General features: G+C 42.8%; 9 protein-coding genes across 24 annotated transcripts in view; 7 read left to right on the top strand and 2 right to left on the bottom strand.

The window, feature by feature from the left end:
* Positions 1-64815: 64815 nt before the first annotated feature.
* Positions 64816-104061, top strand: tpm4a (tropomyosin 4a). Of its 2 annotated transcripts, none has more exons than XM_078424081.1 (8): positions 64816-65058; positions 84050-84183; positions 84946-85063; positions 86200-86270; positions 88627-88702; positions 90958-91020; positions 91767-91836; positions 94067-94302. In XM_078424081.1, exons 1-8 carry the CDS (start codon positions 64927-64929, stop codon positions 94147-94149), a joined length of 747 nt encoding a protein of 248 aa, XP_078280207.1. In that variant the 5' UTR covers positions 64816-64926; the 3' UTR covers positions 94150-94302. The 2 variants fall into 2 exon arrangements, with proteins under 2 accessions (XP_078280207.1, XP_078280206.1); XM_078424080.1 differs by lacking the exon at positions 94067-94302 and adding an exon at positions 102624-104061 and having other exon boundaries at positions 64821-65058.
* Positions 104062-119627: 15566 nt separating this feature from the next.
* safb (scaffold attachment factor B) lies at positions 119628-161121 on the top strand. 6 transcript variants are annotated; one of them, XR_013549100.1, is made up of 24 exons: positions 119629-119852; positions 121243-121330; positions 121559-121620; positions 128042-128287; positions 130219-130296; positions 131640-131667; positions 133084-133579; positions 134066-134115; positions 134980-135095; positions 136940-137089; positions 137662-137786; positions 141058-141206; positions 141472-141560; positions 142525-142667; positions 144497-144653; positions 145181-145302; positions 145379-145534; positions 146108-146380; positions 149260-149293; positions 150244-150398; positions 151749-151861; positions 157163-157229; positions 158995-159052; positions 160740-160804. XR_013549100.1 is itself a non-coding variant. In XM_078424264.1 (24 exons), the coding sequence occupies exons 1-23, from the start codon at positions 119703-119705 to the stop codon at positions 159027-159029; spliced, it is 3087 nt and encodes a 1028-aa protein (XP_078280390.1). In that variant the 5' UTR covers positions 119629-119702; the 3' UTR covers positions 159030-159052; positions 160740-160852. The 6 variants fall into 6 exon arrangements, 5 of the variants coding, with proteins under 5 accessions (XP_078280392.1, XP_078280389.1, XP_078280390.1 ...); XM_078424264.1 differs by having other exon boundaries at positions 158990-159052; positions 160740-160852; XM_078424262.1 differs by lacking the exon at positions 158995-159052 and having other exon boundaries at positions 160740-161119.
* A 3670-nt stretch (positions 161122-164791) lies between these two features.
* On the bottom strand, positions 164792-188240 carry LOC144607074 (uncharacterized). Of its 3 annotated transcripts, none has more exons than XM_078423650.1 (11): positions 188204-188240; positions 181745-185017; positions 180784-180983; positions 179006-179055; positions 178528-178692; positions 176104-176329; positions 173296-173552; positions 171291-171514; positions 169165-169276; positions 167853-167971; positions 164792-165959 (listed from the first exon to the last, which is right to left on the bottom strand). In XM_078423650.1, exons 2-11 carry the CDS (start codon positions 184553-184555, stop codon positions 165936-165938), a joined length of 4188 nt encoding a protein of 1395 aa, XP_078279776.1. In that variant the 5' UTR covers positions 184556-185017; positions 188204-188240; the 3' UTR covers positions 164792-165935. The 3 variants fall into 3 exon arrangements, 2 of the variants coding, with proteins under 2 accessions (XP_078279776.1, XP_078279777.1); XM_078423651.1 differs by having other exon boundaries at positions 164792-165931; XR_013549052.1 differs by lacking the exon at positions 169165-169276 and having other exon boundaries at positions 165931-165959.
* A 4403-nt stretch (positions 188241-192643) lies between these two features.
* tmem38a (transmembrane protein 38A) lies at positions 192644-223255 on the bottom strand. Its single transcript, XM_078423637.1, has 6 exons — positions 222905-223255; positions 203421-203577; positions 198943-199127; positions 198536-198623; positions 197982-198099; positions 192644-193900 (listed from the first exon to the last, which is right to left on the bottom strand). The coding sequence occupies exons 1-6, from the start codon at positions 223026-223028 to the stop codon at positions 193670-193672; spliced, it is 903 nt and encodes a 300-aa protein (XP_078279763.1). The 5' UTR covers positions 223029-223255; the 3' UTR covers positions 192644-193669.
* Positions 223256-226423: 3168 nt separating this feature from the next.
* smim7 (small integral membrane protein 7) lies at positions 226424-251388 on the top strand. Of its 2 annotated transcripts, XM_078423754.1 has the most exons (5): positions 226424-226527; positions 229890-229931; positions 233012-233064; positions 245435-245525; positions 249454-251388. In XM_078423754.1, the coding sequence occupies exons 1-5, from the start codon at positions 226502-226504 to the stop codon at positions 249467-249469; spliced, it is 228 nt and encodes a 75-aa protein (XP_078279880.1). In that variant the 5' UTR covers positions 226424-226501; the 3' UTR covers positions 249470-251388. The 2 variants fall into 2 exon arrangements, with proteins under 2 accessions (XP_078279880.1, XP_078279879.1); XM_078423753.1 differs by lacking the exons at positions 226424-226527; positions 229890-229931; positions 249454-251388 and adding an exon at positions 231403-231624 and having other exon boundaries at positions 245435-245468.
* Positions 251389-269041: 17653 nt separating this feature from the next.
* LOC144607026 (mediator of RNA polymerase II transcription subunit 26-like) lies at positions 269042-347214 on the top strand. The gene is made up of 3 exons (XM_078423576.1): positions 269042-269377; positions 324030-324104; positions 344232-347214. Exons 1-3 carry the CDS (start codon positions 269315-269317, stop codon positions 346020-346022), a joined length of 1929 nt encoding a protein of 642 aa, XP_078279702.1. The 5' UTR covers positions 269042-269314; the 3' UTR covers positions 346023-347214.
* Positions 347215-358186: 10972 nt separating this feature from the next.
* On the top strand, positions 358187-378615 carry slc35e1 (solute carrier family 35 member E1). The gene is made up of 6 exons (XM_078424255.1): positions 358187-358541; positions 366368-366438; positions 367418-367555; positions 371701-371826; positions 373276-373521; positions 374046-378615. Exons 1-6 carry the CDS (start codon positions 358211-358213, stop codon positions 374289-374291), a joined length of 1158 nt encoding a protein of 385 aa, XP_078280381.1. The 5' UTR covers positions 358187-358210; the 3' UTR covers positions 374292-378615.
* A 6416-nt stretch (positions 378616-385031) lies between these two features.
* On the top strand, positions 385032-443974 carry cherp (calcium homeostasis endoplasmic reticulum protein). Of its 7 annotated transcripts, none has more exons than XM_078423584.1 (20): positions 385032-385165; positions 391111-391281; positions 392688-392771; positions 406142-406380; positions 407489-407620; positions 409198-409349; positions 411277-411388; positions 413959-414048; positions 415049-415313; positions 416349-416542; positions 418226-418655; positions 420726-420967; positions 423472-423605; positions 425046-425132; positions 426854-426943; positions 429150-429302; positions 429913-430026; positions 432345-432439; positions 432828-433015; positions 442155-443974. In XM_078423584.1, exons 1-20 carry the CDS (start codon positions 385141-385143, stop codon positions 442239-442241), a joined length of 3084 nt encoding a protein of 1027 aa, XP_078279710.1. In that variant the 5' UTR covers positions 385032-385140; the 3' UTR covers positions 442242-443974. The 7 variants fall into 7 exon arrangements, with proteins under 7 accessions (XP_078279710.1, XP_078279709.1, XP_078279707.1 ...); XM_078423583.1 differs by having other exon boundaries at positions 407483-407620; positions 429919-430026; XM_078423581.1 differs by having other exon boundaries at positions 407483-407620; positions 442155-443973.
* Positions 443975-456538: 12564 nt separating this feature from the next.
* The window catches only part of LOC144607158 (E3 ubiquitin-protein ligase TRIM62-like), a 5890-nt gene continuing 5753 nt past the window's right edge, over positions 456539-456675 (top strand). Inside the window, exon 1 of the mRNA XM_078423800.1 lies at positions 456539-456675. This exon is cut by the window's right edge and continues 427 nt beyond it. Within this exon, the coding sequence (XP_078279926.1) occupies positions 456539-456675 (137 nt within the window).

Here is a 456675-nt window from a genome sequence, read left to right as displayed (position 1 = left end):
GTACAAACAGGCCAATCAATCGGCGCTGTCAAAAGCTTCTGAGCAATAGACAATAGGTGCAGGAGGAGGCCATTCGGCCCTTCGAGCCAGCACCGCCATTCAATGTGATCATGGCTGATCATTCTCAATCAGTACCCCGTTCTTGCCTTCTCCCCATACCCCCTGACTCAATATATTAACTGGGCTCTCTTTCCACGGATGCTGCTTGACTGGTTGTGTTCTTCCAGTATCATGCACAGTTTTTGTTGGTTAGGCCGCAGTGAGAAAAAATCTGCAAGACGGTGGAGGAACGACGGGCATAAACGTGCCGAGCATGATGCCAAGTTATACTTATCCCTTCTGACCACATGTGACCCCATATTCCCTACAGATGTCACGGATAACCCCACCGACAAAGACTTGATGGGCTGGACCCCATTTTGTGCTCTGGATATAGAATTGCGACGGATTAAATCTTCTCCCCTCCATCCACTGCGCAGAGGTCCTGTCAGATTAAAGGCGTTTATTGGAAACAGCCGATGAAAATGATCACAAGAGTTCACCGCACCGCGAGGTCCCACAGGGGAGTTGAAGCCAGATGTAGATTTCAAGGGGTTGGAATCCCTGAAAGAATGTTGGCATCTTCCTCCTCCGTTATGTTTTATACCCACGTCCAAATTTCTCTGTGATAATCGTTGTATTGTAAATTGTGTGGTGACTGAGTGAAACCAGAGAAGGTGATGGGCGCATATTGAGTTATCATCGCAGTGCGGCTGAGACAGTGAGAGATGCAAACGTGAGGTGCTAGGATGCGTTACCAGAGGATAGAATTCAGCGGGATGCTTTTTGTGGAGTCGGGTTTTCATTATAAATACGGACACAGCAGTTTAATTGGCAAGAAATGTACGAAGGAAGAGAAAAGGTTCGCCAAGATGAAGGTGCGAAGAGAGGATCGCGAAGATGGGAACATAGGATGCTGTTGAGATGAGCTCCAGACATTGGAAGCCCAGAGGAAGATGTTAGCACAAGGAGCCATTGGTTGAAGCTGGTGAGTGGAAAATGTAAGACATCTTCACCACACGATATATCTGCAGCCCATGTGTGGCCATCGAGGCTGTGGGGACGAGTTATTTAGATTTCATTAGGATGCAATTACATGTTGAAGGGCAGCCAAGGGGCCGTGACGAAGTGAAGTTTGTAAGTTGTGTAACGTACACAGCTGAACTCGGGTTCATGTACATGGGAGTGTTTATTTGGCTTGTTTTGGCACGTGTTGATACGGTTTCCAGCAACGGGTCCACATCGTTGGGCGCCAGCGTCAGTGGCGAGAATGCCCTTCAGCCCATCTATCAACAACTGCAAGCCTTGTTCCAAGCCTGGTGCGCATCTAATACATTCCACTCACAGTCAGGCGAGGCCCGCAGGGACGTTTGGTCCTCTTGTCAGAACAGGGTGTTTGCTGGCAGCCTTCAAATCAAAGAATGTGGAGCCAACAATGGCAGGGAATAGTGTTACTGATCAGACAAGAACGGTTAGTATAATTATAAGGTAAATGAGCTTCAACAATGAAAGTCATTTAATACTCAAAGCTGATTTCTTGTTTGTAACATGGTGCAGGGATTTCTTACTAGAGTAGTACTCCAGGACCATAATGTGATTGCTCATTCTATGGTTGCAGCTGTCCTACTACCGACTGAAGGGATGCGTTCTTAGCACCAGTCGGGTTTGTAACTTGTTCCCAAGTTTCGGGTCGGAACCCGAAACGCCACCCATCCCTTTTCTCCAGAGGTGCTGCCTGGGCTACTGAGTTACTCCAGCACTTTGTGTCTATCTTCGGTATAAACCAGCATCTGCGGTTCCTTTCTGCACAAGGTTTTTCGGACGGATCGGGACTGCGTATTTTTCCACAGTATTTTACATTAGAATGCACTGATAATCAGTGCAATCTCTCTCTCTCCCGAAGCCCACCCTTCCCCTCTGAATCCCCCGCTCCACCGTCCACTTGCCCATTTACTCTCGCTCTCCCTCAAGCACATGTGGTGAGAAAGGGAGCCACGGCAGGAAGGGGTTAACTGTGCTGCGAGTGGGAGGATCGCTTCGGTGTAAGGGCTCCCATTGCCAGCTTGAACTCGGTGACTGCAGAGCTGGGCCGGATGTCCATAGCAGCTGCAACCAGTCCCAGAGCTGCCTCCGACTCCTCGCCCCATCCCCACCCCCCTCCCTCCCTCCCAGGCCTCACCCCAGCCTTGCCCGGGTGGTGGGTGTGTGCAGCCTGCTTCCAGTCATTGGCTGACCGCAGTGTTACCGGCACTAACTTGCTGGAGGAGGGGAGAAAGTCAGGCTATGGGGAGAAGGCCAATCACAGGGAGTGTTGGCCCGTCCCCCCACTTTGCTGCCGCGCCTCCCCAGTCTCAGCTCCAGATAACATCAACGCGCAGCAGCGCTGGAATTCAGACTATTTCAAAAACTTGGGAGTGAAGTAGTGGAGTAAGCCAACACATGTCCCAAACCCCGTCCCATCCCGGCCCGGCCCCCGGCCCGGGTCACAGCATGTACTCATCAATAACGCGTGTGACAACAAACAGCTAGTAATCTACAGAACACGTCAACACACGCCGAGAGTTGAAGGGTTGGAGGGATAAACAGTACACTGGACACCCAGCAACGAGTTGGACGCTTCATCTAATTGAAAGCTTCTGCCGCTTTACGTACAGAATAACACATATCCAAGTTAGACACAAAATGTTGGGGTAACATAGATACGTAGATTATAGGTGCAGGAGTAGGCCATTCGGCCCTTCGAGCCAGAACCGCCATTCTATGTGATCATGGCAGATCATCCACAATCAGTACCCCGTTCCTGCCTTCAGCTTGAAGAAGGGTCTCGACCTGAAACGTCACCCATTCCTTCTCTCCTGAGATGCTGCCTGACCTGCTGAGTTACTCCAGCATTTTGTGAATAAAAACCTTCGATTTGTACTTTTAATTCCTTCATCTAAATCATTAATGTGTATTGTGAATAGCTGCGGTCCCAACACCGAGCCTTGCAGCACCCCACTAGTCATTGCCTGCCGTTAATCTCTACTCTTTGTCTCCTGTCTGCCAACCAATTTTCTATTCATGTCAATACCCTACCTCCAATACCATGTGCTCTAATTTTGCCCACTAATTTCCTGTGTGGGACCTTATCAAAGGCTTTCTGAAAGTCCAGGTACACTATATCCACTGGCTCCCCCTTGTCCATTTTACTTGTTACATCTTCAAAATATTCCAGAAGATTTGTCAAGCATGATTTCCCCTTCGTAAATCCATGCTGACGTGGACCGATCCTATTACTGCTATCGAAATGTGCCGCTATTACATCTTTAATAATCAACTCCAGCATATTCCCCACCACTGATGTCAGGCTAACTGGTCTATAATAATAATAATAATAATTCATTTATTTTATATAGCGCCTTATCGCATGCTCAAAGCGCTTTACAAAAACAATTAACATAGAAACAAACAGACAAACTATCCTGACGGAAAAGCGGCGAATACACAACGCCAGCGTCCTCTCACGTCAGGGTCCGGCAGTAGACATTAAAAAGCACAAGATACACAGATATAATTTTTTACACAAACAACCATCACAGTGATTGCTCTAGGCATACCCTCACTGTGATGGAAGGCAAAGTCTTATCTCCTCCTCATTCTTCTCCCATGGTGCCACGAGGTGATCGAGGCTCCCAACTTTTTGAAGCCCCCACCGGGCGATGGAAAGTCCCAGGGCCGAGCCGAGCAGGCCGATGAAAGTCCTGAGCCCCCACCGGGCGATGGAAGGTGCCGCGGCCAGGCCACGCAGGGCGATGAAGGGCCTGCGGGCGGGTCGATCGTACCTCGCGCTTCGGGGCGGTCGAAGCTGCTACGGCTGGAGCTCCCGAAAGCCGGTCACCAGCCAGGGACCTGCGAACTCCCTGCTTTCTCTCTCCCTCCTTTCTTGAAAAGTGGGATAGTATAAGCTACCCTTCAATCCACAGGAACTGATCCAGAATCTATAGAACATTGGAAAATGATCACCACGATTTCTAGAGCCACCTCCTTGAATACCCTGGGATGCAGACCATCAGGCCCTGGAGATTTATCAGTCTTCAGTCCCATCAGTATACCCAACACCATTTCCTGACTAATGTGAATTTCCTTCAGTTCCTCCGTCACCCTAGGTCCTCTGTCCCCTAATACATCTGGGAGATTGTTTCTGTCTTCTTTAGTGAAGACAGAACCAAAGTACCTCTTCAACTCGTCTGCCATTTCCTTGTTCCCCATAATAAATTCACCTGTTTCCTTCTTCAAGGGACCCACATATGTCTTAACTATTTTTTTTCCTCTTCACATACCGAAAGAAGCTTTTACTATCCTCCTTTATATTCTTGGCTAGCTTACCTTCATACTTCATTGTTTCTCCCGGTATTGCCTTTTTAGTGACCTTCTGTTGATCTCTAAAAGTTACCCAATCCTCTGGCTTCCTGCTCATCTTCGCTATGTTATACATCTCTTTTATTTTTATACTGTCCTTGACTTCCCTTGTCAGCCACGGTCGCCTTTTACTCCCCTTAGAATCTTTCTTCCTCTTTGGAATGAAATGATTGTGTGACTTCTGGATTATTCAAGGTTTCAAGGTCAGTTTATTGTCACGTGTACCAATTAAGGTACAGTGACAACAAAACAATATTCCCAGAAATGCCTCCCTTTGCTGTTCCACCATCAATTTGGCGGGACAGGCAGCATCTCTGCAGAGATGGAATGGGTGATGTTTCATGTCGAGACCCTTTTTCAGACAGAGTCAGGGGAGAGGGAGACTAGAGATATGGAACGAAAAGGTGTGAAAATTATAGATCAAAGCAGATGCTGCTCAAGGAACTGTAGAATGGTACATTGTTAGCTGGGGGTGTGTGGGGGTGTGGGGGGGGGGGGGGGGGGGGGAGGAGGTGACAACGGGGCATATAATCACAAAAAATAATCAGGAGTGTATCTCCAGTCCAAGGATGCAGAGTTTAACTCGGGATTGAGTGATGCAGGTTTTCAGTGGAGAGCCGCAAGTGATTGTGGATAGAGACAAGGAAATGTAAAAAGTGAAGGATGTGAAGAGCACCTGTGTGGGTTTGCTCCGGGATCTCCGGTTTCCTCTCACACTCCAAAGACGTCCAGGTATGTAGGTTAATTGGCTTGGTATGCTAGTATACTGTCCCTAGTGTGTGTAGGATAGTGCTAATGTGCGGGGATCACTGTTTCCACGCTGTATCTCTAAACTAAACTAAAAAACTAAGCAGGAAGCTATCTTCCAGGGGTTGAAAGGAGCATAGGCGCAGGTGTCCAGAATCAGCGACTGACAATTGAAATAGTCAATGAGTAATGAGGCGTGCAAAGAGGAGATGGGATCTGACAAGTTTGGACACATTCCCACCAGGCAAGGTGGTGGGCAGGAAGGTCCTTGGAACCAGGGCGCCCTGACAACCAAAGATGAAATAGTTGAAGAGACTTGCAGTAGGTGTCAGGTTACTGTTCAGCCGGGACCCGAGCAGAATATTGCAAAAGGGCTGAATGAGCCAATTGTGGGACATTGTTTGGAGCAGATGTGTGGATAACATAAAAGGAAACATCAACTTCGTTTAAAAAAACATCATGTTTAATCCAAGTAAGTCCTGTGGAAAGTAAGCCAGAGAGTAAATGAGCAATTTTGGTGCTGTTCTGTGCTGGACTTTCAGATAACATTTGATTTAACACCCAAAAATTGTTTTATTATTGTCACGTGTATCAACATGCAGCAAACAAAATTCTTTTTTGTGCTTTCCACACAAATCATACCATACACAAGTACATCAGGGAGTGCAAGAGGAAAAGCAAACAGAGCACATTACATAGTGTTATGCTACAGAGAAAATGCAGATTAAAAAGTGCAACGGCCACAATCATTTAGATTGGAAGATGGGAAATTCATCCCAAGCATATGGGAAGTCTCGTCAAGAGTCTGATAACAGTGGGTGTAAGGGGTTTCTGCGCCGAGCTTTCGCCCGACCTAAGGTCCCCGTGCCTTGCTCTGATCCCTTGACCAGGCTGCGCACACTGGTTCCCCGTGAGTGGTTCGACCCACTCACCCCCTACAGTTCTAGACACTGGACTTAGATGCAGGAGTGTTTATAGTGCAGAAAAATTCAACCAGACCAGATTTGAAGACCAGGGTTTAAATGGAAAAGGCTTTTATTGAGCGCTTGGGACTATTGTCCATGAATACTTATACAGTTCTATAAGACATATCTATAAGGCACATACCGAATTACATGAATACTTTTAACTATGAATCATAAAACGCACAGTTCTACAAGACATATACATGAATACCTTTTACTCTGAATTCTAAAATGCAGTTCTACAAGACATATACACGACTGTAAGATGGGGAACGTACGACACATCGCAAAATTGACCAACACATATTCCTTTACACACCCACGTTTATTCAAACCACCCTCCCCTCTACACTAAACTATGTCCAGGATATGCAGGATCGGAGTACATGCTCACCATGGGGCTATTACTGGGGTTGCTGGCTGTTCGTGCTGCTTCTCCGCTGCTTTCCGTGAGGGTCGTGCTTGTCCCCTGAGTTTCTTCCTTCCGTTTCTTGCGTTCCTTGCAGGTTTTCTTGCAGTATTTCTTCTCGAGTTGCGTGCCGGTTCCTCTCTCTTGCACTTCGCTTCTTCTTGCCTGTCTTTTCTTCCTCCTGCATCCGTTTGACTTCTTTCTTGCATGAGTTTAAAACCCAAAAGTCGTGGCCAGTTATACTAATTCTGGCCCGTCCTATCTCCCGCCAAATCTCGGGATCTCTTTGTTTAAAAGATATGTATTGAGTTTTCTCTCTGATCTGCGCTTATGTCCGGGGGGTACTGGGGATGGCCAGATGGTGTTAATTGGTATTTCGTTGCGAGGTGATGGGTTTAACTGGTTTCCCATCACCTACCAGGTAGTTTTCTATGGGCTATTGTGCCCTTTTAACGAGATTAACTGTGTAGGTCGGCTTGGGGCATTGTGAGTATGCTGATGTCAGCGCCCCAGTGTCTGGACTTCGACCTGGTTTCGCAGGTTTCTGCATGGCCAATACCCATCCATTGTTCTGGCCGTGGCTTTGCAGAAACATAGAGACTGGGCTGTAAGGTTTTTGCTCTTGTGGCTGGTCACGAGGTCCTGCGGCCATTTTAGGACCCACAGATTGTGACATCCCTTGGTAAACTGACCGCAGCCTTTCTCCGCTATCAGCCCCAGTCTCCCGTTTAAAATGTCCAAACTGCAGCTCTTTGGTTTGGTGTTGCTTTCAGAATGAGGGAAAACTTCTCAAATCTTACATGGGGGAGAAATTGTCCTTGAATCCAATAGTATGTGCTTTCAATCTTTCGTATCTCTGCCCTATGGGAGAGGGGAAAAGAGAAAATGACTGGGATATCAGTGGCCCTAAGGCAGTGTGAAGTGTTGATGGAGTTGATGGGTTGGGGTTGGGGGGGGAGTGATTGGAAGCAGGTTTGTGTGATGAAGGCCAGCGGTAGAGTTGCTGCCTTACAGCGCCAGGGATCCGGGTTCGATCTTAAGTACGGATGTTGTCTGTACGGAGTTTGTATGTTCTCTGTGAGCAGGTGGATTTTCTCCAGTTTCCTCTCATATTCCAAAGACGTACAGGTTTCGAGGTTAAATGGCTTCTATAAATTTTCCCTTGTGTGCAGGATGCGGAACTGGTCTAACATAGAACTAGTGTACGGGTCAGTACGGATTCAGTGGGCCGAGGGGCCTGTTTTCACGCTGTATCTCTATACTAAACTAAAGACTGGGCTGCATCTCTCTGCAATTCTTTGCAACTACTCTGCAATTCTCTGCAATTTCTTGCAGTCTTGGGCAGAGCAATAGTCTAACCAAGCCCCTGATGAATTCTGAGATTATGCTTACTGTGTTGCATCAGTGGACATTAGTCAGATTCATAGGAGACATGCTGAATTTCCTTAGCCTTCTGAGGAAATAGAAGTGTTGTTATATTTTCTAGGATCAGGACAAATTGATGATGATATTTCCACTAGAAATTTGAAGCTCTCAATCAACTCCACTTCAGCACCAGTGATACACTCAGGGGTGTGTGCTCCACCCTGCTTCCTGAAGTTGATGACCAGCTCCTTGTTTGGGATTGACTCCTGATAAAACCTATGAGGCAGGGAGGCACGGTGACTCAGCAGTAGAATTTATGGCCTTACAACGCTAGGGACCCGGGTTCGATCCTGACTATGGGTGCTTGTCTGTACGAAGTTTATACGTTCTCTCCGTGACCTGCGTGGCTTTTCTCCAAGATCTTCAGTTTCTTCCCACACTCCAAAGACATATAGGTTTGAAGGTTAATTGGCTTGGTATTAAAATGTAAATTGTTCCTCGTGTGTGTAGGATAGTGTTAATGTGCGGGGATCGCTGGTTGGCGTGGACTCAGTGGGCCGAAGGGCCTGTTTCCACGCTGTATCCCTAAACTGAACTAAACTAAACTAAACAGTGGCTGTATGGGTGCAACATCGTGTAGACCGGAGTGGAGCGGTGAATGATTGGACAGAAGCCTCTCATGACTATACCCACAACAAGACCAATCCTTTTGATAGACAACACTTCCTCCTCAATGACCCCCCCACGCTGGGGCAACTCAAGGCTGTGTGCACAGCCCCTTGCTCTACTCACTCTATACTCATGAATGTGCAGCTGGACACAGTTCCAACATCTTCAAAATTCACCGACAACACCACCATTGTTGGGTGATTTGCAGGTAATGATGAGTCAGGGTATAGGAGAGAGATCCATCATCTGATTGAATGGTGCCAGAACAACAACCTTGCCTCTCAAGGTCTGTAAAACTAAGGAACTGGATGTCTTTACTATTAACCACAAATCTGTCTTCATCCAGTGGTTGGTGGTGCAATCAACAAGTTCAAGTTCCTGGGCGTGCATATCTTTAGACTTTAAAGATACAGCACAGAAACAAGCCCTTCGGCTCTGTAGTCCACGCTGACGAATGATCGCCCCATACACTAGCACTATCCTACACACTAGGGACAATTCACAATTTACAGAATCCAATTAACCTACAAACCTGTATGTCTTTGGTGTGTAGAAGGAAACTGGAGCACCCGGAGAAAACCCATGCAGTCACAGAAAGAATATACAAACTCCGTACAGACAGCACCCATAGTCACGATCGAACCCACGTATCTGGCATTGTAAGGCAGCAACTCTACCGCTATACCACTGTGCCACCCAAACTCTGAAGATGGACGGTAAGGTACATCAGTAGAGGACATATTGACTGGTTGTATCACAGCCTGGTTCAGCAACTTGAATGCCCAAGAACAGAAGAAATGACAAAAAGTGGAGAACCCTGCCTGGTCCATCAGAGGTACTGACCACCATCAAAGGGATCTATAGGAGTTGCTGCCTCAAAAAGACAGCCACTATCATTAATGACCCACACCACCCTGGCCACACCCTCATCTCACTCCTGCCATGAGGAAGAAGGGATAGGATTTTGATAACCATGACCTCCAGTTTCAGGAATAGCTTCTTCCCAACAACCATCAAGTTATTGAACACTGTAAACACCGACTAAACATTGAACTATGGACTGTCTAGGATGAGCTAGGGATCTTGTTTAGCTTTGCACTAATATTAGGCATTTTTAATTTATTGAACAACTTGTTTTTTGACTTGTTTTATTATGTTATGTATTGAGTACTGTGTTTACAGACCTGTTATTGTGCTGCAAGTAAGAATTTCATTGTTCCATTTCAGTATATATGACAACGAAACACTCTTGACTCTCTTGAGTTTTGAGAGTAATGACGGGACCCAGTGTGCAAGACATAACATCAATTTTGCGAATGGTACAGTATTTGGAAAGACACAACGTAACAGGCAGGAAAGTGAGTGGCTTCATGAGGTCAAGTGTGAGGAAGTGGGCTGATTACTGAAGGTGGAGGAGTAAACTGATAGTAGAGAGGCAGTACAGAATAATTTTGAAGGGGGTGCAGGCACTGCAAGGGCTGCCTCATGTAATAATATCTGGTGGTTTTGCTTCCCCATCTTGTGAACCACCGGAGGAAAGGCTGCAACCACAAGCCCAACGGCCACACCACACCACACCACAGCTGCACACGATGTGGGGTTGAGCTTACTGAAGCGGTAAAGATTTTATCTCCAGTACACAGGGAGGAGAGGGGAGGGGATGTTAATGCTCCTGCTTCTGGTGCAACACTGGCAGAATGTTGGACGGCTTCGTTCAGCACCCGATCAGCAAGCCCAGACCTTCGTTTGTCTTAACTTCCCCTTTTGCCAGCTTGCTCCTGTACCCATTAGTGCAGCCACAATGCAGGAACACTGACAGCCACTACCATGGGGCGTGAGATTTTCAGTCAGACCTCAGTAAATATTCAGGATGGTGCCTGCACTCTGCTCCAAGGCATGAGCAGTACAAGAGAGTCCCAGTTACTGTTCTTTTCCCCTCACCACTTTCAAACATGGACCGCCCAAGTGGTTGTCAAAAATTACTTCATCGTTCGAGTTCCCAGTGAAGAGGACAGCGGGTTCTGCAGAATAGGGCATGGACTGGGATCCCTTCAGAAACATCACTAGCATTTCTGGGACAAAGGGTTGTGTTTAAGGAGAAAAAGGTTCTGATTGTCCACCCCATCTTTGAGAGGAATTTTAAATACTTTTCCTTCAGGTCTCCCCTCAATTTCCAACATTGCAGGAAAAACAATCCAACTTTTATCCAACTGCCGCTTCTAGCTAATACCCTCCAATCCATGTAACATTCTAGTAAATCTCCTCTACACCCTCTTCAAAGCCTCTGCATACTTCCTGTAATGGGGCGACCAAAGTTCAATCCTAACCTTGGGTGCTATCTGCGAGGAGTTTGCAAGTTCTTCCTTTACAACATGGGTTTCATCCAAATGCTTCAGTTTCCTCCCACATCTCAAAGGCATGTGGGTCGATGCTAATTGGCCGCTGTAATTGGCCTTTAGTGTGTAGACGATTGATGAAATTATGAGGGAGTTGATGCGAATGTGGAGAGAATTTTTTTTTAAATACGATTAACGAGGAACTAATGTAAATGTGTGGCTGATGGTCAGTGCAGAGTTGATGGGCCGAAGGGCCTAGATTTCATCGTGTACCTCTCCGTGTTTCTATGGTATTAGATACAGCATGCAATGCTGACTTGACAACAACAAAAGTAATTTTCAAACTGATCTCAACCAGACTCAGTGGCAAATGGGAAAAATCATCCACCATCAAACGTATTTCCATGAAATGTTTTTGCAGAATTTTGTATTTGTTCATGGGATGTACTTTACCCAGGAACCACAGAACAGAACTAGAGGAGTCAGTGTTGTGACGTCCTTCCACACTGCTGGTGGGTGTCCCTGGAGTTTGAGCTTGCACTGATAAACAAGTAGGAGTTTGTGCATCAGTGCAAATGGTGTGGAACGTCAAAGAAAACATGTCTGACTGGTGTGGTCAGGATCCAACTGCCCTTTAACAACTGTAACAGAGTTACAGGATTCAGAGGTGCCAATTTAAGGCTTGCTGAATTCCTGCCTAGAATTAAATGGTACACATTGAGGTCATGGTGTGGAACATCAAGGGAAATGTGTTCCCAAGATCCAGCTGCCCTTTTCCATGTAGAGTTGTGGGATTTTCTGCTCGGCACTTTGTAAATGGTATACACTGAGGTCACGGGCCATTCCAGAGAGATGCAATGAGTAGAGGTTAGAGCATTATATGCCAACCAAGCAAACTGCATGATGCCATGGTTCTGGAGATCACTGGACATACAATCACCCGCTAGGCTCAAGGGGTTCCCCTGGCATCAGTGCCTGATGCCTGGTGACGATGGGAAGACCATGGACAGTCAGGCCGCCTGATGTGGCCATTGGATTTATGCTCTGAGATTATGCAGTTGGAGAACAAAGGAAGATTATGCCTTCAAGGTTGATGGTGGATTTCTGCTTGTATTCAATGCCAAAGTCCACAAGGGCTGACCATGTGTGTAAATAGCAGTGGTGACCATCTAATACGCACAGCTCATAGTGTACAACTATAGGCTGTGACAGTGTGATCTATAGACACTATTTACATCTGTATCACTGGCAAATCATGTGCGAATATAGATGAGATGTATCACTGCCAAATTTGGATTAGTGGTGAATAAATTATCAACAAAATCAAATCCATGCGGCAAACTCCAATATCTTCAAGACCTGGCCTCCCCTTTTCCAGATGTTTATTCGGTTTCATACATCACTGATTAAGGTCCCCATAAAAAAGTGGGAAATTGGCCAAGAAGTCATTGGAAACAGCGTCCGCAGTTTACAGACGGGGGTAGCGGGACGAGGGCAGGGGATGAGGGGAGAGAGTGCAGGGGACATAAAGGGAGGGGAGGGGACATGAGGGGGGAGTTGGTGGGGACATGAGGGGGTGAGAGGACAGGGAACGTGAGGGGAGGGAAGGGGTCATGAGGGGGGAAATGGCTGGGGCATGAGGAGGGAGAGGCAGGGGTGAGGGCAAGGAATGTAAGTGGTGGTGGGAGGGAGGAGGTGTGGGACATGAAGGGGGATGGACCTCATGTTCCACGAGAGATCCTGGGATTCTCCTCTGTGAGGTCTCGTTATCAGGGAGAACCCTTGCAATTTGTCAATAAGTTAAGAGAATGGACAAAACTGTGGCAAATGAATTGTAACTCATCCTAAAGTGGTTGCCTTTTAAATGTAGTAATAATGGAAAGGGTGGAAGTTCAAAGAAACATGGGGATCAGCTGTGTCTGAATCATCCTAATGTCCTTGACAGGTACATGGAGCAGCCAAAGAAGAGAATGGGTATGAGTGTGGGTATAGGGGCTTAGAAGTGATGCAACATTATCTGTCCATTTCCCTCCACAGATGCTGCCTGACCTGTTGAGTTTCACTCACTGCTCTCCTTTTTTTTGCTGCAGATTCCAGCATCTGCAGTTTTGTGCTGCCTAAGAAGCTCTAGTCCAGGTCACCGTAACCACAGCTGGAGTGCTGGAGTTTGTTCACCACAGCTCAGAAAGGATGAACTGGCCTTGGAGATGTAGTGCAGTTGGTTGGCCAAATCACAGGTGGTGTCCGGGAGAGAGATGGACCACCTTGGTCTGGTGATGCTGCAGCAGCAACCTCTCACTCAATGTCATCAAGACCAAGGAACTAATCATTGACTTCAGACAGGGGAAGTTAGGAGACCATGTGCCAGTTCACATTGCTGGCACAGCGGTGGGGAGAGTTAGCGGTTCAAATTCCTGGTCACTAACATCTCAGATGACCTGTCCTGGACCCAGCACATAGATTGAATCATGAAGATTGTGCCGCTACTTTCTTAGTAATGTCACCGAATACGCCTACAAACTTCTACAGTCATGTGCTAAAAAGCATCCTGACTAGTTGTATGATGGCCTGGTACAGAAATTCCAACGCACAGAAGTGCAAGAAGCTGGAGGGATCGGGACACAGCCCTCCTCACCATCAAAAGCTTCTACATGAGACACTGCCTCAAAAAGATGGCATCTATCGCTAATGATCACCATCATTCGGCCCATGCCCTCTTCTCGCTGCTGCCATCCGGCAGGAGGTACTGAAGCCTGAAGTTGCTCATCACCAGGTTCAGAAACAGCTGCTTTCCGACAACTATCAGATTCGTGAACCAACCTACACAACCCCAATTCTACCTTGGTAAAAGAACATCCCTTGCACTAGCATGGACCTGTTTGATAATTGCATATTTTCGCACTAATATCTTTTTACTGCACACTCGCTTTTCTTTTTACTGTCTTGCAGAATATTATCTATGATTTATGTTTTTGTGTATTGTCTGAATCTATGTGTCTGTGACGCTTTTGAAAACAAGATTTTCATTGTACCTGTACCCCACCGCACATAATTTTAAACAATAAACTTGACTTGACTTGAATTATATCAAGTGTTAAATTACAAGAAGGGATTATATATCTGGAATTTTGAAAATCAAGGGGTGATTTGATCAAAGCTTTCAAGATGTAGTGGAAACTGATGGAATAGATACAAGGAATCTATTTTTATTGGTTTATTATTTTCACATGTACCAACTTATGTGGAAAAACTTGGTTTTGCAGGCTATCCAGGCAAATCATGCCACACACGAGTACAATCAAACAATATGTGATTACATTGCGTGGTGCAAAAGCTAAAATAAATAGAGTGCAGAATTTATTGTTACAGCTATAGATAAAACAAAAGTGCAAGGACCTCAAAAAGGTAGAACTCATCTCTAGTGTATGAGACCCTTTCAAGAGTCTGAAAACGGCGGGGATAAAACTGCTTTTGAAGCTGTCTTGAGGCTATTTCTATTAGTTGGTAGAGTCCAGAATAAGAGAGTAGTGGTCTACAATTAAAGCTAAGTATTCTAAAAGTAAAATGGAAATGATTCCACCCACAGACAGTGGCAGAAGTGGGGAATTTTCTTCTGCAAACTACATCGGATTTTAGATAAATTGTTTATTTTAAACTTGGGATTGATGGACCTTTGCTAACTAGAGGCATGAATAACATTGTATATGTGGAGTGGGTCTCCGGTCAGCTGTGGATTTTCTGGCTCATTGACTGCAGCCTTCTGTTGCTATATTCAGTGACTGATGAACAGAGGGATCTTGGTGTCAAAGACAATTGCTCCCTGAAATTAGCAACACAAGTAGATAGAGTGGTAAAGAAGACAGGGTATGCTTGCCTTTATCAGTCAGGGCGTTTTACTTATCAGGAAGTCAGGGTGAGGCTGCGTTTGGACTGTTGTGTGCAGTTCTGGTCGTCCCATTACAGGAAGGATGTGGATGCTTTGGAGAGGGTGCAGAAGAAGTTTACCAGAATGCTGCCTGGATTAGACAGTATTAACTACAAGGAGAGGCTGGATTGACTGGGAGTATTTTCTCTGGTGTGTCGGAGGCTGACGAAAAAATCTGATTGATGTTTATACAATTAGGAGAGGCATAGATAGGGTAGACAGTCAGAACCTTTCTCCCAGGGTGGAAATGTCATAGACTGGAGGGCATAGTTTTAAGAGCAGATGCGGAAAGTTTAAAGGAGATATGCAAGGGTTGCCTGGAAGGAGAGGAGTTGGAAGCAGATACGATAGTAGCATTTAAGAGCTTTTGGATAGGCACATGAATATGCAGGAAATAGAGGATTGTGGATCAGGTGCAGGCAGAATGTGTTATTTTAGTTTGGTATCGTGTGATTGAAGGCCAAAGGGCCTGTTCCTCTGCTGTGTTACTCAAATGTTTTGTTAGACGAAACAGTGCAATCTCTCCCAATCATCCCTTCGGAAAATCTCAGAGTTTTTCCTCATTCTCCCCTCCCCAGATGAACAGATCCTTGGTTTATTTCATTAAAATATTTCCAAGCTTGGGTCAGAAGCAAAATGCCTTTCCCAATCTGGAGCCTTGCTCATGTGAGAAGAAAAGCAGGCTAGAAGTGATAACCCAGGCAGAACAAGCTGTCATGTTGTGAGATTTATCTTCAATTACACAGACAAATGCAAGAATTTTCTTTTAACAAATTAATGAGTCCATGTGTACTGGGTCACCATGGCCCTGCTGCCCTTGTCAGGGTTTTGTTGACTCCATCCTCCTGCTAACTTGGGTTAGAACATTGGGTGAAGTCTCACAGGCCGGACTGCACGGAGTGAACTGAACCTGCAACACTGATATTCCCAGAGGGCTAACTCACCACCAATCCCAGTCAGCTCGAATAAAGCAAAGGGGGAAAGCAGTGCAAGTTCAACACTGCACAGGAACAGATGCAGGACACAGCTGCATTCCGATGACAACACAGCACGTAACACCAATTATTTAAAAAAACATATGAAACTAAATTCAGCAACTTTGTGAAGCACACAGAGACTCGAAGACATCCAGCATCATGCGTCAGTTTTTTAGTTTAGTTTAGAGACACAGGCCCTAAACAGGCCCTTCGGCCCACCGAGTCCGCGCTGACCAGCGATCCCAGCACTTTAACACTACCCTACACACCAGGGATGATTAACAATTTTATCAAGCCAATTAGCCTACAGACCTGTATGTCTTTGGAATGTGGGAGGAAACCAGAGCACCTGGAGAAAACCTACACAGTTCACGGGGAGAACGTACAAACTCCATACAGACAGCACCCATAGTCAGGATTGAACCCAGGTCTCTGGTGCTGTAAGGCAGCAGTACTTTTGATGGGACAAATGGCCTAATTCTGATCCTGTAACTTATGAACATGAGTAGAGAGGCAATAAGGAAAAGTCTTTCCACCCAGAGAGTGGTGATGGACTGGAGTTCACTGTCTGAAGTAGTGTAGAGGCAGGAATCCCAGTCACATTTAAACAGTGCTTAGGTTTGTACTTGAAGAACCATGACTTGCAGCTCAATGCCCAGTGCCGGAAGGTGAGAATCTACATACTAAAACTCTTGTTTGTTTGTTTGTTTGTGATTGAACTACAGCCAAAACGGTACACGATAGCGCAACAATTTTAGGCCCACCTTACTCACCGCCATCGCTTTAATGGCAATGCAAGTAGTTTTATTGAAATTGGTATTATATTTTTAAAGTTATTAACATTTTAAAGTTTAAATCTATCCTAGGGAGGGAGGAGGAGGGAGGGAGGGGGTGGAGAGAGGGAGGGAGGGGGGGAGGAGGGAGGATAAGGGGGGTTGGGGGGAGGGGAAGGGGGGAAGGAGGGGAGGGGGAGGGAGGGGTTGGAGGGAGGGGAGAAGAGGGGGAGGGAGCGGGGAGGGGGGAAGGGGAGGAGGGAGGGGTGGGGGTGAGGGTGCTGCACCAATGCAGGAGAGGTTTGGGCCCAACGGGTCCACTTGGTCTAGTTAGATTACAAAGCTCTTTTTCGAACTAAATGAACACACACGCTCGCTATCCTCCTCCGATGTTGCATACCTTCTATAGGCCTACCATTCAATGCTGGAGCTACTGGGTGCCACATCTGATGGAGATGTCTCCAACTGATGGACGTGAAATCCTGGATTTCCAAGCCTGTGGACTCACTGATATGTAAGGATGGCTGAGAGTCTCCTAGATCGTATGTTCAGCAGCTAGTCATTCCACAGCCACAGAGCCCAGTTCATCACGGGTACAGACCTCCCCACCATAGAGTGAATTAACAGGAGTTGATGCCTCAAAAAGGCAGAGAGCATCAGAGACACACACCACCCTGGCCACACACTCATTTCACTCCTGCCACCGGGAAGAAGATATAGAAGCCTGAAAACTGTCATGTCCAGGATCAGGAAAAGCTTTTTCCCTACAGCCATCAGGCTATTAAACACTATAACCTCAAACTAAGCTCTGAACTGCAGACTGAACTTTTTTTTTGTCTATTATATAGTTTACCAAGTACTATGTTTATATATTCTGTTGTGCTTTTTTTTAGATTTTAGAGATACAGCGCGGAAACAGGCCCTTCGGCCCACCGGGTCCGCTCCGCCCAGTGATCCCCGCACAATAACACTATCCTACACCCTAGGGACAATTTCTATTTATTTATTTATTTACTTACATTTGCCCAGCCAATTAACCTACATACCTGTACGTCTTTGGAGTGTGGGAGGAAACCGAAGATCTCAGAGAAAACCCACGCAGGTCATGGGGAGAACGTACAAACTCCGTACAGACGGCGCCCGTAGTCAAGATCGAACCTGTGTCTCCGGCGCTGCATTCGCTGTAAGGCAGCAACTCTACCGCTGCGCCACCGTGCCGCCCTATCTGATGGAGATGTCTCCAGCTGATGGACTTGCTGCTGCAAGTAAGAATTTAATTGTTATGTCTGGGACACATGACAATAAAATGCTCTTGAATTAGTAAGTGGGTGACCTTCTGAAAGGGCAGGGAGAGGAGGAAAATGGAGGTCCCATGATGGAACGTGTGTACATCCAATAGGTGCTCAACGTTAGAGAGAGACCTCTTGTAAGAGTGCAGTACTGAGTGTGGTTCCTTGGCCCAATGGACGGTACAGCAAAACATGAAAGTTTAATTCAGCACGAGCACACTTTAATGGGATGACACAATCTGACTAAAACAACATGGAACCAAAATTGGGAGGCAAAACTGTAAAAAAACACTTGGTTAGCTGCAGGGAGAAGCGTCAGGGACTGGTGAGGAGCATTGCTAAAGTGGGTTACAAGGAGAACAGCCTGCGTGCTGGATGGCTGTGGTCCTTAATGATGCTGCGTGCCTTCCGCAGGCACCGCCGGTAGAAAATGTCCTGAATGGCCGGGAGACAGTTGCCAGTGATGTGCTGTCTTCACCACTCTCTGCAGTGATTTGTGGCTGTGGGCAGAACAGTTCCCGTACCAGACTGTAATGCAGCCCGTCAGCAGGCTCTCGATTGGCATCTGTAGTTGTTTGTGAGGATGCTGGCGTTCATGCCAAACTTCCTCAGTCTTCTCAGGAAAAAGAGCCGCTGGTGGGCCTTCTTTGTTATTGTGTCCCTGTGCAGTGTCCAAGAAAGGTCCTCAGTGATGTGCACACCGAGGAACTTAAAGCTGCTGACCCTTTCAACCTCAGCATCACCGATGTGGATGGGGAGGTGTCCACTCCCCCAGTCTCCTGTAGTCCACGATCATCTCTTTAGTTTTGCTGACATTGAGAGAGAGGTTATTTTCCTGGCAGCAGCTGTTTGGTGCCTTTACCTCCACTCTGTAGGCCGTCTTCTTGTTGTCTGTGATGAGGCCCAAGATGGTCGTGTCGCCAGCAAACCTTAGGATGATGTTTGAGCTGTGCTTAGCAGTACAGTCGTGCGTGAACAGGGAGTACAGGAGAGGACTGGGCACACAGCCCTGTGGTGTGCCTGTGTTGAGGATCAGTGAGGAAGAGGTGTGGCTGCCAATTCTCACCACCTGGGGCCTGCCCGTCAGGAAATCGAATATCCATCCGCAGATGGAGGAGGTCTCCAGTCTAAGGTCAAGGAGCTTGGGGATGAGTTTTGAGGGAATAATAGTGTTTCTATTGTCACCAATGAAGAATAATAAATAAAGAGTGGAATGTAGAAGCCAGAGTAAAATAAACAGTGAAGAATTGTAGCACATCAAACTCCACAATCAAACGGAACCAGTCTCAGTGGGACAGTGGTAAATAATAAACCGCAGTCAAATGCAATAGTGGGTCGAAGCACCAGGAAGTGGAAGGATGTTTTTTGTGAAATGAGAAGCAATTAAACATAAACTGGGCCAGTGAGATTTCTCCACTGTTTCCAGCCTGTTTCCGAGTGGAGGAACATTCTGATGTGCCAATAATGTAACTGAAATGACAGTGTTGTCCTTAATGTGTTGGCCAAGCTCTGTCCTCCAGCAAGATCACTAAAACTGATCAATTGCCTCCGGGAACCCCACTTCCAGCCCATTGCCCAACCACAACCTCCAAGAAAACGATGCCATTGTTCCTAAAGCACGCTGAGGTGGTGAAGGCACATTCTAGATCTTTCCAGTCTTTTTCCAACCGCTCAGCCATCCAATTTAGAAAGTCAGGTTTTACGACTTTGCCCGCTGCACACAGAGATGAGGTCCTGTACATGAAGGAATGTTGCTCAGAGCCAGTATCACTCAGGATGGATGGTGTATAATGAACAGTGGAACTGATGCAAGTGGGAACACATTTAGGCAGCTTAGCCTCTGGCTGTCCTGAGTGGAAATTCTTGCAATGAAAACAGCCATTGGGAAATTAATATAACCTCAAATACCAAGCATGCTTTAACAGGGTCTCCGCGTGTAATTATTTCTGGAGAAGCTCTCATTAAACAAACAAACTGAAAAATGAATAGCTGAGTGATTAAAGAGGCTGCAACGATTGAGTTGGATTAGACAGAAGACTGGGAGGTGCCCACAGGCTCCTGTCTGGACCTGCTCATTAAAGGACCCCTATTCCCACGAGAATTCCCGCCAATTCTCTTCTGAAATGTACTGTTGAATGTTCCTAGCATTTCCAGATTACTTCAATTCATAAATGAAAAGTTCCTCATCTGTCATGTTCTGCGAACGACCCTGAGCTCAGACTCCAATCCACCCGCCGTAAGGTTCTCCGTACGGACAACATTCCCATCAGATCCTCCCTCTGCCTTTTCCTGGTTCCAGAGGCAAGCCTACCCACCCATCTGCTTCCCCCCCCCCCCCCCCCCCCCCCACCCCTCCCTGCAATCTGTCATCAGGGTTGGTATTGGTTTAGTACTGTTAAGTGTACTGAGATACAGCCAAAAACTTTAAACAGTAGTTTAACTGAAGTAGCTCAGCGGGTCGGGCAGCATCTCAAGAAAACAACGTGGAAGGGTAAGCGTGGAGTTAACAGGAAAGAGAGTGCAGGAAAGGTCACGGAAGTCTCCAGAAATAACAGGACAGAAAGTTTAAAAAGGGAGAAGAGAGTAAGGTCGGGTAAAATCGGGATGGTTGTGAGAAGTGGGATGGTCAACAACGATTTCAAGCTATTATATTTGAATGCACGTAGCATAAGGAAGAAAGTGGATGAGCTTGTAGCACAGTTGGAAATTGGTTGGTATGATGTTGTATGCATTACGGAGACGTGGCTACAAGAGGAAGCAGGGACTCTGCAGAAGGACTTGGACAGGTTAGGAGAGTGGGCAGAGAAATGGCAGATGAAATTCAGTATAGCAAAGTGAAGAGTCATGCATTTTGGTAATAAGAATAAAGGCGTAGATTATTTTCTAAATGGAGAATCCAGAAATCAGAGGTGCAAAGAGATGGGTGCAGGACTCCCAAAAAGGTAATTTGCAAGTCGAATCAGAAGTAAGGAAGGCAAATTCAATGCTTGCATTTATATCAAGAGGACTGAAATACCAAAAGCAGAGATGTAATGTTGAGGCTCTCTTAGGTGCTGGTCAGGCCACATTTGGAGTACAGTGAGAAATTTGGGCCTCAATTCTGAGGAAGGATGTGCTGGCTCTGGAGAGGGTCCAGAGGAGGTTTACAAGAATGATTCCAGAAATGAGTGGGTTAGCACATGATGAGCACTTGACAGCACTGGGCCTTTCGCTGGAGTTTAGGTTGAGGGTGGACCTCATTGAAACTTACAGGATAATGAAAGGCATAGATAGAGTGGATGTGGAAAGGATATTTCCACTGGTGGGAGAGTCTAGGACCAGAGGTCATAGCCTCAGAAATATAGGGTCCTCTTTTAGAAAGGTGAGGAGGAACTTCTTTCATCAGAAAGTAGTTAATCCATGGAACTCATTGCCACAGAGGGCTGTGGAGACCAAGTCAGTGGATATTTTTAAGGCAGAGATAGACAAATTCTTGATTAGAACGGGTGTCAAGGGTCATGGGGAGAAGGCAGTAAAATGGGATTTGGAGGCTGAGATCAGACATGATTGAATGGTGGAGTAGACTCGATGGGCCAAATGGCCTAATTCTACTCGTATAACTTGTGAACTAGTGAACATGGATAGATGACGTTTTGGGTCAGGAGCCTTCTTCAGATTCGGTTTTGTGTCGACTAAAATGGAAATGTTTGGTTGGGATTATGATGTTGAAGGCAGAGCTAAAGTCTATTAATAGGAATCTGACATCACTGCACAATTACCGATCATTTCATTTTGCAACAACTCTAGAATTCATCTATTTCCTTCCCTGGCCTCAGTGTGGGGCAACTGTTGCCGGGCACAGTGCCAGCAGGGCTGAGAGCTCCAGGGTCTGTTGTGGCTGAGGCAGGGTATTTGCACGGGTGGGTTTGAATCTGCTCCAGGCATGAACACGGTCTGGGCTAAGACAGCAGTGCCTCTCTGGGGTTGAACCTGAACTGAGCACCCATATCTGAAGAGGGTCCCAACCTGAAATGTCACCTCTACATGTCTTCCACAGATGCTGCCTAACTTGTTATGTTACTCCAGCACTTAATATTCCACAAGATTCTGGCATCTGCAGTCCTAGTGTCTGCACCTAAACTGCTGGCAGCTTGCTGTGTATTGGGTATCCTCTGACATTTTCCCATCACAGCATTTACTGCTGTTCGAAGGGACACGGCTGATTGTTGCACTCTCTGAGAGTCTCTGGAACTATGAAGGGCTCTGTGGAAGTGCAGCTCGGTCTATCTCAGGGCTAACAATCCGAGCGGGACCCTCGTCTTGTGGACCATGCTGTGAGTCTTACTGTACACACCCACAGCTGATTTCTGCACGTTGTTATCTTTACAGCATGGAAACAGGCCCTTCGCCTCACCGAGTCCGTGCCGACCTGCGATCGCAGGTGTAGGATACGCTAGCTCTATCCTACACACACACTAAGGACAATTTGCAATTTTACCGAAACCAATTAACCTACAAACCTGTGGGTCTTTGGAGTGTGGGAGGAAACCGGGGAGCATCTGGAGAAATCCACGTGGTCATGGGGAGAACGTACAAATTCCTTACAGTCAGAACCGGTAGTAAGGATCGAACCAAGGTCTCTGGCGTTGTAAGTAGCAACTCCACTGTGAGCCACTGTGCCACCCCATCCGGTTGTGTTGCTGATTAAAAAAGAACATAACACAGTGAGGCCATTGATTCACAAGATGTCCAGTTCTTGCCTTTCCCCACATAATGTGGCAGGACGGATGTGATGAACGAATGAGTGATACTTTATTTTCACATGTACCTAGGTACAGCAAAATTATTTGTTTTGCAGACACTATACAAGTATGCAAAGAGTATAGGGCGCCGACAACGTTACAAAAGTATTCATTATAGTCGTATTAATTATGGCCGTGCAAGTCAATGGGTCTCCAACCCAACGTAAGAGCTTTCTTCCACATCACGCAACACCACACCCACCGTGACATCCTCCCTGTGTTTCCGTGGTCTGTGTCACCACTCCATTCTCCAGCAACACCACCAGTATCTCAAAGCTCTCTCCTCCCTCCCTCACTCCCTCCCCAGCAACATTCAGTGACTTCACTCTCTCTTGTGCTACTTAGTTTAGTTTTAGTTTAGAGATACAGTGAGGAAACAGGCCCTTCAGCCCATCGAGTCCGCGCCGAACAGCGATATCGCACACTAACACTATCCTACACACACGAGGGACAATTTACAATTTTACTGAATCCAATCAGCGTACAAACCTGTAGGTCTTTGGGGAGTGTGGGAGGAAACCGGAGCTCCCGGAGAAAACCCACGCAAGTCAAAAGGAGAACGTACAAACAAACAGTATAAGAAAATAACTGCAGATGCTGGTACAAATCGATTTATTCACAAACTGCTGGAGTAACTCAGCAGGTCAGGCAGCATCTCAGGAGAGAAGGAATGGGTGACGTTTCGGGTCGGGTCTGAAGAAGGGTCTCGACCCGAAACGTCACCCATTCCTTCTCTCCCGATATGCTGCCTGACCTGCTGAGTTACTCCAGCATTTTGTGTACAAACAAACAGCACCCGTAGTCAGGATTGAACCCGGGTCTCTGGCGCTGCAAGGCCGTCCCGCACTGTATCAACGAGGCAGATCATTTTATCTTTAATTTCTCTCCCTCTCTCACTCAAAATTGTTCTGCAGTTTTTAACAAAAGCTTGTTTGAATGTTGTCTTCTCCTCACTTTCACTGACTTTATTTTCTAATTTGATCCCGTTTGAAATTTCTGGAAACTCTGAACTTTCCTGCGAGGTTAGACCACTTGGGCCAATGTCCTGACGGGAGCCGGGGTTTCCGGAGAGGAATCCTGGGAGACTCCGGTTACGGCTGGTGTTAATGGATCAGTGGCAGCACTTGGGATAAAGAAGGCCCAGTGTGTTAGAAAATAGGCGACTGATTGAATAAAGGCTCCCATTTAACATTTGCAAGAGTAACACTGTGCTCAGTGGGATGTGAGTCTGTGTGGCACGAACTCTGGGCGAAAAAGTTGTGCTCAGACTGCACCTTGTCCAGGGGAGGGGACAAACATTGATTGGGTATGAACATTCATCCTGGTTAATGTTGTTTTCTTTATGGAGGATGAAATGGCCTTTCTGGGGATGTTTACAGTCTTCACAAGAAACTGTTTCAGCTAACACGTCAAAGGAGGTTTCCTGTCATTTTGCGATATTTAATCCAGATCCCTCGGTTGAATAAAGAATCTTTCAGAGCTGGCGAGAGCTCAGCATAAGGATTCCATCGCTGAACCGTGGCTCGAAGCCCACCATAGGCTGGGCTCTGAGATTTCTCCCCAGCTCAAAGCTGCACAGTTCCAGTTCAACGACACCTTTTGACTAACGCGTTCCCCTGCGCCTGGAATCATTGACTGTTGTGTCTTCATCGAGCAGACGGTGAGAAAGGACACATTCTTCCACCCCCACCCCCCACCATTCACAAACATCCGACCTGGTGCTTCCAGGCGAGAACATCCAGAGTGCCAGACACTGAACAGTCCACACGCTGCATCTGCTCCACTACCCCCTGCGCACAGTCTGATCTGAGCGAGGCTGTGCGGACAAGGCAGGGTCGGGGGCTTGGGACTGGCATTAGTTTCACAAGGGAGGGCAGCGGAGGCGTGCCCGCGAGTCAGGAGGAAACGTGGGGAAGGGAGGGACGGGGATGGTGAGAAAAGGAGGTGTGTGGGACAGGGCAAGGGCGAACCAGGGCAAGGATGGAACAGGGCAGGGCCGTCTTAACGCATGGGCCTGATGGGCACTTGCCCGGGGGCCCACGAGCATAGGGGCCCCATGCTGATCTGTGTATGTTAAGTGACTTGCAATAAATAAATACTACTTTAAAAATGTAGGTTCAATAAGTGCTTTTTTCGCAACATTTTCGGTCACTAAGTGCTTCTCACAGCGATCTGTAAGTGCTTTTCGCAACAATGTAGCACCCTAAGTCCATCGCTAAGTGTTTTTCGGTAAGTGCTTTTCGCCGGCACGACAGGGGGGGGGGGGGCTGGTAGGGAAAGGAGGGTGGGGGAGAGTAACGGTAGGGGCCCCAGTATACTGCTTTGCCCGGGGGGGGGGGGGGGCCATAATGCTGTAAAAACGGCCCTGGAACAGGGAGAGGGAGAGGGAGAGGTGCGACCGGGGAGAGTGACACTGGGAGAGGGTGATACAGGGAGAGGGTGATACAGGGTGATACAGGGAGAGGGTGATACAGTGAGAGGGGGAGAGTGATACAGGGGGGAGAATTATACCATGAGAGGATGATACAGGGAGAGGGTGATACAAGGAGAGGGTGATACAAGGAGAGGGTGATACAGGGAGAGGGTGATACAGGGAGAGGGTGATACAGGGAGAGGGTGATACAGGGAGAGGGTGATACAAGGAGAGGGTGATACAAGGAGAGGGTGATACAGGGAGAGGGTGATACAGGGAGAGGGTGATACAAGGAGAGGGTGATACAAGGAGAGGGTGATACAGTGGGAGAGTGATACAGGGGGAGAATTATACCACAAATAAAAGATATGCAAAAAAGTAGCGATGATAAAGGAATCTTTTATTCATTGTTTTTTATCTCTCCACATCATCGTCTAAATCTCTCGTTTCGCACATTCCAGTCTGAAAAAGGGTCTCAACCCGAAACGTCGACCATTCCTTCTCTCCAGAGATGCTGCCTGACCCACTGAGTTACTCCAGCTTTTTGTGTCTAGCCTGGGTCAATGTAACACTCTGTAACACAAGGTTGCAGCAGCATCTTGCCTGCCAGTGAGCACCATAACCTTCACCGTAGCAACCGGCCAAACCCGCAGCGATATTCCATCCCAATGGCGGCCATGCTGGGGGACATTGGTACATGCTTTCCCAGGTGCTGTACAAAGCAGGTAACCAGACAGTAACCAGTCACATCTTTTCCATGGAACACACTCCTTCCCAGCTCTGGAGCACAGACCAATCCCAGCCCTGGGGCACAATCCCAGCCTATCCCTGGAACACAGTCCAATCCCATCCTTGGAGCAAAATCTCACCACATGCTGAGGGTACAGTCCATTCCAAGCTGCCCGCCAGCTCCAATCACAATTATTAAATAGCTGATCACCAGTATTCAGAAGAAGAGGGCTAAAGTTTTGGATGTGTGTTAGTAAATCTCTTCTGCTCTCCCAAAATGTTACCCTTTTTCCTAAAATGTGGTGCCAGGAACACAGACTACCAATTGTTTCCGCCCTGTGTTTTATGAATGGAAGTGATGAAGGAAATCTAAACTACTGACTCTGTTTCTCTATGCTCACATACTGTCTGACCTGCTGAGTGTTTCCACAATTTCCTGTTTTCATTCCAGTCTTTCTGTCTAAGAAATTTCCAGAAGCAGCCTGTGAGAAGCCTTTGAATGAACTGCAGACGTTTTCTGGAGGAACTCACTGGGTCTGGCAGCATCTGTGGAGGGAAATGGACAAATAATATTGCAAGTCGGGCTAAAGAAGGATTCCGACCCAAACCTTGTCTGCCCATTGTCCTCCACAGATGCTGTCTGGACCACTGGGTTCTTCCAGCACTGTTTTTTTTACTCGAGATTCCAACATCTGCAGTCTGCAATGCCTACTTACTCTTTTTTTCAGCTTGTATCTCAGGTGTAGGGCGGCACAGTGGCGCTGTGGTAGAAAAGCTGCCTTACAGCGCCAGAGACCCGTGTTCGATCCTGACTCTGGGTGCTGTCTGTATGAAGTTTGTATGTTCTCCCTGTGACTGCGTGGGCTTTCTCTGAGTGCTCCGATTTCCCCTCACACTCCAAAGACATGCAGGTCTGTAGGTTAATTGACTTCAGTAAAAAGTTGTAAATGGTGTAGGATAGTGCTAGTGTACGAGGTGATTGCTGGTTGGCGCGGACTTGGTAGACTGAAGGGCCTGTATCTCTAAACTAAACTGGATAACCTGTACATTCTGCACACGACATGGTTAGAGATTAAAACCCCACAGAGCAAATATACTTTACACTGGCAACGAGGATGGGGAAGGAGGAACCACAGCTGACATCACAAGAGTCATTCACCACCCGTGTTTGTGAGGTGGGTCTGATATCTGGGACTCGCTCCCAGTCCCCAAATTCTGGAAGATAGTGCATCAGCTTTGCAAAGTTCAATGGCCTTTAATGGACATTTCCACCCTCAGGATAGCCAATGAAGCATCTGGTTAGGGTAGTTTTCTGTCCCACATAATTCTGCCATTGAAGGGACTGGGCAGGGGGATTTACTGTGAATGTCTGGGGCAGGTAATCAGGGTGCCACAGGGTGCAGCTGGCACCAGAGTGGGGCATTGGTACCAAGATCTGTCATTGTGTGAACACTCAACTGGTGCCATCGTCAGGCATCGTCCCACCCCACCGCCCAGCACCTTCCCACTCCACCCCTGGATCACGTTCACACCCCACCACTCACACCCCACCCCTCACACCCCACACACCCCTCACACCCCACCCCTCACACCCCTCACACCCCACCCCTCACACCCCACCCCTCACACCCCACCCCTCACACCCCACACACCCCACACACCCCTCACACCCCTCACACCCCACACACCCCACCCCTCACACCCCACCCCTGGATCACGTTCACACCCCACCCCTCACACCCCACCCCTCACACCCCACCCCACACACCCCACCCCACACACCCCACCCCTCACACCCCACCCCTCACACCCCACCCCTCACACCCCACACACCCCACCTCTCACACCCCACCCCTCACACCCCACCCCTCACACCCCACACACCCCACCCCTGGATCACGTTCACACCCCACCCCTGGAGCACAGTCACACCCCACCCCTCACACCCCACCCCTCACACCCCACCCCTGGAGCACAGTCACACCCCACTCCTCACACCCCACCCCTGGAGTACATTCACATCCCACCCCTCACACCCCACTCCTCATCCCTCACACCCCACCCCACACACCCCACCCCTCACACCCCATCCCACACACCCCACCCCTCACACCCCACCCCTGGAACACACTCACACCCCACCCCTGGAGCACAGTCACACCCCACCCCTGGAGCACGTTCACACCCCACCCTTGGAACACATTCACATCCTACCCCTGGGGCACAATCCCATCCCAACTCTGGAACACAATCCAATCCCACCTTTGGAGCACAATCCACCACAGCCCTGGAGCACAGTCCCACCTTTTGCCGAGAACACAGTCATACCTCTTCCATGGAACGTACTCCTTCCCAGCTCTGGAGCACAGACCAATCCCAGCCCTGGGGCACAATCCCAGACTATCCCTGGCACACAGTCCAATCCCATCCTTGGATCACAATCCCACCACATGCTGAGGGCACAGTCCATTTCATCCCCAGCCATAGTCTGATCCCATCGTCAGGTTCCAGTCACCTCTCCCTATTTTCCTGAACCCCTGCAAGTCATTCTCTCTCACTCACCCATCAACTGCCTTTACATTCTTTTCCCACTTGCCAACTCTCAGGGCAAATTACAGCGGACAATTAACCATCCTGCACATCCTTGGGATCTGTGAGGAAACTGGAGCACTCAGAGAAACACCCACACAGTCACAGGGAAAAACTCCTCAGAGACAGCACCCGAGGTCAGGCCTCTGGAGCGGTTTGACAGCAGCACTACCTGCTGCTCTGCCGTGCCATTCTATTGATCCGCGCATGCTGCTGTGAACAGTTTATTCTAGTGGAAAGACGATGGAATGGTGTGGTGTACCCGTCAACATAGTTCAGCAGACCAGACTTGACCAAGTAGATGATGGGTTGATGAAGTTCAAGAGGGTTTGGCAGCAGAAATCCAGACTAAGTCAAACATGGTAGATCATGTGTAATGTATTGGATTTTTTTTGTAAGGTTTATCATACTATACAATATATATTATTATGTGGCAACTAATTGTATTGTTGTGTGGGATTTTGGTTAGTCAGTCTCGCCCCACATTGACTTTGGTTCCTAGCGGCAATTGTTGTACTGGGGACTTGCTTTGTGTAGTTTAGGGAGTCTGGAGGACATGTGGAGACCACGTGCCGAGTTACCTGTTACTGTGATTGCCTGTGATTAAAGAAAAATAAATAAACCCAACGGTAGCCCAATTATTACCCACAGCCCAGAGTGGCTGGAGTATTCAACAACAAAAACCTAGGGATACAAGTCGATAGTTGCCTGAAAGTGGCAACACAGGTCGACAGAGTGGTGAAGATGGCATATGGCATGCCTGCCTTCATAGGACTATAAAAATGGGTGTGCTATGTTCTGAATCAAAACACAATTGTATTGTGTAGGAAGGAACTGCAGATGCTGGTTTAAACCGAAGATAGGCACAATATGCTGGAGTAACTCAGCGGGACAGGCTGCATCTCTGAAGAGAAGGAATGGATGACGTTTCGGGTCGTGACCCTTCTTCAGACAATTGTCAAGTCAAGTCAAGTCAATTTTATTTGTATAGCACATTTAAAAACAACCCACGTTGACCAAAGTGCTGTACATCTGATTAGGTTCCAATGGAAAAAAAAATGAAACATACAGTAGCACGCAAACAGTTCACAGCGCCTCCTCAATGAGCCTCAAACGCTAGGGAGTAGAAATAGGTTTTGAGCCTGGACTTAAAGGAGTCGATGGAGGGGGCAGTTCTGATGGGGAGAGGGATGCTGTTCCACAGTCTCGGAGCTGCAACCGCAAAAGCGCGGTCACCCCTGAGCTTAAGCCTAGACCGCGGGATAGTGAGTAGCCCCGTCTGCCGACCTGAGGGACCTGGAGTTAGAGAGGGGGGTTAGAAGATTTTTGATGTAGGGGGGGAGTGTCCATTTAGGGCTTTATACGTGAATAGGAGGAGCTTGAAGTTGATTCTGTACCGTACAGGGAGCCAGTGGAGAGAGGCCAGAATCGGGGTGATGTGGTCCCTTTTACGGGTACCTGTCAGGAGTCTCGCTGCGGCGTTTTGGACGAGTTGCAGGCGGGACAGGGAAGATTGGCTGATCCCAGTGTATAGGGAGTTGCAGTAGTCTAGGCGGGAGGAAATGAAAGCGTGAATGATTTTTTCTGTGTCGTCGAATTGGAGGAAAGGTTTGATTTTAGCTATGGTTCGAAGTTGGAAGAAGCTGGCTTTTACCACAGCGTTGTATTGTATTGTCTTGTGAAACAAATTTTACAAAACACTGATAAGGCAGAGCTTGGATGATTATGATGTGATTAGCGAGAGTGCAGAAAGTGCCAAAGTCCTCCAATCTAGACATCCTTCTGCACTCCCTCAGCTATGGGCTTGTTTGCCCTGAAGCAAAGGAGGTTGAGGGGCAACCTCAATGGTCAAAATCATATACCCAAGGTGGGGCCTAGGTTTAACATTAAAGGAAGAAGCTTTTAAGGGAATCTGAGGGGTAACTGTGCTTAAATAGAGAATGATTGATATCAAGAACTTGCTGCCAGAGGAGGTGGTGAAATCAGATTCAATTAATATGTTTAAAATGCATTTGAACATACACTTCAATAAGCAAGGCTTAGGTGGATAATGGTATTAACGTAGATGGGCATAAAGGACACGTTGAGTCGAATGGTTTGTTTCTATATTGTGCAAGTCTATAACTCTATGACTTTTGTACTCTGAGACTCGTAAACATCAGCAGATCCCACAGGATTTTCCGGAGTTGCTCTAACTAGGAGAGCGGAAGATGCCGGAGTCACTGTTTCACCTTTGGGAAGCGTTTGAGTGGAAGTGAGGTAAACACATAGGGAACAGAATGGAGGCCCATAAGGATAGTATCAGTGAAGTAGACCAGTGAGAACTGCTCTTCACTGCCCAGAAATTCCAATACATTAATAGCTCAAAGACTAGACCAAGTGGACCCGTTGGGCCCAAACCTCTCCTGCATTGGTGCAGCACCCTCTCCTCTCCCCCCTCCCCCCTCCCTTTCCCCCTCCCCTCCCTCCCTCCATCCCCTCCCCTCTCCCTTCCCCCTACCCCCCCTCCCTCCACCCCCTCTCCCTCTCCTCCCTCTCCCCCCATCTCCCCTCTCCCTCCCTAGGAGATAGATTTAAACTTTAAAACGTGAATAACTTTAAAAATATAACAACGATTTCAATGAAACTTCTTCCATTAGCACCAAAGGGGCGATGGTGAATAAGGTGGGCCTAAAATTGTCGCGCTATCGTGTACCATTTTGGCTGTAGTACTGGAACAAACGAACAAACAAACGGGAGTTTTAGTATATAGATGAATGTGTTAGTTAACCCCATTTGAATGTCTCAAGTTAAAATATGATGTGACCCCAAGACGTGGACAAAAGCTCTATAAACCGCTGCTGCCCACAGCGTCAGAGACCCAGTGGAGTTTACACGTTCTCCCTGTGACTAGGTGAGTTTCCCCAGGTGCTCCACTTTCCCCCACATCTCAAAGATGTGCAGGTTGATGGATCGATTCGCCTCTCTAGGCTTCCCTTTGTGTGCTGGTTTAGTTTCGTTTACTTCAGAGATACAGCATGGAAACAGACCCTTTGGCCCAGCGAGTCCATGCCTGCCAGCGATCACCCTACACACCAAGGACAATTCTACACACCTACACACCAAGGAGAATTTACAGAAGCCAATTAACCTACAAACCTGCATGTCTTTGAAAAGTGGGAGGAAACCGGAGAACCCGAAGAAAATCCACGCAGTCACAAAGCGAACAAACAAACTCCAAAGAGACAGCACCCGTAGTCAGGATTGATGCTGGGATTTAGACGCTGTAAGGCAGCCACTCTATCACTGCGCCACTGTGCCACCCCTGGTGGATGGTAGAATCTGGGGGGTGGTGATAGGATTGTGGAGATAATAAAATGGATTAGATAGGATTAGTGTTAAAGAGGATGCCTGATGGTCAGCATAGGCGCAGTTGGCCGAAGGGTCTGTTGTCTCCCCTATTGTCTCCCTCTACGACTTGCTGACACATCTGCGCTCAGTTATGGACACACCACACAGGGATGGTCCGAGGACAGGGACAATTGAGGTAAGCCGTTCACCAGCCAGCGGAGCTCGCCAGTGATGTAGTCCAAGATTCCTAAATGTTCTGTCTAAGGTTTCCAGCTCACTTGTTACCTTGGCAATGGTCAGTGTGGAGCAAAGATGAAGTGAGCTTATTGTGAGAGCACTCACTGCCCTCTGCTGTCCCCTGCAGGCACTGCAGATCACTTTCAAAACATACATAGTGCTGGAGAAACTCATGCAACATCTGTGGAGGAAATAGGCAGACGATGTTTCATGTGGGGCCCATTCTTCAAACCAAAGTATAGTTCAAACTTGCTTCTCCCTTCCTTCACTTCCTTCACAGCTTCAAAATAGGGACAGGGCATTCAGTCCCCATCAATCGCTATCCCCTTCAATGTTTCTTTATTTATTGATTACTAGATCAAGTGAACCCATTGGGCCCAAACCTCTCCTGCATTGGTGCAGCACCCTCTCCTCCCCTCCCCCTTCCCTCCCTCCTCCCCCTCGCCTTCCTTCCTCCCCCTCCCTCCTCCGTCCTCCACCCCTCTCCCACCCTCCTCTCCCTCCCTCCCTCCCTCCACCCCCCCCTTCCCCTCCCCTCTTCCCCTCAACCCCCCTTATCCTCCCTCCCTCCCTCCCTCCCTATGAGATAGATTTAAATTTTAAAATGTGAATAACTTTTAAAATATAACACCGATTTCAATGAAACTTCTTCCATTAACACCAAAGGGACGACGGTGAGTAAGGTGGGCCTAAAATTGTCACGCTATCGTGTAACGTTTTGACTGTAGTTCAGGAACAATCAAACAAACAAACGAGAGTTTTAGTATATAGATGAGATGACGTCTTTGATAATGCCAGCATTAATTGTCTATCCCGAAATGCCCCTGGACTGAGGAGGCAGCTCAGAGTTTGCCATGTTGCTGGGTCTGGTGCCACATCGAGGCCAGAACGAGCAATGATGGCCGATCTCTTATCCTAACGGATGTCAGTGAACAGGTGTAAAAAAGACACAAAGTGCTGGAGTGACTCAGCGGGTCAGACAGCATCTCTAGAAAACATTGACAGGTAACATTTCGGATCACTCCTTCTTCAGACTGATTGTGGTGGTGGCGGGGGGAGAAAAGTGGAAGAGAACTGGCTCAGTGTCAGAGTAGTGGAGATGCTTCCTTCCAATGCCAGACAGGAATCCCCCTGGGGAATGGCACAAGGAACCCCCCCCCCCCCCTCTGCCTCCTGTTTCTACGCTGTATCACTAAACTAAACTAAAGGTGTAAGGTTAAGCCCCAGATGAGGTAGCATCTGATTATCTCTACATTCAGATCAGTATCTCACTCCTGCCACCACCAGGTTTGAACACTGCATGGACTTTAGAGACCAGGGCAAAGGCAGGATCCACAAACAGCGACGTACTGTCACAGCCACCCAACGAGTAAGATGATCTATTAGTTCCTATTCTTTACCTTCTGTCCTTTAACCAATCCCTCCATCCATGCTATCTCCAATCCCATGCACTTTGTTTCATAAATTCAAATACATCCCAGCCTCTGATTCGTCTTCATCACACCTGCTAGTTTGATCCCGAGCACAGATTCTGTCCATATGGAGTTTTGCATGTTCTCCCCGTGACTGTGCGGGTTTTCTCCGGGTGCCCTGGGTTTCTCCCACATCCCAAAGACGTACGGGTTTGGAGGTTACTTGGCCTCTGTAAAATGTTCCCTTGTGTGTACGATAGAACTAGTGCACGGGTGATCGATGGTCAGCGCAGACTCGTTGGGCCGTATAACCCCTTTCCATGCCCTATCTCTAAAATTTAAACTAAGACTAAAGGAGGGGCAGGAGAAAGCCTGGCGAGTTATAGGTGCTTACAGTTGAAACATGGCTGACCCCACTGGTGCCTGACCAGGTGATCTGCCCATCCGAGTCCTTCACTGTTTTCCGGGCGGACAGAACGGAAGAATCCGGGAAATCCAAGGGCGGAGGAGTCTGCTTCTTGACCAATAATAACTGGTGCAATCCTGGAAATATTAAGACGCTTTCTCGTTCCTGCTTGCCGGACCTGGAACATCTAACTATCTCATGCCGACCATTCTACCTACCCCGGGAGTTCAGCTCGGTGATCATCACAGCCGTCTATATCCCACCGCATGCGGACACCGACGTGGCACTGTCGACCCTACACGATGTGTTGTGTCGACACCAAAACAAGAAGCCTGATGTGGCTGTGCTGGTGGCTGGAGACTTCAATAGGGGAAATCTCAAAAAGGTCATGCCCAACTTCTACCAACACATAACGTGTGTCACCAGGGGGGAAAGAACTTTGGACCACTGCTACACGCCGTTCAGGAAAGGCTACAAGGCCGTTTCTCTCCCTCCTTTTGGAAAATCTGACCACGCTGCCATTTTCCTGCTGCCGGAGTAGAAACAACAGATAGTACGGGAAGCGACAATGACGAGGGACGTAAAGCGGTGGGCTGACCATTCAGAGGCCATGCTGCAAGATGCACTGAGCGAAGTCGACTGGAACATGTTCCAAGCAAGTTCCAGAGACGTAAATGAGTTTGCGGAAACGGTTACGGACTTCATTGCCACAATAGCCGATACCATCATCCCCACGGTAAGGGTCAGTATCTTCCCTAACCAAAAACCCTGGGTGGACAGGTCTATTCGCGTGGTCTTGAATGCTCGCACCGCTGCTTACAACTCCGGCCTGGCATCCGGCAACATGGACCACTACAAGGGAGAGTCCTACCGACTGCGAAGGGCAGTGAAGGATGCAAAAAGGAGGTACCGGGACAAGATGGAGTCACAGATGGAGCAGCAGGACACCAGGCGCCTTTGGCAGGGGCTACGGACTATAACTAGCTACAGGTCCAGCACCCCCTCAACCGGAAGTGCCGGCTCCTCCTTAGCTGATGACCTGAACTCTTTTTATGTACGGTTTGAGACGGGTAACACCACCAGCTCGCCGTCTAAAAACAGCACCGAAGGGGCGCTGGCTAGCGAGGCTGGAGGGGGATCCACCGCCGGGGATGTGCACACATTCTCGGTGTCCGAGCATGAGGTGAGGTGGGCTCTGACACGTGTGAACACGAGGAAAGCTGGAGGCCCATATGGTATATCTGGGCGAGTACTAAAGTCTTGTGCTACTCAGCTTGCTCCAGTGCTCACCACAATATTCAACCTCTCCTTGGCAAAGTCCGTGGTCCCTGCATGCTTCAAAAGATCCATCATTGCACCGGTGCCAAAGAATGCCTCTCCAGCGTGTTTAAATGACTACCGACCGGTGGCCCTCACCTCGGTTGTCATGAAATGCTTTGAGAGGCTAGTCAAGAAGCACATCTGCGCCCTCCTTCCTCGCAACATGGACCCACTACAGTTCGCATACCGTCCGAACAGGTCCACGGATGATGCGGTCTCCCAGGTTCTACACACCGCTCTCTCTCATCTGGACAGCCAGGGGGGCTATGTGAGGATGCTGTTCATTGACTTTAGTTCAGCATTCAACACAATAGTCCCCAGCAGACTGGTTGAGAAGCTGCTGGAACTGGGGCTTAGCACCCCTCTGTGTGCCTGGGTCCTGGACTTTCTCACTGCCAGGCCCTAAGTGGTCAGGATGGGGGAACACACATCTAGCTCCCTCACCCTGAACATAGGATCCCCCCAGGGCTGCGTCCTTAGCCCCCTACTGTACTCCCTGTACACACATGACTGTGGGGCCAGGTTCAGCTCAAACTCCATCATCAAGTTTGCTGATGACACTGTGGTGGTGGGCCGGATCTCCAACAACGATGAGAAGGCCTACCGGGAGGAGGTGGTTGATCTGGCACTCTGGTGTCAGGACAATAGCCTCCTCTTGAATGTCACTAAAACAAAGGAGCTGATTGTGGACTTCAGAAGGGCTAAACATCCAAGGACGTACACGCCACTGGAGATAAATGGGTCTACTGTGGATAGGGTGAGCAGTTTTAAATACTTGGGAGTCCGCATCACAGAGGATCTGACGTGGGCAACGCACATTGCCGCACTGGTGGGTAAGGCTAAGCAGCGCCTTTACCACCTTAGACAATTGAGGAAATTCAGAGTGTCTCTGAGGATCCTTCATTGCTTCTACTCTGGGGCTGTAGAGAGCATCCTGTCCGGCAACATTACAGTCTGGTTTGGGAACAGCTCTGCCCAGGACAGGATGGCCCTGCAGAGAGTAGTGCGTTCGGCAGAACGCACCATGGGAACTACACTCATCCCCCTGCAGGACCTATACATCAGGAGGTGCAGATCCAGAGCAAGCAAGATCATGAGGGACCCCTGCCACCCCAGTAACGGACTGTTCCAGATGCTACGATCAGGCAAACGCCTCCGCTGTCACGCTGCGAAAACGGAGAGGATGAGACGGAGCTTCTTCCCACAGGCCATCAGGACTGTCAACTTTTATAACCCCAGAGACTAAATTTTTGTCGACACTAATAGTAACTTATTAACTTTATTTATATGCTGTAACTGTAATTCTTTTTTGTGCACAACCCGCAGGCATTGCCACTTTCATTTCACTGCACATCGTGTATGTGTATGTGACAAATAAATTTGACTTGACTTGACTTGACTTGAGGGGTTGGGGGGTTTGATAAGCAGATGATTGGACAACGGCCAGAGATGAAATGACAAAAGGTGTGAGATATGGAGAGGGAGATGTAGCAACATCTGCATCAGTGAACAGATGTGTTTTTTACAACATCTGCATCAGTGAACAGATGTGTTTTTTACAACATCTGCATCAGTGAACAGATGTGTTTTTTACAACATCTGCATCAGTGAACAGATGTGTTTTTTACAACATCTGCATCAGTGAACAGATGTGTTTTTTACAACAATCTTGAAGTTTCATTGGCACCATAACTGAGAATGTCTTTTCCTTAAATTCCAGATTTATTAAATTATTTGTTTTTAATTTGCTCAGAAACCGTGGTGGGATTCGAACTTGTGTGTCTAGAGAAATGGTCCAGAACTCTGGCTGCAAGTCAGGTCCCTTGACCATGGCTGCTGTTCTTACAGGCCTCTTACCCACACAGTGAGGATGAGCAGATTTGAAGTTTTCACTCAGGGAAGGGGAGGCATAGTCCCAGGGGATGTGAGTTGTTCTTGATGTATCACCCCATGACTGTCTACACCTTGTGGAGCCCTGTGATAAAGCCAGGAACCCAGGGTTACTGCACCCACTTTGGTGAACTGGGGGAGATGAAGGCTCCTTTCCCTGATTCTGGAGCTTCAGTCACCTCCTGAATGCAGTGCCTATGACAGGCTGTGAGACAGATACACGGAGAGGAAGCATTTAGGGGGACGTGGGCCGAATGCAGGCAAATAGGACAGGCTTAGATGGGGCATCTTTGTCAGCATGGACGAGTTGGATCAAAGAGCCTCTTTCACCCCTATGTGACTCAATGGCTCTATGTGGCAGAGACCAGCAACAGTTGTCAGGAATAGCCCTGAGAGCATAAGATGACAAACTACCCCTCCCTCCACCCTTCCCCATACCACAGACCCAGTGGGGACAACATTACTGGAGGCAAGCAACAACAACAACACATGGAAGGGTCCCAACCCGAAATGTCACATCTGTTTTCTCCAGAGATGCTCCCTGACCCGCTAAGTTACTCCAGACCCAACCAGCAGAGGGACCCGTCAGCCATGGTGCTTCCAACAGGTCCCCACCTCTCTCAGGCAGTGTGCATCCACCTCTCAGGCCAGCTGGAGGAGCAACAGGGAAAGGAATGGAATACTTTATTGTCTATCTTTATAATAAACTAGCATCTGCAGAACCCTGTTTCAACATTCAAAAGGGATGCAGCAAATAATAACAGGGCATTCAGAACAAGAATGGCAAAGTTGACTCTGAATTGAGAAAGGGAAATAATATTTGACAAATCTTTTGAAGCTTTTTAAGGTTGTAACTAGCAGGCGTGATGAAGACGAATCAGAGGCTGTGATGTATTTGAATTTATGAAACAAAGTGCATGTGATTGGAGATAGCATGGATGGAGGAATTGGTTAAAGGACAGAAGGTAAAGAATAGGAATCAATAGATCATCTTTCTCGTTGGATGGCTGTGACAGTACGTCACTGTTTGTGGATCCTGCCTCTGTCCTGGTCTCTAAAGTCCCTGCACTGTTCAAACCTGGTGGTGGCAGGAGTGAGATACAGATCTGAATGTAGAGATAATCAGATGCTACTTCATCTGGGGCTTAACCTTACACCTTTAGTTTAGTTTAGAGATACGGCTTAGAAACAGGAGGCAGAGGGGGGAGGTTTCCTGACCCATTCCCCAGGGTGATTCCTGTGCCCATTCCCGAGGGGAAGGGGAGGTCTTTGTGTCCATTCCCCGGGGACATGTCTCCAGTGCACCGTTCCCAAGGACATTCCCTGTGCCCAGTCCTCAGGCAACTCTAGGTCACTTGGTTAACCTGCTGCCAACCAGCAGAGGGACCACATCAGCCATGGTGGTCCCAACAGGTCTCAGGGTAAAGCAGGCAAAGAGAGTCCAGAATGACTCTCTCCTCATCTGGGCCCAGGGTTCAACCAGCATAGTAATTCTGGTGATAGACAGTGATGGAAATGGGGGGGTACGCAGGCGGATGGCGTTCCCCTAGTTTTCAATTTCCAGCTCGGGTTTAATGAGTACTGCAGAAAGATTCGAGTCGTTTATCACTTTATTCAACTCAGACGAAAACAATTTGTTAACTGCCACTGTTAGCACTTGTTAACAGCCAGTAGTTAACAGGTAGTAGTTATACAATGTGTCATCAATACATCGATCCACATTCCTCAGTAAATGTAATTGTGTTTTGACCATGTATTAATGACACCACATTCCTTTGAATAAAATTCAAGGGAGAATTTCTTAAACTCACTGTCAGGGCTACGGGCTCAGGTAAAGTAACGTTATTTTATTATTCCACGTTATTTTATTTGCCGCTCTGCCGCTGTGCCTCAGTTGTTTCAGTTAAATTAGAATGGATGGGGAGAAAATTTAATAAGTAGTACCAATCGTTTTTTCCAGCCTAAATCGTGAGTGGTGAATATTTTATTGTGGGTGGTTTTATTTAGCAAAACAATAGTGCAAGTAGAAATATTTTATCACTATCAAATTTTATTATATATCACTATCAAATATCTATAAATTTCAGATTTGTGTACCCCTGTGAAAATGAGCATACTGAGATACTTTGAAAGACAGCATCTTCAGATCGATGAAGAAATAAATGATAATGAAAACACTCAGCCCGAAAAGAAGGCAAAACTACTTGAAAATGATAATGTAACTGATGCAGCTGTTTCGCCTGATGCTGCATGTGAAGACATTTCAAAAGATATTGAAAAATGTGATCTTCCAGACTGTTGGACACGAGAAATGTACTTAAACGAAAAGAAAGAATATCCCTGGCTAATTGTTAAAAACAGAAAACTAGGATGTAATGTATGCAGCAAGTGTCATTTTGGACTTGAACGAATACAAGGAATTTATTTGTCTCGTGAGTGGTGCAGTGTTAATGTAGTAGGAGTGAGTGATGACAAAGCAAAACAGTTAATGAGTTTAAGAAAAAAGATTTTTAAGCACAAAAATAGTGAAGCTTTTATCAGATGCCAAAAAATCAATGAAACAACTGAAAAAAAAAGCAATCGAAAATGTAGTGTATATGTCACTGAAAAAGGACGAAGCAAAAACAGGTCGAGTTTTTAGAACTGTATATAATATTGTACACAAAGGTAGGCCCTACACAGATATGTCTTCTGATATTGAACTGCAAGAAAGAAACGGCATCGACTTAGGATACATTCTACACTCTCGTAAGTCATGTGCAGATGTTTCTCACCACATAGAGAACCAGATGCGAAAGACAGTGGTGGAAAATATAATTTCAAAACAATCTAAAATGTCTATTATGATTGATGAATCTACTACTATTAATGGGAAAACTGTTCTAGTAGTCTGCTTGAGAGCAGCAGTTGGTGAATCTTCCCAACCTATATCATTCTATTTTGACTTAGAACATATGAAACTTGGTGCAAATGCAAAATCTATATATGATGGGCTTCTAAATTGCTTACAAGAGGTGGTTTTTCAATACAGAACCTAAAAGAAAATGTGATATCACTTGTAACTGATGGCGCATCAGTAATGTTAGGACGAAATGCAGGGGCTGCAAAACTATTTATTGATGATTTCCCTAATGCAACTGTTTGGCACTCTTCCAGTCACGGGCTTGAACTCAGTGCAGGTGATGCTATAAATGAGGTTACAGGTTTGAATCATTTTCAGATATTTTGTGATAAATTGTATTCCTTATATCATAGGTCTCCTAAGAATCAGGATGAGTTAACTGCATGTGCTGAGGCTCTTCACTGTCAACTGTTGAAAATTGGTCGTGTTTTCAGTGTGAGATGGGTTGCTTCGTCTTACTGAACTGTAAAGGCAATGTGGCAGTCTTATAAAGCTATTTGGGAGCATTTTGGAAAAGCACGCTGTGATGCTTCAAGATCTAGTGCAGAGAGAGCAAAGTATGAGGGGTTGAAAAAAGTATTAGTCATCAGCTTTCATAAATAATTTGGGCTTGTTGATGGACAGTTTACTCGAGTTGTCTGAACTGTCACTTGAACTGCAGAAACGAAATTGTACACTTAGTAAAGCACATGAGGAAATTAAACGAACTATCAAGGTTCTTGAATGTCAAATAGAGAAGCCAGAAGAATTTTATACTCAAGTGGAGAAAGCAACAAGCCAGATAATATTTAATGGAATAAATTCGAGAGCTGGTAAAGTACCTACTATACATAGACAACAGTTTTTGAGGAGTTTGGTCAATAATATGAAATCCGGCTGCTTGAATCTACAACAGCTTCCAATGATAAATGTAAAAAGTTAATTAACAAGTCAAAATATTTAGATATTAACAATATACCAGAAGATTCACGTTTTATCTTTGGGGATAATGATGTAGAAGAAATGGCAGAACAATTTGGCTTAAATGGTCGGCTTTGTGTCAGAGCCTCCAGAGAATTCAAGGAATCTAAAGGGAAGATAGTTTCTGCAGATTTTCAGCAGATGGTAATGGCTGTAAATTCAATTCCGGTATCAACAGCAGAATGTGAAAGAAGCTTCAGTGGCATGAATTTCTGCATGTCACCACAACGTGCAAGAGTTCAAACTGATCATCTCTCAACTCTTCTATTTATTATGTTGGTGGGACCTCCTCTATCAAAATTCAACGGCGAAGAATATGTGAGGACATGGCTTCTTAGTGGCAGAAGGCGTGCTGAAGAAACGGCATGCAGAAAGAAAGAGGTGGTGACAGAAAACAATGGAGATTATATGCCGTTATGGAACATTTTGTAATGTAAACAGAGAAAGAGAGAGAGATGCCAGAAAGCAGCTATGACATATAATACACAATAAACTATATTATAAATACACAATAAACAAGTTATGCATTCTTGTACTCTTACATGGGTATGACCGCACATAAAAAAATCCCCCACCCCCCTTCCTTCCCAACCTCAGCCTCACGGACCATAGAGTGCCCCTAGTTCCTAAAACCCATTTCCATCACTGGCGATAGACACAATATTCTGAAGTAACTCAGCGGGTCGGCAGCATCTCTGGAGAAAAGGAATAGGTGAAGTTTTGGGTCGAGACCCTTCTTCAGTCTGAGAGTCAGGGGAGAGGGAAAAGGTTTAGAATAAATCAAAGCCGGCACCTTTGACCAAGGATAGGTGGAACCGCTTGGTCCATTGCTGGCTGTAGACAAGGTGATAACAGAGGGATATTTGGATGCAACTGTGGAACTAGCGGGATAACTAGGGTGGAGGAAGGATGGAGAGAGAGGGAATGCAGGGGTGACTTGATGGGCCTTTGAGAAAAGGCACATCCACTTCTAATCAGATGTAGCGTCTTCAAACTGAAACGTAACCGTTTCTCTCTCCATGGTTACTGCATTACATGCTGATTGTTCCCACATTTTTCCTGTTTTACTTCAAGTTTCAGGCACCTGCCTTTTTTTTGTTTTCAGTTTCTAAAAATGTTTGTGCTTTGTGGAGAAGGTAACAGGAGTAGGAAAGAGCAGAGGGAGGGAAAGAATCAGAAAGAGGAAAGAAGAGGGAAAAATAGTTGAGAAGAAGGAATGCAAAGCTACAAGAAAGAGCTCTAAATAGAGAGGGATTAAGTAGGATATCAGCCTAGAATACTTGTGGTGGAAGGATTAGGTTTAAGAATCTGCAGGAAGCCACAACTGGAAAAATGTAGTGATCTCCAAGGATTGGGATTTTGGAGGAAACTAATGAGAAAGGGAAGCGTGAGGGAATGGAGGGACTTGAGAATGGATAAGAATTGAAATCGTTACCTGTTGCCAGCAGCAGCAGCAGCAGCAGCAGCAGCAGAAGGTGGTGATGAATGAGGCTCTGGGAGATAGGCAGCAGAGTTTTGGGAGTGCAGCCCTAAGGGTTTTCAACCTGAGTTGTAATGGCTGTTCCCATCACCGTATCACCTCCCTCCAACACATCAACCTAACACCATCACCGTGCAGAAAGGTTTACCAGATATCTGCCTGGATTAGAGAGTATTAGCTGTAAGCAGAGGATGGGTAACACAGTCCGCGGCTGTGGACTGGGAACGCGGCCGGAGGCCTTTATCGAGGCGTCGCGGTCTCGATGCCTCCCGGATCGCCATGTAGAAGCACGGGAGGTGGGGGACAAAGGACAAAGGACAATGGGGACCTGGTCAGCGCCATAGGTGGCTGCTATTTGTATACAATGGGTATGCAAGCAAAAAATCTCACTGTGCCTAGTCATATGTGACAATAAAGTATTCCTATTCCTATTCCCAAGGGCTTTGGTGATATCGTGGGATAAAACTGGAGATGTTCCCCTGGATTCACCACCCTTCCTTGGGCTGGTGCCATGGGCACTCACCTGCTCCCCCATTTGCCAAGGGGTTGGTGCTTTAACGGGCATGGGATCCAGTCGCAGCTGGAACCAGCACAGATCGACTTGTGCAAGGTGAGGCACCTCCCTCCGACCCCATGGGAGGTGCCGGAGTGGTGCTCTGGTGCCGAGTGGATGTGATGCCGGGGTTGGTTTCTCAGCCCGGGAAGTAAAGCAGAGTCCTACAAAACATTGACCAACCCCACGTCTTCAGTGAGAGATCCCTGGCTTCTTCATGGAGCCTTCACCCATCTATCTCCACTAGTAGTATACACTGGAATTTAGAAGGATGAGAGGGGATCTTGTTGAAACATATAAGATTATTAAGGGATTGGACACGCTAGAGGCAGGAAACATGTTCCCGATGTTGGGGGAGTCCCGAACCGGGGCCGCAGTTTAAGAATAAGGGGTAGGCCATTTAGAACAGAGATGAGGAAAAACTTTTTCACTCAGAGAGTTGTGAATCTGTGGAATTCTCTGCCTCAGAAGGCAGTGGAGGCCAATTCTCTGGATGCTTTCAAGAGAGATAGATAGAGCTCTTAAGAGCAGAGTCAAGGGATATGGGGAGAAGGCAGGAACGGGGTACTGATTGTGGATGATCGGCCATGATCATGGTGAATGGCGGTGCTGGATAGAAGGGCCGAATGCTCTACTCCTGCACCTATTGTTTATTGTCTCTATCCCTAACCGGCAAACAGTGGTGACAGGTGAAGACCTTCTCATCAGCCACCTGACACACACCATTGTAAAGCCAACAACATGCACAGTGGCACAGCAGTAGAGTTGTTGCCTTACAGCGCCAGGGACCCGGGTTCGATCCAGACCATGGGTGCTTGTCTGTACGGAGTTTGTACGTTCTCCCCGTGATTTGCGTAGGTTTTCTCCAGGATTTCCGCTTCCTCCCTCACTCCAAAGACATACAGGTTTGTAGGTTAATTGGCTTGATATAATTATAAACTGTCCCTTGTGTGTGTACGATAGTGTTAGTTTAGATACAGTGCGGAAACAGGTCCTTCGGCCCACCGTTTCCACGCCGACAAGCAATCTCTGCATATTAACACTATCCTACACACACTAGGGACAGTTTTTGCACTTATACCAAGCCAATTAACCTATAAACCTGTACATCTTTGGAGTGTGGGAGGAATCCGAAGATCTTGGAGGAAACTCACATGGTCATGGGGAGAACGTACAAACTCCGTACAGACAGCATCCGTAGTCAGGATCGAACCCGGGTCTCTGATGCTGCAAGCGCTGTAAAGCAGTAACTCTACCGCTGCGCCACCGTGCTGCCCTGGTGCACGGGGATCTCTGGTCAGCGCGGACTCGGTGGGCCGAAGGGCCCGTTTCCGCACTGTATCTCTAAACTAAACACACAACTCACACTAATGCCAACCCTAACTCCAACCACCCAATGCAAGATAAATACACAGCCAGCCTGTGGGGGAGAAAGCTGAGCCACGTGGGCTTCCAGAACTATCCAGAAGGGCAATGGAGACAGCTCTGTTCTGATGTTGAGAGTTTGGCCTATTCCAGTTTAATGAACACCCAGTATTGAGCAAGGTCCACACTGCCAGTGGAGCCATTTTTCTGATGAAAGGCTTGGTCAAGGTCCTCTCCACCCTCTAACTGGAGAGAGGAGGTCACAATCTGAACAATACCTATCCCTCCACATCTATAAAGCAGATTATTTTGCAATTATTCCACTTAATTGGTGGGATCTTGCTACGTTCAAAGCCGTGGCAACACCTTAATGGTACTCTGTTGGCTGTGGAGAACTTTGAGAAGCTCTGTGAAGAAGAGAGATGCCACATTAATCCATGGATACCATCCCTGGGTGGAGTTTACACGTTCTCCCCCTGACTGTGTGGGTTATCCCCCAGTGCTCCAGTTTCCTTACATATTTCAAAGACATGCGGGTTGGTTAATAGGCTGCTGTAAATTACCCCTGATTGGCAAAGGAGAGTTGATGGGATGTTGGGCGAGTAAGCTGCTGGTCCACAGGGAGATAAGTGGTGGGAGAAAGGGGCTGATGGAATTGCTCTGCTAAGAGGTAGCATGAATCCCATGGACTGAATGGCCTCAATGATGTGCCGGAATCATTCAGGAACCTACCGAATAATGAACAGCCAACATAGACTGGATGTGGAAAGGATGTTTACAGTAATGGGAGAGCCTAGAACCAGAGGGCACAGCCTCAGAATAAAAGGACGTGCTTTTGGAATGGAGATGGGAATTTCCTTAGCCAAAGGGTAGCAAATCTGTGGAATTCATTGCCACAGACGGCTGTGGAGGTTAAGTCATTGAGTATTTTTAAAGCGGAAATTGAGAGGTTCTTGATTAGTTAGGGCATAAACAGTTATGGGGAGAAGGCAGGAAAATGTGGTTGAGAGGGGAAAGTAGATCAGCCATGATTGAATGGTACAGTGGTCTTGATGAGCTGAACGGCCCAATTTGCCTCTATGTCTTATGGTAGGTAGTTGCTTCCCAATCTCACTGATGGAGTGCAGGGGATGAGGACGGAGGTGTTGGCGGTCGCTCCGGGAGTGTTTTGTCCGCCGAGGTGTAGCCAGCTCGACCAGTGAACGGCTTCACACCTGTGAGGTCCCACTCACTTTTGCAGTGGCCACAACTCTCTGGAGCTTCACGGGCTCGAGTCTCGCCCGCCTAAAGAAAGAGCACCATCTCCCCACTGCTGAGGCACGATACAGGAACAAGTCCCACGTCCTCACAAAGCACGTCAGGGGCTGGGGTTGCATTGGTGACCATAGTACAGCACAGAAACAGGCCTTTCGGCCCACTCTGTCTGAAGCATGATAGTAAATTAAACTGATGGTCGACACAAAATGCTGGAGTAACTCAGCGGGTCAGGTAACATCTCTAGAGAAAAGGAATAGGTGACATTTCGGATCGAGACCCTTCTTCAGATTACATTAAACTAATCCCTTCTGTCTGCACAAGATCCATGACCCTCCATATTCACGTGCCTATTTAAAAGCTTCTCAAACGCCATTATGGTATCTGCTTCCATCGCCCCAGCCCATACATTCCAGGCACTGGCCACTCTCCACGTTAAAAACGTGCCTCGCACATTGACTTTAAACTTTGCCCCTCTTAAAGCTTTCTCTGGTCCTTGACATTTCCAGCCTTGGGAAAGAGATTCTGACTGAACACGCTATCCATGCCTATCATAATGTTACATGAAAAGTCACCAAAAGCTCTTTAAGAAAGACCGAACAACTTGAATGCACATTTCCCCCTAATCTGCATCGTTGCCCCCCAGTCACAGGCTTGCACAGCTCCGACCTGACGCTGCAGCAACCTCGCAGCTCAATATAAGCACAAAGTCGATGGCCCCTGCTGGCTGGAGCCGAGGAGCAGAGATTGGCTCGTCTTCCTGCGAGCTGCAGGAGGAGCATTCCTGTGGTTAGTGGGGAGCTGGCGCTCCACATAGTTCGGGCATGTTGTCATCCCGCTTATCTCCCAGTCTTTGTCTTTGTCACATTCCACAGACTGACTCGCATGGAGCAGCCTCACAGCAAACCGGCGGCTCTGCAAGTCCTTGCTCCACCGCCTTCCCAGCCAGTAATAGGAAACCTCTCCCGAGCAGCAGATACTCGGGGGGGGGGGGGGGGGGGGGGAGTGGTGAGAAATGATGGAAGGAACACGTTCAGGGCCGGTTGCTCAGTGTCGGTGCGACTGGAGATGTTTCTGCTCCAACATGGGGAAATGTTTGCTGTAAAGTTCATTGCAAATTCCAACCAAATAATTAACAGGTCAAATAGAAAACTGTCCTAGGGCATTCTTGGTAATCCACCCAGGGAGCAAAGGGCGCCAAGATACCGAATCAAAACAGAACGTACTATGCTCCACTCTCACATAGCACTGGCGGGACACACTTAACATAACTGCAGCGTCAAGTAAATGTTACTCGAGAAACTGGGAGAGGGAGTTGGCAGAGGAAATGGGGGAGGGAGGGAAAGAGGGAATAGGCAGTGGGGAGAGGAAATGGGGAGGAAGAGAGGGAATGGGAAGAGGGAGCAGAAATGGGGGAGGGAGAGAGGGAATGGGAGGAGGAGAGGAAGTGTGGGGGCGGAGGTATTGGGAAAGGAGAGAGAAATTACAGGAAGAATATGGATTCTTTTGAGAGGATGCAGAAGGGAATTACCAGAGCGTAACCTGGATTACAGAGTGTTAGCTTTCAGGAGTGGTGGGACAAACTTGTATTGTTTTCTGTGGAGCTTCAGAGGCTGAGGGGAGACCTGATGGAAGTATATACAATTCTGAGCAGCGTAGATAGAGTTGACAGCCCAAACCTTTATACCAGGGTGGAAATATCAAAAGCTACAGGGCGTAGATTTAAGTTCAAAGTGGAAAATTTAAGGGAGATGTGTGGGGCGAGTTTTTGACAATAGAGAGCGGTGTGGTCTTTTAACGCACTGCCAGGGGTGGTGATGGAAGCAGATACAATAAATGGGCACATGGATTTGAAGTGAATGGAAGGATTTGGATCACGTGCAGGCAGAGGAGATTAGATTAATTTTGCATCATGTTCCGCACATATTATGGACAGAATGGCCTGTTCCATTTTTTTCTTAACAAGGAGCTTTTATTATAAATTCCCAGTTTACTATATGCTGCATTAACCAAAACTGATATTCATTCAGTTTGCAAACATCGACCATCAGATGACAACATTGTCAGTCATATCCACGAGGCATTCGACCCCCACTGCAACGACCAGTGTTCACGGAAGGCCTGTGAAGTCCCTGTGGACACATCGTGCTCCCTCTCAAGGGACACGTGGGCATGGACGTAGGCCTCGAAGAGGGGCAGTCAGTCAACTTGGTAGAACCCTCATCTGCCAGCTGTCTGGACCCTTGAGTGGCCAACTTGACCAGGCGGGGGGGGGGGGGGGGGACTGATAAAAATCCCCCCTCTACCAACCAACCCTCCCCCTGTGTGACCAGAGATCAGTAGCGCAGGGCTGAAACGCAGCCAAAAATTGAGGAGCGGCCCCTTTAGACACTAAAACAGTGGTTGCAACATCTCGCACTCCATGTACACGTGGTACACGGTCTCTTCCATCAGGCAAGAGTTACAGAAGTGTGAAAATGCACACCTCCAGATTCAGGGATATTTATTCCCAGCTCTTATCAGGCAACTGAACCATCCTATCAACATGTAGAGAACGGTCCTGAGCTACTATCAACCCATTGGAGACCATGGGACTATCTCTAATGGGACTTTATTGGACTTTATCTTGCACTAAACGTTATTCCCTTTATCACGTGGATAGCTCGATTGTAACCATGTATAGGTCTTTCTGCTGACTGGTTAGCACGCAACAAAAGCTTTTCACTGTACCTCGGTACAAATGACAATAAACTAAACTAAACTACCAGGCCGCAAAAGTGAAAGGCAGCCGCTGAGCCTTTGAACCGGCTCCCTTATAGCAGGGAAGGAGAGAGAAAACGGGCAATAATAGACCAGTTAGCCTAACATCGGTAGTGGGGAAAATGCTAGAGTCAGTTATTAAAGATGTGATAGCATCACATTTGGAAAGTGGTGAAATCATCGGACAAAGTCAGCATGGATTTATGAAAGGCAAATCATGCCTGACGAATCTTATAGGATTTTTCGAGGATGTAACTAGTAGAGTGGATAAGGGAGAACCAGTCGATGTGTTATATCTGGACTTTCAGAAGGCCTTTGACAAGGTCCCACATAAGAGATTGGTGTACAAACTTAAAGCACACGGTATTGGGGGTTCAGTGTTGAGGTGGATAGAGAATTGGTTGGCGGACAGGAAGCAAAGAGTAGGAATAAACGGGTCCTTTTCAGAATGGCAGGCAGTGACTAGTGGGGTACCGCAAGGCTCAGTGCTGGGACCTCAGTTATTTACAATATATATTAATGATTTGGACGAGGGAATTGAATGCAACATCACTAAGTTTGCGGATGACACGAAGCTGGGTGGCAGTGTTAGCTGCGAGGAGGATGCTAGGAGGCTGCAGAGTGACTTGGATAGATTAGGCAAGTGGGCAAATGCATGGCAGATGCAATATAATGTGGATAAATGTGAGGTTATCCACTTTGGCGGCAAGAACAGGAAAGCAGAGTATTACCTGAATGGTGGCCAATTAGGAAAAGGGAAGATGCAACGTGACCTGAGTGTCATGGTGCACCAGTCATTGAAAGCAAGCATGCAGGTGCAGCAGGCAGTGAAGAAAGCGAATGGTATGTTAGCATTCATAGCAAGAGGATTTGAGTATAGGAGCAGGGAGGTTCTGCTGCAGTTGTACAGGGCCTTGGTGAGACCGCACCTGGAGTATTGTGTACAGTTTTGGTATCCTAATCTGAGGAAAGACATTCTAGCCTCAGAGGGAGTACAGAGAAGGTTCACCAGATTGATCCCTGGGATGGCAAGACTTTCATATGAATAAAGACTGGATAGACTAGGCTTATACTCGCTGGAATTTAGAAGACTGATGGGGGATCTTATAGAAACATATAAAATTCTTAAGGGGTTGGAGAGGCTAGATGCGGGAAGATTATTCCCGATGTTGGGGAAGTCCAGAACCAGGGGTCACAGCTTAAGGATAAGGGGGAAGTCTTTTAGGACCAAGATGAGAAAACATTTCTTCACACAGAGAGTGGTGAGTTTGTGGAATTCTCTGCCACAGAAGGTAGTTGAAGCCAGTTCATTGGCTATATTTAAGAGGGAGTTAGATGTGGCCCTTGTGGCTAAAGGGATCAGGGGGTATGGAGAGAAGGCAGGTACGGGTTACTGAGCTGGATGATCAGCCATGATCATATTGAATGGCGGTGCAGGCTCGAAGGGCCGAATGGCCTACTCCTGCACCTATTTGCTATGTTTCTATGTTTCTAAGACCACACTGGGGACCTCCCTCACTGTCAGATGGTAATATGGACCCCCACGGTGAGTCCAGACGGAGGTCGAGGACGAGGAAGTGTAGAGCATCACTGCATCACTTAAGGGCGTGCTGGGTATAACAAATGATTCATGCCTTGTGGTATCGGCTCCTGGGAAAGATCCAGTGGTTTGGATCCAAGGAGCAATTCTGATGGAGCGGGGATAAGCTCAGGCGGAATCACTCCACTTTCATAAGCCTCCCCGATACCCACCGTGACAGGGTGAGGACCAATCTACCAATCTCACAGGTACAACACCCCCCCCCCCCCCCCCCCCTAGTGATGTGTAGGAAGCAACTGCAGATGCTGGTTTAAACCAAAGATAGACACAAAAAGCTGCAGTAACTTGACCGTAATGTTACCAATTCCTTCTCTCCAGAGATGCTGCCTGGCCCGCTGAGTTACTCCAGCTTTTCGTGTCTACCGCCCTAGTGATGGTGTACTGTGTCCAGTGACATTTCCCTGCCTGGCACTTGCATTGAGTGTGGTGCTCCTGGCAGGAACTGCCCACATGGAGACTGAATGCGGAGAGGTCTGTCTCTGTCTTACAAATTAGTGGCGATGCATTCCGTCCTTACACTCACTTGCTTTTCATTTCCCTGTATTTTCAAGCTTGGATCGAAGGGTTAATGCAGCATTTGCAGGATGGGGAGCTGCCTCTGACATGACCCCCTGAATCTCGGTCATCTCCGTCTGGGAGCAGTGTTGACAAGGTTGGTCCGGGGAATGTCAACACCTTCTCCCCTCTCACAACCTGTCCATGAGTTTTAAATATGGCAATCTGATCTGCCGCAGAATAAACGCAGCCCCAAATATGGGCATCAGCCAAGAACAGCTGATTACAGCAGCTCATTCCAAAGAGAGTCTTCAAATACAAGGCTCCAAGACCATCAGGGAGAGCAGGGATCCCTGAGAGAGACACAATTCCTTTCCTTAAAGGTCTTGGAAGCCTGGTGATTAGAAGCCTGCCTGGCTCAGTCCCTCTCACTCTGCCTCTCAGCATTGCTCTTCACCCAGTGCAGCTCAGGTCCACTCCCTCGCCCGACCCACAGCCATGGAAGCCATCAAGAAGAAGATGCAGATGCTGAAGCTGGACAAGGAGAATGCCATTGACCGGGCTGAACAGGCAGAGGCCGACCAGAAGGCAGCAGAAGAGAAATACAAACAGGTTGGCTGAGGTGGCTGGTGAGAGGGTTGTGGGGAATGGAGTGTGTGTGTGTGTGTGTGCTGATGCTGTATAATAGTGTGTGTTTGGTCTGTGTAATAGTGTGTGAGGGCCGTGTAATATTATGTGCCGGTGCTGTATATTGGTGTGTGTGGCTATATAATGGTGTGTGTGGGCTGGGTTATGGTGTACGTTTGGGTTGTATAATGTGAGTGTGTGGCCTGTGCAATGGTTCTGTCTGGACTGTTGTGGTAGGATGAATAATGGTATGTGTTGTCTGTGTAACACTGCGTGCCCAGGCTACATAATTGTGTGTGCCTATGCTATTTAATGGTGTGCGTTCGGGCTGCTTAAGGAGTGTGTGTCTCGTCACCGAGAGACAAGGCAGTGATGTAACTTTGGTATATAGGGTATAGTCTGGCCCCAGGGAGGGAGGGAGAGAGAGAAAATGGAGAGAGATGGAAAGAGGGAGAGGGAAAGAGGGAGAGGGAAAGAGGGAAAGAGGGAGAGGGAAAGAGGGAGAGGGAAAGAGGGAGAGGGAAAGAGGGAGAGGGAAAGAGGGAGAGGGAAAGAGGGAGAGGGAAAGAGGGAGAGGGAAAGAGGGAGAGGGAAAGAGGGAGAGGGAAAGAGGGAGAGGGAAAGAGGGAGAGGGAGAGAGGGAAAGAGAGAGAGGGAAAGAGAGAGAGGGAGAGAGGGAGAGAGGGAAAGAGGGATAGAGGGAGAGAGGGAGAGAGAGAGACAGAGACAGAGGGAGAGGGAGAGTGAGAGACAGAGAGAAAGAGAGAGGGAGAGGGGGGAGAGGGGAGAGAGGGGAGAGAGGGAGAGAGGGAGAGAGGGAGAGAGGGAGAGAGGGAGAGAGGGAGAGAGGGAGCGAGATGGTGTGTGTGAGAAAGAGAGACGGGGAGGGAGGGGGAGAGAGGTAGTTGGGGAGTTGAGGAAGGAGAGAGTATGTAACAGAGTCCCAGGCAGAATCCTCTATTTCCCCACATTACAAATCAAAGCTGCCGTGAAGGACAGAGGGAGCGCAGGTTAACCAGTGCACAGATGTCCTGGAATGGGTGGGCCTGGGGTTTCTGTGGGGGTGAGCTGTCAGACCACCAGGGAGGATGTCTGGGCTGTGAGCCAGTGAGACTGGGCAAGTACTGGGTGTGCAGACCCCTCCCCTTTTAAGGCAATCCTGTAAGGGGATGTTCCAGCCAGAAAGTCAGGCTTACTGTCAGATCAGAGCAGGCACAATCCCACCCACCACGGGAATCTCTCCACACAGAGGAGTGAGCACGGGGAACGTTAGTGTGGGCACACGGCGCGGCTGTGTGGGTTCACCGTGTGTGTGGGATCCACCCATAGTGTCACCCCCTCACCAGAGAGAGAGAGCTCCGTAAACTCACTGACCATCTGTGGACGTCATTCACAGCAAGAGTGTACTCACTAGCACTGAGTGAACACACAGTGAGTGTGAGCTCACAGACTGAGGATCCGCTCACTGGCTACATGTAAACTCAACAAGTGTCAGGATAAATAACGTGAACTCACATGGGCTCACTGATTGCAAGTGCGAACACACTAAGAGACAGTGAGTTTACAGACGGTGAGTGCAAGCCCACTAATCATAAGTGTGACCATGCCGACTATGAGTGTAAACTCAGCCAAGGAACACGAGCATGAGTGTAAACTCATTGACCCTGCACACAGCCTAAGTGATGGGAATGGGAGCACGGAGGATACATCCTCCTCCATCCATGCATATGGATGCATACATGTCAGTTCATAGTATGTCAGTGATCACGTGGATCGTGTGTGAAAACTCATGAACTCATGTTCAGAAAGTGTGAGCTCACGACTGGGCACGTGGACCGTGCAAGTGCTCGACAAGAGTGAGCACACGCCACAGGTGTGAACTCAAAAACTGTGGGGTGAGTCTTGTAACACTGACGTATAAACGTGGTGACCACAAATCTGAGCTCACTGACTTGAGCGTAAACTTATTGGCCACAAGTGTGATCAAACGCTCTCTGTGTAAGAACAGTGAATGAGAGTGTGAGCACAAGATCTGGAGAAACAGAGTTGTATGGTGCAGCGATAGTCCCTTTGGCCCACTATGTCTGTGCTAACCACGAAGTACCCACCCATACAAATCCCTTTAACCTACACTTGATTCATGGCCTACTGGGCTTTGGTGATTCAAGTTCTCATCCAGATATTAGTCAAATGTGATGATTTCTGCCTACAACAACATCTCAGGGAGTGTACTTCCGATTCCAACCACCCTTTGGGTGAAAAAAACCTCCTTAGATCCCTCTAAACTTCTCCCCTCCGCCTTAAACCTACACTCTTTAGATTCAGACATCTCACACTATGGGGAATAGTTTCCTACCATCCATCCTATCCATGCCCCTGATCATTTTGTCTAGCCCAATCAATTCCTCAACCCCCACCCCATTCCTCAGCCTCTCCTCTCCAGGGAAAGCAAAGCCAGCCTAACCGGTCCCTTCTTACAAGGAACACACGACAAACACGACATCCTGGTGAATCTCCTCTTCCTGTAAAATGACATGCTCCCTATAATTTATTCACAAAATGCTGGAGTAACTCAGCAGGTCAGGCAGCATCTCAGGAGAGAAGGAATGGGTGACATTTCGGGTCGAGACCCTTCTTCAGTCTGAAGAAGGGTCTCGACCCGAAACGTCACCCATTCCTTCTCTCCCGAGATGCTACCTGGCCTGCTGAGTTACTCCAGCATTTTGTGAATAAATCGATTTGTACCAGCATCTGCAGTTATTTTCTTATATAGCTTTCCCTGATCTCATATTCTACATCTCGAAGCATCCTGATCATCTCCCTATGCTGCACCTTCAGAGGTCTTGGACGACACCAAGGTCACTTTATTCTTCAGTATTCCCTCAGGCCCCACTCATTCCTTTTGAGTAAACTTGCACCAGCTGCACTGTAGGCTGACCAAGAGGTGAGGGCAAACACAAGGGAGGAGGGCAGCCATATCCTGTGTGTAGCTGCACCACCACACGAGGGGCAGTACCCATGATGACAGGCCCATATGGCACCATTGCCTGAGCAGTGAAGTGGGATTACCGACACTGAGCTGCAGTGAAGAGTTTGGAGCAATTGTTCCTCAAGCCGAGGTGAGTTTGCTAAGATGTTGCGTGTTGCAGGAGAGGTGGGCAGATACATTGCCCAGCACGTGGGCGTCAGTGTGGCTCTTGAACAGAGGGAGCTCGGTGTACAGAGAATAGCACATACACTGTGAATGGAGGCAGTATTGAGGAACAGAGACCATGCATACACCATGCATGGTAGGGAGCATTGAGGATCAGAGGGAGCTCGGTGTACAAGGGTGGGACACACACCGTGACTGGTAGGGAGTATTGAGGAACAGAGGGGGTTCGGTGTACTTATCTGTAGCTGTGCACAAGGTCATGTGGCTTCTGGCGGTTAGGATTTCATTTGATATGAAAACCAATGCAACCTGCTCTCAGTAGAGTTGAATGCTGCACATTTTGTGCCCTAGATCTAGGAGTCAGCCCAATCTCTTGGGCGACTTCCCAGTCCTGACCTTTTTAAGCCATGTTTCAGTTATCCCCACCATCACAAAACCACACAACTGTTCGTGCCTGCAACTCATCAGCCCTAGCTGTTCCTACTAAATATACGCTGTCTCCTTTCCCACTCCTGTCTCATTCCTCATATTTACTTATGACCTTGGAGGCCAGTTGGCCCCTCGGGTCTGTGCTGGCTCTCAGGGCAATGCCATCAGTTCCATCCCCTCAATTGTTTCCTTGCTCCCGCTCTCTCACACACGCTCCATACACGAGGTATCCATGCCCCAGCAGTGTGGGGTAAGTGTTGCCCGACTTGCCCTCAGGGAGTGGGGAGCCATCCCATTGGGACAACCCTTCCATCTTGACAGAATGGCGCTTGTCACTGCCCTGGTCACAATGTGCTGAGAATCTGAGGAACCCCCATAAGACATCGGAGCAGAATGAGGTCATCCGGCCCATTGAGTCTGCTCCACGAAATGATCACGGCTGATGTATTGTTCCCTCACAACCCCATTCTTCTGCCATCTCCACGTAACCTTTGACCCCCTTACTAATCAAGAACCTATCAACATCTGCTTTAAAAATACCCAATGTATTGGCCTTCATAGCCATCTGTGGCAATAAATTCCACAGATACACAGATTCACCACCACCATTCCATCCCATTCTAAAAGTACGTCCTTTCATTCTGAGAATATGCCCTTCAGTTTTTAGACTCTCCCATTACTGGAAACAGCCTTTCCACATCCACTCTATAACCCTGTACTACACCATGTCTCCCCCTTGGGTCCAATACTTCCACTCTTGCTGGCATGTGACAGCAGAAATAATCCCGTGGTCCCCACCCTCAGAATACTGTCTTTTCATCTCTTCCCTCCCTCCAGGAGGTCTACCTCTAGGACCTTGTTCCAACTCTTCCTCAGCTGTTGATACCACGGATGGGCTCACCCCTTCCTCCTTCCCTTTGATGAAAGCCTTGGCTCATCCAGTGACGTCCCTGACCCCAGGCAGGTGGGCAGCACCCTCGGTCACACTCACACTGGTGGCACGGGTGAAGCCTGGCTGGCCCTGGCAACAGGCTGCTTGCTGACCGCTGCCTTTCCTCACTCTTCCCATCACTGCTCTGGACTCAGGCACATCCAATCTCCGATGAGGGCGACTGGCCTCTCACCGTCATTAACTCATTCAGTCCGTGGGCCACGATGTGCCTGTGTGTGTGTGTGTGTGTGTGTGTGTGTGTGTGTGTGTGTGTGTGTGTGTGTGTGTGTGTGTGTGTGTGTGTGTGTGTGTGTGTGTGTGTGTGTGTGTGTGTGTGTGTGTGTGTGTAGGTGCATGCATGTAGATGTGTATGAGTGTGTGTTTACGTAAGTGTGAAGACATATGTGTGTGTGTGTGTGATCGTTTATGTGAGTATGTACTTTTGTTTGTATGGGGGTCTGTGTTAGTGTATATCCCTGTGTGTTCTTGGCACATGTGCAAGTGCATGTTTTGTGTGTTTCTGCAAGTGTGTGCATTTTTGCATATGTGACTGTGTGTGCATGCATGTATGTGCTTGTGTGTGGAGGGGTGCAGGGGGAGGAAGGTGATACGGAGTTGGTGGGTAGGTGAGGATGCAGTGAAGGGAGGTGGAGGAGGGTGGAGGTTGCTGGGTATAAGGGAGTAGTAATATAGGTGGGTGCGCGTGAGGCAGTGGGGGGACAGGTGGGGGGACGGGTGGGGGGAGGTGGATGTTAGGGAGCTGGTGTATAGTGGATGTGTGTGAAGTGGCAGGGAAGAGGATGGAGTGGTGGGTGTTCGCAAGCTGCGGTATACTTGCAGTATAGGTATGGAGAACCTATACGCCTTTCCCGTAGGTGAAGCGGTGGAAGGAGGGTGGAGAGATGAGGGTGTGTGGAACCGGTGGGGAGAAGATTGGAGGCCTTGGTGATCAAACACTCCGCACTCTGACATTTTCCACCAAGTATTTTTGTGTGATCTTACTTTGAAATCTGACCCATGATAGGAGATGTCCTCAAACAGCCAACTGCCTATGTCCACAGGGTGACTCCTCATGAAACCCACCATCAGGGGTATCCACTTCCGTAGGTACAGCCCAGCCCAGCCAGCAGCACCAGATGTGCGCAGAAGTCCCTGACTGGGAGCTGGAGGCTGGCTTCCCTTTGGCCGGCACTGCCAATGTGTTTGTCCATTTGCTGTACGTTATACTTCTCCCTGGATTTTCAGTTGCACTTATTTCAATCACTCTGTCCCTGAGTTGTGGGAATGTGAGTGTGGTGAAGAGGGTGTGTGGGGAACAGTCTGCATTCCCCCGTCATTAGGTACAGCGTTACCCAGGTAGTTACCCGAGAGAATGACGACGATCGTAGACAAACCCAGAGGTGGGATTGCTGTCAATGGAGCCAAGGTTGCCTCCAAGTTTACCTCCAGTAACTCAGTCAGCATTCACTTAATGTGCCCCTGAGACCATTGTTGCCATTTACCTGCATTGTGCAGCTTACTCAGTGTTGGCTGTGGTTGATTTCTCCAAGCAACTGATGGTGGCTGAGCTGTGTCTGCAGGAGGCCCTAAAGGAGTGGTCAATCATCCCGGGGAAACTGGGAAGGCGCCTCACGGTGGAATATCATTCTTGGCATTCCACTGTGAATTCCTGAGTGCCAGGTTTTTCCAGGTCAATGGCTGAATGCTTTACAAAAACAATCAGGTCTTGTCTGGGCAAGAATTCATTTGTGAATCTGGAGAAAGGGTGCGTGTGTGTGCGTGTGTGTGCGCGCGTGTTTCTGCGTGTATGTCTGTGTGTTTGCTTGTGTGACTGCATTTGTGTGTGCATCTGTGTGTGGAAGGGTGGAGGGTGAGGCGGGTATGTAGGGAGTTTGTGGGGGAGGGTAGGTGGGACAATGCGAGGCGATGGGGAGGAGGATAAGGACCACATCCCTCAATGTCTCCGTGCTATGGAATTTTACATAAAGTACTTTTGTGTGATCTGAGACAACGACTTACAATTCCTCATCACCCCCAATTCTCAACCCCCACTGACCTGTCAATTTTTGAGGAGTTATTTCCCCTAGAAAAGCTCAGTCTGGAATGGATGTGAGGTTCATTAAATTCAAGAACGGGTTTGAACAGGCCTGAGACTGAAAACGGGGACCATGAATACAAGGTGGTCTTTGAGAGTCCCAAAGTAAATACAGGAGATGACGGGGGAGGGGGGGGGGGGGGGGGGGAGGTGTGCCTCAATAAAGCGGGGCCAACTCAGGCCTCCTGGTAGATGATAAGAGAGAAATTAAGCAGGTAATAATCAGAGGACAATGTGATAGATCGGAGGCAGAGGAGTGGGAGGAGGGCTATGGGAGGCGTAAACGCACCAGCAGTCACCAGCTGGCTTGTTTCTGGGTCGAAGATTCCACATGCTGTATGGGGGAAGACCTGGCACAGTAACTGATCGTCCCTGCTCCTGGCTGCAGCCCAGGCTCCACACACATGGACGGCAGCCACCTTGCAACTGAAGATGGTACTAAAGGCTTCCGATGCCATTAGTCAGACCCAAGGGGCACCCTATCATTAGCCACACATTAGTCAAGGCTCTATCTAATCCTCTCACATAAAATGTACATCATTGGATAGCCTAGGAATTAGCTGGGGGATCCAAGCGATTTAGACTTCTGCAGTTTAACAAAGTGTAATGGCACTGGCACTCAGCATGAAAATTACTCAGGCATAAGGAGGATAATGGCTCCCCGGTGTGATTACAGCGTGAAATTTAATCAACGCGTTCAAATGATTTATATTTAGGACTGGGGCATTTCTGGATTTATTTGACCACTTTTTCCACTGCAAGGTTTAGACTTGCCAAAAATAACAAAGAAGTTCATTAAAAGCTGAATTTTAAAGTAGGTTTTATTTGAAGGGGCTAGAGGAATGCAGAGGGAAAGCTGGGTGGGATGTGGACTCTGTACAGAGACAATAGTTTAGACAAGCAGCAGTCAGTAATTAGGTAATTAATACACCCCTCCATCTACTCTCCCATCCACTTGACCTCCCTGGATCGTGCCAACCCCTCTCCCTCACCCACTCTCACCATCACACGTACAACCACATTTTCCCCGACCCTCTCCCTGCCTGACCACTGCTCCTACATTTATATGCACCCATAACCATTTCCTTTCATGATTATTCCCCCCCCCTTGACCCTACCCCTACTCTCCCCAATCATCTGCTCCTTTGATCATCCCCTTGCCCCCTTGAATGTGTCCTCCACTCCCCTCTTTTCATCAACTCTGCCCCAGATCTCTCCTAAGACTGTTTCACCCCATGTACACTCTCCTCTCGACTCTTCCTGTCCCTAACTCGCTCCCTCTTTCTCAACTCGCTCCTGACTGTCTACCTCCATGACTCTCCTCCTTCAATTGCCTCCTCTCTTTGTGTCCCTCCATGGTTATAGAGTCACAGAGTCATACAGCACGGAAACAGGCCCTTCAGCCCATCTTGCCCATGCCGAACAAGATGCCCCATCTACACTACTCTAATCCCACCTGCCTATGTTTGACCCATTATCCCTCTAAACCTTTCCAATCCATGTACCAGTCGAAATGTCTCTACTTTCATCTCCTCCCTCATGCTCCATCCCACCCCACCCCTTGGCTGTCATGCCCCTTGTCTACCACTATCTCCCTCATCCGTGACCTTTGACCATCCCACAAGACCACTAACCCCCGGTTCATCTCCGTCATCCATCCTCCAGTGCGTTTCTTCCATTAACTGCACCCTCTTAGACCCTCTTCCACAACACTCTCCCCCCAATTCTCTCCCTATTTGACACCATCCCCTCACCTACATGCCATCAGCTCCCTCCCCACAATGACCATCTCCCCTCCAGACTTCTCTTAGTCATCGCTTCTCAGCTCTCTTCTCAACTATTTTCCTGCCATTGCCTCTTCCCTGGAATGTCTCCCCTTCTGTTTCTTCCTGACTGTTTCTCCATCGGAACCACCAGATGCTCGTTTATATACGAAAGGCACAAAGTGCTGAAGTAACTCAGTAGGTCAGGCAATATCTCGGGAGAACATGGGTATGCAATGTTTTGGGTCGAGACCTTTCAGGCAGCCAACTAACAAAACTCAAGTCATCACCACTAAACCATTCTACCATTGCATTCATTACATTCTGGCTTCCGCCACTCCCTGCCTTTCCCATTCAACCAATATTCCATTGAGCGCATGAATGCCTCCTTTTCAATATATTCTTATGCAGAAACTATCAAATTCTCTTTGGAACTTTATACAAGTAAGATTCATTTAAATCAGTATCAATTTGGAAACGAGTTAACAACTTCCTGTTGAAACCCTGCGATGGGATTGAGAATGATTTGTGATTTCCACAATAACAACAATGTATCTCTCTCTCCACTTAATATTATATAGTCCATGATTTATTTTTAGTTTATTTTTTATCTGGGAATGTTATCCACCATATTATTTTACAATACTGAGAAGCCAATGAAGAAATCTGCCATTTCTTGAATTCTGATGATAATTAATTCATACACTAAGAATATTATACAGGAGCGATGCAATGCAGTGTATTTTGTAGTGGTAGAGCGTAAATGTATATTGTAGTGGGATAGAGTTAATACTATGTATACTGTGGGGGGGGTGGGGGGTGGGGATAGTATTAATACAGTGTATGCTGTTGTGCGATAGTGTTATTACAATGTATGCCATCATGGGATAGTGTTAATATAGTGTCTAATGTAATCGGGGAGCATTAATACATTGTGTACCATCGTAGGATGGTGTTAATAAAATCTATTGTAGTGGGACAGCATTAATACAGCGTGTACTATCATAGGATGGTTTTAATACAAAGTATATTTTAGTGGGATAGTGCTAATGCAATGTTTTTTTTATTTTATAGTTGGGTTGCAAACAAAATCTGTTTGTTTAACAAATCAAACTATGAAATAAAAATTGAAAATAAAACCAATAATTATTCTTATTGCTTTGTATGTCTCAGCACTCATTGGAAGCAGGGGGTTTTAAATGAGCGACTGAAGAATGGATTGGTGTTGGTTTATGATGTGAGGCTGTGTTTTGTGGGTGAGCAGTGACCAGAGTGTTTCTGCCCTTTCCCCTGGACAGGTTGAGGAGGAGCTGATGGGCCAGCAGAAGAAAATGAAATCCACGGAGGATGAACTAGACAAATTGTCCGAGGGACTCAGAAGCGCTCAGGAGAAGCTGGACATGTCCGAGAAGACAGCTTCCGACGTGAGTGTTTGCAACAGTCACTGGCTCTTCCCTAATACCCAGCATAAGAAGAAAAGTGGTGAATCTAATATCAGGGCATCACGGTATATAGATTAAAGGCATGGTGGTCTCCTGGATTAAGTACTTTGAATTCACTCTCCCTGTAAAGTAGTAACTCTCCCTACAACAGCGTGGAAATTAACAAATTAAACTAAAACCTTTTTTTCAAAGAATAATTTGCCAATGCTGGAAATATGTAATAAAAACAAATTCTGGAAATTCTCAGCAGGTCAGGCAGCATCTGAGAAAAAGAGTTAACGTTTGAGATTGGACATTAACTGTTTTTCTGTCTCCGCTGATGTTGTCTGATCTGCTGAATGTTTCCAACATTTTCTGATTTTATTCATAATCAGGTGGCTTGAAACAGAAATCCAACCTCAAATGGAGGGAAGTGTTCCGATTTGAGATCTGCACTTTAGGAAAAATGTGGTTGAAGGACAGAGTGCAGAGGTTTACCTAATGAGGTGAAAGAAAACAACGTTCAGGGTTGTTTATCATGAAAAACTGGAGTTTTCTTTATAGCAGACAGGAGATAGTAGAGGTATGCAACATTATGGAATGGTTGGAAAGGAAAATTGGAGAGAACCTATTACCATTGATAGGAGGACACAGAGTTAATCTCAGAATTAAGAATAACAACTAGTGCATTACATCTACAAAGCATTTTTCACATGACAAAATATATCACGGCATTTCATGGAAATGTTATCAAACAAGTTGTATCATGACAGAATATTAGGGCAGATGCCTAAATCTTAGTCAGAGACATTGATTTTAAGAAAGAAGTGAGAAGTAGAGAGATTGGGGAGGGAATCCATGAACCTTGGAAGCCTAATCACATTATGGCACAGTTACATTCAGGGGTGACTTAGAACTAGAATATGAGGTGAAACAGAGCTGGAAGAGGTCACTGAGATTAGCGGGAAGAAGGAGTCGACAAAATGGTGGAGGAAACTGAGAACAGGGGTAAGATTGTTGAAACCAGGACACTGCTCGCTGGATGGCCAATGCAGGCTGACATTCACTGGGTACATGGACAGACAGGACAGTAGCTAGTGAGGATGGGAAGCACACCTCAGGTAATGGAGTGTGTGGGAGTGTAACTGAGGCATGGATGGTGGTAGCTGGTCAAAGGACAATGCCTTCTATGTAATGGCCAGTTGGGGAGCACGTAATCGCTGTGCTGAGCATATTCTTCGGTCAGGTGAGGTGCCCGTAATCCAGTGCAAACGTTAGTCAGTGAACATCAAAATCCTGGCTTACCACGGTGATGCACTGGGCCGTACAAAGAACCCAGTGGAGGCCTTGCCTTGTGTGGAGCATATTTAGCAAAGGCTGTGGATGGTGTCACAAGTGAAGTTAGTTGGGCTGTTTGTAGTGCCCATTATTGATATCAACATCTATGCTTAGTTTAGTTTAATTTTTGTTGAGTTTATTATTCTCATATGTACAGAGATATAGTGATTTGTGTGGTATCCAGTCAAATCATACTGTGCATGAGTAAATCATACACAAGTAAAAGAGTAAAACATTTGTAAACGATAATAGTAGATTTTTTTTCTGGGACAACACGCAAAGAGCCGCAACGCTCCAGTGCCAACTTGCAACTTTCAAGTTCAAGTCTCTGAAATCAAGTCTGAACTTAGAAACATAGAAAATAGGTGCAGGAGGAGGCCATTCGGCCCTTTGAGCCAGCACCACCGTTCATTGTGATCATGGCTGATCGTCCCCAATCAATAACCCATGCCTGCCTTCTCCTCTAAAGTGATATGCATTTCTTATTTTCTCACCTCATTTTATGGCCCGGTATCCTGTTGGCACCGGATTGATGAAGTAGGTGTCGGCCTGGTCCAACGCAATGCTGTTGGTTCTTTCTACTGCCGCTCCGTGCAGCTGCCACAGGCCGTTCTCGATCTACTCACTCACCCAGCTGCTGTAGGGCCTCCAGAGGCCAGCCACCTCCACCAACACCACAACTTGTAACCACTGCAGCCCTGATATCTGTCTCTTCCTGCAGCCGTCCCTCTGCTTTCAGGCACCGAGGTTGCCCTGCCACGCTATCCAAACTGTTTGAGGCAGAGGTCTGAGTGGTGAATTGGGCATTACTTCATTTTGGATCATCCTCTAAACTGGAATAATTTATTTCAACACGACCTGGTCCTTGTGCAGTAGCTGGCAGTGAGTTGGAATCGGCAAGTTCATTTGAATGCAACCCCTTTGGATGTGAGGAGGAACGGTGTTGCTGAAGAGAAGGAGCTTTATCAAGAGGGATGAGTGCGTGAATTAGCAGCGCATCGTTAAGTTGCAATTTGTGCAACACCTCTGGTAGTAAAATCTGATTCAATTATACCTCTTAAACACAGAGGGTGGAAATTTTACAAGCCAGGCTTTAGTAGACCAGGAGCCAATATTGGTCAACAAATGCCTGATCTGAAGTGGTATTGGATAGGATATCGTCAGTGGGGTGTTGGATCAGTTGTGATGTATACAGCTCATAGATTGGAAATCTAGAAAATGCAACTTTGGATAGTTCAACTTGAAAGTTGCAAAAAAACTTTGATGCGGGTTTCAGAGCAGCAGTGCAGAGATAGGCAAAGACAGGTGAGAGCTGGTGGTGTTTATGATGTGAAGCCGGAAGCTCTGACCTTCCCAAGGTTTGACAGTATCTCATCTGCACCTCATCCAGCTAGGTGTTCGCTGCTAGAGTGAACAGGTGTTTCTCAAGACTTCTTGAAGAACATAGGACACAGTGCAGGAACATGCATGTCCATGCCAAACACAATGCCAAGTTGTATGGTTCTGTAGAAAAACAGGGTTGCAATGAGGGAGTTCAAGCCAACCAGCACAAGTTCCAGGTACTTGGTAATTTCATGACTCCCATGACAGATCACTGCATTGAAAGTGACCTGTTCAGGCTCTAACTCATGATAATACTGCAGTATTAACTCAATCGCCTTGCAGTTACAGGGGAGCAGGTGGGATACGTTATACTGAATGCCTTACAAGTAGGGTCAGGTCAGGCAGAGTAACTGGTTTAATTGCCTAGGGAAGGGGATACAATCAACCAAATGCAGAACAGTGGTTAAGCATGCCACGGCTGAAATCTTCTCCACACATTATCTGACCGACTCACTGGTCTTAGGCGACTTTTATCAGTACTTGGGCGTTCAGGTTAGACATCCTTCACACGTATCCACCTATCACTTGCCAGGCCCCACTTCCCTTCCAGCTTTCTCCCCAATATCAGGCTGAAGGGTTCCGACTGGAAACTTCACCCATCCATCATGTTCTCAAGAGATGCTGCCTGGCCGGCTGAACTATTCCAGTATTTTGTGTCTTTTTCTGTAAACCAGCAAAATGTACTTCCCTACATTTTTGATGAAAGATTACTTTGTTTCTTTCTCCACAGATGAAGCCTGACCTGTTCCTGAGTGTTGAAAATGATAAGTGTTCCCAGCACTTTCCGTTTTATTTCAGATTTCCAGCATTTTTTTTTTTTTTTTTGGTCCATGATCACGACGGGGATAGATGGTTCTTTTTAAATTACTGTTTTGTGGGGCCTTTCGGCAATTTATTCCCTTACAGACAGTCATCCATGTATGCAGGCTGTATGTAAACGGGAGAATAGAGAGGAATTTTCTTTCCATTCCAGAATTGAGGCGAGAGAGGCTGAAATACGCGGGGTAATGAGTTTTTCCGCGGTTGATTTCCTCTCGGTCTGAGCTTGGGCCAGTTGTGCAAGGCGCTCCCTGGGCCAGTTGTGCAAGGCGCTCCCTGGGCCAGTTGTGCAAGGCGCTCCCTGGGCCAGATGTGCAGGCTGGGCGGATCCTGCCTCACCTTTAGCCGGGGAAGGGGAGGACTCTGCCCCCTCTTTTACACCACTCATTCCCAAATAAGGCGAAAAGTTCCATATTCCAGGATGGGACCCCCCCCCTGCTGACGTCAGCGGGCAGGGGGGAGGGGGGAAGAGGGGTCCAGGGGGCCGCCCTTGCCCGCTGATTGGTGCACGTATCCCGGGACAGCGCGGTCACCCTCCCGCCCACCTTCGCCCCGCTGCATCTCCCCGCACAGTCGCCGGGCCGCACAAACTTGTACCATGGCCGGAGCTACCTCGCTGGACTCGGTGCGGAGGAAGATCCAGACCCTGCAGCAGCAGGCGGACGAGGCGGAGGGCCGGGCCGAGGGGCTGCAGCGGGAGTTGGACACGGAGCGCCAGCTGCGGGAGCAAGTTAGTGAGAGCGGAGACGGCGGGCGGGCGGGGGGACCCGGGGAGGGCGCGGCGCCGGCGCCAGCGATGCTTCCAAGCTCACGGACCAGGGCGGTGGCCGGCAGAGGCCCCCCCAGGGTCCTAGTGCTGGACGAGGGGGGGGGGGTCCTACAGAAAATGTGGCCCTAGACTCTCCCTACCCTGCAATCGACGGAGGGAATGGATAGGAAGCGAGGCTCTTCTCCCGAGGGAGGGAGAGGAATGGGGGCAGGGAGCGAGACTTTTTTTTCCTTGTCTGGAGGCAAAATGGGAGCAGAGAGTGAGACCTCTCCCTGGGATGGGGACAGGGGACAAAAGATCTTCCCTCTGCCCCCCGGAGAGATGGAGTGGGGGTAGGGGGTGGCTCCCCTCTCCCTCCCAGGTGGGATGGGTTGGGGGAAGGGGAGGAGGCTTCCCTTCCCTGGAAGGGCGGGATGGGAACGTTCCTGTTAGGGTGGAGGGGGGGGGGGGTCAGGGAGCGTCTGCCCCTTGGGGAGGGGGGATTATCCCTGGGATGTGTGATGTGGGGGCAAGGATATAAAACTCCCCTCTCCCCGGAGGGGCACGATGGGGAAGGGAGCGAGTGCTTTGATGAACTGCTGAAATGAAAAGAATGAAATAAAGTTGGAGATGAAATAAAGTTGCAGAGGGAATGGATGGATAGCAAACTTTCAAACAAAGTTGAGATGGGTAAGGTGTCAGACTGTTCCAGGTTAGTGGGAGTAATCGCCTGGAAACCACTTGCATTGTGAGCTTTCATTTGAGTTGGAAGTACAATGTCAAAATTTGTGACCTGCACAACCTGGGGATTATAACAAAGGAACAATTTGCAAAACAGCAAGATAATCCACTTTTGAAAGAGGCCTGTTATCAAAGGATCAATTTTCAGATGAGTGAATGTGAGGTAATTCACTTTGTGGTGAATACCACAAGAATCCGCTGCTTGGAGCAGAGTGTGAATGTGGTGATGTGGTATCGCCAAATAGGCCATTAAAGGAGCAAAGATATACTATTTGTAAACAAAAGGATACAACGTGTTGGCCAATGCAGCAGGTTAGGCAGTAGCCCATGCAATCAGTCTGAAGAAGGATCTCTACCTAAAACATCATCTTTCCACGTTCTCCAGGGATGCTGCCTGACCCGCTGAGTTACTCCAACACTTTGTGTTGTTTTGTGTATCAGCCAGCATCTGTAGTTCTTTGTTTCTACAATTCCTATTTGTAGTATGTTACGTTGAGTTTTGAATGGGTCCAGTGTGATATGCAGGGCGGAGCTACGTTTCCACATTAGTGGCAAAGGTGAATAACGGGTGCAGGAACATTAGGTGTCTGTTGCTGCAATTCCTTCATGCAGATGGGTGAAGACTGGGATGGGCTGTCTGATCGTGGACATTTTGAAAGGAGTGGAAAATTCCACTTGTGGAGCTGAAAGGCAGTCGTCTTAAGTATGAGTCACCAATGTAAGGCGATCAGGAGAATGGTTCACAGTGGTTACAATGTATAACTCTTTAAGCGGTTGATACAAATATCTTGGATTAATCTGAGCACAGTTTGATCAATATAATTCAGATAGGAGTTGGTGAAACAGTGTGATGAGACTGGACCACAAGCAGTAGGGTAGACCAGCTGGCCAGAAGGAATTGCTGGGTACAGACCCAGTGGGAAACCTTTATGGAAAAATTTGACCTGAGTTTGCTGGGGTTTGTCAACACTTAGACTGGAACCCCAACAATTTTGCGATGAGAATGTTCAATGTTCAATGTTCCTGACTATGCTGGCTGAACACTGTTGCTCATTGCACTTGGAAAAAATAACCTCAATTTTTAATAACCGTGCGAGGTGGCAAAGCAGGGATGTGGTTTTTCTGTCTGCAATCCTTCCTGGTGGTTTGGAGCCAGCCCTGTCCTGGCTCACTCAAATGACCCTCCGTCCAAGATCCTGGCACAGTTGGGTCTGGAATCCTAGGCTGCAAGGTTCTTGAAGTGTGTGGGGAAGTCATTTTGGGAGAATTGCCCATCTCAACAAGTGGAAGTTTGGACTCGCAACCAAGGGCTCGGGCGTTGGGGCAGTTGGTTAAGGGGAAGATGGTGCGACTGGTGTGATATCCTTTGCATCTGTTCAGTAGCACTGCAGAATGGAGCGGGTTGAGCCAAGTTGGGGGTATTGACTTTGAACTGGGGGAGTGGGAACTAATGTAGACTGACCCTGGAAATGAGCACATGGGGTTGGATGAGGGATGCTTAATAGTTGCAAATTGATGACAATTTAAGTATTTTTGTGAAGGAATATTTCCACTTCAGAGAGGCCAACATCTGACCATCTATCCCCAGTCTTCAGGCTCTGGCCATTTTTGTTTCAAGTACCATAAATAAATGCAGTAAGGAGGGCAACTCTCAATCTGGTGGAATTTTAAACTTTGGTGGCGCCTCAGTCGGGTGTGGAATGAATATTCTACGTCAGTTTCCAAAGCAGAATAAGGCAGCACAGCCCAGTATTTCTCAATAATCATAGGATCTTGCTGCGCATATGTGGCTGGAAGTAAAACTCAGGATCTTTGGTGCTATGTTCATCCTAAGATGGCGAAAAACAAGTATTCATGTTTTTTCACTGCTCTGGACATTGTGCTGGGGTTTGGATGGCCCAAGACAGGCCGTGCAAAGTGATGCAGTGTATGGGAGGGGAGTGTTGAACTCTGCCCCTGTGGTGTGAACATGAATTCATGCCAAAGCAGGTGGAATGATGTAATTGATGGCTATCTCCCCTTGTATCTGCCCAGTTTGATAGAGCTTTCTCCAGTCACGATTCCCACTGTATTTCAGTGTGGGATCCACTGTACAGAAGTTCCAACGTGTGACAATGCAGTGCTTCATAGAAGCCTATTCCATTGCATTGTTTTTTTCTATCAATGTCAAACTTTTATTCCCTATTGTGATTAGCACAGACGTTTATTATTTCATCTCACTTCCTGAGCTTGAGACTCCATGTAAATTCAGTATTTCAATAAAATTAGCGCTGAAATAGTTTTCAGGCAAGATCAAGGCAATTATTTTCTGATGACTGCCCACTATCGATCCTCAACTGATGAGTCAGCATCCTCCATGTTGCAGAAACAGTAGCAAGGATTGCTGGGTGGGGCCTTTAATGCTATTACCATTGAAGCCCAGGGGATCAACCTGCGGGTCTGTTGGAAACTCTGCAGTCCTGCCACATCTGGCCAGTGGACAATCAAACAGCTCATGTAGGGAGGGGGCTCCAGGATCCCCCCCCCCCCCCCCCCCCCCCCCCCCGTCCTCAACAGTAGTGGGACCAAGAATGTGAGTGCCAGAAATGGTGAGTGGGTGGTCCAGCTCAATTTGCTCTGGAGATCCCCATCATGTGAAAAGCCAATCTCCAACTAATGCAGTTCACTCTGTATGATTCTGTGAAGTCACTGGACACTGGACTGTCTTGCTAAGGTGTCCCTAGTTTCTTTTTGTGTTTAGTTTAGAGATACATTGTGGGAACAGGCCCTTTGGCCCATCAACCGGCAATCACCTGTATGCTAGTTCTACACGCTCGGGGCAATTTTACAGAATCCAATTAACTGACAAGGCAGCACACCTCTAGAGCACTCAATGCATGGATGCCCTGGTAGTGTTTGAGCACACTTTTGTTTACCTGGCCCTCTGAATTCCAGTCTAGGACCAATTCCAGCTGCTGTCTGGTTACTTGGTGTGCCCAACTATCAGTTCTTTGTTCTGGGACCTGAGGACCATGATTTAACAGCTGCTGGAATGCGGCAGAACCAGTAGAAGCAAGTGACGAGAGCTGCCTATGGTCCAACGAGTAGTAGTGGCAGCTTTTCCCATTGTGGTTCAGATGGAGTTTGTCTGCTCTCCCAAGCTTCCACGCCCATTTGGAGTTTTTCCTGCCTTAAACAATAACACTTCCTGCCCAGCCCAGCGCCTGAGGTTGAAGAGTGTGGGGATGGGAGTATCCTGTGATAACAGAGAGCTTGAACATGTGGAAACCCTGCCAGCACCCCTCGCACACCCCGGAATGAAATGAAAATAATTGCTGAACCGCAGTGAGGAAGCTGCATTGTTTGATAAATCTATTGCATCAGGAGGCAGCAGGAATGAGTAATTCGCCAGCTGTTGAGGTTTTCCAGCATGTTCTGGATGAGGAAGAGGTTTGAGCAGGCATCCTGTTGCTTATCTATACGTAGTGTTTTAACTTCAGTTAGCTTGGAGGCTGCTGGGGGGAAGGGCTATTGGGGGAAGGGCTGATGTCAGCCTGCTTTGTGTGCAATGTAACTAGTCTCTGCAGTGTGACCAGACTGTCAGTGCCCCTTGTGCACAGTGTGACCAGAGGCTGTCAGCTCTCCTTGTGCACAGTGTGTTTAGAGATACAGTGCAAAAACAGGCCCTTCGGCCCACCGAGTCCACACCGATCAGCGATCACCCCGTACATTAGCACTATCCCACACACAATGGAAATATTTTCTTTTGCAATTACCAAATTACTGAAACGAATTAATCTGCAAACCTGTACGTCTTTGGAGTGTGGGAGGAAACTGGAGCACCCGAGAAAACCCACGCAGTCACAAGGAGAACAAACAAACTCTGTACATACAGCACCCATCGTCAGGATCGAACCGAGGTCTCTGGTGCTGTGAGGAAGCAACACTACCGCTGCACCATTGTGCTGCCCAACAGTGTGACCAGACGCTGTCAGCTCTCCTTGTGTGCATCTTTTTTCCTTAACAAGGAACTATTACATAATCACAGTTACAATATGCTGCAAAACTGCCCGGCTGTTTGCAAACATCCATCAATCAATCATCAAATGACAACATTATCATTCATATCCAAGACGCTCTCAACCCTCTACGGTGCCCCCCCCCCCCCCCCCCTCGCGTTCACGGAAGGCCTCCAGAGTCCCCGTGGACACTAGGTGCTCCCTTTCTAGGGATACGCATGGGACAGAAAGAAAGACAGGCAGTCAACTCGGGCAGAACCCTCGACTGCCTGTACCCACAAATGGCAATCTTCCCTCCAGAGATGCTGCCTGTCCCACTGAGTTACTGCAACATTTTGCGTCGACATAATGGCAATCATGGCCAAGCCGTTGAGCATATGGTCTTTTGCACCCACTGGAATTTGAATGAAGGTGCACCCTGCAGTGAGAACCCTCAGTAACACCGGCCATTTGGAGTAATTGGCTCGCTAGTCTCACTGGGAACTGCTGGCACTGATAGAGATTTCCTTCCTCTACCCCTGCCTTCAGGTACTCGAAAACAGGGGTTGTCAGCCTGTCTTGTGTGCAGTGACCAGACAGCTTGTCTTGTGTGACCACACACTGCCTTTTCTCCTCGTGTGCATTGACCAGACACCTGGCAGACTTGTGAAACAGTGGCAAACACGAGCTCACCGTGAAGCTGCTGGTCAGGCCTCTCTGTCCTGAGGACTGGTGCTGTTGCTCACCTAATGGAAACGCTAACCCATTGGTCCTGCATGAGCTGATGCTTAGTGCCCACATCCATGGGCTGAAACAGACATCAGGCCCGCTGTGCCAACCAGGTTTGTCACTTGTCGATAGTGACCAAAGTGGTTGTTCGGGGTATAATGTAAAAAAGGGAACGGCAAATGCTGCTTTATACCAAAGACAGACACAAAGTGTTGGGAGTAACTCAGTGGATTAGGCCGCATCTCTAGAGAAAATGGATAGGTGACGTTTCGGGTTGGGACAGTTCTTCAGAATGATAGGGGATGATTCGGGTCGGGGCCCTTCTTCAGACCAATCCTGAAGAAGGGTCCTGACCTGAAATGTTACCTATCCATTTTCTCCAGAAATGCTGCCTGACCAACTGAGTTACTCCAGCAGTTTGTGTCTTGTCTTAGAAACATAGAAACATAGAAAATAGGTGCAGGAGTAGGCCATTCGGCCCTTCGAGCCTGCACCGCCATTCAATATGATCATGGCTGATCATTCAGCTCAGTAGCCTGTACCTGCCTTCTCTCCATACCCCTTGATCCCTTTAGCAAAAAGGGCCACATCTAACTCCCTCTTCAGCGTACTTGGCAGTGATCGAAGTGGTCATTTAGGGTGCCTGCTGATGGTGACCAAAGTGGTCTTTCAGGTACTTGTTGGCAGCAACTCCTCCAGCAGCTTCTGCCTTGCGCAGGTGATGGGGTTTGATTCTCAGTCCTGACCAGTACCTGTTCCCTAGGGGGACGTCAAGTCACGAGGGATTGATACAGTTGTGCGATCTGCCTGTGGCTTGTGGTGATCTTGACACCTCTCGGTGTGTGCTGGTGACGAGTTGCGACATTGCTGTTTCTTTGTCGAGCTGGGTGCTCCTCAGTCAGTTCTCATGGTCGGCTGTTCACTTATTCTGTCAGAGCAGAGCCTACAGCCAGCTGTTTTTTGGCAGTAAGTTGCAATCATTGGCTGCCCTGTGAGCTCCAGATGTGAGCCAGGGACAGTGTGGGCTTTGTCCCCTGGGAGTGAGACACCCATTACCTGATGCAGATCAGTGTCATAGTGAGTTGCCTATGAGTAAGACATTACCCTTGCATTGTCGGTGTCCAGATGTTTCCATGATTCATTTCGCGAGGATGCCAGCTCATGGAGCAATCCCATTCCCCACTAATTTTACTTGTAACCTGCCCTCTCACATGTTGCCAATAACTCCCCCCATCTTCTACTGGTCATCATCAGTAAGAGTCATTTACAGTGGCCAGTTAACCTGTTACCCCTCGCATGTGTGAGGAGGGTGAGCAGCCAGTTGTCGTGGTGCACGTTGGCACCAACGATTTAGGTAAAAAACGGGATGAGGTCCTACAAGGTGAATTTAGAGAGCTAGGAGATAAACTAAAAAGTAGGACCTCAAAGGTAATAATCTCTGGATTACTACCAGTGCCACGTGCTAGTCAGAGTAGGAATAGGAGGATATTTCAGATGAATACGTGGCTTGAAAAATGGTGCAAGGGGGAGGGATTCAAATTTTTAGGACATTGGAACCAGTTCTGGGAGAGGTGGGACCAGTACAAACAGGACGGTCTGCACCTGAGCTGGAATGGAACCAATGTCCATCGGGGAGGATTTAAACTAATGTGGCAGGGGGATGGGAGCAGGAGCAGAGAGACAGAGGGGTGTAAAATGAGGGTAGAAGCAACAGGTAGCAAGGTGAAAAGTAAAAGTGGTAGGCAGACAAATCCAGGGCAAAAATCAAAAAGGGCCACTTTTCAACATAATTGTATAAGGGGTAAGAGAGTTGTAAAAACAAGCCTGAAGGCTTTGTGTCTCAATGCAAGGAGTATACGTAATAAGGTGGATGAATTAAATGTGGAGATAGTTATTAATGATTATGATATAGTTGGGATTACGGAGACATGGCTCCAGGGTGACCAAGGCTGGGAGCTCAACATCCAGGGATATTCTATATTCAGGCGGGATAGACAGAAAGGAAAAGGAGGTGGGGTAGCGTTACTGGTTAGAGAGGAGATTAAAGCAGTGGAAAGGAAGGACATTAGCTTGGAGGAAGTGGAATCGATATGGGTAGAGCTACAAAACACTAAGGGGCAGAAAACGCTAGTGGGAGTTGTGTACAGGCCACCTAACAGCAGTAGTGAGGTTGGGGATGGCATCAAGCAGGAAATTAGAAATGCATGCACTAAAGGTGCAGCAGTTATAATGGGTGACTTCAATCTACATATAGATTGGGTGAACCAAACTGGCAGGGGTGCTGAGGAAGAGGATTTCTTGGAATGTTTGAGAGATGGTTTTCTAAACCAACATGTCGTGGAACCAACGAGAGAACAGGCCATTCTAGACTGGGTATTGAGTAATGAGGAAGGGTTAGTTAGCAGTCTTGTTGTGCGAGGCCCCTTGGGCAAGAGTGATCATAATATGGTAGAGTTCTTCATTAGGATGGAGAGTGACAAAGTCGATACAGAAACAAGTGTTCTGAACTTACAGAAAGGTAACTTTGAGGGTATGAGGCATGAATTGTCCAAGATAGACTGGCGATTGATGCTGAAAGGGTTGACGGTGGACATGCAATGGAAGGCATTTAAGGGTCGCATGGATGAACTACAACAAGTGTTCATCCCAGTTTGGCAAAAGAACAAACCAGGAAAGGTAGTGCATCCGTGGCTAACAAGAGAAATCAAGGATAGTATTAAAACAAAATACTGTTGAAAGGCTGGAGCGATTGGGCTTGTATACACTGGAATTTAGAAGGATGAGGGGGGATCTTATTGAAACATATAAGATAATTAGGGGATTGGACACATTAGAGGCAGATAACATGTTCCCAATGTTGGGGGAGTCCAGAACAAGGGGCCACAGTTTAAGAATAAGGGGTAGGCCATTTAGAACGGAGATGAGGAAGAACTTTTTCAGTCAGAGGGTGGTGAAGGTGTGGAATTCTCTGCCTCAGAAGGCAGTGGAGGCCAGTTCGTTGGATGCTTTCAAGAGAGAGCTGGATAGAGCTCTTAAGGATAGCGGAGTGAGGGGGTATGGGGAGAAGGCAGGAACGGGGTACTGATTGAGAGTGATCAGCCATGATCGCATTGAATGGCGGTGCTGGCTCGAAGGGCTGAATGGCCTACTCCTGCACCTATTCTCTATTGTCTATTGTCTAAAAGATGAAGCATACAGATTAGCCTGAAAAAGTAGCATACCAGAGGACTGGGAGAAATTCAGAGTCCAGCAGAGGAGGACAAAGGGCTTAATTAGGAAAGGGAAAATAGATTATGAGGGGAAAACTGGCAAGGAACATAAAAACAGACTGCAAAAGCTTTTATAGATATGTCAAGAGAAAAAGATTAGTTAAGGCAAATCTAGGTCCCTTGCAGTCGGAAACAGGTGAATTGATCATAGGGAACAAGGAGATGGCAGACCAATTGAACAAATACTTTGGTTCTGTCTTCACTAAGGAAGACATAAACCGTCTGCCGGAAATAGCGGGGGACCGGTGGTCTAATGAGATGGAGGAACTGAGGGAAATCCAGGTTAGTCGGGAAGTGGTGTTAGGTAAATTAAATGGATTAAAGGCAGATAAATCCCCAGGGCCAGATAGGCTGCATCCCAGAGTGCTTAAGGAAGTAGCCTCAGAAATAGTGGATGCATTAGTGATAATTTTTCAAAACTCTTTAGATTCTGGAGTAGTTCCTGAGGACTGGAGGGTAGCTAATGTAACCCCACTTTTTAAAAAGGGAGGGAGAGAGAAAACGGGGAATTATAGACCAGTTAGCCTAACATCGGTAGTGGGAAAAATGCTAGAGTCAGTTATTAAAGATGTGATAGCATCACATTTGGAAAGTGGTGAAATCATCGGACAAAGTCAGCATGGATTTACCAAAGGCAAATCATGTCTGACGAATCTTATAGAATTTTTCGAGGATGTAACTAGTAGAGTGGATAAGGGAGAACCAGTCGATGTGTTATATCTGGACTTTCAGAAGGCCTTCGACAAGGTCCCACATAGGAGATTGGTGTACAAACTTAAAGCACACGGTATTGAGGGTTCAGTTTTGAGGTGGATAGAAAATTGGTTGGCGGACAGGAAGCAAAGAGTAGGAATAAACGGGTCCTTTTCGGAATGGCAGGCAGTGACTAGTGGGGTCACCACACAGCAAGGCTCAGTGCTGGGACCCCAGTTATTTACAGTGTATATTAATGATTTGGACGAGGGAATTGAATGCAACATCTCTAAGTTTGCGGATAACACGAAGCTGGGTGGCAGTGTTAGCTGCGAGGAGGATGCTAGGAGGCTGCAGAGTGACTTGGATAGATTAGGCGAGTGGGCAAATGCATGGCAGATGCAATATAATGTGGATAAATGTGAAGTTATCCACTTTGGCGGCAAGAACAGGAAAGCAGAGTATTACCTGAATGGTGACCGATTGGGAGAAGGGGAGATGCAACGTGACCTGGGTGTCATGGTGCACCAGTCATTGAAAGCAAGCATGTAGGTGCAGCAGGCAGTGAAGAAAGCGAATGGTATGTTGGCATTCATAGCAAGAGGATTTGAGTTTAGGAGCAGGGAGGTTCTGCTGCAGTTGTACAGGGCCTTGGTGAGACCGCACCTGGAGTATTGTGTGCAGTTTTGGTCTCCTAACCTGAGGAAAGACGTTCTTGCCTTAGAGGGAGTACAGAGAAGGTTCACCAGATTAATCCCTGGGATGGCGGGACTTGCATATGAGGAAAGACTGGATAGACTGGGCTTGTACTCGCTGGAATTTAGAAGACTGAGGGGGGATCTTATAGAAACATATACAATTCTTAAGGGGTTGGAGAGGCTAGATGTGGAAGATTGTTCCCGATGTTGGGGGAGTCCAGAACCAGGGGTCACAGCTTAAGGATAAGGGGGAAGTCTTTTAGGACCGAGATGAGAAAACATTTCTTCACACAGAGAGTGGTGAGTCTGTGGAATTCTCTGCCACAGAAGGTAATTGAGGCCAGTTCATTGGCTATATTTAAGAGGGAGTTAGATGTGGCCCTTTTTGCTAAAGGGATCAGGGGGTATGGAGAGAAGGCAGGTACAGGCTACTGAGCTGGATGATCAGCCATGATCATATTGAATGGCGGTGCAGGCTCGAAGGGCCGAATGGCCTACTCCTGCACCTATTTTCTATGTTTCTATGAAACTGGAGGAAACTCATGCAGAGACCATACAAGCTCTGGAGGACAATGGGGTTGTTGGAGGCAGTGGCACTACATTCACTACACCACTGAGCTACCAGTAACTGCGCCTGAACAGGGATGTGCTCAGAACCGTTAAAAGATCAAATACTTCACTGACTGAGCGATCGGGAGTCAGAAATTGGAACGGCCCAGTATCCTATCTGGTGCAGCAGCTGGGCTGTGCACTCCCATGACTGTTGCAGCAGTGACAGTGGCCTTGGTCTCAGAAGGGCAATGGGGTTTGTCCTTGGCTTGTGCTGCCTGTGAGAGAGCAATTGGCTTGAATCAAATATTAACAGAAGCACTGTTTTCATTGAATTCTCCCATTGTAAGTAACTACTAAACACCACTTTCCCTGTGTCCCACCTGGACTCGGATCTTTTTCTCCCCTCCCCCACCACCTCCATTCCTTCCTCTAGCTTCACAATTCGCAACTCTTCAAACCTTTTGTCTCAGACCTTCTGTCTTTTCATCTGTAACTTTTGTCCAACCGTATGCCTATCACCCCCCCCCTCACCTGTATCCACCTGTAGGCTTTGACCTACTCGTCTCTCACAGCTTTCTTCTTTCCCCACCCTCCACCCTCTGAAGGGTCCTGACCCAAGATGTCACCTGTGTATGTTCTCCAGAAATGCTTCCTGACCTGCTGAGTTACTCCAGCACTTTGTCTTTTGTAAACCAGTGTCTGCAGTTCCTTGTTACCACAGTTTTTTAACATGCTCCTACACCATGAGACATCTGCAGAGGAAGTTACTGAGCCAGTTGGGTGGAGGGTCACACTATGGACAGTCTTTGCTTCAACTCCATTCATTTATCTTGGCTGTTTGATCCTCCACACATGAAAGGTCAGTCTCCTGCTTTGTAGACTTTGACCAAGGTTTCCAATCCCTTATTCCACATGTGGTTGAGGGCTTCCTGAAATGTCCATGAACGGGTATTTCGATCGATTATCCTTGCTTTATTTCCCAATGCCGAGGAGTAGAAGCAGGAAATACTAAGCCTTCCTGGCAGAAACAAACAGGTTTGATAGAGAGACATGAGACTGATGTTGCTGGAATCATGACCAAAATACAGCATCTTGGTTGGCATCTGTGAAGCGAAATGGAGAGTCATGTTTCAGGTTGGGCCCCTTTAAGATTGGAGTAGAGCAGAGATAGCTGGTAGAAAGAGGTATGGATCAAGGTCAGGCAAGTGGTATGAATATTGATTTCTCCAACTTCAACTAACCCACCCCTGCATTCCTTCTCTCTCCATCCCTCCCCCACCCAAGTCACACCCCACTCTCGCCCAACAAACAGCTAAAAGTGGCCTGTCCTTTCTCATCATTTATTTTTTGCGTATCATTCATTGTTCTATATCTCTCCACATCATTGTCTATATCTCTCGTTTCCCTTTCCCGTGACTTTCCGTCTGAAGAAGGATCTTGACCTGAAATGTTACCCATTTCTTCTCCAGAGATTCTGCCTATCCCGCTGTTATGCCAGCATTTTGTGCCTATCTTAAGTGATAGGTGGATTCAGGCGAGGAATGGCAAATTGGCAGATGAATCTGTGGGGATGGAAGAAGGGTGAATCATTTGTTGCCAAAGTGCGAGGGAAGTTAATCATTCAACTCAGTCCAGTGCTGGTGAAAATTTAATGAGTGGTTTGTTACCTTTCAAGCCAGTAATTCTAATGTTTGATCTTGAGAGCGGAGACTGATGTAATGGTGATACTGCTCAACATTTCCTGCTGTGTTGATTCAGCACATGCAGAACTTCATTACTCTGATTCCCTCTGCCCAGATCTCTTTTGTGACTTGCTTGGGGTTTAAGCCCTGGCAGTCAATATTTTCATCGTCGGACCCACTGGAGTAGGAGGCAGTTTTCCTGAAACCTCCCCCCCTTGACAAAAACCATCAAAGGTAAATTTCCATCATGGACATGGAGTCCTACGGTGTGGAGGCAGGCCCTTCGGCCCAACTTGCCAGCACTGGTCAATATGTCCCATCTACACTAGTTCCAGCTGCCTGTGTTTGGCTCATCCATCTAAACCTGTCCTATCCATGTACCTGCCTCAACTACCTTCATCAGTCTGAAGAAGGGTCTCGACCCGAAACGTCACCCATTCCTTCTCTCCTGAGATGCTGCCTGACCTGCTGAGTTACTCCAGCATTTTGTGAATAAATACCTTCGATTTGTACCAGCATCTGCAGTTATTGTCTTATACTACCTTCACCGGCAGCTCATTCCATATACCTGCCACCCTTTGTGTGAAAAAGGTTATCCCTTGGGTTCCTATTTAATTTTTTCCTCCCTCACCTTAAACCTATGTCCTCTGGTTCTCGATTCTCCTATTCTGGGCAAGAGATGCTGCACATCCACCCGATCTATTCCTCTTGTGATTTCGTACACCTCTATAAAATCATCTCTCATCCTCTTGCGCTCCAAGGTATAGAGTCCTAGCCTGCTCAACCTCTCCCTATGTATAGACCAACATCATATCCCAAATGGCTAGTTGTTTGAGGGTCCCAAGTTTGGGAAGCATGAAATGTTGTTCTGGCAAAACTCTCAAGTTGTCAGGCTGTGGTCGGCAGAGTGTTATCTCCTAAACCCACTGCTTGTGGGAAATATTCTCAATGTGAAGACTCTTTTAATGTAAAACAGAAACCTAACGTGACATTGTGCAGCTCTGCCGTTTCCATGGCTGCCAGAAGCTCTGCTCTTTTTACTTTGTCCCCACTTCATTAAAAAACCCAGGATGATGCATTCAGACCTGGATGGGGCTTGGCTAAGCATAAAGGCCTTTGCTGGGAAAACAGCCCCATTCATCAGTGTGCTGCTATTTATAGATTTGATGGGGAGGAACTGTGGGGGAATGATGTTGGATTGTGATGGAGCGGAAATACTTGGGAGATCTCAGAGGATCTACAACTTAGCAAGCCTGCGAACGTGTAAGAGCATTGGCATCTGTGGTATGTGGGCTTTTGGCCTCCTCTTTCCGCCTGTCATGTGGGTGCCAGATTGCAAGGCTTCTATCTGGTTTTCAAAGCCCCGAGCCACAGTTTCCCTCCTTCGAGCTGAGTATTACCAAATAAGGAATAAGTGAAGCTCTGTCAGAGGAAGGAAATGGCAGGGTATCGAAGCAGAGCTGATCCCTAATCTTTTGGAAATTGCTGCTGTTCTTGAGCTGAGAGCACTGACTGATCCCATTATGCTAATAATATCTGCTTCTGGGGCACAACAACTAATTGGCAGAGACCATTTTGAAGCAAAGGACAGTTTGTGTGGACAGGAGCCTGTCATTTCCTGACTGGTTTTCAACCGTGTAGCTGAGAGGAGTTCCCACAAGAGCTGGCTTCCTGCCTTTGTGGAGTTGCTGCTGGCATTCTGCTGGAACAGCCCTTTGCTGTTTTGTGTGAGCTGCCTGGAGGGGGGAGGGAGAGTGGCTGGGACGGTGCCAGCTCACACCCTGTGCTGGGTTGGCCACAACTCGAAACAGATCCCCATTGATCCGTGAGCTTCTGGTTTATCATCCGAGTTTGAGCTGTGTTTCCCCGAGTGTGGCCTCCTGCTGTTTGCTGATCCTCATCTTGCATTTAACAGGGAACAGGTTTTGTGAACTTCATGTGGACCCACTTCGTGCAGACTCCCCCTGCTCTTTGTGAAGGAGTCCTTTCTGTCATTCACCTCTGAATCTGTGGCTCTATATCTTACTCCACAGGCTTGAGGCCAATATCTTTGTCCTAGTGGATATAACTTTTACAAAATCATCCCTGTTTAATGAGCAGACACATGAAACTGCAGGTGCTGGTTTACAAAAAAAGGCTGTGCTGGAGTACCTCAGTGGGTCAGGCAGCATCTCTGGAGGATGTGGATAGGTAATGTTTCGGGTGTGAAGACCCTCAGACAATCCCAAAAAAAGGGTCCTGACCTGAAACATTGCCTATCCGTGTTCTCCAGAGATGCTGCCTGGTCAGTGAGTCACACCAGCACTTTGTGGCTGTTCAGAAAGCAGCAGATTTCTGCTTTTGTACAATAATCATCTCTTAACAATTACTCCACACATCCTGTTTTCATTCCAGCTTCTCCTTTCCTCAACAGACTGCTCTGAGGATTCGATACCTCATGACATTCATTGGAAACCCTTTTAGTAGATCTTCACCATTTCTCTCTGAAAGTACCAGAGACTACACATTTTCCACATTTCATTCTCCTTTCACCTTGCTAACTCTCGTGGCGCTACAGTGATTGATTAGAGCTGCATTTACATTGTTTAGGAGGGAATTCTTTTTGATCTGGCTTTACTTTTGCTGCTTAGTTAATCTCTTCCCCAGGGGTAGAGGTGTACAGCACAGAATGGGCAGAGCTCCTGGGGTCTCAGTTGACATTGTGGCCCTGAGTGAGCTGGAGGTGCTGGATTTGTGATTGCTTTGAGCAGTGCTCACTCAGTTCAATGTGCAGCACAAGGCATAGCCTGTCAGTGATACCACTGTGCGTCCAAATTTAGTTTAGTGATATTGTGCGGAAACGGGCCCTTCTGCCCACCGAGTCTGCACTGACCAGCAATCCCCGCACACTAACACTATCATACACACAAGGGACAATTTACCATTTTACTGAAGCCAATTAACTTTCAAACCTGCATTTCTTTGGAATATTGGAGAAAACGTGAGTTCCCAGAGAAAACCCCATGCGGTCATGGGAAGAACGTACAAACTCCGTACAGACAGCACCCATAGTCGGGATCGTACCCGGGTCCCTGATGCTGTAAGGCAGCAATTCTACTGCTGTGCCACCATGCTGCCCGAATCTTAAAATAAAATAAAATAAAAGACGTATTAGCACAAAAGTAGGGCTTAGTATTGACTCCCAGCAAACTTCACTGCTCACCACTTTTTCAGCATCCTCTTTATCTGTTTTACCTTCCTTTTCCCCTCATCTGTGCACCATAGTCAGCCTGGTTCTCAATTGAATTACCAAAGAAATTGAGATATCTCGTGCACCTTTTAGTCCACAGGCATCAAATCTGCATCTGTCTCCTTTGTTATCTGAGAAGCTCCTGCTTTGGTTTCCACGAACAACATTTTAGGGGTTGTGATTGAAGGATGGTCTACATCAGTCCTTGGCAATGGTTCCTTAGTGAACCAGGGAATGGATAATTGGCTCCTAAAATTTAGTATTGTGCAGTTGTTTAACTTCTCTTCATATTGAGACATTCTGAGTGTGCCACTGAACATATCATTCTTTCTCTTGTCACCATTCCTTTCAGTCCCTTGCCAGACTTTGTTCCCTGGTGCCACATTTAAGATGGTAGTGAATGAGTTTCTATTAACTTGTAAGCTAGAGATGCATGTGTACCTGTGCTGCATCATAGGATTTTGTTGCACCAATGGGCTGGATTTCAGTTTGCCTAAAAGGGATGTAGAGGGGATGAGATGGCAGTGGGTGAGGTTTAAAGCAGACAACACCCGTAGTCAGGATCAAACCCGGGTCTCTTACCGTTTCGCCACTGTGCCGCCCAAACTCTTCCCTACTCCAGTCTAAAGAAAGGTCTTGACCCGAAATGTCACCTGGACATTCTCTCGAATGATGCTGCCTGACCCGCTGTTACTCCAGCAGTTTAGTTTTTACCCCTACCTTTGATTTCTGTACCTCTAGAAATGACTCCTAGAGCTTAGTTTGTTCTATGATCTTGCTAACCTGTGGTTCCACCTTTGCTTTATTTGTTGTTCAAGATTCCTTGATTTCTCTACTCTACCTTGCTACTAATGTTTACTACTTCAGATCGGTGTCGAGTGCACTGCCAAGTCTGGAGGTTTATTAATATCTTGAGGTTTGTTGGTGCCCACTTTGAGACTGACTCTCCCTCAATTTGGTATCATCCACAAATTAAGAAATTCTATTCTTGATTCGAAGTCTAAATTATGAATGTAAATCGTGCAGCTATGACACTGTCCAGATCCATGTAGAACATCACCACCCACCTTCCCCTATTGAATAGCTGTTCCTTGTACCCAGTCTCTGATCTCTGGCCTGAAGATGGCTAGGAACACATTCTGCTACTTGTACCTTTTCTGCATTCTCTAGACCTGATTTTGTTTAGTCTGTTCTGCACATGTGTGAATAAGGCGTCGCTCTACACTATGAACTGTGGGAGACCCTGAAAGCAGTGGGATGACTTAATTGACCCCTATGTTAGAAAACTGCCTGATAGGCTCCCATTTGTCGCTTGATGTGTGAAGCAAGTTTGGGAGGTGGTGTGTGACTTAACAGTTCCATGTCCAATATTCAGCACTCTTGACATTCTGATAACAACATTATCTGATCAATATTTCATTGGTTAACTTTCCAGTTCAAAGACACCTTGGTTTTGGAATAAGAACAAAATGTGGTAAGCACTCAGCAGATCAGGCAGCATTTGTGGAGAGGGAAGTGGGGTTAATGTTTCATGTCAACGGCCTTTTGTCACTGTCACCCATGGTGGAAAGGGCTTGGATGGGGTGGAATTGTTAACTGTATCCAAGAAAGCTTCTTTAATGTTTAAAGGGTCCTACTAGAGGCCAGCATTGGACCACCTCTTGGGGAACAAGATGGGCGATCATACGTTCATATCATTGACCATAATTCATAGTTTTAAAACAGTTATTGAGAGTGATAGGGCTGGTCCATAAGTTTAATTCCTAAATTGGCACAAGGCAAATCTTGCTGCAATTGGATGAAACTCTTTGCAGGTAAAGGGATGTATGGCATCTGGGAGGATTTCAAAGGTGAAATAGCAAGAGTACAAAGATAGCATGTTCTTGTTGGGGTGAAGGGCAAAGCTGGTAGGTTTAGGGGATCCTGGTTGCCGAAAGATGTTGAGGCTCCAATCAACAAAGAGGAGGCATATGTCAGTTTTAAACGGCCAGGATCGCCCAAATCCCTCTACAAGCACAAGAGGTATAGGAGGGAAATGAGGAGAGCAAAAAGAAGGCATTAGTTGGAACTGTCAGGCAGAGCGAGAAAGGTGGTTAGAGAGAGAATGGGTCCTGTTAATCAGTAAAGCCATCTGTGTGGAGCCACAGACGATGAGTCAGATTTTTAAGAATATTTCTCATCGGTTTTTGTGAAAACTAAGGAATTGAGGAATGAGTTGTGATGTCTGAACTATGTATGACTTGCCAAAGGGGAGGTATTGGTGGACTTAAAGCACATCAAGGTGAATAAATCGCCAGGGGCTGACCACGTGCAAGTTTGAACCTTGAGAAGCTAAGGAAGAAATTGCAAAAGCCCATGCAAGGATATTTGATTTATCTTTAGCCACAGGAGAAGTCCTGGGAGACTTGAGGGTTATTTGAGAAGGGCAGCAAAGGCAAGATGTGGAACTAGTTCAGTCTGGGCACTACATGTAGCAGTGGGCTAGTCGATGGATGGTTGTCTACACACGTACAAGTTCCACTCAGTAACCTAACGCGAGCCATGAATTTGTTTCCACATGAATCAGGATTGTCATATCGGTGGTATGTCCTGACATGCCTTGTCTTGTGACAGGATGGTATTACAACTGTGCTCTTTAACATAGACAGTTGTAATGTGAAACATGTGTGGGCAGAGTGCTGGCATTCCAAGAAACCAAAACGGCGGTTATAAGTCAGGTTGATGTCTGAATACGTAAATATTAACACAAATTGTCAGCGAGTATATTTAAGGAAGTTTTCTCTGTCAATGGAGATTGGTCTTTTAACTTTATTACTCTGAAAATCTATAATGGCCAATGTGTTCACACTCATCCTGAGAAGGTTCTCCCTGGATTCAGGTCCTGTCTTAATGTGAAATTCCAGCAGGGATCTCTGGACAGTTTTAACAGGTGGCTGTCAGTGCTGACTCTCTCCCAACAACCTCCGTCCTAATTAATTCTTCCAAGAGTTTGCAACCTTATCAAGTATCGGTGCAGCTTGCACCCCAGCCAACGGAATGACCAATCAAATGGCAGATCAAACTTGGCTTATCTGACTGTGTAGGAAGGAACTGCAGATGCTGAAGATGTTGGAGTCTGAAGAAGGGTCTCGATCTGAAACGTCACCCATTCCTTCTATCCAGAGATGCACCCTGTCCTGCTGAGTTTTTCCAACATTGTGTGTCTATCTTTGGCTTATCTGACTATTTGCCTATTTACCCAACCGTTGCCGTGCTAAAGGGGAAATCACTGCAGTCTGGTTATCCAGCATTTAGCCCAGGTGATGTCCATTTGTTGGCCTTGTGGGTATTCTGCAGCACATGCAGCAAGGGGGTCTGTGGAAGGGGATCCTGTCTAAAATCAGTCTCTTTGCCTCCCCCTTAGGCTGAAGGTGATGTTGCTGCCCTCAACCGACGGATCCAGCTGGTGGAGGAGGAGCTGGACCGGGCCCAGGAGCGCCTGGCCACTGCCCTGCAGAAACTGGAGGAGGCCGAGAAAGCAGCGGACGAGAGTGAGAGGTGAGAGCTGCCCCACTTAGCGTGCAGGGGTTTGTGTCACCACGGGGTGAATCTCCCACAGTGCCATGGAAACGGGGATATGGCAGCAGGTCACTCACCTCACTGGAGCTGGGGTTCCAGTCCCTGATGTTCCGGCTGAATTATTCAGCTCTTCCTGTAAGGGGGGTGGGACACTGGAAAGTCACGACCACAAGACTGGCAGCGGACTAGACCTCATGCCTGTAGCACTTAGCAGGTCAGGCAGCATTTGGGAAACAGTTAATGTTTCAGGTTGAAGAATCACCGAACCAGAGTGGAAGCAAGTCGTTTGTGATCTTCAGAGCCTGCCTGAGAGAAGTGGGTGGAATGACTTCCATGGAGTGCACAGACAAGTGGGGCAATATGGCCTGATTTGGTGCTATGGGTTGTAATTATCTCCATGTGAATTAGTTTAGGAGACCACCAATGTTCTTTCCTTTGGATTGGACATTGTTCACCACCACCCATTGTGTGTGTACCCTGGCAGCTGACATTTGATGGTGTATTACCTTGGTGTGTAAGCTGCAGGGTATTTGATGTTCTGAGCCCATGTCCACAGTGCACAATCCCAGTGCTGGCCAGGACCACCTTTGAAATACATTTACAACACAATCACCAAGTACCGTTTGACTCTGGTTGAGTTTGCGCTGATTTGCTGGTTGAACCTCTCTGTTAGAAAATGTCGCTACCCTGGTGTTTGTCTCCTATTCCTGGCTGTCGCTTTGACGTGTACTTCCTCAACAGGGGCATGAAAGTGATTGAGAACCGTGCAATGAAGGATGAAGAAAGGATGGAACTTCAGGAGCTTCAGCTGAAGGAAGCAAAGCACATTGCTGAAGAAGCAGACCGCAAGTACGAGGAGGTGAGCACCCGGCGATGTCCATACCAATGTACCAGCCATGTTACCGGCCACGTTTACTCATGTTACTGCTGCATTTGCCATATATTGGGCCTTTCATTGAACTTGCTTAAATCAGCTTGAGGTGTCTCCTTCCTCGTAATCTCTCACGATTCAGTCATCAGCCAGTTTAGGAATATTGCATTCTGATTCTATATCGGTGTTGTTCTGCATTAGTTTAGTTTAAAGATACAACATGGAAACTGGCCCCTCGACCCACCGAGTCCAAACTGACCATCAATCACCCGTTCACACTAGTTCTATGTTTTCCCATTTACCCGACACACTAAGGGCAATTTACAGTGGCCAATGAATGTACAAAGCTACATCTCTTTGGGATGTGGAAGAAAGCCAGAGCACCTGGAGAAACCACTGCCACAGGGAGAATGTGCAAACCCCACACAGAGGTCAGGATCAAACCCAGGTCCCGGGTGGGATCTCTTCAGTGGGACTTCATCAGAGGTCTTCAGAAAATGTATTCTCTCCACATCTGTAGGGGTACAGCTCGAACAATAAAATAAGGTCCAGGTCATAGCAGCCTGTTTGATGGGCACCCTTTCCACCACTGGCCACAGTATGCAATGTCCAAGCAATTCTGATAAGACATCTGAAACCCCTGACGTCCAGCATGAGGGGAGCAAGGGCAACTGGTTCATGGTGTGCCACTTCCTACATTCACTTCCCCAGGAGTGGGCTTTACCAATCTGTAATATCCCCTCAAAAAAATGGCGGTGAGTCTCTTACATGAGCCTCTCCAGTCTTTCTGGTGAAGGTGCTCCCACAGTGCTGGAGGACAGGGAGACCTAGGGATGAAGATGGGCATATTGGCTAGCATGGATGAGTGGGGCCGAAGGGCCTGTTTACGTGTTGGATAACATTATGAATGGCGATATATTTCCAAGTCGAGATGGAGGAGAACCTATATGGAAAGGTGATCCTGTACTTGTCCTTGGTGATAGAGGTGAGGGGTTGCTGTTGAGTTGCCACAAGTGGGAGTGAGTAAGTGATAGCACCTGCCTGACAGGAGAAGCTGCCTGCGGGGTTTCCTGTGATCTTGTTACCCGAGTATGTTGGCGATACTGACTTCGGTCTCTCTGCAGGTGGCACGTAAACTGGTCATCTTGGAGGGAGAGCTGGAGCGTGCTGAGGAGCGTGCTGAAGTCTCGGAGATGTAAGTCAATGGGCCGGCGGGCTGTGCAAAAGCAAGATTGGTTGGGTTTCTTTATTTTGTCTGTGTCCTTACCTTTGCAAAAACTGTCCACCCAAGGACTCTTGAGTGTTTTGTGACTCCTGGGCTGCCATGGCTCCTCGGCTGATGATGATGGGAGGGAATTTTGGAATGGAAGTTATGGCAAGGCTCGTTGGCAGTAAATCTGGAGTAAAGTTGTTCTATGTGCATTATTTTGGATTGGGGATGGATGTAGGTCTTGAGTCCAAGCTGGCCCAGAACATCGGGGAATGATAGACAAGGTGCAGTAGGCACCAGGGGTGCAATGGGCAGGGCAGGAGTGGGCATTTGTGCAGCTGCTGACGAGGGTCCCGAGTGCTGTCAGAATAAAGGAAACCTCAGAGGATGCAGGTTTTCCAGGAGGAAGGGGAAACAGCTGGAAGTCATGATCTACGGGTGAGCCAAGGACACAGAAACAGAAGGGTGGAGATCCTGCCTCAAGGATTTCAGGAATTTTGGAGGAGATAAAAAAAAGTGGAACTATAGCAATCCCTGCACTGCAGCCATTACCATTCCATTGTACAATGCAGAGAGTGTCAGAGGAAAGTAAACAGCAAACACAGGGGAAATTGGGATCCTTGTCGGCCTGGGTAGATTGCAAAAGGAGGGGCATATTCGTGTGGGAAAATGAACAGATAGAGGTGGAGGAATTCAAACTAATTGGTCAATGGGGGATGGGTACCTTAATAGGCGACTGAGAGAGACAAATAGCCTCAGAGGCAGGTGGAAGGGATGCAAGCCTCAAATGTTTGTTCTGGACCAGTGACAAAAAGTGGGCTTGGTGACTGGGTCAGTGTCTGGCAGTCCCGTGGTGAGCTGCAGGTTTAGAATGCCGAAGTTCCAAATTCTCTGATTCCACCAGTGAGACTGTCCTTGGGCTGGGCTACAGATTGGGCAGAACCCTGGAATCCTGCACCAGGTTAGACCAGGAGGGAATCCAGGAGCCTGTTTGTTTCAACCGAAAGCTTGAAGGAGAAGGGGTACAGCACTTTTAATTATTTTGTATTTGTGGAAAATCCTTTAATCAGCTAAATATCTTTAAAGAATGTTAATAATGTAATTACTTCTGTTTTTTTAATGTCGTCCATTTCAGGGATATTCAGAGAGGTGAAATAAAAATGCTCGACAGCTTTGGCTAGACACATGGCGAAACTATTTGCTGTGGCTTTACTGTGTGTTAGTCACCTGTGGCTTTATTGTCTGTTAGTCACCCGGGCTTATACTGTTCCTCTTTGTTCACCATCAGCCCATCTCCATCTTTGATTTGTTCCATACATTCCCTCTGTGCTGTTAGCTGGTTCTATAGTTGGCTCGGTTCCCTCTTTTTGTTCTTGTTTTTTAACCTGTCTCATCAGGAGAAATTCTACTGTCTCATTTTCCCCCTCTGACAATGCACTGCCTCTGCCCTGAGGGGCTTCCATTTACCTGTATGCTTCCATTCCATCTGGTCCGGATCATTTCTCAGCTCCCTGTAATTGGGGTCAGCTCGGTTAGTTGTTGATGTGGTTGCACTTAGCGAGAGCTTCTCCATAGCGTGTACAAACCTGATAGTCTGATCTGTTTCTCAAATGCTTCCGGCTGGAACGTGTCCTCCTCACTGCGACGAATTAGACCCATCACCGTGGCCTTCCTTCATGAGCTGGAAACACAAGGTCAATTATGTTTGCTTGTATATGTTTAAGCAGTTCCTTGTTTTTGTGTTCTACCCTGCTAAATTGGTTGCAATTGAGAGCGTGGGTTTCATTATTGGGGCATACTGCCTCCCTCTGCTACTTGAAGAAAGAACTTACTGGGTAAACGCCTCCCTGACCTGTTCAAAGAGGCCCCATCGCATGAGGCAGGTGACCTAAATAGACCCTAGCCACAAAATAGCTTTGTCAGTTTGGTATTCCACGACAGGAGGAGTGCATTGTTTAACAAAGAAAAATCAGAGACAAAACTTGGGAATCAGAGGCCAGTCCGTTTATTATTGTTTGGGTAATAATCTGTGACTCGTCAAACCGGTAGTCAGGAAGGCGAATGCAATGCTAGCATTTATTTCGAGAGGGCTAGAATACAAAAACAGGGATGTAATGCTGAGGCTTTATAAGGCACTGGTCAAACTGCATTTGGAGTATTGTGAGCTGTTTTGGGCCCCATATCTGTTCCTATACTCACTTGTTAGATGTGTGCAAGGGAGCGTGTTCACAGCATCTCTTGAGGAGGTTGCTGGCTGACACTGCTCGATGCAGGAGGTTTACTGCTGATCTCTGCCACACTTGTTAAATTGTCTTGCGCTGTTCCAATCTCTTTCATACAGGAAATGTGGTGACCTGGAAGAAGAGCTGAAAAATGTCACTAACAATCTCAAATCACTGGAGGCTCAGTCAGACAAGGTGAGAGTACACTGCTCGCTCAGTCTCTGCGGAAAGTAGGTTTTCGGCCTATCAAGTCTACTCCGCCATTCAATCATGGCTGATCTATCTTTCCCTCTCAATCCCCTTGAGATCCGCCTCTCCTGCCTTCTCCCCCTAACACCCGTGCTAATCAAGAATCTATTAATCTCTGCCTTAAAAATATCCATTGACTTGGCCTCCACAGCCCTCTGAGGCAATAGTTTGGTCTTTGTTGTGTCCACGGTTCGCAGCTTCTCCATCAACTCCAATCCTGGTTGGTATCTTTTTCTTCATCATGAGGACATGGCTGAGTGGTGGAATGCTGAGGAATCTGGAGATGAGTACTTTACTATGGATGGTCAATTTTTTTTTTAAACAGCAGATGCTCATCAGATCAGGTTCCATTTCATGTTGAATACCCTTCATCAGAACTGGGGAAGGGAAATAACCCCTTTGACCCAACGCGTCCATGCCGACCAAGGTGTCTTTCTGAGCTGGGCCCATTTCCTTGTTTGGCCCATATCCCTTTAAACCTTTACTATCCATGCAACTGTACAAATGTCTTTATTTAAACATTGTAATTGTACCTGCCTCTACGATTCCGTCTGGCAACTTGTTCCATATACCCACCACACTCTGGATGGAAAAGTGACCCCTTAGATCACCTTTAAAATCTTTCCCTTCTCGCCTTAAACCTGTGCCCTCTAGTTTCAGGCTCCCCACTCTGGGGGGAAAAGACTCTGGCCATCCAGTTGCAGAGAAGATGGAGAAATAATGCATTGGATATATCTAGGATTTGGCCAGGGTTACTGTGGGAATAAGTTAGATTGAAAGATAAGCCCTACAGCTCAAGAGTCCGTGCCGACAATGAATCACCCATTTATACTAGTTCTGTTATCCCACTTTCACGTCTGCTCCCTACACACAAGGCACAATTTACAGAGGCCAATTAACCTACAAACCCGCATATCTTTGAGATGTGGGTGGAAACTGGAGCATCTGGAGGAAACCCATACAGTCGCAGGGAGAATGTGCACACTCCCCACACACAGTACCCATGGTTGGGATTGAACCCGGATCTCTGGTGACGCGAGGCAGCAGCTCTACCAGCTATGCCATTGTGCAGCCCAATGTTACAGGGGTCTTCCAGTCAAATGGAAGCATTTAGAGGGTGATAACACCGAGAAGAAGCAGACTATTTTTTATTACTGCGTCTTTTTTTGGCGACGATGATTGGGCCTGGGGATAATGTGTCCAGCACACTAGGAAAGTCTCCTGTGAGAAATCCCAAGAGATCTTTTATGTGCATCTCGGGCAACAGGGTAGAGTGTGGGTTTAGCCCCCAAAACACCATGTCCAAGGTGTTCACTGAAATCGTGGGAATCAGATTTTGATGGAAAATTGGGATGGGTGGGTCAGGGGTAAACACACCAATGAATTGAGTATTGCGTGCAATTCAGGTTGCCCCTGTTACAGGAAGGATGTGAGAGGCTTTGGAAAGGGTTCAGAGGAGGTTTACCTGAATGATGCCTGAATTTAGTGTGCAAGCTACAGGGAGCGGTAAGACAGTCTTGGATTGTTTTCTCTGGAATGCTGGAGGTTGAGGGGAGACCTGATAGAAGTGTATGTGTAATATAATGAGAGGCATAGATAGGGTAGACAGTCAAAACCTTTTTCCCGGGTGGAAAATATCAAATACTAGCTACACTGAGAGTGGTGGGTGCCTGGACCGTGCTGCCAGAGGTGGTGGTGGAGGCATTCGATAGTGGTATTTAAGAGTCTTCTGGATAGGTGCACGGAAATAGAGGGATATGGATTATGTGCAGATAGATAAGAGTTGATCGTGGTTTAGTGTTCGGCACAGACATTGTGGGCCAAAGGGCCTGCTTCTGTGCTGTGTTCTAAATGGGCAGTGTGACTTTTATGTGGCTCTTGAGGCACATCTAATTACTCGTGCTCAAGCCTCAAAGAGGAGCAGAAATCGAGCTCTATCTCGTCACAAAAGAGTTGGAGATGGGAGGTTTGTGGATCTTTGGTGAGAATGTTTAAGGGAATGCAGTGACGGTGGGTACATGGAGATAAAGTATCAACCATGATCTATGTGAGCTGTGGATTCTGTTTGAGAGGATCAGTGGCCCCCCTATTCCTTTTGCTCCTCACTGAAGAAAATGATGACAACTTAGTGTCTGGCAGTGATGGGAGTACTGTGGACGCTGGGAGTTCGGGCTTTTACTAATTTGTCCTTCTATTGGCAGTACTCGGAGAAGGAGGACAAGTACGAGGATGAGATCAAGGTTCTGTCTGACAAGCTCAAGGAGGTGGGTCTGCTGACATTCGCAAATTTGATTTGAACATAAGCACGCACATGTTTTGCATTAATGGAACGTTTGTGCCTCACACTAATGTTGGGCCCTGAGCTGGATAAATGAACTTCCTCAGCTCTGCTGCGCTCCACTGAAATCGAGTACAAGATAGTTTTATCACTTCCTGCTAGTTAGTCAGTAACTGCTTTGGTTGGCCTGTCTGTTACAGTCAGTGTGGCCCCATTTGCTGAATGTTATTCTTATCTGTCAAAATGTTTATCCTTCACATTCTTACTGTTTCCATGCCTTGGTATCCTATCCCTGGGTGGTTTGAATGAGGCTGTCGGGCAATACATTTTGATGTGCACAGTTCTTTACAAAACATTTGAGTCCTGTGCATGCTTGCAGCACGGTTAGTCGACTGACTTTGACTGCATTTGTCTATGGATGTATTGCTCGAGTCAACCTATAGCAGTGAGATTGAGAATAGCAAAGGGTAATTATTAAATCTACAAAGACAGCCACAGATGAATATCTGTCAGCCTCCAGCTGATTCAGGTATCTGTCCAGTCGCTGCATTGATCCTGCTCAGTGTGAGTGGTGCTTCTGCTCCCTCGCCATTGCCAAAGCGTGCTTCTGCTTCCAACGAAACCCGTTATTTGTCGTCGGTAGCTCCTGGTCCAGTATATTGATTCTCATTGCTTTCCCGTGTAGTATGCTGAACATTTCGATAACTTGTTAATATTGGTTGTGGTTCACAGGCAGAAACTCGTGCTGAATTTGCTGAAAGAACTGTTGCAAAACTGGAAAAGACCATTGATGACCTGGAAGGTATGTGATTCCTCAGTATCTGCAGGGTCAGTTGTTTTTATCCCCCTTTCTACCCAGGGCTGCAGTGCTCTCTCGTAGGTTTCTCTCCCATCTGGGTTTGTATCCTTTCCTTTCCCTTCTTTGGTATCTCTGCTGCTCCCTTTCTATCTTTGACTGGACAGACTGCTTTCTGTTGGGGTTAAGATATCGGAGAGCAGAGGTTACAATAGTGGCTGTGCTCTCTTTCACTGCCTCTCTTGAGCATTGAAAGCAGTTTCATGCCGTATTCCTGTAGTTATTCACTCCAATTAACCTTGATGTTCAATTGAGAATCATGTTCAGTACTGATCCATAATCTGGTGCTTGTGGAGTTGACTGAGACACTGGTCAATAAACCTTGGAATCTGGTGTTGGTAACAGTTCTTCTCATTGTGACAAGCTGCCTATCCAAGCCCTAGAGATGTTGCAGAATGACCAATGAGATAGTCTTAAAGTATGGAAGCAGATAGACACAAAGTGCTGGAGTAACTCAGCGGGTCAGGCAGCATCTCTGGAGAAAAAGGATGGGTAATGTTTTGGGTCAGAACCCTTCACACTCGACTCGAAACATCACCCATCCTTTTTCTCTGGAGATGCTGCATGACCCACTGAGTTACTCCAGCACTTTGTGACTATTTTTGGTGTAAACTAGCATCTGCAGTTCCTTTCTGCACAAGTATGGAAGCAGGCTATTTGGCCTAGCTTGTTCATGCCAACTGTTAATCCTACTTGTCTGTGCCTTGCCCATTTCCTACCAAAACGTCCTTATCTGTGTACCTGTTCAAGTGTCTTTAAAATGTTGTAATTGTCCCCCAGCTCTCCCACTTTGGCAGCTCATTCCATTTACACTTCCATGCTCTCTGGGTAATTTACATTTCCATGTTCTCTGGGTAAAAACATTGCTGCTTGGGACTCTTTTAAATTTTGTCCTACAATCCTTAAATCTATGCTCTATAATGTTAGACTCCCCTACCTGGAGTAAAGACTCTGGCTGTTCGCCTAATCTATGTGCCTCGATTTTATAAAGCTTCAGGTCACCTGTCTGCTCCAGGGGAAACAAAACTAGCCCATCCAGTTTTTTGTAACTCAAACATTCCAGCTCTGGCAACATTCCTCGTAAATCATCTTTGTTCTCTTTAAAGTATAATGCCATCCTTTAGTGTAAGAAAATAACTGCAGATGCTGGTACAAATTGAAGGTATTTATTCACAAAATGCTGGAGTAACTCAGCAGGTCAGGCAGCATCTCAGGAGAGAAGGAATGGGCGACGTTTCGGGTCGAGACCCTTCTTCAGACTGATGCCATCCTTTATATAGCACAGTGACCAGAACTGTACACGATACTCAGTGTGCCTTACCGATATCCTGTACAGCTGTAACATGACGTTCCAACTACTGTACTCAATATCCTGACTAATGAAGGCAATTGTGTCAAAAGCTGATCACCACCCTTTCTGCCTCTGTTGCCACTTTCAAGGAACCATATACCTGTACCTTTAGGTCTGTCTGTTACTACAGCAACGCCCCCATGGCCCCATCACTTACTGTGCAAGTCCTGCCCTGGTTTGTCTTGCCAAAATGCAACGCCTCGCATTTATCAGAATTAAACGCCGTCGGCCATTCCTCGGTCAACTAGCCCCGTTGATCAAGATCCCATTCCAATCTTGGATAATATGCCATGAGGTCACCCAGAGTTTATCAGCTAGAGCTAGGTGGGTAACTGGTAACCAGGCATTACCCTCGAGGAATGGGCTTGAATGTTGAGCAGGGAGGACAGATGAGATAAATGTGCTGAATGGTTCCTCTCATCTGTGCTTGTGAATGTTATCAAGAGAGACAAGCAAGATGCTAGTGATGTAAACCACTCGTAGAAACAGTGGTCTTTGGGGTTTATTTAAGTTGAGCACAGTCCCAATAAACAGCTGCCTTGCTTGAACCAAGATTGACAATGTTTCCACAGCATCGTGTGTAGCAGTTTTTTTTCTAAAACTACCGTTGAAAGTTATTCCAATGCTGTCTTGAAAAATGTTAACTTGTTTTTGCTTTTACTTTGCTCCATTAATTTATTTAATTTGTTTCTTTTCATTTTTCATCTTGCCATTTTTATTTATTTTTCCACTAAACATTTCACTCATGCCATCACCATTTTCTCTGTCACAACCACCTGGTCACTGGCTCCAAAACCTGGCTGCCTTCTGCCCTTCAACCAACAGATGAACTCTATGCTCAGAAGCTGAAGTACAAAGCTATCAGTGAAGAGTTAGACCTGGCCCTCAATGACATGACTTCCTTGTAAATGATCTCTCCATCCAACCCCATTCCCTCCCTCCACTAACTGCTTCAGTGATCATTTTGCATCTAAACTTTCTGTGATGCATTCCTGTTCTTTGTTATTATTTGGCTAATAACATCGATGGTTCTCTGCCCTCTCCTCTTCCCTGTGTGAATAAAATTGAGACTGTCTGTTTTCTCCTCTGTTGTCTTTTTTTTTTACTTCTCTCTGGTATGTGTTGTGTTTTCTAAAACTATTAAATGTTAATCTGAAGATACAGGTGATTTTGCAGCTGAACCCCCTTGAGAAACTGTCTTGGTTCTAACTGACCACTGACATCCTGCAGTGCTGGTGCTGTTGGCAAACTGATTAATTCTCAGTCTATACAAACCTCACTACATCTCTCGTCAACATAATTTATCGGGAGATGATTAAAGAAAGGATCTGTATATCTGTGGGTATCTAGTCCCCAACATCGTAATGCAGTTGATAGCTGTTGACAAACATTTTGAGCAAAGCCGCTGTTATAATTGGGGAATAATCCTTGGCACAGACATCAGTGCATGACATTTTTTGGTAGTTATAACACAAAGTGCTGGAGGACCTCAGCAGTTTGAGGGACAAGTTTTCATCGAGAGGCAAGAAAGGGCCTGCTGTTCTAAATTTACTGGGATCCTTGCATTGTGTGGGGGAGGGGGGGTGGGGGGCAGTTCCAAAGCAACACATCCAACAGTGCAATACTCCTGGAGCATCATGCTGGTCTGTCAGCTTGTGTGCTTGAACCCACGTCCTCTCACTCTGAGGTGAGATTGCTACCGCTGAATCATACGCGGAAACATCAATCCAGTCACATTTATCTCTATAAAAATTGGCCACCATACGACAATAGCTAGAATATCCAGCACCTTGTATGTGAATGTTTTGGTGTTTGGGGAAGGGAAAGTTATGCAGGGAAAGCACCGTTTTTTTCTAATAGACCCAGAGGATTTATTAAACAGCTGATGTTTAACTAAATGTGACACCTGTGCCAATGCATCGAATGCCGAAGATACTCTGTAGGACAGACAGCCTCTGCAGAGAGGAATGCAAAATGTATCCTTGCCGGTTGATCAATGTAACATAATGGCTCCCTCTGCACTGGGTGTCCTAGGGACAGTAGATGTATGCCGATTGGGTTTGGAAATTAAGCTTGAACTCGATACCTTTGTGACCGCAGAGGAGCAGGACAGTTGGTAACTGAGCCAAGTTGTCCATTTGGATGGTCTTGCATCCATATCTGGAACCCAACAAATGGTGCAGGAAACTGGGCACTGTTTTATACATCAGAGAGTGGCTCTTGAACAGGTCTAAGGAAGGAGTGAAAATGCGTCCTCATAAACATTCCTGACTGCAAGAAGTAATTGCACGCCCAATGAAGTATAATGACTTTTGTTTTCTTCTTGAGTAGCCTAGGTTACAAGGTTATGGTGTTGTTAATAAGACCTAGTTGATCTATATCCATGCGGCTGAATTATATCACGCCTCTGGTTAACTTTGTGAGGTCATTCTGCTCCTGCTCCCCTAAGTGCACTTCTCTCCCATCCCACCAATCTGGTGTCGCATCCCTCCACTCCTTAGCACGGCTGTTTTTGCACACTGTAATCCTTGCCTTGGGTGTCACATTGACCTATCACTTGTCCATTCTGTGCCGCATTCACTAACTTGGAACCTGTTCTTAACACCAACGTCCAGTGTCAATGTCTGGCCTCCTTGGATTGTGTTGTTGATACACCCTCCGTACTGGGATTTGGGGGAGGGGTATAATCTCTTGGCCCATCTCAATGCTGAGGTGGGGAGAGGAGGAATCTGAGGATTGTCTCCCCAACCAAAATGCTTGTGCCTCGCACATGCCTGTCCTTCCAAGTACATCAGTGAGCTACATAGAACCAGTGATGATGAGGAATAAACACTAGAGCAGGTGCACTGAGTTAGTGCTGCCTTGCCCTCGGACACCTGTGCTGAGCTGGAGCTTGGCATAATGGCTGGGTGCTCAGTACCACAACTGGCTCAGGATCACATCAGTGGACCGAATGGAGGTGTTCTACAGGGCTTCACTGGTGGCCATTGTCTGGGAGAAGGGCATAGTCAGCTGAAACATACCGTTCCCATCCTTCTGTCTCAGATGGGCTCACTAATCCTATGAGGAATCACTCGGCCCCAGTCCAATCCATGTGCAACGGCTGCTTTCCACAAGGCGTTGCATTTTGGCAAGACAAACCAGGGCAGGACATGCACAGTAAGTGATGGGGCCTTGGGGGCGTTGCTGTAGTAACTCGATGGTGTGAAAGTTCTGGTCATCAGGCCAGTCACTTTCTGAAGGATACCCAGCCTCTGACTACTTCTTGAAACCACAGTATTTATCCATCTGCATGATGGTGACCCAGGGTTATGGTGGTGAGGAGCTCAGCGATGGGAATGTCATTGAATTTCAAGAAAATAGAATCTCTCTTGGTGGTGAAGGTTCCTCACCAACTCTTTGGGATCTCTGTACTCTTTGGGTAAGAAACTTGAACATTTATTTTTCCCAACAACAATGGGGTCACTGAGCTCAACATGGTGCAGGTCAACATATGGTGATGCCCTACACTTGCACGTCCATTGTGTGGTGCCTGTGTGAGCTGTTGTAGGGGTGGGCCGCACTGTCCATCGCTGCAGTGCTTGGTGCAAATCTACCTGTTGTTTTCGGGTCGTCGGTAGTGAGGATCAGGCCACTTGATGCTCTACAATGGCTGTTGTCTGTGCCTTGGTGCTCATTGACCAGGCATAGAAGCTCAGAGCAAGGAGGTGACAGTGTGGTGGTGTAAAACACAATCTGGATCTGGAGCAAAGATTGTGAGATGGAAAATTGCTACCCAGCCACTACCTCGGTGGTGGGTGGTGTATGTGAGTGTACTAAATGTCCTGCTTTTGTATCGGGTCCTTGAGTTGATGGTGTTCTCTCAAGCCACATGTGAGGAGGGGAATAAAATGAGCGCAGTCTGCTTGTGATGTTTTTCACTGGCAACCAAAGCTAATTTCTCCCATGACCCTCCATACAGGGTGTGACTGCAATTACTTGCTGCCTTATATATCAGACCCTCACTCTGATGGAGGATATGTGGAAATGGGTTCCCAACACAATAACTTGCATTTATATTGTGCCCTCAATGTAGGCTGATCTCCCATGCAGGAAGGAGGCTCAGAGCCAGGTTGTTAATGGAGCTACTTTAAGCTGAGTGGTGAGAGGTTTGGTGGAATTTCAGAGCTTGGTCTGAACAGCACCAACTGTGCTGCCAATGATGGCACATAGTAGATGTGAGCTGGATGAGACCAGAATGGAAAGAGTACAGAGATCCCAAAGAGTTGGTGAGGAACCTTCACCACCAAGAGAGATTCTATTTTCTTGAAATTCAATGACATTCCCATCGCTGAGTTCCTCACCACCATAGCCCTGGGTCACCATCATGCAGATGGATAAATACTGTGGTTTCAAGAAGTAGTCAGAGGCTGGGTATCCTTCAGAAAGTGACTGGCCTGATGACCAGAACTTTCACACCATCGAGTGAGATGGAATTCTCTCTAGACACAAAGAGCCGGAGTAACAGCAGGACAGGCAGCATCTCTGGAGAGAAGGAATGGGTGACGTTTCGAGTCAAGACCCTTCTCTCTATTTGCATGGATTAGTTCAGCACCAATAACACTCCAGATGCCAACACCATGGAGGAAAAAGTGGGGGCACTTGATTGGATGTGATCCACCACCTATCGGATGGAGGTGTGTGTGCCATCCACCAAATACTGTTGCTGGCAGCCAGGCTGCCTCCCACGCCCACAACCTCGATCTTGACAAGGTGGCAGGCGCAGATGAACACCACCTGCAGATTCCCCTCCAGGTTATGCACCATCTAACTTGAAACGCTATCACTGAGTCTGAGTACTGAAACTCTCACCCCAACCCCTGCTGAAGCACCTTCACCAGAAGAACTGCAATGGTTCGCTAGGAATACCAGTCGGGAAAGGATTGAGTTGTCTTGTGTCGGGAATTATCGTTCTTCCCCACTGTAACCTGCACTGGCCACCCCCATGTATTCAGCAGTTGGGGTTGAATAATAAATACTGGCCTTGACAGCAAAGCTCACTCCCCCCACTAATTTGTTTTAATGTGGCAAGTTAAGTATTGGTTGTCTGTATCTTGATGAAGGCATTTAAATGGTTTGTAGCTCTTCACACTATTAGTGCTGCACCAGACAGTGTTCCTGTCACCTGGAATCTGGGGACTCCCACAGCCAGGCGAATGATTTCTGTCTGGTGGCTAAAGACTTATGGCCTCACATGACTGGGGACTCATTGCCTAGTTAGCTGGAGGCCCAGCTGGTGGTGCTGGTGAGGTTTAGTCCATATCAAAACATCCTGAGAGCTTGTTATTGGGTAAGGGCAGGTCTTGTTCTTCAAGGAATTTTCCACACCAGCTATCAGTTGGGGAAAGGTTGGGATGATGCAGGTTTGGACCTTGTGGGGGCCCCTACAACGAGTCTCCACTGGCCACAAGTTGAAGTTCTTGTTGGAGTCCAGTCTGTTGCTGGCTTGTCCTATCAGAGGGCCATTTAAACCCAGCTATTATTGCAACCTGTATGAGATTGGAAACAAATTAAATAGGGACCTAGTTAATGGGCGAACAACAAGAGAGGCTGGGGCTCAATAAATTCATGAGACTCTGTGAGATGAGAAAACAGAAGGCCCAGATCTGAGACAGGAGGAACTGTTGGGTGGATAGCCAACTTATTTAGAAAATAGCTTCTCGTGAAAGTAATAAATGAACTGGCACAACTTCACTCCAATGGCAGCCAACTTGTAGAACTGATGGATACCTATAGCTATATTTGACAATACTTGCTCATACTGTGGAGAAACAGGCCCTTTAGCCTATCCAGTTTGCACTAACCATAAACCACCCATTTACACAGCCCTGCATTTATCTCAAAGATAGACACAAAATGCTGGAGTAACTCAGCGGGTCAGGCAGCAACTCAGGAGAAAATGGCTGGGTGACTTTCTGGTTGGGACCCTTCTTCAGAATTATCTACATTTATCTTGTTTGCTCTATTCTCTCTCTCTCGCACTCCCCCCCCCCCCCCAAGATTCTGCCACCCACCCACACAATTTACAATTAACCCACCAACCTGCACATCTTTGGGACATGGCAGGAAACTAGAGACATGTGGGAAACTTAAAGGGAGAACGTACAACCCCCTCACAGGCAGCACGGCAGGTGGGGATCGAATGCGGGCCTCTGGTGCCGTGAGGCAGTGTTTTTAACCAGCTGACCATTGTGCTACCCACATGGAGCAAGTTACCAGCCTCCAAATGTGTCCAATGTCCTTAATTCCTCCTACATATTAACAGTGAGTTATCAGAGCATGTGGAAGTGAACTTGTATATGATTAGCGAATAAGACTTGTGTATAAAACACCTTCCAAGATCTAGTTACATCCCAAAGCTTTTATAACCAATTCGATTATTTTGAAGAATAATCACGGTTAAAATATAGAATACCAATGTGTCCATGAGTTTACATGGAATGTGATAATGGCTGATTATCTGTGAGGTCGCATTATCTGAATGGTGCTTTCCGCCAAAACATTGGGTCTCTGCTTCTAAATAACGTTGAGTTTCACATATCATATCATATCATATCATATATATACAGCCGGAAACAGGCCTTTTCGGCCCTCCAAGTCCGTGCCGCCCAGCGATCCCCGCACATTAACACTATCCTACACCCACTAGGGACAATTTTTACATTTACCCACCCAATTAACCTACATACCTGTACGTCTTTGGAGTGTGGGAGGAAACCGAAGATCTCGGAGAAAACCCACGCAGGTCACGGGGAGAACGTACAAACTCCTTACAGTGCAGCACCCGTAGTCAGGATCGAACCTGAGTCTCCGGCGCTGCATTCGCTGTAAAGCAGCAACTCTACCGCTGCGCTACCGTGCCGCCCTACATCAGCTGGTAGGGAAGGCCGGGCCTGATACAAAAATCGCACTTCTGACCTTGGCACTGCACTGGAAGTGGATCTGGATTGTGTGCCAGATCTCTGGAGTGGGGCCACGTGTCCTGATTCAGAGGTAACGGCATGGTGGATACTCGAGAACTAGTGAGGCATCGTAGCTGTTTGAACACATTTGCCTGAGGCCCAGAAATTATTAGAACATGATACTGGTATTTCCATGACATACTGCAACATCAAGTTTAAGCTCGCTAGTCTCCTGCCTCTGGCACAAGAGGCGCGTGGGTAGGGTGGGGTTTCAACTCTACTAGTGATTTCTCTGGGGGGTTTTTCTGCCTTGAAGCTTTGACTGTGTGCCTTGGGACTCTGAGCTGAAATCTGGTTGAAATCTACTTTTATGTTCCTTCTTTTTGCTGCCAGATAAAGATTGTGTGAAGAAATTCGAAAGGGGACTTTCTGATCAGATGAGTCCTAGCAATCTCAGCTTTCTCCATCTTCTGACCTCTGCTCTAGAACTCGCTGTCATCGTCTAGGACTCTTCCTATTCTTCAACCTTCCCTGCTTCTCTCTCTCCGCCTTTTCTCTGGTTTCGTGACTCAACTGCACTCTGTTGGAGCAAGCATCTCCATAAACTGGAAAAAGTCTCTTAACTTTTTGTTTTTTGGGGTAAGTGCCAGATCCTCTTTATCTCGTGTGCTGCTGCTTGCATGGAATGGTGCTTCCACCCCAGCCCACCTCCACACAGCTTCCCAGTCCTGTTACAGCTGCTACCACTATCCAGTCAGGTGCATTGTCCCGACTAACCCTTCCCAGGGCATCTGCTTAATCCTGTGTGTTCAGGTACTTTGGGTGAGCCAGTTCAACCCTTTCAAAGGGATTTGGATTGTCCATCTGCTGGTTTGGGATTGTTATTTTGGAGGTTATTGTTGGTGGAACTACAATAATACTGGCTTGTACATCGACACTATAACTCAGACCACAAGTCATTTGCACTGATCTTGTATAACCCTGGAGGAATCATTTAGCCAATTGGGTTCAGTCCAGCTTCGAATGCAACAATCTCATTAGTCCTACCCACATGTTTTCAGAAATTTTGGTCAATCTCCAGAGGCAAATATTTGGACCACTTTGAATTTTAAAGATATTTACCAAACAACAGAGATGCTGTTAGAATTCAGCCAGTCAAGAAGCATTGGTAGAAAGAAAGTTGCTCAGAGTTGCAGAAAGGTCACTGACCTGAAACATTGACTGGTTTCTCACTCCACAGGTGCTGCTTGACTGGCTGAGTCCAACGTTTCTGTTTCAGATTCCAGCATTTGGATTTTCATTAGGTTTTCATTACTGAAGAACTGAGATTATTAATCTTCCTGTGTGCAGGAGGGAATTGAAGGATGTGGGTTTAGTGTAGGAAAGGGGCACTAATCTCAACCACCTGCCATGATATTGAATATTGGAAGAAGGTTATCTATGTTTACAACAGGATCTTGATCAACTGAGTCAATGGACTGAGAAAGGGCTGATGGAGTTTAATTCAGATAATGCAAGGTGTTACATTTTAGTAGGACAAACCAGACCAGGACTTGCACAGTAAATGGTAAAGCCCTGGAGAATGTTGTAGAAGAGAGAGACGTAGTGGTGCAAGTACATAGATCCATGTAAGTGGTGACATGAGTAGACAAGGTGGTGAAGGGATTTGGCACGCTTGCCTTTATCGGTCAGTGTATTGAGTTGAGATGTCAAGTTATACCTGTACAAGACGTAGGTGAGACCACATTTGGAGTACTGTGTACAGTTCTGGTTGATCTGCTATTAGGATGTGATTAAAATGAAAACTGTATGAAAAAAGATTTACAAATATGTTGTTAGGTCGATAGGCATCATCATTTCTCAATTTGTATGTCTGCTTCTTTCAATGTGCATGGTTAGGCCAGTGAGAAGATATTTGCTAGTTAGGATAGAGTTCAAATGGCAGGAACTGTAAAGCAAAAGCACATGAAACTTGTAAATGTATGCATTCCCATAGAAAATGGGGTTTGATTGAGGGCAGTGCTGCACCAGTAATCGCTGAAATACAATGCAAGGATCCATGTTCACCTTGTTCCCATTTCTACAAATGGTATCTATTGTGTTAAATGTGCTGATGCAACAAGCCCATTCTGTGTGAGGTGCTTTTTTTTAAATTTGGGTTGGTACAAGTCAGGCAAGCATTCCACCTTCTATCGGAATTACTTCTAAACTTTGACTAAACTTCCAAGCTAGTTTGGGATGCTTTCTCCACCGAACCTGCACTTAAAGGGAGGGCGTTGCAAATGTAAGGACTTGAAATTCAGTGTGTAAATAGCAGCAGACTCGATCAGTTCTGCCAGCTCCTTGTTTTCTACCACTTCTTCCATATCTGATTTTTTTCCACCACTTCCTCCATGCCTGATGTTGACCTGTATTCCATTTTTCTCCCTTGCTTTCAATAGAACAAGTTACTCGTGCAAAAGAAGAGAACATGGGTATGCACCAGGTCCTCGATCAAACTCTACAGGAACTGCACAACTTGTAAGGAGGCGAGAAGATCACAACTCAATGTGACCATTTTCATCTGACTGCCCATGACTCTACATTCCATATCGTCCTCTCCCTCATCAATCGTCGACTTAGCTCGATTATTATCAAATGTGGACCAAAGTTTTTATTTTGTATTTTGTTGAATTTTTATTGCGCTATTCGGTTCTTTCCTTGCCCTTCCCCACACATGTACACACAGTCTCTCTCCTATTGTTAGATTAAGCACATAAGTAAACTCTCTCTTCTGGACGTGAAGCAAGGAAGTGCAGGTTTGGGGCATGACCTGCCCTGTATTTTGTGGAACTCCAGGTAGAGCCTGCAGCCTGAAATCTCGTCAGCCTGTTGCTGTCCATGTTTATTGTGCTGCCAACTATTGTACTCGCTAGCTTTGTTCTACATTTCAGTGGGTGAGGTTACTCATTAGATCCAGGAAGGTAACTGGCAGTGCAAGCTAGTACCCAGCTGATCACTTCATCTGATTTTTGAGTCTCTTCAATTCTTGCAACAAGATGTCCCTTTGTGGGCCAAGGTTACCTGGGTCCCTTCCCAAAGCCAGCAGTGGAGAGCCCCAAGTCCCAAGTTTGCTGATTGATTTGTTGTGCAACAGTCTGCAAAATGTAGTCATTCCACGTGTACTGAGGTTGGGAGATCCAAATGTAGGAACACATGAAGCTTGCTTATGTTGAGACATGGGTTCTTTAACCGAACCCATCTCCTTTTCCTGCATGGAGTAATCCAAAACACGGGGGAGAAGATTTGAGAAATGCCTCGGCTAATGCTGGTTTCACTTTAGTCTTGCATTGCAACCCCAATCCAGTGTCACCTCAACGATTCAAGTGAGTTGTTTTGCAGCTCATATATTGGAATGTGCCTTTATACTTTTACTCAGTGGGTGAAGGCTTATTTGCATTAGAAAAAAAGAATGGACAGTTGATTTGGACTTGCTGCATGGTGTTAAATAGATCATTCTCCGATCCTCAAACAGCCCTCAGTAGCATAAAAACACGCAAAACTCTTCCAAGGGCTGGAGATGTCCCAATACCATAGCATGAGCTAGGTTACAGTTTCTTTACAACATAATCAAAAGTGACTTTCCCCTTTAAGAAAGTGCAGAAGTGCCTCTCCTCAGCATTAGTTGTGACTGACACTGATTTTTTTTTAAACTGTTTTATACAAATCACACACTTGCTGGACCTTGAACACAGAAACAAGACACTGTTTGTATTAAAGATGATGTGGCACTGGATTAAAAGGGAATGCACACCCCAAACAGTTGTCTTGGGGAATGATGATGTGATCTGCATTTACACTGGTGATGTTGACCAATAAGCAAATAAAATGACTCACTGCTGAAGAAATCTTGTTGTTTGATTGTTCCATTCATTGCAGCTTCCTTCAGTAATTCGTGTGGCACTAATGTGCCGTGTAAAGATAGTTCCTTAAATCACTGGAGTGTGTGGCCTTGGTCTCCAGGTTGATCTGAAGCCTGCTCTGCCATTTAGTTCCAATCGTGGCAAATCTTGATCTCCAGAATCTACAGGCCTTTGGAGAAAAATAATTCAGAATTTCAATACTGCTGTTGCTGTTTGTGAATAAAGTCAGGAAATAAATCATCCTCAAATATGCCCCCTCATTACCAATCCCCTTTCTAGAGCACATAAGTTTCTGTGCTTATAATTCATTTAAGACCACTGCTCTTGTCTTGTTACAGAGTCCCTGGATGATGCCGAGGGAGGGTGTGTAGTAATTGGTGTTACATCTGCATTTGAAGGAGAAAGTACCTGGGGACAGGACAGCTTAGGTGGGAGGGGTGAGTTGACCAAAGAGTTGTGGAGGGAATGGCATCTGTGGAAAATACTGGGGATGGGAAGTTGCGATCTGTGATGGGATCATGTCGAAGGTGGTGGGAATGTCAGAGAATGCTGTGATGTGGGCCACAGCAACCTTTTCAGGTGAGACAGGTTCACATGCACCTCTTCAAACCTTGACGACTGTATACAGAGTTCCCAATGTGGCCTTTGTATCAGCAAGACCAAAGACCATGAGTAAATGTAGCGATGGTGCCAAAGACTTGGACTCAGTCCATTAAGGCTTGCTGGATCTCCTGGTTGCTAACCACTTTAACTCCTGTTCCCATACCAATCTTTCAGTCTTGGACCTCTTCCATGGTAGAGTGAAGCCACATGCAAAATGGAGGAATAGCACCTCTCATTCTGCTTGAGTAGCTTCGAAGCCAACAATATAAACATTGGATTCTCCAATTTTAAATACTAACCCCCCCCCTCCCCGATGCTCACTCTTTACCTTGCTCCTTTTCCTGCAACCCTACCCCTCCCACATATTTCCCATAAATCTCTCAATTTGGCTTTACTTTTCACTCCTTATCTGACATCCATTTGTCTCCTTTTCATTTCTAGCTTTGCCATTTACTCCACCCATCTGCCAAGCAATCCTCCTTCACCTGTATCCACCTATAACTTGCCAGGCATTGGCCCATCCCCACCACTCTTTTCCAGATTCCCCTCCGTCCCCCACCACCCCACTCCAATCAGTCCGAACAAAGAGTCCCAACACAAAAAGTTGTCTCCATTCCCACCACAGATGTGGGCTGACCAGCTGAGTTACTCCAGCACTTTGTATTCTCAAGATTCCAGCACCTGCACTTCTTTGCGTTTCTTATGCTGAATGCCTCAGCCTTTGATGGCAAACTAACCAAATGCCTTCCTCACTACCTCTGTCATATTAAAAGATACATCAAACCATTTAGAGCACCAGCATTTATTTGGAGAGGAGGGGGGGACATGTAAATCACAGTAATATGTTATTTTAAACATACTCTTTTCAGGTTGCAAAGATTGATCACTATTTCATGAAAAAAAATGTTGGAACCCCAGAGAAGACAAAGTATTAGCAGTGTGGTGAGGAAGAGCAGTTAGAGGAGATTGAAAAGGTCAAACATCATTTTCTTCAGTTAAAGTCCAAGAGTTGAAGATGATATAACAAAGGTCTTAAAAATAATGAACAGTTTGGGTGGGGTGGATGTGGGGAAAGTATTTCTGTGAGCAGAAGAATTCTGTAAATACAGAAAATTACCAATGAACTCAAGAAGGAATCACTATACTCAAACAGCAGAAGGAATGTGGAGTTTGCTGAAACTGCTGAATAATCAGTATAATTCAGGGTGCCTCTTTTGTTCGAACTGATTCCAGATGCTGCAAAACTGCCGGCAAATACTCCTGACAAAATGAATTCCCACCACCAATGTGCAATGATAGGAAGAGAAAAAGACCTGAGCAAAGTTCAAGAGGATAAAGGAGAACTCAGGCCACTGTTGACAATGAGGGATGACTGCCAGGAATGATTGGAGTGGGAATCAGGGAGGAGGGTGACATGGCAATGAGAAGAACAAAGTCAATGTAATCAAGACTGAGGGACAGCAGAATGGCCATGTAGGTGGGGCAGAGGAAGAAGAGTTGCAGATTCAGCCTGAATGAAGCGTAATAGAGTACTGGAATGAACTGGAGGATAGGGGATCAGTGATTAGGGGGAGTAGAGAAGAGGGAGAGTAAGGGAAGAGAAGTGGGATGACGGGAAGGAGGAGCTGGGTGCGTGGAGGAGTGAGGCGAGAAGCCGTTGTGGGAAGTGCAGCGTGAGAGGACGCTCAGTCACACATTCCCCAAGGGAGAAGGTCTGGATCACACAAGGAATTCAGACACATTCCAGATAGCCCCGTTTGTGGTGCTCTGCGCTCGAGCCACTTTCTGAACATTGTGCCTTTAAAGGGACATTTCCATTGCAAAATTAAAGATAAATGCTATAAAAATCTGATGCGGTGTGAGAAGCGATCCAGCTGCTTCACCACTGAACAGTAATGTGCAGGTAGATACTTTAGTGCGGACAAAATACATTTTAAAATTGCTTATTTTAATTCAGGGTTTATGCTGTTGTTGGATGCATTCCTGAAGATCACTTCCCATTTCCACAAATGACATGGATGACAGATTCAAAACCGATTTGCATGTTTAATAACCCTGTGATTTTTTTTCAGAATTGCTACATCAGTGCCAGGAGATTAATTTTAGCAAATCTTTGGGAGTTACAAACCATTAGTTCAGGAAATTATTCTTTTGAGCCCCTTATTCTTTCGCACCCTTACAAAAGAATCACAGAATTGTGGAAGGGATATTAGCAATACGTGGCCCATCTGACACAAAGTCAGCAGATAAGTTACAGGAAAGTATTGGATATGTTCAGTGCTTTAGTTTTGTCGTGGGTAAAATGCATGAGAGCTTTGTTGCTATGGTGAGCATTCTATTGAATAGGAGGATACCTTTCGCTGAGACCAGAATAAAATCTACACCCCTGTTCTACTGTAGGCATTACTGTAGTCAGAGATTCCCAATGCTCCCAGCTTAGTCTGGGGCCATCCTTAAGTACTTTGGCCTTGAGAATTGTCTTCAGTTCCAAAGAAGAAAGATGCCAACAGTAAAAGTCATTGCAAAAACTTTTGAACTAACAGGTGTCACCCGATTGAGGATTGAGATGTTCACTGTGGTACTCAGGGGAAACTATAGATTTAGGGTAAAACCAGCAGTAGTGTCAGAAGCTAGCCCCAAATGTTGAGATTCCTCAATACAGCTCAACAAGAGGTTTAGAAAAATGGGCCATCTCAGGGAGGGGGAGTGGGAGATAGAGAAAATAAAGGAGAGATGGGGGAGGGAAAGAGAATCAAAGGCAGAGAAAGAGAAAGAGAAAGAGGGCTGCAGACAGCAACTTTGAGTCTTAAAGAGGTACCAACTGATTTTCAAGTAAAAGTTAAACAAAGACTGGCAACATCAATCTGTAATAATGGGGACTTGTTGGGACAAACAGACAGAGGACCCAGACACTGTGACTTTCAGTGGGAAATGAAAGGAAATTACTTTTCATGTACATGCAGCCCCCATAGACAGCCTGAGGGTGCATAACAAGGCGTGTAAATCATTCCTACAGGGAAAAGACAGAGATTTTTCTCTTGGCCACTAACATTCCTGAGGTTAAAGACAGAGAATGTGCAGGCAGTCAGTACCGCAGAAAACATTAATAAAATATTTTGATCTCAGAAATCAGTGTTGAAAGACATTGTACACTCACTCACTTAGCATCTCTGCAGACAGCCACTTGCAAAGCAGAACAGATATTAGAAGATGAAAATCAAAAAGAAATGCAGATGCTGGAAATCTGAAATTAAAAACTGATAATGATGGAAACACTCAGCAGTTCAGGCAGCATCTGTGGAAAGAGAAAGAGTTAACGTTTCAGATCCAGTACCCCTCACCAGAACAATTTTGTTTTTCCCTAGATGCAGTTTGACTTGCTGAGTGTTTCCAGCATTTCATTTCAGGAGTTATACAAGTACTTCAGCCAGCAGTCATCTAGATAATGGAGAGCTTTATGTTAGGCACATAAAATGAAAAGAGGTGAAAGAGTGAGTGTTCTTATCGGTGTGCTAAAAGACCTACCAAAGCACTGGCAAGCATTTAAATAATGCACGGAGACATGTCAGCTTTGATCCAGTTGAATAAATCCAATATAAGCTGTTGGGCACAAAAAGCTTAGATATGATTTGGAGTATAGAATGTAACTTCCATTGAGATGGTTGCCAAAAATGCCAGGGAATTCCATGTTTCATGAGCCACACAGATGTGAGTGTAGCTTCAAATCAAAGGGTAGTTCCCAATGTCCAGAAATAGGGTCAGTGTTATAGGTGCACTCATTCACCATGAAGCTCTTCTGTAAAAGAGTTTCACCAACACACATGCCAGAAGCAGTAGTCAGTCGATAGTATAGCAGTCGGTTCGTCGATTGAATTGCAGTATCATGCAACACAGGGCAATACATTACAGCTCTGCTTCTAATGCAATACTGGCACAGTGGAGTTAGAAGTTATAAAAGAGAGACTCTGTAGAATCTCATTCCTGCTACAGCAACTATTTTGTACTTCAATTATTCTCCAAGCAATTGGAGTGATGGACAACAGGACACCTGCTTGAAGGAAAATCATTAGTGATGTAGATTGACAGCTGCTGACTTGCAATATGGGAAGGGATTCCCAAATGGTTAGCAGATCAGCCATTTTAGTAAAGGATGCAGAAAGTCTTAAGAAAGATTAAGAATGATTCAGGTGAAGCTTTGAAGGTTTTGGGATAGAGGCATAGAGTCAACTGTTGCTGCAGTAACAGGAAAGCAGTGAGTTATGCCAAAAGGATGCAGCCAGAGATAGACATACAACTGAGGAACTGACTGGGAAAGCCAGGCAACAGAAAAAATCTGCAGTGACTGTGAACAGTGTTATACACTTGTATTTAAAGATGGAAAACAGCCTGATGCACACATGTAGAATATACAAATGGACTAAGTGGATATAGAAGGTAGTGGTATCATCATGTGCATCATAAGTAAGCAACACGTGCTGCATGCGTTTCAGTGTGATCAGAGTGCAGTCCACACTGCTCTGTAGCTCCTGTTGTCCCATGGATACTGTTGATGGAACTCCCAGTGCAAACCGAGGCCATCCCTCCATCCCTCCACCCCTCCCCCAACCACATTACATCACTGATTCTATTCACTTCAGCCAACATTTTATTAAATGGGAGTAGAAGTAAATATTTTATTTATAGACTTGATGATTGTAAAATTTTATTGACTGAACAAAGGTTTAACAATCAATCAATCTGTAGTTGGCCTCCCAGTGTCTAGACTAAATAATTATGTGAGTTGTCTATGTGGCTGGCAATATAAATATTTAACAAGCATTTATCCATTTAAATGTCCTGGCCAGCAGGATGTACTCCTCTGGGTCGATGCAGAGTTTTGACCAAAAACGTCAACCATTCCTCTATTCCTATAGATGCTGCTTGACCTGCTGAGTTCCTCCAACAAAGTATTTATTGCTCCAGATCTTTATTTTGCTGCACAAAACTGGGCTGGGATATGCTGTACAGTGACCCCGAAAGATCCACTATGTTGGTATAAACTGTCTGCTTGCTGCAGACACACCTCATAAAGAAATATTATCACTCTCACCCTGGAAATGCCTCAGCTCTTGTTTCATTAATTCATTCACATACAGTGTGTAAGTCCAGCATCCTCTGCATCCCTTATTATCTTTGAGAAAATGCTGCTGTGTTGTCTCCTTGAACCAATACAGAATCAGTAAGGTGGGAAATTACAGGACTGTAGCTGCCGATTGTGAAAGAAGAGTAATGTAGCTCCTGGGTAAGTTGATGCGAAGGGCTACATGCAAGCAGCAGCAGCCCTTGTCCTTCCAGGACTCATAAAAGGTTGTCCTACGGATCATCCCACGTGAGTCTGTTCTGCCATTCAGTTAGATTAGGTCTGACTTATAACACATCATACTCTGTCTTCATCATTCGCTGACTTAACATTTGTGATTTGTCCCAGGGGAACCAACAGAGCAGAAATGGCTTCTTGTACACACGAATCCCATCTGGAAGAAGGGTTGTGTGTTGCTGGAGCAATAGTCAGGAGTATGGGCCCAGGCCAGGATCTGGAATATTTGTATTATATAAGTTGAAAATAATTTAGATGCACAATGGGATTTGCTGGCCTAAGTGATACCTGCATTTGATTGCTATCTGCAGAAAGTCCATACCCCTATCCCTCATGAATAACAAGGACTCAGTGTATCCACTTAAAAGGACACAAAGTGCTGAAGTAACTTAACAGGTCAAGCAGCATCTCTGGAGAACGTGGATCGGTGATATTTCAGGTCAAGACCCTTCTTCAGACTGATTGTAGTGGGGTGGGGTGGGGAGAAGAAAGATGGAAGAGGGAAGAGGCAGGACAAAGTGTGGGAGGTAATAGGTGACAATAGACAATAGGTGCAGGAGTAGGCCATTCGCCCTTCGAGCCAGCTCCACCATTCACTGTGATCATGGCTGATCATCCACAATTAGTACCCCGTTCCTGCCTTCTCCCCATATCCCTTGACTCCGCTATCTTTAAGAGCTCTATCTAACTCTCTTGAAAGCATCCAGAGAATTGGCCTCCATTGCCTTCTAAGGCAGAGAATTCCACAGATTCACAACTCTCGGAGTGAAAAAGTCACCCCTTGCAAGGGACTGAATATCATTCCTTACCAACAACCCCACCCCCTCTGCCCACCTGTCTGTCTTTTCGATAGGACGTATACCCCTGAATATTCAGTTCCCAGCCCTGGTCCTCTTGCAGCCAAGTCTCTGTAATTCCCACAACATCATACTTTCCATTTTCTAACTGAGTCTCAAGCTCATCCACTTTATTTCTTATACTTCACACATTCGTATACAGCACTTTAACCGGTATTCACCTCTCCTCTCACACAGGTCACAATTGGCCCTGGCTGAGATGGAAGGAAGCAAGGTTTTTTTTTTTGATAGGCAGATGGCCAGAGATGAAAGCTGAGGGCAAGTCTGGGTGGAGCACAGGGGAGGAGAGGAGGAGGAGAGGGAAGAAATAGGGGGGTGTGGGGAAGAAAGGGGGGTAATTGTGGGGGGTAATAGGAGATTATCTAAAATTGGAGAATTCATTGTCTACTTGCCTTGGTTCTGCAGCACTTTGCACTGTTACCAGGAGTGTGAAACACAAGCATGAAGAATAGCATCTCATCTTCCAATCGGACTCATTGCACCTTCTGGACTCACCAACGTTTGGTGACTTGCTCTGACTTTCTGCTTGTATCAGAACTGACCATTTCTGCATTAATCCATTCTGATTTTGGCTCAGTATTTCTCTCTCCATTCGCACAGTCTGACTGCTGGACATGTCCCACGGCCTTGCTACTAGCACCACTTAACACTTAAAGAAATGCGATGGGTTTCTAACTGCCAGAGTAACCCATTTTGTCTTACCCTATCAGAGATATTCCCTTTTTGTTCTACCTCACCTTCTCTGCAACTGAAAACGAACTTGTTGTCTCTCGTTTTCAGTTCTGATGAGTGGGGTCTCAGGTCTGAGATTTTTCACAGATGCTAGCTGATCTGCTGAGTGTTTTGAGCATTTTCGGTGTTTCTTTCAGATTTCCAGCAATCTGCAGTTTTTTCGTGATTTTTTAAAAAAAGTACCACTCTCAGATTTAAAAGTTTCAATTGATTCAAACGAATTACTTTTAGTTTTCAGTTCATTAGTGACAAATAAGTGTTTTTGCCTCCCAGTTTTGACCTTCTACCCATATAAATATCCTCATGTATGCTTTGTGTGTGTGGGTGTGTGTGCGTCGTGAAGAATATAACCATGGATGTTGAATAGTTCACTCCCTCCTCCCCCTCCCAGGCTCACGGTTGTGTTTTTATCTTTTCACAGTAGTTCGGTACGCTACAGTGCAATTTCAAATTACAGGCAGCAAAAGAAAATGGCTTATTCAAGGCAAAAGAATTCACACAATCCTTCCGTTGCCATCTGATGAGCAAGCACGATTCATTGTCTCAGCAATGACCTTATAAGGCCATGTTGGCTGCTGCTGATCAGTGGGAAGATGCAGTACCAGGACAGATTTTAATCTTTTGGAGAAATCCAAACATGTCTGGATCCACCCCAGGAAAAGTCCGTAGGATGTTTCAATAGTTCCTTAAGCCAAAATTGTGACGCAAACTCTGCAATGAACTGCAAGATTGGGTTCAGTGGTTCTTAATGAGAACCACTTCAAAAATAAAACAGACCTGAGACCACTGAAAAAAACTGGTCTGTCCCAACAGCTGCTGACAACCTTCTACTGCTGCACCACAGAGAGCATCCTAACGTATGGCATCTCTGTGTGGTATCTCAGCTGCACAGTGGCGGAGAGGAGACCTCTTCAGCGGGTAGTCTACAGAGCTCAGAAGATTATCGGGACACAGCTACCAGCCTTGGAGGGCATCTACAATACACGATGCCTCAGGAAAGCCACCAGCATTCATAAAGACTCCTCACACCCCTGCAATAGTCTGTTCAAACTTCTACCATCCGGCAGACGTTACAAGGCCTTCTACGCCCGCACCCCCAGACTTAGGAACAGCTTCATCCCCAGAGCTATAGCTACTCTGAACCGGTCCTGCTGAGTGCCCCCCCATGAACTGTCTCCTTCGGATGGTCATGTCGCACATCGACCAGGCACAGACCTATTTGCACTGTTTTAATTTTGTTTCTCTGGGTTGTCTAAATTTCTTTTGTTTAACTAATTAATTTATTGCATCGAATGGAAGTCGCATTCCCAATCTCATTGTACCCCTCTACAATGACCATAAAGATATATTGTATTGTATTGTATTGAAGAAGTTGAAACCTCCTCAAGGTATGCGTACTTTGAAGAAGACGGGTCCCAATCCAAAACGTCACATATTCATGTTCTCCAGAGTTGTTGCCTGACCTGCTGAGTTACTCCAATAATTTGTGTCTCTTTGGTAAACCAACATCTGCAGTTCCTAGTGTCTGCGGATTAACTTGCATCCCTTAAGGAAGGGAATCAGTTCCCTCTCCCTGGTCTGGCCTATATAAAATTGTCTCAGCCTTAAGTGGGCTAGGAGGTCATTCAGTTGCAAAAGTAAATGGTAAATGGTAATAAAAAAACACATGCAGGTGGGACTAGTGTGGATGGGCATCTTGGTCGGCATAGGTAGTTGGGTCGTAGGGTCTGTTTCCATGCTGTATGATTATCTCTCTCTTCCCTGCACACTTTGTTGCCTATAGACTTGTACCATCCATGAATTTGAAGGGTAGTCTGCTTTGTGGGTAATTAGGTTGCCATGCTCCAAAGAAATGGGTGAACTGTGGTGTCAGAGAGCAGAAATAAGTGCTTCGGAGAGGAGAACACAAGAACGTTCCTTGGTACAGTATGTTAAACTGAACGATTGCTGTTTTACTCAGTACCAGAAAATTAATTAGACAAAAACTTTAAAAAAAGATCTGTGAGACAATTGGTGGATATCTGTGCATGATTTTCCTGTTTTATATAGATACATAGACAATAGGTGCAGAAGTATGCCATTCGGCCCTTCGAGCCAGCACCGCCATTCAATGTGATCATGGCTGATCATCCACAATTAGTAGCCCGTTCCTGCCTTCTCCCCATACCCCTTGATTCCACTAGCCCTAAGAGCTCTATCAAACTCTCTTTTGTCATAAGATTCTTATGAAGCAGAAGGCAAGATAACAGAAGTTGCTGAATTCAGAGGCAACGTGGCTGACAGTCATTACTCCTTGGAGCTGCTAAAGGTGAGAAAAAGACGAATTCCAGCAGCAATCACACAGTTCTCTTGTCCAGTTTATAGAGTTATACACCGCGGAAACAGGCTCTTCAGCCCAACTTGCCTACGCCGACCAAAGTGCCCCATCACCACTAATCCCACTTTGTGTCTACCTTTGGTATAAACCAGCATCTGCAGTTCTTCGTTTGTACAGGATCTAGATCAGATGGGAAAGGGGTTTAAGAAATGACAGATGGAATTTAACTGTTTAACTGGGACATGTGTGAAATGTTTCACTTTGGTAGTTAAACAAGGGCAGGACTTGCACAGTAAATGACAGTGCCCTGGAGAGTTTTGCAGAATGGAGACGAGGGGCACAGATGCATAGTTCCCTGAAAGTGACAATATAGGTAGACAGGATGAGGAGGAAGGAGTTTGGCATGCCGATCTTCATCAGTCAGGGCATAAGAGTATAAAAATTTGGACATCATGTTAGAACTGTACAAGACATTGATGAATGGATGAATTGATTAATGAATCTTTGTTGTCACATGTTGCAGTGAGATTATTCATTTTCAATACCCAAATTTACAAAGTTGCACAAGTATTTCACTTTGTCCCCAATGGTCTCCCTTTGTTCTCTCGTGCTAAATGCAAGCAAATGGCTTTTGCTCAGGAAGGCACCTTGATCAGTGTGGATGAGTTGAGCTAAAGGTTAAAGGGCCTGATTCCATGCTCTATGACTCCAAACAAGTCGTAGTGCAGCTGACTCATAGCATCAGCACCCAAGTATCACCCCCCCCCCCCCCCTACCAACCCATCCAGCATGTCGATTTATTCACAAAATGCTGGAGTAACTCAGCAGGTCAGGCAGCATCTCGGGAGATGCTGCCTGACCTGCTGAGTTATTCCAGCATTTTGTGAATAAATCAATTTGTACCAGCATCTACAGTTATTTTCTTATACCATCCAGCATGTCTGTGGGAAGTTTGCATGCTTTCGCTGTGACTGCATGGGCTTCCTCCAGGTGTTCCAGTCTGCTGCAAAAGACATGTTGGTAGGTTAATTATCACTTACAAATTACCCGCAGTGTAGCTAGGTGACAGGAGACTTGGGGGAGTTGATGTGAAAGAAAGAGAGAGAGATATGTAGAGGAAGGGATTGATGACTTTGCTCTATGAGCTGGAAAAGCCTAAATGGGCCAATGAGCCACCCCCCGTGTCGTGAGAATTATCAGTTCAGAGTTTCTCTGAAAATATTTTTCTTAGTCATGATGTAACTGTGGACTAGAAATCTTTTTCCTGACCAAGAAAAATTGTTTAATGATAGTGTGTGACCCTTTGACAAACATCTGGACACGTTCTGCACCAGCAATGCCGGACTCTCACCGAGATAAAGGATGGGCACAGAGCGAGGCTGGCTGACCTTGACCGACTCCCATCTCAAGTGATCCGTCCGAGAGCTGCAGGCGGGAGATAAGCCGCCTGGGTGGCCCCGAGACATGAGATTCAAAGCTGGGTTCAGGAAAGGGAGGTGGAGCGAGGAAAGGGGGTGCGGAGGGAGAGTTCAGGGGGGAGAGTTCAGAGGGAAGAGTCAGGGGAAAGAGTCAGAAGAGAGAGTCAGGTGGGTACCTGACAGCAATGGAGACCAGGCAGGCAGGGCTAGGAGGAATCTGAAATTGAGACGTAGTGTTTTACAGCACAGAAACAGGCCCTTTGACCCAACTTGTCCATGATGACTGACCAAGTTATCGACCTGAGCTAGTCCCATTTGCTGTATTTGGACCATATCTTTTTCAACCTTTCATATCCAGTAGCTCACCAAAGATCTCTTACATGTAATTTTACCGCTGAAGTGTAATTAACCAGAAAATATTGATACACTCAGGCTCTGTAGAGAGAGACAATGAAAGTCAGGCAGCCTCTGTGGAGGGAGTTTTCATGAAGGCTCTTTAACCTGAGATATTGTTTCTCTCCGCAGAGGCTGCTGGCCTGCTGAGCATTTTCTGTTCATATTATCAACTATTGAAGTGGTTTTAAATGTTTAAAAAATGTTAATGCAATACTTTAAAAGTAAAAATAATGTTAAAAACAACTTACAGTAAAAGTAATCATCAGATCAGGGCCTTCCCTTCAGGTGGACTGGACTCTGATCCCTTGCAAACTGTGGCCATGCGGGCTCGCAGAGATGGGTTCCCAGTGTAATGTGGGGGAGTCCCAATACATCTGGGTTCTGCCTCAAGCCAGAGCCCCACCTCCCTCTCTTCTTGTCCCAGACTGGAGCATTGCTGCCCAGCTCCCATTTCCTGGGCTCTGATGACACCTGGTGGACAAGCTCTGCTTTCCCAATGAAAGGTGGAATTTGAATGAATTCCCCAGTCATAGTCATACTGCGTGGAAACATGCCCTTCGAACCAACTAGTCCCACATGCCTGGATAAAGCTCATATCCCTCTAAACCTTTCCTATCCATGTACCTGTCTAATGGCTTTTCAATGCTGTTATAGACAATAGTCGTCGTGGGAATACCATTAGTCCTTTCTCCAGAGGTAGAATTAACAGTCAATGGTGCAGCTTCACTGACAGACAGCCTGGTATGACCAAATACAAGTACAAAGAAAGTTGTAAAAATGTTTTTTTCCAATGGTTTCCTTTACATGTTATTTTGTTATGTATTAATGATTTGGACAAATGTAAGATCCATGATTCAGAAGTTTACTGATGATATCAATATTTCTGGGAGGTTTGTAGCAAGGAAGAACGATGTAAACTGGAGGCTCCATCGTAGCTGCTGAGACTTCACCGCCGCCGAGGCTCCATCACTGCCCCCGAGGCTCCATTGGCCCATGAAGGTTTTGCCACCGGCTTCTCTGGCAAAGCCTTCCTGGGCCAATGGAGCCCCGGGGGCAGTGATTAAGCCTTGGCGGCAGTGGAGCCTCAGCAGCGGCCTCCCGGTAGGCGTCTGTCGCCGCGGCTTCCTAGGAGGCCTGTGGGGGCAAGTCACGCCTACTGGGAGCTGTTCTTCGGTGGGAGGGGATAGTTCATGAGGGGAATAAATAGGTTGAATGCAATGTTTTCGCCCAGGGTAAGGGAATCAAAAATGAAAGGACATAAGTTTAAACTGAGAGGGGTAAAGATTTAACAGGAACCTGAGGGGCATCTTTTTCACAGTGGTGGGTATATGGAACAAGCAGACAGAGGCTGGTACAATGACAGCATTTAAAGATACTTGGACAGGTACATGTATAGAAAAGGTTTAGAGGGATCAGGACCAAATGTGGGAAAATGGGACTGGCTTAGATGGGGCATTTGGTTAGCATGAACACATTGAGTCTAAGGGCCTGTTTCCGTGCTGTATGACTCTATGACCCCACGTATGAGGAGATTTCGGACTCCACATAACCAAAAATATAACAACACAGCAATATGCCCGTTGAAAATCTGAATACATTGCATTTACCCATTTCCGGTTATCCAGCTTGTTAATGTTATCTGGCTTGTTAGTGTTCTAGAACATTATCAGTGTTCTATGATATATCTGATCAAGCTCCAGAGATTTATCTACCATCATACATTTTTTAGATGTCCAGCACCTCCATTGTAATTCGACCATCCTCAAGACATTGCCATTAACTTTCCTAAGTTCATGTCAGTCTACATGGTAAAAGCAGAGGAAAAATATTAATTGAGAGTCTCGCCATTTCCTGTGGCTCCACATGCAGATATCCACTTTAGTCTTTGAAGGATTCAAAATACACTAAGACCCTTTTCTCTTGTTAGTCATTCTTTGTCCCTTAATATACTGTATTTTAAAATCTCTTTGGATTCTCCTTAATCTTCTCTGCAAAGCTCCCACATGTCCCCTTTTTGTCCTCTTGATTTCTTTCTTAAGTATAGTCCTGCATTCCCAAAACACCTTTAGGGATTGACTTAATGCCAGCTGTCTGCACCTGACCCATGCCTCCTTTTTTCTGACCAGACCCTCAATATCTCGACATTTCCAGGTTCCCTAACAAAACCAGCATTGCCCTTCATTCTAATAGGCACGTGCAGATCTTGATTATCTCACTTTTAAAATCCTCCCAGCTGCCAGATATCCCCTTTCCCATAAATAACCCAACTCTATTCAACTTATGTAAGCTAATGCCGTCAGAATTTGTCATGGCCCAATTTAGAACGTTAACACATGGACCGATTTTGTTCTTTTCCATGACTATTTAAAAACAAATTGAACAATGTGACTGGTTCCAAAGTGCTCCCCCAGTAATACCTTAGTCATTTGCCCTGCCCTATTTCCTAGGACTAGGTCAAGCTTTGTCCTCTCCCTGAGGAAACATTTTTGTGGAACACACTTGACCTTTAGCATTGACCACCTTCTAAACCTTTAGCATTATGGCAGTGTAATTGGGACCATCTAATAATCTATCGGGGCCCATTCAGAATCTTAAGATGTTGACCTACGGCACGGTAGCGCAGCGGTAGAGTTGCTGCTTTACAGCGAATGCAGCGCCGGAGACTCAGGTTCGATCCTGACTACGGGTGCTGCACTGTAAGGAGTTTGTACGTTCTCCCCGTGACCTGCGTGGGTTTTCTCCGAGATCTTCGGTTTCCTCCCACACTCCAAAGACGTACAGGTATGTAGGTTAATTGGCTAGGTAAAGGTAAAAATTGTCCCTAGTGGGTGAAGGATAGTGTTAATGTGCGGGGATCGCTGGGCGGCACGGACTTGGTGGGCCGAAAAGGCCTGTTTCCGGCTGTATATATATGATATGATATGATATGATATGATATGTTAGATCATGTTCTATGCATCCACTCTGTTTGTAGCCACCTCTTTTAAACACTAGGATGTCGGCCATCAAGCTCAAATGATTTTTCATGTTTGGTCTCATTAATTTAACTCATGCACCTCATATTTCGCTTGGGCAGCTTACAGCCCAGCGGTATGAACATTGACTTCTCTAACTTTAGATTGTTCCTCTGTTCCTCTGTCCCTCCTTTCCCCGTCCCCTTCCCAGTTCTCCCACTGTCTTCCTGTCTCCACCTATATCCTTTCTTTGTCCCGCCCTCCCCCCCCCCCCCCCCGACATCAATCTGAAGAAGGGTCTCGACCCAAAAACGTCACCGATTCCTTCTCTCCAGAGATGCTGCCTGTCCCGCTGAGTTACTCCGGCATTTTGTGATTCCTTCGATTTGTACCAGCATCCGCAATTATTTTCCTACACAGTTCATTAAATATGATCAATTGGCCTGATACAGACAGAGTGGATCTCTAATGCAAATATTCAGTTTTGTTTTCTGTTTTCTGTTTTCTACTGCACAACCGCCAACAGCTGGGCTATCATTAACATCCACAGTTTAAAGATCACGAAGCGGCAACTCTTCAAGAAATAGTTATAAATGTCAACTGATCCAAGAAGTTGAACCAAAATAATTGTTTGCAAACATTTTATATACGATTATACAGAGAGTTGTGTTGTGAACACTGCCCAGTCTAGTGCACAGAATCTGCATACTAAAATGGCGCTGAAATTTACCTATGACCTACTACGGTTTTTGGGGTCGAGTGGTCTATCTTGCTCCTCTAGTACCGTTGATTTTGCTCCTCTAGTACCTTTGATAGTACCCGCCTTCCCGCCCGCTGGTGGCGGAGAGGTCTAGTGTCTGCGCGCGCACACGGACTGGCCTCCCGCGCTTGCGGCGTCCACGCACGCGCAGCAGGCGGCCCCGGTTTTTCCCTGCAGTAGCCGGCGCCATTTTGTAGCCTTGTCGTGGAGCGGCGGTTTGCAGTGATGGCGGCAGAAAGCGTGGCGGTTGGTGAGGCGGTCGACGAGTTACGCAGGATTACCGAGCTCAGGGTGGTGGACTTGAAAGCGCAACTGAAGAAGAGAAATCTTGATACCAGCGGGAACAAGAGCGTGCTGGTGGAGCGGCTCCGCAAGGTGAGGGGTCGAGGCGGGTGCCAACGGCGAGGCCCTGTCCCCGTTGTCTCCCGGCTCCGGAGAAGCGGTCAGCAAACATGGCTGGCAATCGGCCCCGTGGTTGAGGCCGCAGTGCCTGTACACTTCGAGGCCCACTCGCTGTTTATTTCTACCATTTCCCTGGCGTTCATCTTAATATAAATTTTCTTTAACTGAGTTTCGGTGTTAATTCCCATTTATTTCCTTCACGTAAAAATCAATGTCTCTTTTCAAGATCGCAGGAATTTTTCACTGACTGTGGGACCTCTCTTAACACCCAACCTTCGCTCGAAACGTCTTCTGCTAAAATGCACCACTTAATTATCTTGTCACGGTTGCCCCAATAACTTTCATCTTGTAACTCAATACCCCGAATCAATTTCCTGCATGAATCCTGACAAAAGGTTATTGTTGGTGTGGTTATCGCACATGTTTTGTAAGCCTGCTGCAATACGAAAAAAAATCTAAATACAATCTTGAGAAATCAACACTAGAAAAGGCCGAGGTAAATTCAGAATCTTCCATTCATCGAAGCCACTTTTTTTTCGCTTACACAAGATGTGCGTCTAATAGTAAAATAAAGGATTCGAAATGTGGATACTAGAAATTATTAAACGAATTTGAATTTAATGTTTTAAAAAACTTGTATGTAAAGAAAATCGAACTTTTATACGGTAAATACTGTAATTTGTGTTGCTACTTGACATTCATTTTTCTGTACAAAGAGTTACTCGTGGGCTAATTTTTAAGTTTTTACCTAAAACTGGTATCACTACAAATTTGATGGTGGTTTCGAAGGCAAGTGGAGAGACTAAGAATTTGTAATGAAAAGATTATGTAGGGAAATGAATTAGAAGAAAAATCACAATGTAGAAGTAAAAGCCAAAGAAAGACACTCTCAGCAATGGAGGGGGTTGTATGCCAGATTGGCACAATTTTAAGTTGTAATTTGAATTTTGAAGTTGCACAATCAATCACCCCTGTCTCAGAATCTGTCCTATAGCACAGCAGCAAATTAAACCCCAAAAAACCACGAGCCATATGGAGGGTAATGATGTTGGAGGTGCTGTCTTTTCAATGAGATGTTAAATCACAACCTTAATAAAAACAAGGTACATCTTGCTGTATACAATTAAGTTGACTCAATTTTTATATTATCACTGGGACCAGACTGTTTTATGCTATTCCATTGGCTAGATGTTGAGAGAGTAAAATAAGTTAATTTTCATGCTACTAAAGTTTTACTTTGTTTGAATTTATTGCTAGCCTTTGATTCTAAGATATGTAGCTTTTAACGTCCATTTATATATTTCCTTTTTTTAAGCATGAAGCAATCCATTTTTTCTCCTGTAATATTTGTACTGTCTTATAGGTGATTGTGGAGGAAGGTGGGAATCCAGATGAAATTCCAATTGCAGCAGACACTCCAGGAAGAAAAATACCAAAGCGAACAGGGAAAGGTAATGGACATTAATAACAACTGTAGAATAAACAACATTGTTCTGATCACTTTACTGACTAAGGAATCCAATGGTAGCTTTGATTTTTCTGTACTCTAGGTTTAAAACAGCATTCACGTAACATATTATTAATATTGCCCTGATACCGCATAAGCATGCAAACAAGACCAATGCTGTGTACTACTTAGAAAAATTGAAATCTTGACAATTCTTTACACTCTGATATAGGTCGGAGGACAGAGGATGATGGAACAGATGATGGACTGGAGGAGGATTCTGGAGATGGGCAGGTTGGTGACAGCTGTTTTAGGATTGTTTGATGCAATTGATATTCAAAGATTAAAATATTAGCAGTGACGTTTTTTTTGGTAAAAAGAGTTAGCAACCTACATTTCAGGCTGCTAATGTTGTATTTCTAATTGTGAACATTAACACCTTTACTATGTTTTTTAAACTATATTCTCCAAACTAAGAGTCCAGTAAAATGAGTTTATCTATTTGCATGCTTGAGACAACTAAACTGTTTGTCATAATATTCATTTTATTTATTCTTAATTGTATGCTCTAGCAACTTTGGAACAACTGATGTGGTTGATGAATGCTAGTTACGTGTTCCAGAAAAAAAACCATAATTGTGTTCCATTGTTTCCAAAAAAGCTAAATGTTGTCTGTTATGTTTTTTGTTACTCTTAAGAGAAGTAACAGCTGGATTCTTACTTCAGCACTTTTCATCCTGTCAGTTGTGCTGTGATATTTTGCAAAATGCTTTTCAATTCAGTAAAATTTGTGTCTAAATGGTAATTAATCACATACCTTTTAGACAACAGACAATAGGTGCAGGAGTAGGCCCTTCGAGTCAGCACCGCCATTCAATGCGATCATGGCTGATCACTCTCAATCAGTACCCCGTTCCTGCCTTCTCCCCATACCCCCTCACTCCGCTATCCTTAAGAGCTCTATCCAGCTCTCTCTTGAAAGCATCCAACGAACTGGCCTCCACTGCCTTCTGAGGCAGAGAATTCAGAACACAAATAAGTTGTTTTGGTATGTAGAGAACAGGAGGAGAACTAACTTTATAAACAGTACTTGCCTATGATTATTGTTGGTTTACTAAATAATGTAATTTCCAGCAAGCTCCAGCAGAAAATAGTATTTGTCAGGTAGAATTTTGGGGCATACAGTATCTGTCCTTCCTCTGTTACTCTTACTTCCTCTGGTGCTATTTTCACTCTTGCCTGATCTTTGCACATATGACACAATGTCTCAAATATTTATTTACTTTTTATGAAGCTTTGCCTTGCCTTTGACCTGCACTATATTATTTCATAATTTCTCTTTTCTTATTTTCAGTTAGTTTGACTTGGCCCAATGTAATTTTACCTGCTGAATATGTAAAATGTATTGAACTACGCCACTGGTGGATTTTATATCGCATTGTTTTAAGGTTTTTGAATTTATTGCATTAGGAGTCTAAGTTGTTTGCTTTGTAACCAATAAATATCCAAGCGGAATTCTATCACTGAACATCTGCGGAGGTATCTGGTGGCACTTTCACCCTTGTTGACTTTTCCATGTGTTCACCGTATAGATGCATATTTATTCTAGGAAACTACAAAGTTGCATAAAAGATTAGAAAACATTTATTTTCTGCTCTTCGCCTTGAAATGACCTATTTTACTGAAAGTATTTTCTCTATTAGATACACCACTGTAAATTTTACAGCATGTAATTATTTAATGTTCTCCCTCCAGAAGAGTTCTCTGATTTTCTTGCATTGAGCCCTAATTACTCTAGTTTTTTTAAAATTCCCTCTGTCTTTCGAGATAACCATAATAATTTGCCTTCTGAATGTTTGTGCTGCCTAGAAGCATACTGAGAGTGAATGTAATTTTTTTTGTTGCATTTCCTTCTGTACTAATTGTACAGACCGTGGTACTATTGCCACTACCTATGCAAATTTGCCATTCTGGCTGCTTGATAACACAGTCACCAAATATTTATAGAAATAATGGGGAACTAATACCGATCTCACAGAATAGTCCTGCAGCTCAACTTTCCCACACGGGCCAGCATGTCCTATCTATACTAGTCCTACCTACCTGCGTTTGGCCCATTCCCTTTCACCCTGTCCATTCCATGTACCTGTCTAAATGTTTCTTAAATATTGCAATAATATCTGGCTGCTCGTTCCATACACTTGCCACCCTTTGCGTGAAAAAGTTACTCCTCAGATTCCGATTAAATCTCCCCCTTTACCGTAAACCTATGTCCTCTGGTTGTCTATTCCCCATCTCTGCGCAAGAGACTCTGTATGTCTACCCCATCTACTCCTCATGATTTTACACACCTAGAATATCACCCTTCATCCTCCTGCACTACAAGGAATAGAGTCATAGCCTGCTCAACCTCTCCCTACAGCTCAAGCCCTTTTGTCCTGGCAACATCCTCGTAAATCATCTCTGCACCCATTCCAGCTTGAAAGTCTGGAGAGTCTTAAAGTTTTTCTTTTGCTATTTTGTAGCCCATGCTGTACATCAATTTCCTGTTTGTCCACATTGATCTAATCATGAAATATCGATACTTTTAAAAACTAGGCATTTCAAACCATGCTAAAGTAGCAAAGGGACTCAAACAGATTACAAAGCAGATTGAGGGGAAAGAGTAAGAAAGTTCTTTAAATATTTTGGCTTTGTTGCCATAATTATGCCTCTCACTCGATAGCGAGTGACACATTTCTATTGCAGCTGTAGATCAATGACTCCCTTAAAATTTAACAAGTTATATGGCTATTGCATTTTTATTTGAAGCATTTGACTGAAATGTGCAATGCAGGTGTTCAATGAAAACCATTAGTGTAGGAAGGCGAATGGTAGTGTGGTCAGTTGTTGGATGAAGGAAAAATAGGAGACCAAATGTTACCAGTGGAGGTAAGGTGGAAAGTCAAATTGCAAACGTAATTGGAAAAGGAAACACTGGTACAATAAAACCAGCAAAAATATCTAACAGGAGTTCTGGAAATGGGGAGGACCACTCTCTACTGTGGATCCAGTTAGCCTCTTCAACAGTTTTGTATGTAATGAATCTCATGGAAAATCAGCTGCAGCTGAGAAAACTAGTGCAATTTTGGCTTGAGGAACAGATTTAGGAGGTCTGTAGTGCTGTTTTTAAAAAAAGGCAGCATTACATTGTGAGTACTGGCCAACTGCAGTGATGTTGAAGCCTTGAAGAAAGCAATATCCTATTATATTGAATTAAATATATTTTATTATTAAATTAAATTATTTTACATACAAGGAATTTGCCCTGGTGATTTGCTCGCAAGAATAACAACACGATATACAGTAGACAATTAAAAATAAAACATTATAATTTAAACATATGAAGAATAAAATAAAATACCAGAGCAAAAGGAGGCTACAGACTTTTGGCTGTTGAGTATTGCTCGTGGAAAAAGTTGTTTTTATGTCTGGCTGTGGTGGCTTTGACAGTCCGGAGTCGCCTTCCAGAGGGAAGTACTTCAGAGTTTGTGGCCAGGGTGAGGGGTCAGAGATGATCTTACTCGCTCGCTTCTTGGCCTTTGCAGTGTACAGTTCATCAATGGGTGGAATGTTGCAGCCAACAACCTTCTCGGCTGATCGAACAATGCAGCCTCCAGATGTCACGCTTGGTGGCTGAGCCAAACCAGACCATGATGGGGAAGGTGAGGACAGACTAGGATTGCAGTAAAAAACTGGACCATCATTGCCTGTGGCAGATTGTGTTTTCTCAGCTGCCGAAGGAAGCATCCTCTGTTGGGCCCTTTTGACTGTGGAGTTGATGGTGCCCTCCCATTTTAGGACCCTGGAGATGATGGTTCCAAGGAACTTCAATGACTCCACAGATGTGACTGTGGTGTTGTTGATGGTAAGTGGGGGGGGGGGGGGGGTTAGGGAAGGGGAGCTCTCCCAAAGTCTACAATCAATTCCACTGTCATAAGAGCATTGAGCTCCAGGTTGTTGTAATGGCACCAGGGTGTCAGCTGTGTCACTTCCTGTCTGTAGGCAGATTCCTCCCCATCCTGGATCAGTCCTATCAGGGTTGTCTCATCCGCAAACTTGAGAAGCTGGACAGAGGTGTCTGTGGAGGTGAGGTCGTTGGTGTAAAGGAGAGGGGAGAGTAAGCAGTCTTGTGGAGATCCTATGCTGAGGGTCAGCGGGTCGGAGATGTACTTTCCCAGCCTCACATGCTGCTTCCTATGTGTCAGGAAGTTGGTTATCCACTGACAGGGGTTCAGGCACAATCAACTGGGAGAGTTTGGAGTGTAGTAGCTCTGGCACAATGGTGTTGAATGCAGAGCTAAAATCCACAAACAAAACCCTTGCATAGGTCCCCTGGCAGCGTGGGTGCTGGAGGATGAAGTGCAGGCCTAGGTTGACTGTGTCATCCACTGATCTATTGGCCTGGTATGCAAACTGCAGGGGGTCCAGCAGTTTGTGATATTTTTCAGGTGGGCCAGTACAAGGGTTTTCATGATTATAGAGGTCAGTGCGACAGGCCTGTATTTATTAACGCCTGTATTTATTAAGACCAGTAATCCATGGCTTTTTGGGTACAGGAACAACAGTGGAGACTTTGAAGCAGGCAGGGACAGTGACAGTGCAAAACAAATTTTCTGTAAAGATTCAGCATGTGTAGAAAGGGAAATAGAATTAAAGGTAGACACAAAATGCTGGAGTAAGTCAGCGGGACAGGCAGCATCTCTGGAGAGAAGGAATGGGTGATGTTTCGGATCGAGACCCTTCAGGTACTTCAGGGAAATGGAATTAGTCAGGTTATAGAGCCAATTCTGGCAAAGGATCTTTAACTTGGTGTTAACTCTGGCTTTTTCCCACCTTTGTTACCTGACCTGTTAAGAGTTTCCAGCATTTTTGCTTTTATTTCAAATCTCTAGCATCTTCTGTTCTCGTTTTTACATTTCTACATTGTTTCTACATTTCCAATGTATTTAGAAAGTCGGGTATTAACTAAAGAAAGACAGATTTTGTGACCAGCAGAAGCAATGGTGCATGCAATAGTAAAATAAGGCACAGCTTTGAAACTGCAGGAACCCAGCATGACTTTAAAAGTTGTTATCCTATTACCATTTTCTCAGTCATGAAACCCATGAACTAGAATGTTTGGGATTTAAGCAGCAATTCTCTTGGTATTGAGTTGCCATTTTCAATTACATTTTAGATTGTCCAGTTAGATGTAAAGCATCCTGGGGCAGAGATTGCTAATCTGTGCCTGGAAACATTTATTCCCCCATCCAACACCAAAACATTAACCAGTCACTATTGTTTTCAGGAAGCTAGTTTTTTTTGTTTCCAATTGACTGATGTATATGTGCTGTACTGGAAAAATAATCGACCTTGTTTCTCTCTTTGACAACTTTTACGAATCTCCAAAAGAGCTGGTTTATTGGAGATGGAAATGGACAACTTTGTGACAGTATCAAATGAAAGATTAAATTAAGCTTTAAATGTTCTCATCAGACCTCAACAATTGAATGTAAACTTAGGTGGTGAACAGATTTAAGGAGAGTCCAGAAGACTTGATAATGTTGATGATACTTTAATTACACCTTTGGTCTTTGATAATACATTTTTTATTGTTAATTTTTGCATTTATATTGTAAGTACTCATGTCCACTTAATTTGGGTTTTATTTCTAAACGTGCAAGCAACCGTACACCAATTGAATAGAAAAATTACAACATCAAGTGTTAGAACTACCAAGGGCAAATTAGACTGGATAAATTTAATACCAAACCTTGAACAAAGAGGAGAAAGAAAACTGGATTTTGGGAAAGGACAAAGTTAAACAAAAAACACATTTTCAATCTAGTCACAGTCAAACTTGTAAGAATAAGACTGAATATTTAATTTGCAATGCCAGAGAAATTGTTGAGCAACAAGACGCTAAATTATGTCAATATAAATAAACTTAACCATTCGTCTTAATTTTGTGGGGAGTTTAGTTTGTACCTTCCACGCGATAGCAATGATGCCAATGGAAGTAGGCATCCTGTGTCTTAAATATGTTTGTGACTTTAAACCCTTAACACAATCTATTTGCCTGTGGCCTTTGCTAGCAGTTGCTGCTAACTTCAGTTGCTGGATGCCATTTGTTATGGTTGGAATCATGCAATCCTGATTCAAACTTCATTTATTAGCACTGATAACATGTTTGAGATCTGGGAGTAGGAACTGGTATTGCACGGCAGATGGGTTTTTAAAAGCAACAGCATATTCACTTCTAAAGGGTCTGCTAGGAAGTACAGCTGTGTTTATCTAAATTGCTATGCTGTAACTTCTCATGTGTCTCCTACACTTGGATTCTGAAGATGCATCAAGAAAATATATGTAACGCAAGTTGTCTTTGTGCCCTGATAAAACATAATTGACATGGCACTTCATAATTTCAATGGGTTGTCTTGATCGACTTAAACCAACCCACTTCTATAATCTAATATTGGTTCTCACAGAAATGTTAGTTCATTTGTTCAGTTTGCAGTCATTTAAATTGAAAAGTCATAATGACATTTAAGTTATTTTGAGATAGTTTGGAAGTTATGAGATTTTTGACATGCATAATTTGGCACTGCATCCATCATAAGGCTGTGTGAGTCCTGTACAGTGTTTCCTGGCCTATTTTTAAACACACTAAAGTAATATGCATATTTCATTTCAGGAGGATATAGAAGCCAGTGTTGACCAATTACAGGACATTTCAGCATTGGATGTTAATTTTGGGAATGAAACTGACATCGAAGGTGCAATGGCAGGGTGTGTTGATGAAAATGAGATTGAACAGATCACAGCATCTTTAACCAAGAATATTGAACACGTAGGACTACCCGTAGAGATTACTATGCAGCTACCTTTGGAGATGGGTGCAGAAGAACCTCTGGAGTCAGCTCTAATTCTAAGCACAGAAGTATGAAGAATTTAAATTAACTTACTTTTAATGAATGTGTATTTGCATTCAATTGTGGTTGGACAGAATCCATTGTAAATGGGAGGAAAGCTGAATTTGGAATTTGGCTTATTCTGGAAGGGTCTGGATGGATCAGTGTTCAAATCTCCCCTTTGTATATGCTACATCTGCAATTTCATGGAATTATTTATTTCAAGTAGATCAACCACAAAAGGGCAGCCATATTCTGGATTTTACAAATAAAGGCGTAAAGCAATCAAATATTTATCCAAAATACTGGCGAGGCTATAGTTGATACCATATTCATGCTTTGGCACCCAATTATAGATGAAATTAAAATGGAGAAAATGTATTTTTTAGGATCACCGGGATAATTCTATGTGAATAAAATCTGTTATGAGGAAAAACATAAGTTATATGAGCTATATCCACTGAAATATCAAAGGCTGAAAGAACACTCCCAAATATCTTTTAAAAGTACCAAGTAATTTTAATAAAGCCAATATTAAGGATTGATTTTTAAAATCTTTAGTAAGAGGTGCACGTTGATAGAATTTGGCAAATCTTAAGTGGGCAAATTGAAATATTGAGCAAATTAGATGCATTCGTATGGGAAGAGTGACTTAGGCTATCCAGGCCAGCTGGCTGAATTTGTGCAATTTAATTTTCATCTGTTCAATTTTAAATTATTTTTCTGCTGAGCATGGGATCTGCAGCATGAATTTAACAACGAGGACAATCATGGCTACATGGAATGGTGTGGGAAAAGGGAACTTTCAATGGAGGTGGTACTGTTTTAAGATTGGGATTAAACTAATAGAGTGGCAGATGAATATGCACTGAATGGCCTGGATTTTGCATTCAAGTAGTGAAAAATTGAAAATTGGCAATCTTTAAGAAAGCTGCCAAGAAAAGGTCTCCACCTCCAGAGCCGGCTTCACTTTATCTGCATTTGTTGTTGTCAAGTGCCTGTTATATGAGATACCTAGTCAGGCAATAGTGATTTCATCAAGCAGGCTGAATAATTGAAGGAATTTTGAGTCCGTGAACCAGGAAATAGAAAGCAAAATTTTTAACTAACATTTTAAACATTAGAGTATGAATGAAGTTTAGAGCCTTTGCTTGAAAATAATCAGACTTTAAAAAAAAAATGAAATCCTCTATTTTGAAATATTTAAGAGGAATTTGGAATACTCAAAATTAGTTGAGGGCCAACAGTGTTTGGGGTTGGTCTACTATTTTAAAACTCGCTATCATCTTGTGCAATGATGCACAACCTTTGGGATGGGACAGTGGTCGAATAATTTATACTATTAAGTTCTTGTGAGTTCATTTGATTTTTCAAAATTATGCAGGAAAAGGATGCAAAGCACCACAGCCTATGGGGAGCAGGGAATTGCTGACTGTAACTTCTGGATTTTTATTTTTGATTGTGCATGTGCACAATCCAGAAGGTATTATTAATTTCAAAGTAATAGCATTGAATGATGACACTTGCATCATCTTGCAACTGCAAAATCTGGGCCATTAACTCCATTTATAACTGAACTGGATAATGCCAGTAATCATGCCGTTACTAGGTATCAGAAATAAATGTTCTTCAACCCAGCATATTGACCCTAGATTTGAGTAATCAGCTAGAATTTTTTGTTTGTGAATTGCAGTTTCTGACAACGGGGAAATGTCTTGACCTGGAGGATAATTTGTGTAACAAATTGTTCTTCTTGTCGGAAATTCATCTTAATCTTTAACCGTCTAACACAAAAGTATACAGATGACAGTTTGGAAAGACACTGACTGATTTTTAGCTAATTCTGCAGCTGCAGGGTCACTTTGCTATTGGATTTGAAACATGGCATTTTTACTGCAAATCAATTCAATTTGAATTATTCCTTGCCCGATGGACTAATGTTTTTTTAATAATATTTCAGATTGTGGATGACTCAAAAGAGATGATGGACTCGGACATGCCTTGCACTGCAGAGGAGGAATCCATGTCAAATAAAGAAGTAGGATGCAAGTTTGAGATTGTTATTTTTGTTCTAGATTGTCAGTTTTTTGCAGTAATTGGCTGTGAAATGGAAACTGCCAATTCATTGTGTGGTAATGTTAATGCGACTGATAGATATTAAAGATCGCATGTATGATAAATTAGTAAAACAAATCATCAAATTTAGAATTATTTTACTACATAATTTGGATCATTGCAGATAGTTAAACTTGTATGTTATAAAAATTATGGAATAATTATGGAACATTTGATTGGCTTGCTATCCGTAGATAATTGCTTTGCTAAATTAAATAAAAATGAAAACTTGTAACTTTTGAGACAAATGATCTTAAGAGCATGATATTCAGGAAATAACTGGATGTTGATGCCTTGTGACTGCATATTACCTTTCAAGCTAGCAATCTACAGGTCAAAATATATTCAAAATCTCAGCAAGAACTAGAATGGTTAATTGAAGCCAGAGGAACATGTAATGAGACCTGGAAAAAATAGTTGAATTATAAGTTAGAATATTGGGGCAGATTGGAATGGAGGATACATTTTATGGTACAGAGGGACCATTTATTTTTATACTTTGTGGATTCCCTATATATATATATATATTGTGCATATTTATGATAACAGAACTGTAATGCTTTTTCGAGACAACATAAGTACATCCTACATTTGCATTATGCTGTGAAACAGTGAACTTTTTAAACCTGAAGTAAACGAAGCAGCATTTTAACAACTGGTGTACTGGCAGTCCCCGGGGTAACAATTGGGTTCTTTTTTAACACGCAATTCTTTCCCCGCAACCAAAAATGGAAAATGCACAAAAATCTCTGTTAACCATATTTCCACAGTGTTGCAATGAATGGGATCAACAGCTCTGAAAGATGATAAGAAAGAAAAATTACAAAAAGTGGAGAGAGAAAGGAAACTAGTGCTGCTCTTTGGAAGAGTACGTGTATATACATGCATAGGACTTTTGAATTATATATTACGGGAGCTCATTTGTATGAAGGGGAGTCCATTAAAAAGGTGTTTGTAACCGGGGAACAGTCTGTAATCACAGAGAGCAGTAATATCAGCCATCAGATTACTGTGGTGGTCATTGTTTTTGTGCTAACACATCTCTGCTTTTAGATTGTTCACCTGCTTTCCAATTCATCTGTCAACCTGAAATTCTTAAACATGTTTTGGATGTATCAATAGAATAACATGCTTCTAAGTTGTATTTTGTCATTCAAAACATTTAATGCTAACATTTTGTATGTGTTAAATGGTCAATGGGCTGTAATTCTGTATTTTCTGGCATTAAGCATAATAGCATTAAGATTTGTTGTTCTTTATTTTTAGGATACTGAAGATATTCCTGAAGAAACAGGTATTAGAGACCATCCTTTCATCCATGTTTCCCAGTATAGCTTTATTTTTTCTCATTTTTTAAGAAAGACGATCTCATGCAAGTATTCTGGAATATAAAGCAATGGTTCAGAGCAGCACAGGTACAGGGAGAATGGAAAACTTAGGCATATCCCAGATCTGTTACATTAATCCAACCTGCTGTGAAGTCTAGTGGCACAACTGACCTATACATAACCAATAGCTTTTTTGAAAGCTGGCAATATGTATTGTTGAATCTTATTTCAATTGATGTCTAATAAATTAAAAATTGTTTACTTTCATTGACGAAAAATTCACTATCTTGCAAAAGGTGTTAGTGAACCTTTGGCCACTGATCTATTCAATAAAACAATTTCAATTGAGACTTGTAGGTGCCTGATTTTAAATCTAATTTGTATTCTTCAAATTATACAGTGATTTGAAGCAAATGTAAAGATTTCATCAAGTTATAAAGCTATTGAGATAGTGATAAAATATGCTTTGATTGTAAATATGTTTATGGTTTTTCTTCAACAGATTTTAGTTTGGGAGTCTGTTTCAGGAATAGGAAGTATGTAAAGTTAGTTGTGCAATATGGACATCTCTAATTAAAACACAGTAACATTAACATGTTATTACTGTTAATCGTCTGAAATCTGATTGGATTTTTAAACTTTGATCTGGTGATGTGACTGAGTACACGAGTATTCTGCTCAAACCTCTAAATTCTAAAGGATGGGCAATGGAGTGGAAGTCTATAGAGTCAAAACTGAAGTTTTACTGATGTATAAGAAACTGATCAGTTTACGGTATTCGAATAACAGAAAATACAGACCTCAGTGAATTAAGGAAATGCTACAGGTTAAAGCAAATGGAAGAGCAATCGACCAAGAATGTTTAAGGACTTGATGAACTGTCCACCTGCTCAAGTACATTACATATGTTTTGCTGGACTCTTGCTTCAATTGGAAGAAATGAAGTTAATCAGAAGACTTAGAACTATGAAAAGGAAACATTTATTGAACCGTCTTCGAAGCTGTTTGAAAATATTTATTTCTGATCATCTTGAATTGCAAAGGAATTTCAGACCGGCTGTTTACTACTTGGAATTATATGGACATGTATTCACCTGAACTACGTCTGCTTATTTCCAAAGTTATCCATTTGCAGTATTGAAGAGTGACTGATCTGTGGCGTTATTGAAATATCTATTGGTAAATTAGTTAAGAATTGCAATTAATTCATTTTTTTAGGTAGTTGTGTGCTCCCTTAGTTTTCCAATCTCCCTGTGGTTCTAGTAAAAGCTAGGGGCAGTCCTGCCTAGTGAACACGGCAGGCATGTTAGCTCCGTGTATGTTCTTGCTTTATTTCAGTGGTAATTAAACCTTGTGCCATTCTATTCCCATTGATCCCGTAGAGAAGGAGAATGTAGCCGAGAGTTCGGGGGAAGCTTGTAGTTCAGTCCATATCGAGGAGGAGCCCTCTGAGACCCAGCAATCTACACAAGAAATGATCAACATAGAATCGTACCAGAAAGAAGAAGAAGATGACAACATCTCAGTTACTGTACAAGCAGAGGATGCGTTGACACTGGAACTTGACAATGACTTTTTGGATGCTCCCAAGAAAGAATCAAAACTATCAAGGACTGACTCCGAGAAACTCTCCAATCAAGTACCCAGCGACAATAAAATTGAAAATGAAAGGAGCACACTACCAGATATGGGCGAAATGGAAGGCGAGCAACAGAAAGAAGAGTTAGAAGGGGCAGGCATTGAGAGCGCAGAGAAAGAACAGCAGCCAGAAACTGAGGAAAGCAAAGATGAAACATTGAAAACAGAAGATGAAGGTGATTCTAATGAAGCAGCTAAGAAAGAAATCTCGATTATAGAGGGCAGTGATCAGAACAAGAGGTTTGTTGTTTCTCAGTTCTAGATCAGAAGCTTTCTTTTTTTCCGTTCATACTAAGATATCAGTAAACTTGTCTCATGAATTGGCCTGCACAATGGTGGTAATTTTGATCTATCTTGTTTTTGTTTAAAAGCTCTTAATTTTTTCCCCCCTTTACTGTTTGAGGCAACTTCCTATCACACTTTCTGCTCTCCAACCTGAAGAGGTTGATCATAAACCTGGAATATTTTGCATCTGGGGTCCTCTTCATCAACGGCACAAAAATGTAATGAGGCAATTTATGTACAGTTTCATTGCCAATTGAGATCCAAAATGTCATTGTCCCTACACCAAAATGTTTGGCTAATATGCATTTTCAAGTATAACATTATACATTGGTAGGTATTGGACAGTTTGCTTGACTTAACAAAAGTTCTGACTTAAAAAATGTACACTTCTGAAGTGGAATTTTGTTTCCCGGATCTAACAAATCTAATTTTATACTTTAGCTCTATCAAGGATGGAAAAGATATTAAAATTGTGGCAAAAGATGAGAAAGGTAGGCTATAGAATTGACAGACATTGTGTCCTATCTTGCTTTATAATACGTTTTTTGGCAATGAATTGTTCCAAGATTTAAGAAATGCAAATTCTTTCTCCCGCCTATTCATGTTTCCATCTTAATCTATTTCTAAACCACAGAAACACAAATGATTGTTTGCACAATGTTATTGAAAGAATATTAGTATTTATCAAGGGTTATTTTTTAATCCGAAAGAGGGATATGAAGTTAGGAATTTAAGAGATTTATTCTTAAGAATTAAATTGGTGTCGGTTTAGTGATGGGGTCAGATTTGAGACATCATCTGTTTTGAGGATGAAAGCACAAGAACGGGACATAACAAATGGTGATGGTCTAATGCAGATACAAAGCATTTGTTAGTTATGCGATAAATTGAGTGGTATTTTCACATACATGCAGACCCTGGGTTACAAAAGATTCCATTGAGGACTGTTCATAACCTGATTTTTTTGCAAATGAGGGATGAACAAAAATGGAGAGAGGATCAGAGAAACAGTGGGAGAGCAAACAGATGCAGGGAGAGCAAGCAGGGAGAGTGCTTGCTAGCTGGCGTCACTGTTATGGTGAACTTTTGAGGGTTTGCTCTGCGCTTCTGCCTCCACTCAGCTCAATCCATTCCCTGTTTGTCGCTGCTCATTCATATTTAAATCAAACTTTGCTGGAACTGGACTACTGATTGGAACAGTGATGAAGTTCCTTGATTTTGCATTATTTGCACCATGCAGTAGTGCCAAGCTTGAATGTGCAAATTATCACAGAATAATTTTTTTCCCCCCACTGTCTTTTTATGGTTCTGTGTTATCGAGTTTTGTCTATTAAAACAAATTCATTATAATTCAGGCCGATCTGGTAGTACTGCAATTTCAGACAATGCAGGAAAGAATCTTTGGGTGAGTGGCCTGTCCTCTGCTACCAGAGCAACTGACTTGAAAAACCTCTTCAGTAAATTTGGCAAGGTAATTAACTGTGATTAAAATTTCTAAGTATCGTGCAGTGTTTCCCTGGATTCTTTAAAATTGTTCTCGGTGTAGAAGTGCCGATTTACAAATGAAAACAGAAAAATGTGGATATGGGCCATTCAGTTCTTTAGATCTCTCTGTCATTCATCATGATCGTTGTTGATCATCACATTAGTACCCTATTCCTACCTTCTCCCTGTATCTCTTGACTTTTAGCACCAAGAAATATCATCTACCTTGAATGCATTTAATCTCTCTGCCACCACTGCCTCTGTCCACCATCGTCTGAATATATTTCTTCCGCTCTGAGTTCTAAATGAGATACCCTGCATCTTGAGGCTATAACCAGTTCCGGACTATGCAACCATCAGAAGAATTTTCCCTGTGTCTGCCTCTGTCAGTTTTACAATTTTATATGTTGCTGAGCTAGTGTTAAAAATATTCTATACTCCATTGAATGTGGCTTATCCGACCTCATCTCTGCTCATACTGTCAGTTCTGTCATTCCACGAATCAGTCTAGTAATCCTTTGGTGCACTTCTTCATGGCAATAACTTCCTTCCTCTCTAGTCTTGTCAAACAGCTAGTTGTCTGAGAACACAAGAGACTAATTTCTGTAATCTGGAGTTTAAAAAAAAGCCCTGGAACAGTTCGGTGGATCAGGCAGCATTTGTGGATATGAAGTATAGTCATAGTTTTGGGCCAAGATCCTGCACCTGCTTGTTTTGTGACCTTGAGCAAGTTACATCCATTTGTCACTGACAAGCGTTAGTCTGATTCTTCAAATGTTAAAATATTTGGGCTTAAATCTTTCCACAACTGAAGCATTCCCTTCCTTCATGATCACCTCCAGTCTTTCTCTTCCTCAAATAAAGATTCCTGTGGCCCTGGTATCAACTTCTGCATGCAACTTGTTAAAACTCTTGAATGACATCTGTCTTTGAACCTCAGTCAGAATGTATTTCCATGTGGCATTTGTGGGAGAATTATATAAACAAAATAGGTTCAAAGTTCTTCAGCCAAATGTCTTGATATTCAGAAATAATCCTAGAAAAATCTAATTCTCCATTGAATAAAAAGGTTAAGGTGTGAAATTATAATGTAAGAGATACTAATAATTACAGGCATACAGATTTGAATAACATTGAATTTTGAGTATCACGGTGGCGCAGCGGTAGAGTTGCTGCCTTACAGCAAATGCAGCGCCGGAGACTCAGGTTCGATCCTGACTATGGACGCCGTCTGTACGGAGTTTGTACGTTCTCCCCGTGACCTGCGTGGGTTTTCTCCGAGATCTTCGGTTTCCTCCCACACTCCAAAGACATACAGGTGTGTAGGTTAATTGGCTGGGCAAATGTAAAAATTGTCCCTAGTGTGTGTAGGATAGTGTTAATGTGCGGGGATCGCTGGGCGGCGCGGACCCGGTGGGCCGAAGGGCCTGTTTCCGCGCTGTATCTCTAAATTTAAAAAAAATCATGATGTTCACCATGAAGGTGTTTGATTTTTCAGAATATGATGCTGACCAAGCGCTTAGATATATAAACTTAGCTGCAGTTATCTAATTACTCTGGCTCTTCCATCAAAAAAATCTGGTGATTCCAAGTGGGCTGTTGGTGACTGGAATGAATTTCTGCAGTTTGTACCACTTACTGATTTTGAAATGTCATTTTGTTGATGTGTTGTCACATGAGTGAAACTTTAATGTGTAAAATAAACAATATTCATTTGAATCGGATTATTGCATGGTTGTCAAATATTGGCGATTGCATCCGTCCATTTCAATGAGGGCTTAATTTTAAAATTACATGGCTCAGTTTCTCTTCGATGCCTTTTCTTCTCAGGTGGTTGGTGCAAAAGTAGTGACTAACGCTCGTAGTCCTGGAGCACGTTGCTATGGATTTGTGACTATGTCAACCAGTGAGGAGGCAACAAAGTGTATTGGCAATTTGCATAGAACAGAGTTGCATGGACGAATGATATCTGTAGAGAAGGTGAGTGTACCATGGCATGAAATAATTTTATGTCTGAAATAAAGCAATAAATGCTGCAGAAAAAAACAATTAATGCAAAGGCAAAGGGCATGTCGTGTTTCAAATTGAGTACCATCAGTACTCAAAATATCTGAAAAATATTAAGGGAACATCTTTTTGTTCAGAATTTATTAGGAAATTCATGGAAAAATATTTTATAAATGAAGACATTATGTTAGTAGTTTAAAATTTAACCCGGGATCTCACTATCAGTGTCATTCAGTGAGAATAAAAACCAAAAGGCTTTGTTTTGAAAAGCATTTAAATATAAATGATGTGCCTTGTGAATTGGCTTAATTGCCTCCAGTAATCACAGAATCTATTTGTGATGGCAGAGCTTCAGATTTAAAAAAAGGTTTCCACTGCAAAGTCAGAGCTAACAAATTAAAAAATGAAAGGTGGCACAGGATCATTTCTGCAGAAGGAATCTTTGTCATAGTGGTTCGTAAGCAGCACTTGAATATCCAGCTAACCAAGAATATGTGGAGATGGAGCTTGTATTGAGATTGTTGATGGTTACTTTGGTTTTTCAGGCTAAAAATGAGCCTTCCGGTAAGAAACCAGATAAGAAGGATGATTTGAAAAAGGATCCCAAAACCACACCCGGTCGAGAACTCAGCAGTGACAGGCGTCATTCTGCAGATTCTAAAACTGACAGGTCAGTTTCAATGATTGCAAATTTATATAAAACAATGCCTCCATTCATACTATTTATAAACTAGCCTTGGTTAATACTTGTGTGTTGTAGATTGCAGTATATAGAAGTATTAACATATATTTTCTGACCGTAAAACCCTTTTCCACTATTAAAGCAGTAAATAGCTCATAAGATCCATTCTGGATGGGTAATTATCATCAGATTGCACAAAGTTATTTCATGCTGGTCGGTTTCCAGCAAGGAGGCAGAACAGTGTAGCAGCACAAGTTTTAAGAGGCTGCTGTGAGAGCGGTTGAGTTAGTGAGTTTTCAGCCAGGAGAGCTTGGGATGTTTAGGCTAAAAGTGAGCCTTCAGGCAAGAAACCAGATAAGATGATTAAAAAAATGTCAATCGACTCATTGAGAGGCAGACAGCCAATAAGAGATGACAGTGTTTTATTCACAAAATGCTGGAGTAACTCAGCAGGTCAGGTAGCATCTCGGGAGAGAAGGAATGGGTGACGTTTCGTGTCGAGATCCTTCTTCAGACTGAGATGACAGTGTAGCTGTTTTGGGAAATGCTTTTTGAACTGAAGTGCTGTGTATTGCCTCCCGGTTGCCAGGATCCAGGAATGGCAGCAAAACATTATCATGGGGTAGGATGTGCAGCTGAGGTCATTGTGCACATCATTGGTAATGGTATAGGTAGCAAAAGGCATGAGGTCCTGTGGAGTGAATAGGAAAGAGGTTAAAAAGCAGTACCTCAAAGGCGGTGGTCTATGGATTACTCCAGAGGGATGGGTTGTACCTAAACACGAGGGGAGCCAATATTCTAGAAGGGAAGTTTGTTAGTGATGCTCGGAAAGGTTTAATCAAATGGTCGGCGGGTGGATTCCAGAGCAGAAAGGAGGCAGATGAGAGGTACTGTAGTCAGAGAGCAAGGTTATCAGACAGGACGGGCTGGTGCATAATAAATAGTAGAGAGGAAAAACTAGTGCTTTAAACTATTTATTTTAATGCTAAAGGTAAACCGAGCAAACGCAGGGCGTGGATTACATCAGGCTCTGAGATATAGCCAGAACAGAAACACGGTTGAGAGAAGGCCAGCTTTGGCAGCTTAATGTTCCAGGGTATACATGCCTGAGGTTTAGGGAGAGTTTGGGTACACTTTTTATTTGGAAACTAGGAGGCTAAGGAGTGACTTTATTGAGGTGTATAAGATCCCAAGAGGCATGGATAATGTGAATGATGTCTCTTTTACTCATGCTGGAAGATTCTAAAACTAGAGGGCCGAGGCTTAAGGTGAGAGAGGAGAGATTTAGGAGGGAGTTGAGGAGTAACCTTTTCACTCAAAATTTTGTTTTATTTTTCCAATTGACGCACATGCAACTAAATGCATGGCTTATGGATTTATGTCTGGATCCATTTAATGATCCTCTCATAGTGTACTCCATGCTATATAAAATCATTAACTGCACCAAACCATTGACTGCCTTGAATCCACTCTAGGCCTGGTTCACTGATGGGTTCCGTACACTTACATTAAGATAAGTCTGGATTGTACATTGTTTTTGTGTGTTTATCCTCCTGGCTTGAGCTTCTGTTGTAAAGCAAGTTAATCTACTCCCAAGACCCGCAACAGTTAAAGGATGCATGGAATCTTTTTTACACGCCAGTTGCCTTGTTGAGTTTGGGTTGTTATTAAACACGTAAATTATATGCCAGTGACTAGCTTGAGCAGAAATTGAAGTTAAAATTGGTCTTTAATGTTGAAACTTAATTGATATAGAGATTTTTTTGCTGTACTTCAAACCACACAAGGTCCTGCCACTACATGTTGAAACCTAACTGGAGTTTTTACCAAGGGAGAACTACAACTAGCAGTTGTCTTCTGCATAATTATAATTATTAGATAATAGCATCCTTTATATGTGGTGCCCTTCAACTTCTCTCAGCAGCAGAAATGGAATGCTAACCTCTAACCTCATTGACTTCCAGATAACCACAACTTCATGGCAACTCCTCAATAATGATATTTAAACATGTTTAATGTTTAAAAACTTTGCAACGGGGATCAAAAGAAAGCAGCTTGAGTTTCATTGCCAAGAAGAGTGATAATGGAAAATATTATTGAATGATAGGAACTATTGGGTGCATCTGGACTCGGGAGGCTTTGGAGAGGGTGCAAAAGTGGTTTGCCAGTATGCTCCCTCAGGATGGATATGTAAAATAATAGAGGGCGTAGCTTTAAGACAAAAAGGGAGAACTATGAGCTCTAATTCTTGATTCCCTGGTACCCTGGGAAAAGGCTCTGTGCACTCATCCATCATCCTCATGATCATCCCGCAGCTTACCTCAACACAAGGGGCACTGGGAAGTGGAAGAGGTGGTAAAATTACATTTGAAAATCTGGACATATAATTGGACAAGAAAGGTTTATGGTAAGAGCTATACACCATGTCTACACTGGGCTGGTCCCATTTGACTTCATTAGGAAGGTTATTCAGCACAAAATTTGGGACATTATGATGTATCTCTATAAATAATTGGAATATTGTGTGGTGTTCTGGGCGCCCATTTATGGGAAGGATGTCATTAAGGTGGCACGGGTGCTGAAGAGATTCACAAGGATGGGCTTGCATTATACAAGGAGTTTTTCTTTGAAGTTTAGGTGGCTAAAGAGTGTTTGTTGATGTGTTAAAGATCATGAGGGGCATGGGTCAAGTGAAGCTCCCAGGTTAGAGCATTCTAAAACCAGAGGGCCTAAGGTTAAGATAAGAGGGAAGAGATTGAGGAGCGACTTCAGAGACAATTTTTTCACTGAAAGGGTAGTTTGTATCTGGTATGATCTGTCAGGAAGCTGGAGAAGTATATAGGAAAAATAACTGCAGATGCTGGTTTAAATCGAAGGCAGACACAAATGCTGGAGTAACTCAGCGGGTTAGGCAGCATCTCTGAAGAAAAGGAGTGGGTGACCTGAAACGTCACCCATTCCTTCTCTACAGAGATGCCTGACCCGCTGAGTTACTCCAGCATTTTGTGTGTACCTGTAGAAGTATATACTGTTTTAAAGGTTATTTGGATAGATACAGGCTGGGGAGGTTTTACAGGTGTCGAGGCTACATGGAAGCAAATGGGCATAGCCTGGACTACCAACCAGGTCGTCATGGTCAAGGTGGGCCATAGGACCTGTTTCCATGCTGTTGTTGAATGATTCATTTCAATTGCTCTTTATTAATGGAGCACAATACATCTGCGCTTTGCTACCTGAGACTAATCCAATTGTACTTCAGATCAAGCAGTGGGAAAAATGATAAAAAAGATGATTCAAAGAAACTGGAAGACAAAAAGAAAGAGTCAAAGGATGAGAAGAGGGATGATAAAAAAGATTTTAAAATGGATCGGAAATCTGGGTCCACACGGGCTGATGGAAGCAGATCGGGTAAGATGCCAAGTATGAGTTGACAAATTTCTCGATATTCATAAGTTTGAGTATGTCTCTGACAGATTAAGTTTTAATGTTACAATAATCACCCTCTTGCTCTATAGCTTTGATCGGCTGATTTTTAAGTTTAGCTTTCAAGACACTGGTGGGTCAGATTTTCTTTTGGAATTTTTAATATCAGAATTGAATTATCTTTGCATATCTTTCTGAACACAACATTTCTCTGATTTTATAGTTATGAATGTTTTCTTTACATTTGCAGGAAGTCGTGGTTCCGAAAGAATAGTTGTGATGGATAAATCTAAAGGAGAACCAGTCATCAGTGTGAAGACAAAGTCCAAAGATGAGTTGGTAAGTCCTTTGTCTTGCCGCAAAGCATGGATAATCCCATAGCATCGTCAAGATGAGTCGAGTATTTCGTTCCAACCAATTAAAACAGTAAAATACACCAGTAAACATTTTAAGTATGAAAGAATTGAACTTTAAAGGGACCTTGGCTTTTGGGCTGGTGTTGGTCTAGTTTATTCTGCTTTCAACCCTGCATAGAACAGAAGCAATCTGGACTTGAATCTGGAAAAAAAATTATGTCTATAGGATTTATGCAAAAGTAATATGAAAATAAAATGTAAAAATAGTTAATTTTTCTCGGGGAGGGTGCTCAAATGGAACAGCACAATCTTGAATTTCTTTTACTTTGCTCTCACAAATTATTTGGGGGGGTGTACATTCCTGTAATGGGGAAATTTTGACTGCTTATAGAGAAAGCAGTTAGATTCCAAAAACCTTTAAATGTTGAGAGGGAGAATCGATTAAAATAACTTGCACCAGATTGTATTTAACATTACTGCACTCTCCTGAGCATTAAGATGAGAGAATATGTACAACTTGTATTTGTGTTTGCCTTTGCTTATCTTCTGCTGAACTGTTTAATTTTGCAATCTCTTCATATCGGTGTAGTGGCATTCGTACGTTGACCAAATGATTCTAAGTCCGCTTCTTCTCTTGTAAACATGCTTTAGCATGTTTAATGTTTATTTGATTTTCCCCTAAAAGTTTGATTTTCCCCTAAAAATGCAATCAGATGTTACAATCAGTTTCCTCTTTATGGAGGGATGCAATGTTTGACAGTGTCTAATTAAAATATTCAAACAAAAATCAAAACATAGGCGACGTTTTCCATTCTGTTGGCAAATCTTTGCATCAGTGCCATTTTTAAACACATACTATACTTATTCCTGACTTGCATGTTAGATCTTTCTTAAGCAGTTTGACTTAGGAAACATTAAAATTGAAGAGTAAATCTTGTTAATATTAGGCTGCAAAGAATCTGGACGACAAATCGGACAGTAAAGAAAAGGATAAAAAGGATATGCTGAGCTTCGATAAGATTAAAGCACAGTGGGAACGTGAACGACAAAGGCCACGTGAGCGGGAGATTCGTGAGCTAGAAAGGCGCAGGTAAGTTAAGTTTTAAACAGAACATTTAAAATATTTTTCCATTTTTGTTTCAGTAATGCATAATGTAATCTCGTAGTTTTTAAACAAAGGAAGTAAACATCAAATCAAATTTATTTATTTCCACTTGAGACAAATACAACTGAATGCATTGCTTATGGATTTATGTCTGGATCCGTTTTATGATCCTCTCATAGTGTACGCCATGCTATATAAAAATACTGCACCAAACCATTGACTGCCTTGAATCCACTCTAGGCCTAGTTCACTGATGGGTTCAGTACACTACATTAAGATGAGTCTGGATTGTATGTTGTTATTGTGCGTTTTTCCTCCTGCCTTGAGCTTCTGTTGTCAAGCAAATTAATCTACTCCCAAGACCCATGACAATAAAAGGACCAATTGAACATTTTGTGTCAGTTGTCTTGTAGAGTATGGGTTGCTTGCTGTAAATGATATCTTTAGCGACTATGTAAATGATATCTTAGTGACTTGCTTGAGCAGAAATTGAAGGTAAAAGTGGTCTTTGATTTTGAAGTTTAATTGATATAGAGATTTTTTTGCTTGTACTTCGAACCACACAAAAGAGCCTACCACTACATGTTGAAAGCTGAATGGGGTTTTTTAAAGGGAAGAAAATAAACTAATACTGACAGTTGTCTTATGCATAGTTGTGTTTATTGGCTGATAGAGACATTTCAGTATGTTTAATGTTTGAAAAAACTTCCCAAAGAGCAGCAAGTAAAAACAGTGATAGACAAAAATATTATTGAATGAGACTATTGTCAAATATTAGATGTCATTAGCTTTAAGGCGAGAAGAGGAAAACTATGCTCTCTAATTCTTGATTACCCTACACTGGGGGAAAAGGGTGCATTTATCCTATCTTTTCTCATGATTTTGTACACTTATAAGGTCACTTGGCAGCCTCCTGCACTCGTAGGAATAAAGCCCTGGTCTGCCCAACCTCGAGCTCTTGAGTCCTGGCAACATCCTCGGAATTATCTGCAATCTTTGCAGCTTATGGCATCTGTCCTTTGGCAAGGTGACCAACGCGAAATACAACTGGGAAAGGGGACCAAGGAATGGCAGATGGAATTTAACTCAGACATGTGCAAAGTTTTGCATTTGGGAAGTTAAGCCAGGGCAGGTTATACACTAAATGGCAGGGTCCTGGGGAATGTTATAGAACAAAGAGACCAAGGGGTGCAGTACATAGTTCTCTGAAAGTGGTGACACTGGTATACAGGATGGCGAAGGAGGTGTTTGGCATACATGCCTTCATACGTAAGGGCATTGAATACAATAGTTTGGCTGCATTTGGTCCTCTGCCCTCTAAATCCCTCCTGTCCATATATCTGTCCAAATGTCTTGAAAGCCAAACTGTGTGCACTTCTATAGCTTCCTCTGGTAGCCCATTCCAGATACAGACTACCCTGAGTGAAAATATTGTCCATGGCGTTGCTTTAAAATCTCTGCCCTCACTTTAGAATCATCTATCCTGTTGGGAGGGGAAAAAAATCTGTTCATTCTTATTATGGAATTCTCGTTGGTTATGGGGGACATGGACGAAACGCAAGCCAAATGATAATTTGGGTGTCTCAATGAGCATGGACGAGTTTGTCCAAACGGCTTGTTCCTTACAGTAGGACTGACTGAGCCGTTGATATTGCAACTAAGTGAGGGGTGTGGATGAATTATTTGCATCCATTGGTAAAGGATAAAAGCACATTTATGGAAATCATTTTTTTTGTGGGTTTGAGGCACGTCCTTTTGAAATCATTGTTAAATACTAGCATTTTAAAATTATTGGAATAAATCTATTCTAATAGGGAACGAGAAAAATGGGAACGAGAGCGTATGCGAGAACGTGAAGAACGGGAGCTGCTTCAACGAGAGCGGGAGCGGCTTGAAGTCGAAAGAAAGCGCCTGGAGAGGGAAAGGCTAGAACGTGAGAAACTGGAACGGGAGAGAATTCAGATAGAACAGGTAAAATGGGGGATAAACAGACAAAATATCAGTGACTTGTTCAATTCATTCTGGCGCTATGGTAGCTAAACAAGTGCAAATATCAAGATACATTTTAAGCTGTTAATTTAGAGGATAAAATGTAGATCTAGAGCAAGAACCCAGATACCACACTCATTTGGTGAAGTGGTATCGGTGAAGTGTTGTAGGAGTTCTCAAACTAGAGGTTTGAGCAGTGTCAAAAGAGCTTTATATTAATATATATTGGGACAGCATTTCAACATTAAGAAGTGCTGTGGGAGTACCTGAACTAGCATCGGATTATCTGACATAATTAATATGCCAGGTAACTGCTTTTACTGCAGTGGCCTTTTAAAGAATTTGACTAACTCTCAATTGTGGTTATTTAGTTAAGAACAATGAGCAGTTATAATCATCGTTTGATTCAAATGGGGGCTTTTTGTAGATAGAATTGAGAATTGATCTGGTTTACTCTGGTATTGACCAATTGTATAATACTAAAAACATACTTCCCTGTGGCGGCACAGGAGAGGAGGCGGGAACAAGAGCGAATTAATAGAGAGAGAGAAGAGCTCCGGCGACAACAGGAACAAATGCGCTATGAACATGAACGCCGTGGTGGTCTGAAAAGACCATATGATAGTGACAGGTAAATTTTAAATCTATAATTTTGCACCTTTGAGAATTTATTACTATGTTTGATTCTAAAAATGATCTTTTCCTAGGAGAGATGATCAATATTGGCCTGATCAAAAACGTATTGCATTGGATAGTGACAGTAGATACAGCAGTCATGGTTCAGACTTTGGCCGCCCGGACCGATTCAGTGATTTTGACCACAGGGATCGAAGCCGGACATTTATGGACGTGCAGATGGACAGGCAAGTTATGATTCAGACTACACCATACAATGTTTTGGGAATTGGGATGATGAAGGGTGCGTGCCAATTGCATTAAACAGCTGACTTGGATTCAAGGAAAAATCCAGATGTTTACATTTTGACAATTTTACATAACTGCAGTTGAATTAGTGAATCTTGCAAATAATCAGCATTAACTTAATGATTAAATGATAAAACCTTTGGGGCAGCATAGGTGGAGCTGTTGCCTCAGCACCAGAGACCGTGGTTTGATCCTGACTACAGGTGCTATCTGGTGGAGTGTGTATGTGACCCTGTGGGTTTTCCGAGTGCTCTGGTTTCTTTCCATATTCCAAAAACATGCAGGTTTGAAGGTTAATTGGCTTCTGTAAAATTGCGCTCGGTGTGAAGGATGTGAAAGTAGGGTGACATAGAACTAGTGTACGGTTGATCGATGGTGGGTGCGGGCCGAAGGGCCTATTTCCACGCTGTATCACTAAATTCTAAACAAAATCAGCAAAATGGTCCTAAGAAAAATAGACTCTATTTTTCTCAAATATCATTTATTAGCTTAATGTCATTTCTATTATCCAGGCGAATGGATCGCTTTGAAAGGCGAGATAGTGGCCCGCCGCGTCGTGATGAAATGCCTTTTGGAGGAAGGTTTGAGAAGAGACCCGAAGGATTTCATGAAAGGAGGGGTAGTAGCCGAGGTCGTGAAATCATGATGAAATCTAATAGAGAACACGATAGACACCTTGTTCATAGTTCTCATCGCAACCATAGTCCTCGACGTGAATCTCCACGAAGAGGACCGCCACGTGGGGACTGGAAACTTGATAGGATGCCAGAGAGGCGAGATTCTGGGTATAAACTGAATTTTAATTCTCAAAAGAAAATCTCTGAAATGTCTATGTTCCTATATTGGTATCGAGAAGAAATGGGACATGTACATTGAAAGTTGCTTATTGCTTTTAATTTTGGGAGTAATTTCTTAGTTACCTGAAATTGGCCATATTTGGATTTGCCTTTCCCAGAGTTTGTAGCAATTTGTGGCTAATGTACGGAATGGTTTGTTTGGAGATTGTGATCATTTCATTGACTGCTACAATCTATGGCACCAAATATGGTATTTTGCCTTTTGATCATAACAAATAACAAGCTATTTGTGATAATCCTACATTTCAGCGGTAAGTCCCGCTGTTTACATAGTTTCTGCATGCAATTCTGCATATTTGAAATACAACTGAATCAGATTTGCTTTGCAAGTTTGGGTTAATTAACATTACCTTGTAATCAAATTTGAATTGAATTAGTTTAACTACCCACAACATAAACATCACACTGATTTGAAGTCTGAACAGTTCAAGAAACTTAACTAGTGGGTTATGGGTAGGTGGAGCGTGCTCCAAAAATAAAAATTTCATGAAAGAACTTGATGGCTTTTAATTATTTTCTTTGTACACGTATAATATAAATTAAAAATTTGAAGAACATTTGCTAAATGAAGATTCTGTGAAGTAAAATCAATTAAGATGATTTTGATTGTAGGTAAGATATTCAATTTGCTGCTTTGCTCTCCAGGGAGAACTTGCAATCAAGTCCTCCCATGATTTTTTATTCTTAGAGCAGATTCATGTTCCAGTTCTCCTTTATTTAGAATTCTAGTGTACAATGGTGTTGGCACTATTTCTGCCCACAACATATGTTGCTTTCAGCCAAACGCCTAATTTTTCAAATCACACTTGTTTGCAGCACTAACAATTTAATACATTACCAAAGAATATGTGCACAATTACAAATATTATGTTTTATTTGAGCAGTTTTGATATATAATTGTAGGTGAGGGGTGCTATAACCATATAACCATATAACAACTACAGCACGGAAACAGGCCCGTTCGGCCCCACCAGTCCACGCCGACCACTCTCTCTGACCTAGTCTCATCTACCTGCTCTCAGACCATAACCCTCCAATCCCCTCTCATCCATATACCTATCCAATTTACTCTTAAATAATAAAATCGAGCCTGCCTCCACCACTTCCACCGGAAGCCCATTCCATACAGCCACCACCCTCTGAGTAAAGAAATTACCTCTCATGTTACCCCTAAACTTTTGTCCCTCAATTCTAAAGTTATGTCCCCTTGTTGGAATCTTCCCCACTCTCAAGGGGAAAAGCCTACCCACGTCAACTCTGTCCGTCCCTCTTAAAATTTTAAAAACCTCTATCAAGTCCCCCCTCAACCTTCTACGCTCCAAAGAATAAAGACCCAACCTGTTCAACCTCTCTCTGTAGCTTAAGTGCTGAAACCCAGGCAACATTCTAGTAAATCTCTGTACCCTCTCCATTTTGTCGACATCCTTCCTATAATTTGGCGACCAAAACTGCACACCATACTCCAGATTCGGCCTCACCAATGCCCTGTACAATTTTAACATTACATCCCAACTTCTATATTCGATGCTCTGATTTATAAAGGCAAGCATACCAAACGCCTTCTTCACCACCCTATCCACATGAGATTCCACCTTCAGGGAACAATGCACAGTTATTCCCAGATCCCTCTGTTCCACTGCATTCCTCAATTCCCTACCATTTACCCTGTACGTCCTATTTTGATTTGTCCTACTAAAATGCAGCACCTCACACTTATCAGCATTAAACTCCATCTGCCATCTTTCAGCCCACCCTTCCAAAAGGCCCAAGTCTCTCTGTAGACTTTGAAACTCTACTGGTGCTGATGTAGTTTGTCAAATAAGCAAATTAATAAGTATCCTGCCAGCAGAAAGCCATTTCTATCGCAAGTAGTTCTGCTTTAATGCGTGTTTTCATACAACGAATTGGATATAACGTAATTGATGAATTCGGGAGCAGTTTGTTTGACTTGGGCTGTATTGGTTGTAATACAATTTTGATGGGGGTACTAGGCAAGTGCTTTGGAAATTGACAAACAGAAAAAAGGTGGTCATGCCAAAAAAAAAGAATCTAGAGACAAAAAAATGGTTTCTATTTAACTCTCAGTAATCAGACAACACTGTCTCTTAAAAACAGTGTGTCAGCTTCACCAGAAGTGGTCAATGAAATTGGCAAGCGGTCACTTCTACTGGCACTTGTGTAATGAACCGCCATTAAAAATGTAACATACAGCCTTAAAGTTATTAAAATTACTTTCATTTATGAAAATAATGCCGGGCAGAGAAATCTAATTGTGTATCTGAAATCCTCTCGCCCTTTTCCCCATTTATTATCCACTGTGGTTTCCTATAAAATGAGGTTTCTTTGGAACACCGCTATTGCATTATGGGAGAATTACCCACACTAAAGTTTATGCAAATAAATGAAAGCTTTGAAGTTCTTCTCAAGATCAGTTGCTTTGTGTTCAGAAGTCATAGGAGCGGAAATTGACTATTTGGCCCTTCCAGTCTACTCCGTTGTATATCTTTATATGGTAAAACTTTTGTTTACACCAAATGTGTGTGAATAATTGCTTTAAGATTTTAAGTTAATTAACTTAATGGACATTATTCCAGAATTCTGATAAAGTAACAAATGTAAAATTGTTTCGAGAGTTGCATGGGGGATTCCAAATAACTAAATTTCTTTTTGGGCCATTTAATAACAATACCTGAATGATTATCCATTTTGACACAGAAGCATTCCGACTTGTTCACTGAAGTTATAGTGCTTTGTAGTGGTCTTAATTGCCCCCATTCATTTGATTGTGGTGTTCCTTTCTTCAACAGTTCACGAGGCATGATTGGTGATCGGGATGGACAGGTAATATTTTGCTTTGCTTGTTTTGACATATGCACTCAAGAATCCTTGGGGTGTGGCTTTCTCATCTTGGAGTGATTTTTTGTTGTATAGCTGGGATCTTGAACTCGTTAGTCTTCAAAATGTTTGTGATGTTATTTGCAGAAGGGAAACCCCGTCATATGTAGAAAGTAGAAAAAAGCCAGATTCATGTTTTGCTGAAGTCACTGTGTCACTGTTCAGCCTTTTATAGATCTTCCCATATCATGAAGGCAAACATTGCAAAAGGGCTAATGAAGTAGTTCAGACATGAAACAAAGTTAGTAGAACAGTTCCTGGTTTTAGAAAGTGTTCCTGTTACCTAGAGTTGCAAATTATGATTGGATTATGAGGGTTGAAATGCTGGAACTGGAAAATAAGTACACTTATTGTCTCCAAGTTAAGGTGTAGAATGACAATTTTAATGATTTCACAGGCAAGTTTATTGTTGGTGTGCACATTTAGCCTGAAAGATGTACAATCTATAAAGTGGGACAGTATTAAAATCAAGTTCATGATGTTCTGTTTTCATGGCAGAGGACTATTTCTTAGTTCTGTGAATTTACAAGAGCGACAAGTGATGTAATGCACAAGGGCTAAAAGGAAGGAGGTGGGATGAGTATAGAAAAAGATAAGCTAAAGAACAGACACTTGTCTTGATGAGATTGAGAAGCAAGGCTTTATCAGGTGGTACCAACGTATACTGTTCTTTATCCCACAAAAGAGATTCATGCTTGGTTTACATCACAAAATGCTGGAGTAACTCAGCGGGACAGGGAGCATCTCTGGAGAGAAGGAATGGGTGATGCTTTGGATCGAGACCCTTCTTCAGACTGATTCATGATTGGTTTATTGTTCTATTATGGCACCAGCTACAAATGTTCAAATATCAGATTAAAGGAAAATAAATAAATTATTTGCTTTAAAACATTCAGCATTATCCTGATGGAAGACATGGAGGACCAGAGCGTCACAGTCGTGATTCAGGGTCACAGCGAGAAAGTTGGGGCGGGTCTGCTGGTGGCGGCTATGGACCTAGCATGAAACGTGTGGGAGACAACAGAGGAGGAATACTGCCTCAGCAATCAAGGTAAATGTTAGCCAGGATACAACACATTACACGTGCTAAAAATGGAGTTATGAAGAGTGAAGATCTACCGTGCTGTAAGGAATAACCTTTTAGACACCTTGTCAATGATTACAGTTGAACAAGAGGGAGCTGCAGTGGTGATGGTATTGGGCAAGGATTAAAAATTAGCAGGATGGTTCATCCTGATTGAAGTATTATTAGAAAGTATGGAGAAGAACTCAATATCAAATTAACAGCTATTTGAAACAGGCCTGTGGATTTCAGGGTGGATGTGTGAACAAAAGCAATGTATGTGCAGATTAGCCTACACAACCTAAAGTGCATTCAACATTCACAGAGATAATGCATTATCTGTTATTTTGGTCACTCATCTTGATACTTTTACCGTGTCAAACATAATCCACGAATTACTTTAAATCTATGCACCCTGGCTTTTGAACCCACTGGCCAGGAAAATCTGTCCAAACTAGTTACAACTTCTGTTACCAAAATAATTGGTTTATGCAAGGTTATATTTGTAAATCCTTGCAATATTGTCTATTTTTGGTCTCTACTTTTCCCTGATTGTTACCTCTAGAACTGTGGGTAAAGTCTTCTTGAAATGTGCTGTTCATGAAAAACAACCTCTTGATCCTGACAATTCACTTGAACTAGCATTTGCAAACAAGTGAAAGCAAGTTCCAGGTTTCCACTATGCTTTTTGCAGAGAAGTACACTGGAATAGCCTACTTCTAAATTTAATTTCATACCGCTTTTTTTTGTTCTGGATTTTAAGGAGAAATGTTTGTTTTCTATGGAATACATTCTTTACTGAAAAGAAATGATCCTCAATGGTCTTAGAAATGTGTAGGTATAATGAATTTGAGTGACTGAGGAAGTAATAGGGGAATGTAGGAGTGACCTGAAGAGGTTTAAAACATTGAGGAGCATATATTTTCCTTTTCCCCAGGCAGGAGATTTGAAAACCAGCCGTGAGAGTGATTAAATTTAAATTAGATCTGTGGGGCAAGTTTTTACACACAGATGGTGGTGCTTATCTGTCCCCGATATTGCCGCTGTTATTATCTCTCTTATCCTACCATTAGTTTTGTGGTTGATGTGCATTGTAAGAATGCAGTTGCACAGTAGACAATTCTTAACGATTGTATTTGTTATAAGGAGAGATGAAAACATTGGTGATATAGGGACAGAAGCAGGTAAAGAAATAATGCTTCACTATAAAGGTAACTTAGTTAATGGACGTATGGGTAATCTTAAAATTAGCAGCTAATTAGTTGCAATAGAAATTGAGCTTTCATCCACCTTGCATGTCTCTGTTTAAGAAAGTAACATATTTTAAATTTCCAACAGAGATAGGGATTGGAGTAGTGAGCATGGGCGGAAGATAGAAAGTCATCCAGAGCGCTCTTGGCAGGGAAGCATGGATGGAGGAATGATGGGAAGAGATCATGATCGTTGGGAAGGTAATCTGTTCAGGATATGTACTTGGAATGGAAAGTTAAAAAAATTCTGAACTTGTAATTGAGTCTAGTCGTTATGATTGAAAGCAACCAATCGTAATCAGCATTTCCATTTTTATTGCATCCAAAATATCTGTATAAACACTTCAGGTCTGTTGCTGAGCCATATTATGGCAGGGTACTGGCTAACGAGGCAGTGTAAAAGTGTGGTTGTGTAAAAATACAAACATGTTCTTGGCATGGATTACTTTATGAAGTAATGTTGCTGGGATTAGCAGCTCAAACCCTAGGTTTTCATTGGAATATTGGTTTTTTGAAACCCAGCAATTAAAATTAAAATTTCTCCAATGGTCAAAGTTTCCACATAATTTTAACATCCCAAAAGCAATAGCTTTTTTTAATAGACCATTAAAATATTTGTTCAATCATTGCACTGCTCCATGTTTATACATATCTTGTGGGGCATTTACACATTTAAATATGCCCATAGCAAAGAAACTATCCTATAATTAGCTTGTGAGAAGGAATGTATTTCCAGCCACTTTGTTGTCTCACCACATCTCTACCAAACTTCTGTGTCATTTTTGAACTCTTTGCAAGAGACTTGAGATCTTTTTAAATCTAGCATTAAACACAAATGTAGATGAACAGTTATATTTTAAAGTTAACTATTAATTTACTTCCTTTCCAGAAAAAGCAAGAGATGCAAATGTTGAATGTATATCCATACTATGTACTGCAATCCATATTTTGTTTAGAGAGTTTGATATTGCATAAACGATATATTAGGACTGAATTGTTGAGTATGGTGAATAGGATTGCTGAAATGATGGAACTGAAGAATAGCACCCCTCCTAATCCTTCTGAATTTGGCGGAAAGTTTCCGCTTTATTTCATTTCCGCCATTCCGATTTTGCCTCACATTTTTCCGCAAAACAGTCTAATTGCAATTTGTCAATTCGGTCGCTAGGGGTTCCGCAAGAAATCCTCCGCGCCCTGGAAGTCTCCCCGAAAATGTGGCACCTAGGCAGGGCAAGGCAGCCAATCTTTACCTCATCAGGACTTCCATGGCCGATTGGTGGGTTGAATTTGCAACCTGTGGCCTGGGCTCTAGAACTCCAGCCCAGCTGGAGCCAGCACATCTATCCCTATAGCCGCTTTCCTTGGCCGGCTGGATAAACCAGCAAAGCTCTGGAACCAAGAGTGCCAGAAAATCAGTGGTGGAACTGTAATGAGTAAATAGTAAATTTAAGTGCAAGATTATATAACTATATTAATTAAGACAGGGTTAAAATATAAAACACAGCAGAAAAGCCAATTACCACCTTTTTGGGCTGATTATCAATTAATGTGTGAATTTACTTCACTATAAATAGCAGAATATACTCCATGATAGGCCTGACATTGTACATGTAGTCCAACAACTACAGACTGCTGGAAATAATCGGCGTTTTTCACACATGAATTTTGCGCAATGCGTATGCACATTTGGCGTGCATACCTTTTTGATGAAACGTGCATTACGCGCCATATGAATTTTGATGTAAAATTATGAATTTGTAAAATCAAATGTTGGGAGGTCTGGTTGTCTCTGGAATCACTCCTTACTCACATGAGCAGCATGGCTTGGATTTATGGTGAGATCTAAGCCATGATTTCTTCATAATGTACTCCATGCAAAATTAAATATTACCCAAAACCATTGAGTGACCTGCAACTTTCATGGGCCTGCTTCACTGATGTGGGCAGAACAATGAATGATTCCCTGTTTTCAATTTATAAGTGTACTGAATGCATTCATCTAGCCCTGACGACGTCAATTTCTCAGTTTTAGTATTTCACCAAGTTTGATTTCAATTTACAATTCTTTAGCTTGAAGGAAATGCAATCTCTTTTGTTTGCTAAACTTGGTATTAACATACATGCTCTGTCCGATATCTTAGTGGTGTTTGAAACTAAGGATATTTTGTATTTGTTTAACTGAAGGTTATTTTGCTGTGCAGTTGTATCTCTAGGTTACCAAATGCAATTGGTGGGGAACCTCAAAGGCAGACAAAGTGGTTTTGATGATGCGCGGCACGGTAGCGCAGCGGTAGAGTTGCTGCTTTACAGCGAATGCAGCGCCGGAGACTCAGGTTCGATCCTGACCACGGGTGCTGCACTGTAAGGAGTTTGTACGTTCTCCCCGTGACCTGCGTGGGTTTTCTCCGAGATCTTCGGTTTCCTCCCACACTCCAAAGACGTACAGGTATGTAGGTTAATTGGCTGGGTAAATGTAAAAATTGTCCCTAGTGGGTGTAGGATAGTGTTAATGTGTGGGGATCACTGGGCGGCACGGACTTGGTGGGCCGAAAAGGCCTGTTTCCGGCTGTATATATATGATATGATATGATATATGATTGCTATCAGTAATTCCTCAAAGTTAAAGTATGTTTAGAATAGAGCATCTGTTTCACATTTTAACAGACAATGTTAGAAATGTTCAGCAGGTCAGACAACATCTTTAAAAGAGAAAAGAGAGAAATAGTAAATGTTTGGATCAATGGTCCTTCTGAAATAAATGAATCTAATTATTTGGACAAAAGAGGCAGTGAATACCCAGAAACAAGTGGAGAAGACTAATGGGTCACTTCCCTACTGAGTCATGACATGAAATTTTTACACTGAGCTGAGAAGGTATTTCCAAATTACTGTTTGTTTCCAAAGATATACTTGGAGAAACTTTGAGGACTTCTTATTTATGCACATAGATTCAAGCAAATAATGTCATCCAAATTGAAAACCAAATGTCTCAAGTTTCAAATTATATTGATTATTTCAGATTAATGACATTGTTGCAAGCTCTGAGACACTGACTTGTGTTTGTCATGGACTATTTTTGAGATGCGGCTTTGTTTCTATTTCTGCCCATCTGTTGAGCGTTTTCCTCGGAAATAAAGCCGAGGTGGTTCTCCTATAACAACTGTGTTCCTCAGAAACCTACAATGTAGAAAATCGTATTATTAGAAACAATTGTCAATGGGAGAAACGGGGTTTGGGGCTACAGTTTCTAGCGTCAGAATATTTTCCCTGCAGGATTTAAAAATAAAGGTGTTTTTAAAAGATGTAATTACTAAACTTCAAATACTAAAGGTTTTATGTTGCATTATTTAGTGGGGTATTGCACAAATGTCAGAAGCAATTGTGTATTATTTTCCAAAGCAAGTCTTAAATGGTCTGTGGTGAAAGTTGACTGACTGTTCATAATAAACAATAGTGTCTGATTACTCTGGGGAACAGGATTCTTTTTCCCAGACACCTTTTTGCTATTAATTTCCAAAGTAAGTAACGTCTTCATCTCCTGTGGTCGAGTTATAACTAATTCAGCCCTTGAAATACGAATATTGTGGCCTAATTCATCGATCGTGTTTTATCCAATTGGTGTTATGGGAGCATGTGTTATAGCAGAACTACCTTGGATGCAAACAAATGCAGTGATTTTATTTGATTTTTTTTTTTTTGCAACAACATTCAGCCAAAAGTTTGGAGTGTATGATGTGTCCTGGCTTCTTCCTGCAATCCCCACTGGCACAGAAGTTGATCTTCAGGTTCATTCACTCCATGTGATGGCAATAAATGGCTGAACACGGCTAAGTTATAGAATCAGACAAAATCTTGATGACAACACTGAAATCATGTGCTTCAGATGTAATAATACGTCCAACCAAGATGTTCTTGCACTGTTACAGCATTGGCATCTACTTAATGTGGAGAATGATCTGGGTGTATTCTGTTTAAAAGGTTCCTGGGCAGTTCTATCAAGCATCATCTGAAACATGGACCAAAGAAATGAGTTCCAGAGAGAGAGAGAGAGAGTGTGTGCCCACAACACACAGACTAATTTGACTGGTGTCAAATAGTCACAGTAAAACTGAACTCAGTGGTTATTGGGGTAAAATATTCCATTGTGTTGAGTTGTGAGCAATGCAAGATAGTCGTCGTCATCGTTGATGGAGACTGACTGTTCCAGCCCAAACCATTTTAGGCTGCTTTATCAATGACCTTTTTTTTACTGTGTGCACCATTCAATTCTATTCTATTCTATTCCGAACTCTTCTGCAAATAAAGCATACACCAGACTACATTCAGGAATGGTCTGATGAGCGGCATATCATTGTGTAAAATTGTGGACAGTGACGATCAGCAGTTAGTCAAAGCATCCATCCATGACATTTTTGTCACCATATTTTCCACTTCCAATATTCCTGGGGTCACTTGTAATTCAACTGACTCAGCCATATGGTGTTCCTGCTTATCACCTTCCTGCAACTGACTCCATCACCCACGCTCACCTGGCTCCATCTGCCTTTTATTTATCTCTTGTCTACCTCGATCCATCATCCATCTACCTCTATCTCCAAATGCCACTGCTCCCCCTCCCTACAAATGCCCACCATTCTTAAGCCCCCCCCCCCGGTTGTTTTTGCTTCACCGCTACCCCCTCTATATTGGCTGACTTCCCTCTCCCCTCTGTCCCAAAACAGACCATTCCTTTCCATACACAGTTGCTATGTGACTAGCTGATTGTCTGGCAGAATGTTTGTTGCATGTCTGAGTCACGAGCAGGGAAGAGGCTGGGAATTTTGTGATGTTTGGCTCACTGGAAACTTTTAGACTTCCAAGGCACATGTCAGTAACAATCGACTCCAAGTGCATGGTACTTAAGCTTGACGTCAACTAGAACAAAGCAAAAAAGGATACAAATTGCTGGAGTGGGTCAGGCAGCATCACTGAAAAACATGGAAAGGTGATGTTTTGGGTTAGGATCCTCCTTCAGACCCTTCAGAACAAAGCAGTCTTGATTCTATTTTTTAAACTGCCCATAGCACTTCATCACGCTGCCATCTACAAAATGTGGTGTAGCTAATCTGTCAGGTTCCTAGTCTCAAGATGTCTGCAACCATTAAGGGACCAGAACAGCAGCTGCATGGGAACACCACCTCCTGCAGGTTTCTCTCAGAGTTGCACTTCATTCTGAATATCATTGGCCCTTTATTAGGCTTGAATCCTAGAATGTCCTCCCTGCATCCTTACCTTCATCAGAACCTCTGCATTACTTCAAGAACTTGACTGTTTTTCTATGGTAGTGATGGGCAATCGTTGCTGCACTTACCGGTGGTACCTGCATCTAAAATAATGAATTAATAAGCCACTGTAAGGAATACATTTGAGCTGAAATTTGTTGAATCTCTCATAAAGATTATTACTCATGGCTGATGTAAGGCTATTTCTTGTGGAGAATAACCCAGTATTCTGCCATTGTAGGAGGTGATAGGGGCATACCTGCCCAGTCTGGACAAGGTCAAATGATGCAACGAGGAGGAATACCGGGGTAAGAGGAGACATGCTTTATTAAGTGAGAAGCTGTTAGTTTTGGAGGTTTTGGCTGCTGCTGAATCCAGCTGAGCACAAATATGATTTAGATGAGTTGTATTTGCTTAGAAATTGTTAGTGGCATTGGCCTTGTAATTTATATTTGGTATTCATTGGGATCTGATTATGAAAGATCTGATTATGAAACCAACTCAATTTTATAGGATGAAAGAGGCCTTTCTTCGCAGTGCCTCATGGAGAGGTTGAGGGGTGGGGTGGGGTGGGGGGGAGAAATACCTCAGTGGGTCAGCTACACAGTCTAGGGCATAATTTAGCACCAAATTTATGTTTTATTGTATCCTGGAAATACTGCTGACTGGTGGGGATGAAGACACATTAGGAATATGCTGAGGTTAACACAAACATTGGAGGTGAGACTAATGCATGTTGTTTTTTGAACTGGAAGCACCACATTGTTCCCCAGTATTGGCTTTGAGTTGCTAAAATGTAAAGTTGATGTTGCTGACTTGATATCGATGGTGCTGTTCCATAGATCTAATTATAACTGGGCTTTGCACTTCATGATGTTACCACACACTTTTAATGGATTGTTGGTAAGCTCCATTAGTAAACATCCCAAAATTACCCACAAGCTGAATATAAATTGTGATCATATTTCAGTTTATTTCCTAACAGGCAAATGCTTTTAAATTAGACCTTGTTGAACTCCATCAAAAAATCGCTCGTGTTTAGACAGCTTATGCTGTTTTCCATCATTTCTTGCATCTGTTTTAAATGAAAACTGCATGCGTCTAGTTTCTAAAATTAAATACTTTTCAAATTAAACTTACAATCTTTGTGAATTTTTATTTTTGGTTAAGTAATCTAATATTATTAGATTCACTAGTTCACGAGGTTAATCTCTGGGATGGCGGGACTGTCATATGATGAAAGATTGGAAAGACTGGGCTTGTATTCACTGGAGTTTGGAAGGATGAGAGGGGATTTTATAGAGACGTATAAAATTATAAAAGGACGGTATAAGCCAGATGCAGGAAAAATGTTCCCAATGTTGAGGGAGCAGAACTAGGGGCCACAGTCTAAGAAAAATGGTGAAGACATTTAAAACTGAGGTGAGAAGTAACTTTTTCACCCAGAGTTGTGAATGTGTGGAATTTGCTGCCAAAGAAGGAAGTGGAGGCCAATTCACTGGATGAATTTAAAAGAGAGTTGGATAGAGCTCATGGGGCTAGTGGAATCAGTGGATATGGGGAGAAGGCAGGCACAGATTACTGATTGTGTGATTGTGGATGATCAGCCATGATTGCAATGAATGGCGGTGCTGGCTTGAAGGGCCTAATGGCCTCCTTCTGCACCTTTTTTCCAAGTGTCTATGACTAGTTTTTGCTGCTGTTGTTCCATGTCATTAAAATGTCCAATATATCAATTTGTATTTGTAGATCATATCTGTCATATCACATTTCTGAAGGAAATATTGAAATGGGAACGTGAATTATCCCTGGTTTCCTTGGCCAACTTTCGTACAAAGGATTTACTCAAAATCTTAGCCTAGTTTTTCATTGAGCTTACTATTTGCGTAATGCACTTTTATTTTCTGCTTGAATGGTTTCAGCAATGATGGATGAAACCAGCTTCCTGCAATTGAATGTGACTGTTTAGAAATGAAGGTTATTGGGCGAGAAGTAAATTAAACTCAAAACACTTGATAATGGACTATTTTTGTGAAAAGGTTGATCCCAATCCTTCTCATTTTACCAGAGCAGCTGAGTTCAGTTGGCATTCTCGGAACAACATATGACTGATGTAAAATGCAGAATGGAGGTTAGTATAGTCTTCATTGCTGCTGACATTAGTGAATGATGTCACTGCCGTTGCCCATTCAGTTTTGCCTCATTTACTAAGAAAGATATGTCTAATCACACATGTGCTTTAAAATATCTTGGACTTTAAAGCAATAAAAGGAAACCGGTAAATGATTAAGCAGGTTATATTTGTGCTCATCAGGATTCAATAAATTGATTATTTAAAAACTTGATTTTAAAAAGTTACAATGGAAAAATTGAGTGTAGTTCTTGGTTACCATGCAATTTTGTTTTGAAACTATGCAAGTGTGCATATCTGTTATTCGAATATCATCTAAATATGGTATTAAAATAAGTTTCCAAAATAATTTCAACTTAAAGCTGTGTTTAAATGGGTCTAAATTGTTGAGATAGTGCTGGTAGTTTTGCTATAACACAATAGTTATTTTCCTAAGAAATCTTGGATAGAAAATTGCAAACTAAAAAACAATTGCATCAGCAGGAATAGGGGGGGTAAGAGCTTGAGAGTTTCAGACTTGCAAGTTATTTTTTCCCTGAAGGATTTTCAATAAATAAGTTTTTTATAATACCCATAAAAAATTGCTACTTTCAGCTAAAAGCACTAATGACTTTATTACATTGTTTAATGAAATATCAGTAGCCATCTTCTTGGTTAAGTTGCAGTTATTTCTTTTTTCAGGCGGCTTATTTTCTGCCAATTTTTTAAGTAACTTGGGTGTTTTTTTTTTAGTTCTTGCTTGAAATAGTGTAATAACTAATTTGGCCCACATAATAGATATTATTCCCTAATTCATCAGTCATGTTATAGTTGTCGTGTAATATATTATATTTCTATCAGTAAGGAGATTGCAACACCAGGAATTTGGCCTGACAAATAAACTTGACAGTTATGAAACCAAACAGTAGGAGAAACCTAATAATTACTTTTTCTAAAATGGATTATAAAATCTTTTGATGGAACTTTTGACACACTGCATCTGCTTGCGGAAAAGAGATGCAGAATATAAAGTGGGGAAAATCATCAGGTTGTGTTAAATCATGGCTTAGCAATATTTAAGAATTGGATGAAAGGATAATAAGCAAGGTTATAGAAATGGGGCAAACACAGAAGATAAAGGCCAGTGCTGGTTGGTCGGATAACATCAGTTGTGCGAAATGCTGTATTTGCTATTTAATAATGTACAAAACTCAGACTCTGGTTTTCTATTTCCATACAGTAATATTAAGTTCATAAACCTCTATGTTAAATGCTGTTTGGTGTTGCAGTATGTTCATCCAGGAAGAAAAAGTGGACCAGAGTCTTACAATCATTAGCCTTAAAAAAAATTTGAACACAAGTGCTGGGATTCTAGATAAATGCACATCATATGTTAAATTGGCATTTTTTATCTTTTGCTTCCTGGGCATATTGATGTTGCACCTGGTCAATATTCTGACATGAAGTTAATAGGAAGAGATTTGGTGAGATTTCATTCTTATCTCAGATCTTTGTATGTAGTTTTTTTAGATTTGAGGTTTGTAAACGAGTCTCTTGAGTTCTACTATCTATAGGTGTGATACATCTGCAGAGATCTAACTTGGACCGCAACACTGTCTTTGTGGACCTGCTCTGGCATGTCTGCATTTGTTTCTTGTCCAGTATGAATTAAGCTTGAATTAAGAGACATATATCTTTTATTCCCCAGGCATGGAGGATTTGTGCAAGGGGGCAACCAGCAGAGTGTTCAACCGATGAACCGCACAGTCCAGATAATGTCGGAAGGTGGCATGCAAGGAACAGGCAGCTTTAGTGACCAAGACAGAGTGCAGAGACCGTCCAATGATCCCCGTTTTCAGCGTCGCTACTAGATCTTGTTTCTATTAATGGATTTTAATGTAAAGGAAATCTTTAGTGGTGCGTAGTGCTAATCACAGTACCATATTTTTGTGTATTTTTGTTTACTGCCTCTGAAACCAGAATTGTTTTGGAATTACTGATCATTTCATGGTTACTTTATTGTTAAAGTATTTGTCTTGAAATTAGGCTCTACTGAAGAGTCACTACAATTTTCCATAAATAAAAGTTAAAAATAGACATGGTTTGAGTATCATTTCAAATATAGATGCCAATTTGAGTCTTGCCTGAACATGTGCTACTATGATGTGTGCTGACAGTTCTGATAAAGTACACTAAAGAAATATCTTTGCCTACACTTTTTAGTCCTCTTCCAACTGGATCCCAATGCTGTTACCTTTTAAAGGTTATTGCAATGTGTTTGGAGATGCAGAGTCCAGGCTTCCTCTGAGAGAATATTTTGGGCATTTATCATTTTTGATCTTTGCACCTGCTGTCTTATCTGCGCACTTGACCTGTCTCTGTCCTCCTGAGGTTCACTCAATGACTGAGCTTTGCAACATCAGCAAATTTGGATATAAACAATAATTTGATGCTGTGGCCCGGGCAGTTCACAATCACTGTGTTATTGCTCACAGCCTCCCAACCATTATCAATCAATCTACTTGAGCATATTAGCCCTCATAAACTTGTGGCTTGGCCTTATCTATTATAGACCACTTCAAAAACAAATTATCAAACATTATCCTTTCACAAGTTTATGTTGACTAGTTATTTTCAAAATGCTTTGCCACCTCTCAAGATTCCAGCATTTCCCTTTTTGTTCCTTGTTTTCTCTCATCCTTAAATAGTGGGGTACTGCTTACTACCTTCCATTCCAGAATGTAGACGAAAGCCAATGAAATGAATGACAATCAAGATAACAGCTATTGAGCACAGAAAACTGGCCAGAATCCTGATGACTCCGGCCAGCCCTTTATACTGATAACCACCATCCATAAAAAAACCTTCACCCATGTGAAGCAGATTCTTTCAGAGCTGCCTACTTGGAGTTGCGTATGCTCTTCAACTCTTAGTTTCCTCCCTCACGCCACCTTTGACTGTAAAAGTAGTAGATTCTGCAAGTGTTTCTAGAGCTGATAATTATTTTGACTCTTTTGGCATCTGAACATCCGTTTGGATAAAGGTCTTCAATGCACCTGAATTGCCCATCAGTGCATGGGGGCTTCACAATTCTCAAGTATGTATTTTCATCTCAAATGTTTTCTGCAGCTTGATGTTCCATTCCCGTGTCCTCCCTGCCCTCTCGTCTTTGTTGTAGGTGACAATTAGCTTTAAGGAGATGGTGGTCAGAGAACAACACTTCAGTGAAATCAGTGACTGGCTGCCTGCCTTGGACCCAGAGAAAGTATTGTGGAGCTAGCTGAGCCCTCTGCTCTCAACCAGGTGCTGCAGTTCTCCATCTGCAGGGTGGAAAAGTATCTCCGTTACCATCAGAGTCTGGAGTCCAATCTGCTGTGAGTTTTGCTATATTGTCCAGTCACATCAATGATTCAATTGGCGGCAGGGTGGCGAAGCGGTAGAGTTGCTGCCTTACAGCGAATGCAGCGCCGGAGACTCAGGTTCGATCTTGACTACGGGCGCCGTCTGTACGGGTTTTGTACGTTCTCCCCGTGACCTGAGTGGGTTTTCTCCGAGGTCTCCAGTTTCCTCCCACACTCAAGTCGTACAGGTATGTAGGTTAATTGGCTGGGCAAATGTAAAAAATTATCCCTAGTGGGTGTAGGATAGTGTTAGTGTGCGGGGATCGCTGGGCCGAAGGGCCTGTCTCTGCGCTGTATCTCTAAAACATTTTTTTTAAAGTTAGTCACCAGCCAGAACAATTGGCCAGGAATTAACCAGCAGTGCTGGGAGCTATTGGAACACAGCTAGCCACTCATTCTGCAAGGGTGAAATGTATACATTGATCAGGCAGAGCAGAGTGTTTTTTTGAAATACATCTATATACCACCGGGTGGCGCTTCGATGGCAGCCTTGCCTACAGTCTGTTTCGTCTATTTTGTTATTTTTGGTGTGTTTAAAACGTATGTTTTAATGTTCTCTGGTTTTATGTGGGGGGATCGGGGCAAACTTTTTTCAATACCTTGCTGGAGATGCGATTGTTTTCCGGTACGTATCTCCGGTCGCCCTGCGGTCTAACATCGTGGAGCTGGATGCCTTGCTCGGGACTTTCTTTGAGCCTCACCGCAGGGTGTGAACTTGCCATTGGAACCGATTCCTTGCGTGGGATTGACGCTCCAACCCCGGCCTGCAGACTTTAACATCAAGGAGCTCGCAGTCTCGGGTTGAGATCAACGTCGGGAAGCTCCAAAAGCAGCACGACTTTCGACTAGCCCCGATCCAAAGATGATCTCACGGCACGGAGGAGCTGAGATTCCCCCACGATGTAGGCGCTTGATCGCCCCGACGAGGAATGCCCACTGCCAGCTACAGGTGTAAGATCGTCCCGTCAACGGAAGGTTAGAGGCCTCTGACCGCTAGAGGAAAAAGGGAGAGATTGAATTTTTTTCGTCTTCCATCACAGTGAGGAATGCGGAGGAGTCACTGTGGTGGATGTTCATGTTAAAATATATTTTGTGTGTTCTGTTTCTTTTTATTGGTATGACTAGCAAATGAAATTCCTCATGTTGCAAAACATACTTGACTAATAAAGTCTGATTATGATAAGTAGATACCCACTGAACACCTCTTCAACTTCAGAGATGGCAAAGTTGCTACCCCGAGGCAGGATATGCAGTCCAAAGGTGTGCCATTGTAAACGTACAAATGGGTCTTGGGGCCATCACTGACCATTTCTGATCGTTGGAAATGTGATAGCCACATTCTTGCAAAAATGTCACATCAGCCTTGGCTAGGTATTCTAAGGTGGCAACACATTGCAATGTTTATTACATTTTACACCAAAAGTTATTGTTTTTAAGTTCAAAGCCGGTTACTGTTAATTGTCCTGTGCCAGCATACCCAGTTTTTTTTCAAACTCTTGCATTGTTTTGGGGCTTAGGTATTGCCTCCAATCTCCCCTAGGACAATCAGGCCTGTTCTCTATTATTATGGTCTCCAACAATTTCTGGTCCAAGTTGGTAACTTGCTCTCCTGGACTTGGGGTATGTCAGGCACTCCCAGATCTGGGGTAGGTCAGGTGTGTGTTTCCTGGTCTGGAGCATATGCAACGCTCCACTGCTCTCAGCCCCCCCCCCCCCCGCCCAGAACTGGGGTGTACCAGGTACAGTGGGTTGATTACTTTCCTTACAGGGAAGCAATTTTCCTTCACTGCATTCTGATGTGGCCACGCCCTTACTTTGATTATGTGTGCACATATGACAATAAACTTGGCTAATTCCAAATATGGCTGCAAGGGAAAATATTCTCCTTACTGTACAAGGTTCTTTGAAACTTCAGAGAATCTACTCAATCTTTTCTACTGCAGATCTGCAATGTGGCCATCCCAGGAAGTATGTTGAAGAATTAATATCACACTCTGGAAAATTCTTTTCAGGTAAGGAAACCAAACCTGTACACACTTCATTTGTGATCTGAGTACTACAATATTGTCATCCTTGAATCTTTATGATAAAGGCCACTAAGCCATTTGTGTAGGAAGGAACTGCAGATGCTGGTTTACACCGAAGATAAACACAAAATGCTGGAGTAACTCAGCGGGACTGGCAGCATCTCTGGAGAGAAGGAATGGGTGACGCTTTGGGTTGCGACTTCTTCAGACTCAATCAATTGGCCAACAGAATGATGAACTTGAACACAAACATTTTATTAACAACTAACATTTTTCAATATCAATTCTTACAATTTAAAGAACAGAAATACTTTTCAGCAAAACCACTATATCATAAGAAAATAAACACATTTTTGCCAAAACTCCCAGAGGACAAAGAGGACTGTCAAGAAATACATTTAAATCAAGGGATGAAAATATTTAAGAAAAACCAATGTCCATTCTCAGGATATCACTCGCTCCCAGTTCTTGCAGAGCGAATCAATTCTCCCCTCCCCCGAAATCCTTAAGTCCATCTGGGTGTTCCCATTCAAGTCTGCACATAATAATAAAGCAAATTGGAACTGCAACCAATTGTGAGAAAAACACACTTCACAATAAATTAATTACATTCCAATATGATTTAACCACCAAATATAAATGTTCAATCATGTTTGTATAGGTGGAGTTAAGAGTGAAAATGGGTTGCTGCTTTATCTTTTCAGTGCACAATTCCTTCTGCAGTTAAAGTTCACCAGCTATCAAATCATATTAAAAAGAGAGCAGTGAGATCAACAAGAAAATTCTCTCCCCCAATAGCAATTCAGTTTGAAATTATAATCTCTCCTCTTTTGCTTTTAACATTTTTACTATAAAGGGATGTGAAAGCATGAACTGGTGTGGCCAATGACAAAAGCAACATTCTTTGGATTTCTGCAAAAATAACAAGCATAGTATTGTCCGATCTTGTTTGATAGTTTTGGATGTTTGATAAAAATACATGCTGTCCGTAAGTAATATTCTAGCTATTAATTCAAAGACCGAATATGCTTATTTTAAGCTATCAATGATTTTGTCTCCACCCAGATTGTCATAATAGGAATGTATATTTTCAGATACAATAAACCACAAGGTAACTACTGTAGTATTCACTGCTCAAAATTAACTCAATAACTAAGATACATTCTGGTCAACAGTTAACCGCTTAGACAAAAGCACTATACTGGAGCTGAGTAATTGCTGTTGACTCCGGCACAAAATCTTGCAACCTTTTTTACAGCATTTTTATGAATATTCTGTGTTTATTCAATAAATATCATGTTCCCTCAAAACCATGTTCAAGAAAAAACAGAAAAGACATACAGAATAAATTTTGAATTTATTCCACACCCAAGGACAGTGCAGTCAGAATACCAAGAGATTTCTCTGTTCAAGTTTTCCTGCTTTATTCACATTCTTTCTAATTTTCTTTTGGTTCCTTGTCATCTTCCAATCTATTTACAGAATTGTATCATGAGAAATCTGGGAAAACAAGACATTCTATAAACTACTATATTCAGCATTCCTTGTCAGAGCAATACAGCACAGAAATTCTTCAGCTCAACATGTCCATGCTGATCAAGATGCCTCATCTAAGCTAGACCCATTTACCCACCTTTGGCCCACATCCCTCTAAACCTTTCTTAACAATGTAACTTTCCAAATATCTTATAAATATTGTTATTGTATCTGCCTCAACTCATTCGGCAGCTTGATCCATACATTCACTTTACTGTGAAAAGGTTGCTCCTCAGGCTCCTATTAAATCTTTCCCGTCTCACCTTGAACCCTATGGCCTCGACTGCTTGAGTTCCCTACCCTAGGAAAAAGACTCTTTGAATCCACCCTATGTATTCCCTTCATGATTTTTACATACTTTTTTTAAAGATCATCCCTCAGCCTCCTGCAAGGAATAAAGCCCCAGCCTGCCCAAACTCTCGCTATAGCACAGACCCCATGTACCCTGCCCCCCCCCCACCCTAAAAAAATCATGGTAATATTGTAAATCTTATCTGCACCCTTTCCAACTTAATGACATATTTGTTATTGTAGGGCGACTAAAACTCAGTGCTGCAAGTGTGGTCTCACAAACGTCTTGTATAACTGTAACATAATGTCTCAACTTCCATGCTCAATTCCCTGACTGATGAAGAACGCCTTCAGTGCCCAACCCATCTGCAATGCCACTTTCAGGGAACTATGTATTTATATTCGATCTCTCTGCTCTACAACACAGTCTTGTATATTCTTGTATATTTGTTTAATACAGATGACAAACCGTAAGGGGCCCAACACTAATCACCAGGCGCATACTGGTCACAGAGCTCCAGTCCAAAAAACAACCTTCCGTCACCACTCTCTGCTTCTTGCCATTGTGAAATAATTTAATGACAGTGTCTGAAGCGGTCATTTAACCTATTAAACTTTAAAATGATTTTGTCTCAACGTTATCATGATAAATTCTTGAGTTGCCGGGTTGGGCACTATTGTAAAATTATGAAAAAAGTGCATTTAATTTCCTGAATTACAGATGTAGGGGGAGTCACAAGTCTAGATTCCAGCCTTATTTGTACTGTCCTTTCTGAATAATGGGACATTAGCTATCCTCCAGTCTTATTGTATCTCATCCATGGCTAACAAAGGTGCACAAAACCCGCATAGGTCCCAGCAATCTCCTCCATTGGTTTCTTTAGCATCTTAGAATAGATTCCATGAGGTCCTTGCAATTTACCAACCCAATGTGCGCAAATGTTCCAACTTTCTTCTTGCTGATATAAACAGGTACCATGTCCTGTTTCAGATAGGATACTAAGTTATGTGTATAGATAGATGTCATGTTGCAATTATTACCTTAGGAAAATGCATTTCTATTAACTGCGGGTATTTAGTGTGAATTCCACGAATAACATATAACAACTAAATATATTACCAGTTACATAAAGAATTTAACATATTGAAATTCACTTTTTAGAGTTCAAACATATTTAATATCTGAAACGATGTTTGTTGTCTCAATAAAAGTGGAAACAAATCTGGGTGTGGGAAATTCCTTTCCACCAAGGTACAAATTAAACCGCTTGCCTGCAAAGTAAGCATGTTCGCACATTAAGAACGGGTGATAATATTGCTAGTTTGTCTCAAATTTTAAGATACATCCACAGAAAAGTTCTGAGATGCACATTAAAATTCAATTGACAAATGAGAATATAATCATATAGTAAATATAAAGATTGGGCTCTAAATCTCTAATCTGAATGTCAATGTAAAATCAATTTATAATTGATTTTGGCTGCATAAAAATGATACAAAATCTTACTACTACAAAATTTGAGATCAAATTATCACTGTTGTTACTGGTATTCTATTGTAACTTACAGAGTGTCTCTGAACATGCCTCATCCATTCCAAGGGATCCAAGAATCTTCGGCCACAATATTCACAAGGAAATTGGGTCGATTTTGTTGAATGGTGATGTCTTATGCAACTTTGAATCCCTAGAAGACCAAATAATGCACCTTTTACATAATGAAACTTTAACAATGTGAAAGCAATGCCCAATTTGTGACAATTCCACACGATAAGGGCTATTTTTTTGAAAACATTATACTCAAATGGTTTCATTGCCAGTGACGAGGTCTTAGCAATTATGAACTTTTCTGTTATTTCCACTTTTTAAAATAATGTTTCCTTAAGTTTATATAACATTTCAGATAAAATGGAATGCAAACATGAAATTAATCACTGTGATTGGGACATAAACATATCATCAATCAATATGTGATTAATCTTACTGAATGTAGAGGGTCTACCGCTTAGATGTTGATTTTGTAGCACTCACAGCAGCAGGGAAGGAAAAGCTGCTTTCCCAAATGGAAGTGAGCCAAGCTCTTCCACTCCACTGTATTAGCAATGATCCCAATCACGTATAAAATAAAATCAATACCTAGGACTGGATGGCCAAGGCTGGAATAAAGTGAACAGAAACTCATCTAAGCTGGGTGAAAGCAACCAAATCCACCCCAACACTATAGAGTTCATTATTTGAGAAAGGAAACAGGATATACAAAATATAGTCAAATTCAATGAATTTAATGTAATATGTTTCTTACAGAGTGAGGTTACGCTGATCTATTGGACAATGGACTACAATTAAGTGAACTAACTCGCTTCTTTGTGGTGCTGGAGCAATATTTAACTGCCAATAAATAAATGATGAAAACAACAAAACAACGCTGACTGCCTTTGGGACAAACAAGTAAAAGAAAAGATCACTTACAATTGGTTTATTTGGGTTCAACTGCCTTTGAATTTATATACAAACCTGATTCAATATCACCCAAGTGATGGTTTATAATTTTTCAGCAGAATCAAATTCATAAAAGGATTTTCTAAATAACTTCAATTTCCACAGTATCAAATAAATCTTATTCCGATTAAATGCCTTTGACTTGAAATGTTAACCATTTTTCTTCCCACAGATGCAGACCTGCTGAATATTTCTAGCATTTTCTGTTTTTATTTTAAATGTCAGGGTTTACTTTTTGATTTTTGGATAAATCTTGTTGGACATGTGACAAATACTAGAGTGTTGGCTGCATCATGAAAACAAGATGTCATTCTTATCTCTCCACCCTTAAATAGAACGTGGTGATAAATCACCTTTCTATAAAGTGCAAATACTGCTCACTTTTTTCATGGTGACTACTCTGGAGTCTCTTCCTTTGGAACTCTTCAATTTCTGCAACTAATTCAGCTTCACTTAGGTTAACCTCACCAACCAGATCAAAGTTGCACTTTACCTATTTAATAAACACACACATCAACATGCAAACAATTCAAGTTTAACAGATAAATCAAATAATTTGCACATAGTTAAATCAAAATGCCTGAATAATAATTCAAGCAAATATTATAATATCCATCATATTCTTTCTGAATGGTGTAATTAGGAGAAAACTTACTTCCTAGAAAATTTTAAATTCTAAAATTTGAGATTTGCTGATTAATTATTTACATAAAGGAAATGTGAAGATGGCTGCTAGAGGTACTGACAATTGCTGGAAGGATTTTCTTCAATGTGTCTGTGTGCCCTTTGAATGATTGAGAAAAAAGATGTTTGAGCAACAAGTCTTTAAATATGGTACAAAGATCAGACTACCAGAAGAAGGGTCTCGACCCGAAACGTCACCCATTCCTTCTCTCCCGAGATGCTGCCTGACCTGCTGAGTTACTCCAGCATTTTGTGAATAAATCAATTTGTACCAGCATCTGCAGTTATTTTCTTATATTCTTAGACTACCAGAGGCAGTGAGCTCTGTCCTCTTTATACTTCTGAAGTCTGGACTACCTCAAGGTAGTAAACACCTCAAGGCACAAGAAAGATATAGAATATAGAACAGTTCAGCACAACTAGCCCTCTGCCCACCATGTCTGTGCCAAGCATGATACCAGTAATGCTGTCTTCCTAAAATCCTCTAAATCAATGGAAAGAATAAATTAATCAACAATATCCACTCCCAAACTAATCTCCCAATTGCAGAAGTTATAATGACACTGGGCGGGCCATATTGCTTACAGGCCTAACACTAAAATCCCGAAATAGACAATCTGCTCCAAGCTCAATTACAGGAAGGTATTACCAGGTTCACAGGAGAAAATATTCATTAAGTGCATAGAATCTTTGAGAAAATGGTATCAACAACCACATATGCATCATGGACACAGAAAAAAAAGAGTATGCTGGATACCAACGACTGTAAGTCTCCTCCTTGACCTCCCTAGGTACCTCCAACCTTCCTCGTTGTGGGCTCCCATCTGTCAGAAAGTATACCCCCTCCCTCGCCTGCCTTTGTGCACATCCCTCCCTGTCTGTGCCATTGGTGTAACCACCCTTTCCTTTGCCTTCTCTTCTTGTTTGCCCCCCCCCCCCCCCCCCCCTTTCATGTCCTCTCTTCCTTGCGTGTGAGGTGGTGGGAAAAACAGTTGTGAATGGGAGAGGTTTGTAGCCTATCTTAAATTCATAGCCTAAAACAGTATATCAATTGTTTGTTGTTCTCCACTTTTAGAAACAAAAGTGGCATGGAATTTATTCTATTCAACTTCAATTGAAGTTAGAAACTTCTTAAATTGTGTAAAAGTACCTGTCTCCTCATCGACTCAGTTTGTTTTCCAGATTCCAATTAGTTTGCATCGAAAAAAATCTTCCCCAAATCCCCTCTGAATCTCCTTCCCCTTATCCTAAAACTATGCCCTTTTGTTCTGGACATCTCTGCCATCTATTTTACCTTTTATTTTTAAATATTTTTATTTTCAAGAAATAATGAAACTATCACCATCACCAATAAATGCACTAATTTGGTGATGCGTTGGTCACATGCTTTCTGGACTGCATACCATAATCACATTTCAGTTCATGAAGAGAAAACACAAGATGTACAAAGGTTTCAAAGGTCAAAGGTTTCAAAGGTCTTTTATTGTCACATGTGCCAATTAAAGCACGGTGATATGCGAATTACCATACACCCATACGAAAAAAAGCAACAAGACACACATGAAACTAAACTTAATACTCCTTTTGAGTATTTTTAAGTTGGCACCCGAGCCATTTATTGGAATCAAAAAGCATCTTGCCTGAAGTATCTTCCTTTAAAATGAACCCACAAATATAACCAACAGAATCTGTAAGAGCTATTAATATATTGAGGAATCTTGACCAACCTAGGTATAACTTAGAAATAACTTACTTTACCTTTGAATTGGAAAAAACAGACATTCAATATTCTATATTCCCTTCCACATCCTCCAGAAAAGTACCTTGTGCTGCTTGTGTAGATGACTCTCCAACTCTGTCTGTAACCCAGCTTCAAAGAAACAGAGTCGACACTTGTACGGCTTCACCGGGCTGTGCGTATCCATATGATGTAGTAGGTTTTCCTCGCTAAGCGTAACAAATGTACACCAATCACAACAGAAAATCTTCTCAGTAAAGAATTGCAGAAGTTTCGGATGACAATCTTCCACATATGGTGCTTGGCCATCTGAAGACCAAAGCACAGATAAATGTCAGGGATAAGATAATGAAATTATCTGAACTGCTATTAAAACAGAAATTCCCGTATATCTAATGAGATTTCTTGGTCCTTCTATTTCATGGTTTAATGTAGAGACATCCTGGTCACAAAATTGTGGGACTATCACTGTCAATATCTACATAAAGTGTTTAATTCAATTTGATCTCTTATAAGGCACCTTGCAAAGAATTACAAAGATAACCGAGAGACTAGCAAATTTCAAAAGACAAGTATCAAATTCTTCAATAATTAAACTTGGAAAAACTGAAAATGCTCAGTAGATCAGACAGTATCTGTGTAATGTTAGAATTTCAGGCTCTTTGGTAGATCTGGAAAAGAGGGTTGTAAGTTGCACAGAGTGTGGGAAGTGATGAATAAAACAAATTGATTATTTCTGATGAAGCCAGGGTGGATAAACTGAAAACAAACTCATCTGTGCCTCTAGTTACCGAGCGAGGACAGTTAAGAACGAGAACACAACCGTGGGAATGCAAAGTGTGGTTCTTCATCTCTCAGTGACGAGTGGAATTCATAGCCACAGAGTTCAAGCTCCATTTTTGTTGAGGTCGTGATAACGATGATGTTCCATTGTCATAGTATCTTGTAGCACAGAAACGGGCTCTGGGACCACCATCTTTATTCCAACCTTATATCCCATATCCTGAAAATGTCTTCCTCCCACCTTGAACCAATGCCCGATTGTTTTTGATACCATGAAAAATAGACTTTGACAATATACCTTTTCTATGACTCGCCATCCTATACACTTCTATCCATCACCCCTAAGCCTCCTATTCCCTACCGAAAACAAGCCTAGCTTATCCACTCTCACTGCATAATTAAATATCTCCAAACCGGGAAACAACCTTATGAATCTCACCTGCACTTTCTCCAGCTTTATCACATCCTTCTTATAGTACAATGACCAGACCTGTACACAATATACTTAAAGTGGCATAACCGGGGTTTTGTAATGTTATGACATAACTGTGCTTTTTCCATGTCCTGACTGATGAAGGCAAGCATTCCTCACCATTCTATCGACCCATGTCACCAGTTTAAGGGAATAATGGATTCGGATTCCAGGAGCTCTCTTTTCATCAATACTCCTTTGTGCCATTCCACTTACTGCACATGTCCTCACCCTACCTGGCTTTCCAAAATGCATCATTTTGCACTCTTTGGGTAATAGGATCCATGTTTATTCCAGTCCGTTGCACTGCTCCGCTCCGCCACACCCGCCAAACAGATATTAACAATGCCTTCTCTTTTAATAGAAAGAAAAATAATCATCTCCTTGCATAGAGAACAAACAAAAAGTGCCTGAAGTCATTTCAAATATTGGGAGCTTGACCAAGGTATAGGGGAATTGCTAGACTGCACACACACCAGTTCAAAGGCTTCCACAAAATGCATAATATTCACGAGGAGTTTCAATATCGTACAAGCTGTAATCAAACAAAAAGTTGTGTGAATGTCAAATTGAGGTTTTCAGAGTTTACTTATATACTGTAGACACAAAAAGGAGGAATAACTCAGCAGGACAGGCAGCATCTCTGGAGGGAAGGAATGGGTGACGTTTCTGGTCGAGACCCTTCTTCAGACAGATCATCTCCGACACCTCCTACCCCTTTCTTGATCTCAGTCTCCATCACACAAAATAGACTATTGACTGATGATCTGCAGTTCCTTCTTACACATTTTGTTTACATATACTGTTTAAATATGTAATAGGGATAAGATCTTACTTTTGTGCTCCAGAATGTGATTGACCAAACGGTTTTTGTGCTTTGTGTAGTACAAGCACATAGGACAATGCAATTTTCCAGATTTCTTCTCAATTGAAGCCAAGGCAAATTCTTCCTTTAAGCCAACTTCACTCTCAATTTCATTCCCCATTTCTCCAAGACTTCCTTCAAAAATATTAACGTCCATCTTCCTTGCAGATTTTTTTCTATCATCCGCTGTGAGTTTGCATACTTCTGCGTGCCGAGAAAGTGCATTCCTGGAAAGGAAATAGTTAAATAAAAATACTTCTGCATTGTTTATCTCAGAAAATTCAAAGTAACTACAATTGAATTTATCGCAATAATATTTTAAACATTTATAGGTTCGTATTTTGAAAGCAGCCTAGTATTTGCCAGATAAATGACAAAAGCTTTGAAGTATAAGCTAAATAAACAATGAAGATAAAATTAGCAGACAAGAGACCAGGATTGATCAAAATCAGGAGAAAAGATAAGCACTTACATAGAAAAAGGTTACAAGACTAAACCAGATTGTATATTCTCTTGAAAAGTTGAGGCAAATAAGAACAAACATCATCAGAAGACCAGATGACCTAATCCACATTTCCATCGCAGCTCGTGTTCAATAGGAAATCTTGTCATTAATAGGCAGCCACGACAAATAGCAAGCCACGTTCAACAAAATAGGAGTTCCAAGATTTTTTCAAGGATCAACAAAAAATGCAACCAGAATAACTAAGTCTTACTTGCATCCTAATCACTTGTTTAACTTTCAGTACACTTTGATTTTGTGTGCCGTATTCCACGTAATCTTGCTATCTGAAGACACCAACCCAATGAGCAGCAATATGCACACCAGGGCCGAAGGAACATATTAAAGAAAAAGGCACAGGAATAGAATACCAGGTGAGCTCTCAGAAGAACATCATCACCCTCATCCCAAATATCAGGGTGGACTTTGACTGCATTAGCAATAAGGGACTGCCTGATTAAAAAGACACTTCTACTAAAATTATTATCCCCAATTCAGATTGCGACTCTCAATGCCTACATATTACCCCCCATTACTCAGCTGAATGAATCCAAATGAGACACAATACTGCACTGCATATAGCACTTCAAACTGTGACCTCTTCACAAGATACACTTTCAATGAATCTGCTCAACTCGACTAGTGACCCCTTTTAACTATATCTCTAAACCACCAATGTTAGATCCCCTCAATTTTATGGTGTCTGCAATCCACAGATTAACATATTTATTCAATTGGATTTCACAGATAATCAAGATTAACAAATTAGACAATAGACAATAGGTGCAGGAGTAGGCCATTCAGCCCTTCGAGCCAGCACCGCCATTCAATGCGATCATGGCTGATCACTCTCAATCAGTACCCCGTTCCTGCCTTCTCCCCATACCCCCTCACTCCGCTATCCTTAAGAGCTCTATCCAGCTCTCTCTTGAAAGCATCCAACGAACTGGCCTCCACTGCCTTCTGAGGCAGAGAATTCCACACCTTCACCACTCTCTGACCGAAAAAGATCTTCCTCATCTCCGTTCTAAATGGCCTACCCCTTATTCTTAAACTGTGGCCCCTTGTTCTGGACTCCCCCAACATTGGGAACATGTTTCCTACCTCTAATGTGTCCAATCCCCTAATTATCTTATATGTTTCAATAAGATCCCCCCTCATCCTTCTAAATTCCAGTGTATACAAGCCTAATTGCTCCAGCCTTTCAACATACGACAGTCCCGCCATTCTGGGAATTAACCTAGTGAACCTACGCTGCACGCCCTCAATAGCAAGAAATTAACACACATATTCATGAATGGTGGCCAGAACCGTAAACAGAATTGCCTTACTATTTCCTGGTAAAATTCAATTACATTCAAATTAAGTTTCTCCCCCAAAGAATACTAATAACTACAAAGTCTATTGACAATGCAACAAAGGAAATCTTCAGATGCACGTTAACACATTTGAACTCTCAGCAGCCAAATTATTGTTTTATCTTGTGATGTAAGAAAATAACTGCAGATGCTGGTACAAATCAAAGGTATTTATTCACAAAATGCTGGAGTAACTCAGCAGGTCAGGCAGCATCTCAGGAGAGAAGGAATGGGTAACATTTCGGGTCGAGACCCTCCATTTCCTGCATATCCAAAAGTCTCAAATGCCACTATCGTATCTGCCTTAACTACCAACCCCAGCAGCACATTCAAGGCACTCACTACCCTCTAAAAAAACTTGCCCGCACATCTCCTTTAATCTTTGCCCTTCTCGCCTTAAAGCTATATCCTCCAGTATTTGATTTTTCCATCCTGGGAAAAAGGTTCTGAATGTCTACCCCATCTAAGTCTCTCATAATTTTATATATTTCTATCAGTTCTCCTTGCAACTTCTATCTTCCAGAGAAAACAATCCAAGTCTGTCCAAACTGTCCCTCTAGCTCATACCCCCTAATCCAGGCATCATTCTGGTAAACCTTCTCTGCACCCTTTCCAAACCCTCCACTTTCTTCCAGTTATGGGGCAACCAAAATTGCACACACTACTGCAAATGCAGCCTAACCAAAGTCCTTGGCTTCTTTTGAAACTTAAACAATGCATGACCATTCTATTACCTGTATCAATTTGCAATCTGAAAGTTTATGAAGACAAATAGATAAATTTACATAATTTATTTCTAGTTCTCTTCCTCATCCAATATTACCAATTTACAAAAGACACCAAAACTTGAGTTTTTTCCATAATGCAACAATGCAGGGAAAATAAAACATGTTAAAATCCATCATCTTTGAAACTTACTTCTCCCCACTGAAGAAATAACATCTTTTACATTCAAAATATAGATTCTTATGATGCATTGTACGATAATGATTCTTCACATTTTGGAACAGGCACGTGTTAAAATCACAAAATTCACATGCGTAGCGCTTCATCTCCACAGTCTTTGGCATGACTTCTGTTGCTGAGCCACTGCTAATGATACAGTCCTGGCAATCACTCTGTGGAGTCTCCAGAAATACATTTTCTGAAATGACAAAGAACGACTGTAAAACAGGAATTCTGGAATCCAATGAAGGTAAATCAAATAATATTGCACCTTTCACAGCCATTGAACATCAAAAGTTGTTGTTTTTCATCATGAACAGCCTTCAATGTGGTCACTGCTATAAATGGCAGGCAATTTGTACATTATTTGTTCCACCATTGAAATGTTTACAAGGGGCACATCCTCAAGTAGGTGGCATCTATCGTCAAGGATCACCATCATTTGCTGTTACCATCGGCAGGAGGTACAGAAGTTTGAAGTCTCACACCCCGGGTTCAGAAACTGCTACTTTCCTACAACCATTAGGTTTGTGAACCAACCTGCACAACCCTAATTCTACCTCAAAAGGATGAGCAATACAAATAACCACATAACTTGTTCTGATGTTATTTCTGGAGGAAATTTTGACAAAGATGCAAGAAAGAAATTCCTTGCGTCCAGATCTTTGATATCAATTTAACCAAACAGATGGGCCATGTGGATTTCCTTATTTCCTGATAGTCACTACCACGGACATTATTACAATTCTTCAATAGACACAGTATCAAGCCATCCGAAGATTGCACGCAAAAGAATAGTGTAAATGTGATGTGCAAATTACTGATTTTATTGCTTACCCACCACAGCATGTTTCAATTCTCTCAAATCCCCGCTTGTCAGATGGGATGGAAGCTGCACACTCCCTGTTTCTTTGGCTCACAGCTCACCCTAGCTCAGAGATTTTTCTTGATAATATGCTCAACTCTGGTCACTCTGGCTCACCCAACACTAGTTTTCACAGGCAGTCTCTCCACACTGAGCCAAGGGTGACTCATTGCTGGACATGCACTAGGTTCCTAGCGCAGCAGCACTGTCAACATAATGCAACTCAGTACATAATGCTACAATTACCCCTCTCAGCACTAACTTCATGTGTAGAGCCAGGATGTTTAGGCGCTAAAAATCTCTGAAATAGGCAGGCAAATAGGCATAATAAAATTACAAAAAAGGCACGAAAAAGGCATTTATTGACAGAAAAATGCATAAAAAGGCATGTATTTCCACCACCAAAATATGGTTAAAAATGATAATATAAAGGTATACTACATTAAATGACCAAAGTTGCCTGGTAGCACATAATTGCTAGCATTTTTTTCAAATTATCTGGTGTTAAACTATGCCGTCTGTCAGACAGAATATGCTTCAGTTGTGAAAAAATTATTTCTACCCCAGCTGAGGTCACTGGTGCATGCCCAAAACAAGCTAGACTCTATATTCATGTCGATATCTTGTGCATAACAACTACCTTTGAGAACTTTAGCTATGTTTTATATTTCTTCAAGATCTTTGTTACCTAAAATCACTCTCTCACATTTTCCTTGTATGCCTTCACCTACATTGCCAGGAACTTTACGAATATCGTCAATTACTTTGTTGAAAACCTGCAAGTTATTCACTAATGTTTTGCCACGTTTCTCAAGAGAAGTGATAGCTTGTGAGAAGTTTGAAAAATTGGAAGCAATAAAGTCAAGATTGCGGTGGAATAACCTTTTCTGCATGATTTCACTGACGATCCTGACTGCAGCAGATCTTCTTCAAAACAGTTGACGATTTCTTTTATCTGTTCAAAATTTGCAGCATGGTAGAGTACAGCAGAGAGCCATGGACCTGACCTCGTCAAAATGGGCTGAGGAGGTAGCGGAATCTCGGGTGCCATTTCCTTGAACAACTGCACACGTGATGGTGCTTTGAGGAAGATTTTCTTGACATTGGAAACTAGGCGATCGACCCTTCCCCACCCACCCCTCTCCAATTACCACTCAACAGCCTGACTGCAAAAGACTGGGGCCTCGTCCACTACCCACGAATGAACGGCCGACGGTGGCATCCCGGGTTTCGCCCCGGTGGTGGAAATTTTCTTGTACGTTACGTTAACATGGCACAAAAAAGCTGATTTAGGCACTCGATTGTGAAAAGGACAATATCTTGCTGAAATCATCAAAAAAGGCATATAAAGGCACATGGCAAAATCCTGGCTCTATTCATGTGTATTCTTGTTCCTGGTAACACATCCTATGCACAAAATGAGGTGCCATTGTATTCTTTTGCCTTTCCAATAATAAAGCAAACATGACAATGAGTCTCTCTCTAATACAGATATAACATTGATCCTCAATAATAAGCCAGAAAATTCCTACCATTTAATGGCTGGGACACATATCCTCCTGTCTTTAGAGAGTCCAATGTCATAGAACGCAGTTTGGGCATAAGAAATCTCCCATGCACTCTGAGTGAATGGGACCTTAGGTGTTCAATCAGTGGGGTAGAATAAGAACACCTTGGGCATCTGTAATTTCTGCCTTCTGTAAAATATTAAAAGAATGAATCCATTTTATTATCAGCTTATTCACAATTCTACTTCTAACCAAACATCATCTATTTCCATTAAACCAAACATTGCAAGTGCACTTCACTGCAGGATTTATAAATAAATCACAAGAGAAACGAAATTTCCCATCCACAATGCAGTTTTGTAAATAATTGAATAAAAAATGCAAGTAAAAACATTACAGTGCTGCAAATAACTTTAGGAACTGCTCCCTTCCTAGGCAGAACTGATTATCAATCATGACGCAAGTCAAAGTCTAAAGAAAGCAAAATAGGATCTCATACTACCTGAGCTAGCAGTCAGGATGTCATTTATCACATTGTACTTGTTTTTTTTACTAAAGAAAAGCAGAAAAAAACATCAATTAGCTTTTCACCATACCTCAAGGCCCACATAATTATATTATCGCTAGAAATATTACGTTCTTCATTTAAACTCAGCACAAGATTTCATTCTCTCTATGAACCCTCTATGGACTCACAATGGCAAAGGCAGTAAAATGTGCCCACGTTCAATCCTGACTTCCAATGTTGACAATGGAGTTTGGACATTTGGTATGGATATTGGTTTATTATAGTCACTGTTCCAAGATAGAGTAAAAATCTTTGTTTGCTTGTTATTGTCATGGTAATTGACATCAATTAAATCAGATCATATAATACAAGTACAATCAAGCCATATGTAAATATAACAGGTAGTGCAAAGAAAAACATACCAGTCAAGAGTGTTTGTCATATGTCCCAAAACAGAAAAATGAAATTCTTACTTTCAGCAACACAGTAGGTATGTAATCATAGTACTCAGTAGATACCATAACAGACCACAAATTGGCAATCTTCTTCATAAGAAACAAAATTTGTAAAGTGAAACACTTTGTAGTTATAGCAGAGACTGAGTTCGCGCGTGCACAACTGATCCGGCCCGCATGAAGTCGCATTTTGCCTATTCCGGCCCCTGACCTAAAATGAGTTTGACACCCCTGTCCTATGGTCCGTTATAGCGGGAGTTTACTGTATGTAAAAGTATAAGGGGCATAGATATGGTAGACATTCATTCACAAAATGCTGGAGTAACTCAGCACGTCAGGCAGCATCTCAGGAGAGAAGGAATGGGCGACGTTTCGGGTCGAGAACCGAAACGTCGCCCATTCCTTCTCTCCTGAGATGCTGCCTGACCTGCTGAGTTACTCCAGCATTTTGTGAATAAATACCTTCGATTTGTACCAGCATCTGCAGTTATTTTCTTACACTAGATATGGTAGACGGTCAGAATCTATTCCTAGCTTGTAAATGTCAAAAACTTCAAGGTTTATCTTTAAGGTAAGAGGGGCAAAGTTTAAAGATGACTTGCGGGGCAAGTAATTCTTTTTTAAGCAGATGATAGTGGGTGCCTGGAATGTGCACATAAGGGTGGTGGAAGATATGATGGTAGCGTTTAAAAGACTATTAAATAGGCATATGGATATGTGAGGAATGGAGGGATAGGGATCTTGTGCAGGCAGGTGAGATTAGTTTATTGTGTTATAAAGTTCGGCACAGACATTATTGGCAAAGGGCTTGTTCCTAGGCTGTACTGTTTTATTTTCTAGGTGCAAAAAAATACATTGTGTCAAATATAACATTCCATCCAATTTTTGGGCGATAATTTTTTTTAAATATTCTGTAGCCAACTTTGGTTTAATCACATGGTCTGAATATCTTACGCACCCGTGAAAACTGAAAAATAAAACTACATTTAGGTACGATTACATTAGCAGACCACTTGACTTGGTAACATGACTAATTTTAGTCCCATGGAGCGGTTGGAGACTATACACTATCACTTTGAGGGATAGCAAATGTAAGTATAAAAAACAAACATCAGTGATAGATTCTCAAATTATAAGGACACCGAAGTCGGAGTAGAAACACACATGCAAAACAATCTTAAAGAGTAATTTTTTCAGTCCCAGTAAAATCGTAAGTTAGGCTATAACTTCAGAAATTGGAAATGCATGAATAGCATTGTTCACTGCACAGTCGTCATAAATATAAGCAAAACAATATGAAAAATATATTAGCATTACCTGCTCTTGTCAGCAGAGCGGTGACAATTTTTGGACAAATAGTGAGTCTTTTCATGGTTGCGCAGTCCTGCCAATGCTTTAAAAAGTCGTGTACAATACCTGCAACGGTACCCTTCCATTGCAATACTCTGATTAACTGCAAACTTTGAATAATGTTTCTTCACACTATGATAGCAGCTTGATATTTTGTTTTCTGAGACCTGAAATTATTGAAGAGAAATAATGTATAATGAGCCAATGGAAATGTAGGGTTGATTTACTTGTACTTCTGATTTCATTAATATCTGCAGTTTAATATTCCGTAACATAATTTTGTGCTCTACTTTGTTACTTTTTACATTTTATATATTAAGATTGAATTACTCATTTTGAACTTTAACTGGGTTCTAAAATTTGTATTTCTTCCAGAAAACAATTTGCTACCGTTTCAAATATTAGCTGAATGGTGCATTGCCATAAAATCTAAAAATAACTCATATGTACTGGCATAATGATGTTAGATTTTGTTGCTAATAAAGACCTTTTATACTATCTGAACAAGCAAATCTGCCATAAGGTAGACACAAAATGCTGGAGTAACTCAGCGGGACTGGCAGCATCTCTGGAGAGAAGGAATGGGTGACGTTTCAGGTCGGGTCTCCACCCGAAACGTCACCCATTCCTTCTCTTCAGAGATCCTGCCTGTCCCGCTGAGTTATTCCAGCATTTTGTGCCTACCTTCGATTTAAACCAGCATCTGCAGTTCTTTCTTACACAAGTAAATCTGCCACATATTTGCCTGAAAATATTAGAGGCAAACTGTGAAATATGAACTAAAAATACTGAAGATAGGTACATTATCAAATGGAGACACCTGCTATGCAAAAGTAACAAAGTTTTATGAAAGAGAACAATTTAAATTCCATGCTATTTACTGTCTGCAAGTGTCATACTAAAACATTTCGGAGCCTGTAAACCATACCAGATTTCCTTGAAGGCACTGATCCTCAGCATCTGGTATACATGTTTTGTCTGTCTCTTTATACTTCACTTTGTTCAAAGGATCAAGAGTTTCACAGAAAAGATCTCTGCTGTCAACATTTTGCTCTTCTGGCATCACAACGTTGTATCCCAAGTGCTCACTCTCACGTCTGCTCAGTGTGAGCTTTCCAAGATGAAATCTTGTCATATTCATTGAGTTTGCAGTCACAGAGAATGAATTGTCTGTTTTTCTTTTAGGGATGCAGTTTTCATTTCCCAATTTATTTCTGATTGGTATTGCTTTCACAAAGTAGTCACTTCCTTTGCAGTTGATCAATTCCAGTTTCCCAGCATTACTACAGTTTAAAGGGACCTCTGCATCTATCTTACTCTCTGTATACATTTCCCTGTCCGTCACAGCATTAACATTTTCATTTCCATTCTCTCTTAAAGTTTTTATTTCATCAAATGGATGAAAATTAGTTATATTTATGTTGGTCTTTTTGCACTCGATTGTGCACTTATTTTGAGAATAAAATTTGAAGTGTCGTAATTTATAATGGAACAAAAGTTTTTTTTGAGTAATAGCTTTAAAAGAGCATAATATACATATCTGTTTTTCCATACTAGCTTTCAGCTCTTCATTACTGTTTGTCAGAGAGCCAAGCTCATCATGACCTTTTCCATAATATCTATATGGAGGCTCAATATTATGAAGCACAAGATAATGATTAACGAGTCCTTCCCGAATTATATGAGTGAACATGCACAAAGCACATTTGAAAACAATTTCAGAGTCTTCAACTTGAGCACAAGCAATACTGCGCTTGATGCAATGGTGTCTACAAATAACTCGCCTTGAAGTGCAGGTGAAATTACAGACCTGGCACTCAAATACCAATTGTGGCTCACTGTTGGAGGTTGAAAGGGATGCTAATTGTCCTCTGACCTGCAGGTAGTTGACATTTTGACTCTTTGGTTCTTTCTTGGACAGGTAACTACTTTGGTAATGCTCAAATAAAGAAAGCCAGTCCCCACTGTATGAACAGTGCTTGCAGAAACATATCTTAGAAGATGCATCCAAGCAAGGGAGAGTTGGATCAGAAGATTCTGAGTCAATCAAAAATACATCATGCATAGACAAGCGTAAATTCCTCTTTGTGAGCATGTTGAACTTATGGCTATAATTATGAATCTTTTTGCAGGACATTTCCTCTTCAGAATGTTGTTCCTGAGAGTGCAAAAATACATCGTTGATGTTAGCACTTGAAAAAGGGCAAATGTTGCACTTATACATGCGTGTGTAAGCATTTCCTAGTTTTCTTTTATTACTTGATGTAGAATACAACATCTTGATCTCATCTGCTGATTTTGTGAACTTTTCACACAAATCATAATTTTTGCAAGCATTTAAATTTGTCCTTTTAACATTATCATCTGTATCAGATAATACAACTTCAATTTCAGCTACTGTGTCACTGAGACAATTGTCACCATATATGGTAAACTCCGCCGCTCTTTCAATCTTCTGTTGGTTTAAGAAGCTATAGGCCTCCAGCATCCATTTAGCATGTTGTTCCTCTGTCGTTCTACAATATGGAATAGTTCGTTTGCGCCTAGTGCTTCGATCATTTAGCAGAGATACTACAGGCGTGCATTTGATTGGCAATATCCTGCGTTTTTTCAGATTTTTCACTATATCTTCCAAAGCTAGACATTTACTAGAAGCTGGATTAACACTGTACAAGCCATTTTCATTTGTCTTCTTGTTAGGAGTCATTGTGGTTGAAAGATATAAAGGTGCACCAATAAAATCTCGAGACATTTCTGGATCTGCATTAATATCTGAATGATAAGCAAAACAAGGTACTGAAAATTGCAACTGATCATTAATCTGATGCAACAAAGATGTCTCACAATTTGGGTCAATGTCCTCCTTACTTAAATAACTAATTGATTCATTATTACCTAACTTACTACTGTAAAAAAATGGTTCTGCGTTGGATGATACCAAATTTTTATTTTCACTTTTTATGCTAGTATCTGGTGTATCTACAGTGAAATCATTTCCTCCCGATGATAATATGCAGTTGTTCAATGATAATTTTTTTGACATGCGTTGCTTATTACAAAGCTTTGGTGTTCTTGAACCTTCGGAAAAACGAACACCGCTTTTAAGTTTTCGACTTCCACTTTGGTTAAAATGTACATTTCTAACATGACGCAGGATGCAATTATGGAACAGAGTGTGAAATCGACAAAGAATACAATGAAATAAACACAATCGTTTTATATAGCGCAAAGTTTGTTTTTCATATTTTAACATTTTGTTTGGGTTTCTTTGTCCAAATGTAAGTTGGGTTATAGATTCCTCTGGCATGTTCTTTGAAGACTTGTAACCATCACTTTTTCCAGTGATACTTGAAATATTTTTTCTGACACTGTGTCTAACTGGCTTTATTTTTTTCACAATTGCCTTTCTTTTCAGAGACTCATTGTTGGATGAATGAACTTGAGAATTCAAGCAACTGTTTCTTGTTCCAAAGCACTGCAGCCCATTTGAAGAGGCTGAGATTTCTTTCCTTAATTCAAAGTGGCTGTGCTGCTCCCTTATATGATCTTCAAAGCACTGCTTGTTAAGTGCATAATATCCACACCACATACACAATATTTTATCACTTTCTATTATTGGTTCTCCATTTAATTCTAGTTTTATCCCATCTTCAGATGACTTATCCAGATTAATCTGTTTAGATAAACTATCCTGTGCATTGTCAGACTTAACAAGAAAGTAATCTTCAGACAACTCCATTCCCTTAGTTATTTCTGAAATATTTTCATAAGGTTATGTATGACCAAAATATTTTATTCTCAATTCTTCAGCATTGGCAGCCCACAAGTATGAATAACGTTAATGGTATCCTTTAGTAAACGACCCAGTTCTGATTACTTGTTGGAAAATCAGTGCTTCCTTTCACTGTCATGTGCAATATTGTACACATTTATTTCCTTCTTGCAAGCACATTTCACATTAGCATGCAATTTACAATCAAAAGTAGAAGTCTGTTCAATTGAATATTCTTGTTTCGTCATTTTGTTTTTAAACAGTGCCACAAAAGATATTCATATTTTCTTTGAGAGCTAAGTATCCATTCTTATCGTGACATTGCTGACCATTGACTTGCAGTCAGTTTATTGTTATTTTGATTGCTGGGAATAAATTCTTCAACATCCTCGCTGAAGGCATCTTTGTTCCAAAATATAAATATTTCTCCTATAAACAGCAAGAGATAAAAAATTACAATAAATTACAAAGTCATACAACACCTGCAGTGCATCCGTTTTAACTAGACTTTCCTGATTGCAAAAAAGATGGGGGGGGGGGGGGGGGGGGAAGATGGATAGGATAATGGGAATTTCTCTGATAGGGCAAGGCCAAGATTGCCATAAGGATAATTTGTTGACATCATCTGACTCATTAATTACATCTACTATAAACCCACTGACTCGCACAGCTATCTGGACTACACTTCTTCCCGCCCGGGCTCCTGCAAAAAGTCTATCCCCTACTCCCAATTCCTCCGTCTACGCCGCATCTGCGCCCGGGATGAGGTGTTTCACACTAGGGCGTCAGAGATGTCCTCATTCTTCAGGAAACGGGGCTTCCCCTCTTCCATTATAGATGAGGCTCTCACTAAGGTCTCTTCTAAATCCCGCAGCTCCGCTCTTGCTCCCCCTCCCCCCACTCGTAACAAGGACAGAATCCCCCTCGTTCTCACCTTCACCCCACCAGCCAGCGTATTCAACAAATCATCCACCAACATTTCCGTCACCTACAACAGGACCCCACCACTGGCCATATCTTCCCATCCCCTCCCCTCTCTGCGTTCCGCAGAGACCGTTCCCTCCGTAACTCCCTGGTCCACTCGTCCCTTCCTACCCATACCACCCCATCCCCGGGCACCTTCCCCTGCAACCGCACGAGATGCAACACCTGTCCCTTTACCTTCCCCCTCAACTCCATCCAAGGACCCAAACAGTCTTTCCAGGTGAGACAGAGGTTCACCTGCACCTCCTCCAACCTCATCTATTGCATCCACTGCTCCAGATGTCAACTTACTTACATCGGCGAAACCAAACGCGTTGGCCAATCTGATCTCCCGGTGGCCGAGCACTTCAACTCCCCCTCCCATTCCCAGTCTGACCTTTCTGTTATGGGCCTCCTCCAGTGCCATAGTGGGTCCACCGGAAATTGGAGGAACAGCACCTCATATTTCGCCTGGGCAGCTTGCAGCCCAGTGGTATGAACATCGACTTCTCCAACTTTAGATAGTTCCTCTGTCCCTCTCTTCCCCTCCCCAGATCTCCCTCTATCTTCCTGTCTCCACCTATATCCTTCCTTTGTCCCGCCCCCCTGACATCAATCTGAAGAAGGGTCTCGACCCGAAACGTCGCCCATTCCTTCTCTCCTGAGATGCTGCCTGACCTGCTGAGTTACTCCAGCATTTTGTGAATAAATACCTTCGATTTGTACCAGCATCTGCAGTTATTTTCTTATACATTAATGGAGGTAGTTGATACATTTTAACGGGTAAAGTGCAGGCCATAGGATATGTCCAGCAGATCAAGCAATGTTACTGGAGAAATAAAAAACTAAGCTAATATCACAGATGGAAATGATCAGTTCTGAATCGGTCAGAAAGTTTAGTTATCAGAGTTGTAGATTTCAATATCGTGAGTACAATGTGCCCAGATAGTAAACGGAATGCTGTTTATCAACCTTAGGCTGGAACTGATAACAATCCAAGATGCAACAAACAACTCGGTTGGAGTAGAGGCAAGACGGAGAGTTAAAGTGGCAGGCAACAAGAAGCACTGGATCACCTCTCCAGACGTAATGCAAGTGCACTACAAAATGGTCACCAAATATGCATTTGGCTTCTCCAGCAGACCACGTTATGAACACCAAATGCAGTACATCAGAAGTGCAGTACTTCATCTAGAAGGTTTTGATCCCTGGGAAAGGAAAATATGAGAGGATGAGTGTTATGTCTCCTGAGATTGCATGGGAAAGTGTGTGAGAAGGAAAGTAATTGGTGGAGATGGAAGAATGAACCAGAGAGAGGGAACTGTCCCTATGCAATGCTGAAAGTGGACAGGAAGGGGACTTTTGTCTATTGATAGAATCTCATTGAAGTTGGCAGAAATTACAAAGAATAATCTTTTGAGTTTGGAAACTAATAGCATAGAAAATTAGATGCAAGGTAGCTCAATCCTCTGTCCAGGAGGGGAAGACAGCAAGAGTAGAGACCCAGGGATGAAGGGTAAACTATGTTTCAGTGAGGCAGCTGCATGGAAAGTCCCTTCATTGGAGCAGGAAAAATGAAACATGGAAAATGGAATGATCTCCACATTGGAGATAGGATGAGAGGAAGCATTGTCAAGATAGCTGACTAAGTAAAGAATGTTTGACACTATCCTATCCTACGAAAAAGACAGAGTAAGAAAGGATCCATGGAAATTAGGCAACATGGGAGCAACATGGAAAATGACAGCAAAAGTAATGAAGGCTAAGTTCTGTCAGAGAACAGAAAGCAATACCAATACAGTTGATGTATCAGAAAGAGTTTGGGGAAAGGGCCCCAAGTAGAAATGAAACAAAGACTGGAGACACAAACGACAGCAGATGTAGAATTCGCCTATCCATCATCCTGCTCTTATCTGGTTTTATTTAGCACCGTCCTGCCACCTTCCCCCACACCCAACATAGCTCCATTTTTTATTTTCTTTATCTGTTTACAACTATCACCCTCCAGTCTATCTCTAAATTTCCCTCTCCCCCACCTGGCCATCTGCTCATCATCCACGACCTCACCTGGTTCCTAACCTTTCAGCCCGTTTTAATCCTCTCTGTCACTTCTTTAAACGGGCTATCTTCACTCTACACATTGCCAATCCTGATGCAAGGTTTTGACCAAAACATTTTAAATGTTGCATTCCTTATCCACTATTCGGACATGATAAGTAAGAACAAAATTCCACTTTGCTTTAGCCTTTGCCATTCAATCGCTTCAATGCAACGACTGGGTCAGACTATGTAGCTAGCCGCTAGCTGAAGAAACATCACCTATTCTTTAGTGTACTTCAGCGATGAGGTACCTTCAGTGTCGAAGATTCCAGAACAATTCCTCCACTTTAACAAACTTTTAATTTTCCAAGTCACCCACCGCCACCTTTCTATCAATATGTTAGTTGAAATGTTTTCATATAAAAGAACGGCTATCCACAATGTTGGAGTGCCAGGTTCTTCAATAGGCGAAGAGATCCTAAATCAATTAAGATTTTGCGAGTGTGACTCATTTAGAAAAAAAACAAACAGGATTGGGCCTAAAGGGGAAACCAACCTGCGCCCTTTCCAAAAAAATCGGTAACTCTTAGAATGCTGCCAACTGGCTCCCACCTTCTGGAAGGTTCATCCCAACCGACGAGTAAGGCGGTCATGGCGACGGCTCAGCTTGGCTGAAAGCCACCATCCATTGACTCATATTTGTACCTCACAACCACCACTCGACGGCGCGGTCCCTCGCACACCCGCCTCCAGCACCCTCACGCTCAAGCCTTGCCCTTAACGTCCGTTTGCTCGAGCCCACGAATCGCCCAACCCCCGAGCTCAAGAGACTGTCAGGCGCAGGTCCAATAACTGCTCGGGGAACTGAGACCCCCGTCAATTAATGTTGTGGGCGAGGCTCCACCAAGACGGAAGGCGGGATAAGCTAAGGGAGTGGCGTACATGGCTGATGGGAGAAAGAGAGGTAGGACCGTATGAAATTAGGCATGAATATTGATTTCTCTAACTTCAAGTAACCCTGGCTTCCCCCTCTCTCCGTCCCACCCACACTAGTTCTTCGACTAGTTTCACTGCCCTCCTGAATAATTTTATTGTTTGTATGCCTCGTTGTCAGCTTCCCCATAGCCAACAATGAACCATTCTACATTTCATTGAGCATTGTCTGCTTTGATCTGTGTAGGAAAATAACTGCAGATGCTGGAGTAACTCAGCAGGTCAGGCAGCATCTCAGGAGAGAAGGAATGGGCGACATTTCGGGTCGAGACCCTACTTCAGTCTGCTTTGATATGTCCTTTTCACACCTTAAATGCACGTTGGTGTAAACCACCATTTGCAATTCCTTCCTACGCATGAGGTAAGACCTTGATCCGATCAAGTTGATGGTTGGGGGTTTGAACGTGTGTGATCAATGCAGTTAAAATAATTACATATTTTGAATTGTGCCAAATGCTGCCAAAGCTCTGACGTGTGAATTGTAACTTTATGACCTAATTTATCTTATCGGAACATGGATGCGAGTTTTCACAAAACCAGATTTTTTTGTTCTGTTACCTCGAAATTCAGTCAGCAGCCACGTGGCATGTAAAGTGGAAGCCGTTTTTTTAAACTGGGTTTGGCCGAATGATTTTAATAAAAAATATGTCATTTTGAGGAGACATTGAGTAGCACGAAGAAATTTCAGAAGCGATCGCATTCTTGTTGGACAGTTTGACGAGGTGAACGACAGGCTGGTCGGAGTCCAGACCTAGGGGTCCTAATCTGAGTATAAAGAATGGAGGAAACGTACTGACTCAAGTGTTTTGAGTTTTGGAATTCACCATTTTAGGCAGCTCTTAGAGCTTTCAGTTAAATTTTTGAAACGTTTTCAGTTTTCATCCAACGTCAACTCAGTTTATGTGTATTTCTCTCTCTCTTTCTTTGCCAGGATGTTTCCTGGTCTGATATTTCCAGCATTTTAATTTTATTAGAGGTGTTCGCTTGGTTGAACAGAACAATGAAGGATCTAGAAAGAGATGGGTTGGGAATATTCATATTCCAAAAGCCACGCCATAACTAGTTACAAGAACAAGATAACGTGAATGGAAAATAGAGGCAGATCTGGATGTTGTTTTATTTGGGAGAAAGAAGGCTGAGCAGAAACTTAAGAGGTGTGTTACATTAGGAGAGGCCTAGGCTAAGAAAATAGGAAGGGTGTATTTCCATTTGCAGAGTCAAAGCCAAGGAGCATAAATTTCAAGTAATTGCAAGAAAGATTAGAGGAGAGAAAAATGTTGACACACTGAAAGTGGTTGCCATCGGGATGTCAATGTCTGAAAGGATGGTCAAGATTTAAAAAAAACTTTTGTACAGTATTTGGATGTGGTCTTGAAGAACTCTAAAGTTATGGATTGCATTTCAAGTGATGAATGGTGAGATTATTTGAGGTAGTTCTTTCTCAATTAAGGGATGTTGGGGGTGAGGGGAATTGATTGTCCTACATCATGTTTTTGTGATGGACTACAGAAAAATGTCCTTTAGTTATATTAAAAAATAGAAAAAATGGCTTTGGAGTTGGGCCATTGCACTTTTCAACAAAACTCAACATGATCTTGCAAAGATTGCAATCTGTAGCTGACCCATCTTTAAGCAGTGAACAACAGAACAAAAGACATTGTGTGGTCTGCCTCACTGATTCAGATCAAAGGCTGCATGCATAAGGATATACATATTCAAGATGGACTCTCCATTATCTCGGCAAAGATGCCCAGTGCAGGTTGTCATCACCTCGTACAATCTTTGTTGCTGCTTCAAAAGCATTCTGTTTGACTACATATTTGAGTTTAACATCAGTCTACAACTAGGCAGAATATGGACCATCTTGAGCACTCTGACATGGGCTTTCCACCACTGCCCTTATGAAGTGGAAGGGATCTATTCAATTTGCCATCTAATTTTACATACTCAAGTGTGTAAATCCCTTGAGCTCTCTCACTGTCCCCAATGAAAAGTGTGAATCTGAGACAGTGGGTATGAGGGCTCTCCTCTGTAGAATCCTCATCATGTTGCAAGCTGGATAGCTGAACACTCTGTCAAAGATTAGAACTTTCAAGTACGACTTTTCACTTGCTGCTGATTTCACTCAAATGAGTGTTACATGAGTGACCCAAAACGTCCCCAGTCCATTTCCTCCACAGATGCTGCCTGACCTGCTAAATTCCTCCAACATTGTCTTTTTTCTTAGATGTAACAAGACTGACTCCCCAATGAATGCATCATTGCCTTCTCTGAAGATGTGTGATTCAAGATGAATGGTGACCCAGTGTGGTTTATCTGGCTTTCACCAGTCTTTTTATTCTCTTCTCTTTATACAGTTTACACAGTAAACTGATGACAATTTATCCTTGTCTTTACTTTTATTTATAATGATCTCTTGCTATCCACTTTGCTGCTGTAACACTGTAAATTTCCCCGGTGTGGGACGAATAAAGGAATATATTATTATTATTATTATATTATGATGGTTAAGGCACATTGAGAAACTGGCATGCTTTGAACTGAAGTCTTGTGCTTTGTGGAATGGGTGAAGAGGGAATTCAAGGAGTCCAGGGCTGAGGCCAGGGGAAGAGGGCTGGCAGACAGAAGTCCAAATTGGGCTTAAAAGTGGAAGGATGCTCCATCAGTACAATAATTGATGTCTTCAGCCTATGAGTTTTAGGTTGATTGCTGCATTAGAGCCCAATCTCAGCCTGGAGTGATGCATACAGCAAAACTACTGGGAGCCTTGACTGTGATCAGATTATGTTCATCAACCTAGAGAGTTGGTGTAAAGATTGGGGCCTTTGTGATGGTCAGGAGTTGGAAAAAAGGCTGAGAGTGACCAATGAGTCAGGGATTGCTGTATCAGACACTCAAGGAGTTGGGTTCAGAATGTCAGGTTCGGGTGTTCAGATATTTGGAGATCAGTGATCAAATATCAGGGAATTCATGTTGTATGGTGATCCAGATGAATGCAGGGACAAGGTAGGTGATGAGGGCTGGGAGTCATAAAGGATAATTGTATCTCAGTCCGGTGGTATAATTTTGGAGAGTCGCTGGGTTGCTCCTAGTAAAATAGGTATCTGATGTGATCATACTACAGGCAAAACATGTTTTCAATCATTTATCAAAAATCAAAGTCCAGGAGTGATTCAATGAGTCAAGCAGCATATCCGGAAAACATGGATAGGTGATGTTTTGGGTTAGGACTCTTCTTCAGATTTAAGATAGTGTGTGTATTTTCCCATCTACTGAGCCAGGTTGGTCAGAACATCCTGATAGTAAGAGCTTTGTCCTATGTCCTAACCAAGCATTCATTGCACTAATTTTCAAATGTAATGTCTTTACCAAAGATTCACAGTATCTCCTGGAAGTCCTGTGGGTTACATATAGCTTTCCACTTAGCCGTAACTCTTTACATCATGTCTTGGATTCCCTACATGCCCTTCACCTTGCATTCCACTGTCTCAAACATTGCTTCATGTCACATTCTCTCTCCCCCCCCACCCCTCCCCGTTATTCCAGACTCTCCCAGGACAAAAAAAATAGAGGATGTTGTGAAATGTTATAAGAAGTGTAATTTCCACCTTTATAACCGTGTATTTGAAATTTAGTTAGATCGCAAATATGGTACTTTTCGTTTTTGCACATTCATGGAAAATGACTGATAATTTAAACTTTGTGTAGTGCAAAAACATTTGTGCCATAATATGTCCTCCCATCTTCATTGCCTTGCATTACATACTTTAGCCCATATCCCCCTTGAAACAGTCTCCACATGTCTGCTTCTCAAATTCCCATTTTTCAAATGCTCTCTAAGCACTCTAATTGATTAGGAAATCTGGAGGTAATATGTTCATGCAGTGGCTGCAAGAAAACAAAGACAAAGTACCTGTAAAAAATTTTGACTCCACTAACCTCAGGCAGCCCACATCTGTCTTCTCGTCGTTCTCAGTATGTGAACAAGCCAACATTCAGCTATATAGTTTATATTTAATCTTTATTATTTTAAGTAATTTTCATTTGGAAGACCACAAGTATAATACAGTTTCTTACATTGTATTTTTGGCAACAACAAAATTCTTTCTACCTTTACCTGAAAATAATGAGTGTGTGTGTGTAACGTATGAGGAAATTTTATTATAGTGTCAGACTGGATTTCTCTTAATGTTGGTACAATAACCTAATTTTGGGGTGTAAATTTGAAATTTCCTTATGTGGCACTTCAAATATCTGTGGTGTAGTTTTATCCTAGATCTCTGTAGACTAATGCTTAAAACATGCACAAATCATTATTCAGTATTACCATTAGAAATTTTGAATTGTTTACTTCCAGCTGCTTGTTGCAGTTCCATTTTCCATACCAACATCAATACAATCTTTGAACTGTTTCTCACAGCTGCCTGTTACAGCTCAACTGACTGTACCATTTAATTTCAATTGCTGTCTTTAACTCTTGTGAGTCTTGACAGGAACAATGCATCTACTCTAGTTATTAGGGGCTATACCACTTCAGCATTTGCTGGAATTAATCATTCTAATCATTTATTTTTGCCTCTTCAGTCCAAAAGCTATTAGCTAACAATACTGAAAAATAATCCATTTTGACATTGGCATTCAGTGACAAAACAAAACTCTCTCAGACCTGGCACAAATGTTAGTTGGATGCAAATAAGGCATTTATCTTTACAAAGTTCCGGGAATACAGCCCAGCAATTTTGGCGGACAATTCAGGATGCATCTTTCCATTTACTTCCCATTCTATATCCACGTGGCCTTAAGAGACAATGACAAATTGCTACCCCTATTCTAGGTGGGATATGAGACTGGGAATCACATTCTTTGTCAGTACCAGGATAGACACTCCTGGGAAGGACAGGCTAATTCACATTCATTCACATTTTTCTTTCCATTTAATGAGACAGACAAGCTCAAACGCAAACCCTAGTAGACTGTATGAGTACAATTATGTTGATCTTCCTCATAATAACAGTTTCCGGATCACACTAAATCCCAGAAATTGCACTTTCAGCACTTTGATAACTGTCTTCGGAGTCATAGCAGTTATTCAGTCTTTTTGCACTTCTTCTTCCTTGTCCCTTCATTGAGTTCCTCCTTTGTCTTGGCAGTGTAGGGAGACAGATTGGAAGGGGAGCAGCTATGTATATTGTCACGTGAATAGACACGTTCATGATCATCATAAGTAACACTAGCATTCCTAAAGACGATGGGGCAGATAAAAGCTTCAATGGGAGCAAAAGGTGACCAATGGGAGTGTGTTGCTGCCATGAATACCTGCAATGAGAGAATAATAAAACAGCAGCAACAAATGAATTACACTTATTTTTAACATTGTCTATTTTGATCACCTTAATTCTTCTATCAATGCAAGTTAATTATTTAGTCAGAAATCAAAAAGACTATTTTATCAGCATTACATTCACAGAAATAAATGTAAACTGGGATTTGAACAAGGAGGAGGTAAGCAAGGATACAGATGCCCCATTAACTATCCAAAAAAAAATATGACTTGCTGTATTGGAAACATACACACATTTCTTCCATCGAAGCTAAGGAATGTGATTGTGCCCCATTTATTCTGATACATTTGAAATTCTTGTGCATGAACCTGGATGGAAATTTTACTGTTAAAGTCAGGTGCAGCTTGTTAGGAAGCTAAATTAACCTCAAGGACTGTTTTTAATAATACTCCTTTTCATCAACAATACTTAATTTATATCACTTGTAAGAACTATTTTGCAATCCAAATAATATTTAAATATGTCACCAGGTCATAATGTGAGTTTAAGTATAAAATGCAGTTCCTAAATCAATATCATGGAATCACGGATATTTATGGCGTAGAAGCAGACCATTCTGCCCCTCACTTTCATACTGGGTTAAAAAAGATCTAATTTAAATTGCCATTTGTCAGACTACAGGGCTATAAACTATAGTACACCAGGAGCTCATCCATGTACATTGCAAAACCAAGTTACAGCTTCATGAAACATTGGTTAGGCTGCTTAGGAATAATATGTGCACTTCTACTTGCCCCATTACAGGAATGGTGTGGAGACTTTGGAAAGTTCAGAAAAGGTTTATCAGGTTGTTGCCGAGATTCAAGGTGTTAGCTAAAAGGAGAGGTTGGACAAACTTGGATTGTTTTCTCTAGAGCATTGGAGACTGAGGGGAGATGTGAAAATAGAAGCTTATAAAATTATGAGAGGCATGCATAAGGTAGACAGTCAGAAGCTTTATCCCAGGATGAAAATGCCAAATACTAGAGGGCAGATCTTAAAGATCAGAGGGTAAAATTTGAAGGCAATGTGCTGGGTGTTTTTTTTTCACAGAAAGAGTGGAGGGTGCCTGGAATGCGTTGCCACTGGTGGTGGTGGAAGCAGGTACGATAGACACACAAATATACAGGGAGAGGTAGAAGAGATTAATTTAATTTGGTAACATGTTCGCAAAGACATTGTGGGATGAAAGACTTGTTCCTATGTTATATTTTGTTTTTGACATTTTCCATGGAATGAAAGTTTCTGACTCCGCCACTCTTCCAAGCAAAAAGGTTTAAGGCACTCATGACATTTTAAGTGAGAAAAAAAATCCTTGACTAATTCCTCTATGAATTAATTAAAATTTATGTCTCCTCATAGTTAAGGACATCACTGCTAATGCAAATAGGTCTGCCCTTTCACCATATTCAGGCTGCTCTTAATTTTTATACACCCCTCAGCCTCCAAAGCACAACCTAGCCAATCCCTCCTTATAACTAAAATGTCCAGCGGTGGTGACATTGGTGATAAATTCATTTTGATAGTGCTATCATATTCTTCCCAGTGATAAGACCTGTAGCATAAACAGAATTCTTTACAGTTCTAACACCTTTTATTTTCAACTTTTAGGCCAAAAAGGTACAGATGCAATAAACTTTAACTGTACTATTCATTCCCATTCTGTTACCTTCAGCTATCTAGTGTTGTAGATCGAGGAACTTGATCTTTACCATTCAAGTCTCCGTTGAACATCAAACACCCATTTAAACATCCTATGCCACGATAGCTTTCTTGGACATATTTAATAAATTCCATCCCGTCCAAGTCCTTTTCATTGTGGGAGACTCTGTCAATGTTAGGGAAGTTCAAATCTCCCACTAATGCTGCCCTATTATTTTTACAGCTGTCTGCAATCTCCGTATACGTTGGCTCCTCTAATTCCCAGCTGACAATTGTGGGACCTATAATACAGTCCCATCAAGGTGGTTATTTCCTTTTCTGAGTTCCATCCGTGTAGCCTCACTGGACGATCGCCCAAGAATATTCTCCATAAGCAATGTAGTTATGTCTTCCTGATCAAAAACGCAATCCCTCCTCCTCTCTTACCTGCATCTTTATACCTGTAGCATCTATACCCTGGAACATTGAGCCACCATTCCTGTCCTTCCCTCAGCCATTTTTCTGTTATGGCTATAATATCTCAGCCCCTGAGCCAATCCACACTCTGAGCTCATTCACCTTACCCATTAAGCCTATAGTATTAAAATAAATGCAGTTTTAACCATTGGTCTTTTCTCTCTCTTGGACGCGCACCTGCCCGTCCTGTCTTCTAAACTTGCTCTATTTGACTATAGTACTTGCCCCGACTTCGCATCTGGGACTCTCCACACCTACCATTCTAGTTTAGACCTTCCCGAATCGCACAGAAAATCTTCCTTCCAGGATATTGGTCCCCCTTCATTTTTGGTGAAACTGATTTCCGACAAATTATTACTTATCACTTTGACGTGTTTTCCTTTCTCAAGTGCATAGTTCACACTTCTCCAGAATGAATACCATTTCCCACTTTTCTGCGAGCTTCATCAGTCTTAAGATAATTTCTTGCAGTCTAAAGCTTTCTTTGCCATATCAGACAAATTTTATTTGCAAAATATTCAGTAATGACACCTGCATTTAACTATATAAATACAAAGAACCAACCACAGGATCCGGCACAGCTTTCTCATCAACAAAACACTCTCACAACCAGTGCTTCCTGTCACTGTATAAATTTGATCTTGCAGCCTTTTCTTAAATAAAAAAAAAAACATTAGCCAGCCTTCCTGTACCTCAACCCTGCCTAGCGATGCAAAAATCTCCATCCAGGCTTCAGATTCCCTGGATTCCCACAATGACCTGAGATGCACTTGATCAGCCGCTGAGGATTTATCCACCTTAATGATCACCAGCACCTCCTCCTTTGTATTGTGGATAGGTATTAAAATATCACTTTTCATTTTCCTGAATTTGTTACATTCTGTGACACCCTCCATGGTAAATGCAGTTGAGAAATATTCACTTGACATCTCGTCCATCTTCAGTGTCTCCACACATGACAACCACATCGATTGTTAAGAAGCTCTATTCTCTCCCTAGTTTCCCTTTTGCTCTTTATATATTTGTAGAATCTCCTAAGATTCTCATTTACCTTTTCTACCAGTCATCTCATATCCTCTTTTTGCCCTGCTGATTTTTTCCTCTGAAGTATACTTCCACAACCCTTATACTCTTCAAGGGATTTGCTTGATTTTAGCTGCCTATACTTGGCATATCCCTCCTTTTTCCTAACCAGAGTCCCCATATCCCTTTTCAACCACTGTTTCATTTGCATCAGCAGTGATGTTCTTAACTATGGGGAGACATAGATTTAAATTAATTGAGGGAAGGATTAGTTAAGGAATTTCATTCTGCCAGCCTTGCCCTTCACTTTAATACAACATGCTAGTCCTGAATTCTCCTTGTTTTATTTTTAAAAATGTCCCACCGTTTTCCTGCAGCAGACTCTCGCAATCAGTGTTCCTGTCTAATGTAATTAGAATTAGCCTCACTTCAGTTTAGGACTTTAACTTGTGAACCAGTTCTGTCTATTTTCATGACTATTTTTAAACATAGAATTAGAATCATTGATCTCAAATTCTTCCCCCACTGCCGCTTCAATCACTTACCCAACCTCATTTCCCAATAGAAAGTCCAGCATTATCCCCTCTCTAGTAGGGCCATCCACAGATTGCTTGAAGAAATGTTCCTAGACACCCTTGATAAATTCCACCCCATTCCAAGCCCTTAGCACTCTGGCGGACTAAAAGGGACTGCTTAGGAAGCAGAATATGTAACTATGTTTCTTGAGGCAAAGAAGTCAAATAGGGCAAGAAGCTTTGAATAACAATCAAGGTTGCTTCAACATTAGAGTTCTTCGTTGAAGATCCTGACGTTGAAATGCTACTAGCATTCGCTCAGCAATAAAAGTGATTATCAAGAACTGTTCAAGACAAAGCCTAGAATGTCACATTCCTGAAACATAGCTTTATGTGTTGCAATTGAAAAAAGTAATTTACCTTAGTAACAATCATGAACATAGTAAACAGGAAGACAATGCTGTTTTTGGATATGGGCAGCCAACGGGCTTGCTGTAGGGTGAAGATAACAGCTCCTAGAAGACTAGCTTTTGTCGGGCTGTTAAAGGACAAAATAAAATTGTGGTTAGTTTCGTTGTCAATCGTATATCCCCCATTGTCATTTTCCTTGTCATTATCAGTTTATCAGATATGTTCTCCAAAACGTTTCCATTCTCTTAAGAACGACATCTGATTTCTGCTTAGTGGCTGCTCAGCCACACAGCTGAGGTTAAGAAAACAGGACTAAACCTGCACTATGATGATCAAAGATTTAATCATAAACGTGTCAGAAACATTAAGCATGTAGGTGGGGGTAGCAAGGCCAGAGTTTAATTCTGTCTTGAGTGGGACCAGAAACAGGTAGTTACAAATTGACAGCTAGTTTTCCTTTCCAAAATTGAGCGGGTCATAACATGGACGATCAGCTGGCAATTAACCTTTTAAATTAAACTTTGGATAAATTTCATCCTCTGGACATTGTCATTGACACTTACAAGGACATGTTGAGAAACTCATTTGTTTCGGGTTTCCAGACACCACGAATCAGCTGCTCAAAGTTGGAGATCAGGGGAACTCCAGCACCTGTGGGGAACAAAATAATAATGACCACCATTAGTTAATCATCCAGATAATTCTGTTTTATTTTTGTATTGACTGTATAATTGGATTTTGATATTTTATGGATTATGATTTCTACAGCAGTTTCATTTTTTTCATATAAACATCAGTCCCAATATACCCATCCAGCAAATAAAATACTGCTTGAGAAGAACACAACTGGAAGGCAGTCTTGAACTCTTGTGAAATTCACAATTTATATAGATGAAGCTATAATTAATATTCAATGCTGCCATGCCCTAGCTTAACATCCTAAAAAATAGAGAGATAACAAGTTACTTACCTTTAGCCCATCCAACCAAAGCCATAATGATCCATCCATGGTGATAGGCATGGTGAGCGTGGATAACGCCCACACTAATTTTGCGTACTCGCACCACCTCCTTCATAGCAGTGAGGGCTAACTTCACAGGCATGAAGGTCACACATTTGTAGAAAAGGTTCAATGGGCAGTAAAAGATGAGATACCTGAGTCAAAAGCATTGGTTCAGTATGTATTCAATATTCCTGATTTCAATATTCAAAACTTAAACGCACTGAATAAGTACGTGTAACACCAACATAATCATATGTGTGTTGTAAAATGTGATTTATTTTCCCGCACTGCCCCATGAAGTGGTCATGTTCATTCCTCTGCCATTGACTGAAAGATCCAAAATAGATTAATCTTTAAATAGACGACAAAAATCAAATGAGTGAGGGAATTTTAATTCAAAGGGACTTGGAAGTGCTGGTGTAGGATTCCCATTTACAGTTAATTTACAAGTTGAATCGGTGGTAAGGAAGATAAATGCAATATTAGCATTCATTACATGAGGACTAGGATTTAAAAGCAGGAATGTAATGCTGAGGCTTTCTAAGGCACTGTTCAGACCGTATTTGGAGTATTGGGAGCAGTTTTAGGCCCCATATCTGAGGAGGGATGTGTTGGCATAGGAGAGGGTCCAGAGGAGGTTTACAAGACTGATCCCACAGCTGATTGGGTTAATTAACAATGAGCGTTTGACGACTCTGGGCCTTTACCCGCTGGAGTTTAAAAGGATGAGGAAGGACCTTATTGAAACTTACAGAATAGTGAAAGGCCTGGATAGAGTAGATGAGAGGATGTTTTGCACTGGTGGGAGAGTCCAGGACCAGAGGGAACAGCCCCAGAATAAAAGGAGATGAGAAAGAATTTCTTTAGTCAGAGGGTGGTGAATCTGTGGAATTCATGGCTACAGACGACTGCGGAGGCCGAGTCATTGGGTATTTTTAAAGTGGAGATTGACAGCTTCTTGATTTTGAAGGGTGTCAAAGGTTGAGGAGAGAAGGCAGGAGATTGGGGTTGAGGGAAAGATAGATCAGTCATGATGGAATGGCAGAGTAGACTCAATGGGCTGAATGGCCTAATTCTGCTCCTCTAACTTTTCATTCAGATTGGAATTCATAAGTTCCTCTCTGAACAAAAGACTGCATTGGATGAGAACTTTCACTCTATTGTTCAATTGGTCTAAAATAAATATATGGTGTATAGGGAAAGCGGAATCTAAAAAGTAATCCAAAAAGGGTTTTTTCTTTGGCTTTCAGCTATATATAACAAGGTTGTGGGTAGAAATATATTTCAGAGGTTATCAGAAAATCCAAACTGTTGCTCTGGTGTAATAATGCTGCAGGAATGCTACTTTGTCAATAATGTAATGATGAGATTTAAACAGCCTCATCTTCTCACTCATGGGCCCGTCAAAGATCTTATGGCGTTATTTCAAAAGTGAAGGGCATTCTTGCTATGCCCAGCCTACCCTGTATTCATCATGACAATAAGCCATCATTATTTTGTTGTGACCATGCTGGTCACACATACGTATTTAACTATTTTTAATATTGTCTTTTTACCTTACTAATGTAATTTTAACATCTTATTTATCCTTGGAATATTACTGCTGAGGTGACCCGTTGTCTTGTCAAATACATTTCATTGTACCGTTGACCCTGTGCCAACCTACATATGACAAATAAAATTTATTATTATTATTATATTATACTCGCTGGAGCTGTGCCACAATTGAAGTTGTCTTGAATGGCTTTTTCTCATTGCTCTGATTATTCGTGGCTTTTGAAGTTTATCTTCTTTCAAGGGTACTTTTAATTTTCTATGAAATTAGGTGAATTACCATGTGCAAAAATTGGCACACAAGAATTTCATTTAGTATTATAATCCACTTTTGTACAAATTTACATAGTTTGGAAATGAAATATCGTGCGAGATGCAAGTGATACAATTGAAAATTTATTTGAATATGGTTCATCTTTACAAATTTTCTGTAAATTTTTCTCCTTAGAACAGAAAATGTTGAAGGGAGACACAAAAAGGTAATTAACTGGGTGATACAGTTAAGATAAAAGAAATAAGAACCAAAGAAGTATAGGGATTTTGGAGAGATTTTTGTTTCAAACATCTGGAATGTATTCACTGAAAGAATGGTTAGAGAGATTCAGTTGAAACTTTCACAAGAAAATTAGAAAGGTTGTGGAACTATAGGGAAAGAGTAGGTAGGTGACATTGATTGGATAGTAACTGGTATGGGGAAAATGGACCGGGACATTCTCCGTTGGAAAATTCGATGGATAAAAAATATCTGACATTCAATAGTTGCAGTGGGAAGGAGTCAATTGTTGATCACTTTCATGACGGGGTATGTATTTTATGGTACCACCTAGTGTTAATGAGCAGCAGAAAGCAACAAGATCTAGACTACAATCTCTAACCTTAACCACTTTAACAATTGAGCATTTAGTTTCAGCACCTTCTGTTTGGGAGGAAATATCAGCCACACTTGCATATGGTATGTCCTTGTCCTGTCCTATATCACACAACAGTGCAACCAGGGAGAAAGGGCCGTAACAGTAGTACTCTCTTGAGAGCTAATATACAATCTGCATACTTTGTCAATGTACTTCTTCAATCACTGTTAAGGCAGGCCATAGATGTACTTGGTGATTTAAGGCCTCATACAGTTGTTAACTTGCTTTATTAGATGATGAGTGAATATAAAAATTAATAATTGAAATCATATTCATTTAATTCTTTTGGTGCAGCTTGTGATAGACCAAAGAACAATCAAAATTTCCCTACATTACATGCAATCTTATCAAAATTCTGAGCAAAGCAAAAATTCAAGTAACACACTAAGCCAATATAAGCTCTGAAGTTCTTCTCACCTTAGTTCATTGTACTCTATTAACATTTTATTCCTTCCACATTTTTCATATTATGCGGCCCATTGTGTCTATCATTTCATTCCAATTCCCTTGCCTATTCTCTCTCTCACTCTCCTAATTTCACCTAATTTACAATAACCAATGAATCATCATGCCCTTGGGATGTGGGAATAAATGGCACCAGCGAGCACCCAAGTGGTCACAGAGAGAAATTGCTTACTCCACAGACAGTAAGGCAAGTAAGATTTAGCCCAGCAAGCTGAACCTGAGGCAGCAGGTCTCTTTGCCATCCTTAATTCCCATTTTATTTTCCTTCTTTCCCATTTCATCTTGTTTGATTCCAGTTATGTATTCATCTGGCAGTCTTTGGCTGAGTATGCCATTAGAAACGTAGCCTTATGATTATCTCATTCTTTGCCTAAATGGTTGTTTTATCTTTTGCTGTTCGACTACCGAGTAAGCACAATTACTAACTTTCCAACAGAATGGGTGAGTTGTTCATTATTTACCAATACAACCTAACATTTTTATTACAGTAGATATTTTAATCATAAACATATTTAAATATACTATGCTTTAAAATGGCAATGCCTAGATAACTATCTCCAGTCAATTATGCAAAACTTGCAATATGGTATCATCAGCACATTGTGTAGGTCAATGAGTTGTTTCTATAAGATTGCACAACATGGATAAATTTCTTGAGCCAATTTCTTTTCTCAAATTCTTTCAGTAGAAAATTAGGACAAGGATCCTGAAATATGACTGGAATGAATAAAATATGCACATAATATAATACATGGGATAGGACTTGATCAATTAGCCTTCTATTCCACATTACAAACACTCCTCCATTACCTAAACTGCAGACATTTGAAAGAAGACTTGAATATCTACATCAAGATAGGGCTAGATCTGCAAAAGACAAATGTCATATGACCAGGACAAATTCAGGGGGGCAGCATAATGCCTTCTTGCACCAAATGCTCATCCTAACTGGAAACAGATCCTGTTTACGCTTGAAGAAATTCAATGAATCATTATTTCCTTCAATGAGCTAGCAGCCTGTTTTAAAGGACCACTATTTTCTGGGAAAATGGAAACCTCGTAACATCTACTTTATCTGCCCTTGAACATGTTCTAAAAGTAACCCTGGGCTTCACTGATCTATCCAATTGAACCAACTGTACTGCACAAAAAGTGCTGTCAGAATCTCACCTCATGGGCACACGGGTGTTTACTGGGATAACCACTACAGTAAGTTTGGAATTAACCTGATGGCAGCTTTCAATACCCTTTTCATCACATAGATGAGGTTTCATCCACCAGGGCACAGTTTTCTATCGGTTTAACTTATAAACCTTGTATAAAGTTGAAATGGCTTCATTTATTTTACAACAAATTGTTCTGTGAATTACAACTAATTGACCTATAAATGTATACCAGCATGTCCATAGTGATGTCTGAGCACCAATTAGGAGTTTATGAACAACCCCATCAATGGTAATATCTGATATTTTAATCAAGTGAATCCTCTGAATAATAAAATCAGTGACCACTCACCAAACAGCTGATGCCAATAAGATGTGAGAAGTGTTGTTAAAATAATGGAGAGGCGATTCTCCAAGCAGGACATCGGCCATTATGTAACTGGCAAAGCAATAAAGCATTGCACATATCCATGAGGCAATTGGATTACGACGGGATACTTCCACTGATCCTGGGAAGAAAAACAAACACCAATCAGCCGCATGTACCTTTATTTAACCTTGCATGGTCCTCACATCCTCTTTTACTATACACCACATTACACACATTTGCAGCTACAAAAGCTGGCAGTCTATACCTTATTGATCTTTTTCTTGATTTACTAGGCATGAAGAAAGAATGACTGCAAGTAAGAAGACAGGCATTTCTATGGCATCTTTCAAGATCTCTGGACATCCTGAAATGGTTTCCACTGGATGAAGTATATTTATGGTGTAGCTAATGTGGTAATTTTGTAAGCAGCGCTTACAAAACATAGGCACGGCAAGCTGTTGCACACAGCAATGTAATGGCCAAGCAATCTTTTTAGCGATCAGTTGGAGTCAGTAATAAAAATGGAAGATGATATCAGGGAAATCATCTTCCAAAAATACTGCCATAGGCTATTTTTACAGCACTCGAGAACTTTTGTGTTCATATCTTTTGGGTAGGACCAAAATAGTCAACCTTTTGACTTACAGGCAAATGTTCAACTAGTCATTCATTTAAATGAAAGATGAGAAAGTAACTTAAGGAAAACACCACAAATGTGAAGCTTTATTCACTGCTCTGCAGACCAGTGTAGCTTCTATTGGAGCTTTATAACATCGCCAACAATTTTTTGTGTATTTCCCATCGCCTTCCCCATTCAGCCCCATATCAATCACATGAATTCACAGTTAGTTTTGTAAATACAAATTGGTAACTTAACTCTTTAGTCCACATCTGCCCTAATCAGTCCGTTCAAAATAGTTTCATACTTTGTTCTCTTCATATACCCTGATTGATTGGATTATATTAAATCCTACAGTGCAGAGGGGGTCTTTCAACTGATTATGCTTGTGCCAGTTCTTTAAAAGAGCTGTGTAATTCCAACCCCATCTACCCCGATAAATCTGCATGTCTTTTTCAAATGCATGTCTGATTGACTTTTAAATGTTTCAATGGAATATGACACCTTTAACATAAGTGCAAAGAAATGTTACATTAGTTCTGCCAATTGTTTTTAATGTCTGGCCTATGGTTATAGATTGACTAGTCAAAATAGTTTTGACCTACCAACAATAGATCTTGACTAAAACTGTCTATTCAAATAAGAACATACTGGTTTCTTTCAATTCTTCATTTTATTGCATTAACCCGAGTAAACGTCCTGCATACCCTGTAAGAACCGTAACAATTTTCCTAAAGCATGTTCAAACGTTTGTGCAAGTACTCTCCCAGGTTCAACTTTGTTGTACTGCACTCATCCAATCCCAGCCAAAATGATTATTCAGCTTCACTAAAATGTTTCATCCCGTGTCACATTTGCCTACAAAACGTTGGGTCTGGATAGTGGGAAACCTGTTTCAGCATTTTATCAACATATTCCTGGGTTCTGCTGCGACTTTGGACCAGCATTTTCAATATTGCTAAGTTTTGTATTTTCTACAACATTTTAAACTCTACTCCCGCAGCTGAAATCTGTGTTGTATAAAACATGAAAGGAATGGTGTCAATACAAATCTATATATATACAGATATATACAGATATATAGCCCAACCGTACAGCAGGGAACAGGCCCTTTTGTCCCACGATGACCATGCTGGCCATCAATTACACCTCTATCCTAATTCCATTTACTTGGTTCAGAGTTTATTATGCCTTGGTGATTCAAATGCTTGCCCAGATACGTTATAAATGTTGCGAGAGTAGTAACCTCCATAACCCCTGACATGAAATCCTGCCATTTCTCAACCCAAGAACAGCTTAGGCAGGGTTGCTTATAAAGAAGAAAAACAGTAGCTTAAAATAGTGTAATTGTGTTTATACTGGACTCGCTGAATGTCCCTATCCAGCTATCCAACAAGCTAAACAATTAATCCAATAAAGACCAGTAGAGACGAGCTGTCGTTTGATGCTTTACTGTATTCAAATGTGAAAAGACATTGCGTCTAACAAACTCTGAGGAAGGATGGCAGCAGATTAAACACAGGTGAAATGACAACTTCCTGTCTATTAGGGAATGAAACTTAAAGCTGCTGTACCAGAACTTCCAACAGGTGGCAATAATGCATTTAAACAAAATACAGTCCAGTACACTCCCCGCCTGGGGTCTCCCAGACCCCACGCAAATCTCCCATTTAACCTCCAGAGTCCTCGGGAGACAAGAGGAGGACTACTTCAGTGATTGGGCGGATGTAGAGCTTCTGGCCTCCATCCTTGAAGATTCTGACTTCCACTCTCCGAACCTTCCCATCCTGACTTGGTAAGGTCTTTGAGATGATTGCCATGGGCCACTCATTTCTTCTGGCCTGTTTGTCCTTCAGGAGGATGACATCTCCTTCTTTAAGATTTTGCCTCGCGTCCGGTTTGCAAAGTGAGAAGATACTCCTGACGCCACCTGCTCCAAAAGATTTCCGCTAGGCTCTGAACACGCTTCCACTCTTCTTTGAGAAGAACTCCTTTCCCAAAGTCACCAGGAGGAGGAAGGGGAACGCCTGTCTTCTGAGTTAAGAGTGTAGCTGGAGTCAGGATGAAAGGTGACTTCGGGTCCAAAGACACAGGGATGAGGGGTCTTGCATTAATCACGGCTGTGACCTCTGCCATAAATGTTGTTAAGACCTCATGTGTGAGGCGGGCTGCTCCATTCTGGAGGAGCATGTAGTCGATGATAAGACGGGCGACACCGATTATCCGCTCCCACGCACCACCCATGTGGGAGGAATGGGGTGGATTGAATACCCATGTACACTTCTGATCCTGGAGGTATTTCTCGACGCTGTTTCTCAAGCTGGTGCTTGAATCACCCATCTTCAGCTCCTGACCGGCACCGACAAAGTTAGTGCCGCAGTCTGATCGTATCTGCTTTGCTGGCCCTCTGATGGCAAAAAACCTCCTCAGGGCATTGATAAAGCTGCTAGCACTCATGCTCTCCGTCACTTTGATGTGCACAGCTCTTGTACACATGCAGGAGAACATCACAGCCCTGCTGTTGCTGTGTCCTCCTCTTGTCCGGCATGACGCCACCTCCCAAGGGCCAAACACGTCGACACCCACGCAAGTGAAAGGTGGTGCCACTTGTAGTCACTCCGCTGGAAGGTCAGCTATCTGCTGGTACTCATTCTTACCACGGAGTTTCCTGCAGATGACACACCTGAAGAGGAAACCACTGATGCACCTCTTCGCTCCAACCAACCAGTAACCAGCCTGTCTCACAGCACCCTCAGTGAAGTGCCTAACTTGATGTTGCACAGCTTCATGATAATGACCCACAAGTAGGGTAGCCAGATGATGACGTCCTGGGATGATTACTGGGTTGGTTTCCTCTGCTCCCAGCTTTGTCTGAGTGATGCGGCCTCCCACTCGTAGCACCCCACTGCCACACAATATTGGATGCAGCTTGCACAAAGGGCTGTGTGAGGGGAGGTTGTGTGCTGCAGTGGTGCACCCCATCTCTTGCGAATAACACTGTTGTTGGACGCCCTTTATGATGAGCTTCTCTGCTTTCTGCAACTCTTCGACAGTAGGGCCTGAACGACAAATGTGCCACCCTTGGCAGCTGTCGCCTTGGTTAGGCTTAGAGAAGGTTTGAGCAATGTGGATTAAGCGTGCCACTGCGCGGACCAGGGTGCTCCACTTGGAGAAACGCTCAATTCTTGAGCAGGTAAGGACCTGTGTGGTGTTAGTTGCAAGAGGACGGATCTCACTATCTAGATCTGGCTCAATTACCTCAAAGGTCTCTTGAGATAAGGCATTGCAGGTACGTGGTCTCTTGAAAAACGCTGGACCTGACAGCCAGGTAGGTGGTAGTGCGGAGTAGAGCTGCTGGGACAGACCGTGATCCGTGGTCGGCTGGGTTGTCATCCATGGGAACAAACCTCCACTGATGAGGTGATGAAAACTGACATATACTTTGGACACGGTTGTAGACGTATGTGTAAAACCGCCTTGACCGGTTACAGATGTACCCCAGCACCACTTTGCTGTCAGTGTGGTAAGTGATGTTGTCAAATGTCAAGTCCATCTCCTTCACAATCATCTCTGCGATTTTGACAGTGAGGACCTCTGCACACAATTCCAGTCTTGGAATAGTGAGCTCTGGCTGGGCTGCCAGCTTTGCTTTCCCAAAGATGAAGCCCACCTCCGTTTTTCCATCTTCGGTGGTGACCCTCAGATAGGCGACTGCGGCCTTGACTGACACGTCTGAGAACACACAAAACTCCTTTTGTAGCATGCTCAAATTTGAGAATGTGGTGTAGGGGGTGGAATCTGTAGCTTCTGTAGATCCTGGAGCAAGTCCCTCCACTTGATCCACTCCGCCTCCATGTCTTGGGGTAGAGGAGAATCCCAATCATCAGTCTGCTTGGAGCTCCCCGAGTAACAACCTGCCTTGTATGGCGACTGGAGCAAGGAAACCTAATGGGTCATAAAGACTGTTAACTGTTGATAACGCTCCTCTGCGAGTATAGGGCTTCTCCGCAGAGCACTGGAATGTTAATGTATCTGCAGCGATATTCCAGGACACACCAAGACTACGCTGGAGAGGGAGGTCAACTGCGAACAGGTTTAGATCTTTGATGTCTTTCCCTCGATCTTCGGGAGGAAATGCTTCAACGACTGCAGCTCTGCTCGAAATGACCTTGTGCAGCCTGAGGTTGGATACTGTGAGCATCTCCTGGGCATAATTGAGGACACTGATGGCTTCTGCTTCTGTAGGGAATGACTTCACCCCATCATCTACATAGAAGTCACATTCGATGAACTTGTGAGCGTCATTGCCATAGGTTGTTTCTTCCTCCTTGGCTGCTCTTCGGAGATCGTATGCGGCGACAGCCGGTGAGGGGCTGTTGCCACAAACGTGCAAGCGCATCCTGTAGTCGATGATGTCACTCTCTGGATTGTTGTTACGATACCACAGGAAGCGTAGAAAATCTCGATGGTCTTCACTCACGACTAAACAGTGGAACATGTGCTGAATGTTGGCGATGACGCCCACTGGTTCCTTCCTGAATCTCATGAGGACTCCTAGTAAGCTGTTGTTGAGATCAGGCCCTTTGACCAGCACGTCATTCAACAAAACCCCCTCAAATGGTGCGCTGGAGTCAAATACCACACAAATTTGACTTGCTTTCTGGGATGGTAGACTCCGAATGAGGGAAGATACCAACACTTGTTCAACTCTGAGTGGTGGGGCTACCTCTGCATGCAGACTGCTGAGCATTTTGTCCATGAACTCCAAGTAATGTGTTTTCATCCGTGGTCGTTTATCCAAAGTCTGACAGAGACGAGTCTGTTGTTAGTGTACTCTCAATTATTGGGCAAACGCTTCCTGGGTGACTGAAATGGCAGAGGTGCGACCCAGCTATTTGAGTTATCTTAGTAACACTTGTCATCCATAATCTGGAGAAACCTCAGGTCATCGAATGATGGTGCTAGGTCGTTATCACTAGCAGTACGACGGAAGACTGACTGCCCTAGGTTCTATCCACATGTGGTCTGTAGACCGGCCATGGACATCAATTCTGGTTCATCCTCACAAAGAGGTGAATGGGTGAACTTCTCCTTCAGTGTAACATGGCTTGTGCATGGTGTGAGGTAAGTAGGTCGACCGTTTCCCAGAATGCAGGTCTTGTAGGTGTCCACTTGGGTAGATCTATGTGCTCCACCAAGACATACATCACCAACAACTACCCATCCCAGATCCAGCTTCTGGGCGAATGGGGCATTGTTGGGACCGTTAATTTGCTTCCTCACTTTATGCACCTGCAGGATATCTCTTCCCAATAGGAGCAGTATTTCGGCCTTTGGATCCAGTGGAGGAATCTCATTGGCAATGCGTCTGAGATGGCTGTGGTGACGCGCAGCATTGGGAGTGGGGATCTCGCATTTGATTACATTCTAGGAGTGGAGGAAGAGGGAGCAATGTCTTCTCATCCACAGACTCTACCATGTAACCGGAAGCTCTTCTACCTGCAGTCTGCTTGAGCCCAGCACATGTCCGCAGCGTATATGGCTGAAGATTTCCTTTGATCTCAAAGATATTGAACTCTGATTTTGCGAGAGCGGTTGCTCTGTTCATCTAAAATGGCGTGCATCCTGCGTGCCTCTTGACGACGTCCTTCTGGATAGACTGAGATCAGACATATCTTAGCACATGCTCTCGCGCTGACCCCTACACCACACACCTCTGTGCATCTGGAGGTGATCTGGTTTGCCGCTACCTCTTCCTCCCCCACCATGCCCAGATGCGGGGGGAGATGGCTTGGACTTCCAGGGGGCTGGGCCTGGATGTGGAGCAGATAGGTGTCTGTCACTGTCGCAGCAGTACATTTCACTTCTGCTTTACAGTTCTTGGCGAAATGACTTGTGGAGGAGCAGCAGTGGAAACAAATGGAATGTTCCTTAAGGAAGTGTTAGCGTCTTCCAGGCTCTTTTCTCTGAAGGCTCTACAGTTCTTTAATGGATAAATCTTAGCATGAATGGGACACAGCTTGGCTGGGTCATGGGATTTCAGTGTCTCAGGAGTTGTTGGAGATGCTTGTGTCCTGTGGATGGAGATGAGAGTTTTACCATGTCTCTTTATTTTCTCTCTTTTGACAATTGCTGGATGGGGGAAGCAGAGATTGAAACTGGGTTCCGTTCTGATTTTTGCCTCCAAGCAGATAAAGTCGGCAAACAGTCTAAATGGGGGAAAAAATATGTTGTGCTGGAGTTTATACCTAGACCCTGGTCCACTTTTCCTGGATGTTATAAAGAAGCTTCTCAACAATCGGTGCAACTCCCCTGGAGGTGTCGAGGTAAGACAAACCGGGTAGATACCCATCGAACTTTGCCACTTCGATTTCTGACAGAAGTTCCCCGAGCTCACGTAGCTTGTATGGCTCTCTGATGGTGATCCTGGGAAAGTTCTCAAGCTTGGTAAAGAGGGTATGCTCAATAGACTCAAGTGTACCATAGGTTTCTTCAAGCCTCTGCCAAACCATCATCAAACCTGCTGATGGACGTCTGATGTTGACAGTCTTAATTCTTGTTGCCTGCTTCGAGGATTCTGTTGTACTTTGTGGTCCGGTATCTGTTATACCTTTGTTATGACTCTGGAATGACCACAAGTACACGTATTTGGGGGTTTGAAGCTGACCATAAATCCAGGCCCTGCCCATATTACGTCATTCCCACATATACATGTTGCTATGCGGGCAAACAAAGTAGTCCTTGTGATATAACAAAATAGTCCTTGCAATATCACAACATCCCCCATGTCTTATATAAAATAAAATATGTTTAATAAACAAAACTCTAAACACAATTGCTTTTTATAAACACCCAAATTCTTCACTAGTAATGATTATCAACAGTAACGTGCAGGTTTCTTTACTAACACGTCCTGAACGTGCCACATGTTCTCCATCAGCATTATGTGCCGGTCGTTCCTCCCCTTTATATTTGGTCTCAGTCCTGTTGCTGTATGGAGTGATGCAATGGGGACCAAAACCTGGTTTCTCCAGTGGAGGAACATCTCTCAACTGCACTCGATTCTGTCTTAATCTATTTCCATTTTTGGTGTTTCAATGATGTAAGATCTTGATTGGGGTTCATCACTGATCGTTCTCACTTCTGCTGGTATCCAGACATGTGTTGCTTGATCCAGAACCCGGACCTTCTGTCCAATGTGTAATGGCCTCAAGTCTTGCCTCTTGACCGATTTGTCAAAATGCGCCTTCATTCGCTGCTTGCGCTCTTCAAGTTGCTCTGCCTTCCGAACTCAGGCCTGCACGGGGCTGGGGCGCGACGCGGGCCCTCACAGCTGCTTGCAGTGTCCCGTCGGTAGCTCGGCGCTGACTTCTAACCAGGTACTTACATGTCTAGTGGCCCTGTCGAGATGCATTCCTGGCATTCTTTACTGAGCTGGAAAGCGTCCATTTTTCTAGGGCTTTCTTTTTTCTTTTTTTTTTTAACCTTGCTAGGGCTAAATCACACAAACCGCTGCCACCATGTTGTACTTTGTGGTCCGGTATCTGTTATACCGTTGTTATGACTGGAATGACCACAAGTACACGTGTTTAGGGGTTTGAAGCTGAGCATAAATCCAGGCTCAGTTTATTTCACGGCCACCTGGAACCAGAGTGCCCTGCCCATATTACGTAATTCCCACATATACATGTTGCTACGCGGGCAAACAAAGTAGTCCTTGTGATATAACAAAATAGTCCTTGCAATATCACAACAGATTCCTTTCCAAGCCATTTTATCAAAAGATTTAGCTCTTCTTCGGGTGAAAGGCCCAGGCCTGTTATGGCGCTTTAAAGGAGGATTTCCAAGCCCAGTAATTCTCGGGCTTGTCATTAAAGGCCGTCAATCCCGTTGTAACAAGCTGGCTGCGGGCGAGGTATCTGGCGAGGTCTTTGGTGGTGGGATTGATATCGTTGTTGGCTCGAGGAGAGTCGATAAAGTCACTGAGCAGAAAGGTTGAAGTTGGCTTTCTATCCTCCAATTTAGGCTCCATGTTTCCTTGGGCATTACTGGGACTGTGATGCCTATGAAATGAACTGGCCAGATTAGACTTGGTCTGATGGGTGGGCGCAATGAATCAAATAGTATGCTTTCACTCTCGATATCTTGGTGACGTGTCGGCTTGACTTTATTCTGCCTTGCTCCATGACGTAGTCCAGAGTACGCCCGTGTTGGTTTTGAGGGTGCACAGGGCTTGGCGATCTATTACGTGACCCTTGTTCTGCCAATAAACCCGCTTCGATGGTGTCGGCCTCTGCAATGGCTGCTTTCATCTCTTTCTCTTGTTGCAAGGCCTCTAAGGTCGCCTGAAGGCGAGCAGCCTTGACCTTCATCGCTATCTCTCTCTGAGCGAATGCTGCTCTGGTTTCGGCTGCATTTGCTTTAGACCGAGCTCTAAGGGCGGCCCTGCTTGAACTGGAACTGGCTGAAGAGCGGTAAGAATGAGCACTGAGAAACTTGACTTCATTCTGTGAAGCGTTGTCTTGGTTGCCTGTTGCCACGGCTTTGAGGTGTGGACGGACAATGTAACAATGTGAGCCACCTTTAACACAGCTTGTTGTGTTGCTGTCTTTTCACTATACTGAACTCGCCGAATGTCTCTATCCAGCTATCCAACAAGCTAAACAATTAATCCAATAAAGACCAGTAGAGACGAGCTGTCGTTTGATGCTTTACTGTATTCAAATGTGAAAAGACATTGCGTCTACAAACTCTGTGAGGAAGGATGGCAGCAGATTAAACACAGGTGAATTACACTGTCTACACCATGAGGTTATCCTTTTCTGAGCTGCCCTTCCCTGTTTATGATATCTTCCTATCAGGGAATGAAATTTAAAGCTGCAGTACCAGAACTTCCAGCAGGTGGCAATAATGCATTTAAACAAAATACAATCCAGTACAGTATTTGTATATTTGGCTATTGAGGTTCAAAACATTGCCAAATGGATTCACAATGGCCAATTAAATAAAAAAGAGATAATACATTCATGAGTTAGACTAAGAACACCACTAAGTGAAAGCAGATTCAAATTTCTGTTAATTTGAATAATGATGTAATTAAAGTTTGAATTTGTGACAATGTTGTTCCATACTGGTGGCATGATTGTGCAATCCACTGTCATTTAAGCCTACGTGATTGTATAGCTCTAAGTGAGTTGGTTGAGAAAGCACAAAATTTGTATAAAACTCTCCACGGCCTGCATTTTAAGAATGTCCTTTTCAAAATTAGAAAAAAATATTCTGTCATATGTTGTTCTCTCTGCTCTTTAAATAGATCATTTGTTGTGTAAACCGCTGTTAGCTGTGTATTTACCTGCAGTAAGCCTAGACGTATACACACCCTGATTTCAAGTTATTGGCTGGTAGAGAGTCATCAATAGAAACTCAACAATTAATGCTAACATGTGATTGCTGCTTCCTGTTGCTTTTAATGGATTATGTGGTGAAAGTTTAATTGTATCACTCTGCCTACTCTGAACTCCTTCTGCTCCTTCTACACCAAGATGTGCTCATGGAGTCCCATACTCAAATCATCTAAAATGATTCACAGGCTTCCTCCCATCTACCTCAGCTCTCTCAAATCCTTACATTTATAACATTCTTTCAGCACACCACACCAACCAGCATCACAAGGTTTCTCATTATGCTGATATGATTGAGATAAATCTCCTATGCACATTTATCCCTCCAAACACAACTTTATAACCACACCATTGTCTGCAAATTTGTTTCTGCTTGTGTCCTCTCCCTACTTTCGTTATTTTTATTATTTTTTAAACTCTTGATGGTAATTTGGTTTCTGGGAGTGCCTTGCTTAAAGTCATCAATTATGTTGTTTGTGACTACAACTAATACAGTGACTCGCTTCATGGTCTTTGGCCTCTCCAGACCCGTCCCTACTACCTGCCACGGGAATTCACTTTGGCTATCCTGACAGTTGTTTACATCCCAACCCATGCTGATGCTAAGTTTGCACTCAAGGAACTACACGCTTCACCAATAGCCTTGAAATGAATTACCCTGAGGTCTTGTTCATAAAAGCCAATGGAACGAGGATTGAGCCGGGGCCAACCTCGAGCATGCTACCAAAATATTACCAGCTCAGTTCAACCAGAGGCCCAAACACCTTTGACTACTACTACTTAACAATTAAAGTAGCCTATCGTTCCATCCCCGACCACACTTTGGCAAATCTGACTACCTGGCTACGCTTTTACTCCCTGCTTAAAAGCAGAAACGGAAGCAGGAGGATCTAGTACAGAACATGCAGTGTTGGTCTGAGGAAACTGATGCGATACTTTGCAACTGCTTTGAGTCAGACAACTGGTCTGTATTTAAGGACGCTGTGGCTAACCGAAATGAGCATATCTGTGCTGTCACAGACTTCAAGTGTGGAGAAGAATGTGTACCAAAGAAGACAATACGTGCGTTCCCCAACCTGAAACTATGAAAGAACGGCGAGCTCCATTTCTCAGCTGAAGTCCAAGTCTCCAGCATTCATGTCAAGCAATCCCCAGCAGTACAAGAAATCTATCTATGATCTTCACAAAACCATTGAAGATGCCAAGAGAGAGTTCTGGACCAAGCCGGAGTCCCGAGGCAAGCAACAAAGCGGTCATCTGAAGCCTCTCCCATGGAAGTGAAGGGTGATGTTCTGGTTTAGAAAATGTTGATCTGGTAGAGGAAATTGGGGATGCATAAGAAGCCAAAAATGAAATAGTGAAGGGATGCTGTGTGTTGCAGTGAGAACGAGGATTGAGATCTAGAGGGGCTTAAAACATTTTCAAACAGATTCTGCTGGGTAAGATCCAGGTGATCAGGAATTGGTGCAAGCTGGGTCTTGGAGTGTTTTGGATGAGCTAAACTTTAAGGAGACATCCTTCAGAGCTACAACCAGGTGCTCTTGGCAAGGTGTTGTCAGGGAGCCTCAACTTTGGGGAAGCCTGCAATTCCGCTGGATTGAAGAAAAACAAGATGAAATCTCTGTGCTTTATTCCAGCAGTGAACAACGACAGCAGCTTGGAATGGTCCTGATGGTAGGAATCTGTGAGTGACTATAATCAACATAACCTTCATGGGTCATGGAGTCCAGGTACATGTATGCGATAGTGTTTGAGGCCCTAGGTCACTGATCCCAGTGAAAAAAATACAGTCCAAGTCCTGGCACCTTAAATAGCAATTTGAGGAAAAACCATGAAAGTAAAATTTGATTATTCTATAAATATGTAAGAACTAATTTCTCATTTTTAAGATGAGTAAGTTGGAAATGACATATGAAGCAAATAAGGTAGCTTTTATAGGTTGCCAGTTTTGTCCAAAAGTCACTACTGCAATCCCATTTAATCTATGAATATTTATTATTATTTGATTTCTTCCAATTTTTTTAAAAACTTGGGTTGGGCATTACTTTCTGAGCATTACATTAAACTATTAATTATAGATCAATCCTTTTGGCTCTCTACCTACTCCAAGCCAAGAAGTTAATCTCAAGCAGTTGCTGTCAATTTGATCCCGTGCAGAATGATGAGCCTGCAGTTCTCGTGTAAAAGATACTGAGATTCTGAAAATATCTTCAGATCAGTTCCACTGAGTCATCCACACAGCACCACTCCCCGCAATATCACTTGCGAACCCTTTCACCCAACTCATCATTGTGTAAAACCATAAGTAGCATATAACTAAGATAGACACAAAATGCTGGAGTAACTCAGCGGGTCAGGCAGCATCTCTGGAGAAAATGAATAGGTTCTGATTCATGTTGGGACCCTTCGGTTCCTTCTTTATTAGCAGCACAACCCTATTTTCAATCTAAGGACTAAAGGTTACGTACACCACGGCAGAAGTATAGATGTTGATCACAAACACAATATGGCCAAGAAAGCACACCCGATCCTCTACTTCCTCAAAAGACTAAAAAAAATTGGCATGTCCACATTGACTCATCAATTTCCACTGATGCATAGAAAGCATTCTATTGGAGCTATTATCACAGCTTGGTTTAACTGCTCACACTGGTCAACTGCCCAAGACCACACAAAACAGTGCTCTACTGTGGACACTGCCCTTCCATCATGCAAACCAGCCTGCTCCTCATCGACTTCATTTACACTTCACACTGCCTTGGGAAAGCAACCAACCTTATCGAGATACCACTCACACGGTCATTCTCTCTTCTCCACTCTCCCATCGGGCAGATGATACAAAAGCTTGAAAGCACATCACCAGATTCAAGAACAGCTTCTTCCCTTGGTGTGATCTGACTCTTGAACGGATCTCTCATATGCTAAAGATTTATTCCCGATCCAATCTACTTTGTTATGACCCAAGCACATTTTTACCTGCACGCTCTCTCTCGCTGTAATACTGTATTCTACACTTGATTTATTTTGTCTTTTGCACTACTTGCTGTACTCATATATGGAATGATTGCACTCGTGCATTGAATGAATTGCCTGGATAGCATGCAAAACAGCTTTTCACTGCATTTTGGTACACATGACAATAATAAACCAATACCATATGTAAACCAGAGTAGAATTTTGCAGCAGATACCTTTCGTGATTAAATCGGATTTTTGTGACAACACACAATCTTTGGTACTCTCTCCCATGCAAGTATATCCTTCCTTCGGTAGGAAGGCACACAATATTGCATATGCACTCTTATAAGCTCTGTAACTAACCAGAGGAGCAAGACATCTCACATACTCAAAGCCCCTGTCCCACCTAGGCGATTTTTTAGGCGACTGCCGGCGACGTTCATAGTCGTAGCAGGTCGCCGAAAAACTGGCAACCGACAATGTCTACGACATGTTACAACAACCTACCACCCAGTCGACGCCAAGCTACGGCAAGGTACCGACAACCGGCGACCCAATCGTCGCGACTTAGGATGTCCACCTACGACCACACAGGCGACAACCTACGACAACTGAAGTCAACCTACGTCTACCCGCGACAAGCTACAACCCTGTCGGCAACAACTGAAGACAATTCACGTCATTTTCGTCTCCGGTTTTGACGCCGGTGCTTGTCGCCGGTTGACGTAGGTAGTCGGCAATGGAATTCACCAAAGTCAGCACCAGCAACAACCTATGTCACCTGGTGACAACCTGGCGACAACCTATGACAGCACCTACGTCAGGAGACGTCAAGCTACGATCATTGGCATCAAACCAACAGTCGGCAAGATTTTTTTAACATTTCAAAATCCAGCGGCGACCAGAAAAACGCTACAACTCTTTGGAGACGACTCACGACCGTACAGGCGACACCCCGGCGAGCGTGTGGTGACAGCCTAGTCACCTCAAAAATCACCTAAGTGGGACAAGGGCTCAATTCTCTTACAATAAAAGCAGACATTCTGTTTGCTTTCCTGAATGCTTGCTGAATGCCTCAATTCTAGCTTTCAGTGATTCATGTACAAGAACTGCCAGGTCCTTCAGAGCACCCAGACCTTTTAATCTCTCACTTTTAAAGAAACTGCTTTTTAATATTTTTATACCAAAGAGGATGATATCTTGTTTTTACCTATGTCTTCCATCCGTTATCAACTTGCCAAGACTGCTGTAATAGAAGCTCCCAAAGCTGCAACCTTGGACAGAAAAGGATGAAGATTGCTGACATATGGGAATCCCACCAGTTGTGGGTTCCCCTTCAATCACACACCATTCTGAATTAGAAATATATTGTCCGTCTTTCCTCGTAACTGTTTCCAGTTCCTGGAAGTCCCTGCCCAACTTCCATAAAAGGCTGCGGCAGTTAAAGAAGGCAGCACACCACTAATTTCTCCAGGGCGATTCAGAACGGGCATAAATGTTGTCCTTGCCATCAATGCCCATATCACAACGAAATCAATAAATTATATAATATCTCCCAGAAAATAACAGTAATGTGCTTGACACTAGACTGAGTTGATCATATTGTTTGTTGGATTCTGGAGTCACATATAGGCCAGATCAGCATATTTCTCTGTCTAAGTACATTTATGAACGAGATAAGCTTTTATGACAGACCTGTTGTTTCTTGATCACCAATACTGATGCCATGGTGGGATCAGAACTCGTCCCTAGATATTAACCCAGTCCTCGATACCACTGGTCAAGCAATGTAATCATTATTCTACCATAGTGAGGTTAGGGATGGGTAAAAATTGTATCCTTGGCAGCAATGCCCATCCTGTGAATGAGAAAAAAAAAGAAAACAAGGAACCAGAACGGGTTGTATGTGATCCCATAGACGTGGACACCCAATCATTCTATCTCATTAATAGAAATTCTACAAAAATATATTTCCTGACTAGAGTTCTGAAAATATCGTCCCCTCAGGACAATATTTCACACCCCTTCCTGCCTTGCAATCACAAGTGCATTTACTGAATATGTAACCTTCTTTGATTCTACTCTTCCCTGTAGCCTTTCATGCTGTTTTCCACCATATATTTTCCAGTTTATTTTCCAAATAACTTAGAACATCAATATTGACCACTTTCCAGCTTTGTACATCTGCAGAGTACTTGAAAAATACATACGAAGAAGGCCAATCAAACCATCCATGGAAAGACCCATGATTAATGTTGATTATGGATTTTACGTGGCCTCTAAGGAACTCCTTCCCTTTAGATCTAAACAATGTAACATTTACAGCATTTTCAACACAATTTTTAACATGGAAATTGGTTCTCAAAGCCCCCTCAAATAAGTAACTTTGATGAATGAAATCATGTAATTAAAAGCAAAACTAGGAAATGCCAATGAACATGTAAATGATTCACTTTATAAAATTTAGATTTAAGAGTGTTTTAAGTTGTTCTCGAATTTGATAGTCAATCTTATCCCTGTGTTGGCACATTTAACTCTGAAATAAGTAGGACATGAATCCATGTGCCATCTCAGAAATGTAAGCACATACCCTGACTGATCTGCACTCCAGTTCAGTACTGAGGGAATGCTGCACTGTTACAGTATAGGTGCCATCTTTCAAGTTGCATTGCAACACCAAGGCTACTCCTTCCCTCTTAGTTGGATGAGGAGGTCTCTGGCCCTATTTAAAGAATGATTGTCCTGGTCAATATTTATTCCCCCATCATGATCACTAAAATAGAAGAGAGTTATTTAGCTCATTGCTATTTATGCTACCTTCCTATACATAGATTGGATTTTGACTTCCTGATGGTTTGAGAGGTTCATTATCAACGCAACATCATTTATTTTTAAAAGCACAATGCACTCTTAAAAGCCGATGGGTATCTATATTATCGCGGTGTTCCAAAGTAGCTATAAATTTCATTTGCCTATTCAAGTGTTATCGCCTGATTATTTTGATAACAAAATTTAACAATAGATCAGAATGTTACTCTGTCCTGCCATTTTTAGCTGCCATTGCACTCCCCTCAAAATTCAGGCATCTCGGTGACTTCTTCAGTAACAATCATATAACATTGAAGAAGGCCATTCAGCCTATTATGTCTATCCCAGCCAAATGTTCTTTTTATATTGGCCTGTGTGTTATGATTCAACTGTTCATCCAATGTGATAAGGGTTTATGCCACCACCACCCTTAGTGAATTCCAAACATTTACTACTCTGGTGAAAACATTTTCCCTCATTTCCTCCTATGTGTTCAAGCCTACGTCTCCAGGTTATCGCCCTTTGAAAATTCTGTACATCTGAATCTTATAATCTCAATTCTCCAAAGAAAACACCCACAGCCCGAGCAATCCACCCTAGTGACTAGAATTCTTATAGCAATATATTTGTTAAATATAAAAACTGAAGATGCAACACTCAGCAGATTAGGTGCATTTGTGGAAAAAGGAATGTTTTAGATCAAAGAGCTATCATCAGAATTGAGAAAGATAGATAACAGGTTTCCGAGTCTGAAGATGGGTCTTAGACCTGAAACATTTCCAACATATTCAGTATTTATTTCCGATTTTCTGCATCTGCATTTTGTTTGTTTTTCAATATCTTTGTTAAACTGCTCTGCACCTTCTCTAATTTATAGCCTTCTACTTCAAGTGTGGTGACATGAAATGTACACAGTCCTCCGGAGTCCTGTTGTTCTAATGTAACCTCCCTGTTCTTTGTGTTTACCGATAGCCTCCTGATCTACCTATCCCACTACCTTCAGGATTCTGTGGACATGCAGTCCATGATAGCTTCTTTTGCCTACAGTTTGTAACATTGCACCACTTATTATGTATTACTTTGTCTTTTTCCCTTTCCAAATGCGTTGCCTTATATTTCACTGCTTTGAATTCCATTTCCTGCTTCTGTGCCCACCAAACCATTTCACTGACATTTTCCAGCAGCTTAATTTTTTTTACCAACAAGTGAACCTCAGAGGGAATACTTGCCCTTCTGACCAATTAAGCTTGCTTCATCTGATGTAAAGCATGTGCACAATGAAAAGGGGATTCATACATGGTTAGGTTATTAAATAATTGAAGCATCAAAATCGGATAAGTAAATTGTGCAAAAGAAGACTTTTGCAGTCGTTTCTAGTGCTTGTACTTATTTCTGGCGGAATTGCTACCCGAAATTAAACCATTCCTACGCCATCAGATTCTGGAACCAACCTACACAGCCCTAAATGTATCTCAGCAAAGGAACACTATGGACCACCTCTAGCACTACCATTGATAATTTTCTCATTGCATTTTGCACTAATGTTTTGCCTTTTGCCCAGTCTTTTTCTTTTTACTGTGTCTTATAAAATGTAATTGTAACTTATTTATAATGTATGTTTATATGCATTATTCGAATCTGTGTGCCTCTTATGCTACTGCAAGCAAGATTTTCATTGTACCTGTACCTGACCATACTTGTGCTTATGATGATAAACACTTCTTGACTTCTTTGGATGTTGGGAGGGCTAATATGTGTTGAATGTACACAATGAATGGCAGGATGTATGTGAGTATTGTGCACAGAGGGATCTTGATGTACAAATCTACAAATCGCTAAAGATGGTACCACATAGAGTCAAGATAGTGTAGAAGGCATATGAGATACTTGTCTTCTATAGCAGTAACACAGAATATAAGAGCAGGGAGGTTATGGTACAACCTTAGAAAATATTGGTTAGGTGGAGAACTGTGCATGGTTCTGGTCACTGCACTTTAGGAAGGACAGAACTCTGGATGATTAATTCAAATGCCATCATGGCAGCTAAGAAATGTAAATTCAATAATGTGAACCTTAAATAAATAAAGAAACCTAGCAATGATAACCATTAAAATATGAGATTGTTGTAAGAATTCTAATTTCCAAAAGGGATGGAAATCTGTCATCATTACTCATTGTGGCTTGTATGTGATTCTAGACTCACCAATTTATTGGCTCTAAACTGCCTCCTTAATTTGAAAGCAATTAAGCATTGACAAAGAATGATGGACACAGGGGCATTCATATCCCATGCATGAATTAAGAAAATGTATACTTTGGACATTGTTGAAGAAGATAGTGGTGGATTCCTTATAGAGGTCAGGAAAATGGGAAAGCAGATTCAGCCAATTGGAGTGCAGCAGTGGCAACTATTATCACAGTCACCCATTCTGTTACAAGTACACCACAAACAAAATGCCTCAAGGTTGGAACCTGAAATTTAAAAAAATACTGGAAATCATCAGCAGATTGGATAGCATCTGCGGGGACAAGTCAACAATTCAGGGTGACGACCTGGGATCAGAACTGGGAAAAGTTATAAAAGACAAAATTTAAAGTAATGAAAATAAGGGGGGGGGGGGGGGGGAGGGATGGAGAAAACAAAATGAGAGATTTGTCCTAGCTTGGAGACCAGGGGAAATTAAATTATACAAATAATAGTAGTGCCAGAAGAAAGTAGACTATAAAGCGAATAAGAAATGGTGTGTGCCAAGGAGATGAATTAACTCCGAAATGACCAGAGAAGAGAACAAAACTGAATGCTGGAAATGTAATATACAAGACTGGATTCCATATTTGTAAATGTGTCGTGTTGGAAGAGAAGGTGTTGTTCTTCAAGCTTAGGTTTGGGTTTGTTGAAATCTTGTTCAAGGCCAAAGTTAGGTGGGCGTTGGATGGAGAGTTGAAGTGACAAGACAAATGGAACTTCTGGCACCATCCTTTGCGGACTACGGAGGTATTTCTTTCAAATTTCAATATCCAGCTGTATATCCACCCGCGTTTATTTATTTCATCGTGGATTCCTAATTGGAAATAATTTGGTGAAAGTATATGAGAATAACCGTGTGCCCTCGCTGGATCTGCTCTAGGAATGTGCATCGCAGCTAGACAGCTGCAGTTATTCTTAGACACTGCTATTTATTCTCTGTCACATAAGGAACCTCCTGCAGATTCTTGCCGTCCCTCACACCCGCCACCACCATATACACAACCTCCAAATGTGCCACAAATACTCATTCCATTGATGGCAAAGTAAGGAGATCACTATGAATACTTTGATAAAAGTCGGGTTTAAAGGGCGCAGACTGCGTTACTGGACACGCTGCAACAACAGAAGCCAGCTACTGCCCGGTGGTTCTGGGGTTACCTCGCGATGTTCTGATCATTAGTGATTTCATTCGGCAAATACACAGTTGCAGAACCAAACGTAAAGCGAATCGCTTTCAGATCCTGGCCCGGCCCAGGATTAAAGTAAAACACACGCCCTATCTATCGCCGAGCAGGATGAAACACAGCAAATTCTAGAAATGCGTCCGGTCTCTTGGTCTGTGAATAGTGCAAGTACGAAAGAGGATTGTCCTCGTCCCTCAAACATAATCACGTCCCCCTGCCCCAATACCGCCGAGACTGAAATGCACAGACCTGGTTCGTATTTCAAGTAGAGAATTGACACGATGTAATAAGCCAGGTCAAACAGCGGGAACATGGTGAGTTTAGAAAAATAAAGAGCTATGTCGCTCAGATTCAGCACCGCCAGGACATCCATGCTGAGGCTTTTGCTGCTTCTGGTTCCGGTAAATGCTTTGGCCAGGTGGCTATAAATCTTTCCTCCGGTTCCACGTCTCTCTGTCTCTCCTCCACTTTCTCTCCTTTTCTGTCTCTCTATGTCTATCTGTCTGCCTTTCCTCAGCTGTGGTTGACAGTGTAAATGCCCCTAACTCGGCTCCTGACTATCACAAATAAGCCCCTGACGTCACCCACACAACACACAATTGCACTGCTAACGTGTGATCAAAGCCAATCAGGGACCTATCTCTGCAGCCTACACAAAAATAAACAGCACACACACAGCCTTAAAAAGGCAGGCGGGGAAATAACCCAGCGAGAGGAAAGGATTGTCAAAGCAAAACTGCTCTCACACCCTTATCATTGGATCCTTGGAGGTGTCTTGACCCGAAGAGTCAGGTGTCATCAGGCGAGGGCGGTGACATCTGGATCCGGAATTAAACAGAAAACAGCAGCCTGGGCGGCGAACTCCCGGACTGCACCGTCTGAAGGTGAATCACAGAGGGTGAGAGAGAGTACAGAAAGTACGAGCATTCTCCCGACGATTCATCAACAGCACCACTTTAAACGACCTCCGCCTTCCACAAACGGATACGTTTATATCTGCGGAATATTCCCCATATTTTCTGCGTTTCCTACCCTTAAAACAAGCATAGCTTTAATACAAACTTTGAGTGTTTAAAAGGCTTCTTCTCCGGACTTAGTCCCTCAATGGCAGATGGACTTATAGACTGCAACCATTACCCACAAAACATTTGCATTAGCTGCACTGAGTCCCAGTGCGTTCCTCGGCACATACCCTTGTAGCGTGGAATGTGCCAGTTGGCAATATCCCCTTTTGAACATGACGATCATCAAGTTTTGTGCAGATCAAAGGGAGTCTTTCATCAAGTTGATGATCTTCCAGCGGCACCTGATGTTTGTCTTGGTATGTGTCCATGGGAACAGCCCATAAATCAGAGAGTCCATTGTTACATAGCTGCTTGGAATGAGCCTTGACAGTCTTAGCAAAACCAGTTAGCAGTCTGCGGGTAACCACTCTTCCCCATCACAGCCACGCCAAAAGAAGTATGTTCCAAACACACAGGAAGGATCTGTGTAGGAAGGAATTGCAGATGCTGGTTTAAAACAAAGATAGACACAAAAAAACTGGAGTAACTCCATGGGACAGGCAGCATCTCTGGGGAGAAGGAATGGGTGACGTTTTGGGTCGAGACCCTTCTTCCGACTGGTGCACCAGTCTGAAAAAGGGTCTCGACCCAAAACGTCACCCATTCCTTCTCTCCAGAGATGCTGCCTGTCCCGCTGAGTTACTCCAGCTTTTTGTGTCTATCTTAGGATGACAATGTTGGCTACATTGTTGCCCTTGTTGTCCAGGGACCTGTGCATTGCAACCCCTTAGACTTATTCCATCTTGGATCTGCAGATTAACTGAAAGATGGCTCAGGTAACTCCAAGGAAGTAGAACAGGGAATGGGCCACACGTGCACTAAGTACAGCAACATTGAGAATGCCTCACATATGATTCTTACTGGTTTTGAGAGGAAGCATCTCTCCCATGACCATAATTCCCATAGAGCGTTAAGATGCCATACGTCTGGGAGCTCAGGATGGCCTTTGTGGACAGAGCACTAGTGTTCTGCAATCCAATCGTCAGTCTGTATTTGGTCTTGCCGATGTAGAGTGTAAATGGTCAAGAAGGAGTGGGTGGAAAGGGATAAGTGAATCAGGTAGTCGCAGAGGGAATGGTCCCTGTGGAAATTGCTGGAAGGTGTTCTTTCAGCCAAGTGCTGACTAGGCCTGACTCAAAATAGCTCATGTCCACACACAGATCTGAATGGTATTCAGAAATGGGAAAATGCATTAGACTTGTGCCAAACAATAACATCTCCATCATGGGAATGCTTACTAGCTCACCTTGCCACTCAATGCTTGCTCTTACACGGAAAAGACCACTAAGATATTGGGGGTTACCATTGATCAGAAACTTAACAAGACCAGTTACATAAATATATTGGCTTAAAGAGTCAATCCTGTGGCTAATGGTTCATCTTCTAATCCCCAAATCTTACTCAAAACCTGAGAGTGTAATAGATTAATCTACATTTTCTTGAATGAGCACATTTCCAATAACAACTGAAAATGTCAACTTAATTGGGCTCTACTAGCATCCCATCCACTGTTAGTATTTCTTCCAACACTTGGGTTGGAAGTTGTACAGAGGCACAAAATAAGAGGCCAGTCATTTAAAACCAATTTGCATATAAATTTCTTCTCTGAGAGTGGTGAACCTCTGGAATTCTCAGTCCAAGGGTGGTGGAGGCCAGATCGGCGGGTATATTTAAGATGGGAGATAAGAAAAATGTTTGAAAGATTTGAAAGGGACTATGAGGAATAGCACAGAGGTTGAGTTGAGGCAAGCACAGACCAGCCATCATCATATCCAATAGAAGTGCAGGCTTGAGAGGCAAGCAGTCTATTAATACCGATTTACTTGTGGTTTTGGGAGTGAGTGAGGTGTTCTATGCTTGTCGTATTGGTGGGGGTGAAAGAATGATGTCCTGGATGAGATTCTGAGATTGAGGTGTCCTGAGATTGAGAAATCCTGCGAGTGAGGGGTGGCATTCTTGCCCGACGTTTATGAGGGGGAGGAGGGTAAATGTTGGCAATGAGGTTACAATAGTGAGCCAATATGGGCTCAGGTCCAAGGGTTAGGAGACCAAGTGGGCTCGGGACCCGGGGCAGATGGATGGGAGACGACACCCTGCCGTGCGGGGCTCGCGTCTGACGGGGTATGGGTGGATTCAGGGTCGGGGTGAGCAGGAGGAGTCGGTTCCTGGGAATGGTGGGGTAATGGTGGCCATGGGGTTGGGGGGACCGACAGCGAGCTCAGGTCCTGGGAATGGTGGGGACCTGGTGGGATGGGGACCTGGTATGCGGACCTGGTGGGATGGGGACCTGGTGGGATGGGGTCCTGGTGGGGTGGGGACCTGGTGGGATGTGGTCCTGGTGGGATGGGGACCTGTTGGGATGGGGACCTGGTGGAGTGGGGACCTGGAGGGGTGGGGACCTGGTGGGGTGGGGACCTGGTGGGATGGGGTCCTGGTGGAGTGGGGACCTGGTGGGATGGGGACCTGGTGGGATGGGATCCTGGTGGGATGGGGACCTGGTGGGGTGGGGACCTGGTGGGGTGGGGACCTGGTGGGGTGGGGACCTGGTGGGGTGGGGACCTGGTGGGCTCGTAACCCAGGGTTTGTGCAGCAGCGGGCTCGGCTCCTCTGTTTGGTTGACCGGAGAACGCGGCACCACGCCGCGCAACCAAACCTGCTGGACGGCCTGACGTCGTCCTGCTGCGACTGAGTGGCTGCGTTGTGATTGGACGGCGGCGATGACGCCAATAGGCTGCGCCGCGCGGTGAGGTGGAGGCGGACGCGGACGCGGACGCGGACGGAGATGATCGGAGACTTTCTGCTGTTCGGGTAAAGGCCGCCGATCGGGGAGCGGGTACCCGGCGGAGGGAGCAGCACCGGCCTCGAGGAAGGACCTGGCCTGACGCTGGGTTGCGCCTGGAGGCGGGGGTGGGCGGTGATGGAGCGGGCGGCGGTTGTTGTGGGTGCGAGGAGCACACGGATAGGGGCTTGGGACTCAGGTCGGGCTGTTGGTGGTCACTGAGCATTGGCTTGAACTCCTGGGGGTACCCGGGAATACTTTAAACATAGGCCATACATAGTCTTCTGTTACCCACGGTATCGTCTCATTGGAGCATTGTTTTAATTACTGACACTTTTCCGACACGCCCGTGAATTTTGTGCTGACAGCACTTATATAAGAGAGAGAGAAAACGAGAGTGAGAGAGAGTGAGTGTGAGAGAGAGAGAGAGAGAGAGAGATAGAGAGAGAGAGAGAGAGAGAGAGAGAGAGAGAGAGAGAGAGAGAGAGAGAGAGAGAGAGAGAGAGAGAGAGAGAGAGAGAGAGAGAGAGAGAGAGAGAGAGAGAGAGAGAGAGAAAAAAAAGAGAGAGAGAAAAAAGAGAAAGAAAAAGAGAAAGAAAAAGAAACAAAAAAAAAACATGCAACCCCAATTTGTGAGTTCCAGCGGTAGGCCGTTCAAATCCTCAGGCCAGGTTTATCTCTCTTCTCTGTCAGTGTTCCCCACCAGCCAGTACCCTCATTTCTAAAAATGTATTGATCTGTCTTCAATGTACTCTGTGTCTCGTAGCCCTCGGGCAGAGAATTCCAGATGTTTACACTGTGACTCCTGGTTGCAGAAACTCTGGTCTGGGGAAATATCAATCCCACAATCTTATAGAAACATATAAAATTATAAAAAAGGACTGGACAAGCTAGATGCAGGAAAAATGTTCCCAATGTTGGGCGAGTTCAGAACCAGGGGCCACAGTCTTAGAATAAAGGGGAGGCCATTTAAAACTGAGGTGAGAAGAAACTTTTTCACCCAGAGAGTTGTGAATTTGTGGAATTCTCTGCCACAGAAGGCAGTGGAAGCCAAATCACTGGATGGATTTAAGAGAGAGTTAGATAGAGCTCTAGGGGCTAGTGGAATCAAGGGATATGGGGTGAAGGCAAGCACGGGTTATTGATTGGGGACGATCAGCCATGATCACAATGAATGGCGGTGCTGGCTCGAAGGGCTGAATGGCCTCCTCCAGCACCTATTTTCTATGTTTCTATGTAAGACACCGTCTAGATGAAGAGTCTTAACCCAAAAAGTCAACTGTCTATTTCCTCCACAGCTCCAGCAGTTTGTTTTTAACCCCTGCATTTATCTTCTCAGATCTGAAATACTTTTTACATTTGAAGGGATCATCTCAGTATTACCCCAGTCTGCTTGATCTCTTTTCACACAACAATCCGACCATAGCAGGAATCAAACTGGCTTTTCTCCCTCTCACAATGTGTTCTTCATTGGTTGGGAATATTCCTAATATTATGTATCCGGACCTTGCGTAGTTGGTGCAGGACATCTCTATTCTTACACACAAATCTTTTGCAGTAAGGATTGAATTACATTTTGCCTTCCTAAATTCTTGCTGCTACAAGTACATTATTTCTACATACTTGCTGCTACATTATTAACCTAGTGATATCAAAGAGCGAGGAAAGTGGGAGGGTAGGGGTGTGAATGGAGGGGAGAAATAGTGGGAGTCCAGGTATGGCACAGGGGAGTGAAGGGGGTGGGGAAAAGAGGGGGGTAGGTTTGTGGGGAAGAAAGGGATTGGGGGGGGGGGGGGGGGGGAAGGTTGGTGAGAGGTTACCTAAAATATGTGGTGATGTTCCTCCAGTTTGCATGTGGCCTCATTCTGGCAGTGGAGGAGGCCCAGGACGGAAAGGTCAGAATGGGAAGGGAAATTAAAATGGTTAGCATCCGGGCGATCCAGTAGGCCTTGACAGACCGAGTGCAAGTGATCAGCAAAACAGTCGCTTGGTGTCGCTGATGTACAGGAGTCCACATTGGGAATACCAGATGCAGTAGATAAGTTAGAGGAGGTGGTTCTTGTTTGTCTTATTACCAGCGGCATGTCTAGAAGAAAACACTCGCTTCCAATCAAAGCTCCTGAAATTTTGTAACAATCATTAAATGTATCTGACATTCAAACATTTAAAATATATTAAATGCTGCAAATTAAAACAAAATAATTAAAACATAGCTATATGCTACCTAAAGTTAACAAAATGTGAAGTAAGTGTAATTAAGTAATTTAACCTACTTGCTAAATTAATCTCTCAGGCTAAATCCTCTTTAAAAGACGAGACTATTTATTTGCCTGGCCCAGTTGCCATTGCATTGGAGGGGTGGATTATTTTATGTAATGATGGAGAATTGTGCCCTGATTGGTCTCTGCTGTTGGACTCCTTGTGGATTCTAGTGATGAAGTGGAAAGATGGGCGTATGTCTGCATACGTGTACCCAGAGGTGCTGCAGGCTCTTAATGACCCAGGGGGCACAGCCAGATTGACATGGCCCTTTATCAGCCATTGAATGCAGGGGTTCCAGAAGTCTAAATACGACTGATTGTTTGATGTATACAACCTTTGCCATGAGGAATGCAGTTATTTGTGCTTGAGTCAGGAGCAGTTTTGCACAGAGAATGTAGTCTTCATTTACACTGTTACAGAATGGAAGGAGGTGGTGTGGAGTGTGGCTGTGCCATGAAGCTAAGGCTAATTGTTAAAGGCTCCATTATTCTGAGTGAAAGAGGTTTAATTTGTGAAATCTATTGCTCAACCAAAATCCCACCAAATAATTAATTACGTGATGTGTATAATTGGCTGCTGTGCTTCCTATGATTGAACATGAACTAACCTTCAACATACTTCATTGGTTGCAAAGAATGGCAGGTGTTCCAAAGTGTAACACTGTATAAGTAAGTACAAGTCAATAGAATTTAGATTTTCATTAAAAAATATTTTCTTAAAAATAATATTCTGTTCTTTGAAACAAAAATGAATTGTGTAATGTTTAACTTGAACGAGTGCATTTGAAACAACCTTTAAATCGAGTTGGAGTTAAATCTTCATGTCATATTTGTCGTTGGATTGCACTCTGTGCACAAAGGCAACAAATATGGCCACATTTCTACATATTTCAGGAGATTACTTTTTTATATATGTAATTGCAATAGGAAGCATCCATCAGAAAGGAGTCTCTACTCCAGAGATGCAAAGTTTTTAGTCAGAAGAAAATACTAAACATAGGTACTTGGGTAAAAACAAGTAAATGTGTCCCAACTAATAAACCACAGTGGGTGAAGGAAACGAGCAGGGACGGAAAATTAAAGAATATAAATGGTTCTTCTGTGTTTTCACCTAATTTAACCTCTTGCAGCACCTTGCTGATGAATGCAGGAGCTGTGCTGAACTTCAAACTGTAAGTATGAGTCCTTGGGCAGGGATGAGTCCAGGCTTCTGTGGCTGTAATTCATGTCGTCATTCCACTTAAAGTCATTTGAGAATTTCTCAATGTGTCTGAACAATTTATAAAAATGCTCTTTATTGTTTTTGTTGGCGAGGAGGGAGGGGGTGATGGGGAGAATGGGAAGGTGGGGTATTGTGCAAAGTGCCTTAAAGAGACACAATAAAATACCTTCCAGTTGAATTTGGTACTGCAAGTCCATGTGATGTAAAAATGTGTGCTTCCATATCACTCATGAGCACTTCAGGGCAACAGTCCAGGCATTGAGTATATCAGTCGGAGCATTGAGTATAAGAGACAGGAAATCAAGTTGAGACTTTATAATCTTTTGGTGAGGCTGCATTTGGAGAATTATGTGCCAAACAGTTGCCTCATTACAGGAAGGATGTGGAGGCTTTGGAGAGGGTGCAGAAGAGGTTTCCCAGGAGGCTGCCTGGATTAGAGGGAATCAGGTATGAAAAGAGGGCAGACACAAAATGCTGGAGTAAATCAGCGGGACAGGCAGCATCTCTGGAGAGAAGGAATATGTGACGTTTTGGGTCGAGACCCTTCAGACTGATGCCAGGGGGAGGGGATGGAGAGAGAGGGAAAGCAAGGGCTATTTGAAGTTAGAGAAGTCAATGTTCATACCGCTGGGGTGTAAGTTCCCCAAGCAAAATATGAGATGCTGTTCCTCCAATTTGCGCTGGGCCTCACTCTGACAATGGAGAAGGCCCAGGACAGAAAGGTCAGTTTGGGAATGGGAGGGGGATTTAAAGTGTTTGGCAACCGGGAGATCAGGAAGGTTTAGGTGGACTGCCCGGAGTTGTTCAGCTGTTCACACTGCAATGAGTTGTACTTCTCTTTTATTTTTATACTGTCCTTGACTTCCCTTGTCAGCCACGGTCGCCTCTTACTCCCCTTAGAATCTTTCTTCCTGTTTGGAATGAACTGATCCTGCACCTTCTGTATTATTCCCAGAAATACCTGCCATTGTTATTCCACCAACATCCCTGCTAGGGTCTCTTTCCAGTCAACTCTGGCCAGCTCCTCCCTCATGCCTCCATAGTCCCCTTTGTTCAACTGTCGTGTTGACACTTCCGATTTTCCCTTCTCTCTCCCAAATTGTAGATTAAAACTTGTCATATTATGATCACTACTTCCCAATGGTTCTTTTACCTTGACTTCCCTTCGGCCTGTTCCTGTGCTGTACTTTCCAATATTCTATGTTCTTAAATTAGGGCATTGGCTGGACTGATTCTGCTGAATATAAGATGCCACAGTTTCAAGGGCACTATTCAACATGTAGTGGGTGACTGGTTTCTCAGCCCCCTAAAATTTGGAAAAAATATATATGTCTGCCCGAGAATGAAGCATAGTGCTGAGCATGAGAATGGCTGATCTTGCTATTTGTGAAGAGGTCTAGCTTCATAAAGGTGCCCAGAGTGCCAGATGAGTTCAATCTTCCTTGAACCTGTAATCCTTGTAACATTGCATGCCTGTGACACCTACCACTTGTACTCAAGGAGAACAGGTGGTCTCCTCCAGCAAACAGCAGGAGCGATGTGAAACTTACTTCTGCTTCACGCCAGAAGCAGTCACGCCATCCCACTTCATTCTTTCAGCCTCTGCCTGCTTAAAGCCATGTGCAGCTGACTCACTGTCAAAGGTACACAATGAATTCTCCTTTAAATAGTAAAGGCTCTGCATGGAACGCGGTGTAAAGTATTTTGTGAAATGTCCAGCTGCTAAAGGGCAGCAAACTTCACAATGTGCCTTGTTGTAGAAGGGGCGAATTAGTTTTAATTTAAAATATTATCCACATCTAGTTTAGAGTCACATCCTTGTAGCTTTAAACTAGAATGGTTACAATTGAGATGGTAAACAAGTTGCTTTCGGAGAGACCTACATTGCAATTGCAGCTGAGGTCCATTAACATTTAAGTTTACCGTCTATTCAGTTGAAATCAAGTCAATTTGTTAAAAACTTTAAAAATAAGGCTCTTACAGCAGAGAGATCCTTGGAGTTTGGGCTTTGCGGAGTAAGAGGGCTTCAGTATGTAGGGAAAACAGCAGGAGCAACTCAACACCAACATTGGGTTAAAATTGCATTGACGATGCAAGTTGAGTAGCTGATAGGTAAACAGCAAGTTTGGTTTTTTTTGTTGCTAAATGCCTACTTAAAAGCTATCAGAAAAAGGTGAAAATGGCTAGGACAGATTGCTAGAACTTGGGGAAAAGAAGCCAGCTGTTTGCTGTTTATCTAACAAGTGGTTAAGGTATAGGAAAGAACTGCAGATGTTGGTTTAAATCGAAGGTAGACAGAAAATGCTGGAGTAACTCAGCATCTCTGGAGAAGGAATGAGTGACATTTTGGGTCAAGACCCATTCCTCCTCTCCAGAGATGCTGCCTGTCCTGCTGAGTTACTCCAGCATTTTGTGTCTACCTAAGTGGTTAAGATAAATGTCTTCAAGATAGTGAATTTGTTTGGAACTTTCTTCCTCACCAGGCAGTGGAATCAGAGCCTTTGAACATTTTTGGGTCTGAAGTTGATAGATTCATAATATCTAAATGAGACCGTGGCAACATTACCTTGAGATTATTGTTGGATCAGTTGTGATCTTATTGAATGATGGAGCAGGCTTGAGGCACCAAGTGACCTACTGCTGTTCCTAACCCGTGTTTGTATGTAATAAGAGAAACTATATAATTTCAGAATAGTGTTGCACAGGGACTGACATCTCCACTTGTTCGATGCTGTGCCTATTACGTTTCATTTAGGTTTTAGTGTTCCACAAATATATATAGTGTAGCTTCATTAGACTGATGTAAACAGTAAATTCAGCTATGGTTACCACAAAAATGTTTTGTAGGCAGATGAGATTAATTTAACTTTGCATCATGTTCGGCTCAGACATTATATGCCGAAGGGTCTGTCCCATGCTGTTCTAAAAACATTGATCTACACAACAGAATATCTGAATTTGTACTTGTCAGTCTGGTCCTTCTTTCTTGAATTGCATGAATGATTGAATAACTTTTTTTTTGTATTTTAGAAAGAGAAAAGAACTGCAGGGTTTTGGAGAAGATGGGAGAGAGCTGACTACAGGTAAAACTGTTTCATTCAGGGCTTCTAAATTAGAATTTCCTTCTGCAATCTGATCCTTCATTATGCCACTTTTAAATTTATTGGAGCATATGTTATCAATTCCATATGAAAGGGAGGATTATCATTGTGGTAAAGTCCCAGGGGTTGTTTCCCGTTCTGACTGCATCTGTTCATTACACACATACCAATTGTATCTATGTCAAGCAGCAGTTGATACATAGGTTCCCAAAATTGCTACTTTGCTGATTTGGGCAGTTTTGAACCAGGTCCAACATATCATATCATATCATATCATATATCTACAGCCGGAAACAGGCCTTTTCGGCCCACCAAGTCCGTGCCGCCCAGTGATCCCCGCACATTAACACTATCCTACACCCACTAGGGACAATTTTTACATTTACCCAGCCAATTAACCTACATACCTGTACGTCTTTGGAGTGTGGGAGGAAACCGAAGATCTCGGAGAAAACCCACGCAGATCACGGGGAGAACGTACAAACTCCTTACAGTGCAGCACCCGTAGTCAGGATCGAACCTGTGTCTCCGGCGCTGCATTCGCTGTAAAGCAGCAACTCTACCGCTGCGCTACCGTGCCGCCTGACATTTTTTTTATTTTTAGACCTCAAGTACTTTGTGCTATACACTTTGCTTTGGAAAGGAGTTCTTAATGCCATCAATCTGAATTTCTCACTTTTATTGAGGAAAATACTTTTTGATAGGAAATTGTAGACATATTACACAGAACTGTTTATCTAAGAACAAAACCAATTGATTATTTCAAAATGACTGGAGTTTTGAAATGATGTAAAATAGATGCAGAAAGTACATGGTAATGGGTTGGGAGCAATTTTAGCTTCAGTTTCAGAGAATAATGGTGGAACGGTGACAGCAGTGGCAGTAGGAGAAGAGAGCATGTTCTTGATGGTGAGGGTAATTCAATAAGATTTATCATGGTAGGGGGAAAAGTCAAAAATGGGAATAAAATTTCCAAACTGGCATCAGGCCAATTTATCTTGACTGAGAGGGTAAAGATAGTCAATCTTGGGTCAACAGTTCAGAACATTTAGAACTGAGATGAGGAAAAACTTTTTCAGTCAGAGAGTTGTGAATATGTGGAATTCTCTGCCTCAGAAGGCAGTGGAGGCCAATTCTCTGAATGCATTCAAGAGAGAGCTGGATAGAGCTCTTAAGGATAGCGGAGTCAGGGGGTATGGGGAGAAGGCAGGAACGGGGTACTGATTGAGAATGATCAGCCATGATCACATTGAATGGCGGTGCTGGCTCGAAGGGCCGAATGGCCTCCTCCTGCACCTATTGTCTATTATCTATAACAGGAGATGTTTCAGAAGGTGACGGAAGTTCAGGGTAAACATTTGACACAAAGTGAAAAGGTGAGCCCTATGAATGGCAAAATTCGTAGAAAGTAAAGTAAGGCAAAGCAATAATAATAATAATAATAATAATGCATTACATTTATATAGCGCTTTTCATACACTCAAAGACGCTTTACAGGGATTTAAAGAACATAGGGAAGTGAATAAATAGATAAATAAGTAAATGAACAGAGAAAGGAGACAGAAGGTGAGGTGACCTTCAGTGGTTGAAGGCAGTACTGAACAGGTGAGACTTCAGTGATGTTTTGAATGTGGTGAGCGAGGAGGAGTCTCTGACGGTTTGGGGTAGTGAGTTCCATAGGGTGGGAGCAGCGATGGAGAAAGCCCTGTCCCCCCAGGATCTGAGTTTGGTCCGGATGGGGGGGGGATAGGAGATTGGCAGCAGCAGAGCGGAGGGTGCAGGTGGGAGTGTGCCTGTGGAGGAGGTCAGTCAGGTAGGATGGGGCCAGGTTATGGAGGGCTTTGTAGGTCATGAGGAGGATTTTGTACTGGATTCTCTGGGGGATGGGGAGCCAGTGGAGTTTGTAAAGGACGGGGGTGATATGGTCACGGATCGGGGTGTGGGTGAGTAGACGGGCTGCGGAGTTTTGAATGTATTGAAGTTTACTGATGATTTTTGAGGGTGCGCCATAGAGGAGGCTGTTGCAGTAGTCCAGACGGGAGGTGATGAAGGCGTGGATGAGGGTTTCTGCAGCTGTGGAGGAGAGGGATGGACGGAGACGGGCAATGTTTTTGAGGTGGAAGAAGGCTGTCTTTGTGATGTGTTTGATGTGTTTGTCGAAGGAGAGGGTTTGATCAAAGATGATTCCAAGATTCCGGATGTGAGGGGAGGTGGATACTGGGAGACCATCAATATTGAGGATGAAGTTTTGGGTGGATTTGATGAGCGTTTTTGGACCAATGATGATGATTTCAGATTTGTTGCAGTTGAGTTTGAGGAAATTTGATTGAAGCCAAGATTTTATTTCAGTGAAATAATTATTTCATTATTATATAATGAAAGCTTATGCCAGATACTGAGAGTTTAGTGGAGACAAAAGTAATTGCAGATGCTGGAATCTTGAGCAAAACACCATGTGCTGGAGGAACTCAACAGGTCAGACAGTATCTCTGGTGGGAAATGGACAGATGGTGTATCGAGTTGAAATCCTTCTTGATCACGTTGCAGGAAAGATATGTTGCACAGTAGATGGTGCAGAGGACTGGAAAAGGTTCATCAGGAGAGAATATTGGACAGACTTGGAAGCAGAGGTGAGACTTCATTGACACAGTATGGAAGGGCAGAAGGAATAAACAGGAAGACCATTTTTTGGCAAACAGTTCAGAATCCAAGACATAGATCTAAAGTAATTGGTAGAAGCGACAGAAGGGAATGGGGGAAACTGTTTTCATGCAGATTGTAGCAGGTCTTTGAACTTCCTTGTCTGAAAGGGTGGTTAAGGCAGAAACCCTCATCACATTTAAACAACCTTGGGATGTGACCTTGAAAACCCCTGACCCGGCAGTGCTAGAAGGCTAAGATTAGGCTGAGAAGCTCTTTTTCTACTGACACAGACAAGAGGGAGACCTCCTATGTCAGACATTTTCACCGAGATTAAATGCTTTAAGTGCTGACATGTGTCTGTTGAGTTTAAGTGGAGATTTAAATTGCTTCCAAAATATCCAGATTTGTGAATGGAATCACTCAAGGACAGAGGATTTTGCACTATCCCTGCTCAGCCACCAGGTGGCAGGTCTGGCCACATTTCAGAAGGTCGATGTCTCACTTGGCCTTACATTTCCTGTAAATCCCTTTGATGGTGGGGAGGTCAGTACCCGTGATGGACTGGGCAGTCCTGAGGCATAGCTATGGGCACTCGCATTGGCCCTAGCTATGCCTGCCTCTTTGTAGGGTACGTTGAACATTCCCTGTTCCAGGCGTACACTGGGCCTATCCCCGAACTCTACCTCCGCTATATTGACGACTGCATTGGTGCGACCTCTTGTACCCATGCAGAACTCACTGACCATCAATTTCACCACTAATTTCCATCCTGCTCTTAAATATACTTGGACCATCTCTGACATCTCCCTACCGTTTCTGGATCTCACCATCTCCAACACAGGAGACAGACTAGTGACTGACATCTACTACAAACCCACTGACTCCCATAGCTATCTTGACTACACTTCTTCCCACACTGTTTCCTGTAAAAACTCTATCCTCTACTCCCAATTCCTCCGTCTACGCTGCATCTGTGCCCAGGATGAGGTGTTCCATACTAGGGCATCGGAGATGTCCTCATTCTTTAGGAAACGGGGGTTCCCCTCTTCCATTATAGATGAGGCTTTCACTAGGGTCTCCTCTATATCCCGCAGCTCTGCTCTTGCTCCCCCTCCCCCCATTCGTAACAAGGATAGATTCCCCCTTGTCCTCACCTTCCACCCCATCAGCCGTCGCATACAACAAATCATCCTCCAATATTTCCGCCTCCTCCAACGGGATCCCACTACTGGCCACATCTTCCCATCTTCACCCCTTTCTGCTTTCCACAGAGACCGTTCTCTCCGTGACTCCCTGGTCCACTCGTCCCTACCCAAACCACCCCCTCCCCAGGTACTTTCCCCTGCGACCGCAGGAGATGCAACACCTGTCCCTTTACCTCCCCCATTGACTCCATCCAAGGACCCAAACAGTCTTTCCAGTTGAGGCAGAGGTTCACATGCACCTCCTCCAACCTCATCTATTGTATCCGCTGTTCCAGATGTCAACTTCTCTACATCGGTGGGATCAAGCGCAGGCTTGGCCATCGTTTCACTGAACACCTCTGCTCAGTCTGACTCAACCAACCTGATCTCCTGGTGACTCAGCACTTCAACTCTGCCTCCCATTCCCAATCTGACCTTTCTGTCCTGGGCCTCCTCCATTGTCAGAGTGAGGCTGTTCCTCCATTGCCAGCGCAAATTGGAAGAACAGCACCTCATATTTTGCTTGGGCAGTTTACACCCCAGCGGTATGAACATTGACTTCTCCCACTTCAGGTAGTCCCTGCTTCCCCTGTCTATCCTCTTCCCAGTTCTCCCATCTCTCTTCTTGTCTCCAACTACATCCTATCTTTGTCCCGCCCCCTCCCCTGACATCAGTGTGAAGAAGGGTCTCGACCCGAAACGTCACCCATTCCTTCTCCCGAGATGCTGCCTGACCCGCTGAGTTACTCCAGCATTTTGTGTCTGCCATGGACTGTGCAGTGTTCGCCACCTTTTGCAGTCTTCTTCACTCCTGGTCAATATGGACGGAAAAATGGCACTGGCAAGTGTGAGTTGTTGCATTTTAGGAGGTCAAATGGAAGGGAAAGGTATGCAGTTAATCATAGAGTGATACAGCGTGGAAACAGGCCCTTCAGCTCAACTTGCCCACACTGTCCAACATGTTCCAGCTACAATAGTCCCACCTGCCCGCGTTTGGTCCATATCCCTCTAAACCCATCCTATCCATGTACCTGTCATTTCTAAAATGTTGGGATAGTCCCTGCCTCAACTACTTCCTCTGGCAGCATGTTCCATTCCCCCACCACCCTTTGTGTGAAAACACTACCCCTCAGATTTCTATTAAATCTTTTCCCTTTCACCTTAAACCTATGTCCTCTGGTCCTCGATTCACCTACTCTGGGCAAGAGATTCTCTACATCTATCCAATCTATTCCTCATGATTTTATGCACCTCTATAAGATCACCCCTCATCCTCCTGCGCTCCAAGGAATAGAGTTCCAGCCTACTCAACTTCTCCCTGTAGCTCAGACCCTCTAGTCATGGCAACATCCTCGTAAATCTTCTCTGTACCCTTTCCAGCTTGACAACATCTTTCCTATGAAGTGGTGACCAGAACTGAATACAATACTAATCACAGGGCTCTTAACAACTTTGAAATACAAAGGGATCTTGGGGTCCAAGTCCATAGCTTGAAAGCAGCACCACATCTGGTAAAGAAGGCATGTGGTGTATTCGCCTTCATCAACTGGAGCATTGAATTTAAGAGTCAGGATGTCATAATAAAGCTTTTTAATTCTTTGGTTGGGCTGCATTTGACTATTTTGTGCAGTTCTGTTGCCCCATTGCAGGAAGGATGTGAAGACTCATGAGAGGGTGCAGAAGAGGTTTACCAGAATGTTGCCTGGATTAGGTATTAGGTACAAGGAGAGCTTTGATAAACTTCGATTGTTTTCTTTGAAGCTTCAGAGGCTGACAGGACACCTGACAGGTTATAAAATTATGAAAGGCATAGGTAGGGTAGACAGCCAGAACCTTATTTTCCCAAGATGGAAACGTCAGACTCGAGGGCGTAACTTAAGATCAAAGGAGGAAAGTTTTAAAGAGGTGTTCTCTAGAAAGCACTGGCAGGGGTGGTGTTGGAATCAGATACAACAACGGAGTTTAGATAGACAGAGGAATATGTGAGTAATGGTGGGATACAGATCAGGTGCAGGCAGAATTAGTTTAATTTGGCATCATGTACAGCATAGTCATCTGGGCCGAAGGGCCTGTTCCTGTGCTATACTGTTCTGTTTATAGGTTAGGTTTAATACTACATAGATGAATAGGGGCGAGTCCCCAGTTGATGCACATCACTGGTAAACAATTAACGACATTTGATATAATCCGATTCATGCTATTAACAGGAAATTCCCTGTTGTTGTTCTACGGAAAAGCAATGTCGTCCACATTTTTTCTGGCCAAAGCATATTCCTCAATCAGTACCTTCAATTAAATCATATGGTCACGGTTATGTGAGTGTTCTTGCTGTATAAAAAATATGCTCTGGTATCCTTACACTAAATCAGCGACTGAATTAAAAAAATTGTTAATTGACTTTTGATAAGTAGGATGTTGACAGTTAGTGTAAACATTACAGGTTGAACTTTTTTATTTCTTGCCTTTTTCTTCTTTTCCATTCCTTTCTTATCTATCTTTATAAACAATTTGTCTTGCTCTGATGCACTGTCTAGCACCCAGCTGTGGCCTGTCCTGTTCCCTGTTGTGCAAATTATGTACCACTGGGGATCAATGCTGAGACTGCTGTTTATCATTTCCACAAAGAATAGGACTTAAAGTATAACACTTGAAATGGATAGATTACACAACATTAGAAATGTACAGAAAGACTCAAAGATATGTTAACAAATCAGATTTAATTTAGTCAGTCAGACAGCATGGAAATGGGCCCTTTGGCCCAATTTGCCCACGGCGAACAAGTTGCCCCTTGTACACTAGTCCCACCAGCCTGCGTTTGGCCCATATCACTTTAAACTTTTCCTATCCATGTACCTGTCTAAATGTTTCTTAAATGTGACAGTGCCTGCCTCAACCAATTTTTTATCCAGTCAGCTAGTACTCCTTGGTTCCCATGCAATCTAGCCTCCCAGAGCAACCTAAAATGCAGAGCTTTGTCAAATGCCTTGCTGAAATCCACATATACAACTTCTACAGCTCTGGCTCAGCAGCCTTTTTGGTCACATCTTCAAAAAACTCAATCGGATTTGTGAGACACGATCTGGTCGGCTTGGGCAAGTTGGGCTGAAGGGCCTGTTTTCATGCTGTATGACTTCTTAAATTCTATCAGTGACTGTGTTTCTTCTACTCAGGCAGTGCATTCCAGGTATTCTCCACACTCTGGGTAAAAAAGGTCCCCCTCAGCACTCCCTTTCTTCCCCCTTACCCAAAATCTGTGTCCTCCAATTTTATCGCTGATATGGGGGAAAGATTCATGTGGTCTATCTTATCTGTACTTTCATAATTTCAGTTCCCTCTAAACCTCCTCTGCGCCAGGGAAAACAGACCCAGTATCTCTTCATTAATGAAATATTGTATCTCGGGTACCATCCTAGTGAGTCTTCTCTGCACCCTGTCCAGCACCATTAAATCTGTCTGAGAGTGTGGTGACCATAACTGCATGCTGCACTGTAACTGAACAATGTTTGTGAGAGTTGGAGCCTAACCTCTTGAATTAAGTGCGCCAACTAATGGGCCAAAAATTCCATATGCCTTAGCCATGTTATGTGTCTGTGCTACCACCATCAAGGATCTTTGCGAGAATATTGCATGCCAAGAAGAGAAAGATATAGATACATTGCTAAAAGGTTAGAATAACAGGTTTCAAAAAGGCCATTTTTTAAGCATCTCCATTAACTAGACACTATTGGACCTGCATGGAGGGTCTGGTGAAGATCTTTGGGGACATTACACTAAGACATACATTGTGCCATGTGTAAATCATATAGGAAGAAATCCACTTGAAACCTCACAGAGCAGAATAGTGGATGTTTGCGGCTGCTGTGGTTGATTGAAGTAATTTTTTTTTAGTTTGTTCCAACAGCTAGATTGTATGTTCAGCAACTCTTTCAAAAACCATGATCTTTTTGTTAACTTAAATCCTATATTTTATTTTGTTTGAAATGCATTTCCTCAATACCATTCCCATTTCTTTCTTCCTGTTTTGTACTTCTGTAAATCTTCACGATGTTCATTCTGTTGCTTTTTCCTTCACCGGCATCTCCAGTGAATTTTTGGAATCTGTGCTCCAGCTGTAGCTGCTGCTTCATTTGCTCCTTGATGGGATGGGAGGAGGGAATAATTTACCTGGTAACTGTTGAAATCTGATTCCCTGGTGACTTCCAATCAACAAGGTCTCCTGTAAACCAATAAAGGAAGCTGTTGTTGACGTTTACCTCCATTTTAGATTTTGTTATTTTCTCTAATTACATGCTATATTTTATAGCTCATGTGAAATTAAGTACAGCACTACTTCGGCTGCTTATAGGAGAGAACCTCATGAACACAATAAATTGTAACAGGAGTATTCAGTTCTCATCCTTGCTATGCCGTTCGGTCTTGGCTGATTTATTACCTCAGCTCTATCTCCCTGACCTAGCATCATATCTCTTGATTTCCTTAATATCAGACTCTACCTTAAATTTTCTGTAGCCTCTGAGCCTCCACTGACCTGTTGGGTAAAATGTTCTAAAATCACAACCCATTGGTTGAAGAAATTTCTTGTGTCTGCCCTGAATGGCCAACATCTTATTTTGGTTCTAGACACCCCTGCCAGAGAAAATATTAAGAGTCCTTGACTATGTATCGTCTCTCACCCACTCACCTCATGGACAAGGCAACACCTCACCAGTCTTTGCATTCAAAGCATCATCCTTTGCAATTACTGTCAGCTTTAACAATATCCCACCATCAGACATCATCCTCCCCTCCCCTTTCAGCATTTTAAAGGGATCATACCTTCTGCGACTCCCGTGTCCAGCCTTCTTTCCCACCAACCACTTTCTGTCCTGTGGCACTTATGTAACCACAGGTGATGCACACCTGTATTTTCACCGTTTCTCTTCCCCTCATCCAGGAACCAATTGGTCTTCCTAGGTGAAGCATCAATTTGCTTCTACTTTTTCTTATCAAGTGTATCATATTCTGTATTCGCAATGTGGCTTCCTCTACATGGGAGAAACCGAATACAGACTGGGGGATCACTTTGTGGAGCATCAGCATTCAGTCCACAGGAGTGACTCTGAGTTTTTGGTTCCCTGCAAAATTAATACCCCATCCCCATCCCACCTGACCTGTCAGTGGTCTCCTATTGTAAGGCCCAATGCAAAATTGAGGAACTGCACCTCATTTTCTATTTGAGCATTTTTTGCTGGCTCTGTATTCAATATTGAATTCTCGCACTTTTTGTATCAAAATTTACCATTTATGCCTGTTATCAGTTTTGTTCAGTGTTGTTATTGAAAGTCTTCCCTATTTGGCATGTCTCACAGCTTTGCTATTTATAACACTTGCACAGACAAAGAAGCATAATATGCTTCAACCTGCCATTTTAATTCATTTGATCTCATCCTATTAGAGATATTCCCTTTGTTCTACCCAATCCACATTGCTACTGTAAACTGTGTAGGAAAGAACTGCAGATGCTGGTTTAAATCGAAGGTAGACACAAAATGCTGGAGTAACTCAAGTCGGGAGTAACTGAAGTCTGAAGAAGGGTCTTGACCGAAACATCATCCATTCCTTCTCTCCAGAGATGCTGTGGGTCCCGCTGAGTTACTCCAGCATTTTGTGTCTGCCTTTGCTACTGTAAACTAACTTGTTTCTCCTTACCAGTTCTGAGGAAGGGTCTCAGGCCTGATTGTTTCTCTTTTCATAGATGCTGCCAGATTTGTTGAATGTTTCCAGCAATTTATCTTTTTATTTTGGATTCCAAGAACATGAAGTTTGATTTTCAAAGGAAATATTATCCTTGCCTTTATCCTGTCAATCCCCATAAGAATACTGGATATTTTAATGAGATCATGTCTTATTTTTCTTAACTCCAGAGAATATAGGTGCAGTCTGTTTAATCTGTCTTTATGGAACATTCTCTCCTGGGAATTAATCTGGCAAACTTTTGTAACATCCTCCCTATTGCAAGTATATTCTTCCTTATAGAAACAAGAAACTGCAGATGCTGGTTTACAAAAAAGACACAAAGTGCTGGAGTAACTCAGTCGGTCAGGCAGGATCTCTGGAGAACTTCGATAGGTGATGTTTCTAGTCCTGACCCAAAATGTCATCTATCCATGTGCTCCAGAGATGCTGCCTGACCCGCTGAGTTACACCAGCATATTGTGTTGTCTTGTATTCATCCATGGCAGATATATTGGACTGGACCATAATATTCCACATCCTTTTGCACATTGGCTCTATATAATTGAAAAAATACATTTTTACTCTTGTTCTCAAACCCCCCTTGCAATAAATGCCAGTATAGTGACTTCCCTGATCACTTGTTGAATCTGCATGATTTGGGAACAGTGATACCCAGGTATCTGTGAACACTCTTCAATCTGTTACTGTTTAAAAATAGTTTATTTGTTCAACGAAGTGGACAAATTCAGATTTTTCAACATTACGTTCCATGTACCATACACTTGAATATTCACTTGATCTGTCTGCATCTCATTGAACTTCTGTGTATTCTCCTCACAACTGGCACGGGCACCCAGCTTTGTAATATCAATGAATATGAAAATATTACACAAACACTTGTCCAATTCATTGATCATAAGACATAGGGGCGGAATTAAGTCTTTTGGCCCATCGTTTGCTCCGCCATGGCTGATCTATTTTTCCCTCTTAACCCCATTCTCCTGGCTTCTCTCCGTAACCTTTGACACTCTTACTAACCAAGGAACCTATCCATCTCAGCTTTTAAAATATCCAATGTCTTGGCCTCCACAGCTGTCTGTGGCATGAATTCCATAGATTCACCACCCACTAGAGGAGGAAATTTCTTCTCATCATTCTAAAGGTACATCCATTTATACTGACGCTATGCCCTCTGGTGCTAGACTCTCCCACTGCTGGACAAATCCTCTCCATATCCGCTCTTTCTAGGTCTTTCATTGTTCGGTAGGTTTCAATGAGATCCCCCCCCCTCCTGCCTTCTAAGCTCCAGCGAGTACAGGCCCAGAACCATCAGAAAGGGCCTATTTGTATGCAATATGGCTCCGATGTATTGTGGTGAAACTGTGTTGGAGACTTCTCCATGAACCATGTGTATCTACTACCCAGAATCTAGAGTGTATAATCGGTACAATGCATAAATGTTTCAATAGTTCAAATGAACTATTATATCAAAACAGCCGTGTATGTGGAATATGTCAAGATATTAAGTTCTATAGGCGGCAGGTCTCATGATTGGACTTTCGCCAGATGCAATGAAAATCTAACATGAATGACTCAGAGTTAAACATGTTATGTTTTCATCTTTGGCATAAGACTGAACAAACTTAAATTGATGCAGGTAGACACAAAATGCTGGAGTAACTCAGCGGGACAGGCAGCATCTCTGGAGAGAAGGAATGGGTGATGTTTCTGGTCGAGACTTCTTCAAACATTCTTACATACTTAAATTGATGCAGCATCTTTTGAGTCCCTTTCAGGATATCACAAAGCATTTTACTGTTATTTAAGGCCTTTTAAACAGTAATCATTGTTGTGATAAACTAGACGAGGCTTGTTATATTAGCACATAGCTAGGTCCCCAACACAATGATCATCTTTCATCTTAATAAGTTGGCTTTAATAAGTAATGAATATTGGCCAGGACGAACTTGCATATTTTTTCTGAATATTTTCTTGATAACTTTTATGTCTATTTGAGCAGACTGGTTGGGTCTGAATTTAACAGTTGTGATGGAGCAGCATTCCAACAGTACTACACAGGATTGTTAGGTTATACCAGGTGCTTAGGTTCTTGCGTGGAAGTCACATATGGGATCTTCTGACTTGGGCAAGAATACTACCAGCTGAGCATCTCGGTAAAACTAAAGACCCAAGAAGACCGTTTATCTTTCCCACAACTTAAAAGTGAAAATGACTGCTTGATCCAAGTGGGCACATGTTGGTATCTTCATTTTAATTAGCACATGAAGTGCCAGATTAAATATCCACTAAAGATCTTAGAATCAAAGAGATATCTGTATGGAAACCGGTCCTTTGGGCCACTGTGCATGTTGACCATTACGCACATATTTTTACACTAATCCTACCGTAACTCTATTCTAACATGAATCCCCAGCAACTCTCCTCAAATTCCACACTCATCTTTACATTAGGAACAATTTACAATGATCGATGTGAACCTACCAACGTGCATGATTTTGGGATGTGGGAGGGAACTGGAGCACTTAGAAGAAACCCACATGGCCACAAGGACAAAATGCAGACTCCATGTACACAGCATCGGAGATCAGGATTGGATCCAAGTCACGGGATCCATGAGGCAATGGCTCTATTAGCTGTGCTACCATGCTTCTGTAAAAAATATTTCCAGATCAGGTGTTGAGAAAAGTTTTTCTCTGCTCACTTGGTTCTGGTATTGATGGTTGAATGCAAATGAGAGCCAGTTTGAAAGCTGCTTGAGATTAACCTGATGATAATTGACTTTTTCTCAGGTGATAACATAAGAGAATTCTTGTTGAGTCTGCGCTACTTCCGGATCTTCATCGCCCTGTGGAATATCTTCATGATGTTCTGCATGATTGTGTAAGTAAAGAAACTGCTGTTTCACCCTCTGTAAATCTCTGTTCCAAACACAAATTGCTTATAATGATCAAGTAGTTGTTTTTTTAAGTTGCTTACTAAGACTCTATTTCAACCTATCTGGATCACCAAATAGAATTGAGGAATTAATTTGTTGACTTTGAAAGTTTTGATTGGTTTAAGATATTAAAAGTCGAGTGATAAAAATGTATTTAACACTGGGATAACGTGCTAAACCACTGAGTATCTGTTGTGGTAAATGACTAAACTTGCTTTACCACTTATGGGAAAGCCTTGTTACCTTCTATGGTGGTGTGATAGAGCTACAGACTTTCACCTCTGGCAGCCGTGCCTTCAACTACCTGTTTGGAGCTCTATTCCCATTTCTCTCTAATTCTTCAGAGATGCTTCTTTAAATGCTATCTCTGCCTATGCTTCTATTATCTGTCCTAACATCATCTTGCATGGTTCACATTTCATTTTTACTTACGCAGTACAAATAAATAAATATAAGATCGAAAACCCCAGTGGACCCAGTCCATAATTCCAACTGCAAAGACATGCATGATTGCCCCAGTGTCTGATTAATAGAAGCTTCCCCAAGGCTCAAGTTCTCTAAGAAAGAGATTATAGGACCCCCGGGACTGCATCTCATCCATGATCAGTAAAAGATTATGGAACTCTATTAAATGCCACAAGTTTACCTGATTTAAGTCAATAGACAATAGGTGCAGGAGTAGGCCATTCGGCCCTTCGAGCCAGCACCGCCATTCAATGTGATCATGGCTGATCATCCACAATCAGTACCCCTGTTCCTGCCTCTCCCCATACCCCCTGACTCCACTATCATTAAGTGCTCTATCTAACTCTTTCTTGAAAGCATCCAGTGAATTGGCCTCCACTGCCTTTTGAGGCAGAGAATACCACAAATTTACAACTATCTGAGTGAAAAAGTTTTTCCTCATCTCCGCTCTAAATGGCCTACCCCTGGTTCTGGACTCCCCCAACATTGGAAACATGTTTCCTGCCTCTAGCATGTCCAATCTCTTAATAATCTTATATGTTTCCATAAGATCCCCTCTCATCCTTCTAAATTCCAGTGTATACAAACAAGCCCAGTCGCTCCAGTCTTTCAACATACGGCAGTCCCACCATTCCGGGAATTAACCTAGTGAACCTACGCTGTACTCCCTCAATAGCAAGAATGTCCTTCCTCAAATTTGGAGACCAAAACTGCACACAGTACTCCAGGTGTGGTCTCACTAGGGCCGTGTACAACTGCAGAAGGACCTCTTTACTCAGGACTCACTGGTAGGACTCAGTGCTGAGGAATCGAAGTTAAGGACTTCCAAATTACCTGTACTGGTTATGAAGCATGTGGAGTATGGAAAGGGAGTGTTAATGATTGTGACATTGTTGGACATCCAGAATTAAGCTTTGCTCTAGATTATCATTAAAATGAACATTACTTTGCCTTTGTCCCGCACATCAGTTACTTGGGTCTTTCTTTGCTAAACTTGTCATGGTCAAATAATTTCACAGTCTATGTGAATATTCAAATATTTATCTGGCAACATGATCACAGTTTCCTGACAACATTTAGAGTGGGGAGGTGTGGAATTGCTGCAGCTGATGAAATTTAGTGTGTCACACCTTTTCCCAGCTTCCTCCCATCAAGCAGAGGTATGGTAGCCTATAAGGGCTGCAATATTGTACCTGTCATTTGATGTCTATTTCAAATGGTTGGTCTTGTCTCTAACAGAATACATTCTGTTAGACATACAGTGCCCTCCATAATGTTTGGGACAAAGACCCATCATTTATTTATGTACCTCTGTACTCTACAATTTGAGAGTTTTTTAATAGAAAAAAAATTACATGTGGTTAATGTGCACATTGTCAGATTTTAATAAAGGCCATTTTTATATATTTTGGTTTCATCATGTAGAAATTACAGCAGTGTTTATACATAGTCCCCCCCCATAGTACATTTCAGGGCACCATAATGTTTGGGACACAGCAATGTCATGTAAAGGAAAGTAGTCATGTGTAATGTTTTGTTGCATATCCTTTGCATGTAATGACTGCTTGAAGTCTGCGATTCATGGACATCACCAGTTGCTGGGTGTCTTCTCTGGTGATGCTCTGCCAGGTCTGTATTGCAGCCATCTTTAGCTTATGCTTGTTTTGGGGGCTAGTCCCCATCAGTTTTCTCTTCAGCATATAAAAGGCATGCACAATTGGGTTCAGATGGGATGATTGACTTGGCAACCCAAGAATTGACCATTTTTTAGCTTTGAAAAACTCCTTTGTTGCTTCAGCAGCAAAGTTTGGGATCATTGTCTTGCTGTAGAATGAATTGCCGGCCAATGAGTTTTGAGGCTTTTGTTTGAACTTGAGCAGATAGGATGTGTCTATACACTTCAGAATTCATTATACTACTACCATCAGCAGTTGTATCATCAATGAAGATAGGTGAGCCAGTACCTTCAGCAGCCATACATGCCCAGGCCATAACACCCCCATCACTGTGTTTCACAGGTGAGGTGGTATGCTTTGGATCTTGGGCAGTTCCTTCTCTCCTCCATACTTGCTCTTGCCATCACTCTGATATAAGTTAATCTTTGTCTTGTCTGTCCACAAGACCTTTTGCCAGGACTGTGGTTGCTCTTTTAAGTACTTCTTGGCAAACTGTAACCTGGCCATCCTATTTTTGCTGCTAACCAGTGCTTTACATCTTGTAGTATAGACTCTGTATTTCTGTTCATGAAGTCTTCTGCAGACACTGGTCATTGACAAATCCACACGTGACTCCTGAAGAGTGTTTCTGATCTGTTGGACAGGTGTTTGGGGATTTTTCTTTATTATAGAGAGAATTCTTCTGCCATCAGCTGTGGAGGTCTTCCTTGGCCTGCCAGTCCCTTTGCGATTTGTAAGCTTACCAGTGCTCTCTTTCTTCTCAATGATGTTCCAAACAGTTGATTTTGGTAAGCCCAAGGTTTGGCTGATGTCTCTAACAGTTTTATTATTGTTTCTCAGTCTCATAATGGCTTCTTTGACTTTCATTGGCACAACTTGGTCCTTATGTTAATAAACAGCAATAAAAGTTTCCAAAGGTGATGTAAAGACTGGAGGAAAGACAAGGTGCTGAGAGCTCTTGTATACCGGCATTAAGGGGGCAATTAAACACACCTGAGCAATTAGAAACACCTGTGAAGCCATGTGTCCCAAACATTATGGTGCCCTGAAATGGGGGGACTATGTTTCAACACAGCTGTAATTCCTACATGGTGAAACCAAAATATATAAAAATGGCCTTTAATAAAATCTGACAATGTGCAATTTAACCACATGTGATTTGTTTCTATTACAAATCTCAAATTGTGGAGCAGAGACTAATAAATAAATGATGGGTCTTTGTCCCAAACATTATGGAGGGCACTGTACCTGCTTACTTTGGAGACTTCAGCCCATAATCAGACTGATGCTTCTGCGCAGTGGTGTGGAGGTCATGTGGTTTAGATTATTAATTAAACTGAAGCTTCATCTTCCTCCGTGGCTGTACAAAAAAGATCTCTTGGTTATGTCCAAAAGAGAGAATCTCGTAATACTGTAGTCTTAGTAATTTTGGACAACAAAAAACATATTATTAAGCCAGATTTTCTGGTCATTCACCGTTGTTGGTGGCTTCTTGCTTTTATGCTCGTTACTTGCTGCAGTTACCAACATTATGAGAATATCTAAAAAAAAACATGATGTATGATTTTGAGATATCATGAGAATGTAGAATATGCTTTGTGGAAATGCTTCTCTTTGCCATTTCATCGGGAGAGTTTTGAGCTATGCAATTATCCTTTTTTTTAAAATCTGTTTTAAAATGAATTAGTATAGTCATAAAGATGACTGATCATGTTTTTTTATTGGTTTCTAGGCTCTTTGGATCTTGAAATCTATCTATCTGTGGAAATGAAGTGATCCTGGGACCTTCTGGAATTGGATTCTTTGTCAATTCTTTACATTCTTGATAATAATTTTTACATTTGTTCAACCCTGAGGTTCAGGCAAGTGTTTTTCAACACTTGCAATCATGTCTGAAGTCCAGTTCTACAACAGCGGCTAGTGACGGATAGATGCCAAAAGTCAATCTATCCAGGATTTTCCCGTCCTCCCTGGACAGATCATTTGTTCAGGATGAAACCCAGACATGCAAGAGTAGGATCACTGCTAAATATTCATTTTGTTCTCTTTTGGGTTCACTCCAGATACAAACTCATGCAGATCTGAAATGTCAGCCCCTGACATACTGTGGAAATTTGCCAATAGAAAAATATTTTGATTAAAATTATGCTGAATGGTTAAATAGATTGCCCCTTTCTTGTCAAATTGTTCTTTATTTGAGAAATTATTTTTTAAACAGAATATTGTGATTGGATTGAAGTGCTTTATGCAGCTAACTGGTTCTAACAGCTCAAACAGGTATAAATGTGGACCATGCGATCACATGTGAGCTGTATACATCATAAGCGTAAGCAAGTCGGTGTGGAAAGTACTGTGCATACCAGTATCACTGACTCTATTTAGTTCAAAAAAAACAGCTGACCTGCAGGACTGTGTAAACTCCAGAGATTAGATTCTTCTTTTTTAAGCAATGTTAAATCTATGCTGATCTATAATTTGCACATAGTAAATCCTTTCTCAGTTCCATATCTAGTACACCGTTTTTGTTTTTAAGACATTCTGTGCAATGAGAACAAAAAGAAAATAAACATGATAGATGAATCACAATAAAATGTTAAATGCATGAAAAGGAAATTTGTTTCAGTTTGATTTTAAATTTAAATTTATTTTTATGGGCTATCCACAGTTAATCTGCTTCACATGAATTCTAATCATGATTGATTACCGTTTGTACGTTTCTCAAGGCTGTTATATAACCAAAGTAGGACAGTACTCCAAGGACCAATTTTGAATACAGCCAGCAACTTGTAGTCGGCACTTGTCCTGTATTTTTTTGGTCACCTGTCTTCATCCAGTATCCTGCTTTGATGATACAGATTAATTGTCACCAAAACGGTCATTAAGGCTTTGTTTAAATCATTAGGTACGTACAAAAAAATTCACGTCCTTTTTATCTCCAATGGCCTGGGTTCAGAACCACATTCTGGAGTAGTATCCATTAATTGACTGCTTGACTTCTCATCAGTGACGGAAGTTTCCCTTTTTCCCCAAGTACTTAAAGCTATAGTCACATATTTTCTGGTTGACCAGTGATCTGTGCTGCTTTTTTGTCGAGGCACTTATGGCTTTCCCCTAACATTTGTACCTAAAAGCATTAGTCTAGTTCCAGTGAACTTTGTAAAGTAACTTGAATAACATTACCATGTGTCATAAGGACAGTGCTACACTGGTGCCCTGCAATGTTTGAGCATTAAGTATTGCTGTTCCACGATCATTATTAAAGAAGCAGCCCGATAACTGGGAGAAATAGCAATTGCACATGCTCTATCTGCTATTGCAGTGATATTTTGTGGTTGAGATTTGGATACAAATGGAGAGGAGATGAAATGAAATCAGATGGGGATAGGTATAAAATAGCAATTTTATACCTATCCCCATCTGATTTCATTTCATCTCCTATGGTCATAGATTGTATTATAGCAAACTGTTGCTGTAATGTGCTGTCACTGATAACCCTCCTATCACTGGTCTGTTGCCTGATTCCTGATTTTCATTTTGTCTTATAAATTTGTAAATAATATACAGATTTTGCTTAATCAGTTCTGATACTTCATGTTCACACGCCATCGCAGTGTACTGTAATCTGGTGTCTGTTCACAAAACCTATGATTAAAACATTTGTTAACCACATTTGTGCATTGTCTTTGGATACAATACTTTCAAAGAGATCCCTCTCCCCCACTCACCATCAACAACACCATAGTCACATCTGTGGAGTCATTGGAGTTCCTTGGAACCATCATCTCCAGGGACCTTAAATGGGGGGCCACCATCGACTCCACAGTCAAAAAAGCCCAACAGAGGATGTACTTCCTGCGGCAACTGAAGAAACACAATCTGCCACAGGCAATGATGGTCCAATTCTATACTGCTATCATTGAGTCTGTCCTCACCTTCTCCATCATGGTCTGGTTTGGCTCAGCCACCAAGCACGACATCCGGAGGCTGCAACGGATTGTTCGCACAGCTAAAAAGGTTGTTGGCTGCAACCTTCCCCCCCCCATCGCCGAACTGTAGACTGCAAGGGCCAGGAAGCGAGTGGGCAAGATCATCTCTGACCCCTCTCACCCTGGCCACAAACTCTTCGAAGCACTTCCCTCTGGAAGGCGACTCCGGACTGTCAAAGTAGCCACAGCCAGACATAAACAGCTTTTTTCCACGAGTGATAGTTCTACTCAATAACCAAAGTCTGTAGTCTCTTTTTTGCTCTGGTTTATTTTCACCCACATGTTTAGACCGTAATGTTGTATCCTTATTGTTTTGATGTGGTTATGCTTTATTCTTAATTGTTAACTGTATGTTTGTGTTGTCATTTGTGAGTGGAGCACCAAGGCACATTCCTTGTATATGCACATACTTGGCCAATAAACTTATTCATTCATACAATGTGTAAACACCTATTTCTATGTAAAGTACACAAGACTGCCTCTATTTATCAGCTTGTATGATTAATTAAATTTATCAGAATTTGTTAACATTTTTAAAAAATTGGAGAATGGGTAAGAGGAGTAAAATGAGTCAATCAAGAAACAGTAAAACTCATTAATCTGGCATACTCTAGACTTTGTGTTTGCAGATTTTCTGCACTATTGGATATTATTAATATTTAATGGACTTTTAATTCACGTTTTTTAAGATGATACACAGAAGAATGCTTCACTTGACTGGTTCAACCCTCTCACTGCTTCACTTGACTGGTTCAACCCTCTCACTGCTTCACTTGACTGGTTCAAGGCCGGTCCGATGGTAGTGGGTTATCGTTGATATTTGCTTACAGAGTCAGTTACAGATTTCCTTGTTCGCTCTCACCCCTTCCCCTCTCACTGCTTCACTTGACTGGTTCAACTCCCCCACAGTAGAATAATAACATTTTCAGTGAATCCGATAGGTTTCAAATAGTGCAGGAAATGGCACCAGTAAGTTTCAAGGGAACAGGAAACAACCAAGGAGTTTGAAGGGCGCACATGAACCAGGGCTCCAGTGTGAAAGGGAGTACTATTTTCCCCCCTCTATTGTCACATGGACTGTTTCATGTTCAGCAAAAGCCAAAATAGTAATTGATGCAGTCAAAGAGTTGCTGGGGAATAATGTGGGCCAATTGGGATTAAGGAAACATTCCTAGGAGTCTGGTTGGTTCAGTTTAATGTAGAGATACAACATGGAAACAGGCCTTTCGGCCCACCGAGTCCATGTCAACCATCGATCACACTAGTTCTGTTATCCCACTTTCTCATCCACTTCCTACACACCAGGGACAATTTACAGAGGCCAATGAATTTCCAAATCCATAGGCCGTTGAGATGTGGGAGGAAACTGAATCACCTGGAGGAAACGCATGCGGTCAGAGAGAACATGCAAACTCCATACAGACAGCACCCGAGCTCTACTATCTGCACCACTGTGCCGCCCTGGTAGAGTGCTACCATTTGTGTGTTGCGTAAATTTCACTGAGGATGACTGGAATTCAGTTATGTTGTACTTGTATAGTGGCGGTTTTTGTTTCCTTCATTATTTATACATGTGCACCACACACTATTTCTTGACCTGAATTTCCTGCTATGAACATTTAAAATGTGGAAGTTTTGAATTCTAGGATTAGAATTGTATAATGTACAAACCTGTAAATCCCGAGATTGCAAATGATGTGCTATTTTAGGAATGAGAATGCTACTTCAAAGTGTAATTGGAATGAAATAAATCTCCATACCAGAATAGTAGGCAGGTAAATTATTTCCCTCTACATGTATTTGAATTGGATCAAATATCCTTATTTAACCATGAAACTGCTGCAAGAAATCTCTCCCTGACCAGCAGAAGCTAAATGTTGACAGTTTTCTGATGGCTGTGTTTTTCAATTGCCTGCGTAAATAGTATGATTTTGTACTACTTCGGTCAAACATAACTTCTCATGTCATGTTGTTTGTCTCAAACTGCACAGCTAAATCTATATACTAAAACTCTCATTTGTTTGTTTGTTTGTTCCTGAACTACAGCCAAAACGGTACAAGATAGCCTGACAATTTTAGGTCCACCTTATTCGCCGTCGTCCCTTTGGTGCTAATGGAAGAAGTTTCATTTAAATTGTTGTTATATTTTTTAAGTTATTCACATTTTAAAGTTTAAATCTATCTCCTAGGGAGGAGGAGGAGGGAGAGGGGAGGGGGGGGGGAGGAGGAGGAGAGGGTGCTGCACCAATGCAGGAGAGGTTTGGGCCCAACGGGTCCACTTGGTCCAGTGTAATACTATGGCTGGCTCCAAGTATTAAACATAATTTAAAAAAACCTAACAATAAAGTCAAGATGGTTGCTGTACTTAGTAATTACAATGGATGTTAGTAATTATTCATCCAGACCTTTCATGTGAAAATGCATCTTGATTTTTGAGGTCTGCGTATAAAGCATTGGTTGTGAGGGAAATGATCTGTGGGATCTTTTGATCACACATTTGTGTTCTTATATCTTGTGTGCAATAATTTATTATTTTCTATAATTGATTCTGAAAAGCCTGAAGCTAGACCAGTTAGGTGTAAAACTGGAAATGTACTATTAAATACTTGTGAAAAGATTGCAGAAACTTATGGTGAGTAGGGGGTTTTATAGTATCTTTGTTACTTTAGAAAAATGTACAAAGCTTAAATCAAAAAACTGAAGACGCTGAAAATCTGAAATAAACAAGCAAAATGCTGGAAATACTCAAGGTCAGGCAAAACGTGTGGTGTATTTGAACGCAAGTTTGTTATTTGATATAGACAGTGCTTCGGCTCGATGTGATGTATCGTTAGTATTGACAATTGAAGGACAAGTATCGTCCTTCATGATTGTTGACAAAAGCTGTAGATTTTTTCTGGCCTATCAAACCTTTTAATGGACATGAAGATTTAGAGTCCTATCGCACAGAAATGGTTCCTTCAGCCCACCAAATCTATGCCAACCATTAATTACCTATATTAATCCCATGTATTAACATCTGGTCCATGACATATGCCTTGGTGATTCAAGTGTTTCAGATATTTAACTATTGTGTTTTCCATCTTTCAGAGTGCATTCCAGATTGCAACCACCCTAATTAAATAGTTTGATTCAAGTTCCCTTTATACTTCTTACTCCTCTCCTTAAAATTATGCACACTAGACTTAAAACACCTCTGACGTGGAGAAAGGTTTATCACCACCTGATCTATGCCCCTCATAATCATTTATACCCCCAAAAGGACCCCCTCAGCATCCTCTGCTCCAAGAAAAATGAACTCAATCAATCTGAACACTCCTCAAGACTGAAATATTCCATTCAAGACGAAATCCCATGCATCTCTGTACCCTCTCCAGTGCAATTACATCCCTTCTGTCGTGTGGCAACATGTGCACACAATATTCCAGCTGTGATACATCCAATGTTTTATAAAATTATCCATGCTCTGGCTAATGAAGACAATTATCCTTAATATTGTCTTTGCCACTCTTATCTGCCACTCCTATACTGCTACTTTCAGATATCTTTAACACGTAAACCGGGTAGCGCCAAACATGGCAGCCTTGCCAACAGCCTGTCTCGTCTTTTTCTTCTTTTGCTGTTTTGGTCTGTGTTTACTTGTATGTTTTTAGTGTACTTTTAATTTTTATATTATGTGGGGGGAAACCGTTTTTATTTATTTCCTCGACGGAGATGCGACTTTTTCATCATATCTCCGTCTGCACTGTGGCGTTAACATTGTGGAGCTGGCTTTGTTAGGGATTAACTGCGGAAGCTCCAACCTGCAGGAGCGTCGACCACCCCGATCGCGAGAGCTTCGATCGCCACGATGCGGGAGCTTCGATCGCCCCAACTGCGGAAGTTTTGATTGCCCCAACCGTGGGAGAAAAGGAAAGTAGATATGTTATTTGCCTTCCATCACAGTGGGGAATGTGAAGTCGCTGAAAAACAAGATGGATGTGCTGCCTGCACTGGTGAGGACTCAGAGAGTGCCGTGAGTGCAGTGATCTTGGTGTTTTGCAGGGACATGGCTCCATGAGGACATCCCGGAGTCAATTCGGGGCGTGGCTGCGCCCTGCAACTGCGGCTCACCGGCAGTCTCTCTGTCTTTTTTTGTCTTTGTCTATTGTTATCGTTTAAATGTATGTTTTGATTTATTTTTAGCTCTGTATATGTGGGGGATGGTGGGGGGGGGGGGGGTGGGGGAAACCTTTTCGTCTAATCTCCTCAACGGAGATGCGACCTTTATCGTGTCGTATCTCCGTTCGCGCTACGGTCTAACACTGTGGAGTCGGCGGCCTCCAGCTGGGATCGACCTTGAAGACTCCGGTCGCAGGGCCTGGACTTACCATCTCGGAGGCTTCAGCCGTGGGCCCTGTAGACCGCAACATCGGGAGCTCGTAGGTCCCTGGCTGGCGACCGGTTTTCGGGAGCTCCAGCCGTAGCAGCTTCGACCGCCCCGAAGCGCGAGGTTCGATCGACCCGCTCGCAGGACCTTCATCGCCCTGCGTGGCTCGGCCGCAGCACTTTCCATCGCCCGGTGGGGGCTTAGGACCTTCATCGGCCTGCGGCTCGGCCTGGGACTTTCCATCGCCCGGCGGGGGCTTCAAAAGTCGGGAGCCTCGATCGCCTCGAGGCAGCAGTTTGACTGCCTGACCATGGGAGAAGAATGAGGAGGAGATAAGACTTTTCTTTGCCTTCCATCACAGTGAGGGTGTGCCTGGAGCAATCACTGTGATGGTTGTTTGTGTTAAATTGTAATTGTGTATCTTGTGTTCTTTATTGTTTACTGCCGGACCCTGACGTGAGAGGACACTGGCGCTGTTTGTTCGCCGCTTCTCCGTCAGGACAAATCTTTTGTTTGTTTGTTTTTATGTCTTGTTTGCTTTGTAAAGCGTCTTTGAGTATCTTGAAAAGCGCTATATAAAATAAATGTATTATTATTATTATTATTAGTGCGAGTGGGGACGGCTTTCTGACTGTTCGGGTGGACAGGGACAGCAGAGAGTGACAGCGATCAGTACAACTCTGGTCACATCATGGAGAAGGAGCGTGTGCGTGTGGTCCGGACATTGAACTGATGGCTGTGGGTCTCTGCTTATGCTGTGTGCCCTGGGGATTCTCACACGCCGTTGTGGTGGCTGTTTAAGTCTACGTTTAATTTTTATGTGGTTATGTATCGTTGTTTTTTTGTGTGACTTTTGGCAAATCAAATTCCTTGTATGTTTTCATACTTGGCTAATAAATTAATTAATTACAATACAATAAACCAAGTTGCTTCTATTTCTCAATTCTTCCTGGGGATTTACCATTCATGCTATATGCCTGACTTTTATTAGTTTTTATAAAGTGAAACAGCTCATACTTAACATGATTAAGATTGCATCTGTAATTCTGTAGCCTAAGACTACACTCCTCACTATCAGCAAATTCACCAATTAGTCTGCAAGGGTTTCAATACAGATCCCTATGGCATATCGTTGGTCACTAACTTCCAATTAAAAAAGGAATCTGCCACCATCTCATGTTACCAAATCAATTTAGGATCTAATTTGCCAACTTGCTGGATTCCATGAGCTCCAACCTTTGGACCATCCTTCCACATGGGATCTTGTTGAAATCTATGTAAACCACATTAACCGCACTGTCATTGTCAATATATTTAATTACCTCTTCAAAGAAAAATCAATTATATTTGTCATGAGATTTCTCATCAACAAATCAGTGCTTACTATCCCTGCTTTTTGAATAATCATTTGTAGCAAAGTGAGCAAAACAGTAAGGGAATACCGAGAGAAACTATAAGAATTACATGATTTTTTGGGGGAAGTATAGGATATAGTGGTGGAAGGGGAATTGCAGGTTAAAATGCCACGACCTTCTTGGAAGAAAATAGCAATATACTAGACTAAGTGGACCCGTTGGGCCCAAATCTCTCCTGGATTGGTGCAGCACCCTCTCCTCCCCCTCCCCCTTCCTCAACTCCCCCTCCCCCCCACTCCATCTCCCCCAACCCTCCTTATCCTCCCCCCTCCCTCCCTCCACCCCTTCCCTCCCTCCATCCCTCCCTAGTAGATTTAAACTTTTAAATGTGAATAACTTTAAAAATATAACACCGATTTCAATGAAACTTCTTCCATTAGCACCAAAGGGACAACGAGATGAGTAAGGTGGGCCTAAAATTGTCATGCTATCGTGTACCGTTTTGGCTATAGTTCAGGAACAAACAAACAAACAAACGAGAGTTTTAGTATATAGATAAGTATAAGCAAGTTCGGTATCTCGATAAACGCAAGGAATCATGGAATTTGTCAAAGGTCATTCAGGGTTTTTAAAAAAGCGAATGCAGTGCTGTATAAACTGTGTATAAATTGTTAACTATCCTACCAAGGAAATAATCTAGAATTCTGTCAAGTCAATAGCTTCCTTTCTTGTACTGCTGTTCACACACAATTTATAGTCCCAGTTCTAGTTCAGTTCATTAATCTGCAATTATGAGATATTCAAAAAGTGAAAGAATTTATTATTTTCATTTAATCCTTAATGTGTTTGCTACTGGAATAAGAAAATATTACATCTTATCTTTATTCATAATTTATGTGTAAAAATATATTTAATCTGAGGCAGGCAGCGACTGTATCAGTGTGAATGTACCGTTAAGGCAAAGATTCATCCCCGAGGAAAATTGAGTACAGGGTTAGCACTGTGAAGGAGCCGCGAATCCGATATAAGACATTTAACTGGGAAATGCCTGCCCTTTCGTATTGGATAGATCGAGTGGAGGGTCTGTTCCAAGTTTGCAGTAGTTGCGGTGCGTTTCCCCCGGCCATCTCGCCCGGTGCATGTTGACCAGCACAGTTTGCCAGCCCTTGTTCGCAGAGGCTCTTTGTGCAGGTGTTACCCGAAGCGCAAAGGTTTTGTGGAGGTTCTGCGCTAGGATCGGCCACGCAGTGAGCTAGCGAGAGGGCTGTCAGATCAGATTAGCCCAGGTTGACGAGAGGCTGAATTTTAATGGGTCGTTATTTAACTGTTCCGCCTGCAGCACCAGCTCTCTCTCTCTCTCCCAGATCCCCCACCGCAACTGTCGACAAAGTCTGACTGAGAAAATGCTCCCACTCATATTACGGGTTGGCTCCGCATTTGTCCACTCGCTGGGGTGCGCGGCGCCGCCTTCAAAGAGTGAGAACAGGTCCCATCAGCTGGGGAGCTGCGACCCACTCAGTGAAGCCTCTAGTTTGGCTGGGGTTCAAATGTCTGAAAATTCTTATAATTATCACCGCCCGGTCACCCGGACCCGGCTCCCAACTGTGTGCCCTGACAGACTGCAACCAACCCCAGAGGTTAAAGCGACAGCATCTTTATTTAAGCCAACCCACCTCAAAAGTTTAACCAGCCTGTTCGAATCCAATCTGAACTTTCCAACACAGCACATTCTCCTCGTTTCCTTCAATCCAGGAAGGTTGTTTAGATAGGAATGTAAGGACTGCCTCAAATTGGTTGACCACACAACTTGTAATTCGTGTAAATCAATATTGAATTTGAATGGCTGTGACGCAGGGTATTGCCTGGGATTTGATAATTGACAGGTTCGTTCCAGGCATTCTTGCGTTTTCAAGACTGGTGCTGTACTGAGTCAATAATTTAAACAGATACAATTGTGGATTTGTGCAGCCTGCAGTTCGCTGTGGCCTACTGCTGACATATTTGACGGATAAATTTATTTATAAATCTCATTGAAATGAATACGCAGGTCCATATGCACACAGTAACTCAGCTGGCTAGACTGTTTATCCCGAATGACCCATCTTCTCTCCTGAGATGCTGCCTGACCTGTTGTGATATTGCTGGGACTACTTTGTGTATCCAAGAACTACTTTGTATGGCTGTGTATATAAGTGATGGGTGTGATTAGGCGGTCACTCTGGATCCAGGCGGCCTTGGAATAAACAGCCTGGAGTTAAGCTCCACCATGATAACATCTTAAACATGTGTACTCGTGGTCCTGCCAGAGTCACAACAAAGGTACAACAAGTACTGGACCACAAAGTACAACATGGTGGCAGCAGTTTGGGTGTTTAGCCTAGAAAAGGAAAACAACAAAAACCCCAAGAAAAAAAGTTAACAAGTGCGTAAAAACAAACAAAAAAGAAGGTTAACAAACAGGAACCCAGCACAAAGGTTAACAGGAAGAAAAGATAGAGCCCTGAAGAACGAAAAAAGTTTCCCGCTCGGTAAGGGGCCCATATATGTAGGTATACTTACCTGCTCAGTAGTCAGCGGCGAGCTGCTGACGTGACGCTGCAAGCTGCTGAGGGCGGTGTGTGAAGGCCCACGTCGTGCCCCAGCACCTGTGTAGGCCCGAGATTAGAAGCCTGCGACTGCTTCGCGGGGAAGAGACCGGGAGACCCGACACACACGGAGATGTGCGGTGACCGGGGAAGACCGACACCCATGGAGGTGTGCGGCGACCGGTAAGACCGACACCCACGGAGGTGTGCGGCGACCGGGGGGGGGCTGACACCCACGGAGGTGTGCGGCGACTGGGAGAGCTCTGGAGGAGACCGACACCCACGGAGGTGTGCGGCAACCGGGAGAGCCCCGGAGGAGACCGACACCCACGGAGGTGTGCGGCGACCGGAGGGGGTCGGCGACCGGAGGGACCGACCACCCGCGGAGGTGCGGCGGCCGGTAAGGCCGAGGCACTAAATACTCACCCAGGCGCGTCGACCGTAGAGTCGGGACGGCCCTGGGCCCGAGGCAGCGGCAGCGCGTTGGAATTGCGAGGCAGCTGCCGGGAGCACCTGTGGGCGGGGCCAGCGGCAGCGCGTTCGAAAAGTTGAGCGACAGCTGCCGGGGAGCACCTGTGGGCGGGGCCAGAGCGCACTGCAGCGGAGGCGCGACCGCACCGCGATTACAGCAGTGCCAGCCCAGCAGTGCCAGCCCAGCAGTGGGAGCCCAGCAGTGCCAACCCAGCAGTGGGAGCCCAGCAGTGGGAGCCCAGCAGTGGGAGCCCAGCAGTGCCAGCCCAGCAGTGGGAGCCCAGCAGTGCCAGCCCAGCAGTGGGAGCCCAGCAGTGCCAACCCAGTAGTGGGAGCACAGCAGTGGGAGCCCAGCAGTGCCAGCCCAGCAGTGGGAGCCCAGCAGTGCCAACCCAGCAGTGGGAGCCCAGCAGTGCCAGCCCAGCAGTGGGAGCCCAGCAGTGCCAGCCCAGCAGTGGGAGGCCAGCAGTGGCAGGCAAATCATGGTGGTGGAGCATCTAGAGCCTACACTACGTTTGATCTACACAGCACGTCTTCTTGAGGGGAAGATATGGAACAAAATGAATATTTTGTGTTTAAAGACCTGTGTAGTGATCTGTGTAATGAAAGCTTAATGTATTATATTTGATGCTTTTGTATAAATGGATATATCTGTGGTGACCACACGGAGTGAGTGACCACACGGGGTGAGTGACCACCCGGAGATGTGACCACCCGGAGATGAGTGACCACCCGGAGATGAGTGACCACACGAAGATGAGTGACCACCCAGAGATGAGTGACCACACGGAGATGAGTGACCACCCGGAGATGAGTGACCACACGGAGATGAGTGACCACCCGGCGATGAGTGAAATTCCGCAGAGGAGTGACCACCATGATGGCGAAAAAAAGCAATTGTGTTTAGTTGTGTTATTGGTTTTGTTTGCAAAAAGCAATGGTGTTTTGGTTTTGTTTGTTAAATATATTTTAGCCCTCGAATGGTAAAGAAAACAATTTTATATAAGACAAGGGGGATGTTGTAATATATAAGACAAGGGGGATGTTGTGATATTGCTGGGACTACTTTGTGTATCCAAGAACTACTTTGTATGGCTGTGTATATAAGTGATGGGTGTGATTAGGCGGTCACTCTGGATCCAGGCGGCCTTGGAATAAACAGCCTGGAGTTAAGCTCCACCATGATAACACATTAAACATGTGTACTCGTGATCCTTCCAGAGTCACAACAAAGGTACAACAAGTACCGGACCACGAAGTACAACATGACCCACTGAGTTACTCCAGCTTTTTGGGCCTTCTCTCCTGAGATGCTGCCTGACCCGCTGAGTTACTCCAGCTTTTTGTGATACCATGACCTGGGCATGAACAGTTGTAATTCCGAACTCGCTTATAAGAGGAACTCTCATTGCAAATGGGTTTACTGCTGCTAAAGTATGGATCAAAAATCTTGAATTATTTGAGGTACAAGGATAGCTCCAACAAAAGGTGTTCCGTTTGCTAACTACAGAATAATTTGTAATTGATTTTTGAAAAAGTGTGTCATCGTGACAAACTGCAGAAAATAGAAATCTGGAAATATTTAGTAGGTTAGGGAGCATCTATGAAAATAGGAATGGAATTAATATCCAAGGTCCATGACCTTTCTTCATTAATGTTGGTGAAGAGTAATTTGTGGATGCTATCTTATCAGGCAAAGATTTGAATAACAATACCAGTGAACCATACAGGACAGGTCAAGAGTAGATTATATTCCCTGTATTACTCTCTTGCCGTTGTAGAGGTGTACTTCACCAGCTTCTACTTTTACCCCTTCTATTTATTAATTCATTGTTCAGAATGTGGGCTTTGCCGATTTATTGTCCATTCTCAATTAGCCTCAAACCACTGCACTCCTTCTCATGACAGTACTTTCACAGTGCTGTTGGCAAGAAAGCTCCACGTTTTTCTCCCCCCAAAAATAAACTTTATCCAGAATAATATATACAAAACAAAAACCTTCTGTTGTGAGGCAAATGAAAATTCCAATTTACTTAAACTTTATTTAAGCTTTAAGCAACTAATTTCTGTAATACATATCTTCAAAGCGTCTGGAAATTATCGCTGATTCCGCAGGCCTCGCCCGCCCGAGAGTCCCGCACATGCGCACACTTCATTCTCCCCTCCTATTTATAAGTTGAGACGGTCAGGGGGTTTAGTATGTCTTGATGACCGTCGCAGCACTGGAGCATCAGGAGATAATGGTGTTTCAATAGCTGGTGGTACATATATTGCTTGGTCATCAACTTCACTCATATTGTTATTTACATTTTCAATTTTAGAATTACTTATAGAAGTTTTCATAGGGGATGATGGGCGTGTTGAAGGAAGTTCTCGATTAATATTATCAAGGAGTGATGGAGCTGATGGAGAACATGGACATGGTGCAAGGTCACGAAGTGAGACAGTTGACTGACGTCCATTCTGATACTTGATAGTTGCATAAGGGTTGACATCAGTCAGTTCAACTTCATCAACAAAGGGCTCATTCTTATTTGATCGGACATATCGACGAAGCAACACAGGCCCAGGGCTAGTCAACCATGATGGTAGAGAAGTACCACTAGAAGGACGCCGTTTGAAGTTAAAGAACCGCTCATGTGGAGTAGTATTGGTAGCAGTTGACAGTAGAGATCTGATGGAGTGTAATGCATCTGGTAGAACACATTCCCACTGCCGATCTGGTATGTCATTTGACTTTAAAGCCAGTTTCACTGCTTTCCAAATGATTCCGTTATACCTCTCAACCTGACGATTTCCAATAGGATGATATGGTGTTGTTTTACTTGTTGCAATTCCTCTATTAGAAAGGTAGTCCTTTAAATCTTTTGACATGAATGAGGTGCCCCTATCAGAATGTATGTAACTTGGAAATCCACAGAATGAAAACAGTTGATCTAAACATTTGATAACCGTAGCAGCTGACATATTTGGACAAGGAAAGGCAAATGGAAACCTCGAATATTCATCAACTATGGTAAGTATATAAACATTTTGAGAGGAGGATGGTAAAGGCCCTTTGAAGTCAATACTCAAACATTCCATAGGTTGAGTAGTTTTGATCAATCTTCCTTCTTCAGGACGGAAAAACCTTGGTTTTAATTCAGCACAGATTCTACATGAAGCACACGTCATCTTCACATCTTCTGTAGAGAAAGGCAAGTTTTTGGAACGAACATAGTGTAACATACAAGTGACTCCAGGATGACACAGCCCATTGTGAAGATCAGTGAGTGCAGAAGAATGAACAGAGGCACAAAATGCTCGAGTTAATGCATCCGGAGCAACATTATCCTTACCAGGGCGGTGCTCAATTGAATAACTATATGCAGATAATTCAATCCTCCATTCATGAATTTTACTGTTTTGAATCTTCGTTCGCTTCCGATTATCTAGCATAAAAGTTACTGAACGCTAATCTGTTATCAAAGTGAAGTGCTGGCGAGCAAGGAAATGACTCAATTTTCTCACTGCTTCAATAATTGCTGTAGCTTCCTTTTCGATGGGTGGGTAATGCAATTCACTACCTTGGAGAGTACGAGACATGAAAGCCACTGGTCGTCCTCCTTGATTTAATGTTACTGATACTGCTAAATCAGAGGCATCACATTCAACAACAAAGGGGAGATCCTCATCGATGGCGTGTAATGTCGCAGATTCTAATTGTTTCTTTAAAGAAGTAAAGGCACCAATTGCTATAGAGTCAAGGGGAAAGATTTTGCTCTAATCAAAGGTTGAATTTTGTCAGAGAAATTTGGTATCCATTTAGCATAATATGCAAACATGCCAAGAACCCTTCGTAGAGAGTTTAATGTAGCTGGAACAGGTATCTCTTGGAGTGGGCGGAGTCTTTCTGGATCAGGCTTGATCATATCATTTCCAACCCAATAACCAAGAATATTAATTGATGACACTGATATTATTGACTTAGCCTCATTTAATGTTAGATTTTTAGAATGTACAACTTCTAAAAACCGTTGTACATTTTTGTCATGTTCAGCTTGGTCTTTTCCTGCAATAGTTACATTATCAAGATAACGGAAAGTATCTTTAAGTTTTTCCTGTTCAACACGTTTGTCCATCTCTCTCTGAAAAACTGCCACACCATTAGTTACACCAAAAGGAACTCTGCAGTAGTGGTATAATTTTCCATTTGCTTCAAACGCGGCGTATTTCTTTTCTGATTCTTTCAAAGGAATTTGGTAGTAAGCACTTTTTAGGTCAAAAGTAGAGAATACCTTATACTTAGCTAATGTATTGATAATATCTTCTATACGAGGTAATGGATATGCGTCAAGCTCCGTGAACTGGTTTATAGTTTGAGAGTAATCAATGCGGCACGGTAGCGCAGCGGTAGAGTTGCTGCTTTACAGCGAATGCAGCGCCGGAGACTCAGGTTCGATCCTGACTACGGGTGCTGCACTGTAAGGAGTTTGTACGTTCTCCCCGTGACCTGCGTGGGTTTTCTCCGAGATCTTCGGTTTCCTCCCACACTCCAAAGACGTACAGGTATGTAGGTTAATTGGCTGGGTAAATGTAAAAATTGTCCCTAGTGGGTGTAGGATAGTGTTAATGTACGGGGATCACTGGGCGGCACGGACTTGGAGTGCCGAAAAGGCCTGTTTCCGGCTGTATATATATGATAATGCAGAGTCTCTTTCTATGTCTCTCCAAGGGGTCCTTAACCACGACAACTTGTGCCCTCCAAGGGGAAGAGCTGGGCTCTAATGATACCTTCTCGTAAAAGATTAGTTACTTCTGTGCTGATAAAGTTTTTGTCATCCTTACTAAAATGTCTTGATTTTGTGGCAATTGGCTTGCACTTAGAGGATAAATTAGTGAATAATGAAGGACATTCAACAGATGCAACAGAAAAAACACACAATACTGGTGGCTTTGACAATACAAGATCAGGCATTGTTCCTTCAAACATTATTTGAAGTGATCTGTGCTGTTTCTGAAAATCCTGACCTAGAATTACATCGCTACACAAATTTTCCATAATACCAAGACATACAGATTTATAACTAGTTTTGTTCAGAATAAAGTCTACAATACAAGATCCAATAATTTGAGCATTGAGAGATGTCAGAGCCATCGATATTTCTCTATTTGAAGGAATTATAGTTAGATTTAGTCGAGACACAACTTATTCATTTATAAAACTTTCTGAACTGCCAGAATCAAATAGTACATTAAGTGTATGGCCATTGATGGATACTGTTGTAGCTGCGTGGGACAAGCTCTGAGGAAATGCAGCTGTAATTGCACATAGAGTAGGCATATACATAGCAGCAGTCACACTTTTAGTAGTTGCTTTGGACTTGCATACTCTAGAATAATGTCCCTTCTTGCCACAACTATTACAAGTTGCCTCTCGAGCAGGACATATCTCTCTATTATGAATATTACCCCCGCAAAAGTAACACTTCCTTTTTGGATAAGTATATGCTGCAGCAAAGGCACATTTATCAGTAGAAATTGTTTCAGCTTGCTCCATGTTAGTACTTGGGTGAGATTCTTTGGTAGTAGTTGCAGCAGAATACACATTAGATGAGCCATAAGCATCTGAATTTCTCTGAGCCAAGTCTAATGAGTAAGCTTGGTTGTAAGCTGACTGTAAATCCAAGGTTTTGTTTTCTAATAGTCTCTGTCGTATTAAAGGCGATGCCAAACCATTGATAAACGAGTCTCGAATAAGTTCCTGTCGATATTGATCAGCTGTAACTGCTTTGAAGGCACAGTCTTTACTAAGTCTGAAGTTCTTGTTAAAAACTCATCAAGTGACTCACCAGGTTTTTGTTTACGAGTAGCAAGGAGGTGTCGAGCAAATATTACATTGGGTGTCTTAACGAAGCGTCTGCTTAGTATATCAATAGCAGAATCATAAGTTGTACATTCCTCTATGTAATCATATACATCATAAGAGACAGAGCTTATTAATGTCCTGAATTTGTCTGGTGCATTGTCACCACACTCATCAAAGAAGTTATTTAGTGTACGAAGTCAGTGCTTCCATTCCTTTGCTGCAGTAGGTGAGTTGGGATCCAGATCCAAGCATTGTGGTTTCAATAGTTTCTCCATCTCGACGTCACACTGCTTAACTTCTGAGATTGAGTTGCTTAAATTGTTGTGAGGCAGATGAAAATTCCAATTTACTTAAACTTTATTTAAGCTTTAAGCAACTCATTTCCGTAATACATATCTTCAAAGCGTCTGGAAATTATCGCTGATTCCGCAGGCCTCGCCCGCCCGAGTCCCGCACATGCGCACACTTCACCTTCCAAAATCTCTTCACACATTGTCAGTGTGTATACATTCAATAGTGTCATACGCAATAGTGTTTACACCTATCTTTAAACAAAACACCCTTGCCACTCATATGATAGCTCCAGGATTTGGATTTAGTGCAGGTCAGCATGGTGTGTACTTTGGGAGAATTTGCTGGTGGCGGTCTTTCCACTTGCTGTTCTTGTCCTCCTTGGTGGAAGAGGTTGAGAGTTTTGCATGTGCAGTTGGAATAGCATAGCTGAGTAAATGCATGCATTTTCCACATGGCACACACTACAGCCACTGTGTGCTGGTGGTGGATGCCTCTTGAAAGTCCAAAAATACCACACCAACCGGTTGCCCTTATCCGTTTTATATATTACAACCTCAAAATGACAACACAATTTCCCTTTCATAAATCCATGGTGTTTGTCCAATCCCATTGTTATTTCCTAAGTTCCCTGTAAGCCCTTCCTGTGGAATGAATTCTATTTTTAAGTTAAGTTTTTAATTGTATCTTGATACACATGACAATAATAAACTAATACCAAGATACTATTAGATCGAAAACCTATAACAGTGCTGAAAACAGCAGCAAGTCATATCATATCATATCATATACATACAGCCGGAAACAGGCCTTTTCGGCCCTCCAAGTCCGGCGCGCCCAGTGATCCCGCCCAGTGATCCCCGTACATTAACATTATCCTACACCCACTAGGGACAATTTTTACATTTACCCAGCCAATTAACCTACATACCTGTACGTCTTTGGAGTGTGGGAGGAAACCGAAGATCTCGGAGTAAACCCACGCAGGTCACGGGGAGAACGTACAAACTCCTTACAGTGCAGCACCCGTAGTCAGGATCGAACCTGAGTCTCCGGCGCTGCATTCGCTGTAAAGCAGCAACTCTACCGCTGCGCTACCGTGTCTGATGATTGGGAACATTTCAAAACTAGACAAAGGAGGTTCACAACATTGAAACCAGTTAATATTCTCCCCCACCTTGCATATCTTACTGAACTCCCCTCACAGCCCACACTGTCACATAGTTCCGTAATTAGGGAATTAGATAAGCCCGCGGGAAAAAAAAGTCATGCAAGTGCCACTGAAGACGGGGTTCGATCCAAAACGTCGACTTCTTTCCACAACTGTCGCCTGACCCGCTGAATTCTTCCAGCAGTTTGAGCAAAAATCAAACTGCTGGAGGAACTTTGTGTGCTCGAGTAGCTAATTTAAAAAATAAAAAAAATGAAACGGGTTAGCTCTTTTAAAATGCAGTCATAAAGCAGGTGGGCCGAAAGTCTAGCGGCGTGCTGCATCACCAGGTTGGCGAGGACTTTGAATGGAGAGGAGCTATGACTGCTCCACCATGTAACATGAACAGACACAAGAAGTTGGAGTAACTCAGGGGTCAGACTGCATCTCTGGAGAAAAGGAATAGGTGGCGTTTCGGGTAGAGACACTTCTTCAGACCCGAAACGTCACACATTCCTTTTATCCAGAGGCTGTCTGTCCCGCTGAGTTGCTCCAGCATTCTGTGTCTATCTTCGGTTTAAACCAACATCTGCAGTTCCTCCCGACACCACCATGCAATATGTTGCCTGCCCTCACGACCTCCAGCCAAACGCGGCGCAGATTTACCGCGCCCTGCTCCCTGGCCTGAGTTCACACTCTCCACCCCAAACCTCCGATAAGATTGTTTTCTAATCAACGAAAATAATTATAATACAATATCACATTTGAACGATTTGGTTGACCTCAACCCCATACGTTTACCAAGAGTTTAAATGAAGAACTGAATCTTATCCAGGAACGGCCTTATCTGCGCTTCTCTCTCGCCACGCCACGCCACAGCACTGGCGGCAACCGCCATTTAGCCCTTAATTGCCATGGTAACGGGGCGCCTGTTCCCGCGCCGTACGGGTCTCAGAGGCGCGCGTGCGCGTTCGAACACATGCCCATGTTCTATCGTACGCGGAAAAAAACACACGTGGCGCGATTATTATAACGTAGCGCACGCCGGCAGGTTTTTTTCAAAAGCGCGCGCGCACACGCACGCAAACACCCAGGCCGTTATTTTGTTTTGCGCGCGCGCGGCCAGTGATCTCTCGCGTGCGGATTGTGACGCGCGTGAGTCGGAGGGCTGGATTCCCATGGTGCAGCGCACGGCTCCAGTCAGGCTCGGCTCAGTGTTCGCTCTGCTCAGGTTGGGTCGGGCTGGCTCTGCTCGGTCGTGTGGTGCAGATTCGCTTCGAGCAGTGTCACACAGCCGGAGAAAGAGAGGCGCATACTGGACACACGGAGTCACCCGGCTGTGTCGCGACGGAATATGACAGTTCCGACCGGCCTTGCTGCAGCCGCCTCTCTTCGCAGCTACTTCCTCAGACTCTGCGCCTCTTGTTAGCGGCCCTCCCTCCCCCCATCTCCCCGTCCCTTTCCTTTCCCTCTTTCCCCCACCTACTCCTCCCCCCATCCCCTCCACCGCCACGCCGCCGCCGTCACACCGCCGCCAAATGACACCCACCCCGCAGCAGATCAAGGACCAGCTGCTCCAGGCCATAGACAAGGATGCCAATGTAAGAACCAGGCCGTGTGTTTGCACGCAGGCCCCGGGATCGGGCCATTTGCCGTCCCGGGTCTGAGAGAGAGCGAGTGTGTCTGAAAGATCGGGAGTGGACGCGGCCTAGCGAGCAGGCTTTGATTCTGAAACCCACGATGAGTGAATGTTCCCAGGACTGATTAAGATTGCCCGGGTGGAATTTTCCCGGGAACTGGCTTTCGCAAAGCTTGGTGATCAATCCACGAGCTTTATGTAGCAGCAGAATTCCTCTAAACCATGGCAGTTTCCAATATTAATGAGGCTTTATAACACCCTATTACTCCAATTTTTCCCACAAATCACACGCACACAATGATTTTCCAAAAGTGTACATAAAGTTTAAAATAACTTAACATATTTAACTATCTTAATCGTGAAGAACTTTCCCATTAAAATGGTGACCAACTGTTGTACTCCTTACTGCCATCTTTTTAAAGTTAGCTGATCCCTTATGAGATGGCTGTAAACGCATTTTCTTAAAATGTGAAGTTGATTTGTGGCAATTAATCTTTTAGTTAATTCGGTAAACCAAAGGACACTTCATTTAAATAATTGGAAGAGTTGCAAAATAACAATTAATCCTGGAGATCGTCCCCTCCCCCATGGATTGAAAATGGGAATTGTAAATCCGTGTTAATGCTCGATCTGAAACCGAGTTTAAAATTTTAATGTGTTCAATAATTATGTTAGTGTTGGGCAGGCAAGCACATACGGGATTGCAGTTAAAACGGGCAAACAGGAAGTAGCTGCTGGAATGATGGGTAACTTGAGATCCGAATAATATTACTTAAATTTGATTAGAAAGCACACAATTTTAGGATAATTCGAGTCCAATGTAAAATAAAATATAAAGTTCCTGTGAGATTTTTGCTAGCCTCCATAAATCATAATTTCGAATATTTTAAATAAAGTTGTAACAGCTATTTTGGTAGAGGAATTTTGCTGCTTTATAGCCAGTGTTTTAATGGTTTTGATGCATTTCAATTATTGTGCATTTATTGATGACTTAGAATAGGTATAACAATGAAATCATAACTAATGCAGAATGCTTCTGAAGAAATTACCTTTTTTTGAAAGAGTGAATTTCTGAGTAATAGTTTGAAAATCATACTGTTAAATTGAATGCTTACGTTTCTTGACGTCCATCGTAGGAAAATGAAATTTAATGGTGAAACCCAAAGGCATAGACAAAATGTCCTGTGTATTCCAACTCAACTTTGGTCTAAGTCATTCTGAAGAAGGGTCTCGACCTGAAACGTCACCCATTCATTCTCTCCAGAGATGCTGCCTGTGTTGCTGAGTTGCTCCAACTTTGTGTGTCTATCTTTGGTCTAAGTTAACTTGGTGGTGTGGTATGGTGCAACGGTTTGTGTCTGAATGTTTACCTGCTATTCTACAACTTTTGCATCTTCAAAAGGTTGTATGATCTGGGACCAGGCAGGTATTCTGGTGACAAAATAATGTGAAGGGTGATCTATAAGGTGCTGGTAAGGGCGCATTTGGAACGTTGTAAGCAATTTTGGGCACCATATCTGAGGAAGGATGTACTGGCTTTGGAGAGGGTCCAGAGGAGGCTGACAAGAATGATCCCTGGAATGAGTCGGTTAACCTATAATGAGCGTTTGTCGGCACTGGGCCTGTACTCGCTGGAGTTAAGAAGAATGAGGGGAGACTTCATTGAAACATACAGAATAATGAAAGGCTTGGATAGAGTGGATGTGGAGAGGATGTTTCCACGAGTTGGAGAGTCTAAGACGAGAGGTCATAGCCACAGAATTAAAGGACGTTTCATTTAGGAAGGAGATAAGGAGAAATTTCTTTAGTCAGGGTGGTGAATCTGGAATCCTTTGCCACAGAAGGCTGTAGAGACCAAGTCATTGGATATTTTTACGGCAGAGATAGATAGATTCTTGATTAGTAGTTTCTTGGGAGAAAACAGGAGAATGGAGTTAGGAGGGAGAGACAGATCAGCCATGATTAAATGGCAGAGTAGACGATGGGCTGAATGGCCTAATTCCACTCCTATCATTTATGACCTCCTGACTTAACTATTTTTAAAATCTGTTTTAATGACAGTGATATTCTTGGTTGAATGCATCCCAATCTGACCTGTTTTATTATGCTTGTTCACTGACTAGAAATCTTAAGGTTGTGGTGGCAGTTTTCTGAATTTTCTAATCGTCAAATGTCATAAGATTCTCCATAAGAAAATTTGAGAGGATAACCTGATTGCTAGAAATACTACAAAGTCAGGCAGCATCTGTGAAAGGGATACAGTTCTTTTTTGGGTTGATGTTAATTCTGTTTCTCGCCATAGATGCTCACTGACATGTCAAGCATTTTTAGTTTTAATTGCAGATTTCAATTTTTTGTTCTTCATTTAATCTCAATTTTTTTTCCATTTTAGCCTTTGCTTATCCATAGGTTATAAAATGTATTTGATTTTAAACTTTTATTTCCATCGTTTATTAACCTTTTTCAAATAATACTAAATGACGGGTTGATAATTCTATCCCATTAATTTATACTAGAACCATTGCAGGTTTTCTACCCAAAATGTCGACAATTCCTTTCTCCCCACAAATACTGCTCAACCATCAACGTGATAACTTACCACATTCCACAGAGACTGATCCTTCCTCAACTCCTTGGTTCACTCATGCCATTCCATAGAAATCTCCCCCTCCCCAGATACTTTTCCTTACACAACCGCAGGAACACTGTCCCTTTACCTCCTTCCCCAATTCCAACCAAGGACCCAGCAGTCCTTCCAGGTGAGACAGGTTCACGTATACTTTCTCTAACCTCATCTACTGCATCAGGTAATCCCGAAGTGGCCACCTGAACACTCTTTCCCCCCCCCCCCTCTTGCCCCCTCGGGCCCTCTTTCCCCCCCCTCGGCCCCTCTTCCCCCCCCTCGGCCCCTCTTCCCCCCCCTCGGCCCCTCTTCCCCCCTCGGCCCCTCTTTCACCCCCTCGGCCCCTCTTTCCCCCGCTCGGCCCCTGTCCCCCCCCCCTGCCTCCCCCCCCCGGCCCCTGTCGTCCCCTCCTCCGGCCCCTGTCCCCCCCCCCCTCCGGCCCCTGTCCCCCATCCGGCCCCTGTCCCCCCCCGGCCCCTGTCCCCCCCCCCCCGGCCCCTGTTCCCCCCCTCCGGCCCCTGTCCCCCCCCCCACTCCGGCCCCTGTCCCCCCCCTCCGGCCCCTGCCCCCCCCCGGCCCCTGTCCCCCCCCCCTCCGGCCCCTGTCCCCCCCCCTCCGGCCCCTGTCCCCCCCCCCCCCCCCATCCGGCCCCTGTCCCCCCCCCCCCCCCCCGGCCCCTGTCCCCCCCCCCCCGGCCCCTGTTCCCCCCCTCCGGCCCCTGTCCCCCCCCCCCCACTCCGGCCCCTGTCCCCCCCCTCCGGCCCCTGTCCCCCCCCTCCGGCCCCTCTCCTCCCCCCCTCCTCGGCCCCTCTCCTCCCCCCCTCCTCGGCCCCTCTCCTCCCCCCCCTCCTCGGCCCCTCTCCTCCCCCCCTCCTCAGCCCCTCTCCTCCCCCCTCCTCGGCCCCTCTCCTCCCCCCTCCTCGGCCCCTCTCCTCCCCCCCTCTGCCCCTCCCCTCCCCATCAGCCCCTCCCCTCCCCATCGGCCCCTCCCCTCCCCATCGGCCCCTCCCCTCCCCCTCGGCCACTCTCCCCGCCCCCCCCCGGCCCCTTTTCTTCCCCCAGCCCATCTCCTCCCCCCTCAGCCCTTCTCCTCCCCCCTCGGCCCCTCTCGGCCCCTCTCCTCCCCCTCCCCCCCTCGGCCCCTCTCCTCCCCCCTCGGCCCCTCTCCTCTCCCCCTCTCGGCCGCTCTCCTCCCCCCTCGGCCGCTCTCCTCCCCCCTCGGCCCCTCCCCTCCCTCCCTCCCTCGGCCCCTCCCCTCCCTCCCTCGACCCCTCCCCCTCTTCCCCCCCTCGGCCCCTCTCCCTCCCCTCGGCCCCTCTCCCTCCCCTCGGCCCCTCTCCCCCCCTCGGCCCCTCTCCCCCCCTTGGCTCCCTCTCCCCCTCGGCGCCCCCTGCCCCCAACGAGCCCTCGGCCCCTCCCTCCCCAGGCCGCTCCGCACAGCCCCTCCCCCTCACACCTCTTGCCCTCCTCGCCCTTCACCCCCTCCCCCTCGCCTCTTCCCCCCTCGTATTAAAGAGTTAGTCACCTACTGTAACACTAAATAACTATCTCCATACCTTTCCCACCGAAGTCGCATCAGCATCTCATTTTCACCCAACAAATAACTAACAATGACCTGTTTCCTTTATCATCGTTACTTTTTTTGCATATCTTTCATTCATTGTTCTATATCTCTCTACATCATCTGTATCTCTCGTTTACCTTTCCCGTGACTTTCAGTCTGAAGAAGGTCTTCAACCCGAAACGTCACCCATTCCTTCTCTGCAGAGATGTTGCCTGTCCTGCTGAGTTTTTTGTGTCTATCTTTGGTTTAAACCACCATCTGCAGTTCCTTTCTACGCAAATTATCTCTGTATTGGTTTAGATTGTAGAATCCGATTGTCTGCCAACAGTAGCAAAATGCTGCATATGCATTGCCAACAGGCATGAAAGGTTTTATGTTTTTGATAGAACTGAGAGTCTGCCATCTAGCTACTATTTCCTTTATTTGGTCGTTATGATAGATACCACAGAAGTTATATGACACCAAGTTCAGGCAGCATTGAACAGGTATAATTTTTAAAAGTTTAGATCTTTTAAGAAGTCTTCATAAATTAGTCTTCCATTCCTTGTGTCAATTGAGATAAGGAAAATATTGTTTTGTGCGCCTCAAAGTATGTATGCATTGTCCCATTCTTGAAGCAGATTTCAGTTTGGGCATAATTTTAGAACATGACTTTGAACATGAAAAAGCAACTTAATAGAGCCCTTCAGCCAGATTTGTCAGTAAAATTTCATTAAATTTTTGAAGTCTAGTTGTAATTTCCATTGTATGATATGTTTGCCTGTCCTTGTCAACCATTTAATGTGATTATTGAACTTCCTTTGGGTAACAGGCTTGTTAAATGTCCTTGACCAGATCTTTGGGAGATATTTGACTTAAACAAGGTGCAAACTTAGTTGTTTCATGCGCAAATAATTTTTTGTGCCTTATTTCCACATACTAATGCAAAGTTTTATTGTCAAAAAAGCCTTGCTTATTTCTTGGTGGCAGTAATTATAGTTTCCAGTGGAATCACAAGGTGGTTTTCACTGGTCGTCTTTATGAAACTTAGTACAGGTTTGCTTTATGGAGGCAAGTTCTTCACATTTGCGATGGTTGCCACATGAAAAGTTGTTTTGGGCAAATCATGAGAACTGTGTCTTGTTTGTTAACACTTTTAGATTGGTGAAGTGTTCTGTTGCATCTCTGGATACAAAAAGCTGGCAAGATTAATAAGCCAAGTGAATTTTTATTCTGTTATGTAAAAATTCCAGGGGGTATTATGCATTGCCTTGCCGGAAATATATTTTGTACTGCTTGACTGGAGTGTATACTGCACGTAGACATAGGCTGCATCAAGACCTGGACAACATTTAGTGATGGACTAAATAGTAGTAGTCGACCTATCTTTTTGACATTCAGTGGCATATCCTCGCTAAATAATCCACCACAGTATCTTTGTGGGCTGCAATTGATTGGACATCAAACTAAGCCGGTCAGAGGAATATAGTAACTACACGAGAAGATCAGAAAGTAAAATGACGTACTGATCCCCTGAAGCTTCTCGCCTCTGCAAGGCACCCGAAGTCTGGTGAAATGGTGTCCACTTGGCTTGGATGAGTATACAGCTGCAACAACACTTGAAGCTTGGCACCATCCAGGGCACAGTAGACTGGTTTATTGGCAATCAGTCTATCACATGGCCTTCATAAGCAGAGAGCACCATGAGTGCAATGCATTTAATTAACAAAATGTAATGCATTTAATTGCCACGGTTACTTTGATACAGCTCCAAAACACTCGGCCTCTCTCTGAGAATGAGGTGCATGGGAAAAAATATTTTTCAGCTGCCCTAAGAAATAATTTGCCCTTTGCTATCCAAAATCTGTAACAGTGAGAGTATCTTCATCAAAGGACTGCAGCCACTCAAGGAAGATGTGCATTATCACTTTCAGTTAGTATTGAGCAATAAATGTTGACTTTGCCAATGATTCCTACATTTCATGAAGTTTGGAATAATAAATGTTTGAATTAGAGAAGATTAAAAAAAAAAAAAAGTTTACGACTAACTTTATGGCTCTCACAACTTTGTTCCTGGAGATGTAGCATTGAGCAGTGCTTTGTCTTGACATATATTTTCTATTGGCTGGACTGGGATCTATGCAAACCTCCTTATGCAATCAACTTTACCAGAATGTGACTAAATTGTCTCTGGAAGTTTATTAATTTGAACTGTTTTCAAATAGAATTTAGATTAAAAGTATTTTTAAAACAATAATTTATCACAATGTCATCATTATTTTTTATAGCTTCTTGATCGAAGACTGAAATCTAGTCCATTGTTAATGGTTATCATTACAATTTTCATATCTTCCTGTTTGATTTGATCCACCGCTTGATTTGGTTTCATGACAGTAATCTGCTTTTCCAATGAAAATACTCAAATGCTATTCTGTGACTTGAATAAAGTTTGGAAATTTGTGCTATTACTTGCTTTGTCTTTGTTAATGGTTAGAATTTTCTTCCGTAAAGATTTCTCTTGCCTTTGTTTTGAGTGGCTTGGTTGACTTCCAGTGAAATTTTGGGAAAGAACCTGTGCATCAAGGATTTTGTTTTCCATGTACACAAATTTAACATAGTCTTAAGTTTTAAAAGAAGTGTTATATTTCTGGGGCCAAAATAAATAGGGTGGATAGTCTTGTAAACTGTATTATAGTACTGATCACCATGGATCAATTCTAACATTATAAACTTCTTTAAGGAAGATTATCGGGTTCATTGTTCTCAGTGTGATATTCCATCAGCAAGGTATGCTCAGGTGTCATCATTTCAAGAGTGTGTTGATAATGCTTTGAATAAAAGACTTCGATGTAGGTGTTTTTATGTTTCAGTCTGTAGTTTATATAAATTTTTTTGGAAAGTCTGAGTTTTCTATATTTTGTTTTGGTTTATAGCACGTGATATTTCTTCGTGGCTTTGAAGGTAAATACATTATATTTTTAAGAGCATTACTTCATGATGTTTAAGAGCATTACTACCCGGCCAAGGAGAGTCTTGTTCCGAAGCTTCTCCTATCCATGATCTCCAGAGATGCTGCTTGACCAGCTGAGTTACTTCAGCACTTTGTGTGCTTTGTGTGAACTAGCATCTGCCGATCCTAGTTTCTGCTTCATATTTGTACGAGTATTATGTTGACGTCTTCATGGTTATCTAGAAATTGTGGCATAATTGCATGCTTCTGTTATAATATTTCCTGGTGAGGATGTAGAAACACAGGGGTCCTTCACTTGGAAAAAATCTGGTTTTAAATGTTCATTGATGGTTTCCAGTCCAAGCAATACCCAATCTTCAATGTTCATTTTCATTTACTGTCTTCATTTCGTTCTTGATTAGATCCTAAAAGGCTACCACAAAAACAAATTTTGTGTAATAGTAATGGAACCTAATTGTGGGTTTTGGATTGTAGTTTTGCTTTTTTTCCCCACTGTCTAGAGGCAGGTAGGAGTGCAGAGTGTTGTTGGACCTTGCTTGTTTTTGTGCCCATAGTTCTGAAAACTGATATACCAGGGTATATTTAAGTGGATGAGAAAAAGCATTCAATGTAATTATGCAGGTTATAAAACAGAACAGAATTATGCATAGCCAATTGTTGCAATGAAGATTTAGAATTGGAATTTCTAGGCCTATGCTGTAAATTTTATGAAATCCTTGAACCTGCTACTGGGAGTGATGTCTGTTTCTCTGTAAAGGATCAAAATACTAGTTATTTGTATAAGTTGTGACAACAATGCTTTGCCTTTTAGTTGTCAAATTTAATGTTTGGTGTGCTTTTGCATGTCAAGTTAAATATGAGAAAATGTATCTGATTAGGGACTGAGTGCAAAAAATAAATATTTCTCACTATTTACGTGGCAGAAGGCAAATGATCTGAAAATAGACAAGGCCAGTTTGTTTTTATTTTTTCTGGGCCGGTATTTGTATTTTAAAAAGTTTAAATAAACTTTGGACACACATGGGGCTCCAAATGCTAGAATTTGGAGCAGAGACTAACCTGTTGCAGAAATTTGTCGAGGCAGGTGGCATCTGGGAAGCAGGGGGATAGCCCGTTTCAGGTTAAGACCCTGCATCTGGTATTGGTGAAGTGTCTCAACCCGAGAAGCTGACTGTCCATCTTAATCCACAGGTGCTGTCTGACCTGCTGAGTTCCCCCAGCAATTAATTTTTTGATCAACATTTAACGGTTTTATAAAATGGTTGCACACAGTAAAAATTTGAAATCTATTTTGATTTTGGATAATACATTTTGTACCAAAATACCTTTTGGGCAAAGGAAAATGTCTTCAGGCTGGCATTGCGGATTATACACCTGCTTTATGCTCATATCTGAAAATCATAAGCTTAAAGTTACTGCCACAGTTTTTATTTGGTTTGTGCCTTCCAAATATTTAAAAATATTGTTGAGAATAATACAAAGATACAAATTTATTTTTATTGGATGACTTTCAAGGTGAGTTATGGACTAATCTGGTACCCAATGGAGAAAGGTTGGCAACTTGATTTTGGTCTATTAAGTGTTATTAGCCGCATAATTGCCAGCAGATAGAACAATACAGTATAAAGCTCAACTTGAAACTGTGGAAGTTGCACCATATTTGGGAGTTACTGTGTTCATCGTGTGATTTGTTAGTCTATTCTGCTAGTGATGTGTATTGAGGCCGTTTTAAAATTTGTCCCTTTTCTTAAAAAGTGTTTATTTTGGATTGATATATACACAATAGACAATAGACAATAGGTGCAGGAGTAGGCCATTCAGCCCTTCGAGCCAGCACCGCCATTCAATGCGATCATGGCTGATCATTCTCAATCAGTACCCCGTTCCTGCCTTCTCCCCATACCCCCTCACTCCGCTATCCTTAAGAGCTCTATCCAGCTCTCTCTTGAAAGCATCCAACGAACTGGCCTCCACTGCCTTCTGAGGCAGAGAATTTCACACCTTCACCACTCTCTGACTGAAAAAGTTCTTCCTCATCTCCGTTCTAAATGGCCTACCCCTTATTCTTAAACTGTGGCCCCTTGTTCTGGACTCCCCCAACATTGGGAACATGTTTCCTGCCTCTAATGTGTCCAATCCCCTAATTATCTTATATGTTTCAATAAGATTCCCCCCCTCATCCTTCTAAATTCCAGTGTATACAAGCCTAATTGCTCCAGCCTTTCAACATACGACAGTCCCGCCATTCCGGGAATCAACCTAGTGAACCAACGCTGCACGCCCTCAATAGCAAGAATATCCTTCCTCAAATTTGGAGACCAAAACTGCACACAGTACTCCAGGTGCGGTCTCACCAGGGCCCGGTACAACTGTAGAAGGACCTCTTTGCTCCTATACTCAACTCCTCTTGTTACGAAGGCCAACATTCCATTGGCTTTCTTCACTGCCTGCTGTATCTGCATGCTTCCTTTCAGTGACTGATGCACTAGGACACCCAGATCTCGTTGAACATCCCCTCTTCCTAACTTGACACCATTCAGATAATAATCTGCCTTTCTATTCTTACTTCCAAAGTGAATAACCTCACACTTATCTACATTAAACTGCATCTGCCATGTATCCGCCCACTCACACAACCTGTCCAAGTCACCCTGTAGCCTTATTGCATCTTCCTCACAATTCACACTACCCCCCAGCTTAGTATCATCTGCAAATTTGCTAATGGTACTTTTAATCCCTTCATCTAAGTCATTAATGTATATCGTAAATAGCTGGGGTCCCAGCACCGAACTTTGCGGTACCCCACTGGTCATTGCCTGCCATTCCGAAAGGGACCCATTTATCCCCAACCTTTGCTTTCTGTCTGTCAACCAATTTTCTATCCATGTCAGTACCCTACCCCCAATACCATGTGCTCTAATTTTGCCCACTAATCTCCTATGTGGGACCTTGTCGAAGGCTTTCTGAAAGTCGAGGTACACCACATCCACTGACTCTCCCCTGTCAATTTTCCTAGTTACATCCTCAAAAAATTCCAGTAGATTTGTCAAGCATGATTTCCCCTTCGTAAATCCATGCTGACTCGGAATGATCCTGTTACTGCTATCCAAATGCTCAGCAATTTCGTCTTTTATAATTGACTCCAGCATCTTCCCCACCACTGATGTCAGACTAACTGGTCTATAATTACCCATTTTCTCTCTCCCTCCTTTCTTAAAAAGTGGGATAACATTTGCTATCCTCCAATCCACAGGAACTGATCCTGAATCTATAGAACATTGAAAAATGATCTCCAATGCTTCCACTATTTCTAGAGCCACCTCCTTAAGTACCCTGGGATGCAGACCATCAGGCCCTGGGGATTTATCAGCCTTCAGTCCCATCAGTCTACCCAAAACCATTTCCTGCCTAATGTGGATTTCCTTCAGTTCCTCCATCACCCTAGGTTCTCCGGCCCCTAGAACATTTGGGAGATTGTGTGTATCCTCCTCAGTAAACACAGATCCAAAGTAACGGTTTAACTTGTCTGCCATTTCTTTGTTCCCCATAATAAATTCCCCTGCTTCTGTCTTCAAGGGACCCACATTTGCCTTGACTATTTTTTCCCCACACGGACACAGACACATATATATATATATATATATATACACACACACACACATACATATATACATACATATATACATACATATATACATATATACATATATAGACACATACGTATATATATATATACACACACACACACACACACATATATGTGTATGTGTTGTGTATATATATATATATATACACTACTAAAACGCAGATCTTGTATACATCTATATATATAAATATATATATCTGTATGTGTCCATATGTATTTCCCATAGCGCCACAATTTTTGCGCCTTAATCACCACTCTCGCGGCGACTGTTTATAACAAGTTTTATTTAAATTGGTCTTATATTTTTTAAGTTAGAGCCATTTTAAAGTTTAAAAATTACCTTTCAAACCGACTTCTTAAAGGTACTCAGCGTGTGACGTCACAATGGGACACGTACGACTTTAATTGCGCTTCCCTCATCACTCCACCAAACAAGATTGCCGCTGGCAGGAGGGCCGCCCAGGGTCAGTGGCTCCCTCTCCCCTTTCCTCTCCCCCCTCGCCCGCACCAGGCCCCATGGGAGAATCCGCCGAGCAGGAGGGAGATGGTCGTCCACTCCGTCGACTAATCGTTCGCCTCCGTCTCCTCGAGCACCCGCTTCAACCGACGGCTTCGTCGAGTCCTCGCTCCCGTCCGGGTCCAGTGCCCCGCTCCATTACCGGAATACAACCTCCAGCGGGCAGCTTCTCGTCCTCCCGCATCTCCAACAGTGGCTGCTGCAACCAACGGCGTCGTCGTCGCTGGCCGTTTCAACCGACGGCCTCGTCACGACTCCACAGATATGGCGGCCGCTCTCCTTCTCCTCCTCCTCCTCCAGCTCCGCCATCTTGTGCATGCCTCCTGCCGCCCGCTGGCAATCAGCGCTGCACGCACGGCCACTGGTAAGTGGCTTTCGCCGTTAACTGGTCCATGGAGGGGAGTGGGCGTGGGGGCCGAGTTGTGGGGGAGGGGATAGTGGGGTGAGTGGGGGTGGGGGGGGGAGTTGGGGCGGGGGCAGGAGACAGTGGGGGGGGAAGAGAGAGTGGGGGTGGGGAAGAGAGAGTGGGGGTGGAGGGAAGAGAGTGGGGGTGGGGGGAAGGGTGGTGTGAGTGGGGGGAAGGGAGAGTGGGGATGGGGAGGAGCCAGTGGGGAGGGGTTGGGGGATGGAGTAGTGGGGGAGGGAGGAGGAGGGGGGTGATAAAGGGGATTGAGTGGGGGGGTGAGGGTGCTAGACCAATACAGAAGAGCCTTTGGGTCCACGGTTGGCTCTGGCTGCAGCCCTGTCGCCAATAAATATATATATTTCAGAAACTGTATATAAAGCAAATTATCTTGAAATTTTTTAGGTTTTGAGCTCTAAATATTTTATCCAGCTATATTAGCTGAAAATTACATTCTGAAATAATTGAATCAGGAATATATTTGATTAATTTTTAAAACTCCGTAGTACTTTTCTGACTTTCTCCAATTACCTCATATTCTGCATCAACTTATTGAATTCTGTGATAGTGACCCGTGAAGAGCCAGCAACTGTTGAGAAATTGTGACATTTTATCTCTCAGCATGGGTAAATGAATAAATTAGGCTTGTGTATCAAAGGAAATTCCCTTTCTTTATCCCACCACAATAAACTTACAATGAGACGTTCTCATTTTTGAGCTGGATGCCAGGCAAACGTAGAATATTGAAAACATGTTTGCAACAGGATCTGAACACAAAGTTGTCAGTTGTTATTTGACATTAAGCAAGTTTGTTATTTTCCATGTGATCTGTAGAATTTTATTCTTGAATTGATTTTCCTCAGTGTTGCTCCACTTCTGATGTAGCAGAGCTGTTTAATAAAGTGGTATCTGGTAATGTTTATTTGTGGTCTTTGGAGTTCTTTCCATACTTAGGACTGTGAGTTTGGATAAAAGATAGTAAGAAAGCATAAACAAGTAAAGCTAAGAAGTGTTTGATTTAGGATGTAACCAATTGCTGTCTAGTGAAGCAATGATAGGAATCATGTTCAATTTTAACACTAAATAAATTAAGTTAGTCATATATTGGGATCTGGGTGTCACTGGCAAGGGTAACATTTTATTGCCCATGCTTGCCTTTGAGAAAATGGTTGTTAACTGCAGTGGTACATTTGGTAAATGTATTTGCACATTGTTGAGTAGGGAGTTCGGGGACTTTAGACTCACTGATGAAGAACTGATAATGCTAATAGTGTGAGTTTGGAACCTGGGGAATGTGGTAGGTGTTGCAAGATGATCTGTCTCGACGAATAACTACAATGCAACTTATGGATGGTCTACATTTCCTATGTGCTGGTGGTGGAGGGAATTATTAGTGGTTGATATGATGCCAGTCCTGGATGATGTTGAGTTTCTTGATTGTAGGAGATGTATTCATCCAAGCAAGTGGAACTGTACTTATCCAGGCAAATGGAGGGTATTCCGTTATACTTTTCAATTGTCCATATTTTTCACCCAAAGATCTGGATGTTGATTGTGGGGGAACTCGGTGTCTAATGCCACTTAATGTTAAAAGTTATTTGATTAGAATTTCCAAAGCTTTTGTTGAAAATGATCATTGCCTGGCACTTCAGTGGCATGAATATTGTCTGAATTTTTTTCTGCATGCAGCATAATGGTTTACAGCAGCCTAATGGTCAAGGGACCTGACTTGCAGCCACAGTTCTGGACCATTTCTCTAGACACGTGTTCGAATCCCACCATGGTTTCTGAGGAAATTAAAATGAAAATAATTTTAGGCCTGTCACTGTTTGTCATCTACATCAATGATTTGGATGAGAACAGACATGGCAAGATTAGCAAGTTTGCTGACGATACAAAAGTGGTTGGGTTTGCAGATAGTGAAAACGGTTGTGAAAAATTGCAGCAGGATCTTGATCTTTTGACCAGGTGGCCTGAGGAATGGTTGATGGAATTTAATAGAGAAATGTGAGGTGTTGCATTTTGGAAAGTCTAACATGGACAGGACCTACGCAGTGAATGGTAGGGCTCTGGGGAGTGTTGTAGATGGTTCTTTGAAGGTGGAGTCGCAGGTAGATAAGGTGGTCCAAAAGGCTTTTGGTGCATTGGCCTTCATCAGTCAGAGTATTGAGTATAGAAGTTGGGAGGTCATGTGGCAGTTGTATAAGACATTGGTGTGGCTGCATTTATAGTATTGTGTTCAGTTCCGAGTACTATGTTATAGGAAAGATGTTGTCAAGCTAGAAAGGGTACAGAGAAGATTTACAAGGATATTGTCAGGACTGGAGGGTCTGAGCAATAGGGAGCGGTTGAGTAGGCTGGGATTTTGTTCCTTGGAGCGCAGGAGGATGAGGCGTGATCTTATAAAGGTGTATAGAATCATGAGAGGAATAGATCAGGTAAATGCAGAGAGTCTTGCCCAGAGCAGATGAATCGAGGACCAGAGGACATAGGTTTAAGGTGAAGGGGAAAAGATTTAATAGGAATCCGAAGGGTAACTTTTTCACACAAAGGGTGGTGGGTGTATTGAACAAGCTGCCTGGGGAGGTAGTTGAGGCTGGGACTATCCCAACCTTTAAGAAATGGTTGGACGGGTACAGGGATAGGACAGATTTGGTGGGATGTGGACCAACGCAGGCAGGTAGGACTAGTGTAGCTGGAATATGTTGGCAAGTTTGGGCAAGTTGAGCCGAAGAGCCTGTTTCTACGCTGTATGACTATGAAATGCTTCATTTCCTCAGGGATGTAACTTAATTGCATATCATAGAAACAGAAAAATAGGCCCAAGAGTAGGCCATTCAGCCTTTCGAGCCAGTACCGCCATTCAATAGGATCATGGCTGATCATCTAAAATCAGTACCGTTCCTGCTTTTTCCCCATATCCTTGATTCCTTTAGCCCCAAGAGCTAAATCTAACTCTTGAAAACATCCAGTGAATTGGCTTCCACTGCCTTCTGTGGCAGAGAATTCCACAGATTCACAACTCTCTGGGTGAAGAAGTTTTTGCTCATCTCAGTCCTAAATGACCTACTCCTTATTCTTAAACTGTGACCCCTGGTTCTGGACTCCCCCAACATTGGGAACATTTTTCTGCTTTTAGCCTGTCCAATCCTTCAAGAATTTTATGTTTCCAGAAGATCCACTCTCATCCTTCTAAATTCCAGTGAATACAAGCCCAGTCGACCCATTCTTTCATCATATGTCAGTCCCGCCATCCTAGGAATTAACCTGGTGAACCTACACTGCACTCCCTCAATAGCAACAATGTCCTTCCTCAAATTAGAAGACCAAAATTGCACACAATACTCCAGATGCGTTCTCACCAGGGCCCTGTACAACTACAGTAGGACCTCCTTGCTCCTAAACTCAAATCCTCTCGCAATGAAGGCCAACATGCCATTAGCATTCTTCACTGCCTGCTGTAGCTGCATGCTTACTTTCAGTGACTGATGTACAAGCATACCCAGGTCTCGTTGCACCTCCCCTTTTCCTAATCTGACACCATTCAGATAATAATCTGCCTTCCTGTTCTTGACACCAAAGTGGATAATCTCACATTTGTCCACATTATACTTCATCTGCCATACATGTGCCCACTCACCCAACCAATCCAAGTCACCCTGCAGCTTCATAGCATCACAGCTCCCACTGCCACCCAAATTTGTGCCAACGCAAACTTGGAGATGTCACATTTAATTCCCTCGTCTAAATCGTTAATATTGTGTAAACCGTAAGAAAATACCCCGCTTACTACTTTATATGATGGAAAGAATATAATTGAAGCAGCTGCGTAGAGTTGGGTCAAGAACATTGCCATGGGGAATTGCTACAGCGATGACCTGCAGCTGAAATCATTGTCCTCTGATGGTCACAAACATAGGGCATACAAGGCACAACTCTAACAGTTAGTGTTTTGCCCTTGATGCCTTATGACTTGGGTCATGTGCTGCGTTGATGTCAAGATCAGTAGTGTCTCAAATACGGTTCTTTGTGCTGTGTTTGGACCAAAGTTGTAATAAAGTCTGGAGCCCATTGGCTTTGAATGAATGAATGAATGAATAAGTTTATTGGCCAAGTAACATAACATAACAACTCGCGGAAAAAAAGCTGTTTTTATGTCTGGCTGTGGCTGCTTTGAAAGTCCAGAGTCGCCTTCCAGAAGGAAGTGCTTCAGAGTTTGTGGCCAGAGTGAGAGGGGTCAGAGATGATCTTACCTGCTCGCTTCCTGGCCCTTAGACAATAGACAATAGGTGCAAGAGTAGGCCATTCGGCCCTTCGAGCCAGCACCACCATTCAATGGCTGATCATTCTCAATCACTACCCCGTTCCTGCCTTTTCCCCATACCCCCTGACTCCGCTATCCTTAAGAGCTCTATCTAGCTCTCTCTTGAATGCATTCAGAGAATTGGCCTCCACTGCCTTCTGAGGCAGTGAATTCCACAGATTTACAACTCTCTTGACTGAAAAGGTTTTTCCTCATCTCCGTTCTATATGGCCTACCCCTTATTCTTAAACTGTGGCCCCTGGTTCTGGACTCCCCCAACATTGGGGACATTGGTTTCCTGCCTCTAACATGTCCAACCCCTTAATAATCTTGCAGTGTACAGTTCATCAATGGGGGGAAGATTGCAGCCAACAACCTTCTCAGTTGATCGAACGATTTGTTGCAGCCTCCGGATGTCGTGCTTGGTGGCTGAGCCAAACCGGACAATGGTCATAGAGTCCTACAGCACAGAAAGAGGCCCTTCGGCCCATCGTGTCCGTGCCGCCCGTTACCAAACACAGTCTACTTATAATCCCATTTTCCTGCATTTGGACCGTAGCCCTGAATGTTGTAGCATTTCAAGTGCCCATCCAAATGCCTCTTAAACGTTGTGAGTGTTCCCGCCTCCACCACCACCCCAGGCAGTGAGTTCCAGACTCCAACCACCCTCTGGGTGAAAAAGTTATTTCTCGCATCCCCCCGAAACCTCCCTCCCCTTACCCTGTATCTATGTCCCCTCGTTGTTGAACCTTCCACCAGTGGAAGAAGTTCCCCGCCATCTACCTTATCTATGCCCCTCATGATCTTGTACACCTCGATCATGTCCCCTCTCAGCCTTCTCTGCTCCAGGGAAAACAACCCCAGTCTGCTCAGTCTCTCCTCATAGCCGAGGCCCTTGTTGTGGTGTTGTTGATGGTGAGGACGGAGTTGAGGACGGAGTCAACGATGGCAGTATAGAATTGGACCATCATTGCCTGTGGCAGATTGTGTTTCTTCAGCTGCCGCAGGAAGTACATCCTCTGTTGGGCTTTTTTTTACTGTTGAGTCGATGGTGGCCCCCCCCATTTAAGATCCTTAGAAATGATAGTTCCAAAGAACAAATAACTCCACGGATGTGACTGTGGTGTTGTTGATGGTGAATAGGGGGAGGGGAGGGGGAGCTCTCCTAAAGTCTATAATCAGTTCCACTGTCTTAAGAGCATTGAGATCCAGGTTGTTGCGATGGCACCAGGACGCCAGCTATATCACTTCCTGTCTGTAGGCAGATTCGTCCCCATCCTGGATCAGTCCAATTAGGGTTGTGTCATCCACAAACTTGAGAAGCTTGACAGAGGAGTCTGGAGGTGCAGTCGTTGGTGTAGAGAGTAAAGAAGAGGGGAGAGTACCCAGCCTTGCGGAGCTCCTATGCTGAGGGTGTGCGGGTCCGAGATGTGCTTTCCCAGCCTCACATGCTGCGTCCCGTCTGTCGGGAAGTTGATGATCCACTGACAGAGGGGTTCAGGCACAGTCAACTGGGAGAGTTTGGAGTGTAGCAGCTCTGGCACAATGGTGTTAAATGCAGAGCTAAAGTCCACAAAATCCTTGCAAAGGTCCCCTTGTGGTCTAGGTGCTGGAGGATGAAGTGCAGGCCTAGGTTGACTGCTACATTAACTGATCTATTGGCCTGGTATGCAAACTGCAGAGGGTCCAGCAGGGTGTTTGTGATGTTATTCCGTTGGGCCAGCACATCTTTCAAAGGTCTTCATGACTACAGAGGTCAGTGTGACAGACCTGTAGTCATTAAGATCACTAATCCTTGTCTTTTTGGGTACAGGGACAATAGTGGAGACTTTGAAGCAGGCAGGGACAGTATAGGTGTGCAGGGACTGGTTGAAAATGTCTGTGTGGACCGGTGCCAGTTGTTCGGCACAGAGCTTGACGGTAGAGGGGGAAACATTGTCCGGTCCTGGAGATTTCCAGCATTTCTTTCTCCTGAATAGCTTCTCCACCTCCTCAATTTCTATTGTTGGAGATGGAGAAGTGTCCAGATTGATGTAAAGTGATGGTAAAGATCAAACTGGGAATAGATAAGCAGATCATTGGGCAGCAAGTCCTACTTGATGAAACGGCATCATCTTGCTGATTGGGGGTAGACTGGGCAGTAACTAGTCATAATGATTTTGTCTTTTTATGAGTTGGACATACATAGGCAATTTTACACACTGAGTAGAAGTGAGGATTGTAACCATAGTGGAATATCTTGTAGTTTATTTGACAGTGCATATCTTCAGTCTTAGAGTTAGAATGCTGTCTAATCTTATGACATATGCCCATCTACTGCCCTCAGCTGTTTCTTGGCATGAGAAGCATTCAATGGATTTGTGGTGGTATCGATCTCAGGAGGAATCTGAGATTAGTTGTCAGTAATTCTGGTTTACAAAGGAACAAGTTGGGCTTGGGAATTATGCCTGAGGCAATCAGAATGAATACTTTAGGCTGGGTGTGAAAGAGCTAATGGTTATTAACTTTGCATGATGAAATACTTGACCATTGTCTGCAAACCTGCTTGTATGCTTTTGTAGTTTCTATATTGGTGAGATTGGAGAAATACTAATGGCTCATATGGATGCGATTGATCTGAAAGCTTGCAATCCTTGGAAAAACCACAGAACATAACAATTACTGGAAAAGCTAAGGACTGACGGAGGATGGTGTTAAACGACAAGGGAAAGCACGAAGATAAGAGGACAGGGAGCTGTTACAAGAGCAGGGAACTTTTATCAAGTAACATCGCAAAGACAAGTTCACATGTTAAAGTTGAGTAATGATGACTTTGCAGAACTCGTAAGTTGTATAAAAATGCTGCTAAAATGCTGTATATTTGAGTGGAAGCACTGGGAGTGCTGAGTATGGTTACATACTCTTTGCACTAGTCCCCCCACTCCCGTCTGATGATAAATTAAAGCTTGGCTTGGTTTACCTTTAACCGTTTGTGTTGTCTGTTTTAAGTTGCAAACGTTAACAGGTGCTTTTCATTGACAGTGCTAATTTTGGAAATTCTTTGTTTTGTTACATTTTGGAAAATTGGGATTCTCCAGATCCAGTGACTTTTTTTTCTCTGATATGGGCCTATGGGTCATCTTGAAAATCCCCAGTTAATAGGAAAATTGTAACAAAAGAAAACAAATGTGTTGGCACACTTCTGTTGTATGTCAGACTCATGTGCAGTGTATGATTCTAAAGCTGGAATTGTTAATTTTGCAATTGAAGTGTGAAATGGACTAATTACTGAAACAGGACTTCATTGCTCTTTGGTTACTTATCTTGAACTAACTTATAATCCATTCTCCACAAAACTGTTCAGGTGTTCCAGGTGTGCTGTGACTAGTTTAATTTAATTGCATGCAAAATGGCTCTTACTGGCCTGGTCTTGCAAAACAGCTTTCTTCCTGGATGTGTATGAGATATCAGAAGACTGGAGGATAACTAATGCTCTATGTAAGAAGGGCTATAAGGAAGAGCCTGGGAACTTTAGACTGGTCAGCCTAACATCTTTGGCAAGTCACTGAAGAAGATTCTGAGGAATAAGATATATGCATTTGCCACAACTCCCTTGCTTTTCAAAATAGTTTAGGGTTCTTTAAATTCTACTTAAGGAAACCAGGCCCCAGTTTAACATTTCATTCAACAGTACAACATAAGCTTGGTCTTCTGTATTTGGGTCTCTGGAGTGAGACTTGAATCCATAATCATCCGATTCAAGTCTTTACTTCTGGTTAAATGAACTAAGATTATAAGAATAACTAATGGTCAACTGAATTAAGATTATAATCTATATGGTGATTGGCATTCTTGAAAATATAGTTAATCATGCATTTCACTTGCTATTTTGAGCTTTGGATGGAGTCTGTTTTTGAACATGCATATCCTCTATGAATGACTCTCACACCATACTCCATTGTTGGAATTACATATCTCAAACACTGCTGGTCAGTCTGACAATTAACCAACTTATTGTCTACCACCCAGAAATGTGTCAATTGAAAACTTTATATCGTTGTATTTTGGCATAATAAAGTCCCTGATCTATCTATTTATATAACTGGGGCAGCAAACATGATTTGGTTCAAAGGTAGTGCAGATATAAACCCAACCAGATGATTTTGCAGTTATGGTGTCTTGGAAGGTATGGGATTCAGCAATGATTGAAAAAAATTTGTTTTGAAACTTGCAAATAATTTCATGTAAATTTAAATAATTACATGCATTTTAAATTTAAAAAAAAACATTATTAGTTTGTTCAATGGTAGTCTGAAGAAAAACTAGACTGTTAACAAACATGCACTTATTTTGTCATGTGACTAATTAAAATATCAGGATCTTGTTATTTCTGAGATTAAATGAAATTTGTCATTAATTTTCATCTTTTTGAGCCTGTAGTTTTTGTCAAATGTTTGAATATTTTGGAAAAATAAAACATTATCTTCAGTTTTCCCCAGTTTTATTTAAAACAAAAAGCAACCAAAAGTGTCTGACAGTGGTATTCATCAAGTGATTCGAATATGGTCAGTATTTGGAAGTGGAATTCATGATTGGACTCTTTTTTTGGATAAAATCAAACCCTAACTAAATTCAAGTTAGAGGTGGCCCCTTACGGCAAAGTTATAATCCTAGAAAATTGACTGTCTCTCAATTTTCTGTAACGTAAAGCCTCTCTGCATCTGTGTGTGCAGCAAGAAATTATTTTTGTTTATTTACTTTTTTCACGTAAATTCCATTAGAGTGAATTTTATTCCTTATTTCTAATTTTTGGGTATTGATTTGAGAATTCCCTCATGGCAAGTTTCTGTAACCTGAAAAATCCATGGCGTGGGGCTTACTTGCACTGTTTACTGGCTTGATTATTGCAATCCTATGTGGCAGTGAATATGCAAACCTATGTCTACTTATTCAACGTGCAAATTTCTTTTTGGAAGGTGTGGAAAATTTAGCGGAGGAATGGAATGCTACTTTTCAGAAATAAAAATAGAAAATACTGGATGTATAGTACTTGGGTCATGCAGAATCTATGGCAAGAGAAATGAAGTTAACCTTCCATTTCCAACCAGTCTAGGGTCTTAAGGTATTTGTAGTACATAATTGCTATTGGTTCTTTTTCGTCAAAACTCTAATTTCTACATAACTTCTTGGACAGTTGTGAAGCATGAAGTTATGACTTTCAACTGTTTCTTTCTTTAAGTAGTACACAACGTTAACTGTCCCTGCCTTGTTAACTGGTGTATTTGCCCATTTGTGACAGGCAATGGTCTTCCTGTATGCATTTCAATCACTGCACTTGAATGAATTTGGCCACTTAATCTTGGCAGGGTCTTAAATGGTAAGGAAAATCCATCTGAACCCAGTTCATGTATTTTTCTACTTCACAAGCTACGTACGTCATTAAGCAAATTTTCTCTGAAACGCAGCCAATCGGTGGTTCATTGTGTAGTTTTGTGGATTATGGGAACAGAAGTAAGTCATTTAACCCCTTGAATCTTTTTCACTATCTAATAATTTGTGACTTCCTCCACTTCTATAGTATATGAATAGAGTATATGCACAAAGCAGGGAAATTGTAAAATTTGCAAATCTTTCATTGTCTCAGTTTAATATATAACTATATAATCAAAATACACAGCATAGTGAATAGTGTAATATAGATATTAGTAGGGCCAGGATGTTTAGGCGCTTGCAGGGGTAGATCCTACAGGAGCGAGGATGCAGATATCTACAGGCAGGCCAAGTACAAGCTGACAAGAGGAATCAGAGCTGCCAAGGAAAGGTACTCTGAGAGGTTGAGGAGCAGGTTCTCAGCTAATGACCCTTCAGGTTGGAAGGGCTTGCAAGAAATCACAAGCTACGATGAAAACCCCCCGCTCCTTGAAAAATCGTCAGCTGACCAACGACCTGAACGAGTTCTACTGCAGGTTCGATAAACAGAAACTTAACCCTGGTACCCCCTCCTTCCCTCCCCAACCAACACTTCACACCTACTGACAGCCTGACTCCAGTTTGAAAAGACTGGACCCTTCCCCACCCACTCCTCTCTAATCACCACTTAACACCCACTCACAGCCTGACTGCAAAAGACTGGGGCCTCGTCCACTACCCACGAATGAACGACCGACAGTTTCGCCCCGGTGGTGGAAATTTTCTTGTAAATTACGTTAACACGGCAAAAAAAAGGTGATTTAGCCACTCAATCGTGAAAAGGGCATTATCTTGCTGAAATCATCAAAGGCATGAAAGGGCACTTATGGCACATGGCAAAATCCTGGCTCTAGATATCAGTAACTAAAAATGCTGTCGTTATATATTTCATAGATAACAAAACAGTCTGACTGTAGCGTACTATAAAAAACGTTTAACTATTTTTGCTCAATTAAATATTCTCAAACTATTTGTTTGCAATGAACAGACAGAACAAGAGATTCCATATTAATTGTACAGCTGGGCAACTATTTATTAGCATCTTTATTTTGCAATGTTCATGAATGAGATTGGTTGTGTTGATGATAATCTGGCATTCTGAGATTTGCTTGTGCTATGCAACACCAGTCAAATATTTGTAACTATGCAGAGCAATGATTGAGAACTTATTCATTTGTTCTATCTTTCTGACATTAAAAAGTATTTGTGCTTTGTCCAGGACACAGCCATTTGATGAACCTAGAATGTTGGCTGATTTTTAGTATTCCAGATTGGTGCTTGACTATTCTGCCAGGCAGTTTTGTAAACTCCTGTTCACAAATCTGGGATTCAAGCAATGGCATTCAAGCCGACAGTGTCAGATGAGCTCTTGCAGAAGCAAGAGAATCCAGATGCTGGAATTTTGAGCAAAAAACAAAGTGCTGGAGAAACACAGGCGGCAGATGTGCAAGGAGCGGACAGACCATGGTTTGGGTATGGATCCTTCTTCAGATAGGTGATGTTTTGGTTGGGGGGGGAAACAGGAAAAGAGAAGGGGGAGTAGTCAAAGCCTGGTAAGTGATAGGTAGATAGTGGCACTCAGCTCAAGACCTCGTCACAACCAAAATCTAAACATGGACCAAAACCTGAATGGCAGATATGAAATCAGATTGATTGTTCTTAATATCAAGGCAGCATTTGACCAAGAGTAGCATCAAAGTCTGGAAGAAGGGTCTTGACCAGAAACGTCACATTCTTTTTCTCCAGAGATGCCGCCTAACCGTTGAGTCACTCCAGCACTTTGTGTCTATCTTCAGTAGCATCAAGGAGTTCTGGTGAAACTGCAGCCAATGGCATAGTGGAGTAATTACGTAATAATTCAAGAAAGATGGTGTGCTTGTTGGAAGTCAATTATCCCAGATGCAGGATATTACTGTCAAAGTTCCTTGGGGAGTATCCTTGAGCCAGCAATCTATTGCTGTTTCATCTATGATCTGCCTTACTTTTTTCAGTTCATTTGCACCACCTCAGCAAATATAGCAGATCATCCCAGATTGACGCATGTTCAAAACAACATTCGGGTATGCATTGATAAATGGCAAGTAACATCTGTACCACAAATGTGCAGACAATGAATATCATCAATGAGAGGGAGTCCAGTCACTTACTGTTGCTATTCAATTACATTACCATTCAGTTATTCCCCATCAACATCCTTGGAGTCAACATTGATCAGTGATTCACCTGGGACAGCTACGTCATGTCATGTGATAGGAGTAGAATTAGGTCATTCGGCCCACCAAGTCTACTCCCCCATTCAATCATAGCTGATCGATCTCTCCCTCCTTACCCCATTCTCCTGCCTTCTTCCCATAACCTCTGAAACCTGCACTAATCAAAAATCTATATCTCTGCCTTAAAAATATCCACTGACTGGGCCTCAACAGCCTCATGTGGCAAAGAGTTCCACAGATTCACCACCCTCTGACTAAAGAAATTTCTCCATCTCCTTCCTAAAAGAACATCCTTTAATTCTGAGGCTATGACCTCTAGTCCTAGACTCTACCGCCAGTGGAAACATCCTCTCCACATCCATGCTATCCAAGCCTTTACACTATTCTAAATATATATTCTTAAAACGTAAAATATACAGTGATATAGCAACTCAGCAGATCAGGCAGCATCTATGGAAGGAATGGACAGACAATGCTTCCGACAAGTTAGTCGAAGCAGATAGACACAAAATGCTGGAGTAACCCAGCGGGTGAGGCAGCATCTCGAGAGAGAAGGAATGGGTGACATTTCGGGTGGAGACCCTTCTTCAGACTGATGTCAGGGGAGGGGGCAGGACAAAGATAGAATGTAGTCGGAGACAGGAAGACTAGTGGGAGAGCTGGGAAGGGGGAGGGGATAGAGAAGGAAAGCAGGGACTATCTGAAGTTAGAGAAGTCAATGTTCATACCACCCAAGCTACCCAAGCGAAATATGAGGTGCTGCTCCTCCAATTTGCGCAGGGCATCACTCTGACAATGGAGGAGGCCCAGGTCAGAAAGGTCAGTTTGGGAATGCGAGGGGGAATTGAAGTGCTGAGCCACCGGGAGATCAAGTAGGGTAAGGCGTTGAAGGAGGGTTCTTATCTGAAGTGTCGTCTGTCGTTTTCCTCCACAGATGCCGCCTTACCTGCTGAGTTGCACCAGCACTTTGATTCAGGATTTCAGAATCTGCAGTTCCTTGTCTCCAGCTGCATAAATTTTTTAGCTTATAGAGCAGCACCGAGGCTGGATATTCTGCAGTGAGTAAGTTACTGCCTCATACTGCCAAAACTTTCCATCATCAACGCACTGGTTAGGTGTTCAATGAAATGCTCTCCACTTTATTGGTTAAGTTCAGACCTAGCAAAACTAAGGAAGCTCAGCAGTAAAGTAGCCTGTTGAATTGGCATCCCATCAACCACCCTACACATTCATTCCCTTCATCACTGGCACATGGTGACTGCAGTGTGTGCAATTCACAAAAGGCACTAGATTTGCTTGCTCATTCTGTCAGATCGCACCTCCCATTCTTGTGACCTCTCACCAAGAAATCTGAGAATTTCAGGTGCATGGAGGTCATCAATACTAAGTCCCCTCTAGGTTGTTCTCCATTTTAACCTTAAAATATGGAGCTGGTCCTTTGATGCTGAGTATAAATCTTAAAGCTCCATCCAGCGGTACCCTATGAATGCCTTTGCACAATGTTGTGTTTAGGTGGAGGTGGCAAAAGAGATAGTGGATGCACTGGTTGTTATCAACCCAACTTTAAGAATAGTTCCCCCAAATTGGAAGATAGTAAATGTGACCCAATGTAGATGAAAGAAAGAAAATAATGAACAATAGACCCACTAGCCTGATGGAAATGTTGAAATCTATTAAGTGGTAACAGTGGACAGAAAATAAATGATAATAGGATTGCTTAGTGAGCAAGGATTTATGAAAGAGAAATCCTGTTTGAAAATGTTGAGGTAGTAACAAGCAAAGTAGACAAAAGTGAACCACAACATGGTGTATTTGTACCAGCCGAAGGCCTTTGAGTAAACACCCAATATTTGGGAAAATATACTGGTGGAATTGAAGGTTGTTTAATAAACAGAAAACAGATTTAGAATAAATGCAACATTTTCAGATTGAGAGGTTGTGACCAGTAGGGTGCCTGCGGTATTGGTACTATGGACCCAACTGCTCAGAATGTATATGGTTTGCATTAGGTGACCAAAGTATAATGTGTCCACATGTTGCTGATACAAAGCTAGGTGGCAGTGTGGGCTGTGAGAAGGATGCAGAGAGGCTTTGCGGGGTGCAGATAGGGTTAAGTAACAGGTAAGGAAATGGTAGATGGAATTCGAGGTGGAAAAATAAGGCCAGAGAGTAAAATAGTATACCACAACTTCTGATGAAAAACCTCATCTCAACTCAAATTGCGTGCAGTTCTGGTCTTCCCATTACATGAAGGATGTTGCAGCTTTAGAAGCGTTGCAGAAGAGGTTTACCAGAATGATGCCTGGATTAGAGGGTATTTGCTACAGCGACATGTTAGTTAGACTTGTTCACAAAATGCTGGAATAACTCAGCAGGTCAGGCAGCATCTCAGGAGAGAAGGAATGGGTGACGTTTCGGGTCGAGACCCTACTTCAGACTGATGTCAGGGGGGGCGGGACAAAGGAAGGATATAGGTGGAGACAGGAAGATAGAGGGAGATCTGGGAAGGGGGAGGGGAAGAGAGGGACAGAGGAACTATCTAAAGTTGGAGAAGTCAATGTTCATACCGCTGGGCTGCAAGCTGCCCAGGCGAAATATGAGGTGCTGTTCCTCCAATTTCCAGTGGGCCTCACTATGGCACTGGAGGAGGCCCATGACAAAGGTCAGAGTGGGAGGGGGAGTACACGGGAGGAGGCCCATGACAGAAAGGTCAGACTGGGAGGGGGAGAACACTGGAGGAGGCCCATGACAGAAAGGTCAGACTGGGAGTGTCTGGAATGTCAAAGGTTATGGGGAAACCTGCTAGAAGTATATCAAGTCAAGTCAAATTTATTTGTCACATACACATACACAATGTGCAGTGAAATGAAAGTGGCAATGCCTGCGGGTTGTGCACAAAAAAGAATTACAGTTACAGCATATAAATAAAGTTAATAAGTTACTATTAGTGTCGACAAAAATGTAGTCTGAGGTTATAAAAGTTGACAGTCCTGATGGCATGTGGGAAGAAACTCCGTCTCATCCTCTCCGTTTTCGCATCGTGACAGCGGAGGCGTTTGCCTGATCGTAGCATCTGGAACAGTCCGTTACTGGGGTGGCAGGGGTCCCTCATGATCTTGCTTGCTCTGGATCTGCACCTCCTGATGTATAGGTCCTGCAGGGGGATGAGTGTAGTTCCCATGGTGCGTTCTGCCGAACGCACTACTCTCTGCAGGGCCATCCTGTCCTGGGCAGAGCTGTTCCCAAACCAGACTGTAATGTTGCCGGACAGGATGCTCTCTACAGCCCCAGAGTAGAAGCAATGAAGGATCCTCAGAGACACTCTGAATTTCCTCAATTGTCTAAGGTGGTAAAGGCGCTGCTTAGCCTTACCCACCAGTGCGGCAATGTGCGTTGCCCACGTCAGATCCTCTGTGATGCGGACTCCCAAGTATTTAAAACTGCTCACCCTATCCACAGTAGACCCATTTATCTCCAGTGGCGTGTACGTCCTTGGATGTTTAGCCCTTCTGAAGTCCACAATCAGCTCCTTTGTTTTAGTGACATTCAAGAGGAGGCTATTGTCCTGACACCAGAGTGCCAGATCAGCCACCTCCTCCCGGTGTAAAATTATGAGCGGCATAGATAGGATATAGGGTCAGAATTTTTTTTTCAGGATAGATATGTTAAATACTTGAGGGCTTCGCTTTTTCAGGTGAGAGGGACAAAGTTTAAAGAACACAATTTCCAAGGTCATAGTCTCCAAACAAGTGCCTGGAAAATTGAGTTGAGATGAGAAGCTTTTTCACCAGAAGTTGTGAATCTTTGAGTTCTCACCTCTTCCTGCAAATTTGAAAATTCTCTCAGAGTGAACTCTAATTGAAAAAAAGCTCTGAATTGCCCAGTTGCTAACATGCTCCTCCAATTGGGGCAAACTTATGTCTGTAATGATGATGATTTTTAATCATTGCGAGCCTCCATTAAATAGGCTGACGCAATGGCATTTTTCCAGTCCACTATTGAAGGTAGTTTATCTGAGTTAGGTTTGACTACATTGGCAATGTATGGGTAAAACAAGTATTTCCACTGACAGAGGGGTTCAGGCACAGTCAACTGGGAGAGGATTTGCTTAAGTATTTGCTTCACCTGGATGTTAGCATTTTGTGCTTCATGCACAAGAATATCTGAACCACTCCATACACACCTCATTTGCGGTCTTGCTCCATCCAGATTATACATTTGCTGTTTGATTGCTCCTACTGAAATGCAAGAACTCATCCTGCATCATTGACCAATTTTTTGCCATTCATTCAACCTATCTCTACTCTGTTGCAACATTAAAACATCCTCACAAGGCATGTCCTCTCCACTATTTCCATGTAATTAGCAAACCTGGGCACTTTACATGCTGCTCATTCCACGTCATTAATATAGAAAGATAGATTATATACCAATTTCATTACAATCTATAAGACATTAAAAAGAACTTGAAGAAAAATCCTACCAAACCAAAATGTGCTATTTTCTTCATAATGCTAGATACAAAAAAAAATACAAACTGTGGAAATTCTATCCTTGTACCTGGCAAAGTGATCATAAAATAGCTAAATACTAAGATCGCAACTGGAGAAAGGGTGAGAGATTCACCACTGACCTCTCTACAAATGCTGACTGACATGAATGTTTTCAACATCGTGTTTCATAAATAAAATGTAACATATCCTGAATGTTTTGTGACATGCAAATATTGTGTAAAATCTTCAGTTGTAAACAATGTTGATTTGTCTACTCTGTCTCTCTAATCCTGCTGTGTTTCAAGAGCATATTTTACATGCTCACTACCAAAGGTTAAGTGAAAGCATATTGGTAAAGTGTTGGTGTTTTGGGAGTTTTAATAGGTGATGGGAAAACAAAAATGCAGTTTTTATTTTTTCCACAGTTGTATTTTTTTTTTGTATCTAGCATTATGAAGAAAATAGCACATTTTGGTTTGGTAGGATTTTTCTTCAAGTTCTTTGACAGTCCGGAGTCGCCTTCCAGAGGGAAGTGCTTCTATGGTGTACAGTTTGTTCCCCGTAAGAAATCAAATGAAGTCCATTTGGCTCATTCCTGAGATGAGAGTGTTGTATTATTTGTATTTTATAAATTAGAAGAATGAGGAGTGACCTTAGGAAAAATATAACATCTTATTGAATGAGTCGGTGGATAGGGACATAGATACAAGTGGGGGGAAGGGGGAGAGATCAGTCACGTCTGAGATCCACGTGAACTTCTTTTCACATGGATCTGAAGTGTCTCCAATCTGAAATGTTGACCCTGTTTCTCTTCCCACAGATGCAACCTGACCACCTGCATTTCTATGATATTTTCTGCATTTGTTTTGATCTTTACTCCTGCACCTAGTTTCTTATATTTTTGCAACATTCTTCTGCAATTAGAAAATGTGTTTAAGTAGATAATTATGGGGTATGTCTGATGAAACATTAATGTTGTTTTGGTCTAAATACTTCCTGACATTTTTTATCAGTTTTAATATTTCAATCTTTACAGCACTTGGCTACTGAGTTAAAAGACAATCCTGATACTTAGTTCCAGTGCTTTAGCCTAAGCTTGGATTAATCATGACTACAAGATGAGACAATAAAAATCATATAAATATGTATTTGCACTATTAAATAAATTACAGCATTCTGTTGTCTGATTGAAAATTATAGAATCGAGTCATTGTTCTTGGAAGAATTTGCAGGGAAGCCTTTAATTAAAGCATTTCAGAGAGTCATACAGCACAGAAACAGTGCCCTTGGCCCAACTTGCCCATGCTGACCAATATACCCCATGTACACTAGCCCCACCTGCCTGCATTTAGCCCATATCCCTCTAAATTCTATCCTTGTACCTGGCCAAATGTCTTTTAAATGTTGTTATAGTACCTACCTCAACTACCTCCCGTGGCAGCTCATTCCATATACCACTCTCTGTGTGGGAAAAGTTGCACCTTGGAGTAAGTCAGCGGGACAGACAGCATCTCTGGAGAGGAATGGGTGATGTTTTGGGTCGAGACCCTTCAGACTGATGTCAGGGGATTGGGCGGGACAGAGATAGAATGTAGTCGGAGACAGTGAGACTGGTGGGAGAACTGGAAAGGGGGAGGGAATGGAGACAGGGAAAGCTATTTGATGTTGGAGGTCAATGTTCATACCGCCGGGGTGTAAGCTACCCAAGTGAAATATGAGGTGCTATCCCTCCAATTTGCGCTGGGCCTCACTCTGACAATGGAGGAGGCCCAGGACAGAAAGGTCAGATTAGGAATGGGAGGGGGAGTTAAAGTGCCTCTCCATTGTCAGAGTGAGGCCCAGCTCAAATTGGAGGAACAGCATCTCAAATTTCACTTGGGTAGCTTACACTCCAGTGGTATGAACATTGACTTCTCTAACTTCAAATAGCCCTTGCTTTCCCTCTCTCTCCATCCCCTCCCCTTCCCAGTTCTCCCACCAGTGTCACTGTCTCTGACCACATTCTATCTCTGTCCCGCCCACTCCCCTGACATCAGTCTGAAGGGTTTCGACCCGAAACCTCACCCATTCCTTCTCTCCAGTGAAGCTGCCTGTCCCGCTGAGTTACTCCAGTATTTTGTGTCTACCTTCGATTTAAACCAACACATGCAGTTCTTTCCTACACAAGTTGCACCTTGGGTTCCTTTTTAATCTCCCTTCTCACCTTGAACCTGCATTACCTGGTTCTTGCTTCCCGTACTCTCGATAAAAGACTGCATTTATCCTATCTCCCTCATGATGTACACCTCTAAGATCACCCCTCATCCTCTTGCACTACAAGGAATAAAATCCTAGCTGACCCAACATCTGTAGCGCAGGTCCTCAAATCCTGGTAACGTCTTCATAAATCTTCTCTGCATTCATTCTGGCTTAATTAATAACATATTTTCTATAGCAGGGTGACCAAAACTGAACACAATACTCTAAATATTAATAAAATGTTCTGTTGGCAATTTTGGCAGTGCTAACAAGGCATTATTTGCTACCTTTCTCTATTTCCACGGGGAAAACAACAGTGAGCCACCTAGAATTGCTGTAGTCCATTAAACAATAATGATTTAGACTTAGTGGATACTGTTGGAGATCAGTCAATTATGTATTTGTGTCTAGAGTTAAATGTAAGCAAAAGGCTGTATTAAAAAAGCTAACAAAATTTCTGCAAAGGATCTTGTGAATTTTAAATAATGTTCATAGCCCATCTCAGTTACTTACTGGGTTCTAGGAGCATTTATTAAAGATATGACAAAAGTTTGTGACCCGTCAAAAATGAATTCAGAAATGAGAGTATCTAATGAAGCTTGTGGTCATAGCATGAAGACAGTCAATGATTAACACAGCAATACCTACAGACCTAATCTTCTGAAGTTGCATTTGATAAAGGTATTGCAACATGAGCATTAATCTCCTACTTCTTATGTGTTACATTCATTTCACAGTGCATTTTGACTGTAATGGATTCATCTTTGCAGCTGGACATGTATAATTAATAGTCTGCATTAGTTTCCTTTTACCTACTTTGCATTATTGCATTGTGAAATATTTTGCTTATTACACCTGAACTTTTGTTTAGTTGGACTAGCTGACTTATTTTGATGCGAAAGTGTTACAAATTTTCACAACTCACTTTTCCAGAATATTTGTGCCGATGTGAATTTCTGTTTGCGTTTACAAATTGGTTGGTTTATTAGTTGTTGTTTTAAATGGTTACATTTCTAACAAGATTTTAATTTTATAAGGCTGGATTGCAAAAAATTGTTAGGTGTAGCAAGCACCTGTTATTGTATAAACCACACAGACTTGAATCTTGCTTCATAAGAATATAATAATTCTTTTTTTAGTTTCTAATGGTGGCAATTATAGTTAATCTGAAGGTGTACTTAGTTCTATGAAATTTCACTATAGAAACACAGGTCTAGTCAGTTTGCAGGTGATTTTCAACTTTATTGATTTCAACTGTAATTTTGGTTACAAATATGCTAGTATTTGGAGGAAATGTTTTTCTTCTTGTGATGCTGTGAAGAATCTCATTCTTTAGATATTCCAAAAAGGAAAATTAATAGTAAGAGCTGTCATGCATCATGTCAGGTAGGAGATTTCAGGGCAATTTTGATTCGAGCAAGATGAACATTACGCAGTCTAATTTGAAAACTATCGAAGGCCAGAACAGTACAGGTGCTCCTCAACTTACGATGGGGTTACGTTCCGATAAAACCATCATAAATCGAAAATATCGTAAGTCGAAAATGCATTTAATACGCCCAACCTACCAAACATCATAGCCGTGGCAGCTCCCAATCGTGGCTGACTGGGAGCTGCGGCTCGCTGCCGTTACCCAGCTTTACAAGAGAGTATCGTACCGCATAAGACAATGCCAGTCTGAGCAGCAGACAGGTCTGCGAGTCCGGGAAAATATCAAAATTCAAAATTTGGTTTCAACTGAATGTGTATCGCTTTTGCACCATCGTAAAGTCAGAATATTGTAAGTCGAAGCATCGTAAGTCGAGGAGCATCTGTATTGAAATTAATTTTAATGCCATTTATTTCCCTTAACCTCTCAGTGCCATTTTGCTTTGATTTGTGTGTCGTTTTATGAAATCATCTGGGATTTGTTAGTTCTGTCCACATATTTCAGCTGGAAAAGTCACGAAAAAGTAGTTGTATATCTGGCAATCACTTTAACAAAACTGTGGTTCCCTCCCTGAAGCGAGCCATTTTTACCCCCTTCTGCTTTCCTTTTTTTCTCTTTCACCTTCAATCCTGACAATTTATAGTCTGACTGGCACGTACAATCCAGTATGTTATACTTGAAACACTTCAAGGTAATTTCAGTTGGTTGATCTGTGTAGTAGAGTTTCTTAGAACCCTATGAAATATTTATTGCTGTGAAAGAATAATAGAATGAAAATAGCTTAAATGTATATCGATATGCTTCTTTTGTCACTTTGGTTAAAGAAGAGATTCTGAGTATTATTGACCAAAGGGGAATCATTTGCATTGTGTGAAACTGCAGATTGCGATGTGGTGACTAACTGTGTCTGTTGACTGTCACATCTGTCAATTTAGGATTGTTTAAAACGTAGAATTCTTGACGGTGCTTTTCAGTATTAAAATGTTCTCATATTCAGTTTAAACAATCCGAAGGTCACCAATGAGGTAGATAGTAGTTCTGGACTGCACTCTAGTTGTGGTAGGATGGTTCAGTTGCCTGATGCAGCTGGGAAGAAACTGTCCCTGAATCTGGAGGTGTGTGTTTTTACACTTCTATAATTTTTTGCCTGATTGGAGAGGAGAGAAGAGGGCGTGGCCAGGGTACGACTCGTCCTTGATTACGGCCTTGTTGAAGCAGAGTAAGATATAAATGCAGTCAATGGAAGGGAGGTTGGTTTGTGTGATGGTCTAGGCTGCATTCACAATTCGCTGCAATTTCTTGCGGTCTTGGATGGAGCTGTTCCCAAATCAAGCTGTGATGCATCCCAATAAAATGCTTTCTATGGCGCATCTGTAGAAGTTGGTGAGACTTGTTGGGGACATGCCGAACTTCCTCAGCCTTCTCAGGAATTAGAAGCGTTGGTGTGATTTCTTGGTCGTTGCTTCAATATGGGTGGTCCAGGAGAAGGTGTTGGTGATATTTACTCCTAGGAATTTGACGTTTTCAACCATCGCTACTTTGGCGCCGTCAATGCAAACTGGGGTATGTGTGCTGCTTCGCTTCCTGAAGTCGATCACTATCTCCTTTGTCTTGCTAACATTGAAGTCCTTTCAAATCAGTATTCAAAAAGTAGAGAGTGAAGCCTGGTGTTAAGTACTAGGGGTTATTATGGCTTTGTGTCATTTCAATAATTACCCCATTACATACTTTTTGAGTCCTTGCAAACATATGGGGTGATTGTAAACAATGCATATTTGACAAACTATAATTTCTGCCAATGTTTTTGTAACTTGATTGATGGAGTCCAGGCATTTTGGGGAATTTCTACATGGCAGTTCTTGCTGATCAAAGCTAAACAGAGGAAAATTACTAAAAGTTCAGATTTTTACCATGTCAAATGATGCATTTCAAATGTTGGAAAATTGCTTCCGATACAATGAATTGCAATTATAATTAAAGAAGTTAACTCTGGAAAGAACACCTCAATATCAAACTATGTAGGAAAATAACTGCAGATGCTGGTACAACTCAAAGGTATCACAAAATGCTGGAGTAACTCAGCAGGTCAGGCAGCATCTAGGAGAGAGGGAATGGGTGATGTTTCGGGTCGAGACCCTTCCTCAGTCTGAAGAAGGGTCTCGACCCGAAAAGTCACCCATTCCCTCTCTCCTAGATGTTGCCTGACCTGCTGAGTTACTCCAGCATTTTGTGATACCTTCAATATCAAACTAGATCTTAATTGCATTTACAATTAAAGCAGTTAACAATGGACGAATGTCTGAATTTCGAACTAGATCTTATTCAAGTGCTTGTGGAGCTTCAGCCATCGCTTGAAGATAAATCGAGTTAACTAACACTTGGGAATCTTTTCCAGAAGTATAATTTATCCACAAAAAATTCAAATATATAATGCAGTGCAGCCACGGTTCATGATACAAGATAGATTGTGTAGGAAGGAATTATAGATGCTGGTTTACATCGAAGAGGGACACAAATTGCTGGAGTAACCCAGCAGGCTAGGCAGCATCTCTCGATAGAAGGAATGGGTGATGTTTCGGGTCGAGACCTTATCGAAGCCCTTCTTCAGACAATGTTTCGGGTCGAGACCTGAAACAGTCTGAAGAAGGGCTTCGACAAGATAGATTGTGTTAATTCCGGGCAATATGTCTCATCTCCTTGACTTGCAAGATAATCTTTATGCTAACACTGTTGTTTCCTTCACCTATTTCACTGTAAGCAGTCTAAGGGTATTAACATGTTCCATCTCCTCGCCATGTAATAAACTGTAGCTTTTCCTGGTTGAGCCCTTGAGCAGCTGCATTAAACTTGCTTTGACATAATCCTGGATTTTGGAATGTGCCAGTCTGTAACGTTCATTCGTGGGACAGTTTTTTGCAATGAAAGACAAGTTTCAGATGAGTGGGTTGATAAACAACTACAGGTGCAAGATTATCTGTGAATATGCCTGGGAGCAACTCATTGAGCAGAAAGACTTGTATTATATTATTCCATGGGATGAATCTCTGAAGACACCATTGCATTTCTATCCAGATCATCTTTCATTTTCACTGTAGCCATCTCAAGGGCAATGCTGAGACTTGGGTTGTGCTTGGAGGATTTGACGGGAGGGTTCTTGCCACCAGTCAAGCAAAGTGTAGGTGCTTTTTTGAAATTTGTGACGATGAGGTGTTCTGGAAAATTACTAACTGATATGTGCTTGAGAAACTACCTAGCCAGGTTCGCCATATCCTTTCAAGCAGGGTCTCAGATATTTCTTGCAGATCACAGAGATAGAGAGCATAGTGACATGGTGTCAAGACAACAATCTTTTCCTCAAAATCAGCAAATTGAAGGATCTGGTCATTGACTTCAGGAAGCTGTATTGAAGTATGTGCACCAGTCTGTGTTAATAGTGCCGAAGTGAAGATGGAGATGAAGATCGAGTGCTTTAAGTTTCAAGGTGCAAATATCACCAATAATTAGTCCTGTTTCAAGCACATTGGCGCTTCTTCCAAGAAAGCACACTCTTCTTCCTCAGAAGGCTAAGGAAATTTGGCATGCCTTCAATGACCCTTACCATTTCTACAGATGCATCATAGAAAACAGTAACTGCACGGCCCACGCAGAATGAAATTGCAGGAAGTTGTGAACACAGCTAGTCCATCGTGCAGATCCATTCGCCCATCTATTTCGTGTGAACTTCGCACTACCTCGGGAAAGCAACCAACGTAATCAAGGACAACTGACACCCCAGTCATTCACTCTTCTCCCCTCTCCCATTGGGCCGTATATACAAAAACGTAAAAGCTCCACCACCAGATTGAAGCTCAGTTTCTTCCCTGCTGTTACCATACACTTGAATCAACCTCTCATAAGTCAAGGATGTATTCCTGATCTTTCAATCCACCTCATTAAAGCTTTTGAACTTTTATGATGTTCAGTTTTTCTGTAGCTGTAACACTATATTCTGCACTCTGTTTTCTCTTTTGTAATACCTGATGTGTGGCATGAATTGCTTGGATACCACACCAAACTGTACACGTGACAATAGCAAACCAATACTACTACTTGCCCCCTTTCCATAGCATTACAAATTATCTTCTGTTTTGGACTGTTATCTTCCATCCTTCTGCAGTTGTACGGGGCCCTACTAAGACCGCACCTGGAGTACTGTGTGCAGTTTTGGTCTCCAAATTTGAGGAAGGATATTCTTGCTATTGAGGGCGTGCAGCGTAGGTTTACTAGGTTAATTCCCGGAATGGCGGGACTGTCGTATGTTGAAAGACTGGAGCGACTGGGCTTGGATACACTGGAATTTAGAAGGATGAGAGGGGATTTTATCGAAACTTATAAGATTATTAAGGGGGTTGGACACGTTAGTGGCAGGAAACAAGTTCCCAATGTTGGGGGAGTCCAGAACAAGGGGCCACAGTTTAAGAATAAGGGGTATGCCATTTAGAACTGAGATGAGGAAAAACTTGGAGAGTTGTGAATCTGTGGAATTCTCTGCCTCAGAAGGCAGTGGAGGCCAATTCTCTGAATGCATTCAAGAGAGAGCTAGATAGAGCTCTTAAGGATAGCGGAGTCAGGGGGTATGGGGAGAAGGCAGGAATGGGGTACTGATTGAGAATGATCAGCCATGATCACATTGAATGGCGGTGCTGACTCGAAGGGCCGAATGGCCTCCTCCTGCACCTATTGTCTATTGACACTACGATTGAACCTAATGCACTGTGACCCTTGGTGATATAAATCAGACCCCAGCTACTCTCTTCTTCAAAATCATTATTCCTGAAGCTGTTTTTTTCATTTACTGTAACTTTATGTTCCCTGGTTCTTGAACCTTTTTGCAATGCAAACATTTTATCCTATTTTATCTATACCCTTCATAAGTTCAATTTCTGTCTCCTCACAATCACCTCTGCTCCAAGAACAATCCCAGCCTTTCCATTGTCCAAATAAGCAAAATCCATTGTCTTCATCTTGGTAAATATCTTTTGCATCCTCGGCCAAGCCCCCACCCAGTGGGCACTCATTTCTCCCACTATCTCCTCTTCAACACCCCCCCCCCCCCAATCTCACTGCTACCATCAGGAAGTGGGTGGGGGTGCCTGAGAACTCTGACCTATAGGTTCAAGAACAGCAGCTTCCCATTAACCATCAGGCTGTTGAACCACAACCACTACATAACACTAACCACAACCCCCTATCTATGTATCAATCTACAAGGAACTTTGCTTTGGTTGCATTACATACTTCAGTTTGCACTGTTTTGGTGTGGTTACCACTATTACTGTTAATTTATTGTATTGTATTATTGTGTCACTTTAAAGTTGCAGGAAGTAAAAATGTCATGATTCCATTTGTGGTGTAAATGACATTTAAACACTCTTGTCTGTTGACTCTCCAGACTCTTCTGAACTTGGCATGGTGTTTGAGATCCAAAATAGAGATGTTGATGTGAGGCTGCAGCCTCAGGTTTTGCCAAAAAGCAATCAGAGTTATATTTGAGTACCAGAATACATAAATTTGTCAGCGATTTTAATATTTCTAACATGCTGCAGCTTTTTAAAACTTTGGTTGGGTCACGTTTGGAATAGTGTGTGTGTTAATGATTGTTCCCATTACCTGAAAGATGTGGAAGTTTTCGAGAGGGTTCAGAAGTGGTTTATCGGGATGATGCTTGGATTAGATGGTATTATCTATCAGGAGAGGTTGCCAAAACTTGGAATGGCAGAGGTTGCAAGGAGTTCTGAGCAATATACTGAAAAGTATATTATAGAAGAATATACAATTATGAGAGGTATAGATTGGATGGGTAGTCGGACCTTCCTTCCCAGGGTGGGAGTTAAAGATTGGAGGACATAACTAAGGGGTGAGAGGCAAAGTTTAAAGATCATTCATAAGTGATAGGAGCAGAATTAGGCCATTCTGTCCATCAAGTCTACTCCGCCATTCAATCATGGCTGATCTATCTCTCCCTCCTAACCCCATTCTCCTGCCTTCTCCCCATAACCTCTGACACCTCTGAGATGTGCGGCACAAGTTTGCTTTACATATAGACAATAGACACAGACAATAGGTGCAGGAGTAGGCTATTCGGCCCGTCGAGCCAGCACCGCCATTCAGCGTGATCATGGCTGATCATCCACAATCAGTACCCCATTCCTGCCTTCTCGCCATATCCCTTGACTCTGCTATCATTAAGAGTTCTATCGAGCTCTCTCTTGAAAGCATCCATGGAATTGGCCTCCACTGCCTTCTGAGGCAGAGAGTTCCGCAGCTTCACAACTCTCTGAGTGAAAAGGTTTTTCCTCATCTCCGTTCTAAATGGCCTCCCCCTTATTCTTAAACTGTGGCCCCTGGTTCGGGACGCCCAACATCGGGAACATGTTTCCTGCCTCTCGCATGTCCAATCCCTTAATAATCTTATGTTTCAATAAGATCCCCTCTCATCCTTCTAAATTCCAGAGTATACAAGCCCAGTTGCTCCAGTCTTTCAACATACGACAGTCCCGCCATTCCGGGAATTAACCTCATGAACCTATGCTGCATTCCCTCAATAGTAAGAATGTTCTTCCTCAAATTTGGAGACCAAAACTGCACACAATACTCCAGGTGTGGTCTCACTAGGACCCTGTACAACTGCAGAAGGACCTCTTTGCTCCTATACTCAACTCCTCTTGTTATGAAGGCCAACATTCCATTAGCTAGCTTCACTGCCTGCTGTACCTGCATGCTTACTTTCAGTGACTGATGAACTAGGACATCCATATCTTGTTCTACTTCCCCGTTACCTAACTTGACACCATTCAGATAATAATCTGCCTTTCTGTTCCTACCACGAAACTGGATAATCTCACATTTATCCACATTAAACTGCATCTGCCCACTCACACAACCTGTCCAAGTCACCCTGCATCCTCATAGCATCCTCCTCACACTTCACACTGCCACCCAGGTTTGTGTCATCTGCAAATTTGCTAATGTTACTTTTAATCCCTTCATCTAAGTCATTAATGTATATTGTCAATAGCTGCGGTCCTAGCACCGAGCCTTGCGGTACCCCACTAGTCACTGCCTGCTATTCTGAAAGGGACCCATTTATCCCTACTCTTTGTGTCCTCGTGGTGTTTAAGAGGCTTTTAGATATGCACATGGATATGCAGGGATTTGAGGGATATGGTTCACATGCAAGTCGAGGAGATCAGTTTATCTTGGTATGTGTAGCACAGACACAGGCCGAAGAGCCTGTTCCTGTGCGATGCTGTTATATGTTCTCAACAGGGGTAGGAACAAAATATAGAGGTAATAGTAAACAATGTGCATTGTTCTTTAAATACATTCAATTAATTTTTAATCTTTACAAGCCCAATAATAAGAAATCTCCTGAGCCAGGATTCATGCGTCCATGAAAAGTTCATGAGTGGAATGCATTCAAGAAAGACATAGTGAGAATACTCAATTCCAGATAACTGGATACTGAGGAAAATGCAAGATTAGATAAGGTAACAGTAGAAATTAAGCAAATCTACGAGTTCAACACTTCAAAAAGTGGAGCAGAGTACAGAGATTTGGAGTGAAATTTACAAAATGGATTAAGGGTGCATGTAAAAAATATTAGCAGTTAAAATCAAGATAAACTGGGAGGCTTTATAAAGGAAAAGGGAAAATGTATAACAAAGCAAAGGGTAGATTTAACTGTAGTAGTACAGAAGTGTAAGATATCTCTCTCTATATATATATATAGTGTAAGAAAATAACTGCAGATGCTGGTACAAATCGAAGGTATTCACAAAATGCTGGAGTAACTCAGCAGGTCAGGCAGCATCTCAGGAGAGGAAGAATGGGCATATATATATATATATATATTATATTACTAATACTCTCATCTTGTTTGTTCCGCCGTTTGTTTGTTTGGCCGTTTGTTGTTTGTGCTGATTGTGCCGTTTGTGTGTGTCCATTCATCTGGAAATCTGGCCAAAACGGTTCACGAAAGCGCAACAAATTTAGGCCCACCTTACTCACCATTGTCCTGGGGTCAGCAGTGGCAAGTTTAGTTCAAATTGGTCTTATATTTTTTAAGTTATTGACATTTTAAAGTTTTAAAAATCACTCTTCCATTTACCCTGGCTGTCAGCCGAGTTCGACGTCACAATGGGACCCGCCCGAGTGACGAGAGTGGCGGCCAATGATGAGGGGGGGGGGGGGGGGCACGATGGCTACCGGGGGCAGGACCTGCCAGAGTGGCGGCCGTACCGGCTTGTCGTGCCTGTCTCCCCTCACCCGCCCACGGCCCCGGGGGACACTCCCTGGCCTCCTACGGGTCCACAGATCGTCAGTTGGGGAGAAGGTTGCCGGGCCCACAGGAGAGGCTTGCACCCAACCGGGGTTGCCGCACCCGCAGGAGAGGTTTGCGTGGAAGGTTGCCGAGCCCACAGGAGAGATTTAAAAATCACTTTTTAAACTTTAATACTTATGTATGAAGGCCGCCAATCACTTTTTAAACTTTAATACTCACTTAAGATGGCCGCCGCATCCGCGCGTGCACAGTTGGGGAGGGTTTCCGCTCGGAGGGGGCGGGATCCGCACAAGTGACGGGAGTGGGGGCCAATGGGGGGGGGGTGGTGAGGAGAGCTCTTCTGCTGCTGGCCCCAGGAGAGGTTTGCACGGAGGGTTGCCAGGCCCGCAGGAGAGATTTGGACCCAACGGGTCCATGCCTGTCTATTTTATTCTAAATTAATACTTTGCATCTGTCATCTTGGAAAAGGAGCAAGATACAGACATTGAGGAGAAACAATGGAGATGACGCATTCAGGGCTTTCACAATTAAAGGTGGGTTAATCAGCAGGGTAGATCATAAAATATCCCACACGTGGCAATTGAAAAAATAGCATGGGCTCTGACTGCCATTTTCATATCCCTTGGTGACAGGTGTGGTACTGGAGCATTGCCATAGTTTGTTTACAGGCTGGTGAATGCTGCTCGGGGTTTGTGACTTCAAAGGCCACGTTACTATTTGCCTTGGATAGTTATGTACATGTTATCGACAGTGTGCATCTACCTCAAGTTTATAATTCTAATGGATCCTGCTGTTTACAATTTGACAACTTTCAAAGTTCTGTATGATTATTTGGTAGACATAAAATTCAATTAAGAAAGATTATTCAGTTCAATGCATTTAAGTAAGAGTTGTTTGTTTTTCTCAGTTATATTGAATCTTACAGTCCTGAATATGGACACAATGTTTCTGGAATAAGTTAAAATAAACCAGTATAATTTCCAATTAAATTGTTTATTTGTGATTTGGCATCACTCTTCAGATAAACCCTTTGGGGCCATTCAGTGGAATAGAAACTTTTTTTATCGAAAGCACCTGTGTCTGCATAAATGTTGTAAATAGCAGAGGATTTTATCTTGGTCTTGGCAAAAGTGGCAGTAACAAGAATCATTTTCAAACTTTTGATGCAATTGCTTATTTGCCATTCAATACAAGTTACTATTTGATTTAATTAAGCCACTTGTTTGGTTTGAAAGTGAATTTTGCAGTTCCCTGCTTCTGTGTGCATTGTGAAGCAAACATAGAAGCTCTGAACTAACTGTGCAGACTTAACATGTACAGAGTGTTTGCCTAATGTCTGACATTCATTCTTTCTGAAGAGCGCTTCAAGTGTCTTTAGCATGAAAATGATCTTACAAATTTAGTCCTTCTGACTATTTTTCCAACGTGGTTAAATTTTTAACAAAATATTTTTTTTAAAGATGAGTATGTGAAGATGGAAATGTATTCTGCAGCTCTTTAGGTTTCTGTTTCACTGCAGTTCTCGGGCAGTGAGGTGTAATTTGACATTTTGCATCAGTATTACAATTCTGCTAAATTAAAAATCAAATGACAGTTATGCTGTAACCACTGATTAATATAAATTAACAAATTGTTTTAAGCTCCTTTCGATCATACACTGCTGCTGGATGAAAGGATGGAAGCATTGTATTAAAAAATTGCAGCATCAGCCAGATGTAGCCATAAAATTTTGGTATACATTTTCTGATTTTAGAGCAATTAGTTTTGATCAAATCTGATCTACATATATAATTATTCCAAAAGTTACTTTTTTTGAAAAGTTGCATTAATATAGCACCTTCCAAGATCTTGAGGTACTAAAGTGCTGCACAGCCAATGCTGTATTTTTTAAGGAAATATAGCAGCCAATTTATGTAGTATATACTCATAAGGTAATAACTGCTATTTATTGGAGGAATAAATCTTGGTCAGTACTTCTGGGAGAATTTTCTTGTCTCTCTAAGATTGTTTCCAGTCTTTTACTTCAAGGAGGCAATTAACCTAGGCTTAAAATCTCTTTTGAAAGACTGCACTTTTGACACAGTAGACTTCCATGTTACTGTATTGGTGTTAATCCTCAGTGTTTTTAGGTAAACTGTTGTAACGCAAGCCTCATCTCTTGGTGCAGCAGTTCAGCATTTCAGCAGTAATTTTTCCCAAAGTATTGTATGGTTTCCTGTTTTACATCAACTGTACCAGGAAATATTATGAAAATATATATATATATATATTGTCATTAATGCTCTGCATTAAAACCATGTGTATTAAAAACTAAAATATAGTGAGGTAAGCTGATTGTTAGTGAAAGCCAATGTACTTGATAAAAACACATTCCCTGTCTGGCATTCGAGACTGCGTTTGTGGCCACTACTTTTGCTAATGCCTTACAAGGTTCTGTGGCAGACCCAATGCTCTTTAACCAATTGAATGCAAGACCTGACTGCCTAGTCAGCAGAGTCAATGTAATTTAGAACACAAGCTCAATCCTGCTCAGTTGTTTGATACATTAATTGAGCTTGTATTTTAGTGTTTTTGTTACCTTTGCAACCCACCACAAAATAATATTGACATTTTCATTTTCATTCAATGCTTCCGAGCATCAACAAAATGAAATGTATCTATTTGCTCTAGCAATGAAGCATGGCAGAAGATAGGCCCACAAATTAATGAGGTTCTCTCTTTTAATCAGAAAGTAGTTGACAATATTTGATTTGTTCAACCCCTATTTTAGGATTACAAGATTTGGGCCAAGTACTTTTATGTTATATGTAAATTTCCCAACAACTCAAAACTATGAACAATCTGGTGGAACAAACTCGTACTGCACAGAGTCATGGTGTAAATATGAGCAGTTTGGAAGAAAGGAGACAAATGAAATCCTTTAAGCTCGAGTACCTTTTGTAATGTTTTCCAGGCAAACACTTATGCTCATTCTTGACCGTATCTGAGATTGGTGGTTCACAGTTTTTTAAATGCTGCAATCGGAGTAATTAAAGTTCTTCCCCATTGCTATCCAGTCAGGCGATCCAGGATGATGGAAGAATGATTTCCAATTCGGGATAATATGTAACTTGGAGTAGAATTTAATGGTGGTTGTGGGCTTGAGTATCTCCTGTCATCAATCCATATAAGCGCTAGAGATTGCAGGTTTGGTGGATGGCGAGCTTCAGTAGGATATTGCAGGCACGCAACTGCTGGACTATGAGACAGTTTATGATGGAGCATCAATTAAATGATTTGCAACAACCCAGATGTTAACTAACTACTTAAGAACATCGAAAAATAGGTGCAGGAGTGAATTGGCCTCCAGCACTGCCTTCTGTGTCAGAGAATTCCACAGATTCACAACACTGGATGAAGAAGCCTTTGCTCATCTCAGTCCTAAATGGCCTACCCCTTATTCTTAAACTGTGACCCCTGGTTCTGGTCTCCCCCAACATCTGGAACATTTTTCTTACATCTAGCCTGTCCAATCCTTTAAGAATTTTATATGTTTCTATAAGATTCCCTCTCATCCTTCTAAATTCCAGAGAATACAAGCACAGTCGACCCATTCTTTCATCATATGTCAGTCCGGCCATCCTTGGAATTAACCTGGTGAACCTACGCTGCACTCCTCAATACCAATAATGTCCTTCCTCAAATTAGGAGACCAGAATTGCACGCAATGTTCCAGGTGCAGTCTCACTAGGGCCCTGTACAACTGCAGTAGGACCTCCTTCCTCCTAACCTTAAATCCTCTCGCAATGAAGGCCAACATGCCATTAGCTTTCTTCACTGCCTGCTGTACCTGCATGCTTACTTTCAATGACTGACGTACAAGCACACCCATGTGTCGTTGCACCTCCCCTTTTCCTAATCTGACACCATTCAGATAATAATCTTCCTTCCTGTTCTTGCCACCAAAGTGGATAACCTCACATTTGTCCACATTATACTGCATCTGCCATGCATCTGCCCACTGACCCACCCTATCTAAGTCATCCTGCAGCCTCATAGTATTCTCATCGTAGCTCGCACTGCCACCCAGCTTTGTGCATTCCGCATCTTGGAGATGTCACATTTAATTCCCTCATCTAAATCGTTAATGTATATTGTAAACAACGGGGGTCTCAGCACCGAGCCTTGCGGCATCCCACTAATCATTGCCTGCCATTCTGAAAAGGACCCGTTAATTCCTACTCTTTGCTTCTGCCAACCAGTTCTCTATCCATGTCAATACCTTACCCCCAAGAGCATGTGCTCTAATTTTGCACACTAATCTCTTGTGTGGGACCTTGTCAAAGGAGTGTTGTGGGTCTCCTACACGCCCAGAAAAGTGGAGAGCAGTCAGCATTAAAGCTTTAAGTTATCTTAAATAGTTAAAATGAATCTCAATGCAATCAATTTCTGATTGAAAACACTAAATTTATTTCTGCAACTTAACTGTTATGCAAAATGCCTCTTCTAATGTCAATCTTCCATTTTCATTTTGATTTCTAACCTTGTAACACAAAGATAACATGTTCAGAATGAACTGCCATCCCTTTGCAGTACATACATATGGATACCTTGTTCTTTCCTGATATACTATCTATATTTGAATACTCTATTTTCAAATGAGTAATTCAGAATTTAAAAAATCCCTTTACTTGCACCAAGGAAAAACAAAAAAAAACATATACCTAAAATTATTTTATTTTTCAACAGGCCAGCTTGTTCAGAAGAACAAAAACAAACAACAGCAATTCGAACAGCATTCTATTCCTTGTGCTTTCTCTGCCATTCAAAAATCTATATATCTTCATTTTTATTATATTCAAACACAGCCCTTATAGACCATTCTTTTGAGTGGCATGGTGGCACTGCAGAGCTCCACAGATCTGGGTTCTATTAGGAAAGTGGTGCCAAGGTAAAAGTTGAGCCATTATCTTGCTCATTGGTAGAGAAAGCACAAAGAAGATGGCTAGACCCATAACTGCATTGATGTAAGAGGGGACTTGAGATCCAAGTCCTTAGTTCCCTAAAAGAGGCAACACAAGTAAATATAGTAAACAAGATAAAGGGTATTATTGAATCTCAGAGTCAGGAAATCATGTTGCAGCTTTATAAAACTTTTTGTTTGCAGTATTTTGTGCAGTTCTAGTCTCTCTCTTACAGGAAGGATGTGATGGATTTGAAGAGGGTGCAGAAGAGGTTTACCAGATGCTGACTGGATTAGAGTGTATTGAATAGTCTCACAAGCAGTCACGATGGGAAAAATTTGACCTTGCATTTTGTGAATCTCTAGTACTAATTTTTAATATTGTTCTAATCTTAAATGGTATACCTCTGCACTCAGCCTCTTGTGACATAATGTTATTTGGATGTGCCGAACATGTTTTACCCATGAAATGGCACTAAAACCTTTAACACCTGGCGAAGCCATGCCAACAGATTTTCATAGCCATTGAAGGTGTCAAAGATCAGGATACTTATAAATATCATGCTTTCAGCAACCCCCTTCCTTCACCCTCCCTGCAGCTCAACTGCTTCTTTTGTCTTTCCCAATTCTGATGAAAGCTCGTTAATCTGAACGTTATTTCTCTTCCTATAGATACTCTCTGATCTGAGTATGTCAAGCATTTTTTTCATTTTGTATTTTCCAGCATCTGTTTTGGTTTGATTTTCATATCTCATTCTTCTGCACTACAATGACTATCGACCCAACCTGGTCAACCGTTCTTCATATTTAACTTTATATCGTGTTCAGAACAGACATTGAGGGCTGAAGGGCCTGTTCCTGTGCTATACTGTTATATGTTCTATGTTTGTCAACCCTTTGTTTGGAAATAAACCTTTTAATCTAATAATCAATACTTTATTCAATAATAAGCAGTACTCCAGGTTTGGGTTTACCAGTAATCTCTAAATTTGCATCAAAACTTCCCCACTTTTATACCTTGTAATAAAGGGGGTCATTCCATTAGTTTTTCTAATTGCATGCTGCATTTTTAAACTAACTTTTTCCTTCATCTACTGGACTGCAGATTTTGGTGTTTAAATAATTTGCTGCTTCATTCTTCCTTCTAAAATGGATTAAACCGCTGAAGGAACTCAATGGGTCAGGAGGAAAATGGATGGAGGAAAATGGACAGATTACATTTTAGGTTGGGGGGCCCTTCTGACCTCCTGAGTTCCTCCAGCAGTTTGTTTTTTACTCAAGATTCCAGCATCTTCAGTCTCCTGTGTCTCCATTTTATTACTCCATTGTGAAATCATCTCAAAGTATGCCCTCTTTGAAGATGTTCTAGAGGTACATTACAAAGGTAATGCCACTGTGGTTATGGGAGATTTCAATATGTAGGTAGACTGGGAAAATCAGGTTGGTTCTGGACCCCAGGAAAGGGAGTTTGTAGAGTGCATCCGAGCAGCTTGTATTGGAGCCTACCAGAGAGATTTAGTGTTGTCTAATGAACCAGATTTAATAAGGGAACTCAAGGTTAAAAAATCGCTTGGAGGTAATGACCATAACATGATAAGTTTTAATCTGCAATTTGAGAGGGAGAAGGTTAAATCAGAAGTGTCAGTGTTGCAGTTGAACAAAGGGAACTATGAAGGCATGAGTGAGGAGCTGGCCAAGGTCGACTGGAAAAGGATCCCAGCAGGGATGACAGTGGAACAGCAATGGCAGGAATTTCTGGGCATAATCCAGAAGATGCAGAATCATTTCATTCCAAAGAGGAAGAAAGATTCTAAGGGGAGTAAGGGGCAACCAAGGCTGACAAGGGAAGTTAGAGACGATATAAAACTAAAGAAAAGGTGAATAACATAGCAAAGAGTATTGGGAAGCCAGAGGATTGGGAAACTTTTAAAGGACATCAGAAGGTAACAAAAAGGGTAATACGGGATGAAAAGATGAAGTATGAAGGTAAGCTCGCCAAGATAATAAGGAAGGATAGTAAAAGCTTCTTTAGGTATGTTAAGAGAGAAAAAATAGTAATGACAAATGTGGGTCCCTTGAAGGCAGAAACAGGTGAAATTATTATGGGGAAAAGGAAATGGCAGAAGAGTTGAACAGGTACTTTGGTTCTATCATCACTAAGGAAGACACAAATATTCTCCCACATGTACGAGAGGACAGAGGATCTAGGGAGACAGAGGAACTGAAAGAAATTTGCATTAGGCAAGAAATAGTATTGGTTAGACTCATGGGACTGAAGACTGATCAATCCCCAGGGCCTGATGTTCTGCATCCCCGGGTACACAAGGAGGTGGCTCTAGAAATCGTGGATGCATTGGTGATAATTTTCCAATGTTCTATAGATTCAGGATCAGTTCCTGTGGATTGGAGGGAAGCTAATGTTATCCCACTTTTTAAGAAAGGAGGGAGAGAGAAAATGGGAAATTATAGACCAGTTAGCCTGACATCAGTGGTGGGAAAGATGCTGGAGTCAATTATAAAAGAAAAAATTGCAGAACATTTGGATAGCAGTAACAGGATCGTTCCGAGTCAGCATGGATTTACGAAGGGGAAATCATTCTTGACTAACCTTCTGGAATTTTTTGAGGGTGTAACTAGGAAAATGGACAAGGGAGAGAGAGCCAGTGGATACCGTTTACCTGGACTTTCAGAAAGCCTTTAATAAGGTCCCACATAGGAGATTAGTGGACAAAATTAGAGCACATGGTATTGGGGGTAGGGTACTGACATGAATAAAAAATTGGTTGGCAGGAAACAGGGTAGGGATTAGGGGTAGGGATTAACGGGTCCCTTTCAGAACAGCAGGCAGTGACTAGTGTGGTACCGACCGCCAGGCTCGGTGCTGGGACCACAGCTATTTACAATATACATTAAGTCATTATTATTAAGTCATTATTATTAATGACTTAGATGAAGGGATTAAAAGTAACATTAGCAAATTTGCAGATGACACAAAGCTGGGTGGCAGTGTGAACTGTGAGGAGGATGCTATGAGGATGCAGGGTGATTTGGACAGGTTGTGTGAGTGGGCCGATGCATGGCAGATGCAATTTAATGTGGATAAATGTGAGGTTATCCAGTTTGGTGGTAAGAACAGGAAGGCAGATTATTATCTGAATGGTGTCAAGTTAGGAAAAGGGGAAGTACAAAGAGATCTGGGTGTCCTTGTTCATCAGTCACTGAAAGTAAGCATGCAGGTACAGAAGGCAGTGAAAAAAGCTAATGGCATGTTGGCCTTCATGTCAAGAGGAGTTGAGTATTAGGTGATTGCACGTAACGTCAAAGTGCGTGATGCACGGAGTCGCTCAAGCCATCTGGAGGACATGGCAGCTTACAGCATACACTACCAATACATGCAACACGGACATTCTTACCTTTAAAAAGCCGGCAAAAGCACAATTTTTGTGCTGTAAAAAATGAGGAAGAAGCTGGAGAATCCGGCGGAGGAAGAGGAACCAGGAGAAGGGCTGCCAAGCCCGCGGATGCAAGAGGCAGCTGGGAAGATGTCTGGCCTGCCGGCGGGAGAAGGGGAAATGCGGCCGGGAAGGGAGGCAGGAGAGCAAGGCCGATAAGCAGAAGGCAGCCGACTGGCCTGCGGGGGGAAGAAGAAGAGAAGTAGAAGGAGGAAAGGACGGGGTTGAGCGAGCTGGGAGAGGAGCAGCGGGAAGGAGCCGAGGGGCCTGGACGTTCTGCAGGGGCAGAAGCAGTGAGCGCTGGAGGTCGGCGACCCGCCGGGGCCTGAGGGCGAAGGGCCCAGGGAGGAAAGGCTCGACGGCCTTGGAGCAGGCGGTGGAAGGTGAGGAGCGGAGTGTTGAGCCCGAAGACGAGGAGGAAGAGGACCGGGGAGAGGCCGATCGGCAACGGAGGCCGAGCAGCAGCAGCGAGAGCTGGGCCGGGCGCGAGGAGCCGAGGCATTAGGAGCCGAGGCATTAGGAGGAGGACCAGGCCACGGATCTGCTTGTCGGCCCCAGCCACGAGATGTTGAACGCCGGCCAAGTGGAAGCGGACCCCTGCTGACGGAGATGACGAGTGGGGAGAAGGGCTGGAGCACCAGCAGGAGCGGCGAGGAGCCGAAGAACCGCAGCTTCGCCGCCGAGCCTGGAGGAGTGAGGAGCGCGGGAACGGGACACCCCAGAGCACTGGGAAGGAGCCGGAGACACGCTGATGGGAGAAGACCAGCCGGAGGGTCCGGGGAAAGCCGAGCTGCAGCAAAGTGCAGCCGCAACATTGAACTGCACTGCACGGCGTGCCCTCCAGTAGGCATTGCATGGCAACAGTACAGGTCAGGGGCCGTGACCTTGCCTGCCGTGCAATCACTCTATAGAAGCAAGGAGGTACTTCTGCAGTTGTACAGGGCCCCAGTGAGACCACACCTGGAGTACTGTGTGCAGTTTTGGTCTCCAAATTTGAGGAAGGACATTCTTGCTGTTGAGGGAGTGCAGCGTAGGTTCATTAGGTTAATTCCCGGAATGGCGGGACTGTCGTATGTTGAAAGACTGGAGCGACTGGGCTTGTATACACTGGAATTTAGAAGGATGAGAGGGATCTTATTGAAACATATAAGATTATTAAGGGCTTGAACACACTAGAGGCAGGAAACATGTTACCGATGTTGGGGACATTGAATGGCGGTGCTGGCTCGAAGGGCCGAATGGCCTATTCCTGCACCTATTGTCTATTGAGAGTTAGATAGAGCTCTTGGGGCAAGCGGAATCAAGGGGTATGGGGAGAAGGCAGGCACGGGTTATTGATTGTGGATGATCAGCCATGATCAAAATGAATGGCGGGTGCTAGCTCAAAGGGCCTAATGGCCTCCTTCTGCACCTGTTTTCTATGTTTTGAAGTGTCCCAACCTGAAATGGCTTATTTTCCTCCACAAATGTGGTCTGACCCTCTGAAATCCTGCAAGTGATTTTTTTTTGCTCAATATTCCAGCATCTGCAGTATCTCGTGTATATCCAAGTTCCATTTTGTTATCTATGCCAATTTCATTCACAGTCGCAATTTATCCATATCATTTTGAAGACTCTATTCTTCGCATGGTACTTATCTTTGTATCATTTGCAAATATGGCTGTATGCAAGCTATTTAGGTGGACTAAAAATAATTGATGGGCCAGCACTACTTCTGAAACTGACCCATTTATCCTGATTTGTTTTCTTTTAGTTGACCATTCTCCTATGTATGCAAACGTGTTACATCTCTTTCCTTTACCGACCCCACCCCCTCCTACGGGTGCACAGGTTTTCTTCCGCATCTACAAAGTGGGGAGACCCACAGGCACCACATGTGGTGCATCTGTCTCATCGCCACTGCAACCTATCTTTGAGTCTGACCTATTGCACAAAGATGGTTTTAATTAGAGCCTTTCAGGTGCTCCATTTTCCCCTCGATGACCTGTTATTTTTTCCCCTCAACGGTACTTACCAATTCTATAAAACATTGCTTCTATCACCTTTTTAAGCAATGCGAATGGTTAATGCAGATTAGAACAGTTAAGCCCCTCCTTGTCTCTCAGTGAGTTAGTACGTAATTTGTGCCCATATGGCTTCTGACACACAAAGGCATCCACTATATTTTTTTAAAAGGCACAAAGTGCTGGAGTAACTCAGCGGGTCATACAGCATTCCTGGAGAAAATGGGCAGGTGATGTTTTGGGTTGGGACCCATCTTCGCACTACTCATCGGCTGAAGAAGTGTCCTGACCTGTAATGTCATCGATCCATGTTCTCCAGGGATGCTGCCTGAACTGCTGATTAACTCCAGCACTTTCTATATTTTGTAAACCAGCATCTACAATTCCTTGTTTCTCCAAACCATCAACCACAGAGGATTGAAATTGTTTCTCCGTAGCCATGGTTCACCAAGCGAAGTGTTGCCTGAGTTCAATTGGTAGATTCGTATATGTGACCAAATGATATTAGGCTTATTTTTATTGTTAAACTTGCATGTTATCCCACTACCATATTTACTCTGGAGTAGAAGAAAAGGGCATGGATGAAGGACAATAGAAAGGGAATCGACCTGATTTTTTTTGGTTTGGAGAAGTGAAGTAAACATTTCTACTCCCAGGGCAATGCTCTAACAAAATGTAACTCGGGCAGTATTTTCCACAGTTAATAGGCAACATATGAGCCCTTTATTTATTGTGTTTGTGAAAGTGTGAGAGTAAAATGAACCATGTTGAGACTTGCAACTCCAGATTTCCCACAGCAGCTTGAGTAAACAGAACAATTTATGTACACCATCCACCACAACCTATAATTGTTCCAGGGTGAGCAACCTGGGAATGAATTAAAACAAATTCTGTATGGATGCACTGCTGTTTCATGCCCAAGTATGCTTTGCTTACAATCAAATCACGTGTTAACCCCATAGTCCAACCTGTATACATCAGAGATTTGCTGGTACAGGAGAGTCTCCTTGACAACCACTTTACCATCTTCCCTTTAGTGATGACTCAACTTTTAGCTACTCTGGTGTATCATGTGGAACAAAATTATTTTAATGTTACACAGAACTGCATATATTTTTTTGAAGGAGACCCTCTCACGAGATTTAAGCATTTTCATTGTTTGAATTCATAGTATATTTATTATCTGTTCATGAATGGAACCTTTTCACAAGGTGCTTGTCGAGCCTAACCATCTCTTCCGTTTTGATATTAAGTGTATTTGTGGAGACTCACCAAATGCAATCTTCTGATTCCCTATATCTGCCGTACTCAGTCATGTCTTCCTATCCCTCTTGTACCCATGCAGAACTCACTGACTTCATACATTTCACCACCAATTTCCATCCTGCTCTTAAATATACTTGGACTATCTCCGATATCTCCCTACCGGTTCTGGATCTCACCATCTCCATCACAGGAGACAGACTAGTGACTGACATCTACTACAAACCCACTGACTCCCACAGCTATCTGGACTACACTTCTTCCCACCCTATCTCCTGCAAAAGTCTATCCCCTACTCCCAATTCCTCCGTCTACGCCGCATCTGTGCCCAAGATGATGTGTTTCACATTAAGGCATCAGAGATGTCCTCATTCTTCAGGAAACGGGGCTTCCCCTCTTCCATTATAGATGAGGCTCTCACTGGGGCCTCCTCTATATCCCGCAGCTCCGCTCTTGCTCCCCCTCCCCCCATTCGTAACAAGGACAGAATCCCCCTTGTCCTCACCTTCCACCCCATCAGCCATATGTATCCAACAAATCATCCTCCAACATTGCCAGCTGATCCCTTTTATTAGTCGTGCATCCAAGGAGTTCAAGGTGGGGTTCTGTGTTTGATGATTGCTGTGTCTAAAGACATTTGAGATTTTGGTGATCAATTGTTATCTTGTATGTTCATCATGTATTTCAATGATTAGTACATTTGTTTGCTTGTGGGGCTCATTAATTAGCATTTTCATCATAAAATGTTTTAAGATCACCATTTTTGAGAAGGCAGCACAAAGCATTTGTCATCATTGCATAATTGTAAGTGGGCCGTGTCAACTACTTTTGGGTATTCTCTCATTAAATTGGTTCTGGAAAATAAAACTTGCAAACATATGCAGGAGCATCAAAGGCTTCCATGCCTATAACTGTGAGCAATGTTCCGTGTGGACTCCTTCAGCACATTGAATATAAATGGAAAAAATACAACCATCTATGTATTTATTACTGAAGCTTGTTACAAAGAATAGTTCAGTTCTGTTTAATTTATTGTCACGTGCACTGAGGTACAGTAAAAAGCTTTTTGTTGCATACTAACCAATCAGCAGAAAGACAATACATGATTACAATCAATCCATTTACAGTGTAGCGATTGTAATATGAGTTTGTAGATCTGCTTCTGTGGCTAGCACGCAAATGGTCGCATGTGTTGGGCACCATCTTGGAAGGTGCCAGCCCAAACAGCACCGAAACAGGCCCTTTGACCCGCAATGTCTATGCCAAACATGATGCCAAGGTAAACTAATCTCTGCCTGCAAGTGATTCATTTTCCTCCATTCTCTGCACATCCATGTGCTTATCTAAAGGCTATCACCATCTATGGCAGTGTATTCCAGGCACCCACCAGGCACCTAGTGTTTAAAATAACAATTACCCGAACATCTCTTTAAAATTTTCCCCCTCTCACCTTAAAGCTATGCATTCTAGCCTTTCACATTTCTTCCCTGGAAAAAATATTCGGACTGTCTAACCCTATCCATGCTTATCATAAATTTAAATACTTTTATCAGGTCTCTCCTCAGACTCCAACATTCCAGAGAATATCATCTAAGTCTGTCTAACTTCTCTTATTGCTCAAACCCTCTAATCCAGGCAGCATTCTAGTAAACAATCTCTGCACCCCATCCAAAGCCTCCACAACAGGGTGATTTTCTGTAACAGGGTGACCAGAACTGCACACAATACTCCAAATTTGGTCTCAACTGTTGAAAATGAGGACTTAATGGTGAAGGAACCTGCACTCTGTGTTTTTAATTGTTTTTTAAACTGACCTCAAAATCAAAAGCTGATTTTGCAGCCAGTTTCCTCCATGTAAGAATATGATAGACTGACTCTGGTTCTCCCCATTCTGTCTGTCTTCACTGTTGGCACTAAGATCAAAAAAGGAGTGCATGCAATTTGAAAATAAAGCTTGCTTCAATGGCAGGATGGAACTGTCATGCATAGACTTTTCCTTTTAACGTGATGTGTTTCTCATTTTTTGGAGTGGACACATTCATGTTGGCCAGTGGGCAGCACTGAGAATGAACTCTGTATATTGTACCTTCTGTTCTTCAAATACCACAAGTTCTTCATATGGAATGAATTGTTACTTGAACATTCAATACTGTCATGTGGGCGCAAACATTGTGCTTAGCTTCAGAATTTAAAATTTCTTAATTTATAGTGAAAAAATGAATGCTAATTTGCTTAAATTACTGGATTTGAATTAATAGATTTTTTTCAAATAGATGGAATTGAATTAACAGGCATATTCATTGGAAATCCACTAAAACAGTTGGGTGATAATTATGTGTAGGAAAGAACTGCAGATGCTGGTTTAAATGGAAGGTAGACACAAAATGCTGGAGTAACTCAGCGGGACAGGCAGCATCTCTGGAGAGAAGGAATGGGTGACGTTTCGGGTCGAGACCCTTCTTCAGATGGGTCTCGACCCGAAACGTCACCCATTCCTTCTCTCCAGAGATACTGCCTGTCCCGCTGAGTTACTCCAGCATTTTGTGTCTACCTTGGGTAATAATTATGTTCGGCTGTAGTCAATTTGGATTGTTGATTTTGTAAAAACTTAATTTGAAATCCAGCGAGCCGTGTACTTGGTCTAGATGTGCATACTTATTTTGAAGTTGAAATTTCATGGTGTTATTCACATTTTCTATTTGTTCTCTTGTAACCTTGGACAAATATGGAGCACTAATATCAATTATTGTTGATCAAGGTGAAAAATCACTAATGATCTATTTTTACTTTTGTTTGTATTCTAGATCCGTAACATGGTGGCGGTGCTGGATGTGATCTCCAGTTTGGAGAAGTATCCCATTACCAAAGAGGCCCTCGAGGTAAGTAGTTCCTGCAGATTATATGTGGGTAGAAACGGAAGAGAGTGATGGGAAGGTGGACGGTATCCATGGAGAACATTTTGAAAGCTATTTTGCAATTATGTATATGAGTTAAATCTTTTGGAAGTCTTTGGCTTATAATACTTGTAGCTTAGTAAATTGTTTTTTAAACATCAGAAGATTAATAAAATCAAATGGACAGATTTTTCCATAAAATGTTCCTGATATCCATCAATCCATTGCTTCAGTTTATAAAACCATTACACTCTGCATAACTGGCACCAACAGATTTGACTGAAGTGTGGCTATGAAAATAGAGAACAGATTTGTAAACTTGTTAATCAATCAATGATTAATAGTTCTGCTCACTGTTTGGTCGTGTATTCACCAATCATTGCTGCATTTGTATAAGCTTCACAGAAGCACATTCACTCCAAGTCATTGAGCGTTTCAAATAATTGCTAATATATTGAGCTGTGCAGTTGATGCTGTCATGTCTTTTCATGGGAAATCTCTTGGGACCACCGGTGTCAAAACAGCAATGATGGTTTGTGCAGATTGGTGCTGATATCAAATAATTTGTAACCAGATCTTTACCGGGCAAGGCTCTCATAAAATACTGAAGCAGCTGTGTACACTTACTATGTCCAGTCAAAAATATTCAGAAAATTACCTCCAAAATTAGACTTGTTGCCTTCTTTAGCACCCAACTCCGCTGTTTTCCTTTGATCAGTTGCACAAACTCACAAGCTTTACTTCTACGTCAGTCCCTCATGTCAGGGATGACATGTTTCCATTCTAGTTCAACTACTGCTGTTGCCATTGGATTGACCAAAATTTCTTTTCACATGCAATTAGGCGATGGAATTGACGGACATTCTCAAATTTTGTTTGTCTTTATTACAAATAACAAGATATCCCCAGAAAATTGGTCAGTTAATAGAGGGATTTTACCCCAGAACAGCTTGTATGATGTTGACACTTCTAAAATAGTTATTCATCCCTGAACAATTCACTGGAGATTATAGAACAAAATTTGACAACGGATCAGAAGTAGTACTAGACGGACATTTATTACAAGCCCACCGACTCGCACAGCTATCTGGACTACACTTCTTCCCACCCGGTCCCCTGCAAAAAGTCTATCCCCTACTCCCAATTCCTCCGTCTACGCCGCATCTGTGCCCGGGATGAGGTGTTTCAGACTAGGGCTTCCGAGATGTCCTCGTTTTTCAGAAAACGGGGCTTCCCCTCCTCCATTATAGATGAGGCACTCACTAGGGTCTCTTCTACATCCCGCAGCTCCGCTCTTGCTCCCCATCCCCCCACTCGCAACAAGGACAGGATCCCCCTCGTTCTCACCTTCCACCCCACCAGCCAGCGGATCCAACATATCATCCACCAACATTTCCGTCACCTACAACAGGACCCCACCACTGGCCATATCTTCCCATCCCCTCCCCTCTCTGCATTCCGCAGAGACCGTTCCCTCCGCAACTCCCTGGTCCACTCGTCCCTTCCTACCCAAACCACCCTAACCCCGGGCACTTTCCCTTGCAACCGCACGAGATGCAACACCTGTCCCTTTACCTCCCCCCTCAACTCCATCAAAGGACCCAAACATTCTTTCCAGGTGAGACAGAGGTTCACCTGCACCTCCTCCAACCTCATCTATTGCATCCGCTGCTCTAGATGTCAACTCATCTATATCGGCGAAACCAAGCGCAGGCTCGGCGATCGCTTCGCTGAACACCTGCGCTCGGTCCGCATTAACGCCACTGATCTCCCGGTGGCCCAGCACTTCAACTCCCCCTCCCATTCCCAGTCTGACCTCTCTGTCATGGGCCTCCTCCAGTGCCATAGTGAGGCCCGCCGGAAATTGGAGGAGCAGCACCTCATATTTCGCCTGGGCAGTTTGCGGCCCGGTGGTATGAACGTTGACTTCTCCAACTTCAGATAGCTCCTCTGTCCCTCCCTTCCCCTCCTCCTTCCCAGATCTCCCTCTATCTTCCTGTCTCCACCTATATCCTTCCTTTGTCCCACCCCCGACATCAGTCTGAAGAAGGGTCTCGACCCGAAACGTCACCCATTCCTTCTCTCCCGAGATGCTGCCTGACCTGCTGAGTTACTCCAGCATTTTGTGAAGAAGTAGTACTAGAGCAAGTAAGGGAATGTTCTAAAGGAGTAGAGACCAACACGATGGGATTTAGGGAGGGAATTCCAGAATTTTGGAGTCGGGTAGCTGAAAGCAAAGCCACCAAGGTGGAACATTTAAAACCAGGCATGTAAAGGGCCAGAATTGGAAGAATACAACTATCTACAAGATTGGTTTAAATAATGGTTTGGAGATGAAGAGGCATGAGGCATTGGATAATTTTAATATTGGGACTTTTCCGAAAAAGGAGCTGGTATGGTCACTAAACATTTGGATGATGTGTGAATTAAGTTAAGATGGGGCATAAACAAGGTGTTGGTTTATACAAAAGACACAAAGTGCTGGTGTAACTTGGGCATAGAAGAGTCCCAACCCAAATCGTCACCTATCCACGTTCGCCAGAAATGCTATCTGACGTGCTGACTTACTCTAGCACTTTGTGCCGTTTAAAATGGGGCAGGACAGTTTTTGAATCATCTCGGGTATATGGATGTGAGGCCAGCCAAGTATGCGTCAGGATATTTAAATTTAGATCTAGCATCCATGGGTTTTGCAGCAGTAGCTGGGCTGTGGTTAAGTGAGTGGTATCAGCTTCAGTCGGCCAGGAAACAGGATAGAGAGAGATTTTGTGGGAACCAAAAGTAATAGTTTTAATATTCCAAATATTTGTAATGGAATTTCTCACCTTTTTTCTCTGACAATTATTAAAACGAAACCTAATCTGTAATAAACTTGGGATCATTTGTTTATAACAAAATATGTTGAGTTTCACGCAACTGCCATGAAGTCTGTGCAACACATGGCAGTAATATATGTTCATTATCAACTGACTACCTGGAACACCCTGCCTGAGATGCATTTCATATTTGTGCCTTTTGAATCAGATAACTGGAATACAAATCAAAGCACATCAATTAAATTAACAATGGCTTCTTAAATATCACCCAGCTCATTCTAATTTTAAACAGCAGTCTGAATATTTCACCTTGTATTACAATGAAAATATTAACAAAGGAATGATTACCCTTTAGAGTGCAATTTTATATACCAGTCAATGACATACATCATCACTGACAACAGACATTCTGCTTCAAACACATGTCACAGCAAGATTACCAGCAAAACAGAGGACGTACTTCAATGATGTTCTGAAACTACCGTAACAAAAATAATATAACATCCTTATTTAGTCATGATCCATTAGTCAATGGTTGAGAACTGATCAAAATGGAGCAGGTGCACCCGACAACATTGGGTTCCTTTGGGGTTGGTTAGGAGTGCTAACTTGGTCTGTCAACCCCCTCCTGCCCTACCTGTGACAGAATTACACATCCAACATTTGGCCTCGCTACTCACCCTGGTCCTTGACACTACCCAAGGAAACAAAATTAGCTAAGAAACACAACATCAAGAGTAGTAATGAACGGTTTTCAGACTCTTCCCTGGGGAACAGTATTAATAACCCTGGTAGTTTTAGATGATAAAAGATTTTTACTATCCAGTGTATAATTAAGTTTTCAACCATGAAATGTGAGGAGTTTTCAACCATGAAATTTGGGCGGCACATCAGTAGAGTTGCTGCATACAGCGCCAGAGTCCCAGGTTCGATCCTGACTACAGGTACTGTCTATACAGAGTTTGTATGTTCTCCCTGTAACCATGTAGGTTTTCTCCAAGTGCTCCGGTTTCCTCCCACGCCAAAGAAATACAGGGTTGTAGGTTAATTGGCTTTTGTAAATTGTCCCTAGTGTGTAGAATAGTGCTAGTGTACAGGGTGATCGCTGGTTGGCGCAGAATCAGTGGGCCAAAGGGGCTGTTCCCACGCTGTATCTAAAGGAGAATAATAATTTCTTCTTTGTTTTCGGAGGGGGGGGGACGGGGACACACATTAATTCACCTCTAGTCAAGTTGAAGGATTGTGCAGAAACAGCAGTGATATATATGTCATGTTCCTTAAGGCACCTGTGATTGGTTGTCCAGGTGTCAAGGCAGCAAATAGATACCATCAATGCCTTCTCTGAAAAACCCTAAATTCAGTGCCAGGATCCAATGTGATTGTCCTTTCTCAAGCCAATAGTTCCAGCATTGAGGATTTCAGCCTATTCATTCGACTATGTTGGGCAGGCCACGTCATTCAAATACCCAGCATCAGGTTTCCAAAACAAGTATTCCATTCCAAGCTTGCTCCCTTGGGAAGACTTTTTTTTCAGGTGCTCAAAGCCTCCTTGAAGAAATGCAACATTCCCTCTGATACCTGTGAATCTTTGGGCCATGACATCTATGACCATTGCAAAGATATGAAGATTCATTTCAGATAGCATTAAGAACCTCAAGACCATGCATCATATGCAGACGGAACCCTTGCATAAACAGAAGAAACTGCGCACCACTTCCCAACTAGTCACTCATCCCACCTACCACTCCTTGGCCCATCTTTTGGAAAGTCTACTTTGACCTCAATAGTTACCACAAATCATACTAGATCTTTTAAGGGACTGCTTAAGAAATGAATTTTCTGGAAAATAAACGCCTGTCTTCAGGAGTAAAAATACAGAATGAAATTTAAAGTGGAAATATGAAGTTTGAAAAATTAGTTCAAGTTGCATTATTTTAAAGGTTGTAAGAGCAAGTACTGGGAAATGAGTGTATACAAGATTTTGAAACTGTAAGAATCGAATGGGAATTCTGTTAAAAATACACAAGATACTTTGCATTTATAGAAACACTCTTGTCTCAATAAAAGTTGAGACCTTTATAACACTGCTATCAGATGGAATGCTGTGTAAAAGAGTTGGCACCACACTTCAGGATGGCCCCCTTCTCCATGTTTGTAGGTCACACTCGTGCTCTTTACCTGTAATTGCGTTCTCAGATCTCCAGCTATTCCCCACTTTCAGTCCCATCAGCCTCTTTCTCTTTTGAAGCACTCAGAAATATCAGATTTATATTATTTAATAGTTCCATTAAAACAATGACTATAATTCAACAATCTTAAACAAAATTGAGTGTTTAAACAGGCTGAAATGATGAAACAATTTCATAGTTTTTAAAATATTTTTTAAACAAAGCTGTACAGAGCACGAAAATTGGAATGGAGGAAATATTAAGAGTAGTGAATACCCCACCAACAATTTTCCTGACATCTCTGCCTCCTTTGTTATACTACAAAGGTTCCAGAATGCTAATGGTAGCCCGCTTCATTTCTCCCAAGCAGCTCTAGCAAACATCTTCACAGAATATGTATGGATAAATCATGTCCAGAAAATGTAAAATGGTTCAACAGAAAGATCTGATAATCTCTGTTTTTAAATGAGTTTTTAACACATCTAGAACAAAGGGGTTCTAGACAAAGGCTGGGTCAACAGTATCTTTTCTGCTGTTCCTAAAATATATATAGATCGTTATTAAAATTGAAGAAGCAGAAGGTTGAGAGTTTCAATGACATTGGAACTGGAGGAAGTTTAGGGCCACACGGTATCTGAGCGTAGTTTTTATTTTAGAGCGTCTAATCTACGTGGAGTTCAGAAACCTATATGTAACTAGTTGGGTTAGTTTAGTTTACAGAAACAGCGCAGAAACAGGCCCTTCAGCCCACCGAGTCCGCACCGACCAGCGATCCCCACACATTAACACTACCCTACACACACGGGGCAATTTTACATTTACTCCAATTAACATACAAACATGTACATGTTTGGAGTGTGGGAAGAAACCGAAGATCTTGGAGAAAATCCACGCAGGTTATGGGGAGAATGTACAAACTCCATACAAACAGCACCTGTAGTCAGGATCGAACTCGGGTCTCTGGGACTGTAAGGCAGTAGCTCTACCGCTACGCCTCCGTGCTGCCCTTGTATTGTGTTTAAGTAAAGAAATTGGACTTTGCCAAATTTTACCTATACAAGGTCCAAGTCTCCATCTAATGTGGTTAACTTGTATCAGCCCACTTTATCAAAAGCCCAATGCCATCCTTTCAAGAAAATTACAGTACTGGAGAGAGGAATGCTCACAGCTGAATACTGATTGAAAAATATTTGTGTGCATGGAATAGAGATGGAGCAGTCACCTTTTCTGGGCTGGTCTAATGGTGTGATAAAGAATACAAATGAAAGAATTGAGTCTGAAGAAGGGTCTCGACCCGAAACGTCACCCATTCCTTCTCTCCAGAGATGCTGCCTGTCCCGCTGAGTTACTCCAGCATTTTATGTCTGTCTTTGGTGTAAAAGACAGACCAGTTCCTTCATACACGAATGAAGGAATGTTTGGTACCTTGAATCTTGGAAGATTGCAATTGGACAAGTGTTGTTTGTGGTTGTCCAGGTAGTCGTGAGGATTGCATTGGAGGTGGTTAATCTGATGAATACAAAATACATAAAAATGTCACCAAAGAAACCTGGGTGGATCCTATCTTTCGCCTTGCTGTCGTATCCAATCAAATTCAAGACCTGCTCCATTACATTGATGTCTTTGGCCTGTGTTCTATTCTACTGATCTGGAGAAGAATGGAGAAATGCATGTTCATCAATGCTTTACCTCAAGAATAAGAAAGACGTTTTGGGAGCACAAATTAGGAATACATGATAAAGAAGACTACTAAACCTGAACTTAAGTGGGATTTTGATGGAAAAAGATACAATGGGCCACATTGAGTGAATGATCTTATGCAAATTTGGAGTATCCTTTAGCAGAGATTGACATGATGCAAAAAGGATGGGGATATTTAGTATAAAACTAGACACAAGTGGGGCCCAAACCTCTCCTGCATTGGTGCAGCTCCCCCCTCCCCTCCCCTCCACCTCCCCCTTCTTCCCCACCCTTCCCCTCCCCCACTCCATCCCTCTCAACCCCCCCCGTATCCTCCCTCCATCCCCCCCCCCTCCCTCCCTAGGAGATAGATTTAAACTTTAAAATGTGAATAACTTTAAAAATATAACACCGATTTCAATTAAACTTCTTCCATTTGCACCAAAGGGACGTCGGTGTGTTAAGGTGGGCCTAAAAATGTTGTGCTATCGTGTACTGTTTTGGCTGTAGTTCAGGAATAAACAAACAAACAAATGAGGGTTTTAGTATTTAGATGTTAAACAATTCTTTGGATGTAAGTAAGAAACAAAAAAGGACTTTAATATTTGCTATTTTGCCAATTTAATTCAAGAGACTTTCATATCTTTCACAAGCCACTGACTACAGAAATATTGGTTATTAGCATAATAGATTTATTAAGTTACATTCAAAATTAGAAACAATAATATAGGTGATCATCGAAGTCTATTTCTTGGCATCTAGGAGATGTCCTCTGACTGGGGCAAGCTCTCTTTGTATTCTGCTGAGTTCATTTGACTGCAAATTATTTTCTTCCTGGTAACATTTACATTCATTCTTAGACCCTTTTTTTAATGCATATTTTTCTTTGATCACAAATGAACAATCTCCTGAGTTAACTGGTCCATAGTCGATAAATAAACCCTATTTTGCTTAAAGATATTGTGTTATGTTCTTATTATACACATTACCAGCCCTGTGCTTGCTACGAAAGTGCCTCTTACTCTGGTGCCCTTACTTGGTGACATTTTTCATTCTGCTATCCTTTCCCTTGATCAATGTTGTGCTCCAAAATCTACCTTGTTTGAAACCATTCCTTGTTAGTGCATTCCTTAATTAATCAAATCTTATTCCTTTTTGAGAACCATTCCTCAAAGGAGACAAATTCCACAGGGCCAAGTCTACCAGAGCAACTGAAGAGCATAATTTTTACTGTCTCAACCTAAGCCTATATAAGTAGAGTTGATGCATGCATTCCTTACATGATTTTAAAAATCTTTCACAACAGTAATGATTTCAAAACACAACCATATTTGAATCAGTAAATAAACTTTTGTATTTAAAATATTTTACAATTTGTTTAAGTCACCCCCTATAAATAGGGTAATAATTTATCAAGTTCTCTGAATTAAATGGCATGAAAGTGGAAAGCAGAAGAGGGAGCTGTCCTGTTGAGATGGGCTTCACTTGACCTGGGCTAGGACCAGCAAACAAAATAACCACTCCTGACACACACACACCTTTTTTTCCACTTAATTTCTTTCCGCTCCTCCACCTCCCATCCTTCCACATTCTGGAGCCATGTTTTTCCTTCCCCCGCCTCTTTCTCCCATTCCCTTCCGCCCACCATCCCACTCTTCCCATAACAGAGCTCAAAATAATGTCTCTTTCAGGAATTCAATGTCGGGCATGTGAATGATATGGCCTGCCCTTCTAGGCTGATTTGGTAAAAAAATAGGACTTTGATGCTAAAAAAATAGCTTGGAAAGGCCATAGTTCATTTATCCTGGCAGAGGATTTTTCAAGATTTTGTGTGAAGGTTTTTGTGCTATCTCTCCAGTGTTTTGAGGTGCCTGTTGTAGGTAATCCAAATCTCAGAAGCATATGGGCCAGGGATTGTTACTGTCTAGATGATAGGAGAAACGTTGTTTATGGATATTGCACAGTATTTAGTCATTGTTCCACAGGATGCAATGCACAGGTATTGATGGGTTGTTGGTTAAGCAAGAGTACTTATTCATCCAAGTGATGAATTGGCTGTCTATTCTAATAGTTGAGGTGGAGGAATTGAAAATAATTAGACGTTAAAGGTAGAAGACGGGTAGACAAGGAAATGCCTTTCTAGTCTGATGTAAGAGTCCCTTTGAGGCCAAGATAATTAATCCAAGGCAGGACTGAGAACCTTGCATCTTAAGGCAAAATGACTGATGCCAAATACTGGTGGAGTAACTATTTACCTTCAATCTAGAGGTACCTTCAAAACAGTTTTGTGCTTATGCATTTCTGGAGTTAGGTTCTGTTGATGTGCCCAAGTGCCTTTGCTGTTTGTAATTTAAGCTGTCATCAGCCAAGTGTGTACATAAAGACAAGCTCTGTTCTGCTATTCCTCTGGTAGACTGGCCCATGTGGAATTTGTCTCCTATTGTTTAGATTAGGCAGTGAACATATTTAATGTCTGGTGGCACTTCTTTTCTCGTCACTTTTTTTTCACGGAGCTAATCCCAATGGATTTCTTGCCATACTTTTTTATTTTCTAGTTTATGATCTTGTATAACATTAGCAGAGGGACATAGAAAATGTTGATAATCAGCAACAGGAATTATGAGATGTAATTCCAGCACTTGATGACAACAGAGTTTGTGTACTTAATTGAGAGGCATTAACTAAGAAACGTTGTCTCTGTGAATAATCTTTAGATTTTGAAAAGCAATGAACTACAGATGCTGGAACTCTGACATAAAACAAAGTATTAGAAACTTTGTTCGGTCGGTCCTCAGCAGGGGCCTTACCTTTGTTCCCCTCCGCCCCCACATCAACGAGTTCCGCGTCCGCCATGACGTGGAGCTCTTCTTCTGCCGCCTCCGCCTCCGAGCCTTTTACCATGGTAAGGAGTCCCGACCCCCCACTGATGACCCCTTCTACCGTCTCCAATGGACCCCCTCCTCTTGGACCCCCCCGTGTGGCCAACTACCCTCACTAGAACTTTTTATCTCAAACTGCCGGCGTGACATCAGCCGCCTCAAATTCTCCACTCCCCTGACTAACTCCAACCTCTCCCCTCCTGAACGTGCAGCCCTCCACTCACTCCGCAACAACCCCGACTTAATCATTAAACCCGCTGACAAGGGAGGGGCTGTGGTAGTCTGGCGTGCTGACCTCTACTGGACCGAGGCCAGACGACAACTATCAGACACCTCTTCCTACTTATCCCTGGACCATGACCCCACCGATAAACACCAGACCTTTATCAGCAGCACCATCACTGACCTCATCATCTCCGGCGATCTACCCCCCAGTGCCTCCAATCTCATAGTTCCCAGGCCCCGCACGGCCCGATTCTACCTCCTACCCAAAATCCACAAACACAACTGTCCCGGCAGACCCATTGTCTCTGCCTGCTCATGCCCCACCGAACTTATCTCTACCTACCTCGACTCCATCCTATCCCCCCTGGTTAAATCCCTCCCCGCCTACGTCCAAGACACCTCACACGCTCTCCATCTCCTGGATAACTTCCGGTTCCCAGGCCCCCACTCCCTCATCTTCACCATGGATGTCCAGTCACTCTACACTTCCATCCCCCACAAGGATGGTCTCGAAGCCCTCCGTTTCTTCCTCGACCGTAGAACCAGCCAATCCCCATCGACCAACACTCTCCTCTGCCTAGCAGAGCTGGTTCTTACCCTCAACAACTTCCCCTTTGACTCCTCCCACTTCCTCCAAACCAGAGGCGTAGCTATGGGCACTCGCATGGGCCCTAGCTACGCCTGCCTCTTTGTCGGGTACGTCGAACAATCCCTGTTCCAGACGTACACTGGCCCCATCCCTGAACTCTACCTCCGCTACATCGACGACTGCATTGGTGCTACGTCTTGCACCCATGCAGAACTCACTGACTTCATACACTTCACCTTAAATATACCTGGACTATCTCTGACATCTCCCTCCCGTTTCTGGACCTCACCATCTCCATCACAGGAGACAGACTAGTGACGGACATTTACTATAAACCCACCGACTCGCACAGCTATCTGGACTACACTTCTTCCCACCCGGTCCCCTGCAAAAAGTCTATCCCCTACTCCCAATTCCTCCGTCTACGCCGCATCTGCGCCCGGGATGAGATGTTCCACACTAGGGCTTCCGAGATGTCCTCGTTCTTCAGAAAACGGGGCTTCCCCTCCGCCATTATAGATGAGGCTCTCACTAGGGTCTCTTCTACATCCCGCAGCTCCGCTCTTGCTCCCCCTCCTCCCACTTGCAACAAGGACAGAATCCCCCTCGTTCTCACCTTCCACCCCACCAGCCAGCGGATCCAACATATCATCCACCAACATTTCCGTCACCTACAACGGGACCCCACCACTGGCCATATCTTCCTATCCCCTCCCCTCTCTGCGTTCCGCAGAGACCGTTCCCTCCGTAACTCCCTGGTCCACTCGTCCCTTCCTACCCAAACCACCCCAACCCCGGGCACTTTCCCCTGCAACCGCACGAGATGCAACACCTGTCCCTTTACCTCCCCCCTCAACTCCATCCAAGGACCCAAACAGTCTTTCCAGGTGAGACAGAGGTTCACCTGCACCTCCTCCAACCTCATCCGCTGCTCTAGATGTCAACTTATTTACATCGGCGAAACCAAGCGCAGGCTCGGCGATCGCTTCGCGGATCACCTGCGCTCGGTCCGCATTAACAAAACCAATCTCCCGGTGGCCGAGCACTTTAACTCCCCCTCCCATTCCCAGTCTGACCTTTCTGTCATGGGCCTCCTCCAGTGCCATAGTGAGGCCCGCCGGAAGTTGGAAGAGCAGCACCTCATATTTCGCCTGGGCAGTTTGCAGCCCGGTGGTATGAACGTCAACTTCTCCAACTTTAGATAGCTCCTCTGTCCCTCCCTTCCCCTCCTCCTTCCCAGATCTCCCTCTATCTTCCTGTCTCCACCTATATCCTTCCTTTGTCCCGCCCCCCTGACATCAGTCTGAAGAAGGGTCTCGACCCGAAACGTCACCCATTCCTTCTCTCCCGAGATGCTGCCTGACCTGCTGAGTTACTCCAGCATTTTGTGAATAAATCGATTTGTACCAGCATCTGCAGTTATTTTCTTATATTAGAAACTAACAGCAGGTCAGGCACCATCTGAGAAAGAGAGACAAAGAATCACATCAAAGATTCTTTATCAGAACTGGGTAAGAGAAAAAAAGTTAGAGAAGGTCAAAGGAGAATGGGTACCGTGTGGATGATTAGGTATTACTGCTATTCCCCAAAATCATTGTCGTTTGCACTATTAATTCTTTGCCTATTATACTTGAAAATTTTCTAACTTATATCTGGCATTGCAATTCCACTCATTGCCATCTTCATTGCCGAATCATTTTTCCACACTTGCCTTCCCTCTTTGTAAATTTGCGATTAATTACAATTTCCGTCGAGGGAATAGGATGCTGACCACTGTGGTATTTAGTTATTCATCATGAAATGATAAAGGCTTTCCTAGACCAATTATTTTCATCACCTGCATCTTTAACCCACTTTGGAAACAAGAAGGAATTGTCACTACTTTTCCACAACTTGATGATGAATTATTTCACCTTCATTTGTTTTTATTTGATGCAAGTATACTTCACTATTCTGAATTCATTCTTTTGCAATGTTAGAAAAATTATTTTGCAGACAATGTAATGTTTTCCTTTTCATTACTTTTTCCTAAGCTATATTTTGTGTGCAATGCAATTCATTGATGCCAGTAGTTTAGTTTGGAGATACAGTATGGAAACAGGCTCTTTCGCCCATCGAGTTCACACTGATTGACAATCGCCCTTTACACTAGTTCTATCTTAATCACTAGGGACAATTTACACAAGCCAATTAACTTACAAACCTGCAAGTTTTTTGTATGTGGGAGGAAACCGGAGCATCCGGAGAAAACCCATGCAGTCACAGGAAGAACATGCAAACTCCATACAGACAGCACCCGGAGTCAGGATTGAACCCTGGTCTCTGGTGCTGAAAGGCAGCAACTCAGTCATTTAGATTTCTTAAATGTCTTCACCTCTCTCTTTTGTGACACCTATTTAACTTAAATCAAGAATGAAACTTTTGGTGACCTTTTTATAAAGGTCAAGACTACTTGGGTTAGGAACTATTCAAATGTTAAAGCTTTGGAGGTGCAATTTTTGTTGGTTTGGTTCCTTTTGCATCAATTGTCCCAGTAAAGTGCAGTAGCGCCCTCTCTTGGTAGAACCGTATTATTGGCGTGTGTGTGAATGCTGTGGAAGTGGAAGTAGAAGCAACAATAGTCAATAGTCAATTTATTTGCCACATACACATAAATGTGCAGTGAAATGAAAAATTACCCGCAGTTCAACAATAAGACCAATAAGAATAATCAATAAAAATGCAATAACACATACAATCATAAACCAACCAAACAAAAGAAATCTCTCGACAAATGTTATTAAAACATGGAAAGGCCTATGGCTTCAGCACTATTGTTTGTCAATGGTGAGCATGGGAACAGTTGGATCTGTTCTCATATTAAGTTATTGTAGTTTGAGTTCTGAATATATCAATTGGTTTTCCATTTAGAATCATTGATGCTTTGTTTTCTTTAAAAATACTTGTCTCAGGGTCTATGTTAATTGGCCGCAAAAACAGAAACATCTGTTCCATTGTTGGACATGATTCCAGCTCGTTGCCAATTTTCCCAACTTTGTTTTTAATGGAGAGGCGAGAGACTACAGATGCTAGAATCTTGAACAAAGATTCTCTTCGAGACTGAAGAAAGGTCCTGATCCGAAACTTTGACTTTTCATTTCCCTCCACAGATGCTGTTTGACCAGTCAGTTCTTCCAGCAGTTCATTTCTTTTTTCTAATCCTTGCGGCAACCGTTTCCTGCCTTGTGAAAAGAGAAACTGTTAACATTTTCGATTTGTAAACCACAAATCTGAAACATTGACTGTTACTCTTTATGCAGATACTGTCTAACTTGCTGAGATATAGTGCCTTATAGCTTCTTGGCCTTTTCTAGCATTTTCTATTCTTGCCTCTAATTTCCATTAACTTTATTTGCTCTTACAAAAACAAGGGTGTAATGCTGAGGCTCAAAGGCGCTGGTAAGGCCACATTTGGAATATTGTGAGCAATTTTGGGCACCATATCTGAGGAAGGATGTGCTAGTTCTGGAGAGGGTCCAGAGGAGGTTTACAGGAATGATCCCAGGAATGAGTAGGTTAACCTATGATGAGCCTTGTCGGCACTGGGCCTGTACTCGCTGAAGTTTAGAAGAATGAGGGGGGACCTCATTGAAACAGACAGAATAGTGAAAGGCTTAGATAGGAAGGAGATGAGAAGAAATTTCTTTAGTCAGAGGGTGGTGAATCTGTGGAATTCTTTGCCACAGGAGGCTGTGGAGGCCATCGGTGGATATTTTTAAGGCAGAGATAGATAAATTCTTGATTAATACAGGTGTCAGAGGTTATGGGGAGAACGCAGGAGAATGGGGTTAGGAGGGAGAAATAGATCAGACATGATTAATAATAATAATAATAATAATAATAATATTTCGTACAACGAAATTAAAAAATAGCCAATCCTGACGGTGCGTAAAAACATATATGCAATAAATGCAAAAACAAATAAATACAATTATATTAAGTACAAAAGATTTTTTAACAGTGTTGCCTAGTGCAGAAGGTAGTGTTCAGTTCTCGTATGGCCCTGGGGTAAAAACTGTTCTTAAGTCTGTTTGTTCGGGATTTGATTGACCTGAAACGTCGACCAGAGGGCAGATGAACAAACAGACGGTGGCCGGGATGGGATGGATCTTTTATTATTTTGCCTGCTCTACTGAGGCAGCGTAGGCTGAACAGGTGCTCCAGGGAGGGCAGTGAGCAGCCGATGATCTTCTGGGCCGTCGTGATGACCCTCTGAAGGGCCTTCCTGTCCTTTTCTGAGCAGCTGGCATACCATGTGGTTATACAGTATGCCAGCACACTCTCGATGGAGCAGCGATAGAAGGACATCATGAGCTTCTCCTGCAGGTTGGTTTTCCTGAGGATCCTCAGGAAGTGGAGTCTCTGCTGTGCCTTCTTCACTGTGGTGATGGTGTTGGTAGACCAGGTAAGATCCTCTGCAATGTGCGTACCCAGGAACCTGAAAGCGGGTACCCTTTCCACACAGACCCCATTGATGTAGAGTGGGTCGTATTCTACACTGGTTTTCCTGAAGTCAATTATAAGTTCCTTTGTTTTGGAGGAGTTCAGGACAAGATTGTTCACTGAACACCATGCTGCCAGCCTTTGGATTTCATCCCTGTAGGCTGTCTCATCTCCTCCTGAGATGAGTCCAACCACAGTCGTGTCATCCGCGAACTTGATGATGGTGTTGGTGGGATGGGTGGGGGCGCAGTCGTGAGTGTAGAGGGAGTAAAGGATGGGGCTCAACACACAGCCCTGTGGTGAGCCGGTGCTCAGTGTAATGGTGGAGGAGAGGTGAGGGCCTATTTTGACGGTCTGGGGGCGGTTGGTCAGGAAGTCCTTGATCCATTGGCAGATGGTTTGGGAAAATCCAAGGTCAGAAAGTTTGGTGACCAGTCTGCTCGGGATGACCGTGTTAAAGGCAGAGCTGAAGTCGAGGAAGAGCATCCTCACATAGCTCCCCTGGTGTTCAAGGTGGGTCAGTGCAGTGTGAAGAGCAGTGTCGATGGCATCCCCTGTAGACCTATTTGCTCTGTAGGCAAACTGGTATGGGTCGAAGGTGGGTGGGAGGCTGGCTTTGATGTGCTGCAGGACCAGTCTCTCGAAGCACTTTGTGATGACCGGTGTGAGTGCTACCGGACGGTAGTCGTTAAGGCCGCTGATGACAGACTTTTTCGGCAGTGGGATGATTGTGGCGGACTTCAGGCAGGGAGGGATGGTGGATTTTAAAAGGGACAGGTTGAAGATTTTTGTGAAGACCTCAGATAATTGGTCTGCGCATTCCCTCAGCACTCTGCCCATCACACCATCGGGGCCTGCAGCTTTCCTGGGATTCACTGCTCTGAGCACGCGCTTAACATCATACTCCTGCACAGTGAAGGTGTTGCTGTCAGGTGCTGGAGAGGGTGTTATGTCTGCCACTGCAGCTTTCACCTCAAAACGAGCAAAGAAACAGTTAAGTTCCTCTGCCAGCGAGGCGTCGCCGTCGGCAGTCGTGCGGTTGCTGGTCTTGTAGTTGGTGATGTGCTGGATGCCTTGCCATACCCGCCGTGGGTCATTGTTGGTAAAGTGGTCCTCAATCTTCCTCTTGTAGGACGCTTTGGCAGCCTTGATGCCTCTCTTCAGGTTGGTTCTAGCAGCACTGTAAAGAGCTTTATCACTAGACCTGAAGGCGGTGTTACGGTCCTTGAGGAGAGACCTGACATCCTTTGTCATCCAGGGCTTCTGATTGGGATACAACCGGATACGTTTGTCGACGGTGACATTGTCAACACAGTTTTGGATGTAGCAGAGTACAGTTGATGTATACTCCTCCAAGTCCTGATCCTCAAAAATATCCCAGTTGGTCCTTTCGAAGCAATCCTGCAGCTGCGAGGAAGCTCCTTCAGGCCATGTCTTAACAGTCTTTATGGTGACTGGAGCTTTCCTCCTGAGTGGGGTGTATGCTGGAGTTAAGAATATGGACAGGTGATCTGACTGCCCCAGGTGTGGTAGTGGTGCTGACCTGAAACCCTTCTTAATATTTGAATAAACCTTGTCTAGTGTGTTTTTCCCCCTGGTAGCACATCTTATGTGTTGTTCAAGTTTCGGGAGAACTGACTTTAGGTCTGCATGATTGAAGTCCCCGGCTATGATGTGGGCTGCTTCTGGATATGTGCTCTGTTGCGAGTTTATTGCACCGAGCAGGTAGCCTAAAGCTGTGCTAGCGTTAGCATTCGGTGGGATGTGGACTGCTGTTACTATAACCCCTGTAAAAGAGGAGTATACATCAACTGTACTCTGTAAATGGCAGAGTAGACTTGATGGGGCGAATGACATAATTCTACTCCTATCACATGACATGACAAGGCTTTAAACTTACCAAGAGAGGTGAGGACTTCAAGGACAGAAGGTTTAATAAGTCAGAATGAAAAACAATGACACAGGATAATAAGCGAGAAATTGTCATAGTGTGATAGATCAGGGTAGAAGATGTACATGAAAATATACAAAACTGAGCAAACTGTACATCAATAAAAAAATCAAAGCTTTATGGAGACACGAGGAGCTGTAGATTTTGGTTGACGAAAGCAAGACAACTGCTGGAATAACTCAGCAAGTCAGTCAGCATCTTTGAAGAACATAGATAGGTGACATTTGGGGTCAGGACCCATCTTCAGACTGGTTGTGGTGGTGCAGGTGGGTGGCTTAGCAAGCGATAGATGGATACAAGTGAGGGTTTTTATTTGAAAGGGAGGTGGCTGGACAAAGGCCAGAGTTGGAGACATAAAGTGTAATGTGTGGATGCAAGTGGGAATTGTGAAGTCAGCGGAAGGAATGCAGATGGAAGGAGGAAAGTGAGAAATGATAATCCAGATGGGGCACAGAAAAAGGAGGGGAAAGTTGGGGGGGGAGGGGTTATTTGTAAGTTTGTTAACAGAAATTGTAATTCAATGTTCATACTGTTAGGTTGTAAGCTGCTGGTTGTGTCACCGTTGCAGCAGATGTCGGTGTACTAGATCGTTCTGATGGTGGAGTTGAAGGTGCTTGACTTCCAGTTGATTGTTCATCCATTTTCAGCTGTGTAAAACTTTATTTCACAATAGGCAAATGAAAGCAAGAGGTGCCACAAGATGCAAAAGCAGGGATGAAAATGATAAATAATCCCAATTCACTTCAACACAATAAGGCTTGCAGACAGTCCCTATCACTAAAAATAGATGGGAATTTTCACACTCATGCAATTAGATATTCCCCTTGTCAAGCTTTTGGAAATGTACTTTCCAGCACACTAAAAATAGACTTGACTTAATCTTTCACAGAATTGGAAGAGAAACCAAATATCATCAATTACCAATTTGTATGGGAAAGCACCAACTGTAAAACCACATGTATTTCTATGAAATTCACAAAAACTTGCAAAAATATATATATGGCAGCTATTATTGTGCACATATTTCAACTCCAAAAAAGCTGCCTTGGGTTGTTTTAAAAATATCTGAACAAAAAGAACTCACTAGAACATAGCACTAATATGTACAATAAACACTAAAGGCAGCTAATATATGTTGCATTAATTTATGGATCCTATTCGAATAGCTGCCATATGCACATAGTGGAGGACATCGCCCTCCAACTTCGACCCCCTAAACAACTTCCGCTTTAATTTAAATTTCACAGGGGTTATTATTTTGCAGTAATGGAACATTTTAAGACTAGGTAGAAGTTAATTGCTTACTATGAGGGCTCCAGAAGCACCCTAGTCTGCGCCATACATCGATCCCCGCACATTAACACTATCCTACACCCACTAGGGACGATTTTTTACATTTACCAAGCCAATTAACCTACAAACTTGTACGTCTTTGGAGTGTGGGAGGAAACCGAAGATCCTGGAGAAAATCCACAGGTCACGAAGAGAACGTACAAACTCCGTACAGACAGCTCCCGTAGTCAGGATCGAACCCGGGTCTCCGGCGTTGCATTCACTGCAAGGCTGCAACTCTACCGCTGCTCCACCGTGACTGCCTTAATAATGGTAGTTTGGTGAGATTTTTACGAAGGCGGTGAGAGTGTATGCATGAATGCATATATACATGCAAACAGTTGCAAATATATAATGGCATTTTGCTGATGCACAACAATTTGGTTTGAGATTGTTATTATTTTATTGTTTTATTTATAGTAGTCTTCAGTATATCCCCACTTCAGCATGTTCGATTTGTTCCTCCCCATGCCTGCCCGCAGTCTGTTGAGACTGCGCCAGGTTATCCACGGTTGGTCGGAACCTGGTGGGAGTTTCTCAGAGGGATCGATTGCCATGTGAGTGTCTTCCGGAGATTTCTCTAGTCTCTCTTCCCAGAGTTTGAGCCTTCTGAACGATGCACTGCAGTCCAGGGGATGGACAGAAGAGACTTCTGCATGATTTCAAATGCCGAGGTAGCAAAGGGCGGTCATGTAGGGGGTGTCTTTCATCCTCTGATTGTCTGGGACGTTCTTTTTGACTGGCTACAGCTCTTCTGATTCCAGGAGGTGCAATGCCAGAGAGTAGGTAGATGTGTCAGTCTTGGTAGGTTTCATGCATCCACTGATGTAGCGACAGCTTGTGTTTAGCTTGCTTGCATGAACTGAGCGCTCCCATACTGCAAGGCATACTCGGCAGTGAAGAAGCAGAGAGCCAGAGCTGCTGATTGAATGGTTTTAGAATTTGCTCCCCATTTTGAGCTACTCAGCTTGCTAAGAAGAGCATTTCTGGAAGTGACTTTTCCTTTAAGATCGATCAAGAGTCACACCGAGATAGACTGGACTGTCACAGTGCTCCAATCTGACTCCATTCTATATGATCTTCAACCATCGATTTGCATCGAAGTGCCAACGACATGGCACTAAAATTTGCTCGCTATTGGCAAACAGCTGTGTGATGACATGAATAAATAACATTTATAGCAATTGGATCGCATCAACATAACTTTTCCATTGTAGTTCCATCAGGGTGAAAAGAAAATCAGGGAAAGGTTGCAATATAGAATGCAATGCCTGAGAAGATGGAGGAGGCATACTCTCAAGGCATTTAAAAAGTATTTGAATCACCAGGCCATAGCAGGCTATGGAATAAGTGCTGAGAAACGGGATTAATGTAGACGGGCATTTGATTGTCAATGTGGGCATGGTAGGCTGAAGGGCCTGGTTCTGGCAATATGGCTCTGACTTTGTTTAAACAATATACATGTACAAGTATGTCCAGGAAGTAATGGCTTTCTTAACATGGAACAAAACACTGCTTGATTTCACAGGAAGTTCCCATGGCACGTCTTGGCTTCAAGTTCTGCGCAGACATTGTGGACCAAAGGGCCAGTTCCTCTGCTATACTGTTCTATGTTTCCCCTGTCTCTAAGAAAGCAGTTAGAGTGCAATAGGTGTAAAGGATGACAAAATGATATCGTTTTCATTTAAATGAAATAGAAATTTCTCAATAAAAGCAATTGCATCTAGAAAATATAACAAATTAATAGGCTTTCTGACCAGTGGATTAAATCTCTGTGATACACTCTTGGGCATTTTAAATTATTTGCAAATTATTTGATATCTTTCGCTGCGAAAATTGCTTACTTACCAGTGATATTCAACAGTAAATGCTCATTCTTGATTTTTATGAGAAGATTGAAAAAGGAATGAGATGAATGCTTACTAAAACTTTATGTACACAGGATTATTCAAACCTAAAGTTGCTAACTTTTAGTTCTTTGCCTTTTCAGGATACGAGGTTGGGGAAACTTATCAATGATGTACGGAAGAAAACCAAGAATGAGGAGCTTGCAAAGCGTGCCAAGAAACTGCTAAGGAGCTGGCAAAAGTTGCTGGTTGAGCCTGTCGGGCAGGTCGAGTCCGTGCCCAGAGCACTGTCCAACTCCCCTGGTTCAGCTAATGGGGGAGCTCATGCTTACAAGCATGACTTGCCATCTCTGGCCACTTGCACTGCAGTTGGGGGAGCCAAGCCTGTCCCGGATCTGAAAAATAAGAATGATGTGCACAATTCCTACTCTCTCTTTGGTGACAAGCAGGGTATTCGGAAGCGAAAAGGGGATGGCATGAAAGGGCCACCATCCAAAGTCCCAAAGCCTAATAACGAACAGCTGCAGAACTCTACACCACCGCCATCCAATGGAATTCGCAGCAGTCCAGAAAACTTCCCAAGTCCTCCAGAAATTACACCTTCAAACACCCATGCTGTTCCAGACAAATGCAGATCAGACCCTCAGGCACCTTACGAAAATGACAAGCATTGCAAGATACCAGTCAATGCTGTGAAACCACATACCAGTTCTCCAGGTCTTGTAAGAAACCCTAGCACTTCCACGTTGCTTAAGACTGCTATTCTGCAGCAGCATGGAAAAACTGATGATCCTGTGGGCCGTTATCGACCCAGTAGCCCACGTTGTCAATCATTTAGCCCAAGGACACATAAACAGGAAGTGCTGAGCAAAGCTTCTACGACGTATGCACCCAAGGGCTCTATAGCTAGCCCTTCTCAGAGCTTTACAGGAACGTCAGCTCAAGCAGGTACTGATTCTGACAGGACAGTATCCCACCTGCCCAAGAAAAATGTGCAGATGTCATCTCCTGTATTGCAGACAGCTACAACACCACCTCTGCCGCCTCAGCTAAAAAGCTTACACCTACCAGAGACGGAAAGGCTCTTAGATCGGCTCGTAGACACACCTCGTTTGGATACCCTTGGTGAAAACCAACTGCAACATCATTCTTCACCACTACAGCAGCAGGACTCGATGTACCCCTCGCAAAGCCCCAATTCATCAACTTCACATCGTGGAGAATCCTTGCAGAATTTTGACTTGGATGCTAATATGGGAGACTTGACCTCCAATGATTGTGCCTCTTTTGGTCACGACAAAAGATCATCCAAGAAAAAATACAGGTCCAGAGACTATCAGGTGAACTTAGATGGACAAGTTATGGATGAAAGTGTAAAACCTGTACGGTTGAAAGAGCGTAGAATTACATTTGACCCTGCCACTGGACAGATCAAACCTTTAACACAGAAGGAATCATCTCAGGCTGAAAGCTCTGTTCCAACTGAGCCCCATCGAACCACCGAAGTGGTCCAAGAACAGAGAGTAAATTTGCAAAGTACTTTAGATCAAACAAACTGGAAGGAATTATCAAAAAATGAAATTATTCAGTCTTACTTATCGAGACAGAGCTGCCTTCTTTCATCCTCAGGAGTGCAGCCTCCAGGAGGTCACATTGTTGAATTTCTACAGCACGAAAGCCACAGGTATAGCACTAGCACAGAGACCCGCGAGGTCCACGTATTGGTACCTGCAGACTCTCCCTCAGAACTTCCTGGGGTCAGTAGAGAGATCAAAGACTCGGACATTCATCGAATACACGAGCAACACTGGGCAGGTGTGAATGGTTGCTGGGACAACCAGGGCAAATGGTATGATTGGACGCAGGGCATATCTTTGGACCCTCATGGTGATCAGGGACAACTGCACATTCTGCCATATGTCAGTCTGGACTGAGCATTCGTGCCCATTTGGCTTGCTTTAAGGTTTAAGGTCATCTGGTGACAAACAAGTGGTTCCCACTTACTGGAAATGAGCAAATGTATCAGGGTTGCAAGATAAGGTTCTGAAGGTTCTAATTCTCAGCCCATCTCTGTACGACCCCTGCCCTGCCCAACCCCAGTACCCTCTCTTCTGCAGTTTGCTGCTATCAGTGTTTTAACCAAAATTGCAAAGGAGGGAAAATAGCACAGGAGTGTGAGAAGGAAAAAGGAAAGAATGGTTAGTTCTGATGTATATGCAACTCCCCTTTGGGATTAGGACAGGTTTGAATGACAGGTCAACGAGCTCAGTGAGGAACGGTTTGTCTGTGGGAGAAGGTTGAGGCGTGGTAATGTTCCAGCACTTTACAGTTGGCTGGATGTGGTCTTGGGGGAGTTACAGGAGCTTTATGTGACATCAAAACTAAATGAATAATGTTACCTTAAAAAGTATGCATCTATTTATTTTATTTCTCTTTTTAAAAACAAAACACTTTCATTTGGCAGTGAGACAAACGTGCAAAAACAGCAGATTTCTATTATTTGCATCACTTTTTTTGAACGTAATTTTTTAACGTGAAAAATCATGTTAGACTGAATGTTTGCACAGTGCCACGTCATACCAAACATTCCCTAGGTCTTCACATGCTAGTAGTTGCTATCATCTTCTGTTTAAACAGGGGATAAAATCTTTCGGTCTTCATAATTTAGGTTCAAAATGTTTGAAATCTATTTTACAATGTCAAATATGAGGGTTTTTTATTCTTGCCATCTTACTAAATTTAAACATCAACTACTATATAATTTTGTTTTCTACTTTGCTCTCCTCTTGTTTGATTTCTACAAACATCCTGGCGTCCCCAAATTTCAGAGGGAAAAAAAGAGGGTGCTACTAGTTTGCAACTTTGTACTGTGACAAGTTGATTTAAAAAAAGAATCAAAAAATTTCAAAAGGAATCTGTTTGTATGCTGGAGATATACTTGTTACCATTCCTTTAGATATTGTTTGCCTTATGAAATTCATCATACCACAACTGCAAAACAAGAAGCCTTAGTGAATGTACAGAAATTAGACTTCTGTGTTCTGCACAATACAGAAGGAATGACTTTGCTATTTGGTCCTTTTAAGTGGACACGTTGTGATATAAATGTGGAAACAATAAAAAAAATTTGCACAGAAATCTGCCCCCTTTTATTTAGAAAATTACTTGTCAAATGAAATTATACTTGGAAATATTGACTTTCAAACAGTAAACAGATGATCAATTTTGTGTTTGATCCCAAAGTGGATTCTTCTACTGGGGTCTGTTTCAATGTAATCAGCCATGGATGTGAGCATGTTAATTTGTTGTAGCATTGCTGACCTGAATTTTAGTCGCATTGTTCCTGTTCTTGTTTCATCTTGAATTGAAAAGTATCTTTCCGTATGGTATACTGAGATTTGGGCAGTAGAAAAATCCTTGATTACATTCATTGTAATTCAAATGATTCGGTACGATGATAATGTATTCAACCAAAGCTGGGTGGGGAATCTATTGAGCAGGTTACCCAGTTAATCCTAATGAAAATGTGTATGTGTTTACTTCCAATTACAAAGCTAACTTGGTGATAAGCAAAACAAAGTGGGGCAACAGAGACCTCTTGAAAACATATCCTAATGTGATTCAATGCTTTTCGTTTTAATAGGGAAAAGCAATCAAGATAAATGACTCAATCGCTTGTTTAAGGGTGTTCATCTCCCACTGATATTCTAACTCTGTCTTTGTCTCTTGTGCTTTTTTTCTTCATTTCTTTCTGTTTCCAATCCTGTTGGTGTCTTCTGACTTTTTGAAATCTTTCATTTATAAAATCAATTTTCACAACTATTGACATCTTCCACTGGGATGGAGAAGATGTCAGAAGAGAAGAAAGAATTCTTCAAAAATTAATTGAACAGACAGAGCAGCTGCATTGGGATTACTTTAATGGTATAATTTCTGAGTATACTAGTCTCACGATTGGCATTGAATCATATTAAAGCTCAATTATGCCCACCTCAGTTTGTCTTTTGGCATGGTGAATGTGAGTCATTACATCTTTGTGAGAAAACAGATTGATACAGAGCAGCCTGTTCCAACACAGTTTCATTTTGAATTAAATTTACTGAGAATTGGTATGTAACTTGGTATTTCTCCATTCAAAGGTTCAGTTTCAACATCGAGACCCCCTTCCCTAAAAAGAGTGACATGTATCTGTTCTTTACCCATCTTTAATGAGGTTTTGTGCAATTCTATTCTTGTGATTGGAGATGGAAGCTGGTGACTGGTTGACATGCTGCCTTTTGTCCAAAATAAACAGTGAATATCAAAAAGTCCATTCAACAACAGGTAGAAGACAGTAAATATTAATGTTACAATTATTTTCTTTAATCAATGAGTATATTAAAATTACTAATAAGCATATAAGGGAGTAATTGAGAAACAATGAATTAGTATAAATTCATACGGCACACAGGGAGATCATTTTAATTATAATCCCTAAACTATTTTCGAAAGCTATCCATTTTGTCTTGCTAACGTGTTTTGATAGCTAATGCGACGGTTCACTTTCAGGCAGGGTGTTCTATATTTTTACAGTGCCACATCTTCCCAGTGATCCTTTTCCCAGTTATCTAAATTCTGCTCTCTAGTTACTAACTCTCCAGTCAGTATAAAGATTCTACTGATCAAAAACTTCTCGGTTTTTTTTAAGCCTTCATTCCATCTCCTCACTTTTTCTGCTCTAAAGAAACCAATTTTACTCTGTCCATGTACCTTGAGAATAATCGCTGGTACCATTTTGTTGAGGATATGTAATCTCTATTAACCAGAATGCTATCCAGTGCACCGTTTTAGGGGGTGGTTAGTAGTCGCCGGAATTTGTTTAGTTTGGGATGATCTGCTTTGAAATTTTCAGTATATTAAGGGGAACATGAGGCAAATAGAGAGGATTTAGATTAATAGTGTAATACAGCATGGATAGAGACCATTTGACTAAACTCGTCCATGTTGACCAAGGTGCCCATTTGGCTCACATCCCTCTAAACCTTTACTATTCATGTACCTGTCCAAATATGTTTTAAATGTTGTTTTCCCGACCTCAACCACTTTCTCTGACAGCTCATTCCATATATGCAACACCCTCTATGAAGAAATTGCCTGTGTGTGCACTCACTTTATGCTCCGCATGATTTTATACATCTCGATAAGGTCACCCCTCAGTCTTGATGCCAAGGAATGAAATTCTAACCTATCCAATTTCATCCGTTAATTTGGGTCCTCGAGTCCTGGCAACATTTTCGTCAAGCCTGCTTACCATTTGAGATATTATTTAGTAAATGAAAGATATAAAGTGGTAAAGGTCAATAATTTGATTGTGAAATTGGGTCGCAGATCTGATCTTGAAGAACAGACTTGTCTAAATTGTCTATCCTATTCCCGATTACTAAAATTTGTGCTCTTAATTCTTGATAAGAGAAATTCAAGAGACTTTAAATGCAAAGACATTTTATTCTCCTGCTTTCCACCCGATATCTTTGCTATGCATCTAAGAAAAAACTAAGCCCTGACCTTCTCTGCTTCTGATAAATGATTATTAACATGAAATGTGTACACTGATTCTTTTCTGCATCAACGATTAAAGATCTATTAAAGTATTTTCTGGTTTTGCATTTAAATTTCAGGCATTTGTAATAATGTTTTTAAATTTAGAAATTCCTCTTCAGCTACATAAGAAACAATATTAATGATTCTGGCCTCTACCTAACAATTTTTTGTGTCTTGTAACTTCATAAATTTCTTCCTGGAAATAAGCATTAAGTCCTTAAACAAGCTTTTCAAATGGAAGTTATATGATCATGATCAGAATTTTGCTGGACAGAGTTCTAGATTCCAATAATCACAGTGGCTGGAAACGAAACAAAATACTGGAACTACTCCCAAGTCGAGGAGCATTAGTGGAAAGAGAAACTGAGTTAATATTTCATGTCATACACCCTCTGACAGATCTGAAATGTAAATTCTGTTTCCACAGATGCCTGACGTGCTGAATGTTTCCAACATTTTCTGTTTCATTTCAGATTTCCAATTTTTGCTATTTTAATTTTTTTTCTTTCACAGCAAGCTATCAGGTCCTCCCAAGCATTCTTTGAAGACATTGGAGAGTAGAATATTTTCTAGTAGGAAACGTTAGCAGGGTAGTCATTTGTCAGTCCCCCCACTGGATTTGTGGCGATTATATAAGGAAAGCCTCTCCTCTCTCTAATCCTGATCCAAGGCGCAAAAAGTATGAAATTAGTTTTGAAAATTATTACAAAGAATTAATTAAGAATTGGTGGAAAACAACTGACAATTAGGCACTGTTTGGATTTTTAGACGTCATATTTTCCAGTCCCTTAAGCTTTACTCCACAGTGTATTATCCTTCACTGCGAAGTAATTAATTCCTAAGTCTCTTTACAAATAATTTACTGTTAGCAGACAGGGTATTAAAAAAAACTTCTTAAAGTGTGGTTATAACAATAAATTTGGAGTTTTATTTTTTTAAACACACATTTATCATTGCAACCCAATTGTTTTAAAAACAGAGTAATGTTTTTAAAGTTATTAAGATTTGGTAGATAGACACAAAAAGTTGGAGTAACTCAGTAGGACAGGCAGCATCTCTGGAGAGGAGGAATGGGTGACGATTCGGGTCGAAAGAGGTACATTTGGAAAACATTTATTTTTGAGAAATAATTTTTAACTACAGGCTACAAGCGCAACATGATCACCATTAAATACAACGAGAACTGTGTTATTATTATTATTTTTTTGCATAACGAGAAATCTAAAATGCCATTTTGGACAATCAACCAAGTGCAAAATTTTAAAGGACAGGAAAGTATAATAGAAAGACTGTCCTAGCTCCATGTTCATGCCAAGGAGTCTTTGTTTATAGACCATGTATGCAATAAAACACATGCAGTTCTTTTACCTCCTTTGCAATGAGTTATGAAACTATTTGTAATGAAAAAGCACTTTTGGAAACTATTTGGACATGCTTGTAAATTTAGCAAAAATATATCTATTTTGGTAACATCAATGTTCGGTATGAGGATTGTTGGGTTATTTCAGATGAGCAGAATTTGTGTAGATTGGTTTTTTTCCTGGCTGAACTCCCTTAAAGATATTTTAACAATTGTGGCATCAGAGATGAGGCTGACATGTCAAATCAGAAACAAGCTGCATGATTCTAATTCTTTCCCTTGCCAGCCTTACTGTGACTAAACACAGTCTGAAATCAAACTGTTAATCTGGTCAATGCTCAGTCTCTAGTCCATTAATACGCAGAAGATGGACACAAAAAGCTAGAGTAACTCAGCGGGACATCTGGAATCTCTAATTTTGTGTGATATAGCCAACACTCTTTTTCCTTTTTGTATGTTTAACAGCTTTTATTTAACCACGTGAAAATAAAGATTTTTAGAAGAATTTTCCTGATCTCTTCAACTGGAATGTCCACTGTCATCATATTTATAAAGTGTTCATTTGTTTGTGCTACGTCTTCTAAAAGGAATTGTAGATAAAGGTTTAGCAAATGTATATTGGAAGGTACAATTTTAACAGGTAACATTTATGCAATCACAAAAGTTTTAGATTCTTATCTCTGCACAAAATAGTGTAATGGACCACTTAGTGAAATTCTTTTTTTCAAACTTGTTAATACTTGACCTCAGACCAAATAAGAGTTCACGAATAAATCAATAGCAAGAGAAACATGAATATAGTAGATAAGACCTTTCCCCAGGGTGAAAATATTAAATACAAAAGGGAGAGTTTAAAGGTGATTTGTGAGGCAAGTTATTTTTATATAGAGTGATGGGTATGTGAAACATGCTGTCAGGAGAGATGATAGAAGCAGAAATAACAGCAACTTTTTAAAGAGACATTTAGACAAACTGTTGAACAAGCAGGAAATAGAGATACAGACCATGTGCAGGCAGATGGGGTTTAGATTAGCATCATGGTTGGCACAGATATGGTGGGTCAAAGGGACTATTTTTGTGCTTTCCTGGTCTGCTAACAGCTAAAAAGTTGTCACCAGACTTCAACAGTGAGTTAACTATCAGGAACAATATCAAAGGTGGAACCGATTTAATATCCAGGCATGTCTTGGATGGACAGTCATACCGTGACTAAGTGATTGCCTAATTACTCAGAAATTATGTAATGGGTGTATGCACTAATTGTAGTCCAAATGCTTCAGTTTTGACCACTTTTATAAGCCTGCTTTATTTAGCTGATATTCTCTAACTTCATAATTTAAATAAATAAGAATTAAAGCATCACCCTACAATTATAGTACATAATTATAGCTCTATTATCATATTTATTAAATTACATTACATTTCCAATGAAACATTGAACCAACCAATCTCTTTTGGTAAAGTGTAGTCGGGTATGTTGAGAAAACACCTTTGTTAAACATTGTATTTCAATCTCCCAGCTAATATTTGCCCCAGGTAATCCATCTGACTGCTATTTATGTCTTGTTTCCTGTAGATCAAACAATGCCAGTACTATGAAGTATTATCCAGCTGTGAAACACCTTATCCTAAGGACAAGGGACAGTTGTTCCTTCCGAGCCATCGGATCTAACCTTAAAATTGGATTCAGAGTTAACAATTGATATGTTAATGTCTAAAGTTAAAGGATCTATGGGTATTCAGTTGGAGAAGGACCTGAAGTTCAAAGCTTTACATCAGAATCATGGAAGTTACTAAGATTGGTCCAAGGTTGACCCGAAGGCTGTGACCAGGAAGAGATATAGAGTAGGTGTTGAAGTGTGAAGAAAACATTTTGTTTTTCCATTGTTGATGGTTGTGGGGTGAATGTGTGATAAATGAAGAAATAGCTGCTGGTAATTCAAGGGAAAAAACAGGCAATTGAGGATCCAGGAAACGCAAGTAAAATAAGTAGTATGGGCAGAAAGCAGAAAGATAAGTAACTGTGAAAATAAATAAAGGGAGCTGTATGCAGCAGAGTGTCTGTGGGGGAGGTGACAGGACGAGTTTGTATCCCTGACACAATGGTCAACAAGATTAATAAACTCCAATACCCAACATCTTGTTTTTATCGTATTGGAGACAGTCCAAAGGAGATTTACCAGGCTAATTCTTGTGATAATAGGATTACCTTATCAAGAGAGGGTACATGATTTTTGTAATAGAGCTGGACAGCATAGAAATAGGACTTTGGCCAATGCTGACCAAGATGACCCATCAACCCTAGTCCACCTGGCCTGGTTTGGCCCATATCATTCCACCCTTTTCCTATCCATGTACCCTGTCCAAGTGTCTTTTGAATGTTATAATGGTACCTGCCTCAACTACCTCTTCTGATAGATAATTCCATACACCCACCACCCTCTGTGTAGAAAAAAAGTTGCCCCTCAGGTTCCTATTAAATCCTCTTTCACCTTAAACCTATCTCCTCTGATTCTTGATTCCCCTTCACTGGGTAGAAGACTCTGTGCATTCACCCTATCTATTTCTCTCCTACGTTATAAGAAATAAAATCCTAGCCTGCGCAACCTCTCCCTATAGCTCAGGCCCTCAAGTCCTGGCAACATCCTTGCCAATCTTCGTTGCACTCTTAGTACAAGAAGATAACTGCAGATGCTGGTACAAATCGAAGGTATTTATTCACAAAATGTTGGAGTAACTCAGCAGGTCAGGCAGCATCTCGGGAGAGAAGGAATGGGTGACGTTTCGGGTCGAGACCCTTCTTCAGATGAAGGGTCTCGACCCGAAACGTCACCCATTCCTTCTCTCCCGAGATGCTGCCTGACCTGCTGAGTTACTCCAGCATTTTGTGAATAAATATCTTCTTTGCACTCTTTGCAGCCTCTCAACATCCTTCTTATTAAAGGGTGAGCAAAACTGAGCACAATTCTCCAAATGCAGCCTCACCAACGTCTTATACAACTATAATGTATCATCCTAACTTTTATACTCAATACCATGACCAAAGAAGGGCAATGCACTGAAAGCCTTCTTGATCACCCTATCTACCTGTGACGCCACTGTAGGAAACTGTACCTACATTCCTAAATCCCTCTGCTCAACAACACCCTCGTAAGCCCTGGTTTGATTTCCCAAAATGCAACACCAAGCACTTATGCATTCTTAAATAACTGCACCTTTTGGCATTTAGAAGCGTGAGGTACGACTATTTAGATATACGATCATTAGAGATGACTGGGTAGTTGTAATGTTTTCACAAGCTGGAGCATCCTGATCAAGGGGAAGTGGTTACAAGAAAAGGGGGAAGGCATTTAAAATAGAGGTGCTGTAGATGTTTGTTTTCTGAGAGGGTTGTAATTTTCTTCCCAAAAACGTGTGTGGACCAGACCATTAAAATTATACAAGAAGGTGGTGTGTGATTTTTTGATAGATCATGAAATTGAGGACCATAAGTTACCGGCGTGTTGAGGCCAGCATAAATCAGCTTTGATCATATTGAACAGCAGTCGGTTTAATGTGGCCTATTTCTGTTCCTTTTGTGCTTTAGGAAGTGAAGGCAAAATGAATGGAAGAGGATTTTATGAGAATGCTTGATCATTGGAGGGGAAAGGGGAGGGGGGGGAGAGAGAGAGTTTTTGCTCTCTATAATCATTCCGAAGCAGGGCAAGTTTTCACTAAACCGAGTTAAACGTGTGAAATAAATAATGATCCAGTCCTTGGGATTGAGGGTGAGAATTTTATCAGAGAGAATGAGTGGGAACTAGATTGGTTTGTGTAGGAAGGAACTGCAGATGCTGGTTTAAACCGAAGATAAGACGCAAAATGCTGAGGAACTCAGCGGGACGGGCAACATCTCTGGAGACCCTTCCAAGGTTCTCGACCCGAAAACTCATCCATTCCTTCTCTCCAGAGATGCTGCCTGTCTCGCTGAGTTTCTCCAGCATTTTGTGTCTAATTAGATTGGTTTCCTCAAAATAAAGATATTTCCTAGAGTTATTAAGCACGTTGAGTGCTGAAGTTAAAATGCTTGCAAATTAATAATCGATGATATGATAACGTGGGTATTAGACAACTCGTTACCAGACATGTCAGTAAATGCCAGCTAAGGGCCTGAAGCATCACAATCGCTATCTTCAGGAAGATGAGTATAAAATTGTAGTGTTCATAAAGGAAATGGAAGTTGAAGTCACGAAGGAGGCTAAAACATTAGTACAAAGAGGTGGGAGAACATTTAATGAAGTCAGCATGAGAGAGGGAAGGTAATATTATTTGGAATTGTATAGAAGGTAAAATAATTAATCTTTACATAATATGTTCCACCGGCCTTTCCTGGGTCACTGCGGACCCCAAAGCAACAAATTTGCTACTGTATAAGAAAATAACTGCAGATGCTGGTACAAATCGATTTATTCACAAAATGCTGGAGTAACTCAGCAGGTCAGGCAGCATCTCGGGAGAGAAGGAATGGGTGACGTTTCGGGTCGAGACTCTTCTTCAGACTGATGTCAGGGGGGCGGGACAAAGGAAGGATATAGGTGGAGACAGGAAGATAGAGGGAGATCTGGGAAGGAGGAGGGGAAGGGAGGGACAGAGGAGCTATCTAAACTTGGAGAAGTCGACGTTCATATCACCGGGCTGCAAACTGCCCAGGCGAAATATGAGGTGCTGCTTCTCCAACTTCCGGCGGGCCTCACTATGGCACTGGAGGAGGCCCATGACAGAAAGGTCAGACTGGGAGGGGGAGTTAAAGTGCTCGGCCACCGGGAGATCGGTTTTGTTAATGCGGAACGAGCGCAGGTGTTCCGCGAAGCGATCGCCGAGCCTGCGCTTGGTTTCGCCGATGTAAATAAGTTGACATCTAGAGCAGCGGATGCAATAGATGAGGTTGGAGGAGGTGCAGGTGAACCTTTGTCTCACCTGGAAAGACTGTTTGGGTCCTTGGATGGAGTTGAGGGGGGAGGTAAAGGGACAGGTGTTGCATCTCGTGCGGTTGCAGGGGAAAGTGCCCGGGGTTGGGGTGGTTTGGGTAGGAAGGGACGAGTGGACCAGGGAGTTATGGAGAGAACAGTCTCTGCGGAACGCAGAGAGGGGAGGGGATGGGAAGATATGGCCAGTGGTGGGGTCCCGTTGTAGGTGACGGAAATGTTGGTGGATGATATGTTGGATCCGCTGGCTGGTGGGGTGGAAGGTGAGAACGAGGGGGATTCTGTCCTTGTTGCAAGTGGGAGGAGGGGGAGCAAGAGCGGAGCTGCGGGATGTAGAAGAGACCCTAGTGAGAGCCTCATCTATAATGGCGGAGGGGAAGCCCCGTTTTCTGAAGAATGAGGACATCTCGGAAGCCCTAGTGTGGAACACCTCATCCCGGGCGCAGATGCGGCGTAGACGGAGGAATTGGGAGTAGGGGATAGATTTTTTGCAGGGGACCGGGTGGGAAGAAGTGTAATCCAGATAGCTGTGCGAGTCGGTGGGTTTATAGTAAATGTCCGTCACTAGTCTGTCTCCTGTGATGGAGATGGTGAGGTCCAGAAACGGGAGGGAGATGTCAGAGATAGTCCAGGTATATTTAAGGGCAGGATGGAAATTGGAGGTGAAGTGTATGAAGTCAGTGAGTTCTGCATGGGTGCAAGACGTAGCACCAATGCAGTCGTCAATGTAGTGGAGGTAGAGTTCAGGGATGGGGCCAGTGTACGTCTGGAACAGGGATTGTTCGACGTACCCGACAAAGAGGCAGGCGTAGCTAGGGCCCATGCGAGTGCCCATAGCTACGCCTCTGGTTTGGAGGAAGTGGGAGGAGTCAAAGGAGAAGTTGTTGTGGGTAAGAACCAGCTCTGCTTGGCTACTGTGTTTGCTACTGTGTTTGGTGGAGGAGTTTTTGTTTTTTTTCCATAAAAAAAGGCCCTTCCTCTTTAATCTGTTTCTGCCATCTGTGCCTTCAAGATGATCCCTGGAGCCCTAATAAATGTAATGACACCAAGCTGGTTGAACGGCCTTTAAAATAAATATCACTTCTCGTAGCCAGGAAAGCAGGAATTAAAATGCACGACGCTGTACAAAAGATCTTTGGGATAAAAACTACAATGTACCATTTTTTAAAAAAGTTTAAAATACATTACTTTTGAAGCACTGCGGGGTTTCTAAAATCCTAAATGGGTCCCTATATATTCATTCATTCATTCATTTTATTTTATTTCGAACATGTTAAAAGACATCAATTAAAAAACAAAATAAACAAAAAAACAGAAGAAATACAAGGAATTTCATCCATTACTTAACACGTGCGAAAAGGAGTAGGAAGAAGTGTGAACTTATTTAATCCTACCCCCATTCCCTAATCAATATTTATCAAGTATCAGATATTAATACAAAAATACTCATACACCCTTATATGTTCATATAGATATACTTATTTAAATAATGATGTGTTATTATATGTAGACCCCTGGTGACTGTTAATCCCCCTCCTCACTGTACCTAGAAAAAATCATGTGTTTATATTTGTTTTTAAACTGGATGATGTTTGAACATTGTTTTAATTCCGCATTCATTCTGTTCCATAGCTTTACTCCACTGATTGATATAGAAAATCTTTTCATTGTTGTTCGAGTATTGCGAATCTTGAAATTTAATGTTCCCCTTAAATTATACCCCCCTCTCTTTCATAAAACATTTCCTGTAAGTTACTTGGTAGCAAATTGTTTCTCACTTTGTACATGAATTGAGCTGTTTGATATTCCACAATGTCATAAAATTTGATTATTTTAGACTTTATAAATAATGAGTTGGTGTGTTCACAAAAACCGACATTATGAATTATTCTAATGGCTCTTTTTTGCAGTATGAATAGTGGTTGTAGTGAACTTATATATGTACTTCCCCACACCTCTATACAGTAACTTAAATATGGTGAAACTAGTGAACAGAACAGAATATTGTAAGAATGTACTGGTGATCTGAGCGAATTATATAAACTTTGCAGCAGACGCCATCTAGCCTTCAACAAGTTGCTGCTTCACAGTGCAGAGACCAAAGGTTACCCGGACCGCGGGGGTGGGGTCAGTGATTCCCGGGCTGCCCCGCCTCCTCCACGCCCAGCGGTGGCGCTGACGTGCTGACGCGGCGGCGGCGGCGGCGGCGCGGGGCAACATGGCGGAAAGGCAGCGGACGATGCTGCGGGACGGGGTGCGGATATTCACCCTCTGCCTGTGCTGGTACACGGTCAGCTCCGGCGGGAATGTCATCAACAAGATGATTCTGAACAGTTTTCCGTATCCGGTCACCGTGTCGCTGTTCCACATCCTCTCCATCTGTGCCTTCATGCCGCCGCTGATCCGCGCCTGGAACATCCCGCCGGCGGCCGAGCTGCCGCCGAACTACTTCCTCCGCCTGGTGCTGCCGCTCGCATTCGGCAAGTACTTCGCCTCGGTGACGGCCCACATCAGCATCTGGAAAGTGCCCGTGTCGTACGCGCACACAGGTATGGAGCGATTGTGCCTGCGTGTCAGCATCGGTGGGTGTGTCTGTGACGGTCCGCCTATGTTCAGACTGTAACTGCGGTATTCGCCCTGTCGGTGTTCAGACTCAGTTTTCAGACTGTGTCTATCAGGGTTCAGACTGCGTCTGTTGGTATTCGGTCTGATGATGTTCAGACTGCTTGTCGATATTCAGATGGTGTTCTGTCTGTGCCTTTCAGTGCTCAGGTTCAGACTCTCCATGTTCAGACTGTGAACGTTGAGAGTGTACCTGACAGTGTTCAAACTGTCAGGTTCAGTTCAGACTGTGTGATGGAGTCTGCTCATGTATGCCAGTATAGTGTTTATGAACACGTACATTAGAATCCATGTGTGTGCAAGTACCCATATTGGTGCATGTGTCCACAAGAATAGTGAACAGAGTGCGTGCATGTGTGTATAGGCACACACAAACCTGACCGAATTTATGTGCATGTTCGTGGTGAATGTTCTTGTGAGCTGACATCCGAAACTCTTTCTTAGCCATTGATAAGTTGCCACACGTGAGGCTGCTAAGGAAGATGAGAGCCCACGGTATCAAAGCGCAGATACTAGCAGAGATAGCAGGTTGGCTGGATGGCAGAAGACAAGGAGTGGCAATAAAGATAACTTATTTGGTTGGTTGCCAGTGACTAGCAGAGTTCCGCAGGGGCTCCTACTCTCCACGTTGATTTTTACTGATTTGGACGAGGGGATTGAAGGCTTTGTGGCCAAGTTTACGGATGATACGAACATAGGTGGAGAGGTAGGTAGTGTAGAGAATGCAGAAACTCTGCAGAAGGACTTGGACAGGTTGGGAGAGTGGGCAGAGAAGTGACAGACGGAATATCGTTTAGCAAAGTGTGGAGTCATGCATTTTGGTAGTATGAATAAAGGCGTAGACTATTTTCTAAATGGGAAGAGAATCCAGAAATCGGAGGTGCAAAGGGACTTGGGAGTGTTGGTGCAGGATTCCTGAAAGTTAATCTGTAAGTCGGATCGGTAGTAAAGAAAGCAAACTCAATGCAAGCATTTATTTCGAGAGGGCTTGTATACAAAAACAGGGATGTATTGCTGAGGCTCTATAAGCTGCTGGTAAGCCACATTTGGAATATTGTGAGCAATTTTGGGCACCAGATCTGAGGAAGGATGTGCTAACTCTGGAGAGGGTTCAGAGGAGGTTTACAAGAATGATCCCAGAAATAAGTAGGTTAACCTATGATGAGCGTTTGTCGGCACTGGACCTGTACTCACTGGAGTTCAGAAGAATGATACTGAATAGTGAAAGACTTGGATAGAGTGGATGTGGAGTGGATGTTTCCACTAGTGGGAGTGTCTAGGACTAGAGGTCAAAGCCTCAGAATTAAAGAACGTTCTTTTAGGAAGGAGATGAGGAGAAATTCTTTAGTCAGAGTGTGGTGAATCTGTGGAATTCTTTGTCACAGAAGGCTGTGGAGGCCGTCAGTGGATATTTTTAAGGCAGAGATAGAGAGATTCTTGATCAGTACAAGTGTCAGAAGTTATAGGGAGAGTGCAGGAGAATGGTGTTAGGAGGAAGAGATAGATCAGCCATGATTGAATAGTGGAGTGGAAGATGGGCCAAATGGCCTAATTCTACTCCTATCAATCATGACCTAATGAACTCTGCAGTCACATTAGTCAAGGTATCAAGGTATGTGTATGTGTGATTCTGTGTCACTTGTTTGTTCATGCTAGTCTATATTGCCTGCCAATGTCAGCAAGTATTGTTATATGATATTTTCCAGAATCAGTCTCGTGATATGTCATTAATTTCTGGGCCTGCATATTATGTAGGTGTGTTCTTCCAGTGCTCCAGGTGACTTCTGTCTCCTTTCTCCATGCATAATGTGTCATCCTTGTATTTGTAACTGTGTAGTGTATTGGAAGCAGTGATGCTGTGACAGTGAAAAGCACTGTTCTGCCATCTGTTTATCTTTGCTGTCCTAAGACCTGGCAGGCTGTTTGAGAGTGAAAGTGAGCTGCTTGCCTCAGCTATCTGAGGTCAGGCTGGAGGTTACCCAAAGGGATTGTGATTCAGAGTCTTCAATTCTTCTCTCCCACCCATCTCTAGCTCATTGCACGGCCTTGGTTTTGTCTGATTATGGTGAACAAAGAATCATTGAACCAAATGGGACTGCTTTCACCTTATTTCACAACTTTTGTGATTACCCCATCTTATTTGAACTCCTTGCTGTTTTATTTCACTTTCCTCTATGAGTGATTACTCTTGCTAGGACAAGTTGCTGTTACTATATTTTCATGAGCCTAGAAGGTGGGACAAGTCCAGTTAATTCTGAGGGTAATGCAGCCACGATCATCTGGATAGGAGTCAAGAAAGGTGTTTTTCATGTCAGTTGTACCATCCAGTTACTGGCCCAAAAATCACCAACATGAGCCAGGCCCTTCTGGCCTCTGGTGAAGTACTATTCTTGCATTGTTTTTGGTAAATAAATCCTAGAGAGAAATTCCTTTCTGTGTGACATTGTTTACAAGGGTTACCTTTTAAAGAAACTATCTTCTTGCTCATGTACATTTAAACTATCCAAAAGTAAGAATAGGTAACAATCTTACTGATTTTCTTGGCCAAGAGCAGAAAGAACACTGGATTAGGATTTATTTGATAGCGGTATAAAAGAATCAGTACAACCTCAATCACAGTCACAAAAATAGTATTTTATCATTGCTGCTTGCAAGTCATATCATATCATATATATATACAGCCGGAAACAGGCCTTTTCGGCCCTCCAAGTCCGTGCCGCCCAGCGATCCCCGTACATTAACACTATCCTATACCCACTAGGGACAATTTTTACATTTACCCAGCCAATTAACCTACATACCTGTACGTCTTTGGAGTGTGGGAGGAAACTGAAGATCTCGGAGAAAACCCACGCAGGTCACGGGGAGAACGTACAAACTCCTTACAGTGCAGCACCCGTAGTCAGGATCGAACCTGAGTCTCCGGCGCTGCATTCGCTGTAAAGCAGCAACTCTACTGCTGCGCTACCGTGCCGCCCTAAGTCCTTCTTATGTGTAATTTGGCTGCCGTGTTTGCTTGCAAAATCATCATGACTGTAATTCAAAGGTATTTATTTGGCTCTGAAATGCATCAGGGAATGTCGTTTGATCAGTTCTATATAAATATTTTTTTAATATGATAATTCATTTTCTAAGTATACCTGACCTGTAACACTAGTTAACTCCTCACATTTTCCCTGCAGGCTATCTCAATTTATCTGTGTCTAGATCTTGTATCTTTTCATTAACCCGTTAAAGTTGAATGCATTGGTGGTGTGCCATGGGCTTCTTTCCCAGAATCATGAGTGCCTCAGTATGTGCTGGTTCATGAAGCAGAATTTTATAAAATTAGGAAGATCTGTATCAAAAAAAAAAAAATGTTGACCCTGTTTTGATCAATGTGGTTTGTAACATGAGTCCTTGGTGATCTAAGACTGATCAGGCTTCCTTCAGTAAGTGTCTAAAAGTAACATGACAAATTAGTGTTTCTATTTTCATCCAATTTTTTTTTTTAATTGACATTCTTGTGTTCAGTAGGAAAGATTTAACTTTTGTGCAGTCTTTTTCATGCTCGTAGGACACTCCAGTGCAATTCATGGTTAACAAAACCATGCTGGCTCAAACACGTTACTGAACACCACTTTTGAAAGTGAGATAATCTCTCATGAATGCTTTTGGAACCTTGAGATGCAATTATACTGTTGCAATCTTGAACATCCTCCTTCATCCCTCCTTTGTAAACTTAAGATCATCTGAAACTCTTCTGTTCATTTCTAACAAGAAATGTCCTGTTCACTCTTCTAGCTAAAAAGGATTAGAGTGGAGTGTTGCAATTGCAGGGCCTTATGACCTCTTGCCCCTCGACCAAGCTTCAAGCCAATCTGTATTTGATGCAATATAACGGCATCTTTCCTATAGTATGGTTATCCAAAACTGAACACAATAATCTAAGATAGACACAAGAAAGGCTACCTGAAGTTAGTCAATGTTCATACCGCAGGGGTGTAAGCTTCCCAAGTGAAATATGAGATGCTGTTCCTCCAATTTACGCTGGGCCTCACTCTGACAATGGAGTAGGCCCACGACAGATAGGTCAGTGTGGGAATGGGAGGGGGAGTTAAAGTGTTGAGCAACCGGGAGATCAGGTCGGTTTAGGCGGACTGAATGGAGAAGTTCAGCGAAACGATCACCCAGCCTGCGCTTGTTCTCACCAATATATAGGAGTCCACACCTGGAATAGCGGATACAGTAGATGAGGTTGGAGGAGGTGCAAGTGAACCTCTGCCTCACCTGAAAAGACTGTCGGGGTCCTTAGACAGAGTCAAGGAGGGAGGTATAGGGACAGGTCTTGCATCTCCTGCGGTTATAATCTAAAAGTCTTGATGAAGTCCTTCATGCCTTTCCTAGTGACAGGCAAGGTGCTGGAGGACTGGTGAATAGCCGATGTCGTTTCTTTGTTTAAGAAAAGAAGTAGAGATAATCCAAGAAATTATAGTCCTGTAAACCGTGTCAATTATTGGGAAGCTACTGGAGCGAATTCTTCGGGATAGGATTTATTCTCATTGGGATTGGAATGTGCTAATCAGGGACAGTCAGTGTGGCTTTGTCCATGGCAGGTCATATCTTATGCACTTGTTTGAGTTTTTTGAGCAGGTGATGAAGGTGATCAATGAGGATAGGGCAGTGGATGTTGTTCACATGGATTTTTGGAAAAGCATTTGATATAGTCCCTCTTGGTAGGCTGATCCAGAAGATCTAAGATGTATGGGATCCACAGTGCCTTGGACATTTGGATTCAGAACTGGCTTGCTCATTGATGACAGAGGTAGAAGGGTGTTATTGTGGCCGGAGGTCGGTGCCCAGTGGAGCTCCACAGGGATCTGTGCTGGGACCACTGTTATTTGTGTACTCCAAATGTGGACTCACAATGACATATTCAGACCCTTTGAAGAAGAGTCTCGACCCAAAACGTCACCCATTCCTTTTCTTCAGAGATGCTGCCTGTCACGCTGAGTTACTCCAGCATTTTGTGACTGTCTTTGGTTTAATCCAGCATCTGCAGTTCCTTCCTACACAGTGACATATTTAGGTTTATCATGATATCCCATCTTTTGCACTCAATACTTCCCAATGAAGGGAAGCATTATAAACACCATCTTTACCACCCTGTCCACCTGACTCACCATTTTGAGGGGACTATGCATCTTTACTAGATAACTCTATTTGCTCATCCTCAAACTTAATTTCCGGTTCATCCTTTTCCACAGCCACCTTGAAACCTACAGAAACCTACAGAGTTATGGTTACTGTCACCAAAATGCTCTCCTGCTGATACTCCAACCACTTGCCCACATAAACTACTGAAGCTTAGGTTCCTTCTCCAGCAGGACTATGTACTCTTTGGCTGCAGAAGCTCTCCTGGCTGCACTTTAAAAATTCCACCCTCTCTAATCTTAAACACTCAGACAATCCCAGTTAATACTGGGGAATTTGAAATCCATCGCTGCTTTTAAACTATGGTGATTTGCCTCCGTATCTGCTCTTCTACTGCGGATTATTAGAAGACCTATTGTATACCTTCAGCAATATGATCGCTCCTTTTTATTTTGTAAGCTCCACATGTGGTTTCATTTGAAGAGTCATCTTGGATATATTTCATCATTGCACCAGTGGACTCCTTAATTAAGTTGCATTGTCACTTCCTCTATTGCAGTATCCCTCTCTGCCGCCACCTCCGATATCACAGTTGAAAATATATCCTAGAATGTTGAGTTGCCAGTCCTTTTCTGTCTTTCAACTATGTGATAACAACATGATCATATTCCCATATACTAATCAATACTCAGTTCATGCTCCGTATTGGTCAAATTCCTTACATTAAAATGCATATGATATAGCCTTGCGTTCCTTATCACACATATTCTGCCTACTGGACAAACTTAGGTCTCCTTATATATTTAATTCTACCTGCTCTTCAGATCTGATTAATTCAGAGAAAGTAAATTATTTTTAAGTTGTCAAATTCGATAATGAGTCCAGAAAGCTGTAGCAGAATCAGATGAACGATGAAGTTTTATTCCTCAAGCTTATAATAATGCCAACAGATTCTGTGGCATGGATAATTAAAACGGCAGAGAGGAGGGTGTTATAAGATGCCGTGAAGACTGATTATAGGAGCTTCCTGAAGACATTCACCCAATCAGCACTTGGTTCTTCCAAAGTAGAGGAAAGCACGTGAACACCCATTGCACTACACCAGATTGGAAGATGAACAAGTGATTACTGGAAGGCTGGAATCTGTGGAGAGAAGATGTCCCAAGGAAATGAGGGCGATAGTGGCCTGATGTTTGATGGTGGGGTCATGATCCAGATGGGGTTATGAGGAAGTGTGTGAGGAAGGTATTTGGCGTCTGCGCAGTAAAGTTCACCTGACCACACTGGCATCGTTGTTGTTGGTATGTTTGATGATATTGGTTGATTTTTATGAACATTTTGAATTACTACGAGTTAGAAAGTGAGCTTGGGTGGTCAGCGGATTGATGGAGCAGGAAGTGGGATGATATGAAGGTGAATTTTGGGGGGGGGGGGAGGCAGGAGAAAAATATACAAGTTCATTGCCACCATGGGAGAAGCAATGTCGAACAATACTCCTCACTCAATAACAAGGAACAATCGAGTTCACAATGCAACAACTATGGCCCACACAAAGATATCATTTTTGACGCCCAGTGACGTACCTGGATTAAACCCTTCACGTAGTATATGTACATCCCTGAACTGAGTATGAATGGACAAGGAGCATGTGGCTTTCTTTTAGACATTTTGGGTACGTATTAAGTTATGCAACTTGTATTAAGCTCTGCACGGTGTGTTTGGGGAAGGAATGGAATCACTAAGGTGTCTGATGGGCTGTTCCACCAAGTGTGTGTAGCAGACTGGTAAACCAAGCCCAGTTGAGAGAGTCAATGCACTGTAACAGCACAAGGCTCCAAAGAACAAGCCAAAACAGCATCTTCTATTTTGCATTTCTTAAAGCAACCCAAGCTAAATTCAATAAGTATTGTGTTGCAGTCTGGAAATCATTAGAAATAACTTGCATATATAATGTTATTAGTTTACATTTGAAGTATTTTTTACTGCTGTAATGTAGGAAATGCAGTTCATTTGTATATAGCAAGATCCCACAAACAAGACGACTCAAATGCGAGTTGATGGGCATGTATGAGAGAGAATAAGTTGCAGGAGTATGTAGAAATGAAGAAGGGGAAATGGGACAAATGGGATTGCTCCCCTGGGAGCCAGCATGGGCATCATAGACCAAATGGCGGCCTCCTGTTTTGCAAACAGTAGAAGAATTAAGTAAGTGACCTATTTTAAGTGCTGGCTGAGGGATAAATGTTGTGCCACGACACTGAGAACTCTTCTTTGAATTTCTTTTGAACTTACCTGAGAGAGAAGACATCTTCAGTTTAACCTATCATTCAAAATGCAGCATCCCTTAGTACTTGGATTTGTGTTCAAGCCTTGGATTCAATTGAACTCTCGGAAGTGAGAGTACAACTACTGATTCATGGCTAGTTGCCATGAACTTTTTATCTCTATTAGCAAAGCTATTTAATATACAGAAATTTAGAAGCATTTGTTGTTAGCTCAGTTGCCACTGACTCTTTGTTCTAATCACAAGTGACATCTGATCTCCATGCTTATGAATAAATTGAAATGTTGGATAGCACTGAATTGTTTCTAACTCTGCTTCCTTTGTTTCTTTGTTTAGTTAAGGCCACCATGCCTATTTGGGTGGTGTTACTGTCTCGTATCATCATGAAGGAGAAGCAAACTATGAAGGTATGTGACCTTCATGTGTTTTGTAAAAAAAAACACACAGGAGTTTATTATTTTAACTTCCATATAGTTTACTTATCATTTGGCGATAATGAACATCTAAAAACGGGGACAAAATGTTGAAAGTTGTGGTTCAAATTGTGAGACATATTCTGTATCACAAATAACCCAAATTTGTGTGAGGCTGTTGTGATGTTTCTTTACTTAACAAAGAAGGCTGTGGTATTTCTAGAGATAATCCTTTGCCCAAAAGCTTGGCCTTTTCTACACTTTCCAAATCTGCACCTGTTATTGAGAAGAGCTCGCCATTTCAGGCGATTCCTAAGGTGTGACTGATTCAGGCAGACATCATTATTAAAGAAAGAGAGCAGCCCTGTGCCAGAATTTCCTTTGGTATCCAAGGCCAACTCAGTGACAGGAACCTATCCTTTTCCAAAGCTGTGGAGATGTCTTCAGCTTGGAAGAAATATATATTTAGTTCCCAAAAGATCAGTTTAGTTGATATATGCATCTTTTGGGATAGATGATCAGTTTCACAAAAAATCACAACTAGTCACTCACGAAGTGGCATCAGTTCTACATACGGCATCCATTCTTCATTGGTTTAAGACTTTAAAGATGAGACCAATATAAATTCTTTGATTATGTACCATGATGTAGTCTTTAATGAACCCAGTCAAGTCAAATACACTTAAGAACTTCAATTATGTACAGTTTAAGTGCAATCATTGTTATGATGATGGAAACATGGCAGACAGTTTACGCGCATAAAAAGCAATTTGATAAATGACTGAGTTGTAAGTAGAGAACTGAATTAATGTTTGCTTAGATGCCAAGTATCCTTCATACAGTTCCAGTGAATTAAATGAAGAAAAGCTGATGCATATCTTGAAGGAGACTATTTCTTAGGTCAACGAGGTCTCCCCATCTATACAATTCAGGTGTTATGTGTTGTACTAACTATAATTTCCATTTCTGGCAGATCTACATGTCACTGGTCCCTATCATATCTGGAGTTTTCTTGGCAACAGTGACTGAACTCTCCTTTGACATTTGGGGACTAGTTAGTGCACTTGCTGCCACCCTCTGCTTCTCTCTTCAGAACATCTTCTCCAAGAAGGTAAAGAAATGGTTTGAAATTTGAGATTTGGCATCTGTCCAGATAAGTTGAAGGTACGATGGCCCAAATTATTTTTGGGGCTGGTTTCCTGGTTTTTACACATTCTTCCTTTTATGATCTACTAGACCAAGTGGGCCCGTTGGGCCCCTCCTCGTAGGGTTTGAGTGGACGTGGGGGCCGAGTGCGTGGAGGTGAGGGTGGGGGGAAAGGGGGAGGTGGGGAAAGGGGAGTGAGAGTCGGTGAGGAGAGAGTGGGGCGAAGGGGAGAGTGGGACTGGGGAGGGGGGGACAGCGGGGGTGTAGGGGTGGTTGGGGGAAAAGGGAGCGGGGGTGGGGGGAAGGGGAACAGTGGGGGTCAGGGAAGTGGGGATATGGCCACACGTTAAGGGACTGAGCTACACACAGACATTGGCTCTCTGTGGGGAAGTCGATGTTAAACCTTGTTGAATACAATGACATTTTTTGACAGGAAATGTCTGCTCTTGTTTCCCTTATCATTCCCTTTACAGCAGAGCTGAGATTAATAAAGTGCAGATGAAAGTGACAGCATCCTACTGACTGCACTGCTGTAATTGTGCACTGTGTAATTCTGGGCTCTGCTGACTACTGTGGCCTATGAAAGACCTATGTTGGTTCTGAGTGAAATACTGAAATAGAAAAATGTTGGCCTCAACAATAATCAGTGAATGAGCTAGTGTGGAAGCAAGGAAAAATGTGTAACAAACTTTCCTGATTACAAGTTTCTAAGTTAGAAATACTTATTCTTCAAATCAGTAAGATCATTGCATGATTGATTTTGTCCAATTTAGTGGAAAAATATGGAGCTTATCCAAATTGTAAGAGACTAGAGTTCTGAGATGCAGAGGTATTTGTTGTCCTCGTGCATGGTTTGTAAAAGGCTTACATGGAGGTGCAGCAGATAATTAGGAATGCAAACAGAATGTTATTATTTATTGTCAGGGAAACCAAATATAGTATTAGGAAGATTATGTTTCATTTATAAAGAGCATAAGTGGGGTATTATGGTTGAGAGCTTCAAGTTCCTTGGTGTTAATATTACCAACAATCTATCGTGGGGTAACCACATTGAAGCCAAGAGACACCAATGCCTCTACTTCCTTAAGTGACAGAGAAAATTTGGCATGTCTCCAATGACTCTTACAAACTTCTACGGATGCACCAGAGGGATGCATCACAACTTGGTTTGGAAACAGCTCTGCCCAAGACCGCAAGAAATTGCAAAGTGTTGTAGATGTTGACCAGTCCATCAAACAGACCAGTCTCCCCATCATTGAGTGCATCTACACCTCATGATGCCTTGGAAAAGCAGCCAACATAATCAAAGGCTTGTCCCACCCCAGTCATTCCTTCTTCTCCCAACTGGCAGAAGATACAGAGGGTTGAAAGCATACACCACCAGAATCAGGAACATCTTCTTCCCCTCTGGTGTCAAGCTTCTAAGTGGTCGTATCGTAAGCTAGGATGCTGTCTGATTCATCTTTAGTTTAGAGAAATGGCATGGAAACACGTCCTTCGGGCCACCGAGTCTGCGCCGATAAAGATTAACCTACTGTAGCTCTATCCTACACACTATGGACAACTTGGGATACTAGCCTACAAACCTGCACGTCCTTTGGAATGTGGGGGGAGAACGTACCCACTCCATCCAGACAATACCCGTAATCGGGATTGAACCTAGGTCTCTGGTGCTAGAAGGCAGCAACTCTACTGCTGTGCCACTTGTACCCCATTGTGGACATTCGACTTTGTCTGAGGAACTGGTGCGCTACAATACTGTGAGCTGTATTCTGCACTGTGTAGCTTTCCTCTTTGCTCTACCTATTGTACTTGAGTTTCACTTGATTGTAGTTTCTGATCCAATTGAAAAATTATGCAAAACAAAGCTTTTCACTGTACCTTGGTGTACGTGACAATAATAAAAATAAACCTTATTTAAGGAAGGATGTTAAAGTACTGGAAGCAGTTCAGAGGATAGGTAAAGAAGGATCCTAAGGGATTGTAGAAGTATATTAAGAGCAAAACAGTGACTCAGGAGAGTGTAGAATCATGGAAGATGGGCAAGAACTTACATGAATCCTTGTATATCTGAGAGAAGATCATGAAAGCTAGTGCATTCAGTGATGTCCTGAAACATACTGATATTATCAAAGAGAAGATCATAGAGTCATAAACCTATACATGAACTGCACACAAACGCCAAGTATTATCTAACCAACATCTTGTACAGTTGTAGCATGATGTCCCAACTCCTGGACTTGTTACAGGACATGCACAGTGAATGGTAGAGCCCTGGAGAGTATTGTAGAGGGATTTGAGATTGCACGTGCATTGCTCCCTGAAAGTGGTGGTTCAGGTGAACAGTGTGGTGAAGGTCTTTAGCTAGAATATCTTCATTGGGATGGGCAATGAGTACAAATGATGGATAACATCATGCCGCTGTACAAATCATTGGTAAGACGCACATTTGAAGTGCTGTGGGTGCTCTGACCCCCAGCTATAGGAAGAATGTCATTAAGTTAAGGTGCAAAAAAGATTCACCAGGATTGTAGATGAGAAAGATTTACTGGAGAGAGGACTATATAGGAGATGAGAGTGTGAGATGTCTGAAAAGTAGTATTTGGTAGATGTAAGCATTATAACAACACAGCAGCAAAGCTTTATCCCTCTACTAAAATTTAATGTTGCAAGGTGAATTTTACTCTTGAGTTTGAGCAGCTGAGTACTTCATAAAAACCATATCCTTTGCAGGGTTATATCTTCTGCCTGTTAATTTCCCCCCCAACTCTGTATAGGTTTTTCCCACATTGAGAATATGATAAACCAGGCAAGTTCCCTTTAGTGATAACTTGTGAGCATTGTTATGGCGAGTTTTATTTAGTTAAAATGTCCCAACGCTCTACACTTAAAGGTCATCAAAGAAAATTTGTAACTGAATCACATGAAATTAGTCAATGAGATTACAAGGATAACGTTCACAGAGATGAAGAGGAGTTACTCGATGAGGGGGATTAAAAACAAAGATGAGGACCTACACAAAACAACCACAAACCAGAACTGAAAGGATATGCATAGAGAGTTTTGGATGTTCAAATTTATGGTTTTACAAAGGGATTTCATATTTATTGCTGTGGAAATTTGGAAGATGTGCTACAGTAGTCATTGATTGAAAATTGTCACTGTGGCCATTCCAGGGGAGGCATTCCTTTTGGATGACACTGCAGTGTGCCACATATATACCTCCCATTGCACTCCCCCTTGAAAATATTACAATATTGGGCTGGTTACCTGAACTTGCTCCTGATGGATTAACATTTGGAGCAGAGTCTCTTGGATATATCCAAGTGATTAAATGTTGTACATGCGTGCGTGTGTAGAGGAAGTGGTTACATTGTTGCAACACAATGAGGAATATATATACTCTTCATTGTGTTGCAACAATACAACTTATGGCTATATAACAATCTTTTAAGGTAGAAAGTTGGCCCAGGATATTTTGCATGTGCATTATTAACAAAATTGCTATTTTCCTACAAAGAAGGCACTTGGGGAAATAATGAAAGAAATACCTTGTATATTAATTAGTTTGACGGGCAATTTTAGCATAGAACCTTGACAGATAAAGGTGTCAATGGTGTCACGCTAAACAAGAGGCCATGTAGACAACCATTGTTATCTATGCTTACAAGGTTAGACAATCTCACTGAGAAACTAAGGGATGGTGTTGAGGGCCAGGTAAAAAGAGCTAGAGTACAGTGAGGTATCTGGGAGAACTTAGAAGTAAAGGTGAGAATTTTCAAGTTGATGCAATGTTTAAATGGGAGCACATATCAGTCGGCAGGCATTGGGTGCTACAGGGTTAAGCAGAGCTTTCAATTACCATGTTGATGGAGAATGGAATGAGGAAAATTGCCGAGAAAAAAAATTGGAATAGTCAAGTTTAGAGGCAATAAAGGTGTGCAAATTAATAAAAAACAATAGAGTCAAGGCAAAATAAACTAAGTGATGGAGAAACCACTTGTGTATGCTTTGATATTATGGTTAATTCTGTTTTGCAAACAATCTTTATTCTAATAAATGTGCATTTGAAGATGCTACTTATGTCTTTGATCTTTGCTTCACCTACAGGTGCTGAGGGATACACGGATGCATCACCTCCGACTACTCTATATCCTTGGATGCTATGCTGTCATCTTTATGGTTCCAACTTGGATCCTTGTTGATCTCTCTTCATTTTTTATTAACAGCTCAATAGTGAGTGATACCTTTATGCAAAGCCATTGTTGCTAAGTTTCTGTGCATTTTACCAATATTATTTTCCCATATCATTGGCCAAGCAACTGCAAAGTTGGATATACCATAGTCTTTGTCTTTGTTGCAGCCTTTCATGTTCCTGTAATGTAGAGGTAACACAGATTTATTGTTTCATTATATCAACACATACAATACATACAAGATGACAAAATTAAATCTACTACATTATGTACCCCAGAAATAAGAGAACATGTTTAGGGCTGGTCTCAAGATATGTTTTTTTCTTACATGGGGGATTGAAAATAAGTTAAAGGAAGACCGAGACATGACTGAGAAACAAAATCAGATTGTTTGCATGTTAATACAACATTGATTGAAGCATGGGATCTCTTTGTATCTTTTCCCTTTTTTCTACCATTGTGCAGATGATAAAAAGTAAGGAGAAATGTATTTAATTGAGCAAAGATGATGTCAGGACTGTTCTGTATTAACACTCTGCTGTCTTAAGAACTGATAAACCTATTTCAGTACTAAAACTGCAGAGTGTATCAACATCACAGAACTGACTGGGGATCCTCTTACTCTATCCTCATTGTCTATTTTTACTAGTGATAGATGTGCATCTGTGGAAGGTCACCCACAGAATATTTTCCTTGCCCCATAAACATTATTCCCTTATCAAGTATCTATTCACTGTAAATGGATTGATTGTAATCATGTATTGTCTGTCTGATGAGTGGTTAGCATGCAATAAAAGCTTTTCACTGTACCCCAGTACACATGATAATAAACAAAACTGATCTGAACTGAACCCGAGTGTTAGACAGCAGCCCGGCCACTGGCTTGTGGATAAGATTTGGCAGAAAAGATTTGGCAGATTTTTCATGGGCGCAACCCACATACTCAGCTCTGCTGCTCATCCCACAAATGCATGTTCCTTACAAATGTGGCACCATTTAAAAGGGAAATAAACAGGCTTTCCAACGGTATAAGATTTATTGCCAAGAAGCATTGTTACAACAAAGAAATAATCAACCAAACACAAATTTCCTTACTTTTTGTGCTATGTTTATATATATATAGTCATGTGCATCCGTTTTGTTCTTCCTAACATTTAATATCCTTGATGCAATCCATTTAGGCCAGTGAAACAAAACTAAAATTCTGGAAGCAACATTTGTGGAGAGAAAAACTGTTAACATTTCAGACCAGAGACCTTTCCTTTGAACTGGGGTGAAAGTGGAGGGATGTCATTTTTCGAAGCAGACTGAGTGGGGAGGAGTAAGGTGTAAGACATAAGGTTATAGTGATTGGTAAAGATAGTTCAGCTGCAAAGGAACTTGAATATTGACTGCTTGCAAGCCATTTGAAACGAGAAAATTGTGTGATTTACAGTGTAATATGCACAGACATTTACCCTGTCACCAAGCTGCTGCTTTCCCCTTCCAGACAGATACCTCACACTGGCACTGGACCCTCATATTGCTGATCATCAGTGGTTTCTGTAACTTTGCTCAGAACATGGTTGCCTTCAGTATCCTGAACCTCATCAGCCCGCTGAGCTACTCTGTGGCCAATGCTACCAAGAGGATCATGGTGATTACTGTGTCCCTCCTCTTGCTGCAAAACCCAGTCACGAGTACCAACATCATGGGGATGATGACTGCTATTGTCGGAGTGTTTGCCTATAATAAGGTCAGTCGGTCTCTTCATTATACTTTTACCTGCAGCTGCTTATTGACACTAATCTGAAATTTCAAGGGATCAGCTGACCTCTTCTACTTTGGTACATGTATATCCTTCAGCTGGAAGACTCGATGCTTTAGTACTGTCATCTACTCAATTTTAGGAGGATAGAGGGTGATAAGTCAACATCACATCTGGTCCTATCTTTAACCGTCTTATATATACTCGGAGCAAGAAATACATGAAGAGATCTAAGCAAGGAATCCCAGTGAGTGGATCATAGCGCTCAGAAATTTACAGTATGTGCATTAACACACGCAAAGAGCAAGAGTTCTCTTTTAGATCTTGATGTGATCTGTCTTTTTGTAAATCTGTGGCTGCAACGTTGAAGCTTCTGCTTTAATTCTCTAAGTCACCTCACGTTATTAAAGAAAAAGTAATACCATCCCTCAGCTTGAGAATTCAATTGCTCATAACTATTTAACATTTTAAATCTTTAAACAGTACCCATTTGTTTCCTCTTTTTCTAACAGGCTAAATATGATGCTAATCAAGAGGCCAAGAGGAAGTTGCTCCCAGTGACTTCAGGGGATCTTGTTTCCCTTAATCGACATCAAGAACTGTCTGCTGAGCAGAAGGTGCTGCTGAATGGGACTGCACTGTATCCCCAGCACACTGAGTACCAGTACGGACGGACTGGCCTGCTGGCAGAACAGTCTCAGTATAATCGGCAGACCAGCATTGGAACTACCTTTGTGTCCAATCGATTTGATGTCTAGACTTTTGAACAGAAACATCCGTTAACTTATTCTGCGCACTAACGGAAACTGTCAGCTGATAGATTTTATCAAGAGACCTCACCCGAGGCACTATCATTTTAATTTTCTGGTAATGGAGGGAACTCTGTAATTTGGACTTGATGACGATCTGTTTTACATTCTGTGTTGTGTCACTGTTTATCTAGCATTCACTTTGCCTAGCTATTGTGGTGATAGAGTGTGGGATGGTAGACAAATATCAAGTGATTATTTCAAAGTGAGCAGGGTTCTGCTTTTGTCAAGTCCCTGCCACAAAGCCCCTTTCTTAGAGGTTGGTTAAGTACATGAAAGATTTCTAATCCTGCCCTTCCAACCCGATACATCCCTTTGTTGTCTCTGAGTTGTGTTTCAGTTACAATGCACTTGAACAAATCATCACAAATGTTAGTGCAGCATCTTATTCAATGATACAGTTTCTCACTTTTGGGGTGACTACTTATTTGTCAATTATATTCTCTTTATATGGGTATAAAGAAAGTATGATTGACAAATCGGTGGTAATATTCTGTATATATACATATATTTAACTATCAGTGATTGGTGAATTGGAAAGTATTGATCAATTAGTTGCAGTAAATGCCATGCTGTATGTAAATATGTGCGTGTTGGGAGAAGCGAGGTTTTGTCATCCTGATGTTGAGATTTACCTCTGGTCTGCATGGCACCTCTTTATCCAGGCTGGCGTCTTTAACCATAGACTTCCTGGTAACCTAATTTGATAGTCTTTACAGTATGGATAATTTTGATCCTGATCGTATCAGATCTAGATCTTAATAATCCACTTTAGCATCCCAAATGTCTGCTAGCAACTTAAATAAACAAACACACATGGTGATCAAACTGCAGATCACATACTGAGCCATATTCCTACAATCAAATCACACAGGTTAGCTAATCTCAGACCCAGGAAATCATGGGCTTTAGCCCACTCCAGTAAATTGAGAAGATAATCTGTGCTGCATTTGACTACAATACAAAGCTCAAGAACATGGAAGTCATTTTTTTGCAAGACCTTGTAATTTTGATTGCTGGATGTAAAGAGAACAGGGAGTTGTCCGTTATGTCAGCCAAAGTTACCAGAAACAGACTTTTGTATCAACTATCTGAAGGTTGTGGGACCTTGCGATGTGCAAGTTGTTTATCGTGATTCATGCATTTTAACAGTAATAAGTTTCATTAGCGATTGTGTGAAAAGTTTTTTGGGGGGTTTTGAAATGGTACAAGGCACTGGATGAATGTGGGTCTTTTCTATATTCAGGCAGTCACTAATATTGTAATATTTAAAACTAGACTAGTGTTTTGAAAGTGTTTACTTGTGTGTGTCAAATAGTGAGATGTCAGTCTACAATTGCAACTGGAAGCCAGTGTCCATAAAAGGACAAGTATGCAAGCTCCAGGATGGGGACAAATCTCTTTAAAATGCTGAAAACTGAGGGGAAATTGAAGTTACTAGAAAACATAGCAACTGGAAGAAGAAAGATGAGCACTATTTTCAGTTTCTATCTTCTTGTGAATGGTGTACATTCAGAGAGGAACCTGCTGTTTCTCGACAGATGCAGACCTACTCACTGTTTCCCGCAGTCCCTTGTTTTAAGCCTGTTCTGTGCCATTCGTCTCCTCTCAAGAATGTAGATTTTACACACTACTGTCCATATGCAACCAAGGAACGGTTCTAATATTGGTAGTCACATATTCCAAATATTCTTTCATTCTGTTTTGCTCTTTTGTATAACAGAATTATTGCTTAGCTACAGTTATAAAGGAAATTGGATGCAAATCCTTTGATAACCAAATATGTCTCAGCTGTCTAAGTTGTTGACCTTGAGTTGACTTGTGTCACTCAGTTGTGACTGGAAAAGAGGCATACATACTTTAACAAGTGATCAATGGTCATACCAGTGTTACTAAATAAAAGGGAAGTGTTTTCTATACGTGCTCATCATACAATCCTCTTGTGCGTGTTTCTTCTTCAATAGTGTGTATCTGCTTTATATTTGAGAGGCTTCTGTTTTCATTCTGCCTTGCTTCATGTCATTATCTTTCTCTTCCATACTGTTACAACCTTTCACTGTCAGTCACTATATTTTTCCTGAAGAAGAGTCCCAACCTGAAATGCCATCTGTCCACTTCCCTTCACAGATGCTGCCTGACCTGCTGAGTTCCTCCAGCATTTTGTGTTTTGCATTAAATTTTTCTCTCTGTTTGTTACTGTTTGTCTTACTTTGTCTCTATCATGTGTTGAATGACATTATAATTGCAGCTGATAATTGATTTGATCACAGATATTTTCCAATTCCCCCAGTTACATCTCTCCCCATCCCAAACAGTTTACCGCCAATACTGAGCATTGGTAATTGCAGTGAATGTGCAGTGCACGTGTGTAGTTCATAAAGGGCAGAAGCTTGCAAGATTGATGTGCAACACAATTTTCAACATTATAAATTGACTTTTTATTATTGTAAGTCATTGCTAGGAAACAAATATCTGTGTTGCACTCCATTTTCTTGTGCCCTATGGTTTTTCATTGTGGTTTTAGCATTAACAGAGATGATGAGTAGCACTACACATCATCACAATAATTACTCCAAATATCTTTAACAAGTTGCTGAATAAATCTACACCATGGGGAGCTTTTGAAATTAAAATGTTCTGTTTCAGTCCTGTTTCACAATCCATTTGCTTTAATTCTTCTAGGTTGTAACTTAAAATCTAATTTTGCATTACATCTAAAATGAAATCTCCGTTTTTTGATTTCAGTGAAACCTTTTCATTGATAATTAATTCCTATTTTTGATCTCCACTCCTACCCCTAGCTACTCCTTGCCTGGTTCGTAAGGTTGTGCTCTTTGTTTGAATTGTGCAGTCTATTCCTTGAAGGGGAAGAAGTTATCAGCGGATACTTCTCAGATTGACTAAATCCTAACTTCACAAGTACCCAACCGACTGTAAGGTATTTTGGATCATCCTCTAATGAAAAACATGAGATAAATGAAAGTTTTTTTAATAAATAGGTATATGTATAGGATTAACACAGAATTGCAGTTGCAGAATGCTTTTAGTTCAGAGCTGCCTTCCATTGTTTACCATGTATTTAATTTTGCTCTGAAGTGATGTTCACATTATGCTCATCTGCTTACAGTTTACTATGGTGCAGCCTGCATTGAATGCTAGAGAAACTCTGGTTTTGGTTGATCACTGCGCAAACACCTCATAAGTGGTTATCTCACGCAGGTGACATTGATCTCGCGCACTCATTGATCCAGTGACGTAATCTCTATTCCCAATTTTAAAACAAACATATCTGAGTATTGACACACAAAAGCTTGGCTCAGTTGCAAGCTGACCTCAACCATATCTTTAAAATAGTTTAAGAATCTGCTCAGCACCCAGTGGTGAATGTTCTGAATGCAGCTAGTGTGTGACCATCCATAGTTCATATCCTGACAGTGGTTTAGTTTGGGCCAGATTTCCGCATTTTCTGCCTTCCTAAAGCACAAGAAACAGTTGTATTGGGCTTTGAAATTGCATTTTTTTAAATGTGTTGTGCAATATTTCTTCTGTAAATAATGTAGACATTTGGAATTAAATCTACCTCTCAGGGTTTAATTGTGGATTGTGCACTGTTTATATGCAGATGCATTTGAATGATGTTCCTAACAGTTGTGTCACTGGGGTATGGATAGGACTAATCCATCTCAAAGGTTGGACAGATTACGTCTCTTGGAGTGGAGCATCATGTGTAAAATGGGAATTCTGTAATAATAAATATAGGAAATCAGGGTTTTTTATTTGAACTTGAAAGTATTTGTTTTGTGCAGTTTCATGTAATCAGTCAAATGCAAAAGCACCACGTTACCAGATATCAGGTTGACATTTTCTGAAGCTGAATAATGGAAGTTTGATAACATTTGACTGATACAAGTACATATGGGATGGGGAATTAAAAGGTGTGGGGAGTTTTGAAATTTGAGGAGTTTAATGGGTACAGGGAAGGGCACAATAGATTACAGGGTGTCTGCCACTGAGCAAGAAAAGGGTAACCCAAAGAGGTTTACGAGTAAAGAGATCGAGGATATATAAAAAGTTTATTCCTGGAAGGTTATGAACAGATGTGGTGCCATTTCCTCATTTTCTTCCTCCTATCTGCAGATTAACCTTTTTATTAAATAATGTTGACAGAACAATTGAACCCTCATACAAGTCACTTGTCCTACATTTAAGAAGAAAAACTGTCCTTTTTTTTTAAAGGAGGGAGTGCTGCTGTGCAATTCATTGCTGCTCAAAATTTTACATTTCTCCATTAATATAAACAGCAATAAATATGATTATTTGCTTCCTTTGTCACAATGAAAATTATGCTTCTTATTCTAATGAGTATTATGGGATTAAGTAAATTTCTTCTTGACCTGGTTTTGACTCGAACCATTCGTTGAATTTTTTATATTTTAAAATATGGTTTTGGGGGAAATGAGTGACTTGTCTGTTTGTTTTTCTGGCAGTGGTGTGGTTTTTCCATTAAAATGTTTATTCAGAACAAAAGCACATGCTTCCAATAGAAGGCCAGTACTGCAGTAACCAAGCCTGAGAGTACCAGAATTTTCTGACGCCGACTTACTTCACTGGTGGAATTTGTCAATTTTTCTCAGATTACATTGTACCCATCTTCATTCCAACATTTTGGTCCTTGAATATTTGCCTTTAAGGGCAAGCACGGTAAATACAATTATCCATGTAAATGTTGAATGTCTCATTCTGAAAGGGAGTTAGTCGGGGATTCAGTGAGATACAGTGCCCTCCATAAGGTTTGGGACAAAGGCCCATCATTTATTTATTTGCCTTCCTACTCCACAATTTGAGATTTATAATAAAAAAAGTCACATGTGGTTAAAGTGCACATTGTCAGATTTTAATAAAGGCCAATTTTATACATTTTGTTTTCACCATGTAGAAATTACAGTTGTGTTTATACATAGTCCCCCATTTCAGGGGACCATAATGTTTGGGACCATGGCTTCACAGGTGTTTGTAATTGCTCAGGTGTGTTTAATTGCCTCCCTAATGCAGGTATAAGAGAGCTCTCAGCACCCAGTCTTTTCTTCAGTCTTTCTATCACCTTTGGAAACTTTTATTGCTATTTATCAACATGAGGACCAAAGTTGTGCCAATGAAAGTCAAAGAAGCCATTATCAGACTGAGAAACTGTTAGAGACATCAGCCAAACCTTAGGCTTACCAAAATCAACTGTTGGAACATCATTAAGAAGAAAGAGAGCACTGGTGAGCTTACTATTCGCAAAGGGACTGGCAGGCCAAGGAAGCCCTCACAGCTGATGACAGAAGAATTCTCTTTATAATAAAGAAAAATCCCCAAACACTTGTCTGACAGATCAGAAGCACTCTTCAGGAGTCAGGTGGGGATTTGTCAATCCCCAAGATGGCAAGATGCAAACTGGTTAGCCGCAAAAATGGGATGGCCTGGTTAAAGTTTGCCAAGAAGTACTTAAAAGAGCAACGACAGTTCTGGAAAAAGGTCGTGGCCAGATGAGATAAAGATTAACATATCAGAGTGATGGCAAGAGCAAAGAATGGAGGAGAGAAGGAACTGCCCAAGATCCAAAGCATACCACCTCATCTGTGAAACACTGGTGGGGCTGTTATGGACTGGGCACGTATGGCTGCTGAAGGTGCTGGCTCACTTAATTGATGATACAACTGCTGATGGTAGTAGCATAATGAATTCTGAAGTGTATAGACACATCCTATCTGCTCAAGTTCAAACAAACACTGCTAAAACAACAAAGGATGTTTTTCAAAGTTAAAAAATGGTCAATTCTTGAGTGGCCAAGTCAATCACCCGATCTGAACCCAATTGAGCATGCCTTTTATATGCTGAAGAGAAAACCGAAGGGAACTAGCCCCCAAAACAAGTGTAAGCTAAAGGTGGCTGCAGTACAGGCCTGGCAGAGCATCACCAGAGAAGACACCCAGCAACTGGTGATTTCCATGAGTCGCAGACTTCAAGCAGTCATTGCATGCAAAGGATATGCAACAAAATACTAAACATGACTACTTTCATTTACATTACATTGCTATGTCCCAAACATTATGGTGCCCTGAAATGGGGGAACTATGTATGAACTCTGCTGTAATTTCTACATGGTGAAACCAAAATGTATAAAATGGCCTTTATTAAAATCTGACAACGTGCACTTTCACCACACATGATGTTTTTCTATTACAAATCTCAAATTGTGGAATACAGAGGCAAATAAATAAACGATGGGTCTTTGTCCCAAACATTATGGAAGGCACTGTATTTGTACAATTTAAATCTTCACTGCAAACTGACCACCTTCCCCTCATCATTGCATGCAGTCAGCCAGTACATCCAATCTGAAACAACTATTTTGGTCGGATATTCCTGTTAATTTTATGTTTGCTTTTTGATCTTACTGTGATAGACATAGGTTGTGTTTGAATTTGTGTGCATAATATAGAAATTTCAGGTTCTATGTATCACAGGTTTGCCTCCACTGGTATTGTTTCTCAAGCTCAGTGGCTGGAAGCCCTTGAAGGTGAAGGTGTATGTGTGTGCCAATGCTCACTGGTGTATCATGTCTACCTACAGACTTTGTAACTTAATAAAAAAGTGTTAATGGAAGAAAATGTGATAATAAAGTGAAAAGAGAAGCCGGTGCTGCCATGAGTCTTTTATTTGTACAGACAGCTTGAGTCCAATACAGCAGGCTGTAGATGGTGAAGAGGGTACACTGGAACAGCATTGGTTGGGTGCTATTGCTTGTGGGCAAGCTGGAATGCTAGAGGAACTCAGCAGGTCACGCAGCATCTGTGGAGGGAAGTAGACAGACAACAATTTGGTTCAGGGGCTTCTTTGGTGTTCGCTGGTTGGCATGGACTTGGTGGGCCGAAGGGCCTGTTTCCATGCTGTATCTCTAATATCTAAAAGTAAAATCATGGGAGGCAGAAGGACACAAAATGTTAGAGTAGCTCAGCAGGTCAGGCAGCATCTCTGGAGAACATGGATAGGAGAAGTTTTGGGTCAGAGTAGTGCAGTGAATTAACACTGGCATAAACCAGCTGAAACAAAAAAATCTAATTTGTGCTGTCATTTCTGTTGTAGCCTACACTGGGATTTCTGGATTTTAATTAATTGATACCCAAATTTGAAAGGGAATTATTGATCGTTTGACTATCATCTGACTTTTCCTTAGCCTCCTGCTGGCCAAAACATGGAACAATATTGAAAGAAGCAGAATTTAAATCTTGTAACATTTCAGGATTATCTGGAAATTATCCAACTTTAACTACCAATCAGGTCTTTAACCTTGTGTTTCATTTTCACAAACCTGCTACACCCTTACTGCCCTCCTTTCCTCACAGAATCTTAGCTTTGAAATTTATTCTTGCACCTAAACTCTGGGCACCCTTGTGACCTTGTTCCCTTTATATTTCCATTGTAGAAATTGGTAGGAATTGGACATGCAGTCTCCAATTTATGCAGTATTGGTGCTGGAGTGTTTACTTGGCTGTGGTATCAATGTAGTTGGACCACGACAAATTGATATTTTCAAGATGGCGGTTGTGGACAGAGAGCAGGTGAGCAGCATAATGGTCACCTAGTCTATGAGTGATCTTGCTGAATGGAAAAGACTAAGCCATATGGCTTTCTCTTGTTCCTGTGGTCCTCGGTCCAGAACAGGTAATAGTCGCATCACACTAGTGATGGATGATGACCAATTCCATCAAGATGGGCATTCAATGGCACAATCATTTGAATTTCCCACCATCAAAATGCTATGCAAACATAAATAAAAATCTATACTGCAATTGCAAATCAGGTCTAAAACTGGATATTTAATGATGAATGTCTAGCCAAAGACTTGCCAACATCTATGAGTCAGAATTGTATATTGTAGACTTTAGGAGAGCTCTCCCCCACTCACCATCAACAACACAACAGTCAAGTGTGGAGTACATCTGTGGAGTAATTTAAGTTCCTTGGAACCATCATCTCCAGGGACCTTAAATGGGAGACCACCATTTAACTCCACCATTGACTCCACAGTCAAAAAGGCCCAACAGAGGATGTACTTCCTGCGGCAGCTGAGAAAACACAATCTGCCACAGGCAATGATGGTCCAATTTTATACTGCCATCGTAGAGTCTGTCCTCACCTTCTTGATCATGGTCTGGTTTGGCTCAGCCACCAAACATGACAGCCGGAGGCTGCAGCGCATTGTTCGATCAGCCGAGAAGGTTGTTGGCTGCAATCTTTCCCCCCCCCCATCGACGAACTGTACACTGCAAGGGCCAGGAAGCGAGCGGGTAAGATCATCTCTGACCCCTCTCACCCTTGGCCACAAACTCCTTGAAGCACTTCCCTCTGGAAGGCGACTCCGGACGGTCAAAGCTGCTACAGCCAGACATAAACACTGAGCTCTACTGAGCAATAGCTCTACTTAACAGTCAAAGGTCTATAGCCTCCTTTTGCTCTGGTATTTTATTTCATTCTTCACATGTTTAAATTGTTTTATTTTTAATTGTCTACTGTATATCGTGTTGTTACTTGCGACCAAAGCCCCAAGGCAAATTCCTTGTATGTATAAAAATTATTCAATTAAATTCAATGAGTATGTACCACAATGCTCTAGGATCTTGACACCACATAGAAAAGGTAATCTGTTTGTTTGACTGCCAATCCACTATCCAACTACTCCTTCACTAGTACAACATGATTGCAGTGTGCATCAACCACAAAATCTAGTGAAAATATGCCAAAAGCACACCCCAAACCATGATTGTAACAGTTTAAAAAAACAGTCACATAGCAACACGCCCGACTTCAGTCCACACAATATCCTGACTTGAAAATGTATCAGTGTTCCTGGAATTAATTAGCCAACAGGGCTTTAGGAGCATCTTTCTTCACCACATGGACAGCAACATTCAAGAAGTGGGACTCCTTAATCTCTCAAGGATAGGTCGGGATGAGCAATAAATTCAGCTTTTTGCCTACAACAGAATGAAGAAATAAAAATGGTTGCAAAGTTTAGGATTTCTTTTTAAATGCCATTGAATGACTATTCAGCTTCTCAACAGTAAAGACTCAAGCATTTCCTCCAAAGTTTACCACTCAGACACCAATTTGATTATACAATTAATTCATTTAATTCGTTTTCCTGAAGACCCATGGCAACCAGACTTTGCTTCAAAGGTGTTCGACTTTCAGCCATTCTGCAAGGTCTTTCCCAAAAGACCACTACTGTTCCAAAGAATCCTTACTTTTCCATCATGAACAAATATACTAACCATTGACTCTTAGTATCAATTACTATAGCTAAGATGGCCATCTTCAACATTCTGCCATTACCATTATACAGAAACTGAAATAGGATCTGTCACATAAAGATCAAATAGCAGTTGAGAGGTTGAATACCCTGTCGTGAGTAACTTGTGTCCTGACATCCCAAAATTTTTCTAATGTCTCATCTACAAGGCACAGGCCAGGAGGTCGATGATTTATCGGTGGCTGCGGTGTGCCATCCACAAAATGCACAACAGGTATTTGCTAAGGCTATTCTGAAGATATTCATTGTCTGGCACGTTTGTATTGTGAATGTGACATCACTTATTAGTCCATGTCTGTTGTGTCCTTAACATGTGTAGGAAAGAACTGCAGATGCTAGTTTAAATCGAAGGTAGACACAAATGCTTCAGTAACTCAGTGAGACAAAGCAGCATCTCTGGAGAGAAGGAATGGGTGACATTTCAGGTCAAATTAAAGAAGTGGCTCGACCCGAAACGTCACCCATTCCTTCTCTCAATAGACAATAGGTGCAGGAGTAGGCCATTTAGCCCTTTGAGCCAGCACCACCATTCATTGTGATCATCCACAATCTCTCCAGAGATGCTGCTTGTCCCGTTGAGTTACTCCAGCATTTGATGTCCCAAACATGTTTGGTTAACCTTGACTCTTCAGACGGTAATGAGAAAAGGTAACGAGAGTCCTTGGATGTGAAGGCCAACAGATATTTTCACTTGCATAGGAGATAGGAAATATGGGAAGCAGCCAAACAACACAGCTGCTGTTTAATCCAATTAGAATTTCTAGAGAAACTTATTTACAGACTATTATAAAAATGACGCATAAAGTGTGGCAGAGACCGCTAAATGCATCTTTGGAATACAGACAGATGCGGTATTGAGTCAGGCCCTTTGGCCCAGAGTCCATGCTGACTCGATACATTGATCCTACATCAAGTCATTTTACTCTCACCACATTCACATCAGCCCCCCTCTAGATTCCACCATTCACCCACGCTTTGGTTACAACGGACAATTAGCCTCGCAACCCGCACGTCTTCGGGATGTGGAAGGAAATTGGAGCACGCAGGCGAAGCGCACGTGGAGAACGTGCAAACTCCGCACAGACAGCAGCCGAGGTCAGGAACGAACACGGGTCTCCGAGGTAGCGGCTCCGCAATAATTAACCGGTGGGATTTAAATGAGGACATGTGTGGAGATGCCAGCACGTTGCAACACGTTATATCTCGGCTTTCTGACCCTGAGGCCCGCCTGCCCACCGGCTGCTCCCTCCGCCATCGCCCTGCCCAGCGACAGCGAGCGGTCGCCACTGCGCATGCGCAGGGCGCCGGTGTCGCGAAGTCTCTGCCGTCAATCAGTTTCCCTTCCGGTTGGCGGCCGCCGCGGACGGAGCGCCAGGGTTACAAGTGTAACGTGGTGGCTTAAACACTCTTTTTAGACGCGCCGAATGAGAGCAGACGCCAGCCATGGATATGCCGGTACCTCCTGAGGGTGAGTGCTGAAACCGGCCGATTTATAACTAAGCCGTTGCTTGCGAGTGTGATTGATGTTATCGTGCAGCTGGGTCTGGGCCCCGCACTCTGGCCGCTGTTGGACAAGTACGTCCCGCGATCCGCAGTGCGCATGCGGGCAGGGCAGTCCGTCGGTCCACTGCGCACGCGCGGGGATTTGGGACCCCTTGCTCATGCGCAGAGCGCCGCTGTTGGACGTACTCGCGCGTGCGCACGCAGACACTTGGTGGTCGGGGCGCGAGTCGGGTTTAGGCCCCGTTGACAACAACTGATCTCCGGGGGCAGATTGTGAGCCCACAATGTGGACCATTGTCTAACGTAAACCCTCAGAAGACAGAAGAAACTGCCTTTGCCGGAATCTAGAGGAAGACACAAAGTGTTTGAGTAACTCAGTCGTTCAGGCAGAATTTAGGGAAAAGCCAGGCTGAAGAACAGTCACAAGTTCACAAATTGTAGGGGTAGAATAGGCCATTCGGTCCATCGAGTCTACTCCGCCATTCAATCATGGCTGATCCCTGCCTCCTAATCCCATTTTCCTGCCTTCTCCCCAGAACCCTTGACACCCGTTCTGATCAAGAATTTGTCTATATCTGCTGTAAAAATATCCACAGACTTGGCCTCCGCAGCCCTCTGTGGCAGTGAGTTAAAGTTCCTCCTCACCTCCTTTCTAAAAAAACACACTTTAATTCTGAGGCTATGACCTCTGGTCCTGGACTCTCCCACCAGTGGAAACATCCATTTCATATTCACTCTTTGCCTTTCATTATTCTGTAAATTTCATCATATACTAACCCACTCATAGACAATAGGTGCAGGAGTAAGGCCATTCGGCCCTTCGAGCCAGCACCACCATTCAATGTGATCATGGCTGATCATTCTCACTCAGTACCCCGTTCCTGCCATCTCCCCATACCCCCTGACTGCTATCCTTAAGAGCTCTGTCTAGTTCTCTCTTGAAAGCATTCAGAGAATTGGCCTCCACTGCCTTCTGAGGCAGAAAATTCCACAGATTTACAACTCTGACTGAATTTTTTTTTCCTCATCTCTGTTCTAAATGGCCTACCCCTTATTCTTAAACTGTGGCCCCTGGTTCTGGACTCCCCCCAACATTGGGAACATGTTTCCTGCCTGTAACGTGTCCAACCCCTTAATAATCTTATATGTTTCAATAAGATTCCCTCTCAGCCGTCTAAATTCCAGTGTATACAAGCCTAGTCGCTCCAGTCTTTCAACATACGACAGTCCCGCCATTCTGGGAATTAACCTAATGAACCTACACTGCACGCCCTCAATAGCAAGAATATCCTTCCTCAAATTTGGAGACCAAAACTGCACACAGTACTCCAGGTGCAGTCTCACTAGGGCCCTGTACAACTGCAGAAGGACCTCTTTGCTCCGATACACAACTCCTCTTGTTATGAAGGCCAGCATTCCATTGGCTTTCTTCGCTGTGTGCTGTACCTGCATGCTTCCTTTCAGTGACTGATGCACTAGGACGCCCAGATCTCGTTGTACGTCCCCTTTTCCTAACTTGACACCATTCAGATAATAATCTGCTTTCCTATTCTTACCACCAAAGTGGATAACCTCACACTTATCCACATTAAACTGCATCTGCCATGCATCTGCCCACTCACACAACCTGTCCAAGTCACCCTGCAATTTTATAGCATCTTCCTCACAGTTCACACTGCCACCCAGCTTTGTGTCGTCTGCAAATTTGCTAATGTTACTTTTAATCCCTTCATCCAAGTCATTAATGTATATTGTAAATAGCTGCGGTCCCAGCACCGAGCCTTGCGGTACCCCACTAGTCACTGCCTGCCATTCTGAAAGGGACCCATTTATCCCCAATTTTTGCTTTCTGTCTGGGGAAAGATGCTACCTGTCCTGCTGAGTTACTCCAGCATTTTGTGTCTACCTTCGATTTAAACCAGCATCTGCAGTTCTTTCCTACACACTCAAGCATTACATCTCTGTTTTTGTATTCCAGTCCTCTTGATATAAATGCTAGCATTGAATTTGTTTTCCTTACTACCAATTTGATTTGCAAATTAACTTTTTGGGAGTCCTTCACCTCCGATTTTTGGATTCTCTCTCCATTCAGAAAATAATTATGCCTTTATTCTTATTACCAAAATGCATGACTCCACACTTTGTTATACTGAATTTCATCTGCCACTTCTCTGCCCCCTCTCCTAACTTGTCCAGGTCCTTCTGCAGAGTCCTTGTTTCCTCTACATTGCCTGTCCCTCCACTTTGTATCATCTTCAAACTTGGCCACAAAGCCCATTTCGAGTCCCAACCCGAAATGTTGTCTATCTATTCCCTCCCCAGTTGCTGCCTGACCTCTGAGTACCTCTAGTACTTTGTGGTAAACCTTCAGAATCTGTTAATTCGACTGATTTACATTATTTCAGCCACATTTGTATAAACGTGGACTGTGGTTCATCTCGATCTCATATTTTTGCTTCTTTTCAAACCATTATCTCCACTCACCATATGTCTGCTGTCCATTCTAATTTTGAACTTTACAATTTGAGAATGTAGTACCAAATTGAGACTCCTTGCCTCCTTGAGAATCCTTCAGGTTCAGCTAATGTTGAACAAACAAATACATAATACGTTTACAGTTAGTATCTTATCCATATAATGGAAATACAATTAATGATTCACATGTAGAAGGTGAAGGTGGAAAGGCTGTTCAACGTTAAGTGGATTTGGGTTTGCCAGACAGATAATTTTGGCTGCTCAGAGGGAGACTATATTTGCTCAATCTGTTTTTTGCCAGTAACAACAGCTTCCATTTATTTAGCACATCAAATGCAATAGAAATATCCGATGAACTAAATACTACTATTACACTGCAAAATATCTATCCTGAGCTATGTGATATCTTAAAACTTATGACCCAAAAGTCAAGGATAGGAGGACCTTGAAGTAAAACCAAGAGGTAAAAAGTGAACGAAATATTGGGAGGAAATTGTAAAGACAGTTATCATTGATGGAGCAATTAAACTTGGTAAAGCTGAGGGCCAAAATTGAAGGAGAGTATCAGTTCAGAGGGAGGTAGGGCTGGACCTGATAAAGGAAAAGTAGAATATGCATAAGGAGAGTATTTGGAAGAAAGGGTGAGGAAGTTTCAAAGTAATGATGTTGCTTGACAGGCTGCCGATGTTGGTAGCAGTCATGGAATTGGGGGTGAACAAAACTTGTAGGTTAGATGCGTTTAGATGGGTTTGGTTGATCTCATGCTTACAGAAAGGTCAGTCAAGAGTGCTTTGGAAGTCTACTAGAAATACTAAATGCAAGAATGAGGAGTTTCAGCAGGAGGTGAGATGAAGCAGGGATGTAGTCAGATGATATAGAGGTGGAAAATAGCAGTCTTTGTGATGAGCTTTGTGATAGAATGGATGAGTGATCTGAAACTAAATTTTGGATCAAGTTTGAGGAATGGTGGTGGAGGTGGTGGTTTGAAAACGGGCTTCATGAAGAGGATCAAGGGCAACGGGCAATTTAATTGAAATAATTTTCTTTTCATTATTGTATGTCTCAGAGTTATGGATGGGTCCAGCATTTTGTGATGGGCTAAAGCTGGATATTAGAACACAGAACATAACTGCACAGGAACAGGCCCTTTGGCCCACACTAACTGCGCTGACCATTGTGACAATTGTGACAATTTAAACTAATCACATCTGTCTGCACATGGCCTGTATCCCTCCATGCCCTGCCTATTCATGTGCTTGTTTAAATGCCTCTTAAATGTTGCTATTATATCTGTTTCCACCACCTTCCCTGACAGCATATTTGAGGCACCTACCTATCTCTATATAAGCTAAAATTTGCCTTTCAAATAAATCTTTATACTTTCCTCCTCTCATTTTAAAGCTATACCTTCTAGTATTTGAAATTTTCATCCCAGGGAAAGTTCTCTGACCTGTCAAATTTTTTTGTACCTCTAGCTGGTTGCCCTCAACCGCCAAGAGAGGGCAGAGAAAACAGTCCAAGTTTGTTCAACCTCTCCTTGTAGGTCATACTCTCTCATCCAGACAAAATCCTGATTAAGACACAAAGTGCTGGAGTAACTCATTGGCTCAAACAGCATTTCTGGAGAACATGGATAGATGTTGTTTAGGGTCAGGACCCTTCAGACTGATTGTGGTGAGGGGGGGGAAGAAAGCTGGAAAATAGGTGAGGCTGGACAAAGCATGGCGAGTGATAGGTGGATGCCAAAGGTGTGAGATAAGGATAAAAGATGTGTGAATTATGAAGCCAGAGAAAGGAATATGGGTGGAAGGAATTTGCGGGAAAGGGGGAAATAGGTGCAACTGCGGGGGGGGGGGGGGGGTTAGTTTGTAGGTTAGTTACCTAAGACTGGAGCGTTCAATGTTCAAGCCACCCAAGCCGAATATGAGGTGCCTTTCCTCAAGTTTGCTTGTTGATTGGGTAGCTTACAACCTAATTAACTGCAGCTCATGCTCTACTTGCGTAGCTTACAATCTTACCAACTGGATGAACAGCACCTCATATTCCGCTTGGGTCGCTTACAACATACGGGATATAAGAGCAAATCAAAAACCTGGTGTCTATTGCTTAATAAGACTCCTGACACTCAAAACCATTTCTACATTCTGCAAGGTACAATGTGAAAGAACACACAATTCAGCAATGTGATAGAATATCCTCCACTCGCTTGGATAAAGCTTGACACCATCCATGGCCAAACAGTTGGTGTTAGATTAACCATCCTAACCATTAACTCCTTCCACCACTGGCACGGTCACTGCCATGTGCACCATCTACTATAGTTATTTGCCTGGACTACTACAATAACACTCACAAAGTCTACCACCAAGAAAGATATTGGGAGCAAATGCATGAAAGCAACACCATCTGCAGGTTCTCTTCAGGTCACCAATCAGCCAGAATTTATCATCTATCCTTCATCTCACTAACTCTGATTCCTGGAACACCCCCTCCTCTCCGCTCTCCTCAGCACTTTCAAAACACTTCCACAAGAAAGCACGGTTGTTCAAGATGTGAACTCACCACCACCTTCTCATGAATGATTAGGCTTGGGAAATAAATGTTGCACCTTCAGTAACACCGAGATCCAGGAAAATGAATAATTAATAAACAAAATTGCCTTCCAACAAGCGTGTCAGTGGATCTTCAGAAAATGGGAAAAGCATTGGCAGATGACCAAAGAGGCTATCGGTATAGGTCTTTCTCTTGCCTTGAATGTTGTAGACAATATGGAACTTTTGAAGCATGGTGTTTGTCATTAAGGGGACAAATGTGGCAGTCATTTTTTGCATACACAAGATTCTCACAATTAGGATGGTGCAGATCAGTTCCTTGCTCTCATTTGAACTGTGTTTAGGAGTCTTATAAGCGTTCAAATGTTCATCATGCACTAATGATTGCAAGTCTACCACTGGTGTTGGTAATTGTAATAACTGTTTGAAATGGTGTGTAAAGAGCACAACCTGCAAAATGCATTTGATATAATTACTATGTGTTGTGAGATTTCTATTTCCATTGTGTATTCATCCCAACAGATTAATTAATTCTCCTTGCAGAGCAGGCTTTGGTCATATAATAACAAAATCTAATTATGATTTGAAGTCAACCACCTCTGGAATTCTGCCCTAGAATGCTTGGTCAAGATAATTATCTGTGGACCAGCATCAAATACTGAACAGTATCTGATGCATAGCGTTGTTAGAAAATCTAGAAGGGTGTCGACCCAAAACATCACCCATTCCTTCTCTCCTGAGATGCTGCCTGACCTGCTGAGTTACTCCAGCATTTTGTGAAATAAATACCTTCGAATTGATCTTGTACTAGCATTTTTTTGTTTAAAAAAAATGAGAGCTTTAAATACAATTTGTGCATTGTAATTTTTTTTTCATGTTGCAGACCAGGAATTGAGGAATGTTATTGACAAATTGGCACAGTTTGTGGCCCGGAATGGTCCAGAATTTGAGAAGATGACAATGGAGAAGCAAAAAGAAAATCCCAAGTTTTCTTTTCTGTTTGGAGGGGAATACTACAATTACTACCAGTACAAGTTGGCAATTGAGCAGCAATGTAAGTAAAAATATTATGATTGCACTCTCAAATTGGTAAAATGTAGATTATAAATATACTTGTCTTAGAAATTGTACTTGTTTCCTTAATACTCAAGGGTTGTGAGTACTGCATTATATTTTTAGTGAATGGCATTGTAGTTTCCTTCAGTTTCTGATGGAGTTCTTTGTTTCTCCACACACAACTGCCCAGTAAGTAAATATGCCCAAAATTATGTGATTAATTTACTCTTGTCAAAACTGGTTTGAAATGTTGTTGGTGTGAGCTACATTTTTGAACTGCTGCAGTCATGGAAATATATTTCCAATTCAGGATCTCGGAGGGGAACATACAAGTGGTGGTGTTCACATGCACCTATTGCCCTCCTTGTTGGAACTTGGGAAGTTCAGCATGTCCCCTACAACTCCCACCAACTTCTACAGATGCACCATAGAAAGCATTTTATCAGGATGCTTGGTTCCCAAGCTGAGTTTGGGAACAGCTCCACCCAAGACCGCAAGAAATTGCAACTAATTGTGGACACAGCCCAGACCTTCACACAAACCAAGCTCCCTTCCATTGACTCAAGGGTTGTGACATTTATACCTCCTGCTGCCTCCACAAGGCCAGCAGCATAATACATTCTCCCCTCTCCCATCAGGCAAAATGTATAGAAGTGTGAAATCGCACACCTCCAGATTCAGGCACAGTTTCTTCCCAGCTGTTATCGGGCAACTGAATCATCCTACAACAACCAGAGAGCAGTCCTACCTCTACCTATCTACCTTATTGGTGACCCTCAGACTATTCTTGATCAGAATTTGCTGGCTTTAACTTGCACTAACGTTATTCCCTTGTCATGTATCTATACACTGTAAATGGCTCGATTGTAATCATGTTTTGTCTTTCCACAACTGGATAGCACGAAACAAAAGCTTTTCACTGTATCTCAGTACACTTGACAATAAACTAAACTGAAAACTGACTGGTCACAGATTTCAGAGCTGAAACGTAGTGTCCTTTGTCGTGGATAAACTGAAGTTACAGTGTGATAATGCTGAAGGGAATGAATGATAAAGATACTAATCAATGTAAAATGTTTTCTCCTGAATGATGATAATGGTGAGCATCAGCATGTCATTTTGACATTAGTTTGTACACGGAGTCTGTGCTGACCATTAAGCATCCATTTACACAAATCCTATTCAAAAGCGATTTTATTCTCCCAACAATTTCGTCATCTCTAATAAATTCTACCACTCACAGGCATGAGGGTAATTTATAACAGCCAATTAACCTACAAACAAATCTTTGGCATTTTGGAACAAAACAGGAGCACCTGGAAAAAACCCACAGGATCACTGGGATAATGTGCGAACTCCACCGTGTCAGAACTGAACCTGTATTGATGTCATTTTTGTTTCCAGTTATAGCTGTGGCCCCAGTCATTGAAGGCAGGTATCCCGAGAACTGCGATTTTCAAGGATCTTTGTATTCCAGAGACCTTCAAGGTACCAAATTAAGATAATCCCTGCTACCTGTAGATGATCCATTCCTTGCATATATTTGTCTGAATTTATCTGAATCCCATGAATTTGTACCTTTTGGATCAATCTCCTCTGTGGGACAATGTCAAGTTCATTGTTACCTTATAAGGATGAACATCCTGTCAGTTTGTACCTTCTCAAGATCCTGCCACCCCCCACCTCGCATTATATATTGCAACATACAAGGTTTTGTTCCAAAGTTTTAAACTACACTAAATGTAAGCTTACCCCTTCTGCATAAATAACCCCTGGGAATCAAGCTTGTGAACCTCCTCGGAACTGTTTTCACTAAAAATATGCCGTTCAGTTTAAATTTAAATATATATTTTGAAGGCTTTTGTGTTATGAGATCTTCAACCTGCATCATTACTTAACTGGCACTTTTCTGTGTAGTGGAGGGTAAGTGAAATATTATTTTGGAATGCTGTCCTCTTATTTAGACAGCAGAATATTTTGCAGTCTGCACTCTCGCACACATGATCATCTTTCTGTGGGATTAGTTGTCAGAACTATTTTCAAGTGCCACATTCAAATTCCTTCGAAATTCTGAGAAACAATCTTCTCAAATACCAGGAAGCAGTAAAGTCTGCTAGAGCACAATACTTCTCCGACCTTATTTCCAAAAACTCTCATAACTCCAAGGTCCTATTTAGAACAATTACCTCTGTCATATGTCCCGCCCCCAGTACCAGCTTAGTTGGGTCCCCTGCTAAGTGCGAAGAATTCGCTAAATTTTTCACCAACAAAGTTGAGAACATTAGAATGAACATTTCCCCTCCCACCCGTGACCTAGCTGTCTCACTAGTCTGTTCATCTAAATTGGACTGCTTCCAACCCGTCACTCTATCCTCCCTTGCAAAGCTTGTCTCCGCTATGAAACCTGCAACCTGCCCCCTTGATCCTGCCCCCACTGCCCTTCTGAAGGATGTCATTGCAATAGCCGGTCCCAGCATCCTCTCTATTATCAACAGTTCTCTGGCCACTGGCACTGTTCCAACCAGTTTCAAGCATGCGGTGGTCCAGCCCCTACTGAAAAAACCTAACCTAGACCCCACCTTGCCTAGCAACTACAGACCCATTTCCAAACTGCCATTCCTGTCAAAAGTCCTTGAAAAGGCAATTCTAAAGCAATTAGTGCCCTACCTGCACCAATACACCATCCTGGAAAGTTTCCAGTCAGGTTTCAGAGCCCACCACAGCACAGAGTCTGCCTTGTTGAAGGTACACAACGACCTGCTTCTCGCCATCGACACCGGCGACTGTGCAATCCTGCTCCTTCTCGACCTCAGCGCAGCGTTCGATACAGTGGACCACACCATCCTTATTGACCGTCTCCGGTACGCGGTTGGCATTGATGGCACTCCCCTGAGCTGGTTCGCTTCGTACCTCAAAGATAGGAGTTTCGCCATCAACATAGGCAGTTATTCTTCTGCTCCAGCTAGCCTCTCCTGCGGAGTTCCACAAGGCTCCATCCTAGGCCCCATTATCTTCTCTCTATACATGCTCCCCCTTGGCAAAATCATTCAAAGGCACGGCATTTATTTCCACTGCTATGCCGATGACACTCAGCTTTACCTCCCCCTGAAACCCAACAACCAGTCAAATTTAAACAGCCTCTTACACTGCCTTGAGGACATAAAATGTTGGATGGCACAGAACTTCCTCCAATTAAATAAGAACAAGTCTGAGGTCATCCTATTCGGCCCCCCCGACTCCATCAAATAGATAACAGGCAGTCTTGGAAGTCTATCCTGCCTAGTCAAACCGCATGTCAAAAACCTCGGCATGATATTTGACTCTGCATTAAAATTTGATAAGCAAGTCAACGCTGTGGTAAAAGCCAGCTTCTTCCAACTTCGAACCATAGCTAAAATCAAACCTTTCCTCCAATTCGACGACACAGAAAAAATCATTCACGCTTTCATTTCCTCCCGCCTAGACTACTGCAACTCCCTATACACTGGGATCAGCCAATCTTCCCTGTCCCGCCTGCAACTGGTCCAAAACGCCGCAGCGAGACTCCTGACGGGTACCCGTAAAAGGGACCACATCACCCCGATTCTGGCCTCTCTCCACTGGCTCCCTGTACGGTACAGAATCAACTTCGAGCTCCTCCTATTCACATATAAAGCCCTAAATGGACATTCCCCCCCCAACATCAAAAATCTTCTAACCCCCCTCTCTAACTCCAGGTCCCTCAGGTCGGCCGACTTGGGGCTACTCACTATCACGCGGTCTAGGCTTAAGCTCAGGGGTGACCGCGCTTTTGCGGTTGCAGCTCCTAGACTGTGGAACAGCATCCCTCTCCCCATCAGAACTGCCCCCTCCATCGACTCCTTTAAGTCCAGGCTCAAAACCTATTTCTACTCCCTAGCGTTTGAGGCTCATTGAGGAGGCGCTGTGAACTGTTTGCGTGCTACTGTATGTTTCATTTTTTTCCTTAGTACCTAATCAGATGTACAGCACTTTGGTCAACGTGGGTTGTTTTTAAATGTGCTATACAAATAAAATTGACTTGACTTGACTTGACATGAGTCAACAGCCTCATTTAGCACACTGGCTCAAGGTTCTCTTTGTTCCACAGGTAAAAGATAAGCGGACAGAAAGGAAACGGGTGGCCACTAGCCAGCGTAGCAGTAGGCAGGTAGTGCAGGAGTCCCCTGCGGTCATCTCCCTCCTAAACAGATATGCCATTTTGGATACTGTTGGGGGAGATGGCTCATCAGGGGAAGGCAGCAGCAGCCAAGTTCATGGCACCGTGGGTGGCTCTGCGGCAAAAGAGGGGAGGAAAAAGAGTGGAAGGACTATAGTGATAGGGGATTCAATTGTAAAGGGAATAGATAGGCGTTTCTGCGGCCGCAAACGAGACTCCAGGATGGTATGTTGCCTCCTGGTGCAAGGGTCAGGGATATCTCTGAGCGGCTGCAGGACATTCTGGAGGGGGAGGGTGAGCAGCCAGTTGTCGTGGTGCACATTGGCACCAACGATTTAGGTAAAAAACGGGATGAGGTCCTACAAGGTGAATTTAGAGAGCTAGGAGATAAACTTAAAAGTAGGACCTCAAAGGTAATAATCTCTGGATTACTACTAGTGCCACGTGCTAGTCAGAGTAGGAATAGGAGGATATTTCAGATGAATACGTGGCTTGAAAAATGGTGCAAGGGGGAGGGATTCAAATTTTTAGGACATTGGAACCAGTTCTGGGAGAGGTGGGACCAGTACAAACAGGACGGTGTGCACCTGAGCTAGGATGGAACCAATGTCCTAGGGGCTGTTTGCTAGTGCTGTCGGGGAGGATTTAAACTAATGTGGCAGGGGGATGGGAGCAGGAGCAGAGAGACAGAGGGGTGTAAAATGAGGGTAGAAGCAACAGGTAGCAAGGTGAAAAGTAAAAGTGGCAGGCAGACAAATCCAGGGCAAAAATCAAAAAGGGCCACTTTTCAACATAATTGTATAAGGGGTAAGAGAGTTGTAAAAACAAGCCTGAAGGCTTTGTGTCTCAATGCAAGGAGTATACGTAATAAGGTGGATGAATTAAATGTGGAGATAGTTATTAATGATTATGATATAGTTGGGATTACGGAGAAATGGCTCCAGGGTGACCAAGGCTGGGAGCTCAACATCCAGGGATATTCTATATTCAGGCGGGATAGACAGAAAGGAAAAGGAGGTGGGGTAGCGTTACTGGTTAGAGAGGAGATTAAAGCAGTGGAAAGGAAGGACATTAGCTTGGAGGAAGTGGAATCGATATGGGTAGAGCTACGAAACACTAAGGGGCAGAAAACGCTAGTGGGAGTTGTGTACAGGCCACCTAACAGCAGTAGTGAGGTTGGGGATGGCATCAAGCAGGAAATTAGAAATGCGTGCACTAAAGGTGCAGCAGTTATAATGGGTGACTTCAATCTACATATAGATTGGGTGAACCAAACTTGCAGGGGTGCTGAGGAAGAGGTTTTCTTGGAATGTTTGAGAGATGGTTTTCTAAACCAACATGTCGAGGAACCAACGAGAGAACAGGCCATTCTAGACTGGGTAATGAGGAAGGGTTAGTTAGCAGTCTTGCTGTGCGAGGCCCCTTGGGCAAGAGTGATCATAGGGATGGAGAGTGACAAAGTCAATACAGTAACAAGTGTTCTGAAGTTAAAGAAAGGTAACTTTGAGGGTATGAGGCGTGAATTGTCCAAGATAGACTGGCGATTGATGCTGAAAGTGTTGACGGTGGACATGCAATGGAAGGCATTTAAAGGTCGCATGGATGAACTACAACAAGTGTTCATCCCAGTTTGGCAAAAGAACAAACCAGGAAAGGTAGTGCATCCGTGGCTAACAAGGGAAATCAAGGATAGTATTAAAACAAAAGATGAAGCATACAGATTAGCCAGAAAAAGTAGCATACCAGAGGACTGGGAGAAATTCAGAGTCCAGCAGAGGAGGACAAAGGGCTTAATTAGGAAAGGGAAAATAGATTATGAAGGAAAACTGGCAAGGAACATAAAAACTGACTGCAAAAGCTTTTATAGATATGTCAAGAGAAAAAGATTAGTTAAGACAAATGTAGGTCCCTTGCAGTCGGAAACAGGTGAATTGATCATAGGGAACAAGGAGATGGCAGACCAATTGAACAAATACTTTGGTTCTGTCTTCACTAAGGAAGACATAAACCGTCTGCCGGAAATAGCGGGGGACCGGGGGTCTAATGAGATGGAGGAACTGAGGGAAATCCAGGTTAGTTGGGAAGTGGTGTTAGGTAAATTAAATGGATTAAAGGCAGATAAATCCCCAGGGCCAGATAGGCTGCATCCCAGAGTGCTTAAGGAAGTAGCCTCAGAAATAGTGGATGCATTAGTGATAATTTTTCAAAACTCTTTAGATTCTGGAGTAGTTCCTGAGGACTGGAGGGTAGCTAACGTAACCCCACTTTTTAAAAAGGGAGGGAGAGAGAAAACGGGGAATTATAGACCAGTTAACCTAACATCGGTAGTGGGGAAAATGCTAGAGTCAGTTATTAAAGATGTGATAGCATCACATTTGGAAAGTGGTGAAATCATCGGACAAAGTCAGCATGGATTTACCAAAGGCAAATCATGTCTGACGAATCTTATAGAATTTTTCGAGGATGTAACTAGTAGAGTGGATAAGGGAGAACCAGTCGATGTGTTATATCTGGACTTTCAGAAGGCCTTCGACAAGGTCCCACATAGGAGATTGGTGTACAAACTTAAAGCACATGGTATTGAGGGTTCAGTGTTGAGGTGGATAGAAAATTGGTTGGCGGACAGGAAGCAAAGAGTAGGAATAAACGGGGCCTTTTCGGAATGGCAGGCAGTGACTAGTGGGGTACCGCAAGGCTCAGTGCTGGGACCCCAGTTATTTACAGTGTATATTAATGATTTGGACGAGGGAATTGAATGCAACATCTCTAAGTTTGCGGATGACACAAAGCTGGGTGGCAGTGTTAGCTGCGAGGAGGATGCTAGGAGGCTGCAGAGTGACTTGGATAGATTAGGCGAGTGGGCAAATGCATGGCAGATGCAATATAATGTGGATAAATGTGAGGTTATCCACTTTGGTGGCAAGAACAGGAAAGCAGAGTATTACTTGAATGGTGACCGATTGGGAGAAGGGGAGATGCAACGTGACCTGGGTGTCATGGTGCACCAGTCATTGAAAGCAAGCATGCAGGTGCAGCAGGCAGTGAAGAAAGTGAATGGTATGTTGGCATTCATAGCAAGAGGATCTGAGTTTAGGAGCAGGGAGGTTCTGTTGCAGTTGTACAGGGCCTTGGTGAGACCGCACCTGGAGTATTGTGTGCAGTTTTGGTCTCCTAACCTGAGGAAAGACGTTCTTGCCTTAGAGGGAGTACAGAGAAGGTTCACCAGATTAATCCCTGGGATGGCGGGACTTGCATATGAGGAAAGACTGGATAGACTGGGCTTGTACTCGCTGGAATTTAGAAGACTGAGGGGGGATCTTATAGAAACATATAAAATTCTTAAGGGGTTGGAGAGGCTAGATGCGGGAAGATTGTTCCCGATGTTGGATGTTGGGGGAGTCCAGAACCAGGGGTCACAGCTTAAGGATAAGGGGGAAGTCTTTTAGGACCGAGATGAGAAAACATTTCTTCACACAGAGAGTGGTGAGTCTGTGGAATTCTCTGCCACAGAAGGTAGTTGAGGCCAGTTCATTGGCTATATTTAAGAGGGAGTTAGATGTGGCCCTTTTTGCTAAAGGGATCAGGGGGTATGGAGAGAAGGCAGGTACAGGCTACTGAGCTGGATGATCAGCCATGATCGTATTAAATGGCGGTGCAGGCTCGAAGGGCCGAATGGCCTACTCCTGCACCTATTTTCTATGTTTCTTTGTTTGATGTTTTGGATACTGGTAATTTGTGATTTATTACAAAAAAAACAATTTTCTACTTTTGGGAATTTGAATATATTTGATTTTTCAAACACAGTGCAGCCAGAGCCAAGGATTATCTCGGTCAAGGTGGAAGAAGATTTTCTGAGTTAAGATAAAATAAAATTTGAATTTTCTAGCTAATGTTTTTTTGACAGGAACTTTAAATTTTTGACTCACTCTGCCACCGACCCATCAATGAAGATGAGTTTGTGGATCCTCGGCTTTCCTCTTCTAAAGTCAACAATCAGTTCCTTGGTTTTACTAATGTTGAGAGCAAGCTTTTTGTAATGGCACCATTCAATCAGATGAACTCCCTCTTCAAGAACTTGCAGAGAGTTGTGGATGTAGACCAGCTCATCGCACAAACCAACCTCCCTTCCATTTACACTTCACGCTACCTTGGCATTGCCGCCAACATAATCAAGAGCCAGTCTCACCCTGGACAATCCCTGTTCTCCCCCCTCCCATCAGGCAAAGAGGTACAGAAGTTTGAAAACGTATACCTCCAGATTCAGTGATAGTTTCTTCCCAGCTGTAATCAGGCAACTGAATGATCCTCTCAACAGCTAGAGTGCGGTCCTGGCCTTCCATCCACCTCATTGGAGATCTATGAACTATCTTTTATCGGACATCAATTTTATATATAGCACTAAATGCTATAACCTTTATATTTTATCTATGCTCTGGACGGCTTGATGGTATTGACATATAGTTTTTTCTTTGATTGGATAGCAGGCAAACAAAAGCTTTTCACTGTATGTGACAATAATAACCAAACTAAACTATACTCTGAACCATCATCTGTAATGAGCACACTTCCTTGAAGCGCCCCTGTGCTGATGGTTACCGAGGAGGAAGTGGTGTTGCCATTTTGTACCTATTATGTTCTATTGATGAGGAAGTCTAGGATCCACTTGCAATGGGATGCTCAGTGACCCAGTTCCCTGAGCTTGGTAAAAAGTTTGGAGGGCATGATGGTGTTGAATGCTGAGCTGTAGTCTATGAACAGCCTGATGTATGTGTTTTTATTGTCCAAGTGGTCCAATGCAGAGTGGAGAGCCAGTGAGATCACATCCTCTGTTGATCTCTTGTTGGTAGGTAAATTGCAGTGGGTCCATATTCTTGCTGAGGTAATAGTTGATGTGTGCCATAGCCAACCTCTCAAAGCACTTCATCACCACAGGTGTTATTGAGGCATGTCAGCTAACTCTTCTTGAGCACTGGTATTATTGATGCCCCTTTTAAATCTGATGGTAATCTCAGACCTCCGTAATGAGAGGTTGAAGATGTCCGCAAAAGCTCCAGCCAGTTGGTCCACACATGTTTTGAGAAAGTCACCAGTTACACCATCAGGTCCAGACTTTTTCCGAGGGTTCAACCTCCTGAAGGATCTTCTGATGTCGGCTTCGGAAACTGAAATTATAATACCATCAGGGGCTATGAATGTCTGAGATACATCAGTAATTGCCCTATCGAAGCGTGCGCGGAATGCATTGATCCTGTCCAGAAATGATGCCTCATTGTTGTTTGAGCTGCCCCATGGTTTTGCCTTGTGGGAAGTGATGGAGTGCAAGCCTTCCCATAGCTGCTGAACCTCTGTCTCATACTCCAGTTTAGAGCAAAAGTCCCTTTTAACCTTTTTGATGGCCTTATCAAGGTCATATCTGATCTTCTAATATGAATCCATGTCGCCAGACTTGAATGCTTGAGATCAACATCTGAGATCTGGTCCTCAGAGGATTGCAGACCTCTTGGACCCCTATTTGACAATACAGGTTTACTGAGTTACTTGTCAATTGTGGGATCATAAAGTAAAGGCTTTAAGTCTTTGCTCTATAGAGGGTACATTGTGGGGGTAACTGGTAACAGGGGGTTCCAGAGATGTCTGTCCCGCTGAGTTACTCCACCATTTTGTGTCTCACTATTCAATTGAGACACATTGCCTAAACCTTCCCTTCAAGTGGCAAGCAAGAATAAAACCTTGAAATTAGTTTATAGTGCAGTGTTCTTGAAAGCCTTGAGGTGTTTTGGTGATAACACCCCAGTTCACTATTTCAGGAAAAAAACTTTGAAATTATTTGCCATAAAATAATCCAGCTAATACCTCAGAACAACTTGGTAGTTGCTCGCAGGTGAGCTAGTTATATAACAACAATGATAATGGAATTCTTGACTCGTCATTTTATTCTATTGGGACTATAAACCCCAGAGTGACAGAGTACTATGGGAACCATGAATTCAAAGTCCTGTTTTCCTCCTAAGCCTGCTACAGCTGCTGCATGCGATGACATAAATTTCTCATATGCTATATCCTGATTAAAATGCATTAATCTGGAAAAATAAGCTACAATGAAAAGAATGTTTTCCAGATGTATTACTGCCAGTATGCCGATGGCACAGAGAGCAACTTTAGGCTTTCAAAGTAGAAGAGCTTACTCAAATGTCAAAATATCATTAACCTTCATTGGTTACATGAGTCCTTGTGGTTATGGTTGCTGCAAAAATATCGAGGGGATAGCCAACAACCATTTCAAATAACCTGGCATGTTGCCACATTTCTCTCATTTGAGAATGCCTGAAACGTAAGATCATTCCATCTATTGGGTTGGAACTAAAGGTCTAGACATATTGAAGATTCGCTTGTAACTTAAGAAGAGGCAACGTTAGAGCAGGAAATTCTAAATGTTGAACATACGGAATGGGCTTATTATTTCCAAAAAGGATTGTGGATCATATTTTTATGTTTCTCGTCAAAGTATCAGAAAATAAACAGGAGCAGTAGACACGCGTGTGACCAAAAATGTGAAAAATTGTGGAATACATCTCTTCTAATTCTGAAAGCATTACAGGTATATTGTTTTGCACTGTATATATGACTTGTATATGTCGAAGTTTATCAAGTGAAATTTTTATGTTACGCTGACAATGTTTAGAGTCAGAGGTCAAATACGACTGGTCACGTGTGTGAACATGTGAGGGACCAGTCATATTTGACCTCTGACTCTAAACAAACATTGTCAGTGTAACATATAAAAATTTCACTTGATAAACTTTGACATATACAAGTCATATATACAGTGCAAAACAATATACCTGTAATGCTTTCAGAATTAGAAGAGATGTATTCCACAATCTTAAACCCCTCATTTTGAGATGACCCCTGCCTGCTTGTTGGCTTTATGTTTCTTGTGCAAGAACACTCAGTCCTTTCTGAAGAGAACATTCAATAGCAGAGGAAACATCATCTCTGCTTCTATCCTGTTGGGCCCCATAACAATTTTCATAGAGTCATAGAGTGATACAATGTGGAAGCAGGCCCTTCGGCCCAACTTGCCCATACCGGAAGTGGTATGGTTTGTATGGAAGTTGTAATGGTATGACATTTTGTATGGTTCAATATGATTACAACATCTAACCTCTGGTAAGTATAAGCCCAGTGTGCTCATAGTGTAGAGTATCTATGTATAATGTAACTGGGACGATATTTACAGTGTAGCAGAGACATGAGTATTCATGTCCACACTATAGGGAGTTGGGTCTTTATTATTTATGTTCAGAATTATCTGAGAGACACCTGTCTCTGTAACATATGACAATGCACTGCCATGTATCATTGCTGGAGTTACTGCTTGGGGCTCCATTTGTCCATTCTAAAGTACAGTCCCAGAGATTAGCTGTTGGATTGTGGGGTATGTGAGGACGAGTAGAAATGAAAGATTATTCACTTCAATAGGAAGTATAGAAAAGTAAGAACATTATTTAAATTGTGAGGAGCTATTGAATGTTCTCTTCAGAAAGGACTGCGTGTTCTTGCACAAGAAACATAAAACCAACAAGCAGGCATAACAAGTAATTAAGAAGGGAAATAAGAGTGTTAGCCTTTTTTGCAAGGGGCATGGAGTAGTAAAGGAAGGAAGTCTTGTAATAATACTGCAGAGTTTGGGTGAGACCACGTCTGAAGATAGGCAACCTCTGACTTACAGCTGCTAGGGTTAGAGACATTCGCCCTTACGGAATACCCAAGTCATTATCCAAAATTCCAAGATATGGAATAAAATTTGCTTTTACTGAATTTATGTGAAGGGAAATTAAATAAATACAAAATCCAAAAGAAACAAAAAAAATTGTCAATTTTTATATTTCTCAACTTGCATTCCTTGATGCTTGTGCAGATAAAAACAACATCCCTGAGACTTGCATCTCCTGTTTAAACTTAGGGATTCAATGAGAAATACTCTAAGTTATGGAAAACCATAATGTGGATGGTTTCTATGAATGTAAACCCTCTGTAGCCTGTACTTAATTAACAAACCATGCAATTAATGAATAAATGGCTCCTTATCCAAATTGCGAGGTGTGCTTTGTTTGGTAATGCAGGATGCTGTGCTTGGTCTACATGTATTTGTCATATATACAGTAGATTAGTGCTTTATATGAGAGAATTACATATATTCTGTCCAAGTTGGTGACTGATGCAAGTTGATTGGGTGTATGAGCCATGAAAAGGATGCAGTGATTTGGATAGGTTGAGTGGGCATAGCAGAAGCAGTGCAATGTGGATAAATGCAAGGTTATCCATTTTGGCAAACCAGAGAGTCAGATATTGTCTGGATGACAAGGGATTCAGCTAGGGGGAAATGATCTTTTGCACTAGTCATTTAAAGTAAGCATGCAGGTGCACAGGCATTTAAGAAATGTAAGGGTATTTTGGTCTTCAAGGCAAGAGGACTTGACTACAGCAGTACAGTTGGCTCCAAATTAAGGCAGGATTCCATTCCTGAGAACTATTTGTAACCCAAATAATTTGCAAATTGAAATGCATCCATAAACAAGTTCCCACATGGCAGAAGGTGTCTGTGGCCCTGAAGCAGCTGGCAAATCAATCCTGCTGGTGCCCAAAACGTTCAATCACACATACTTCATGGGTTAGTGGGCTGAGGCAGACATGTATATAGGTGAGACCACAACATGGGCATTATATGCAGTGACGACCTCCTTATCTGAGGAAAGATGCTCTGATTCCGCAGGCTCAGCGAAGGCTCAATAGAATGATTCCTGGGTAGGCAGCACTGACATATAAATAAGCTTTGCATGATGGGGCTTACATTTGATAGAGTTTCGAAGATGTAAGAGATGACCTCTGAAACTTTTAATATCCTGATGGGACTGGACAACTAGATGCAGGAAAAGTGTTCCCATTGGAAGGAAAGTTCAGCCTAACAATAAGGGATAGGCCATTTGGGACTGAGATGAGGAAAAATTCTTCACCCTCAGAGTGGCAAACCCCTGAAGTGTTGGTGCAATAACTAGATTAGCTGTTTGGTAACAAGCTAGAAAATTTGTTTGCTCTTAGTCAAACTAAAAGAACGGACAGTATAAATAATATATAGTTGATTAAATTTGATGTTAGTGAAAAGGCAAACTGAGGCTGCAAGACAAGTTTATCTGAAATTTTATCCATTTGCAATGCACGTACCCATCACTTTTTTGTTCATATTGCTAAAATTTCTATATAATTTCACTTAAAGCAGTTCAGTCAAAACTGAACAAATTCCCTTTCAGGAAATGAAAAACGTGATTAATTCAGTCATAATTTATCATCAAATCTTGAATTGTTTGAAAGCATTAAGACTTTAATTGTTTAAACGTATATAATGTTTGTAACGTAGGAAAATAACTGCAGATGCTGGTACAAATCGAAGGTATCACAAAATGCTGGAGTAACTCAGCAGGTCAGGCAGCATCTAGGAGAGAAGGAATGGGTGATGTTGTGGGTCGAGACCCTTCAGACTGATGTCAGGGGGGCGGGAGAAAGAAAGGATATCGGTGGACAAAGGAAGACAGTGGGAGAACTGGGAAGGGGGAGCGGAAGAGAGGGACAGAGGTACTATCTAAAGTTAAAACTTATGTTTATCTTTAGATAGTTCCTCTGTCCCTCCCTTCCGTAGCCTCTCTCTCATATTCAGACCCAACCTACTTTAGCTGTAATCCTGAGTGACCACTGTCTCAGGTTGTGGCCTTTTTCTCGCCTTAATAGAAAAGGCTAATGATATCAAAGCCTGACGAAGATACAGGCTGAATGGAAAGGGAGATAAGTGTTTCATCTCCACAAATACAAAATTCTGCATAATTGTAATCCCTGTTATATGCAAGTTAATTAAAAAAGTTTCTTTGGATGTGGTTTTCACTTATAAATCAGTTGCCCATTGTTTGCTGCTAACCTGTGTATAAAAATGTATGACTAAACAATATTATCCATTTAGCACCATTACCCAAAGTTTTGATTTTTTTCGTGTCAAGTCAGGGCATTTGCTTAGTATATGCAGTATGAACCAGTATACAATTAATTCAGGATGTGTTTTTGAAGTTCCCTTAATTTGTGAGAGATAATAAACGGCTGGCCAGCTCAGTTGATGCAGACTGGTTGTCGCGAGATCACTGTAGCATTACAGATTTAGCTAATATGACAGCGAAGAACTAAAACCCATTTTTTAAGTTCATACTCCTAGGAATAGATTCTTATAATTGCTTCATAAACATTACCAGTTTTTCTCCCGCTACAGATGCCGCCTGACCTGCTGAGAATTTCAAGCATTTTATAGTTATATTTCCGAGTTAACTAATCGCTGGAGAGAATAGAGTGCCCTTAGCGTATTTAGAAATTTGTAGAGATTCCTGTTGAAATCATGTCCGGCATAAACTTTGATGTTACTGAGATTAAAATTATTCAAGTGTGATCACAGTTCCCACTTAAGTCGTTTGGAGCATGAGAGGGCTTGCAATGTCCTGGAAGTTCAATTTGAAAAAGCTTTTGGAGAAGAAATGTAGAACAAATACAGTGATAGAAAGTCTAATTGAGTGTTTGTTTAATGTTGTAGTAAATGAGAGAATGTGTGAATATTTGATGTTAACGTTCTGTTTTATGTTTGCAGTGTTGTGCAGTCCATCAGGACAAGAAAATGAGCCACCCACTCAGGTCCCTGTGCCAGCCCCAATCCCAGGCCCACTTCCTGCCGCACCTTCCACCACTATGCCAGGCCCAGCTACTGCTCCAGCCCAATCCCAACCTCCCACACCTCCGGGTCCAGGCCAGCCACAGTTGGAGGAGTTGATACAGCAGAGCCTATGGAATCTGCAACAGCAGGAGCAGCATCTCCTCATGCAAAGACAGGTGAGTTACCACAGTGGCAGTGGTTAATGGATCAGTCTCAGCTTCACACAAGAGAGTAAGTCAGTTGAATGGAACAAGCCCTTTGTGTTTGCAACCACATTCAATGGTGTACCAGTTAGAAACTCGGGCAGTAGCTCTACTACACATGTTCTAAACAATCTGGGTGAAGGATGATCTGAATGTGTAGGAAGGAACTGCAGATACTGGTTTAAACCAAATATAGACACAAAAAGCTGGAGTAACTCATCGGGACAGGCAGTATCTCTGGAGAGAAGGAATGGGTGACGTTTCGGGTCAAGACCCATTCCTTCTCTCCAGGGAGGATGCCTGTCCTGCTGAGTTACTCCAGCTTTTTGTGTCTCTTGGGATGATCTGAATGACAAGACAAAATCATAAATTGATTTGATAGAGAAAATATTTCCTCCCATGGGAGCATCCGAAACAAAAAGGCACATTTTGATCTTAAAGCTAGAAATCGCATTTTACATGCATGGTAGCAGGAATTTAAAGTTATTTTCCCCAAAAGGGTTGTGCATGCTGGGAGTTCATGAAAACCTTCAAAATTGCGATCAATAGATTTTGATCAGCAACAGTGTTGAGAGATTTGAATCAGCAAACCACATGTCTGTAACACCTTGATGAAATCTAGTGTCCTTGGGCCCTTCACAAAACTCTGCATTCAACCTACATAACAAAGCTCATGGGTGAGTCACAGACCAGTGTCCAAGTTCCACTCTTTTTTGCCATTATTGTCCTGTTTGGCTCACCACATGATTTGAAAGGTTAGGTCACGATAACAATTATTTGTTGAGGGAAGGAGTATGATGCAGAGCAGTTAACAATGGGAGTTGCAGAGAAACAGAACAGCAGGGATGTGAAAGTTCCAGATATTTAAAATGAGTAGGAAGCTAGCAGTCCCCATTTATCCTTGTCTTTACTTTTATTTATAATGAATGATCTCTTGCTATCCACTTTGCTGCTGTAACACTGTAAATTTCCCCGGTGCGGGACGAATAAAGGAATATATTATTATTATTATCAGAAATGCCTTTTTTTCACAATTTATTTTTCATCTCTAATGAAACTGTTTATTTTTCCCCAGGAGCAGATAACTGCAGCGATCGCCTTGGCAATGGAACAGCAAATTCAGAAACTTCTATCAGAGACACAACTGGACATGACTGAATTTGACAATCTCTTGCAGCCAATTATTGACACCTGTACCAAAGATGCTATTTCTGTATGGTGCCTCTTGTTGAAACATGCATTTGTTTTGTAGAAACAACATCAATATTTATGTTAGCTATGAATTGAAAATTATAACTTGGCTAAATACTGTGTTTTTAGATGCCTTTAATTATAGGTATTCAAGTTGATGAGTTGTATCCTCCAGTGAGTGATTTTGCTTCCATCATAACTTGCAATGACACTGAGGCAAACGGGCTGTAGAAGTTCAATCCCTGATCTGTGTTATATGGCAGTAGTTGGGGGCTGGAATTCCATCATTGATCAGCAATGCCAGAATATGCATGCTTACATGGATGTTCAAAGTTAGCAGTAATTACACGTCTGCAGTTATATTATGGGCTCTCGTATGAACAATTATGGTCATTTGCCAAATGTACTATTCACGTTCCAGCCAGTGATGGCATAGAACAGATCAGAGTAGAAAATATATAACGTAATTACCTCCACTGTAACCATTTTGATAGTCATGATTACTTGACTTTTCTTGAGGATTGCCACTATTTCAACATGACCCAAGCAAATGAGTGGGTTTGTTGTATTTTATTTATTTTTCTTCTTGCCTCCCTCATTTTGGGGAAAGAAGGTTGTGAAAAAGATGAGTAAACATAGGAATGCTCTGCTCCCTAGCCCTAATTTTACTCGCCACGAAAAATGTGTAAAAAGCAAAAGGATACTTGGATTGATTCCGTTCCACTACAGCAGTTGGTCCCACCACTCCTCATACCTAAAAGTAATTTAAACAATAGCAAACGCAGGGCATGTACACGAATACATTAAATTGGTCTAATTATAGGAAGTTTTTTAATGTTATATCATTTTCATATCGGCTTTGACTACTATCAAAACTAAAAATTGTGGCCATTGTGTCAAATAATTCAAAGTGACCTCTCTCATTCTCCCAAAGTGAGACAACATCCAGAATGCTGAAGCTGTATATTTCTCAGTTTAGGTAAATGTAATGGGCAAATGTACTGAAACATATTGTCCTTTTACCAGATTATTAATGATAATAATGTAGTGCTTAAAATTCAGCTTCTGTGTGAATATTGTCTTGCCTGTGACTTACTGCAATTTGGACCAAATCATTAATGTCCTCCACCAATCTGATCTCTCACTTTTCTCTCATCATACCAAAAAAAAAATGTCAATGCTAAAATGGGTTGTTCAAATCAAATCATCTGTTGATTCTCATTATTTTGTCTAGGAAAGTGCCTGTTGTTTAAGTATCTTAATTATCGCAGTAAAACACTGTCTTTAGTTTGAATAGAGTTGAATCGAAATAACTGACACAAAGAACATTAGTGCAACCTCCTTCCCCCACCCTCCCTGGAAATCATCACATTGTTATGAGAGCAGCTCTTGTTCATGCAGCATCACTCAGCTCCATGCTTATTACATTCACTTCCTGAGTTAAAATAAAACAAAAGCTAGTGAAAAAAAACATGGATATTGACGATTTCTTTTTTTTCAACCAATATGTTGAAGGTAGTCCTTACTTTAAGTTGGTTCTCATGGTTGCACAGACAGTCTCTCTATAATTTGTTATCATTTTATTCCTTATTTCTTTAGGCTGGTAAGAACTGGATGTTTAACAATGCAAAAACCCCACAGCATTGTGAGCTGATGTCCGGTCATCTGAGGAACCGAATCACAGCTGAAGGAGCCCATTTTGAACTGCGGCTCCATCTGATCTACCTGATAAATGATGTACTTCATCACTGGTTAGTGTCTTAAGTACATTACGGAAGATATCCAAAATTGGAGATATGGCTGGAGATGGAAATTGAGTTGGGGGTAATCCAAAAATGTATCTGGTTTCGGGTATAGTGCTACTCTGACTTTAGTTTCGTTTTAGTTTAGAGATACAGCGCGCAAACAAGATATTGGCCCACCGAGTCGGCGCCGACCAGCGATCCCCGCACATTAACACTTTCCTAGGGACACTAGGGACAATTTACATTTATAGCAAGCCAGTTAACTTACAAACCTGTATGTCTTTGGAGTGTGGGAGGAAACCGAAGATCTTGGAGAAAACCCACAAGGTCACGGGGAGAACGTACAAACTCTGTACAGACAGCACCCGTGGTCGGGATCGATCCCGGGTCTCTGGTGCTGTAAACCGAGTCTTCTGCCTGGAATTCCTTGGTATGATTCTATAGAGGGCAATTCTTCCTGATCTGCATTGTCTGAGATGAGTTGATTTCTTAACCAAAAATGACAAATGGAAGGTGTCGCTTTTTTTTCTTCCCTGTTGAGTACATCTGATCAGTAAGCATTGCCACGATAGTCCAAGAAACTGTTTGCAGGAACAATAATTGTCTTTATATAAAGAAGTGTAGATGCAGGTAGAAGTCATACGGATCCTTTGTGTACATATTTGGGATCTGGATGTCACGAGTAAGACCAGCGTTTATTTTCCATTCTTAATTCCCCTTGAGGCTTTATTGATTACTTATTATGACACAGATGGTAACCATTTAAGTTCATGTTGGCTCCCAACAGACCAATCCTGTACCTTTTTTAATTTGCCTGTAGTTTTTGATTTATTCTGTCTCACATGCCCTTAATACACGCACTTTATTCACAATATTAAATGTGTAAGAAGCATTCTGGTCATCATTTGCTCTATCGGCACCTTGGAGCTCAAAATAGCATTACAGTCATCGGATGGTGACCTTTGGTATTGGCAGTATTTTATTGTCCCATGTACTGAGATTCATCTTCTTTTTGATTGTTTTCCCACTTACTTACTCTTAAGTGACAATTTACCGTAGCTAATTATCTATCAGCATGTCTGGGATGTGGAAACCAGAGTCTCAGGAAAAGTCTGTGCAGTCACAGGGAGTATATGCAAACTCCGCATAGACACACCGTCAGGATTAAACCTGGAGCTGTGAGACGGCAGTACTAATTTTTGCACAGTCATGCTGCTTTCGTCAATTTGGATTTTCTGGTTAAACATAATTGCAATTGCTTTAGCCTTTTCTGCAGCACTCAAAAGCTTTACCCTCACATTGAGGATGGGGGTGTCCTTGGAGTCCATGCCCTTTAATTAGCTGTTTAAATGTCCACCGTTGTTCCTTAGCTATGTGATGACTGCATAGCTTTGATCTGTTCCATTCATTGTATCCTCACTGGTGCATCTATTGTGCATTGTTTAATGCATATATTATCGTATATTGCAGCCTTACTGGGCTTATTTTTAAGGATGCTTAGTCCTGCTCCCGGCATGTCTTTCTGGACTACTTATTCAGCCATGGTTCACATACTTAAGAAGGTATAAATTTTATGTAAAAAATTTAAGGACTACATTAGTACAGGCTGACATTTTATTGAATAATTAGTTCTGGGTGAGTATTCTGATGTTATGATGTGAATTATGATAGAAACATACACTTCATGTGCTTCTTTTCCGTCTTTGCCAGTAAATACTGGCTGTTGCTCACCACTCGATGAATGTAATGCTGCTTTGAGCTCCCAGGTGACGATTGAGCAAAGCTTAGTGTGATGATTAGAATGCTTCTTACATATTTGATTTTGTTAATAATGTGCGTGTATCAACAGAAACATTCCAATTCCATTGTAAATAACTGAATTGTTTCCTCGGGCTTCAAGGACTTACCTTTCCTGTCTGTTTTGCGTACACAGTCAACGGAAACAAGCTCGAGACCTGCTCGCAGCTCTGCAGAAAGTTGTGGTCCCCATTTACTGCACCAGTTTTCTTGCTGTGGAAGAGGACAAACAACAAAAGATTGCACGGGTAATTTTCCCAACATATCCTTGAGTCATTTTCTTCCTGGTAGGGATTAAAAATTTAAAAAAATTCTAGCCAATAACTGGAAATTAAATTTGAGCATATTCATTTATGACAGTTAAATTCATTTTTTGTTGTTGCTCACAGCTTGAGCCCGTGGTATTAGAGGCAAGGTACTAGTTTGGATAGATTAGCTGAAGACAAAGAGTGGAAATTAAGGGGGCCTTTTCTGATTGGCTGACGATTACTAATGGCGTTCCACAGGGGCTGGTGTTAGGTTCGCTCCTTTTCACGGTACATGTTAATGATCTGGACGATGGAATTGATGGCTTTATGGCCAAGTTTGCAAATGATATGAACATAGATGGAGGAGCAAGTAATGTTGAGGAAGTAGGGAGTCTGCAGAACGACAGACAGGTGAGGAGAGTGGGCAAAGAAGTGGCAAATGGAATACAGCACTGCAAAGTGTACAGTCATGCACTTTGGTAGTAGGAATAAAAGTGGAGACTACTTTCTAAGTGCGATGAGGAATCAGAAATAGGAGGTGCAAAGGGTGTTGGGAGTACTGGTACACGATTCCCAAAAGGTTCATTTACAGGTTGAATCGGCAGTAAGAAAGGCAAATGCAATGCTGGCATTTATTTTGAGCAGACTCGAATCTAAAAGCAAGGATGTAATGTTACGGCTTTATAAAATGCTGGTGAGGTCACTTTTGGAATATGCTGGCTTAGGAGAGAGTCCAGAGGAGCTTTACGAGAATGATTCTGGGGTTGATTGTGTTAATATATGATGAACGTTTGTTGTCTCTGATCCTGGACTCACGAGTTTAGAAGGATGAGGGGGAACTCATTGAAACCTACTGGATAATGAAAGGCTTAGATAGAGTGGATGTGAAAAGGATGTTTCCAGTAATGGGAGAGTCTAGAACCAAATGGCACAGCCTCAGAATAAAAGGACGTGCTTTTAGAATGGAGATGAGGAATTCTTTCAACTAGAGGATGGCTAATCTGTGGAATTCATTGTCACAGACAGTTGTGGAGGCTGTCATTAGGTATTTTTAAAGCGGAGATTGTTAGTGAGGGTATCAAGGGTAATGGAGAGAAGACAGGAGAACTTTTAAACATACATTTATTAACCTAATACAACCTCTATTGCATTAGGTTCAGATGCAAGGGACTGGATAATATAAATGGGAACAATATGAGAAACTGATACTCTGTGTTAACATGAGATGATATGTCATTTGAAAGGGGTAGTGAAATTATAAAGGGATGGACCAAGATAGATAGAAATACTTTACCCAGATATTGATGAGTGCAGAAACAAAATGAAGCTATTATGCAGAGCAGGAGGAAAGTTCTCACAGGAGCTGAAAGCATGTGGAATGCAATACAGGAATTAGAGATGAATACAGAGAAAATTTATATGCTTGGATTAGAAAAGCAATTAAAGGAAAGAAAAATAAAGAGAACAGAAAAGGCAGAATCGGGACAATCGATGTCAAGGAGAAACTTAGTTGGAGTGTTTTCATATTGTACTTTTGTATAAATAACATGATTCCTGGTGCCTCAGATTGTGTGTAACTTTGAGCACTCTGAAGTGACACTATTAAGTGAAAAGTGTAGAGGGAATATTATCTTCAAAGGGGTGATGGTAAAGGCAAACAAAAAAATCAAATCAAGTCTTTCTTGAGTGTACCTACCTCCACCCCGTGTCTGTTCGTCAAGCCCACAGACTAGTTGGGAAGCAGATTGTCTATTCCCTCCAAAACGATCCTTTATGTGGGGAAAACATTCCATGATGCTGTAGTGCTGGTATGGTGTCATTATATCAAAGTATCACCCTACAGGCTGATATTATGTGGGTTAGAAAATGCAGCTGTTCACAGTGGGTAATCTGTCTTTAAGTTGTTGTTTTTGTTGTTGTTACCCTCTCAGAAATTGGAGGAATGCAAGCAAGACACTGCTTTTACATCCTGTTAGGCAGCCAGCCATGAAGCACATATCGAAGTGCATTTGACCATTCTGTTCCTTTTATTGTAGATGGCCACAGTTTTCAGTGAGCAAAGTAGAAGAAGATGAAATTGTTCCATATTTTAAGTATTTAAATGATCTGACAAAAACAAACTGTCTTGGAACTGACAAGATACTATCTCAGTTTTCTGCTAAGTGTAAAAGACTAGTTCAGGAAGTATGAGACTAAATTGGAAAATGCTGCAAAATGCATAACGAGTAGTCTGAATTTGAGGCTAAAGGAGAAAATGTAAACAGTGCCCATAAAAGTGTCAACCATTTTTTTTTTTTCTCCACTGTGAATGCTGACAAGCTTGCTGTATTTTTGCAGCATGTTTTGCTTGCATTATATGTGCAAAGTAATGCTGATGACTTACTGCACCAATATCCAGTGAATTGGCACCACCTGCACTGGGCAAATGGTGCAGAGTCCAAGGTCTCTAAAAACAGTCATATAACGGGCATTTACTTTGATGTGATGTGCATGTTGTTACAAAATATATTGCATTTTCTTTCTCCACTGAGATCTCCTAACAGAGCATTGCTTTTGTTGATTTTTTGCAGCTGTTACAACTGTGGGAGAAGAACGGTTATTTCGATGAATCCATTATTCAACAGTTACAGAGCCCTGCTCTTGGACTTGGGCAGTACCAAGTTAGTAACCAATGGCATTCCTGAAAACCAGAAGTTGTGGTATTAGAAACCGATTATTAGAGCAGGACTAGGCCCTTCGAGCCTGCTCTGCCATTCAGCGTGATCATGCCTGATATCCTGTTGAGCAGACGTTTCCGCCTTCTCCACATGTCTTGAGCTCTTCACATAGAACACAGAACAGTACAGCACAACAACTGGGTCTTCGGCCCATAGTGTCTGAGTCAAAACATGATGCCAAGACCATTTCTTATCTACCTACGCATAATCCATATCCCTCCATTCCCTGTATATCCATATGCCTCTCCAAAAGCTTCTTAAATGCCATTCTCATGTCTGCTTCACCTCCAACCCTGGCAGTACATTCCAGGCACTGTGTAAAAAAAAAAAAGGCTGTTCCACACATCTCCTTTAAACTTTGCCCAAAATGTCTGAGGCCAATTTCCAACATTACAGTAATTGCTAAAAATAAATTGGAATAGTGCTGTCATTGAATTAAACAAGATTGTACCACATATAAATGGAATCTGCAGGTTAAAGTTTTTCAGAAAATTGTGCATGTAAGGAAGGTCGGAATTGTACTGTTCCCATCGTGATCTCTGGTTGCCCCTCACAACTCATCCAAGGAAGAGTAGTCATTGTTGTAACATAAGCAAATGGAGCAGCCAATTTGTAAATGGCAAAGTACTATTCAATTGAAATAAATGACCAGGGACCTATCTGTTTTAAAGATATAAATTGAGAGATGCTACAATAGATCAAAAACTGCATCCTGCTGAACTCCTTTATTGAAACCTTTGTCAGATTTGTGAAGGGGACAGTTGATTTGTATTTTTTACTGCGAATCTGATATTTAAAATTACCTGTGTCTGAAATTGGATTAAAAACTAAACTTTTTTTCTGAGAATGTATCACCAGAGGCCCTTGCTCTGGTCTGATCTCATCTAATGTCAACAAGAATCTAAAGACATCCTGTTTGTCTTCGTGCAATTGCTTCCTACAGGCCTCTCTCATCACGGAGTTTGCAGCCGTAGTGCAGCCTATTCAAATGGCATTCCAGCAGCAGATCCAGACCCTGAAGGCTCAACATCAGGAGTTTGTTGACAGTCTCACCAAACATCAACAGGCCCAGCCTCCTCCACAGCCACAGCCCCAGCCACAATCACAGCCGCAACCACAGCCGTTATTGGAACCTGAGGCACCACCGCCGCACATCCCAATGCCCCAAAATCAGGATCTGCCAGTCCTCTCTCCAACAGACTCACCAGGTGCGGTAACAGTTGGAATTTGGAAGAAATTAGTTGACAGAATGTTCTTTCTTCGTTATATTGCAAAGGTCTGAGAACCGAATGAAAAATGAAGTTTAGATGTATATCCTTCCTATTGTACCTTCTAAGTGCATTTCGTCGAAGACAATATTTAGCAGATCTTCCAATGACCGTTCAAAGACTTCAAAATTTGAAACGAGTGAGAACCAGTTGAGTCTATTTTAATCTGCGAGCACCTGTACTCTGTATTCCGGCATGAGGCTTTTAATTCTCTGGTTCTGAGTAAGACAATAGATGGAAGAAATTTGCAGTTGTAACAAATGGAAGTTCTGTGAGAACAAAACAGCATTTTCCTTTTTTGGTAGTGAAATGCTTTTAAGATACACTCAGGGTGAAACAGATATAGTTGGGCAGGCTAAGACTTATTACTTGGAATGCAAGAGGATGAGGGGTATTAAGATCAAGAGGGGAATAGATAGGGTGAAGAGTTTTTTGCCCAGAGTAGGGGAATCAAGAACCAGGGAACATAGGATTAGAGCGAGAGGGGAAAGATTTAACATGAACCCGAGGGGCAAATTTTTCAAGTAAAGGATGGTAGGTGTGTGGTCAGGCTGCTGGAGGAGGTAGTTGCGGCAGATACTATAACAACAATTAAAAGGCAGGGATATGTATAGGAAAGTTTAGAGGGATATGGGCCAAACGCAAGCAGGTAGGACTGGGGGCATTGTGAGGGCTGAAGACTCATCAGATTGAAGGACGCACATTTATCCCCTCACAGGATGAGTATTCTCCTGAAATTTTTCATTTACGATCATGGTCTTTGTGATCTCAGTTGACCCTGAAGTGTTTTCATTACAGTTGTGATTTCTTTTCATCGGGCAGGGGTGTATTTATAGTCTGTAAACCGGTCTTGGTAAGTTTTGGATGAATATAAAATCTCTTGCTGCTAGCTTTTCATGTTTTGTGGCAAGTAAGCTCACAAGGGCATTTGGAGGTGTGGCTATATAATGTTTGTGAGGAAACCATTTTTAACAGCTCCTGAATGCATTACAGAGGAGCCCAAGCCCCATCCCCTTCCTGACAATGTGCCAAGTGGAGGGCAGGAGCCCCCTTCAGGGGGGCAGCGAGGACCTGGGCAACATGAACACTCTTCTTCCAAGCCACCTTGGTTTGAACGGCCTGCAATGCCTCTCTGGGGGCAACAGCAACAGCAACAGCAACAGCAACAGGTATTGACTGAAAGAATATCTGCAGCAGTGCTGAGTACAATGCAAATATGGGACTGATGAACCAGTTGTATGACCTTTATTGCAAGATAGCAAGCAGTGGGGAGATACATTGCTAGAACAGTGGTTTAAGAAGAGCTTGATAGAATAGGAGTAATTACTGCAGAAATAGATTCATAAAGCATGTTGGCTGGAGCACTCATTTCACTCCCAGGGTCTCCTTAATTGATAAAATCTACGATGCAAAATATTAATTATATTTTTAATTATATAGATATTCTAGTCATTTACAGTCATTGTATAGGTGCAAAAATATTTTTAAATGCATGAACTGCATTTTTTCCTATCTTTATTCATTTTCATATCTTTTTCACACCTTCCTATCATCTTCGAGGCCCCTGCAGGTCTTCCTCTTCTCTATCTCATCGTCACATTTCCACAATTCCTTTTTGAAATGTGACCAAGAACCAGAACTCAGCAAGATGTTTCTTAAATCTGCCTGCTTCCACTCTGATTTTGCAGTGCTTTAAATACTGTCAAAATCTTGAATAGTTGGATACAGGTGAGGATCATCTAGCACCTATCACTTGCCAAGATTTGTCCCACCCCAACCTTTCTTTTCCAGGATCTAGAAGGGAAGGAGACAAATTACTTGCCATTAGTGTAAGTCACTAGATTTATTATCTTGCACACCATCCAGCAAAGCAGTGCTTCAATCAAGTGTATTTGATGTCCTTTGCTGCCAAACTTTATCTCAGTTCTGCCTATATGAGATGAAGCTTTAGGAAAAGCATCTTTCTGAAATTGGTGGTGGGGCCCAATGGTAATGGCCTATTTGGCAATGTTTGGCAACTGCTGATGTAAAAGGTTTCATGCTTTCTATGTGATGATTTTGTTTCCTTTGCTCATTTCAACATTGAATTTGTTTTGTTTATTTTCACTTTTTTCAATGTATTGTGTTATTTGCCTTTAACGACTACCATGTTTCTGATGCTTCCAAAAGGTTCAGCATGCAATGTCAACCACTGATGAGTTAGTTCCCAATCATCACTTTTCCCTGATGACTGTTTAGACTGTGAGCGCATTGATGTATTTAACTCGTAATCTGTTAATACCAAAGCATGCTGTGCTGATGCAACAAGTTTCCAGGGCTCATGATTGTTAAAGTCAATTGAAGATATGAAAAGAAAGATCTTGCATTTTTAATAGCAAGTGATAGTTAGAGGAGAGATGTTTCCACCTACCACATGCCAGGCTTTGTCCCAACTCCACTTCTTTTCCAGCTTTCCCCCCCCCACTTACTCCAATCAGTCTGAAGAAGGGTTCCAACTCAAAACATTGCCAATTGATTAACTTTTCATGACATGGCCACTGGTTCTATCCCTAATTATGTTTTAGGACCCAGCTGTAATGGTGTAGCAGTCATTAACCGCAGCATTAAATTGGGCAAGGATATAAATTGGGTGTTCAACCCAAACATGTCCACTCTTGTTAGCTGCATTAGACTAGAATGTTCTCAATGAACAAAGCCATGATATTAATTATCATGACCATAATGTTTCCTGCTAATTGTCATCAAGTTCTATAGTTAAAAGAAATGCAGAAGAGTCAATAATTGCATTTAAATCCATGTAAGTTTAATGTTCAGTTAATAATTGGAGTGTGTCTTTTCTTTTCCATTGCCAGTTTGACCAGGGTTTTAATGCTCCACACCAGGGACCACCTCATTGCCAGCCCTGGAATAACAACCATGAAGGAATGTGGAATGACCAGCGGGAACAAAATTGGAACAACCAGCGGGATGCTCCATGGAACAATCAACATGAGCCGTCCTGGAATAACCAGTATGACCCCCCCTGGAACAACCAGCATGAGCCCCCCTGGGGAGGCCAGCGGGATCCACCATTTAGAATGCAACGGCCCCCCCATTTCCGCCAGCAGCCACCCTTCCAGCAACACCAACAGCACCCACCGTTCAACCAGCCACCACATCCCCACAACTTTAACCGCATTCCACCGCGGTTCATGCAGGATGACTTCCCTCCCAGACACCACTTTGATCGTCCCCCCTATCCTCCCCACCATTTTGACTATCAGCAGGGAGACTTTCCACCAGGTAAGCAATCCTTATCAACCGTATATAGTTTTTCTAATAAATGTTTTTCTTCTCTGCATTACTGTCAATTGCCAATCTTAGGATCTCTCAAACTGCCCTCCAGGTCAATTAGGAACTTTTAAAATATAATTGCCTTTGAAAATTAGAAAATGCATCAGCTGTTTTGCACAAAGCAGGGTGTCATAAGTAGCATTGTGAGAAAATTTAATCAGTAACTGTTTCAGTCATGTTAATTCAGAATAAATTATGTACTGGACTCTCTGGAAATCTGCCCGGATCTTCAAAATAATGTCTTGGGATATTTTGCATATCCCAAGGATAAACAGCTTTATGTTAATGTTCCATCCAAGGAGCTAAATTGTTGAGATTGTGATGCATAACTGTTAATGTCAGTCTGGATTTAATGCTCAAGTTTTAAGTGAGGCTTAATCCCAGAACCTTCCAACTCAAATCAGGTGTCTGAGTGAACATCAGCAAATACTTAGTAGCTACCTCACTACAGAATTGGAGGAAATTCTGGGTGAGGCCGATGTCTACCTTCCAGTTTTACTTGTGCAATGCAGACAGCGGTGAAGAAGTCTTATTCTCAAACCTGTAAAGAAATAATATTGCTGGTATCATTGTTTGGGCTCTGATTTGGGCAGCAGAGTGACACAACTAGTAGAGCTGCTGCCTCACAGCTCCAGTGACTGAGTTCAAAGTTGGCCTCCCTGTTGTCTTTGAGGAGTTTGCATATTCTTCCAGTGATTGCATGGGTTTCCACTGGGTGATATGGTTTCCTCCCACATCTCAATGAAATGCAGGTTGATAGGTAAATTGGCTGCTGGAGAATTCCTCCAGAGTACAAGTGATTGGCAAAACCTGAGAGAAGTTGATGGGAATGCAGAAAGAATAGGTTTTGGAAAAAATGAGTGCATCAGTCAATGAAAGGAAGCATGCAGGTACAGCAGGCAGTGAAGAAAGCCAATGGAATGTTGGCCTTCGTAACAAGAGGAGTTGAGTATAGGAGCAAAGAGGTCCTTCTACAGTTGTACCGGGCCCTGGTGAGACCGCACCTGGAGTACTGTGTGCAGTTTTGGTCTCCAAATTTGAGGAAGGATATTCTTGCTATGGAGGGCGTGCAGCGTAGGTTCACTAGGTTAATTCCCGGAATGGCGGGACTGTCGTATGTTGAAAGGCTGGAGCGATTGGGCTTGTATACACTGGAATTTAGAAGGATGAGGGGGGATCTTATTGAAACATATAAGATAATTAGGGGATTGGACACATTAGAGGCAGATAACATGTTCCCAATGTTGGGGGAGTCCAGAACAAGGGGCCACAGTTTAAGAATAAGGGGTAGGCCATTTAGAACGGAGATGAGGAAGAACTTTTTCAGTCAGAGGGTGGTGAAGGTGTGGAATTCTCTGCCTCAGAAGGCAGTGGAGGCCAGTTCGTTGGATGCTTTCAAGAGAGAGCTGGATAGAGCTCTTAAGGATAGCGGAGTGAGGGGGTATGGGGAGAAGGCAGGAACGGGGTACTGATTGAGAGTGATCAGCCATGATCGCATTGAATGGCGGTGCTGGCTCGAAGGGCTGAATGGCCTACTCCTGCACCTATTGTCTATTGTCTAATAGGAGTCCTCTGAGCTGGCATTGATGGGCTGAAATGGCCATGGATGTTTACTGACAGTCCTGAATAAGGGAGGAGTTCAAATTAGATGCAAAAGAAAGCAGAACTGGGTTCTATGGAGAGAATATTGCCTTGGTATGGTTCATATTTGCTTTGTGAACTGTATGTGTTTTTTGAAAACAAATCTTTTATAAGGTGCTGACAATTTTTTAGTGTGGATATGAGACCTGTTTTGTTGCAATACGGCCTTGTTTGTTTAATATCAACCAAATTCATAGTGATTTCAGCCAATCTACAGTAGAAAAAGCGAACATTCCTTTGCAACTGCAAACCTATTGAACCTAGCAAAAATATACTTAAACATGTTTGATGCCACCTCCAGTTGGTTGTGTTTCCAAAAGGCCAGACCAAAGCAGGTATAGAAATTTGACTTAAACACCTTCTTGCATATATTTCTAGACATGGGCCCCCCTCATCATCCTCCACACAGATTGCCTCCACCAGGAATGGGAGAACCACCTCCATGGGGTGGACCGCAGCATCCGGATTTTGGTGGTCCTCCCCCAGGTTTCAATGGACAACCACCACATATCCGACGTCAAGGGCCACCTCCACCTCAGATCACTCCTGATGACCCTAGTTTGGTGCCCAATGTGCCATATTTTGATCTCCCAGCAGGATTAATGGCACCTCTGGTGAAGGTAAGCCATTTGTTCTTCCATCTTTAGACTGATCTAACTGCACAAAATAATAATCACAAGATCTCGCACAGGAAGCATTTCAATGAAGCATTGATGTAGATCTAAGGAGATTGAAAGGTTGTTTTTGTGCATGATCTTAAAGGTAAAGTGAGCAAGAATTCAAAGGTTTAAGGCATTGTTGACTGAAAGCATGTCCATCAGTGGTGGCATATGTGAAGATATGTAAGTGATCTGAGTTAGAGGAACACCAATTTCTAGGATACTCATAGGGTTAAAAGATGCTTCAGAAGTAGGGAGAGGTAAAACCAGGTCGGGATTTAAAAATGGATCAAAATTTTAAATCAGAGATGTTGGTAGACCAGGAATTAAACTAGGTCAACATGAACAGTATTAATTTGTAATGGAATAAGAGAAGGACTGCAGAATTGTGAGTAAGCTTTAAGTGGATAGAGAACAGAAGATATTACTCCAATTGGGAGAGCATTGGAATAGTTGATTCTATAAATTGGGGGGAAAAAGTCTTAGACAATAGGTGCAGGAGGAGGCCATTCGGCCCTTCGAGCCAGCACTGCCATTCAATGTGATCTTGTGTGAGAGTTTCAACAGCAGATGAATTGAGGATAGGGTGGAATTGATTGATGTAGAAATGACTGACATGGGCAAGGACTAGCGGTCTTGGCTGTGGTATGCATGAGATCACCAATTGCTTATCCAATTTAACCTTTAGACTGTAGATTACTTAATATTTGTTTTATAATAGATGGCTATATCTTAGATTTTAGTATCACTTCAATTTTTCTTCTAAAATTGCATTTAAGATCCTTTATAACTACACAATGTTCCAAAGTGGTTTTCAACCAATGCAGTACCTTGCAATATTACCATTAATGAAATGTAGATGGTTAATCAGTGAAACAGCAAGTTCCACAAACAGCAGTAAATAAATAAGGGCGACACGGTGGCGTGGCAGTAGAGCTACTGCTTTACAGCCCCAGAGACCCGGCTTCGATCATGACTATGGGTGCTGTCTGTACAGAGTTTGTACGTTCTCTATGCGTGGGTTTTATCCGAGTTATTTGGTTTCCTCCCACATTCCAAATACATACAGGTTTGTAGGTTAATTGGCTTCAGTAAAATTGTAAATGATCCCTAGTGTGTGCAGGATAGTGTTAGTGTGCGGGGATTGCTGATCGGCGCGGACTCGCTGGGCCGAAGGGCCTGTTTCCGCTCTGAATCAATATCTCTAAACCTAAATAAGTTATGTTGGAATGCCAGTTATGGCAGTATTGGTCGAGATGTATTTCTTCCATGATGTTGGAGAACTGTCCAAATAGTAACGTGTATATTTTATATCAGGACAAACTAGGACTTAATATGATTTCTCTTTAAATCACTTGGTACTTCTCTACTGCATTCATGCTCGCCTGAATTATGTGTTCACTTCCCAAAAATTAACCATGGACTGCAGTGCAAGTGATGAGGTTACAGATATTACTGTGCACTGAAATGTTGTCAAGTCAAGTTTATTTGTCACATACACATACATGATGTGCAGTGAAATGAAAGTGGCAATGCCTGCGGATTGTGCAAAAAAAGAATTACAGTTACAGCATATAAATTAATACAGAAAAGACAAAATTTAGTCCCTGGAGTTATAATCACACTGGACTCGCATTTGGTTCTGTGACACAGACTGCAAAGTATAAAATAATTCTTGCTCTTGGCTGACTCTATAATCATAGAGTTGAATAGTATAGAATCAAGCCCTCAACCCACTGTGTCTATACCAACCATCACACCAAATTTATACTAATCCAATTTCCTTGCATTAATTCCATATCCCTCTATGCCTTGCTCATTCAAGTGTTTGTCAAGATGTTTCTTAAATGTTTCCTGTTCCTGCCTCCATCACATCCTCAGGCAGCTCATTCCAGGTACCAACTACTCTTTCGTAAAAAAAAATGCCCTTCAGTTCCCCATTAAACTTTCTCCCTCTCATCTTAAACCTATGGTCTCTTCTTTTACCTACTATGGAAAATAGATACTAACTTTCCAACCTATCTATGCCTCTCATAATAGTATGTACCTCAATCATGTCACCTCTTGGCCTCCTTCACTCCACTGCAAACAGTCCTAGTTGATATAATCTCTTCTGATAACTCAAGCCCTCCAATCCAGGCAATGTCTGTGCAAATCTTTCTGTGCTTTGTCTAAATAGCTTTCATCTAGTTCCCTGACCAGAACTGCACACACACGTTATTAAAAGATGGATTAAGATTTCCTTATTAAAAATCTGTTGGTGAGCTCCCATTTGTTTTTCTTTTACTTTCTTTATTTAAAACAAAAATCATCCACGTGTGAAGCTGAGAAGCAACTTCCTATATATATGTAGAATGTATATTCTATATATATATATATAGAATATATGTATGCAGTAGCTAAACCAACTGCAAGCGTGCAATTAACTTTGGATTGTCGATTACTTATCATTTGTTTTGTAATAGTTAGAAGACTATGACTACAAGGCTCTGGAGTCTAAAGATATGCGCCTTCCACCTCCAATGCCACCTAATGAGAGGCTACTTGCTGCAGTTGAGGCATTTTATAGTCCACCATCTCATGACAGACCAAGAAATAGGTAGGCGTCTTGTAAAGATTACATATCGTCATGCCCTTCTGTTTCAGACTGGTAAGAAATGTTTACTATTATCGGTGATCATGCACTGGGTGCAGTAAAAGGAAAAATGCTATTAAAGCAGACCATTCTTCTTAAATGCACCATATCAGTATTCATGATGTAAAGTAACTACCTCTTCACTGTCTTCATTCAGCATAACCTCTGTGCCTTTCTTGGCCAATTACCCTCATGCCATCATATAAATATATATTTTTTGATTTAACCTAATTTACTCTTTCCACAGAGGTTTACAAATAAATCCTTGTATCTCTTAATATGCGTGAGTGTATTTCTGCAGAGAGTTTATTCTGTCTGTGTTTGGTTAGTTTATTCATCCTCTCCCTCAGATGGTGCATATTAATTTCCATCGTAAATGTCGGTTTATCTATTTTTTGATCATTCACCCCAATTTCATTAACTACAGCCTGTTCCAATGTTATCCATAATTTTACTCTGCTTCACATAATGATGTGCAAAAATAGTATATGCCACAGTCTCTCAAAAATTCACGGTGACAAAACAAGCCCATCTACATAGTGTGACAACAGGCCCTTCGGCTCTTGATTCTCTTCCCTTGACAAAAGACTCATTGCGTTTACCCGATGTATTCCTCTCATGCTTTTGAACGCCTCTATAAGATCACCCCATCATCCTGCTGCGCTCCATGGAATAAAGTCCTAGCCTGCTCAACCTCTCCCTATCGTTCAGGCCCTTAAATCCTGGCAACATTTTCGTAAATCTTCTCTGCACCCTTTCCAGCTTGACAACATCTTTCTATAACAGGGTGACCAAAACTGAACACAATACCATAAATGTGGCCTCACCAACATCTTATATGACTGCAACATGACCTCCCAACTTCTATACTCAGTACTCTGACTGATGAAGGCCAATGTGCCTTTTTGTCCACTCTATCTACCTGTTCTACTTTCAAGGAACTATGCACTTGCACATAGATCCCTCTACTACCCAGAGCCCTACCATTCATTGTGTAAGTCCTGCCCATGTTAGACTTCCTAAAATGCAACACCTCACATTTCCCTGTATTAAATTTCATTAAACATTCCTCTGCCCAACTGATCAAGTTCCTGCTGCAATTTTTGACAACCATCTTCACTATCTACAACACCACCCACTTTTGTGTAATCTGCAAACTTCCTAATCATGCCATGTAAGTTTTCATCCAAATCATTGATATAGAATGCAAACAGCAATGGGCAGCAGTGAACCCTAAGACACGCCACTAGTCACAGGCCTCATCACAGTTTGCAGTCTGTATCCCTCTGTGCCTTTTACAACTTATTTACATGCAAGAAATTAGATACTTCATTCTGTTGATTTCTGGATGGATGGTCAAGTTCAGTTGCCTGAACTGTGCTAAATTCTGATTTCCATGTGCAGTGAAGGCTGGGAGCAAAATGGACTCTATGAATTCTTCCGAGCCAAAATGCGAGCACGGAGAAAAAAGGGGCAAGATAAGAGAAGCAGGCAAGTATTTGGAAGCAATAGGAGTGAAACTGGAGATTGCTTTGAAAACCATTAGAAATATTAAATTTAAACAATTTTTAATACCTTGTAATAGCTAATAGTTGCATTATGTCAGTTGTATCATGAGATGTTTTGGCTCCAATTGTAGCTGTTCCTGAACCTGATGGTGTGGGATTTCAGGCTTCTGTACCTTCACCCTGAGGATAGCAACATGACCCGGGTGGTGGGGGGTTTTGATGATATTTGCTGTCTTCTTGAGGCCCATACTTCATCTTTCTGCTCACCTTTTGTGATTGATGCATAAGAATACCTAGATTACTCTGTACTCCCCTTTGATAACCTCTCTCCATTCAGGTACCAGTCTACCCTTTGTTTCCTATGACCAAACTGCACAATCTCCCATTTTGACACTAACCTTAATTTGCCATGTGTTTGCCCACTCACTCAATCTATATTGAGTCTAGATGCTCTCATCACATCATGGCCTGCCATCTATTTTTAGTGTCATTGTCAAACTTGGATAACTTCATTGTTGAGAACAAGATATGACCATTTAATACCTCAGGACTGTTCCACTATTCAATAACGTTATAGTTAATTTATGACTTAATTCTACATAGCTCCTGTTTTCTCGTTTCTTAATCAAATTTAAACAAATTTAAACAAAAATGTAAACAAAAATCTGCAAATCTCACATTTAAAATGAATGATTATTACATGTGACAGAGGGTTCTAAATTTAAGTTACCATTTGTATTTGAACTGTTTCCTAACTTCTGAAAGGCTTACTGATTGTGGATTTCCTCACCAATAAAAATAATTTCTATCTACACTTAGTTCTCCCTTTTATCTTAAACTTCAGTCGAGTCACTGTGTCTTTCTCCAAGGAATCCAAAACGTGTCTTTGATATCTTCTTGAAGTTTAACCCTTGAAGTCAAGATTCTTTGCTCCACTTTATCCAAGATCCAGAATTGCTCTTGGTGATCTAAATGTCGAACTACAGCTTTGTAAACTTTAGCATAACATCTACTTGCTATAATAATGTCTGTAAAACAAAATCCAATAACTCTCAATATTTTTCTGTACCAGTCTGATATTGTAAGGATGTTCATGTTCCAAAGGTTCTGACCTCGCATTAGCTAATGTTATGAAATTCATTTGCCCAATCACTTATTAATGTCTTGTGATTTAATGTTGATATATGTACAATGAATGTCACCTCTCGTGGAGTCAATATGTTAAATATAAGGATTTCTATATCATGTGACTCACTTAAAATATGATGAAGAGTTTCAGCCTTAACATGTCCTTAAAGTATCCCATGTGTCTCATCCTTCCTAATGCCTTCCCATCAGCCCTACTCTATTCATAGCTGCTCAGCCATGTAATGTCAACAAATTGGCACCAATTACATCAACTTCAATTTTATTGAACATCGTCATCAAATGCCTACCAGAAATTCATAAAAGTAATATCCTGAGATATTCCTCCTATATTATGCTTGAAAAAGTCTAGAATTCCTGCGATATTTGTAATTAATAAGTAGTTCCTCTTCTTCCTGGCAATTGTTGCCACAATCCTTAACGATCATTAGTTTCAAAGAAATTCAGAGTTGTGGAAGCTCATGAAAAGATAGTAGAAAGATTTCTGAATTTGTGTAGCTGAGAGATATTCTAATTGACAAAATACGATTCTGATTTCCCTAATCTTCCGTGATGCAGAGGTCCGAGCACAGCTACACCCGGAACGGTAAAACCAGGAGTCCGTTCAGAACCTCATGAAGCCAGTAGTGGACCTAAAGTGGAGAAACGGTTAGTGGAAACACCGGTCTGTGTTTAGCATGTCTGGACAAGAAATTTATGACTGGGAACATTGTATACACAGTAATGAGGCTTTGGAATGCATGGCTAGACCAAATGACTGAAATAGAGATCACATCAGGAGTTGATTAGTCTGAATTAGTCTGAACTGTGGATCAGTCTGAAGAAGGGTCTCGACCCGAAACGTCCCCCATTCCTTCTCTCCCGAGATGCTGCCTGACCTGCTGAGTTACTCCAGCATTTTGTGAATAAATACCTAGGAATTGATTAGTAATCAGTTGAAAGGAAGCAGTCCAAAGAGACAAAAAGAATTACATTCAATGTGAGACCATTGCAATTATGAAGGAAATACTGGCATGGGCAGATTGGGTCAATCATTCTGTTGAAGTTCCTGTAATGATGTGTGAAGGTGCAATGCCTCGTAGCTGGCTGTGCATGCTCAAGCAGTTTTATTTTTATTTCTCCATAATTTTTCGCACCTTCCGTCCTGTTCTCACAATATCTATGATTCTTTGACTGAAATCATGGTGCTGTATGCCTGTCTGTATCTCATCCAATTTGCTGTTCTTTATACATAAGCCAGTGCAGTGTTGCTGGAATCTGACTGTTCAATGTCAAAGCACACTAAACAGGAGTCAATGGAATGTTGTCTGGAGCCGAGTGCTTTTGTTGCTTCCCATCTCCCTCACCTTTACATTGAGGACAAATATCAACGTCCACAAAAGTGGAGATGGGAGATGGGTTTATGTGACTCCAGTAGTTAATACGTTGTGAGATTCATTTGTCTCCTCTGATTAGAAGGAAATTCCATTGCTCACATGGATGTGACGTTAACAGTTGCTGATGTGCGTATTTTGGTGTTCTTTTCAGATATTTTAAATATTTCATCTTTCAAATAAAGCACTGGAACCTGTCTTGAGGAAAGAATGGGTTGACTGGGCTTGGATTCACTGGAATTTAGAAGGATGAGAGGGGATCTTATAAAAACATATACAATTCTTAAAGAATTGGACAGGCTAGATGCAGGAAAAATGTTTCCGATGTTGGGGGAGTCCAGAACCAGAGGTCACAGTTTAAGAATAAGAGGTAAGCCATTTAGGACTGAGATGAGGAAAAACTTCTTCACCCAGAGAGTTGTGAATCTGGAAGGCAGTTGAGGCCAATTCACTGATTTTTTTTCAAGTGTTAGATTTAGCTCTTGGGGCTAAAGAAATCAAGAGATATGGGGAAAAAGCAGGATCAGCCATGATCATATTGAATGACAGTGTTGGCTCGAAGGGCCAAATGGCCTACTCCTGCACCTATTTTTCTATGCATCTATGTATGCACATCTGGTAGTTGTTTCTTATGAATTGTGCCCTGAATATCTAAGATGTTGACTGGAAACTTAAGGATAGCGGAGTGAGGGGGTATGGGGAGAAGGCAGGAACGGGGTACTGATTGAGAGTGATCAGCCATGATCGCATTGAATGGCGGTGCTGGCTCGAAGGGCTGAATGGCCTACTCCTGCACCTATTGTCTATTGAATGTAGAATTACCTGATGTGGTTGAAGGGAGTTGTTGAAAAATGACAGCAGACAACTTGAGTTGTCCATAGTACTGACTGAAGACTTCTGACTCACAATTTAAGTTTATCTGGAGCATACCAGCAAGTCCAGCAGTATTGCCTAGCACCTGAAAAGATAATAAGCCTTCTGAGCTGATGGAGTCCTTGTGGGACCTCCAAAGTGTGTTGTGGTATTAGGTTAGGCATCAGGAGAGTTGGGGACTTTTCTGTGTCAGCAATGAAAAATCAATGATTTATGTTTATCATCAAAGTTTGCGATTTTCTGATGATATTAGCAATATAAAAGCATTGCCACCTGAATACCATGTTGTCTTATACACACCAAGAACTGCAGATGCTGGCTTACAAAGAAAGCCATAAAGTGCTGGAGTAACTCAGTGGGTCAAGCAGCATCTCCGGAGAATATTTGATGTGTGACATTTTGGGTCAGGACCCTTCTTAATCTGATTAGGGGCCCTGACCCGTAACATCACCTATCCATGTTCTCCAGAAATGCTGTCTGACCCGTGAGTTACTCTAGCACTTTGAGTCTTACCCTGTTGTCTTGCTGTGTAGGGAATACAATTCCCGAGCTGTAATTCCATTTATATCACTAATGGAGACTTAAATTGGGTAATGTTTTTCACCCAGTGGACGATCAAAGTCCCGCAGTCGGTCACGGAGCAGACGTTCTTCCTCTGGCTCCAGTTCAAGATCTTCGCGGTCCTCTGGCTCTTATTCCAGATCCAGATCGCGGACTCGATCCCGCTCGCGTTCTCGTTCATATTCTGCTTCACGTTCCAGGTAAGAGCAAAGAAATTGCTTTCTAATCACGGTATCTTTTTTTCTTCCCTATTATCATAGAGAGGTATGTAGCCCCTATTGCTAATGTGTGTGGAAAATCTGCAGAAAAGCTCCACTAATTTTGCACCCTTGGGATAATGCAGGACTGGCAAAGTTTCTAGACAGTTGGATATGATTCCAATTAATACTTCAACACACTTTTAATTTACTTTTTAATGTATTATTCAGTAGTATAACAAATTTTCAGTGAACCAGTTGAGTTTAAAGGGAAAGTGGGAAACAAAACCCAATGAGTTTAAATTGAGCCTGGGAATGGGGTGCCTGTGACTTTAAAGGGAGCATGGTAAATGGAGTTCTAGTCAGTTTAAAAGAAGCAAAAGCATGATTTTCTGGAATTGTGTAGGAAAGACGGGAATGGTATTCCAATAAGTTTAAATGGAGGGTGTGGATGGGGCCCTGCTGACTGAGTTTAATGGGTGCGTGGAAAACATCACCCAGTAAGCCTGGTGCTGCACTATTCCCAAGACATTGCTGTGAAGTACCATAAACTATATTCAAATTTTAAAGCTTAAATAATGGTGTCTACAGTCTCAATGCTTTCCTCTTTAAGTCGCAGCAGATCAGGCTCGTCTCGCAGCCAGTCGGGTTCAAGATCTCGCTCACGGTCACGATCGTTCTCACCAGGGAAGAGGCGGGTATCAAGGTCACGTAGCCAGACTCCACCGTAAGTATGTGGAATGATGCATGTTGTTTGAAGCAAGACTTCTCCGTGATTAGCAATAAACCATGGAGAATGTAGGATATTCAGAACATTCCTTGAGTGATTGAGAAAGAGTGCCTTTTTTCAGCGGTCTTATCTATGGCCGTGTTTCCTGTTCTGCACATGTGCTTTTGTGCAGTAACAAAACCATAGGCACAAACCACAGTAACAAGCAGTTTCACCTAATCTGTGGCCTGTGATCACAAACATTTTGGACAAGGCTTTAATTTGTGAGAAAAATAAAGCTATTTGTTATTAAAATATTGGATATTGTGAGAAAGGAGACTTCAAATAATCAAAATATTTTGTTTAAAAATAACTGGAGTTTACTACTGGTAAAGTCATCTCTCAAGATAATAATCTGCCTTCCTGTTCTTGCCACCAAAGTGGATAACCTCACATTTATCCACATTATACTGCATCTGCCCACTCACCCAACCTATCCAAGTCATCCTGCAGCCCCATAGAATCCTCAACGCAGCCCACACTGCGACCCAGCTTTGTATCATCCGCAAACTTGGAGATGTCACGTTTAATTCCCTCGTCTAAATCGTTAATATATATTGTAATTAACTAGGGTCCCAGCACCGAGCCTTGCAGCACCCCATTAGTCACTGCCTGCCATTCTGAAAAGGACCCATTAATTCTTACTCTTTGCTCCTGTCTGCCAACCAGATCTCTATCCATGTCAATACCCTACCCCCAATTCCATGTGCTCTAATTTTGCACAGTAATCTCTTGTGTGGGACCTTGTCAAAGGCTTTTTGAATGTCCAGATACACCACATCCATTGGCTCTCCTTTGTCCATTCTACTTGTTACATTATTAAAAAATTCCAGAAGATTAGTCAAGCATAATTTCCCCATCATAAATCCATGCTGACTTTGACCGATCCTGTCACTGCTTTCCAAATGTACTGCTATAACATCTTTAACAATTGACTTGAGCATCTTCCCCGATGTATGGCTAACTGGTCTATCTTAAAAAAATAGAGTTACATTGGCTACCCTCCAGTTCACAGGAACTGATCCAGAGTCGAGAGAACATTGGAAAATGATCACCAATGCATCCACGATTTCTAGGGTCACCTCCTTGAGTACTCTGGGATGCAGACCATCAGGCCCTCGAGATTTATCTGCCTTCTGTCCCAACAGTTTACCTAACACCATTTCCTGACTATTATGGATTCCCTTCAGTTCACCCCCTCCCAATAGATCCTCGGTCCCCTAGTATTTCTGGGAGATTGTTTGTGTCTTCCTTAGTGAAGACAAAGTACTCGTTTAGCTGTTCTGCCATTTCCTGGTTTCTCATTATAAATTCACCTGTCTCTGACTGTAAGGGTCCTACATTTGTCTTCACTAATCTTTTCCTTTTTACATATCTAAAGAAGCTTTTACAGTCAGTTTTTATATTCCCCGCAAGCTTTCTTTCATGCTCTTTTCTCCCCCTTTTAATTAACCTCTTTGTCCTCCTGTTGAGTTCTAAATTTCTCCCAGTCCTCCGGTTTGCTGCTTCCTCTGGCCAATTTATATGCTTTTTCCTTGGATTGAACACTATCCTTGATTTCCCTCGTTAGCCACGGTTGAGCCGCCTTCCCCATTTTATTTTTTTGCCAGACAGGGATGAACAATTTTTGGAGTTCATCCATGCGGTCTTTAAATCTTTGCCATTGCATCTCCACCGTCAACCCTTTAAGTATAATTTACCAGTCTATCCTAGCCAATTCCCGTCTCATACCTTCAAAGTCTCCTTTCTTTAAGTTCAGGATACTAGTCTCCGAGTTAACCGTGTCACTCTCCATCCTAATGTGAAATTCCACCATATTCTGGTCACTGTTGCCCAAGGGCACTGCACAACAAGATTGCTAACTAATCCTTCCTCATTACACAATACCTAATCTAGGATGGCCTGCCATCTAGTCGGTTCTTCTACATATTAGTTTAAAAAATGTAGGCTCTCTGCAGCTCAACATACTGCACTGTTCATCAGGTACGCGAGGTACTCTGTTACTTGCATTTATACTTCCCATTCACTCGTAATCAATATATTTTTATGAGGAAATCTGTGTGAACATGTCCCATCACATATCTTGTGCATTGTGCTTTCATCCAAAATTCTCTGATATCTACTTCTGGTATGATTCTTGGTGACTTGGTCTCAAATTATTCGAAGAACCAGCCATGTGCCTTTATTCACAAGTAAAAAGTGTTTTAGCATCTTTCCAGCTCTCCTCGTATAAGAGTTGTAAACTGCATTGGGATTAATTTGCTGTTTTCTTGTAGAGCCACCACTGGACTTGGCAGTGATTCTGCCTCTCTCACGCCTGATTACAGACTGGGGGAAGAAAACAAAGGCCATCAGTTGTTGATGAAGATGGGTATGTATGGTTGACTGCTTTCAATTGTGAATTTCCCAGTAATTCTATTTAAGGGCCAGAGGTTCCCATGTTATTACTTCTGAACTGGAAAGTTAATTTCTGGTAAGCCGAACTAGGGTGCTCCAAAAAGTCAGATAACAATGTAAGTCAGCAATTAGATACTGCAAAGATTTTTTTAATACATTTTGAGTATTTAGACCTTGGAGCACCCACTTAAATTTGCTTTGAAATTTTTTTGATAAATTAAAATGGCGAACAATGCTCGATAAGAAATACAATGCAAAATAAGCCACCAGATAATCGAAATCGCTAGAACTAAAATGCATGTGAATGTACAAGTGCTCCATACTTGAGAGAGAATTATTAGATTATGTTTGGTCTTTTCCAGGATGGAGTGGATCTGGAGGACTTGGAGCAAAGGAGCAAGGTATCCAGGATCCAATTAAAGGAGGAGAAATCCGTGATAAGTGGGACCAGTATAAAGGAGTAGGGGTCCCACTCGATGATCCTTATGAGAATTATCGAAGAAATAAGAGCTACTCCTTCATAGCTCGAATGAAAGCAAGAGATGAAAGTAAGTGGGATCGGTGAATTGAGTCTCACGTTTGTGACTGAGCTGCCGGTTGTGCTGCTGTCAACTTTAGGGGATATTGTATTCAAAACTCTGCTGCTCTTGCCTGAACCATCCACAAATATCGTTCATTGACACCTCTGAACATTCATTGGCTCTAAATATGCTTCTCATTTTCTGGCCTATTGATTGTCCATAATTTAATAACATCACCATTGGCAACCATGTCTCAGCTGCTACGGTCAAGGATCCCTTTGTCTACTCTCTGTCTTCCTTCATGCTACATTTTTGTCCAAGCTTTTGTTTATATTCTTATTTCTCTGTTAAATTTTGATGAGGATTTGAGTATAGGAGCAGGGAGGTTATGCTGCAGTTGTACAGGGCCTTGGTGAGACCGCACCTGGAGTATTGTGTACAGTTTTGGTCTCCTAATCCGAGGAAAGACATTCTAGCCTTAGAGGGAGTACAGAGAAGGTTCACCAGATTGATCCCTGGGATGGCAGGACTTTCACATGAAGAAAGACTGGATAGACTAGGCTTATACTCGCTGGAATTTAGAAGGCTGAGGGGGTATCTTATTGAAACATATAAAATTCTTAAGGGGTTGGAGAGGCTAGATGCGGGAAGATTGTTCCTGATGTTGGGGAAGTCCAGAACTAGGGGTCACAGCTTAAGGATAAGGGGGAAGTCTTTTAGGACCGAGATGAGAAAACATTTCTTCACACAGAGAGTGGTGAGTCTGTGGAATTCTATGCCACAGAAGGTAGTTGAGGCCAGTTCATTGGCTATATTTAAGAGGGAGTTAGATGTGGCCCTTGTGGCTAAAGGGATCAGGGGGTAGGGAGAGAAGGCAGGTACAGGTTACTGAGCTGGATGATCAGCCAATGATCATATTGAATGGCGGTGCAGGCTCGAAGGGCCGAATGGCCTACTCCTGCTTCTATGTTTCTATGAATACACCTATGTAGAATATTAATTTGTTTAGCATCATAACATGCAAAACATAAATACAGGCTGGTGCTTTGTTGAGTGCATCTTTTGTAAATTTTGCTGAATCTTTGTTTCAAGTGACATGTCCGCATATCTCTTAATATCTTCTACAGCACGAGCTGTCTGATGTGATGCTTTCTTTACCTAGCAAGCCCCCATGTTCAAAGAGTATGATAGAAACAAGGAACTGCAGATGCTGGTTTACAAAAAGACCCAAAGTGCTGAAATAACACAGCAGGTCTGGATCTCTGGAGAACATAAATCCTGACCTAAAATGTCACCTGTCCATGTTCTACAGAAATGCTGCCTGACCAGCTGAGTTTGCCCAGCACTATGTGTCTTCAAATGTTTGATTAGAAGTTGTGCTTTGTGGTCCTGATGTTTGAATCTGGTCTTCTCTGGTCCTGAATGAGCAGAAGAAAACTGATGAGTTAGCTGTCAAATCCCAAATGCCTTTATCATCATTTCAATCTAAGTTCCTGCAGTAAGAACGGGACTCTTGTAAGAAATATAACTGTATCCTACTCTTGGGAATTCATCCGGTTTGATGTTCAATTTGAATTGATGTGCCTATTGTTGTAGACAAATTGGGATTGGCCAATGGTTTCGCTTGAACACAACCAGTTACTTTTCAAAATAACTCATTTTATCCACTCTCACTTATTTACTAATGTGTTTATAGTGATAATATTGTGCAGATTCTTTGTTTTTTTTTTTGTTTTTTTTTTTTTGTTTTTTTTAATTTTTATTTTCTTTGGAAGTAAGCACATTACATTTTAATAGTTCCTTTTTACAGGTGCCAAGAATTATTAAAACATTATTTGTACAACTTCCTTTTTTAAAAAGAAATGAGAAAGAAAGAAGTAGTGAAGAGTAAAGAATAAATTAGTGAGTATAGAGTGAAAGAAAAAAAAAAAAAAAAAAAAGAAAAAAAAAAAAAAAAAAAAAAAAAAAGAAATGTGCGAAAGTAAAGCAGAAAGGAGATTCTTAATCAATTTTCAATCAAACCCAGAATTTTTAATTTTATGCTGATATTACACCGCATGATTCCACAAGGTCAATAAATGGAGACCAACTCGATAAGAATTGGTCTTTTTTTTCTATTAGGAGGAGTCTCATTTCTTCCAAATGTGCTGTTTCCAACATATTACCAATCCACATTTTAAGTGTTGGTGGAGTAGACTTTTTCCACAATTTAAGTATGAGTTTTTTCGCTATTATTAAACCATAATTCAAAAATGAGATTTGGGATATATTTAATTTATTTAATTTATTTACATCTCCAAAGATAATCATTTCCATGCTAGGTTCCATTTTTGTCTTAAATAAACTAGTAAATACATCAAATATATCACCCCAAAAACTTTGAAGTTTTATGCACGAAACGAAAGTGTGTGTAAGATTGGCATTTTGTGAAAGACATTTATCACAAATGGGTGAGATATTTGAATAAAATTTATTCAACCTAACTTTTGAGTAATATAGTCTGTGTAATATTTTAAATTGGATTAAATTATGTCTAGAGTTAATCGAACATTTATGTATGTATATCAAATACCTCTCCCATGTTTCTTTAGAAATTTTTATCAGTAATTCTTTTTCCCAGTCTTCTCTAATTGCCTCTGTGGAAGGCAATTCTCTATTAAGAATACTGTTATATAGATATGATATTAATTTTTGTGAGTCCGCCTTAATATTCATTGCTTCTTCCAGTGGGTCTATCGTTATATTCTGTGATCTTGGTATATATTTTTTTATAAAGTCACATATCTGTAAATATTTAAAGTATTGGTTATTATTGAGATTAAATTTTGATTTTAATTGTTGAAATGATAATAAATTTCCCGTTTCATACATGTCACCCAACTTTTTAATTCCCTGTCTTTCCCATTGTCTATATGTTTTATCCATAATAGCTGGTTTAAATACCGGGTTATTCACTATTGGTGTTAATGAAGATAAGTTTCTTAATTTTAAATTTAATTTTATTTGTTTCCAAATTCGAATTATATTGTGTATAATTGGATTCTTCTTATATAATATATTATTCAATTTTATCGGGGAGAAGAGGATCGCTCCTAAATCATAAGGCAGACAATCCTCTTTTTCCATTCTTATCCATTCCATCTGTTGAGAAGGACACTCCAACCAATAAATAATATTCTTAATATGCACTGCCCAATAATAATATAAAAAATTAGGCAGTGCAAGTCCCCCTACATCTTTAGGTTTACACAAATGATTTCTTTTAATTCTATGTGCTTTGTAGTCCCATATAAAATTAGTAATATTTGACTCTAGTTTTTTAAAAAAATATTTTGGTATATATATTGGTATGGATTGAAATAAATATAATATTTGTGGTAGCACTATCATTTTGATAGCATTTATTCTGCCAATTAATGATAGTGGGAGCGTTTTCCAAAATATAATCAAAGCGTTCAATTTATTTAACAGAGGACTAAAATTAGCGTTAAATAATGATTTATATCTTCTGGTAACTTGAATACCTAAATACTTAAATTTTTCCGTTGCAATTTTAAATGGAAATTTTAATAGATGATTCACTTTCTGAGGATGTAATGACATAATTTCACTTTTATTCCAATTTATTCTATATCCAGAAAAGGAGCCAAATTCCTCTATTACATTTAATACGTTCGGGATACTCGTTTTTGAATTTGTAATATATAAAAGTATATCATCCGCGTATAATGAAATTTTATTATTAGAGTCCTTAGTATTGTATCCATGAATATTCGGATGAGTTCTTATCCTTTCCGCCAGTGGCTCTATCATAAGGGCAAATAGCAGGGGTGATAAAACACATCCCTGCCTATTGCCCCGTGATAATTGGAATTTTTGAGACAACGTATTATTAGTTAATATTCTTGCTGTTGGTTTATCGTATAATAATTTTACCCATCTAATAAAATTATCTCCTATATTAAATTTTTGGAGTACTATGTATAAATACTGCCACTCTACCTGATCAAATGCTTTTTCTGCGTCCAAAGATATAACTGCTAAGTCTTCCTTTTCCCCTTTATGTGAATACATTATATTATAAAGTCGTCTCAAATTATTAAATGATTGTCTTTTGGGTATAAACCCCGTTTGGTCCTGATTTATCAATTTATTAATATATTTGCTCAATCTTCTTGCTAAAATCTTTGCTAAAATTTTTTGGTCTGTATTTAACAGTGCTATAGCTCTATACGAGCCCGGATCTTCTAAATCTTTATCTTTTTTTGGTATAAGCATAATTGTGGATTCTGCTAAAGTTTCTGGTAATTTCTTATCGGTAAAAGCGTACCTGTATAATTTAAGTAATCGTGGGGCCATTAACTCCTGAAATCTTTTATAAAATTCATTATTAAAACCATCAGGCCCTGGAGTCTTCCCATTTTTCAATTCTTTTATTGTTTCTCTTATTTCTTCACTTGTAATCTGGGTTCCTAATTCCTCTTGTTCTAAGATATCCAATTTTGGCAAGTTACACTTATCTAAAAAATTTATAATTTTATTGTCTTCAATGTTAGTTTTAGATGTATATAAATTTTGATAAAATTGAGCAAACCTTTTGTTAATGTCCTTAGGTAAAGTTAATAGTTCCCCGTTCTCTGATTTGATTTTACTAATTGTTTTTTCCTTTTCTTGTTTCTTCAATTGTCGTGCTAGAAGTTTATGTGGTTTATCCCCAAATTCAAATTGTACTTGTTTTGTGATCTGAAATAATCTTATTACTCTTGCCGATAATATTCGATTAAGTTTAAATTTCAGTAATGTTATCTTATTATGTTTATCTATTGTTGGGTCTTTTGCGTTTCCTAATTCTAATAATTTAATTTCCTTTTCTAACGTCCCTTGTTCTGTCCTGTTTTTTTTATTTAGAAAACTTTGATACGAAATTATAACTCCACGAATGAAAGCCTTAAAAGATTCCCATAATAAAGATGGTGAAATCCCTGGTGTCTCATTTATTTCAAAAAAAAATTTCATTTGTTGTTTTAAATACTCATAACCTTGTGGGTCGTTAGCTATTTGTGTGTTAAATCTCCAAAAAAAATTTGTACCTGGCATTCCCTCAAGTTTTAAAGTAAAAGTCAGCGGGGAGTGATCAGAAATAATACTATTATGGTATTTAGAATTAATCGTATATGGTATTAGTTTTGAGTCCACTAAAAAATAATCAATTCTTGAATAGGTTTTGTGTACTGATGAGTAAAACGAATATTCCCTTCCAGTTGGGTTAGCTATTCTCCATACATCTATTATATTAGTATTTTTTATATAAGTATTTAAGAATTCGCTAGACTTGGATTTAGCACTACCCTTCCTAAATTTTGTTGATTTGTCTAAATATGAATCTATAACACAGTTAAAATCCCCCCCTAATATTATATTTTGAAAATTATACTCATCTATTTGATCCATAATTTTCTTAAAAAATTGGGGATTATCAAAGTTTGGAGCGTAAATATTTATCAAAGTGAGTGGCGTGGAATAAATTTCTCCCGCCACTATCGTGTATCTTCCTTCTTTATCAGATATTGTATTCTTTAATATAAACGGTATACCTTTCCGAATAATAATAGCCGTACCTCTAGCTTTAGCAGTAAATGACGAATGATACATTTGGCCTATCCAATTTGCTCTAAATCTCATCTGTGTTTGTAGTTTCGTATGCGTTTCTTGCAGGAACGCTATATCCACCTTCAAAGATTTTAAATGGGCCATAATTTTGCCCCTTTTAATTGGATCATTCGCACCCCTAATATTCCAACTACAAAATGTGACTCCTCCATTCTCTTTATTGTCCTGCATTATAAATAAGTTTTAGTAATTTTATTTCCTGTGGTGTAATTAGGTACCTCAGCCTTTTGTGTATGTGGGTATCATCCCACACTTCTGACATTATTTTACCTCTCCTCCGTATATTGAACCTCCATAAGAAGAAGAAAAAGATGTGTTGAAAAATAGTGATGAAAACAAGAAAAATAATTAAATAAGCCACATAAAAGTAAATGCTACAACCAAAAAAAAAAAAAAACACGTGATTTTAAGGTATCAAAAAGGTGATACCCTAAATACAAGAAGCCATCTATGATGGCTAAAAATTGATAGACCTCCGTAGATGGAATTATACATTGAGTTCAGCCACCTGAATACTATAGAATTTATAACTACAAGCCGTTTCCTCTGACTATATCTTAATCTTTCTTAATATATCTAAGGGACTCCTTAATCCTTAATATTTCAAGTGTTCTCATTTCTACCCCAATTTTAAACCTTCTGTGTTACTTGCTCGGTATCCCCGAGTCCTACAATTCAAAAACCTGAGAACACCTGCCCTGTCTCTGTCCAAATATACAGTATTCATCAATACCTTGATTACCAGCCTGTTTCAAGGGTTACGTTTCTTATCTTAAATACAACCATCTTCCAGCCCAAACCTCTGGAACGTTTCCAGATCATTAGCGCCTCTTTCTTCCCACAAGTTTATGGTGTTCTAATATTCTTATACCCCTTTTCATTAATTATAATGTGTTAGCGTACAACCTAAATTATATTTCAATTCTTTTCAACCAACTTAACCTTATATATCTATTAATAATAATCATCTCTATATACCCCTTATCCCCTAAATCCATTGGGTTAATAACTTGGTTCCTCTTATTAGTGTAACATTACTATATTAGCGTAACCCTTGATTAGTGATCTTAAGTTTATATAATTAATTAATTCTTTACATTACATATATACTGTATTACAAACCATTTTTTAAGTCCATAATGTCCTTTGATTTTCTTTCCAATCTGATCGTATTGTTTCAAAATGTTTTTTCAGTTATTTCTCTTCTCCTTATCTGTTCAAGGTTGAAACCAGGGCCTGTCCATTGCATACACATTCCTGACAGATAAGCCTGTCTGGTTAATGTCTAGAGCAGTTCCATCGTCTTAATTACCGCACGGATTCCCAATAGACATTTATTCATCCGCTTTTACTTCTATTTTTTCTATTTTCTTTACAATTTCTTGTGCGTAATTAAATGCCAAATCCGGGTCCGTGAAGGCGCGTTGAATAGAGTTATAATAAATTTTCATTTTCGCGGGAAACACAACTCCATATCTCACCTCCGATTTACCTTGCAGAATGCTGCTTGCTCTTCTAAAATTATTTCTTTTTTCCAGTATTTCGCGTGGGTAGTCTCTGTAGAATCTGACAATTTCTCCATCAATTGTAAGCCTCTCCCCATGTGGTATCATCTTCATAAGTTTATCCAAACTTGAAATGTCCAAAAATTTCACAATAATCTGTCTTGGGGGAGCATTTAATTCTCTTCTGAAGCGACCTACCCGATGTGCGACATCAATCCTCGGATTTTCCTTCAACTTAAAGACATCTTTGAGTATTTTAGTAACGAGCTCAGTCATTAAAATTCCTAGCTCTTGCCCTTCCTTTACTCCTACAATCCTCAAGTTCTGTCTCCTTGATCTAGCTTCGAAGTGTTGAATTTTGTCTGTCAATTTATTCAATTGTTCGCGATTAACCCCTTGTTCTTCTTTCAGTGTCGATATTTCCCGAGACATCTCACGTATTTCCACCTTCATATCTTCTGTCGACTTATCAACTCCTTCCTTCAATTCATCACATTTCTTCTTATAATCATTATCCATTCTCACAAATTCCTGAGTTGTCCTCAGATCCAGATCCGACAGCTGTCGCTCCAAAAATTCAAACTGTTCCTTTGATTCAGCACGTGCAGCCTCTGTTTTCTTGGAGAGGTTAACCTCCATTTTAGATAATTTACTCTCCAGTATCTTGTTCATATTAGTAAGCATTTTGGAGAATTCCTTAGTAAGATCTACGGTAAGATCTTTAGTAAGATTAGCTCTTACCGTTTCTTCCCACTGCTTCATCTCTTTCTCCTTTTCTGTCCTTTTCGTCCCTCCTCCCGTAGCCATTTCAAATACTGCTAGTTGAGAATCAGACTCTTCATCTGAACTTTCAGTTGCTGTTTGGAGGGCTGCCAAATCTTCTTCCAGCCGGAGTCTGATAGTGGATTTCTTAGGTCCCCTTTGATGTTTTAACTTTTTCATCTAAAAGATCCTTTTAAAGCTCAAATTTCTCGACATTATTTGCTGATATTACTCCCACGACACCAACCTGCCGCCGGTGGATGTTTTTAAATCGGTCCCGACTTTAGAAACAGCTTTTTACACGATTTTTAGCAGGAGCTGAGTTCAATGCTGCACCTTCACCACTGCATGGTGCCACCGGAAGTCGTGCAGATTCTTTGTTATTAATCACATTACATATTTTGTTTCCTGTCAACAGAAACTAATGTCATTCGACCCATCAAGTTGATGGTGACACTCAATGCTAATTTCTGTGCATCCTACTCTCCCATACGTTCATATTAATACTCCAAATTTCCCCAATCACTTGCACCAAGGGTAGTTTACCTCTTTGGGAAGTGGCAGGAATCCGGAGCACCCGGGGAACCCCACTTGGTCACAGGGAGAAGGCACAAACTCCCCAAAGACAGCACCAGGGGGTAAAGATTTGGGTAAAGGATAAAGAGCGGCATGGTGGCGCAGCGGTAGAGATGCTGCCTTACAGCGAATGCAGCGCCGGAGACCCGGATTCGATCCTAACCACGGGTGCTGTCTGTACGGAGTTTGTCTGTTCTCCCCGTGACCTGCGTGGGTTTTCTCCGAGATCTTCGGTTTCCTCCCACACTCCAAAGACGTACAGGTATGTAGGTTAATTGGCTTGGTAAATGTAAAAATTGTCCCAGTGTGTAGGATAATGTTAATATGCGGGGATTGCTGGTCGGCTTGGACCCGGTGGGCTGCACGGCCTGTTTCCGCGCTGTATCTCTAAACTAAACTAAATCTAAACTAACGATCAAACTTGGGTCACTGGAACTGTGAAACTATGGTACTAACTACAGTGCTACTGTGCCACTCTTACATGTTTAAAATCAACCTATGGGTTATGAGCTAATTCAAGAAAAAATAAGTATTGGGGGTATTTTGCCTTTTCCGACAGCAGAAGATTTTTAACCTATTTTCAAATAGGAATTTATCACATACCTTTTATAAAGCCATTGTTGGGAATTTAATATTTGCTTTTATTTTTCCATGTCACTGCAGTGAAGAAGGAGATTCAGGAGCAGCCGCCGCCGGAGTGAAGTACGCAAGAGAAGACAAAGCTGTGTCTGTTCTGCTTTAGATGGTGGCATCACTCCTATAAACTCAATAAGGACTTAAATACCCAAGCTGGACTGGTCGATCACAGGGCTGGGGTTTAGGGGTGGGGAGGTGGTAGGGCCTTTCATGCTTGAGGGGTTGAGACGGGAGCAGAGATTCCTAAAGAATCTCATTGTAGAACTGAACATACTATACTCTCTTTCAAATGTGTTACCTGCTTAACAATGATGTGTTTTCCCCTGTTTTTTTTTTTTAAAGTGAAGCAGTGTGAAATTGTGAGCATCAGTGATAGGATGATAATTTTTATACTGACGAATTGTAATGTTTATGTTGGCCTAAAATGGGACACCTTGACAGTGTCCTCTGTGATGTTCAAAGGAAAGACTCTGAACTCTTGAAGTGTTTTCACTTGCCCTTTTGTGTTCAGTTACAGGGAGGTGTATCTGAATTGTTAACAGTCTCTTGTTTGATCATCATCTAGATTAGACATGATGTAATAACTTCTGTGGACCATTTTAATATTTTCACCGGAACTGCAGAAGTTTCTCGATTGGTAATTTCTTCGTAATTAAACACATTCTGTTTATTGTGCAGACTTGCATTTTCCGTTTGATGCTGAGGAATATTTTATCCAAACTGATAATGCAGCTAATAGAGAAGCCCACACCTCAAACAAACTAATTTGTATGACAGGAGGATGATGAATTTACAGGATTTGCATTTATGTAACATGGAACAATGCAGCACAGCCACAGGCCCTTTGAATGATACCAGTGTCAAACTTGATGCTATATTAAATTAATCCCTTCTGCCTGCACATGATCCTATTCCCTGCGTATTCATGTGCCTATATAAAAGCCTCTTCAACACCTCTGGAGTATCCACCACCTGGCAAAGCATTCCAGGCACCCACCACTCTCCGTATATAAAACTTGCCTTACACAGGACCTTTAAACTTTCTCGACCTTAAGGCTATACCTTCTTGTCTTTTCACCCTGGGGAAAAAGGTTCTGACTGTCTATGCTTCTCATAATTTTATAATCTTCTATCGGGTCTCCCCTCAACTTCTGACCTTCCCAGAGAAAATAATCCAAGTCAGTGCAACCTCTCCTTATAGCTAATACCCTCTAATCCAGGCAACATCTTGGGAAACCTCTTCTATATCCTCCCTAAAGCCTCAACATCCTTTTGTAATGGGGCAACCAGAAAGCAGAACAATATACCAAATACGGCTTATGCAGGTTTAATAAAGCTGCAACGTGATTTGCTGACTCTTATACTCAATGCTCCGACTGATGAATGTAAGCATACCATAAGGCTTCTTTACCACACAATCTGTTTGTGCTGCTTTCAGGGAGTTATAGACGTCACCACTAACCACAACTTCACCAATGCTCATGTTTTCCTGCAGTAAACTCATTTCTAAAATCTTTCAAAATCCAATTTTTGAATGTTTTGAAGAGGTGGCTTATTTGTGGATGTGTGGGCTACTCATTAATTCCAGTATTTTGTGTTATACAAATTTATAAATATTAGCTAGTTTAGTATGGAGTTGAGATCCTTTTTAGAACATTAGAAAACATTTAGAACATTAGAACATAAGACCCCGGATATCAAACAGTTGAAGGGTCTAATTACAACAGAACTAAATATTGGCCAGGACTTGTGATGGGTGTGTCCAGCTGCCCTTGTCTGGGAATTAATACTATAGAATTGAGTCGTTTGGCCCACCTGGTTCTTACAGCATCTTCACTCCACGTGCCATATCAAATCATTCTGTTTACCCTATTGATCAAGGTTTTGATCAAGCCTTATTTTAAACATTTGTAACATTCAGTTTGGCTGAGTTCCTTATTAGTGACTTTCACATATAACCATCTTGGGATCCGGAGAGTTCTGTCAAAAACTGCATGTACTTCGCAGCCACAAATCATCTTGAAAGAGAGGCATGGTGTAGTCTCTGTACAATGGCATTGAGTTTGAAGCCAACTCACCACATTTGGAATATCAGTTAGTTAGTGAGCTCTTAATCATTCAGCCTGACATTGGCATTGTGAGGGGATGAGTTTAGACATCATAACAGCAGCGAGTGGAGGCTGGGATAATCATCCATATTACATTCCCATCCACCTGATCGAATGATCAGGTGGAAGCTCATCAATATTCCAATTTGAGCCAGTTGAACTCCGCAGTTAATCCCCGAATGGAATTTGACCCCAAATTTTCCCTGTAATTAACATATCCCTTTCTTTAACCTCGTATAAGAATGGGTTATGTTGAATCTGTGCTGCATTTCAGTGTACAAAAACACCTCTGTGAAATTCTCGGTGAGATGAGAATAGCATGCAGATTCTTCACAAATGATTCTTCAGATAATAAACTGTGTTTGAAACATCTCCAATCCTTAAGTCACAGAGTGATACAGTGTGGAAACAGGTCCTTCGGCCCGACTTGCCCACACATGACCCAGCTACACTAGTACCACCTGTCCACGTTTGGCCAATATCCAAACCTGCCCTATCCATGTACCTGTCTAACTGTTTCTTACATTTTGGGTTAGTCCCTGCCTCAACTACCTCCTCTGGCAGCTTGTTCCATACCCCCACCACCCTTTGTGTTAAAACATTACCCCTCAAGTTCCTATTAAAACTTATTACCTTAAACCTATGTCCTCTTGTCCTCAAATCACTTACTCTGGGCAAGGAACTCTGTGCATCTAACAACAGAAGAGGAATGAATAGCTGAGCCTGTTGACACAACAGATTTACAAATATCAAACGTAAAAAATATAAACCCTTCCATCTCCAATTGTGATAATTAATTTGGCATAGACCAATGATCGAACCTGGGAGCTCACTGGTGTGTGCAGTACATCACTGAATCAAGAACAATGGTGTACAGTATGAACCAAAGATAATTCGTGAACATAAGATTACTTCTTGTGGTTTGAAATTGTTCTGAAGAATTTGAGTGGTCCTTGAGAGAATGTGCTTTTTTGAAAGTAGACACAAAAATGCTGGAGTAACTCTGCGGGTCAGGCAGCATCTCAGGAGAGAAGAAATGGGTGATTTTTCGGGTCGAGACCCTTCTTCAGACTTTTTTGAAAGGTACTTTGAATCTAAAGGTAGACTGATTTGGATACTGACCAGACTCTTGAGACACCTAGGTTGACTTGTTCTGTGATCCCACCGTGATGCAAATGTCTGACTTCCCTTAAGGTTTTTAGAACTTTTATAGCTCTATTATCAATGTGGTGGGAAAGCTAGCCTTAATTAGACTGTGGTGAATTTTTAATGAATACAGGTAATCACAAAGCAACATATTGCCAGCGGGGTTATAAAATGGGGATTTTAGCCAGTATTCATGTTTTTTGACGTGGACTGGTGAACACCAATAAAGTGAACAGTTATTCCATTGTAACTATTTGTACTTGTTGAAGTCTGCTGCCATGGTGCTGACAGCAAATGTATTTTCCACTTGCTCTGAAAATGTGGCAGAATTGAGAGGAGCCATTCCTTTGATAATTAAGGGTAATTAATCCTCAACCCTGAGTTTTCAGGACTACATTTAAATAGTGCTATCTATTGTGTACCTGCTGTGAATTAACTAACCTGCTTATTAAACGTTTTCTCCTATTTGGCTAGACTATTGGGAGATCATTAAAGTATGACTCTCGCCATTTTGGGAGGAGTGAGTTTGGCATTGGAGGCTACACCTCCAGCAAGCAGTTGATGGAACCGTGCTAATCTGGATTTTGGCATTGACAATGGATTGATTTGACTGGAGGGACTTGGTTTGTACACATCAACAATATTAAATGTATGAGTGTTTATGAGCCACAACATCGGAAGGGTCTCGACCCGAAACATCACCCATTCATTCTCTCCAGAGATGCTGCCTGTCCCACTGAGTTACTCCAGCTTTTTGTGTCTACATCAATATTTCCGGTGATTGTCAACAAGGCTCAGTGAGTTTAGGAAATGGATGGAGTATTGAATCTCAACAGTTCGACAACACGTGTCTATGCAGGAGTGTCTGCTGCTGCCCCAGCCTCAAGGTAATGGGTTATTCATTATCTCATCTTCTCCCACTATTGCAGACAGAAGCACAGAAACTTGAAATTAAGATCTGTTTACAGGTTGAATAATTTATGAAAGCTGGAAATTCGTGCTATTGTGCTTTTGTATAGAAATGATTGCCAGCTTTTCTCTGTGATTTTAGTAAACACTAGTAAACATTAGTAAACACTAATGATTTCTATAATCGTTTTAAGTTAACCTATGATTTGTATTCCAGAAGATGAGTGTCAGTCATCTCCATTCATATTGTGAAGGTTCAGTAAAGAATATCTCACCAAAAATTCCTATCAGATTAACTATTGTATTAATACATTTTAGTTCTGTGTAATTTAACCATATTTAAAATAGTATTGTATTACATCGGTATAATTAGGACATTTATGCACACATTCTCGGTGTCCGAGCATGAGGTGAGGTGGGCTCTGACGCGTGTGAACACGAGGAAAGCTGGAGGCCCAGATGGCATATCTGGGCGAGTACTAAAGTCTTGTGCTACTCAGCTTGCTCTAGTGCTCACCACAATATTCAACCTCTCCTTGGCAAAGTCCGTGGTCCCTGCATGCTTCAAAAGATCCATCATTGTACCGGTGCCAAAGAATGCCTCTCCAGCGTGTTTAAATGACTACCGACCGGTGGCCCTCACCTCGGTTGTCATGAAATGCTTTGAGAGGCTAGTCAAGAAGCACATCTGCGCCCTCCTTCCTCGCAACATGGACCCACTACAGTTCGCATACCGTCCGAACAGGTCCACGGATGATGCGGTCTCCCAGGTTCTACACACCGCTCTCTCTCATCTGGACAGCCAGGGGGGCTATGTGAGGATGCTGTTCATTGACTTTAGTTCAGCATTCAACACAATAGTCCCCAGCAGACTGGTTGAAAAGCTGCTGGAACTGGGGCTTAGCACCCCTCTGTGTGCCTGGGTCCTGGACTTTCTCACTGCCAGGCCCCAAGTGGTCAGGATGGGGGAACACACATCTAGCTCCCTCACCCTGAACATAGGATCCCCCCCAGGGCTGCGTCCTTAGCCCCCTACTGTACTCCCTGTACACACATGACTGTGGGGCCAGGTTCAGCTCAAACTCCATCATCAAGTTTGCTGATGACACTGTGGTGGTGGGCCGGATCTCCAACAACGATGAGAAGGCCTACCGGGAGGAGGTGGCTGATCTGGCACTCTGGTGTCAGGACAATAGCCTCCTCTTGAATGTCACTAAAACAAAGGAGCTGATTGTGGACTTCAGAAGGGCTAAACATCCAAGGACGTACACGCCACTCGAGATAAATGGGTCTATTGTGGATAGGGTGAGCAGTTTCAAATACTTGGGAGTCCGCATCGCAGAGGATCTGACGTGGGCAACGCACATTGCCGCACTGGTGGGTAAGGCTAAGCAGCGCCTTTACCACCTTAGACAACTGAGGAAATTCAGAGTGTCGCTGAGGATCCTTCATTGCTTCTACTCTGGGGCTGTAGAGAGCATCCTGTCCGGCAACATTACAGTCTGGTTTGGGAACAGCTCTGCCCAGGACAGGATGGCCCTGCAGAGAGTAGTGCGTTCGGCAGAACGCACCATGGGAACTACACTAGTCCCCCTGCAGGACCTATACATCAGGAGGTGCAGATCCAGAGCAAGCAAGATCATGAGGGACCCCTGCCACCCCAGTAACGGACTGTTCCAGATGCTACGATCAGGCAAACGCCTCCGCTGTCACGCTGTGAAAACGGAGAGGATGAGACGGAGCTTCTTCCCACAGGCCATCAGGACTGTCAACTTTTATAACCCCAGAGACTAAATTTTTGTCGACACTTTTTGTGCTATGTTTAGTAACTTATTAACTTTATTTATATGCTGTAACTGTAATTCTTTTTGTGCACAACCCGCAGGCATTGCCACTTTCATTTCACTGCACATCGAGTATGTGTATGTGACAAATAAATTTGACTTGACTTGACTTAATATTTCAAAAGGGGAAAATGTGGTGGGCACCCATTTGATCTCTTGTGATTAAGATTACAGTTGGCAACTAAATCTGATATGCTACATCATTCACTCAAATGAAGAACTATGTACAAAAAAACAATATAATACGATCATTTACCACCCCAAGCATTGTCAATGGTGTTATAAAGCAGCACTTACCAGTAACTTATTCACCGATGCTCAATTGGGTTGTACCATTAAAACATGGCCTGAGTGTGGCAAAACAGTCAAATTCCAGAGACAAGACTGACTGCTCAACATCCTCAAGAAAAAAATGATTCTAAAACAAAGTCAATAAATGTCAGTCAGAAAACAAATTCTATTGCCAGGGCGTTTTGCTAACTTAAAGGAAGATGGCTATTGCTGTTGGAGCCTTCAGAGTTATCTTGGCCTCTGGATATTGCACTTATTTTATCAAGTCTGTCTGAGGTCTCGCCATCTTCAGCTGATTCTTTGAAAATCTTCCATCACGAATCTTCCATCACGAGCAAGAAGTAATGTTTGCGAATAATTGCAAAGCCTTCAGTTTTATTTGCAACTTCTCAAATCTGGAAGACATTTGTGACCAGGCTGAAAAGGGACATGTAACAATTGTGATGGCCAATGGCTCCCCAACAGGAGACAATTCAACTTACTATCGTCAAATACCAGCAGCTGAACAATATTAAATCCCACACTTTATATAATTGTCGTCACTTGTAGCTGTTCAAGCTTCTTTACCTCATTTAGAAAATTTACAATGTTACAGTTTGGACCAAACCACTAGCTCTTGTTCCAGATCTGGAAACTGCACAGAAAATGTTAGTGATTTCTGGAGTGTGTAATTCCCTACTGATTGTTGGCCACAGGGGTTCTGCAGTGTCGGGCAGCAAGGTCATCAAGCATGGACAATCACATCGAACTGAAGTTTAAAAAACAACATTTACATTTTAAAGCTTGTGGAATAAAGATATGGAATTAAGATAGAGTCTGTAACATAAATGTTTAAATTATTTTCTTATAATTCTTCTTTGGGGGATACAAGACTGCAGATGCTGGAATCTTGAGCAAAGAAAAAACAATTTGCTAGAGAAACTCATTGGGTCAGGCAGTGTCTGTTGAGAGAAATGGCAGATAGAGTAATACAGTGTGGAAACAGGCCCAACTGGCCAGCGTGTCCCAGCTACAATCAGTCCCACCTGCCTGATGTTTTTCATCAGGACCTTTCTTCAGACTGATGGGGTAAAGGAGAGAATGCATGTGGAGGTGATGGGGAAAAAGTGGGATAAGAGGTGGAAGTGATAGGTGGATCCAGGTAAGAAGGGTTGATTGGCAGATGTGTACGGTGAGGAAGAGAGTTAGAGATAGTGATCAAGGTTAGAGGGGAAAGGTGGTGAAGACAAAGAGTGTAAATGGTGTATTGTAATGAGAAAATAAGGTGTAGAATGAAATGTAGGACCTGAAGGAAGAACGGGTCGAGGGGGGGGGGGACGGGGGACGAATAGAGAGGGGTGGGGTGGGGAGGAAGGGAAAGTTCCTTTCCTATTCCCTCCAACCCAGTTTGTTTCCCTGTTCGTCTTCCAACCCAATTCCTTTACCCATCACCCACATCTCCCTACTCTGGGCACCCCATTTTTTTTAACCTACCTACCCCCACCCCCATTCCCTTCTACCCATCAACCTCCCTTTGGTTCTACATTTCACAACCCACCTGAATCCTCTATTGTCAGCTTTTTGTGCCACTCCTTTTTCGGACCTCTTTCTGCCAACCATCTTTCCCTCTCCATCAATCTGAAGAAGATCCCAACCCAAAACATTGCCCATTTCCCTCCACAGACGCTGCCTTGCCTTCTGGGTTTTTCCAGCAGTGTTTTCTGCTCTTGTTTTGCTGACAAGACCAGTATTTATGGGCCTTCCTTTGCTGTTCTTTACCCCGGCTCTGGAATAATGCTGGCAGCTACATTTATGTACTCTTTTAACAGACTGGTGAGTGGCTTTTCTTGTACCCCGACAATCCTGACGATAGTATCACCGCAGACCTGCTGGGAAGAGAGTGCCAGCAGGGACAATGAAGGATCCATGATGCATTTCCAAGTCAAGATAACGGCAACTTGTTGGAGCACCCATACGTTTCTTGACCCGTTTGCCCTTATATTTATGAGGAGAGAGTGGGTTTGGGAGGTGCAGGAGCAGTCTGGCTGATTAATGCTGTACATGTTGCCCCACCCCTTCCCCTGACCTACCAGCCATCTTCCCCTCTCCATCAATTTGAAGAGTCCCGACCCAAAACGTTTACGCCACTGAGCCTTCATGGTGGAGGGGGTGTGTGCTTAGGGTGGTGGGTGGGATGGCAATCAAGTGGGCTGCTTTGTGCAGGATGGTATCAAACCTCTTGAGTGTTGTTGGAACAGCACTTTTCAATGGAAGAAAACCACGTCATTCCTGACTTGCTTTCGGATGGTGGAGTCTTGTGTTTTTCGGGAGGTGGGTCATGATGCCCAGCCCCGCCTGCTCTTGTAGTCATGGTATTTATATGGCTGGTCCAGTTGAGTAACTCCCATGACATTGAAGGTAGAGGACTGGGTGATGGCCATGCCAAAGATATGTGGTTATCCTCTCTTGTAAACGATGGTTATTACCTCTTTAAAAACTGGATTTCATGATTATGTAAAAGGATTAGTTTCCAAGCGTATGAATTTATACTTGATGTTTTTAAGGAAAAAATCTGGTGGTCATAGAATGATCCATTCTGTAGTGGTCGCACCAGCACGAACGCTAAAATCGCAACCTATGTCGATGCAATTTATATGGGTTCTAAATTGATATGAACATAGAAACATAGAAAATAGTTGCAGGAGTAGGCCATTCGGCCCTTCGAGCCTGCATCGCCATTCAATATGATCATGGCTGATCATCCAACTCGGTATCCCGTACCTGCCTTCTCTCCATACCCCCTGATCCCTTTAGCCACAAGGGCCACATCTAACTCCCTCTTAAATATAGCCAATGAACTGGCCTCAACTACCTTCTGTGGCAGAGAAATTCCACAGATTCACCACTCTGTGTGAAAAAAAAGTTCTCATCTCGGTCCTAAAAGACTTCCCCCTTATCCTTAAACTATGACCCTATGGCGAGTCCGAAACTTGTTGGTTGTAAGAGGAGTTTATTGCAGCTGCAATATTCGGATACAGAGTTAAACAACAAGGTAAAGGACAACCAATACAAACTTACTGTCTTCCTTGAAGACTTCGCCGAACTGACTCAATCGGGCGCCAAACGCGCACATGACATCGCAGGCCAATCAGCGATGTCGCTCTCTGGACCAATCCCTATGGTCGCGTTCCCACGTGACCTCGCTGGCCAATCCGAGGGTTCGACGACCTGGACCATTCTCTATGGTCGCTACATGACCCCCCCCAGAACCCGAGGTGCGGAACCTAGCAGGGAGCCGGATTTCGCGACCATAACGAGTACGGAGAGGGACAGCCTGAACCACAGGAGCCGGAGGTTCCGGACTTGGCGGAACAGCCGGAACGAGAGGTTCTGGAGGAACTACCGGAACGGGGGGTCCTGGAGGGACTGCCGGAACGGGGGGTCCTGGAGGAACTGTCGGAACGGGGGGTCCCGTACTGAGCGGAACTAACGGAGGTCGGCCTCTCCTAGGGGTTTGACCGACCAGGACTGGTTGATCCGGGTCCAAATGGGCAGGTTTGAGCCGGGACACCGAGACGAGCTCACTCTTGCCGCACATGTCTAAGGTGAAGGTAGCCGTTCCCTTACGTAAAACCCGGAACGGCCCTTGATAGACCCTCTGCAACGGGGCGCGATGGGCATCTTTACGCAGAAAAACAAACTCACAGTCCTTCAGGGAAGACGGTTCATGTACCATGGGACACCCATGACGTGAAGTCGGAACTGGAGCCAGGGAGCCCACCCGTTCCCGGAGAGATGCTAACACTGATGGGACTGTAGGCAGCAGGTCTGAAGGGTCCGGAAACAGATCTCCGGGTACTCGAAGTGTCGAGCCATATACTAGCTCTGCGGACGACGCACCGAGATCTGGCTTAGGAGCAGTCCGGATGCCCAAAAGAACCCAAGGGAGTTGGTCTACCCAGTCCGGGCCTTCAAGCCTTGCACTGAGGGACGCCTTAAGTTGGCGGTGGAACCTTTCTACGAGTCCATTTGCTTGGGGTTGATATGCAGTCGTGGGTTGTAACTTGGACCCGTACAGTTCTGCCAGCGCGGCCCAGAGGGACAAAGTGAACTGTGGCCCTCTGTCAGTGGTAATAACTGCCGGGACCCCGAAACGAGCTACCCAATGAAGGGCCAAAGTCCTAGCACAAGACGCTGACGAAATATCAAACAATGGGAAAGCCTCTGGCCACCGGGTGAACCGATCCACCACCGTGAGGAGGTGGGTGTAGCCCCGGGAGGAAGGCAAAGGCCCGACCAAATCCACGTGGATGTGGAAAAAACGAACAGCCGGGACCTCGAAATCCTGTACGGGGGGCTGGACGTGGCGCTGGACTTTAGCAGTCTGACAGGGCACGCAGGAACGTGCCCACCCCGCTACCTGTTTCCGCAGGCCATGCCAGACAAACCTCGCTGCTACCAAGGCAGAGGTGGAGCGGATGGACGGGTGCGCCAGCCCATGAATGGCATCGAAAACCCGGCGCTGAAGGGAGGGCGGTACTACCGGCCTGGGACGGGGAAGAGAAACATCGCACCAGACTTTCGTGCCCTCCGACCCACAAGCTACCTGGGCCAACTTCAATCCCGAAGTGGTGGACCGGTAAGCCGAAACGGTATCCGCTAGGAGCTGTGCCTCCGCAAGCTCCTTGGGATCCACTTCGCAGTCCACCGCCGAAATAGGGGGAAAAGCAGGTCTAGACAGGGCGTCAGCAACGGCATTAAGCTTACCCGCGACATGACGGACATCGGTGGTAAATTCGGAGATAGCGGTCAGGTGCCGCTGCTGGCGGGCCGACCATGGGTCAGACAATTTCAAAAAAGCAAATGTTAATGGCTTGTGGTCCATAAATGCCACAAATGGGCGGCCCTCGAGGAAGTACCCGAAATGACGAACAGCTAAATAGAGAGCCAGAAGCTCTCGGTCAAATGCGCTATACTTCAGCTCGGCCGAATTTAGTTGCCGGCTGAAAAACGCTAAAGGCTGCCAACGGCCACCAACCTGCTGCTCCAGAACCCCGCCCACCGCCACGTCAGAGGCGTCAACCGTCAGGGCCGTGGGGGCGGAGGGGCTCGGATGGACCAACATGGTGGCGTCTGCCAAAGCTGCCTTAGCTGCTGTAAAAGCCGACTCAGCGGTCGGGGACCACAACAACTCTACCGGATTCCCTGCAAGGCATTGGAAGAGTGGGCGCATGACTCGCGCAGCTGCTGGAACGAACCTATGGTAGAAATTAACCATGCCTACGAACTCCTGTAGCCCTTTTACTGTGGTGGGCCTAGGAAATGCCCGGATAGCCTCCACCTTTTCGGGCAAAGGGGAGGCGCCGGCAGGGGTAATTCTGTGCCCTAGAAAATCAAGAGCAGGAAGGCCGAATTGACATTTGGAGGGTTGGATTATGAGCCCGTGGTCTTGGAGCCGCTGGAACACGGTCCGCAAATGGGCCTGGTGTTCCTGCACGGAGGGGCTGGCTACCAGGATGTCGTCTAAATAAATAAACAAAATCGGTAAACCCCGGCCCACGCGGTCCATCAGTCGCTGGAAAGCCTGTGCCGCGTTCTTTAAACCGAAAGGCATACGCAACCATTCAAACAACCCGAACGGAGTAATTGTTGCAGTTTTCTGTATGTCCTCCGGTCGCACCGGAATCTGATGGTATCCTCGCACCAAATCGATTTTGGAAAACACCACCGCTCCTTCCAGCCCAGATGAAAAATCCTGTAGGTGCGGTATGGGGTAGCGATCAGCCGTGGTGACAGCATTGAGACGCCGATAATCGCCACATGGTCTCCACCCCCCAGATGCTTTGGAGACCATGTGTAACGGCGAGGCCCACGGGCTGTCAGACTGACGGACAATTCCCATTTCCTCCATTTTCCTGAACTCCGCCCTTGCCACCACCAGTTTGTCTGGCGGTAGTCTCCTGGCCCGAGCGAAAACGGGAGGGCCTTCGGTGCGGATGTGATGGACCACACCGTGCGTAGCCGAAGGCGTGTCAAAACGTTGGACGAGCAGCTCCGGAAACTCTGCCAGAATCGCAGCATACGAGTCGGGGGCCGCGACGACGGCCTGGACAGTAGGGCTGGGCGAGGAGGCGATTGTCGGAGCGACGTGCTCATCTTCGGCGGAGGGTCGGAGGTCGTTACCGCGGACATCAGGAACCAGTGAAAAAGCCCAGAGAAAATCTGCGCCCAGGATCGCTTGTTTGACGTCGGCTATGATGAATGGCCATTCGTACGTGCGGAGGCCTAACACAAGGGACATCTTCCGTGTACCGAAAGTGCGAATCGGGCTGCCATTAACCGCGATGAGGGTGGGACCTGTCTTACTCGATCTGGTTTCGAGGTCGGTCGGCGGCACTATGCTGACGATGGCTCCCGTGTCTACCAAAAATTCTGTGTCCGTGAATCGATCATGGACATAGAGGCGCCGGTTCTGGCCAATCGTAACTGCCCCTATGTACGATCGGCCGAGGCATTTCCCGCGAAGGTACAAGGCAAACGACAGTTGCGGGATTCGTTACCCCATCGTAGGTGATAATAGCACCAGCCGCGCTTGTGCGGAACTTTTTGGCGGGCTTTCTGATAATTGGCGGGAGACATGGCGCCATCTTGCCGTCGCTGTGGCGTGGTCACTGATGTCGAGACTTTGTTGATCGAACCACTCGCCTTGTTTTTTGCCGTTATGAGCGCGTCCGCTTTCGCTGCATATGCTTCGGGGTCCTTAAAAGAACAATCCGTGAGCAGCAGTCGGACATCCTCGGGAAGTTTCTCGCGGAATGCCTGCTCGAACATAGGGCAATCCGTATGCTCACCGGCTAGCATCATCATTTCGGCCATGAGGACGGAAGGCAGTTGGTCTCCAAGATCCGGTAGGTGCAGAAGTTTTGCCGCACCACCATGCTTATTAAACCCGAAGGTTCGCAGTAATACTTTCTTCATGGCCTCGTACTTGTTTTCCGCAGGTGGATTCACGATGAACCGCATCACGCGCTTGGTTGTGTCCGGCGATAGAGCGCTGACGAGGTAGAAGTACTTCGTGGATTCGTCCGACACCTTCTTTATATGAAATTGAGCCTCGGCGTGGATAAACCAAGCTTGCGGTGCGTGCGTCCAAAACAACGGTAGATGAACGCCTGCCGCGCTTGACTCCGGTGTGCCCTGCTCGGTCATCGTCAACGAGGCGTCGGGTTCCTGCTCAGTCGGTGATCGTCCAGATCACGTCGGGGTCACCAATATGGCGAGTCCGAAACTTGTTGGTTGTAAGAGGAGTTTATTGCAGCCGCAATATTCGGATACAGAGTTAAACAACAAGGTAAAGGACAACCAATACAAACTTACTGTCTTCCTTGAAGACTTCGCCGAACTGACTCAATCGGGCGCCAAACGCGCACATGACATCGCTGGCCAATCAGCGATGTCGCTCTCTGGACCAATCCCTATGGTCGCGTTCCCACGTGACCTCGCTGGCCAATCCGAGGGTTCGACGACCTGGACCATTCTCTATGGTCGCTACAACCCCTTGTTCTGGACTTCCCCAACATCGGGAACAATCTTCCTGCATCTAGCCTGTCCAACCCCTTAAGAATTTTGTAAGTTTCTATAAGATCCCCCCTCAATCTTCTAAATTCCAGCGACCACTTAGACGGGCACAATCCTCCATTATCACAATGATTCAGAGTCTCGCCGTTATTTCTCCCATTGTAAAACGCGGTCCATCAGTTTAGTTTCATCAATGTGCATGCTCGAATAATTAACTTTTTTCCCCCAATAGGTGTTTGATTTGATTATTTTCCAGTTCTGACTGTATTTGCATCTGAACAATTAAACTTGACTTGGTTCGTCAATAAAATGGCACATAATTTAATTACTTTAACACGTGGTGTAAATTTGTGAGTATTTTGTTTTCAGATCTGGGCGTAAGCACACAAAACTCTGGAGCCAGCCGCTGAGCGGGTGTCACCAGCTGCACTTTACACGCCCTTATCCCCCCGGGGCACAATCACTGGATGTTTTGCTGATCTGTTGTTATTCGAACAAATGCCGAAGACACAATCGCGTTCAACACTTCAGAGATCTCTGCCTTGAAGATGGCAACAGGCTTAGCCCAGGACGCTTTAGGGGAAGAATTAACTTGTGCAATCTGTTTGGAGATCTACACGGACCCTGTGGTACTCGACTGCAAGCACAGCTTCTGTTGTGTTTGCATCGAGGAGACCTGGAATGA

This window comes from Rhinoraja longicauda, chromosome 28 (assembly GCF_053455715.1).
Source record: "Rhinoraja longicauda isolate Sanriku21f chromosome 28, sRhiLon1.1, whole genome shotgun sequence".
NCBI lineage: Eukaryota > Metazoa > Chordata > Chondrichthyes > Rajiformes > Arhynchobatidae > Rhinoraja > Rhinoraja longicauda.
The sequence above is the reverse complement of the archived record's forward strand: the minus strand, read 5'-3'. Positions and strand labels throughout refer to the sequence as shown.

Excerpts from the sequence above, each read along its gene's own strand:
- tpm4a (XM_078424080.1), top strand. The coding sequence starts at position 64,927 with ATGGCCGGAGCTACCTCGCTGGACTCGGTGCGGAGGAAGATCCAGACC. Across the intron at positions 85,064-86,199 it reads CAGACCGCAAGTACGAGGAG|GTGGCACGTAAACTGGTCAT; the intron begins GTGAGCACCCGG and ends GTCTCTCTGCAG. Across the intron at positions 91,837-102,623 it reads GACCATTGATGACCTGGAAG|AACAAGTTACTCGTGCAAAA; the intron begins GTATGTGATTCC and ends TGCTTTCAATAG.
- safb (XM_078424262.1), top strand. The coding sequence starts at position 119,703 with ATGGCGGCAGAAAGCGTGGCGGTTGGTGAGGCGGTCGACGAGTTACGC. Across the intron at positions 121,331-121,558 it reads ACCAAAGCGAACAGGGAAAG|GTCGGAGGACAGAGGATGAT; the intron begins GTAATGGACATT and ends ACTCTGATATAG. Across the intron at positions 135,096-136,939 it reads TCTTCAGTAAATTTGGCAAG|GTGGTTGGTGCAAAAGTAGT; the intron begins GTAATTAACTGT and ends TTTTCTTCTCAG.
- LOC144607074 (XM_078423650.1), bottom strand. The coding sequence starts at position 184,555 with ATGGAGTTGTCTGAAGATTACTTTCTTGTTAAGTCTGACAATGCACAG. Across the intron at positions 179,056-180,783 it reads CGCTCTGCTGACAAGAGCAG|TAAAAAAAACAAGTACAATG; the intron begins GTAATGCTAATA and ends GCTTTTCTTTAG. Across the intron at positions 165,960-167,852 it reads GGCATGTTCAGAGACACTCT|ATTTCTCATGATACAATTCT; the intron begins GTAAGTTACAAT and ends TTGTTTTCCCAG.
- tmem38a (XM_078423637.1), bottom strand. The coding sequence starts at position 223,028 with ATGGATGTCCTGGCGGTGCTGAATCTGAGCGACATAGCTCTTTATTTT. Across the intron at positions 199,128-203,420 it reads TTATTGGCATCAGCTGTTTG|GTATCTCATCTTTTACTGCC; the intron begins GTGAGTGGTCAC and ends CTTTTGACTCAG. Across the intron at positions 198,100-198,535 it reads GAGTTTCTCAACATGTCCTT|CCCGACAAAAGCTAGTCTTC; the intron begins GTAAGTGTCAAT and ends GTCCTTTAACAG.
- smim7 (XM_078423753.1), top strand. The coding sequence starts at position 231,451 with ATGCCTGTGACACCTACCACTTGTACTCAAGGAGAACAGGTGGTCTCC. Across the intron at positions 231,625-233,011 it reads CAGCTGACTCACTGTCAAAG|AAAGAGAAAAGAACTGCAGG; the intron begins GTACACAATGAA and ends TTTGTATTTTAG.
- LOC144607026 (XM_078423576.1), top strand. The coding sequence starts at position 269,315 with ATGACACCCACCCCGCAGCAGATCAAGGACCAGCTGCTCCAGGCCATA. Across the intron at positions 269,378-324,029 it reads CCATAGACAAGGATGCCAAT|ATCCGTAACATGGTGGCGGT; the intron begins GTAAGAACCAGG and ends TTTGTATTCTAG. Across the intron at positions 324,105-344,231 it reads TTACCAAAGAGGCCCTCGAG|GATACGAGGTTGGGGAAACT; the intron begins GTAAGTAGTTCC and ends TTGCCTTTTCAG.
- slc35e1 (XM_078424255.1), top strand. The coding sequence starts at position 358,211 with ATGGCGGAAAGGCAGCGGACGATGCTGCGGGACGGGGTGCGGATATTC. Across the intron at positions 358,542-366,367 it reads CGTGTCGTACGCGCACACAG|TTAAGGCCACCATGCCTATT; the intron begins GTATGGAGCGAT and ends TTCTTTGTTTAG. Across the intron at positions 371,827-373,275 it reads TTTTTATTAACAGCTCAATA|ACAGATACCTCACACTGGCA; the intron begins GTGAGTGATACC and ends TTCCCCTTCCAG.
- cherp (XM_078423581.1), top strand. The coding sequence starts at position 385,141 with ATGGATATGCCGGTACCTCCTGAGG. Across the intron at positions 411,389-413,958 it reads AACAACAAAAGATTGCACGG|CTGTTACAACTGTGGGAGAA; the intron begins GTAATTTTCCCA and ends GATTTTTTGCAG. Across the intron at positions 425,133-426,853 it reads GGGCAAGATAAGAGAAGCAG|AGGTCCGAGCACAGCTACAC; the intron begins GCAAGTATTTGG and ends TCCGTGATGCAG.